This window comes from Apostichopus japonicus, chromosome 19 (genome assembly GCF_037975245.1).
Source record: "Apostichopus japonicus isolate 1M-3 chromosome 19, ASM3797524v1, whole genome shotgun sequence".
In the NCBI taxonomy this organism is placed as follows: Eukaryota; Metazoa; Echinodermata; class Holothuroidea; order Aspidochirotida; family Stichopodidae; genus Apostichopus; species Apostichopus japonicus.
The window spans coordinates 3,387,706-3,860,919 of record NC_092579.1 but is presented as its reverse complement, the minus strand read 5'-3'; the positions used below and the strand labels follow the sequence as shown (position 1 = coordinate 3,860,919).

The window sequence follows — 473,214 nt, the reverse complement described above, 5'->3', positions numbered from 1 at the left end:
AAAATCCCAGCAGGAACCACAATATAGCCAACCTTCTGCTGTGCAGTGTTGTTGAGCAGTATCTTGTGCTGGTTGGTATTCCTGGTGTTTGAATAAGGAAGTGAAGTTTAGTCCTATGTTCTTTTGTACGGTATTGCGAATAGCTTCATTCACCGTGGCTTTATTTTTGGTGTCTATAATTCACCTCCATTCGTATTTGAGGCAGTGTTCAAATATTGTGACACTTTCTAAGTTCTTGGATTAGGATGTTGATTAATAGACTGTCCTGAGAGCGTGAATGATTGAGAAAATTACATGCCTGCCTAGAAAATCTCTGAACATTCATCAAACAGAATGATTGTCATAAGCCGATGTTTATCCACAATGACACGAATACCCATGGCTCAAATATGTTTCTGAGAAGTTTAATTTTCACCAGCTGCCCATGAAATGTAAGGATTTGTACATGACCACATTTCCTGGTTCCTTATTAGCTTTTCCTTACTTCTTATATGTGGTACCGTTTCTTTAAATACTTAACAACCATTCTCATCCTTAGAACATTGATCTTCAACATCTTTTATCTTTTAGCATGTAGACATTGATTATCTCTGTGCTGCCAGTAGAGTCTCTCATCAGTTCAGACTTACAAGGGACAAAGATGGAGACACTGACATGGTTGATGTGAAGTTAAAAGTATTTCAAAATGAAATGAACCAGGCAGCCCTTATCCTCCAATCAAAGGTGAGTAATGTCTGTTGATTATCTTCCAGCTCTCATATGTCTCTTCATTACATAATATTAAGCAGCATCTTATCCCATCTGTTAAGTAACGTCCTGTCTGTTGGAAGGCTTGCAGCTGTTTGCAGGCTGACTAAATAATGTTAGTGCTCTGACTGAATTATAGTTATTTGTTTGCATGTTCTCTCATGGATGCTTTTCTTCGAAAAATGCAGTGTGGAGGATATTTGAATTAAATTTTATCACAGTAGTCTTTTATTTATGTATTCTTATTTTTTCAGTCACTCCAGTGAACACAGGTCAACCTTTCATGGGAAATTTTTGTGGGGTGTCTTAGGTATCAATGAATGAAAACTGCATAAATAATAGTTATGTTGTCATCAGCATTCCTTTTTCTTTTTGGATTCACACATTTATTATGTGTAGTTCCATGTCTGTTACAGCCCTATTTTTCTACATTACATTCCTACTTTAAACCTAATCATTCACAGGGGTGTGATAGATAGCCTGCATAATTGTATGTTAAGTAGTCTAACATTTAAAGTTTTCATTAGTCATATAACTTTTTGTTGAATTCTCTTTTCATTCAGGTGAAAAACATTCTCTTATCTCCAGAAAGCCAGGAAATTCAGCACCCAGGTGAGTTTTTATGTGGAAGTGGAACAAATGGGTGGACTTAGCTAGTTTTAGAAGTCCACCCTGACCTGCATCTAAGTGCAGTTGGAAGAAGAAAAATGAATGCTCATTATCCTAGATATACACTAGGTAAGTGTGTGTTAGTGGAGATGAAAAAATAAGCACACGTACATTGACCCAGGTGGTTGTTTAAGTAGAGGTGAAAAGGTAATTGCATTTGGGTTTAGCAGGAGACACACCAAATGTTTCTGATATCAACTTAGTTTGGGAAACATTTCATCAACATAAACATTTTTGATGGAAAGAAATTTAATCATACTGCTGAACCCAAAACATTTTTAAGTCCTATTTGCATGCTTTCATTTTTAGTTAGTATGCTCACTTCCTACTTGGTAGATCAAAGCAACCTTGAAGTTGAAGCTGTATTTGAGACCATTATTTATGCACAAGACAAGGGATTAAAGTCGAAAAGTTGCATGCTAGTTGTGGACAGTATAAAACCAATATTTTATTGTGTGCATGCACCAGAGGTTGACTTGCATACCAACGTTCTCCATCAGGTTGCATGCTTCTTGTGGGCCTGTTGTGTAATTGTGCATGTTAGCTGTGAACATTGCTCATTGTTCAAACCCGGCACTCATTTAGCATGGTGCTTCAGGTGCTCTTATTTCTATATGTGATATCTAGTCTTTGTTGTATTCTTTCGAATGTTAAGTGGATGTTATGTCCTCACTTTCAGGCTTACACAAATATGAAAAGTTGAGAGGAGACATTGCAAAACTTCTGGATAAACAACATTGTTCAAAGCTAGGCGTGTATTTTGAGCTGAAGCCAGCAGAAAATGAAACAATTCAGGAAGCAGCTGAATCTGGAAAGATGCTGATGAAAATATTGGATGAAAGAGAGCTCATCATGCCAGACAGAATGATTGGAATGTATGAAGGATTGAAAGCTATTCACTTTAATAAGGTGGCAAGACTGGTGCTGGAGTACATTGATACGTCACAGGAGAAGAATGGAAAGGGAAACGAAGAGGAAAAAGATGTTAACAAAATGGTTTGTGCTTAGTAAAACTTGTCAAGACTTTGAAACTTTAAGCTTGAATCCAACAATGGTAACTTTGCATAACATCGGGATCTTAGAATGGTTTAGTCCTGTATTTTCTGATATGAAAAGTAGCCTTTTGCTGTCATGCAAGTCACAAAACAAAAAAATGAATGAATACTCCAATACTAAAAAGTCTTCCTTTTACTCGTAAAAGAAACAGCATTTAACTGAATATTTCTGCTTAAATAAAGTTATGTTTGTGGAGATCAAGTGTACAGCAAGTCTGTGTAGAATATTCACTGAAGCCAAATCAAATGCAGTAAGTAGTTTTATATCATTATGAAAGTATGATCAAAAAGGTAGATTTGATAAACAAATTGTAACATTTCAACATTGTTTCAGGTAAAAATTCCAGAGAAACAGGAAGTAATCTCAAAAAGGGAATCAAAATTGTCAGTAAATTACACAATTTTGATAGAAGAGGGTTACAAGAGACTGGATGTCCAAAGAGCCTTGAAATTGTCTAATGGAAAACTGGACCTGGGAAGACGGATATTGCTACTTGCTAAGGAAGGGCATGGTAAAGTAACCCTATATATTCAGCTACATGGATATTTCTTTGATATTTCTTCCTGATATAATTAATCTCAATCTTATATGATATTCTAGCACCACATTTCAAGCCCTTGCTGTTCAGTGTTTATTTATTTTAGTAGGAAAATTACTCACAAAATAGCTACATAAAAAGGAATATGATCTAGATACCCAAAATAAACCTTATTCTTGTTACTGTCAATGAAATATTCTCTTCCTCATCAATCAGGTCAAACATCTAATGTTCACTGTCGAATATTAAAAAGTTATTGTTGTTCTTAATTATTAAGTAGAAGGTAAACCACTTTTGTGTTAAAGAGACTATTTTCATAATATGTGTTGAAAAATTGTATGCATTAACACATTTTCTATTGAAGTAACAAAATCACTTTACTTTCACTTGAATTATAATACTCTTCCAGAGAGACTTCCTTTGTTCCCAGGATCTAATCTTTATAAAGAGCAGTACTTTGATCAGCATGGAGGAGAGATGTTTATTGCAGGCGTTAATCTTCTTGTACCAGCTGGTGCACTACACAGTGGAAGGATTGTTAGTCTGTGGGTTTCTACTGAACCTGCCATCAACAGGCCTTTCCCAAAGAAGAGTCTAAGTTTGACCCCTTTTGTGAAATTTGGTCCAGAAAGCCTTACCTTACACAAGCCTGTCACCTTGATTATTCCACACTGTGCTTTTACTCCAGCTGACCAGACGGGTCTTGATGTGTACTCTGGTGTATTACAAACAGGTGTGTTTTTGTTTCTTTTGCATTGTGTTTATTAATCCATTGATCATTATATTTAGTTACTTAAATTTGTTGTATCAACAGAGGTATGTATATGAGTTAGTGTGTTTGTATGTCACCCCTGATGTACTGTTTATGCTTGCTTCACTGTAGGGCTGACCACTTTTACAACTGCTTGCATATTGAATAAACTCCTATATTGGAGAATGCAGTACTGTATCTGCACTATTAGATTCTAAACCTGAATAACTGCAAAAGTAAAGCTGGGATGAAAGTCACACTTGATTTGTGAAACCACCTTAGTACAAGAACGCTATATTGGCAAGAAAATCACTAAGCCTTCTGTGTGCCTTGTTCTGTGAAATGTTAACATGATTTTCTCAAGAGAGAGGTATTGTCCCAACAAATCATGTTTGATTCCTTGCTGCAGACAAAAGGAATCTATGCAATGGTGATGGCGTGTCTGTGTGTGACACTTGCTTGTAAACACTGTAACCCACAAATTTCATAGTGGATTAACTTCATACTTGGTATGTGGATCCGTCTCATTGAGAACAAGAACCCTATTCTATTCTGCAAAGGTCAAAGTCTGAAAACTTTGCAAACATGATATCTCAAAAAGTACATTTCTGTTGTATTTCATACGTGGTATATAAATCCAGCTAAGTGAGTACAAGAACCATTTGAAATTGTAAATGTGAAAGGCCATTTGCAGTCAACATAAGTCAAAGTCTGAAAACCTTGTAAACATGATGTCACAAAAAGTACATCTTTCTTGAACTTCATACTTAGTACGTAGATCTAGCTTGGTGAGTGTATGAACCCTATTGAAATTGGTAGAGGTCAAGGCCACATGAGGACAGTCAACAGCTGTCAAAATCTGAAAACCTTGTTAACATGATTACTCTAAAATCAAAGGTACAATTAATATGGGAGTTCTCTGATGCTATGATTTCTTTTCTGGCTTTCACTTAATTCATAGACAAATTTAACTCACTTGCTCTACATTAGTCTGATAGGTATGTGGAATTTTGAGCAAATTGTATGACAAAGAATCACAAAGCCGACAGGTTGTTCCAGGAACACTCCTCTTCTCAGTAGTACATTGACCTGTTGAAATCAATCATTTGTTCCATCTTTAGGTAGAATTAAACAAGATAATTGAAGGGCAAAAGTTCTCCAAGCTATGGGAAGCTGTAGTTAGCAACACAATTTATCTGGCAACCTTGCAATTCTACATTGAGTTAAAAACAAGATATTGTAATGTTTTGATGTTCTTTGTATGCAGTGTTTCATTTTCTGACACATGACTGTCTCTTTAAAATCATCTATGGTATATTTCAGGCTTGGTGTTCTACCTTTCGCTATGTTATAAATACTTAACTAGCAAAAAAGTTTTTTTTTAATCTCCTTTAGATAAAATTATCAAATGGAACCAAGAAAGGAAACACCTCAGCTGCTCTATGAATAGTCAGCACTTTGCAGTTGAAGCTGAGAAACCATGTCTCATTGGTCTTCACGTCCCTTTCATACCCAAGATGTTGAAGCGTGTCTGCGTCTTACCGATTGTAAACAAAGTTTCTGAATTGGGGGATCAATTGACAATTCATCTTTGGTTTCATAATGATGACTCACTGGAACATAAAGTAAGTAGTAGATTTTGTCAGCTCAAGTGGTATTGAAATTTATCTCACAGATTCCAGTTATCTGCCTTAATTGATGTAAGAGTTACAACAACTTAACAATAGGATTCAGCAGTACGATGATTAAGCAACCACAAATTTGGGAGAAATTTTCAAGGGCTTATGGATTACAAGTGACTATGAATGGTCTTTGATAATGCATCATACAGACAATCAATGTATAATATAATAATAATAATAATAACAGCTCCCTGATTTCAGTTTATATTCCCCTCATTACGCGGGGATTTAAGTCACAGGCTTGTTCCCCTCAATTGGTAAGCCTCGTTGCTTCAAATGCCACTGCCTTTAGTCACTCGGCCACAGCACCGGTGGAACAATAAAGTTTAACTTGATGCCCTACAGGCTGAAACCTCACTGAAAGTCAATTTGTAATCATATAGTCAAGCGAGGGGTCATGTGAGATTACAGTAGCTGGTTCAGGCTGTCTGTGGTCATTGATGGTTGAAAATAAACTTTGAAGTGGACAAAACACACTGACCAGATGTCCCACGACAAAAAATGCATGTTCAATATTTTTTGTCTGTGGTCATTGACATCTAACAACAATTGTTGTAAGAGACACATTTGTAAACACATCTTGTCCAATATTAGAGAGTGGAGAGATTATATTTCAGAACATAGGCCACAAGACTATGAATGGTGTTTGATAATGTATCTTGCAGACAATCAATGTATAATACTATAATAATAACAACTCCCTGATTGCAGTTTATATTCCCCTCATTACGTGGGGATTCAAGTCACAGGCTTGTGTTGTATAACAGAGTTCAGTGTTGATAACACATTAGTTGGTCCAGTTAATCAGCCAGACAAGAGATTAGGTAGAAAATCTGTACAGAGAGTTAGAACTCATGCACTCCATGTATCATATAATTATAGTAGCTGCTTGTTCTACCAATTAATGGTCACACCAGTTTTAATGAGAGGGTCATACTAGGGAGCTGTTATTGCTTCCTGATCATACATGAGACAATGCAATGGGTGTATGCCTTGATGGTAATGTTTTTAAAATAAACATTAATTATAATATTGTTTCATTTCTATTTTAATAGAGCCTTATCAATGAAGAAATCTATCAGCAAAAGGGAACCATAATTCATGCTCCTGTGTCTGTTCAACTCCGGTCTATGACTTCAACTTTACATGTTAGCACTAACTCCAGTACATCACAATGTAACCCAAGAAGAGTGGTTAGTAATGTCTGTCAAATGTTCTTATTTATTTTATGTCAACATGTAAAGAAAGCAGGTAATTCTTTGTTCCACAGGTAATTTTCATTTGTTGGAAGAATAGGTTTATGCATCTGTTGAATAGTATGTAATAATGCTAGCATATGTTGTCATATTGATAACTGTTGTTTATATCATACATTGATTAAAAATCAGTGTATCATATGTAATGTTGAAACTGTTTTTTTCTCAATTTGTAAAGAGACTCAATGAGAGTATCATATAGTACAGTGAAAGTTACCTTGCAGGTTTAAATTTATACATCTGGGTGAAGAGGGGCTGTTTAGATCAAGTGCCTTGCCCAAGGTCACAGATTAAAAATCTGTGCAGGACTAGAACCTGTATTGCTTAGCTGTCAGCACATTAACTTTAACCACTTCAATGTCATATTAAATGCTTTCAAGTCTAAAGTTTTATGAAATAATAATTAAAGACCCTCTGATTATTCTTCTCTACAGGATGTTGCCATGGAAACCTTATGGTTAAAGAACAGACACAAGATAGAATTCCATCTTCAGTATAGTGGGATCAAAGATACTGTCAATCTGGAAATAGAAGCAAGATATGGGATGTTACTTAAAAGGAATCTTTTCCAGTTTAGTATTCAGTTGCAGGTAACTCGATTTTGACTTAACAGAAAGAAAGATTTGAATATGAGGAGTTTAACAATTTACTTTGGATTTATCTTAGATACTGCAACTTCTTTTATATTTACCTTGTTTGATGATTATTTACCCTTTTAACATTCTCTTAGAAAGTCATTTCTGGTTATCTTGCCAAAGGCTCAGTAACCTTTGCGATCATGCTGTCGTGCATATAGGTGTGTGTGTGCGTTTGTTTTGCCAGCTGACCGAGGACTTGAACAAAAGAATTCCAGGTCCTTGGTTGTGATTTCTAAAGAATCACCACGTCCTCGGAAGAATTCTATTGTTTGGGGTATTGTTAAGGTAAGGGTACGTGGATTTGAACAATGGAAAATACAATGGGGTCCTCGGTCTGAATGTAATACAATCATGTATGTTCATGTGTGTGTGTGTGTTGATGTGACGGCTAGCTTGTAAACACGATATTTCAACAACCGCAAGATGAGGCAAATGTCATGTGTGGTAGGTAGATGCCCCATGATGTGTAGATGTTTGCTATTATTTGTCGTTCCCATCTCATGAATATTAATGAGTGGGTGGGCCTTAACATAAAATTCTTAATATGGCAATGTCTTCAACCGTATGTTTGATTTAGTTCATACTTGGTATGGTGATTTAACTACATAGTAAGTGCCTGTTTTTTTCTTTGCAAGAACAACTTTAACCTCATTAATATTCATGAGTGGGTGGGGCTTAATGGAAAATCGTGGAAAACAGCTTTTAAACATGATATATCAACAAGCACAATTTGAATCAACGTTGTACTTGGTAGGTAGATGCCCCATGCTGTGTAGATGTGCCTAAGTGCTTGTGGTTCCCATCTCTTCAATATTATTGAAATTGGCAGGGTGTAACAGAGAGATTTCTTAAAATGTCAATATCTCTGCAACCGTTTGTAGAATTTTGTCAGATACATGGTATGGTTATGTAATTACGTAGTCTTTGCAACAACAATTTTACATCAGTGATATTCATGATTGGGTGGAGCTTAATTGAACATTGTCAAAAACAGCTTGTAAACACAATATCTCAACAACCACAAGTTGAATCAATGTTGTACTTGAGAGATAGATCCCCATGATGAGTATTTATGCCACATTGTTCTTGGTTCTCATCTCATGAAAGTTAATGAGTGGACAGGGCTTAAAGTAAACTTTTTTCATACTGGTATGGTGATGTTGGTGCACAAAAAGCACATTTTCATTACATCTCCAACTTCATGTCATTAATATTCATCAAATTGCAAGAAATGGCTGTTAAACACATGACAACAACCAAATGTTTTATGATTTTCATCCTTGACATATTAGGTTTGTCACACTACATTCATACAATCAACTGTGTTGTTTTTTGTGTGCGTATCATGAACTGTAATCTGTGAACATAAAATTCTTAATCTGAAATAGTATGTCTGATTAGCTTCACATGAGTACTTGGATGATATGTTAAGTACAGATACATGCTTATGAGATCATAAAATTTGACCACATTAAAATTCATGCATGTATCTGTTTTATAATATGTCTCAACATGATGACTTATCCCTGGTACCTTCCTTTATATGTTGCAGCATTAGTCAATAGATAATCCTCTGCATTTGGCTGTGCACAAGTTTGTGAATATTAACATGTATGGCTTACCACACTATGTATATGTTAAGGCATCAGAACCACCAAACGTTTTCGTTTCCTGGTTCCGTTTCTATCAAAGTCTCTGCTCTGTCGGTCTTAGTTGATGAACTGACATTTATTATAAAGGTTTGAAATATAATTTTAAAATGTCAGAAGAAATGTTATGACTAGCTACAAATGTATAGAAAATATACTGTATAAACATTAATTCCTAATTAACATATCTTTAAAGTATTAGTTAAACTGCTTCTTAATTGATAGAGGTGAAATATGCACAAAGTAATTTTCTAGGGCAATCATACAGCTTTCCCCTGTTTCCTCTTCACAGATTGAAAAGTTACGACACATTGACCAAATCACATCTCCATTCCAGCTCATTCTACCTGAATGTGAGTAATTAATTACTTTAGCATGTTAATGCAGCTGAAGATGTTTCATTACCATGTTGCACTCACTAACAGATTTCTAAACTAAAACAGTTTCTTCAATATCAAGTTTTGCAAATAGTTGACAACTGCAGTCGGGACTCCTCTTTGCAAAGTACGATCAGGTGTACACATCTCAAATGTAAGGAATTGTCGGCAGTATGTAAAATGCGGATGCATGAATAGCAAGATTACATATACATCTTATATAAAAGGATTGCACCTAAATTATGTTAAGTATTGATGTGTGCTTAGGTTTTAAACATAAGTATTGATACCAAAGCAACACACTTAGACTGAGTATTGATACTGTATTCGAGTCACATTGCAGTGGAAAACAACAATTACTGAAATTCAGCCACCTGCTTTAAATATGCACTCTGGGATTTAAATCAGATTTCCATTTTAGTCTCATTGAAAACTCTGAGCTTTCAGGTTTATTTTGCCCCTGAGTGTAAGAAACACATCTATGTTGTCTCACATTTCTGGATATTATTTGCTTAAAACAGGATCAGTTTAATGCACTTTATGTAGAGCCACAATTTACTTTTCTTTCAACCTTACAGCCATCATGAAATCATTTGATCAGCTAAAGCAAAACATATCAGAACATCTTGATGTAGACCAATCTACCCTGCTGGCAAATATTTTCCAACTTCCTGAAGAAGGAGTTACTGAAATCAAGAAGCACAAAACACCAGGAACTCTTTTGTTAGAGAAGCTGACCAAAAGTTTACTGATATCTCCTACAAATGTCACAACATTGGAAAATGCCTTAACAGAACAAGGAAATGAAGAATGTGGAAAACTTGTCAGAGAATTTAGATGGAAAAATCCTGTAGTTCAAGCAGCATTGTGCCCAGAATAATGACTGAAATCATATTGTGGGTTATTGTAGACAAGTATTGATATGAACATATCACCAATGGTGATGTAACACTAACCAGGAACTTGTTCACTTGAGAGGGGCAGAGGAAGGCAGTAAATCTTTCTGTAATCACTGTTAATTACAGTTCGAGCTGATTAAACAGCATTATATGCTTAATTACACCAGTATGAGTGACTTATATTCTACTCCCCCTCTTACATGGTTATGTATGTAAATACTTTATGTGACTGTATACTCTATTCTTGGCTTTGATAAGCAAACAATTACAAGTAACTTATACATTCATGTCAGCGTGCGTGTGTGTATGCTGTAAGTTTTGGTTTCGATTAGAATCATAATCAATGCAGTCATGATGACTTGTGTGCGTGTGTGTGGATGTGACGGCTCAATTGTAAACATGCTATCTCAACAACCACAAGTTAAGTCATTGTTATGCTGGGTAGGGAGTTGCACCATGATGTGTATATGTGCCCGATTGTTTGTGGTTCCCATCTAATGAATATTTATGAGTGGGCGGGCTTTAATATCAAACTCATAAAATTTCAATATCTCTTCAACCCTATGTCCGATTCAGTTCAATCTTGGTATCATGATGTAACTACACAGATGCCGACCGAAAATTCACTGATTTCTTCACAAACATCACAAAACTAGAAAAAGCCCTGACAGAGAAAGAAAATGAAGGATGTGCAAGACTTGTCAGAGATTTCAGAAGAAACAAAACTGTAGTTCAAGCAACAATGTGTCAGGAATATATTTATGGCTTGTCAAAATTTTGCTGTGGGCACTTAATTAGCACCTTCGTACGCAAACATATTTATTCACAGATTGGAATAGGAAAAGCTATCATTTTCTACGCTTAAGCCGTATCATTATGACAGATATATTGACAATATATTTTTCGTCAGGCCACATGGTGAACAAATCGCTCAAGTGTTTTTTTTTTGGACATGTTAATTCATTTCAGGACAGTATTAAATTTTCTGTAGAAGTCTTACAAAACCAAACATTTTCGTTTCTGATGGTAATCGTAACTTTGTAGTCACTCAGGCGGATGAGTGTGTATATGTGCATGTGACGCCTTGCTTTTAAACATGGTATCTCAATAAGGGGAGCTTGTACCAATCTCATATTTGGTGTGTAGGAATACCACATTGAGTAAAAGAAGTCTATTGGTTTTTAGAGGAGTTCAAAGGTCATTGGGGTCACCAGGGGTCAGATTGTGAAACCTTGTAAACACGATATCTCAAGAAGGGAAGCTTGGACCAATTTCATATTTAGTATGTAGTTGTGGCACGTTGAGTTCAAGATCCCTATGGTTTGGTGAGGTCAAAGGTCATTGGGGGTCACTAGGGGCCAAATTGTGAAAACCTTGAAAACACGATATTACGAAGACACGAGATATGTCATACGTTTTGTGGAGTTGTGACTTTTGTAAATTGTGCTCCATAGGCCCAATGGCCATCAGTATTAGACACCAAATTCAAATAAGAAACGCAGGCCTAGCCTATGGTCCAGCCAAACATCTAGGTGTAAACTATAAAACTAGGGCTGGACCCTAGCGTAGGTCATTTGGGCTCATAGAAATTGAACTAATTAGTGAATATCATTAGGTCTTAAAGTCATAGTTGAGTAAATTTAGATAAATAGCCTATAAAATTACTGTCCAGAATATACCTGGCTATGCTGAGTAGGCTTTGGCCGGGTACCGTTATTTTCCGCGCATGGTACTTCCCGCAGACAAAAAACGGTGCTCTCCGCGGCACACCAAATTTGTCAGCGGAAAACAACGCCTTGTCAGCGGAAAATACCGTTTGTTGGGGGGGGGGGGGAGGAGAAAGCAGAATGGCTTAACGATGTGATAAGGCATATTGAAATAATTTAGGAGGATGGAGAGGCATGGGCTAGGACTAAAATCACAGAAATTGTTCGGTAGGCCTACTGCTATTTAAGCCAAGGGTAGGGCGATTCATTTTTGGTTCCTTGCTTTTTGCAAAGCAAGGAACCTATGCATTCAACTTGGCGAGAGTGTGTTTGTGACGCTTGGTTTGTGTACACGATATCTCAATAAGGATATGATGTATCATTACCAAACTTGGTGTGTGGATAGCCCATAGTGAGAGGAAGATCTCTATCGTTTTTCGTGCCCACAAAGGTCTCCAAAGGTCATTTAGGGTAAAAAATGGAAAATATTAAAAATGCAACAACTCCCATTGACAGGGTCCGAAATGGTTGATATTTTGGGAGTATTTGTGAATGGGGTCAGGGATCGTTTCCAAACATAACGGTCATTCGATCCAAGGACGACAAAGGTCAATAAGTGGTCAAAAACTAGTATTTTTGCAATTACTTGAGAACCAAATGTCCATCAATGTTGGGAGTTACACTACTGTAATCCAAAAGTCGACCTGCATTTGGGCGACGTTTGACCTCAGGTTGACCACCATTGACCTGTATTGATTTCTTTCAAGTTGACTATTTTAATTTCAAAAAATTGTTTACTACTGAGTGAAGCGGTTTGTTTACAAGTGACAAAATAGCAAAAAAATTGCGCGGTCATGGTACAGAAGATTGATGGTGCCTGAAAGGCCAACTTGTCAGTTATCCACAAATGGGTAGCGTTTAGCTAATGAAAACTTCTTTGTAAACACATAGAGACCACATTACCACATAAAGACCAAATACAGACCACATAGAGACCACATAAAGATCATATTTCTTTTGTGATATACTGTGTAAGTCAATGCGGCTTTTAATGGGCGTATGCTACATGTAGCGTTAAGTTTAGTCTGTTAGGTTATGCCTTCATAAGCTTTAGCTGTCTAACGTAAGGTCATGGATTCAAGGATAATTCTGCGGGATACCCTAGGCCAAATGCTAGGAAAAGGATCATGCCTCATTAGAATTAGACAGGGATGTGTCTTATAGTGTGTTGGTTGTATAGTTTGTGTGTACCTCACACAGCAGTTTTACTGAATTGCTTCTGTTGCAATGTGTGGTTGTGGGTTGTGCACACTGTTGCTCGTGTGTGGATATGTAAATGTGGGTAATAAAACTAATTTCTACATTTTCAGAGTAATATTTTCATTTGGCATTTTTGAGGGGAGGAACGAATTCCCTTTCCTGAGAATTTGATGGCCTTTAAAAGCTATTGTTCTCACTCATTGCCCGTTGACCTCACACTTAATACTGCTCTCTGATTAAGACCAGTATATTTGAAGGGATATGGTCGCTGTATTGCTTAGTGATTGGTTGATAGCTGATTGATAAAGCCCAGCTGTTGACGTATGGCAAATACACATGCCACTGGTCCAAGTTATTGGCAGAATGAACCTTCGCTTTTCATATTGTTAATTACATATGCTTTATGGGAACACATTAATGGACCCGACTGGCGTATAAACCCATACAGACACTGCCGTTATAAAGGTTCTGGCTTGTTACAGTATTAGCAGAATAGGAAGGAACATCGTAATCGCATAAAGCTTCCCTAACCAGGCTCTGTCATGATTTATGGTATTCATTTCGTTCATATGTAGCAATATCACTTTGACACACATGGAGACAACTGAAATGTTTTATATTCCTATCATTTACACTATCACCATTATTATTTGTCATAATAAACCGTGATTTAAATGCAGCGACATAATAAACACATAAAGACAAATGAAGAATATCATTTTCTTCTCCGTTTACACTATCACCATACATATAATTACCAATAATCATTAACAAATACAACATATATCAAAATGATGATAAAACATTGAAATGCAACGACAAAATGTACACACAGATACAAATACCAATTACCAATAACTATCCACAAGTACAACATTTGAAATCCATAACATATGCCACACTATTATCCAATGCTAACTCGATGCCAAACTATTATCCAGCTGCATAGTGCAAATTATGACACCCCGGCCGGATGCGAGTGAGACTTGATCCAGTAATACTAGCCAACTCACTTTAAATCTTAAGTTGGATTAGAACTGAGTTGGCCGAACTAAGGCCTGCAAACTAGGCTACAGTTTAAGTTACTAGGCCTAAGTATCCAAGCCCTAACTTATTTCCCCTATTTGCCCTAGCCTATGGTAAGTTAGGCCTAGGCGATCGTTAGCCTAGGCATGTGGTCTAACTTTAACTTAGTTCGAGTAAGTATTAGGGCAATTATGCAGTTACATTGTGATGCTTTGGAAGGAATTTTAAATTTCAAGTGCAAATAGTAGAGACAGTGCAAAGGTTTGTAATAAACTTTCATATTACAGTTCATCTCTTAATATTTTAACGTTCATGCAGAATGAAAAATGTTTAAAAAGTCTTTGAAATGTATGAAATATGTATATTAATAAGAAAAGTTAGAGTAGTGCTGATATTCGACTATTTATTTTGTAGTCGAGTAATCGCACATTCTTCTCGTAGTTACTCGGTTACAGTTATGACGTCATCACCGTCACTTTACATTGCAGAAATACAGTCAAACAAATCCTTTTCTATGGTGGACTGTCTTTATTTTTTCTTTGTTGTCTTAACGTGTGGTGACTAAATCATTGGAAACATCTACCAATCAAAAACTTAACAGCTTTCAAATTTCGAATTCTCACCTCAGGGAGACACACAACCCTATATATTTGAGTCAAAAACAGATTAATCTGACGACGATGACAACCATACAGGACGAAGCAGCAGTCAATGACGTAATGCCAGCCAATCGCTTGGAGAATGTAGACTGGTATGAAACAAACATAGTGTACATGTATATGTGAAAAAAACGTGTTTTCCGACCAAGAGATTTTCATTTGATCGACACGCGACTGCAGTGTTATTTGTTGACTGCTGTGAGTAGAATGCGACAATTCGGACCAGTTACTGCTACTTCCTCCCTGCATATGTGATTGCGCGTTGGCTTTTATTATTTATATGTCCTATGCAGTGTAGAATACTCTCTGAATGATAAAGACTTGGCATTTTGCTTGTCGTGGTCCTTATTCATGTGTAGAACAAACATATTTTTCACCTGGAATGACTCACAATGACTATTCACGGCAATAACGCTAACTCATTCAAAATGCTCAACGAACCCTAGCTTTAGTTTGGGTGTAACCGACCTTACTAGTTAGTTCCTATTTCGTAGACCGTCCTGGTTAATACCGTCAAAAATTAATCTGCATACTTCAACACTTTTCTCTTTCATTTTGACAAGTTTCAAGCTGCATCTTGGTTCCGCTTTGTTCCTCCTACCAACAGGCGTAAGTGCGTTCTCTCCTTTTAGTGGATCCCTACATTTGTCACCAGTCACCAGCCTAGTGCACCATCTATACCAACACATCCAAACGCTATCAGGCACACAAATAAGTCACGCCAGCTAACTGTATTTGTCAGTGAGAAACGCCCAAACCAAATAGTAGCCTGCATAATTTTATATCTTTGGGTTAGTTAACAAATGTTTAAAACTCAGATTACTGGCTAGTCCTATACCAACTGCTCATGTCCTTTTGCCGAATTATAGTGTTGGGAAATATGTTGCAAAATAGAGCCTTTGTATGAATTTCTATATAATTCTAGATAGGGCTATGTTCATAGACTGAAATATTCTAGGCTTGAGTTATTACCTAGGCTAACCTTAGTTAGACCAAAGGAAAGGCAACGTACATAGGCCTGAGTTAGGCTATAAGCCTTTTTTCCTAGTATTGAATTGTTAGTGATGATAAGCCCAGGACATCATAATCGTCAACCCATGTTATTCTGGCATGTGGATATATCGTTAGTAATACAGTTTTAAATAAAACGAGGTGGTGATATTTTTTTTGTCGTTAAAATCAAAACATTAAAACGAGTGTCAGTTCTCCGGGAGTCACATGTATTAAATTACTGCGTTAAAACTTTCACACTGTTTGGTTGTTAATGGTATGCTCTTTCCAGCTTTGTGTTAAACACCACACAATGAACCATATATTTGGTAGTAGTGAAGTAGCTAACCTACGTGTCCCGTAGTATTGTTTTCTAGCAGCTCTACATCTTCTGCACTGTGAGCTATCGCGATCCCAGTCATTGTTTACTCATCTATTAATCAAAGTAAGACATTTCAATGCTGAAATAGAGTTGTACTTTCGATTCCGATAATTTAACTCGCATCTAGAAACGCAACCTCGTAGGTTTCCAAGGAAACCAGAAACAAAATGCAACTGATTTCGAGATACAAAAGACCTGTTAATCAACCAATAAGTTGTTGCTCACAACTGGATGTAATGGCTGACTTCACCGACATGACTAGAGTTCCCTACTGGACCTCCTCCTCGTTTAGTGATTTAATAGTTTGGCGCTCATGTGTTCTGATTAACAGATATGGAGCTACACCGGGTGTTGGACCGACGCGTGTCTTTTAAATTCAAGGGATATAGATCTGTGGAATTGAATAATTTAGTTTTGCACTGGATTAATTCATATAGTATTCTAGCTGTTCTTGATTGTACATTAAACGGCTTGGTGGTGATTGAGGACCCGTGTTTCATTGGAGATTATTTTGAAATATTTCACAGGTGGACAACCGGAAGATAAAATTAACTGAATATGTTACTAGAATACATTTTTTTGTATTTCATTCTCTAATTTAGGTATAATTATATGATATAATCCCTATTCAATGTACAGTGTGTTCGTTGACCTTATACTGACACACACCGCTGATGATAGTCGTGGTATCCTGTTGATACAATCAATGTTGACTCCGCTCTGTCGCGTCTTGCCGAATAGCAGCATGCCTGACTCTACGGTATAGAGATGGCCATGTCCAAAGTTGAACAAACGACATAAAAGGGCCTAGGCTATATGCATGGAAAAACCAACACTGTAAAGACTTGAACTTGGACTTGGATTTAAATATATTATGAAATATTAAGCTATAGTTTTAATTTAAAGGTTGGTGTTATAGTTTAGTGAACTTCCTAGTTAAATAAATAGTTTAAAACAAAGGAATAAATTCTGCAATATGTTCTTATCATATACACATAATATAAACCCGCACAAGGCAGTTCTATACTAGCCCAGGAAATATGCCTCTCTCCCCCCCCCAAAAAAAAAACGAGGGGTGGGGAGTGACAAAAACCGAAGGGAGTGGTATAGAGACTTGCCGTTTCCTTTCATATGCCGTGTAATCTTAGCTCATTCCTAGCCTACCACGGGAGCATTCGCCCTATACATTATGTTTTAGGAATTTACGCTAAGATAACGTAAGTGAACATTTGAAGGTTGTTTCTATGCTGTCATTTTGATGCCTCGTTTGTGTTCGCAACACGGTAACATGTGTTACAGGTGGCACAGTAACTACTGAAAAGCTGTTACACGTTGAACTAAGAGTCCGAAAGGTGAAAATGCGCGGCGGATGGGTGACGAAGACTACTCCCTAATTGTATACTGCATGCGAGATTCAGATGGTAGCCTAAATTTTTTCTAATCGTATTAGTAAATCCATTCGATTGAAACATTCTTCACGGACAGATGATAGTGTCCAAGTCTCAAATAGATACAAAACAGATATACAAAACGGGACCTAAGGCGGAGAGGGGGAACCTAGATTAGCCTTATGAGTAGTTATACGTCTAAATTAGGCCTTAATATAGTATATAGTTTACTACGTCAAATACTCATAGACTCCTTGTCCAGTCGCGCAGTTCTTTGTCTTACATGGGAACGTGTAACAGCTTTGCAGTAATTACTGTGCCACCTGTAACACATGTCACCGAGTTAGGAATACAGCGCAGTAGTAACTGATGACATTGTGGTACATGAACAGTAGTTACTGTACTAGCTATGAGTATCGGGTGCTGCTTTAATATTTGTACACCAATAAATAAACTGTGTCTGAATTTTCTAAAATTCCCTGACCACCATTTACAAGAGATGCGATGAGGTCGAACAGGATGTGTGATTGGTGACAATCTTCAAAAAGGTAATGGATAAAGAAAAAAAAAACTATTGGGAATCAAATCAAACTCATACTCCCGTCCGAATCCCCCAACATCACTCCCCCCCCCCCCCAACTAACCAACATGTCCAGTTTACTCTGATGTGAAATACTTAGTTCATCTCCTTACTTTGTCAGGTTTCTAGTTTGAATAATAACGGTAAATCGTATATAATTTCCCATGGGACCGTTGACCACACAAGTCACAAGTCCGCCGTAACTATATGACAGACGCTATAAAGTTATTTGCTTTTTGCAGACTGATGTTGGACTGGTTAGATAGACCAATATGGTGGCCCACTTACTCAATGGAAGTTAGATTGATGGATAGGGATATCTCAGGATATGTGATTATCTTAATGATGATCTGTAGAATTAACAGGAAGACCACCTGTTTTGATATTAAGCCAGTCCCCCGACCCCTCCCTCCCCGGTCCCGCCCTTCCTCTCCCTCCCTTTTCGAGAATGAATTTCTATGTATTTAGTAAGGTACGACATAACTTTTCGAGTAAGATTCATATATGTTCAATTAAACAAGAAGGACAACATACACGAACTGCTTTTAATTCAATTTTGACTTAAACATCATGCGATATGGTTTATATGTTGGAGGTCAAAGATTAGTTCTATCATTTCATTAATTTGCTAGATACCAGATCAGATCAAGCCTGTTCTCCTCTTTTACCCTATCAGTCAACCCTCCACTACATCTTACGTGCGCCACACTTCAGCTGTTCAGCGTTTTTTATATAAAATTCAGTTTTTTTTTTACAGTTTTTAATAAATTTTTTCATACTCTGATCAAAATCATATCATTTGTCTTTTCAGTTATCTCAAGGGCCATCTGTGTGAAATTTGTGTTATCACTTCACGCTTCGTTGACCTGCAAGAAACTCAGCATACAAAGAAACAACGTATCGAACTATATCAAGAACAAGGTTATATTCAAGACCTATCGAAGAATATTAGCTGTACCTCACCTGAACCTGTCTTACAGAGACGTCTATTAATGTAAGTATAAAGAAAACATTTTTGAATGTTTATTAACAGCACTCCAGTATAGGGAAGTATATAATTGTACAACATGCTTACACGGAACAGTTTGAATAAAAACATAACATAAATTCCTTTAAATATAATTTCCTATTTTCTCACGATTTCGTGGTCTTTTTCGGCAGAGGAAGTCAGTAAGTCTTTCTGTAATCACTGTTAATTACAGTTGGAGCTTATTAAGCAGGATTATATGCTTAATTACACCTGTATGAGTGACTTATAAAACATTATTCTTCTCCCCATTTTACATGGTTATGTATGTAAATTCCTTATGTGACTATATATTCCATTCTTGGCTTTGATAAGCAAACAATTACAACTAACTTATACATTCATGTCAGCGTGTGTGTGTATGCTGTAAGTTTAGGTTTCGATGATAATCATAATCAATGCAGTCATGATATCTTGTGTGTGCATGTGGATGTGACGGCTAGATTTTAAACATGCTATCTCAACAACCACAAGTTAAGTCATTGTCATGCTGGGTAAGGAGTTGCACCATGATGTGTATAGGTGCCCGATTGTCTGTGGTTCCCATCTAATGAATATTTATGAGTGGGCGGGCTTTAATATCAAACTCGTAAAATGTCAAAATCTCTTCAAGCCTATGTCCGATTCAGTTCAATCTTGGTATCATGATGTAACTGCACAGATGCCGACCCAAAATTCATTGATTTCTTCACAAACATCACAAAATTAGAAAAAGACCTGACAAAGAAAGAAAACGAAGAATGTGCAAGACTTTCAGAAGAAACAATACTGTACTTCAAGCAACAATGTGTCAAGAATAGATTTATGATGAGGGAGTTCTGGCTTGTCAACATTTTGCTGTGGGCACTTAACTAGCACCATCGTATGCAAACATATTTATTCACAGATTGAAATAGGAAAGGCTATCATTTTCTACGCTTAAGCCGTAACATTATTACAGATATATTGACAATATATTTTTTCGTCAGGCCACATGGTGAACAAATCGCTCAAGTGTTGTTGTTTTTTTGTACATGTTGATTCATTTCATCACAGTATTAAATTTTCTGTAGAAGTCTTACAAAACCAAAAATTTTCGTTTCTGATGGTAATCTTAACCATTGTAGTCATTCAGGCGGACGAGTGTGAGCGTGTGTATGTGCATGTGACGCCTTGCTTGTAAACATGATATCTCAATAAGGGAAGCTTGTACCAATCTCATATTTGGTGTGTAGGAGTACCACGTTGATTAAAAGAAGTCTATTGGTTTTTAGAGGAGTTCAAAGGTCATTTGGGGTCACCAGGGGTCAGATTGTGACGACCTTGTAAGCACGATATCTCAAGAAGGGAAGCTTGGACCAATTTCATATTTAGTATGTAGTTGTGGCACGTTGAGTTCAAGATCCCTATGGTTTTGGTGAGATCAAAGGTCATTGGGGTCACTAGGGGCCATATTGTGAAAACCTTGAAGACACGATATCACAAAGACATGAGATATGTCATAAGTTTTGTGGAGTTGTGACTTTTGTAAATTGTGCTCCCTATAGGCCCAATAGCCGTCAGTATTAGACACCAAATTTAAATAAGAAACGCAGGCCTAGCCTATGGTCTAGCCGAAAATCTAGGTGTAAACTTTAAAACTAGGGCTAGACCCTAGCGGAGGTCATTTGGGCCCATAGAAATTGCACTATGAAGAATGCTGAAACAGTGTATTACCGTGTGTTTAAGCAGTGAAGCCTTGATAAAAGTGAGGGCGCTTTGCGTTGTACACATACACACACACACACACACACACACATATATATATATATATATATATATATATATATATATATATATATATATATATATATATATATATATATATATATATATACATTGCGCGTTACACTTTCAATTGGACTTTATTTTACACGTTTTTTCGAAAGAGTAGATGTACCTTTCACAACATAAACATGTTATAGCGACCATGGTGGTAAGTTCTATACTCCTGACGTAAGAACCAATTTTGAAAACCTTTTTTATCGCCTCTAATAACTTGAGCAAGTGGATTGTTTTATGTAAGTTCAAATGTCTAAAAAGTGTCATTTCCGGTATCTGAGAAGTACGTGGCAAACATTTTTCTTGCTTGTATTATTTCAGTTCTCCACTCAGTGTGCCATAGTTATCCCGGGAAAATGCCGTGAAAAAGCAACACACAGCAAATTACAGTGTTGGGAATATGTTGCAAACTGACTAGAGGATGTGTTTGAATATTTGTCCAATTCTAGATATGTTAATGGACTGAAATATTATAGGTTGAAATATGACCTAGGCTAACCTAAGTTAGACCAAAGGCAAGGCTACGTTCAGAGGCCTAAGTTGGGCTAAGCCTATTTGCCTTGTATTGAATTGTTAGTGATCATAAGCCCAGGACATCATAATCGTCAACCCAAGTTATTCTGGCATGTGGATCTATCGTCAGATTTTTTAGTAAAATGAGGTGGTGATATTCTTTGTCATTAGGCTTTAGTCATATCACAACAAATAGGACAGCAGTAGCCGGTCTATGCGCCAAGGCTAACTATATCCAGAGTCCAGTTAGTAACAATACAGCAGCTGAGCAGACGACATTAGTAAAGTCATTAGATTCCTATGTAATCGCTTCTACTACCGCTTCCTAAAAATTACCTGTGAAACTGCAGTCCACTGCCAAATTTTGGATGATTTTGGCATCCAAATGCGGCACACGATATATATATATCCATTTCGAGTGATTTATGCCAACTATGTCACCTTAGTTATGTCAAAGATGTGATTGTATTACGCGCCGGTACTTTCTTGCCGTACAAGCAAAGCGCCACCAGTTGGATGAGTGGCTTCCGTTGACGCATGATGTCATTTTCCCTACTTCAATTTCTATGTTTAGGCCTAGTTGAGGCCCAACTTTCATACTATACTCAGTTCTCTAAATAAGCCTTAGAATAGTGTGGTGCCACGGGGCAAGGGAGACGATATCCGTTGCGGCTACACGTTGTAGGTGGTTGTTGACCAAAATGAAAGGCGACTCATCAATTTCTGTTTAGTAGTGTATTCTGCTTTCAGTAGGCTCTCCTACCAGAAAAGCCTGCACCAAATATGCTCTCCTACCAAAAAAGGCTCTATGTAAGAAAAAGAAGAAGAGTACACCTTTGGACTCGGATCAAGAACTAGGAATAAAATACGATAATAATTACCGACTTGAAACTGTAACTCAAACATGACTTCAAACACATAGCATCCCTTTAATGCTAAACCAAAACATATGCCCGAAATGAGAGTTACCCTATTGAAACGATAATTGTAAATGATTTGTCCCCTTTAAGATTGTTTAATCAAATTTAAATATGTAGTAGACAATCCCTTTAACGTGACAAACTATGTACCTTAATTCATTCAGATAAATCGCATCATCACTTTTAAGTTAGTGGCTTACAGTAAATTTATATGGCATCCCAAATATACTGGTATCCTGAACGAAATAGTAACTTTAAGCAATGTATTAATTATTTCTCTTCAAGTAAATCTAGCATTGTGGTAAATATTTATACCTACAATTTACAGTGAGACTACCCCTTTAACGCACATTGGTGTCATATCTCCAATAGAAATGATACCAGTCCTTTGTAACACTCCATATAAGATAGGATTGCTCCTTGTAATGTATCTACCAACTGTAAAACAGGCTGTTCCTTTATTATTAACACACAACAGCAACAAGTTAGTACTGTCCCTTTAACTTGGTTGCTCGAAATCATTACATTACCTAGTGTACATTCAGGGAGACTGTCACTTAAATGTCAATACTTAATATTTAGTACGACCTTCCCTTTAAGATAATTAAAACAGTTTTAATATGCATTTATTGTTGTTAGCGGTAAACAATAGAATAACTATGGAAACCATGCGACCATAATAAAGAAAGTATAATCTCAATTACTGAAATGTTGATGACATTAGTAGTTACCTAAATTATTTCTGGATAATCAACATGTATAATCAACTCTGGAAAACAGATTATTAGTCCCTAACGATGATCCTATAAATTAAGCATAACATCCCCTTTAAACCTGTCCAAAAAAGAACATCATGTCATACTTGATGGCAATGAATGAGCCTGCAAAATTCATGCAACTAAATTAACACTAGAACTGCTCCCTTAATGTTGTAACAACAATATTAACAGCAGTTGGTGAACACAGTAAAACAGTTAACAGAACAGTCCCAAATACAGTTTGAGTAAGAGAGAATTATGTATTCTATCATTTCAGATTTAAAGGGTGTGAAGACTCGCAAAAAGAGAAACGTCTATTGTCGGTAATCTGACCTAGTCATAAATGCATATATTCAGGTAAGTCTCACACCATAGGCTCGGAACAAAGAACTGACCAATAGAATTCCTAACAAAATAACTTCAAAAGCCCGTCCATATAAGAGTATTAAAATTTGACACTTGTCTTCGGCTATCGGTCGATGGCAAGAGACAGAACAAAGGAACAATCACCTCTCAAGGACCAAAACATACCCTCGCACAAATCACTGGTCACAAGTGTGATAATAGGGAGCAACGGTGACGGAGCGTCCATACAGTCAGGGGGAGAATCCCCCCCCCCCTCCCTGACGGACTCAAATGGACTGCTGGCGCCCTTTTCAGCTCTTTACCACTTTTTACTTATTCACGATTCTTGACTTTTTTTATTGCGCTCTCATCAACATATTGACATTTGTCACCTTTTTTTTGGGGTGTAATTTGGCGATGACACCTATTTATTCTTCGTTTACCTGCAAATTAGCCAGGCCCGGAAAGGGTCATTTCCGGCGATCTAGGGAGTATCTTTACTCAAAAAGAATTATGCCGCTGAGCGCCAACCTTTGGTGGCGCTCCGCTTAGATAGTCTCGAAAGCGTCCCTACAGACCATCCTCGCCCCTCCTGACCAATACCCCTAGCTTCGCCACAGGTGAGCAACTAAAAAATTGCCCACTTAAAACATTATTCATTGAAAAGATAGAAAGTATTGCAAAAGGACACTGAATTTTGGAAACAAACCAGAAAATATGCCAAAATCACTGGAAAGATTGAAGCACTACACTAGTTTGTGCCCAAGAACACCTGAGTGAACGACGGACAGGAAAAGTAACTCATACCCCTGGTCTATAAATATCTGCTACAACTACTCAATCTCAATGGACAGATGAATTAACAAAGAGAACACTGTTTGACATATAGGGTTGTTGGCATGGGCTAAGTTAAAGGGGTACTATCAAAATTTCACTTTATCAAATGTCCCCCCCCCCCAATTAATGTCATCGCCTCGAAAGACTTTTAATTAAAGCAACTAACAAGAAATCATCCCCAAAAAACAAGTTTTGCAACAAGTCATCTGGATCTTCTGGACGGTAGAATGTCGGAATTGCTAACCGCAGTGTCAGTTCGATTTGGATTAAATAACCAATATGGTATAGCAAGTACCCCCATCATCAAACTGTTCTTCAGCAGAATCATCACTGTCTGAAATACCTTCAAAGTCTGGTAAATCAGGCAAGTTTGGTAAGTCCGATAAGTCAGTTTCTCTCGTCTCGTTTCCTTTTATGTCAACTTCAGTTTTGTCTTTAGAATCTGTAATGACACCTTTGCGAGGATCTTCGATCCAAAGTTTGCGATTAACTGTCTGAGTAGGTCCTCCTAGAATAGGTTTGATTTGATAAACATCATTTTCATCATTGATGTGTACAACAACAAAAGGTTCTCGGAAATATTTATCCTCTAACTTATGTCTGTCTGTGAAGGCACAGCGCTTGAGAAGTACTCTGCTGCCAATTGCCAAAGGAAGACTCATTGGTAATACGTCATTTCTCTTCTTACTCGCTTGCAAACTCGCCTCCATTTTTTTTTGGAGCAATTTTGTGGGCCTCCTGAAGGGCTGTTGCTTAACTTGCTACAAACTCTTCTTCCCATTCCTGTTTGGTGATCACCAGTGGCGGAGCGTACATACAGTCAGGGGCGGATCCCCCCCCCCCCCCCGACGGACTCAAATGGACTGCTGGCGCCCTTTTCAGCTTTTTACCACTTTTTACTTAATCGCGATTATAGACTTTTTTATTGCGCTCTCATCTAACTATTGACATTTGTCACATTTTGTTGGCGATGATACCTATTTATTCTTCGTTTATCTGCAAATTAGCAAGGCCCGGATGGGTCATTTCCGGCGATCTCGGGAGTTAGTTTAGTAGGAAAAAAGATCAGGAGGGACACTTAAGTCCCCATCAAGGACCCTATAGAGAGAGGGAAAAAAACTGAAGACACAAACACTCAGACCCGATTACAATGCGTAAAGTGTATCTTAACTAAAAAAAATCTTACGCTCCGCGCCAACCTGTACGTGGTGGCATCCCGCTTAGATAAAGTCGAAAGCGCCCTTACAGACAATTCCTCGCCCCCTCTGACCAATACCCCTAGCTCCGCCACTGGTGTTCACCAAAAGTTGATCAATTGTAGTGTATGGCTCACGTCCAAACAAAAGCTTGTATGGGGTCATGCCTGTGCCACAGTGAGGGGTTGAGTTGTATAAGAATGCAAGATGGTTTAACAATTCTGGCCATTTACGACGTTGTCCTGGTTCGATGGATCTGATCATTCCGCAAAGAGTACGGTTAAACCTCTCAGTTTGTCCATTTCCCTGAGTGTGATACGGTGTGGTGTGCGACTTAGCCACATCATATGCTTGCATAGTTCACGGATGAGGAAACTCGAAATTACGACCTTGGTCTGAATGGATTCGTAGAGGTGCACCATATTGAGACAACCAATTATCTCGAAGCTTCTTAGTTACTTCAACCGCCATCTGATTCCTGCAGGGAATTGCCGGAGAAAATTTGGTAAACGCATCTGTCACCACAAGGACATCTTCAAAGCCGCCTTTACCTTTGTCTAGCTTTAGAAAATCGATTGCCACTAACTCCAATGGTCTGAAAGCCAACAAATGTCTTTGGGGAGCTCGAACTTGAGGAGAATGAGTCTAAGTGGTAACACATGTGAAACAATTTTTCACATGAGATTTGACATCATTGTGGAGACCTGGCCAGAAACATAGTGTCTGCAAAATGCCGTTAGTCCTGTTGATACCCTGATTGCCCCACTCATCATGTGCCATTTGAAGAAGCTGTTTTCGAGGTTCATGGGGCACCAATAGATGGGATATCCCAGAATGCTTGTCCATCACCTGACCATACGGAACTCCTTGAAACTCACGGAACTTCGAGTATTCTTTCATACAGCCTTTCACCTCAGATGTACAAGGATCCAAGTTGTAACCTGCCGTCCATCCTGATTGCAAATACCTCCACACAACACCAAGAGCATCATCTTTCTTCTGAATGGTAGCTAGTTGTTCATACGAGTATGAGAGAAATACACATGGGGATAGAGTCGACTCAGTCTGAACTGAAGAAACCGGCTCTCTGACAATATCAACTGGTAGTAGGCTGCAGACATCACCATGCTCATCATTTGCAGGAGAACTATCTTCATTACCAGGGTATCTACTTAATGCATCTGCACATTGGTTTGATTTTCTAGGGCGGTAACGAATGTCCAGATCAAATGCTGCAAGCTGGGCCACCCACCTCTGTTCTGTTGCACCAAGTTTGGCTGTTATAGGGTTGTTGGCATCAACATTTCACTTTATCGCAGTTATTGAATAAATTTAACATGGCGTTCCATACGGACATCGGCCTAAATATAAAACATTTATAATGCGATGACTCGATTTCGTTAGCGATCGTAAGTATCTGGGGAAATGGAAATATTTTCACTCCACGATATTTTTTTATATTGAATTTTTTTCCGTCTCATTTATTCACGATTATTAAACATTTAGGTGATACATCGATTATATTTAGAGTTCTGATAACAACATAGGTATGTCATCTGAATGATACAAAGGAATTATTAACATAATGTGAAAATTGATTCTGAATTTAGTTTTTCTTCTTTTCCACTTATACCGAAATATATGTATACATATCCAGAAAAACATAGATGATAAAGCAGAGGTTAAGTCGAGAGTCGCAAAGTTCATTGATTGAATGAGAAAACAAGTCCTTAATGCCAATATTTTCTACGAGCAGAGCTAGTAGAGTTTCGCTTTGAGGCAATGTACTCCTCGACGATAATAATGAATTTCATTTTATAGAAGCATTGTAGCAGTCAAGCTTAACATTGTTTTGTTTACAATTGAAGATAAAGTATTTGATGTGAAGGATAAAAAAATTCAATCGGTCGTAACTTGTTACCAGTTTACCGAAGAAAAGATCTTTTTTTGAGCAGATAAACTGTCCACCAAAAAAATGTCTGTTCGCAATCATCTAAAAGGAAAATAGACGTCACATAACAGGACCAGAATAAATGTTCAATAGTTTCCTCTTTAATATTGCAAAATGTACAGAGTGGAGAAGCCTCTATTTTCATTAAATTTAAAAGCCGATTGGTTCCTAAGATGCGGTGTACTGAATTGGAAATATTGTATTTTTGCTTCAAAAAGCGTACGGGAAGGCACCTTAAATATCAATAACCAATCGTCTTGTGAGAAGTCAAAGGTAACGCTCCATGTACAGTAGAGCAGGCTTTTGGCGGGAGTGAAATATAGTCTATAAGGCGAGGATAGACTCCTTGTGACAATTTAGAAATGCTAGACATAAGATTGACAAGGTGATCTTGCTGTTCCTCGACACCGTTTTCTAAACTGACAGAATCTTTCCAACTTCTAGGAATTGCAAAAATGATCCTATGAAAACAAGTAAAAGGATACCTTAATATCTTAAATTTGCTTAGAAAAGCATTAAGGACAATGGCTTCCCATCTGGCAAAAATATATCCTTAACAAACAGTAAACCGGCAACGTGAAGTTTTTTGTCATAAACAATGGTATTATCAATTCTAATAAAATGATTATTCCAAAGGATTTGATCACCAAAGTGATCCGAAGGATTCTTAAAGGTAACTTTACTCCAAGCCATGCAAATTTGCTTAATGAAGATTTTTTTGATACAGGAAATATTCTCGACATGAAAATTACATTTGAAAAGCAACTCTTTACCGAACGGCGAAAAAGAGGAATGAAAAAAGAGCTTCCAATATCCAGTGTTGGCATTATTACAATAACGCTTGACCCATGAGGTTTTAAGAGCTTCCACAAAGCTGTGAACATGTATTATTTTTAAACCTCCCTTTTCAATTGGGTTATACATAGTAAGTCTCTTAACTTTGCCAGGATTCCCGTTTCAAATGAAGTCAAAAATATTGCTTTGGATTTTATTAATAAAGTCTCTTGGGGGTCTAGGCAGAACCTGAAAAAGGAAAACGAGTTGGCTAATTGCAAAAGACTTCACTATTGTGTTTCTGCCAATAGGTGTGAGATCACGCCCATTCCAAACTCTAAGCTGGTGTATCAGCCTAGATAGCTCCTGCTCATAGTTTAAGCGAAAGAGATCGTTACAATTGTGAGTGAAGTTGATACCGAGATACCTAATAGGAGAGTTAGTAATCAAAATATTGAATTCACTGACATGAGATGGGTTATTTGAAATCAGAAAGGACCCATCAGGAGAAGAAACTGGGATTTGCTGAGATTAATTTTGAGACCTGATGCTAGTCGAAAATTCTCTAAGGTATTCAGCACCTTAACAGTGCTGTTGCGGGTACCGTCTAAAATAAAGTGGTGCCGTCGGCATACTGCAGTACTTTAATATCCCGCCCAAAAATGTTTATCCCCTTGACCGTGTTGTCACAAATAATTTTTCTAGCTAAAATATCTGCACATAGAATAAAGAGGTACGGGCTAAGGGGACAACCTTGCCTTAATCCTCTCTGAATAGGGAAGAAACCGGTCAAATGACCATTATTTAGAACACAGGAAGAAATACCAGTGTAGAGTGTTTTGATCCAACGACGAAAACTGTTCCCGAATTTGAAATAAATAAGAGTGTGGTCAATAAAATCGCAATCGATACAATCAAAGGCTTTTTCAAAATCAATAAAGAACAAAAGACCCGGAATGTTATTTGTGGTAGTGTGATCGATTAGGTCAAGCACAAAACGAATGTTTTCCCCAATAAACTTATTTTTGATAAAACCAGTCTGGTTATCCCCAACAGTTTTGTCGACGACCCGTTTTAACCGGTTAGCTAATGCTTTTGCTCCTGTCTTGTAGTCAGGAGACTAATAGGGCTATAGTTAGCTTTAACATTATGGTCCTTATCCGGTTTAGGAATTAGAGTAATGACCCCTCTATTTTGCTCACAGGATAATGAATGATGATCAAAACCAAACCAACGCAAGACCGTCGCAAGAACTGGGGTCCGATTCCTCAGAAACTAAATTCACAAACTATTTAGTGTTTTTTTTTTTCACCAGCCTCAACCCAACGAGCTCTCGACCGAACAATAATGCCATAAAGCTTGTCATGATAAAAACCATTTGATTTATTAGGGCATTATCTAAAGTTTGACGAATGGCATCAGGGTGGTTTTCATACAACTCTCTTTCCAGGTTGGAGATACTGCGTAAAATTTCGATTTCGCTTTTACGTGTACTTTTAGCTTTTTGTTTGGCAAAATGAATAGTTTTGGAGCGAATGACATATTTGAGGTTCTCCCACTTTGCGGAAGGGTTTAGAGAACGTGTGTTGCGAGTAACAGTAGCAACTAGATTTTGGATTAGGTCGTCATACGCAGAATCAGCTAAAAGAGAGTTGTTAAACTTCCAATACCCTGGACCTCTATTGTCTTCATGAATTTGAATCGATAAAACCACCATAGAGTGGTCAGATTGAAGAGGAGGCTGAAATTCAATGTTGACGATTTCACCAACAAGACTACGAGATATAAGGACAAAATCTAATCTGCAATGAATATCGGCAATGTTAGAATGCCAGCTGAAATCTTTTAAGAGAGGGTTTGTCTCTCTCCAGATATCTAAAGTTTGTTCTAGGGTCACCACCGAGTTTATCAATGTCAAGATTAACTATAAAGTTGAAATCCTCACCCCAAATGATAGTATTAGTATTGAACGAATTTTAGTTACGAGAAACGTCATTGTAGAAAGCAGGATTATCTTGGTTAGGGCCATAGGTACAGACAATGGTAAAGAGCCGATGATTGTAGTAAAAGTCAACAATAATGAGTCTACTATGCTGGCTAGTATGCATTTTAACAATGTCAACAGAAAGATTGGAGTTAAAAAGAATAGCGACCCCCTTACTTTAAGCAGTACCATGAGAAAAATGGTTTTCCCTCCCCACTCATTAGTCCAGAAGCGCTCCACCTCAGGGGTACTGTGCGTTTCCTGGACAAGAAATATATTTAAAAGATGGCGATGAAAATATGTAAATTGTTGCCTACGTTTTTAACTCTGCCTTAAGCCCCTGACAATACAGAAGCAAATCTTAAGATCAGCTATGGCCATGAAATATCAATATATGAGTCGAAATGTGAAATACATTCTCTGCATGCAGTTGTACTTACGACGAAAAACAGAATTGAGATGGAAATAAAGTCCACAAAAACACAAAGAAAATCCAAAATAACTGTTAAAAAAGAAGCAACGTGTCTGGGATCCACTTGGGTAAACAAAACTCCCGTCGATGGCCAATTGTGGGGATCCATTCCAATGTTGAAAAAAAATGTTGCTGGACAGCAGGAATGGTAAATTAATTGTAGAACAGATTGGAGACATTACATGGTAGATGGTGAAGTATTTCAGGGGCTGCCAGGAGATACATCAATCAAATTTCTACGGTTTTCCATTGCTACCTCTCCAGTGGCCCCCGAGAATCTTAGTCTGACTCAATTGCGATAGAGGTGTTATACTATTGGCCCCCATTTTCTCTTTTCACTTAGGTCAGCTTGGGTGAGGTCGTCTATAATGTAGTGATTTCGATTAGCAAGAGCCTGCTAGGCAGATCTGAGGATTCCTATTTTGTCCTGGTAGAAGGATACTTTAACCAGTAGATGTCTGTCCCTCCCTGGTATGGCTTTACCTTCTCGATGTGCCCGTTCAATTTTGCATGACTTGACTCCTACTTCCTCGAAAACCTTACATGGTAGGCTTGGTAGCTATATCAACGCAGTCTTCTTTAGGTGATGTTTTTATGCCGACGATTCTGATGTTGTTCCTTATAGAGAAACATTCCTGCTTGTTTAACAGGGTGGCATGGATGGTTTGGGTTTCTTCTAGGTGTGTACTTTTGTCAAGCGAGCTACACTGTCTCTTTAAGTTTAGTTTAGTTTAGTAGAAAAAAAGTATCAGGAGGGACACTTAAGTCCCCATCAAGGACCCTATAAAGAGAGGAAAAAAACTGAAGACACAAACACTCAGACCCGATTACAATGCTTAAAGTGCTTGTCCAAAGCATTCTTAAACCCATTGACACTACTTGCAAGTACAACTTTCTCAGGCAAACCATTCCACTCATTCACAACCCTATTAGAAAAAAATTTATGCCGAATATTAATCCTACTATGCGACTTTTGGAGTTTTAGACAATGACCTCTAGAACAACTACTGTTAGCAAACATGAAAAAGTCGGTAAAGGATAAATTGTCGAAACCATACACAATCTTGAAAACCTGAATCAAGTCCCCATGTAACCTCCTAAGCTCCAGTGTGGTGAGATTCAACAGTTGTAACCGCCTATAATAAGGAACCCTCTTTAAGGAACTAATCATCCTAGTAGCCCTCCTCTGGACCTTTTCAAGTACTTCCTTATCCTTAGCAAAATAAGGGTTCCAAGCCTGCACAGCATACTCCAGATGAGGCCTAACCAACTGCTTATAAAGCCTAACTACGATGTCCTCTTTCAGAAAACTGAAGTTCCTCTTGATCATACCTAAAACCCTATTACCTCTTTTAGCAGCTTCAAGACAATGTTTAGAAGTTTGCAGAGATGAGTCAATGTAGATACCCTATAGGTCTCTTTCAACAGAGACCTCCTGTAACTCCACACCATTAAGATTGTATGTAAACCTTTGGTTACTACTACCAATGTGCATTACCTTACATTTATCAATATTAAAAAGCATTTGCCACCCCTGAGACCAGGAAAAAATCTTATCCAAATCCGCTTGAAATTTATCAGAATCGCTTTTGGAAAAGACCTCAGAATACAATTTGGTGTCATCAGCAAACTTCTTAGCTGTACACAAAATATCTCCGTCGATGTCATTTATATAGGCAACAAACAACAATTGGATCTAATACAGACCCTTGTGGAACCCCACTAGTAACGTTCTGCCAAGAAGGAGCACAGCCTTTAATTACCACCCTCTGTTCCCTATTACCAAGCCAATTCCCGATCCAAGACAGTAAATTCCCTATGATACCCATGCTCTTCAGCCTAAGTAAAAGATACTGGTGGGGAACTTTATCAAAGGCCTTCTGGAAATCCAGGAACACAACATCTACAGACCTCTGCCTATTTAGTGAGCTTGTTACATCTTCCATAAACTCAAGGTTATTAGTGAGACAAGACCTTTTTTGACAAAAGCCATGTTGAGACTCTTTGATCAAAGACTGACTGCTGAAGTGACAGACCATAGACTTTTTAACAATAGACTCCATGACCTTACAGACTACACTAGTGAGACTAACGGGCCTATAATTACAGGGCTTAGACTTATCACCCTTCTTGAAAAGTGGGGTAATATTAGCACATCTCCAGTCCCTAGGAACATAACCTTCATCCATAAATTTACTAAAAACCAACGAGAGTGGAACGCAGAAATGGTGTTCAAAAGTCTTCAACAAATACGGATGGATTGCATCTGGTCCAGAAGCTTTAGAAACATTTAGACGATGCAGCTCCTTTAAGACAACCTCATCCGAAAATAAGACCGTATCCAGTTTAGGCCTATCACTGCCCCCCTGAAAATCTGGAATACTACTCGTATCTTCCCTTGTGAAAACCGACACAAAATAGTTGTTCAAAAGATCTGCAAGATCCTGACTATCAGTAACTATATCATCAGACTGTGGTGCCCTAAGAGAAACAATTGCATCTTTAACTTTCTGCTTTGACCTGACATAAGAATAGAAGGCCTTTGGGTTATCCTTAATTTTAAGGGAAATGCTTTTTTTTTCGAAATTCAATTTTGCATCAGAGACTAAGCATTATACCTTCAGCTGATGAATTTTAAACTTGGCCAAAAGAGATTCAGTCCTCCTAAGCATCTTCCACATTCTACGTTTTTGCCTAATTGCACATCTAACTTTCTTATTCATCCAGTGAGGCATACTGCTTTTACGACGGCGATTCTTCCACGGAACATGATTTTCCATAATGACCTTTAATTTATCAGCAAAACAAATCCAAGACTGAGAAGCACTCATATCTCTAAACAAATTAATCCAATCTGTACCCTTTAGTAAAGTTTCAATTGCCTCTGTATCTGATCTCGAAAAATCAGGGACTTTTTCATTGCTAACAGAATTTACGACTTTGCAAACAACATCAAAAGCTAGTATATCATGATCACTAGTTCCTAGTTTTCCTAGACCCGTCAAATCAACAACATTGCTTGGATTATAACTCAAAACAAGATCCAGGATGTTATCCCCCCCCCCCCCAGTAGGGAAAGTAACATTTTGATGTAAAAAGCAATCTTGCACAACATCTAGAAAATTACTACCCTTCTTACTACTAGAACCATCCATCCAATTAATGTCAGGAAAATTAAAGTCGCCCATTATAACAACATCACCTTTAGCAGCCTTTCTAATTGAATCAAACAGCGCGACATCATTATCATCGCTGCTGTTAGGAGAGCGGTAAACAACACCCACAGTGATAACGTCCCTGGACCTCTTGGAGTTGTTTGTGGACAACTCGCACCAGACAGAATTAACAAAAGCCCCTTGCAACTGAGATTTCTCAACACTTACAATGTCATCCCTAACACACAGTAAAACTCCCCCACCAACCCCATTATGAGTATCCCTTCTGTCCTGACGATACACAACATATCCCGGGTGAGAAACCTCAGCACTATCAATGTCCTCCCTTAACCAAGATTCGGTGATACCAAACACATCCGGTTTCAGATCCTTAAGAAGCATAATAAATTCAGCAAAATTTTTACGAATACTTCTAGAATTGGTAAAGACAATCTTCAGCTTATCCCTTAAACTATGTACCTTAGCATGCCTCCTAAAGTTAGAACTATGACTATCACTTTTCTTGCTTTCAAAACGCCTATAATCGCCTCCACTACACTGGCGGATCCAAGGGGGCCAAGGGGGGCCATGCCCCCCCCCAAGGTGAGCCAAAAAGTGTTTCGGAACATCCACCAAATCATATGATTGGAAATTAAAAAAATCGAGAGGAATAGCAGTGGTAGACTAGTCTAAACCTTTTCGTTTTCTGGTTTAAAATTAAATGCAGAGCTCCCAACTGACCCGCAGTTCGTGGGAATTAGACCCGCATTCTAACACCCAAACCCGCTGACCCGCACAAGCGTCCGAAAAAACCGCTTTGTAATTGTCAAGTATACATAAAAAAAAATTGCATCAAATTTTGACTTAGCAACCATCATTTCTTTAGCATTTAGCATAATAGAGTATAAAACCTCCTTTACAGCATCATTTGAACCTCAAATTAGCCTATATTTCTTTTCATTGGGGCGAGCAGCGAACATTTTCATGCCACGGGAAAGAATGAATTATCACCTACTATTCAATTTATTGATGTTACACACAAAAAAATGCATAATTCTCAGAAAATTTTGGGTGACAAAAGCCTTTCTAAGTGCCACCATTTTACATGTAGGCATCACCAGGATTCCCCAAAAATTCAAAAGAGGAGGGGGACACCCCCTCCCCTTATACCCCTCCCCCAGGACTGCGATTCGTGGCATGGACCAGCATTTGCCTTCTCAAGAGTTGGGAGCTATGTAAATGTATGAGCATGAGGATTTACAGTTTAACACCATTTTGAAGTTACAGGCTGGTTGTAAGAAATTTATAACCTATGAGAAATAAAATTTCTTGAGAAAGATGATCCCAACTTTGTTTTATAAATATTTTAGAAAATTACACCTGGGAAACCTTTTTTTTAGAAGTAAATTAACATCACCATTGTACACTTTTGTCGCACCAAATTGCATCTGAGGGCATAGAGCAATAGAAAATTTTCCAAAGGACCCCTCCCCCATATCACTCTAATGCCACTTTGGCCCCTCCCAAACAAAGGCTCTGGATCCGCCAGTGCTCCACTAGGAACATAATCCTTACCCAAAATTATTCCTGACCTCATCGCCCCCCCCCCCCCCCAATTTAGTTTAAACATAGCATTTAATGCGGCATTTTCCTCTCTGAGGTCTAAAATTGCTTTGTTGAAGCCTTCTTGCAATGTTATTTCTTGTAGGAGAGTATTGCGTAGACGATTTTTTTTAATTTTATTGAATTGAATATTGAATTTTTATTGAATTGAAAATATCTGGAATAACAAGCGATATCTTTCATTTAATTCAAGATATCGGAAATTAATGGCAGATATCTCGAATTAAATTAAAGATATCTCTCAAGTTATTGAATAAATTTAACATGGCGTTCCATACGGACATCGGCCTAAATATAAATCATTTATAATACTATGACTCGATTTCGTTAGCGATCGTAAGTATCTGGGGAAATGGAAATATTTTCACTCCACGATATTTTTTGATAAAACATTACCGGTTAGTTTGCCGACCAACTTGTGAAAATATGTTTAAGTCAACCATGGCTTGGAATTTGATCGCTTTAGTTGAATGTCTTCAAATGTTCTTGCATTTAATGTTGAAATTAACGTAAAGTCCTCATAGCCTATGCAATTTACATTATTTACACCATAGAAATTGAACTAGGCCTATGCATATGATTTACACTTACTACAGAGTTTTCTGTGCGAATAGGTGTTTGGGTTCCACGAATAAGTAGTTTGGCGAACTTTCCATTGCTTGATCGCTTGAAGTCCAAGTGAAAAGAGAACGAATGTGTGCAAATGCCATTGAAATGATAAAGATATCGCTCATATAATTTTTTGAAATTTATATCTTAATCTGGCAAGAGAAACTACGAATAGTTAAATATAGTGATGGGACACTGGGTGCCAAAATTACTAGCCTTGGGCTACCCTGTCCGGAAATTGGTAAAAATCACTAACATCGTTCACCATTTTCAGTTAATTTTTTTTGGATACTGAAGATATGACTTGGCTTCTAAAATAGCTTGTTCACATAGGTTACTAAATTATATTATTATGCAGATCACTTCTCGGCCTTTTGGCTAAGATCATGTGTAGTATTTGTTCCCATTTGAGGGGAATGGTGATGCACACCTGACGATGATCTCAATCACAGTCCTGATGCAAGGGAACTGGGGTTAAGAGCGGATCAGTCGTTCGGTAGTTTGGTTTTCGTGCCCAGGTTCTTTCCTGGGCAACTTTTACTTAAAAAATATATTAATATGCAGTTGCCTTCTCTTTTCTTTCCCTTTTTTTTTGCTTCTGACAAGGTTGGTATATTATGGATCATCCATAGGATTTCTCACAAAATAACAAAAAAAATGAAGAAACCCTGGTTTAGTTTGACAGTTGAGGAGGCACAAGTGATATTTTGTGTGGACTAAGTCCGTTATATTCTGTAAACCCATCGTTGAGAACTAACAATTGCAAAATGATGGAAGACAATCAATCAAACAACCAACCAACTGTGAGTGATCGACGACAAAATGCTACAGGAAGTGAAGACCAGGAGTGTAACATTTGGGAAACCCAGACAAAGTGCGGCCTAATTTTGCTTGCAGGCGGTGGCTATTATGGCGTCATAATTTTGGCTATTTATGTATGTCTTCGAAGGGGAGACCTGATTCTATCTTTCGTCGTTTTCCTGTTTTTACTCTTCCCATTGATGCTCAAAGTCAGCTGGGTCAAATTTTCAAAATGGCAGTCCAGGAAAAATGCCCTCCGACAAAATGCGGAACAATTCAATAGATTATCAATGAGAGGTACTGAACAGCAGGCTGCAGGCCAAAGAAATGGCGATCTGGGCAGTAACCAGTTGAGTGCAGCGGACATTAGCCATGTATTTCCTGAAGCAAATTCAGTCCCTCCTAGCAGTGTAAATCATATATTCAGCAGGAATGATAATGAAGTTTTGAGCAGTGCAGAAAACAGGTGAGTGTGCAGATTTATCATGTTATACTATCCATGGACTACAATTGGAACTTCTTGGGTTGCATCAGTTCAGTTCAATTTTGGTTAATCTATCATGTCAGTAATAATGTTATGAAATTCTAGTACTGTATTATGAGCTCAAATTGTCAAAAGAGAACTTTTCGAAAGGACTCCAAAACTTCTCATTGCCAAAATATTGCAGTATTCACAATTTAAGTATATACTTTGGTGATGATGATGACAGTGTAGACAGCCAAAATATAGCAAATTCAAATCCTTGGTTTTGTAATTATTCACCATTTTGTGAGAAGAACTTTCTGACAGGAGTCTGTCCAAAAGTGCCTCTGCTAATGTCCAAGAGTTTTCAAAGCAACTGTGTCTTTTTGTTTGATTTCATACCCGAATCTAAGATATTTGTCAGCTATATATATGTCTTGTGCATATTGCTTCAAAGTAAAAATGGGATGGGGATTTAAGAATTTACTGGGCTTTGGTAAATGGTAACCTTTTTCCTTCTCTTCATGGCTGCTTTCACTGGAGCACCGATCAGTTGCACAACACTATGTAATCCAATGGACTCAAGCTTAGCAACCATGCAAAACAGCATAGCAACCAGGAGACTGACAAAACTGATGATGTCACAAACTAAAATTGGATTGTTTTATTGAAATTTTCTGATTACATTTATTTGTTGAAACAAGCCTGGCTTATGTTCAAATGGATTTTTTTTTTTCTCTCTTTTTTTTCCATGTGTTTTTTTGTCCTGTAGAACACTCTTTCCACCTGGATACACACACGCATGTCCAAGCGATCTACCACCATCTTACGATGAAGTTATAAAGCTGTACGGTCAACCTAAGGATATAGTTTATACAGTCAATGATATGCAGCCACAACAACGACAAGAACAGCAACAGGGAGTGCAACAACAACAACATCACCAAGTGGAACCGCCACAACAGCCACAACAACAAGAACAGGGAGTGCAACAACAACTACCACATCAACAAGGGGAACCGCCACAACAGGAACAACCTCCTGAATAAAGCTAACGTTTCGTTTGTTTATTTGTATATTTTTAAGTTAATTTAGCTGCGCCAGCATTCATCTCCATGCCATCTTCCTGATTGCATAGAGATTGAATGCAAGCAGTTGTTACAGTGGCATCAGCAATGTATTAGCTCACAAGCTTACTGTTTGCAGAAAATAAACCAATAGCAGCTCAGGGTATTAATTACCATAGAAACAAAAACAAGAAAAGTCCTAGGCAGCTGCAGCAATATGTTACATCACAAACTGACACTGAGACATCAGAAAGAGAGTGACTAATTACAAAGTTTGTCTTTAGATACATACATATGTATTCACAGGTGGGAAATTCTGAATAAGGGGAAAAGTTCCTAACCCTGTTCCTTGTCCTTAAATGATTAAACTCAAGTAAACTTCTTATAGAAAATCTTCCTGATACAATCAAAAGGGAAACTTCAACAAACCGGAAACAGTCTACGGCATGTGTTCACAATGATCTCGAGATCGACAGTGGTAACACACGGGTGAACAAAGACAATTGATAGAGTGGTGTATTAGTCATTACCAAGAATTGTATGACTGATGTGGATCCTGGAAGGTTAATTAAGAGGGCTTAAACTGAAAGTGGTTGGCCTATCAGATGCCAATATTACAAAAAATACTGTATATAGGTGTATGAATACAGACTATAGTTATGGGGGAGGGGGGGGGGGACAGCATTAGGAAGAAATTGTAAGCAGCAATAACAATACCATTGAATGGTAGTCAAATGTAGATAGCCTTTAACATCTTTCCAAGGCTAGGTTCACAAAAATAGTGGATAATCCACTTTTATCCCATGGCAAACCAAGATTTTCATTTGTTAAACAGGATTAGTCACAAGAAACCTGGATTACTAATGGATAATCAAGGATTATCTGTGATAATTGAATTTTAACAGTTCTTAATACTTATTTTGCATTTTATAATCCAGGTTTATCAGTGTATGCCTAAATGGGTTTTTTTCTGCTCATTTGGCTTGCCATAGCCATCTCATGAAAACCCCAACCCAATCATGGTACTGTCTCTTCCTTCAGCTTTAGCTCCAGTAAACAAAAATCAATTTGATTCCTCAAATGCCTGGTGATAATGAGAATTAAATTTATAAGGTTGTATTCTCCAAACTGAAGTACTAATTACTAATTAAACCTTCTTTTGTTTGATTATATAATATATGTAACTAAACAAATGAAGGACCTGACCGACTTTGGACTCCTAAAAGGACTTTCCATTTGAGAATCATCTGTTAACATTTTTATTTTGCATGGTTCGCAAAGTTCGATAAATTTTCTGTCTTTTGTTTCACGGCTGATTGTAGGACTTATTTTCATTTAGCACAGGGTAACCATACCTCTCAATTAATCAGGATCTTCCCATTTTACAATCAAAATATATTGTCGCAGTGGTAAACTCAAGGTCTCTGTGACCTTCAAGATTATCAACGTTTTTACAATATGCAAACTAACAAGTGGTTTGTATCACTATACATGACTATGTTAGAATCTTGCGTGATATAATCGTATTCAATACACAGATATGATCGATGGCTGCATATTAGCCCCACAAACTTGTTGGGAAAAGCTACGTAGTACTCTGTAAAATTAAAAATTTATTCAAATGGTGAGGGTAGGAGGGATGCAGTGTCCCTCTTGTTAAACGAATGCAATAATATTAAACCATAAATTAGTATTACTTAGTTCTAATCTCACAGTATTAGAGCTCATTTATCAATGAAGGTGTCAATGATATATATGATTAAATGATTATTATATGATTATATCAATATTCGTATATATTTAAAACAGGGTTTTTCCTCAAATTCTACTTACCAGCAAACTGTATTCAAGATATGCATGTACCATCTATCTATCATTGTTATTGTAAGCCTCATTTCCAAGTCATGTTATAACTAGGTGTACACCAAAATTGCAATTTTCAGTATATAACTAATTTGATAGTGCAAATAATTTTTTTTTTCCTTTCTGAAATTTTTCCCCACCTTATTCCATTGCTTATTATATATATATGCAGATACTAAAAAAAACAGTTCAGTTAATAGGGAATAATTTAATGTTCAAAATTTGTTTGGCAATTATGAGGAACTCTTAATTTTGTCTCATGTAAAATTATATGGTTCACATGTAAAACCAATACTACTATACTACATCTTTGGACTTGTGTAACAATTTGACTATTTGCGATGCGATACTTGATAAAATTATTCACTGGTGGATGGTTTAAGTGATGCCATTCCCCAGAGATTCTGTAGACAGCTAATATTGAATTGCGATGCGATACTGCATAAAATTATTCACTGGTGAATGGCTTAAGTGAAACCATTCCCAAGAGATTCTGTACACACCTTATTGAGTTGCGATGCGATACTGGATAAAATTATTCACTGGTGAATGGTTTTAGTGGTACCATTCCAAATAGATTCTGTGGAAACTGTATTGATTTACTTGGCATTATTAAGCCTCAAGTCAATAAGTCTATTTGAGAGGGCTGCAAAGTATAAAACAAAGGCATTTTTCAACTGAAGTTAAATCTGATGAAATTCATATTACTGTTGCCAGATGCATTCACAAGTTTTTTATCTTTTCAAAACAAAATACTATGAGGATGTGATTTTTGCCTTAGAAGGTTCAGAAACGGTTCTGCATTTTGCTTTGCAATCAACTTTAGCCACTGGAAAATCCTTTCTGTGACTTTGATTGCAGCAAAGATTTTCAGCCCAAGTTGAGAAAATAGTTTGGAATCTGCAGCCATAAATTGGTGGAAACATCTGTCTTGGCCATAAATTGGGATGTGCTTGTCTTCAATTGTTAGCAGAAAATCATGCAATTGAAAGATAAAATTTTGAGTAGTGTGTTTTGGTTTTAGATCTTTTAAACATGTTATCATCGTCAAGGAAGTAATTTCAGCGATAGTTCTTATTTTATTTGCCTAGAAACGTTTCAATTTAGGTTTCTTATTTCTACTCAAGAGTCTTATTTACTACATTTATGTCTTTCAAAGGTTGGAATGGACTGCCTTATTCCTTTTTTCCCCTTCCTATCTCCGAAAGCCAAACATGGTGACTTACAGTAAGGCATGAAATTTAATTTGAATGTGTTAACAAAGTTTATGTTGTCAGTCTAAGTTGTATTTCTACACCTAATTTAATTGTTGACATTTGCCCCTTTAAATATCTGGGACTTACCAAATTAAAATGGCTGCAACACAAATTAAAGTCTACTTGCTCATGTGCAACACAACAGGAAATATATAAGACTTGTATTGCCTTAAATAACATGTATACGATGCATAACAAACTGGTCAAGCAGATATGGTGTTTGAAATGTCACCCAAGGGAGCTCTTTTTGTTCATATGAAGTTTAAAGGACAGTTTTGGTGAAATTCTGTAAACTTATGAATATGCATGACAATATGGATTAATATTTACAATTAGGCTTGCACTGAGGAGTTGGAATCTTCATCAATTTAGCCTTAAAGGAGTATTCCAGAAGCTCTAATAGTTTGAAACAGCAATAGCTGTAGAAACATAAACCAACACTGAAAGTGCTCTTGTTTTCCTTTGAACTTTGACATATCAAGGCTTACACTTCTCGGTAAAGTCACCCTTTAACATATTAAAAGGTGTGAAGACTCGTGCAAATGAAACGTCTAATGCCGGTAATCTGACCTAGTTTCGAATGAGGTGTAACCAAAGTGTTAGACACCACCATCGATCCCAGAAAATACGCACACAGCTTAATTGCTACCTTTGGTAATTAGACACTAGTACAGTCAGTACATGTATACAGCTGCGGTCAATACCCACAGCACGGTGTACAAACGATACAGGGATGGACATCTCAGGTCCAGCTAAAGATAACAAGGTATCACATTTCATTACTGTCTGCATTTTGTAGCGACTAGCAGAAAACTTCATTTGCAAGCAACGGAAAGTTAACTTTTTCAGAGCCCGGCACGCTGTTTGGGGCGAGTCTTCAATGCATTCAAGCTTTCCATAAGTGACTGTGCCACAGTGATTTACATTAACATTTGGTGGAATCTTTTGCAATTTACTCACTTCAAACCATTACGGTTTTATAGTTTCAGCAAAGATGGAAATGATTAGAGTTTTTTTTAATACTTTATATAGAGCTATGTCAGTTGTGAACAACTTTAATAATTTCTTTATCTATTTAAAAATATATTAAGCAGAAGAACTATTTCAATTTTGAGGCTATTGCAATGTTGCAATATATTGTATTTGTTTTGGTATTGTCCTGTTTTAATAATGGAGTGAATATTCTATTCAATTATTTATTGAATAATTTAATTGAGGTCAGAACTGACAAGTTTATAACATGTTTCAATCTCAATAAAAATATATGGATGTAGTTTCATTACATAAACCTTCAGTTCCAAAGTGTGTGAAAAGATTATTTAAAGGTGTTTGGTCATATACTTTTCTTACAAACGATGAAATTTTAAAGTTGCTTTTTATGTCCAATGATAATGCTTTTGAAGAAGTGAGTATATTTCAACCAATAAAAATGAAGTCTGCCATTGTTTTGGGGAATTAACTTAATGGGAAAGGCTGCTTGAAGTCTACAATGGTTCATACTAGAAAACTATAGGGGAATTAACTTAATGGGAAAGGCTGCTTGAAATCTGCATTGGTTCACACTTGGAAACTAGTGGAATTTAACTTTAAGGGAAAATGAGGCAAATGAACAGGTAAACTATGTAATGAAAATTTTCTAACTTGTTAGTTGAAAAAATGAAGTGCAACTTGGAACTAACAACTTTTCTTTTTGGTTGTGGAGAGTTATTCAACGTGGATATGGCAGCAACAAACTTGTGTGTGTGTGTTTGTTTTGTTTTCTGAACAAGGACTTGAACAAAAATATTCCAGGTCCTCGGTTGTGATTTCTAAAGAATCACCACGTCCTCAGAAGAATTCTATTGTATGGGGGGTATTGTTAAGGTTAGGGTACGTGGATTTGAACAATGGAAAATACAATGGTGTCTTCGGTCTGAATGTAATACAAACATGTGTGTGCATGACTGATTGAACGGTGACCCTACTAAATACCAATGGGAACACATGTGGAACACTTATGCTGTTTTACCAAATCGAGACGTTTGGTATACTTTAAGGTTTGAACATTTGTGTCCCACATCATTCTTTTAATTTCATCCCAAAAGTATATTTATAATATCTATAAATTGGACCGTACATAATTGAGAGACAAGCTTGTTTGTTCAATTGAAAGCCGTATACCGGTCTCACATGTCATCATTTGTTATTATAAAGCCTTGGCAGGGGTGCAACCATATATACTTCTGAGGGGCTTTAGCCCCCCCCCCCCCGCCCCTCCAACTCACCATTAACACCAGGGGTTACACTGACAGACAATATTACAGCAACAACAAAAATCCTACAGTAGTGTATAGAACATGCATAACCTGTATGTACAACCTAACATGCATAACATGTATGTACAACCTAAACAGTAAAAAATTCTTGATTGTTCAAACGTAGCAAAATATTGCAATGTTTTGCATCAAAGCACCTTCCATTTCACCAATATTTCTCAAGGGGTAGGGCCACCCCTCCTATTAGACTCCTCTTCCGCACGGCATCACTTCACAGACCCCCACCCCCAGTTAAACAATTTGGGGGCTCTCAGGTTTGGTATTTTAAAACACTATTCTTTTGTGGTCAAGTACTTATAGGTCAAAACTTTTTCATATTTAACACTTTTACACAACTAGCCTAATTGTAGGACATTGCTGTATGATATCTTGGTAAGTATGACCTAACAAATCATACAGTGACAGCAGTGACGTGTATCAACATATCTCCTCTCTCCCATCCTTAAACATCCTTTCTTCATGTTCCTTTCATTTAAATAATGGTTAAAATTCTTTTAGACGTCTCTTAATAACGGATTAATATGTACTTGAACTGAGCATTGCTGTCCACGTATGTATATATGGTGCACAGTTAATTGTTATTTTAAAAAAAACTATTCTCCCAGTGGCGGAGCGAAGGGTATTGGTCAGAGGGGGCGAGAATGGTCTGTATGGGCGCTTTCGACTTTATCTAAGCGGAGCGCCACCACAGGTTGGCGCAGAGCGTACAGATTTTTTTTTGAGTAAAGATACCCCCTATATCGCCGGAAATGACCCTTTCCGGGCCTTGCTCAATTGCAGATAAACGAAGAAAGAATCTGGTCATCGCCAACAAAATGTGACAAATGTCAATAGGTAGATGAGAGCGCAATAAAAAAGTAAATAATCGCGAATAAGTAAAAAGTGGTGAATAGCTGAAAAGGGCGCCAGCAGTCCATTTGAGTCCGTCAGGGGGGGGGGGCATCCGCCCCCCTGACTGTATGGACGCTCCGCCACTGTATTCTCCTGTAACTTCTTATTTATCCTCGTTCAATTACTGTTGTTAGGCAATTTTGCAATGTGATTTCTATGACGATGAGGTGAAATATTTTGTTATACATTATACTCCGGCCAACTCGTTGCCCGGCACACTGTGCCATCCATCTGCCACCCAAACCCCACCCATCCTCTTGAACAACTGGATTTTAACGAGGTAGCCACTTCAATGACAATGATAACGCTGTATAATTAAGTGGCAGCAAGTAGGTGGTAAAGAACAATTTGGTGGGGGAGGGGGAGGACTAGATTACAGTGATTCCTTTGGGAATTTTTCAACAAGTAAAGTGAGTTAGACGCAAAATGGTGCTATCATTTTGATAATATTCCTAAAAGATTGCAATTTTATGGCGAGCAAGAAGTTTTTCAAAGCCTTGCAAAACTGAGCGCCAGCGGCTTCAGTTGAGCCAATTACAACATTAATTTTAGCGGTCGACTTTGGCAGACTTGGGCCATTGGAAGCTGTTTCTAATACAAACGGTACCGTTAGCAGAATATTTACATATAAATCTCCTTACTTGTGGAAATCGCTTCCAGAACATGTCAAAATGTGCAAGACTGAATGGTTTCAAAACGGTTCTCAAGATGTATCTTTTTGCTAAAACGTATATGTGTGTTGTAACACAAGTTGAGCGCCACGAGAATTATTTCATAGTTTGTTTGTCTATATAAAAATTATGTATTATTATTATTATACATTTTGGATAAGATCCAGATTTGGTTTGGGAAGAATTGGGGGATGTGGACCCCCCCCCCCCCCCCGAAGTGCCGCCACCAGCTTTGTGGTATACAAGCATAATGTCATGTTGCCCATAAAATTAAGTTATTTTAGAGGAATCATCGTTCCTGATTGGAAGTTGTTTGCGAATGACTAGTGCACTCCTTCGGGCCTTGAAGTGAGTCACACTTCCTCTGTAATCACACATCTGCTGTTCTGGCAGGAGACCCCAATATAATTATGGTCAGAGAAATATAGTGTGTGTTTTGAAATTGAAAAGAATTACGATTTGTTGTTTTAAAGCCTCAAAAGTAAACAACATAATCTGAGGTACGCTAGCTCAAAACCTACACATCGGTTCTGAGAGCTAGAGATTGTGCCGCTTCACTGCGACTTCTCTTAACTGAACTGATCGAGAGGAATCTCTCCGAGTTTAATGCAATTCGTTTTTGCAAATTTAAACTGCTTGCAATGCAAACACTTTGATAGTGATGCCAAAGAAGAGAGATGTGGACCAGTTGGCTAGGAAACTTTCCTTCGCCGGACTGGAGGAAAATGGAGGACAAGGTCTTAAACATGTCAACAACAGTAACAGTCATAGGACAACTCGTCTGAGGAAATTTGAACATGGTATCAACGACACGGGAATTGATAACGTTAGGACAGAATGGCCAGACTCTGCAGAATCCACTTCGGAAATAGGAGGCGTCTTCCCTAAAGCTGTTTATTTCATTTTAGCAGTGATAGCAACTTCCTTCCTCTTTTCCAGAACAATTCAAAACCTATTTTCTTACTCACTAACCGGTTAGTCTATACCTAGCCTAACTGTTCCCTATATCTGTGTAACTTACCAGTAGTATGTGACCTTAAATTGTAAATCAATTTCCTAGCCAAGGCCGTGTAATACCACTACTAGAATAGCCTAAGCCTAATGTGAAGCCTAACGTGGCCTAATCAAATTTGAAATAATTCATGGCCTTGTTTCAATTTGGGGATATTCCCTTGACAGTACATAAAATCTGGGGATGGTACATGAATCTGGGACATCCGGTCACCTTGTCCTATAATTTATAAATGCTAAGTTTGACCTAGTTATATATGCTTGATATCTACCTAGCCTAGGCCTAAGTCATTTAGCTTGTAACTTAGCTAGGGCTTAAGATATCATTGCGATTTTGCTCAGTGGTGTGACTTTGACCTTCGACTAAGCCTAGATTTATTTCTTGTAAGTAGTGTTTTGATGAAATGGTAATAATTTGACTTGCAAGTACAGTACTGTTTGTCACATTAAGTTACACATCATTGTGACGCTATTTGCATTGTATGAAAGTGCCCCTTTCAGAACTAAACACTCTTGAATTCCCGATATATGGGCCACAGGTCGGGTTTTCAGCAGAAAGTTTTCATTGAAGTTGACACTTTCAGCTGTAGAGCTGGATGCTTATCACCCTTGTGTACACACAAACTGCATGGCCAAGCAAGACTACTGTTTATTACGCTTGAATGACTTCAGAGTTGGCTTCTTTTCAGAGTGATTAAATATTATGTGTACTTTTCCAAAGAAAGATTGTCTTCCTAGACAGATAAGACTCAATAGCCAGAAATCAGTGACACTGGTTTGTTGACTCAAATGATTATATTAGATGCAAGGCTGAACAATTTGTGTAAGGGGAACATCATGTCATAGTGTTCAAAGTTTAGTATGATAATGTACCTATCACAGCTTCTATTTTCTAACTGAACTCTGCAGCATGACCTCTTTTGTGTGGACTCGTCTGTCACACGGTAATACAGTCATCATTCAAAAGCTAGAACTTTTGTGACTTTTTTCATATTTGTGTTTGTAGATGGAGAATCAAAGAGATGAATTTTTTTCCAAAATTTGTCATAGAGACCAAACGGGCTTGTCAGTCATTCCAAGATTCTGGCAAACATTGCATCATGGTATATAAATGTGTGTCTTTTTTTCTCCCCTGTAGATATCTTGTATCCCTTGATTCAGTCGATGTTCCTTGGATTGCTCTGCGTGGTCATTTCGTGGATGGTAACATTCAGTGATTCCTTGGAGCCTGGCTCAAACCCACCATCACCAATATCACCTCAAAAATTTAGGTGAGGTTTAATTTAATATTAATAATATTTATTTTTACGACGCTTAAGCGAGGGCTGATGGATTACAACTTACACGTCGGGTGGCTTCCAATTCTCTTGCTCTTGGATTTAAAACCCACCTTACTATGACCCGGCCAGGTATAAAACTTGGAACCTCCCGATTACTAAGCCCCATTGCTTCAAATGCCACCGCCTTCATCCACTGGGCCATAGCATCGGTGTCACTAGGAAATGTCTCATATATCTATCTTCCTTAAGAAACAAAAATATTCTCAGACCCACCGATAGATGTGACTGACTGATGGGATTTATAGTTTCTTGTATGCCAGACCATCAATAATCATGACGAAACAGAAACATTATTCCTCAGATCTTCAATTTTATTCACTAGGACTTAACCTTGAACAAACAGTAAGCTGTTTAGCTCTTTCATTTCTCCTTTGGATGCCAAGATCTAATATAGAGTCTCGGTAGGCCAAGATTTCCAAGGCCAAAATTCATGACTTACTGTACGCGTAATTGTCTAAATACCAAAAGTAGAAGGTGCAACCTAACAGCTATTTTTCATCTATGGTCATCACTTGAATTTGTAAAACGAGCATTGTATTACTTCCTAAGCAATGGGGAGGGGATGGGGATGTTAACGTTAAGAACGGGACAATCATGTTATTCGTTAAACATATGCTGATACTATTTAATTTAAGATATTGCATCGTGTTTTGGTAAATGAAACTCAGTGACCATGGTCACTATTTACATGCTTTGCACACTTCTCAGGAAACTTGGTGGTTTGTAAATTCCCTTTTCTGGCAGGCAGTTTAAACATTTTTGAGCAAACACTTCATTCCGGTTTTAGAATTGGCCGTTGCAATTTTGTTCAACATACTTACAAGCTCAATGAAATGACCAAAAAGTCTTTTGTAATTTAAATACAAATATTAGAATACTGAAGGAAATGTCCATTTTCTACTCTGCAATTACTAAAGTGGTCCATGCCAGTACTTGTAGTGAGTCTGCAGGGGATAATTTATCTATCATATCATTGTAAGATGCTATGAAAAATGGCTGAATAATTAGTATAAAGATGTGTATTAGTATTGCATACAGGAACCTTAGTAAATTGTATAACAGAGATAAACTCAGAGCTGTCAAAACTACTATTATAAAATGTGTTCACTAAAAGATTCCCTGGTCTCTACTCTTACTAGTACTGTTACGTATACAATTATATTCTGGGATAGTTACCTGTACTGTTACCCTACCCTCATAGATTTGTTCCCTTTGCATTTTTTAAGTTTCTTATAATAATCTAATACTACTGCAACGTTGAGTACTGTACTTGCATTGGGAGCCTTGCACTCTATACTGTATTGTACTCATACAAAGGGCAACTCTGCTTTTACTTGTACTAAAAGTACAAGTCTGGTCTACCCTTTTGTTGAATTTGAAACATTAGCTTCGGTCCAAAAAAAATGAGCTTCAGACTCTCTCTGTATTCTAAACATACTTCTCAGTCCCTTCTGAACGTTGCTTCAGTTCACATCACATAAGTCACATATCCAAACAAGTGATAATTGGAATTGCTTTGAATTGTAAAGATACTCATCAGACCATCTGATAGCTACCTCTCTTCATGTCATTATGTGATGGAACTGACACAGAATCTTGACCTCATGTTGCTGCTCTAAACATTTTTTTTTTTCTTGACCTCCTTTTTTGCAGGAAGCGCTCTGGACATACCTTCCACTCAAGCTATGTAATCTGCATCGCAAATGGAGTTGTTGCCTTTGTAGTAAGCCTCTGGTACCTGAGCAAATGACATCGACGATTGTTGGATGATAAGTGTCAGCCAGATATGTTCCTATCTTCCATAGCTGTTCCATTACAGCATTAATGCCTTTTGTGAAAACACAATGGAACATAAGTTTGTCTATGGCAGCAGTAAATTAAACTTGACACAGTTTTATCATTCTGAAGATTGATTGATTCGTTCGTTCATTCATTCACTATAAAATCGGATTAATTTATCTGATTTAAATAATCAGAAGAGGATGTGGAATTAAAAGGCAAAATATTTTGTCATAATGATTTATCTTCTGATAAGATTCTCTCAATTATTATTATATAATGATCATCTTCATAAAGGATTTAACATTGCATCCAAAATTAAATTTTCGTACTTTACAATTGACTAGAGCAGTAATGCTGTCGAATCTCAATACTTGTACAGTGACATAGATATTCTGGTGCTTTTTTGAAAAAATAAGTTCAAGCAGTACTCTGCCTGCCTCCCCCTCCCCCAGAAAAGTATTGGGCCCCCTAAAACATATGGCTACATCCCTGGACCGTTCAAGGTAATGAATAGCTAATTGTACCTTTGTAGAGAAGATGAAACCCTTTATAGAAAATTGCTAAATACCAAACATTCACTAGATGAAATTGATAGGAATATGATATTTATTTAAATTTTACTGTCAAAATTTAGTCAGCTGCTTTATCATTGTATAATCGATATTTTAAAGATTGTTTGTAAAATAGTATTTTATTATTTGATGTACTTAGTCCTAAACTTATGAAAGGATTTAATTATCAAACAGCTATGACTTCCAAGGAAGCTGCTTTACTATCAAGTTTACCTCAACTTAACGTAAATCGAATATTCCAGTCTCAAAAAGATTTATGTGTCTCGAAAAGATTTATGTGTTTATTCCCTTAGAAACATGCAATATTTTTTATAGAGTTTAGTGTTTTGTTTATATTGTGTTTTAAGCTAGCTTTCCAAAAAAACAGAAATAATCTTCCTGCTTTAAGTTTAAACTTTTTCCTTATTGGTATTAAGTGATGATATTTTTTAAAGGTATGTATGTTTTCCTCAGAACTGATTATACAATAATATCTAAGACATCATAATTGTGTGGAACAGTTAGACGGGACTGTTTCATTAATGGGCAGGGAGGGGAAGGAGAGAGTTAAGAAACCTTAGAAAAAAGTGCCTTGTATACATTTTTGGTTAGAATAGCTTAGTCTGTCGTAAAAGACTGGACAGAAACACAAGTTTGGAAATAGCTTTGGCCTAGAGGTTACTTTATTAATATATATCAAGTGAATGTGACTTCTTGCTTTGGACACTTGTATTTATCATGAATTGATAGTCCAAAAGATAATATGGACACAGGAGGTGGGGGGGGGGGGTTGTGTGAGGATGGAGTGGGAAACAAAATGTATCATCTTTTGATTGTTTGCACCTCCATAATTTTATCATGCATCATTTTTTAGGTAAATGAACTATAATTTTGCCTTTAACACTCCCCCCACCTTTTACCCCTGCTCTGCCTTGTTATCAGGCTATCAGAGTGTATTCTACACTTTGTATGTTTTCTGTGCCTTAACATTTTAACCTATGATTCATTTAAATAAGCCTTGAAAAAGCTCCTAGGGACCATTGCAGTTTTGATGTTCTCATAAACAAGCATCTGTTGGGGAAATCCTGCAATAAATTTATGTTGTTTATACAGTGGGAGGATGGAGCAAATGACTTTTTTTTCTATTGGTGTTAACATTGTAATCTGTAAGTAATGTACTTAAGCTGTTAGGGTAAATCAAGCTAAGGCTCAATCAAGGGGATGGAGGGGTGATCCTCCAGTTGATCTCACTGAAGGGTAATTTCCTTACCTAAAATTCATGCTAACCCTGAAATGAACAGTCCAAGAGTAACACTGTAATAGTAATCTATATTCAGTACAGGTGTTTGTACACTAGTAGTAGTGTTGGGGCTTCCAAATCAGAAATGATATTAACAATTCTTTTCTTTCTAATACCCAGAATTGACAAACTAACCTCTACACAGGTACATCCGTTAATATGTCAAATAGCAATGATTAAGTTAACAAATATCCATATTATTACTTCTATGTTGTAGTTTTCATATCCCCCCACCAATTTTGGAACATACTTGGCATTAAATAACAAGAATCAATACGAGATAAATAACAGTAAATATTAAACCTCCGAAAGCCTTTAATATCCTCTTAAGAATCCTCAGATGTCTCATCTCTATCAACTTCTTCCATTTTTGATCTTCAATTAATTTATCCAGGTTTGCCATATTTCATTATTTGTTTTTGCTATAATGTGTGCTATTTTATGGAAACCTCTTTTCAAAGTTAAAAAATTATTTTAGCGTTTGTGCAATAGATATTTTCCTTTTCTGAAGCCTTTGCTTCGTTAGACAATGCATTGATGATTGTGTCATGTTACTATTAATCGTGTCACAAGTTATGGAAACTCTTAGGAGTGCAACCTGATAGCAACACTAAATACCAAACGTTTTGTGAATACCTGGAAAAGTGGTTTTCTCTTTTACCTGTACTATGACAATGTGTACTGTTAGGCTTTCTGTAATAGTGGTAGAAGCTCTTGAAGAAAAGCATTGAAAATGTTTGAAAAGATGGTACCATCTATCCAGGTTCTTTATGGGTCAGAAAAGAAGTTTAAGTAGCTGAAATAGATAGTAGTATTCTCCTTTAACAATCTAGGTTTGATTCACTTGTTCTATTTCTTTGTAAGAATTATTTGGGATTCAAAATAACTGCAAAGGTTTCCTCAGTTATGTAGTTCTTTTATCCTTTACTTTTCTTTATCACAGCAGGGAGATATTTGCGAAAAATATCGAATGTACAAATTCAGGACCATGTATATTGTGCTAAACCATTTTATAATGAATACCATGTCAGTGTGTCAGTTTTTAAAATCCCTTGCAAAGCTTATCACAAATGTCCATGGTTTGGAATTTATGTGGAACTAAAAGCAATTGTTAAAAAAATTTGTTGAAAAATATCGAATGTTACCACAAATTCGGGACCATGTATATTGTGCTATTAAACCAATTTATAATGAATTTCATGTCAGTGTGCCAGTTTTTAAAATCTGTTCCAAACTTTTTGCATACGTCCATGGCTTGAAGTTTATGTGGAACTTAAAAGCCATTGTTAAAAATTTTGTTGAAAATTATCAAATGTTACCATTAATTCGGGACCATGTATATTGTGCTATTAAACCAATTTATAATGAATACCATTTCAGTGTGTCAATTTCTAAAAGCCGTTGCAAAGCTTCTCACAAACGTCCATGGTTTGGAGTTTATGTGGAACTTATGGCAATTGTATAGCAGGGAATCACAAAGCCAACTGGCTTTCTGGTTTGGTTAAGTTTCTTGCTCAATGTATGCTAATTGTTAAATTACAAAATAAAGAAACAACCTGATAATAGTTTAATAACACTTGTACTTTCTGTTTATTTTTATTCAGTCTCTTGTATACATTTCATTCATCCAGTACCCTGGGTGAAGTTGCTGTCTTCAAGACCTAGGACCACTCTTTGTGTGAAAAGTGGCTCCTGTTTCAAAGCCATTTGGAACCAGGGACCACTTGGGCTTTACCAGTACAGGTTGCACACATCTGATCCAGTCCCTAGCTCCTCTTTTGCCAACCTTATTGAGTACATATTAACAGACCTGATCAAATTTAAAAGAAGAGTTTAGGAAGTTGAACCAATGGCAAATGGTTCCTAGGACTTTACACAAAAGACTCAAACCATAAGCTTAAGCAATAAAAAGTAGCCAGAAAACTGGACATATGGTTATCCTGTGAGGATGAAAACAATCCATCAGTGTTTTCAATCCAATTACAATAAAATTGTCTTGGCCACACATCACTACTGTATAACATAAAATCACCGTCTATCTACACGATATCAAATAGACATGCTACATATTTAACAATTCTGACAGCATATTTTGTCAGCAAAGTACCTAGCATAAATAACCTCTAACAGTGATATAATTGCCATGGCAACAAAAAAGACATGAAGCATGCACTACAGTCATTGGAAGAGAGATTGTAGTGGTATTATTAGAAAATGCATCACTTAAAGGCATTGAAGACTCTCCCCAAACCACGTGCTGCCCTCTGAAAAAGTTAACTTTCAGTTGCTTGCAAGTGAAGTTTTCTTCTTGTCGCTACAAAATGCAGACAGTAATGAAACATGATACCTTGATATATTTTATCTAGACCTGAGATGTTCATCGTTGTTATGTACACTGTGTTGTGGGTATTGACCGCAGCTGTATGTATTAACTGTACATTAGTGTCTAATTACTGACAGTAGCAAGCTGTGTGTGTATTTTCTGGGATACATGGTGGTGTCTAACACTTCTGTTACACCTCATTCGAAACTAGGTCAGATTACCGGCATGAGACGTTTCTTTGTGCACAAGTCTTCACACCCTTTAAGAAATTGATTTTAAGTATTACTATCAATAACCTCAGCACTAGCCATATATGTTGGCGACATAAGGCATGATATTGCCTTGGCAGTACGTTGCATGTGGTATTTAAAGTCTCTCATTCTGAGTATACATGACCATTTGGATATGTCGTACAAAATATCATTCAAAAGGCGACAATGATTGCCTTTGCCTGGATTTATCTTGCCAAGCTTGTCTCACTATCTTATACCTCCATTAATATATCTGAGATGACAAAAGCCTTGCCATTGAAGGAATAGATCCCTGCCTCATCTGGAGCAATTTCTTTGACCTCTGGCTGATCAGCAGGACCCTCAAGACAGACATTCATCTGAAACAGCTGCAACCGATGGTGCAGTCACTCAAGGTATGCACCGACTGAGTGAGGCATATCACCTACCGATGGAAGATGCAGCACCTGATTGGTTCTTCTTCTCATGAAAACTAAATCTGAGAAGGTCTACTTCAATGTCAACCTTTGATATGGAAAGGAAAAAAGGCACATTAAATTACTCTCAGAATGACGTATGGCAAACTAAATTTAAAGAAAATAAATTTTTAATTTAAAGAAGTCAGACACCAACTGCACATATAGCTTGCGATAGAAATAACTTCAAGGACATGAAGAACAAGAATAACATTTCTTCCGCAAGATTTTCCCGTCAATGTACCAAGGTGATTCTCAATTCATATACATTATGGATGACTTCACAGAGTCTTCAGCAAGATCTCAGAGTCGAAGGTTTCTGGAAACTTCTTGACTTTTGAGTTGTTAATATTTGATGTCTTGCATAAATGGAACAAGACAGAAATTACGAGGGAGAGGGGGGGGGGAGAGGGAGAGTAGAGCCCATGGTTATCATCATTACAATGAATGTTGGGTTTATGCCTCATTTAAAAGTTAACTGCTGCTCAACAAATAATTTTTCGACTCCATCAAGCTGTGGTAGTTGAAAATTAACTTTTTTGGGGGGAGGGGAACCCCCAGACCCACCTACACTGGTATAAGATACCACAGGGCCATACCCCTTCCTTTTTCAAACCCTGGCCCTCATCCCCCCCCCCCCCCCAACCTCCATATCCCCTTTTCCTTACTCAATAATTTCATAAAAAGATGCAACTACTACAAATAAATGTGATATTCTTTCAAAGACAACTTGGCTGTAAAATTATTTTTTCACCATTTAATTCATTTTTGACCATGAAATTACTTTTGTACAAGGAAATTATTTCAGATTGTACCAGAATGCAGTAAGGTATCACTGTTGCTTATTCTGAACAAAGCTCTTTGTATATCCTTGCTTAAACACAACACCTCTTAATATTTATTCTTTCCTTCAAAGTTTGCATGATGACTTAACAAAAATAGAATTCAAACTTTTTCTATACATACCGATTTTTGTTTATGAAATTTGTAAGACGCAGGCAAGTTAAATCGTAATTCTGTGGTAAAAGAAAGCAAGATAAATTATCGCCTTATTTAACAATGAACATACACATTTTACATCCAATTCTGGTACAAACGCTCTATCCAGTCTCCTGTATAATTTATAATATACACATATAAAAATCAAACTTTCAATAGTTTAGTATGAGGCTTTCAGTAAACAAATAAAATAATATCCAACAGAACCTAAGAGGGAAGGAGTATCAATTAGTACTAATATTTGTATATTAGTTTTGCACAACTTACAGTTTGTACTACCATATGCTACAGTATTCAATAACACACCCAACCCCTTCAGAACTGTATCCTCACATAATAACCGTTCAGAATAGCTCAAAATCTTGGCAGAATTTATCCACAAATGTAACAATGACACCAATTCTCAACCTCTATTTGGTAACTCGTGTTCTAACATTAATGTTTCATCATGTGGAATTCAGCTGTAAAAATTACTTGTTTTTTAGGGAAAAGCAGCTATTAAAGGAAAGGAGTAACCTGTATAGGGCCTCCTAAAGCTTAAGCAGTAATTTCATTTCACATAAATAGATTTAATATCCTTGTACAGCACAGTAAATTTCAATGTTTGGAATTATATTTAAAAGATAGGAGAACAGAGAGGGAGGTCCAAATGTGGAAGTGAGCATTTTTGATCAATAATATTTATTTTAAGTCTTCTGACAAATATTAATCTCAATTATAAAGTGGTCCTTCAATGTCCTGAGAAACTGTTGTACAAATGTACAAACTGTGGCTGTATAAAATCAAGGACAAAAGGTAACTTGCAAAATTTCCCATCCTGAAAGTATGATTCATCCCAAAGATCTATATGAGTCTAGATTTCAGTGTAAAGACCACTTCTTTTCTCCACAAAGAAAGTCCAAAATTATAGCTCAAATGACTCAGCAATAACCAACTTACCAGCGACAGTCTCCATTTTTATGCCCCATTCTTTTGATTTTCTCTGGATATGCTGATCAAGAGAAATGAAAAGTTTTGGTTTGTGTATAAAGATAAGATACATTAAAGCATGCTATGATATAAAACAAGAAAGTGATCAAAGTAACGTCACAAGCTAGTAAGTTTCAGTAGCAGGGAAGTAAACACTGCTAAGTATGCTTGACTCAGACATTAGTGAAACATAAAATGGTTCAAACAAAGCTATGAATTGACTAAAAAATCCTCATTCTAGCTTATCAGGCCATTAAAACTGGTATCCCAACCTACCTTGATGTTCTCTTACATCAGCAAGCTAAATGTAGACCAATACGTTCATATTATCAATTTTAACTTCAGGTTCCAATGTCACGTACAAGATCTTTCGTTGACCGTAGCTTTCTGAACGCTGCACCATGTTTATGGAACTCCCTCCCGGTTGAAATTAGGTCTTTTGCAGATTCTAAGATTCAATTCAAGCGCTGTCTTAAACTTTTCTTTTCTCTCAACTCTATTGGTTTTTACACATTCAGCAACCGCATTGAACAACCTTTGTTGGAGTCTGCGCTATATACTGTAAGACTACAGTAGTTATTATTATTAGAATACCATACAAATAGATACTATTAACATTATTAATGCTTCTTAAATCCTGCTGTAAAATTTGAAACTGTTGGTGATTCTAGCATTCAACATCTTGTATTTAACTGTGGCATTTATTAATACAGTATAGGCAGCTTGCATGTATAACCATATGTAGTGTACAATTCCAATGCAAGTTCACCTGAATATAAATCACATGCTTGGTTTACTGCCAGATGCGGAACCCCACCAAAGTAATTTAAATTTCTAGCTCCACCTTGGGTGTAGACTTAATTTATAGCAAACTAGGCCTCAAAATGATCCATTTTAAATCTAAAATTTAAATTAGTGTGTGGGGGTGGAGGGGGGGGACTGGAACAACCTCTGGATCATACCCCTCCAACCCCCTGTAATAATTTATCCAAAAAGAACACAATGCTATGCAAAAATGGGCAACTAGCTATATAAGTGCACAGATGGACAGCAGTTTTTATGCACAGTAACAAAGTATATTATTAGAGACAAAGTTCAAAGGCTTCAAATCAGCTATACAAACTTTTAAACGCTAAATTATTCTTTTCTAAAACGGTCAAGTACCTCTTAAACCAATGAGCATCAACAGGTTTAGATAAGCTGAGACTATAGCAAAGGATAGAAAGTAACCCATGCATGGTTGTAATTGTGAAAGAGCTACCTTGCTAACACTTTTTGAGGATGTACTCACGTCTCTGGTCGATGTCTTGTGCAGCGAGTAGACTGAAGTCCTGGCCAGATCGAGAGCAATCCTCAGAAACGTCATATCCATGCCTGTTAATACGTACAAAGACATGTTATTCATGATGCAACTCAGGTTGTACACTGTGGCATTAGCAGAGAAAACAAACTTAATTTTCTCCAACCTGCTGGACACAAGTATAAGATAAAGGACAGAACAATTTCTGAGAGCAAGTAAAAATAAAACATCAGACATCAAGTTTCGCTGGGAGATTAGTAAATAAAAGTCAGGATTGCCTTTAGCAACAGAACACACTCCGGTGAAAAATGGAGAGTTTGGCCGGACTACTGTATCTGCAGCTTATCAGTCTCCTGAAGGATGTACCCCAGTCATTGAGGGCGCAGTGCAAGAATCTTAAACATTTGTGGCCATGATAGACCTGAGTGCATTTGTAAGTGAGGAATGAAGAGAAATAAAGGACAGTTCCCTCGCTTTCTACTCTTCTTCTCTCTTTCCTTCTTAGAGGTCGGTGGGAATATGTTTGTCTCACATTCTTGGTTTATTATTATGATTATTTTACTTTCACTTCATGTTTATATTCTCATTTTAGTTCATACTAAAGGATATTAATATGACAAAACATGATGGCAGTGTTTAAGAAATCAATCAGGTCATAGGAATAGCAAATGATGGTGCTCTCTAGCTTTCTATGGAATGACAGCAACATATTTGCAATTTGATCATCATTATTGAAGTGAGCATCCAGTATGTGGAATGGTCAAATTGCTATGTAATTTTTACAGAGGAACCGTAGTATTTGATATGACAATATGCAATTGAAAAATGTATGGCATTTTGGTTTTACACAAGAACCATATTATTTGATATGAGATCAAATTCACAGCCTTCAAAACTGCTACACAAAACATCAGCACTAAATTAGTCCCTGTATTACCCAAATATATATACTACAAATTTATAAATGGTCACACCTGATGAAAAGTTTTGCACGTGTGAAACTCTCTCTTTTAGCATGAGACGTCAGTTGTTAACATATCGTCCTACAGCATATCAGAGAATGAACAATGTTATCTACAGTAAGTCATCATAAAAAGTAAGAAAGATGATATCAACTTCCAAATTCCTTTTTATTATAATGAAAAAGACATCATCATAGAAAATGGTACTGCCATACAGTAACAACAATATGGATCATTAAGTGTAAGAAATTCTAGTTATGCAAAATGTCCTTAATTTCCTTAATTTACAGTGAGAAAGTCATTCATTCAACAATTGTCAACAATTCCATTGTCAGTATCCGGGAAGTATTTGTGAGGGTACAGACCCAAACAAAAGAACTGTTGGAGCTATTAATAGCAACGTTTTTTTTACAATTCTGGCGTAAGATTTTTAGCTGAGATACTTGTCTCTTTCTGTTTCCCAGGGTATCTCTGTCCCATCATCTTGTCTTGTTTTTTTAGTTTAGTTCACAGTCTGACAGAGCTACCTACTCGTCCCCTGATCCCTGTACCTTTCGGTTCAGTGTACATTACGTTGCTAACAGGTGTGTAAAGTTTTGGTGTATTTTTTTGACTAGGTTATTTGTCATACTATTCTCCTGCATCCTCCTTCAGAATTTCAGTGTTTATTTCTTCATCCTGTTATTTGGAATTAGATATATTTCTACATTAATTACTCTTTTGTGTTGACATTATTTTGCTTTCTTACCCAGCACTACCTATATAGTATGTTATTTAGTTAAATCAAATCTTGTACCACACTAATGACCTACAGGAGCTATGTACACAAGAGACCTATTCCAACATTAAATGAATTTCATGACAAGTAAATTTTTCCATCAGGGACTGAATCTGCTCTCAGACAGCTTCAAAGTTTCAAGACATCATACCTTTATTCTTCTTTGTGCCAAACGGGGGATTCATTATCACGGTGTCAAAGTTGTTTTTCCATTTCGATATGTAATCACCGTCGCCTGACAGATCCACATTCACAAAATCTACATTTTCAATTTCAAATTCGTCCATATTTTCCAAGGCATTTGAGAGAGCATCTTCGTCAATATCGAAACCAACACAGCAGCTGTACGAGCAATGGAAACAGTGATTTTTATTATGAACTAATAAAGAACTCAACCTTCCATTAGAAGATATGATCATTACTTTATAACTCAACAACGAACATAGAACTAATCTTTATGCAACCTAAGAAAAGTTGACATGAAAAAGATATTATGTTAGTTTTCATAATGGACTGAAGAATTAGAACACCATAAATTGGCTCATTTGCAAACATTTTGTATGATTATCATGAACAAACACCAGTTTTTACTAATCCTATTGTTTTGTAAATTGTTCATGGAACTAGAAGCTGTTGTGTTTCTTTTTCTTTGTCATATTTTCTGAGCTGTCACAAAACAACTTTGTCCAATAAATGAGAGATTACACTCTACGATCCTACCATATTTATCAGACACTGAGTGGAAGGGTTTAAGATGGGATGGGGGGGATGGCTTTGGTGATTAAAGGGTGTGAAGACTCACGCCAAAAAAAGGCTAGTGCCGGTAATCTGACCTAGTTTTGAATGAGATGTAACAGAAGTGTTAGACACCACCATCAATCCCAGGAAATACACACACCTTGCGTCCGTCTGTAATTAGACACTAGTGTATAGTGGTACATACAGCTGTGGTCAATACCCACAGCACAGTGTATAAACGATACAGCGATGGACATCTCAGGTCCAGCTAAAGACAACAAGGTATCACGTTTCATTACTGTCTGCATTTTGTAGCGACAAAAGCAAAATGTCACTGGCAAGCAACAGAAAGTTAACTTTTTCAGATGGCCGCACACGGTTTGGGGCGAGTCTTCAATGCCTTTAAACACCAACAACGAAGTGACAGCACAAATTCCCAACCCACAAGCCAGCTACTTACACTGATCAGTAACATTGAACAGGAGGGTTTTAAACTGAGTGTTCTAATTTACATGGAACCTTCTGAAACTGTAAATAAGTGTTAATAGACCTTTCCTGCTGACTCCATTCCAAGTTGACCTATTTAAAGGTTTCCTTTCAATTGAAGACAAACCATTCGTAAAGTTCATCACTGTAAAACATTTTCATAACGATCAAATAGCTTAAAGTAGCTCCTCACCCTGCTCCAAGCATGGCAGCACCAATTGTTAGGATTCCACAGCCACAACCCAGGTCACCAACTAGCTTTCCTTCGATATCTCCATAGCTAGCGTTGATTGTGTGTAACATCCGAGCTGAATGTAAAGAAAGTGCACATACTGTAACATTACTATTAACATGAAACTTGTTATATGTAGAAAAGGAGGAGCAAATGCAAGAAACATCATTGGTATAAGTAAGAGAGGTATAGGTGTTTAATAACAATTTAGAATTAAGTCTTAAAGCTAAGATAAATCTTGTCCCACTTTAATAGGAGATATGACAGTTTTAGTATTCCTGCACATATCAGACTTCTGAAAAGTTGAGCCACTTGTCTAAATGAGACATCATTGACCAGCGTGTATTTTAATTCTTAATAGATTTCTTTATTAATTGTGTTATATCAGTGTGTTATTATAGTGTTATATCCTCAAATAGAGATGAGTGTTGCAAATGCTGAATCTAAAATAGTGATGACCTAATACTAGGAATCATTTTGTGTCAACACAGTTATAGAAAAGAAAAACAGAGTGAAAGTACCGATGTTCTCCTCTGGCTCCTAATGGCACTATTACATTACATGATAACAAAATGGCAGGTCACTGACACATGATTTAAAGCTGATCTTTGAAGGTTATAAAATATCAATGTCCCTGGCTAGGCTCACTTGCTCTCTTTACTTCTAAATCATGCATATAGGGATGTGCAAACTATGCACTCAAAGAATTTATCATTTGACTGTGTAAGTATGAAAGTTAATATTCCTAGCAAAAGGAACATGAATTCCAGCTCAAATGAAACTTAAAAACTTCAGACCACTAAGTATGTTAGAAAATACTAATACACAGCTCTACATTCATCAGATTTAGAAAACTTACTGATGCTTGCCATGTCACTGTCCCATTTAATTTGCATTTCTCATAAGACTAAGACTAGGTCTTTATTAATAGAAATTAAGGTAAGGGTGGCAATCTAATGCACACATTACACCCTGAGTCCTGACAGATCAGAGCATGATATGCAACATCAGGGTAAAGAGAAAAGTGGCCTAACTTAATATAAACCGAATAGCAATACTATTCGTTTACAATGCAAGCCCAACACAAAGCGTTAGTGACTATGTGAATGCAGGGGCCTAACGTTAGACTTGACACTAAACACATAGGACTAACTTAGACCTAACGTTAGGCTATGCAGTGACATGCAAACCTGCGATGTGTGGTGGGGTTGCATATTGTTCTAGGAGTATCTTTGGATTCGTAAAAGTTTCGAGCTGTTGCAAATAGGATTCAAACTCTTTTAACTTCATGTTTCTAGATGTGGGTTGGTGCTGTAGTGCCAACGGCAAACTTCGGAAGAGAATTATGGTTTTGATTTCAGGTCTGTAAGTAGCTTTCTGTAATATGCATTGCAGACGACAAAGTTTGCCATGTGACAAAAAAGTAACTTATATTGAAGCGTTTTAGTTAACTTATTCCTTGTTATTTTGTAACATTTTAACAATTAATAAACATTTATAGCAAATATTTTCCAAAAAGTGTTACTTTATATTTTTAATACAATTATATACCTTCTCATTGTTAACTAATTTCCATTTCGTAACATCAATAAGTAGTTCGATGGCGCTAGCCTTCTTTTAGAACACGCCGGACGCCGTTAGTCTTCCCCTTACATAGACACAATACTAAAATTGTATTAGTGTTCATGTGTCATTCTGGTTGTGTACAATCCACAGCTTGGACGTCTAGGACTACCAAACTACACAGAATACTTTTGGTTTCTGTTCCACTTTTTGGTTTGTATGGTCCTTAATCAGCACGGTCACGTGAGCAATATACATTGTAGGTTATATTGATAAGGTATCATTGGAGTCTTTGAGCAAATTGCGGCGTGCGCATTTGCACAAAGGTTTCTTTGGAAATGAAACCAGTTTGCAGGGAGAGGACAACTTTTGCGTTATTCATTTGGTTAACTTTAGTTTTCCTTATTTGGATACCAGGGCAATATTTATTGCATATTAACATATGGCACGATATATGCACAGAAGAGGAGAGGGCTGAGAGAGGACTCAATTTTCGAAATGAAGAAACCATGGAAAAGATTGGGGGATCTTCTCAACAGTATAAAGTTTCACGATCCGAATTAATACCTTTTGTTTTTGTGAGAAACAGAAATAAATTTGAAGCTTTATTTCGGGATCACGAAAGTTCAAATAAACTTCCCGAAGATTTTTCTTCCAGAGATGAACTGTTTAAAAGTCATGATGCGTGAGTATAATTTTGTTCAGGTAAAAGATTCATCGTTAATAACTTTTGTATATATCATTCGCTATTTGAAAATGATAATATATGAGGATAAGGCCACTCTACCATTAATCTAAGTTATACTGCATAGTGATATAGACCCATATAGCCGACCTGCCTCTCGATGCCATAGGGTCATGATGTGGAACATGTTGGGGTGGGGGGGGGGGGCTCGTCGTAAGTAACCTGAGAACGAGTTAAGGCCACTGAATCCCGGAAGTTGCCCCACGTCCAAACAAATAGAAGGCGAATCACGTACGGTTTTGTGGTATTGCTAAGTGACCTATAGATGATTGGCAACGTATTTTGATTTATCTCAGCCTAATGTTAGATTTCAGCATTATTTGGTCTCCTGTCGATTACCGAAATGTAAAATGGCACATTTGATAGAATCATTAAAAATGTAATAAAGTGTCTGATTGAGCTAAACAATTATGACACGAAAATAAGTACAGAAATGGCCGCAAATTTCCAAAAGGCTTCAATATATATATATTTTTTATGTATGATCTTTGTAACAGTTTTATATTACCGTTTTACATATTATTTCTCATTTTTAAGACAGATAATTTGGTGATGCAAACTAAGCATGGTTATTGTCAAATGAATGTTGTTAACACCATGGGGGTCTTCCTATTTATTCACTGAATAATTAATCAAATATTTTCTATCTTTCCGCTTTCTTTTCTCAGGAATAAAACTTATAAACCGTGGGAAAGATTCCATCGAGATATCAATCGATACCAGCTCTACTCTTATAACAATACAGAGATGATGACGTCATTAATGACGTATCTCAATGAGGCTCCAATCAAAATCTGTCGTAAGCTATATACGTGGCGTATTATTCATTATACAACACCTGATTATGTTCCGGCCATTCATTTGATTGGTCAATTGCTGGTCGATTGCATGCAAAATCCGCTCTATTTCACTCTATGAAATAGAACCATGTGTTATACTTTTTTGATAGCACTTTTTTTCAATGGTAAGACAGCAGAGAAACCTGTCTGTTCTAAACAATCTGTCGCATGAGTGCATTTTACATCCAATTATATCCAAATTTGAAAGTGTTGTATAAAACAAATAACGAATGGTTTCCATTCGTGCAATAGTGCAAATATTTCATTTGTTCCATTCAACGAGGCGCAGCCGAGTCGAATGGAACATTCCATCTTTCAACTCATAAAATATTTGCACTATTGCACTCATTACCATTTATTATTTGTATACTATTCACCGGACAATTTAATTAGTATCGGGAACTACTGGAAGCAAAAATTTGTCATTTCTTGCGATGAACTTACTTGCCCCCCCCCCACTCCCCCACCGTCCCTCCTCCCACTGCCACTTAGATTTTCATTTAATTATATTGTTTAACTGTATTCGGTCTTCTCATGCCGTGTATTCTCGTTGTTAAGCTAATGTTTGATTCGAAAATAAATATCCGTGGCTTTCACAGCTTTAAAATTCCCAGTAGGCATATGACAGTATGAGGCTCACTGAAGTATATGTGTATACTTGTTTCATACAAAGTATATGTCTATATATAAAGTTGTTACGAACTTGTCTAAATCCTATAATTGGTGATGAAATTGGTTTTTGGACACTAACAGAGCCTCCAAATATCTCTTACAATATTCTGATAATCCAACAATATTAACAACATACGATTTTTCACATCTTATTTGCTCTGCTAGAGAGGTAGTCTTATAACAAAACAAAATGATAACCAACTGACTTAAGATGTATTTTGGCATTATTTGCGTTTTCATTTCTTCCTTTTCCTTTTGTTTTCTCTCCGTCCCTTCACTGGGTATCAAGTAACTTTTGTCTGCATATTCTTGCTTTCAGAACAGATGCCAGGAGGTACGCAAATAAAATTGAATATAACATTTCAAGATGGAGGTCAGGCATTGATGAAACCCTGGCGGTGAGTGATATAAATTGCATAATCTTTTAGGGCATTGAATATACGTAAATCACGCCATCTCTTATCACCGACCCAGTAGCAAGAGCACAGGGGCAGCCGTCCCCCCTCCCCCAAATATCTGTCACCCCCCAGAAAAAAAGTTTTTTATTCAAACAATAGGTCATGTTTGCCCTCCTAGAAAGATATTTTCCCCTCCCCCTTTGAAATATAAAATCAGAGTCTAGCTACGCTCCTGCTCCCCTCACCTCCCCTCAATGTATAGAGGTAAAAAGGAATAGAGGTGTGTAGGAGCCTTGGTTCTAATTATTGCATCAAAAAATGTAAATTTATTAGCCGTTTTTACTTCACCAGTTAATTACCAAATTTGGTTATTGTATTCCTTGCAGAGTTCCACGAGAATTTGAGACCCTTCCCAACCATTACTTTTTCGCAGACATAGAAAGGCACACATCGGAAATAGCAGCTTTCCATTTAGACAGGTAACGACTGAATTTCAAATATTAATGAGTCGTTAAATTAAGTTCATTAATTATTTCGTATAATAGACCTCGAGAGTTGCTATCCGGGATATTCAGTATACTTATGATGGAATGATTTTCATTATCAGCCAAAGTGTATTTCAGGAGGTACAAAAAAAGCATTGCTTAATTTAGACCAACACGTCTATATATGAACTGCAGTTATGTGTTCGCCGACAAACATATAACTACAGGTTTGTGACTGAGATGTTTCGAATAAGGACAAGATTTGCCTTCGACCTCTCAGTATATGTATGGGCTTTCATATATATGTGTATAGACATACATATCTATAGCGGAAACCTTATTGCCCTGCGCTGCTAACTGCAATGTACATTAAAGGCATTCAAGGCATCTGATGCATATATGCATCTAATTATTATCAAGAAATTTTTGACACATTTTGCACTACGAGGATTTACTTATCTGCTTCTCAGTGGCGGAGCTAGGGGTATTGGTCGGGGGGGGGGGGGGCGAAAATGGTCTAAAGGGGTGCTTCGACACTATCTAAGCGGAGCACCACCACATGTTGGCGCGGAGCGTACAGAAATTTGTTGAGTAAAGATATTCCCTAGATCGCCGGAAATGACCCGGAACCCTTTCCGGGCCGCTAATTTGCAGATAATGTAACAAATGTCAATAAGTAGATGAGAGCGCAATAAAGAAGTCAATAATCGCGAATAAGTATAAAGTGGTAAAAAGCTGAAAAGGGCGCCAGAAGTCCATTTGAGTCCGTCAGGGGGGGGGGGGTGCATCCGCCCCCTGACTGTATGGACGCTCCGCCACTGCTGCTTCTTGTATGTACCCTATACAACGGTCATGGTTGCTAAAGACGGGGGTAAAAAGAGAACCATGAACACCTTTTGGGTGGTTTCACCGTCTTATTCCGCACTAAGTTTGATATGTTTATTCCAATATTGTTAGACGACGTTATGTCTTTCTTTCTTTTTCCTGTTAAAATTATAATAGAATCTTAGATTTCCGTCGAGTGCCACCAACTTTTGGCCGTATTTTTAACATAACTTCAGAAATTCGTCCTCATGCTAACGGTAAAGCATTCAAGAAATCTTTCTTCAAATCACCCGGTGAGTAAACTGAAAATCTGATAATATTTAAGTTTAACAGAAAGTTACGTAAGCTATTGAAATGTCCACGGTGTGAGGAATGAATTCCTCTCCCCTTCTCCTGTTCCTACTTCAGCTAAACAAATAGGCAGTATATGTGGTGAGGTAAAGATTCAGTGTCAGGAAGATTATATTTTGTAATCTACACTTCCCCTCCCCTGCCCGACCCCTTCATCACTACATAATTCCTGATTACCTGTATTGCGTGTTAATATATATATATATATATATATATATATATATATATATATATATATATATATATATATATATATTGTGCGACTACCACTTTTGTTGATGTTTGCATACTATTTCAAAAAAGTGCGACACGTATAATATATAGGCCTATACTAATATGAGATAACAAACAGGAACAATTCATTACGTATTCTCAAATTCCCGTAACTAAATATCATAACACATAGCACTTACTAATATCAACATTTGCAGCTGTTTATATAATCAAAACTACAAAATCAATAATTGCTTTAAATTTTAATCGATTTAAGAGTGTTGAATGTTGTCCTAGAATAGTAACGTGTCAGTGCTCTCCAGAAAAACAAAGAGGTTTTTGTGGAGCTTGATATCGTTTAATGATTGCCATATGTCGTACAAAGTACTCAGACAATTTCATACATTTATATATATATATATATATATATATATATATATATATATATATATATATATATATATAGAGTAGGTTGGCGTCTATCTTGGCGCAGAGTGCTCTATGTCCATTGGACAGAGCGGAATATATGTTGATACTAGATGAGACTATATATATATATATATATATATATATATATATATATATATATATATATATATACCGGGGCTCGAACCCGGGCCTCCTGCTATATATGCGGACACCCTAACCGCTAGGCTGCTAGGCTAAATATATATATATAACAGCTAGGCTATATATATATATATATATATATATATTTATATATATATTTATATATATAAATATATATATATATATATATAGGCCCGGGTTCGAATCCCGGTGGAGGCTGGAAGTTTTTTCACTGTTTCTTGATTTTCCAACTCGTTACGGTTTTCATTTATATATATTATATAAATATATATATTCCCCTTTTGTTGCACATATATGATTATCCCAGTAAATTGGTTGAATATTATATTCATTAGCATAAACTTTCCCTCTATTCCATTCCATCACATGCGCATGTGTTCTATCGAAACCCTATGTCGAGGCAGATGCGTGCCTCTCACACAAGATACCAATATGGAATCTAAATTTAAACTTTAATAAAATTACACATAACAGTAGTATATGTAAGTTTATTACAACACAATATACTCATAATAACTTCATGTTGATAATATAACGTACATTCGTAGGCATTTTATATTTTACCATATCAGTAATAACGGCTTTACCATGCTTTGAAAGAATTGCTGTTAGCCAGACAAACAAAGGATAGCAATGTTATGCTCCATAACTGAGTGTTTTTTGTCGTTTTCTCACCCTTCTTTTTTCTGTCTCTTAGCTAATAACACATGTTTTATGACTGAATGTAGACAGTATTGTGAACTATCGAAGACACCAGTCTGCGGTAAACCAGATCGTGTGGAGGGAAGCGTTCAGAGTTATCTTCCTTTTGAATTAGAAGTTGGCCACAGGAAAACTTGGATTAATCCCTTTAAGAGGGCTTACCGATTAGCCCGCGGAGGGGCAATGTACGTAAAGTTTGTAGTTTATTATGCCGCAATATAATAAGTTCATATAAGTATAAGAAGAAGAAGAAAAACAAGACTGTATTCAATACGTTAGGCAAGGGTAGACAAACGAGTTTTGATTTGACAGCAGCAAATACAACGTCTATTGTTCAGTGTAATTACTATGGCGACAAGCAAAATTAGTAGGAATACCGATGACGATTAATTCTGCTTATCTTGTATGTTTACAGATGGGAAGATGATCCTTCATATTGCCATACAGTGGTGATGCAGAAACCTCCCTTTAACAGAGGCAGAAGACTACTGGATATTGTCGATCTGGCCATCTTTGATTTCCTTATAGGTAAGTTTAATCTCCAGGTTAAGGTATATGGGACGGAGAGGAAATGGACGACGGTTTGGGAGGTGGGGGGGGGGGGTGGAAGTGAAGCGGTAGGGAACCTATTTCCGAGACAGATTTTCAATTATTAGTTTTTTGTGAGAACAAAAAAATGTTTTCTAGGGAGCAGTTTTGGAGATTGGGGGAGGAGAGGGGAGGGTGTTAAAAACGCCCGATGTGTGAAAGATTGCAAATGGGTAATGGATATTTGTCGGTGGAAGATGTAATATGTAATAGGGTGGTGGAAGATGTAATAAGTTGTTACTACTAATTTGATAATTTCTTTGTACTTATGATAAAAAAAAAATCGATAATGGCTGATATATGGAGCACTTACGAAGTACTAATTGGGGAAGTTACTACTCTTGATGCTGGAATCAGATATGTTGCGGTGGTCGCTAAAGGAAGGGTGGGGTATAATGGGACGACTTTGCTCGTAACCAGAGTTTGAATGTTAGAGAGGGGAAGGGGGGGGGGTGCATAAATGTCGACTGGTGTTCGTAATGACTAGGGGCCTGTCCATTCCCCCAAATGAGAAATATAAGTACCAAGGTTTCGATGCAGAATAATGATATAATTTCCATCATTTTAACCATACACTTGTGTAGTGCAAACTTTATTTTCTACCGTTCGTTGTTTAATGCAAGCTATATCGAAGAAAATGTTGCTGGAGTACCCCCCCCCCCTCTTCCCTGTCCTGAGGACACGGCAACCATTGAATTCTGAAAACCATAATTGTTGTGGAGTGTTAGCTCAGTGGTTAACACCGGTGCCTTTCAATCATAAGGTCCCCGGTTCGAGTCACTCCCAGATTAATGTATGTCGTCCAGTTACAGAGTTGTTGACAATTTACAATTCCTAATCATGGACGTTAAATATGAATGTGAGAGACTGACTTCGGTCAGCTTGCGGCTTTGATAAGCCAATTAGGCTTCTTCGCGAGTTCCTGCTTGCAGGAGGATCTAATATATACATACATAATAGTGTGAATCGTTATTTAAAATACCTAAAAGAAAATATTGACTTGAACTTTAGCATTCTATGTCAAATCCCTGCGGCCTTTCATTTACTTTCGTCGGAATCGATATATTTTTGTTGGTGCCAATAGCCATGTAGCTTTATGGCAATGGGGAGTCTTCCGATCTCCAGGCTGTTCATTGTACGAGGTCCCTTATAAACTTGCGTATAACATAAAATATTATATAAATGCGCATGCGTGATAGATTGACCATACAATGAAACGTAGTGACCACATTTCACGAGAAGAGATAAATTGACGTCATAATCTATATATTATTGTTTTCTTATTCCTCAGATAACTTTGATAGACATAACTATAACACTTTAAGGATTTTTAATAATTTTACGAGCACAATTCATTACGATCACGGAAGAGCGTAAGTATAACTAGTTAATGTTTGCAGTTATAATTTGGTTAGGAAAATCGGATTGCAGTGGCGTAGGAAGGTACTTTTGAGTGGGGGGGGGGGCTGAAGACTGATGGCCGGCCTGGGGGAGGGGTCTAAGGGGAGGGGGTGTCCCCCTCCCCCTTTGGATTTTTTTGGCATTTCCAGGTGGCCTCAGATGCAATTTGGTGCAATATAGCACACTTCAACACCCACTCCATTTTGTAAATAATTTTGCATTTTCACCTGGCCTTAGATGCAATTTGGTGCTCCAAATGAGATTTTTTTCTGATTTGGAAATGAAAAAGGGGTTTTCTGACTTGCTGAGCGGGGGGGCGGAATGATACTTCCGCCCCCCTATTTTTCACTGGGGGGGGGGGCTGGCGCCCCCCAGCCCCCGGTTCCTACGCCCTTGTCGGATTGGTCATCATGGGCTGATATAATAATGTTCATTACTGAACATAATGTTTAATTGATCAGTTTTGAGGGGTTAAGTTGTGAAAGGCGTTTCTCGCCTTGCACATCCCCTCCTCCGTTAAGAAACTGCACATAAGTTCATCAACTTGCCTAGTAGCTTTTATATCATTTTACTGATAGTCAGCTTCTTTAAAGAGGTAATTTAATATGATGTTTTATTGATATCTCACTGAGATAGGCTTTTATAGTGGTAGCCACCCCTCCGCACCCTCCTCATCTCCCCTCAACACAAGATACCCGTCAAACATTACGGGTATTTTCTTCGAGAATGTATTATATGGCTATCAATTCGACGCATTTCACGTTTTTCACACTTCTTTGTATATCTACACAGGTTTGGCCGATATAAGGAAGACGATATACTGGCTTTAGCTGCACTGAAACAGTGTTGTATGTAAGTTTTTGATTTACAAATCTACGCCAGCGCAAAGTTGGGACAATGTTTTCTATACTGTAATTTCATGTCCCGCTTTCAAAAGCACTGGTATTGTCAGTTTGAGCAATAGGAATATCATGTATATATCAGGTTAGGAACTGTTCATACTGTCAGTTAGAATGCTTTGAAGCACGATATGAGAAGACAGTTTAAAGAGGTATTACAGTAGCATTAGAAAACTGTCACAAATGGGTGAAAGAAACGGCATTGTCAACTGCAGCAACATCAATCATTGTCAGGCGGCGGAGGGGGCGGGAACTTGACGTAGCAGGATTAACAAGGAGGGGTTTGAAATGGGGGGGGGGGGGGTTCTGCTTCAAGATTCGTTTTGCTAAAATGTTTAGGTAAAAATACTTGTTAGGCGATACAAACCTATAACTTCCTATATTGGGATCCAAAACGTTGTACATGACTCACTGATGAGTAACTATGTACTATTACGTTCTATGTATTTTTTACCACATTTTATCGATTTTCCACTTTTGGTCGTTAAGTTGATGAAAATTGGAAAGCATTCGCAGGATAGCTTTCCCGAAGTTTGTTTATTTACCTTAATTGTTCAGATGGACTGCTTAAACGATATGCCAATAGTTTAGACATATTTTTTTATATTTATTTTATCTTTATTCAAACAAGATGTTAAAGCAGACACGTGGCTAGGGCACATATCTCACCCACTCACTTGACACTAACGTCTGATTTTTACTGCTCCAACAGATTACGAAATTCTACGTATCAGAGACTGCTGCTCTTGGATAAGGATGAGTATAAATTAGGTGACGTCATGCGTGAGTCATTGTCTTTGGATCCAATAGCACCAGTCCTTTATGAGCCACATTATGACGCGTTGAACAGACGGCTTGGTATTGTTATCAAAGAAGTAAAACGATGCATCGAGCATTCAGAATCTGAAAGTGATGTTCTTAAAGCAGAACCTACTTTGGCAGAGTATCTGAGGAGTATCAAACCACACAACGATTAAATTAACTATCGGAATATACTGTTACTGACAGACGCTGACATTTAAAGACATTGCTGTCTGTTCAAGAGGGCCTGAACAGAGGAAGGGAGGGAACAAGGGAAGAAATGAGGAATGGAGGGAACAGGGGGTGTGTTGGTTCGAGGAGAGGTGGTCAGCAGTGGATCAAGCCCCTCTGTGTAATACAGTAATTGAGATAGTCTGTGGATCAATGTAGAGAACAATGTTGTGTAAGCTTTGTTTTAGTTTTCAACAATGATTATGTGAGGCTTGCTTTCTCTGTTAGAGAGAATTGTCCTAATCATTTTCGTATTTATCCATCCCATTCAGTGATTCGTGGACTGAGATGGCTCGGTGTATTTCCTTTCCTCGAGTACATTAAAACAAAAGATGAAAAACAATATTTTTACTCTAAAGAAAAAAACTGCAAATTTATAGTATTGCAAAAACATACTCTCCAAATATACTACTAAACAAAAGTCAGATACGATGGCATGATACATATATAACAACATGTCTTACTATTTACATTTACAATATACAGTCTCTACACAATGTTTAACATTGTTCATTTGATTTCAACGTTTGGACGTCACTGAACACGATTCTGTTCATTTTACATACTTCCCTGTTGTTTTCATTTCTAGGCAAGCATCAAAGGCTTGTAAAAATCTACTGGTTTTTATTTTATTTTCCCTAATGGGCAACAAGTTAACCATCGATTTACTCAAAATTTGATTAGTTTCAGGGGTTTCATAACAATATCTATTTTCCCTCCCTCCCCACCCTCCCCCCCCCCCACCTCCTCCTTTGTACGTTCCCTCTACAACTAACCTCACAAACAAGTATTCTGTTTTATGACTTTTATCAACATAACTATATCTTTTTTTTTATATAACATGGTAGCAGCTGCTACGTATCAGCCCAAAGGCAATAATATCGTCTAATTAAGGCAACAAATTTCATGATGAGTTAATTAAAGTGGAATGATTTACGCACGTAAAAAGAAATGAAACATCTATCAGGAAAAAAAATAGAATTACTGTAGATTTACTCATTACTAAATTACGCTTCAGGGGTTCCATAACGGCATATATGACCCCACCCCCCCCCAACAACCCCTTCTCTCTTGCACATTCCCTCTACAACCAGCCTCAAAAATAACTTTTCTGTTTTCCTGACTCTTATTAACATACATACATGTAAGTTCTACAGCTGCTAAGCTTCCACCTGAAGGCAATAGGATCGTCTAATTAAAGCAACACAACACAACGATTTAATTAAAGGTGGTATGTTAAACAGACACACACAAAAAGAAACAAACCATCCAGTGAAAAAACAATATATAATTGAAAAAGCCTTGCATGCACTCTTCGAAAATTATTGAAAAGCCTGAAAACAACTTCCCTGATGTTATCCGAAAAATAAGCCATGATGAAAACCCCAGAAGATTGTAAAAGTTGTAAAAGGAAGAAAGAAACAGGTTGCCAAACTTCACTGAAAGACTTAACATGCTCTTAAGTTTGCTGTAGCTGTGAAAGCAGTGGAGGGGGGGGGGGGGGGTATAAAGGGCATTTAAAATAAAAATGTCAAAGACTACATTTCATAAAATGGATTGAAATGTTTGAAAACGGTGCGGCTGATTCAGGGCAATTGCATAGAAAAGTTCATTTACAGGTTCTACTATGTTACATACTAGAGAAATGGATGAATGCAAATCAATTATTTACAACATTTTTCTTTTTCTTTTGATACCAGACACCAGGGTTAGATCCAAACCAGATTTGAGTAAACATTTTACACACAAAAAAAAAGCATGTCCTACAGCCTTTATCAAAATGTTAAACAACAGAAGAGAAGTAGATTTTTTTTTTTTTTTTTTTCAAATTTTCTTGGGCTGAGGTTTATGTAGATGAAATTTGGGCTAATTTTGGCAACAGCAGAAGGGGTGGGAGGGGGAGGGGGGATGGAAGATCTCTCACCAGGAATGAATATTATTTTCCCAATAAGTTGTTAACCTTCTATGGTATTCAGTTCAATTAATAACTTATAAACTCTACACTGCAATTCCTGTCAGACTACTATGTGAAGCTGTGATTACTTACGGAGGAGGATAAAAGCCATTGGGGTAACACAGCACTACCAAACCACCTGCCCCCCCCCCCCACAAACTCTCTTATCAAGATTAAAGCACCTCCACTGACTTCTGTTATGCATAAGGTTCATATTTCTTTTTAAATGCCTAAACTTAACCATCTTTAATCTGCAAATTTCAACTTTATTAGGTACAAATTTTGACAACATTTTCAACCAGGAAGATCATAATAACTCAACAGCCTGCAGAATTGAGTGATATAAAAAAACAACTCAATCCATATAGTATGAGATGCGTGGTTTTTAAATTCCAGTTTTGAAAAATTTAAATTGCCTGTGCATACTCTGAATACACAAAATGACTTTTCCTCTCAAAAAAATGTCAATACCATTCAGTAAGCAATAAAAGAATATAATATTTCACTATGCAGTAAATGGCCACAAAAAAAACAAAAAAAATCAGAAATTATAAGTAATTGCTTTTAAGGAAGAATTAACAATTTCGTGATTCCTGTGATTTGGTTTTGGCTTTCAGGACCTTCGAACGAAGTACATCGATTTTAAAATTTCAGAAAAATGAGAGAAGGCTCAAGTATTTCAGTTTGAAGAAGAAAAAAACAAAATTACTCACAAAATGGTCAAAAAGGCAAAAACCTAGAAACTGTCCCAAACCGTATCAAAACACCTTATGAACATGAATATGAGGCTGGCACCGGCTTGAATCGACATAAAATGCAGAAACTAGGGCATTGGATGACGTCACAGCCTAAGATTATGGTTGAGGACAAATTAACTTCAAGTGATCGTATCTCAAGAAATGCCGCATGTTAGGAATTGGCAAGAAAATTACACCAGGGCGCTTTAGATCATACTCTTCTTAGTTTACTTAATAATCTGGACTAGCCTTCTAAAGATACACTTGTTGTAACTTTGGAGAAGACAAAGGTGGATCAACAACAAACGAAGGTGCATTATGCAATCACGTTAAGGCCACAATGATTAAATTACGATCCACGGATGGTGGGCTTTGTTCTCTTTGTTTGTATAAATCTGTGTCAGATAATGCAGAGGTGACGAGGTCACGTAACCAGAGATCTCCAGTGCTCCATCACCCCCCCCCCACCCCCTAAATCTTCTAGGGTCAGGATCCTCCCTATGAGGGGGATCGTTATTATAGGGTCTGACGCAAGGGTACGTCAGCGTTTAAACTACATTCGGGATTGTCCTTGCGGAGTCAGATCCCCTTTGCATATTCAAATGTGAACAATGCTATAGGGAATGGCACATGAAATGTTTAGATGGATGAATATTATGACTAATTTTACTTTAATTGCTTACATTCTATTATAACTTCAATCAAATACCTCAAACTGCAAAGGATTCTCAATTTTAGCGATTGCAGATAACATGCAGTCATTCCCAAAACCTGTGTACCAAACAACAAATCGTAAATAATTGATTTGATAATTCAAAATACAGAAACAAAGATTAAAAATCAAATTGAAAAAAAAAAAATTCCAATGGTGACATAATGGGGGGAAGGGGGGGGGGGGTTTTGTCATTTTGGGTCTATCAGATAAACCAGAATGCAAACATGCATTGAGGCTTTGATGACATCGTTAGACTAGACTTCTGCTTGTTCACCAGAAGTAGCTCTTACAATGTTAATGTCCTGAACCACTCTTTTGATGGTCAATTACACTTTGCCATGATTAACACCTGTAGGTCAGTCTACTGTACGTGGCAATATACACACCTCCACCAAGAACAACCAAAATATACCACTACTGGACCTCCAAGTGTTACAGTGTTTAAAACTCATAGGACATCCAATGATGTAACACACTCCAATATAAAGGCTTGTGCATAAAGACAAGTGCTTTAAATAAGTATGTGACATAATAAAGAGAAATCACAACCAATTGTACACGTGTACTTTCTGTTCAGAAATCTCCAATCTATTTACAACTCTACAGAGAAACTGAAGTCTCAAGTTCCCAAGCTTGCCATATATTATGCTCAAAATGATCCCCAATGCATTTCGCGGTCAATTCTGTTGTCGATTTCCTTGACATCACTCTGTGAAGTAGTATTCCGACAGAATTTGTCGATATATTTTGAGGGATCACGATTAACCAATCGATCCACCCGAGCAACCCTTCACCATCTGAAAACTTAAATATAGTCAGGCAAAATACTCTTTAGACAGAAGCACTTTCAAAACGATATTTAACTCAGAATAAATTGTTTCACAGATCAAAAAAAAGAAAAAGAAGATGACTTTGTCTACCTCTTACATGTCCAACATTCTATGGACAGAGCTGTCTTTACAGGGACTCCACAGATCATGACTTTGGTTTCAAACAGACAGGGTGCACACTGAGTCTCCCAAGAAAAAAAATATGACCATTGACCTATCCATTGGTTGATGGATATCATCCTCTTCGTAGCTTCAGGGAAATCCTCCTCTGGTCATATAATATAGAGTTCTCAATTATACAGCAATTTCTGGCACTTCCCGGATTCTATTTGCAAGAAGATGTCTTTGTTATTCTGACTTGAGGCCAGAACACACCCATTCATGCCTCAATCTGCTGTATATCACACTGCAGGCCGGACAGTCACGATGACGATCGACCAGTGTTTGCATCACTCTATAAATCTGTCGACAATCTTCCAGAGTTTCTCTCCTTTCTCTTGTTTCTCTCGTTTCGTGTTTAGATAGATCGATGAAAGATTTATACAATCCTTTCGTCAACTCTTTTATCGGTTTGTCCACATGGATTTCTCTTAGAGGTTTAAGGAACTTATCATCTACGTCATGAACGGTCACCCAAAAAACATCAGCCTTTACCTCCTTATGTCCGAGAGCTTGGCAGTATGCCTTGTAAACAGCCTTCTTTATTACAACCTCATTCACCAGTGGTCTTCTGACATCTGGTCTCAGAGCTGTGAGAAAGCTAAAGGTCTTCACACAGTCTCGCTCAAAGCCAAAAGATTCTGCAAGAAAAATGGCAAATGAAGTTATATACTGATCAAGTCCTAGTGACAATAATTGCTTCATGTGATTTGCCTTAACAGTGAATGAACATTGATGTTTTCCTACATTTTTATTCAAAGTGATTTGCACAAAAAGGTTGCAATCATTAGTTTGTGCTATAAGCTATAAGCTATAAGCTAATGCATTGCAATTGTTTCTTTAAATTTTTATAACTGCACAATATTTTTAATCCTGAAGTAAACAAACATCCATTTTACCAAAGTTCTTTCAATTTGACTAACAAATGCAATTCCACGTAAATGTTTCGAAAAAAATGGTTTTATACTATCCTCTCGCCCGGTAGCATGATGCTTGTCTTTGGAATGTACCGTTAAGGCTAACTTGATGATGACTTTATCAGCTTCTCAGTGTAGGCAAACATGCTTTGATGTAACCATTTTTTGGGTAGGGGGGGTGGGGGATAAATTCTTAAACCAACTAAAACATGTTCTTTCAGGTATGTGCAAACAACAGAACACCTTTTAGTGACATTCAACACCATGTGTACAGCTATGTAAACATGTCATCTGAGGCCATAAAAATCTTCAGCGTATCCCTTTTTTTGCCCCACCTGAGAAAGTGACCTAACGGTCTCTGTGTTCAGACCGCGCTGACCTGACGGTCTCTGTGTTCAGACCAAGCTGACCTAACGGTCTCTTTGTTCAGACCAAGCAGTCTCTGCGTTCAGACCGAGCTGACCTAACAGTCTCTGTGTTCAGACCGAGCTGACCTGACGGTCTCTGTGTACCGAGCTGACCGGACGGTCTCTGTGTTCAGACCGAGCTGACCTAACAGTCTCTGTGTTCAGACCAAGCTGACCTGACGTGTCTCTGTGTTCAGACCGAGTAAACCACTTTCGTTGATCAGCCTCAGATGTTTAAAGGCACATTTTTCAAATATCAAAAGTGGTATATAGCAGTCTTAACCTGGAATAATGGCAGTATTTTGTAATGGTCAGCTAAACTGAGTTGCATCTTAAGTCACTCTTAAAGAATAATCTTTCTTTTGATACTAATCATTATGTTTACCTTTGTTCTCTCGAATAGAGATACCCACAAAGCAAACTAACTCTCATTAAAATAAAAAACCGTTCTTGTTCTTCACCAACCTCAGAGATACCAACAGAGCAAACTGACTCTAATTCTGTTATTAAAGTAACTGTTTATCTCCTACCTCTCCTCTTCCCCTGTTGGTTTCTTTCTTTCTTCTCTCCATCCCTTGTCTACTAATCCCCTTACATCTATCTCTTTGTGTTCACCATGCTCATTAACCTCTCTGTCTTCTCTGCGTGTTTTTGTCCCTTCTGTTACTGTTACTTGTCATTTAGCCTTTGTAGAAGATCCTGCTAGGATCGAAACCTCACGCCAACTTACTTTTACACATTCTCTTACACAGGCTCTCTAGTGGATAAGCAGTTTTATTTTATTTTATTTTGATTAAAGTAACTAAACAATGCTTGTTCTTCACCAACCTCTGTTTCTTTGATCACAGACTGTCTTTGCAACTTCATATTCCACGCACGAGTCCCCGTCCTTCATCTTGGCTTTAACTTCAAACTTCATGTTCTCTGTTTCAGGCAGTTTTCCCAGATATAGAGAACCATTGCCTGGACTTCCTGATACCGGATCTAGGCAACATCCACTGAAAATCACCTCACTTATCCTTGTATCTATGTCGTTCTTGTCCCACACCAGGAAACTGCCCCCATGTTCCTCACTCTGGATTGTAAATTTCTCTCCTGTGTAAACAAAATGTTCAATTAAAAATTATAAGATCCAATTTTCTTTTGCTCTGCTGCAAACTGAGATTGAAGCAATCTTCTTGATTTATCGTAAGTACCAGCTTTCAGCCTTTGACCTCTGGTGACATCAAATAAGGCAAATAATAAAGCTTTTTTACTTACTATAGTGGGTCCACATGCAAAGTATGAAGTTTATGCAACTTTTCCTTTTGGGAATTACAGTGTTTACCACATCTTCAGAGTTTGACCTCCCTTAACCTCAAATGACATTTGACCTCCACAGAAAGGACAGGGTTCTTGTACAAAGTGGATCCACATACAAAGTATGCAGTTTACCCAACCTTCATTTTGTAGCTACGGTGTATATAAGGTTTTCAGAGTTTGACCTTTGTTGACCTCAAATGACATTTCACCTTCACAGAAAAGTATACGGTTTTTATACTTGCATGTAAAGCATGTACTTAATCCACACCTAATTTTGGTGTTACAGTCTTTACAAGCCTACACACACACTTACAGTCACCCACATCATCACATAGATACCAAGTTGGCCTTTGGCAAGGAATTAAAGAAAAAAAGAAAAAAACATCCTCATAAACTTACAAAGTAAATATAAACTAGAGCAACCAACGGTTTAAGTTACATGATGCAGTCAGTTTTAGCATGCTAAATGCTTGATGGAAAGTCAAAATCTTTCTTCAATGCTCAATTAAATACAGGCCTGAAATTCTAGACCATCATTTGCAATTGGGTGAATATGTTGGTTACATGGTAGATCTGCAATGGGCCAGGTAATTCAGTTGGAAACTTCACCAGCAAGACATGTATGCACCCCCCTCCTCCCCCCCCAGGAGTAGACAGTTACAATCTGCTTTCAGGTAATATTCAGGTGGCCGAAGTTGATTTCTTAAGAAGAAGATTGCTCAAAAGTCTTTGCATAATAACTCCTCATATCATAATATTGTATGGTGAAAATATGACCTTTTTCTGTTTGTTCAAAATTTGGTGATCTGAGAAGAGCAGATTGATGTCATACATGGCAATTAATCTGAAAGCGTCTTTGTTTTTCTTTATATTTAAATCATTCATCCAAGGCGGAAATTTAGTATTTCAACGAAAAAAGTTGCATTTTGATGAGATTCTAAAACACACTAAAACAAATCAAGCAAACTTTGGACAATGTATCACATTTGTAGGACAAAAAATCAACAAGAACAAATGATAATAGGAATGTAAACTATTGGGAAAAATAACATCTGACATCACAGATCAATTTATAGTAATTAGATCCACTTCCTCCTGGAGTACCGACTGGTGTTAACACTAGCCGACCGAAAAAGATTACATTCAATCAGCAAAGTCCACCAGAGAGTGACAAGCAGATGGACGAGATGAGGTTTTCAACCAACAGGGATGGAATATATTTCTCGTTAATATAACGACACATTTTCTGCGACCAGAATGATCCTCTATAAATTTTGCCAATTATCTCACAAGTTGAAAAAGATGCTCTTTGAAGTTAGCATGGAGGACGATAAGAGCTTGACACTGAGCACAGAAGAGACGAGAATCTTTAACTGTTGGTTAACGAGCTTGCAGTGTTGGTTTTAATGTTTCACAGCCATCACAAAAGCCTGAATTTTTTAAACTTAGTATGACAACATTGCTCACCTTCTGTCCTAACAGACTGAACATCCTTAATGAATGGCTGTCGTTGTCTTTCCTTGTCCATGTTCTTTTCCTCCAGCTTAATTTGCAAATTGTAGTTGACATTTGGAAATAAACTGTCCATCCTGATGACTTCTCCATCGGTAGGGATCGGCTTCATTTGCACATGAGAACTCAGGGCCTCGGGGAGAGGCGTCATTAGGATCTCACCCTCGAAACCTTGATCCATATTACTGACACGTACTTCCACCGATGTCTTGCTTAAAGAATCGGACAAGATTTCTATGGACGGACCTTTGAAAAACAATTGAAATTTGCCTAATGCATTACTGAGAAGAAATGTTATACTTTACCTACACTAGCCACTGCCCTCCTGCCTCTCAACCCAACCCCATCCGCCTCCCTCTGAGATAAATGTAGGCTAGGATAATCTCAGCAGCCTAACCTTGTTGTTAAGCTTACACACAACAACAGTTACTGGTAGCTTTTATACATATGTAAGTTGGCATGACGTTTCGATCCTAGCAGGATCTTCTTCAATCTAAATGACAAGTTTGATAATATAACTTCTTGAAACATCTAAGATAAATTCATCTTTTATACAAAGTAGTACAGTAGCCTAACTATTAAGTTAGGCTATACCTGGCATATTGATTATTCAAATGACATGTGTGTGGCGTAGAATCATTGTCTCTACAGCCATCTCCAATGAGATTTCATGTTTTGTTGATGTTGTCGTTTCTGTCTATTCTGACATGTCATAATGTCATCACTGGAATCTGAAACCTTTTTCTATTATCTGTTTTTTTTGTTTTGTTTATATATTTGTAAGGTAGAGTTATTGGTGTCCACACTTAAACAAATGTCCTCATTAGCTCTCGTTAAGAGCTTCAGTAATTTAGAGTCAGCATTTACAAACCCATCTCCATTGTAGGAAGATAATTCTTGTAATAAATAAATCAAAAGAAAAACAAAATAAGAAATTGAAGAACATGTGGCACAACAATGTCATATTTAGACTTGATCATACATTCAGACTTGTGTGTTAAGGAAAATTGATATCTCACAAAAGGACTGAGATTTTTCTTAGATGTTTCAAGAAGTTATATCATCACATTTCTTTCTTTCACACAGGTCAAACGGTGATCGTTGAGGTACTTTGATTAACAAGGGTGGAGGCATTTCTTGTTATTGTTTATAATACATCAGACATACAGCTGACTCTCTGAATGGAAAGGAATATGTCAGAGGCTACATGAACAAAAGGATGCACAAGTGAAGAATGTAATGTAGCAACGAACTGAAACCAGGCGAACAGGAAGAAACAGCAGAAGAGACGTTTGAAACCACAAAATAAAGGCATCCTTCTTTTGGCATGAAAGCAAGCAAAGAAATCATTAATCAGGAGGATTTACGGCAGTATTACAAAAAGGGAAATAAATTGATACCTTTCGTGCTTATTTTTTCTGTCTGCTCATTATACCTCGTGATAGTGTAAGAGGTCATCGGTGATAAACCTTTAAATTTCAACTTGACAAGCTTTCCCCAGCAGTTTCTGACTTTGTCTGTCTCGGCGTTGACCCCCTGTAACCGCCATCTACTACCGGGGGTTATCTCGATAGAATTCCAGGTGGAGGTAGTTTTGTGGTTTGAGACTGTAGGGAAGAGATAATTATGTATTCTCGTCTCAATAGGTCGAGCAGGATCACCGAAAAGTCTACAACCTGCCTCATTTATAATTAGCATAACCCAGGAAGCCATTGCACAGGCTGATGGTGATTTCTTGGCACAACACTTCCAAAATATGAGAACATTTAATGCAAACTGCACAGACAGTTCTTATATTAGTTAAAAATAATAATAATAATAATGCACACCAACTACAAAGACCTTCCAAGTTTTGCTTCTTGAGTTATTTTGTTCACATAGTTTTCAGACTTTGACCTCTGCTGAACTCAAATGACCTTTATGCTTTGCAGAAAATGACAAGGTTCTTCCATTCAGATGTTGACCTTTGAACATCACAGACATGACTATACAGGGATATTGTACTCAACACATGCACAAACATGCCATCACAATGGCAAGACTCCTTTTGCCATCGGCAAGGAATAAACAATCTTGTAACATTTTCTTGTATAAATAAAACTGGTGACACAGAGTGGGTAATATGGTGGCAAGGTGGTTTTTTTAATTCAAGAATTAATTTAATTTCAAAAATTAATTCAAGTTTTCCCTGAGTTTCCAGGGCCCATATGCAACCCTGGTTTTTTAATTTATTCATCTCACACACACACACACATGCATACACTATGCACCAGTACAGTAGTACAGACTCTGTAGTGGTTTGCCAAGGAATATGCATTATGGAGTATTTGAGTGTTACACTTACCTTGGTGGTGTGGTTTGATCCACTTCTGATAAACAAAAAAACCCACTGTCAAAATTCCTGCTATTATTAACACAACTATTACCCCAATAATTCCCAAAGAGACAACACTTGGATCTGTTGATGAAAAGTTCAAATAAAAGACACAAGTTATGTGAAGTATCGACAGGTGAACATTCACAAGCAGTGCACTGTATATCATTGCCGCGGACGATGTTTGTCGAAGGTCCGTTGAGCCTCATACAAGCCAGAGGGAGACATCGAAAGGTGGTGATGTCATCATATATTGTGATATCACTGGATGACTTTTGGCAATAAGATTAATTTTGATATGTTGAAGACCGATAAAACACACCCTGCTATCAGTCTAGTTTGTATTTCTATAACATTTTTCAGTTTTGAGAAAATGATCCTTTAAACATCTGAGGATCATTACTCAAAGTGGCTGGACTAGATAGTCTAACGCACAGAAAATTACGTCACTTCCTCAGCTAAATGATATTTTACAATGTAGTGCATATTTGTCAAGAACAATTGGAGTGGAATGTCATGTTAAAGGAACATGGTTTGATTGAGTTATTGTGTGCTTTGTTTTTAATATCAAGTTAAAAGAACATGGTTTGGTTGCGTTATTGGGATTTATGAAAACAATGATGGATAAACATTAACATTTAGGCCTGCTCTGAAGAGCAGATGTCATCATCATTTCAGCCTTAAAGAAGCATTCCAATGATTTATCATATTTTAAAATGGGAAAAGTTTACAGAATTGTTAGTAACACTAATTTATTTTATAGCTTTTGGTTGTACTATAACATATCAAGACTAAAAATCTGCCTAAGGTTATCCTTTGATACAACGCTGACGACTAACAGCTTCACTATCCCATTAACTATGAATGTTCTGTGCAACTTTAAAAGCAAGATGTTGTTGGCCCTGCATACACTAGTATTACATGAACTTACATGTTTGCTTTACACTTGTTCATCTTTCTCTTTTGTTCGGCAGAAGTGTGGTTTTGCTATCACATTAAATGTTGATCTAACATAAACAATTCCATTCTCTCCCATTAGCTTCTACTGACAGGATACTCATTGGGTAGTGAGGGTTGACCCTGCTATCTTGCACCTCTTATATACCTCTCCACCCAGAGCTGAACATTCACTGCCTAAGTTCCAATCTAGGAGGACCCTACCTGTATTGGGTGTCTTTGGTTCTTCTGAGTGAGCATGCAGTGATGATACTCTGTCATGAATATGTTTGAAGCTGAAAGCTTACATTAATCCCCTCAACCCCCCCCCCTCCCCCGCACTAATTACAAATCAATGTTAGCACCATCTTACATTATCTCTGTTCTTTGTACACCCCCACTAATTAAAAATCAATGTTAGCACCATCATACATTATATCTGTTCTTTGTACACCCCCCCCCAGTAATTACAAACCAATGTTGGCACCATCTTACATTATCTGTTCTTTGTACACCCCCCACTAATTAAAAATCAATGTTAGCACCATCATACATTATATCTGTTCTTTGTACACCCCCCCCCCCAGTAATTACAAACCAATGTTGGCACCATCTTACATTATCTGTTCTTTGTACACCCCCCACTAATTAAAAATCAATGTTAGCACCATCATACATTATATCTGTTCTTTGTACACCCCCCCCAGTAATTACAAACCAATGTTGGCACCATCTTACATTATCTGTTCTTTGTACACCCCCCACTAATTACAAACCAATGTGAGCACCACCTTTCATTATCTCTGTTCTTTGTACAAGGCCAGTTATATGTTAAATACCATTAGTTAGGACAACATCAAAAATCCCGCCCTTAAATTAGGTCCATACTTTATGACATATATGGAAAGGTAAAATTTGACCATACCTTATAATGCATCCCTGAATCTAGCATCTATCAAAAACACAAGTCAATAAATTGGCCACAATTTAAACACTAATCAAATATGCAGAGATTTAAGGCCTTACATGCTAGAGCCACCTATCAGCCTACTAGTACTGCTGCAAGTGGCTCATTCTAGGTGAATAGTGACACTTTTGCTCTCTCTGAGACCCTTTTCTCCACGTCCCAATAATTTTTTCCCCTCCGGCCTTCAAAAGAAATTTACTCGAGGACCCTTACTTTATATGCTTTAGTAATGCATTCACACTCTTGAAGTATACAGTAAATAGTTACCATGGAAATAAATATTTTTGTTTTGCTTGATAGAGCGGGCACTATTCTCCTTGTTCAATTATATTTTTTAAGAAAAGAACAAACTTGTTTCACCCTGTTTTTTTTTCTTACCTTCTTTCGGATTAGACTTAGACTCTGCTCCCTTTGGGGCGCCCATAATATCCTCCACTGTGGTGGTAGGTTGCAACAAACTGTAAGTTGACATTAGCAAAGGCTCACCAATTTCCTTTCCTGCCATTGAAGGTATCGCAGAAAAAAATTGTTTTTAAACATTTAAAAACAAAAATTAATTTAAAAAAAAATCAACAATTTTTAAATGAATTTTTGTAAAACATTTTTAATATATTTTTATTTTAATAATGTAATTTTTCTAGTCGATATTGGCCATTTTGAATAACCAATGCTATTGGAAACTTGAAGATCTCTTGAATTACTAAAGTAGCGCATCGATAGCTTGGACCAGTGAAGCCTCTCAATTCAAACAATGCAAGATGAAATTTTGTGAATTTTTCCTTTTTTCTAATTTGTTGTTTCTGCAATTGTAAGAAATGCAATTTTCAGATTAATGGTCGGAAGAACAAGGTTTCTACTGCATGCCAATTATTTACCTTGTTTGGCAAGTTGTATTGTTAAATCGTTCTTAAAAGATATTTCATTAAAATATCATGTCAGCAACAAATTCTGTTGATTGCTTTTGCTTATCCATTACCTGATTTTCTGACATGTTGAAAGATGATGGAAAAAGTAGCATATATATAAACTCACGCTAACTTGAAACTAAACATAATCAAGGATGGTGTGAGATGACTTGAGGCATTGCAGGACAAGGGACAGCCACTAAATATTCACACTTTCCGTTATATATTTAATCCTGTTCTACAAGTTTAGAAATGGAGCATTCAAGCCTCTTTAGGGAAATCTGTTTCTTAACTTTGACAATTTTACAAGGAATTTTAATATCAAACTTGGTTCTATGTTTGCTCATGTACATAGGCAAGGGAATTTTGGCTTAATGTTGATACACTTTAAAAAAAAAAATATTATGCAAGGGGTGAACCACCTTAGATACCTTAAGAGTGAAAATATGAATGATATGGTGTAACAAATCAAAGCTGATCATAGGGACGAAATTCAATGACAGTAGTCAATCAATAACAGCTAGGATTGAATTCTTAATACAACTGACACTTTAAAGTGAAGTAAAATATATTACAGTGTCCCACGACATATGAGTGTTGTATTCATGGAAAGCTGTTATTGTTCTTGGTAACGCGCCTTTTCCTGCCATTCACTTCCTCTAAGAGTACAAACCATTATCAGGGAAATGCTGAATGTACATTGCTTATACATCAGTCATCGAGTTGAACTCAATCAAGGAAGTTCAGCAGAGATAAGAAAACATTACAAATTCTATGTCTGTGTCTGGATGTTCCATGTACCCGGTAACTATCTGACAACAGTAGGAACCTGTCTGACATCCTCTGGAAAATATTATGAGACGGGGTTGTTTGGAACATGGGAATAGAGAGACATACCTTAACAGAACCAACATACTTAACTCTTACTTACCACAGCTTGCTGTGTTTGTGCTTATGTATGTGCTTTGTGTATGTGCTTTGTGTATATGTGTGTATGCTGTGGGATGTGTGTATGTGTATATGTATAAATACATGTGTACATATTTGTGGAAAGTGTGTATGTGTATGGTGTGTGCATATGTGAATTGTAAGCGGGATGTGTGTTTGTGCTATGTTTCAATATGTGGGATGTGTGTATGTGTGCATGTGTACATATGTGGTATGTGTGAATGTGTATATGTATATATGCTATGTTTGCTTTCCACCAAATTCACTGGTTTCTACTAAACATAACTTTAAGTTATTTCTTCAAACAATTCTGTTTATGGTTCACTAGTGAAGGGTGGGTATTGGCACAGAAATTTGCTGGCTATCCTGGCACAATTTAGTAGAAAGAATAAAGCAATTTGCTTGTTTTCAGAGAATGTCCCTAATACCCTTGTAAGATATTTTCAACCTCTGATTCCTCAACACTCTTCTCGCATATGCTATCATGAGCTAAAATGAGCTAAAAAATGCGCACAAATAGTGCCAAAGAAAACTTACTTAGGCAAAGGTCCACAGCTTCCACAGACTGGTTAAAGCCTTCCCCACTGCAAGAAATAAATAAATAAATATGACTGATGTGATTTCAAATTTTTTAACTTACTACATGTGCAGGGTAATGGATGATGCTTAGAATCTTCACATTAATAAAGGGTTGAAGAGTTTATCGATGAAATTAAAACAAATTTAGTGCTCTGTGGAAATGTTTAAGTCGAGGCAAGATTTTTTTTTACCTGTTAAGGCCATCATATTCCTGGCATTCACTTTCCTCTACGTTCCAAATACAGAAGGGATCTTGAGGACAAGAGCTGCAAGAATAAAGAAGAGTGTTGTGATTGGAGAAAACAAACACAACAAAAAACAACATGGAATCATCTCTTTCAAAAGTCTAAACTTTCTACAAGTGGTACTAATGTTAGACCTTTATCAATTCTTGGATGGAAGGAAAGTTGGTGAGAAGAGAGATAGATGCGTAGGTTGATAGATCGACTGCTTGATCAATCAATCAACAAATCAATTAATTCTTGGCTGGAAGGAAGTTTGTGGGTGAGAAGATAAAAAGATGTGTAGGTCGATAGATCGACTGCTTGATCAATCAATCAATCAATTCTTGGCTGGAAGGAAAGTTGGTGAGAAGACAGATAGATGCGTAGGTCGATAGATTAACTGCTTGATCAATCAATCAATTGCTGTCTGCAGAGCCTAGAACTGTTTCACCGATTTATTATTTTTTACCTGTTTCTCTCTCTACCCCTCTCAATTCTGCATCTCAGCCAAGAAATTTCTCAAATTGATCCTATGAAAAGACATCAAGTTTTTTGCGTCTTGAAATACATAACACACTCACCACTTTGACATTTGACTGCATCTGTGAAGTGGGAGGAGAAATGGATCGTTTTGGTTAGACGAGATGACCTGCAGGGCTGATCCATTCTTTGTCATCTCCATGGCGACAACCTCTCCCACCTCTGGTATCAATGTTACTTCCTCTAGGATGTTGAGTTGACCCCTCTTTGTTTCGAGGAATTTCAGTATCTTGCCCTCTTCTGCAATGAAGAAAATGAATTGAAAACATGGACACAGAGAGAAAAGACACTGTCTTCTACGATATAAATGGGGAGGGGGGGGGTGGGGTGGTTGGAATTAAATATATTCTCTTTGTATTGTCAGTTGCTGTAAGAGACTGCTTTTAGTATTTCGCTCTTGTCAGGATTTGATGCTCAAAATTTCTGTATGGACACAGTGAAACAATAACATGGAATGGTACAGACCAAACGACAACCCGCAACCAAAACTATGCGACACGGCTTGCCTCCTTTATGTACACCTCTTAAACAATACTCATGAATGGAAAAGAAACTGACAGAACAGTCTGTTTTTAATTTATGTCACCTACGGTATAATACATCTATATATCATGAAGCTGAGGTTCCCTTTAAAACACTTCTCCCATTCTGCGTTCCGGATTGTTACCAATGACACAGGGGTTTCCATCCCTGGTTAACACAGTTTTTGTTTTTCTTTTTACATGCACGGTATTATGCAGCCCAAGCAAAGAAGGAAGTGGTTTACTGCGACTGCCTGCGACTCAGTCCTGCAAATATTTCAGTTGGTTGAGCACAGGATAGACTTGCAATCCTGAGAACATCTCTCCTTAGTCCTGGTTTTAGCCCCAAATTACTTGGCACTTTCAAAATTCTCTGTGTATTTTACTAAAACCATGGACAGTTTGACACCACAGGGAAAGCAATATGACATCTTTAGTATATTAACTGTGGGTTGAAGTGTACTAACCTGTCCCCACAAAGAACACTGTATAAGACAGTCCATCCTTAGATCTCTTTGTGTGGTACGCAGCCTTTGTCAAATGTCTGTCAGCAATGAGCAGAGGTGCGTCATCTGTTACGACCGCAGCCATCAGCGAATGTGTCCTGATGAAAGCTGTTTCCCAATCGGTGAGGTTTTTGCCATTGCACTGTTGAATAATCAACAGAAGTCAAAGATTTGTAACGAAAACAGGCGATGATCTTCAAAAGAACTAATATACTGTCTAAGAACAAACTGTAATCTCATAACATGGAAGGACAGTAACGAAGAGTTTCTATGAGATGAAAATAAATAGGTATGAAAAAAAGGGAAATCCTGTTTAACCTAGCGAAAGGTGTTTTACAAGCAAAAACTTTCTCTATTTAACAATGCCAGGATGTTCATTAACCAACAAGAGATTGAAGAATCATTCCAATTGTTACTTCCAAGACAGAAGACAGAAATATTTAAACAATATCCATTCACAGAAATCAACCACTTTCTGCAATATCTACCTACTCACGGTAAAAGACAGTACTGGCAAAAAATATTCCATAAACCTTATTTTCTTTTAAAAACTGTGTTACACCACTGCCTTTGAACAGTATGAAATTGACCAGCACATAGAAATACTTGTAACAAAACCAACCCCAACACTCCCTCGAAATAAGATAATTGAAAAAATTTCCATTTCGTTTCAATTCCATTATTCGAATATGTTTCACAATTTTTTTCACAGTTTCACAATAAATACTTACTGAGAGTATAGTTTCACAATACATGCTACCCTGAGAGTATAGTTTCACAATACATGCTAACTGAGAGTATAGTTTCACAATACATGCTAACTGAGAGTATAGTTTCACAATACATGCTAACTGAGAGTATAGTTTCACAATACATGCTAACTGAGAGTATTAAACCTAAGTCAACCTTTATCTTTGGTAAACTCCTGTCTTGCAGTTGATGCACACCATCAGCATAGTCAAAGGCTCCAGGATCACAGTAATTCCCATTGGAAAAAGCATTTACAATGCTCCCAGGAGTGAAACTGCAAACAGCGCTGCGTGTACTCCCTTTTCTGAAATTTATGAAAAAACAAGAGACCTGCATTGCTTTGAAAATTCTTGGAGAAAAATACAATCGTCCAAGACCAAAGACATATAGTCCTCAAAAAAACAGACAGAAATTTTGAGAATTTCTACACCTTGTTCAGATGTCAAAACGTTTGTTTTTTCGATGGGTTGTGGGAAATGTACCTGTGCCAGAATGGTTTCCAGCATACGGTTTATATACTTACGACATCTACTAAAGTCCTAAGTCAGGCCTACAGTAGCAAACTCTCTGAGTAAAGGTAGTCAAGTATAGGCCCCAAATTAAAGCGCACTATTATTGCTAGAAATTTTTAAAAAGAACTTTCCTGGAGGTCTTTACTCTCCAAATTGTTCTCAGACAATTTTAAGGAACACACAAGATGACTGAATGTCCCAGTGAGGCAAATTTCCTCAAAAGTTGTAATAGAAAAAGTCTGAGAATTTCGACCAAAGGTGACCTTATTTGAATATCTAGCATATTTGGGGGCCAATACAGCATACCTATTCAGTTTGAGTAATATACTCTGTGGGCTAATGTTAACAACATAATTCTTATCTTATAATAATCTTACAATTAAATAACTAGACCAATCATTCATTTTACTTCAGAGAAAGTAACAGGGTAGATGGGGGGAGGGGAGGAGAGAAGGGGGAGGAGAGCAGATGGGTGGTGGAAGGGGTGATGACAGATGTTGCAAGGGGAGGTGATGGGAAATAGAAGAACGGTGATAAGCCGTGGAAGAGGATGGGAAGAAAAAGAGACAGACTTACCGTCTTTGTGAAAAGATACCATAATATCGTGATATATCCTCATCGATACTTTTGATATCAGCTGTAATCAAGAGAGATATGAAAAAACAAAATGAAGAGGACACATTTTATGCTTTCTTTGATATTTCCTATAATTTCATTTTTTTTTTACTTAAAATCAACAACTGATAAAATATTGAAGCAAACTCATGTGTCTTAGGAATACCATTTAGAATAGTTCATCATCATTTAATGCTTTAGCCACAATTTACTGTCTGATGTAAGATTTGCTTCTTTATGTGTTAACCATTCCCTTTACATATTGTAGACAAAGTTTTTTAATTCACAGATGGAAATTGATTGGCTTCATAAAAAAATCAGCATCTGTCCATGATTTCTCCAACATTGAGCCTCTTTGCTATGAAACTGTCCTACAAGGGCAACTGAGTTAAAATGCATGTCAATTGCGATTTCAGTTTCAAATGTAGTCAGAAAAAGTTGCAGAAGGAAACTTTATTGGGGAAGTATAATTTCAAACAAGTGCAAACATGTTACCCCCAGCTTTCCCCTCTCCCATCTCCACAACACAATATTTTTTAATCCATCTCTATACTTCAGTAAAACTTTGTAAAATATTCTCTTGTGAGTGATGAGAAAAGTCAAATTCAAAAGTATTTAACCCAATACTTACTAAGATAATTGAACTCCTCGTCACCCGATATGCAGAGTAATCTTGCCTTCTGAAAGGTGTTCCATTGGGATTTGTCTCTCTGCCATTCTTGTGAACATACCTTACCCACTCTGGCATAATTCTCCTGTGCAGGTGTGGGGGGGTGTAGGGGAGGGGAAAAATGGAAAAAATAAAATTAATGGGCATTTTGAATGAAGAGCATTGGTAAAAAGGTGTGTGTTTGGAATTTTTAGAGTGTGCATTCAACAGCCCGCAAACACTTAATTTGATCTAAACCTGCTTCAATGTGTTAAACACGCAACAGTTTGGACAAACGGGTGTAAGAATGCAGTGAAGCTGGTCTTTATCAACTAAATGTTGATGACTTTTTGTCACAGCAGATACTAGTCCCTATTGTATAAGCCATTCAGAGTCACTTGAGTGACTCTGAATGGCACGAGCTAGATTGAACCTGGCTTGAAAGTAGTAGCTTTATCCCTCTGTGTCCTGCATATTTGTCTTGTTTGTGTCTTGTTTTGTGTTATGTAATGTTTTGAGCGGTACATGGTATGCATTCATTTCAGAGTTGGAGAATATTCCTCACTTGACTACCAGGGTTTGAAAGGTACAGTTGTACAAGACTGGCTGTGTCCTCTGTGGGTGTGGTGTGTTGGTTATTTTTACTGTTGTGGTAAGACCCTGTGAGGGTACTTCAGGCTTGTTGAGATGCTTGAAGCTTAGTCTGCGAGGCCAACATTTTATAAGCAAAAACCATATATTAATTATTGTCACCACCTGAGTTAATTTGACCAGTAACCGGTTCTGTGTGGAAGTATCGTGGCGCCAGTCTGCACCTGGAGAGCAGGAGCAAGTCAAAGCCCAGTATGAAGTAAGTCACATTATTTATCCTTGTTAAGAACATGTGGGGACTGATGTTTCAAGGTATTAGAATGTATTTATTCTATTCATTGCCTATTGAGGTGTCCCTGTTATTGTGGGGGTGGGGGGGGGGTCGTATCCCAACCTAGGTAACTTTGGCTCTAGCCTTGGGGATATGTCAATAATACTTAATAAAATGTGTTACAAGATAATGCAATCAGGGATCACTTTAGAGAGGAGAAAGGTGTCTTGGGGTATGGCATGATATATTTTGGATACCGAGAGTTAGCTTGTTAAACTAATTATGTTCTAGAATAATCATGGTCATGTGAAGCTGCTCTAGGGGTTGAGATAGTATCTATATAGCAAGTGTTGTATTGGAGCAGTTAGTGGGGGCATTATAATATTGGGGCATTGTAGAATTGGGAGCCTTATGATTATTTAAGACTTGGTGGTGGGTTTGTGATTATTTAGGACTTGGTGGTGGATTTTGTTATTATGTGATATGCACTTCAATATCCCAAAGGAAAATTCACATCTGCAGGAAGATTCACTGTGGTTAGGGTTCGTATTACAAATTCGCTCGGGATAATTTCAAGAGCATTTGTAGACAAAATACTAGATAACGTATTTTGTACCCTGCAGTTCTCGACCATCATCAGCGGAGACTGGGAGACAAAGGGGTGCTAGCATAAAGAGGGCGTGCCCAAAAAGACGGGAGTTGGTGAAACCATCGCGTGACCTAAAGCTCACTGAACAATAAAGTTTGGATACAAAATCATGAGTATACACCAGAGTTAACAGTGTATCAATTCGCGGAGTGAACTATCAATTTTGAATCATCAATATTGAACTATCAATTTTGAATCATCAATATTGGACTATCAATTTGGAACTATCAATATTGAACTATCTTAAACTTTTGGATTGAATTATCATCTGAACTATCAATGAACTTTAAGTATCAGAAGACATGTGAAAAGTCATCAAGGGTCTTACATGTATAATTTCCTAATGTTATAATTCCATCATTCCCTAATTTGTGATTTACATGAAGGGTGTGATTTACGTGAAGGGTGTGATTTACGTGAAGGGTGTGATTTACATGAAGGGGTGTTTCAGTCGGCAATTGTATCAATATATTTCTCTGTTCTATACACCCACATGTCCGAGTTCTGTATGATGTCAAGTACCTAGCTGTTATCCTCGCCTAAATTAACAAAGTTAGCACTATTCCCTTGTTGGTCAGGGGACCAGTGAAACTTTTATTAAAAAGAGAAAAATTAGCTAGTAATGTGACTGCTAAGCATGAAATCTGTTAAAACTGCAAGAATTCAATTATTAGATCATGAGTGACAATCATGCAGGAGGACCAACTAGTGTAATACAATAACATAGATGAGTTACATCAATTACAGACAATTAGTTCATACACAATGACTTTAAAATCACTTTCGATTAATCGTTTCGAACTGTGTGAAGGACTATTTGATATATGAGCCACAAATGCAAGACGTGAACATAATTTGTAAAACAAAGGATACAATAGGAAGTCATTAGAGGACAATGAACGATTGGCATTTCACTTTCTGTCAGTACTAATGAAAATAGTAGTTGACTGGGTTGTGCAATATAACCTTCACTGATGAGGAGAGTTTCCCACCCACATGTTATTTAACAAAATAAAGTGTCAACTTTGTTCTGCTAATGTCACAGCAGATGATTGAAAACTTCAACAGTTACATTAAAAAAAATTAAAAAAAAACATTTGAGATGTGTCTTTGCTTTATAAATGAAGACAATTTTTTGTATATAACCCAGGGACAAAGTTGCCGGTCGTTAGCTTGTACGAGCAATAATACAGACTTGATGCTGAAGAATGTTACCCTATAGTTTACTTGAGTCTATCTGATCGGTATATGGGAATAAAGCATAACAGATGCAACCACTAGTGGGTGGGCTACTGCATTTTAGACGTCCTCCACAATTGTGAGGTAAACACAGTTCCAGGTCTCCATCTTCTAGCTTTTGTTTGTGCCCTTCAAAAACAAATGTAACACCCCTGCCGCAAACTGACACTAGGCTATAAACAAAGGAGCTTTGTTAGGTTAAACTTGATTTTTCAGAAGTGAAAATTCATTTAAATAGTTAGTAAAGTAACAACTTTCTAAAACCGATATAATTTGACACATTCCATTTTCAGAAGTGTAATGTGTCTTGAATGAGCTAACTAGAAATGCCTGTTTATTTTGCAGACAGACAGAAACACATAGCCAGTATTCTAATCCCAAATATAACCCCAATGCTAGGCTGTTTTTTTTCTTTTTCTTTGTAAAACTTCTTTCTTCGAGACCAAGTAGTCAGGCCTATTATATTTCTAGACACCATGATATTAAATCGAACTCACTTTAATACGCTCTTGGTACTACCAGGAATGGCTCTATGATAAATATTTAACAATTCATTTCTGGTGTTCTTTCCAAACATACAAACACACTGTTCTTCTCTTCTGAGATGTTTCGATCTCGGCTTTCGAGCAACCTAAACTACCATTTGTTGTAGGTTCATTGGATGACCTTATTTAATGCCAGATGAACACACTGCAAATCTCTTTACCATCAAACCATCTCAGCAGAAGATTTGCTTTACTAGCATCAGGCAAAGCTAGCAAAGATTGATAGAACGGTACTGCAAACCTACCTGTTTTCCTTCTTCTGCAAGTTCGTTGTAAAAGAACACCTCCCACTTGCCGTTCTTCTGACTGAAATTCCCTAAAAGTGGACTGTCCACTGTGATGAAAAAATTTGAAAACAACTCTTTTGAGGTCTTTCATGCCAGAAGCATCAGTTATCTTATTGTACCCATAAACTGCAAGCAGACTGTTCAATCTGTCCCATCGTGCTAACTATGCCGTGAAAATGTCAAATCACAGATCTTAAGTCTACAGCCCTGCACATTGACTATCTCATAATCGAATGTAGCCAGCCTTTCATTGCTAGCAAGGGCATCTCCAGGTTTTTTTGGGGGGGTTTCCCCCTACAGAGGAAGCTGTCATGCCTATCCTAATGTGCATAACCTGCACTGTTTAAAGATCTCTGAATCAGTGTGACACATTTGCGAGAAAGCGCTCACTGGCATGCTAACACCCAGGATGAACTTGCATAAAGAATTGCTGGGTGATTGGCTAGTTAAATGTTCCCCTTGTGCAGTTTGGGCAAACAATGAAAAGGGGCTTGATAGAACACTAGTAAAGGTGTTTAAAACAATAGCTTTGGACTTGAAACTGCCAAACTATGTTTGAAAAGAACATCTCTTCAATAATCAATATAATTTGTATTTATTGCATAGACTCATGGTGATGACCTCATGGTAATTATGCACGTCTGTCCCAAAAAACTAGTTGCTCTAAAATTAAATCTACTGTACACCGCCCCTTGAAAATACTGAATGTATGCAGTGAAAAGCCATCCGCAAGGCACAACAACCACTACTTAAAGGTCGATATATGCCACTGTAAAGCCATCCCCAAGGCACAACAACCACTACTTGAAGGTCACTGTATGCCACTGTAAAGCCATCCCCAAGGCACAACCACCACCACTGGAAGGTCACCAAGATGATGAAGATGGAAATTGGGGGGGGGGTGGGAGGGGGAGTCACCAAGCCAAAATAGTTGAATATCAGGGCCTTATACTTCCCACTACAAGGATCTGTATTGGGAACAAGGTTAATGGTTTATCTCTGGTTTAACTACTCACATTGTACTTCAACCATCTTTGTTGGTACGTCCTTATCGTTTCTTGCAGGGTATTTACAGAACTGTGGATAACTCATTGCACGACACTCTCTTGGATGGCTTGTCTCCCTCAGATCCTGTTCCGAACAATTCTGACATGGCTTACATATTCCGTTAATACGTTCCAAGTAACATCTGACAGAGGAGAACATAAAGATGACTGAGAGTTAATACCGTGATGTTAATGATGCCGGAATAATTGTCGTCAATGATAGCACACCATGAATCCAGATTGCTCAAGGAATTCATAGACTCGCTAAATGACAACCTTATTAAACAGATGATTTATTTCAACATTATTAAACAGATGATTTATTTCAACATTATTAAACAGATGATTAATTTCAAAGTTCCAAATTGTTGAAACCAATAGAAACAGGAAATACCTGACATGTAAATCCAACATAACATTCATGAAATATAATGAAATTAAAAAATTAATGAAACATAAAAACTAAATGCATAGTCAAAAAGATCTGGAAAAGGAGCTACAAATTAAACTCAACACTAAAAAGAAGTTTCTGGGTCCTTCAATCATCACTCTTGCGTTGCACCCCACCCCCCAACTGGCCTCGACCCCTCCCTCATCCTCTCCTCTCCCTCTATGTATTTGAATATTTGGAATTATGGTCAAACGCATATTTGGAGTTATGCTTAAGTACATTTACTTTACTTTAAGAGGGACCACAACTTCACAAACCTAGATCAGATATGATACAGGTTGCTCCGACAATGCAATGCGTCACTTACGCAGTCTTATTTTGTGTTTCTGTTAATGTTCTGTGTGAAGCTATGCAGATCTGCTTTGCAGTTTACAAAATGTTTCACTAGAGCAATTTTCCTACTTGATGGACACTTTTTTTTTTTTCTTTTTGTGTGGGGGGAGGGGGGGGGGAACAGCTTTTAACCACTATCAAGTTTCCATTTACTTTATATAATGGTACTGATTAGCCAAACATATTATGCCTCTACAATCATTTTGTTACATTATCACATGATCATTATGAAAACTGAAGCAGTCTATGCATTTAGGGCACAGGTGCCTACAAAGAAAACTGAGACATCAGGCATTTCTGTGAACGAAATAACAGCAGACCTATATGGGTGGTTTTTTATCTTAATAGCTTTTTTCCTGAGCTCCAACAAATATGCCAAATCTGATCACTTTGAATAATTACATTTTCTCTTCACATATACACTGTGGTTCGTCCTATCAGTTTCTTCATTGGAAACCCACGAGGCACTATGCTTTTATTAGGGAGTTTCCGTCTATTTGTTTAGTGCGTAACCCTTGTTCATGGAGGGTCTTAACAGGCACAGTTTTAACATAAATTGAGTAAACCAAGAACGGATGTAGTGAGAACAGGACATGTGAGCTCATAACCTGAGGTGTGGGGGTGTGGGGGGTGTGGGGTCTAACAGAAAAGGCGGATTATACAGAGTTTTTCTGACAGTTCTTAAGAGTAATCTACAGGTCCTCTTAACCTTGACATCCTTAAAATTTGCAAGTACTTTGAAGTACTTTAGTGGAGGCTCCATCTTTCCACCTCAAACTACAATATCATTTTGAGACAATGTCCTTCACTTCCCTCCACCACCCCCCCCCCCACCCCATGCTCCACCGTCCCTCTAGTTCAAAAAGCTCTGATAGTAGCAGTCAAAGCAATTTGAAAGCTTGAGTATCTTACACAGACAGATTTCTGTCGCTTGTTAAACATTAACCAGGTGTACGTGACCATTTCAAATTGAAACTGAAACATATTTTAAACATAGGACCCTAGGCATCCAATGAAGTAGCACATATCTGCAGTATATACTAATTGATGAATGACTTTCATTTTCTCTTTGCTTATAGCTGGAACTTGATGGGGATATAAAAATCAAACTTCCAATGTACACATTAGCTTGAAAGTGATAAAACCATTTTCAAATTATGAAGACCAAAAATTACTTCTGCAATAGATTCTGATAGGAAATACCCAAAAGATATTGACATTGCATAACAGACAATTACATTTTCAAACTGTTAAAGGCATTGAAGACTCGCCACAAACCGCGTGCGGCCATTTAAGAAAGGTAACTTTCTGTTGCTTGCAAGTGGCGTTTTGTTCGTGCCACTACAAATGCAGACAGTAATGAAACGTGATACCTTAATTGTTATCTTTAGCTGGACCTGAGATGTCCATCGCTGTATCGTTTGTATACTGTGCTGTGGGTATTGACCGCAGCTGTATGTACTGACTGTACACTAGTGTCTTTTTACCGACGGTAGCAAGCTGTGTGTGTATTTTCTGGGATCGATGGTGGTGTTTAACACTTCTGTTACACCTCATTCGAAGCTAGGTCAAATAACCGGCATTAGATGTTTCTTTTTGCGCGAGTCTTCACACCTTTTAAAGGAGTTACCTACCCTTCTTGATGACATCTAGTTGTCTTCGGTGAATTAGCACATTGTGGAATAACCTTGCGAGAAGAAATAGTCAAAGGGAGAATATTATAACAGCATGAATATAAAAAAGTTGTGACGTAAACCATGTATACTAGAGTAAGGCTCACTAACGGCAAGTGATAATCAGTTCAGTGCAACCAATTATATAAAATTATTCCTCACAACATTTGCAACCAAAAAAAAAAGGGGGGGGTGAATAAAAATAATTGAGAAACAAGTTGAGAATGCTGAAAAGTTGAGTTACTGATTTAAGCAATTGAGATAATTTAACAAAATACATATTTATTTAAGAATAAACACAAACACAACCCGAAAAGTAGAAATTTTGCACTTTTGTTGAAAAAAAAAATGGAAATATGCAGTAATAACCTACCTTTCCTATACAAAGTCCCAAAAGTAGCAACTGTAATACTGATAGGGTGAGGAGGACCTCCATGTTGTAACGGCTCAATGAAAGCTTTGACAATACTGATCACCTGGTCTGCAGCCACCTGTAAAGATGTAATAAGTCAAATTTTGCTTTAAAATTATTGCAATTTGTAAAACAATCTAGCAAAGTGGTGTTTATGAACCGTTTATTACCTAGACGCACTGAAAATATAACTAAACTATTTTTTTTCAATCTATCGTCCAAACTTGGTTGGGCCAAATCTTCAGTAGACATTTGTAGTGCATTTGTAAACAGGCCCTGAATAATCTCAATGTCACCTGTTTGGTCTATCATTCATAGAGTCAACTTGTTCTCAAGATGTGATTGCTCATGTTGACAATTACAAACATTCAACCATTGCTCATTGATTAAGCCAAAATGCAACATGTGACTAGTAGTAATGCTAAGAGCACAACATTCTCTCTTAAAAGCAAAACAGGAATGTTGATCACTCCAAATTTGGTTTACTAAATTTGACCCTTGAACTATGTCATTTGATCATGGATTATCTAGGCAGATCCCGCCCCAATGTAGCAGAAGGTCAGTCATGAGTCAAATTTCCCTAACACCTTGAATTGAAGGTTACTGTACATATTAACTCAGATGATAAATCAGTGAAAAAACTAAAAACAGTCAAATTTATGCTTCCTTTTATCCACTGTAGGGTAGCAATTTTAAACATTTTTGATAGCTGTGTAGGATAAAATTAAACTTAAGTTCTAAGGTTGACACTGTGAAAATCAAATTGATTAATTAACACAATTCAAAAGCACTTTACATGTCTATCTATGCTACTACCTACATGGACAGGACATGAATTTAGCTACTTTCGGCTACTTTTACTTTTCATACATAAAACTACAGTCAAAATGTTCCATGTAAGAACAATTTCCCCTAACTTTGAACATTTTGTATGTGTGTTAAATCTTGTTGTGTAATTCAGGTGAATGTTCGATTGACAATGTTAGCCTTAGAAAAGTTAAACAACTTATAAGAGGTTTTGTATGCCTAGGCTAGGACCTAGACTGGCCTAATTGTGTTTGAAACAGAACTTTGCTAATATAATTTGGCTTGCAAACACATAGGGTTACGATGGATATGTCCTCTTCTTACTGGCTTACGCTGGCATCCAGGCAGATTTATATTGCCCACCGTATCCGGATTTTAAATATCTTAACCTAGTTTGCCAATTGTGACCAAGTTTGCCATAGAAAACTGCTATTTTAGAAAGAAACTTTGGCCAATATATCAATCAATAAGCCTTCAATGATTCTGTTGTTTGTTTGTGTCCGACTCCAATGCCGGATAGGCCTAGCCTAGGAAATAATGAAAGAATTAGGCCTAGCCTACACAGTCCCCAAAATATTCGTTCTTTTTGTACACTAAGAACTTTCTTGTAAGTTGTACTTATTATATTGAAATTAAATCAAACGATTGTATGTTAACTCATATAAGATGATGTAAGTGATTTTCGCTCTTGTAAAGTAGTCTGCGTCTTAATTGGGCATAGGCTGCGCCTAAGTTAGGCCCTAACTTCCTATGTATAAAAATTAACGACACAACGCGACTAACTACTATACTGAATACACTACAGGCCTAGGCTTAATCCTAGTAGTAATGATGGGCAACGTAATGATTAATTGATACATGTTTTTACAGTACTTACAGTTCCACTCCCAGTAATCACGCAGGCATTAATCGGACAACTGTATCATGGTGACTATTCATTGGGGTACCTAACTGGGTGGCTTAATTTAATCTTCTGCCAGTGGCAAGTAGCTTATATCGCAGATACGACCGCTATACCAAAAACGCTAAGTCTGACTTAACGTTAACTCAATGACATTATTACAATATAGATTTACTGAAAGTCACTGCTCGGGATAATTGTAGTATATATACTGTATTAACTATCCATATACCGTCCGGCCGCGTAGCCTAATGGATAAGGCATCCGACTTCGGATCGGAAGATTGGGGGTTCGAGTCCCTTCGCGGTCGTCTTCTTTTAACACTTTATCTATAGTTAAACAAAATTATGTTATACTGTCGGACACAAATATAATATGATTACCATTAACAAGTATACTATTTATTGCAGACGTTTACCAAAAATATAACTCTAATTGTCAATGCCAGCTCATTTTCTACACTTCCATTTGTAATATATGCTAACTTGAAAAAGTAAATAATAGGACGTAGCGAAATCGATAGTTACTATCTTCTAAAGGAAAGAAAGAGTAAACATTTCCAGGTGAAAGGTAACAAGATTTTACAACAAATGATCGAAGTATAAACAACACAACTTGAAAAAAGTTATTTTCAAGAAACTGCTTATGATATTACCTGTTTGAACAAGCGTGCATCGGTTAATTTCATGTAAATGTCTCATAGCGCCACTGGACAACTTTTGTTGATTTTGGCGCTATATAAATATTTCTGACTGATTGATTGAAGCACGAATGCTTTCTGTACTTAGTAATTAAGACAGTTTAAAAAATTGGAAAGGTTAAGTTTCCTAAAACTTACATTATTGGTGGAAACAATTTTACATAGTATTCATCACATGTGAGATATTGTTATGAGGTCTGTGCATTCTTTTCAAGGATTATACATCTGTCGTACGTAGTTTAATTGTGTACCTTAGGAATGTATTAAAACATTTATACAACATACATAGTTAAGTTTATTTCATTGTGTAAACCTTAGGAATGTGTTCATACAATTAAAGTGGTACGTAGTCGCTACGCAGTACTAGCTCCTCTTTGGCAGTACTTTAATTAAATTGGGTTCTATTAACCCCCCCCCCCCCCACCCAACAAGAAGGGTGTCTTCTCTTTACTACACATGTTGCCTATCTTTTCATGATCTGCTTCTCGGCCTTTTGGCTAAGATCATGTGTATAGTATATGTTCCCTTTTGAGGGAAATGGTGATATACACCCGACGATGAGCACAGTCACAGTCTTGATGCAAGGGGACTGGGGTGAGAGCGGATCAGTTGTTCGGTTGTTTGATTTTTCGTGCCCAGGTTCTTTCCTGGGTGCCTTTTCTTAAAAGTGCCTATGCTGATTTATCTCTCTCACTAGTTGAACTTACTTTCCTTCAATCCATTTACCTGGAGGATATTCTCGTTCATTTGGATATTCTTGATTTGGACTATGTTGTGCATAACTTTTACTTGGAACCTTTTCATATGTTCTTACAAGGAAATTTTCTACAAATTATTTATATTGGTCAATTTCAAAACCGAAGACCTGACTAGCCAACTCTACAGAAGATCTTTCGCCGACCTACCAGGAACCACGCCCTGCTCTCAGAGACTTAATTCTATTGCAAGTAATTGAAATTAATTTGAAATGTGTTTAATAATGTAATGTTTGTTTTAATTATAGTTCAACAGAACAAATTCTCCTTTCCCGTCTCTTCTTTCATGTTCGTGACTGTTGGTTAATCTTGAGTGTTTGAATCCTTCTTATAGATAACTAGCAGTCACATATAACAGATATGAAATATAATAGCTATGCTTAAACTTATATAGCTACTTTCTATGTAAAGAAAGAAAAAAAAAACATGTGTTAAAATACAAGAGACGTAACAAAAAGATTTATTCCGTTCAAAACACTGAATATGAAACAGACCACAACTTAAAGAAAGGGTAGTAGGAAAAGTAAACCATGCATAAGAACACAGGCCATAGATCTTGCTTCTTCATGTATGTTACAGATTGGAAGTTTTTACATTAAAAAGTAATGATGAATGCATAAAAATCCCAATAATAAATTTCTACTGATTAAAATTAAGTTATCAAAGCAATGATGACACTAGCATAATTAAAAAAAAAATCAAAACAAAGAGGAAAGCAAATGCCAAATCTTGGGACATGTTTAAAGTTTATACTCTAGCATAAATGTTACGAAAAAGCTATATCATTGAAGCTGCAAACAACAGTCTTAAAAATAATTTGTTTGGTAGCTTTTGCTTGTTGTCATTAAGAGATGGGCCATTGTCCTTTACCTGATCTTTAAACTTTATACTCTAGCATAAACGTTACAAAATAGTTATATCATTAAAGCTTCAAACAACAGTCTTAAAAATAATTTGTTTGGTAGCCTTTGCTTGTTGTCATTACAGATGGGCCATTGTCCTTTACCTAATGTTTAACCTTTATACTCTAGCATAAACGTTACAAAATAGCTATATCATTAAAGCTTCAAACAGCAGTCCTAAAAATAATTTGTTTGGTAGCCTTTGCTTGTTGTCATAAAGGGATGGGCCATTGTCCTTTACCTAATGTTTAACCTTTATACTCTAGCATAAACGTTACGAAATAGCTATATCATTAAAGCTTCAAACAACAGTCTTAAAAATAATTTGTTTGGTAGCCTTTGCTTGTTGTCATTAAGAGATGGCCATTGTCCTTAACCTGATGTTTAAACGTTATGCTCTAGCATAAACGTTACGACATAGCTATATCATTAAAGCTTCAAACAACAGTCTTAAAAATAATTTGTTTGGTAGCCTTTGCTTGTTTTCATTACAGATGGGCCATTGTCCTTTACTTTAAATATCTTACTTCATCTTTGGAAGAGTGTTAGATCATCTCCTTCCTCTGGAAGATGAATAGTCAACCATATGCAAATTCAAATTAGCATGAAATTTAAATACATGGTTCACAGAATTATCGAAACCCAATAAGATACACATTCTTCAAATTCACAAACTTTGTAAAAAATCTTTATAGCCCTGCTTTATAATATCATACTTCACAATGGCAAGGCAAGATATATGTATATTATGAAAAGCAAAGGAAATTCATATTTATTTATTACTGATGACATAAAATTTGTAAAGTTTGATTTCATGTAATAAAAACCTTTTTTTTTTTGCACCCAACTGAAAGCCCCCTCCCATCATTGTATTTGAAATATTGCAAAAATAATTTCACAAACATATCTATGTTTATGCCATACATAAGTGTCTGAAACTTTTACCATGTATACCTCTCCCTTCTATGAATTGCATAGTTATTGCTTAATACTTTATCGAATAGCAAATAATATGGTTTAATATATTTCCTCGTAATAAAGAAAGCACTCTTTATATATGAATACTATCCTTCTGCTTGTATATCTATACAATGTTAACCTTCATCAAAGACACTTTTAAATTGCAAAAGATGGCACAAACTAAATCAAGTGTCAGCTAAACGCTGATGTTTCAGCTAAACGCTGATAATGTTACATCAACCAGCATATTTTAATAACAGACAGGTAGCAATGGGAGATCACATTGATATTGCAGGCCCAAACTTATCTCTATGTCTATGCTTATATATGAGAGCAGAACCAGTTATGACACACGATCCAGTCAAGGACAATGTATAGACTTCATCAAATTCAATTAACTTGTAGCAGGTTTGAAAAATGCTTCTTTTTCATCCCCGTTATAAACCTACTCAAGCTGCTTAAGAGACAGGATGCTCTCAAAATTGAAAGTACATCCCAGAGATACATTTGTTTGCCAAGGATAAAAGATGAACATAATCGAAGCATTCTTATGAAATTATCATTTAATTCCTACATACCACTTTTGAGATATTGATAGTTGCAACTTTTGTACAACAAAGAGTGAGTTTGAGGCAAACATGTAATGGTGCTTAGTCATAGTTGCAAACTGATTTAAAAAAAAAAATTAAAAAGCGGTTCATTTTGCTTTATTTTTACTATATTGTGTTCATGATGGATTTGCGTAGGGCTTCAACATTCACTCAGTCGTGTAATTCACAAAATGTCACTGAATGTCAACATATTGGCATTTTGAAAGGAAAACGAAAGACTATCTTTTTGAAGTGCATCTCGGCAGCATAACTTTAAGTTTGCTTCTCGTAGATGACACATCAACTGTTAAACATTGCAATCTTGACAAAAGCCTGTAGAAATTTAAATAACAAATTTACCATTGTGTTTATGAATGTCTTCATTTTTCGTCATTCAAGAAAATAAAAAAAGATCTCTGGTGATGATATTTCCTCCGTATTTTGTGGCAAATTTTGGGTTAAACAAGAGAAATGTATGTTTAATTAAAACGACTATTATTGCATTACAGTCAGTGTCTGAGTAACTAATAAGGGCTTTCAGAGATATTTCAGGAATAACTACATTCATAACTTTGAACTCCACATCTTCAAATCAAATAAACAGTTCATTTTGGAGCAATTATATCTAACATCAGGGAGGTAAGGGGTCAGTCTCATTTACATATGTGACTTTTCTCATTTACATATGTGACTCTTCTCATTTGCACATGACTCTTCTCATTTGCATATTCGACTGCTTAAAATGTCTAAAATAACATAGTATTCATCCAAGCTGCTACTTGTCACCCAACCAAAGCTTGTACGGGTAAAACACCACGATCGACAGTTAGCAAAATTATGTTAAAGACTTTGAAAGGCCAAAACAAGTGTCATGTTCACCATTCATAATCATGAAACTTTTATTCTGCATGATGGCAAACTTGAAGGGCACAACAGCGATTTTGAAGGGCACAACAGCAACTCTGAAGGGCACAACAGGGATTTTAAAGGGCACAACAGCAATCTGAATTTGTTGCTTTGAAGCACATGCAGGTTCAAGTGCCGCCTAAAGGCCGATTGTGGCCCTCGAGAAAGTTTATTTCAGCCCGTTAGAACAGATGTTAAGAAACATACTGGTGGGCCCGACAGAACTTATTTAGACGACAGTGAGGAAAGATCTGAAATATGTAAAATCTGGAGAGTTTGCAAAGCTCCTGCTCCGATGACACTTTTTGACTTAACAGATGAATAACATGTAAAATATATCATATGTTGCTGCCCATTTAAAGACACACAAAGTGTGTGAAAAGAGTTTGTACATCTTTAGTTGTTGTAGATGTAGATTTGGGGTAATGTTTCCCAGCAGCCCTAGGTCTCAACTTCGTGTCCAAACCCCACTGCACGCCTCTTGCTATAAAGAGTCATTTTTAAGATCAAAATAATTTATCAGGTTATTGCCCAGTATATAACTATAAAACTCTACAGTAGAAAAAAAGAATTTAGTACCTTAATTTTTAATATATCTCTATTATCAATTAACTCCAGCTAACTGAATCTAATATTCATATGATTTCTGAACGATTGGTACATACAATCCATCACTGCATGTATCCATTTAAATGAAAGAGATTGAGGGTAAGGAGTCATTATAGAATGATGAGTGACCGCCAAGATTCCCAGGTCAACAGGGAGGTAGTGACCGCTTCCACAGATCGATGCGTCCAATATGTGTCAAGACAAAATGAAACTGGACAATTGAAGTCACTCGACGGTGAGGGAAAAATGATCCATCATAAGAAGCAATGAACATTGTAAAGCTTAGCAAGGGCGCTATGCAATAGGCGCTTCGTCCTCTTCCCGTTGCATCCGGGCAAAATTAAGAAAGACTTGTTCCAGGCTGGTTTGACTGACAGAGTAATCCTGGATGCCGTACTGATCCTTGGCTCTCTCCAGAGTACCAAAGATGGTGGCCCATGCTATACTGGTGTCTGTTATATGGTAATGGACCATGCCTTGGTGTTCATCCTTCAACTGGCATCCTACAGAAAACCATAATTAAAACAGATACAGACCATGTTTGAAATCAGAAAGGTATGAGAGAAAAGGTCAGATCTTCATATTCCATCATAAAAAATTAAAGAGGGATCTAAATGTTTCTTACAGCTTTCTACTGCATGTAGCTCCATATGCCAGTCACTTACAAATATAAACGACTAAAATAAATAATATATAGAGGATTTTGCAAACAGGAGAGTGAAGGGTTGTTGCGGGTGGTGGGGGGTGATGGGGCCAGGTACTGAAGTAGAGTAGCAGTCTAATTTTAAGCTTCTATTGTCTAATGAAGTTTCATGCATATTCATGATCTGTGAAGTCACTTAAATATTTTTTGTTGAGTCTTTGGCCTATGTTTGATAAAATGTTGTGTTCTTCAGCCAGTTGGGACAATTTCCTAATGCTCATACCACTCTAAACTCTACTCCAATATCATGCTCTCAAAGCACTGGTACTGACAGTACAAACAGGTCCTAACCTTGATCTGATAGAAACATGATATTCATACTGCCTGTACTGACAATAGGAGTGCTCTGAAAGCAGGAAATAACACTTAAGTACAGAAAAAATTGTCCCAACTGGGTGGTTACTTCCTATAAGGCGTCTCGCCTAACACATCTTCGCTGTTTTGGCTTACCTCTAAACTCTCGAGTAATAAAGTCCTTTATATGTTGCATGTCCCGTGGCTGACCGTCTGGGCCGGGTGAGGCCTTAATCAAGAGAGTGAATCCCTCGCCGAACCTGCTCTTGAGATGCTGCGTACTACCGAGGCATTTGACTATCCCGTTCACCATGATGGCCAGTCTGGTACAGAGAGCTTCACATTCCTCCATGCTGGTGGAATCAAGGAAAATGGCAAACTTTAAACCAAAATATAGTCATTATTAAACACAGATGACTTGACAGACAGAACAACAGTCTATTTGGAAAGGATGCTGAGTTCATTAATTTTATCAAACACAAAAAGAAATTGCGAACTTTAAAAATTAACACATATATCATATATGCTGGAAAGTAACGGGTTGATCTATTTTCATATTAAACTACGTACTTAAAATCAGCATTAGTTAAAATTACACGGGTCGGTGATTGACACACTGGTATTCAAAGTGGGGGTCTTGATCCTGCTTAGGAGTGCTAAAAAATTTTGGAAGGTAAAAAAACAATTTTTGGATATTTATGGAAAATGTTGCAAATCTATTATTATAAAACCACAAGTTGCAAATATGTAACACGATTTCGAAACCAAGCACCATTGTTCGCACAACAGTTTGAATGCCATGGCTTTAGACAAATACTAAAATAGAACTAAAAACAGATACTATCTAAAATAGTGTGTAATATCTACTGAATAAAATGATATCAAAAACTAGCAACAACAAAAAAGAAAAAGAATGGTGATATCTATGACTATAAGATGTTTACTGTCATTTATAATAAGACTTTGATAAACATTTATGAATATAATTCCTGTCAACATTACAAACCTTGGGTATTCATTCCAACTATAATCTATCAAATATTTTGTAATCTGGTTGTCATTCAAACAAGCTCTTCTGCTATCAAACGCCACTGGCTTACACAATCCCTCCGGCAATTTATGAATGAAGCAATGATATTTTAACTTTGAATAATTTGATAACCTTATATTCATAAAATTTAAATGCCATATGGGGATCTTCAATGTTTTTTACCGAGGGTGCCATTATGTCAGTCCTACTTTGGTATGATCCATACCGTTGACTTGATCTCGTAGATCTTAATCTACATGCTGGTCGAGAAAATTGTGTTTCAAAAAAGCTTGTTTTTCATTATTTACAAAATGAAATTGTATATACCACCAGTGATCAAGTAGGAATAGCAGGCATAAGTCCAGTATATTCCAGAGACTTTGATAAAATGTTTAACGATGCTCAAAGCTGAAACTTAGATTACCGGACATGATTGAGAGTAGGTCAAAGAAGCTTTCTGACTGGTCGATTATCAGACCTGTGAAAAGTAGCCAGACGATATGTACTTGTTATGAGTGTTAAAAACCATATGTTAGCTTGAGTAATGTCACACTATAGGTCAATTAGGTACTTTGCCCAGAAGTGTCCGTCAGAGGTTCCTCAAAGGCATTCTCAATGATTTCGGAGACTGCAGCTTGTCGAGTTTCGTGGAACTAGATCGGACCGATATGAGAGCGCCGTCTGTTAATTTAAGGCATGCCTGAAGATCCCCACTGGGAAATGATTATAAATGTAAAATTGAAAGTTATATAAGAATTAAGAATGCCAAGGTAATTCACAAACCTATGAGACGTTAGTACTATTGATCGCCCAGCATTCCTTATTTCACAAAGGGCCTTCCATAGTAACCTCCTGGTGACAGGGTCCATCCCGGTAGTGGGCTCGTCCAATAAGACTAGGGGTGGATCACCAATCAAAGCTACAGCTGTACTTAACTTCCTCTTGTTTCCACCACTGAATAAATAAACAAGTTCAATAAACAGTGTAATATAATATTAGAAAGGAGGGCAGATTGCTTCTGAACTACAACCTTCCATACTGGTTCAAACTATCTCAATTTAAAATAGTGCAGATTTTACTTCTATGAATATTCAGTTGCTGTTAATGTTTTATTCATGGTGTAATTTACCTGTATGCCTTAGCCTGTTTATCAGCATGTTCCTCCATGTTAAATACTCTCAGTAAACAGTCCACCTTGAGGGCGATCCTCTTCTCTGGGACGCCTCTTAAACGTGCATACATGAAGAGAGTTTCCCTCCCTGTCAGTTGGTCCACCAAACCATCAAATTGAGGGCAGTATCCTATCCGCTGTTGCACCTGTCAAAACAACCGTTTAAAGTACATTTAATACATCGACCATCCCAATTTTAGGCTCCTCAAATTAATTTTATCTAACAGGACCAGAGAGAAAAATAAAGTGGATGGAAACAAAACTCTAAAACAAACAAAAATCTCACCATACCTAGTATAAGTAATGTACAGGGTAGCCAACAGGATGCCCAAGCCTGAAAAAGCGTATTACGTAATTAATGGCAGCTTACTGTGTACTGTGGTGAGGGCGTAGGAGCCAATTTTCAAAGCGAGTGTATTCAGTCAAACAGGGAGCGGTTCACTTAAAAATGAATATTAGAGAGCTTTGAGGATACTGAATAATACAAGTTATCTTTGATCCCTGCCTTCGTTAACGCCTGCATAACAGACTAGTGCAAGATTCTGGACAATTTGCATTTTAACTTTCTTATGCACCAAAGTTGACCCGCAGACTGCCTGTTGAGAACTTCTGTCGTGGTTACTCAAGAAGTTCCTTTTTCCAATTCTTCTTATTCTACCTATCTTTAACCATATCTATATTCCAATTTAAGTCAGAGAAGGTGAATTCACGTCAGTAGGAACCGAGAATTCAGCGACAACAGGGTAACCATTTCATGAAATTAGAGCAACTTTTGCACTTGGTGTACAATTTTACCAATCTGACATATATTCAGAGTAAGATTGCACAAAAGACACCACTGCTCAACTGAATGTTAACGAGCGAGTGATTTGTACAATTTCATCACATTCTTAACATTTCATCAACCAGACATGTTTCTTATCCATATTGTTTATATGCAAAGAGCATAGTGAACACTTTCCCCAAAAAATGTTAAAATTCACTCAAAATATATTAAATAGAGGATACACAATAAATAGTCAAGATTTCTCACTACACAGCAGTTTAGAATCCAAGCATCCAAATGTTTTTATCAATATTAACACAAAAACCTGCTGTGAATGACTCTTGCAGCATAACTTTACAGAGAGGACAATATACTGACCTACACTGGTCTCATTCGGCCAAGTTAGGAGGGGAGCTTCCATTGCACTTCCATCCACCCTTGTTGATATAAGTACTAAGTACTCTACATGATTTACACACACGAGGTTTAAATAATTCTCTATCATCTTTTCACCCTTGACAGCTCTAACCTCAGTGACCAACATGCGATGCAAACATAGACAGTCATTCAAATATTATGAAGCTACACATATTGAAAAAAAACGTTACCTTCAGCCAAAATTTCTAGGAATAAAAAAAACAAATAGATAAACAATCTGTCCTAACTTTTGCAAAAACACAAACTTCAAGAGAGTGTTTTACCTTCCTTGTATCGCTCTTGACGCTAAACCCTTCTACGTAGGCGTCCCCTTCGCTCAGCGCCTCGTCCCCTGTCAGCATCTTGAAGGTTGTCGTCTTACCCGCACCGTTTACTCCCAGCAGACCGAAGCACTCCTTCGACGGTACGCCGAGTGTGGAGCCTTCAACGGCCACAACAGGAGCTCTCCCTCCTCTACCTGGGTAGACCTTGCGAAGACCTTTAAGGACGAGTACAAACGATCGAGACAACCGCTCCAGGGGAGATCTCTCGATTTGTTCTCTCTCCGTTCGGACATCCTCATCCTCCTGAAAGAGGAAGAGACGGGTAAGAGAAAGCATATCAATATCTTATATGGAACACTGTCAACATCTTGAACGGAATGAATAAAAAGCAAAGGGGGTGGGGGTGGGGAGGGGATGGGGCAGATCTCTGAAATTGTTCTCTCTGTTCAGACATCCTCATCCTCCTAAAAGGGGAAGAGACGGGTAAGAAAAAGCATATCAATATCAAATTGAAACCAAAGGGGGCAGGGGCGGGGGGGAGGGGCACGAGGGGTGTTGAAGAAGAAAGGCAATTATACCTAAATATATCTCAATCGACCATCTTTTAAGGAAAGGGTCATGAAAAACGATACCACAGAATATTAGACATTTTAGCCCCAAATATAAATTATTATCTGGTTTATTATTATATCAATTTCAAATTATGTTATAGTAATGTCTTATTTTTTCTAAATAATTTTCTGTAAGTTATTGCAGTTAGGTACATGAAATTTTTTGGTTTTGTTTTATGTTGCTGTTTCTTTCAATTCTTCCCTTTTACGGTAGTGTTCTACTTTGTTAAGGAGGGAAGGCTTCCCAGAACACTTCCTTTCACAACTATGTTGTACTGATTTACGCTCCAAGTATATGTTTATATATATTATTGCTGTGAAAAACACCATAAAAGGAAATGATGCTCTCTCAGCAAATAGGTAATTTATCTCATATTTAATTGAAAACATGTGCAGGCCTCGAAATTTAGGCTATATACTAGCTGAATGCCATTGGATCTCGTTTACCTGTAACATAAAAACGCAGTTGCATTTTTCTGTCAGCCATTCAGTAAACAATAAGAAGATAAACACGTGACAATTTGGGGCACAATTGTCATGAGTTTTTACTTAGTATAAGTCCCGGATTACTACTTACTATTATCCATAAATGTAATTAATGATCTGCTACCATAAGCCGACAATAATAAGACTGGTGTGTGCTGTAATTCAATGACAATTTCAGTGAGAATTCTAGGCCTGATATGCAAGTGAGTTGGTTAAATTCTGTACTATATGCCGCCTACATGCTTGATTCTTAACAACAAGTGAGATGGTGAAAAAAAGCTGCTGCCGTTGGGGGGGGGGGGTGGGGGGACTAAGTGGAAAGGAGATAGAGAGGTACAAGGTAGAAGAAAGGAGGCAACATAGTAAGAGCAAACTGACTAGACATCCCTACCTCTTCAGCATTGTTAACTGGTTCATACTGTGATGGTTTCTTATTTTTTCTCCCCTTCCATAGATATTTCATCTTTCTGAATACTCCCATCTCTACAAGGAGGACGATACCGAAGTAGATAAATCCTTCGGCGAATAGAAAGACCACTGATCGGCCGATCCCGGGATACTCCCAGGCCAGGTAGTTCTCTTGGAATTTTAAATCTGGAAAACAAAACCAAAACATGGATTCAGCAAATATTGCTTACCGTAGAGATGTTGTCCATAATGACATGGAAGTCTGCAGGATACTATGTGCAATTTACCATATCTCTCACCTCCACCGCATCAACCACCTCCCTCCTAATCTCGCTCCTCCTCACCTCCCTGCCCACTCCCCCCCCCCTCACTATAAAGCACAAGCCAATAAGTTCAGTAATTCCTGTCACATTTCCAGTGAAATACCTAATTGAACACTGCAGACACAAGATCATGTTTTGTTTTAAGTGCTGCTAAATCCACATGATCAGCAAGGTTCTTGTACTCATTCACTGGCTTCTCTCCACCTCAAATGACCATTGAACTTCACAGGACACAATAGGGTTCTTGTACTTACATACACAACATCACCATATACATATACATCTAAATTTATATATTGCCTTTGTAGTTTACCTTTATTTCATTAACAAAGTCTGTTCAAAGTATCTCTTTTGAGATCCGGCTTTAGGAATCAGAAATTATTTCGAGTTGGTTAGCATCATGTTTGATCTCTAGAGTAAGGTAAATATGTCACCAAAGCAGAACTAGTATTGTTCGATACAGGTGACAAACGCCTACAGTGGAATTACGACATTTTCCTTACTGGTTTCGAACCTCTGGACATACAATCAGTGTCCATAGCCTAGTGGTTAGGGTGGCCCGGGTTCGAATCCCAGTGGAGGCTGGAAGATTTTTCACCGTTCTGGATTTTCAACTCACTACGATTTCAATTATATATATGAGTGATGATTATTACCTTCGTTTTCTTCACAGAATTTTTTGGCAAGAGGTGATGAGTCACACACTGAAAGTATCTGAAAGTTGTTGTAGAAATCTGCCATCGCCTTTCCCAACAAATACGACGGCGAGAATACAAACACCCAGTCTAAGATGTGGCCAACGTTCACCAAGTTCAACTCGGGAACAAGTAGGACTTCCACCGCCAGGAAGGTGGTGGACCCAAACACGACATTGAACATTGTCATCGTGACGAACCCGGTCGACGGAACCGTGAAGAGAAAAGACGCCAGGTACATGAGAGGAATGATCGCCCATCCGTGGAGGAACAGCAGCAGGAAGATGTAGAGGAATCTGCCGTCGTCAGAAAACGCTTCCACATTGAAAGCTGCGAACAGGGCGCAGGATAACACGCAGGGTATGGTGTAGTTCAAGAGATCCCAGGTGTAAGCCGACAACCAGAAGTTGGAGGACCTGACGCCACTGATAAACTGAAGGTGCTTCGATTTGGTAGTGTTCTCCTTAATGAGGAAGACGACGAAACTAGCAGCTAAGAAAGACATCCCGAAGAGCATATTGTACGCTATTGCAAATCCCGTTTGCACTCCCTTGTTGACCTGATCGCTCGCCTGTTCCTTGACAGTCCGGGGCAGAGGATGGTTGATTGTGTGCACTGAAAACTTGTCGTTTGAATAATATTTCAGAAAAGCGTTGTCAACGGCACTGAGGGACATGGGGGCTGAATGATACGGCTGGTTGTTGAAGTGGGCGACGCTCATAATTTTGTCCGCTTCGCCCGTCGCGAGATTGAAAGTGGATGCCATTAGGTTATCAAAGTTGAAAGACACTGTGGTATTTTCATTTCTGTCCAGCAAGAAATCGGCCATAGATAAATCTGGGTATGACGTGTTCACAAATTCAGTGCCGGTCCGAGTCCCATTAAACTGTGATGCATAAACTTCTCCCAAACCGATCGCAGTGGACGAATTCGTCACCTGAAAATGGATAACGATCGGGTTGCAAATAACGATGGAATAGAATTAAGTGTGTCACCAATAGATTTCTAGGAAATATCCTCTTTCATGTTTATCTCTCCCAACTTAGCTTACAATTCTCCAGTCAGTCTTCTTTTTCGGCTTTGCTTACAAATCTCAAGAAATCTTTTGAAAAAAAACCAGCTGGTAAAATTACTGCAATATCATAAAACTATCAAACAGTGAAGTGAACCTCCTAATTTCTGATAATAACTTCACAAATTCAAATGCTTGTCGAGTTCAATAAAAGAAGTGAAAGGATTAATATTTTTCTTCATTTCGTTATGAACAATATACAAGAAATTGACCACATTTTGTAGAGAAACCGTGATGAAAAAGTAGGTCCTTTTGTTTTACAATTCTGAAAGCTCCTTAAGATCACCACAGGGCTTGAAAATTTTTTGCCAAAGAACTAAAAAATCGCTATTGGTGTTTCTCAATGATCAGATTGCGTGGACGTATTATAATCTATTGACTTTACCTGGTATGGAATGTAAGTGTCCCCATAGACTGAGATATTCATGCTTAAAGGCGGAGAGTTCGACACGGCCGGAAACATTATAGCGGCTAGAAGGGACACCAGAGTGCACTGTATAGGAATCAACAATTGGAATATCATCAACAACCAATTACGCAAACTGTGGAGGAAGCGCTTGATGAAGAGGGCGCGAAACTGCTGGCAGTACAGCATTAACCCAGTATTCCTGATTGGGTTTTCCTCATAGAGATGATCTGGGAAGGAAAGAAAGGGGGGAAAAAAAGGTTTCATCATCAATGAATCAAATATTGAATGTATGGAACAGTTCCAAAAAAAAAACAATGGTCTTATGAAATGATTATGGTATGATTAATTATGCAGAAAGTTCATATAAATTATAAATTCATAGGGATAAAGAAAAACTAACAACAAAAACAAAAAGGTCCTGCTAGGATCGAAACTTCAGGCCAACTTACTTTTACACAACAAAAGCTTGTTTCGGGGAGGATATAAGTGACCATATTTAACACATCAGTAAATGTTGGAAAGTAAAGGTTTCGACATTTACAAATAAGCAGTTTTTCCTCAGTCTCTGTTATACTCTTATAGAAAGAACTAGTTGTGTGCAGCAACAGGCTGTAATATACTCAGCTGTCTCATGTGTATTCTCTAGCTCTCTCTAACAGTTTTCTTACTCGTTTGTTCTTCTAGGTCTTCCTCCTGATACGACATACTTCCATTGGCTGCAGACTGTCTATTCTCAATCGCCTGATTCTCCGTGGACGAACCATATCCGTCAGGTAACGCTTTGGTGTCACGATTACCGTCACCCACTCTGAAGAGAAAAGTCCAAAGTATACACGGGAGAGTTAAATCACATCAATAAAACAAACTACTGAGGGTTGAGCAAATCGCTTCCCGAATTCATATCAGTTCTGCGGAAGCGGGTACGTCATAGAAAGGCACATCGCTGAGGTTGTGAAATGCAGACTAATGCAAAACAAACATAGAACAATCTTCATAAGCAAGATGATTTGTGACCAGAAATTTGGTATGAACAAACTTTAAAGCTGGAAAGAGTTCAGAGATTGTGCAGTGCAAAGATACGAATGGTTCTCGAGAGTCATCAAAACCATAGCGGGAAACAAAGACAGAGAGAGAGAGAGAAATATCCGAGAGCGAAACAAATCTTGACCACTTGCAAGCGACCTATGATTATCTTTAAACCAATGGTTACTACTGCTGTGTGACCATTTGTCATGTAACCAAGGGTTACTACAATGTGGTTAATACTGCCATATAACCAATGGTCATGTAACCGGTGGTTACAACCACTGTGATGCTTGCGACTAGTTTACTTCGAAGTACGTAAGGCGAACGTTGCTGCTATTCACTGGTTTTTGCTTGATACATAAAGGGAATAAGCAAAATACCTTTGACTGTAACTTTGAAATTGAATAAAAACATGTTCAAAGGTATTGTTCAAAGAAACCTGCAGGCTTATGATGGGGTACAGCACTACCTAACAGGGAAAATATACGGATGTATATACAAATATTAACAACACATTTGTCGACATAAGGGAAAGGATTGGTAAAAAAGGGCGATATATTGATTATTACAAATTAAACCAACAATATCTACTGGGGGGTACAGTCACTGAAAATGTTGAAGATGCACATGAATTATATTTGTAACTTACTTGATAAATACTTCCTCCATGGTGGTCACAGATGCACCGTAACTGTCGATACCCAGCTCAATCTTCTTCTTCTCCATCTCATCAAAGAGAGCCTCAAATTTACCGACCTCCTCTTGAGGCAGGATGAAAGAAAGTTCCGCTCCTACATTATTCTCGAGAACCGAGCTTGGCACGTGTCTCTTCACAAGTGAAGCAACTTCTGCAACGGGGCAGTCGGGCGCTTTGGCTATGCTCATATGATAGCCGACACCTACAAGGAATAAAAAACAAAAGCAACCACATGCTGAGCGGTTAGGGTAGGCTAGGATAAGGGTAGGCTAGGCTAGGTGCTCATATGATAGCTGACACCTACAAGGCAAAAAATAACAAAAGCACAACCACATGCTGAGTGAGACTAGGGTAAAATAGTGCTGGTGTGTTTCATATGCCTAAATAGGAAACCTTGTCCAATTCCCACTCATTTCTTTCCGGTAAATGATCCACTTAATTTTCCACAATTCTACTCATTCCCATCAAGTTTTTCAAGCCCCAACTTCACTTTTGCCAGCAACTAACTAGTTTTATAGCAGTGCTTATTAATAGTCTGTCTCTCTGGCAGAGTTTGCTGTATTTGTTAACGGCTAAATCCAGACTGGAATAGAATTTAGCGATTATATATCTAATATATTTGAGAGGTTTAGTAATATGCTAGCCACTTGCTAAACTTATGAAAATCTAGACCTGTGTGAACTTTGATTTATTCTTGTTTCCTCCTTTTCATTATGGGAGCCTGAAGGCTGCCTAAAAGACTTCCTATCACAACTATGTTATATTACATTTTTTTTCATTAATGAAGTGTATGATTATAAGTTATACTGTTGTGGAAAAACAAATCAATTAATTTTTTTTTTTTTAAATTAAATGAAATTTCAACAACTTTTGGGGGCTTCTGACAAGTAGTCCACATGCTAATTGATATGCTGGGTGAAAGAAGAACAGGCTAAGAATTCAACTAAGTGCAATGCTTGATCATTTTACCATATTTCCTCTTTAAGAAGAGGGAAGAGCCGACACACTGCAGTTGTCCATCTGCCATGATGGCTATCCGGTCTCCAAGGAGATCTGCCTCGTCCATGTAATGCGTCGTGAGGAGGATGGTGCGTCCCTTTCTGTGTTTCTGTAATATATCCCAAGTGAACCTCCTAGCCGAGGGGTCCATACCAGAGGTTGGCTCATCTAACATGATAATCTATTCACAAAAATAAATACATTAATACATAAATAAATAAATAAATACATCAAAAATAAATACATAAATACATCAAAAATAAATACATAAATACATCAATAAAAAGATAAAAAAACACATTCTCCTTCACAGGCTCTCTAGTGGATAAGCAGTAAGCTAACAATTTTATTTTATTTTGAATAAAAAAAAATACATAAATACTTGTATGTTTCTGAGTAATACTTGATACTCAAAAATACTTTTTTGTCTCCACTCAAGTTAGACATATGCTAATGAGGTAAAAGTTTAATTTACAAACAAAAATTTGAAACACTCTCATAACAATTCAACGATTGCTATTTCTTTAATTAATAAGTTTGTACCTATCCATCTATCGATTGATTAGTCTGTGACAAAGAATCAATGTTCATATGAATTAGTCATCTACAAATTTTTCAAAATCCAGTATTCTAGACTAAAATAACTTAAGCAGCATAGGAAAAAAAAAATTAAATTTGATGCTGCTCTTATGACTCTTATGCAACAATCTTCCTCTTTCCATTAAACAGACACGACAAAAACAATTAAAAAAAGATTACAACAGTCCTGTTATTAATAACAAAGAGAAACTAAAAGGTAAAGACTTTTAAATATGAATGTTTTTAATTGGCTGCTCCACTACTGAAACAAACTCTACTATATTCAATTCAGTAAATGGCTTCCAGGGATATAAAATATATTTCAAGGACATCGTTCTAAACCGAAAGGGAAAGTAACTTAACAAATGCCTAGACATGTAACATGAAATCCTGACATAACTTCGGGAAGACTACACAGTTGTAGCAAGGTACATTGTGTCATGTTTGTCAGATCTGATCCACTCTTTACTTCATCAGGATTAAACAAGGAAATAAGGACAGAAATAGCTGACAAATTGTGTCGATAGAGGCGGTGAGGAAAATCACAGGTATTACAGTAGAGGATTGTCTCCCCAATGAAGCAAATTTCTGTGTTTAGTTTTCAAGAGCAAAACAATCAATGATGACTGCATGAGTTGAACCAAGTAGTAGTAGTAGTCAATAATAATACTAAAATATAGTATCAAAAGTATCAATAGTATCAAAGTATTGTATCAATAATATCAAAAAGTAGTAGTAGTAGTCAATAGTACTACTAAAATATAGTATCAAAAGTATCAATAGTATCAAAGTATAGTATCAATAGTATCAAATAGTGGTAGTAGTAGTCAATAGTAATACTAAAATATAGTATCAAAGTATCAATAGTATCAAAGTATAGTATCAATAGTATCAAATAGTGGTAGTAGTAGTCAATAGTAATACTAAAATATAGTATCAATAGTATCAAAGTATAGTATCAATAATATCAAAAAGTAGTAGTAGTCAATAGTAATACTAAAATATAGTATCAAAAGTATCAATATTATCAAAGTATAGTATCAATAGTATCAAAAAGTGGTAGTAGTAGTCAATAGTAATACGAAAATATAGTATCAAAGTATCAATAGTATCAAAGTATAGTATCAATCATATCAAAAAGTAGTAGTAGTCAATAGTAATACTAAAATATAGTATCAAAAGTATCAAAGTATAGTATCAATAGTATCAAAAAGTAGTAGTGGTAGTAGTCAATAGTAATACTAAAATATAGTATCAAAAGTATCAATAGTATCAAAGTATAGTATCAATGGTATCAACAGTATCAAATAGTAGTAGTAGTAGTCAACTGTAATACTAAAATAAACTATCAAAAGTATCAAAAGTAGTATACCAAAACTAGTATAGTAATACTAAAAGCTCCAAGACTTAGCAAGGTTTATTTCAAATTGAACACACTTTTACCTTACACTGCTGATTACACTTGCCACAAGTCAATTCCTAATCAAACGGGGACACAAACCCAAACATCACCTTTAGCTTATAAAACAGGTTTTTTTTGTGAAGAATATCTCGCCCAAACGGCTAACAAAAAAACTTGTTCCGTAGGGAGATTAGTATGAATCACGTCTGTGAGCTGCCATTTTGTAAATCTGTGATGTCATAGTGCCACTATAGGATTGAAAACCTTGTAGTTTCTTTTTTTTTTTCTTTTGAAATTTTTTGATATTTAATACCATCATTAGGTCACTGTAAACAGCTTCAGTGTTTCATATTCAGCATTGGCAAAACCCATCACTATTACAGCAACAACGAAAAAGCTGATTGTAATTAATAAATAAAAAATGAAAACCATCAGACATTGAAGCACATGTGGCTAGATGGTGTCATGTTTTGGACTTGATCAAGTCTTCAGCCCTGTGTGTGAAGTTAAATTAAGTCTGTCATACCTCCCATAAATGAAAATAACATTTTCCTAAAATGTTTGTCCAAGTTGTCCATGGCAGGTATCTCTATCAAAGATATCAATAATGGTGGTTGGGTTTGCGTCTCCTTGAATTTTAGTTAGGTAAAATAAACCAGGCTGATTCTTGAGTTTAAATCAAAGATACATTGTTGTTCTGATGGAGAGCAGAAAGGTCACATCGACACATCAAACATACTTAGTAAGCTAAGCTTCTAGAGTTTGCTTCTTTTGGAGAATGGTTACCTTCGAATCTGCGATGAGGGCGATTCCCACAGACAATTTTCTCTTCATCCCGCCAGACAGGGCCTTGATAGGAACGTGCCGTTTGTCCTCCAGCTGAAGTGATTTGATGTAAAAGTCTATCTCCAGCGCGACTTTATCACTTGGGTAACCTTTAAGCTGAACGTAAAGGAACGTAAAGGATAGGTCAGTATGTTTTATTGAATAATTAATATTACCTCAATAATGACATCAACTTTTAGATTTTAATACTGCAAAGTTTGTGAGTTCTTGTCACTCTAAGCAATGTGATTATTACACATCATTGGATATCAGTCAACCTTACTAAGCAATCTACCTTATGACCAATTGGTTGTTTTAATTAAATAAGACTTATAATTTACTGTTTGATCTGATAGAAAACTCTATGTCCTGCAAACTTAATTTAACCTTTAAAAACATCATTTAAAAAAAAAAAAGGTTCCCGTTATACATTTATTATTATTTTTTCTAGGTACTCAGTAGTTCCTTCAATGGTTGAGTTTGATAAATCTATGTTATGGCCAAAATAAACACAAATTGCAGTTTGAAGTAATCCTTCAAGATGGTAGAAACCAGATGTATGAAATATTCCCATAAACTGAAACAAACAACTCCAGAAAGAGAATGTTGACTTTCTAATGGTACATCTGACAACTTACTTCAATCAGAACGCCAAGTAGCTTAGTGTTCCCTAACCACATTATCTTAGATGAGAAACATTCAACAGTCACACAAGATTTTAATGTGCTGACCATTAACTCACTTCCAGTAATCTGTGAGGTCCTTGAATTAATGTGGATTTTGATATCAACTATCAAACTTCATTCATGCTTTACTCTAGTCGTTTGTGTTTCAAGGTTTTCTGATTTTTGTATTCTTGTTTATATCAAATGAACTCTGACCCTCACAGAACAACAAAGGGATCCTTGTTCTAGTTAATAATTATGAAGTAAATTTAAGTTTTACATTTCCAGTTACTGGGTTAACAAGGTTTCCACAGTTTCAACTCTGTGGACCTCACATGACCTTTAATATACATACCAAGAGTGAAATCAGTTGATCAATGATGCACTTTTGAGTTATCGTGTTTACAAGCCAAGTGTGACATACATCCACACACACACACATAGGTGCGATCACCATCGCATAGACCCTTTTCGTATGCACATTCCCTGCTTAGTAAGGGTCTACTTGTGTGCCAAACCCTACTTCTCTCTCTTATCTTGTACAACTACAAGAATACTATACCTTGGCAAAGAAGTATAAATGTTCTTCCACTGTAAGATTGTCGTAGAGTACATCATGTTGTGGACATAAACCAAGCTGAGTGTGAACGCCATCAATGTCGGTACGAATATCGTGGCCATTCACAATAGCTGTTCCTTTGCTAGGTGGGAAAAGTCCTGTTAACATAGAGAGAGTGGTCGTCTTTCCTGCTCCGTTGTGACCCAGCAAAGCTGTGATCTGCCCCTCATACATGTTCAAACACATGTTGTTAACAGCAACGTTATTTCCTTTGTAAACCTTTTAAATGGGAAAAAAAAGAAAAAGAAAGAATGTTTCTAAAATGTTTCAGTACTACAAATTTATATTCAATGATTTCACTTTACAATAACAGAAAAGATTTATAAAGAAAATGTCCAGACAGAATATAACAAGCTGTTAAAGTTTTGAGTAAAACTTGCCAATTTTGGGAGAAAAATGAAGCCATAAATGCAGGAAAGCTAAGAATTTACATTGTTTCGAAATAAATTCTGTGAGATTTACATCTGTAGAAATGTTTAACACTAGCCTATCACAATATATCAATACAATATATACAGCCTAACCCATTTAAAAAGTCATTCCATTCTTGGCAACAACAACTTATTGCACAAAGTAATGACTGTCCAAAATGAGAATGCATGCATCCATGGCAATGGAATAGCATAATTTAAACCATCTAACACAGACATTATGAAATTGTAAACTGATAATTTTCAAAAACTTTTATTCAGAGTCCTTCTGCTGTGCATTTCAACTCTTTAGATACATTCTCACCTTTCTCAAGTTTTGTATCCTAATCCCAGCATGCATCCCGACAGGCTCATTCTCCATGAAATCAGAGCTGTCGCTGTCACATGGACGTAAGAGCGGAGATGCTTCTGTTTCTTCGTCATTCTCGTCCTCCATGATATGACCACACCAATAGGATTTCTGATGAAGGAAACCATTATGCACGGGAAAAAAAATCATTAAAAATGCTGAAATCTGTTTCTTGAGCTAGTAATAAACTTTAGTCACTTGTCAAAAGTGAAATCATTTCCTCTAATTTCATTAGTACCCCCCCCCCTCGGTAGAGCTAAAGTAATGTTCATCGCATCTCAGCACTTTGCGGAAATACATTTTATTAAGGTTGACGGTCAAATGCCCCATCCCTGTCATAAATCTACCATAAACAAGCCATTAGTCTAAAATTTAAATTGTTCAGGGCCTTTTGACAAATTCAAGTTAAGAGCTCAGAAACATGAAATCTGGCTACACTCATGGAGGTGCCGGTCATTTATAGCATCTACCACGCAAGACTGTCTTGTCCATAAACCTATTGCACAAAGCAGGATTTAACAGCTACAGTGTGTGTTACACCACAAACAGTATCAAATGCTTTTCTCAGTTAAAATCATTTCTCCAATCGGACACACCTCCCCCGCCCCCCCCCCCTTCTAACAATGTCACTGAAATGACCTCACTGGGCAACAAAATGTGATTAACTTACTACAACTCTGATTTTAAGTTCTTCAATCTACTCCTATGTTAATTAAACTTGTCCTTTTCTCCACCGGTTTACCACCCTTCCCTTAATTTCCCAAGTTTGGAAACAAAATGACAGAAAATGGCAAAACGGCCCAAAACAGGGGAACCTTCCCATTATTAGATAAGTAGAATAAACATCCTTGAATCAAAGAAAAACAAGGAAAATTGTTTATATATCTTTTGTTGTGCAGAGAGAGTCAGGTAAACAGACCCCCAAAATAAAACAAGGAACTTACCGAGAGTGGGAAATACCAAGGTCTCGGAATTCCAAACTCCCCTGGAAAGACAGCTTCAATATACCAAGTAAGAGTTAGGTAAAAAATAGTATCAATGAAGAGCATGATGTATATGTCCAACATACTCAAATTATCGTCATCAGACACGGGCTGGTAAAAGTTATCAAAGGTAATGCCAGCAGCTGTTGGGAAAGAAAATGTTCACGCTGTTGCAAAGTTTCAAACAATGAAGCAGGAATTATCCTAGTTTGAATTCCAAATCCTTTGACGGTGAACGATGTGTTACTTTGCTGTGGTTGCCTCCTGGGTAGGAGGATAGATGGGGGTGGGGGAAGGGGTGGGTAGGATAAATGAGAATCAGATGGGACTGTTTCCAAATGAAACAATTTTGGAAAATTTTCAAATGTGTCGCTCTTCATAGTATCTTTATTACCTATGTCATGCCTAAACTTTCAAGGGAGCTTTGTGAATGAACTGTACAAACAATTAAATGGCGCAGTACAAGACCAGTAAAATTATCAGTTTCATTTTAACAGAAAGGGAGTATTGTTATCACAATTTGCAGTTTTTGTTCAAAGTTAGTAATGACCGAATTGCGAAACGTAGAGTAAGTACGGTAATGTAATAGTTTCACTGATATTTGGGCTCATAAATGTGTTTTTTATACCTTCTTTTTCTTCTTCGTTCTAACTTGATACTGACTGTTCTTGTCCATGCCATAATTGTGGAATACATATTGCTGAGTTAAAACTGAAACACCCTCTAACAGGACAAATCATATTTCTAATTAGCCAACGTCTATTTCCTTATGAAATAAATGCATTTATATTTGCCACGCGTTTCATGTATAAGGGCCAGGTTAACCCATCAAGGGACAGACATATTGATAATAGTGATATTCATATTCCAGTAATCACTAATACCGTGCATATTAAATACAAAAACTTCTTTCTGATCGGCTTGATACTATGAACCAAAGACAAAAGAAAAAGCCCCTGGGCTCCCAGATGTGGTATTCTCGTGATGATCAAAAAGATCAACCAAACAACTGGGAGGGGGGAGGGGGGAGGAAGTCTTGTTGCCTTTTCTTTCTTACCGGTTCCTTCGTACATACTGATGAGGTACGACCCAAATGCCATTGCGTCATTCGAGAGCAAACACGTCACCATCTTGACACCCCTCGAGAGACTGGAATATCGAGGGGAGAGGAAGAAGAACGGTGAGTATGTGAGAAACCAAATCACGCCAGAGCCAGCAGTGGATGAATTAGCTGAATTGTAGAGAAAGTGAGAAAGAAGGAAAAAGGTATGAAATAATGACAAAGGAGATTAAACCTGGGAATATATCAAACAGGGAGGGTCATTCTTCATCAAAAATATAACAGAAATCACCATCATTGTCATCACTGACAAAATCATAACACCTTTTAAAATTACATAATATTTGAACAATTGGAAAGGGATTCATATAGAATTTGAAACAATAATGGCCAGTAATCATCTCTAACCCACCAACTCAACCAAATCAAACCCATCCATCCTCCACTGTTCTCCAATATTGATGGCTTACACTGTTTGCTACTGTTTAACTGTTTGCTACTTTTCATACAAGACTAAAAGAAAACTCCGATATTATATAGATTAAGGAGGATTGTAATAGCAGAGAATGATACAACTAGTGAAGTAGTTAAGAGAGTACATAAGCTAGAACATTTTACAACTCATCATGTGACAACATTAATATTTAATTTAGCAAAAAAGTTACAATGTTTCGTGTTCTGAAGGAGTTAAATCTTCTCCCTTTCGCCCTTCATCCCACCCTCCTTGACATGGATACTTTCAAGTTAATCATAATCGCTCATTTATGATGATATCGCTGAAACAAGTACATTGCACTCATGGAAAGTGGAGATAAATTGTGCATAACAATATTCACTTTCATTAAGTCACAAACATACTGTGGTTTGATGCAGTTTATACGACCTTTAAATGTTTTCTGGCATTAGAGCATCGTAATGCATTCAATGAAGAGCTTTTGAAGACAACTTTATCTGTTATGAGGCAAGTCATTGTATACTCAAGAACGTTTACCATACATGAACGAACCTGTCCATCAATTTGAACCCACACATCTTTAAAGGTATTGAACTATATATTATATGAGCCAAGGTTAAAAACAACTAGGACTGATATTAAAACAATCACAGGTAAAACATTTCCATGTTCACGCACTGTGTTATCGGGTGTCAAAAATTTCATGCAAGACTGACTGTTTACCAAAATCATTGCCAAACATGCTGCTTGGCAACAATAATTGTCTTCAGCAGTGATGTATGTGATGACAAGAGGTAAATTTCAATAAATTAATAAGGTAAATGAATCAGATTGAACATATTAAGACACTTACATATTTAAGGATTAAAAGATGTAAAATTACATAAGGATTACTACAACCCTATTGATATCAGAGATTTTAATGATATTTTTTATAGCTTCATCCTTACCCTTTCTCCTAAGACTGGACAATAACTTGTTTAAAGTTGAGTAAAAACTTCAGAAGGATTCATCGACTGTTCTCGGGAACAATGGCATATATTTCAAAACTTACTGGTTTCGATATTTACTAGTGACAAACTTACCTGTCTCCTCACTAGGGCTGTGTCATTCCGGTTAATTCACTAACCGGTTAACCGTTTCTATTAACCGAACGGTTAACGTTTAAACGTAACCCGTGTTGTTGCCTCAAAATAAAAGCCGAAAATCAGAGTTATATAGCTCAGATTATAATTCCGAAAGAGCGCCACCACTTTGATGCGGAAGTACATTCTCAAAACAGCGCTGCAAGTATCGTTTTTTCGTAACGCGTATACATGTCAAGAATTTGGTTGTATTTGCTTAGTTTTGACGATCGTTACATTGAAAAAGACGAATCGCACGTTTTCATGAAGTTTTTAACAGATTTTTTTTTCTCTTTTCAGTTCATCGGTAACTGTTACAGAGATTTTTGAAGCAAATATTTCTTCGTTAATTGCGTAGCCCCTACTGTAATAGTGCAGGCATTGTATGGCAGTTATAAGCCTTATATTACTAGGCCTACTTAATATTGGCATTGTGTATTGAAGTTCGCGATCATATGGAGTGTAAGACTACAAGGTTGTTCACCAGCTAGGCCAAGGTTAGGAAAGTAGGTTGTTAGGAAGCGATTACTACAGAAGTGTACGGTAGTAGGGCTAGGCCTACGCAATTACAAGTACAACAATGGGTCACAAATATATTGAATTCGTGCATTGTGGCAGGGTAGGCAGAGGGTAGGGGGGCAGTGTGGAAAACATTGTTAAATTTCCCGCGACCACCCTGTCGATTTCCCGTCGGAGTTCGCGCAGCGAACACAATTAGCACGCGTAGCATAATGGTGTGGGGTAGTCCCCCGGTGGGGTCATGTGGTGGAACCCTTTGTGGGGGTCCAGGGGTTAACGCCCCGGAAAATTTGGCGTGTCTGACGATAAAATATTCGCAGCTGTGGATGCAAAATACTGACAACTTTTTTAATTTAAATTGTCACGAAACTGATGAAAATTTTGAAATGACAAGTTAGAGTAGCCATATTTTTTTATGAAATGAAAGATCTATCTGTCTTACAATCTTTAAAAAGTTTAACTTAAAATACATGCGATATTATGAAACAAACAACGTTCGGCAAAGCCCCGTTTCTAGACTGCCTAACAATGAATAGCTTGCACTATACTACAACTACGGAAGGCTACATTTTCCAACTACCTTGCCAAACAACTGTGAGCTCATCCCCTTTCTAACACCTGTTGTTAACATTTTTTGGCATGTTGCCAAGGAACGTTTCATGGTCTAGAATTAATAAGGTCAGTCAGTAAAGGTTCGGTAAAGTTATGCGAATTATTATCTTAGACGTTTAAGAAAAGTAGGTAATATATGATCCCTGTAACAGAACAAAACAATATATTCCCCATGATACATATTACATGAAAGTAAGCCTTGTAATCACATGTTTAAGGCCACTTGGCATGATTAACTAAATGCTTAATATTGTTTCCATGTTCTTGTAGAAAACGTTAACTTCGCAATATACAATTAGTTGTGTTTTGTAGTTACGTGAGATCCGTAACCGACGAGGTGGTTAGGCTATTTGCTATACACTTAACTATGGTAGGATATTATTTTCTCCGTAATTTTGGAAATTCTAGAAAATACTTTCTTCGCCGCTGAACACCAGATGTGTTCTTACGTTTTATTCATAATTGGGTGTACTAGAGCATTGTTTACATGACATTAGTTGCATTTAGCACGATATGCCTGTTTCGCGTGAATTTTTCGAAAGTTTTTTGCTTGATTTTTCGTAAAATTTGAAAGGTGTACCAACTTACTTTTCATACACAATTGGTTATTTCTCTACTGATCTTCAGAGTTTATTTAACAGCCAAGTGTATAGGTTGTGCATTTTTAGTATAAACTTATCGCGAATGCAAGAAAACGATGCGGGGATTTCCAGCAGACAAATGTTTTCTTTGTGGGATTACTGAGTCAGTTGAATGGAATCCCGCACCTTAGAGGGAACACTGAACTGAAATTACATCATAATAAAGGAAACGTTTACTGCTTAAATACACTATAAATTTGAAAGGATTAGATGCAGACTCACAACGTTGTCGAACGGGGTAACAATAGGCGCTTCACGGGTCACATACCGCTTGGTAATCCCTTCAATCGTATACACCGCCGATCTTACAAATCTTTTGTATGGATGCGTGATAAAGTTTGCGATTGTTACGTGATTTTGGGCAAGCAAATGTTGCGGTCTATTTCGGGAATAAAGTGATGTGAAGACGCGCGTTGCGACTGCGTAATTGGCATTACAAAAACGGTTAAACTTATACGATGTACGGCGGACGTTTATCCGGCCGTTCGGTCGGTTAACCGGTTAACCGTTTAACCGTTACAGCCCTACTCCTCACAACCTAAGCTCATTCTACCATTAAAAGTGTCGTCGCACGGATTTCTTGTGGAAAAATTCCCTTGGATTTCGTCGTGGTTATACCAAGTAAATACCAACAACGATTCTGAGCTCTTTCCTGTAAACTAATTATTGAAACACTTTTTATAAATTCTCAATATTCACAACAATAGCTAAAACTTGACCGAAATTATAAATACCTTTTTTGAAGAAGGTTGAGAGCAAGAAAGCAAGAGAAATTGAGGCCATGGCATAAAGTTCCAGATAGATGAAGATTAGGACGGGGTCGCTGTTTTTGAGGACCGCTCCTTGGTCACCCAAGGAGATGGAGAAGAGGACAGTCATCACCAAGACGGATAAGGTCAGCTGTAACCAATAACGGAAGAACCATGCCGTCCAATGAAGCCAGTTATGTAGTCCCATCATCTTCATCGATTCCTAAAGACGACAAAAAAATAAATTAAAAAAATAAAACTGTTAGCAAACTGCTTATCCACTAGAGAGCCTGTGTAGGAGAATGTGTACAAGTAAGTTGGCCTGATGTTTCGATCCTAGCAGGATCTTCTTCAAAGGCTAAATGACAAGTAATAGTAACAGAAGGGACAAAAACATGCACAGAACACAGACAGGTTAATGAGCATGGTGAACACAAAGAGATAGATGTAAGGGGATTAGTAGACAAGGGATGGAGAGAAGAATAAAAGAAACCAACAGGGGAAGAGGAGAAAAAAAAACAAGGCAGAGTTCCCAGTGAAGGATCTGACTAGAATGTGAAATTTTCTATGTGAGTCAATAAACAAACTCCAAACCGATTTTATGTGACATGAACTGCGGATACAATGTGATGCTGCCCTATTTTACAACACGAATCGAAGGATTCAGTGACTCGGTTCATGCACTATTTGCTTCACCAAAACATTTGAGAACATCTACATGGCAAAGGACTCCGTACTTTTTATCACCTCAAATTTCAATTTATCTCTCACTATCCAACAGGTGTTTAAGTCACATTTTGATTGGTACTGATTGCAAATGGACTAAACTTACATGTCATGTAAATCTATTTTTTACTAAAAGATCTCATTATATACTTGAAGGCATATCTCTTTACTCTTATAAGCTGGCCATAGCTATTGCATCTCATTGCAAAGGGGTGAAAGCTGAAGGACGGAACCACTTCTATATGGGGTAGGTCACACTTTCAAGGTAAACACAAACTAATGTGAAGAGCCAAATAGCCTTTCTGAAGCCAGGTAGGGCCCTGGGAAAATTACAGGTAGGGCCCTGGGTACCATTATTGCACCTAAGTTTATTATGAAATGAGAACATACAATTCTTTATCGCATATTTTGCCAGGATGGCTAATTGACCCTTGGCATAAGGACTGTGGTCCTCTCTGACCACCACACCCATCTCCCATCAAGCTTAGCTAACAAAGCCTGAAGTTAAAGGAGGAAAGCTTAAATTATGTTTGTCCTATCTCCTATAACCACATCAGGGCAGTTTCTTAAAGTTCTTCATTCTTACCAGCAAATTTTCTAAACTAAATGGCTGCTATCATATGATAGGGAGGTACTGCAGTTTGTATCATACGTTATTACACATCATCTTGTTAATTACTGTACACCAATGGATGGCTATTTTGTCATCAAGATGTGTTTATTTGTTCAGTGAATCAGATAAGTGATAAATATTAATTCTCTAATTGGTATTAGTCTTAGGAAGTGCAAAGGTGATTACTGGCCTTGCTTGCATAATTACAAATATTATTTGTTATGCAATGGTATAATTTTTTTCACTGAAGTATCGAGAAACTTTACACGTAGTTTACAAACACAATTTGAAGTTTTAAAAAAGAAAACAGCAAAAGTCTTAATCAAATGAACCCAAGTGATTTACCTTTTGTACAGAATGGACAATTTTTCATAATTGCCTCTTAATACAGCAGCCCTTGCAATATACATAGGATACTATGACACAAGTATAACAGCTGTAATGAAATGCAGATTAATGCCCGGCCCCTTACAATAGTACAATATTTTTCGGTTCTTTTATCTTGTTTTTCTCATCTTCTTTGCTTTTCTCGATGTCTTTTTTTCCCCTTCTGAATTTAATTTAAGTGTTTCATTGTTTTTATATACACTTGGTCACTAGTTGAGATAACAGCCCTGCTGTTTATCTAGTGTCCTTCATACGTTAACCTTGCTACTGTTATGTTACATTGTATTCATCTTGAACATGAGGAATAAATTTGAAATTGAAAATTGAAATTGAAGTATGGGCTATATGTAGACAAGTCATACCTTAAACTAAAGTGAAACTCTATAAACCCATAAAAGTTAAAAAAAAAAACTTCCAAAGAAGGTTAGGTTTAATTTTAATTTCAATTGATGTCACCCTGTGTATAATCTGCACAATGCTTAAAAGAAAGTCAAAATATAAACTCTTTCGAAAATTACCGCAGATGTCTGCACACAGCTTCCTTGATTACATTTTCACCGCAGGTTGCTGCACAACAAAATCAGGCACATTTTGAGGCAAGTTAACGAGTTGCAAGGCTAACAAGTTAATTGCTAACTTAAATCTTAGATGTTGAGTTGAAGTTAACGAGTTGCAAGGCTACAGAGTTGATTGCTAACTTAAATCTTAGATGTTGAGTTGAAGTTAACGAGTTGCAAGGCCAAAGAGTTAATTGCTAACTTAAATCTTAGATGTTGAGTCGAAGTTAACGAGTTGCAAGGCTACAGAGTTGATTGCTAACTGAAATCTTAGATGTTGAGTTAAAGTTAACGAGTTGCAAGGCTACAGAGTTGATTGCTAACTTAAATCTTAGATGTTGAGTTGAAGTTAACGAGTTGCAAGGCCAAAGAGTTAATTGCTAACTTAAATCTTAGATGATGAGTTGAAGTTATCGAGTTGCAAGGCTACAGAGTTGATTGCTAACTGAAATCCTAGATAATGAGGAAGGAAAGAGTAATGGACTCATGGTACTGTTTGTGTATCTAGTAGAACTTGAAAGGAATTTTGGTTCTTGTTTTTAGATTGCATTTTTATTGAGTTTGAAAGAAATTGAATTTGATTTTTCAGTCCAATCAAGTACTACAAGTTTTGACTTGAATCAATAAACTGTCTCAATGGCCACAAAAAGATATATATCACTTAAATGTGGGAAGCTTAAAATATGCTTAGAAAATGTTAGAAATTATATTACCGGAGATATCTTTCATCACAAAGGACTTTACCTTTAGTCTTTTCTCTTTCTCATAGACCAGACTCCTTGCGATGTTGAGGATTGGATACACCAATGATAGGAGTATTATGAGAGGTAACTGGGTCTGTATGGCTATGAGGAAGAGGTCATCGTTGTACGGGGGGTACGGGTATCTCTGCATCTCCACTTCAAATCCATCGGTAGAGATGTCGTTACACTGCATGATAGCTTTATCTAAGGCATGTTGCAATGGTAAGAAGCCTTCTTCCATGTAATCTACAAGAGCATACAAAGCAAAAAAATCATGATATGATTATCCCCTGGATAAGGGATATATGTCAGAGATCATCTGAATCGATAGTAACCGCTAGTAACCGCTAGATAAATGGTAGACCTTTCACAGTATCCTCTGGATGCTGGGAAAGGGATATATGTCAGAGATCATCTGAATCGATAGTAACCGCTAGATAAATGGTAGACCTTTCACAGTATCCTCTGGATGCTGGGAAAGGGATATATGTCAGAGATCGTCTGAAACGATAGTAACCGCTAGATAAATGGTAAACCTTTCACGGTATCCTCTGGATGCTGGGGAAGGGATATATGTCAGATATCATCTGAAACGATAGTAACTGCTAGATAAATGGTAGACCTTTCACGGTATCCTCTGGATGCTGGAAAAGGGATATATGTCAGAGATCATCTGAAACGATAGTAACCGCTAGATTAATGGTCAACATTTCATGGTAGCCTCTGGATGCTAGGAAAGGGATATATATCAGAGATCACCTGAAATGATAGTTACCGCTAGATAAATGGTCAACCTTTCACGGTATCCTCTGGATGCTGGGAAAGGGATATATCAGAGATCATCTGAAATGATAGTAACCGCTAGATTAATGGTCAACATTTCATGGTATCCTCTGGATGCTGGGAAAGGGATATATCAGAGATCATCTGAAATGATAGTAACCGCTAGATAAATGGTCAACCTTTCACGGTATCCTCAGGATGCTGGGAAAGGGATATAACAGAGATCATCTGAAATGATAGTAACCGCTAGATTAATGGTCAACATTTCATGGTATTCTCTGGATGCTGGGATAGGGATATACAGTATATCAGAGATCACCTGAAATGATAGTTACCGCTAGATAAATGGTCAACCTTTCACGGTATCCTCTGGATGCTGGGAAAGGGATATATCAGAGATCATCTGAAATGATAGTAACCGCTAGATTAATGGTCAACATTTCATGGTATCCTCTGGATGCTGGGAAAGGGATATATATCAGAGATCATCTGAAATGATAGTTACCGCTAGATAAATGGTCAACCTTTCACGGTATCCCCTTGATGCTGTGAAAGGGATGTATCAGAGATCATCTGAAATGACAGTTACTGCTAGATAAATGGTCAACCTTTCATGGTATCCTCTGGATGCTGGGAAAAGGATATATATCAGAGATCACCTGAAATGATAGTTACCGCTAGATAAATGGTCAACCTTTCACGGTATCCTCTGGATGCTGGGAAAGGGATATATCAGAGATCATCTGAAATGATAGTAACCACTAGATTAATGGTCAACATTTCATGGTATCCTCTGGATGCTGGGATAGGGATATATGTCAGAGATCATCTGAAATGATAGTTACCGCTAGATAAATGGTCAACCTTTCACGGTATCCTCTGGGATATATCAGAGATCATCTGAAATGATAGTAACCGCTAGATTAATGGTCAACATTTCATGGTATCCTCTGGATGCTGGGAAAGGGATATATATCAGAGATCATCTGAAATGATAGTAATCGCTAGATATATATGGTCAAACTTAAACAGTATCCCCGGAATGCTGTGAAAGGGATGTATCAGAGATCATCTAAACTGAACGTAACCGCTAGATAAATGGTCAACTTTTAATGTTCAGTATCCCCTGGATGTGTGAAAGGGCACATCATCATATAAGATGATATCTCACCCATGGATAACTTTCATCAAATTTAACAGATCAGTCACTGGATGCTGTGAAGGGTCATATATGACAGTGAGGTAAGAAATACATCCCACACCCAATAGGGTTGTACATTGTACAAACTAACAGGTGAACAGTGTCAAGGTCAACAACTAACAGGCGAACAGTGTCAAGGTAAATGTCAGCTAAACAGTGTCAAGGTGACATGTTGGGTTTGGTGTTGAAAACAGCAGCTACTGCACTGTAAAGCCATCAACCAGTTACAGTGAGGTAATGGTTGAGTCAACAGCACACAATGAAACAGGACTTTCTTTAGAGAAATGTGCATCAGTGTACTGTGCACATTTTTAACTGCCAATTTAAGTAACCATGCAATACTTACTGGCCAACACATCTTCACTAATACTGTTTTACCCAGCACAAGTGTACTGTACATGTAAAGGGCCTGTTAGTTCATTACTGCAGTAAATTTTATGATACATTTTAGAGCATGGATACAGGAGTGAAACCCACTGAATTAGCAGTTTCAATGGGTTCCTCATCTTTATTTGCAGACACAGTAGCTTTGTTCTGTCATCAGCAACGATACAAGAAAAAAGAGCAAAAAATATATATATATTTTTTTGGGTACATTCCTACATAGAAACATTGCTTCACACTTCACGCTAATGAACCAAGAAATAAACTCAGTGTTCCTCCCCAGGGTTGGGTGACGTAGCGGGGAATACTGATTAATAACGGAGAGCATACTAACTTGGTGTTCCTCCCCAGGGTTGAGTGACGCAGCAGGGGAAACAGATTAATAACGGAGAGCATACTAACTTGGTGTTCCTCCCCAGGGTTGAGTGACGTAGCGGGGAATACTGATTAATAATGGAGAATACAGCCGATCTGTGCTCCATTCACTCTGTAGCTGACTGAACTGGCTCTCTGTGTAGAAAGTGTTCCTGGGACTGGAGCTTAATCGAATGCTATAAGTGTAGTTCTTTGGGTTATAATCTGGAGCAGACGTATTCCTATGAAACGCTATCCCTCCCAGGAATGTAGTATTGGACACCAGCTGTTCTCCGAGAAACGATGTCATTTCTTCTTCCGTGTCAAATCCCTGAGCTGTTGTTAAGAAGATAAAATGGAAGAATTACCGGTAGTCGTTTCCAAAAAATTTCTGCACGTCCCTTAACTTGTCAGAGTGGCTGTTCACCTAGGTTATGGAAAATTTTAGTTTGAGACAAAAAAATCCTACAATGATACAGTCAATTATTTACTTGTACAACTTTAGATTTAAGTAACAACATCCAACAACTTGAAAATTTCCATTTCCTCTAAATTAAATGAGAAGAGAAAAACTTAGTCACAACTGAACAGAACCATTAACTATGTAGTTAAATTGACTTTCTTTCCTGAAAATACCTAACAGCTCTGTAACATCTTCGGCATTTCATTCTGAGTTATACTAAGCAGATAAATTGGTAAAATTCTCACAAATCAGTGACCTTAATAATGTAAATAAAGATGCTTGTGGGAGAACGAACATCCACAAAATTAATGTAACAACTCTTCATTATTGATGATTGAAATAACCTTTAACATTACAGCCATAAACAAGCTCTGTGCAATTTGCTTTTCAAACCTTAAAACATCTTAAAAACAAGTTAGTATGAGCGTGCTGAGCTACTGTTTACAACAGTACTGTATATAACCCATACTGCAGTAAAAAGGGTATTCTGGTGACAGACAATGTGAAACTTCTATTGAAGAGAAAATTATTCCACACTGCTAGTTGAAAACCCCATCTCAATATCATGCCCCTTACTTGAGATATATATTTGATTGAATGTGACCATTTTTTGACTGGCTAAACCCTCAACTACTCCTGGAAGTTGGGAGCACAGTAGGGGGTCTGTTATGTCATCTTGGCAAATGCTCTTTGGTAGCTTTACGTAATCTTCTTGTTGATTTATCCTTGCTGATTCCTTTGGAATGATTGCATAGCTGTCAAAGTTCTCTGTACTTCTGTACTTAGAATTTCATCAAAGTGCATCTTTTTGTAGAAATATTCTTTTTGTTTGTCAATAAATGATTGATATCATAAAAAGAAAAACAAAGACATTTCCAGCTGAAGTGCCATGATGTCATCATCCATTCTGCTGTTGCCACACGCTAATATCACTAAAGTTTAAAAAATCATATATATCTGCAATACAAAATGCTGTAACAGTTAGATGCAGAAAATTATCAGCATATTTCTTCAGCAATCATCGTTAGCCACCAGAATCTTTTAAGTACAAAAGCTAAGTACAATATACTGGTGTACCAACAGTTAGGCCTTAATAGACTGCTTTTAGTAGATACCAGTTCTTTACAATACATAGAAGGCTACTGAATGCTTCTAATCTAAGATACTGTTTTCAGTATAATATACTGCACATTATCAAGAGTTAAAGTACAATATACTGCTGTACCAACAGTTAAGTGTACACTATACTGCTTTAAGTATTATATAATTATGTACAACAATTCTTTACAATACTGTAGGCTGAACACAAAATACTGTTTTAAGTATAATATACTGCACAGTATTGATAGTTAAGTACAATATACTGATGTACCAACAGTTAAGTGTACATGTACACTGCTTTAAATATTGTATAAAGTTATTCATTTACAATTTCTTTACGAGACTTGCCACAAATTTTACTGCAATATCAAGAATTAACTATAATATTCTAATTTAAGAACAATAGATTGTAGTACAAATATTAGTTTAACATAGTTTTCTGCTTTAAGTACAACATGCACAGCATCAACAGTTTGATACAATAAACCACTTTGAGAATTTTTCATATACTTACAATTGCCAATAGACACCCATGTAAAGGGAAGAGGTTTTAGATTTTTCTCCATCTTTTGAATGATGTCTGTGACTTCCGAAGTGTTTGGAGAATAAGCCATCTGCCATATAGTCGGGAGTCCCAAATGTAAGTACGTTAAATTATAAGGCAGATGTTTCAAGGAATAGCTCTGGTATGAAGTAACATTTGGGTAGACTGTGAATGTAGCTTTAGCACGAATGATCATCAATAAACAAGCAAACAGGATGGGTAGTCCCAGTTCGAAACACGTCTGCAAAATTTTGCGTTTCTGAAGGACAAAATTTTTCCACATGAGAAGGGAAAACTGTGAAGAAGAACGCCCCATCTTGATTTGAATTTGATGACCTCCAAATTAATAACAAAGTTGCTTCGATTTTCTTTTGGAAGAAAAATCTGCTATGTGTCGAAGTTTTGAAGTAGAAACCTGTTTTCAGTTTTCCTGTTTATTTGCTTGTGATTTGCTGTAAGACATTTCTGTTTATATTTCCATCTTGAATCCTTTCCTACATACAGAGCCTGTTGATAAAGAAAGAAACATTAACATGATTTTCTGGGTAACTTCACCTACAACATGGACATACGCCCTCACACACTTTAAATACTTGTTTTGAATGGCACTTTAATCATAACACAGCCATTTTACTGCACTACACATACATGTACCAAACTCGATATCACTCCTTGTCTGTAGTTACACAAGCACACTGTAGATAGTACTAAGTACTAAAATTACAACAAGAGCTATATATAACATATCTTACAAAACCAACACAATTACTGTAGTACGCTGCATACTATGATGCAATCTTACTCAAACGTTCTGTATATAAATGAATGGCAGCCTTATCAATCAATGAACTTTGAATATAATTAACATATTTACACTGTAACCTGTGTTTTCCTAAGTTGATTTCTAGTGAAGAGTTGCCAAAGACAGATTTGTAAAGCACAACCAGCAGAAGTTACTGCATGAAAAATAGTGAGGTTCTAAACTATTAATTTATGCTAGGCTTCTGCTTTCAGATCTCTTATGTTAGTTCCATAATGAAATTGAGAGTAAAAGCTTCTATGCTCTGCAAAAGAAATTATATAAACAAGAGACTTGCAAGTCAGCTAATTTTAACCTTACAGAGACATCTATACTTTGACTGTCTCAACAATATGCATGGTTTAATAACATTTATGAAAATAAAACAGTATGAATTTGCCAATGAATTTTAATCAAGTAAATATGAATTTGAATCCAACTGTTAGATGGTTCATAACATGGTTTAAATTGCATGCTCAGTCACTCTACTGTATCTTTTCCTGTTCCATGGTTACCCATACAGTTTATATGCATATGAAGAGCTTTGTATTTACGTACACGATGTATATGTCTGCAGTGTAGCTGCCTTGTATAGTATTGTAACCAGTTGTTGTCACAGTTCATGTACAGTACAGTATACTGTACTTACTGTATAACAGTACAACAAGGGGAAATCAAAATTTGTTTCCATAACTATTTTATCATGCTTAGCATCATTTCATTCAAGGGCAATATAATTACATTCGTGCAAGGTTACCATTTAATTACCATTTAGGTGGGATATGACCTAGAAGTTGCAAGGCTGAAGAATGAAGCTATACTTCAAAATATAAAGGTTGATATTACCATCATCATTTCAGTTATTTGCATCCTGAGCATAAAGAACTGTCACCTAATTAGTGTGATTGAAATTAGTTGACTAAAATCTTTGGCATACTCATCAATGGTATTCATGTAAAAAGGAAGCTGTTGCCATGGGGACCAATCATCACAGCCAAAAAAAGGCATTGTGGAATGGGAGTACCTTGAGTCATACAAAAGCCTACCTTGAGTCAATCACAACATTAAAATCTTGACCAACTTTCTATCCCAACAATTTCTTTTCTCTTGCCTCTTTAAAACTTGAACTATATTCTGTGTCAGTTGGCCTATGATGAAGCTTTATACTTAGCAGGCTCCACATTTCTCTTGAAATCAAATCCTTAAATGAACACTGCTCTCTAGGTTGGATCAAGTAATAGTGGAGGGAGATGTCAGTTACATATGGTAGGCAAAGTGCAATAGCTTTGGGCTACCAGTACTCTCTCAAGGCAGTTCAAAAGGAATCACCACAACTAAAATAGCTTCATTTATTTTCTATGGACATGTATAAGAAGTAACCTGGTGCAAATACCACATGCCAGTTTTGAGATCGAAGATACATGTGCTCATTACTCTCATTTGCAGTTTATATATTTTGGTATTAAAAGAGAACATTAAGAAAACAAGAGCGATGTCATAGATGGTATTACCAAAAGTTTGTTTGTTTCAAATTGTGAATTCAATTTTCTACCTTAAACATAAGTGCATTAGAATCAGAATACACTATGACTAAAAATCTTGCACACTTTGCAACCCCTTTATTAACAAATCCAAGGTCAAAGCACTAGATTTCATTTATCTACATAGTAGGATGGTGACTTCGAAGTTCGGCCACTTAAGACTTAAAACACCCCAAAACTAAATCTTCTGGTATAAATCATTTGAAAATATACTTCATATGGTGGGAGAAATTTTGTTATAGTACGATACACGGCCAAACTTTCTTTCCTGCAAACTGTTTTCACGTTGTTTTCCAAGAAGATTCTTCGTGATTGTGGAACTGGTATTTCTTGCTAGAGTATTGCGAAGTTCGGACACGCAACCCACAGTGTGGCGCTGGTGATAAAATTGGTGGCGCAGTTGCTTTTTCAGTAATTATAACAGACTTCATAGATCTTCGTCATTTTATTGACAAATATGTAAGTAATTTCTTGCACACGGGTCATTTTGGAGAGAAAATAACTGTAGCTTCGTACTTTTTGGTGAAATTTGACTCTTCCTGTAGATTTTCATGGTGAAATCGTGTATTTCTTAGGGTGTCCGAACTTTCGCAGTATGCCGAACTTCGCAATACTGACTATATATGAATCAATCAAACAAAGTGTGACAACTTCAACCTGCTATGCCTGGTTAATGGTACATGGAAATTATGTGCAAATGTCACAGAGATCCTTCTTTGCTAGACCAAAATTATAATTAAAAAAATAATTAAGAATTATTCTTGTTCGATTCTATCCTGTAACAGTATTTGTTCATGATATCAATTGACTTTCAATTAAGTTGCCTTACACAGAGGTTAGACAAATGCAGATGTTTACAAGCTCACATTGCATGTTGTCAGCACCCTCCCACAACCCGATTCAAAGATATATTCAAAAATACAACTAGCTAGAAATATTTGGCAAAGTATCCCAAACAAGGATTAACTCAGTGTTGTGTTGTTCTAAAAGCACATGTTCCATGACTGATGTGCAAATTCTATGCCACTTCACCTTACTGTTTGAAATTGTTGCTAAATGGCATCCATTCTTGATGGTAATACTAATAGGGAAGCCTATAGGCTAAGCTTAGTTAGGCACACTGGGATGCAATGCTCCTATGTGCTACTTACAATGCTAGCTATACCCTGGGCCCACTGTAGGTATTTCCACATACTATATATGGCCTAGGCCAGAGCCTAATGACACTATGTTGACAACGATTCCTCAATATTCATGTCCAAAATGACCGTAGTCCTATAACCTACGATATAGAAGCATGCCGCGCAAATTATAAACTGACGTTTGAACAACGGAGCACAAGTCTGGATACGGTATACCACAGCGACGAATAGTATAGTACTATTACTTATTAGTATTTCATATGTAGGCCTAAGTTTATTTCGTGACTACTAATAAAAAGACAGCTTTGTCGTTGGTTTTACGTAAATAAATTTACCAAAATATTTGTGTGATACTGAAATAATGACATATATACCTGTGGATACTTCACTGGATAGAGTAAAAACTTGATACCCTATTACCATAGTATTCATCAGTCGGCAATTGATCTAGTGTTACTTCGCAAATCATGTGCTTTGGTTTATTGATTGTTTGAGCAGGGAGTCAGCTGAGCTGAGCAGGCTCGGGTGCAGACAACTTTACTTTACGTAATATACCGGAAGTGACTGACTGGAGACAAAAATATACATGATTGATTGCGGGTGATATGCCTGTATGGATTACAACACCACGGGGTTCAAGTTAGGGGTTGGGGACAATTGCTACCACTGTGCCTGACATGCATGGATCCCAATAAAAGGAACAAGATGTCGACCGGGCTGTATGTTGGGGTGGGGTAGAATATCTCCTTCCCCTCTCCTTTCAACAAAGATAAAACACTTCCAAGAAGAAAATAAGCCAGAGCATCCTAGAATGTAACTGCTTGAAACCACCACCATCACATGCATCAAGGGCAATGTAACATTTGACTTTGATTTGTGGGAAACTTAAGCAATAAAATCACATGCAAACCCCATCAAAATGGATTCTCTGTGAGTTCTGTAGTAGTATAGTTTTCACCATATTTTATTTCCACGTATTATCATTGGACCTTCATCAATAGATATCGTTAAGATACATATATACATATATACATATATATATACATATATACATAGATACATATATATATATATATATATATATATATATAAATATAATATATACATATACATACAAAGCTCTGCAAAAACCAAACATTGGCTGTTTACTTCCAATCACTTACCTAATTTAATTATTGTATCTCACTCGAGATCCAGCCTTTCTCTAAATGCAGCATAGTCGTTTAACAGTTTTTCCGTTATTCCTATATATTATTCCTATCTATATATATATATATATATATATATATATATATATATATATATATATATATATATATATATATAAATATCACAAATTATTTAGAGTTGGTTAGCATCATGTTTGATTTCTAGAGTAAGGCAAATATGTCACCAAAACAGCACTGGTATTGTTCGACACAGGAGACAACCCTATAACCACTAGGCTATGGATGCTGATTGTATGTCCAGAGGTTCGAAAGCGGTAAGGAAGGACGTAATTCCCCTGTGGGCGTTTGTCACAATTTTCCTCTGAGAGGAAGGTGGCTGAGTGGGAAGTGTGGGGAACAGCAAATCTTTACAGGTTTACAACTTTCAGACCATTTGTTATTGCAATACTGGTCTACAATAACAAGGGATACAATGGTATCCTCTCTGTCAATTTCCAGGTTCTTATTAAAAAGGCTCTGCTAAAATTGTTAATAATGTTTCCTCCTCAACATGAAATGAATGAATCTGAGAAGTTGTAAGGACACCAATGAAACTGACAGTATGTACTTCCATTTTATTATACACTTAACCTCTCAACAATGTACATCTCCTTGTTTGTTACTTTATTTACATTAATCTCTCAGATTAAGAAATGCTACCACTGACCTCTACCACCATACTCTATGGTGGTAGAGGTCAGTGAGTACTACCGAACACAGCTGTCAACACTGCTTTAACCTGTATTCAGGACTCCTGCTATCTACAATACAACTGTGTTTCTCTTCTCACATGGCACGCTTTCATCAAGTGTAACACTTAACCATTTCCGAATGACCACAAAATTCCATGTGGAACCTGCATTCCAAGTCACTCACATGTAAAACTTTTCTACTTTATGAGGAAATGGCAAACAGCTTCAATGACTCCAGGCTGACATACTCTCCTTTATGAACTCTTTGATTCGCCTCTGGGTTCATACCTCTATGTAAATCACTTTGGGGAAAATAAAAACTTGCACCTCTCCCTCCCGCACCTTTGAAATCCTGTGCACACCACTGGTTAATTGTACAATTCATTTCACATGACAGTGCTATACTAACACTGTCATGTCATAGCCTACACCTACTGTGGTTAGTTCTTTTTTTCTTTCCAGCATTTCAAATCTAAGTGTTTGGTAAGTTGTACATTCGTTTCACATGACGGTCTTTATAGAAGTGGAGGTTATAACCTATTGCTTTGTCCCCCCCCCCCCCTCTTTGTCCTTTTGTGATCCTTCATTCATACGTTTGAGTTCTAGGTTAGTTATACAACACCTTTCTCGTGACATAACCTAGGTTATAACCTATTGTGCTATTTTCCATAGTTCCCTTCAAGTGATGACTCATAAGCACACTGTGTATTCATAAAAAAATCTTAATTGGTAAAAAATATATCAAAGAATGGTGAACCTGATATGGTAGAAGTAAACCACACTTACTTGGCAATCTTGACCTCTTTTCTCTCCTCCTATTATATCAACAAGCCCAGTTAAAATCAAGGATGGGTACCTCAGGGGTGTCTTATTTCCACTCGTTTTGATAAACAATCAAATCGAAATATGCCCAAACTCACATTGCCTCCCCATTTCTTGTCTTCACGATTGTTTCAAATTTCATTGAAAAAAACACTTGATTTAATCCGTCCGCACTGTAGACTGCATTTAATGTTGCAAATGTATCACAATAAAAGTAATGGCCACTGGTCTTGTGATCATGATTTTGTGATGTCAACATTTCACAATTTCTTGACACTTTTGACAGTATTTTCATTCACCTGTCTACTAAGATGAAGCAACATTCACTGCATCCGTACTAAAACTTCAAAGTCACAATTCAAAACTTCCTTAATTATCTGTCCCTGATAAGGAAGATAAGGATAAAGGAAGCTGTTACTTTAAACACACAACATTAATTCTAAACTTCCCCAATGAATATCATTTCTGTCCTAGCAACAAAAGAAGGTTATTTTTGTGTAAAACACCTGGTGTTAATCCTTACTTCCCTATCAAAATGTACTCCAAAGGGCTGACTGGAGTCATTCTTTCATAAGCACTATTAAAACCCTCATTACTTTTCAAAATTGAACAATGCTCTCTTGTATGAAATACTTCCAAAGACAGAAAAAACAAACAATCTGTTTAATTCACATGAATGCAATTAACACAAGAGTATTGTTACAAACATACTGGAGTGTCTGCTTGTCTGCTTGAGGAAGAGTGATCCATTCTTGAGGGATGGGGGAGAGGATTAAGGAAGATGGGATTGGAAGAAGGGGAGGTGAAAGGGGTTAGGAGCAGGCAGAGGGTGAGAGCTAAGGGGGGAGTGGAAGAAGGTGACAGATAGGTACTCGATCTCTGCACAAACCATTATAATTGATGCCCTTCTCAAAATAACTACATGTGGTAAGTATACAAAATACTATTGTGCAATAAATACATGAACTAAACTACAGCTTCCATGTTGAGTAGTTGCATTGTCTCAGATATGGCTGGTGTTGTATCACAAGATTCCTCTCCCATAGCAACAAGGATTAAACTGCACTGACAGAGGCAGCTCCCATGTCGAGTAGTTGCATTGTCTCAGATATGTCTGGTGTTGTATCACATGATTCCTCTCCCATAGCAACAAGGATTAAACTGCACTGACAGAGGCAGCTTCCATGTTGAGTAGTTGCATTGTCTCAGATATATCTGGTGTTGTGTCACATGATTCCTCTCCCATAACAACAAGGATTAAACTGCACTGACAGAGGCAGCTTCCATGTTGAGTAGTTGCATTGTCTCAGATATGTCTGGTGTTGTGTCACATGATTCCTCTCCCATAGCAACAAGGATTAAACTGCACTGACTGAGGCAGCTTCCATGTTGAGTAGTTGCATTGTCTCAGATATGTCTGGTGTTGTATCACAAGATTCCTCTCCCATAGCAACAAGGATTAAACTGCACTGACTGAGGCAGCTTCCATGTTGAGTAGTTGCATTGTCTCAGATATGTCTGGTGTTGTATCACATGATTCCTCTCCCATAGCAACAAGGATTAAACTGCACTGACAGAGGCAGCTTCCATGCTGAGTAGTTGGATTGTCTCAGATATGGCTGGTGTTGTGTCACATGATTCCTCTCCCATAGCAACAAGGACTAAACTGCACTGACAGAGGCAGCTTCCATGTCGAGTAGTTGCATTGTCTCAGATATGTATGGTGTTGTATCACAAGATTCCTCTCCCATAGCAACAAGGATTAAACTGCACTGACAGCTTCCATGCTGAGTAGTTGGATTGTCTCAGATATGTCTGGTGTTGTATCACATGATTCCTCTCCCATAGCAACAAGGATTAAACTGCACTGACAGAGGCAGCTTCCATGTTGAGTAGTTGCATTGTCTCAGATATGTCTGGTGTTGTATCACATGATTGCTCTCCCATAGCAACAAGGATTAAACTGCACTGACAGAAGCAGCTTCCATGTTGAGTAGTTGGATTGTCTCAGATATGTCTGGTGTTGTATCACAAGATTCCTCTCCCATAGCAACAAGGATTAAACTGCACTGACAGAGGCAGCTTCCATGTTGAGTAGTTGCATTGTCTCAGATATGTCTGGTGTTGTATCACAAGATTCCTCTCCCATAGCAACAAGGATTAAACTGCACTGACAGAGGCAGCTTCCATGTTGAGTAGTTGCATTGTCTCATATATGTCTGGTGTTGTATCACAAGATTCCTCTCCCATAGCAACAAGGATTAAACTGCACTGACAGAGGCAGCTTCCATGTTGAGTAGTTGCATTGTCTCAGATATGTCTGGTGTTGTATCACATGATTCCTCTCCCATAGCAACAAGGATTAAACTGCACTGACTGAGGCAGCTTCCATGTTGAGTAGTTGCATTGTCTCAGATATGTCTGGTGTTGTATCACAAGATTCCTCTCCCATAGCAACAAGGATTAAACTGCACTGACTGAGGCAGCTTCCATGTTGAGTAGTTGCATTGTCTCAGATATGTCTGGTGTTGTATCACAAGATTCCTCTCCCATAGCAACAAGGATTAAACTGCACTGACTGAGGCAGCTTCCATGTTGAGTAGTTGCATTGTCTCAGATATGTCTGGTGTTGTATCACATGATTCCTCTCCCATAGCAACAAGGATTAAACTGCACTGACAGAGGCAGCTTCCATGTTGAGTAGTTGCATTGTCTCAGATATGTCTGGTGTTGTATCACATGATTCCTCTCCCATAGAAACAAGGATTAAACTGCACTGACAGAGGCAGCTTCCATGTTGAGTAGTTGCATTGTCTCAGATATGGCTGGTGCCGTGTCAAGGTTGCTTACCAATCCTCGACTAAACGCCGTCTTCAATAGAAGAGGTGCATGACCTGTAAGTGAAATCAAGACATTGTCTTTGTATGTTTGTACTACTTTTGTATCATTTCTTTGAAAATAAATTAACTTGGTAAAACATAACACAACATTGTGGTAGATTTGAAAAGAATAAATACGAAACACTACAGATAAACGAGTGTGTGTCCAGTTAATTGATGTCGTAGGATGCACAAAAATAAAGAACAAGAAGAGAAGCGAAATAAACTGCTTCAGAGTAATGAAGCAAAGTGATGAACAGACCTTGTGACAAAAGACAAAAGTCAGGAAGGTGATGGAGGGCGCTCTGTACAATTGTACCGTCATCACTCTGTAGAACCGCCACGAAGGAAGACAAGAAGCTGCTGGAAACACTTTTGAGCGAATGGAAAGAAAATCATGTCAAAGCATAGAAAACTTTAAAAGAAATGATGTAAAACACACAGTGACCATTTCAAGATATTCTGATATTTAATTATTGACTCTTGTCTGTTAAAACCCTGAAGGGCATGTGATGTTTTAAGATAGTAAACAGATTAGCGATGGTTACGATAACGATGGATTTATTCTGTTACTCTTTGTTGTCAACCAATCTATATCTGGTATATGATGCATGACATTTATTTACTTCATATTGCAGAGGGCAGTATTTACTTTTAGATTGATGTATACTAATCAAAACATTACAGGGCATTCATTAAAGCAGAGGATGTCGATATGGAACCGACAGTCCTTTTGTTTTTCCTCCAAGGTGTGGGTAACAAATTTCATGAAAGAAGTAGACCTTTGACTCACTTCCAGAATTTCTTATCAGTAATTATGGACACATCAAACAATTTTCAAATTTCATTATGAGTGAAAGGCTTGCGAGATGCTAGTCACATTCACATAACACAATATCTCCATCTGCTTGATAGGATCAGTTCTAAAAGATTAAATAATGTGGAAAGTATTCCACACTGCTAGTTGAAAGACCCTAACTAGAGCTATGACTGCTTGAATGCAATCTATTTGGACTGGCTACATGCAAGGAAATTGGATCACAGTAGTATGTCTTTGATGTCATATAGGTGAATGCCTGTGTGATGTCATCTGGGCAAATGCCTCTATGATGTCATCTAGGCAAAAACCCTACAAAAGCTGTACTTCGGCTATTTTATTCTTCTTGTTGATTTCTTCTTGAAACCTATCACATTTTAGAATGTTTGCTTAGCTGTCAATGTTCTCAGTACTAGAATTTCATGATTTTCATGTCGTAGAAATATTCTTTTGCAATTTGGACTTAAGATTGACAAATCATACAGAAAAACAACATTTTCAGCTAACTTGATGTGATGACGACATCTATTCTGCTGTGACCAAATGCATTTGCAAAAATAATACCAAAACTGAACAACTTTCATATCTTTAAGATACAAAATGCTATAAGGATGTGGTTTTCACCTGAAGATTCAGAAAATCAAATTGCAGCCACCAGAAAATCCTTTCAAGCGTACATATTTTATAGTCACCTAGCTGTGCTAGACAATTAAGCAAAGCTCACTGTGACGTTGCATTACAGTATAAAGATGAAAGCAAGCAGACTACCTTGGCTGTTGCTTGCAGAGTCTGATGGCCAATGAGAAAGCTCGAACTCTGCACTCTTCGTCCGGTGACATCATCAAATTTGAAATTTCAGTCTAGAGAAAATAAATATAAAATAAATAAAAAAACAAAAAGAAAGGGAATTAAACTTGAAGAGATTGATGACGGTAAAAATGAAGATATTATCGAAGAAATTTTAGAGCAAACATGGTGAGTACACTACCGTGGCTCCCAGTACTGACATTACATGGTACCCGACTCTGAAAATCAAATTTGAAATTTCAGTCTAGAAAAATAATTAAATATATAAAATAAAAAATTAAAAGAAAAGGAATGAAACCTGAAGAGATTGATGACGGTACAAATGAAGATATTCCAGAAGAAATTTTGGGGTGAACATGGTGAGTAAACTACCGTGACTCCCAGTACTGACATACGTGGTACCCGACTCTGGCTTTTAAATATTACGCTCTTATGCTAATAGGACTCTTATCTACATCCCCAACCAGCTATAAATAATGAAAATTTAAAAAACAAGACTCACTATGAAGTCTAGGAGGAACTCCGTCTTGCCGATGCAACGACTGTCTAGTTCATTTAAAGCGTCAGTAATACCTGTAGAAAAGAAATACAACATTAAGAAACAAGAGTAAATACGATAAATCATTTCTACTAGGGGAGACATAATTCACTTAATAGCTGCATCTCCCACCTAGTCAGATTCTAGTGAACACTCTCTTTATCTATTGATTGGGGAGGTTGAGAGTTGGCAAAAAGAAAATGGAGCTGACATCCAAACATCTGTCTTGTTATTTTGCCAAAGAAGGGCTTATTGTAAACTAGTCTGAGTTAGTGTGAGTATGTCCTCTGCTATACATACAGATAGACATACACCCTGTCAGCATTTCTAACCTCTTTAGTATTGATCAACAACATCCTCCATTATACACACAGACAGATGGACAGACATCCTGTTAGCATTTGTAATCTCTTCTAGTACTGAAAGATTACGTCCTCAATTATACACAGAGACTGACAGACAGACAGACATTAATCCTGTCGCCATCCCTAGTTTCGTCTGCTACTGAGTTTAATTGTAAATTAAATCCATACTAGAGCTAATTTCTCTTACTCTCTGGATCGTTGCCTTTGTGCAATCTCTCCTGGAAGGAGGCTATATCTTCTGGTGTCATTGGTTTAACATCGGACTGAAGGATGCCTGGGATGGGAGAGGCAGTATCTTCTCGTCCCCCTACACCCGGAATCTCCTCTCTGAATGGAAGCCCCCCTCCTGGGGGGCCTGCAGTTGGGTCATCTTCTTCCGGTTCCTTTGTCTCCTCGGCTAGACTGAGACTGGCTAAGAGAGACTTGATAGCCGGAAGGTCTGATCGAGACTGAGCAATGAAACTACACCAGAAAATGAAGAAACAATCTTTAAAATAGATCTCCAAATGAACCAACTTCTCCTGAAATTACTCGAGGGAAAAAATGGCAATTAATTAAATTCATGCATCCTCCTAGAGATGTTTTTTTTTCTACAAAAGGAAGGTTAATTTGCAAGTAAATAATGATTTTAGTAAGATTCTAAAAGCTGAGTGTCCAGTACCTTATTGACATTGATACATGCACAAAGTAACATGGATATTTTCCATTTCATTGACATTGTGTATAAATTGCTTTCAAAATAATGCTCTATCATGGAGTTCTTTGTAGTAATAACATTATTTTACTCTACATATACTCTTCCCTCACAGTGCATTTTGTCACTCAGCAGTAGCAAAGATACTTCCATGGAATATTTAAATAATTAACAAGAAATGGAATTTGATAACTTTTTGACTGCTTCAGAACTTATCAATTAAAACTTTTTGGTCATCTCGGGCAATGCACACTTCCAAAGTTGTCCTCCAATTTATGGCCCGAGCAAATTTAGGAATACCACTTTCAGTAGGGGCTCCGTACAGTCTCTTAGTTATACCAAAAGTATGTTTTGCCATATCCTGATTAATTTCCATTTAATCTTTCACTTAATGGAAAAGAGCAAAGAAATTGATGGCTAGAATGGGGATTCGACCAGTGAACAGATGATAGCCTGTTAGAACCAATCCACCTAATTTTGATGTAACTGACTTACTTTAAAGCATTAATGTAGTTGTGTAAGACTGATTTGGCATTGCTGCTGTTTGCCTGGTAGAACTGGCAGAGAATGTCCACAAATTTAGTGACGATGAAATCCAGAATGGACTTGTTTGGGCCGTAACGCTGTCAAGAGAAGGAAAAATGTTACCAAAATAGTACAACGTGTAAAACAATTACTAATACATACCAGCAATGTTTTAGCCATTCACAAAGACTCATTTTCTATGTTCTTGGTGTAGGACTCACTATTCTGTTTACAAAAGTAACTGCAGTAAAAAAATCACTGATAGATATATAATAATTATAAGGTAGGGGAACTCCTATTTCTGATCGAAGTTATGAATTATGCATCATGCCTCAGTGTGCTACACCCAGTTATCCTCAGCTATGCTGCCAAATATCCATAGGAAATGTTCTTGCTTGATATAAGTATAAACATAAATATAAAACACAAACATAAATATAAATATAAATATAAACACAAACACAAACATAAATATAAATATAAATATAAACACAAACATAAACATAAATATAAGCATGAATATAAATATAAACACAAAGGAAATAGATTATTTATGTTTTTTTGTGTGTGCTTCTGTATAAACACTCATGTTTAAATTATTTATTTTATTTTTGTTGCTCATTTTGCTATTTCACAGGGGCTCTACTCACACAAGCTTTACTTTCTTATCTATATATCTTAAATCAGTAATACTTCACATGAAATGATAAGGCACTGATCCAGGGGGCATATACTCCCCCCCCCCCCCATTTCCCACGAAAATTAAAAGTACTTATCCTTACCTTGTATGTAGATCTAATTATTTGAGCTTATTTATAGCCTATATGCCTCAGACTACTCCATTTCAGGTCTAAAATTGTAACTGTTTTTCTTGGCCACCCCAAGTTCCCCCTCCTTTGTAAAATCCTGGCTCTGCCCCTGATGTTACAAGTAAATTTTTAACTGGCAGTCCCACCAATCAATTGATCATGTCATCAATGTTAATCAAAGTTTCAATAAGAAAATATCATTATAAATAAGTGAGCAATGAAAAGTCAGTTTCTTGGTGGTGTTTGAAGCAAAATTTTAGACCAACGTAAGAGAAAAAACAAAAATGTTATCTAACCTGAAGTAGATCAAAGTACGATTTAAAGATGGCTTCTAGATCCGTTGGGTTTGCTTGGTAGAGGTGAGGCTGAAGCAACTGGAGGATAGTCAAGATGTGATTAAAGAAGTTTATGTGACCTTTACCCTTGAAGTCTCGTAAGTTGAGGTGAGTCCGACCTTGAAGAAGGACCGCAAACAGAGGTAACTGCCTGTGAGAAGAGGAGGAAGAAGAAGAAGAAGGAAACAAACAAAGTAACACAATCTGAGAACAATGAGAAAACAACAAACAAACTTAAATGGTCTGACACTTGATTCTAGCAGGATCTTCTTCAATAATAATAATAATTTGGTTTTTTAATTCGTTATTATTATTTTATTTTTTATCTACGACCCTTAAGCGACCACGAATGTGGGAGAAGCTCGCAAGGGTTTATGGGTTACAAAGGCAAACTGAAACAGACTAAAGAGACCATAAAAATACTAGACGGAAGGGTAGAAGACTAAATTTTTACCAAACAGCAATGAAATGATGAAAAGCTGAGTAATAATAGACTGAGCAATTAATGAAGAAGACACAGATCACACTGTGAAAGGGCTAGGGAGATAAAGTGGGCAGAAGGGGTGTAAAAATGTAGGTTAATTAGTAAGGTAGGTGGATCGGGATCATGAAAGGAGGGATCAACCGTAAACTAGGAACACATCAACACTGTTCAAAGCCAGCCTCGATTAGATTTATCTATGAGCTAAGATGAGACAGAGTATATTGCATGCTTAAAACTAACATCTGCAAACCCAGCCGCAGTATATTTCACTATGGCTATGTGAACATACATGTTGACCATAGCTGGTTTATATTAACTTAAAGCTGACTTTCGTGCTTCTTGCCACATCTGCAACTTTTCGCACCACTCATTACAACCTCATCCTCTTAAAGGCAACCTATGCCTTTCTTTAGCTTACCTCATCAGGAGGGAGGGGTGAGAGGTTGCCAGAGTACGAAGAGCTGCGAGGGCATCCAATTTCCTCTGACGACCAGCCACACTGGTGACTTGAGATGCTAGGAGAGTTAGAAGCCTAAAGAGAGGATGAGAAATGGTTGGTGGAAACATAACTTCATACAATACCGATACTGTCAAGCTTTTGTATCTTGTGCAGTGAAATTATTTTTTCTGTTTTTTTCTATTTTTTTCTGTAAATATAAATCCTTTATTGGCTATCATGAAAAAACATTTAATCCCCCCCCCCCACCATTGCATCCTCCCCTTCGACATATGGACGTGTACCAACTCATCGATATGGGTTGTACAACTTATCTTCTTTGTTGGGGTACCAGGTACAGAATTGACCTCACATTAATGTTCCTCTTAACCCCATTCCACCCAGCTGCCCACCCCCCTTCCACTTGAAAATTGTCTGAGAAACTTTCACTAAAATAAGATCATATCCCTTGGCAAACAAACACTTCAAAAACTTCATGCTCCCTTTCACGTTTGAAATGAATTGATCCTCCACTTAATTTACCACTTTCAAATATGTGAAAAAATTGACAACCCTTGTCCTAAATTTTTCCAAACTCAACAGGATAAAATCACTCAACTGGATTTGGTAGTAAAAACGCACAACTCTGCGAGCTGAAACTTAACTGCCTAAGTGTGTCAAATATGCTTACAAATCAATTGTTACACTTTAATGATTCCTCTTAAACACTCATAAGTTAAAATAACACCTCTTTGAGAGCAAAAGCTTTGGATTTATATCAGACTTAACAGCTGCTCAAAATAAACTACAAAGAATACAGTTTTCAGCTCTGACCAAAGCATCATTTTTCCTTTGAGACGGTATGACAGACAGAGAGTATGATCAGATAAAAACTTTAAAAACATACCTATGGGAGAATGAATCTATTCCTGATGGCAGGCTGGAATGTTCTGCTGTCAAGGTCTGTGGTGGGATGTTGGGCACGTAGTGAATCACCTCTGGGATTTGTAGGTACAACTCTGTCAGCAGTATTCGATACCACTTGGACCTAGGGCTGAATGTAGATCATGGAAACAGATTATTAATCAGATCATTCAAATAGTCTCCTCAAATCAGCATTTATCTGACCATCCAAGAGTTCCCTTGGCTGTCATTTAACTTAACTTAGTAATTAATAAATTTTCTGTTATATGTCAGAATTTTATCTGATCATTCCAATATTCTCCTCATGTCAGTATTTATCTGATCATTCAAGAATTCCCCTTACCTGTCAGTATTTATCTGATCATTCAAGAACTCTTCTTACCTGTCAGTATTTATCTGATCATTCAAGAATTCCCCTTACCTGTCAGTATTTATCTGACTATTCAAGAATTCCCCTTACCTGTCAGTATTTATCTGATCATTCAAGAATTCCCCTTACCAGTCAGTATTTATCTGATCATTCAAGAATTCCCCTTACCTGTCAGTTTTTATCTGATCATTCAAGAATTCCCCTTACCTGTCAGTATTTATCTGATCGCTCAAGAATTCCCCTTACCTGTCAGTATTTATCTGATTATTCAAGTATTCCCCTTACCTGTCAGTTTTTATCAGATCATTCAAAAATTCCCCTTACCTGTCATATTTATCAGATTATTCAAGTATTCCCCTTACCTGTCAGTTTTTATCAGATCATTCAAAAATTCCCCTTACCTGTCATATTTATCAGATCATTCAAAAATTCCCCTTACCTGTCATATTTATCAGATCATTCAAGAATTCTCCTTACCTGTCAGTATTTATCTGATCATTCAAGAATTCCCCTTACCCTGTCAGTATTTATCTGATCATTCAAGAATTCCCCTTACCCTGTCAGTATTTATCTGATCATTCAAGAATTCCCCTTACCTGTCAGTATTTATCTGATCATTCAAGAATTCCCCTTACCTGTCAGTATTTATCTGATCATTCAAGAATTCCCCGACTCTAGACAGGGCATCTTTGTTGTCGCTACAGCAGCGGATCAGGAGACCGAGCCTCTGCTGTATCTTGGAGAGCATGGCGCTATCGTCGTCACCGAGTGAGGGCAGGCTTGATGCTTCCATGGCGATGTAAGATGCGATGCAGCAAGACTGGTCCGGAGCCAGAGACAAGATATCCTCCTCTCCGTGCCTCTGCAGGCAAGAGGAAAGTTTGCATGAGACTAAGTAAAATATGTTTATGCATAAATATTACAAAATTCTGTCATAGCCAGTACCAAGTAAATATGTGTTTATTTTTGCGTGGGGAAATACATCTTTTATGCAAAGAATCAATGCTATATCATACTGAAAGCTTTACATATACTCTTTAATTCCACACCACAATGAAACTACCAATATTTCAATTGCATATTATTTTCTGTTGCTTTGTCTGACTGTTAGTGATGAGAAACCTTAAAAATGCCTAAAACACCTCAATTTCACAAAAACAAATGAGCATTTTCACTCTCTTGACAAACAATTTTGAAGTCCAATGTCAAGTTCCCTTAAATATTTCTAATTGCAGGGAAGATAGCCAATATGAAAAATATCAGTTTATGGTCATTTTGCTGAGATATTGAACTTACCTTTGATGCTTTTGTATCACGTCCCTGCCAAAGTTTGGGATTGTGCAAGCAAGCCCAGAGAAAGTCCAAAACTGTGGAAGGGTTGTACCTGCATAGAAATTCAACATACCAAGACTGAATAGTGTAAGGAGCAATGACACAGAGGAGAGTGGAACGTAGTTACTTTAATTTCTATCAGTGACTTCTGAGGATTAAGATTAAATGATGATTTAATGGAGGATGGGAATGTCCTTGAAAATATCTGAAATGTCCTTGATATATATATATATATATTGTGATATGATATATATGTGATATGTCCTTGATATTATCTGAGATGGTTTCATCACCACACCAGCCTGACCAGCATCCGAGGTCATTTCAGAACCACACTGGCTTCTTGCACAGAGAACCAGTAAACTTTTAATATGTTAGAAGTTATGTTAATAGGATCTTAAGAAATGGCCAATAGAATGGAAGTTAAGAAAGGGCCAATAGGATGAAAGTTAAGAAAGGAAGTTAAAGGTATAAACTAGGCTGTATTTTATGTAAATCCTTCATGGAAAGAAACATCAAACCCTTCCAATCAGTAAACACTTTTGTATCAATTGGCTATTTTAGTAGATCAGGCTGAGTTTTAAACATCATTATCTCCCTTAATTTCAAATTTTAATATTTATTGATGTTCTTGCATTTACACCCAAAAAGAGACCATCATCGCTTGATATCCACCAAAAAAAAAAAATGAGGGCATGGAGTGGTAACATTCATGACCGAGGGAGTGGAAAAAACCCTTCTTTGAAATGTAGGCTATTGTACATGGCCTTTAACACATATTCCCCCTGGTTACCTTTCAATGTTTGGTCCGAGCAATTGATGAATACATCTGTGTAGGACCGTCCAGTCTGTCTGATGGGCAAGTAACGTTAGCGGATAGATGCTCTCCTTGACACTCTTAGAGTCCAGACCAGCCGACTTGGTGAAGAGAGACTCTGGATTAGCCAGCAAACGACGATGAACGTCACTCGGGACGGACCTACCAGACAAAGCAAGATAACAGGAACAGACATAAGACAGAATAATGCTTATCATGTTCTTGGGAAAAATTCAATTTTTATGAGACAAAATTACCATCTTGTTTGTAAATGAAAGTTTCAGTTGTTGCTATTTCACCCATTGCCCTCCCCCCCCCCCCACCCATCGCCCGCCACCTCATTAAACTACAGATATGTCTAATGGAATGTCACAACCATACACGTGGTATCATGCATCAAGTGTTTTATATGCTGTTTGTCTTATATGTAGTTATACAATAATAGAAACAGTTTTAAAATTTAGTTAGGTATATACTCAAAGAATATGATGGTTCTAACTGAATGATTAAGTTATGGATATATGTCCAACGTTGTGTCCTAACACTGCTATTGTCAGAAGATACACATCCAGCCAGCATACACACTGTATAGACCGGTAGTCAGCCTTGCTACATATCTTATCAATTGTAACATCTTGTATTCTGTACAAACTCAGTATCTGTTGGAGAATACCTGGTTTTCATTGCATCCACAAATGGGTTACATGTTCCCTAGTTACGCTATTACCTCACAAAAAGTGGAAAGTACTAGCAGACTGACTGACTGACTGATGAACGGAATGATGGGTTTAAATTTTTTTGATATTACACTCATTTTAAGGAATATAGTCGATAGAAATTTGATAAGACAATCCAAAACTCAATGTTTGCACTCACTGTGACTTTTTTTCTTCGTTCAATTTCGTCATCTTGTCACCAGATTGAGAATCGGATCCTGGAAATAAAATATTAACACAGGATATTTTAAAGAAAGCTGTCAACTATCGAAGACTAATGAGAGAGTTTTCCATTTTGTTAAGCTTAGAATGTACTTCTGTACAGAGTGTATATTAAGCTATGCAAGCTTTAACAGAAACTGGTCGAAAAACACAATAAGCTTTATATATAATAATTTACTATGTAAAAAGTTAACAAAATCTTGCGTCTGGAGAACCTTTCATGACATATGAAATGACATATCCAAAGTCCATCAGACCTTAAAACATTATTTACCCGTCATCCCATTTGTAAACAAAATGTACATAGATACAGATGAATAGTATAATCAGTTAGGACAGTCAGAACAAATGAACAGTACCAAGAACATGAACAAGATGAATGGTAACAGATTGTGAGTGGTTTGGACCAGGGGTGCAACCACTGTTTTGTACTGGAAAGGGAGGGGGGTGAGGGGTTCTACTCACCTTTGAGAAATCTTGATAAAATGGAGGGAGTTTAGATGCAAACTGGTGCTATTTTTTGTAACTTTTGAAACAATGTTGAATAATTTCTCAACTGTTTATAACTGATATATATTCATGTACTGTGCACTAGGAACTTTTGTAATATCATATGCCAGTAGAGCAGGGGATGGGGGGCGGGGAGAGAAGCTTTCTCATTGGTTGACGGCAACCAGACATGTGTAAAATAGCCAAACAAAAAAACAAGGTGCAACAGTTTACATTTCGTTGCTAAATTGTGCTATCTATGAATGGTAAAACCAACATGTTACTTCGAATGTGTCACACTATGTGTTTAGGTAATGTGCAGGTAGTTTGCCCAGAAAGTTTCCTCAGGGATTCAAAGGAATTCCCAGTACTTTTCAGAGACTGTAGCTCGTCAAGTTTCACAGAACTAGAAAGGACCGTTATGGCAGCCCCCCTCTGTTGAGTTAGGGTGTGGCTGAAGATTCCCCATTGTCCTAGTTATTACTTTACCTGGCAACACAGCCTTTAGTTTTGCTTTGTAGTGGTTTAACAGTTTGTTGAAGGATGAATCTACGATGCAGTGAGTATCCTGGAGGGCTGTAATAACTTCAAGTAAAGTTCTCTGATGGTTACTCTTAATCTGTTCGATAAATTGTCAACCAAAAGAAAAGAAAATAAAATAACAGAATGAAGAATAGTAACTTTGTTAGTACCAGTGTTCATACAGAACCTTCAATTTTAATGACATTCCATTTGATCAGTAACATTACTGGCAAGAATTACTTCAGTTTTGGAAGTACTAGTAGACAAACAAGCACCATACAGATGCATGCACTGGATTGTGTTACAAGATGGGGGTGGGGGAGGGGGCGGGGGAAAGAGAGAGAATGGCCATCAATGTGGTGTCATTTATAGAATGTTTATTACTGATAACCACTGTTTGGATTATTGCATATAAACAAACTACAAGTTAATCACTCAACAGAGTTTCTTTCAATGTTGGAAGAAGGATGAATGGTGAAGCGTTACCCCAAGTTGAAGAATGACTCTGAAGAGAGCCAGAAGTAAGTTACTGTTAGCGTTGAGAGAGATGATCATGCTAGCCCGACCATCATCATCCTCTGTGAATCCTCTCAGAGCCTCCACTAACCAACTGAAGACTCCATCACCATGGGTACTTGATGACTTGTGCTCCTGCATCAGGACCTGTTTGCGGAGAAGACCAAATATGCCAGGGTTGGAAAAAGTAACCTCTTAATGTTGCTGTACTGTTTGATATGAAACAGAACGGTCAGTTGGTGCAATACCAACAAACGAAGCAAGAGAAACTAACGTAGACAATTCACAAATGTGACGTGATCAACCTTACTCTGTAAAGGAGATTTCCTTCATCCCCACTCCCATTCCCCTCCCTCTACCACCCCCCCCCCCACTACTTGCTGGGAGAAAACTTGGGTACTTCTCAAAGGATTCTGGGATTGACACTTTAAACACTGAAACACCCGATCATGACTCTATCAACTTGAGGAAAACACCAAAATGTTCAATATGAAAATGTTACAAAAATACCTCTAATATACAAAAACTGCTTTTATTAAACAGAGAATACTGCTTCATTTCAAAATCTTACATTAGATTTGATGTCAACCAATGTGAAGGAGCTAAGTGGAACTACTTTTATCCCTGGATGACATTTGGTAGGACTTATTTGAATCATAAGTAGGGTCTATTCTCTGTTTAATGAAGGCGTAAAAACCATTTCCCTGCGTGTTAGTCGTCAATTTTCAAATTCATTTTAAGCATAAGTGTGATGTGATCTAACATAAGTAATGCAAGTTGTCAAACAAGAGAATTTTACCAACCTTCTGTAACTGTCTGCAAATCTTTTGCTTTTCAGCAGGTTTGACCTGAGACTCAATCAGCAACTGAAGACCAAAGAAGATCAAGATTAGAGTAAAACCAGAAGAGGAATAAATTTACATAAATTTAAAGTAGACAAATCAGTTTCATATCTACAAGAGTAGGAGAAATATAAACAAAGTATACATCGGCCCTTCAATAGTTTATGCAAATACGGCGTTGGGATTCGTCGGCTAGATGCTCGTTATGTTAATTAAATGCATCTCTAGTACATTCCACTAATTACCTTTACATATTAGTTCTCCTACATGTCTACATACAATTTCATGGCAAAGTCAGATGCACTGATCCTTCTATTCTTAGATTGCATGGAGAGTACGGCACTTTATTTTCAATGTTTAAACAAAATAGTAAACTTGATAGAACAGTCGTTTTAAATATCACAGTTCAAATGTTGCAGGTGAAAATATTGCGAATTTCATAACCTGCCTAGCATCATTTGAGTTTGAGTCACTCCAAGATTAATGTATGTCGTCCAGTTACAGAGTTGTTGACAAATGACAATTCATAATAATGGACTTTAAAATATGAATCTAAGAGGCTGACTTCGGTCAGCTTGCGGCTTTAATAAGCCAATGATGGCTTCTTCGCGAGTTCCTGCTTTGCAGGAGGATCTAAAATACATACATACATCGCATACTATATCCAACAGCTGTCAAACTCAAACCATTGAAAGTGAAGAGAGGCTAGTATAATACCTTTCTTAGGTGTCCATAGCACACTGCCCTAGTCCATGGCTCTTGTTTCTGTTGTCCAGAGGGCTTGACCTCCTTCATCTCAACATCCCTGTCAGATGGTTTGGAAGTCGATGGTTCTGAACATTAAATAACAAAAAGAATAGAGTACTTTTTGCTGAAACACAGATAAAATTATAGAATATAATTCTGGTAAACTTCCAGATCTCCATTCAATAAATTAATTAATCAAATATGATCTAGGACACCTGACAAAGAGGAAGGAGCAGAATGGATATAAAAATAAATGATGAATCTCAGCTGGACTGCTGGTATTTAGAAAATATGTTCCAAATTTATACCAGGAACAGAGGGACCATTGTGACTTATAAATAACAGCTGATTACTGTTAATCAAATTCTCACTTACTACAATTTAATTTCATATTGCCACGTATCCCAATTAGTTCCTCATTCATTTATGCGTACACACAACAAAGACGAAACCAACAAATAAACCATGGGTGACAAAAACAAAATACAATACCTTTTTCTTTTTTATCCTCTGGTTCTTTCTTTGGCTCTTCTGAGATCAAAAGGCCTTTAAAAGTGCTCCCCCCTGTAGCCCCCCTCATGTGCTGGACCTCTACCAGCCGGGCCATGTATGCCTTAGATGCGACAGCTCGTTCTAAAGCAGATGGCATCTGATCCACAGCAGCATCAAGGTGGACCAGTAACTTACTGTAAAATAACAAAAATATTACCATTTTGAAATGAATGAAATTAAATGGTGGTAATGAACCAGACAGGAGAGGGGTGGGGGGGGGGGAAGTGGGTTACTTATTGCATATTTAGCTTACACACTCTTTGACTCAACAACACAAAAGAACGAGTCAATGAAGAACATATATGTTTAATTTTCAACTTTTGGTGTCTTGTTATGAAGTGTGTTGTTGAAGCTATGAATATAAAGTTAAATCCCAATGAATTTAACATTAACAATGTTCAGATAACAATGTTCAGATAACCTTATCTACATTATATGTAAAGGAGCATTCCAAATATATTACATACTTTCAAGGGTGAATATCTTCAGAAGCAAACAAATCTTTGAAACAAAACTACATTGCCCTCTATGGTTTTCTATTTGTGGACTACTGCATCATAAAACAGGGCCTAGAATTTTCCTATTTAACCACTTGCTTAAAAATGCCAGTGCTTGGAAAAAAAATCTACTGGCTAAAGCCAAATTCTCACAGGCCTTTTTTTCATGAAAATACAACACATATCAGTTACTGTACAGGACTTTGCAAGCAACCCAATGATATTTGCTGATGATAAGCAGTAATACAAGGTGGCTTATGTTAGGTACGGAAACCGTGCTGATTCTTTGAGTGGGGATTGTCTACAACCTTACTATGTGTCTACTGGCAGAAAATTAAAAGTACTCTTTTCTTTCCACTGGCAAATGACAAACTCAACTCGGGCTTAGCCAGTAAATAGCCTGAAGTTTTGGGGCCTTGATAAGTAAAATACACTTTGCTCAAAGTCATTCTATATATCTTGGTATAATTATTATGTCTTTATATTACATGCTCTTGGAAATGAGATGAAATATTCAGTTATAACTTTTTCACATCTATTAACTATTAGTTTTGTTGACTTTCGTTCCCACTATAAAGAGTTATAAAATCATTCTCAGTGCCATGGAACAACAGACATATTGGGTAATATAGTATGCTAAGTACTGATCTAAATCACAAAACCTGGTCAGGTCAAAGGTTATCTCAGTGTCACTGACCTTACACTCTGGACGGGAATTCCAAACGACTGGACAAACAGAACAAGCTGAGCAGGCTCCAATTCAACCAAGGCTAGAAAAGGAAATGAAAAAGACATCAAAATTAACAGAGGAAACAAAACCAGACAGATACCAAGTAAATCAATTTACAGAGGAGAACACAGTAAATTTATTCCACATATTTAAACATAAAATGAAATTTTCAAATCTCATTACATACCTAATGTTTACCCCTATACAAATTAATGTCGGTTGGTATGACCAAAAACCAGCCTAACTGTGGTTATTATTTAGCGGTTTTATCGGTATTGTTAGGTTAGTAACTGTATGATCCAGCATCAGTTGACGTGGTTACTGAGTTGGTATTGGCAAGTGTTCAGGTATACTAGGTAATTTCAATATACTTGTTCTGGGTTGATTTCCAGACCGCCACTATTCATATGAAGTTTATCCCAAATATACTAGGCATATCAGGATAAGGACCAACATTTCAACTAACTATTCAATGCGAAAATTTGAAAATTCAATTCGAAACTTGACAGAAGATTCTAGTTAAAATGATAATGTATCTTCAAGTTGGCACTGAATTTCATGATATTGGAATGATTGTTTAATATCTTCCTCACAGAACCTTCTGCAAGTTAGGGTTTCTGTATGATCAGTTTATCCAACATCTCAGAATAAACCGTTTTAGTCTATTTTCACTTCATCAATCTATAAGAATTGATACAAGTCCTTTTACTCCTGCTTATATACAAGCAAAAGATAAATATACAACAAAATAGAAACAACCAAAATAAAAGAAACAACACAGAACTGATCAAAACCAGAACTCAAACACCTTTGCTGTCAGAAGCTTACAAAGAGTTTATTTATTCACTGATGTGTTGCGCGGACTACACCATCTCGACAAACTTACGAATCTGCATATATCTTCATAATCTGCATAATCTGCATATACAGCTATTTGAAATGTGGTGGAAATCTTATGTCAACTCACCTGCATCTACTAACTTAGGGACAGCAGACCGTATCATCCTGAGTTTAAGCCAATCAGGGAAGAGAAGCGCTTCTTCGGAAGTGTCGACCAGGAATGCAGACGGTGGCTGACTTTTGTCGGGAAACCAAGTATTTAAGAGGATGTTGAAATTAGTCGCATCTAAAGAGGAAACAAGATAAGTGAATGACATAGATTTGTGCGTTTGCAGACATTTACATTTCACGTACATGCAAGGATGAATATTCATATCTTCAATGTTGTCTTCATCAAGCTGAAAGTGACTGATAAATCGTCATTTAAGTATTTGCCTAGATTCCGCTGATTATTTCTGAAGCTTTCCACAGACATATGTCACACATTGGTGTGACAGGTGTGAACCCCTTCACAGACACGGAGAATGTCAATCACTGGCAGGTACAGGTCACACATCACTAGTTAACAGGAACTGGCACAGGCCCTAACACTCAGGAAGCTTGTCACTCACTAATAGATACAGACTGGTCACTCAAATAATAGCTTGTCATTCACAACAGGAATGGGAACAGGTCATTCACTGTTAAATAGGTAAGGACACACATACATCAATCATATCACTCACATCATTCAAGGAGTGTTAGCTCAGTGGTTAAAGCCGATGCCTTTTAATCATAAGGTCCCAAGTTCGAGTCACTCCAAGATTAATGTATATCGTCCAGTGACAGAGTTGTTGACAATTCATAATCATGGACGTCAAATATGAATCTAAGAGACTGACTTCGGTCAGCTTGCAGCTTTGATAAGCCATTGATGGCTTCTTCGCGAGTTCCTGCTTGCAGGAGGATCTAAAATACATACATCATTCACTAACAGGTATGTACACATGTCACCCATTAAATGAAATGGACACAACTTACTCTGCAACAGATATGGACAGTTGCCACTCATATGAAAGTATTAGAAAGCATAATTAGGACTAAATAGCTCAAGAAAAATGATTAATACCACACTCAAAAGTCTATCTACAGGTTACTTGTAGATGGTGATTATTAATACTACACTCAACAGTCTATCTACAGATTACTTGAAGATGGTGAATTAGTAACGCTACACTCAACAGTCTATCTACAGGTTACTTGAAGATGGTGAATTATTAATGCTACACTCAACAGCCTCCCTATCTACAGGTTACTTGTACATGGTGATTATTAATGCTACACCCAACAGTCTATCTACAGGTTACTTGAAGATGGTGATTATTAATGCTACATTCAACAGTCTATCTACAGGTTATTTTCAGATGATGGTGACACTGATATTAGGTACCTTTAGGTGGCCCATAGGTCAGAAGTATAGCCATAGCATGAACCACAAGTATATGCATGGTAGCTGATAGACCACTCTCCCACTGTAGAAACACTTGATCCTGGGTATCAGACTAAAAGAGGAAAAAAGTACAAGGGTAAGAAAAGAAAGGAAACATTAAAGTGACTTTAAACATCATGAATATTCATCACTTCCTCTGCAGATAATTTGACCACAGTTTACAGAAACTGATTCCGAAAGCTTGATGAATTACACCAGTATATACAAGATGTGTGACAAGATAAGAAAGTAATTATCAAACTATATAATTCATCAATATTGAGATTTAAAAATGTGGCAAAATATTCCAATCAATCCTTTCTTGTTTAACTTTGTCGAGTCTCATAAAATGAAAGCTACATCCAGTGTAGAAATACAGAGCCCAAATAATTTGGTTTAGTCTTGGGTAGTACCTGTGACATTACTAGGGATTCATCCACAAGCAATGAAGGTGTGTGTACACGTCATGGCAGTTTCTTGACGAGGAAAATGCGAAAACTTTGTGAAAAACATTATCACCCCACATTCAAGCTGTCAAATTTTCTCACGAAATCTTTCATTCAACAATATCATCTCCAAACAAAGACAAAGGCCTTACAGGACAAACTAAGACCCTCGCAATTTTCCAAAATTGTGAATCTGTTCAAATCGGTCTAAAAAATCAGTATAACATTGACCAACTTGATTTTATCTAGAATCTAGTTACTGATTCATTTACATTTTGCCAAATTGCAATCTATCTCTGCTCTATGATGATGTCTGGTATATTTCTGTTTCTCTTCAGATATAATTGTAATCAATCTGCTACGAAAATCGACTAGGAATGGGCCGGACGTGTCGCTGCTTACCCAGCTGTAGCCTTCGCTCTGAGAGCTGGTAGCCCTCTGGAGGTAGCAGGAGAAAATGTGTAACATGTTGAAGAGGTTACAGTCGGTGAGAGGGCCACTGACTCCATTCTTAGGCAGGAGGAATGTCAACAAAGTCAATCTTTCCACCACGAGCTGAGCAAGGTCCTAAGAAAGAAAACAGAGCATGGGAGAGAAACATGTTTTTTCAAAAGGCTTTTGTTTTCTTTTTAAATATTAATGCTATGTGTTGTGCAATTTAACATTTTTTCTTTTTATATTCATTGCTGGAAATTCAACAAACAAGGATGTGCGTCACGTTTCCCAGATAGGATGCAGGGCGAGGGGGGGGGGGGGTGTTTGTACCCCCTTTTCAACTGGATATAAAATGATTCAAAGTTATCAGTTAAAGGTGATCAGCACAACATTGTGTTGAACAAATTATAGACAATAGATAAATATAGATAGGAAAAGAAATGAACTGACCTGTACAAGATCTGATAATTCTGTGGGACCAAAATGGTAGGCCAAGTAGGCGATGTACGCACTGACGGTAGAAGGGTCTGTCTCAACCAGCATGGCCTGAAAAAATAATGAAATACGATGAAACATGATGAAAGACATTTAAATGGGTGTCTCAACAAGCATGGCCTGAAAAATAATGAAACACAATAGACATTTAAAAGGGGGTTGCCAAGTCTCAATAAGCATGGCCTGAAAATTAATCAATAAACACAGACATTTAAAGGCGGTTGCCAAGTCTAAGTTTGAGAAATTTATCAAATTCCACAGTGACAACAAAAGTTATTAAAATTCATAAGATTAACATTCAAAATAACCTATGTAGCTCATTATGCAGGCCTTACAGTTTGGAGTTATTTCTGTGTGACTAGTGTTCAGCAGGCATTCTATTGGCAGGGTTTATCCAAACGTGAGTGCGGACTGTCAAAACCGATATTTGCAACGTGGGAACCACCCATGTGCAAAACCTCAAAAAGTAGCCTTAATGAAAGTTACAAGCTACTGAACACATTTCTCGGGACAGGATAAATGTAACGTTGCATTGCTGATACATCATTCAGCTGAAAATTGAATCCAAGGCCAACATCCACTTTAAAGAAAGTTGTCCTGTGAGGTACGTTAAATACAATGTAGTCTCGGTTGTTTGATGAAGTCTTTGTAGGAGATGCCTCTAACATCTTCTAGTAAACACATGTAATTGCAAAATATTGCTCTAACCTTTCGAAGGGAATCAACCACAAGTTTCTTGGCCGCATCATAATTAGGTAGAGAAGGCAGATCTCTCAGAAGCCAGGAATGGCTCTCTAGTATATGAGATGGAACATTTGGTTCCTCATCCTTGCCTCTGTTCTCCTCTGAGGGTCTAGAGATGACCATGGCAAGTACCTAGAATTATCAACAAAAAACACTCCTCAGGGGATGATACAATTAAGCTTATAATGGTTTCTGATGTTGAGGTATAATTCCACAAAAATGCTGTTATTTGCCAGCAACTGTTAACTGACAGGAAAAAGCAGAATCTGTATATCTTTGTAAAAAAAAGGAAATAAAAAAAAATAGAAATTTAGAAATTTAGAAATTAAAAAATTAAAAATTAAATTAGAAAAAAGAAATTAAAAATTAAAAATTAAAAATTAAAAATTAAAAAAATTACAATTAAAAAAAGAAATTGAAAAAATATACAGTACTGCTTTTTCCTGTGGCTATAGCAGTTGCTAGCATATAACAACATGTTTTTGTTTACAGTGCTTTGGTATGCATATCTTTAATTATTTCCTGGAGTATTTTTCAAGTATAAACACAAGCAATAACTTTACTGACATTACTCAGTCTGATGACACTGTTGTAATTACAAACTACAATTAAATGGAAGGTTGGTAAAGAATAAAAATGCTTCAATGCTATTTGTAAAAAGAAAAAGGAGAAGAAAACATGATATTAAAGTGAAATCCTTTGTATATATTTGAAGTACAATATCTGCATCAAACATTCTAGTTTTCATAAGCCATCCATTTTTCTTTTCTGTCTCTTTTTGCGCTTTGTGTGTGTCTAAAATTAATTGATTTCCTAAGCCTTTGTCAGCATATAGCTGGGATTGAAACTGTAAGGATCATAACGTCGGGCTATCTTGACTTATTCACTTCTTCAATACACACAAAGGTCTTTGATATAGCAACTTATCAGCATAATCATTGTTGTTGTAGCGCATAGAAGTTAAGCCCTGTGACTTATTTTATATTTTTACTGATACAGGCCTCTGAAACTCTCTTAGTAACTTTCTTACTTTTATTGTGATACCGATCGATTCTATGACCTTTTTCAGAAGATTTAAATGAATAAAAAAATCTACAAATTTCATCATAGTGATACTGGAGAATAGAATTGCCAACCACTGATTACCTCCAAACTTCTTGACCTTTGACCTGCATGTAGCAATACCAACTTCTTTAAGAAGTATGCCAGCACCTCACAAGTCGTCTCTGGTTTACCTTCAGTGTTGTAAAGAATTGCTTGAATTCGACTGCAGAGCTGAGACTGTTTCTCTCTCTTTATGAAAGCAAATGAAAGAAAAACATAAATCAAATATGAAACTAGAAAGATAAATTTGTAAGGATTAAAAGCTTCTCAGAGCAACAAGGTAACAATCACTTCGAACTTCAGCCCCTCATCTTAATATCTGAAATCTGAGAGTGGAATTTTCATGCAAAAGTATCGATAAATTTTATCCCTACATGGGATCTACTGAACAATTACAATTGTAAAATTTGGAAGTTGATTTATCCATTCTGTGGAAATGGTAGCCACTGTTAACTTTGTGTTGGCTTTTGAACGATATGTTGCAAATTTCAGCCAAACTTCCCCCTTCCTAACCAGTTTTGTGTGTTTCTTGCCGATAGAAACCAACCATGTATATATATAGCGCATTACATCTACCAATGATTAACTACTTCCAACAAATCAGGATCACTTTAATCAATTTTGAGAGCCAGACAGATAACATCAAAAATAATTTTGGCTTGTTTGCTTCTTCTTTTTCATTCTTTCTTCTACGTGACAACCGGACTCTCCTGTAGTATTAAATATCATGCATGCAATAACCACACACAATGTAAAGTATGATATTTACCTGTTTTTCTTCACTGTTGGTACTGCTACTAGTGGAAGCATCTTCCATACTCTCAGGATGAGCATTCATTAGGAACTCACAAAGGCATTGTACTGGAAGCATGTCTAGGGATGTATCAGAGGAATTGACAAGCTCAGATAGCCAAGACATGGACTGGGAAGTGCCCTAGAAATTAAAACAAAGAACAGAAAACAGGTAGTAATCAAAGCGAACTGATGAAGATGATAATTTCGTTTGGTTGGTTTCTTGCTGTCACTCTGAACAAGACATGAAATATTCAAATACATGTTTCACACCCATCGATCTAACTATCGGATCGATACATGTGGTTACCAGAGAGATTATAAGGTGACTTTCAAAATACTGAGAAATTGAGATAAATATCTCAAGTTCTTAATGTTTACTTGGCTAGAAATTGTTACATATGAGAGATGATAGCCTCACTGAAATATTTTGAAGGTATACAAATTGAGATAATTGGGAAACAAAGATAATAGTTTTAAACATCTCTAAACTCTAGATACTCAGATAACTGAATATGATGACATGTTCATGTTTGCATTTTCAAATATGTAATAAATATATGATCAAATATGATCTGGTGTCATTGTTATCTGAATATATTTTTATTTTCAGATATTTCAATATTATTTTAATGTGTTGGTTGAAAGTTTACGTCAAAAGCAAACTTGTATTGAGTCTGTACTGGTACTCGTATTCTGTACTCTAACTCCACCTTAGGATCAATACTCAAACTTGGGACATTAAGGAACCTAGTATAGATACACTAGTACAAAATTAAGTACTCATATTCACTCTTGGAGCCTTGTACTCCGACTGGTAATTTGGGCATTTCAGTAGCAGTACAAGAAATAATGCACTTGTAATTAGGTACTCGTTCTTACAGTCCTGTACTCAGACTAATACTCATACTACTTGAGTACTCATACTCACTCTTGGAGCCTTTAACGCAGACTGGTACTCGGGAATTTCAATAGCAGTACAGGAAATAATACCCTTGTAATTAGGTACTCATTCTTACAGTCTTGCACTCATACTGGTACTCATACTACTTCAGTACTCATACTCACTCTTGGAGCCTTGTACTCATACTGGTACTGTGGGCATTTCAATAGCAGTACATGAAATAATACCCTTGTAATTAGGTACTCATTCTCACAGCCTCGTACTCAGACTGGTACTCATTCTACTTGAGTACCCATACTCACTATTGGAGCCTTTTACTCATACTGGTACTGTGGGCATTTCAATAGCAGTACAGGAAATAATTCACTTGTAATTAGGTCCACATTCTTACAGCCTTGTACTCATACTGGTACTCATACTACTTGAGTACTCATACTCACTATTGGAGCCTTTTACTCATACTGGTACTGTGGGCATTTCAATAGCAGTACAGGAAATAATGCCCTTGTAATTAGGTACTCGTTCTTACAGGCTTGTACTCAGACTAATACTCATACTACTTGAGTACTCATACTCACTCTTGGAGCCTTTTACCCAGACTGGTACTCGGGAAATTCAATAGCAGTACAGGAAATAATGTACTTGTAATTAGGTACTCATTCTCACAGCCTTGTACTCAGACTTGTTCTCACACTACTTGAGTACCCATACTCACTATGGGAGCATTGTACTCATAGTGGTTCTCTAGGCATTTCAATAGCAGTACAGGAAATATTTCACTTGTAATTAGGTACTCCTTCTCACAGTCTTGTACTCAAACCAAGGAAACTTCTTCTTTAGTACTCGTACTCATGCTTCTGTACTACTAACACAAGTCTTGACATGAGTGACCAATTATACTATAAACCTCAAATGCCAGATTACCTGCTGATGGATTACGTCTAACAAGAAATCAGGATCCCGACTCTTACAGAACATGTGGCCGAGCTTGATGACTTTATTCAGCTGCTGCAGTTGTTCTATGACTTGTACTGGAGGACGTCTTGCCAAGCCCCTAGAAAAACAAAGCAAAAAAATAGAAAACAAAACCATTTTATATTGTGTTCAGTACATTAATACTCAAAATGGTAGTGACAAATCAAATCAAACAAACAGAATTGTCAACATAAAGCCACTGTCTTTGAAGTCTTTCAAGTGTGGCAAGAAATTGAAAATTATCCTCATGAGTTTGGATTCCCTTTCAGGTCCAACCTCGGCTTCCTTCCTCAGAAATTGTCCTTTTCAAGATCTACTCTGAGATGGTAACTCACAAGTAAAAACCCCCAAAAAATGCACTCTGTGTTTGAAACTACGTCCCATTTTTAAGTTTCAAAGAGTTTTAAAGACAATGTGAAAAAAGGCCCAATTTTTGTTTCTTTCTTTTCAATGAAGAAAATGATTACTATTTAAAAAAGAAATATTTGTATCGGTCACTCCACAACTTTTTGACAACCTTGGTGTCCATTGCATTACATTCTGAATCCATAAGACTTCTCTGCCTAATTATCAATCTCCTTAAAATTCAATATGCGAGAGCGAACTTAAAATCCACCATCCATCATTGAAAAATAGCTAACACTTGTAAAATTTGCTAAAGGTTTCAAATAAACGTTGGAAACAATGGTTGAATAAATCAGTCAAATCTACATTGTTGAGACATCACAAACATCATACACTTAGTTCTTGGGGATGATGGCTATGAAATGTCACTGATGGGCATAGAGTTTACCACGGATAAAAGGGACTTTCTCAGAGCACAGCTTAAAAACTGATAGACCAATCAATCAGAAGAGAGATTTAATAGTTACCTTGGATTTAGGTGAACAAGCTGAGCAAGAAGGAGACTGTTTTTCTCTGTGATGTTAACAGATGCAAGATGGTTCTCAAAGGCTAAGATCTCCTCTTTCTCCAGCTGGCTCATCTAATATCAAATATACAATTAACAGGTAACCAAGGTGATAGACAAAATAATGACAGGGTTTTATAATATGTTAATAAATATCTAAACAAAATCTACCTCACTACTGTACAAATCTTGTACAGTACTATACTAACAAATTCAACAATGCTATAATATGACCTCACGACTTGTACAATGCTATCTTGCTACCATACCTGACTTGAACAATTCTATAATTTGACTTTAATAAATACATCGTAACTGCTTTCACTGACCAGTGCGGTACTTAATCACAACTGGTTTTCTGCTATAAGTGACCGCCAACTAATACACTGCTATAATTAACCAGACTAGTGATATCATTCAACATTAATGGTGAATTGCTATAGTTTACCTTGCTGAAAAAGAAAATGCTATCAATATTAGTACAAAGTTTTTAATTTTCAACAGTGCTGCAATTTACATTGTGACTGGTACAATGCATAACATGTAACCTCACCATTGATGAAGTATTGGTAATCTACTTCTCTACTGACACGGAGCAATAAACCCCCCACCCCCACCCCCATCTCTCTTTCCTGTGACAAGATTCTTTGATCTACTTTCTACTATGTGCAATGCTGATGTTGAAGCCATTACTAGACTTACATTGTCGTATATTATGTTACATCACAAACTTAAACTTAACAAGCTATTCATATGCCTATATGTTAAGGAGTGTTAGCTCAGTGGTTAACGCCGGTGCCTGTCAATCATAAGGTCCCCGGTTCGAGTCACTCCCAGATTAATGTATGTCGTCCAGTTACAGAGGTGTTGACAGTTCATAATCATGGACGTTAAATATGAATGTAAGAGACTGACTTCGGTCGGCTTGCGACTTTGATAAGCAAATGAGGCTTCTTCGCGAGTTCCTGCTTGCAGGAGGATTTAAATAAAAAATACATATGTTTGCGGACTCACCTGTCTCTCACTAGTCCTGAATTCCTCCGTGGCTTCTTCTGTCGATGCAATACTTGCCGGAGGGAACTTGAAGTTGCTGGTGGGGGAAATGAGAATCATAAATGTTATCAACGAACAAGATATGAAAGGTGACAAATCAAGATGAAATATGATCCTGTCAGAATCTAACAAGATGGTACTCTGTATATACTGGAACAGCAAGTAGACACATTGCTGGGACTCTGCCAGACATAGTGGATTTTAGGAAGAGAGAGCGAGGAATTATGAAAAACAAATTAATTTGTATCACTTTCTGGCCCAATGTTTTGTTTGAAACATTATCACTGTATGTATAACTTGTAGTAATTCATCAGTAATAGAAGTCAAGCAATTACTACACAATATGATGCCAATGACGTAAAAAGTAAAACTTGCGATGGCGCTCTCCAGTTTCAAACAAAATCAAAAGCGGGCGGTGTCATATCGGTGAAACTTGACAAGCTGTTGCTATGTGTTTTAGCACTGTCAACATGGAACCATCAGCAATACCACTGTGGTACCATGAGTTGATCATTAGCAGTCCATACAAGTTCATTTTTAAATGATATGTTTTGAAACATTTTAACTGAAACTGGTTTAGCAACTCAATTTGTCTTTCCTACACGTTCCTTTGTTTGGCGAATCTGCACAAAACGAACCTGTCGAGCAAGTCTAGATACAAATTCACCAGGTGTTTGCCCATGCTTGTCAAGACTAAGATACAACAGTGTCCTCTACTGAAACAATAGGGAGCCTAGTTACTTCACCACATTTTACTCACTTTGTCATGACCATCTCCATCATGCAACGAAGGGTTGGATAGTGCTCCCAGCCAGTTTTACCTAGGAAGGCAATAAACCATTACAGAGTAATTAAAACAAAGTAATTAGTATGATTATAGGCTAGGTAACACAGTCCTATATCAAAATAAGGAAACACCTTCATTGCTTTTAAAGGTAACATAGTATATGGATCAAGGTTAGGAAAAACATACACAGCAGGGTCATTAACTATAGAAAGTCAAGACGGTAATGTAAATTTCATTACAGTGAAATAATAATATTCAAAGTACTAGTTTAGTAGCTAGGTTACACTTATAAACCTGTGTTGGATATTTTCCCTTAACTTATATTAGAGTTATACACCAGTGTATTGAATGTGAGTAACAGTGATTAACACAAGCAGTCTATAAAATGGTTCAGAGCTTGCTCTTTTTTTTTTTTAATTAATAGATAATCAGGAAGAAAACACAACAACACTTCACCAAAGTATATTCTCATCAGATGGACAGTTGATTGAGACAGACCCTTCTACCGTAAGACATGAAATAATTATATATTGTAGTAGCAATGTATAAGTGTAACATAGTAAATTACCTAAGGCTATTTGTAGTAGCAATGTATAAGTGTAACAGAGTAAATTAACTATGGCTATTGTAATAACAATGTATAAGTGTAACACAGTAAATTACCTATGGCAATTGTAGTAGCAATGTATAAGTGTAACACAGTAAATTACCTATGGCTATTGTAGTAACAATGTGTAAGTGTAACACAGTAAATTACCTATGGCTATTGTAGTAACAATGTGTAAGTATAACACAGTAAATTACCGATATTATCTGGATTGAAAGCTGCTAAGATGAGAAGAATCACCCAGCTCTTCCAGTAGAGGTTTAGGATGGCCAAGGATGGAGGTTTGTACCTACAAAATAATTGATGAAAAAAAACAGTTGAAAGTACACTTGGATAAGTTGCACATCTTGTCAGCTTCACTCCACTACATATATCTTTACTACACCAGAGATGACAAGAACACAATTACACACAGTGTTCATCTATGTTATGCTGACTTGATATTTAGATCAGACCTGTCCTTAATTGTTGAGAAACTGAAGAGATAGGACTCAGGGTTTTATACCTATGAGATGATGTGCATATCTCGATAATATTACTGAGTTCATCATTCTAGTCTCCTTCAAACTCAATATACAACTTTATTGTAGTACTGCCACATATCAACACAATACTGAGTTCATCGTAAACTCAATAGTAACTAGTACTATCACATATCAACACAATACTGAGTTCATCATTCTAGTCTCATTCAAACTCAATATACAGCTTTATAGTAGTACTAATACCACATATAAACACAATACTGAGTTTATTATTCTAGTCTCATTCAAACTCAATATCCAGCATGAATGATTCTTAAAATGACTGACCCTTCTGGTAAGGAGATATTTTCAGGATGGTGATAGGAACAGGAGTTGAGCAGAGCGTCAATCAACTGCAAACGTTCAATTCTCAGGACAGGAAAACCTCAAGATAAAAAGAAAATTATTTCATCACACAGCTTAATAGACCTTACAGAAAAGTGGTAATATTAGGAAGGTTTGTTTACACATACTTTGTTTTGAAGGGGTAAATCACAACATACAGAGCCGACACAATAAAAATTTATAATTATCGCAAGGTCTGGGTATGCAAATTTGTACTGATAATTTGTTGATACAATGAGGACACAAAACCTTAAAATCTGATAAATAAATGATGATTTTAATCATTTAAAAATATTTACTTTAGTACACTCTAACATAGAGGTCAAATGATTAGGTTATTTAAAGACAGATCAAGTAAACTAGGTGACAATGCAACCAACCAAACCAGGTATTTCCCTTAAAACATGCCTTTACCCCCTCCCCCACCCAAACCTTATCACAAATAGAGCTGGGTGAAAGATGTCTGTCACCTCCTTAAAGTTATACACCTCAGCCTCCTGAGTGTCCCCATATACACAGTGAGTGTTAGTCACATATCTAACAAAGACACAAACCTCCTTCTGCTTTACAATTCAGCCCCAGTCTGAGGAGACCAAACCAGTCTCTTCCCCCCCCCCCTCCTCCCACCCTATCCACTCCCTCTTATCTTCACCTTAACATAGATAACTATCATCAAATAAATTGAAACAAATCATGCAAGACCAAACACACCCTTTGTTTGAGCACTACATTTACAACCGCTCTGGACTGCGTTTATGCCTACCACGTACACTTAGGGCCCGCTACAGATACTCATTTGAACCTAACTCTATCCATATATTTAATTCACAAGTGAGAAGATAAGTTTCTTATTTGTAGGACTTGCTGTATATTTGTTGTATTACTGTATGTGTATCGCAGTCTATTGATACTTATACTATTGCTTTTCTTTTTTCTTTTCTTTTTTCGTTTACGACCTGTGTACGCCAAATTTCCGATTGTGGACAATAAATTCAAATTCAATCTCACAAAATCTTTCCTCCTCCCCTCCCTCCCTCCCACAACATGTGATTTTCTTCCCTCCGTAGAGAAGTCCATCACCACCCCCCTCCCCTCCCTTCCCTCAAGACACAAGAGGACCTCGCTTTAACATCTTCAGCTGCATATAAGCAATCTTTATTGTGAGCTTACTGTCTGTATCATCCGTATGGAGAACGGCTGCTCTCTTGACCATCTTATCCACCAGGTCAATAGCATCTCCCGGATTCAGATGGATTTCTCTGGTCAGTCCCATGATGAGGATGCGGATAAGACTGTCCTCTTCGACTGGGACCTCCGACAAGAGAGACATCAACAAACTGAAAAAGAGTGTCAAACTTGATGATCATTGTAACAGTCACCAGCGAAAAACAGAAAAGACTTATATTTAAATAAATAAGAAGAAAAAAATAAAAATGCCATAGCAAACATCTGACAGGAAAATAATTACAACTATATAAAAGAACTATATATCAAATCAAATCATATCAAAAAATATCAAATAATCATCAAAAAAGCCAATCAAAAATCAAAAAAAGTCAAATCAAAAAATCAAAAAATATCAAATAATCAAATCATCAAATCATCATCAACAAAAAAAAAATCAAATCAAATAGAACTATATATCAAATCAAATATAAAATGTCAAATTTATGAATTTGAAACACATCCATTAGCTCCAAATTAATCCCTATATTACTGCAAAAAGAAACAAAGCAAATAGAGGTGAGAGGGGATTTGTGTTCAAGGTTAGAAGTATCCGAAGAACCCACCTCCTGTCATTCTCTGGAGGCCAGTTGTCTTTACTGCAATAGGCATCCACAGGTTTCATAAAGAGCAGCTTCTGTAACCTATAATGGCCAAAACAAAATGTAATGTGACACTCAGGCTAAAAGCCTGTACAATTACAACATTCCATACATAACAATATTCTGGAACTAAACAAGTCATACTTTGTTACGATTCTAAGAGAAGCTCTAACCCATGCTGTAATGGTCACACTAAAAACTTGTACAATTAAAACCCATCATCAGAGCAGAGATTAATGGGGTACAATATTCTTCAACCAAACAATCATAAAAGTTACTATATACGAGTGGTCTAAAGGCAATAATTCTATTTTCTGACAACACGTGATATAATATAATAATTAAAATGAAGGGGGGGGGGAGGATTCATATTCTGGTGAAAGAAGATAGCAAAGATTCCTCACAAGTCTTGGAAATCTTTCTGAGCAACGGGAAACATCTTGGGTACAATCGTGTGCATCCACCAAACACTGTCTCTCTGAATCAGGGAAGATTGACGCTGGAATTTACGAATCACCGCGATATCTACAGAATTTTGTGGGAATGAATAAATAAAACGATAGTACTACTCTTAAGACAGAAATTAACCAAAAAAAAGGTTACCACATTAAATAGTTAAATACATTATATTTAACATAAATCATTTAAATACAAGAGCATCAATGATGCAGTATCTCAATACTGGAAGTTTTAATTTTGATTCCTAATTTCAAATCTTTGCTCTGTCTCTACAATTATCAATATCAATCATGGTACAACAAATATATAACTTGCATTTTTGCTACTTTGCCACGAATAGTCTCTGCAGGTTACACTTTATCCTGCTAGTCTTGCCTTTAGCGCTCATTGCCTGTTAGTCGAAAGAACGACGTTGCAAGGTTTAGTAATGTCATAGAATATTTAAGAACTTGTTTTTTATGTGGTATCCTTCATCTTAGGTCAGTCTCTGTTGGACTTTTTGGTCATATAGTTTGACGTCAATGACAACAGCCAAATTAGAAGAGGCGAACAACTCGACCATATTCTTGATGCCTGCCTTGAGAGCTAGGCCTATTGACCTACTGTATGTTACTGTAGACTGTAGTGGTGACTACCATCAAAACTGTGTCCACTTCTAGATATCAAAACAACCCACGTTTTTCCATCTCAATTTTTCGGACATGAAGATTTCATGGATTTATGACTTGGAAAAAATAATGTAAAAGAAGATTACAAGTTTTTATATGCAAGTGATGGGTGGCCTCCTCTTCCCCTAATAGCCACCTCAGTTCCTCTCCATTTTGTTATTTTATTTTAATTCTTTGTACATTTGATGTCAAACATTACAGGTTCAAAAGAAAGCTAAACATACTTCTTATAACCTTATATCCTTATAAATAAAACATAACCTTATACAATTTTTATAGTCTTATCAAAGTTGTGATGCTATGGCCGGCTCCTCTTTTATACGTACCCATCAAACAAACTTACCCTGGTCCTTCCTAGGAAAAGCTGTCTGAACACCAGTGTGATGCTAATGTGGCTATCACTGAAAGCCTAATAGGCCTAGGGGCCTAGGCCTATATATATATATATTTTTAAATGCACTAGGCCTACAGTAAGTAGCCTTCAGAAATACAAGAATGTGTATACATAATTATACAAAATACATGAAGGGCAATCAAACAAACTTATCATGGCCCTTGCTCTGAAAAGCTACCTGAACACCAGTACTATCCTTAAATGGATGTTACAAAAACGAAGGCCTAATTTAAATTAAATGCACTAGGCCTACGTAGAATTCAGCAGTACAGAATGTAATTAGCATGCAATACACTAACACCTCGCGTACCTAACTACAGAACAGAAAATTGTTCGCAAGGGTAGCCATTTTCGTATATCTAACATGTAGCTGTTATGAGTCATAGCCAATCTGCTACAAAACAGACTTGGGGGTGGGGCTTAATCATCAAAAACGGACCTTTTTACTAAAAGTAGGGGCGGCAGCTCAGTGTTGTTTTAAGAAAGAAAAATCATTTAAACATCAAATAAAGCAAATAAAAGCCATTAAATGTCATATACATGTAGTAAAATTCTTATTAATACCTACCTGTAAACAACAAATGAAAGTTTAAAATTTTAATAAAATATATAATACATAGGACCCTATCTTAGACGATACCACTGTTGAAAGACAGTTCTATTCTATTCTTTCATAAAACATCAGTTTTGGAGCGTGTGCAAAACAGGTCTGCCAAAGTGTGTTTTCAGTCCAAATTGGCCCGATTTGGACATAAATCGGTGAAAAAGTCACAGAATGAGATACAATTCTGGAATAAAAAATAGTAACTTTTGTTGGTCTATATGATATATTCTTGCTCTGGAAATTCCAGAGAAAAAGAACTTTGTTTGAAGACGCTGAAAAATTTTTAAGAGAAGAGAAAGTCCCACTTACTGTTACAATATCTCTATACATGTAATGTATTGAGATAAAAATAATTTAAAGGTGGTTGAAAATTGAAATTTTTCCCAGTATAGGTAGTCAAGAGATATGTGACTAAAATGAAGCAATTCTCAGAAAGTAATAAGAATAAATCAAATATTGATCTTATATTGGTTCAAACGACAGCTCAAATTTATGTTACAGTGGACAAAACTTGAAACCAGAATTATATGAGTCTTTTTATAGGAGCTAATACAAAGCATTTCTGAAAGAGATATAGATATACCAGACAGAACAAAGGAGTTTAACTAAAACTATGATACAACTCAAATTGATCGTCTTTAACGTTTTTGTTCTAGAGAGTTATTCAACAGATAATTCTTTTCAAACTATCTTACATCAAATCATATCAAGTATTTTTAATTAAAGCTCTAAATATTTTTAATTTGATGCATTCATGTAAAATAAAATGTATAAAGTTTTAATACAATTCTCAACCTTAAATTCTGACATGCAGAGAAGATTCCCATGCAACCAAGGTATTAGGTAACAGGTTATTTTAACCTCTGTCTGTAATAACATGACTATATGTCTCAATTTGTCACGTTATATTTAAATCTGTCAATAAAATCATTAATATCTTCAAGACCTATGATTGGTCGTTCTCCCCATTCACTGTCAGCTTTCGTGTCAAATTGCTTTCGAGATAAAAAACTGATTTATGATATTGAAACATCTGTTAAGTTATAGACAATTCCATGGATCAGAACAGTACAGAAAAATTTTACGACATATAAAGGAAAATTTAAAATTTATGCAAAAAGAGGATCACCCAACAGCACGAAGACAAGTTTTCCCTGAAAAGTGGGAAATGAAGGAGAAAGGTGAAAAATGCTTAACGAATTTGAAATACCTTTTTTGTCTCCCCTTGTGTATGCATTGACTGCCTCTCTGACCTGAGGGGTGACACTGAGGAGTGATGTCAGACACACCACATCGACATTGGCCTTCAGGTAACGATCCTAATTAAAACAATAAGAATAATTAATAAGAAGGATGGAAGGATTTTTGATACACACAAAACAAAGTTGGTGATGCTGTCACATTCTTACACAAGGGTTAACAAGCAAACAGTGAAACGATTCTTAAACACAAATCAATTATATATAAAAGGCCATTTCAACAGATGGAGAAGCAAAAGTTAATGTAGTACGAATGTTCCCTCTCCATCACCCCACCCCCCCAGTCCCATCACCTCCCCCTTCTGATAAATTTCCTGGTTTAAGAAATCGAGCAGGAACTAACTAGGTTTTGTTGACCTCTTCAGAGTTGCTATTATATGTAGAGCTGGAAGTTGTTTAATTTGTAATTTATTCAGCACTTTGGTGTGTCTATTGTTTTCAGTGAGTTTTACTTTATTAAAAAGGTGGCCTTTATATCCCGTATCACGACAGCATGTGGCGCAATGGACACTTTCATTCATCTTCTGAGTACATCCTAGCAGCAGCAGGAACGAGTGTGAATATATCCCAGCTTCATAATTTTCTGAACCCCTTTCCTAAAATCATGAAGGTGGTGTTTGACACTGAACTGATACTGCGCGTTCAACAACCGCTTTGGCATAATCTTCTCAGGTACAAAAATATATAAATAGTTTCCTTAAATAAACAACAAAAACATTTGTTTATCCAATCTTGCCACACTTCCTTGAGGAAATGTTTTGCACAATTTCTGTCTTTTAAAGTTTTCATTGGTTGTTGACTTTCACTTTAGATACCTTTATTGCTGCATCAAGATCGACAAAAGCACTGTCGCTCCTCTCCTGCATAAGGCTCAAACAAAACTTTGAGAAACAAAGTTCATATCGCAGGGTCTTGACAATCTCTCTGAAAAGTGCCCTGACCGCCCGGACGTAATCATCCTTGTGTAACAGCAGAGACTGAAATGACGTGGCTAGGACCTGTAAGAAAAACGGAGACGGAAGAATTAATATGATCGTAAATGAATGATGTGACCGAAAAATGATTTATACGACCGTAAATGATTTATACGACCGTAAATGGTTTATGTAATCGAAAATGATTTATGTAACCGGCAATGATTTATGTGACCGGAAATGATTTATGTGACCGCATAATGATTAAACCTCAAAAGTCTACTAATTTTAACCAAACCTACTCTCCACAATTTATCGATGAATAAGCCCAAATCTAGAATGATTACGCTATTTACATGAACTGTGTAAATACAAAAATGTTGTATACTTAGCTGGAAATATCTTAGAGGAACTAGAAAACCGACACCACAGCCAGAGTGTCTTTTCTTTTAGGATGTTAATTAAACACATCCCACACAGGACTGAACATGGGACTCGTTCCTGTCTCTCAGAGAATAAAACCCATCGTTATAACCGTCACATTCATACCTTTGTACACTAATACCCTTACATCTATCTCTTTGTGTTCACCATGCTCATTAACCTGTCTGTGTTCTGTGCGTGTTTTTGTCCCTTCTGTTACTGTTACTTGTCATTTAGCCTTTGAAGATGATCCTGCTAGGATCGAAACGTCAGGCCAACTTACCTTTACACATTCTCTTACACAGGCTCTCTAGTGGATAAGCAGTTTGCTAACAGCTTTATTTTATTTTGTTTACATTCATACCTTAGCAGCTTTCTCTGGACTATGCTGAAAGATGGCAGAGAGCAATTGCATGTTGTTGGGATTCCTCGATGTAGACAATTCATTGTAGATGGTGTGCTTCAAGAAAGTGGACAGGTTCTCTGGATGTTGAGCCACCAACTCTCTGAGCAAATGGGAATGAGATATCAGGAGAGTAAACATCACTATTAACCATAGCATGTGCTTTGTTGGAAGTTGGGGAGTTTCATGCTTGCGACTTTTCAAAAAAGTTCGCAAAATGTAAATAAAACCACACAATGAAAGACTTTCGCATGAATATGAGGCTTACGTTACTTCTGTGATTTGTACCCAAGAGCTACAAGCGGAGTTATGAAAATCAATATTAACACTAGGAAATGAGCTACGTGTAATTCGCACATATACATATCGACAAAGACAATGATTTATCACTGCTGGTCAGTTACATCCAAAACCAATCTCAACTTATGCCAAGTGTCGAGGAATTAATAGTTCACAAGTACTTGCCTGACAGAGATTATGTAATGGTTAATGATAGGTTTGTTCACGAGTACTTGCCTGACAGAGAGTAAATAATGGTTAATGATAGGTTTGGTCTTCACCCTCATCTTGATCAGCATACCGATAACTTCAACATCCTTGGAGGTGTGAGTACAACAGTTGATGCAGAGAGAGAGAAGAAGCTCTTGTGCTGGTCTGGTCAGCTACAGAGAGATACAAATATTGTTCAAGAAGAGTATCGTAGATGGTTAATATATCAGCATTTTCTCAGTTCAAATCAAACTATTGAATAAGCACACCCTGAAACCTGAATATAAACTGGCACTTCTCGAGAATGTTAAAGTCTTAACTGTGAGGTACAATAAATTGAAGAGAACCTCCAACAAAAAGCTACACATTGTAATCAAAATCAATTCAAATAAATGTACCTCAATTTTTGAAAACTATCATCTCCTATTTTCCAATTGGGGGGGAATTTTTCCAATAATTCGAAGAATAATAATTCCAAGACCTTTTCCCAATAAGAGGGGGAAAAAGCTTTGAAACACTTCCAGACTAAATGCCAGTTTAAAACCGAGCAGCGAATGATAAATCCTGAAAAGCACTGGCCGCTTCGTCAGTGCGTTCTTTTATCTCGCAATGAATTGTGTGCGTGTGTGAGGAAGGTCAATATCTTTCATAACAAATGGCTCAGGAGAGTGCTAGGGATAAGATGGCAAGAACGGGTCAGCACAAAGGAAAAATGGGCCCACTAAGCATTGATATTAAGAAAAGAAGATGGAAATTCATTGGGTATATATTGCGACAAAACCCAAACAATGACAGCAACATCAGCATGACTTGGGCACCAGAGGGCAAGAGAAAGAGAGGGCGACCAAAAACAACATGGCGCAGGACAGTGGACAAAGAGATAGAGTGGACTGGTTGGCGATCCTGGAACGAGGCCAGAAACCCAGCTGCCGACCGAGACGAATGGAGACGCTCTGTGGAGGCCTTATTTGCCTCTAGGCAAGAAGAAGACAGATGAGATGAGGGAGGAAGGTCAATGGATACAAACCAAAGATCAATAAACGGAGAAAGGAGCTTACTAGATCTCAAGACCAACCTTTGGATTCTGAAGCCACAACTCCAGCTTTGGTGCTGCCATCAGTCGAACTTCAATCAAGCCGCAGGCAGTGGCGAGGAGCCGCAATAAAGTACGAGGAATATCCAAACCCTGCCGTCTGGTCAGCTGATCTCGTAGGTTACTGACGATGTACGTCTCCACACGCTCTTTTATCAGAGTAAACCTGAAAGTATTTCAAAATCAATTGTTCGGAAACATTCGGCCGTCATCACTTTAAACGTTTAACATGGGCTCGAATCTGCTTAATTACACTGTTTGACCGTCACATATTTTTTAAATCAAACAATATCGTTATTCCTTCTATAGTCTCTACCTCTGCTAGATCAAGTAACATTTGCGAATGTTCTATTTAATGTGATATTCTTGTGGCAGATGATGTTAAACTAATATTTGAAGACAGAGGCCAAAAGATGCAGCAAACCCAATCATGTGAAAACAACCAACAGTTAGGTAGGTATGGTCAAAATATTGACAAAAACTCTGATGCTTATTGCATACCTGTTCATGACACTGTCGGTCGGTGAGTCTCCTTTGTCTTCAGATCCAAAGCTAGAAATCATGTCCACGTCCATATCTTCAGATCTAAGTGGGCTTCCTATAAGAATGAAACCAAAAAACAAATGGTAAGTAGTTAAAGAACTGTACAGGGGTTCTTTTATTATTAATGATAATAGACCCCTAAAATACAAAACAACACTTCACCAAAGCATATATCTCCAGTTGCATAACCAGCAGGGGGGGGGGGGGTATAGGGATAGGGGAGCCCCCAGTCAAATGTCTTGCCCACCAACTTGCCCCCCTCCAACTGATATTGGCGGGGGAAAAAAATATTGAATGAAAATTACAAAATGCATTTAAAAGGGTTAGCTAATCCGTTATTGACAGGAATTCACAAATTAATTGAAACCAATTGCGTCTCAAGTCATATGGTCAAGGAATGCAAACTACCAACTTTTTAGGCTTGTTGTATACAGTATGGGCAGAATTCAAACAACAACGTCCACAATATCATAAAGCTTCCAGGGGCTTCACCCCTGCACCCCACAAGGGGCCCTATGGCAGGACCCTGGACCCCACGCAGAGAGCACAAGGCATTCTTGTTGACTGGTCAAACACTTGAACCCAAACCCCTAACATGAAATCCTGGATACGCGCTTGACTTTCTCTACAGTTATATTGAGTTCATATTTTTTAGATGGAACTCAGTAACTGCTCAATTTGGATAAAGAAGCATTCATAATGTCAGTATTGTTACCATGGTTTTAAGTGTTTGAGAATAGGGTAAAAGTACCTAAAATGACCGAACTGGTTGCTTGCAAAACTGGCCTCCCCTACTCGAACCCTTTGCCCCCTCCCCATCAGCCCCCCCCCTCCAATTGAAAAGGCCTAGTTAGACCACTGCATATATGATTTATACATTGAGAGAAAATGACATTTGAAACTTACCACAAGCCCCCAGAATTTTTTTAAACAAACCAAACAGAGAGGGGCAGTAAGATTTTATCCTGAAATGAGCACTCACACAAAGAGAAGTTCTAAAGCTATTAAGCAGTCTTCCAAAAAGAAGGAATGGGGAGAGAGATGGGGACATTATGGGTCACTACAGTCCTATGTTAGTTGAGTCACCTTTGTACTACACATACCTCCTCCACCTCCACCTGCTCCTTCTGTTGGTGTACTTGCACCTCTTGATGGGTCCACCATGACTGATAGGTGCTTTGGGATGGGTTTGGTACCAAACGCAGTAATGATGTTGGCCACAAATCCTTGATTCTTCGGGTGGTCGACCCATACCCTCTCAGCAACAGCATCTTCAACATAAACCTGTAAAAAGGGAAAAAAAACAATGGAGCCCATTGAGTACATTACCTACAAAAAAATATCCAATTTTTTTTTTATCCCTCATAATTGCATTGTCTTAAACTTCAATTAATGAGGTACTGGGTATCCTTTAAACATTGATTAAAGCTATTTTACATAAATGCCGAGGAAACAGCATCAATCAATAGGAATCTGTTATACCATTGCATACTAATATCTCTTTCTGTCAACTATTCCATATAAAATAGGTGACACAAACCTAGCTATCACCTTTAGCTTATAGAACAGATATCCTTGTGAAGAACAACACCCCCCCCCCACCCCCTCTCACCAAACAGCTAAGAAATACTTTACTGTGTTTGGTAGATATTCTAGTTTACATTTCTTGTCTGAGAGCTGTCATTTTGTAAATAATAATTATAATCATAAAATAGTACTTAAATAGCGCATTCATCAGCAACGCTGCTCGAAGCGCTTTACAGGAATTGAAACAATATACAGGAAACATTTAAAATACAGGAAACATTTAAAAGCAAAATAAATCTGTGATAACATAGTGCTACTAGGATCTAAAACCTTTCACTTTCTCTTTGTTTTTTCCCCATATTTCCGAGGGTTTAATGTTAACCCTGTTGACACTGAAACCAATGTCATCATTAGGTCATGTTAAGAACTCAAATATTTTAGATTCAACATTTACAAACAACATTTTTCATCACAGAATTCAACTTTTAAGATACATAAAGAAAATCGTCCAAAAAAAAAATATGAAGCACATGTGGCTTGATGATATCATATTTAGACTTGATCAAGTATTTGCCCTTGTGTCTCAAGGAACATTAAAGTGATTCTGTGCATTTTCCAAAAAGGAATTACATAATGTTCATTTAATGTTCACATAATGTTCATTTAAAAAAAAATGCAAATTAGTTTAAGCTGCTTATCTGACAAACCATGAAAAATGAGGTTTCACCAAGCTAACTTTGCCAAAACATTTTTTTCGCCCTTTGCCTTAGTTTTAACAACTACCACTGTCATTTTCCAGTCATTGAAGTGACATATAAAAACCATGAACAACAACGGTGGTACATATCGAACATTTCTCTCGTGCTTTTTCCTTTTTCGATATGCGCGTAATCCCTTTAAATCTGTGATATTTCTCAAATGGAATAAGATTATTGTCAGCTGTTTGAGGAGGGTTGTTCATCTCTTTCATCTCTATCACATAGACCTGGGGTGGGCAACCTATGGCCCACGGGCCGCATGCAGCCCGCCAGTGATTTTTTTTACGGCCCGGTAGATTTCTCAAGGAAAGAAAAAAAAATCAATCTATTTTACATCATCACAAAAAACGAGCTAGCTGCTTAGAATTCATGGGCACTAAAGATTCTTTCAGGTAGGCCTCTTATCCCCATTAATTATCAACTGTACTGTATTGACATTATGTTTTTGCAAATACAGATTAAGTACACACACCTATTGCTTGAAAGTCCTCGGAATCAAAAGTTTGACATAACAGCAGGTTGTTGGTTAGATGCTGCCCCAGTCCATTTTTCACTACTTATATCTGGCCCATTCATTCAAAAAGGTTGCCCAGCCCTTACATAGACCAATCATGATGGAAGGGTTTGTCTCTGCTTTTCACTGTTCCTCTAACTGAACGAGGCATAAGAATAGTTATCTTCTTCAGCAAGGTCTACATCCTACACAAAAGACAGAATAAACTATCAATAGTAGACTCAACCTTACCTTGACAAATATTTCTGGCCAGTTTTCTTCATAGAGAAATGCATGCATGAGGATATTACTTGCTAAGATAGGTACCAGAGGATTTCCTTTACTCTTGAAGCTGACACTGACATCCCTCCTGAGTAAAGTACAAACCGCCTGGTAATAGACAAGAAGTGGAAAGCAATATTAAAGTTACTTAGTAGTTTTTCACATAATGGGTCTATTGACGTAGCAAGCTGTTGGGCTGTCCTCCCCAAAAGTGAGATAATGTGGTCCACAGTTGAGTTCTGATGATCCGATAACATCTGAATTGATATCTATAGAAATTCTTAGATAAAATCCTGATTTAATTAGCCTAGATGGCTATGAAAGAGATCTGTTATTTGCTGAGATACTGGCAAGCACAGCATCATACAGTAGGTAATAGGGATGCACCGGATCCAAATTTTTTGATCCGGCCGGAACCGGATTTTGCCGGATAGTACATGAAATCCGGCCGGATGAAATCCGGCCAGAACCGGATTTTTTCATTACACAAAAGAAAATCAATAAGAAGTAGAAGTATGAAACAAGGAGTATTATTTTGGTTGATCTTTAGAAACAGTGGGTCAGACCATTGAGAAAATAAAATTAAACATGTTAAACCTAAATTTTCCTTACTTTGAATGTTTTTATTAATTTTTGGAAATAGTTTACATTGATTTGACCAACACCTTTTTAAGGAATAATTCAGGCCAGATTTTGAAAAAGATCCGGCCAGATTTTGAAAAAGATCCGGCCGAAGTTTGAAAAAGATCTGGCTGGAACCGGAACCGGATAATTGCTCACTATCCGGCCGGATAGTCCGGCCGGACCGTATATCCGGTGCATCCCTAATAGGTAACATCAATATCATTCCTTGGCTAAGGTGGGTCAATTGAAATCTTTGGACATGTGTAAAGAATTGAAGCAAATTCTTACATATACTGCCAGTGGAATTACTTAACTGTCAGTTTACCAATACCGCTGCCTCCCCCCTCTCTCCCCCCTCCTCTGAGATAAGCAAATTTATTTTAAACCAAACTTTCATTTACAGTACAGACACTCACATCTACTACTGTCTCAGTTTCAAATAACATTGGTTTGGTTTTGGCCAAATACATGAGACCAATGAAGAGAGCTGCATCAGGTTTTGCCCGGCTATTTTTAAGAGAACTGAGAGCACCGCACAGCAGAACATCAATTCTTTTGTCGTCTTCTTTAGCATCGGCATCAAGGACTTTTTCCACCAGATCCCTGGGTGAAACTTCAGAGAGAGGAGAAAGCAAAAACAAACAAACAAACACTTGAAAAAAAATTGTCAAACACAGAATGTTCATAGAAGCAAAGCAATACAATCATCATCAGGGGTGGTCACACAGATATTAAGACAACAATCCGCAAACTGTGGATTCAACTACTGTACTAAACACATAGTTGAGAGCGTGCCACAGTACAAGTTATTTTCCATTTCAAAGATAATCACAAACAAAAATCTGATTGGCCTGCTAAACTGAAGCAAACTTCTCATCACATCTCCTATCAAAATATATTTTTAAAAATATAAAAAGGCCAAATGGCTTTAATAGTGGTTCCATGCCAACATGTTATATATTAGAGAACATTCAACTGCACATAAGATTTTCAGGTGTTGACCACTACTCAATTCAAGTAATCTGTGAGTTACTTGCATAACTGTGGACTTACATATCAACTACCAAATTCATTTAAGCTATTCTTTCAGATGTTTGTGTTTCAAAGGTTTCACACTTTTGATTTGGTTGACCTCAAATGACCTTTACAAAATGACTTTTACAACTGACAAATGACAAATGACTTTTACAAAAAGCAATAGGAATCTTGTACTGACTAAGGTGGATCTAAAAAAGAAGTAACATTTTAATTCAAGCATTACAATTAAAGTTATCTTTGTTTACAATGTTTGGAGAGTTTGAACTCTGTTGACATCAAATGACCTTTGATTTTCACAGAAATGCTTAGAGCTCTGGAACTCACTAAGCTAGATCTACATACCAAGTTTGAAATTCATTTAAGCTTAACTTTCGATGTTTGTGTTCCATGGTTATCAGACTTATACCTCTGTTGACCTCAAATGACCTTTGAACTCCATCAATTAAATAGGGTTCTTGAACTCAATAATTTAAACCAACCTATTATTTCTTTATTTTGTAAGCTTACAAGCCAAGGCATCATACACATGCCACTGGTAGCACAATGATCCTTTTGCATTCAGCATGGTATCAAAAACCAAATATATATACTGTTCATATCTCCATACTGCAACACACCCTTTGTAATATAAAGAATTAAATACCGTCTAAACTCCTTGAAGTGGGTCTGGGCACTGAGCTGGTACTCCCACTGCTCTGGGTTAACTTGCCACTCTTGGGAAATTCTGTAGAAGGTTTGCCGAGAGGTGTTGGACTACTCAACTTAGGTTTCTTTGGAATTGAGATGTTGCTGCTGCTGGACATTCCCACTGGAGCTTCTCTCTTTCTTTCTGCTGATGAAACAGGTGGGGTGGCAGACCTGGAGACCTCTGTGGAAGACTCTGGTCTTCGCTTTGGTCCCAGAGCGATCATTTCTCCAGCCGGCATACCTAGACATACACAAGACAAGGATAAATCGTTTCATTTCATCTATCTTGTAAAGCACCACCTTTTAGTCTCAAGCCATGATATCGATATCTTATATGTTTACTACTGTACAACAAATTGTAAAGAAGTAATCAGTACTAAAAAACAGTGTCACTGAATGTAAAATCTGGAAAAGGTGAATAACAAGGGTCTTCCACTGTCACTGGATTGAAATCTTGCATGACTTTCTCCAAACACACTAAAACAGAAATAGTAACAAAATTAGACCTGGCCAACCTTTCAGTGACAGCCTCTAGGCCAAGCAAAATGATTATTAAAGTATATGCAAAAATATTGTCTATATATATGCACAAGTTGGTTTCATCATAACTCGGGCACCACTATCTTGCAGTAACAAACCACAAAATTACTCACTGCCATTTCAAAATACCCTGTGGTTGGCTGAAAATTAAAGGTTCATATTTTCAAGCCACATTTCTTATTGACCATTAGTAACCCAACTACTTTGACCAACCTCTGTTGGTATAGGTGCCCAATGTTAGGAATTTCATTTAAATTGCAATTTACTTTGCAATGTCTCCTTTTGACATCAATTTGCCAAAGCAGAGGACTTTGCCTTCAATATAAGAGGGGATCAGAAGTATGTTATTTTTTGCTGGAGTGGGATACTGGAAGTCACAGAAGAGAAATTATTATTAGATATATATTACTTCATAAACATTTTTGAGAACAACACATTTCCTAAATTTCGGTAAATGTTGGAGCGGGGAAGTCATTATTGAGGAAGGACCAGTTGGGAAATCGTTATTCATAGATATAGACAACTTCATAAATGCTTTTGAAAAGTAACCACCCATCATCAAGTTTTAGTAACAGGATTTTTTACTGGAGTCGAAGTTGCAGTGGAGAAGTAAAAAAACTGGAATGCAACTCCAGGACTATACCAGAAAAAAATTACCTTCTGATTCTGAAAGACGGGATTAATTATGTAACTGTAATCATTCAACGAATGTGTGTAGTATGAAAACTCGAAAACTGTAACTTATGTGCAACTGTAACTAGTGTAACTTGGTGTCCACTGGATGAGGTTGGCTAGTGCTTAACTGTACTACTAGGCTCTAACAGTAATAGCACCAGCAAGTAGTGGAAGGCAAATAGACCAATCTATGTAGTTCTGTGCATGTTATGTAGCCTAGGCTCAAAACAAGAGTTTACGAGCTCGAAAAATAGTGCAACATGTGGTAATGGTATACCTCTTCGTCTATCCTTTCCTGGTACTTTGTTTCTGTCCATATTTGCTACGGTTGGTCACCCTAGGGTTTGAGAATTTGAGTTCAAGGTCTAACATCCCCACACGCTTAGGCAAAGTCGAGGGACAATTTGATGTAGGCCGACATATACACACAACACAGAAGGTCAAGGAAAACACTAGATCATAAGCAAGTAAGTCGTTCTTTGTCCAAGTGTAGACCATGCATGCAGTCTGACACTTTTTAGTGACGCGTATTGCATGGAACGCCAGAAACATTCCCAGATGTAATCGGTAGTCGCTTGTCTGCCGTATGAAGGACTCACAGGGGTCAAAGCATGAAAAAGGAAAATCGAAATGTTCACGTTCATGGTGGAAGACAGCGACGTAGCCAGGAATTTGAAAGGGCTGGGGGGGGCACAGTTTGCGATTAATATGGGGGAGGGGTCTAAGGGGAGGGGTGGGATATTTTTTAACAATTGAAGGTCCTTAGATGCGATCTGGTGCAGTGTTTTGCCAGTTTCATCATTATCATATGATATCATATTATCAGCAGATTTTGTTTCCTGTTTGAATTCTTTTACATGTTCTTTTACATATTATATCAGATTGATTTGTTCGAATTGAAATCGTAATGAGATGTAAATCCAGAACAGTGAAAACACTTCCAGACTCCTCCGGGATTCGAGCCCGGGCCTCCCGCTTTATATGCGGATACCCTAACCAACTATAGGCTATGGACGCTGATTGTATGTCCAGAGGTTCGAAACCGGTAAGGAAGGTCGTAATTCCACTGTAGGCGTTTGTCACCTGTATCGAACAATACTCTATAGTTCTGTTTTTGGTGACATATTTTGCCTTACTCTAGAGATCAAACATGATGCTAACCAACTCGAAATCATTTGTGATTCCTAAAGCCAGATCTCGAAAGAGATACTTTGAAAATACTTTATGTTAATGAAATGGAGGCAAACGACAAAGATATATATATATATATATATATATATATATATATATATATACACTGGCGGATCCAAGGGGGGGGCCAATGAGGGCCATGCCCCCACCCCCAAAGGTGAGGCAAAAAGTGTTTCCGAACATCCGCTAAATCATATGATTGGAAATAAAAAAAACCGAGAGGAACAGCAGTGGTAGACTAGTCCAGTGGCGGCGGAACCGGGGGGCCTTGAGGGGGGGGGCTCTAGCCCCCAATGCAAAAGTTGAGGGGGCAAATGCATGATAACACCCCCCCCCCCCCCAATATTTACCAAGGCTCCGAAACGTGCATCTGCCCAGTTTTCAATGCATACTTGTTGATCTGTCCGATGCACACGTATACTATATAGGTGTCATAATTTTAGTAAATGCTGGGGGACCCTCGGCCCGTCCCCTGGCTATAGACCACATTTTCACCCCAACCGCATCTTCACGCCCCGTGAAAAGTGAAGGAGTGAGTGTGAGTACCGGTAAGCGCAACACAACTTCCTCTTAGGACAATGACTTGCCTCATTTCAGCCAGTTCTCCAACATCCACTTACTCAGTGGCGGAGCGTCCATACGATCATGGGGCGGATGCAACCCCCCCCCCCCCCTGACGGACTCAAAGGGACTGCTGGCGCCCTTTTCAGCTTCTCACTACTTTTTATTTATTCGCGATTATTGACTATTTTATTGCGCTATCATCTACCTATTGACATTTGTCATATTCTGTTGGTGTAATTTTCCGACAAAATGGCAATGACACCTATTTATTCTCCGTTTATCTGTAAATTAGCAAGGCCCGGAATGGGTCATTTCCTGCAATCTATAGAGTATCTTTACTCAAAAATTTTCTGTACGCTCCGCGCCAACCTGTGGTGGCGCTCCGCTTAGATAGTGTCGAAAGTGCCCCCCCCCCACCAATACCCCTAGCTCCGCCACTGCCCTTACTACACTCAAAAACGTCTTTGCGAGTACACTACGAGTAATAGCTACTCTCTTACAACACCATCGAATATACAAATTACAATGTTTTTACAGACTTTCTCATGCAATCTGAGAAATTGCAGGCTTGAGACCCATATTTTAAGGCTAGGTATTCGCAGCATAAAACACTCAGGAAGTGCCGTTTCCGGCCATCTGGGGGTTTGAAAAAACCTAAAATTTTATTGTACGCTCCGCGCCAACCGATGGTGGCGCTCCGCTTAGATAGTCTACACACATAAGCCCCCCCCCCCCCCCCTCAATAATTTTTCCGTTTCGCCGCGCCTGGACTAGTCTAAACCTTTTCGTTTTCTGGTTTAAAATTAAATGCAGAGCTCCCAACTGACCCGCAATTCGCTGGAATTAGACCCGCATTCTAACACCCAAACCCGCTGACCCGCACAAGCGTCCGAAAAAAAAACGCATTGTAATTGTCAAGTATACATAAAAAAAATGCATCAAATTTTGACTTAGCAACCATCATTTCTTTAGCATTTAGCATAATAGAGTATAAAACCTCCTTTACAGCATCATTTGAACCTCAAATTAGCCTATAGTTCTTTTCATTGGGGCGAGCAGCGAACATTTTCATGCCACGGGAAAGAATGAATTATCACCTACTATTCAATTTATTGATGTTACACACAAAAAAATGCATATTTCTCAGAAAATTTTGGGTGACAAAAGCCTTTCTAAGTGCCACCATTTTACATGTAGGCATCACCAGGATTCCAAAAAAAAATCAAAAGGGGAGGGGGACACCCCCTCCCCTTATACCCATCCCCCAGGACGGCGATTCGTGGCATGGACCAGCATTTGCCTTCTCAAGAGTTGGGAGCTATGTAAATGTATGAGCATGAGGATTTACAGTTTAACACCATTTTGCAGTTACAGGCTGGTTGTATGAAATCTATAACCTATAAGGAATAAAATTTCTTGAGAAAGATGATGCCAACTTTGTTTTATAAATATTTTAGAAAATTACACCTGGGAAACATTTCTTTTAGAAGTAAATTAATATCACCATTGTACACTTTTGTCGCACCAAATTGCATCTGAGGGCATTCAGCAATAGAAAATTTTCCAAAGGGCAGGGGATCACCCCCTCCCCTTAGACCCCTCCCCCATATCACTCTAATGCCACTTTGGCCCCTCCCAAACAAAGGTCCTGGATCCACCAGTGTATATATATATATATATATATATATATATATATATATATATATATATATATATAAATATATATATATATATAAATATATATATATATATATATATATATATATATATATATATATATATATATATATATATATATATATATATATATATATATATATGAACAATTTTATCATTCCACGCAGCGGTAGAAAGCGACCACCGAGGGCACACTCCAATCTCTATTCTTCCTCTAGGCTTGGTCAAGCTTGACGTATTTTTCAACTTATCTTTTAATCGTTAACTCTTTGTTATTGCCATTTTTATTACCTTTGTTTGGGGTTTTGCAACCTAGCAGTGTCTGGTCTGTACTGTGTTGTCTGTGCACGTGCTTTAAAGTTGTAGTGGTTGTCTTATTGTTCATATTGTCTTACCTTTTTATCTGCAAGTTGGATAAAGTAAACTTTACGTACCATAGTCTATGCGGTAAACATACTCCATTATTTTTTAAACGTTGCTGCCCGATCAGCTGATTGTGATATCGAATTCAAACTGCGCTTGCGTGGAAGCTATACCCAAGTATAGGTCACAGATATTAATAATATATTAATTTCTGTAGTGGAAGTAAACAAAAGTGGTAGTACGTATATATTGTGCAATACATAACGGGTTACACGCAATGTAGCGATAATACAATCTTGCTACAGTGAGTTTACGTATTATGTTGAGTCGGCCACTAGCACTGGGCCCGAGATCCTGGTTGATATTGTCGCACTGTTGATATTGTATTACAATTACTACGGAACTGTTTCGCTTTGCCACTGTGTTCTCAATTTCCAAGAAAAGCGTCTAAAATGGTTATGATTCGATCCCCTCCTTCGAGAATGAGCCATGCGGATGGGCGATAACTATAGCTAGCGAAGTTTGGATTTGCAGAACTGTGACCGAAAGTTTCTTTTTCTAGCATCACAATTCACGGTATTATTATTAGTCTAACTGCTACTGATAGGCCAAAGGCCATCAGAGAATACTGAAATTTACAGTTGTAGTACAGCAAAGATTGCCCTGTGTCGCGGTATCCTATCGGTGCATATATATTGGCCACTGCAATAATGACATAGCTTTGCGACAACTGAATCACAGTTTCATGCAATGCCAGTAGCTAACGCAGACTAGCCTAGACCTAAGTTTAGGGAGAAAAGAGTTTTGACATAAGCCTAGCTGTAATAGTACCGGTACATTAGATCTAACGTAAGACTACACACTGTTGTCAACAAGAGACAAATTATGCCAGGGCTTGTTAAACAAATTAGTACTGGCCCTGCCATATTGTAACCTATTGCATATGATAGATTTAAATGAAGAAAAATAGAGATAGTATAGAACATTATTAGGCTAGTAAACATTGACAGCTGAATGTTGTTTCGTAAATCCTACATGTTATTCTTTGTATATTTCACAGAAAAAATTTGACCACCGAGCATAATGTTTGGTATAGTAACTATAGGCTTGGTGGGAGAATTGTTGTGTCCCAGTATCAGAAAGTTCCTCATTTTCCAGGGAAGCTTTGGAGATGAAGGGTCTGTAATGTTGCTATTGTTGCATCCTATATTATGCACCAAGGATCTCATGTGGACTTTAATGTCTGCCTTAATTTCTTTATTTGGTAACAAGAAATAAACACAGATGGAAGGAAATTTAATTGTTACCATTGCCTTTTTATTTATACAATTGGCCTAGCTGTTGACATAATTGTCCCAGGTGCCTTACATGGCTCTCTATGTGTCCGGTCTTGGTCATGTTACATGTAGCAATTATAGTGAACTTGGAGGACACTTAAAACTAAATATCTAGTTAAGCAATATTATGTAGGATAACATTTCCTTTCTCCTTTTGCTTCAACTATCTTTTCATCATGATCATCCACCTTTTAAAGTAATATAGCTTCATAGTTTAGAATACCGTGTCTTGCGAATCTTAAAATGTACAGTGCCATTGATTTGATTTTCTTTCTTTTCTTTTAATAATTATCTACAGAAGACATAGTACTGATTGAGAATCCAAAATGGCAGAAATCAAGAAGAAGCCACCAAGGCCACCTGCACCCAAGATTAAAAAGTCAGGGAAAACTAAGGTACCTTCAAGTTCGTTCACCATGCATTTCAACCCACGACTTGTTGACGATGATGAAGATGATAATGGTAGTGACCCACTGCAAATATCGATAAGCAAGCCGCCGGTGAATTCAAACATTGACTCGAATAAACATCCATCAAGTAATAGCTCAATCACAAGACCCAAATCACTGCCAAGTAAACCAATTAAGAATAGTAACTTTCAAGATCCTGTCACTGCCCAACAAATTACTCCAACCAAAAGCTCTCCTGTCTTGTCATCGCCCCCTCTGTCACCTCCTCAGAGTGCCAACTCTAGGACCTCTATCAGTATGGGCGACGACCCCTTGCACTCCTTTCAGGGGGAACAAGATCCATATGCTGATGCCTTCAAACAGGAAACAACTTCTACTAAAGGGAGAAAGAGCAGAGAAAACTCCATGAGAGTGAAAGAATCAGGCCTGTTGACCGTAGAAAGTGAGATCTTAGCTGGAGATGTAAGCGACCATCACTTCGAAGGGATGTCGAACGACGGGTCTATCGATCCGCTGAACTTTTTGAGCCAGTTAATGGAAAAGGAAGGCTATTCAGAACAGCAGAAACCAGACGAAAAGAGCCGCAAGGGGAGAGACGGCACAGACGGTAAACAAGAAGTAACCAAGGCAAAGAGTAGTAAGGAAGGCTCACTGGATTTGGAGATCGATCCCTATTATTACAACCATCCCACTCCCGATGAGCTGCCAGACGAGCCAGTAGCACCCCAGAGGGAAAAGAATGCCCCCATATCATTCGCAGGACTTTTAGAAAAAGATATCAGCCGTCCTGCGAAGACAGTGTATATTACTGAAGATGAGAACAGTTCATTGTCATCATCGTCAGACAAAGGGGAGATGGTGGAAAAGTCTACCAAAATGAAACCGCCAAAGGAGATGACGACATTTTCCAACGAGAGTAGGAGGATCGAAACTGAGAGTCCATCGCCTAAGGAGACAGATCTCCCCTCTGTTACCCCCTCTAAGACACAGTTGACTCCTCCTCCACCTGTGTTTACTTTGGGGGTCTTAACTATGATCCTTTTCATTTACATGGTTTACCCTCTCCCATCGTACCTGACTGGTCTTATATCCGGTATGGTGATATCGTTTTTCGGTTCACTCGCTGTTATTTGGTTAAACCTTCCAGCTAAATCCAGAAAATTTGATGAAAGTTCTATCGATGATTCAGAACCTCTAGCAGCTCCAGGAGAGAGAATGTCGGCAGAGAAAGTCAAATTAAAAGTGCAAGAGCAAAAAGAGCATTGGGTGAGTACTCAAAATTAGTAAGTCTTACTGTATGTCCAACAAAACAAAAAAATATGAGGAAGCAGTTTTATTCTGAAGTGTGATATCATTCCACAGTTGAGAAACAGTTTCTCTTGAAAGTTTGTTTGTTTGTTGCTCCAAGATTCTTTGCTGTTAAAATACTTTACCTACTGTTAGAAATAACTTGGGTCTGGAAGTGTTACTGAAACCTTTAAACTTCGTTGGCTGGTCTCTAAAAAATGGATACAGCCTATTCCTGTTGCGATGATTCAAATGTATTTATATGTACGATATTTAAGTGAAGACACAGTACAACAGTGCTAGTAAAAACATAACATTAAAAACATCATCAAGTATGGCCCTAAATAGCCTTTTCAAAAGAATTGCCCAACTCCCTGCAACCAGTTTTATTTGTCTGTGTCAAAGTATTCTCTGTAGCTGATTGTGAGGTATGTTAGTCAACAAATTTTACTAGTGAATTTCATGAACACCTGAGGTGCCCGCAAATGACCTTCATAATGCCCAAAAAACTTTGTTCCACAATATGCCTTAAAGTTGTATAATCTATCATTTTTCATGCATAACATCATGGAGATGAATCAGAGAAAGCACTTAAACACTGCTGACCAACATTACAAGCCTCTCGATAACAAAAACTCACTGGCCAAGTGGCCGTCTTGGCCCGATAGTTAATCATTCAAATATTTAAATTTTTGTGCACCTGCAGGCTGCAATTAAATGAAAATTATATATAAAAGTACAGTGCAGTTATATAGTTGAGACTTTGTGGTTACAATTTATCTTTTGATAGCCTAGACTGTTATTTCATATAGGAATTGAACTTGTCCTTGATTGTGTAAAGGGAGTTCCCACCTAAGATTGCAGCTACTTAATTTTTAACCAGTTAGTTTAATATGTAATGTTTATCATACTTCTGTACCGTATACATTTGAAACACCACTGGGTTTGTGCTTCACTGTACTGTAGTCTGTACCTGGGTTAAGTGTGCATTTGGTTAGGTACAGTCTGGCAATAAGTGTGTTCGTAGCCAGTCAAATATTTACAAGGTTTTGATGTTCTTGTTGATATGAAAGTGAAGTGTACGTGTAATCCATCCTGGATACTGTCTGTGACGTACTGTACTTAAACCTTGGATGCATGTTTAAGTACACACGGCTCACAATGAACAACAAAAGTGAAAGCTGTTCAAGATAGTCAGGACTTCACAAATGGCACAAAGCAATTGGCACATAATGGTTCCATATTTGTAGACATACCCCTTGATGACCCAAGTTTCACCTTCATCACTTTGGCAACCGCCCAGTGCGCCCTCTAGAGGGTAGGTGGCTACAGGGAGATGGTAACCCACTACTGCTTCCATTTAACAAACTGTTATATGATAATGGATGCATAGTTGCAAATGGTGTTATGTTCAAAAAATTTCCACTGTTTTTTACACAAATATTGGCTATTTCTATTTGCTTCTGAATGTTTTGGTCACGGTCCAAGTATTTTTTATTCTCCAAATTCTGATTTGAATACCAAAGCTCTATCACATATCCTTAGCCAACTACCGATCCATACCTCAATAATGAACATTATAACAGAGACTATTTAGAGAGATCTGCCCATATCCCCTTACCCTACTTTTAGGTTCACCTTTACAATCTCCTGGCTATAGGAGCACAGACAGAAACTTTTAGGGGAAAAAACAAGCAACAAACAACCTTTCAGCAAGAGGATTTACTTTACTACTGTACACATCCAATACACCATCAAATGTTGCACATTACTAGAGTATTTGTAGGAGAATAGATGCTCCTGAGCCTCTTATACTGGTGGACTTGAACACACTTGGTATTAGTCAGCTTAGTTTGTAGTGGATGTAGATCAAACATAATCTTTTGCAAGGTTCTTTAAGCCAGTTATCAGTGATCATCCATTTATCTGAGAATGTTTCCTATAAAAGGGAAAGTGGTGTTGCTGGAAAGTTGTCAAATATTTTGAAATGATGTAAATAAAGTCAGGAATGGGTCATTGATTCCTAACAGAACTTTGTTAAAATGGGTTGGTGGCAGAATTCATTTGTTACAGTAGTTTAATTTGGTCAGGAATGTGTCTATTGAATGCTTCATAGTGCAACTACTGTACTATACAGTACAGTATGTGACATCACATGTAGATTTGTCATGGTGGATATTGCTTTGGCATGTACATTTTGCAGAAGCTTTAATATCAGCCATTTATTTGGTTGGTGCCGACAAGTGAATTATTGGTGATACCCCCTCCCCCCTCCGGCCCCCCTCCCTTCAGGACTCATGTAACTAACTGTCAGCAGAGCTTAATTTCTCTGTTTTGTTTCTGACTTGTAACTTTGGGTATAGTTGCCAATCAGGTAAATGTGTGTAAAAGTTTAAGGCAAGGAATCGCATATCATGTGTGTGTGTAAGGGTGGCTGTGTGTCTGCATCTCAATACTAAGTACTACCAGTTCTTTTACAAATCTAGCAAATATGGAATGCTGGTCATTTTCCAAGCATTATAATCAAAGTAAATTGCAATATATACAATGCTTGGCAAAGTTGATCAACTTGACTACAAGTGTACATACAATGGGTTGTAAATTTACTGTCTAACTGATGTGGATAAACAATTACTCTTCCTTGAGTACTGACATGTATGTTTGAAGTACTTTAATTTGTTTGGTGCATGGTCATAAATAATTCCATGTCTATCTGTCTGTAGTTCTAGTGTAGAGTGTTTATAGACACATGCATGTACACATTACTCAGTAACATGCATGAACGTACAGAGTAATTTCTGTTACCGTGGTACAGTACAGACAGTGTAAGATCTGTGATATCAACTACTACTGTATACAGGTGATAGACTTGCCAAGTAGACACACGCATGCCAACTGGTTCAAAGTATGCTTCATTGTAAAGCATGACTTAGCAAACAGTTTGTACCATAGAGCGGTAAGCTTGTAGAAAAAATTTAGTTGTCACAACATGACAGAACAACGCACAATGAGATGCTCTGGGTTCAATTATTCTGCACTTATATAATATAATACATTAAATGGTGCAATGAAGCATGAATATTCAGTGTTTTTTTTCCCATTGTAAATTGAGTATAAAAAAAAAACAGACTAGTAAGAGTTGACAAGTTTGTAGTTCGTAAATTATGGGCCTGAAGTTTGTTTACACTGCATGATAGCGCTACAGGTATTAACATGTCTTCTACTTCTATTGTGCTGTACGGTATCCTAGAACAATTTGAATCGTTCATAGAAAACTTCCTGTAAGTGCCATGAATTTGAATGTCAGGTTAAAGGTCATATGAAGTTATCAGTGGTCAAAAGGAAGAATGATTCAAAGCTGCATTTATTGTAGATGCTTGCTCGAGTTCTCCCCAACAATGATCTCACCAACAATGAATTATTCAGTTTGTGCATGGATAGAAGAAGCAGAAGTAGACAAAAAAAGTGTTTTTAGGTCATTTTGAGCTTATTACAGTGAAATATGAAATTGGTTGGAAGGTATGGCTAATTCTCTCAGCTAGTCTCAAAGACCTTACCTATAACTATTGGTTGCTCAGGTCAGAGAGGGTCAAGGGTTATTACCATGTACTGTATGATGGTAGCATTGCCAAGGTTCATATTGTGTACAGGACCTTTGGTTTGGTGCCAATTATTGTAAGTGGAATGTTATCTTTATGTCAAAACATTTCCATAAGAATGGGTCTTGGTAAGATCTTTCCTGCATTAACAAGTTTTAAAGGGATTGTCTGGTGGGTCTGTCTCACTTATAATTGATTCGTAATTTATTGCAAAACATACAACTGTATGCATTCTGCCAGTTACAAAGCTGAAATTTATTTTTTCCTGTGAGAGTATTAAACTGATGCCAACATCATGTCAGAATGGTTAAGCCATAATTTCTTTGAGAAATGTTTCTCAATCACAGCCTTGTAAGCTGCTTTAATTTTCAAGAGGACAGTGTTGTGACAGGCAACAGTACTTATCTTAGAATGGGGTTGTTATAGATCTAACTCTTACACATCCAGACAACATTTGGTTTTTTTCTTCTTGCATTATATGTCAGTACTTAAAGTAGATGATACAAATCTCTTTGCAAAAGTCATTCGAGCCAAAACTACTCTAGACAAACAGTATTGTTGTGGGCCACAACATTACTGATGCCATCAGTAATGTTGTGGGATGCCATCAGTAATGTGGGCCACAAGTCTGATGGTCTACAGTAGAACTTGATGATCATAGGGTACGGTCTCATCAAACCTACTGCACATGATATGTCCAGATGACACAAGTTTAAGTTGAGTCTGTACTGAGATGCAGCACTGTTCTTCCCATAGATAGCAAGCTCATTTCAATTGCTCTTTGAGCAGACTTTACCAGGGATTGTCCAAACCACTTTTATTAAGCGTACATACTAATTCTGAGACAAACTGTAGGAGGAAATACAATAGTTTTGATGGCTCAAAATTGAGCAAATCTCAGCAAGATCAATAAAATCAATCCTTGGCCTTTTGACCTATTTTGTATAGTAATACTGCATGAACAAGGGCATTGTTGTTTCATTGTAGGCCTACAGTAGCTGCTTCACAGTTAATCATTTAATTTCCTGTACTTCATAATACTGTACTTGTGTAGTCCATTTGTGTGCTATTCAGCAGCTTTGACAATTCATAATGAACCGCTGTTTCTGTTAGAACTGTTTATCTGAGAATTTTCTTTTCATTTACTTTCAGTTCTGCATATCAAAAGTAGGTCTGTGTAAATTATATAACTTAAGAATTCTTACTAACTCAATACTCAATAAAGGATGTCATATACAGTACAGGTACTGTAGTTCATTATAAGCTGATTTGGCGTTCGTTTGCAAAATGCAAACGCTGAACTTTGAATATTTTATGTGTACTTGAATATTTCATATAAACTTGAATATTATAACAAAGTATGCCTGTCTTTTGGACAGAAAATATGTTGTTATATCCAGCATCTTGGAACAGGCTCTAAGTATATATATTAGTCATTTGATGTGTGACTGTACATAGTAAGTATTATTACTTAACGGAAGCTGAGGAGTTGAGAAGTGCTTCCAGGTTCATGAACATTATGAGGAAGGCCAATTTCTGGTCAAAGTAGAACACAATAATGCAACTTGGGAACTGTCTTTATAGGTGTGCCTTCCTCTAAGTATCAGAATAGATTGATAGATTTAAATACATCATATTTAAATTATGTTATGTAGCAGGCCATCCAGATCATAGTGAGTGAAATATTCAGACCTAGATTTTCTTTAATAATAATATAATCAAGTTCTCACTTTGTTGGCATTCTCATGAATTACAACACACATCAGTTATTTAATAGTCTTTATGGGAGCAGCTCAAACATATTCGTTGATAGTCTCAAATCAGCGGTAATGAGGACTGAGGAGCCTTATGTTAGGTTCCTGAAATAATGCTAAGTCTAAAGACTGGCGTTGTTAACCAACTTATCGCGGATAATAACTAACTGGAGAAAAATGGAATTTCCTGACTTGCCAACAGTGAAATCCTCTGGCATTTAATCAGTGAAATAGTTCAAATTTGGACCCATTTACAAACAGCTAGAATATCCTCTTCTCTCTTTCCTTTTTTTCCACTTTTTTAAACTCAGTAACTATTTTTAATATCTGCAAATCCAAGGTTATGAGTTACAAAACTTGCAAGCAATGCCATGCATTTTCAGGGTACTCACAATCGTTGAAAATATTTATAACGTTTTGATAAAATTTTACTAAGTACAGTGCCATCTGTCATGCTCACCAAATAACATCATTTAAATAAAAACAATAACTGTTAGCAAACCTGCTTATCCACTAAAGTGCAGGTGTGAGAGAATGTGTGTAAGTAAGTGGGCCTGACATTTCGATCCTAGCAGGATCTTCTTCAGAGGCTGCATGATGAGTAATCCTCTTATATCAATCTCTTTTGTGTTCACCCTGCTCATACAACCTGTCTGTATTCTGTGTTTGTAATTGTCCCTTGTAGTTTCTGTTACTTGTCATTCAGCCTCTGAAGAAGATCCTGCTAGGATCGAAACGTCAGGCCCACCTACTTTTACACAAATGACATCGATACTGTAAGTCAGTTCTAAATCATCAGTATGCTAAGTACTGTATCTGCAGAAAAATCACTAGCTACTTCTCACTTCCCTACCTCTTCACAACAACTGCACTCTCATTTTAGTCTGTCTAGAACCTTCGGTAACATTTTTGCACTATCCTCACTCTCTGCGGCTGGGCCATGTCCAGCTACCACCCTCCTCAGTCTGCCACCCCAGTGTCTTTATTGATAAGGAGCACAGCCTGAATATTACAGTATTATCAGTTCATTTGAAATTTTATTCTCACTTCCCTACTTCCTCACAATAACTGCACTCTCACTGTACCTTGTGTAGAGCACTTGGGTCTGTTCTAGATAGGACTGTCCTCTCCCCCTGACCGGCTGATTCCGGTCTACTGTAGCTACCCCCGCCCACCTCTTTTATCAGTCTCATCACCCAAAGTGTCTCCAAAAGCAGATTCATGAGGTGCTAAAGCGTGAATGTTGCAGTAGTTTCACTAGTATACATGCGTTGTAATTTAAAGTTACTTGTAGGTTGCTATCAAATCATGTATACAGATCATGTATCCAAGATTTGACCTTTGCATATATCACTTACATTTAAACATCCCAGTTAAAGCATTAAAGGAGAGTCCTATGTCTTGCTACACAATATCCATCAGGCCAATTGACAACACGTTACAAGGTCTTGTGTCATAGTCTACACTGACCAGCAACTCTGTGTACACAGTTGGTCAACGTCGTCCAGTACTGTTTGGTCAAATTTAACACAAGTTGCTGTATGTAAACATCTTGTGCCAGCTGGTTTACTTGCTAATTTCCTTTCTGTTGACATTGTCTTTTCCCAATGTTTGTGTTTTGGTCAAACTTTAATTAAATAGGTAATTTGCCATAAGATATTGTACTGTTAGTACAGTACAATTGTGTACAGTGTAGGTAGGCTGTAATGTAAAACCTCAACACAGCTTACAATAGTATGATTGCAATTGCAAGTTACTTTTAAGGACGTAAATACCAAGAGGTTTATATCAGTTAATTACTTTGTCCGAAAACTGATGTTGGTAATGTTTGCTCGCTTGCCATTTGGATTGAGTACGTAGGTTGATGAAAATGTGCCATTCTTTACTGTTTGTGAGATTTCAACACTTGATGTAAAGTACAGTAACATACAGCCTATTAACGGGTGTTTTACATGTGCTTGAGTTTTGGATAATGTATAGATTAATAGGGAACTTTGTAACTGTTTACCTTGCAATTTAAGTTTACTTGGTGACTTTCTCTACATATTAAGTTTACTTGGTGAGCTTTTTACCCGGCTTATCACCCTGCATATTACCCTGCATATTACCCTGCATATTAACTTAGGATAAAAATAGGAGCAAACATAAGTTGTAGCAAAAATTTCTCAAATACTTTTTGGTGTGGTATTAGCTAAATTAGTTGAGCTTTTGTCATGGCAATGTGCCTGTCTGTCTGTCAACATTTGCGGTTTGATCGTTTCTTGTCAAACTTGGTGAGGTAATGACGCATATCAAGAGGTTGATACTCATGCTAGCAAAAAGTAGGTCAAACATCATTTGGGGTCAAAGAGAGGTCAAACAGTGAATTCACGTATTTGCCTCCTCCTCCTTGGGTTAATGTTTGATTTTATCAAACTTGGTCACAGTGTACAGTTAGTGATTGGTCATAAAAGCTGTTCTTAATTTAGATGTCAGAGGTCAGCTGAGATCACATGAGGTCAAAACTTGAATTTACTTGTAATATGGTAAATGGTCATCTCAGGTCATCTGAGTGATATTAACTACTGGCCCAGAAACAGTTACAAAGATGTGGTCAATGTGTGTTTTTGGAGCATCACCAGCTGGGTTTCTTAACTAGGTTGCCTTCTCAACTGGGCCCAATTAGGTTCTCAACTGAGACTCCTCTCAGCTAGTTCCTACTGGGTTCCTGTCATGGTAACTGAACTGAGTTTTTCAACAAGGATTTCTGTCAACACAATGCTTGAGCTGAGTCTGGATGTTAAGTGTAAAGCAGGCTCAAGTGTGCCTCAACAACATGATGCTCAGTTACCACATCTAACAGTAGTTAGCCATCTTGAGATAATGTTTTTATACTGTACTTACACTCCCACACACAACATACAAGTATACCAGCTTCACTACATGAGAAACCAGTAAAAAACAAACAGTTCTTGGAATAAAACATTATTTCTTAATTCTTGGAGTACAACTAACCAGCATGTCACCTACTTACACTCACACTCACAACATACTTGTACATGCCAGCTTCACTACATGAGAAAGCAGTAAAAGATGAGCCCCAAGCCCCAAGTCGATGAAACTGAGCTCCTATAATAAAATCTTTAAATTATAATTATATATAGTAAATCATAGACAATATGGTAAATTCTCTAACTTTGACCAATTGTATTTACACAAAAACTGGCAACCCTGCTGTAGGGCTGTAGTAAACTTCAAACTGGTATCACACTGTGACACCATCGTATTGTTTGCTCTATATTACTGGCTACTGCCACAGTGCCACGGATTTGACTACGCCCCCCCAAGAATTAGCTTCCAGTTTTGAGTTATCACCTACTCAAATCATTTTCTACCCAACGATTCAATATTAGGCTAATCACATGCAGTATTTTGAACATTTTAATACAATTTTAATTGGCTAAAAGCCCGTTCATAAATTTCTTTGCTCTTGTCCATTGTCTAAAATTTCCCAGTCTATTTTCCATTATTCATTTACTTACATATTAAACTATATATGAAAATATATATGAAAAAAGTACATAAAAAAGCCCAATTTTTGTAAGTTTTCCATTTTCACTCACTAAATATAAATATATGTCTCCTCGCTTTCCAGGTATGGATGAATGAATTAGAGAAGGAGTACGATCAGGATACATATCACATATCTCAAACGCAGTCCGTTCTCCTGAGACTGGAGGGCCACATCCTTAGATTATCGACTCCTCGTCGTAACATCCCAAAAAGAACTATGTGGGACGAGGAAATGCCCAAACCTGAATTTGTTTACCAGAGGATATTTGACATGAGAGGTGCTGAAGTCAACCTCAGGCCCGAAGGTCTGGTCCAGAAGAGGTTGTGGAGCAAGAAATATCCAATTTTCATCAACTTGCCCACAAAAGGAAAAAGCCGCACCAAGAGAGACGTGCAGACAGCTTTCAACGACGAAACCTTCACTGACTGCGGCGACTTTGAGGTCATCAAGGACGGTGAGTGCGAAGATCAACAGCTAATTCTCTTTGCCAGGACCGGCCGGGAAAAGGAGGAGTGGTTTTGGAGATTCGAAGTCGCCGTCAAACATGACAAAGTCAGAGGGAGGAAACCGATCCCGACTCTGTATAAGAAGGTCAGTCTGAACAATAACGAATACAGGAACGAGAAGGGAGAACTGCATCACGTGAAGAGTGACACGTACAATCCTCTGGCCAAGAAAGGTATGGTGGATTTCTATAAATTTATCGCCAAAGTACTGCCGCGGAACAAAGATCTGAAGGAAGTCTCGATCGCACCTGTCAATGTGAAAGCCAGTGGCGTGACCTATGCAAGTCCTACCCCGAAGGAGAAGAAGAGTTCTCTGGAAGCCGTCGGTGTGACCCTGGATACCCCCTTAGCGTGGGCCAACGCCCTCATTGGAAGAATCTTTTGGGATTTCTTGAGAGAAGAGTATTGGGCTGGAGTTGTACAGACCAAACTACAGAAGAAACTTGATAAGTTGAGGGTAAGCATCAAATCCCAAAAGAGCCGAGACATAGTTTTTTCATTTCAAACAATGGGAGTTCTGTCATTCTTAAAGAATATTGTAGTAAGTCAGGACTTGATGTACATACACAACTTTTTCAAAACAAAATGACTCACAAAATTTTCATCTCAGAGACCGTTCACAAATATTTTCACATAAAATATAAATTTGATGTAAACAGCTGGGGTTTGGTTGTCGGATGAGAACTTGGTTCCCTGTCTCGGAGGATGGGAAGACCGTTGAAAAGTTGACCCTGCAGTCGTCATAGCGATCGAAGGGTAGTGTGGAAGGCTGTAATATTCTGGGATTCGAGATGTATACTATATTATACTGCATTTATGACTTATAATAGCAAGAAAAGGGAATCTTAATAACTCCTTCTGTAGTCAACAAGTTTCACTATTAAAGATACAATCATACTTTATCAAAGCAAATCTAACAAAATCTATAAAAAAAATAAATAAAAAAATAAATAAATAAAAAAAATAATATAAAAAAATAAAAATAAAATAAAAACTTTATCAAAGCTCTTCTTAGTAGTTAAAATGAATCTGCAGTGTACGTTGCAAGGAACCAGTTTTAGGTCATTTACGCATCAGGTTGTGCTAATTGTGTCTTCTTTTCTGCTTGCCATGCAACCATATAGAAAGTGAAAGAAGCATTTCAGCCTGTTATTTATCAAAATAGACAAAGGAAACAATATGAAATAAACAATCAATTGTTGTAGTCTCTTTCCTACAGTAGGAAACTCAAAAAAGTTTCCAAAATGAGTTCACCTATATTGATTGACTGTATCAGGCGAGATTTTGCTGGAGATGGTGGTTATATCTCTAGGACCTCTGTTAAGGCTAAGAGTGTATTTAAAACACCATGGTCATATCCTTGTTGATCAAAAACCTTCAGTAGTCCAAAGGTCAAGTTTTCTCTTTCGGTTGACGGGAGTCAGCAACAGTATGCATGTCTTATTTTAAAGAAGAAATAACAGAGAAACAAATTTTCATGATAAACTGTAGTTTTGATGATTAAAAAAAAAAAAAAATGATGATAAAAATAGTTTGATGATAAAGAATATTTTTTATGATAAAAAAATAGTTTGATGATAAAAAAATTTCTTGGCAAAATTATCATGATAAAAAATAGTTTTGATGTTAAAAAATAGTTTTGATGATTAATAATAGTTTTGATGATAACAAATAGTTTTGACTAGAATTTGATTGAAACCACACTGTGCCTGATTTTAAGCATAAAGGGAATTTTATTCACAGTATGAGCTGCCCATCCCTTAGTTGTTGGCTATTCCTGGTGTTGGAAGTCAGGTCTCTACAACCAGAAAGGGGAAATGAATCAAATTAGCTTCCCTCCATTTTGTAATTGAACATTATCACTTGACTTAAAATGTGTTTCATTAACTCATTATGCCACCAGATTCCTAAATTTATCGAAGGTTTGAACATCACAGACACAGACCTTGGTGTGAACTCTCCGATTGTCAGGAGGGCCTCACCACCTAGAATAGACCATCGAGGCATCTGGGTGTACTTGGACATTGCCTATGCTGGTTCTTGCTGCATAACGCTCACCACCAAATTCAACCCCTGGAAATTAGGCAAACGTGAGCCAAGTGAAAGAGAAATGGACGAGATAGCACCGGATCCCAAAAATCCACTAAAGAAAAGGTAAGACGATATGACAAACTACTTATTGCCACTAATTAATTAAGCTACTAATTAATGGTTACTCCCTGTTGGCACTAAATGTGAACATTTTGTTCTTGACAAGGGGGGGGGGGTTGGTAAAGTTTTTGTTTATGTTTCTGTATAGTATGACAAGGGTAATATATTTTTGTGTATCGTGAGGTTTTGATGTTCTGTTAATTTATTTGCTGTTACTAATAATTTTTAAATTATTTTGTGGATTGCTGAGACTTGTCAAAGACTTGCCCTTTCGTATTTACTGTTGGTCATAAATTTGAAACTGTGCCGCCAAATTTATTCATCACATTCCAATTCCTTCCTTCTCCTTTTCAAAGTTGTAGCTAATTTATTCCTGGACATAAGGGAGGCAACAGTTTCATCCAATTATCGCAGTTAGACTTCATTGTATTGCATGTTTCCTTTAGAGAGTGCATTTCAATGAAATTAAATGCAATCACTATGCATATCCTTCACAAGGAAGAACATCTCCTAAGGATATTGCCCAGCTCGAGGGTGTTGATAAATGGGTGACAGTTTTTTATGATGTATCAATATTTTACCTACAGCACTGCTAAAGTTACCTTGAACTACAATTGTGCAACTTTTCCAATTATTGAGTCATTGGGCACCGCCAGTACACTTTTTGCATTTCCATTAAGCCACCTGGATTTATAGTCCAACTGTCGCACTGGGAATAGTAGTTCCTCTTTCATTTCGTTTGAAGCGCAAGATACAAAAGTTATCGGTAGTATGGGATGCGTTAGTGTTCAATACTGAGCTGAAAGCAAACAATGGAGAATATTAATCAAAATCAGTTACCGTGACGATACCTTTAGAAACAATACTAGTGATAAATGCATTCTGTAATTGAACTTCTTTAAAATTGATTTTTTTTTTGTTTTTTTTTTGTTGCTTCTACTGTACTGGTGCCACTTACCATCCAACAAGATCTTTAGTTTATAAATTTCAAAAGAACATCAGATGAGGGAAATATGTGAAGGCCTAGTTCCAGTTTCAGGAGTAATTTAATATTCCATGTCTGGTATTTATTTATATATATATTATATATTTATTATTTTTGTATTGTGTGATGGCATGGCCCAACCTAAGTTTATCAGTAAACATTCAATGCCAGTCTTATTAAAAACTATACCTTTAAGCTATAAGCAGGTAGACAGTTGTAGGAGTTTACTATCGATCCTGGTGATTGAACCCTGGATATAAGTTAATAATGTATCATCGCAGAGGCTGAACTGGCCAGTATTTTCAGACAGCTCCAAAGAAACAATTCGTTTGAAGATGATGCAAAACCTACCTGATTGGATGCGTGTCCCAGAGGGGACTATATTGTAAAATAATTAGGTTTTGTTTGCGTCTCCTTTAGTGTATGATTGGAAGATAGATGCCTTCAGCAATCTAGACATGAATATTGTCTTTGGATGGTGTTTATCAAAATGTTTGCAACCATCATGTTGAATTGAAAACAAAGGCGTAGAGAAAATTGTGGCTAGTTGTGTAGCGTTTTAAATAATGGTAGACTGATTTCTCATATTTAAAGTTACTAGAGTTCAACCATAGTCTACTTAAAGGGATGTTCAGGTTGCAAGAATTCATTCCTTAACAAGCTTGTTGGCAACATCCTGCATGTTGTGGTCAAAACCTACATGCTACTGTAGTAGCACTTTGTATTATTATGGAGATAATATTCGTTTTCAAAATTTGGTGAAAGATTATGAATGCATCTGGCAACAGAAGAGCTTAAAGGCATAGAAGACTCGCCGCAAACCGCGTGCCGCGCTCTGAAAAAGTTAACTTTCCGTTGCTTGCAAGTGCAGTTTTCTTCTTGTCGCTACAAAATGCAGACAGTAATGAAACGTGATACCTTGTTATCTTTTATCTAGACCTGAGATGTCCATCACTGCTTTGTACACTGTTTTGTGGGTATTGACCGGAGCTGTATGTATTGACTGTACACTAGAGTGTCTAATTACCGACGGTAGCAAGCTTTGTGTGTATTTTCTGGGATCGATGGTGGTGTCTAACACTTCTGTTACACCTCATGAAACTAGGTCAGATTACCGGCATGAGACATTTCTTTATGAGCGAGTCTTCACACCCTTTCATAACTGTCATCAATGGCAATTGAACTGAAAAAGATATAATTTTGTTGTCTAAATAATAAGGTATGAATAATTTTTCCACTGTTCAAGAGACTTGTTTTACTTTCACAAACAAGAAGTGATTTAACATTTGACAGCTAAGAAAACATATCACATTTCAATTTTGTAAACTCCAAAACGACATTTTGATAGGAAAATGAAAGCTTTTAAAGGTCATCTTCCATGACAACATCACAAAGCACCTACTATGATCCACCATCTAATGTAACAAATTTCTTTTTTTCTGGAAAAAAAATAGTTAACATTCAAACTACTATATCTAGCATTTGATCGAAACAAGATATTAATATTTTTTGACGTCGGTAGACATTTTTTGCCTCCCATATTAGACCGTGGGGCATAAGGCAAAAATCCCTTTAGTTTTTGAGTTCCGTAGTCCACCTCTGGGTAATAATTTCTTAATAAAAGTGATGCTTAGAACACCCTAAAATAAAAATCACTTTGTTCCACCAAAATTTTGCGGACGTTAAGGAGAAAATGGCGGTAAAAGAATACTGGAAATAAAGGGCGCCCTCTATTTTTTCAAACTGGCCTTAACACCTCTACATTTAAATGGAATTGACCTAACTCTTTTAGAAATGTCTAGATCTATTAGAAAGTAACATAATAAATGTCAATAACAGGTTTGGGGTTATAACCACACATATATTCAGTTTGTCCATACACACTCATAGTATAAAAGCAAGCTTACACATAATGTTGATTCGAGGATTGACATAACTTAATGTGTGAACATGAAATGCAATGTTAATGTTACCTTAAATATGCCAGTAGTTATGCCAGTGGTGCACCTTTAATAACTATTCCTTCATTTTCTCACAGCATGTGCTATATGGAGAATGAGATTGAAGATCAACGACACAGACATTGTCAATGTGACAATTGTTAAGCTTAAATGTTCACTCTGAAAAGGGTATTTACAACAAATTTATGTGATGTTATAGTTTAGAAACATTGCAATTGGTACCATGAACATTTTCTGGGGGTACAATTATCCTGAACTCATCCCTTCAAAATTTGTTTGCATAAATAATGATACTACTGAGTTAAACTTTCTGCTACCTTCTTCTGCCTTCTGCTACCTTCATTTCTTGAATTGACTACAACATAAAAGTAATTATAATATGGCATTGCAATATTTTTTAATTGACCAGAGACACAAAATTCTGATGGGGAAGCCCCCTCCCCTCCCCTCCAGTGCCAGTACCCCATGGCTTTGCCAATTCTTGATTCTAACTTCATGCTACAAAATACGAACACATGAGAGCTCTCAAACTTAACATATAAATGGCTAGATTTGCAGAAAGTCTGCCTGGGCACAGCTTACACAGTCAAACATTATCATGGCTGTTCCAAGACTAAAAACTAGTTATTCCATCTGATCATCTTTGTCTGTGTCCAAGTCTTCTTCAATCTCAAGTATCATCTGACTGATGTTTTCACACCCCTTGCATTGGCATAAATCTGTGCATGGAAGGCCGAAGGATACACAGCAACTGTCTCCTGCATTTGGTAGTTGGCACTTGTTTTTCTTACATGAGCAGTTCCCAAGTTCAATTATGCTTTCAGGAGCAGGTGGGAGGCTCATCCAATGAATGGCAAGGTGTCCATCATCAAATATCCATCCATGTTCACTAGGAGATGGTAAATCTTGATTCTTCATTAAGCTTAGTTTACAAATTCTTGCCTGGAAGTTGGCACGAAGGATGTGTTGACGAAGGGCATCATTATTTGGAGGCATTGTACTCTCCATCCTGTTGGCTTTCTTAAACATATCAAACCGCACGTCGTTGACTGAAGTTGCATCCATTTGACCATACAGCTTGTAGACGAATTTTTCAACGGCAAGGAAATTGACTTCATCAACTGTAAAGGAGTCACCCAACATCTTTAGTGACTTTGCAGATTCTGCATCACCTTGTATGTGTCTCAAGGCTTTCACTTTTCCCTTCAAGAAAAAGGCACTTACTGAATCACATCTTGGCTTTCTTAACCATTTAATTCTGGTTGCATTCGTAAATCTCTGATAGCATTTCCTGTGGAACTGGAAGTGCAGGTAGGAAGGCTGACTGTAGATCACAATTTTGAAAATGTAAAAACTTAATGGCAGTTTTTCCATTTTCAGTGTGAGGATGATCCTTCCAGATATCCATGCATTTTAGGAAAGGATCCCAAGTCTTGGTAGTGAACTTCTTGTAAATGTCACTGAATCTACATTGGATGGTGTATGACACATGGTTCTTCACCCCTATCATGATCAGTTGAGGTTGGTTCGGTCATAGTTGAAAGACCTACAAGGGAATGTAGCAATAAGGGAAATAAGCAATAGTTTAATTACTTTGCTGTAGAAAAATGAGTCAACTATTTAAGGTTTGCAAAAATAACAGAGTTTGGTCTACGTAACTCGGTAACTGTCTTGATTTGTCAGCCTTGTCAGGCATAGCAAAATTGATTTGATGTGGTTAGGTAAATTTCCAATATAGGTCCTGGAAATGAAAACACGTTTTACTGAATACAATGGGTTGATTATTGACAAAGCTTCTCGATAGAGGTAGTGTGACTTTGATAGTTTCCAATCCAAACTATGTCTTATATGCGACCAGGTTATTGCATCTCAATTGTCAAACCATAAAAGCTGTCTACTTTTCAATAGTCCTTAAATGTAAAGCAATGTCATACCGCCTTAGACATGTTGTCACAAATCAGTCTATATTTATTCCAACAGTGTACACAATTGGAAAACGAGACTGCTCAAACAGTAGCCCACAGTCATTACTATTACTGAACGATATAGTAAAAACAAGACATCAGTTTTATCCTAGTGCAATTCAGTTTAATACACATGGGACAAGTACTTCTATTCCTTCTTTTGACTACTGGTCAATGCTAGTTGTAGACGGCCTAGGCCTAGCTTAAATTACATGTAGGGGAGGGCCTCGGTGTGATTAGCTTATTAAGCTAACCGAATTTCACCCTCATGCCAAAAGTTAAATAACAAAACAAATAAACAAATTGATGTTATCTAGTTGTAAATATACATATAGTATACACATAGATTACGATACGAAAGCATGTGACTTTACCTACGTACTCTAGCAGCCTCAGCGAATAGTCACCATGTTAATGATTAACGTTAGTCTATCACTCAATTTGTCCTAATGTCATTTTCAATCTTCTTTTAGTTGACGGACTATAATATAGACATAAAAATGTAAATTTACTACCCACAAAGCTCAAGAGTATGAAAAAGTTAGGCAAATACTGAGTAAAAATGTCAGTAAACACGGGCAAATCGTACACTAATGACTCAACATTTAAGATTGAACCGTTTTCGCGAAACTAGCTGTTCCAGTGTCCATCCTATGAATACTTGCCAAACGTGATTCGGCTGTGTAAATACGAATTTCGAATGATGATTTCAACTTTATTTCATATGAAAAGAACCTGAAAAGTACTCACCATTGGGTAAATAGGTATGTTATTTTCAGGTCATATCGGTACATCTATCAAATTTGAAAAACTTGGACGAACGAACTTGTTTTCGTACGCAAAATATGGACGTTTCAACATAACTATGTGATAGCCATGCTGATTTGTGTGTGCTTATTGTCATGTGATTGTCATTTGGCAGTAATGCTGCTTTGCGATTGGTGTATACGGACTTAATCCTACCTTTCAAAGAGAGAGTTTCCAAGTGCTTTCGTGCAAAAAATAGTAACAAGTTTACCGAATAACTAAAAAACGTGCGCAAATTTTTGGTGGAACAAAGCGGATTTACGAATAATATAATTTTTGTGAATTTTTGAGAGTTATTTTGAGTTGCCCCTCCGACTGGACTACGGAACTGCAAGAAAAACGGCTTTGCCCCACGGTCTATATTCACTTTGTCTTCCACCAGGATTTCTCATTAATATAGTTTCGATATGTGTTGCCTCCAGACTGAGCTTGCTATAACTGCTTCGTTTAAAAAAACAATTCCGCAAATAATACTTTGCTTCATTCTCTGCCGAAACACTTAGGAATGGTAGAAAAGACAGATAAATAATCTCATCAACGTCAAATTGCTTTTGAGTATGGCGGTAAAACTGTGTGTTGAAAGTTGCATAAAATAACATATTTGGGACTATAAAGAGATGTTCTTTCATGCTTTTGTCTTTAATTTAGAGGATGTATGAAATAAGTGAAAAGATGCTCGTCAGATTGTTAACTTTGTTTAAAGGCATTGAAGACTCGCCCCAAACCGCGTGCGGCCATCTGAAAAAGTTAACTTTCTGTTGCTTGCAAGTGACGTTTTGTTCGTGTCGCTACAAAATGCAGACAGTAATGTAACGTGATACCTTAATTGTTATCTTTAGAGATGTCCAACGCTGTATCGTTTGTAGATTGTGCTGTGTGTATTGACCGTAGATGTATGTACTGACTGTACACTAGTGTCTAGTTACCGACGGTAGCAAGCTGTGTGTGTATTTTCTGGGATCGATGGTAGTGTTACATACTTCTGTTACACCTCATTCGAAACTAGGTCAAATTACCGGCATTAGACGTTTCTTTTTGCGCGAGTCTTCACACCCTTTAAATGAGAAAAAGGAAACATCATCGAAAGACAAGAATTAGCAAAAATAATTTCCATATTTTGTTGGTCAGATATTTCAAGCTACAGCATACCACACCCTTGGTACTGCTTTAAATTTGCCACCCATCTGTTTGATTTCGTTTAGGTTTCGGTTTAATGTATATATGTAGTGTGTACCCTATAATAGTTCATTGTTATAATGTCTATCATTGTAAGGACTACACTTCTTTAAAGTGTAATGCTAGCTAAAAGCTAGGCTCATCTTCTTTATGCTAACTTTAGATAAGGTCTCAAGGAGACAGTGATTTATTCAATGTCTTAATCAGGAGGTATATTAGGCTTAAAGGGAGTTGACAGGCTTCGACAGTCTGTGATTTGTGTAAGCCCCGATAAAGTATGTCTACCGTAGGTACGTATGTACCAACAGAAATAAAAGCACAGCAGTCAATCCTGCTGTGTTTATCCCACAAATGCGCCTAAAATTATGTAAATTATCCCAAAACTGCAACCAAAGAGTGTCATGTTTCTAATCTCCAACTTGGCAGTTATATACCTTGCCACAGATACTTATCATCCATACAAGAGAAGAAGTGTCCCTGAGTTAATGTGTTTGACCTTTAGATTTCTAGTTAGTGTCACTGTAAGCAACAACATCACATACTGTATATCTTCTGTAATAAGGGCTGTATTCAGAGATGAACTATTTCAAAAGAAAATATATACACAGGTTTCGAACCTCAGGACATTCAATCAGCGTCCATAGCCCAGTGGTTAGGGTGTCAGCGTACAGAGCGGGAGGCCCGGGTTCGAATCCTGGTGGATGCTGGCAGTTTTTTCACTGTTCTTGATTTTCCAACTCATTACGATTTTCAATTATATATAATATACAGTACATACATTTAGATGAAACTTATGTTGTTGGGTAAAGGCTGTATTCAGAGAGGAACTATTTCAAAAGAAAAATAAATTGTCTGGGGCAGTCAGGTTGTGAATTTCTATCAAACCTTCCACTTTCTCTTTAAGACACTAACAGCATAAATCGCTCAATACACTGAGTTATACCATTGATACAATCTCACTTTTCCTTTGGAACTGAACTGGCTTTGAAAATTCTCATGGTATTTAGAATTACTTTTTTATCATCAGACACAAGAACACTAAAAGTAAGGCATCTCATGTGTAATTTATCCCAGTTGTTGTGGTACAATTCAGTATATACATGTCTGGTATGTTATTTATTGCAGATGAATTGTCTGATTTATTATGTGGCTGAATAAGTGGGATGTACTGGCAGTTTACAGAGTATCGATGCAACTTTGAACAGTTTACCTTTAGCCCTGCCATACATTTTACATTGATAGTAGCTGAAAGTTTGGTTTTGTGATTTAAATTAAATTGAAAGTAAAATTACATCATTCAAAGAAAAGAAAGTTTCACAAGTATTTTACTAACAGCTGAGGACAACTGTACAAAGGTCATATGTAATATGATATGTACAGCATATATATATATATATATAGATATATTGTAAAATGTTGACTTCCTGCTCTTTGTAAGTAACGGATGTACTGTATTTGTATTTTGATCTTTGCTTATTGACCTAGTGAGATAGCTCTGTGTATGCGTTTAGCTGTTTGTTCCTGTGTTTGCTCAATCATCTGTGGAGATAATAAAAAAATATGATATGAGATAATAAAAAGTGTGTTTGGTGGTTTGTCCTAAAATTTGTATGATATAGATACATTTAATTATCTGCATTATTACACCAGTACACAAGGGTAGTCGCAGTGTTTGAATGCCGAATTGTAATTGCTTTTCAAATTGTCACTTAACACAGACTTACATGTAACTTCAAAACTAGACATACACATGCAGACTTGGTTAGATCTTGCTACAGTTTTAACGACCGAATGTCGAGGTCGTATTCTGAAGCACTTTGTAGGAATTTTGTCGCCCTATTTATGTACAGCATTATTTAATGTACTGTACAGTATGCAAGAGACTAGACAAATTACATGCTTGCTTCGTGCTGTTTTATTTCTGATCAATACTTTTACAGTTGTGATTCTCATTTCCGTGGATTTTGACCAAAAACGAAATCATTTCCACAGAGCAAAATCAGGCAATTTTTGTCATGATAATCCTTTTCAATTCGCATTTTTCTGCTCATACCACGTACCATGGCAGTTCAAACATTTTCATCAAAAACAGTAAGCAAGTTATCATCACAAAAATTATTTAAATTGAATGCCATGTTTGTGTCCACAGCATGTAGCATTACAATGTTTGGATCAAATTTTTTTAGTCCTTTTTATTTCCTTGACCTTATTATCACCTTTTTTTTCTTTCTTTGTTTTAAGCAACTTTGTGGCATCCCAATATGCCAAGTCTTGAGCAATATTGACACCAAACAGCATTTATGATTAATATCTCTCACAATGCAAAATTTTATATTCTTAACTTGCTTTTCTTTTTTAATAGCCAATATATATTACTACGTCTGTATAATATGAAATTTACTGAATTTCATCATTGCACGATACCTCGTTTGATGTGTGAAGTGTTTATCATTTTTTGTTGAGCTATTATTTTCACCTACATCATTCCTTTTGTTTTTTCCCTCCCCTATTTCTACACCTCCTGCCATATTTATATAAAGGTCGAACCCGTCCGTTAATAACCAAAAACCTCAATTAACCGATCAGGACGATGCGAGTCCTAAAACAAGACCAAGGTATTGTAGTCTCCTCATCCTCTCTTCATTGTCATCGTCCTTCCTCCTCATCACGTCCGTCTGCCTCTCTTATTAATGATCTGTTTCCAATAATTGTAGATAATTAGAGAGCTCTCCTTTTGTTATAACATATAATCATTTTAAATTTAATAAACCTAACTGCACAGATCATGTTCATAGCCACTCCCTGTAATATTAAGCACCTTTCATGTACTGTAGCTACAAACCAAAGCATCGAGGTGCTGTGTTGGTTTTTTCCTTTTCTGTTTTTTCGTCTTTCTTCTTTTGTGTTATTTTTTATTTTCCAGCCCTTTCTTTCCGACTTTGTTTCATTCTGAAGTGAGAGAGAACCTTTTTGCCGGTTATATCCAAATTACGACACAAGATCGCAAACCAGGTTTAAACATGAAGTGGAAAATATCACTTAGTGCCTTTTGGGTATCTTAACAACTTGGTGGTCCTCTTGTGCATGAAACCAAGCTTGGTTTGTCTGGCATATAAACAAATAAAGTCAATTCCGTCCAACGACGGAAAATGAAGGGATGGTAATCTATCGGACAGACCTTTAAAGTCAGCCCTGCGTGGTGATTAATTCAACCAATTTTCGTTGTCTGCCCTGCATAGATTTGATGGTAATGCAGTCTAGTTATAAACCCCCTCATCTCTTCTCCTTCATAATGTACAGTAATAGATCAATCTATGGGTTTTAAGTAACTTTTACACCTGCACACCCGTTTTAGATCTCTGAATAGTCCTAAAATATTCCTCATCTCAATATATATATGTTCCTTTCATGTAGTTCAGAATCAAAGTACAGCTGTATGTAGTAGCATATTAGAGTGTATGCATCGAACTTTTCCATTTTGCTTTGTGGGTTTTCATTCTCTTGTTTACCAATCATTACATTCTAATACATCCTTTTAATTGTTCATTCTGAAATTGTTCATATTTTGTTTTGTATTTGTGTTTTAATAGATAGATTGTAACAATCTAGTAATTAATGTCTCACCTAATTTGCATACATTAATATGTCTCATTGGCCTCTCTTTCTTGTTGTTCTTGTGTCTTCCTTATGACAAAACTATGTTTTCATGATTCTTTTTCAATTTGGGCACTAATTAATTAGCTATAGACCTCATTCATTAACCAGTTCCAAGTTTTTACAATTTTTGTCTACTGATAAGGGAAGGGTACTTTGCTATTAATTTCTTTTAATGATTTTTATCTTTTAGTTTAATATCACAAACAGCTCTCATAACTTTGCCTCACCAGAATACTACCAATTCTTCACAACACTTAATTTTCTTTTTCATCATTACAGATTCCTTTGATTTCATTCTTTCCTAATTATGATTTTACATAATTTTGTCTGTGATTTCAATCCAGTACGACAAGCTGGTATGGCACACTTTGGGGTGGATCAAGTTTTTTTGAGAATATTGTTAAATGATTGAGTTTTCCCTTACTCAAATATACTGCTTTTTTTTCAAATTTGCCCAAGATTTTCTATATTATTTGATAGATTTAATCTGCGTTACACTCAGTACTCTGAACAGACTTTAAAGTAGTTATCAATATTTCTCTTTAAAAGTTTGTTACAAAGTAGGAAACCTGGTTACAGTTCAAAGTTTATGATTCAAAGAACCTATTTACTAGCTGAAATTCTCAAAGTGAATCCGGCCTCTCTGAGACGTGTTATTTTAGAAATTTCAACCTTAAATACCTGATTAAAAAAACAGAGCCTGAGAAAATTTGGTAAAAGCCCAGTACTTTAGATGAACTTGAGCCAGTCTCATAGTACAATCAAATGTGAGAATGAGACTGATGTACTTTCTAGGTTGTACATTTTCTTTGAATGTCATTAATTCCTGTCTGCAGAAAGTGCTCCATTGATGCTACTTTTCCGCATTAATAACAGGCCAATCAGAAAACTGATTTCCACGTTATTAAAGTGCCAATCACATCCAAGTAGGAATTTGTTGGTCAGAGAGACGACTTAATAAGGAATTCATAAACAATTTCAACTTTGAAAACAAAATTTCAGTTTTCATAAACAACTTCAGACTGTGATACACAAGAAACTGATGAACTGAAACTGAGTTTGAAAGAGATTCGATGAAATGAAAGTTTTGGATCAATGTACAGTACTTAATGCACGCAGTAGTAGTGGTAGTAGTAAGATGCGGTGAAAATGAAAAGGTTGGAAGCTGAACAAGAGTTTGTAAATGACATTTTTAGCAAATATCTTCCATAAAAACATGAGGATTTGCTATAAATATAGTGTTAGACTTTGTGAGGAGGTGATGGGCTAGATTTTTGGCAAAAGAAGACTCATTTTAATGGCTGGTATTGTATCAGAATTTAAGGAGATAATAATAATAATAACTAGTCTTATATTGCGCAGACTCCAACAAAAGTTGTTCAATGCGCTTTATGGGTGCTGAATGTGTAAAAAACTAATAGAGTTGAGAGAAAAGAAAAGTTTTAAGACAGCGCTTGAATTGAATAATGGAATCTATAGACCTAATTTCAACCGGGAAGGAGTTCCATTAAAACCTCCGGAAAGAATAGACTGATTTATTCCGTCAACCTTTGGCATGAAAATCCAAAGCAGGGTAATGTTTGAATGAAAAGCTTATAGTGAATTTGAAATGAATTTTTAGGCTGTATGTACAGTATGCATAATAAATGTGTAAGAATAACATTCTTCCTTGACTCCCTTCCTCTTCCCCCCCTCCCCCTCCCCTCCCAGTCAGTCTTCTTTCCCAGCTGTCATTGCAGTGTAGCTTCATTTGATATACCAGTTTGTGATACATATAGCAATTCATATCAAGAATTCACTTATTAAACACTAATAGTTTATATGTTTAATATTCTGACTATATTCCAAGCAACTCTACTGTATTAATTAACATCTACCTTTTTTGAAATATTCCATTGCAAGGTCGTCCAAACAGTCCAAATCATCATCTAAAAAGAGCTTAATAAGTCAATCAAAGGGGAACGGTGATAATAATGCCAAGAAAAGAGAGAGGTACTGTAATTACACGAGATCACGTCCGTCACCTCCCTGTTCACGATCCATACACAAAGAACATGACTTAAAGGAATCACTTCATGACATATCAAATGTTTCACCAACTGGTGAAATTTATCGACAGTAACATGGCTTAGGCAGTGTCTGTCACTTCATCATTAAATACCATAATGGAGATACGGATTTGGAGAGATCATCATGTGATAATCTCAGTTGTCTCATGTTGATTCGATATAATTCATAATGACAGAGACACAAAGAGAGATCATTTTAGTGAGATATCATGAGGTCTTCACTTGGTGAAATTCATTGTAAGAAGCACAATGTAGAGAGGTCATACGGTGAGATAACATGTCTGTCACCACACGGTCTAAATCATTGAAAGAAACACAATTTAGAGAATCATCCAGTGAGATATCACGTCTGTCACCACATGGTGTAATTCAGTGACAGAAACACAATGTAGAGAAATCATCCATTGAGATATCACGTCTGTCAACTCATGGTGTAATTTATAACAGAAACACAATGTAAAGAATCATCCAGTGAGATATCACATCTGTCACTACATGGTGTAATTCATTAACAGAAACAATGTAGAGCGGTCATACGGTGAGATATCACATCTGTCACCACACGGTCTAAATCATTGAAAGAAACACAATTTAGAGAATCATCCAGTGAGATATCACGTCTGTCACCACATGGTGTAATTCAGTGACAGAAACACAATGTAGAGAAATCATCCATTGAGATATCACGTCTGTCAACTCATGGTGTAATTTATAACAGAAACAATGTAAAGAATCATCCAGTGATATATCACATCTGTCACTACATGGTGTAATTCATTGACAGAAACAATGTAGAGCGGTCATACGGTGAGATATCACATCTGTCACCACACGGTCTAAATCATTGAAAGAAACACAATTTAGAGAATCATCCAGTGAGATATCACGTCTGTCACCACATGGTGTAATTCAGTGACAGAAACACAATGTAGAGAAATCATCCATTGAGATATCACGTCTGTCAACTCATGGTGTAATTTATAACAGAAACACAATGTAAAGAATCATCCAGTGAGATATCACATCTGTCACTACATGGTGTAATTCATTAACAGAAACAATGTAGAGCGGTCATACGGTGAGATATCACATCTGTCACCACACGGTCTAAATCATTGAAAGAAACACAATTTAGAGAATCATCCAGTGAGATATCACGTCTGTCACCACATGGTGTAATTCAGTGACAGAAACACAATGTAGAGAAATCATCCATTGAGATATCACGTCTGTCAACTCATGGTGTAATTTATAACAGAAACAATGTAAAGAATCATCCAGTGATATATCACATCTGTCACTACATGGTGTAATTCATTGACAGAAACACAATTTAGAGAATCATCCAGTGATATATCACATCTGTCACCACATGGTGTAATCCATTGACACAAACACAATGTAGAGAGGTCATACGGTGAGATATCACATCTGTCACTACATGGTGTTATTTATTGACAAACACAATGTAGGGAATCGTACAGTGAGATATCATGTCTGTCACCTCTTGGTAAAAATCATTGAAAGAAACACAATGTAAAGAATCATCCAGTGAGATATCACATCTGTCACTACATGGTGTAATTCATTGACAGAAACACAATTTAGAGAATCATCCAGTGATATATCACATCTGTCACCACATGGTGTAATCCATTGGCACAAACACAATGTAGAGAGGTCATACGGTGAGATATCACATCTGTCACTACATGGTGTTATTTATTGACAAACACAATGTAGGGAATCGTACAGTGAGATATCATGTCTGTCACCTCTTGGTAAAAATCATTGAAAGAAACACAATGTAAAGAATCATCCAGTGAGATATCACATCTGTCACTACATGGTGTAATTCATTGACAGAAACACAATTTAGAGAATCATCCAGTGATATATCACATCTGTCACCACATGGTGTAATCCATTGACACAAACACAATGTAGAGAGGTCATACGGTGAGATATCACATCTGTCACTACATGGTGTTATTTATTGACAAACACAATGTAGGGAATCGTACAGTGAGATATCATGCCTGTCACCTCTTGGTAAAAATCATTGAAAGAAACACAATGTAAAGAATCATCCAGTGAGATATCACATCTGTCACTACATGGTGTAATTCATTGACAGAAACAATGTAGAGCGGTCATACGGTGAGATATCACATCTGTCACCACACGGTCTAAATCATTGAAAGAAACACAATTTAGAGAATCATCCAGTGAGATATCACGTCTGTCACCACATGGTGTAATTCAGTGACAGAAACACAATGTAGAGAAATCATCCATTGAGATATCACGTCTGTCAACTCATGGTGTAATTTATAACAGAAACAATGTAAAGAATCATCCAGTGATATATCACATCTGTCACTACATGGTGTAATTCATTGACAGAAACATAATTTAGAGAATCATCCAGTGATATATCACATCTGTCACCACATGGTGTAATCCATTGACACAAACACAATGTAGAGAGGTCATACGGTGAGATATCACATCTGTCACTACATGGTGTTATTTATTGACAAACACAATGTAGGGAATCGTACAGTGAGATATCATGCCTGTCACCTCTTGGTAAAAATCATTGAAAGAAACACAATGTAAAGAATCATCCAGTGAGATATCACATCTGTCACTACATGGTGTAATTCATTGACAGAAACACAATTTAGAGAATCATCCAGTGATATATCACATCTGTCACCACATGGTGTAATTCATTGAAAGAAACACAATTTAGAGAATCATCCAGTGATATATCACGTCTGTCAACTCATGGTGTAATTTATAACAGAAACAATGTAAAGAATCATCCAGTGATATATCACATCTGTCACTACATGGTGTAATTCATTGACAGAAACACAATTTAGAGAATCATCCAGTGATATATCACATCTGTCACCACATGGTGTAATCCATTGGCACAAACACAATGTAGAGAGGTCATACGGTGAGATATCACATCTGTCACTACATGGTGTTATTTATTGACAAACACAATGTAGGGAATCGTACAGTGAGATATCATGTCTGTCACCTCTTGGTAAAAATCATTGAAAGAAACACAATGTAAAGAATCATCCAGTGAGATATCACATCTGTCACTACATGGTGTAATTCATTGACAGAAACACAATTTAGAGAATCATCCAGTGATATATCACATCTGTCACCACATGGTGTAATCCATTGACACAAACACAATGTAGAGAGGTCATACGGTGAGATATCACATCTGTCACTACATGGTGTTATTTATTGACAAACACAATGTAGGGAATCGTACAGTGAGATATCATGCCTGTCACCTCTTGGTAAAAATCATTGAAAGAAACACAATGTAAAGAATCATCCAGTGAGATATCACATCTGTCACTACATGGTGTAATTCATTGACAGAAACAATGTAGAGCGGTCATACGGTGAGATATCACATCTGTCACCACACGGTCTAAATCATTGAAAGAAACACAATTTAGAGAATCATCCAGTGAGATATCACGTCTGTCACCACATGGTGTAATTCAGTGACAGAAACACAATGTAGAGAAATCATCCATTGAGATATCACGTCTGTCAACTCATGGTGTAATTTATAACAGAAACAATGTAAAGAATCATCCAGTGATATATCACATCTGTCACTACATGGTGTAATTCATTGACAGAAACATAATTTAGAGAATCATCCAGTGATATATCACATCTGTCACCACATGGTGTAATCCATTGACACAAACACAATGTAGAGAGGTCATACGGTGAGATATCACATCTGTCACTACATGGTGTTATTTATTGACAAACACAATGTAGGGAATCGTACAGTGAGATATCATGCCTGTCACCTCTTGGTAAAAATCATTGAAAGAAACACAATGTAAAGAATCATCCAGTGAGATATCACATCTGTCACTACATGGTGTAATTCATTGACAGAAACACAATTTAGAGAATCATCCAGTGATATATCACATCTGTCACCACATGGTGTAATTCATTGAAAGAAACACAATTTAGAGAATCATCCAGTGATATATCACGTCTGTCAACTCATGGTGTAATTTATAACAGAAACAATGTAAAGAATCATCCAGTGATATATCACATCTGTCACTACATGGTGTAATTCATTGACAGAAACACAATTTAGAGAATCATCCAGTGATATATCACATCTGTCACCACATGGTGTAATCCATTGACACAAACACAATGTAGAGAGGTCATACGGTGAGATATCACATCTGTCACTACATGGTGTTATTTATTGACAAACACAATGTAGGGAATCGTACAGTGAGATATCATGTCTGTCACCTCTTGGTAAAAATCATTGAAAGAAACACAATTTAGAGAATCATCCAGTGATATTTCACATCTGTCACATCATGGTGTAATTCATTGAAAGAAATGCAACAGAACAATCATCCTGTTTGCCTGTTTGTGGAGAAGGTGATTAAAAAGAACCACATTGTTGAGAAGAAAGATTAAGAAATAAAGCACTTCACGAGATTAGGTATGTTTCTACATCATAACATCAGTAATCAAAACATAGTGTTAAACTGTACTAATAACATCAGACTGTTACTGTTATAAAACATGTGTGTGAAAGCATTGCCCTGATACAAGACCTTTATCTTTCCAGAGGAGTGTCAGAGAGTAATTGATCTGGGCGTAATCAAATATCAAAATGAGATGTAAATAAGTCAAAACAGAATCCATTGAATAAGTTGTGTTACATTTGGCATTGTAATTCTTAGGGTCATTGTATAAAAACATTTTTTTTTTTTTTAGACTCTCTAGGCAAAATTGCTATAATCATATTTGTGTAGCAACACATTAAAATCATTCCCCGAAATCTAATTAGTACTTTCATTTTTCATGAAATTCAAAACTTCCAAATGTCAAATCTGCAATTCGAAATTGAAACATACTGTAGTCCTCTATCCTCAGACTGTCACCAATCAGGTATATCCGTTTGTTATTCAGTGTTTAAGTTTCTCATTCAGTGTTTTTCTTTATTTTTTTTTAGCTATATGCTTTCATATCAATATCCTTTCTGTCATCATGAAAGTGATATTTTTATCTCACTTTTCAATCTCTCTGACATAAGTTCCAGCTCACAGGCTAAATATTTTCCTTGAAAAAAAGCTTATACTTCTGTGCCATCACTGACTTTGACTAATAGCTTCCCAAAGTTCTTGTGCCTATTAACAAAAAAATCTCATTTCTCAGAGTGGAGAAAAAATCAGGAAAGTTGACAATTGGTTAATGAGATTTACAAGATTTATCCTTGAGTAGAAATTGCTCTTTACTTGTTTTATGGCTGTTTGTTTGGCTGTATGGTAGTGGAATTAATGAACCAATCGGTCAAATTAAATGGTTAAAGGAACATTGCATGTTTGAAAAGAGCGAGAGAAAAAGATGCGGTCGGTACCGGTTGCATTTGAAAAAATAACATTTTATCATCAGTATCATTCATGACAGTGTCTCTAAACGATAACAATTTAAAATTAACTAGATGTAAATGAGTTAAAATTAACATATAAAAATGACAGACTAAAGACACATGTGTGTAATCAACAAAAATATATTATAAATCAGAAAATATTGTTCAAACCCTTCTGTCCCCTTTTTAAAATGCCTTTTCAAATTAACCTGCAGAAAAATTCATTGTTATTTGCTTTTATTTTCACACAAACACAATTTCTGTTGACAAACAAAGTTTAGTTTCAAATTGCATAGGAAGTAATTGTGCATGTATTCCATTACTAGTCTTTGGTTTAGCAGAAAAGTAAACAGAACCTTTTTACTTTTTGATATTTTTGTTCAGATGGTACCACGTATGTTGACACATACTGTCACATATAATCATTATCACATACAGTATATTCAATATCACATATTATTACATATACTGTATACCACTTTTGTAACAATTTTTATGTTGTTTTAATTTTCTTAATCTCATAAACGTTTACAGTATATGTCTTAACCTGTATTCTTGATGTTATTTATTGTATTAATTTGTTTGTATTGTATTGTATCTTTAATATAAATTTAGTATAAATTTTTCTGTAAATTTATACTGAGATGAATGAATATCAACACATATCATCATATATTATCACTATCAAACACATCCTATCACAAATAATCACCATCACATATAAACACATACTATTACATATAAACACTACTACTGTACATATATTCAATATCACATATAAACACATACTATCACATATAATCACTATCACATAGCAAGACATAATTTTCATGTATAATCACTATCAAACATTCTATCACATAAACACATAATATCACATGTAAACACATACTATCACTTATAAACACATACCATCACATATCAACACATACTATGATATATATAGCAAACAGCAATAGTTTTGTGACCTCTAGAATATTTCTTTACAAAGTCAAAAATGAAAGTAAAAACGATGTTCCTTTTATACTAAGTTATGTACAATATACTATTGTGACAGGTTAAGTAACATGTTTAGTAACATGGAAGTAGTCCTTGATGAAGAGCATGCACAGACAGTATAAGGTTTAAGAGGGAGTCATTGCTGAGACAAACATTTCAGAAAAAAAAATAAACACTTAGCCCATATATATCTTACAGATAATGCAAATTGCCTCTAGGTAAATTTGATGTTTTCTATTTAAGTGGTAGCTGCATGATATTCAGTGCTGACTTCAGTTAACTATTTCTTTGCCTGGTGCTAATGGATTATGAGGAATGGTGCAATATTAACTTTTAGATCTGTATATATGTCTTTTATGGTTTAGTAATTCATATCGTATATTAATTTTTTTTTGGGGGGGGAGGGGGTACCTCAATAACATTTTTACTGTGTATTAGAAATTTGTCAAGGAGGAATGGTGTTCAATGTCATTTTTTGTTTAAATGCTGTTAAAAGAATAGGTGTCTTTTGAGATATCAGAATTAATAATTTAACCAAACTTGACTATTATATTTGGCGACAAAACTTCTGCCTAAAATCATTACTGGATCATTACTTGCGACTTTGTTTTATCAAATGTTCGTTTTTTCTTCAGTCCAATAAAGCACAATGATAGTAGCTTTCTCTTTATTAAAGTTCAATTCACATTTAAAGGAAAGCCTAAAGCTTTCAAAAGTTCCAATTTGGTTTTCTCTGAGGAATGGATATTGAATTCTGAGGAAGAGTCTGGGCAACAATTTTCAGAATAAGATAAAATCCTGCATTTAACTCACAATTAACGTACCTTTTGCGCCCCCCCAATTTTTTTTTTTTTTTTTAAATGTACAAGGGTTTCTTACGTTGATCCATCGTAATGATATTTTGATAAACACTTTAATATAAGCCTTGTTAAAATATGTGAAGCAACTGAGGGCAAATTGCACTTTAAAAGCAAAAGTATTGCAAAAGAGTAAAAAGGAGGGGGGATGGGGGAACAGTAAAAGACATGTCAGACCCCCTCATTTTAACATGTACTCTGCTGTGGCCTTTGAAAAACTTGATACTTAATTGGCAGCCATTCACTTGGTCTTAGATGGCTGTCATAAATGATTGATAGCAGTGGATAAAAGATCACCAGAAAACAATCTCCTTCGTTGGAAATATTCATCGTGATGACGCAAATGCTCATCTTACGTGAAGCAAAGCTGCTCCATAGTATGCAAAAGATGCTAATGAATTCTTGTTGTGACTATTACGAAAGTTTAAAGCTGCTCACTTAGAGTTTGCAGGTGCACGGACCCAGTTTTTGTGTCCACCAGCTGTGATACTTATAAGGCAAATAATTTGGACCAGGAGATTGTAATTATTTGAACACAGTGTTGCGATCATGTGCATGTGACACATACTGTTATACTTATTAAATAAAGGAACATAAATTAAAATTTTTTTAAAGATACTTCCTTTTGCTGCATAATTTGTTTCGGGAGAAGTACATTTTCCTACCGAGTTAGGTTTTGAGAGGAGGGCAGAAAGAGATGGAAAGAGGAAGGGCTAGCTTAGCTGACAGGTGGTTGTGGCTAATCTGTGTCCTGCTGGGAAGAGGAGATAATGGATGGGAATTTTTTGGTGAAATATGCTGTTTTTAAGTCGTCTATTTGCGGATGACAGCAGTCTGCAAAAATGAGTCAAATTAATGAGCCAATATAATTTGGAACTGAACGTCATGCTCAAGTGAATACAAAATTTGGTATATGTTATAGCAAAAGATTCTATACATAAAAGATTTATACAATAGCTTAGCAAAAATAATCTTAAGGGAAAAGCATAAAAATGTGGAAAGTTTCTATATTTATATTCTGTGCATATCATGAATTAAGTCAAACAATGTGGAAGAGAGAGGATGGAAGACCGAGCTGTATGTTAAAGCCTGCTGAATTTTGAGTTGAAATTGTAGAAAGTTGGGGTTCTATTTTCTTTTCGGGATCTGCGATGCTCTAACGGTTCAGTAACTTCACATCAATTATTAACAGTGCAACATTAACACTCATATCACTTTAAATATCTTGTGTGCAGCTGCATGCAATAACATGTCGTCATGACAATGTGTACATTTTGTTTAAACAAAGATGTTTTCATGAATTCATTATGATTGTCTTTTATCGTTAACGTTATGATAACTGTCAGTAGCTCAAACATGGTGTTGTTTTAAGCTTTGAGGCAGCTGCATGGATTGCATAGAAGATGAGATAAATTGAAAGACTTTTGGAAAGCCGTCCTTCAGCTATGTGGTAATGCACTACAACGGCATGACGTCACTCACAATTTAAAAGTGAACCGTCGTTTGCTGATTTCAAATTTTTCCTCACATTTAACAGTTTTTTAAGGTTTGTTAGAAGCAAGGACAATATGTATTTTCTTAAATGATATCAATAAATATATAGCTCTCATTCGAATGGCAACGTTAACAAAAATCTGTCGAGATATCGGTAAACATTGTGTAGTTAAGAATACACTGGGGTGAACATTTTTCATTTGCATGACATTAAAACAGACAAAGAAACAAACCGATTTTGAAAGCATTGCTTTTATTGCCGAATGATTGCATCCATAATTTTTTTGTCTTTCTAAGGCTTGATTTCAAATTCATTTCTATTCCAATCATATCTTGTTAAACTGAAGTATTCTATAAAGTACTCGTACCGACGAGATAAATGCCTACTATCAGATCTAGTTCTTTAAATAAACTATAAATATGAAATATAAATGAGCTGTAAATATATCAAAGAGTAATGTTGATGTATTTGTGTAGATTCTTATCATTTTATGTTTATCATTGTTATTATTCTTATCATTTTATGTTTATCATTGTTATTATTCTTGTCATCTCTGTGTTTCGCTGATTTTCTTGAAGGTCGATGTCATCGGCCGCTCTGGACAGCGAGGAGGAAGATAGCGCAGAATCATCTGACGAGGAAGGTGCTGACGAAACATCGGAAGCCGGAAGCAAAACCGATGACAGGTGCATAAAAGCCGCTGAATAAAACCTATTTTTAGCACTTAATGCTAACCAAAATTTCAGGGTTTGAATCCAATTTTTTTTTAATGAAATATATATAACATCCAGTTACACCTTTTTGTTCAGAGACCTAGATTCCTATTTGTGATTTAAAGGAATTAACCCAGTTTTGCCATTTTCTTATGTCTGCTGATATACAAAAACTCAATATAATGCACATTGCAATGTCTGGCATGATTTTTTGGCCATTTTAGTAACATTGTAACATTGTGTGGTAGCTAGTACAAGGCAGTAGTTTGTTATTGACACAATGTTGTGCACGTGTATGAAATGGTTTCCATCTTGAGAGCATTCTTGGGTGGCCTAATTTTATCTCTATTTTATTAAATTCATAAAATTGCCTATATGCACGGTGCAGGGCTGGTGAATTAGTGAACTGAGATTTTTACTACACTACAAATTTCTAAATATGATTTCTGAATTTGAAGGAAAGCTCCATGGCAAAATTTTACAAAAGTAGGTGAAAGAAGGATGAATGTTCCTGTAGGAGCATTTGAGGTCTTTCTATTAAATGTGGCATCAGATGAAAATAAACTAAAAGATATCATTTCAATATTGTGTTGCTCCCACAATGCAGTATTAGCATTTATACATGGTTCTGTTTTCACATGACATGCTGTTTTTTAAATTTTATTCAACATCAATGCAAGATGACTTTCCAAGCATGTTTAGAGGTCGTTATTAGCTTTGACATATTGATTTGGCGAACACTAATAACAAACCTTATTTAGATGTACACTTTACCGTTTACTTATAATGTAATAACTTTTACCACAGAATGCTTTCCATATTATTTACGTTTTCAGTTCGGTGAGAGCCTCCGGTAAGTTCATGCGCTTTGTAAATCGTGTGGCCAACTCAAACTACTTCCAAAAGGCGACGCAGAACAAGTATGTGAAGAGGGCATTTGATGAGGTTTCCAACACGCCTGTAGAGTTGACCGTAGAGGTCAAAGAACTAAGAGGAACTTTAGCCATTAATATCCCTCCACCACCAACAGACAGATTATGGTAAGAACAAGTAAATCCTTAAAAGAAATGCATGTGGTACACATCCATGCGAATTGTCCTAATTCTTGCATCGTCAATCAATCATTGCGATACAGAATATTTTTTGCACCATAAATTTATTGTATTTTCTTTCCTTCACAAACTATTCATCATTCTTGTTTTAATTTAAGTGGCATTGCATTACAGCTGATTATATTTTCAGGTATAATTTGAAATCTTTCCATAAGTGGGGCAAAAAACCTTTGAATTAATAACAAAACTTTGTTAAGAACAACACCCTCCCCCTCCCACCCCCCCCCCAAAAAAGGCTGAGATAGAACCTGCTTAAATTAGGAGATATTTTACTTTAAAAGTTGCATCTGGGAATCCATCATTGGATCATGTTAAGAGGTTCAATAGTTTAGAAGTAGCATTTGCAAAACCCTCATCCATTACAAAAAATGTAAACATTGTAATAAATTATACAGGAAGACATAAACAAGTAGAAGCTTGTGGTTGAGGCTCTAATGATATTATATTTAGACTTGATCAAGTCTTATCACCTTGTGTGTGGAGGAACGTTTTAATTTGTGATACCTCCCAAATGAGGTGAGATTTGTTTTATTCCTTTGTTGAAATTTACTTCGCTCCTCCATTACCTGTTTCCTCACAACCTTCGCACTCTTTTTCTACCGTGCCTACCAAGAACAACATTTTAACACTGTGCGAAATTGGTCAGACAGGTATTCCTACCATATAGACCTGGGGTGGGCAACCTATGGCCTGCGGGCCACATGCGGGCCGCCAGTGATTTTTTTGCTGCCTGTGAGATGTCTCAGGAAAAAGAAAAATAATCAATCTATTTTACATCATCACAAAAAACGAGCTAGCTGCTTAGAATTTATCGGCACTAATGATGCTGTCAGGTAGGCCTATTATCCCCATTAATTATCAACTGTACTGTGTTGACATTATGTTTTTGTGAATACAGATTAAGTACACACACCTATTGCTTGAAAGTCCTTGGAATCAAAGGTTTGATATCAACAGCAGGTCGTTGGTTAGGTGCGGCCCAGTCAATTTTTCAATCCTTATATCTGGCCCATGTATTCAAAAAGGTTGCCCACCCCTGATATAGACCAAATGATGATGGCTGGGTTATTGTCTACTTTGAATTGGGGGAAGTGTGGTAGCCCATGGATTCTGATAATTTCAAAACAAAAATGAACATTCAGTAGTACACACGGAATTAAACATAATTAATCATATAAGTCTGATCTGTAAATAAAGGAAGCATCACCTCATAACGTAACTGTAAACACTTCAGCACTCAAAGTGACTTATTCATCGCAAATATCAATTTTTTCTATTTGATTAAAACTGGCCTCTCGGTGAACTTGTAATCTACGTACTTTGATCGGTAAACTCTGTGTCTAGCTTAAAAATAACTCTTCAAGTATTAACTGAGGCAGACCGCTAACTGACTATTACTTAACTAGAGTAAGCTCTCGGAGATGGGTTAGCCCAGTACACAAATAATATTATTAATACCACATAATTACTAGCACGTAATTTGGTAAAAATGAGCCATATATCTGGTTGTGACAACAGCTCAGTCCAACACTGTAGAAAATTCACAAAGAATTAGAGGAAAACATTGTTATTTAAAATACAGGCTCATAACAAATGAAAAACAGTCAAACCAAAGAGATTCCATACTGTACTTCAGTGTAATCAAGGCAAAGCCTACACAGCCGACTAGATGAATGGAATTTATGTCCGCCATTTATCTCCATTTCCTCCTTCTTTCATCGCATTTATTTTATTTTCATTTTTGAAGTGAGAAGAACATTCCTAAAATTCATAGCTCATTTTCCATCCATAGTAACCTTGGGAAAGCCATCCCCAGTGATGCGTCTACTCCCAAGTTTCAGTTTCTCTCTCATAGAAACGTTGAATCAAGTTTACGCTACCTTTACTTTATCCTTGTATTTATGCCAATACACGCATTAAAACAAACTATGTTTGATTATTGGTACTTACACATAGCTCTGGAAGTAAAACTAGAAACCACTGTACTGTGGTTCGCAGCTTGTAGTAAACTTCTATTTGTCGAATGCAATTGAAGACAGAATATTTGTAAGACTGGATAAGCCTACAAATATCTCTATATAAATATGTATATTTGCGATTGTAACACCTTTCATTTACAGTACATATGCAGAAATATTACTATATTATTGATATATATATATAACATTTCAAGAATATTAACAAGAACCAACAACTCATGAGAAATAAAGTCCAGGATACCACTGACAGTCTCACTGTATTATATATGTTCTTCCCTCTGTCAGGTATGGCTTTACCAAGAAGCCTCATCTCTGGTTATCTGCCAAACCAAAGCTGGGAGCCAGACAGGTCACGCTAACACACGTAACAGATTACATAGAGAAGAAACTAGATCTAGAATTTCAGGTGAGATTTTAAGCTTCCATTTTAATACTTCTAACATTATTTGAGTTGATATGATATATTCTTCAGGAGGGCCCTGAAGTGACCAAAAATTGCCAGATATGGTGAAATGAACACATTGCCACTAAAGCTTACCACACACTTATGGCTATTTGGATTACATTTTTGGAATATTTATTTGCATAATTGTGATATTATTAGTCGTTGCGAAATCTTAGTCTTCACAATGTGGCAAAAGTGCTGTATCTTAGCACCGTGGAGCAACAACTTAATCATCACACTGAGGATGTGGCTGGTTACAGCAGAATGTAATCACTCCTCACAGAGGTTGCTATGGTGACAGTTAAGTATCCAAGGCCACCAATAGAGGAGAATGTTTGATCCAGTTATGTCAGGAAGATGAATGAATTTCTCATCTTAGATCTGGAACTAGGGCTGTCAACTTTTATAGGTCTGTGATGCAAGAGAAAAAAAGGAATTCTTTCATGATACCAAAAACTCAGTAAATTTTTTTTGTGAGTTAAAGCCACTGTGAAAGCATTGTGGAGGCACCCTGCCACAGGTTTGAGAACGGGGGAGAGGGGAGGGGGAAGTTGTCATGGGAACAGTGGTGAACTTGCTGCTTGTGGGGCCACCATACCTGTGTGAAAATCAGCAGTTTTTAAAAATTGTTGGTGGAAATGGCCTCCACCTCCGTTGTCAAAAAAAACAAACAGAAAATCCTTTCAAAGTGGATGTAAAATAGAGGACGTTCATTTATTGGAATCCCATGGCCTTATCTAGATTATCTAGCTGATTTAATGTCATTCTGTAGTCCCTATATAGATAAATTCCAGAATATTGTGCATGCAACAAACTGGCCACTTTCCTTGTAGTGTCTCAATCTCTCTATGGCTAGAGAATGTGTTAAGTTCTCATCCATAGCCTAGGTTTATGTTTCTCTTTGTGAGTACTGGAAGGCTGTGAATTCTAGCGTTTGCTTCAAAAAAGAGACTTGAATCCCTTCCACAGACTTGAGTCACTTTGCTTTGGCTCCAGTCCTCGTCTGACCCGGGTCAGGTGATGGTAGAGTCCGGTCAAGTCATTTTCGTTTTGCTGACCTGAGTCGAGTCAAGTCATCGAAACATTTGACTAAAGCAGTGACCGAGTCATTGAGTTGCTTTGTTAATTATTACTTTTTATCATTATTATGCTACTAATATACTAAAAACACCTTGATTAGGCAAATATGCTTACAATGTTGAAGGAAAAGTCTTTAATTCAATATGAGCTGAGGGTTTATAAGCAAGAATTCAAAGTGTATCATAATTTGGTAAAAAAAAATTCAAGATTAATAGGGACATTTATCGTAAAGAGGAGCTTGACCATTGTGTTATCATACAGCATCTGCTTTGCTGCTTGTCCTGGAGTGACAAGGTGTTTCCCTGCCAAGCAAAGACAAGTTACCTTCAGTTGTGGTATTTAGAGTTAGCAACAAGATAATGAGATGTTGTTCTGTGTGGAGATAGTTAAATGTACATCTATACTGTAAGTGTCACATCATATGCATGTCAGAATACTGGAGCTTGAAGGCCACCCTGATGAGAATTAGAAAGACAATTAATTGACCCAAATCTGTCTCTTGTAATGGATAGTTCTATCAATTATGACTCAAGGGATAAATAAAATAGTCAAATGATAAAGGAATCTGTTGTGGCTGCTAGGTAGAAGCTTGCAAGAGGAAGGTGAACTATAGAGCCCATGGAAGTTAAATTTGACCTTTTAAGTTGTCAGTGTATCATTGGTATCATTCCACTAATGACATTACAGAAAAACAAAGTGGGTCCCAACACTGTGAAGAAAACCAAGTTGTAATACATATTGCATTCAGTATGATAAACATTAATGTTGGTCTTCCTGTTTCATCCAAATCTTTCTTAATCGCAAGAAATTTGGGAAAAAGAATATAAACTGCAATTCTTCTTGTTTGGAAGAGCAGTAGAATTACAGTTAATAAAATTACGTTTGAATTAACTCTATAAAAGAAAATAATAGAGATAAAACGTTTTTGACATACCTGCTGTGTATGCCCCTTGCAGTAGATGGCTTCTCAAAGTATAGGCTTAACAACATGGCTTCCCTAATAGCTTATCGTGCAACTAAGGTGCATTTTGTTTTCCATTTTCTTAGCAATGATGTCCCTCTTAATTGGTTTGATGTAGGATTGTGGCTTGTATTGATACCAGTTGCCTCGTCTTTGGTAATACAGACTCTCTTGCAGCATATTGGTGGTCAAAGACTTTTGTGACATCATCAACCTAAAAGAATATTTCATTGTGAGATATTTTCATCATTATGCAGATCTTGCTTATAAGAAAATCCGTCCTAGATACCCCACTTTTTCCGTAAAAATTAATGAGCTATTGGTCGGGTAGGGTATGTCAGCTTTTACGGAAAAAATGGGGTATCTAGGAGGGATTTTCTTAAATAGCAGGCATTAGCTTTTTCCGTGAATTTGCCAAATATCCGTGATTTCTTTTCTACCGCAGGGATAAAAACTATTATCCTAACACACTGTAGCATACAAAACTGGAGCCTATACCACAATTTTTTTTTTTTTTTTTTTTTTTTTTTTTTTTTTTTACCCCAGGCCCATCCCTGATATAGGCAAGATCTGCATAATGTGTTATCGATGCAGGGTGGTATGAAAGGCAAGATATGATAGTAGCAAGTAAAGATTCACAGTCGTCATGCTTCCATTTTTAAGTGACTCATCAACTTTGTTTCTATTTCTCTCTTACAGAAAGTATTTGTCTTGCCAAATATGGATGACGTTGTGATTCCAATTATGCTGTTCGATGTAGATGAGAACAGATTGTGAACCAGGACCAAAAACACAGAGAGAGATATCATTCCAGAAGAGCTTTCTTGAAATATCTAGAGATATATGACAACATTATATTGCACTTGTGTGCTGCCCTTGTAATAATACACTGTGATTTGAAAGACGCAAATCTTATAATTTTTTCTATCTTTCTTTCTTATTTTTTTTGCATTTTTTTTTTTGTGGAAAGATTGTATCTGCATGAAAAAGTTAAGATGGTTATATTTCTATTTTAATTATTTTTTTTTTATAAGAGACCAATCCTGTAATGATAGGTTAGGAAGGGAAGTGTTTCTATGTTGAGACAGTGATAGGGTAGCCAGTTGTACCAGTCATGTTAAAACAGCATGTAAGAAACCATGATATGGCAATTTAGTGTGCCGGAGCTTAAAATATAGAATTGTTCAGTTATTCACACATGTCCAAGTTAAAGGTTTTATGTGTATGGGGAAGGGGAGGGGGTGGGCCTTTTGAGCTCCTGTTTAATGCCATTTATCAGTGGTTCGTAATATATTGGTATATATTTTGCGGACAGCTTGTGCATGTCATTATGGCCAGTGTATTTTTTTGTTGGTGGTAGAAGCAAACCTTACAATCAGTTTTAGCTAAATTGCAACAATGATTAAACAGAGTAGTCATTGACCAACCACAAAGTTACTTCAGCAGGACTGAACCAAGGGGTTAAAGGTCAAATAGTTTACTCTCAATTACCTTTGGGTTCAAAGGATATTTACTATTGGAAGGCATTAGCATGCCACAACTTCTACATTATCATCAGTTTCACTTCTTTGTACCATAAAGTTTGGTCAGTTGCCATGGTTACATTCTTCAATATTGCTTTCAACAACTCAGAATTCTTTTTCCAAAAGGAAAGAAGAAAGAACAAAAAGATACTGTCGATGTTTTATACCATTTTTTTTATTTTTCAAGATTTTGGAAATGTGTGCTTGGCTAATTGAGTTTATTGCTTTATATTGAACCAATGAATGCTTTTAAAACCTGTGGTGTCATGTTCGGTTATATGATGTACTTTGCTCAGTTGGGAACAATTGGCACACATATGGTGGTGGTGTTCTTTATCGATATTTGGGAATGTTTTTATTGAGAAACATACCTCCACAAGTACCTGATTGCATATGCTTGTATGATAGCGACGTGCAAAAATCGAAACCAAAAATTTTTACCTTCTGTACATTTGTTGGAATATTTTAATTCCAAAATTGACGAGGCCTTTGTGAGTCAGCTGCTTTTGCCGTTGCAGTGTTCATTCTGTGTGTAAAATGCCTTATGAAAGTTTGAGTGTGTGGATAAAGTAATCAGAGAGTATTTTAAGAAGTTTATTTGTCTGGAGCCCAATATCGACTCTTTGTTACGATTAACATATTTTAACTGACGAAAAAAGAGGGCCAAGTTGTTACAGTCTGGGAGGAGGATCGGAAGGGTGTAAGTTGAGGAAAACCCTTGCTTCTTTGGTGGTAAAAGATATGATTATGAAGTGTTACATGTATGAAAATGGTACTAGGTTTGGAATTAAATGGCAGGATGTTTTTAAGACTAGAATGGTTGAATGATTAGTTACTATGCTCACTTTTCCCCAAATTGGTCAAATTGGAGTAGGAACATGGACAAACAATTGTCAAAAATGCTTTTCTACTGTATTAATCTTTACTGGGAATTACCTAAAAACTCTGACGTCGATGCAAATCGTAAAAGTTAGAGGGCCTGACATTTTTATTCTAGCAGGATATTCTTCTGAGGATAACTGAAAAGGAAAACAAAACCAAGAACATATTAAGAGACACAGCTGGACAGAGAGACAGATGGACAGACAGTTAAATTGGACTAATTAATGAGCAATGAATAGAACAAAACAAAGAAGAGAGGTAAGATGAAAGGAAAGAGAGATTAGTAAATGGTGGAAACATCAGACCTTCTAACTTTTACATATTTACCTACACAGGCCTTTTGCAATAGATACACAGTTTCTTAACATTTTTCTCATTCATTTAGTAAAATCTTGTTAATCCACCCAGATAATCATTTCAGACAGAAAAGGTGACATATCTGGAGAAATTTGGATGTACTGTAACCCTCACCAGTGTGTAACTGATCATTTTTGAAGGTCTGAATGGGGCTAAGTTGAGGTGGGAGATTTATATATAGGGGGAGGGGTGGTCTTGGCTTGGGGATCAATTGATATTTCTTATGATATAGTAATAACTGTTGCAGTGTTAAAAAGTGCTTTATTTCTCACAATACAGACAATTTTGATTTGTGGATGTTTAAAGTAAAAACAAATTGCGATCTTTGAATCAAATCAGATTGCCTAAACTATTAAGATATAGTTGTATTGTTGGTGGCTTTTTCAGATGTGTATAGATCCAGCATGTGGCAGTCATTTTATTCTGATCTGTTGCTAGGTGATTGAGAAGAATCAGAGAATTCTTCAACTAGAACCACAGAGCTTCTTTTTCTTCTTCTTCTACTGTTTGGGTTCTGTGGGTTTATGTATTCAATTTCTAGGAGTCAAAAGTAGTTGTTTGTTCCACAGAAGAAAGTTACAAAGGTTGTAATGTTCACAATTTAAGTCGATGTCAAAGACAAATTGGTTTTTCATGCTACTGTAGGCCTAATGATGTTAGTTGTAGCTGATCCATGTGGTGCCGAGATTGCCAGGCACTCTGGGTAAAATATACCAGAGCCTAACAGAGTAGGTCATCCATTCAAACTTTTCAAATATAAACATGTTTATGACAGCTTTCATAGTATTAATGATACAGATCTATTGTCTAAGCTCCTTTGTAATGCATACATAATTGGAGTCATTAGCTATAGTTGCTGAGTATTCAGTTTGCTTCAGTCAGTCAATCTAAATGAAATGTTCTTGCCTCACGTTTTTTCTCTCTTAATAACAGATGGGGGGGGGGGGGGGGGAGGGATCGGGAAGGGAGATAACTGGAAATCAAGCCATATTCCCTAGGTTTACACAAATTTAGTACAAGTATTAAACTCTATGAGAGAGGTACTGGAAAAAGCTCTTTACATTTGGTAATAAGCGACTGTCTGTGAATTTTCCTTTAAGGCCAGTATTCAAGATGGCAGTTATATTCCAGTGGGAATACTGTCCAGAGGTAAAGTGTATACTGTGGATAATTGTGAATCAAAAGTAGTTGTTTGTTCCACAGATGTAAATTGAAAACCTTTTTTATGCTTCCTGATGTTAAGTTTTTTTTTCCAACTTTCAGAATCTTCAAAAGCAAACAGTAAATCAAAGTATTCACTTGACTAAAATATGAAATCAATTACAGAAGCTGTAAAAGCCCTTTTTCTTTTATCTTCACAAAAACAAATGTTTATCTTGAACCTGTGTAACAATGTTACTTTACACAGTTGTATTTGTGTAGCAGTGCCAAATATCCAGCTGTGTAACATTACACACTTGTGTTTTCATGTTACCCAAGGCCTGAACAGTTGTAGAGTCATCAGTTGTATCAGAAAACGTAAATAAAATCTGTCATTTCAATTGAGAGGACTATTGTTCTTGAAACAAAGTTCTTTTGTTTTCATGAAATATCCTTTGTTCTCCATCCTCAAAAGCAAATGAAACAAGTAGACACATGAAAAGTGTGTTATTATTGTGTATCTGTGATGGATTTAAACCGAATGTACACCAGAAAATTGTTAATTTAGTCACACAGGGAAAAGATTTCAGTTTGGCATGTAGGACCCTAACGTTATGGATATAAGTTAACAAGTTATCCACCTTTTCCCAAAGTGTGTCACTAATATCTATATTAAAGAGTCACATTGTCTTGTGGTCAAATAAAAAAATCTATTCCTTTTTAAGGTATAGTCTTTAGTAAAGACCATTCAAGAAGGAATGTTTTTATTTACTTTCTTCATTCTTTTTTCTTATCATTGTAGATTAGCCAATGTAACCAAGATTCAAATGCTGAGATTGTTGATTATTTAATTATTTAATTAAACAGATCTATTGGACAAAAGAGACACGAACATTAAGTAGGTTACTTTATTTTCAGCTCGATAAATAATGAGCTGGGTGGTGATTTTCTTCTGATGATGATGATGGTGGTGATCAGTGGCTTGATTTATTCATATTTGCATTTTTTTATGTCGTTTTTTTTGCCAATTATATTTAAAGCATTTTATTTTATACTTTTTTTTCATCAAATTTATAGCAAGACTTAGCTTCTGGATCAACACAAAATAGTTTGAAAAGTGCAATCCTAATATTAAAATAAAGTCTTAAAATGAGAAGGACAAAACAAATGTCTGAGAGCTCTTTTCTTTTTTTTTTCTTTTTTTCTCTTTTGTGCTGGACAAAACTTTTTGGCAAGTACATGGGGAGGAGAGAGAAGCACAACTGGAAGTAAGCAGGTGTTATCATGTCCCTCTTCATGCAAGCTACTCATATTGGACCATATATTGTGTAACTTGGTCCTACAGCAACAGAACTTTCCCTCCCTTAAGACATCATAACCCACCCACCCCCCACACCCCTTCACAAAACCCTGGTCCAACTGTAGATAGTCTTGTGATTCAAGTGTTTCATTTTTTTTTGCTTCAAGTTCCAAAATGTGATACTCATATTAAATAAGAAGTCCTTGAAAAAATTGTATGGCTTAGCAATGTTCAGGATCTGCTCAGTATGAACACACATTGATGGCAAGACACTTAATCACAGATATGGCCAATTAGGCCCTCTCCCCCCCCCCCCCCCCCTCCCTCCTAACAAAAAGAAAATAAGAGAGAGACTGGAATGTTGAAACTGATTGTTGATTGGTTTTGTACTAGTAGGCCTACAACACTCTTCAATCACATGTAGATTTGAATATTTGCTTATCAGGAATTTTGTAAAAAACAAATTCTTTGTGACAACATTGCCAGAGACATTCTCCTTATTAGGCACAGAACTGTAACAATATTGTCATGCCAATGTTAACTTGTCTCTAGAAAGGACACTGGAATTTTGTTTTTCTCACTTTTTATCAAAAAACTAAATGTTTTGTCTGGAAATTTTAAGATAAAATGTTGGAAAGAACGAAAAGGTTTTAATAAAACTTCAAGATAAAAATTACTCAACAATCTCTACTACCAATGTAGTTGTCTCACATGGAGGCCATGTCATCAAAACTGGACATTTCCTTGAAGTAAAAGAGAGATCAAAAGCAATCCTTAGTAAATAAAAGAAAGAATTGGTTTTGATTGCTTCATATTATTTATTTTAAAAGAATGAAGTAAAGAACAATACAAAACAACAAAAAACTCACAATAAATCTAAGATCTCCTAAAACTGTAAAACTGTTCTTACTGATTTCACCTACCTTAACTACATGGCATGATATATACAAATATGAGAGATCCTTGTGTTTGCTCTGGACACCTCACCCCTCCCCTTAATATTGGGACACCTCGCCCCTCCCCTTCATATTGGGACACCTGACCCCTACCCCTTAATATTGGGACACCTCACCCCTACCCCTTAATATTGGAACACCTCACCCCTACCCCTTAATATGGACACACCTGCACTCTTGACACGATAAAAGGATACAGCTGTCACAACGACCCCATAAAACCTATTTCCTTTTTGCCTTCAGGATAAATATCATTACGCAACAAAGGAAAATCGAGTTATGAATTTATATCTGCTATCAGCAATCCATCCTGCTGAAGCTGATGTAGATGAAAGTCTTAACTTTCTCACAAAGATACCTCCATCATTGCCAAGAAAAATCACATGGAGTGTATTTAATGAGGAACTATTTACATTAACAGCTTTTGAAATCAGCACAGATTGCAATCTCTCAGATATCTTGGTTCCCATGGCAACCCGTTTCCAACATGAGGGAAGCATGCTCGGTCAGTAGCTGCTAAAATGGTAATGTTCATTTTTTGTGGTAGTGTCAGAAGAGAGACATTAACGTGATTCTTCAGAGGTGGATCGACTGTATCTACGCCTCCTCGCCGGTGACCGGGATCGTGAGCGTGATCTTCTCTTTGGTGGAGATCTTCTCCTTGGTGGTGACCTATGAGAAGAAAAGGTCAACGGTGGCAGTTGTCAACTTCATTCAAACCTGATTAGCTACTGTATGTACGATAAACTAAACAAATGTACAGGAACTTAAGAAAAATTTTTTATATTTGTTTCATTCAGCAAACTACTAAGCCATCCAAGAGTGGCAGGGAATTGGGTAGAGGAAAGAAATTATCAGAATTCATTATCTAGGACAATGAGGCAATGATATTTTCTCTTTTTCTTGCTGGTAATCTCGAGCAGTTAACACTTCAGATTATCCAGATTACTGAAAAGGCTTCTCCACTGATAGCAGTAATACAGGGAACACCAAACAGTCGTGAGGGTTGTAAAGATGAGTCTCTCTCAAGAACGTCTTTCGACTATGATGGAAACTACCACCTGAGGAAAACCCTGTCTCCTTCCTCTCAATTTGTATTCAATGTTCCAAGCATATACTCAACCAAATTTGAATGTATATATACAAATGACCTTGTTACATCCAATCATGAGCTTACCGTCGTCTGTTGGGACCACCAGGACCGCCCCCAAATCTTGGGGGTGACCTCCTCCAGGGCGGTCTACCACCGCCTCTTCTCATTGGACTTCTCCGAATCCTCTGTCGAGGAGGGAAGACGAAGGCAACTGTGATTTCTTGGCCATCGATTTGACCTGAATGGAAAGAGAACAATTTGATGAGAATAAAAGTTTGCACATTGTCTTTTAGCCAGCACAACGAGTAGCAACTGGGATCCTTCAGGAACATATACCATATTGTAATTTTTAATGCTAGGTTTTCCACCGGGATGAAAATTTTCAAATTTTAAATTATCGTCCTGGAAGGCAATTACTTTATGATGCTAGGCAGCCACACAGTGCATGTGGGGTGAGCTGAATGGCTTGTAACTTACACTGCATGTCGGGTGTCTATCCAAATTACATCTTTAGCACATTCTGGGGGTTTTACAATTTGGAATCTTTATTAACCATTTCAGATGGGAAGATCGTTGATTTCTTCTGGTTTATAAAACCAATCTTGTCCGAAGTTTCCGAACTCACGACCTCCACAGATGCTATGTTTCATACTCACACATACTCAAAAACTGCTCGACCTAAGAGACCTTTATAGTAAAACCAATCTGGATTCACTTTATAAGGGAGTAACAATGCACTTTGTTCAATACAGTAGAATTTTACATACAGAAATGTACCATAATGTTTAAGTGTTCATTTGTAAACTTTTTGACATTTTTGGTGGAATTAAGCAACGGAGCATGTTCAGAACACATGTTATTATTGTTCCTACCACAATTTAGTGTGTTACCACTAAACTCTAATTCATTCAACACATAGTGAAGCTCTAAACTGCGCCTCATCTCACTTTTATTCTCAAAATAATGATAAAGACACTGTACATTTTTAAAGAAAACTCAGCTTTCATAGCGCAATTCTTTCATTGACTTCGTCTTTTCATTTTGATATCGACAAATAGGAATTGTCTCTCTAACCTCCATCCATGTACTTGAGTGCCTTTTCTGCTTCATCCGGCTTCTCATATTCCACATAGGCGAACCCTCTCGGGAGATGTCTGTGGATTGGATCGGTGGGTACCTCGATGGACTTTACAGAGCCGTACGTTGCAAAGATCTCCGAAATGTGACCTTTGTGAATATTCCTCGTCAACCTGCCGACAGTAATTTTAGTCGGTTTAGGTGATGGTGTTCTCTTCCTCTTTGGTGATTTTGACTTTGATTTTGATCGTGATCTGGGTGAGAAATTATAAGAGAATACATACAGAAAACATATATACGCTTAAAATTGGCATTTCCCAGTCATGAAAACATAGAACATGTGCCACATGCTACCAAATCAGTAAACTAGGTCTGACAATGAAACAGGTCGTTTAAAACAAAATTCTTAAAAGATATCTTTATTTATTGATTCTTCACTTTTCCATAATGACAGTGTTACATTGCTTAATGCAGTAGCAGCATTCATTGAACACAATGTGAGATGGATCCTATGGAAGTAAAAGCATCAGATGTCCAACATTGCTTGTAAACAACTTCAAAAAGAAAGCACACTGTATTAAATGTAGTCACAATTGATTGTATCATCTATTTCTCCAGAATAAATCTGGTATTTCAATTTGAATAGTTGATTATATTTCATACCAACAACCTTGAGAAATATATCTCACTAATCATATTTATTATGAATAGTATCGGAAAAGGATTATAGAAAGAGGAAGACAACATCCCAATTTTATTTTTAAATGTTAGTTATATGAGTATGATATTGCGATATTGGTATCGCTCGATATTTGCAATATCAGCGGCATAAAGGTCATATAAAGCATCATTCAATGCTGATATCGACAAAATGATATCAAACATTTTTGTTATTCACAACAAAGCCACTCCTTGTTCAGTTACATGCGATGATTTACTAATCTGTTGTAAAAAAAAATAATTCTTTTAGCCTGTTTCGATTGGGATTAATAGCCAGTGGTCAATATGCCGATCAGCTGGTCAGAGAAACAAGACGCCAAGTTATGAAAAATATTTAGAGATAACGATCGTTAAATAGACCAGTCAGGCCACTTAAATTTACATACATAGCAGTCTATGGCGTCCGTTAAAGTAAATTTCTGGCCTGTATTATACAAGTGGAGATAACATAATTAAAACTGAACACTGACACCTGTTTTGCCCTTGCAAATATTCTTGGCAAGAATCAAAAACACTTTTTGCAGAATCATAGGATGACACAATGTAAGAAGTGACTTATGTGACTTTGAAAACCATTTGATAAAACTATGTATATATAACTACAGTAGTAGCCTATGACACTAACTTGCACAGTGCTTCTGACTCTCCGCAGAGAATACAAGTTATAACAAATGGAAACTCCATACTAAATCCTTCCAAAAATTGCAGGGTAGGGGTAGGATATAATATTTTTAGGGAAACTAAAAAATTGGAAGAAAATGTTTCTGTTTGGTGCTGGTACACCAAGGGGTCTAAAGTCCTTAGCATGGATAAGCTTATATCTTTTATGCATGAAATCAGTTTTATTCATTGAATGATGTCACCTTTTAAAATTTTTGCTAATTAATTCCTGGCTCAATTTGATGATAGTTTGTATCAGACTTGCAGCCCAAGTGTTGAGCATAGTTGGTCAAACAGAGTAACGAATCATAAAACAGAAGTAACAGGAAGGATAGGCTAAGAAAAGAATGCTACCACACAGTTTCATTGCATACTCAACTTAGTGGGTAATATCATCGTTCATTTAAAAAGAAGTGAAAACTAGAATTGTAAAATATGAACTATTTTTTTTTACTAATTTACTAACGGGATTCCCGAAATGAGAGTTATAGCAAGGTTACTGTATGTCAGTTGTGCAAATGATAGTAACTTACGACAGCCCATTATAATTGTGATACTCTGTGTATTAATGCATAACTTAAATTGTCATTTGACCTTCATTCTGGCTGTTTAAAACTATCAGAATCTGTATCGGCCGATATCGGGATTGTTACATCGTATACATTGGCCAAAACCGATATTGACGATATCGGCACAATGCTATATATGAGAAAAATTGTCTGACCAACTACAATGATTACATTGATGGGTGATGTCTGAACTTCATCGACTGTAGTTTAGTTTTCAGTGTTTAAAGGTGTGAAAAATATACCTAATATTGGCAGCTGAAACCACATAGCTTCTTCAAGCATACTCTGACTGACCTGGATTTACTCTTTTTCTTCTCAGTTTTGTCTTTATCTTTTCCCTTATCTCCATCGGTCGTCTTCTTCTGGACCTTGCTCGGACTTTTACTCTTTCCAGATCTGCTCGAGCCGGATCCACTACTGGAGCTGGAGCTACCGCTGCTGGAGCGAGATGACCTGGATCCAGAGCTACGAGAACGGGACCTGGAACTATCTGAGCCCGAGCTGCTCCCGGAGGAACTGCCAGAACTGGACCTACTCCTGGATCTGCTGGAACTAGAGAAAGGTAAAGAAACTACATCTGAGAAAGAAAATAATACTTCAATCGAAAGAACACCACAGCATATTCAGAGTATTAAAGGGGAGCACACCCAGCAATCTTTTCCTTCATAACAAAAACTTAAGTATGCGTGTCTGAGGTGCAAATACAATTTGTTTGGTAGTTATTTAATAGTGATGTTGTACTTTCTAATCCTTACTCCCATTATAACAAGATAACAGATATGAATAAAACTGAGGGGAAAAACTATGATATTTTCTGTTTTGTTTTTCTTAAATTATTACAGGTGCAGGAGACCAAACCATCCTTTTCAAAAAGAGGCAAACAGGTCTACGCAAAAATGCTGAGAATCCTGTAGTCCTTGATAGGTTCCCTTACCCTACCCCCCCCCCCCACTCCCTCATATCTCCAGAACAGGTCTATTTTTTAAAACAACACATGTATGTAATGTGATTTAGATAAGAAAGTTGAACATGAGTCTAGTGCAATAACACATGTTTGTGTTGTAATTTAAATGAGACCTTTGCACATGAAACTAATGCAGTCAATAACAAACGTACAGTATGTGTTAATTTAAATGAACATGAATCAATAACACATACCTTCGACCAGAACTACTCCCTGAGGATGAAGCACTCCTCTTCTTACGGTCCTTCCCTCGTTCTTTCTTCTCTGTTCTTCCTCTGCTCCTGCTTCTGCTTTTGCTTCTGGCAGGCCTGTGGAATGTTGACCAACAACCATTATTTATGTTATATTCTCTAGCTTTTAGGAGTATATTTTTTTTAAAGTCAATACAATAAAATACAAACAACCACATACTTTTTTGAGTCTACTCAATTCCCAAAATAAAAGTGTTTCTTTTTGCATTCACCAATGTACCAAGTTGTAGAAAATACAGACCTGCTTGATATTGTTTAACATACCTAACGAATACATATGCTTTGAAGAGTGCCACATGGCTGCTAACATGAAAAATTTAACCAGGTACATCACATTTAGTGTTAGGAAATCCTGTTTGCCTGTGAACAGTAGTTTTGTGTTCTTAGGTCAAAAAGGACAACTAACTGTACCAATCATCATTTGAAACTTTTCAGAGTACAAATTTTGCCATTTTCAGCATTCCTCTGCTGTCTTTCCTTACGCTATGTGAGTCTAAAATTTACAGCCTTATATTAGAACATTTGGCTAGGCTATGTGTTTGTCAGACCAGTCATCCAAATATTTTTTAATCGAAATTAAAATATAGTTTTTGTTTGGAATATATATATACTTGAAAATATTATTTCTATGACGTTCCATACGCTTTCTTAATAATTGAAGGTAGCTTTTCACAACTGGTTCCTTTAGAGCATATGATATTGATAATACTAGAGCCTCGGGGTATCTATAGTTGATTCTAGCCTAGGCCTAGGCTAATATACAAACTTAAGTTTTAACGTTACAATTAAAAGTTAAATTGTAATTTACAAAATGCCTAACCTAGCACTGAGCAGTGCTAAACCTGTGTCTGAGTTCAGCATTTCCTGGGATGGGAGTGCGAAAAGGTAGCTTAAATTAGGTTTGTATTATTATCCTGTGGAGAGAAGTGTATGTGGGTGTTTTGTGCGTTATTACCTTTTGTAATGCCAAATGCCAATGGTGTTGTAACTTGTATGTGATACACATTGTAGCATTAGCCTACACGGGAATTAAGAATCACTAACAATAACAAAGGCCTAGCATAGTATTGATGCATACCCCCAGATCATTTATGACATGATTGTAAATTGTGAGGGAGTTGAGTTATCGTATGGACTAAATAAACGACACTGGGGCTTCACTTAAACGAACAAAGGAATTATTTGTAACCTGCTTAGCATTGCACTAAGCGTCTTTCTAAATTTTCGTGGAACTGGGGCAAAAGTAGTTGATCGTAATAGCAACGATTGATAAGAAGACCCTAAGACAAAGTACTAAATGCTTCAACCAATTATGCTTTTCAGGCTAAATATGCATTTCAATGTCTAAAAAAGTTTCATTCATTGCGTCATCTTGTAAAATAACTCACATTAATGATCTGATGAAAGAGATATTTGAAACTATGTTTACTTACATCTTTTCGTGTTCCTGGCGTTAAGGTACGCTTATGATGGCGCTATAGCAAAATTCAAAATCCAGAGATGGTCATTCTGAATCTGCAACCGAAATGTTGCTAACGTATATGACAAGCCATGTGGGACAAACACTGCATAATATATCCGCGTACGCGTATTAATTGGAATTTATACGCGTATTAATTGGAATATATACGCGTATATATTATTAGCCAATCATATGGCTTAAATATATCCGCGTATTAATTCGAATATATACACGTATTAATTCGAATATATACACGTATTAATTCGAATATATACACGTATTAATTCGAATATATACACGTATTAAATAAAATACATATGGGGATTAAATCCAATATATGCACGGATTAATTAGAATATACACGAAAAAAACATTTCCGCTCTTGCTGTGTACATATGCCAACGATAAATGTTTTGGCGGCCTCGCGAGATCGCTTCAAAAAGCGAACCTTTACACATGTAGGCTACAACACATATATATTCGAATTAATACGCGTATATATTCGAATTAATACGCGGATATATTATGCAGTGTTTGTCCCACATGGCTTGCCATATTCGTGAGTATTCGAATTAATCCGTGCATGTATTGGATTTAATCCACACATGTATTCGAATTAATGCGCGGATATATTTGATTTAATACGTGTATATATTCGAATTAATACGTGTATATTTTGGAATTGATCCTAATATATATTGAAATTAATACGTATATATATTCGAATTAATGCGCGGATATATTCAAGACTTATGATTGGCTAATAATATATACGCGTATATATCCAAATTAATACGCGTATATATTCGCATTAATACGCGGATATATTATGCGATGTTTGTCCCGCATGGGCATGTGGAACCATACCCGCCCATAACGCCCCCCCCCCCTTCCCTTCCCTTCCCCAAACACAACAAGGAAATTTAAGGTACGATACGGGAACAGCACAATTAAAACAGAAGAGTAAGTAACCTTGGTATATTAATCTAGACAGATTTAATTGCTTTTGCAGCCTATGGACGCAGTGGAGGATACAAGGGAGGGCAGGGTTAGAGCAGTGAGTTGTTCCATACCCTGGTTAGAGCTGTACATCTACGGTTCTGGTTTGGGAACCAGAGGCGCCCTCTGTTGGTCGTCGTCTAAGTATTTTTTTTATACTAGAGAGAATGTGTAAAAATGGCTCGAACGTGTAAAAGTTTATCTTTCCTGGGACCGACCACCAGCATGTGGCGTAACTACACTTCTGTTTATAAGGGCCCCATTCCTTTTCTTAGGCGCAGGCATGTCCTAATTTTTATTTTTGTGGGACTACGCCACTTCCACCAGCTCCCACCGCCCCACCCTCATCCCTACATGCAGTGGCGTCGCCAAGGGGGGGGGGCACGTGTCCCCCCTGGAAAACCCAGTGCCCCCCGAGTGCCCCCCATCTGAGATTTGGGTTGGTAAAAAAATATATATATATTTTGTTACATTCAACTACCATCATCTCAGTTGGTTTTTCATAAGGACAAAGAAGCACAGTAATTCAACAAATGTAGGTTCTATTGATAGGGTTAGGCATAATATCGACAGCATGTGGTCATAGGCATAGGAACCTCATTTGATTTGGGGGGGGGGGGCTGAAACGACTTGCCCGAAAAATATAACCGAAATTTTTGCGCGCTCCGCGCGCGATCAACATCTTATTGTGCATATCATAAAGGCATTCATCGGTTATTACATCACATACAAATAACATACAATCATTTTGCGTCTTATTAGCCTTCCATATTGGTTAAAATTATTGGGGAATTTGTTACAACAAAAATGATCATAACAATATAAGTTTAAACATTGAAAAATACATTGCAAAATATTCTTCTTTCAGTAGGTGTCCGAAAAATTCTCAGCTTATTGCCCGAATTTTCACCAAAAAAAAGTGAAAAACACATTGCAAATTATTCTTCTTTCAGTAGGTGCCCGAAAAATTCTCAGCATATTGCCCGAATTTTCACCAAAAAATGTGAAAAACACACTGCATAGCCTATTATTCTTTCTTTAAGTAGGTGCCCGAAAAATTCTCAGCATATTGCCCGAATTTTAACCAAAATTTTGCAGCCCCCCCCCCCCCCCCGCCTCCTACGCCTATGCATGTGGTTCATATCCTCTGCAAAATTCTGCGCGTTGTTAAAATGATTACCTCAAAAATAGCAATTACTGGAGATATCTTCAGTTCGAAGTTAGCATCAAATGTGGCACCATTTTGCATCTAGCCCATCCTCCGTATGCGAAATTTTTCCAAAGGGGAGGGGGCACCCCCTCACCTTAGACCGCAATCCGTATCCACCTAAGTGCCCCCCCCCCATCAAATGCTGGTGCCCCCCCCCCTGTGCCTCCCAGTCTGAAAAGTCTGGTGACGCCACTGCCTACATGCCAACTGGCTACATCATATTCCACGACCAAGTAGAGGGGTAGGGTCTTCATGGTGTCATGAAAAGTCATATCAATACAAACGTTAATTCTACGTAATTGCCATGAATCTTACAATGAAGACAAGTATTGTTCTCCTTCACACCACAAAGGCTGGTTAAAGTGGCGCCTGCTCGATATAAGTGGACAGGGTTTGAGAGCGGATCACGTATAGTTCGGTGTTCGCGCCCAGGTTCCAACCTGGGTGACTTTTCTTAAAAAGTACCTTCAGTAACGTTTGGGTTATATAGTTTGGCGTGGCCAGCCTCTTCGTATACAAGTACAAATTCTTGCCAGCTCCGGACAACTCTGTTGTCGTAATTCCTTGAATATACTCTAATAATCTTTTTACTGACTAGCGACTACAGATGATGAGTGTTTCTACATCGACAAACGAATGAATTTGAACTCGTTTGCAAGGCGCTCAGTTGATATACAGACGGTCATTGTTTTAAGTTGCAGACCGTTTTGTAGTAATTTGAATATTCAAAACAACTTCTTTTTCTCATAAGGTTACAAACGATTTACTCGGTCGGTATATGTGTTATGCTGTCGAAAACGTTAGTGATATTCTCTTTTGATATTCTCTCTGTTTATCTTTTTGTCCCTCCTGATCATTCAACTAAAACAAACTACAAATATTTCCAAACGTCACTTTTCACCCTCTCTTTGATTTTTACATGAAACCACGTAGATTTTACACGATCCCACGTATGCGGACAGAACGGTTCAGGCGATCATTTTTACCTAGAAGTTATAAAACTTTGAATTGTATGATACATAGATAACTTTTTTAACCTATTTTTGAGATGCTGTAGTCCATTTTATTATATTGTCATTATGATGAATATCAATAAATTTTACTTTACTTTCCGACATTGAATTCGACATTATTTTGAGGTCGAAACAAACACCCTTGAAGTTATTCGAGTCCTGGAGTTCGAATACGAGGTCGTATAGGTCCTATTTACATAATGAAATAATCCTTCTAGAAATAGCCACTATTTTAAAAAGGACAGATAGATTCCATTTGACTAATTGCTACTAATTGCTACTTTGGTCACCCATCTGATGGGCGACCAAATTATCAGAATAATGTAGGCCTAATATCATTAATAAATCTCAAATCAAATTTCATTTGGTATAATTATAAAGTCTCGATGCCGTTTCTTGCAGGAGCGTAACTAGTGTTTTTTTAGGCCCGGTCCAAGAGTAGAAGCCGTAGCTCTAAATATTGTATATATCTAAACTACTCTTCACGCTAAGCTACAAATTAAAAAACACGGAGTTCTGTTTTAACTATGATCTTACTTGACTAGCTGTTATGAACCTCGATCGGGCTCAAAATGTTGGAAACAATCTTTTGGGAATCCTGGACACTGGTGGTGGGGTAGGGGGGCGGGGACTGGAACCGACTGAACCGCCTATCTGTTTATCTGATAATTTGAAACCTTAATTTTCTCGCTGCTGTCACATATACTGGAAAATGGACAACCAAAACCAAAATAAACACTGCTTTAAAAAATATGATGCACATTTCAATTATGATCCCGGAGTTACAAACTCCTTTTCACTAATTTATTGAGTTCAGAGACAGAATTATAAAGGCTATTGCTTCTCCATATATTATATATAATTACTTTAACTTAAAACATTCCAATATTTAAAAATATATAAATATTAAATATACGTTTGTTTACATTGTATATGGTTTCATTGCATGATATATTGATGTGTTATTTTAATACTTCAATAACGCAAAGTGAGATAAGTCATGCAGCACATTCTAAAATGATCTCGCCCTGAAAAACGGTTAATAAGATAAAAACGGCCGAAAGAACAGGGAAGGGTTGCGGATGGAGATGTGCAGCGAATGAGTTTAATAGTTTAGGAGAAGGAAAAAAGGAGTATTGTGGTGTTAGGACTGTTGGGTAGAGTGTCAAATGATCCCTTGGGTCAGAATGTTGTTGTGATGGCCTACGTCCTCTTCTAAATGCGCAATAAATGCCTACAAGCTTTAGCGCCCCCATTTAAACCAGGGGGATAATCCCCCCCCCACCTCTCATCGAACAGATGGAAAGAATATTACAAAAATCCTAGTGTATAGTACATGAATAGTATATAACGCGTACAACCTAAACATTCAAAAATATCTTCAACTTTGTTTCAAAGGTTACAAAATAAAACACTATCTCATCAGCCTCCAGTTTACCAAACTTTTTAAAAGGGGGGAAGAAGCCATTCCTCCGCCCTAGACCCCCCCCCATCCCCCCGGCCCGGACAAAAGAAGTGTAAAAGGCAATGACCACCAAGAATCGCAATTTGTTGGAGGTGCATCGAAAGTTTGGCAAAGAGAATGAGAGCTCCATCTTGCTATTGATTTAAGTCGTTCCATGCACTATGTAACATGCTGTGATGTACTATATCGTACTTTTGACACTTTATAAGGCCCTGGGGTCGGATTTTGGTTCCCTCAGCTGAGCATTAATTTTTCGATTGATTTATGTTTTGCTATACCATGAAATTACATCACTTTACATGATTCGGTATCCAAAACAACCCGCTTTTTTATATTCTTTAAAATTGTCTTAATCATCACTTGTCATCCCTTTTTTACTTCAAAATTTGGCCAGTAGATTGATATTCCTTGGCCCGAGGCTCATATGGTGCAATGATTAATTTGGGTCTCGGGTTGGCTCTTTAGTGTTTGCAATACATTGACATGCTTAAGCCCCTTGCAAGCTCTCATATTTTGTTGAGTAGTTCACCTATTGTATCAAATTTGCCTTTGTTTCTATGCAAATATACTTTTGTCTCCCATAACATTCGAACGATTTCTTCATTATCAGTTAAACAAAGTTCATAATCTTTGGAAAGTGTCGGGCTAAGTCGGAAGAACGCTGCCCCTATTGACTGACACCATGCACGACTTCGATCCACGGGTCGAAATCTAGTATCGGTCAGCTGAAAGATAAAAAAAAGAAAGATCACGTGATTAGTTAAAATGACTAAATATGTCATATTACTAATATTTAACTGAGTTCCTTAAAGTTAGAAGTCAGGGATAAGTATAGGCCGATAGTTAAAGTTGGTGTACAATGGTTTCTTATGGAGTATATGGGGTAAATTATATGAATATAGAAGGGCCCAATTAACATAATTACAATAAGCTTGGGAAACATTTTATGTGTCGTTTCCAAAGCATAGATTCTAAGAAAATTGTGGAGGCTAGTGCTCTAGCTATCGATTCAATTTGAAATTAGAGGGCGCTGTTCACAAACTACATATTAGAGTTTCAAGTGCAACGTTGAAGAAACGTACTTAGGAATACTTTATTAGGAATAGCGAAGGGAGGGGGCCTGGTTGACAACTGATGAGTACCTACCTCCCCTACCCTTACATCCCATCACCCCCGCCCTCTCCCCATCCTCGTTGTTACATTATTATATTGGAGTTTAAATGGCTCATTCTCATAAATATTAATTGATTTTTTTTGTGGAAACTAACCGTTTGAAGAACTATGTCACATAGATTGCTTGCAGTAGTCAACATTTGCAGGGCTCGATAAATATCACTGATGCATCTTGGGAAAACGTCCGATATTTCTTCAATTCCTCTCACCGGTGCACTGCCACTGCCGACCGAGATGACCGCACCCAACGGAGGAGGCTTCTCGCCCTAAATTCAATAAAAAAAAAATCGAGTTTGATGTAAAAGTACAAAGTGGAAACTGACAAGGTTCCTTGAACGCTCTTGCCACCCTCCTACCCCCCCCCCCTTCTCCTCCTGCTCATCTTCAACCTATTACATTATTACGAGCCAGAATTTAATTAATTGCTTTACCGAATTGCTGGGAATGTTGGAATCTGTATAGGTCAAAACAATATCATCATATAGCGTTTTGTATATACGGCAGAAACAGTTTCCTCAAGAAACTTTAAGGATACAATGACTGTGCATATAATATTATATATTATATTTATATTATATATTATATTTTATATATTATTAAAGTATACGGTATCTATCAGGAAATTAAACAGAGACTCTCTTGATTTTCTGAGTTTTCTCACCTTCATTTGTAAGGACATGTTATATTCTATTATTTCTGTTATGGCGTCGTTGGTTGGATTATTACAGAACAGACCTCCGTCTAAATAATGTTGAAATGGTGTGAAGTAGGTTGGAGCCGAACAGGACGCCCGTATGCATCTCCAAGCAAGCTCCTCTAAAACATTAAAAGTAATAATATAAATATAAATTCATTTGAAAGATCTCCTTCTCGCTATAATGCAAATGGTGTACACATGTTCCTTGCCACATATCGAGAATCATCGCAATAGCCTATACTTTTTGGTTTACTTTGTTTTTATCATTAATACAGTTACAACAAAAAATTTCAATACTGCCTTTGTTTTGTCTGTGTACTATGCATGCTTGCAAGGAATGTGTATTTCCAGAGAAATGTGTTAAAAATACACATACCGAGTTTAGTATATAGGTACATGACTGCAATGAGTATTACAAAACAATGATATCTAAAGTTAGAAAATGAAGTTGATTAAAAGTAGTAAAAGGCGTTTAAAAAATAGGATGAACTATGAAACTCACTCTAAAGTGAGAATTTTAACGTATCGAACGAGTAGAAATATTCAAGTCAACAAAATAATATTAAACAAAGAATGCATAGAGTTTAGGGCATGATTACTAATTAACATGAGTAATTTATTTAACTGTGAATGGTAATAGTAATCTAAGCAGTATATGTATATCACAGTGGAAGCAGCTACAAGGTTTGGAAAATGATATGCTTAAAATCCTTCTCTTCTGACTTAAAAATCAAATGGATGCAAGGTATGGAAACTTGCAAGTACCATGGCGGTCACAAAATGCTCTCCATACCCTCAGCAATATATAATATTGGTTTTACATATGCGCCATTTTTAGCGTGAAAGTCAATAGAATAATAAATTGTTGTACATACTGTACGTTACCCAATAAAGCTTGATTACATTCTAATTAGCTTGTCTCATAATTAATCTTCATACTGACCTCTGGAATCTTCCGGTGGAGGATTCTTGAAGTTTCCTGCTTGTGATACGATTCGAGTGGATGACGTCACAGGTGCTTCAAAATTACGGAAGAAGTGAAGTGCAGGTGGACTGCGATTTGCAATAGTTGTAGTTATTAACAACCTATATTATGGAGTAAAATCGTATTGAAGAGAAACAAAGGTTAAGTACATTATGAAACGGCTGCAACTACTTACAATTTCAAAGAATGGTGAGGTGGAGGGGGGGGGGGGGGGCTTGTGGAGAGTGTAAAAGCTCATTTTGAAAATCTTTGTTTTGGAGCGGGGCAGAATACCAGATCTTCAGGAAATTGGTAGACCTACAATAAACGTCCAATGAGTACACTTCGTCGGTCGTGTTTAATGGGTTTTTATAATGCTAATCAAAGTCATCGTTGTTTCCGTTGATTGGTATATTCACAGTCCCATGGTCCATTTCCATCGAGAAACTGATCACGTGATTGTGACTATGATGTGCGCGGGTAACTTATAGTATCAATTCCAAACCAGAATCTGTTGTTACGAAAATCGTAACCCCCCATTCCCCCGACTACACGTTTTTTTTAGCAAGGACTTTGCATCCCCATATATATGTTTAACAACCTGTCATAATGCTCCCACCTGGAACATTGGGTTGAGAATGTTCAATTCGCACACAAAAGAAATGAAGATGAACACCAATAATAGAGTAAAAGCTACATATCTAATTTATTGAAAATCTCTACATAATAATCTGACAAGAGTATAAGAAAATACTGCTTCTCTCCTCCCTAGCTGCAATCCACCCTCTGCCAAAAGTTAATTACACTCTCCCTCTCACCTTCCTTTTTTCCCCCCAATCTCTCCTCCCCAACAGGTCTGGACTTGTTGATTCCAAAAATAAATCAGAGTAAAACAATGGTGTCCTTTGTGACCATGTGACACACCATGGTCTAAACAAGGATGATGTAATAGACCCATGTCAAAGGTCACTAGGTTGTTACTATGTGCAGTTGTTTATCCTCTGCCCACCAAGGAGAAAACTATGGATGCCTTTAGGTGATACATCCTTACACAACCATTGAACTGAATAAAAAACACTAAGAATTCTCTGTGGGATTAAAAAACAAACTGCACGTGACCAGAGTTTCAACGAATACCATTCTTACTTAGAACCGTGATGCCAACAAAACGTCGACCAGAAAGCCCCGGATTTACCAAGGAAACGAAATTTACACAAGTTACAATGTTATAGTAAAACATTTGCATAACTAAGGTAATTCGTTGTATTATTTCCGAGCGTTCTCTTGACTATCAGGGCGTACTATTACGATATATTTGGTTACATAATTAGATTACATAATTTGCGTCCGTATGTATGCAGTATGACAAACAGTGTCGTGCCCGCAGCTCATGTATCGACTGTTTGAATATAGGCAGTCATCGTTTTCAATTTACAAACTTTGTGAGATTTGTAACGTTCTTGACCAGCATTCTGCTGAAAATTTGGCCCATGCCTTTGTTACGTCTCATTTAGATGATTGCAATAGTGTAATGTTTGGTCTCCCAGCCTGTGAAATCAACAAACCCCTAACTCATTCAGACTTAATCGCGTTTAATCACAAAAACCAAAAAAAAAATCATTATTCGATTACTCCAGTATTGAGAGTACTGAGTTGGCTGCTAATTCAACAGCGAACCATTTCAAAATATTATGTCTTTAGGATTCTACAAGTGTACTGTTGCCATGGCGTTGTAAGAGGGTGCATTCTTTGCTCGAAAGCCCCGGACTTTAATATTGAGTTACTCTAAGTTTTTATGTTGATAGCGCGTTTCATATACGTGCACCACGTTTAGACCGAACGCACTATAGTTATAACATATGTATACGATGATCGCAATGGAGAATTATGGAATAAGGAATATGAAGAACAGAAAATGAGGAGCCTGAGATTACTCACTTATTTTTGTTATACTTCAGATCTTTAATCTTGGCCTCGGTTCCTCGAGTCATCCGTTTAACCAGTGGAAGAAACCTCTCTCCGTCATAAGGTTTCGACCCGTGGAATAATTCGTTTTTAAAGTCAAAGTAGATTCTTCTACATTCAAGTAGTGAATATCCTGTAATGAGATTTCAGTTAATTATATCCTTAGTTTGGGGGATGGAGGTGTTGCCGTGGGGGAGGGTAGGGCGGGGGGGGGTAAAGGATAAATAGCCCTAATGTCAATCATGGGGCCGGAGAAATATGGGATGAAATAATCATATATATTTATCTTCGTAGCTAAATATGGGCATACTTTTCAGAAAAGGAAGACTTCTATAAAAGGGATACTGTAACGATATCTCCATGTTCATGTATTGATTTACACGTCTTGAGATATGACCTTGTCCATGTTCCACGGACAACAACGATAGTTTAGATGGATAGGGCTTAAACCACAGTTTACATACGTAGAACTCGGCATGGCAAAACCGACACTAAAGTACTTATAATTATTACTTACCATGGAGAAGGGATGCCGCCAGTACAGCGCCTGCGCTAGTTCCGACGATCCAATCAAAAGAATCAACAATCCTTTTGTCTGACGCTCTCTCTATTGCTTCTAAAATGAGTACTAATACCAATCCGCGTATTCCTCCGCCGTCTAAACATAGCACGGTTTCAGCACGTCTTGCCTCTCCTTTCTTGGGGGGATTCTTCTCAGCTTGCTCTCTGAGAGAACTAATGGTCATCTCCAGGAACGGATCATACACTAACCAAAATAATAACAACAAAAATATAAAGCATATTAAGAATGACATTTCAAGTTAACAATGTCGTTTTAACTGTTTTGAATTCATTAGCATTTAAATTGATATTGGGGGGGGGGGAGGGGGACATCTTGGTCATTTTGCATCCTCTTGCCTTGGTATAACCAACGGTCCTCTCAACACACTCTCAAGTATTTTCAAAAGCAAAAACATAAGCCGAAACATAAAGCTTAGGATTTTGTAGGCTTTATTAAAGAGTATTTTTTTTGTACAATTGCGAACTGTGGGGCACAACGAAGGATCTTGATCGCAAAATTGACACTTTTTCAAAGGAGACTACTTCGTAATATTCTCAACATTAGATGGACCAATAACAATTGGTTATCAAACAATGAGCTCTACAATGAAACCAACCAAACACCTTGGTCATCCATAGTCGCACATAGAAGATTGAGATTTTTCGGTCATGTAGCAAGACTCCAGGAGGACGCTCCAGCAAAGGTTGCTTTGAGAGAAGCATTGGGACATATTGCTAAACCAGTAGGAAGGCCCGTGACTACCTTGCTTGGAAAAATAAAGTCGCAGTTTAAGGACGTAAACATTAACAATTTCGAGGGAGCAATAAACCTTGCGCAAGATCGTGATACGTGGCGGAGGTTAATCACTGAGCATGTCGGATAGACGAGACTCAACTAACTACTACTACTTGCCTTGATATGATTATCAGAGGACGGGTGTCTGGGGTAAAGTGATACTCTTGTTCCAATCTCTTCTCTCCTCTACGCACACACATACGAACATATTAAAAGAAAACCTTGACAAAAGTACGGTATTCTCTATATTTGAAGTTTGTTGAAATAAAAGTTTCATTAATTCTTCCCTTATTAACATGTAAAGATGCACGATTTTCTGGATCGGCCCCTGGAGTTTTTTTTTCGTAAAAAAAAAAAAACACAACTTCTGCTCAAAAGAACCAAAATGTCTTCCAATCCTTTTGTACAGATGATTGAGTTTGTTTGGAAATAAATAAATCATAACAATCAACTGCACAGTACAAAGTTGACAACATTTTCATTACAGAGATTTTCATGCTAAAATAGTCAATAATGCGTTTTAAAATTTCCTGTGATTTGATTGGCTAATAGTCCCTTATCATTGTCTGCAAACATTCTTGCATCTATTGTGCTCAATGAACAAAGTATGTTTTTTAAATGCAACTACTTGTAATATTACTGCCCCAGTGTAGAGATAGCGAAGTGCGCTATTTGCTATCACAATGCTATCACATACTGTAATGGGAAATGGGTCGGAACTGGCTGCGGTGGGGCCGGCTTGCCTATAGTGGTTGGTCAAAAGGATAATCTTGTTCAAGTTTAAATAAAACTTGATGAATAAAATTGTATTGGGTAACTGCTAATGGTGACTTCAACAGGGGCTCATAAGCGGTGTGAGCATATACTTGGCATTTTAGGGTCTTGTTCTTGTGTCGTAGAGATCTATACGTTATATTTCGACGTCATGGGCCTCATTAAATCAGTTAAATGTGTAATAATTTTAATCTCCCCTTTTCTCTCTAGGCACTCGTTTTACCTTATATTGGTTTCCGACATTCACATGCAATCATAGCCCATAACATGTTCATAGACGCTATGTATGGGAGTTGTATACCCGTACAGAACTGTGCACTGCATGATGCCAAGGCCAGCACATATAGTATAACTAGTCTACGGCAAAATTTCCCGCTTCAGAATTTGACAGTAATTTTGTTGTTGTTTACTGCAGTTACAGCTTTCATCATTTTTTTTTCGTGCACATTATAGACCTATCACTACGTTGCGCACAAACCAATGTTTTGTCTGGGGTCATTATAACTAAGTATTGTGCTTTCCTGTAGAGGTAATTTAAAGTTTTAAAGTGTTTTCATGGAGGACTGTATAGGGACGCAAACCATTTTTAAGACTTTACGTCTTAAATTCCTAGTAACAATATATATATATATATATATATATATATATATATATATATATATATATATATATATATATATATATATGTATATATATATATATATATATATATATATATATATATATATATATATATATATATATATATATATATACATATATAGTTGGTTGGTTGGCGTCTATCTTGGCGCAGAGTGCTCTATGTCCAGTGGACAGAGCGGAATATAAACTCTGTTGTCTGACGATCGTTATAACGCGTGAAACTCCGAGTTACAACTACTAGTGTTAAACTAGTATCAACATATATATATATATATATATATATATATATATATATATATATATATATATATATATATATATATATATATATATATATATATATATATATATATAAATATAAATATATATATATATATATATATATATATATATATATATATATATATATATATATATATATATATATATATATATATATATATATATATATATATTAAAATATATTTATATATATTAGAAAATAAATATGGGGTAACCGATCAAGTAAAAAAGGAATTATTCATATGAAAGACCTTACCTTTTTCGAGTTCATCTGAAATGTCAAATTGTGATTCCTGTGGTAGACCATCGTAATATCCTTGGCAACGGCAGCCATCTTTACAATCCGTCATATTGTCGTTACATCTCTCTGCTCCCATACTGTGTAAAGCACGTAAGATATCTGCTCCTTTCTCTGCAAGACCAGATAGGCGAAACAAGTAAACTTGTGTGGCTGAAAGCAGGTGTGTTCCATTCTACTAAAATGTACCCTTTTCTGCATCACGTTGTAGCTCGATACGATCGTTTGGCTGAAGTCGCTCAAATCATATGACTGTAAATGTATCATGTTCACCCAACCTGGTGTACCGGTACTATGTTTGTAATTATCTTATAATCACTTGATGAAAATAATAGTTTTCACCTATAGTCAGTTATATGCAAATTAGTGTAGGTGTAATTCCTGTTTATTGGATAATACGTCACTGACAAGGAAGGTTATTTAGTATATAAAGAGAGCACTACGTTATAGCAATGCGCAATGTAGCGTTTAAAGATTATTACTGCGCATGTACATGTGTTGCCTCCGTGGTCAGGTCAAATAAGTCAAACACAAACACGATTCCCAATTGTATATAACATGCCAAAAAAAAGAGAGATTTTTCATCGGATTTTCATTTACGGGTTGTAAGCTTAATCTACAATCATAATACGATGGAGAAAATGACTTTAGTCAGCCTCATAACACTGAATGTACGGGTGAGATTCGTGTTAAACCATATATATATATTGAGAATGTAAGCAATACCCTTGGTACGAAAATGTAACGACTGGGTGGAAAACAAAATTAAAGCCATAAAGTGCAACCAAGTATGGCATTAAAGGACATCAACGTATCAACTATAAAGTTACTGGTAGGTGGTGCATCCGCACTGTTAGATTAAAGTTAAAGGGATTCGGTGACACCCGTAGATAAGCCGAATCTGAAATAAAATAACTGGTCACCCTTTTGACAAACTGTTTCACAGTTTCAACAGACAACATGCATAGTCTTGTTCATATACCCAATGTACACATTCTATAGTTTGACTCCTCTCAATGATTGGAAATTGGTTTGAGATTTCAACAACTCAGCTTTTAAGTCTCTTGCGGTCTTTTAAAAATTCTACCAAGATAACATTTACGGTAAAATGAGATAGACAAACCATTTGACGGACTGACAGACGAACAGAGGAACTTTAAGTTTGATATTTTTTATACTTACAAATAAGAGGCCTATATTGTAAGAGAAAGTTGTTTTTGTATCAGAAAGACACATGATCTCTGTATACTGACAGCTATATATGCTTTCTCACACGGCTGATTTATAGATGTGAGCTCAAAGGGTATTATTCAGAAGGCCCAGAAATGGGTATCGGGGGGAGGAGGGGGGGGGGGGGGCTAATTCCCACTTTTGTAAGTGAAGAAAAACATATATCGGCATCTTCACGGAGTTGATGAATAGTCATTCACCAGAATCTACTGAATCGGCGACCAGAGTACCAGGTATAATGATATCATCAATTTTTAGTTTCATATATCTCATAATCATTGAAGTATCTTGGAGAATTCACAAAGGCCATTGGCTAATACACAAAAATAACCTTACTAAGAACGTTACCGGTACCAAGGGACTGTTGAAAATGTCTGTTGGGTACTTGAAGGTTTTAAATCCCTTGAACGTTACGCGTGTAATTCTCTATCAAGTTAACATGTGTATGGATGCAAAGAGTATACACTTCCTTATTTCTATGTTTATTACTAATGGGTTTAAGTGTCACATGAATTTCCATAAGACTGTTCTATATACTGATATCATCATGCAGTTGCCAGTGATGTTACTGTTAACTGGTTTTGTTTTTCTACGTGGAACAATTTCGTATAGAGGGCAAGATACTATTATGTGTTGATCAGCAGCATGGGAGCCACTTGAACAATCAGCTCTTACCTTCATGTTGAGCAGCGATGTGTCTTGGTGTTTGGCCCGAATGATTCTTCACATTCACGTAGGCGTTAAAGGCGATGAGTGCGTAAACTAAATGTGGATTATTCAACTGTGGAGAAAGGCAACGTGCATATCATGAATTAATACAATACTCTATACAACAAAGATGGGTTGAGATGGGTCGAGAGTGATCTGTATATCCTAAAGCCGGATCTCGAAAGAGATACTCTGATACATTGAACAGACTTATTTGCCACTTTTGTTCACCATGTAGTTGTCATTCACAGAAATACATGTCACTTGTGGGGCAGCAAAGTGCTAAAAAGGTTGAGATCTCAATCTAGGGCAGAGTATACGGTTGTGGAGTGGCAGGTAAGCAAGGAAGCGACGGATCATTTCCAAGCCAAGCCGATCGCAAAACATATCAGTTTCGTTCCAAGTAAACTGATAAAGTAACTGGGTGTATATATATTTTCATTCAAATTCTTTGCCTATATCTTCAATTGCATACCGGTCATTTGATCTGCCCAATATAGTATATAAGAGAACCAGACTAATTAGCTACGTTTGACTCAGTGGCTCAGATTCCAAATAAAACGAATAAATACGAGGCACTACCTGCAACAGCTCACAAGACAGACAGTATATAGTTACACAAGTTAGTTTTCGACACGTCCTGTGATATAGCCAGTTTGAAACTTGTTCTCATGCATATGCAACGCACAATCAATACAAGTCACCCACTTGCGAGAATTTTGTTTCTCAAATACTCTACTTTCATGTCCCGCTTTTCAAAGCACTCGTATTGACAGTATGAGCAGTATGAATATCATGTTTGTATCAGTAAACATGTGGTACTGTTCATACTATCAATATGAGCGCTTTGAAGCAAGATGTGGAGGACATTACAGAGTGATATTAGCATTAGAAAATTGTCTTTACTGGCTGACACCACTGACCTCTGAGGTCAGTGGCTGACACCAATATGTCAATTCACGAGTCACACTGTCCTTTTCATGGAACGCCTCAAGGACCACAGGTGACGTTTCCGCCAGGAGGTGCTTCTACTCTAAACAGGAGGTACCTTCTACCCTAAGTGACCAGGGCTTAATTTGTAAAGTCGTGTGAGGGGTCTCAAACTAGACTGAAAACATTCAACTCTAGCTTTACTGTACGACACACGGGAAATCAGTTCTACAATAACTGCTAATAGCTAGACTCGCTCGCTAACATATTCCCAACCGAATACAACAATGCATGCAAAATTACACCTAAGCGAACAATTTGTTGCATATTCTGAGTGATGTATTCCAACGGGAATTTTAATGATTCCACCCAGACTGAAATATATGTTATTTCAAAGGATGGTTTGTACTTTGGATATTTGAAAGATTGCAAAATGCAAAATGTTTCGGTGACAACATTTAAACTTTAAGGTCCGCCATTTGAATGAAATATACGATCAGCTACGCTGTAATATTCATCCAGTCTGATCATTTAGATCCTCTTATATAATTTCCGTTAATGTTTATTCATCTTATATGTTAATTTAAAACAATCTTACTGACTACTTATACATATGAAACTAAATTGTTTGATCACATTCTGTTTTCTTTTTGATATTTGATAGATACTTGGACTCCTTTCTTTATAATATTTGCATTTTTCACTAGTTTTAATAAATGGAATGAAAAACGAGTAAGTAGCAAAGTGAGAGTAAAATGGTTTGTTTGGCTTGAAGTTGTATTTGGCACGTTTCCAACTTTAATAACCAATTAACTAGCGTATTTACATGCACGTGATGTGTGTGTTAATGCAACACAATTTTGAGGAGGAACTAGGAGGCAAAAACCAAACCATCATCTTTAGCAACCTTGGTTCAGGCTAGCACCTCCAGTTTAGAGTAGTAGCACCTCCTGTTTAGGGTAGCAACGCCACCTGATATCCTTTTGGCGTTCCATACCTTTGGTTTGCTGGCATGGGCATGGGTGTGGGCGGTTTAGTGTCGGGTAGAGGATGGAAAGGGGAGGAAAGGTGTATAATACGACTAGTTTACAAGCTGATGTAAGGCTTTGCAATGAAAAAGGATTATAAAATAGTTCATAGAATAAAAATATGTGGTTACGAAAATCGCTTGGGTGGTTTTGTTGGCTTCAGAAATGAAAGGGGAAAAAAGGAGACAAAGACTGTTGTTTATGCGAGCTAATTGTATACAGGTATTTCTATCTGTGGAATATAATATCTATATCTGCGTACTATTCTTCGTTGCATTTACCGTCGTATATGTCAATATGAAACACTGCTATATACGCCTTTATTATATCATTCGCATTCGGTAATATACGTCTGTTCTACATGATAATACTGATTGTATCTTGGTAACAGTGCAGAGATCAAATTCATTTCAGAAAATCTCGCAAAACTGCACGATGCTTTGTTCAACAGTTACTGGTTCAATGAATCCATCACTTGAATCAATCAGGACACCTTTAAGGGTCACCATACACCCACCACCCCTCCTCTACCTTTATAAAGGTACTAGTCATTGTACTTATTGATAATCTATATCCGAGTATAGCCATGTCACTCACGGTACTATAGTAATACACGTTGTGACGGAATGTGGGCTACTCAGCAAGTTTCGTTTATTTTAATTGCAATACATATACATACATACACAATTATTATACAAAAAATAGTAATGAAAATTGACGATACATGATAACAGTTGTAACAGTAAGTATGAAAACAAAACAAAAAGTAACCATATATGAAGCTAAGCATTTCTAGTCTGACCATTAAACTTAGATGCATATGGCCTAACAATGAAAGGTCAGACACAATGTGGAGTTATCTAGAACCAGGTGAAAGAGTACGGTGAAAGAAGAGATCTAAACTCGTGATTCGAGTTAGTGTCATTGATTAAGTAAGTGACGACCCCCCCCCCCATACTATCAACATATATATATAAAACCGCATAGTAGGTGGTTGTCATTTACCATGCAGTGATGCAACCATCATCCATGCCGCCAAGGGCGTAGGAACCGGGGGGCTGGGGGTGCCAGCCCCCCCCCAGTGAAAAATATGGACGATACTTCCGCCCCCCCCCCGCTCCGCAAGTCAAAAAACCCCTTTTTCAATTCCAAATGAGAAAAAAAATCTCATTTGAAGCACCAAATTGCATCTAAGGCCAGGTGAAAATGCAAAATTCTTTACAAAATGGAGTGGGTGTTGAAGTGTGCTATATTGCACCAAATTGCATCTGAGGCCACCTGGAAATGCAAAAAAATTCCAAAGGGGAGGGGGAACCCCCTCCCCTTTGACCCCTCCCCCAGGCCGTCCATCAGTCTTCAGCCCCCCCCACTCAAAAGTACCTTCCTACGCCACTGCATGCCGCCGTCAAGTTCACAATTTAACACAATTTTAATTGTGACAAACATAGAGAGAAATCATCAGTATAGTAGGAGGGTGATGTGGGGTGGGGGGGCGGAGAGGGAGAGATAAAAACGAAGGAGTTTAGGAACAAAGTCCCTTCCCAACAAATCGGGCGACCATCTTTCTATCCGAGTCTCGGTCAGGGTCATCGAATGTGATGAGATTTCAGTTGTTGCAGACAACAGCTGTTTTAGATATATTTTAGATAGTATATAGCCCTAGATATTAAATCGATTCAAGCTCACCTGCACTGCCGTATGCAACGGAGCATTTCCTTCATCATCTGATATTTCCAAGTCTGCTCCGGAGAGAAGAAGCTCGATGAGACAATCCAACCTCTCATTCCTCACGGCATCGTGTACTAAAGTTTCACCGTGCCTCCGGCGAGCGTTTAACTCGTATTCATCGTCAAGTACGGCCGATAACTTCGGATCTAGACGGTCCCGTACGCTTCGGCCGCCGGTGTCTTCGTAGAGATTGAAACATCCGTAGAGAAAATTGAAGACGCGACTAATCTTTGCTAAACATTGCAAGAAAAACTGAAGCAAAAGATTTTTCCAAAAGATCACAAAGCGTTGTTCGAGAAGTGCTACTATTTCACCTGTTTTCTGCTGCAAGTTTAACTCCATACTAAGTAGGCTATACGTAGCCTATACTTAATTTACAAGCAAATGATGATCAAATGTCATTAACCGCCTAAACCAGTGTGGAATGCATGACATAATAAGTATTGAAGAGTGCAAATGTAAACAACCACATCTCGTTAATACAACCGGGCTTGATTAAATATAACGGTCGTCTCCCTATAGCTTTCTTTTTTTTTATAACTATCTCTGTTTTTTTTTCATTTCTTTTTCTCACACCCACTGCTGAAGCTATAATTACAAACGGCCAGTATGCCTTTATCCGTGTTGTATTTGACACTGTACAATAGGACCGAAATCTTTTTGAATTGATAATTGTTGACTTCATTGTTATACATACCGTACTCTAGGATATCTCTATGCATGCTATATATTCATGCTGGCAGAAACCACCAAAGCTTTTGCTATGGGGATTATATACAGCTTTGTGTACTTATTTTCAAGGACATAACATCGTGTCAGTATATATATACCGCGCAGGCAAAAGAGGCACACGGCACTGGGAAGTCTTTCCCTTCAATTCATCGTAACGGATCGTCAAGATTTAGGCCTAATATATAGATACAGCTTGACGTAGGCCGGCTATAGGGCTACCAATGTTTTTATGACGCAATCGGTCAAATTAGAGGCCAATTCGTGTGAACAACGCACAATACAACATTTCTGTCATTGTTTGAAAATATATAGTCGAACTGAACAACATGAAATGGTTGAAACTAATGTTCTTTGGTGGAATTGAACAATTTTCACCTACCAACAAAAAAGTAAAAAAGCTGGATGTTTAATTTTCCTCCAATGAAATGTGAAGAATGCCAAACAGGAACCTTCACCCACGTGACAATATGAGCCTATACAATATGAGGGGTGGATCAAGCATTTTAGGAGGACGTGTTGTGGTCCTGGGGTTGTTGAGGTGTACTCCCATTTAGGAGAGGGTCTGTAGATGTCTAGACGTCAAATGGTCCATCTTGATGCATATTTAGACTATATATATATTAGGTAACAAGGTATAAACGACCGTGCTAATAAATTCTTATGATTTTCTGTGTGAGGTCGAAAACAAGGGCTCGTGAACACCCTCAAACCCTGCCCGGATCTGTACCTGAATATTCAGGGAAGGTACATACGTATACGGTTGTCACTTCCCCTCTGTTTATGGATTGGAAAATTTTAACTGTTTTGCAAATATAGTGGACATTTTGAGATAAAATAGCAAGCCGTTTTCAGATAAGACTGTTGGAAATTCGACATAAAATGTCGAAATTTCGACTTATTCCTACTCACTCTAGGCTATTTGTTGACTGTTTATTTCAACAAAGTTCGAGAAAAACCGTGACAAAATAGTGCAGAATTTTGATACGAAAAGGTCGAATTTGACAGAAAGGGTTAACATATTGGATTATAAGGGATTTGCCACGCATGATACTTCTTCACGCGATTGGCACAGGACGGCGGACTCGGACGTATGGAACGCTGTATTTTATTGTGGAAGTTTAGAAATCTCGAATTAATATCAGATAGACCTATTTCAAGTTACCGGTAATTAAAGATATCTTAACTGATAATAACTGATAACTGAAGATATCTTAAAATCAATTTTCAGATATTACAAAGCATCACAGAATGTTAAATTTCTCAAGATCTAATTCAGATATCTCAAAATTAAGTTTAGATATCTCCAAGTAGGCCTATATGAAATTTACTGAATTTAGATATCTGGATATCTGAAATTCCCGGATTGAATTTTAAAACGGCTCTCCATAAGGACGACACGATCATATTGAGCGAACAACCATTAATAAATTAAAAGGTCTTTCACGCATGGATTGAATAAGCGGAACCAAGGGTCATTTTTATTTCAAAAGCGGAAGCTGTACTGAACCACCAGGAAATATCAATTAGTTGACCAATCTGTTGTATAAGTTTCACCTAGTCAGTATAGAGTGGTCACTGAGGCTGACATAAGGTGCAATTACTGTTGTTTATAGTTGTGTTGTTAATCGAGTTCGTCATACTTTACCAGTCGAGGCTGCAATCTTGTAGCAAGACAGTTATGTAAATTCTGAATAGCGATATTAAACGTTGGTCACCCATAAGCCTATTCCGCGATTTAGCAGACGTTTTTGGGAAGATAACCGTACTACATTTATTTTATGTTTTTTTCCACAAAAGTACAAAATTAAAATAAAAAATTAAAAGTACAAAATTAAAATTTATGAATCTTGTGATGACCAGTCTGGATATATAATTATAACTCCCTAATGATTATTTGAAGTTTGAAGAGGGGGAGTGGGGGTGCCCCAACTTTTCAGCAGGGGCGTATCCAGGATTTTCCAATAGGGGGGGCGCCAGGCATGAATGATCGCCGTCCTGGGGAATGGGTCTAAGGGGAGGGGTGTACAATTTTTGCTTTCGAAGAAGGGCTGAAATGCAAAATGGTGTCATATGCATGGGCGGCGATCCGTACTTCCGAGTGGGGGGGGGGGGGGGATATGACCTTGTTGACTGTCTAAGCGTAGCGCCACCATGAGTTGGCGCGAAGCGTACAAGAACATTTTGGGATTTACAAACCCTCTAGATGGCCGGAAACGGCACTTCCCGAGGTTTCCAAGCGGCATATACCCAACTTTAAAATAGGGATGTCATGTCCGAAATATCTCATAATCAGGATCCAAAATACTTTTTTTTTTAATTTCGGGTGTTATTTTGGGAAAATTGCCCCTGTCAATCTTGTTTCAGGCGCAACGTTAGAATGTTCGAGAGCTCTTTTATATTATTCGATGAAGAAAATGGCCTCATGCAGGCTATTATAGGCCTATACACATGCAATACACAATTACACATAGTTACATTCCTAGGTACGGATTGCTAGGGCATCCAGGTGAAACGTGTATTAAGCATTACCCTGGTTACATGAGATTCTCAGCTGTTCGAGGGAACATGTACGTGTGTAGGCCTACTGTAGGGCCTATATGAATACTATGAGGGTGCATATATGTACTATATCAATACCGTGGGCGCAATAATACATTTTGTTGTTATAGGGCCAATGAAGCCTACAGTCAACTATTTTTGCTTTATAAAGACGCTTTATTTGAAAAGATCGCACTGCGTTTATGGTAGGCGAGAAATGAAGCTAAAAAAGAGCCGTACATTAACGAAGATGCATAAATGTAGGCATGAAAATATTCTTATCCCTGGCATTTGGTGGGGGGGGGGGATATGGTGCATTACATCCCATCCACCCCTTTTCATGGGGGGGGGATATATCCTCCCTCCACCCAGGATCGCCGCCCATGGCCATATGTGATCCATTTTTCGACCTTAATAATAAGCAACATTTCCAGTAAATAGGGACACAAAATGCACAATTTAGTATGGCTGGCATGTCACTTATTGTTTATAGTGATAATACAAACACAATTACCATCTATGTTTCTAAAACTATTATACCGCCGAACTTTGCCAGAACCTTTTTTTGGCAAACAAAAAATAAAGCATACGGGAGGGGGGGGGGGGGTTGAGCGATCACCGACATCTCACATAAAGGTCGTCATCAATTTTTTTTTGTTTTTTTGCTTAACTTTTTTTTTTTTTGGTGACGGCCAATAGGGGGGGCGCGCGCCTGTTGCGCCCCCTGGATACGCCCCTGTTTTCAGTGTGTGTGGCGGAGGGGCAGAAGTGTATTTTTGCCCCCCCCCCACCTTATCAGTATATAAAGGAGTGCCAGGCAGTCAAAATGAGCAATGGTTCTTCTTATAAATTTTTGGCACCATCCGTCGAATTTTCGAATTACCGAATTTCGACATGAAGTCGAAACCTTTTACACGAAAAGTCAAACATTTGAAGAAATATCCTAAATTTGTACAGTTTATGAATAAATTTCGTGTTGAAAATTAACAATTTTGCAATTAAAGACGTAATAGAGAAATCGATGTTTCAACTTCATACAAATTCAACATGTCAAAAAAAACCATCCAAATTCCAACAACTTTGACATCTCACGAAAAGATAACATTTTTGTTTCACATAGTCGAACGTTGACAATCATATCTTCAAAAATGTTCAGCTAAACATTGTGAGGAACATTTCGATAACAAATTTCGAGAATGGAAATTATAAGGTAAATAAGTCGAAATTTGTAGATACAACAGTCGATATGGTCGATGAAAATGTGGAAATTTCGAAATTACCGATTCGAAACTTTGAGAAACAGGTTGAAAATATCGATTTAAATGTCAATATTTCGAGAAGACAGTTGAATTTTGTCTTATCTGGGACACCGCAGCTAGTATAATACTAAAATTCTGCTGGGAATGAAGATAATCTAACCTCTTGTTACAGGTGTGATTTGAGATGGTCCCCCGTAAACAATTTTCAATGTGAAACGACATGCTCGTTGGCTGCCCACGGGTATATTAGAGGGCGGGCGTCACAAAATTGTTCAACATCCGTCATAACGCATCACAAAAACATTTGTTTCCCTCTGCCGTCTTCATAATTATTCCATGACACATAACACAATAAGTGCCAATATCTTCTTAGATGTGTTTTCTTTAGTAATATTGTGGAGTTTCCGTCAAGTTTAAAATGTAGAATTGGCTTCGACTGGGAGTGGAAGTTGGGTAGAATGATGAAAACGGTAGCTAAAGACGGTTTCATAATACCAACACCATTTCTCTTGAAAATAAGTTCTTTACCACAAAATTTCGTTTTCCCTCTTTCAATTTAAGTCTTCCGACTTTGTACCCTCTGCTATTAAAATGACAAAACATTTCGTATCAACAATTAAATTAATTTCTCTTTTCAAATTTGTTTATTTACTTCCACAGTAACATTTGAAAATGTTTAACATTTATTTAAGTTGGAAACGTACATGATGGTGATAAAGTCTTGGTTGATATTATCATTTATCAAATAAATTAAGACAAGAAAAATATTTCCATATGACATTTATAAATTTGGAAAATTTCATGTTTTTCCGGTACCCCAAAAAGTTATCTATCCTTTAAATTTAAGTGTCTATTCATATAGTACTATCCATATCTGTCCATCCAATCGAGGACAAAATGAAAGTTTTATAGATTCTACATTAAAAAAAAAAATTCTTAACCATTTCAAGATAATGCACAACCCAATTATCATACCCATCACCCTTGAATTTATAGCTGCAGTATCATACATATATTCCCAGCTGATATGGAAATAATCTTGACATGCGCCCTCTATAGTAGCCTTGCCATTTTGTCAGAGCTCTCTGAATATGAAGGCTGCCCTCACAGAGAAACTGAATTTATGTGTTTTATTAATAGAAATGGGACACAAACCCAACCATTATCTTTAGCTTATATTATATACATCTTTGAACAACTTCCACCCCCACCACTCCCGCCCCCCCCACACAGCTATTTGGGAGATATCCTATCTGTTTAGTCATTTTGTAAATCTGTGATGTCATAGTGCCACTAGGATCTGAAACCCTTCACTTCTTTTACTTTCCATATTTTCAAGTTGGCATTTTACATCAAATTTGACCCTGACCACCAATGCCATCATTATAGGTCAAGTGACCAGCTTCAATTTCTTAGATTCAGCACTTTCAAAAACCCAAAATCTCCATGATAACAAAATTGATATTGTAATAAAATAGAGAAAAACATAAACGAAGCACATGTGGCTCAGTGATATCATATTTTAGACTTGATTAAGTCTTGCATGTTGCATGTCAAGAAATATTAATTCTGTGATATCTCTCGAATGGAATAACATATTTCTTAGCTTTTTGGGTACAGTTTTCCCTGTTATCTCTATACCATAGATCAGTACTGATTACTATAGGTTTTTGTCTTCTTTAATATAATATGAATCATAATAATAACTAAGATTATAAACAATAAATTTGTCAAAAGCGCCGTACATATATAGTTTGAATAGAAAGAAAAGCAAAAACAATCATGCAACAATGAAAAATAATTACAAATCAAATTGAAAAAATGTTTAGCATAGAGGTAGGCTTTTAGTTTAGATTTGAAAAGTGATTTAATAGGTATAGATTTTAAATGGTTTGGAGGGAATTCCACAATTTGGGACCAGAAACTGAAAAGCATGGTTGGCATAGGTAACCTCATTGGTTCTAGGTACTAGGAGGGTAATGAATTTTGACTGACGGGTGGCACACTTGTATTGTTTTACTAATAGAAGTTCGGAAAGGTAATTTGGAGATAACTTGTTATAAATACAATTGTGGATTAAAATAAGGACTTAAAAATGTATACACATTTCAATTGGAAGTCAGTGTAATGCTTTAAGAAGAGGGGTAACATGTGTAAACTTAGTTTGCTTGAAGATAAGTTGGGCAGTTAATATAATGAAATAAAAAGAGTCTGTAACAATCTGTGGCTATAGAGTTGGTTTAGCACATATATGGTAAAACTATGATGTCTTGATATTGAAAAGAAGTATATTACTAGAAAGTTCTTGAAAATATGGTCAAAAGTGCCCACTAGACAATGGAATAGAATGAATTAAAAAAAGAATGCATTTTGTCGAAACTAATTTTGATGAAAATAAAGAAATTAGAAAACAGCTTCTGTAATGATCCATGGCTACAGAGTTGATTGGCACATACGGTAAAACTATGTCTTGATATTAAAAAGAAATATATTACTGGAAAGTTCTTGAAACAATCGTCATAATTGCCCCACTAGACCATGGAATTGGAATTACCAAAAATAAATAAAAAATACAGGATTAGGACAAACATTTTAGTGATGGTAATAAAATCGCACACATCCCACAAATAAATGATTTGATTCATCCAGAAAGCTAGTGCAAAAGTCACCTAGTACTTGGTTCATATGATGTCAGTTATACCATGTGTAACATCTTATAATAAAGACTGATGGACCACTATATTTTTTACAAATAACAAACGACTGTATTTAATTGTAAAGTTAACTCTCACCCTTAGCCTTTATCCCTCATTTGCATATGCGAATGCTAAGACGCTATAGGAATGATGCCCTTTATTTTTGTAACAATAGTTTAATCTTTATATTCACTGTTGCATGTTAGCTGTCGGCGAGCCCTGGCTTGCTTGTGAATAGAGCTACTTTCTTGTTTGCCACGTAGTTATCACCATGTTTGTACAAATATTGTCTTTGGTTGTAAGATCAAGGCTCCTTTAATGATCAAAGACTTATTAATTACAATATTTTGAGCAATTTTTGACACCATTCAATACTCCAAAGTCTCAAACAAAATTCCTTAATTGAACTGTATGCAAGTGTCATTTCAAGTCTCATGAGATGTGTCCATTTTTAATATGCTTTAAACATGAGATTAATACCTTTATGAAAATGTGTAACATTACATATTTCGATGCAGCAATAAAAAAAATTAATATCAGATGCAGCATCTGCTAGTCTGTAACATTACATACAAATATAAAGTATCTGTAACATTTACACAATACTTTCTACACTGTATGAATACGCCATCAATATTGTGAAATATGTTAAGACGTCAAAGCTGCATAGTTAAAAGTTTTGAAATCAAAATCATTGTTAAATAACGTACAGGTATTATGTCTGCCACGAAACACGGAATAATTATCATTTTTCATTATTATTTATTGTTATATACTAACATAGTCTTTTATTTATATTTTAACAGAAACAGTTTTGTCTGCTTTGTTCTGCTCTGATAGCTATGAGATATAAAATATACTTTGCCTTTCTTTTGGAGGGCATTCATAGGAATTTTCTGTTCTTGTTCCCTTTTCATAGTCCGTAAACAACTGAATCACCAAAATAGGAAAATTTGTGCACAAATAACATGATCTTTAGGGCATACAACAGGTAAACGTGACTCCTACCGAACTCAATGCATAGGCATAGGAACTGAGGTGGGAGGGGGTAGGGGACAGAGGTTTGGGGGTTAGGGACGCACCAACCCTAGGCCAAAATCTAGTGGTAGGAGCCCCCCAGGTTTGAGAGGGTTCCTACGCCTGTGAGTTCAGGTTGATTATTTCTCTCGTAATTCAACTCGTCTTATCTTGCCACTCACCGTCTTTGGGAGACTGTCAACAAATTCAATCTGGTAAAGAAAACAAAAAAATTAATCCATTGAGGAAGAGTGCCCTTAAGATGACGTACTTCAACATCACAAACGAGACAAAAAACAATTATGGAACTCCACTCTTCTTGTTTAAAGTAGCTAGGTGTGTTGCATGATGTTCACAACCCCTTGTTTTAAGTGGTTCGCTTCCGTGATTTAGTTGTACTACAGTCAAGTTACTAGTAAATCATTCCAGGGCCAGTGGAATAGGATTGAATCTGGGAGGGGCACAAATGTTGATGGGCAGTTTTATTTCTGAAAAGGGGCACTTTTTTTGATAAAAGTATAGGGGTGGTGAGTGGGAGGTGGAGGAATGCCAATTGTGTTAATATAAATGATCTTTTGTTGAGAAAGATATATTAGTATCATAGAAAGTGTGCTGTTGATCAAAGCTAAAAAAAGGGTACTTAAAAGTGCCTTTGTGTTAGACAAAATCAAATACTGGAATTGGTGGGACAAAAGGCATAGCGGGTCTAGTTTATTGATACTGATACTGAGGTGATTTTAAGGATCGAGTTTCAGTCCTTAAATGATACCCACATGTCCAACTCCCCTTTGCCAGCCTCTACTTAGTGCAAATGCTGAAATTTGGTACAATAACATCTCCTATAATAGCAAAAAGAAATATTGGAGTGAAAAGCCTCTCTATACACATCGTCCTACTTTTCTACTGTCTTACAGTCGCTTGAAAGAGTCACTGCACTAGTTGATTCCTGATAACCCTCACAAGTTAAAATCTTTCTACGAAAGAAATGGTAAAAGACAAACTCTGCACCTGCACGTGTTCTCGTCATGTCTTTTATTGTTACCCAGGAACACAAGCATCACACAGTTATGTTAAAGTAGAGAGAACAACAGGGATGGGCATATGAAGTGTAGCTAAAATAATGTCATATTAAATTATATTTATATGCCACAAATGATCAAACCCATCCAAGAAAAATTGAATTGCTAATTTATCCATAAAAAGAGTTATAAACACGTACCAGCAGTTTGTTCAAATTTTACACATAGACCAGCTTTCTTTGTGGAATAAATGATGAAAATTCATACAGCCTTGTCTAGTAGCTGAGTAGAATGTACTATGCTATATTGCATAATGGTTACGGATACAAAGTTTTGATATGTAACAGACCGATCAAAGCCACTGCTACTGGTCTAGGTTTTTTCTCTTATTTACTACTTTTATGCTGGGACAAATGAACTTTTGTAACATCAGAGGCTCACTAATGGAAGTGGCTGGACTACATACAGTAGTCTAGCACACTGACAACTACTTAAGCTCTTCAGAAGACGATCATTGAATCAATAAATGACATCTTCACAAAGTATTACAAAGTTATCAAGGTAAAATGGTGTAGAATGCCATACACTTGTGCTGTGTTCTTCATATCAAGTTAAAAAACATTTCTTGGTAAGTCACTAGAATTTGTAAAATAAAGGATTAACATAATTAATTAGGTTTGGACTTATAAGCCAAGGTCATCAGTGGCTGTACAACTACACTTGTACTCAAACATTTTCCCTTCTGTTGGCCTCTGACATATCGACAGTAATATGACCGCAATGAAAGCCATGCTTTAGGTAAGGTATGTTGAATTTGAATGGATAAAAACACATATAGTGATGTTCTCAGCGTTGTGTGTTTTAGTATCTATAACACAAGTTGCATATTTGCATCGAATTGTTCATTTGCATGATTCTAATCAAACCACTCCATATTCACACATAATTTGATTACTTCTCAATCTAAGAGTCCTGAGTGGTTGTAACACATCAAATTAAATGTCTCGAATGAAGTAAAATAACAGTATTATCCCATATAGACATTTTCTGTCCCTGCAATTGAAATACACAAACTACTTGAAGTTTACACATAATTCAAATGTTCCTGGTGCTAATTTTTGTACACTGAAGTAAAAATACCATATTATTTCAAGTACCGAGCGGTCTTTTTCTCAAAGATGTATAACGGTAACACAAATTCTTTTTGTAAAATGTATCTTTCAACTATAATATATGCCAAATTTTGTATTTATTTTTGGAGATGATATCTTCAAATGTTCATTTTACATAAAGGTATATGTTTGAATGATCTCTCACCTGTCTGGGATATTTGTAAGGAGCTGTAACATTCTTTACATGGTCTTGTAACTCTTTCTTTAGCTCTTCTGGTTCTCTGTCTTTAAAACCATCTGCTAAGGTTATAAAAGCTTTAACCACCTGCAAAAAAAATCAATTATGTGAAAAACAAACAAAGTAGAACATATGTGAAAGGGTGGTGTAGATGGGTGGAATTGCAAAGGAAATGAATTAGTGATCAATATACAGATAATAAAATGAATTGCTATCGAAAGAAAGGTAATATGTGAGGATAGGGAAAAGGAGAAGGGGGGGGTGGGAGACACAACCCACATTAATCTACTTCTTGCATAAAATGTAAAACAAGAGTAATAAATAAGACCCCTTGGAATAAATAACCATTGGGCACCATTCTTTTCCTTTCATTAAAGATAATAAATCCCCTTCTCCCCCCCCCCCTTTTCTGAACTAACCTCTCCTCTAAGAGAATCCTTTGCAGCAACAGCTGCTGACTCTACCACTGCAGGGTGCTCCTGCAGGGCGCTCTCCACCTCAAATGGACCAATTCGATATCTGTCGGGGTAAAAAACCAATGCAACCTGCTGATATGTTAAATAGTAGTATAACATGATGTTTGCATCGGTGAGTATGCACATGTCCCTTAACTATAGTTTACTGAAATTCAAATCTTTCTCCCCTATGCAATCCCTATATTATCCCAACTTTTCACACCAAATGCATTTATGGATCCCTTTTGTCCACCAAGTCTCCTCCCACCCCTTCCAGCAATAATCCCACAAATAGAACTGAACATGCACAGGAAACATAAGGCTCTTAGAAAGAGGGCAAACTTGACCCACATCTAAGGACTACACTCTTCCCCATTCAATCCAATCGTGATATATTTGGGCATATGCTAGTGTTCTATCTGTGAAAGGTTACAGCTCGGCCTTTGGCGAGTGTTGAAATTCAAGTTGTAAAATTGAAATCATGTTGTGAGGCCTATAAACACTCCTTAGAACACGATTAACAATGTCACTTGTCCTTCTGTACCACCATGGCAGGAAGACCACACACTGCTAATGCAAATGACTGTTTTTACCTATGTGGATAGATAGATTGAAACTGCATGATCAGTTTCATCACCAAGCTCTAATATATTTTCTCTAGTTTATATGTTGTCTTCATCAACCAACCTCTCCCCCATCCCCCCCCCCACTCTCTCTTCTCTGAATGTAGAGAATTTCCTCCTACCCTGCTGATGATATCACATCATCATCTCTACCAACAAAGTAGAAATAACCATCTTCATCCTTGTAGGCTCTGTCTCCTGTCAGGTAATAATCTTTGGAGAAAACATCAACAGTCCTGGCCGGATCATTCTGTAAATGAAATTAATTCATTCGCAATCAAGCCAAAGTATATCAAACAGGTTTACAAACAAATTCAGACAACAAATAAACCTCAATATTGACAAAATTCTAATTTGTTTTATGAAAAGAAAATTATACAAAATGGGCAGACTTTTACCATGGCTACTTGAAATGCCCAGTATATAGCATACTATTGAGCATAGCATCTTTAATGTGTGTATTTTAGTTCAATGCATCGCTACTTGAAGAAAGTCTTGAAATGCCTTGTATATAGCATGCTATTGAGCATAGCATGATTTTAGTTCAATACATCGTTACTTGAAAAAGTCTTGAAATGCCTTGTATATAGCATGCTATTGAGCATAGCATGATTTTAGTTCAATACATCGTTACTTGAAAAAGTCTTGAAATGCCTTGTATATAGCATGCTATTGAGCATATTATGTTTAATGTGTGTATTTTAGTTCAATACATCCCTACTTGAAAAAAGTCTTGAAATGCCTTTTAGATTGCATGCTATTGTGCATAGCATCTTAACTACTGTGTGTAGTTAGTTACAATATTACCTTTATCATCCATCAATACATGGAATGACATCAATTTTGGCACTCACCATGTACCCCTTAAATAGGCCAGCTGTACCCCTGGGCTTCAGAGCAACACCAATATTACCTTCTTCTCCTGGTGGTAACTCTGTGCATCTATCATCACCAACTACTGTTACATTCGCTCCAGGAACAGCCTTACCCATTGACCCAGGTTGGAACTGCAGGCACTTGAACATACCAATTAATAAGGTCTGCGGAGTATCAGAAATGATAAAACTTACTGGTTTATATATTTACAAGTGACCCGCCTACCTGTCTCCCCACAACATTAGCACCTCATTCTACCGTGTCTAGTATGCCCTGGTAATCTTTTAACACTGTGCAACCTCAGTGACCAGTCCTATCTGGTCAATGCCCTTCCTTCTCATTCTAGCATCCAAAGTGTTTACTCATGCGTTTTCATAGTGGATTCAAATCTTTCTAAAACTGCCCGGATTACATTGGATTATTACCTTCTTTACATCCTATTGGATTTCTGAGCGTTTCAACAGCCTATTACAGCCTGATAAGTATCCTTTCTTATAGGGAAGGGAGTTTGGGGGCTGTTTATAGTGTGCAACTCATGCCCATGTGTTCGTTTTTTATTAGCGTAACGTTATTTTCTCAGGTAGTAGTTCCTCGAAACTACTTTGTTCGAACCGCCTATTTCACAGTATCGCGAATAGGCGGTTTCTCATCTTTGTGTACATACCAATTAATAAGGTCTGCGGAGTATCAGAATAGTTAAATGATGTAATCGTGTGAATCATATGGAGGCAAATTGATTAGAATTTTTTTCTGGTTGTCCCACAGGATAAACCGGGTCTGACTTTTTGGTTGTCCGACCAGCAAATTTGGTCGTCCCTAAAAATGCAGCAAAATATCAAAGAATGATCAATATGTACACTGTAAGAGAAATGCGTACATTGGTGAAGAGAATACTGGTTTGGGCCAGAAAAACTCCCCTTTGGGTGGATGGTAGGCCCTACCACCACTGTTGTTTGCCTTTCAGTATCTCCAGAGTAATGGAGGGTGATATTAATTTATCACTTTACCTATTTGGCAGTATGCAGTGACAATACAATCTGAATTTATTGTAAACACCTAGTCTTCTGTGGGTCTACCTCCAAAGCTGATTTTGGTAATCTGAACAGATATTTGGTCGTCCGGGACAACCGACCGACCATTACAAATTTGCCTGGCATGTAATCATATGAAAGTACAATTCTTTGTCATTTAGAATGCAGGTATAACACCTTCAACATAATTGATTAAATCTGTGACATGTCAGCATAATATCATAAACTTCCTTTGTCGATTTCTAATTTAGCAATATTCCAAGTCCACTTTCAAGTTTACCTCAGATGTACATTTTTTCCTCTTCCACAGTGGACGAAGCTTAGTTCACCAGAAACATGTGTTCAATCATAATCCTTTAACAATGTTTTCAGCTCACAAAGGAAGGGGAGAAAATGGGAGGGGAAGGAAAGAAGGGAGGAAGGGAAGGAGAAGGGGATAGAAGGGGGGACAGAAGGAGGGACAGAAAGGAGAGGGAGACAGAAAGTTGGGGGAGTTTGGTGGGTCGGGTTTAATTATGGTACATCAAATGATTTGCAACACATAAATTTACACAAATCATTCCTAAGTATATTTTACAGATGTCATTGATCAAACGAGTGATAACATTTTCAAATCCTTTTTTTTAAACAACTTGCTTTATCTACCTGTCTACATAAAGCCCTTTTATTTCGAGTGTAAACAATGCAGGAAGAAATAAAACTTGTGACAGGGGACAGGGATGTGATGGGCATCCTAGATTATCACACACTTTTTGCAGCTCAAATGCATGGTTTCATTTAAAATGAAAAGATCTTGAAATCATTAAATAATTAGAAATAAATGCAAGTGAATAATGTGTGACTACATACTGTCTCTGATTGGCCGTATCCTTCATTGATGCGTAGCCTCGTCGTCCTCTGCCAAGCCTCAATTACTTCTGGGTTCTGTTAGAGAATATAGTAACAGTTTGGTATGAAAAACACAGAAGAACCACAAAGAAACAAAAGTTCTGGATCATAGTCATATCAAAGAAGTTTACTTCATCATGGAGACTCATCTCAGATTTTGTTTAGTCCTGTAGCGTCATCTCCGATTTTTTGAGTAATGTAGAGTCATCTCAGGTTTTTTGAGTAATGTAGAGTCATCTCAGGTTTTTTGAGTAATGTAGAGTCATCTCAGGTTTTTTGAGTAATGTAGAGTCATCTCAGGTTTTTTGAGACATGTAGAGTCATCTCATATGTTTTTAGTCATGTAGAGTCATCTCAGATTTATTGAGTCAGGTAGCGTCATGTTAGATTTTTTGAGTAATGTAGAGTCATCTCAGAGTTTTTGAATCATGTAGAATCATCTCAGAATTTTTGATTCATGTTTAGTCATCTCAGATTTTTTGAGTCATGTAAAGTCATCTCGGAGGTTTTTGAGCTCTGTAGAGTCATCTCAGATTTTTGTAGTCATGTAGAATCATGTTAGATTTATTGAGTCCTGTAGAGTCATCTTAGATTTTTTGAGTCATGTAGTCATCTCAGATTTTTTGAGTTCTGTAGTTTCATCTCAGATTTTTGTAGTCATGTAGTGTCATGTTAGATTTTTTGAGTCCTGTAGAGTCATCTCAGAGGTCTTTGAGTTATGTAGAGTCATCTTTGTTTTTTTTAGTCATGTAGAATCATGTTAGATTTATTGAGTCCTGTAGAGTCATCTTAGATTTTTTGAGTCATGTAGTCATCTCAGATTTTTTGAGTTCTGTAGTTTCGTCTCAGATTTTTGTAGTCATGTAGTGTCATGTTAGATTTTTTGAGTCCTGTAGAGTCATCTCAGAGGTCTTTGAGTTATGTAGAGTCATCTTTGTTTTTTTTAGTCATGTAGAATCATGTTAGCTTTTTTAAGTCATGAAAATACAATATTCATGTCAGGTTTGCTCTTTACCGAAACACACACATAACCTATAAAATGGAATGCCAAAACTTTCAGGATAAAAAAGAAAAGCTAATATGGTTCTTAGATTTCAAAAATCCTGGAATAGTCTTACCTCATTTTACCAGTTGATGCAAAGTTTGCCTTGGTCTTATAGGATTAAGTTCTAAGCAATGCAAATGTTAGTATATATGACAAAAGAGACATGGTGTTTGGTGCAATGAGGGGTGTTAAGGTACCACCTTCTCCCTTTTTGGTACACCCCAAAAACAAATCTTAGTTTTCTAATAAATGGTGCTTGTTTTGAAGGATATTTTGTTTGTTTGTTTTGTGTCTACCAAACTTTCCTTCACTGTTGAAATTCAGCCTTGGATATAAATTTACTACCAAAATGGTCACACCATGGCTCTTCGTATAACATGTTTTATATGGTACAACAGGTTCAGAAAAATTCACAGCGTCAATTCCATTTTCCATTTAAGTTCTTCTAAAAATATCCTAAGTATTAGTTGCAAAGTTGCTATAACATTCCCAGACCAATTAATTACCCTCTAAATTATTCAGTTAAGGAAAACATTTGCAATTTTAGTTCAAATGCGTGAATGGACAACCAATGAACAAACAGATATGCAGAAACAGAGAGGCACATACCGTTGGTTCTCCAGCCGCCAAACAATGTCGCAGAGAATTCATCTTATACCTTGCTACGTCATGCTGTACTAGCATACGATATCCGGTTGGTGGAGCACAGAATACTGTGATAGGATACCTCTGTAAGGTCTGTAACATCAAATGGTAAGTGCTGGACGGTCACTAAATCTAAACAAACATGAGCTCACATAGTGACACTCTGTTTTGATATTATGTGAAAGGTATAAATTTAAGTACATAGATTCCACATAGCTCTCACCAATACTATCAATGAATAACCTAACTTGTAACCTTAATACAGCCCTTCCCCCTTCCACCTCCCTCTCTTCACCAATGGAATCACATACTGCAAATCCATCGCTCCTCACCAGTGACATCAGACACTACAAACATCCAGATAAATACATCCTTCATCACATTGTTGATTCTTCTATTAACTCTCACTGTTTTATTATGCTTTGGAAAATGTTTCCCTATTCTGATATGGAAGGTTTCTTGTACTTAATCATTACTAATGTATTATAACATACACATTCTTTCTCACCTCCAAAACTTTGATGGGGTCAAACGCTGGTAAATGATGAACAAAGACGCATGCCCCCTGTATCCATGGCCCATAGAGGTTACCGTAGGCAGCCTTGGCCCAGCCAGTGTCAGAGAGACACCAGACGGCATCCGTGGGGACAGCATCCAGCCAGTACCTTCAAGTAAAAATAATAATAATCATAATCAATACTGTGCTCAATGACAAGTTACCTCACAGGTACCCATTTATCCCCTGGGTGGAGGGGGGCAAGTGAGATAAAGCATCTTGCCCAAGGACACAACGTAATGAACTAGGCAGGAATCGAACCAGCAATCCTTGGATCACGAGTTCGACGCCTTAGCCAATTGGCCACCACGTTCTACCGGAGATTTGTAAATAAAAAAAATACCAGAGATTTGTAAAAGATTCACTTAACATATCACATTGTGTACTGGAGGCTAAATATATGACAATTGGTATCCTTATACAACACTCTTGGGGACATCTTTCCTTTTCTGCATCTGGGCCATCCCTCTGGAACTCACTACCTCCTAGCCTTTGGCAGGAAAGCTACCTCACCCACTTCTAGTCTCAACGGAAAACTATCCTTTTTGTCAACGCTTAACTATGTTTGATTAACTCTATATTGCTACTTTTTATTTCATGCCGAATCTGTATTGTATAGTTTAAAATCTTTCTCTTGACCTGAGCCAGGAGTGTCAAGTTGACAGATTTGACACGTTATAAGTGGCCACTTTATTTAGTTATTATTATTATTATATGAAATTTTAAGTTTTGTATATCAATGGGTCTGTTTTTCCATTAACTAATTTGTTTTTAATGAGTACTGAATACTGTGTAAGGGAGAGGGGAGGAGGAAGAGGTGAGATTAAATGAAAGGTTGTAGATGGGTCACATTAGAGGAGAAAACACCTGCTGTTCACCCACTTTAACAAGAGCCCTACAGGCACTATATGGTTCTTTGCTTAGTGGAATATTAAAGTGTTGTATGTCATCACACTATATCATAATATTTATGCCCACATGTACCAGCTATTAACCAACAACTGTATTCCAAGTTTGCATATAATCTGATTTAAGCTTGTAGAGTTATTACAATTTTTTAAATTTTGGTCCCTCCCAAAGAAATTAACAGCTAACACAGAAGACAAAAAATATAAGCCAAGATGCAAAAGGGTAAAATTAAATAGAAATTTTCCAAGGGACTACCATTAAATGCCTGAGCATGTGACCTTGTGTCGCCAAAACTTGCTGGTAATATATTCAGGTGGCCTTCAGATCTTAACTAAAGGCTTTGCAAAAAGAAGTCATGGGATTAGTTTAACTACCAGCTGATCCCACTGTGTTGTCTGAGAAGAAGTACTTGCACTAAAAAACCCATAGTTAGTATACCCACTAGAACAAAGGCATTGTGAGTATATGTAGAGGCTATGCAAACCACATATTGCCACTTGTTAAAATGCAGAAAGACAAGTCAGGAGGAATCTTTAATGTCTCACTTTTAGTGGTAGCATTTAGATGTCTGGTCAGAAGTTAGTATTAGTTGAACATATCCTTCATAATTCATAATGATATCAGCTTATTATTTACCTACCTCCCAGTCACAATGTGCCCCAGGCTGCCACTAGCGTGTGAATGTTCTATCATTTTGGGTTTGCCAGTGGTGCCACTCGTAAAGAAAGCCAGAAATGTGTCATCGCTGAGCGTTTTCACATTCTGAAACCAAAAAAATAAAAATAGGGATAAAGTATAATAAATATGAAGTTAATTATAGAGACAGAAAAATACTTTGGAACTCCCCTTGGAAACTTGTCACATTTATATATCCTAATAAAACTAAAAACTGTTAGCAAACTGCTTATTCACTAAAGAGCCTGTGTAAGAGAATGTGTACAAGTGAGTGGGCCTGACGTTTTTATCCTAGCAAGATCTTCTTCAGAGGCTGAATGACAAGTAACAGAAAATACAAGGGACAAATCAGTTTTAACAAGTCTTATTACAAGTCTGGTCCTCAAATATGAATTCATAGCATTGAGGGTATGAAAACGTGCAATATCAAGCTGCATGCACTGTAAGCATTGCCAACAAAGCATTATTTTAACTGATATCTTACTGACATGAATAAACTGCAGATTTAATAGCAAACAGTAAACAATCTTAAAAAAGGAGATACAAAATAATAAAACTGTTTGACCAAAAACAAACATTGCCATAAAGTTAAGCTTTCTGACCTCAATTTGATAACTTTTTAATGCCTTATAACCATAATTTCTGGCATACTCATATTCATGTTTTTTTTTTTTTAATTCTTTAAAGTTTACTCTTTTTATCAGAGGTTAGAGTTAGCAGTTTAACAATGCTGAACAGTTTATGTAAATGAAACATTCAGTCCAGAATATATATATATTTTATACACAGATTGGTTATTGTTATGTAAGTCTGCTACCAGCAGATGGCAGAAATTGTGTAAAGTTCCAGATTTTAAACATCTGCTGTGACAATAAAGCAGTGTACTAACAAGATTACCTAGCTGGTTCCCCTAGGTCCTCTGAAAAGCCTGGCCCCTAAAAAGTGGTCCCTGCTTCTGGAAACCTTCACTGTTACCCCTGTTTGCAAATGCAAACCACTTACTTCAAAAGTGTAAGTTTAACAGGAGGATAGATAGAGGTAGTTCTGCTATATAAGGCCATATGTATGCCAAGGTTGTTTAGGAAAGTGCTTTTGTTCGTTGGGGTGAAATAACAAACCTTGAACATATGTTGGTACAGTGCTGCAAACAATCAGCTTATGTTCATGTGTCTCTACACGTGGGGAAGTTGTAACAATGTAAATGCAACCAGCTGATTTTAAGGCACAAGCTAGGGCAGATCATGACTGATGTGAGAATCAAGAACCTACAATAGCAGTTACATTACAAAACAGTAATATTACAAAATAGTAACATTACAAACATTTACCATTACAAAACAGTAATATTACAAAACAGTAACATTACAAAACAGTAATATTACAAAACAGTAACATTACAAAACAGTAACATTACAAACAGTTACAATTACAAAACAGTTTACATTACAAAACAGACATTACAAGACAGCTACATTACAAACAGTAACAATAAAAAACACAAACATTACAAAACAGTTAAATTACAAAACAGTAACATTACAAAACAGTTACATTAAAAAACAGTAACATTACAAAACAGTTACATTACAAACAGTAACAATAAAAAACACAAACATTACAAAGCAATTAAATTAAAAAACAGTAACATTACAAAACAGTAACATTACAAAACAGTTATATTAAGAAACAGTAACATTACAAAACAGTTACATTAAGAAACAGTAATATTACAAAACAGTTACATTACAAAACAGTAACATTACAAGACACTTACATTAAAAAACAGTAACATTACAAAACACTTAAATTACAAAACAACTCATAGTAACAGTTTCTTGTTATGAAACAAAAGAAAAGTTTAAATACCTTGTGTAAATGAGAAGCTTTTTCAAAGCTTTCATGGTAATCCATCCAAGACGACCTGCATAAAATTTGGTAAAAATAAAGCAAAACACAAACGTGCAAATCACAAACATCGGACAACTGCAATGTAAAGTGAACAATTGTTTTGCTTTTTTCTCAAATTAAATATTGCTCAACTGACAGATGGAGGAGGGTGAGGGGGATTATTAAATTGGATGAAAGGACAAGAAGACTGAATATAACAGCAACAACAGCAAAACATACAATATTATGAAATTGCAAAACAACTGATACGTCTAACAAACTGGCTTCCTAGCATGTCAAGGAAGTGTGATGAAACATCTTGCATGAAATTTGAAACAACTTTGTACTCAAAATACTAATATACAGCAGAAATAACAATCTGAGAACATGCTTGTAGTTCTACATCAAATAGCTACTGAAACAAACATGCTGTTAGAAATTATGTTTTCTACTTTACTTCCAAATTCAGTCTGACTATAGAGACTGTAATATCACATTCACAATAACAAGCACATCCAAATGAGAATGACATTAAAACAAACAAGTAGTAACGATGCATAATGACATCTGTGAAAGGTGATAGTTAATACAGACCTGCTGTGTCCTTTTGATGATACAAGCATTTTTTTCTTCAAATCTGGACAATCGTTTGCAACCTTGAAAAGGAAGTGAAAGATGCTATGTTAACTGACTGTCGAAGAGTAGTAAGGATGCACTTGCCATCCCAGTTGGGACAATACTTTTATCTACTGTACTTTCATTTCATGCTTCAAAGCACTCGTATTGTCAGTATGAGCAGTATGAATATCATGTTTCTGTCAGGTTAAAGTTGAGAACTGTTCATACTGTCACTATGAGTGCTTTAAAGCATGATATGGGAGGACAGTGTAAAGTGCTATTAGCATTAGAAATCTGTCCCAACAAAACAGTGTTTGCTTCCCATGATGAATATTCATAGTCTCATATACTATCCCAACCAGTTGGGATAATTTCCTAATGCTAATACCTCTCTAAACTGTCCTCCCATATCATTCTTCAAAGCACTCGTATTGACAGTACAAACAGTTCCTTATCCTTGATCTGATAGAAACATGATATTCATACTGCTCATATTGACACTATGAGTGCTCTGAAGCTGGACATGACTTTACAGTGTAGAGAAAATTGTCCCAACTGTGCACCCAGTTGGGACAAGTTTTTCTTTAATACTGTAGTGTCATATTCCGCTTCAGAGCACTTATATTGTCAGTATGAGCAGTACGAATATCATGTTTCTATCAGATCAAGGTTAGGAACTGTTTGTACTGTCAATGGGAGTACTTTGAGAGCATGATATTGGAGTACAGTTTAAAGAGGTTTTAGCATTAATTAGGAAATTGTCCCAACTGGCTGCAACCGGGTGACTATCCAAAGCATGTTGAGCCAATATCAAGTACTAATTTCTAACCAATCATGAAATGGTACTCATACCAAGAATAGACCTACTTGTACTCATGCCATTGTGCTCTTGTACTGCAAGTCTGATATGTAGTACATGTGTTTAACAATACAATTACTGACATTTATATTACAGTTCTGCTCATATATTAGTGGTTTACTGTTACATGGTGTATTAGTTTGATTGATCTGGCTCTTATCTCTGGAACAATTTACCAGATCACATTCGAACATGCTCTAAACTTTCTACATTCAAAAGTCTACTTAAGACCCATCTTTTCACTTGTTCTTTTGTAAATTAATCTGTTTTCTTTGTAAAGTGCCTTGAGCAATGGCTTTTGTCTACTGATTTGGTGCTATATAAGTCTCATTTATTATTATTATCTGTTTATATATGTTTTCTTTCAAATTATGATCGGGGATGGATCTGGGATTTGAGAATGGATGGGGTATGGTCATGGGATCATTGAAGTGTACTACCATGCAGGGGTCTGTGCCATCCTCCCCTTCCCTCCCTGCCACCTCTTCACCCATAAAAATTATTTTTTGAAAATTTCAGTTTGAAATTTTAGTTGTCAAATGGTGCATTTCCAGGTTATATTTAGGCTATTAAACTAGGTCTGAAATTAAGCCTAAACTGCAAGATTGTGCTAATAAGTAATTTTGTGTTATAGTGTGCGGTGTGCACCTCCCACACACATCCCCTCCTCACTGGATCTATGCTTGCTGATACAATAGTCTTGTACATTAGAACATGAGTGATATATAACAGAGCAATATATCATATCTCGTTTACTGTACAGTGATTACTGTACATAGAATATATCAACACCAACTTTTCATATTTTTCAAATTCATTTAAATTCAAACTAATTGCAGCAGAGGTTGGTTTGCATCAAGTAAAGAACTGACCAACATCAATAATTAGTGGAATTGAATTTTCTTTTTTATTACTTTTAGCAGAACCAACATTTGGAGAGTTCATTCCATGGATTTACAAACCTTGTCAACTTCCTCAGCAACTTTATCATCAGCGATGATGCATTTAGATTTACTGGACAAGAGACGGTCCTTGATATCTCCAGATGTCAGAAGAGATGTACCAGGGGTGACAATCAGGCCTAGATATATGAAGAAGATGAGAGAAAAAAAAAAATTGGAAAGCAAAACAAGGTATGACAAGGAATTATTTATCACTCATAATTTTTCCTTAATACCATATATGTTTTTTTTCTTCATTTTTCCATTCCTCATTCCAGCGGTTTAAGATAATGAACGTAATCATCAAGTTTGAAATATCGGTCTTGATGTTTACGACATCATCTAAAGTAGATGAATTTAATATTAATGGTTCTTTATACACAGATTGTTAGCTATCTTTGCATTTCTGTAGCCTTTACATCTGTGTCTTCTTTTCCAAACATAACAGATCATTTTCTTGATCATGAATAGCTCATACGGATTTTTTTTAAATTTTGTCAGTTTCTCATCAGGTACTTTTAATTTGTCAATTTTGTCAGGTACTCATTCACAATATTTGTTAAGGTGTTAATAAATATCTTAACTCCAATGGCAACAGTTAATAAAAGAGTTCTAAAGATGAGAAATATGTGAAGAACAAACTGACAAAATCTTTGAACTGTTCAACTACTTCTCTATTTCTTTATTTTTTTCCCTTCAATTTCTACTTGGTGAACATACCTGCACGATGGCATGCTATATTAATAAACCACCACTCTGGAACTTTAGGAAGGATCACCATCACCATATCTCCAGGTTGAAGCTCACAATCTGTAATTAGCATATTTGCTATTCTGTAAGGAGGTGTAAAATCCATTCAAATGTAAAGAATTAAAAACATGTGTAATAACAGAAAACATCAAAAGATAAGAGTGGACACTATTCCTCTCCTGGACCATACCTGCTTCTACCAAGGATGACTTTATTTCCAACGTCAATGGGAGTTTTCAGACACGCCCAAACTTAACTGAGAGCGCTATCGTATCAGTCCTATCTAGTTCCACAAAATTCAAAAAATTTAACAAAAGTTATTCTCAGAATACTGGTCATAAAGATACCATGAGCTGATCACAAGTGAGTATATATACAATTTCTTTCATAGTTATTGAAGAATCAGATCTTTTGAAATATGTTTTTCAATGTTTCAAGTCAAACTAATTGTAAGCACCTTTTCCAAGCAGCCAAACTGCATAAGTGGAACCATGAACTAATTAAATTAATTGTGAACCAATACAACTGAAAATCAGACAAGAATCTTTTCATACTATATTCATAGTTCATGGGTGTCATTGGAGACAGACACCCTCAATCACCTCACCATGCTCTATATCTTTATAGGGTCAAAGGTCGCTTGATGTCACTCAAACTTCATTACTGGATACAGACATTACTTAATCACCTCACCACACTATAGGGTCAAAGGTCGATAGATGTCCCTCAAACATTTTACCTTGCTGAAATTGCGACCCTCACAAATTTTTACTGATAAATCAGTTTTTTCTTTCAAAAATATATGTAAAGGCAATACTAATGATCTATAAACAATTTAAAAGAGAATGGATGTGCATGAATGGACATTCAGGGTACGATTTCCAATTTCCAAAATGAAAATCATTTTCCTAAATTACCATAAGATATTACATAATAAACAAAATGGTGTGTTTCACTAAACCTCAAAAAAATTGTCCGAAAGAATTATACCCTGTGTCTGTTAGTATTCTTCTCAAAGTTCAATGACATGCTGTCCATTCCTATTCCTAAGCATAAACAACAAAATGCGAAGAAATTAACAGAAATAGCAAATCAAACAAGGTGTTAAGGTTTACCTGTAAAAACTGTGAAAGTGATAGAGGGTAGGGAGTGGGGAGGGGGGTCCTTTAATGTGATCAGTGTGTCTAAATTTATGACCAAACCTGAAAGAATAGATAGACACAGCTCTTTTATAAATAGTAATACTAGTGAGTATGATGTTACGTACATGTCAGGGCTATAATGCATTATCAAACACACAGCTGTCAGCCTTATGGCAAAGCTCCAAGTTAGTTAACACTCCATTTATGAAATATGTCTCAGGCACAGCAGTGAGAGTGCATTATACTGGTACTTTCTTCCTCCAACAGTAGTACAGTATGGCTAATACCCTCAAGTTAGATTTTATTGCGTGACACCAATTATAACTGAACTTGGTTCTCTCGTGCCATATTTCACCAAGATTGCCAACAGGTGACTACACAGGGATCCAGGGACCCAACTAATATATCACAACATATAATTTGTCTTCTGCTGATAAACGTACAATGTTCAGTCGGTCCTGAATAACATCTCTGTCATTCACATATTATGAGTTATGGAAACACAGTAGGGACATAATTAATGTTTGTGCACAAACATTATGTATATGCTGTGTGCAAGACCAGCAACTGGAAAAAAAAAATATGCCCTCACACCAGTGGTGAAATAAAAAACGAAGAATGGGCAACAATAATTGTCCACAACATCTTCAAAGCACCTTGAGAAATGTTTTACTTTTCAAAATAACTTTTAAAGGCTTAGTCTACAACACATCTATAAGAGGAATTACTCGGCTAATAAGCATATATACATGTAAAGGTTTGGCTAATGTTTTAATTTACCATGTGATGATTATACTAAAATACTATAAGTATTACCAGAAGGGTTAGGTGAGATGATACACTTAATAAGTATTTACAGGACACAGTACACTGACTTATACTTGCATGAATAAGAAAAAAAGGGGGAATTAAAAAACCTGGAAAGCACTGGAATTGTAATTTACTGTTTTAACAATGAACCAGTCAACCATTTTTAATAAAATAATTTTTCAAACTGTCAGCACAATTTAAAGGGAACAGAGGGTAAACTCAATTCTTCATGTACCTGACTAGGGATGCATTTATTAAATATCCCATTCCACCAGATGATAGGAATGAAAAAGTATTCGGTTCAATGGTCAGATATTTTACAAATTCTGTGGGGAATGATCTTTTAAAGAGATTTAAGTAACTGCACTCAGGCTGTGCATTTAATGAGCTGATAGGTCTAGTGTTGTAATGGGTTATAGTGACACAACTTTCAAATCTGTAGTTAGAGATGAATCGACTAATTACTCACAAAACTAAACAATCACTAATGAGAATGTTTTGGCTGTTAGACATAGTGTGATCTGTAGTATCTGTACCAGCCATTCTATCTCTCTCTACTATACACCCTGACACTAGAAAACCCTTTCAGCTCCTGGTTCACAATTTTTGCAGATAAGCTACAGCGCACAATGAAGGCAGAAGTAGTATGCCAGCACATTTTACTTGAGAGTTGCAAATTATTTCATGTAAACTGTCACTCCAAAGAAGCGTTGAGATCCTTTACGGGTTTACAGTTAATTCATCTCATATATTGACTTCCATCATAAGTACTATAAAGAGAAGTCTGTCATCTTCTTGGGGTGAAAAATGGAATCTTTGTGGTAATTGTATGCAATTTCTATTTATGTTAATGGCAATGTAACATTAAGTGTGGCAATGTACCATACAGCAATGCAATTCAGTTCCTTCTGTATCTCGAGAATAAATAGTGCAATATATAGTTACTGTATTGTGCATGACAATACTGTTGTGGCAATGAAGGATTATTCAGAGGATGTTTCATTGAGATTGCAAAACTATATGTTTACAAATATACTTAATTTCTCATGTTTATTATGTTCTTACAGGTCTTGAATAAAGCTTATTCTGTATAAAAACAAAACAGGGGATGGTTGCAACTGTGAAACTATTTAGAAAGTTTAGCATCTTTAACCTGAATGGCTTGTTCTACTAACTTTTATTTCACTTCACACTGGTTACATTATTGAAAAAAAAAGTTTTAAAATATGATTTGAACTAGATTTTGTTCCATTTGACAAGGCAGTCCTTGCTCTCAAGCAACTCATGCTAAATAAGCTTTCATAAATATATCACCAGAACCAATAAATATTACAAGTATTATATTATAGTAGGCTTTTGGATGACATGAAAACTCCCATCACAAACAGCCCATTAATACTCTCCTTTCCCCGCAGCCCCAATGGATTCTGGGGCGCCTTTTTGGTGTCTCAAGTTAGAGGAAAACTAGTAAGATATAATTAGATGCATGAAACATTTTGGTCTTCCAAATAACTGTAAATTTGTCAACAGGGGCACAACCACCATGTTTGTTATGGGAGGGTAGATGTTATATTATCATGTTATCCTTGGAGAAGGGCATGAGTCCCCCCCCCCCACCCCATCCCATCCCCTGTGATATACTTTGGTAACAGGGAATGCTAAGATATAAAGTGTTCCTTTAAGTTAACAATGATGAATAATTTTCAACTATTTACAACTTTTCAAACAATGTTGAATAATTTTCAACTGTTTAGGTTTAACTATACATACTGTACATGTTTTTGGTTATGAACTGTAAAGAAAAGGTATAATTTCCTTTTTGGAATATTAGGCTTGCCATACAGGGGGGGGGGGTGCTAAAGCCCTCTGATGAGAAGGGTAAGTGGTTGTGCATGTCCCTGCTTATCACTAAAGATTCAGAGCTGTTACTTACTTTTTGGAATGATATTGTATATCTTGGAAGGTGTACTTTAGTTCCGTACCATCATCGTTTACCCACCACAATGCCGGATGTGGACTGGCTCTTTGACCATTCTTCCAAAAAAAAAGCAAACAGCAGGAGTATCATCATAGTTTATGTTAAGCAGAGCAGAGAGAGATGCATATCATACTTCCTAAACACATAGAAGCCTGCAATGTTTACCGATTAAGTACAGTACATTTGTTGAACATCTCAATTAACAGCACCAATGTCAAATTATACTACCCACACGAAACTTCCCATGGACATGTCAAATTTAGTAACCTCCCTCCAGTTCCTGTCCAAAAATAAAGACATGGTCACACATGAATTACATAAACTATAAGGTTAAATATACTTCCAAAGACGATTACGTTTCAATGTTCAATGTATATGTTTTATATTTACCTTTTAAAAATGAGATAACTAAATTATTTTATCATAGAGATACTGTACCTTTTGGCCTGCAATTGAAACAAAAATACAAAAATCATTGTGACAGTGGAAAACACACCTTTTCCTTTTCAGCCCAATGATCTGTCACATTTGCAAAGTTGTAATATTTTGGTACGTCCCACTTGAAACGTTTCCTCTCTAGCTCATAGTCATTGAATCCCGTAGCGGAAACCGCTGACAGAAAGCCTCGTTTTGTCCTTTGACTGAGATGTTGTTCCTTCCTCTGTAGAAGCAAACAATGTCTTTGGCAAGTTTGAAAACTTTGTAGCTTACGACTGGTGGACTTTTGCATCGGTAGCATAACAGGATCAAACCCAGGTCTTAGTTTAAAAGACCACATTGTTGTTCCTATGGTATAAAAGTAAGAAAGAAGAAAAAACAAAAGAATATAGATTTAGAAATCCATTTGTAACACAATTAACTTATGTTTGACATATCTCAAAACTCTGAACCATACAGTACTTGCAATTTACACATTAATGACTGTTGCGCTCTCAGAGTGTCGAGGCCTAACATTAATTGCCACCCTTTAGTACTTTACAAAATTCCTATCCGTTTTAAAATCAGACTTTCACTCTCCTCCTTTCCATATTTACAGTAGCTCTGATGAATTCTAGGCAGATTTTTCATACCTATTGTTCTTCCGCTGTATATGCCAATTTCTTTCTAAACGATTCTGTCAGTTAAATTTACCTTTACTATGTAAGGTCACTGTTGCAGGAAACATACAAAACTGTTATTAGCACAGACTGCAGAATGAGGTGGTACAGAATACAAACTATATATGTACTAAAATTGGGTTCATAGATCATTCCAGAATCCAGTGTAAACATTATTTGGAATTTCTGCAGAAATGCTTTTCATACCAGATGGATTCTACTTTGAAGGGTAATATAACAGCCCCAAATTACTAGATAACCTGAAAAAGGCTTTGAAGATGCATTAGAATTAAATAAATTAGAAGTAAATTAACACTGGGAACTATAAACACTTGAAAAGAAGCAAAGAAATTGTATAGTAATTAGAATGGGAATCAAACAATTAAACTCAGGATTCAAGCCCTGCATCACTTTACCAACTGAGCTAGCCAACTCATAGTTGGTGGCGATCCCTATAAAGCCATTTCTTTGTTGGAGCTACAGTACCAGTACCCAGGTATACACGGAATCGCATATATATGCAGTACGTAAATTCCATTGCACATAGCTCTGTAAGCATTTGTTGTATTAATGGCATGCAAGGTGTGAAGGGGACACTAGTATCTGGGCTAACATCTTTCTGAGTTGGGATTAGCTTTAGGAGAAATGTTAGCATAAGGTGACCAGACGTCCCCGATTTTCGGGACAGTCCTCGATTACAGTGTGCTGTCCCCGATAAACAAGTGTCCCCGAAAATGTCCCCGATTCGTGAAAATGTTCAGGAATTTCGAAAATATCCCATATTATTAGTAAAATAATTGTAAAACCAAATTTAGTCAAGTGTGCAGTCGCACAACGGAACTAACCAGTATTTCAGGTGGGCCAGCGTAAAGAGGAATATGCTAGATCGATCTAGCCTAGCACTCTTTCGTAAAGTAAGTAAATTTCATCTAAGAAAAAGGTACATTTTTGAAATAAAATTGATTTAAAAAGTGCTTCTAAGTTTCACCATTTTACATCTAAGCACCTTAGGCACTTGAAAATTTTCGGGACACCCCCTCCCCTTAGGCCCCTTCCCCATATCAGTCACGCAATAAATGTCCCTGATTCCAGTCAGGCAAATATGGTCACCTTAGCTTTAGGAGAAATGTTAGCATGAGCTTATGGTTTGTTAACATAGTTTAGCTACTTCTTAGGTGTGGATAGGGGGATGACCTCTACTTTACAGAGTGGTTTGATCCACCTTCAAATCTATAATCCAGGTATTGCAGTATAAAGTCTAAATAATAGATTACACCCAAACAATGAAAAAAAAAATTAAAGCACTGTTACTTTAAAGAAGAAAGCACTGTTACTTTAACACTGTGAGAATACTATGATTCTTGAACTTTGAGATATGGCTAATTTATTGCCAGGTAAATTTGCCAGGTAAGCGCTTCAATGCAACTGCATATGTTGATAGCACTTGACATTCTAACTATATCTGAGGATGCTCCATGTCAATTCACTGTTTTTCCATGGGGATAAAAAAAGAAAAAAAAAAGATTTTGCACTAAATTTGACCTTTGATTCAGTGGGTCTGCAAGAAACAAGGGTTCACCCTGGGTACCTTCCCACCAAGTTTGAAGAAAATCGGCAATCATTTTGGAGAAGATTGGATTGAACTATAATTCAGTCACAAGCACTTCTACCAATGAAGATGAAAAGCTATGAAATCAGAGATTTAGGCAACAATAGAAAGTAGGTAGTGCAATGCAACTTTTCTGAATTTTCCACCGGAGGAGGTGTCTTTTCTCTCTCTTTCTCTCATTCTTGATTAAATTTGCCCATTTTGAGGACTGTCAACTGGGAAGGTTGCTGGTTACAGCAACATTTTAAAACTAGAATCATAATTTTAAGTTCATTTTGATTCAGCCTTGCTGCAGGGGACTTTGCAGCTGCTGCAGCCAGTTTCCTAATGGCACTGTGCCTTTGTGAAAATCTCACGAATAATAAATTGGACCAATGGCGATTGTCGTGGCACAATCACCAATTTTACTCACTGAATGCACTGGCTTCTAAACCTTGGAATTGTCTCTTTTCTCTATATAGTTTAGGAGTGTTAACGTGGTTAACGTCAGTGCCTTCCAATCATGAGGTCCCCAGTTCGAGTCACTCCAAGATTAATGTATGTCGTCCAGTTACAGAGTTGTTGACAATTGACAATTCATAATCATGGACGCTAAATATGAATCTAAGAGACTGACTTCGGTCAGCTTGCGGCTTTGATAAGCCGATGAGGCTCCTTCGCGATATCCTGATCTCAATATATACATAGTTTAAAATTAATGTCTAAATGTCCATATAAGGTAAGTTGAGTTGACAGATACAAAGAGCCACCTAATGAGATGATATAACCTACAAGAATGCAAATGGGAAATATGGCTAATCTTGTCAAGAGAGAACTGAGAAAGGTGGGAGGGGGGTAGGGGAGTGGAGAGGGGGGAGGCTCTCGGAAGGAGGAGTAAAGCAAATCTTTGCTTTTGACATTTGGTCAACAGTCTTACTAAATCAATACTCAAAATAAGATTATAATTAATGAAACTAAAGCCTTCCTCCAATACTATTTCTCCCGCAAGATGATAACTAAACGAGGGAGGGCATTGATTAATTTCTGAATATTCCACACTCACACTATTTTCATTTAATAATATTATTAAATAACATATAACCAGCAAATTGGAAAAACAAATTTGATGAAATTTACATCGTTAATTGAAGAAACAAATTGACTTGTTCAGCTAATGTACCACATTGCAGATTTTTAATATTTAGAATCGAAAAATGCAAGTTTGACTATAAAAATATAAATAAAAAAAAAACCCTGCTTCACAGCAGCAAAAACTTAGGTTTCATGTGATGAATGCATTGTCAACTTATGAGCCAGAGACTGCAGACATTTTTTTGACAAATAGAAAGGTCAACTTTCAGGGACTATAAATTTAAAGATATAGGAACTACAAGATCTTTAAAAGCCATAAATCCATAAAATATTAACATCCACTGTAGAATATATGTGGTAAAGCATCTGTCTTATTATAGCTGCAAGACTGGATTGCCGCTCCCCAGGATAAAAGTTGCAAGGGTGACAGAGCAAGCATCACACCAGCAGTTTTTTTTACTTTTTTTTATGGCTTCTTCTGTTTCTGCTGGTAGCAATAGATAGTGTAAAACATTCCCACAATGCTCTCCAATGGAAGCTAGAATGCCACTTAAATTGCTATGCCTTGCCTTTGAATCTGCTAACATGCATATACTGGGAGCTCTATACCAGCATCATACCCCATCAAGATCAATTTAGTGGCAAACTTGGGCGTCGAATCAGTCGGCTTTGGAACCTGCAAAAATTAACGCTCTTCTTGATGTGGTATACTTACGTTAGTAGACCACAAGGCATTGATGAGTGCTCTTTGGAAATTTCTGTTTGATTGGGATTGTGCAGAATTGTGGGCAACAATGTTTTCCTCCAAAGGTGGAACCCTCCATAGGAGCAGCAGCATGCAGAGAGTAAGGTAGGGTCAAAGGTCAATTTACATTTATAGTTGAGCCATTGACAGAATACATGATGTAAATATAGAGCTACTAGAGGTGAGGGTAGGCATGCACTGATAACTAACGAACATATGTTATAGTAATTTGAAAATTCATGTTACATGAAATAATTCATTATATTCATATTATATACGTATTGTCTATTATCTAACCGTTATTGTCCAAAGGAGACTATCCCATGATGCACTGCATGTATTCCAGTCCGGTCCAGAAGCAATCTAATGATCAGTCTACAACTTTTGATTTTGCGAAAATTTTAATAAACTGATGGTTATCCGTACTGACCTCAAATATGCCATAAAATGGCACCATATGGTCACTCGAGCATTCTAAAATATTCACTCACAAAAAAAAAAACATATTTCCTAGTAGATCAGTTCTCTATTTTGCCACTATTCAATGTCTGCGATTAACTTGGGAGGTGGGTGAAATGTGGTTGGAGTGAGGGGACGAGGGTGTAGTGGGGCAGGTATCAGACATACATGTATACATTTTAGCTATATTTAGCATGATGCAATTTAGTGATATGAACATACCTCCTTTTCATGAACTTCAAAATTTCCTTGAAGGTTGTAATAAAAACAGTTTAAGAATTTTGACCAAAGGTGACCATATTTGAATATCTAGCTATATTTGGGCCCAATACAGCACACCTTTAATTATTCCCTGTTAGGATACATTGCCTATTTGTAGTCTTACACTCCACATTTCAGGCAAATGGTAAGCCCATTTGGGAGCATGAAGGATGAAGCTAAAACAAGAATAGACAACGCCGCTGCAGAACTTAACGCTCTTAGCCATGATCTGTGGTCCCATCCCGAGAACCCTTACAACGAGGTCCACGCCCATGACCTGCTGACAACTTTCCTGGAAAATGATGGATTTGAGGTATACAGAAATAATGCACCTACATACAGTAGACACATGTATTAATAATATACAAATAATGAATGGTTATGAGTGCAATAGTGCAAATATTTCATTCGTTGAAAGATGTAATTTGTTCCATTCAACGAAGCGCATTTGTTTTATACAACACCTTCAAATTTTGTTATAATTGGATGTAAAATGCAGATTGTTTTGAACAGATGGGTTTCTCTGCTCTCTTACCATTGAAAAAAAGTGCTATCAAAAAAGTATAACCCACGGTTCTATTTCCCAGCGTGCAATAAAGCGGATTTTGCATGCAATCGACGAGCAACCAATCAAATGGCCGGAATATAATTAGGTGTTGTTTAATAATTGTTGCTGCATGCAAAGAGAAATCCATTCTTCTGCTTTCTTTCATCAAACAACTATATTTGTGTCCACAAAACTTGTATTTGGCATGCAATACTGGCAACTACTAAGAGATTCCCCATAAAACTTGACATTATTATTTACATTGTTACTTTAATGTGTTTTCTGTTTTATGAATAATCATGAGGTTGTATTTATGTCAGAGGTCACTTGGGAGGAAAAAGATCTGCCATTGTATTGTTTCAAAGTCTTTGTTTTTTACTGCATATTATTATGCAAATGATATATTATATTAGAAAAACAAGTTTCAACCCCCCCCCCAGTAACACTACAGAACAGCTTAGGATAGACATGCATCGTAACATAAACAACACAACAGTTATTATCATTACTGTAAATGAACTTGAAGCCCTTTGATAACAAACAACCAAGTTCCATAAACAGGACTTTCTGGTCTCTGAACTCGAATGCTTATAGGAAATTTACTGAAAATGTTCTTCATAATTCAATCACTTATCCACTGCAAAATAGAATATTTCTTAAAAAAAAGGATGTATTTTGATAAAAAACTACAGAGAACATGGACAATTAAGAAAATATGCCAAGTGAATTAAGTTTCAATGATAAAATCTGCCATGATGATACACTGACCAACTATTGTGATCCTACCTTTATAAAAATTCCTCGCAAGATCTTGTGAGAAGTTTATGAGATCTGGCGAGAAATACACAAGATTTCACGAGAACTTCTGAGATCTCGCGAGATGTTTGTGATAACTTATGAGATCTCACAAGAAGTTTACAAGTTCTCACGAGAAAAGCAGATCTAACGAGAAGTTCATGAAAACATATGAGATCTCGTGAGAAGTTTGCAACTGGTCATGAGATCTTACTTAGACGTTTATGAGATCTCACAAAGAGTTTATGAGAACTAATGAGATCTCACAAAGAGTTTATGAGAACTTATGAGATCTCGCAAAAGATTACTTCCTGGAGTACCTCACCTGGAGTAGTTGAAGGTTTAGGTATATTTGCTCAACCATATCTCAAGTTAGGGACAAGATATTGAGATAGGGTTTTCAACTAGCAGTGCAATGCAGAATATGTTTCTCTTCAGTTTTAAGTTTAACATTGTTTGCCATCTCCTTCAAACATAACAAGCTGATACTACTGTACCTTCTAAGAGATCACTAAAGCATCAACATTTGATACACGATTTCGAACACATTAAAAGCCTAAAAAACCCACAAGCATTGATAGGAAGACCTATTAATATATCTAAATTTAAATAGACGTATTTATATACACTCAACATGGAAGAAGAAGAACACGGATGTAAGCATTTTCAAATGAAAGTTAATAATTTAAGCCATGGAACTCTTAAATTACAATGCTGCTGATTAGTAACTTTCAAGCTTACTTTGTAAATTAAGTGAACTACCAAAAAAAAAATCATAACATTTTTTGATGACCACATGAGATCTTTATGTCGATTAGCTAAACAATTCATCTTCCTTCATCACTACTCTCAACCAGCGGTTAATCATACAGCCTAAAGTTGACCTAAAATAGGCTTAAAATTGGGGATTTTGCTGTTATTAACTTTCAAACTAAATCATGCACGAACAGTTCTGTTCCAGGGTATTCCTTATGGTAACTAGTACCATCATGTCTCATATTTGATTATTATATCCGGGTTTCTCCGAAAAAGAAAGGCACTGCCACTACTTTTTGATAATTTGTATGTTTATTATGTGTGAAGTCGGTCAATAAACATGTATGAGAGTTTATTATTGAACTGTATCAGTCTTTGCCCTGTTCTTGGACTATTACAATTGATATATTTCTTTCACAACATGCTTAATATCAACACAAGTGTCCCCCCCCCCCACTTAATCATAAAAGGCTAAAGTATATGAGTGGCTATAAATGGGTCCTACTGTGCAACCCCTGGGTTTTCCCTCACCCATCCAGCCCCTGGAATGTAAAACAGATGAAGTTAAGATGATTATATATACTAAGCATTACCATGTGACATAAAAATATACATACTGTACCACTTCAGTAGACAGCTCCTTCAAAATTAGTTGCATGTAGGCACGGTTAGAGACTGTGACCTATACCCATATTATTCATCTACAACCTCACAAAACAAATTGACCACAAATATATACACAAGTTCATATATATATATATATATATATATATATATATATACATATATATATATACATATATATATATATATATATATATATATATATATATATATATATACATATATATATATATATATATATATATATATATATATATATATATATATATATATATATATATATAGTAACACTGTGTAAAAAAGGTTGTGAACATGTTATGACACTAAATAATATTGCGTATAGCTATAAATACTTTCATTCGAGTCAATTTGCAGCCAGAGGTAGGGATGGTAGATTTAGGAGCTGCTAATTTAATTGTCGAATAGCAGCTCCCTGTTTACATACAAACACAACCAGTCGCTTTATGTTTCCATGTTAGTTATGCACAGCGTCCCTCCAGAGCCTCTCACGTGATATTCTGCAGTCAATGCCGGGACTATGAAAGCTTTTGTAATGACTGCTACATTATTTATCGTCATTGAAAGTTTATGAACAACACATCGGTTTTGGGAGTAAAAAGATGAACATTTATTTTGAGTTCCCAGCAGTTACAGACTGATTTATTCATACATATGTACAATGTCTTCTACAGGTTGAACGGAACTTCATCCTCCCAACTGCCTTCCGTGCGACCTACGGTTACGACGGAGGGAGGGCAGTGGCCGTCATGGCAGAGTACGACGCCCTGCCAAACATTGGTCATGCGAGTGGACATAATCTGGTAGCAGAGAGTGCAATAGGTGTGGCCTTGGGGGTCAAAGCTGCATTAGAAAGTATGGAACAGAAGGTCCAAAAAGGAAAAGTAAGGAGACAGTCTTTAAGTTAAAGGCATTAAAGACTCGCCCCAAACCGCATGCGGCCATCTGAAAAAGTTTACTTCCTATTGCTTGCAAGTGACGTTTTGTTCGTGTCGCTACAAAATGCAGACAGTAATGAAACGAGATACCTTGTTATCTTTAGCTGGACCTGAGATGTCCATCGCTGTATCGTTTGTACAGTACAATGTGCTGTGGGTATTGACCGCAGCTGTTTGTACTGACTGTACACTAGTGTCTAATTACCAACGGTAGCAAGCTGTGTGTGTATTTTCTAAGATCGATGGTGGTGTCTAACACTTCTGTAATACACCTCATTCGAAACTAGGTCAGATTACGGGCATTAGACGTTTCTTTTTGTGCGAGTCTTCACACCCTTTAAAAAGTATGTTAATTGAGAGTAACCATTACAATTGCTATAGTGTTCCTTAACATTGCAAAAAAAAGATAAAGAAATAAGAGACACAGTTAAAATATTTCTTCCTGCCCCTCCCCCATATTTATTTGAATACATTAACTTGTATATTTGAATATTTTCTACAATACTATCATAAGTTATTCTTAGGTACATAGGTGGGTTGCCAGGTATTTTCATCTGGCATATTAATATCAATTTTTCTATAAAATTAAATTTTCTTTGTATTTACAGATCATAGTTTTTGGATGCCCAAGCAATGCTGGAGCAGGGAAGCAGAAGTTGATCAATGCTGGTGTATTTTTTGGCATTAGTGCATCTTTGATGGTTAGTCCATTCAATAAAAACATCCTTAAACCACGACAAGAGGCCCTGGAAAAGTAAGTCAATAATTTCAAACATTGAGGGCGTTGTGATCAAGTGGTTAAGGCAGTGGACTTGTGATCTTAGGATTACAGGTTCGAGCCCTGGCTGGCCAGATCATTGCGTTGTGTCCTTGGGCCACATCTCTTCACCCAGGTGTATAAATGAGGACTTGCGAGGTGACTTGTAAATATATTTGCGTGAACCGGTTTGTGGCTGCACCCTATGGGAAGTCCCCCAGGGGACACGTGGCTGTGGTGCACTGTTGTGCCCCAGGAGAGACTGTTTGAATTGTGCACACTTTGGTGTGTAGGTGTGACAAGTTACCAATGACCAGGGTTAATTGTAAAGTGCATAGAACTTGTGGATTATGCGCTACATAAATAACGGCGTAATAATGTATACAGTACATCTTTCGATATCTACCTACAATTTATTTTTATTGATACAGGGGTAATTATGAATGATGATACATACTGCAAAATATGAGTTGACAACCTGGTATGGAACCTTCTGTTAGCTTCCACTTTGCCTGCATCTAAGCAAAATGAAGCGTGCAACTGACACTTCGACACAGTAGTTTCATGATCTGGCAATAGTCTGCAATTAACAGCTACTTACTATTGTTAAGAGAGCAAAAACTTAATCCAGAAAGCCAGTTAGCTTTGTGATTTACACAAAACAATTACCATTGAAATGATGGGAAATAGGCAATGAGAGGGCTGCTGGAGATGAATGGGATGCTCTCTGTTTATTCATTTAGGGTACGCTACAAGTTCCATGGCCTGTCAGCCAATGCAAGTTTGGCTCCTTGGGATGGTAGGAATGCTCTAGATGCAGCTGTTCAGTGTTACAGCAGTATTGCCGCTATGAGAAAACATTTGAGACCTAGCATCAAAGTGCACGGTAAGAACAAAACTTAGTCCGTTTTTGCCATGTACGAAAACTTGAAGCTGGACGAATTACAATTGGGAAAATAAGAAGAAAATTGAATGTTTTCATGACAAACATTGTTAGAATTTCCTTCAGACACTGCATGAGTCCTGAAGTGCATTATTCTTAAAAGTAGCCTCTTAAAATTACTTCATGTCAACATTAACTTACTAATGACCAAACATTATTCAACATTCAAGAGACATTGTCGCATGAAAATTGAATGTCTTTTCATATTACAAGACATTATATCATCTCACTAAATCTCTCACCAAAATAAAATGTTTTCCTGTTCACTTTTGTCATAATTTAGGGGTATTTGTAAACGGTGGCAACCACCCCGGTGTAGTTCCGGACCAAACTGAATTGTTGTTCCACATAGAGGCCTCGACAACAGCTGAATTGCAACCAGCGGTCAAGAAATGTGAAGACTGTGCCATAGGGGCTGCAAGTGCCACACAATGTACTGTAAGTACAGAGGAGTACAGTCCAATATAGAATACACCAAAATGGGAAATTCATGTTCAAAGTATACATACAGTAATTAACACTTTGGAGAGAAGCTAATGTTTGACTTTTGACCCAAAATTCAATGACACTTTAATTATTCAGCATCAAATCTTGAATAAAAAATGAAAACTGCACATTTATGAAAGCCGGTCTCCTAATTTGCACAAATATCCAAAAGCTTTCCAGAGTTCAACAAACTCTCTTATAACAGGGCACTTTTTTGAAATTCTACTAATTTGGATATTTATTTTCTAATTTACCAGTATGTCTAACACTATTATCTGTTAATAATATGTTAGACCCCCCAATAAAGAACTATCAGATTTATTACTTTAGCTAAAAACTTTAGGGGCAATAGACAAACTATATGAGACTAGAAAACGGAAGGACTCATTATCAGTGCTAACCAACCAAAAATTCAAAAATGATAATTTTACTAAACCTGATAGCCGATTCCCTTTTCAGGTTGAAATTGAGTATGGATCATACTTTGCCGAGCTCAAAACCAACAGCCACCTATCTCTGCTCTACAAGAAACATTGCAACGAGTTGGGACTGAAGTTTCTGAAGGAGGAACAGAATCTACCAGTGGGGATAGCCACAGACATGGGCAATGTCTCCTTCGTCACTCCATCTATCCATGTTTTATATGACATAAACACTGCTGCACTGAATAATACCAAGGAGTTTGCTCTTGCAGCAGGTAAGCCTAGTGTTATTTTGTATCCATGTCATGTCATGATAGGATACAAGACCGTCCACAATAGTTGACATGGTAATAATTTTGAAGCAGAGATGATCCTTGCATGGAAATGTATCAGACTCGAGTGACATTTACAGTACTAACTTACTACTAGTAACTACATGTCAGAAAGTTTTCTAATTAAGTATGAAACTCTCTTGACTGGGTTCAACTTCTTAAAAGTTGAAGAGACAGCCTAAAGTGGCATATTTTATTCAAGATAATTGATAAAAGTTTGGTTTTTATGTAATGCTAAGAGGCGGATTACATAACTGTTAACATTTCTTATTCTCACTTGATGGTGATGCTGAGTGACATCAAATTGGTGGTCCGTTATGACAGGTCTAAGGTTAAATCAATCACTGATTGGTGGTCCGTTATGACAGGTCTAAGGTTAAATCAATCACTGATTGGTGGTCCGTTATGACAGGTCTAAGGTTAAATCAATCACTGATTGGTGGTCCGTTATGACAGGTCTAAGGTTAAATCAATCACTGATTTACACCACAGTGTTGTGTGAAATGCTTGACTGAAGACTACACTAGTGTCAAATCAAATGCAGTGTTCAATCACATTAATGGACAGTGCAGTTTTGACATGAGGAGAGCTAATGGCATTGCGACCTCATGATGTGTTTATTGATCAAAATATGGGAAACCATAATAATGATACATACTACTTATATATATAGCGCCTCCCAGATTATCTTGAAGCGCTGTACAAGGGTAATGTCAGAACAGCCCCTAGGCTGGACCTGGCATTTGGTAATAGTCATTATATAGCTTTGTAAACTGAAATGTTGTGCCTAACTTATGAGCCATGATTGGTACTTTGACCAATGAACAGTCAATCACAGGTTGACTTTATGAATTATTTAATGATAAAAAACATGGGGTAAGAAGTTTGCAAGATAGGCACATCTAGCTGGTGATATCCTTTTCATACTTTCAGGTGCACCAGAGGCTCAGAAGGCTACTCTACTTCAGGCAAAAGCATTGGCTTTAACAGCTATTGACCTTCTGCAACCTGGAGGGTCAAAACTAATTGATAGTATCAATAAAGAGTTCCAAAAGTTGACCCCACCGTCTGAAGTTGTCGGTCAAATACCAATGAACCAACCAGCTGATACTCCTTACGGGAACAAAGGTACACTACCCCGAGAAGCAGTCAGTGCTAATCTGCAAAACGGACCCCCGGTTGAGACCCCAGAACCAGCCCGAGAAGCAATGCCTGATGATGTTGGCAGCAGTACCGATTGGAACAAGGCTGCAGATTTGGATGACAAAGGTAGCAAAGCTGCAGAAGGAAATGTTACAACTGACAATATCAGCGAGGGCAAACCAGCAGGAGAGGGCTCAAATGACCAAGCAGCAGAACAGAAAGAAGTACCCACAGTGACAGTTAACTAAAAGAAAAGAATATTCGGGAGGAACCAGTGCTTATTGTTAATCTCATTTATCAAGAAGTACTGTAGCAGATCCACAATTTTAAATAGGGGGAGGGATGTTCACAACCCTGTCCCCCACACCTCCCCTATACCTCCCCCACCACCTGGGGCAGTGCCTATCAATGGTTGTACAGTCTACTGCATGATGTCAAGAAACAGACATATACTGTTACTGATGAAAGCTCATAAACTTGGCTGTCCAACGTAGAGAACTTTGATAACAAAGGCCTGCATACTTTTGTGTTTCATAATTTGTAAAAAGTAGCTTTTGACCTTTCTTTATTTATTTATCTGAGGTTTAATGTTATTCTAGATTGAAATCCCATGTCTTGCTACATTTCAAATTAATCAAAGTCCAAAATGTTGACGCTTAAAATGCTACACCTATCTTTAAGAATCCTTTGTAACAATATGCATGCAAAATGGTAACCAGTTCTTAGACCCCTCTTAAAGGGCTCTATGAAAGAAAATATATATATATACAGTATCTCCAAATTTATGATAATAGAAATTTAAATTATAAGTTATCTATAAAACAAAATCTAACATATCTTATTTTGAATTATAAGTTATCTATGTTTCCCATATATTTTTCCTGTTAGTTAATGCTTGCAATGAATAATTAATTTAGTTTTAAATATCATTATTGCTTAAAACTTGCACAAAAAAGCACCTTCATTTTTCTGCAACAACTTAACAGCCAAATACACTGATTTTTATATTCTTACTGTGATAATGTACTAACCATGCATGCAATTCTTCTACCATTATGCAAAATATTGCAATATTTATCTTATAGAACTATTTTAAATTTGTATGAATGAATTCATCACATAACTTCATCTAACTTATTAAAGCATCCAATACTAATAATAATACCAAATCATATATTATCACAAACTTCATATTAAATTTGCATACGGGAATAAAGTATTTTATGATACAGTTTTTGCATGTTTAATAAAGTTTATAATTGTACTTATTGTGTGTCAGTATATCTTTAATCAAAACAGGGTTAATATTTCACTATATGTAGACAATTAATTCTCTCTTCATCAAGGAATTCATTTCTTAGCATGATTGTCGAGCAAAATTATTTTGGATCTGTAAGTTCAATGTTCTTAATATTAATTATTTAAATAAAATAACTGTTAGCAAACTGCTTATCCACTAGAGAGCCTGTGTAGAAAAATGTGTGAAAGTAAGTTGGCCTGACGTTTCGATCCTAGCAGGATCTTCTTCAAAGGCTAAATGACAAGTAACAGTAACAGAAGGGACAAATACACACACAGAATACAGACAGGTTAATGAGCATGGTGAACACAAGGCGATAGATGTAAGGGGATTTTAATACTAATAGTAGACAAGGGATGGAGAGAAGAAAGAAACCAACAGGGGAAGAGGCGAGGTAGGAGATATACAGTGGGAGGGCAAAGAGAGGATTAAGGGAATGAGGTAGGGAATAAACTGGAGAAGGACAAAGACAGAAAGGTGTGGAGAAAAAAGGGTGAAAGAGAGCTATGAGAAGAGGAGTGAGCGGGAGGGGGGGGGGTGAAAGGGGAGACAGAGGGGGAGCAGAAAAAAGTTAGTCATGTCCTTCCTGAATGTTGAGCCCATGAGATTGAATGGTACAAAGGCATTGCATCCACAGACACATACACACATAAATCAAACAAAAACATTATTTTAAAAATAATGGGAACTATCATTTGAGATGATGTTGGTGATTAGATATTGTAAACTTAGGAATTGAGGAGTTTTCAAAAAAATATTGCAACTTTAGAAGACAAATAAATTTTATCGGAATGTATATCAAATTCTTGAGTTTTGTTGTCTTTCCTTGAAAATCGTTGCTTCATCGCTATATGTCAATAAGGTTACGGTCAATTATCGAGTGATGATTTTTTATTGATTTCAATGACAGAGGGCTAACTTCTATCATGGCAATAACAACATTGCTGATATAGTATAGTTCAAACCTAAATAAACACATGGGTAAAGTTCAGTAGAACTTCTGTGATTGTTACTTCAAGCCCTGTTATGCTTGTAACACCTTTAATAATATAAAGTGGAGAAACAAGAAGAAGGCAACCTGAGAAAGAACCCGATCAGAAGAAAAGGTTTTAACTGAAATGATTAACAATGTTGCCGGTTAAAGCTAGTGTACATTCACACAGTACTTGCAAATTTGTTGGCTTATTCTAACGAGGTTTGAAGACAGGATACCAAAGAGCATCAGGTGTGGTAGGAGAACTGTACTGACTGGATAATGACAGAAACAAAAGTAGCACTGGTTGTGTTTTCTCTATAACTGAGACTGGGCCTAACCATTTTGCACCAATCATAACAAGTAAATCCCAGATGTCAACCTGAACACCTGTAGTAATATTCCATGCAGAATAATGAATATATACTCAAGGAACCAAACTCTGCCTACATGGCAAAGCAATCATAGCAATCATTGCAGGATGTTTTAGTAGCTGAAAAGACTTTCAGACAAGATGGCTAAGAGATCAAAACAATTCTTTGAATTTCCCGCGTAGCATTTTGTTAATATTTAAAATACCAATAAAATTTAAAAAAAAAAATTTAAACTCCATCTGTGATACTGGTCAGCCTAGGATGCCTTTTGTAAGAAGTCAGGTCGAAATAAACGTTTTACAAGATAAAAGTTTGAGTTTTCAACATTGTTATAAACACAGGATTCTGGGTCCGAGATGCAATGTTTTAGCCTTTTGTTTTGTTGAGAAACAAACCCGAGTACATAGACTCACAATTAGACCTATGTAAAACATAATATAACACATTACAGAATGAGCATCTTTCTCTTTCTTTTCTTACCCATTGTCTGCAAACACTATTGCATCTGCAGTGCTCAATGTAACATGTACACAAAGTATGTTGTTCAACTGCAACTACTTGTAACAAGACTTCTCCCCTGTGTAGAGATACTGTACATAGTCAGGCACGTATAGCCAGGAATTTGCCAAGGGAGGGGTAAACCTATAGGCAAACTATCAGAGCTGTAGATGCTGCATTGAAAACTATCTAAGCATAGCGCCACCATGAGTTGGATTTTGGCTGAAAAAGCCTCCCAGATTGCTGGAAATGGCACTTTCCAGGCCTTGTAAGTTGCATCTAGGCTTGAAATTACTAGCGATATCATAAAAACATACAAAAAAATATGCTCAAGGGGGGGGTGGTCGCCCCCCTAAGCTACTGTACGCGCCTGACTGTAGTAAAGTTAGTGCTATAGGCTGTGCTATAGTGTCATATGTGTTCACTCAAGTTGATCAGTTGAAAAGTGCAGTATTTTTATGCTGGCATTTTCTCTCACAGGCACTCGTTTTACTTTACTTTGATCTCCAATATTCACAGCTTATGCATAACCTTGAGCATTTTCACAGACCCTATGTAAGGAAGTTGTATACCATACAGTAGTAGGCATTGCGTGATGTCAAGACTCAAGACCTGCATATAGTAACTAATCTATGATAAAATTTCACACTTGGCAATTTGACAGTCAATTCTTAGTTCTTCATTAGTTAAAGGTTTCAACATTTGATTTTTTCTTGCACATCATTGACCTATCACTATAGGCTTCCGTTTTGCCCAAGCCAATGTGTTATCAGGGGTCATTATAACTAAGTATTGTGTGTTCCTGTAGAGGTATGTTAAAGTGAATCGAGGACTGCATGGATGAAAGTTTTTAAGATGTTGCATCCCATGGTCACAACTTTTAAAATCTTATAGATACAGTACAAAACTGGTTGCAAATCAGAAGATCAACTGCATTTCCAGCTAACAATTGAACTTTTTCTGAATGGCTTAACAGTTAGGCCTTGGCCTAAACCATGCATGTTGTGGGAATAGTTAGCGATGTTTACTTTGATTGGTTGTGGCTATTAATAATTATTTAATAAATAAACTTAATAATTTAATAAATATTTATTCACCTGATCACAGTCTTTGAGCTAAGAGACTCATTAAGCCATAGAGGAAAGAATTTGTGTCCATACATCCCATATAAACAGTCAAATCATGCTTAGTGGTGAGAAACATTTTTCAATCTTAGTGAACTGTGTATTTATAAAAGACCAAAGAACAAACCATAAGAAATTTGAATAGATTTTGTCAAAAATATTTGTAAGCACTTTGGAGGAGGTATTGTAAGGTTTTTGAAGCCGACTCCAGTGTAGGGAATCATGGGGTCCTCCCAAAGAAAGAGAGTTCTCTATATCTTTGGGTCCTCCCAAGAAAAAGAATACCAATTTAGTTTTATAATTAGGTCTTCATGCAAGGTTGGGCAACTATTTTTGTTCGTATGTTTGGGGGGGGGGTAGTAAAAAAGGGGAAGGGTGTGTATACATGCCTCACCCCAAGGACTGATACCATGTTTGTTATCTCCCAAAGGTTGTCTGAATTAGCTTCACATCAGGCATATTTTGCCAGAGATATGGTAAATAAGCACCCCTTATTCAACAGATGCTTGATAAAGTAAGCATCCCTTACTTCACTGACGATCAGGTAAATAAAGACCAACATATGTCAAGTATTCAACTTGCAATTTTGGATATATAGGTAAGAGCACCTTTTTCACTGAACCACTAATTGGGTAAATACAATTCAGTGCAATGCTTATAGAACCGACGATCGGTAAATAAGTACCAAGCAAAGTAAATGGTAAATAAGCAATAGCGCCATTCTAAATCTTATTGAACGACCATTGGGTGATAGCTCCAACCATTTTGATTTGCAAAGTTGGTACAACTAATGTAGGTTTATACTGCCTAAGCATATTACATAAACATCTCACAGACAGTCCAAACTATAAAGTTGACATTATGACGAGCGATTGCAGGATTCCCGCAATTTATCTAGAGGGTCTCGCAATAATTCTTGATGGTACTTCCCTCAACTTGCACCATTACAGTAGTTCCAAAACAAGCCAGTTTTGTTGATTTTTGTAAGGAGGAATATTATTGGTCAATTCTTTCCAAACAGAAAACACTGGCTTCCTTAGTTCTTTTTGAACATCCTAGCCTATACCGCTCACATTCACAATGGTCCCATAGTTCGTGATATTAATATTACCAAAATTGGCGACAGTGGTAATTGTATTACCTAGTCTTGGGCCTACTGTGGATAGGCCTAGGCCTAACTGATAGGAATACACTGCCTTTTCTGGCTGAACCCAACCGAACGTCAAAAACCTAGTTAAACCTAAGTTATACTTACACTACAGTCACACTACAGTAGCCTAGGCCTAAGAGTAAGACCTAGGCTAACTTAATTTAGTCTACAAACGTTTCGCGACAAACTCAATTCTGCTTTCATAATAAGTGTTACTTCACTTTTCTTTCTTATTGACCAAATCACCTCGGAATGATGTTAATTTTCGACGATGTAATCAACGAGTGAACGGCAAAGAAGAGAATTTGACGCAGACTTCGTGAGTGGTACCACCAAGTCCCCGCTGTTAATAATGGTAGTCCTGTTAGTGTTACTTGCAATCCTAGCTGGTTTCAGCATACAGTACGTGTGGTTATGTTGCAGACGACGCCAGGTCAATCCGGAAGTTGTCCAAGTTCATAATATACGGAAGCACTTAAACGCCACACCACCACGGATGTGTTGCGTGTCGATCATAACCGTCACTTGGTCTGAAGTTCCTTACACATATATGACCTCATTGAACTGTTTTTATTTTTTATTTCATGGGTTTTTAAATCTAAGAATGGCCAAATTTTGAATACATTTAAGGGAATAAAGTAGACCTTGTCATATAATTTGATAAGTAACGCTTCAAACTCTTCAGAGGTTAGGGTTATTTAGCATTATTTTTACCGTGAACAATTAAAGGAAGTTAAACCCAACCATCATCATTGATCTTTGAGAAGGATTTGTGTTCTCAATCACAGATGACAACATTTGAAGTTGATTCATATTTTGCCAACTTTTTTTATGAACACTGAAATATATATGTCTTTGTTTTAAAAAAAAAATCAATTTTCCAACTTATCAAAAATGGGACGATATAAATACATTCCAGTAGTTGCATGTGATATTATAATTTCATATCCCATACATAACTGTGCAAAAAGAAGAAGAAAATAAAACATGCATTTTTGCTGTCAGTATATGCAACTATGTCTTCACACCTTTATAAAATTATCTGATTTGTCGACCTGCCGTCCGGTAGTTTTACATCCTGATGATCATTATATTTTTCCGTAACTGTTTCCCAGATAACTTGCTCATTTCTGAATCTTGTAGTGAACCAGTGCAAGGCAATTGGGTGTTCTTTGATGTTTTAGAATTACTCAACAAGGTAGATGAAATTTGGTCATTCAGCTATAGTGCAAATATATATATTTTTAAACTGGGACGTACATTGACTAGAGACACGTTTGATTTGGCTCGAGCTTGGTTTGTGACACTATTACTTGTTCTACATTAACACTAACACTAACAATGTCAATACATGTAGTTAGTATTAGTAGTATTATACAACAGTCTGTAGTATAGTAGCCTATATGCTAGACGTACAGTAGGTCTAAGTTAAGCCTTAGGTTAAAAATAACATTGGCTCTGTAATTGTCTTTGTATAACGTCATAACTTACAAACTGAGAGGCAACATTTATTGTTGAAGGCTATAAATTTATATGTTTGACCAGTTTATAGGCCTTCAATCCTAGGACTGAATACGAATGAAAGATTGTGTGACTTAACACCTTGGTACTATACCAGCAGAACTACTACATTACGAATACATTACGTACTAGCTGACTATACATGTAGAGCCAGTTACGTGAATTCGACCTTCAGTCCTACGCTGCAAACTTGCTGTTGCTTTTCATAACCTTCTTTTTTATAACACTGCAAAGAGAATCTAGGCTCAGTGGTAATTATGCACTTTATTTAATACATATTCACCACACACACCCTGTTTGAATGGAAGGCCTGTTTGAGTAGAAAACCTCATGATTAGGCACTTATAAGGATATGGTTGCATACATTTTCCACAGTAGCTTATGTTTTGACAAGTTCAATACAATTTGTTATTCTACCGTAAAGTACTATTTTGGGAGATAGTTTTGTTGAATGAGATATGGTACAATCTATCTTCTATGTATACTCCTATGTGATACAGTTGTTCACAAATTTTCCCACAGTAATACATATCATTTCAGGATGTCCAGTGTTATACCCATTGTTATTGGTCATGGAACATCTCTGAATAAGACCTCTAGACAAGCACTGTGAATCTATGAATATACATCTGTGCATGGATGTGCAATGTTTCCAAAGTCTCTGTGGTGGTAGACAACAGGAGAGTGGGAACAGCCGGTGGGGAGGAATTTACATTTTGCAGAATATTTTAGTATGTTCGGGAAAGGGCTATTACAGCAATGACAGAATTCACCTAGTTAGATTTTGCAGTCTATGGTCTTGCACGATTGTGTTAAAAAAAAGGCTAAAATTATACCAATAAGAATTAAAGTTCAGCTATTGGGAGTTCAAATTCCAGCTGGATCAAATGTGTCATTCCTCTCATAATATATTTTGGTACAGTAGTACCAAACCAATAAATTATTCATTTGGTTTTTCTTTACAGTTGTGAAATAGATCTGAACCATGGAGGCTGTAGCTGTAGACAAAATCGATAGTTCTTCAGAGAGGTTGAATACCTTGAGCCAGGAGCTATGGAATAACCCAGAATTATGTTTTGAAGAGCACCATGCCCATGAAATTCTGACAACATTCTTGGAGAAAGAAGGTTTTCAGGTTGGTTTAATGGATTTAAAGGCATTACGATATATATGTAATGTAGAGAACAGCAGAAGCTAACAAAGCAAAAACACATTTTGACTTTATTTCACACAATCAAAGTCTTTGAGTCAAAGTGTCATGCCTTGCACGTATCAGTTATTTACCTGTATTTACCTGTACCCTCCACTTCTCAGCAGGTGATAGGCGGAGGATGACGGAGCAGGGAGCCATTCAATGGCTCATATGAGCTCCCACATTACTTCTCAGGAACTTGTCGAGTTGGCTCTTGAAAACGTTGACAGTGCTCGCTAATACAGCTCTGGTTGGAAGTTCATTAGAAGTCTATTTATTTTGCAGCTCGTAAGGAACCTTAAATAAAGCAAACAATAATCAGGGTGAATCTTTAAAGGATTTATCCTGGTTGTCCCTCGGAAAACTAAGTCTTCCTTTTTTATCGCCGAAAAATGTAGCAAGACAGCAAAGAATAATCACTATGCACGCTGTAGGAGAGATGTGTAGGTTTTGTGAACGAATGCTAGGCTTTGGGTAGGGTAGATCAGAGCCCTACCACTATTCTGGGTGATATCAATTATCATTTTTGGGGGGTATTTAGTAAGAGTGCAATCCGAATTTGATGTAAACAATGTGTAGGGTAACCTTCATTGCAGTCCAAACAGAAAATTTGTTGCTTCAGGCGACCATTAAAAACTTTGAAATAATTATAACAAATCCAGGAGGGTGAGGGAGGAGGGGAGGAGAAGGATGATTTCCACCAACCCATGGTGCACCAACATTGTTTTGAACTCCTTAACTTCTGTAGACTTCCTCATCTCCTAGTGTAAATCTTACCCGTTTTATGTTGGATGTTGTTTCACCTCTGAATGTACTTTTCTGATAAAGTTTGCTCTTTGTTTTAGTGAACTGTTGTTTCAAATAGATCCATAAAGTTGTGTTGAGTGATGTACGTATGAAATGTTTGACGGTGATTATAAATATTGTTTGTGAGTTGAATAACATTTGATTTAATTCAATCATCCAAACTGGTTCTAAGTTAACCTAATACCTTTATCTTCTCATTTACCAGGTTCAAAAACAATACATCCTCAAGACAGCCTTCAAGGCATCCTTTGGTAACGATGATGGACCTCAAATAGCACTAATGGCTGAGTACGATGCTTTGCCAGACATAGGCCATGCATGTGGACATAATCTCATCGCAGAAGCTGCCATAGGTGCAGCACTTGGTGTTAAAGCTGCCCTTGAACAAATGAAACAACCAAGGGGAAGAGTAAGTAGCCTACATAGGAGTGTTGGCAGGGGGTTAACGATCTCTTTAAGAACGACCCAGATTCACTACTTCCTTAACACTCACTTAACTCCTCTATGGTGTCTTCAAATTGACCCATTTAACTTCCAGTGCCGTACTGGTTTAAGATGAACACCATTGTGTTCTGCTTTCCTCAGAAACATGTCTCAAGGTACTGGTTCCCTTTCTCCTATATTCTGTGAGAGTGCACAGGATATATAAGAGTCAATTGTACCCATTATAACCCATTATTACTTCTCCTTGTAGGTATGTTAGTACTCTCAGTAGTTTGGGAACAAATCAAGTTTTCTTTATGAGTTTGGATACTTGTGAATCTATTTTATATATATAATTGACACAGTCTAATTTGGCCAACGTAGAGTAACTGATTTGCATTTTACAGTATAATTTCTCATATCATCATATACACCAGACTTATTATGATATAAGCCTTCATACCCTTGCAGCAATATAAAGTTATGTACTGTTTGTATGATACTCTCCAATAGCTCTTTCTACTTCACAATTGCTTTAATATATTGTTGTTGTGAAAGTCATGAACCCCTTTCAAATAACACATGGCTTCCCATTACTTCATGCTCGATACAAATATTGCTGTAATAATGCTAAACTCTGCAATTGCAGGGATGACTCTAAATTTCAATTGTGTAGGTTTAGTTGATGTGATGACCTCTGAACAACCAAGTAGTGAATTGCAGCAGAAAGTTGTGGAAGTATTTTGATAGATTGGTTGATGGTGGTTTGATATGTGTGTGATTATGTTGTGTGGATTCCATTACAATAAATAGCTGTTTGTATAACCCTGCAGTGCCATAAGAATGTCTCCAAAAAAAAAGTTAAAATTGGACTAAGATTTTCTTTTGTCATTTCAAAATTTATTAACGCCTGCTTTTCTCGGTCCTTCAAAAAATGTGTATCTTTTCTGAAAAAAAGTAGCCTTTTGAAATACTCTGTGTGATTTACTTCACACTCAAATTGAGAGCTGTATAATTCATGATGCATTTGGGGCTGGAAAAATGTATGAACCTGACAAAAAAATGTGTCAGCAGACTTTATGAAAAATTACTTTTGGAAGTTAACCTATACAATTCATGAACCTGAAAGAGATCAGTGTGATGAAAATTCTTCAAATGCTAATACTTGTTAAATTAGCCCAATTGCTTGAATCATGTTTTATTTTATAGTGTTGAAGAGTGTTGAAGCTTGAAAGTGTTGCAGCTAACTGCCCATTTGTAGATCATTGCTGTTGGTTGGACTAAACTAAACAGATATATGAATCATTTCAGTTTACCTTATGTCTTCTTTAGTAAGTAACCACCATATTGTGGGAAACGTAACGTGCAATGCGCCATTAAAGTCTGCAGTCTGAATGTGTATGTTAATTTAGTGCCTTCACATATAGTCATCCTTGAAACATTGCAGGTAATTGTTCTAGGGACCCCTGCAGAAGAAGGAGGATGTGGCAAAGCATTGCTGATCAAAGGAACAGCTCTAGAGGGTATCGATGTGGCTATGATGGTACATCCTTACAAGGCTTCTATAGCTAAACCTAACAAACTTACATCCATCCAGTAAGTTGATCTGGTTTTGTAGCATTTATACTTTGGGATGTAGAGCAGCTTGGTTCCTATTTATGGTCTTTGACAGAGAGATAGTCCAAAATCCTGGTTGATATCATAGTTTCAGCTTGACTAGTTGGATTACTTCCAATTTGAAGAAAAACAGTTTTGTAATCCAGAGGCTTAGCTAAATCCTCCACAAGTCTGCCTCCTTCTCCTTTTCCATCTGCCTGCATCCACCTCTTTCTTCTGCCCCCTTCTAATCCATCCCATTCTCTGCTGTTCTAACCTGCAGGTTAAAAATAGTCAACAGTCATTTTCCTAAATATAAGCATGCAAACAATTGCTAGAAGTTTTCAATTTAAGTGTTTTTCCTAGAGGCCCTGATACTGCGGGTTAATTTAGAGAGTGAGTGAGAGTGGGTGACCATTAGAGAGTGGAGAGTGGGTGACCATTATTAGAGAGTGGGTGACCATTATCAGACATTCTGGCATATTTACTGTTAGATACTGATGACCTGTTTACCACTTTCTGGTATGTCAGCAGACAAATGTGACAGGACGACTGGGGTTTGCAACAGGTGGCCCTTTGCCCCTATATCAACCCTCCCCCGGTCCTTTTCTCTTGATGTACAGAGCTTGTCTTTACAGATGAATCAAGTTTTGTGATATCATTTGTTATTTCAACCTTTCTCTGTAAAATGTTAAATTTCATTATTGCAAACAATAGTTTTGTTGGATACGCCAGTCTGTAAATAGAAGACATCCAAATTGGTGAAATTTTCTATCTCTGTTACATTGTACATCACAAAATTATTCTTTTGTGTAGCTTCAATTGAGTACCTGTCATTGCAAAGTAGCAACAAAAAAAGGGGAAAAAAGTGCATGCATGAAATTGATAGTTCATTATAGTCTCATTGTTCACCCTTGCAATAAAATGGCTACCTTTACCGAATGTTAAGTCAGATATCTACCAAGTTGGTTTGTATGGGCAAGGCACCATGGCAAAGGGAAAAGTTGCAGCAGCTGCCAAATCCCCAGAAGCAAGGACTGAATCAATATCAAACAATAGACATTATCTCTGCAGATCAGCAGCACTGGTCTGCGAAGCTTAGCAGATTATGTCATATGCAGCCTGTCTGCACGAAAGCTGCAGCCTTCTCAGCCTCAGCAACATAATAACTGTAGAACCCTAATTATGGTATGACCCATATGTGTATAAATAACTGCTATGCATGTATATTCTTGCAGTATGATAATATCAGTCACATTATGCTGCTTTTGGAGTATCAACTGATGTTTTCCTGGTACATTACAAGGCTTTCCTTTCAAATTCAATTTCCTTCCATTTCAGTCATTGTGAAATCATGGTGGTTGTGACAATAGCAGTGGTAATGCATGTATACTCAATTCACTGGTTTCATTGCTTTACGTACATTGGATACTTTGCCTGCTATATAGCATGCTCAAACTAAAACAATTTATCAAAACTCATTCCATGATTGATGAGTATGAGTACTTTAACACCTGGGTATCTTTCATGAGTATGAAGTACTTGTAAAGCAGTATAAACTCAAGTACTTAGTTATATTGAAATGCTTTTCACTATTGCTCTGTAGCTTGCTGGCTCCTGTTTCCTCACATTCAACCGGCCCCGTTTTCATCATCACTCTGCGCAAATAGCAATCCATACAGCCAACATCAAAATTATGACTTCCACAGATTGCTCATAATGAAACATTGTCAGTGAATGTGAAAGGTTCACATTGATTAACTGAAAATTTACTTCGCTCCTCGCTTACCTGTCTCCTCACAACCTTAGCACCTCATTCTACTGTGCCTGTAAAGTCCTAGTAAAATAATAACACTGTGCGCCTTCTATGACCGGACCCCCACCCGGTCACTCTTCCTTTTTCATTCTACCGTTAAAAGTGTCTACACGCAAAATTCTTGTGGAAAGATTTCCCTTGAATTTCGTCTTGGTTTTCTTTAACGATCCTTGGAAGTTTCTTTCTTCGGATTCTTAGGAGTATTGCAGTCCTTTCCAGACCGATAAGTATCCTTTTATTGAAAGGGAGGGTTTTGGGGACTGTTTTTCTTAGTGCGTTTCCGCCTTCGAGTTTTTTTTGCGAACTGCCTAGATGTCCCGCCATTTTCCTTTGACACGCTATAGGCGTATTGTTGTGTATTTTCATGCATTATTTTATGCATTTCATGCATTATTTATACAAAACAAATACAAAGAAAACAAGGCCATCATTGGTGCCATATTATGTCAGTAATTTGGCAAGAGTGTATCCATTATCCTTTTCGGTATAGGTTATCGTATTTGGTACACCAGCTGAGGAAGGGGGTGCAGGCAAGGTCACTATGCTAGAGGGCGGTGCATTTATGGGCCTTGATGTTGCAATGATGGTTCATCCTGCAAATGAAAATGCCAATGTACCAGGATTTTTTGCCCGTAGAAAGTAAGTCACTTTGAGTGTCATTCGGGAAGTAGTTCAGAAATATTTAGTTGTACATTGTACCTACTTAAATACTTGGACATCACCTATCATTTCTTTGCAGGCTTGATTAAGACATTTTCAAAATCATTTTTTTTTCTATCACTTTAGTTTAAATATGAAAATTATTATGAAAGGAAACAATAGTCACATTAGTCAATTAATTATATAATGTAGACTGGTTTAATAAAGGGTTTTGGCACATCATCTTACATGACAGCAAATATGGTAGTAACACCCGAACCTGAAAATAGAAGTGAGTGTGGCTACTTGTGTAAACAGTGTGTCTCATGTACAACAAGAACCATTGAACTAAAGTATTTTATGTAAAAAATTTGTTTCAAAATTTGTTAGCTAATTAACATTCTTGTGTATTCATAATGTAAATGAGACGAAACAAATATAACAAATTTTGTCTAATATTTTGTTCAAAATTCTGGTTGCATGTCACATCTGTGCATGTTTTTCTTTGATTAAATTATTAGCCTTGTCTTTATCTGGTTCAACTCAGTTTCATATTGTAAAGTCACTGATTCTTTTCCTTATGATTATGGCATCCTTTAATAGCTTTAATGGAAAATATTCATGTGGCTATGAAGAAGCCAAACGATTGGTAAATCAAACTCTAGTGAATTGTGTGGTAGTTTTAATTGCCACAGTGCTGTGCTTTGGATATGAAACCCACATATTTGTGTATATATCAGCACACCCCTCCCTCCCCCTCACACCCCTCCCCCTCCCTATCCTTTTGCTGAACTGTGGCTCTTGCTTTTATTGACATTTTGTAACCATTACTATATAGACCGAATCGTTAAATATGTGCTTGTCGCTCATTCTGTGGTTTATCAAAAAAAGTAGAGTTTGCTTCTGTTCTTATGTAACAGTCAGGGGAGCTTTCACTGTCCAATTCTGGTCTGTCATTTCCAGAGGGGGGGGGGCGGGTGTTTGGGATGGGGTTTTGGATTGCAAATGTGCAGATCTAACTTTCCTCTAAAAGTTCTCGTCAAAACTCATTAGCTATCGTTAAGATTAATCATGGATCAATCTAGTATATCTTACTATACAGGACTGACTAATGACGTGCTATGTTGCGGACAAAGTGACATTCACCCAGTGTTCTATTTTCATGTGTGATATCATTCCACTCCTTGTAATCTCATTTAGTCTTGTAATTCCCATGGATGGTGGTTCTCATGAACTAAGGGACCAGCAGGCCAGACACCAAGGCAAATTTTAATCTCCCATTTGCAAATATTCTGGCTGAAACCTTGCTTTCCAAGCTGCTCTATGTCATGTTTTCTTCTAACGTAACAAATCATCTTTACAACATAGACTTAAGTTTTTTACTTCAGATAGTGCTATAATTGGTATAGAATCCAGACTTGTACATTCGTTATTGTTCTCACATTGCATAGCAGGAATATACACTTCAGTCTATTTACATATTAAGTGAATAATGGAATATGTTAATAGCTTTTCCCCCTCTTTCCATTGTCAGCCTGTAACATCCTTGCTTTATATGGTCTCTCTCTCTTAGGGCGAGGTATCATTTTCATGGTAAGGCTGCCCACGCAGCCATGAGCCCATGGATGGGTAGAAACGCCCTGGATGCTGCCGTTCAATGTTACACTGGCATCTCTGCTCAGAGGCAGCAATTCCGCCCGGATGTTAGAGTCCACGGTAAATAAATATGGAAATACTCTTCCCCAAACGTTATGAAAGAACGTTCATTTCATTCAGCATAATTTTTCTGAATTGTTTTAGCTTCTAATTAAACTTATAAACAGCAGTAATCTGGATGGGCTACCAACTATTTGCTGTATAAGTCATTTGCCACATTCCCTTAATATGTATACTTGTACTGTTTTTTTACATTGAAATTTAAAAGTTTCTTCTTTTTGTATACCCAGGTATTTTTACAAAGGGTGGCAGCAGACCCAATATAATTCCTGAAGAAGCAGAACTCTTATACTACATACGAGCATCCAAGACAGTAGAACTGGAATCTGTCGTGAAGAAATGTGAGAATTGTGCTAAAGGAGCAGCAATAGCTGCAGACTGCACAGTAAGTGTTACATAAAGAAAACTTCTTTTGAGTATGTTCATCATCTATGGTAACCATGGTTCCTGATTTGTCAGGAATTTCCCATTTTTGCAATGAAAATATACACTTTCCTATGGGAAAACTTAATTATCCAGATAATGTGAAGGTCTTCTAGTTACTTTCTCAGGGGTTAATCATACAGTGTGTTATTCTGTTGAATCTAATGTCAAGTCTGATTGGGCAAAAGAGTTAAGTTTATGGAAAAGCCTGAAGAGACAACTTTATTTGCAGCTGTTTTTGCTTTTCTTAGTATGGATTATATCCTGGTTAGGCCAGGTTCTTAGTTACATACTGTACATGCTTCATTATGGATCTGTAGTGTGCTGTACCAACTTAATTTTGATTACAGATCTAGTTTATAACACATTTCTAGTCGATTTGAAATAATTATCATGTGACCGGTCATGTGGTATATTCACATTTTTCACTTCAAAAGAGCATTTATCCTTGAATGTAAGTTTCCTCCTATTTCATCACACACACTGAACATTTTCATAGTTTCATATTGTTTCTACAGATGAAAAATTGTGTTAAGTAGCACAATTTTTCATTTGAAAGCTGTGTGCATGTGCTCAAATAAAAGCAGGGAATACCTGTCCCCTCTGTTGTTGGCCTACTCTGTATGCTTCATCATAGATGTGTATTCTACACAACAAAGTGCTGTGCTCTAATGCTTAAGTCTTCTTTCTCAATCTTCCACTCTCACCTGTCTCATCACAGCTAATGCACTTTTTATCAAGCATTTATCATTCTCTGTTTGACAAAGTAATTTCATCACTCACTGTGTTCTACTTATTCCTACTTGATTGGAAATCCAGCTGAGTATTAAACCATATCAACCTCTGTGGTGCCTCTACACCTTCTTCAGTGGTAGAAAAACGAATAAAGTTGATTGATGCTTCCATGATCTAACTGTTTGTTTCCTATCTACAGGTTGATATTAAATATGAAAGTTTTTATGCAGAAGTATTGAGCAATCTTCAGCTGGCAGATCTATTCCAAAAGAATTGTGAGAGCCTTGGAATGGACTTCAGTAAAGATGATAAGATTGTGAAAAGTCTTGGGGGATCCACCGACATGGGAAATGTCTCGTTTGTTGTGCCCAGTATTCACCCAATGTATGCCATCAACACAGACGCTCCCAATCATTCTAGGGAATTCACTACCGCAGCAGGTGGGTTTTTAAAATTTGTAAGAGATTGACCTCGGGTTTTAGACAACTAACATGGGGGCAACTGTAGCATCAAAACAACCATATTCAACATACAACCATACATGACATGTCAACCATATATGACATACAACCTATATATGACATACATCCATATATGACATACAACTGTCTATGAATATCATGAGGGCAACTGTAGCATCGGACAAAGCATATATGACATACAACCATATATAACATGTCAAACATATATGACATAGAACCATACTACCATATATGACAAACAACCATCAATGTCATGTCAACCATATATGACATACAACCGTTTATGACTGACATGAGGGCAACTGTAGCATTGGACAACCCTATATGACATGTCAAACATATATGACATACAACCATACTACCATATATGACAAACAACCATATATGACAAACAACCATATTTGACATTCAACCATAAATGACATACAATCATTATGCTTCAAAGTTATAATTGTGCCAAATATTAAGTTCAAACAGTAGAGTGAAATATATATAAAGCTAAACCTTGCATCAACTAAATCGCATCTCTCACTTCAAGTTCCCATTTGATACAAACTGGGACAACTTCAGCCAATGTTTCGATGATGACATTTGTGTGCAATTTGTATCAAGATACTGCAACTTCCCGTTTACAGGTCAAAATTAAAATTTATACCTGCACTAGTTAAACAACCAATGAAATTGAGTGTGTCTAGTAACAGGATTATTATCAATGAATATATTAATTTAGTAGAGAAATTCAATCATTGAAGTGTAAGTATCGCTGAGCTAGAAAACAAAACACGCAGGATGATCGTTTGTCTACAACATGGTGGGTCTCCTTTTAACCTCTGACCCCCTTGATTCCACAGGTTCTCCAGGTGCCCAGAAATCAACTTTGATACAAGCTAAGGCTATGGCTCTCACAGCACTGCAGTTACTACTACCTGGAGGAGATGCTCTATTGAAGAACATTAAAGCAGAATTTGCAGAAGTTCCCCCAAATCCTTACGTTACCGGACAAAAGTCTTTTGAAAATACGAGTTGACAATATTGTGCAAAAGTCTCTTCATAACGCTGGTTTCTGCGTCATCAAATATATCAGCTATCTTCCGTTAACTGGTGACGGATGAAAGGCGAGAGATTCAATAAAGGAATGACGTTTAAAGAATTATGCAAAATATTCAGAAAAATAATAAACAGCAAAGTAAAGAGATTTCTCATCCTGGTTGATCTAGGTTGCACAAAGTGACAAAATGATAGCTACCTCATCTTCTGCAGCATGTGCAAATTTATGGGTGATATTCTTGCATTTGGAGGGAGTCTTTGTGCTTACCATCTCCAGCATATTAAAGTAAGGGGGATAACGGGTTAACTTATATATCTTTTTATGCTTTAAGGCTATTTAACGGATAATAAGGTTTTCAGGGCCTGAGGTCACCTTTTTGTATAAGTGGCCCCTGGTTCACAGGCTTTTTGGTAAATCCAGGACCCCCTCGAGTGGAACCAGGTGCCCTTTAGTTTATATATAACTTGATACTCTGCAACAAGGTTGCACATTTGATTATTTTGGGTGATAATTTTTGCTCTGGAAAAACTTGCAACCATGCATCATTGGTTGACTGGTTACTGAGTATTAAACAAATGAACCTTACATATTTCTCAATGATCGTAGGGGGCTGTTTGACAGTTAAATGTCATCAGCTGTAATGATGTCATGTTTAATCATTAATGTTTATTTTTAATGATTCTATTTTCTTGTTGATACATTAAGGCCTTGTGATGCAGTGACTTTACCATACTAGGATGATGCAAGTTGTTCAGGGAGGCTTGGAAATCTTTCAATTTATTGTGTGAGTTTTGAACAAATATAGTTGACTGTGGCATAAGTAAAATGATGTAATCTTGTAACTTACAGGTTAAAATTATCTTGAAATAGTCATCTACATTATTAATCTAAAACATTAACTAGTGTTGCACATTAGACATTGTTTAAGAATTTTCTTCCGATGTCAAAAGCAAACAGGAACCTCTGTGATAGTGATTCTGTATTTGTATGTGTGCATGTGAGCCACTTTGCTTTGTAAACACCATTATTCCAAAACGTTAGATTGTTGGAGCACTGATACTTACAAGACCTTGTCATATTTAACTAAATCTGTCGGAATAATCATGTATCACTTAGTTTGAAAATTTATCTTTATTTAAATTCCAACACTTATTTCACCAACTTTCAAAGTAATTTTACATTGTAATAAATTTTGAGGCAATGCAGATTATCATTCTCAATGTTTGTGCAATTCTTTGCAATGTCTGAAATTGGGCCCAGATAGCCCTCCCCCTCTCCTTCCTGACTGAAGCAAAGAGAGTATTTACATGCTACATCAGTAATACAAGCAGAAATGGTTTCATGTGTAGGTAATCCATATAAACTTAAAGGCATTGAAGACTCACCCCAAACCACGCTCTGAAAAAGTTAACTTTCTGTTGCATGTAAGTGTAGTTTTTTCTTGTCGCTACAAAATGCAGACAGTAGTGAAAAGTGATAACTTTTTATCTTTTATCTAGACCTGAGATGTCCATCGCTGCTATGTTTACACTGTGTTGTGGGTATTGACCGTAGCTGTATGTATTGACTGTACACTAGTGTCTAATTACCGACGGTAGCAAGCTGTGTGTGTATTTTCTGGGATCGATGATGGTGTCTAACACTTCTGTTACAACTCATTCGAAAGTAGGTCAGATTACCGGCGTGAGAAGTTTCTCTGTGCAGGAGTCTTCACACCCTTTAAGGAAAAATATTAGAATTTCCATTGGTATGATAGATTACATACCCCACCCTCCTCCCACTTGATGAAGGCTCATGATAACCCTTGTTCTCCTTATAATTATCAGTTACTTTTTTTTTATAGCTAGGACACTTATATCCTCTGTTGAATTCGCTCCCAATCTATTAGACCTCATTAAACCAGAGAAAAGAAAACAAATGGCTGCATTTTCAATTTTCCTTTGAGCATGTATTTGGAACATCGCAATATTACAAAAGACGAGAGACACATAGTGTAAGGGTTATGTACTAAAGAATCGCTCTCGTGAGCAGTGAAATTCTGATCGATGTCTCTCCCAAGAAAATAGTTCCACCCCAACATGTCCGTCCATCATGCTATACGTACACCATGAGTAAATTTACCCTTAATTAGATAGAAACACAAATCAATCGTTCAGCATTTCCAAATTGAATATTTGATTATTTTTTTTTCTTTCTTCATTCACAAACATAGCATTAATATGGTAGAAAAATAAATGATAAAAGGTGTCAAAAAATGGTTGTGGATAATTGTTTGGTTACAGGAGGAAAAAAAATCGGGGCAAAAAGATGGTAAAATGCAGTAAATATTTTTTAGACTAAACAAATTTTTTGCTATAGGTATTTGACTCCCAGAGAACTACACACAGCCAGCAAAAATGCATTGCAAATGTTTACACAGCAATTAATATTATATATATGTATATATACAATGACCGTATGGTAAATATCGTTTATCTACAGAGGTACTGTATAGCAGATCCTCTGCAATTAACCTAGTTATTCACTTAAATCAATTAGAAAGGAAAGAATATGAAGCAATTAAATGCTACCTGATCAGAACGTTAACGCAGGCCGGCTGCACCAGATTGAACCAAATAATTCAGTATAGAGGGGGTCCTATCTATATGTAGCATATAGAGGGACATGTTGTGTATCCTGTTAATGTAAACCTATGACTGTTCCCATAGGTGAACTTATAACACATACACTGGTGACCTTATCAGTGGAATAACTTATCCAATATTATGTATAGCAGTTTTTTGTTTCTTACACACAAACTGTAGCATTAAAGGGACAGTGTGTAGACCCTTCAAAACTGCTGCACAAAATTTCAACACTAAATTATACCCAGCTTATACATTGAAAAATGATGACATCTTAATGCTTTGTAAGGAAACACTGATGTTTCATTTTTTATGTTTCCTTACAAAGCAAACACTGATGCTTCATTTTTTACAGGACACTTGATAATACTTTTTATGGTCTTATTTTGTATTAGGTAACCTCGTTATGAAAGCATTTGCTTACACAGTTTGAAACCAAAACCTTTGATTTTTTTTCCTTCTTCAATGAGTTTACAAACAACTATACCTTCCAGACCAAATTTGACAAATGTTACTTACTGGTACGCCATTTAATCCTAGAGTTGTTTTTATTAAAATGAAAGATTGTTTCTATTGTCATGGATGAATAACCATGAGCCTATTTGTTGGGTATAATCTGGGGATCTTCAGGGGTAGTTTACTGATCCTGCGAGGGATTAAGCCTTCATCCAATGTAACGACAGATCAAAGCAGCCCTTAAACATATTCACGACAGTAATTTACAATAACAGGATCAGATTGAAAGAGACAATGGCAATCACCATCTACTTCATTCTATAGTTGACCTCTATTTTGCATTAATTCAATTTATAGGATAGTCTAGTATGTTCTCATGAAGAGTTAAGAGGCGTGAACACAAAAACAAAAATATTTTTAAATATGTACCGAGCTTGTCTCAGTCATACATAAATACTAACAAAATACTCTAAAATCTTCTACTAAAGAACAAAAACAAACATTTTGAAATGATAGAATGGTGATGAGGAGGACTATATAGTCAAAGGTGAGAGGATGAAGGAAGCTATGGCGAAAGGAAAAAAAAATACACAATTCTATTTTAAATATTACATGAGATTAATATTACAGAGAATCATAAATGCCATCATGCAATATTTTCAATTTAAACACTATTCATTCTTATACTTTTTGTTTCATTGTATTTTAGAGAATGTCGAGAGAGTGTTTAAATCGCAATATTAGCGATGCGATTCAACAGTACCTTCTAAAAGCAATTTGAATTATCGGTGGAGTATTGTTTGTAAATTTCGTAAACACTAATAGTGCTATAGTTAACCTGTAAAATCATCGCAGATGTTTCTTATACACTTCAAACATTTTTAAGTTGCAAACAAAATCATCCTCCCAACTTCCCAATTGACTCCTTGTCTAAAAACTAGGTGAGTTATCCAAACAATAGAGGGTTAAAGAGAGACTCTTACATGCTTAACACTGCTGGTTGTGGTTTTTGGGGGTAAAACAAAGGGTGTTTCAACCACAAATAAAGATGAGCACAAAATAGATTGTTGTTTTGTTTAGTCTCTCAGTATACCACGTTTGATATTACCTGGAAAAGGTAAGATACAAAATAAATATTAATACATGCCCAAGGTCGATAAAATCCTCAACGTTAATGCTCCTGCGCTTAGATCAGATTGCATGCAGGAACGACTTGCAATAATTGTTACTTATCGCTAACTGGTATAAAGGATAGTAACAAGCTTCGACATTTTTTAGACAAAGAGAGACAATTCACAGAGTTTTTTGGGGGATGGTACAGATCAGACTCGCTCGAGAAACTAATTGGAGTGGAAATCCGTGGAGGAGTGGGATGTGATTAATACGCGATTCAGCAATGAAAGGCAGTAAGCTTCTTCAACGGTTCAAACAAAAGTTTCATTAAATTCATTGGCAGGTGGGAAAATAAAACCCTTGACATGCAATCTACTTCTATATCATACAAGCAACCAAAATGTTCCCTTCTTTTTTTGATGCTCAGCTTAAGACTCGGAGGAACATTAAGGAACACAAGACTAAATATGTTACAGTTTAGCCCCACACACAGAGCCGTGCAGTTGCTAAGATACCATTTACACCCATACTTTATATCATCACTCCCCTCTTTATATCATCACTCCCCTCTTTATATCTAATCTTTCCCTCCTCTTCCTATTCTTCGCAATGTACTCCAAGAAAATCAGAAATATTAAAACCATCGCCTTTAAAAGAAGACTTATAAATATTCACAAGCTATTACAATTTTCTTCAATTTTAATTTTTCCTTCAAAGGATTACTTTTAAATTTCCTTGTGAACGCTCTCCAATGCCACATGATTAATTAAGTGTTCCACTTCTTAACACAACATAACTTAAATACAATATGTTACAAAACATATCAACTTCATTTAGATCGTACCTGAATATTCAATAACATAAACTTATAGATATTCAAATTTATACCATCCTCTCGACCTAAACAACATTTTTTCTCCTCAAATACTGTGGAATCATACAACACCAACCCCCTCTTTCTCACCATCCCATGAGACTTGATGTCATAACTAAATTTTTTACAAAATTTGTCGTGAGGGGTTGAGCTTCGTTCAATATGATTATTTTTTTACTGAAATTAACTATAAAAGAGACAACAAAATTTGGGCACAGGAAGAGAAACAAAATGTCAGTAAATTCACGGGCAGGATAGATGGTCGCTGTTAGCTGCAAGGATAATGCTGAACCATCTCCAATCAAGAGGTGTTACACCAAGGTTTATTGTCTAGTATTTATTAACTGAAAATAAAAACAAGATAATGGAAGATTAGTGGACGCCCATCACGTTACAGCAACTTGGTTTTATTGTGAAGAGCCAAAACATGAAACAAAAAAGACAAAATTGCATTGTGTCATTTGAAGATTTTTAACTTTAAAAAATCCTGATATTTTAGGGCATCACAAAGCAATTTACACATCTGGCTTTATTTTCGTTCCAGAAATCAGAAAGGCTGGAAGAGATTGCTGAATATGCAACAATTGCAGGATTATACAGAATTACTGTGGAATAAGTATAATTGTTGCTGTTAATCTCAAACCTAAAGTTAACCACGATCAAAGGAACAGAATATAGATCTATGTAATAACATTCAAATGTCTTTAAATGATGGAATTAAAAAGTTACTCACCTTGTTGCTCACAAGAAAGGGTTGGCCTGGGCACCTTGAGGTTGTGTTGATCCTGCTACAGGGAGAAGAGGTGGGGGCAGAGATGGTTCCCCAGCTGCAGGGAAGCTAGTGTGAAAGGACCCTGTGGGTACAGTTGGCTGCTGGAAAGGTTGCTGTCTCATTTGGTTAATAGTTGGAGCAGGTGCCCTCTGCTGATGGAAGGGATTAGATGCCGGGGGTTGCATGGCACCGCCAGTCACAGCAGTCATTAGGAATGGATTACTGGCGGTCAGGGCCGGTCCATTGCTTTGGGTTGGTCCTACCAGAGAATCCAGATTGACCAGACTGGAATTTGCTCCTAGAAAGTCCTCCGGCTTGGTCTTCATCTGTGGCTGTAGGCCTCCGTTAGTCTGGAGAGGAGGGTAGGAGGGTGGTACAGTATGAGTTGTCATGGCGATGGAAGATGACATGAGCCCTTCGTTACGGAGGAAATCAAACTCGGAGTCTGGATCCTGAGGTGGCTTCATTGGTACCGATGCACTGGGTGCCCAGGGATCATGCACTGGCTGCATGGCCTGTGGAGTACCCCAAGGATCAGGCTTAGGGACTGGCTGTTCAGACGGTAGGGCAGCAGGATCGCTAGACCAAGGATCCTTTGCGGCGAGAGCTTGCTGTGAAACGGATGTCTGAGATGGACCCGACCCCCAGGGGTCATTTACAGAAATTGGAGCACTGACCGTGGCAGCAGGTACACCCCAGGGATCATTACCAGGGACACTCGGCTGAAGATCTGCCCCCCATGGATCTGCCTGAGGGGTTGGCTGTTGCGGTGTCTCGACCAGATTGAGTAAAGTCGATGTGGCTTGTTCGTGTGCCAGCTATAGAAATGACAATGGGTGGGTGGGGCATTAGTTAGAACAGACTTTATCTTTCTTAGATGAGATATTTTAAAAACCACAAAACCAAAGTGTAGGAAATTGTCACAAGAACTAGAACATAATGTTGACAAATTAGGTGGTTTGAGTTCAACAAAACATCTATCAGATGCTCCTTCATTCCCACCCCCCTCCCTCCCTCATCCGCTTCCACTGTCAGCAATTTAACACTTTATTTAGGTCACAAAATTAAACATAACTTATATTGCAGTTTACATAAATCTAGACATGGGACAACTATGCTAAATATTTTTCAACATTCAACAAAAACGCAAGTAATGTTTCTCTTGTCTATGAACACTTCATTTGATGCAAGACTTACCCCATTGTGCTACCAAACAGCTACAAAGAATGTACCGAGTCAAATAACAATCTGGTTTAAATATCATCGGGGAGGGGAGGGAAGGACAGGGGTGGTGAACCCACACCCCTTTCAATCCCACACAAAGAAAAAAGGGTGCCCCCTACAAGGGAATCCCCCCCCTGAGGGCCATATTCCCATCCCTTTTTAAAATCCTGGATTCACCAATGTTAACAAGTTGACTCTTGACTTACTTCGGGGTCGTCTGCACTTTCTGACAGCGCCATCTGAAGTCTCAAATCGTCATGTTTCTGCTCTTTCTCCGACTTTGCTGCTTCTTCCTTGCTCATGGCGATCGCAAGCTGTAACTGGAGCTCCTCTTCTCCTGCTGTCTGTGGCCTGGCCTGCTCCATCTCAGAGGCAGGAGGAGCCCCTTGGGAGGGAGAAACAAATGACGCATCAGAAACTGGAGATTAGAATATGAAATGAGCTTGATGCTAGCTGACATAACCATTGGTTACATCAATAGGGTGCTTATCTTAAAAAGTGCTGTGAATAGGTTATAATTGCGAGGCACTCAATAACTTGGGTCAGACTACTGTGCTCGATATACAAATTTTCAGTTGACATTGATCATTGTGACAACCCTTCAATTCATTATCCTCCTATACAGTGAATGTCTCCTTTGGACAGTACACACACTACCATGTTAGGCTATAGAGGGTGTGAACAACAACTTTTCACATATAGGCATGTATTCTTCCCAGAGTTTTGCAAAATGTATGTTTGAGATAATCATAACTCCTTTTCAACACAGCATCTTGAATTATGCTTTTTCTTACGTATCAAGTGAACTTAAAGTTAAAAATTTGCTGTATGTAGAAATATAACCCATTAATGTAATTAAAATTGACGTATTGTAAACTAGAAATGTAGTCTTCCTAATTACAGGTTTATACATGTTTAACAATCTATCAATCTATCTATCAAGCAATGCTACAGAGTTGTTCCTACCTATCTTTAACAATAGCTTCTACACAAAAATCTCCACAAATATCTCATTGAAATATTTCATTTGTTTAATTTTTTAATCAACATCAACAAAGTCCTTTATCAAACAAATTTTTGATGTCACTGATTGTGTCTGAGTAGGTATTATTTTTCTCAAGCACAAAATTTTGTTTGCATTACGTTTGAAGGGGAGATGAATGTGCTAGTTCTGACAGAGAGGTACTGCCCGGGCCCTTTCCCTACCCCTGTTAGATAGATGACTAGCCCCTGGAAGATAGATGACTTGGTAAACACAATAAGACAAAAGCAGCCCTTACTTTCTGGATTTTGTGTCTCATCAGCAGCAGGTTTCCCTATTTCTACTTCATCGCTGCCTGCACTGCCGACTGCCTGAGAGGCCATCGCAAATCTCTCCTTGGCTTTCAGTGCCCTCTCCCTTTCTGTCTTTAGCCTCTCGTCATCTTTCAGTAATGATACCATGGCCTTGGACTTCTCTCGGACGTTCAACCCTTGGTCTTTACCATCTTTGTCGTAAAACTGAAAATCTTTAAGAGTCTGAATAGCGAAAATGTTCTCCTTGCACTGTTGGGCTACACGCTCTGACCCTGTCTTTATGATGTAATCTAAGAGCACCAGAGCCTTATAGACGTGCCGCCAATTTTTACCGTGGTCGTTAATACGCTTCCAGATCATCGTCATGATCTCCGAAAAGGCGACCACGTTATAGGTTAGATCAGCTACATCTGACATCAAGGAACTTGAAGGCCCCCATGGATCATTGGAAGTGGCCTCTCGGACCTTGACTTCAGCGGGGCTATAGTTATTCACAACATTTTTCATTTTCCTCATGGTGGACATAGTTTGCGTTTATTCCGTTGTCTAGAAAAGATGGGAACAGGTCCCTTACAAGAATGAGCTTGCCAATCACTGCGGAGGTTGCTTGGATCTGCAAAGAAAAATTGATCGCTCTAGTGAAAAGTGGACATTACAGATTTTGCAATATTTTGTGGAGGGTGTCATCTCAGAACTGTGAAAGCAAAATGGGCTGGATGTTTACTTAACCGGTAAATAACACACTTGACTGAATAATAATCGAGTTGAGATAAGATTAATATTGAAAGACGTTATTAATAAATACAATGCAAATCTGCTAAAGTTTAAATTGAAGAAGACTGAAGCTTGGAGTATCTGTCTGAAGGCATAGATTTGCGCATAATCTGGTCATAAATTTGTAACAATCAAGCCCTGTTCATGATTCTTGCTTCTTTCCTTGTGTCAATAACAAAAATCTTGCAATCACATGTTATCTGATCATCTGAATAAATAAAAGCTGAGTATTAATCCTACAAAATCCCTTCAAAGCATTCCATAACTGTAATTATTAAAATTAATAACTCTACATGGAACTGTATGCATTGAATTAATTTCTTAGGTGAGAAAATTTTGGACTCACATCCATGCATTGCACCTCTTATAATTTAACAGTTAGGTAGCTAATATGATTTGTACTTAAGTTTTAAGTTTGACTGTTTCATATTCTCATTTAGAATGCTTAATGGATAATTCCTGTTTTCTATAAACTTACCCTTTTTCTTTTTTCTTAAGGAATAATCTGTCGTCTGGGATGGCTTAGACCTATGTGTAATAAACCATCCAGACCAAACACTGGTAACCAACATTGACAGCTTAGCAGTGATATCATAATCAGTCAAATTGATTTGCATTGGTAATGCCAATGGTAGGACTAACCCAACAACGGATTGAGCAATGAGAAATTGTCAGTTTAAATATATGACATAACAACACATTGCTGTTTCTTGTTGTTGTGATAATTCGTATTGTTAGGAACGCCTATTGCACCTACGCTATAGTGACTAACTTGTTATACATTCCAATATATTGTTCAACATGACTGAGTATGACTAACGGTTAAATGATACTATTGTATTGGTAATAAGAATGAGGCCTCAGTTGGAACTTGGAATATAACATTTAGGCCTTTTTCCCTTCAAATTTCAATGTTCCACATACCAATGAGTGCCTTTCGATACATTGTTTACATGAAAACATGAATACTTGGTACCTGACGTGTGCCGGTACAATAACTTCGTGTACATTCGGCCTACCGTAAGGCCTATCATATCAACGTTAGGCAGGCCTAACCAAGTAGTACTAGTAGTAAGTGTAACACCATAATCTCCTATCATTCATTACCAACCGTGTGTTATAAAGAATTCGAAGAGGGGCCGATACTGTACAGTGTACAACTATTACAGGCCTAAGCACGGACACTCCTCCTAGCGTTCGGATCTCTTAATCTGTGACATGAGAGTTACAAACCTTAAAAGTTGTAAAAACCAACAGACCTTGGTGGATCTAACTGTCCTTTGCAAATTTGTCAAGAAAAATATCAGATCAAGCGATTAATGACAGTTTTCCTGGTTGTGGTAATGGTGACCAGATTTTCTTCTGCGTGAATGGATTCACAAAGTGATGGCGCTATAAATAATTATTTTGAGAAAAGAAATCCAACCGACGGATACGACATTCACCAAAGATCTATAGGCGCCCAGCCTGGTTGAGAAAGCAATCTGTGGTAAATATCTAAGAAAGATGGTGGGCGGTAGCCATCTACTTTTCTAGAGACTTCGATACTAAATATTATTTCTATTTATTACTTATCACAGTAATACGTCCTTCTTTACTCCATTGAAGGAGACAGCTTTCGGGTTTGATCCCGATGTGGAGGTTATACATTGTTTTCACATTATAGTATGAATAAATTATTTTGCCATTTTGGCTAATTCAATTCTGTAATTTAGTCATTTTTTGGCACCAGGAATGAATCATGAGCAACACCGCCAATTCCCCTAATATAATTTGTTGGCGGTCGGACTACCTCTAGTTGGTGTAATATCTTTGTTATTGATGACGCAATTTGGATTATTTTTCTTGATGATGATTCCAAGAAAACGACATCTCCAACATATCTTGTTGAATGTTGATGTACAGAAAATGTTTGTCACTCTTCATTAAAGTAAAGCACAGCAGAAGAAGAAGTACCATCACTTTAAATTGCATCGTGGGTTTAGTCCATATTTATATGTGTTTTAATGTAGAAAGTCTGTAATACTGGGACAAAATGTTTATTTCGTGAATCTAGTATCATTACCATTAATCAGGCATGCTTATCGTAATCGACTCCTGACTTATTTGAGGTTTTCTTGCTACAACAAACTAGATTAGCCACGGAATGTATATTAAGTGGCAAGTAGGCTAGGCCAGCTTGAACTTTGAACTTAAAGCCATCATGCGTAGGAACTAGGCAGATGTCCTACCTCTTCTCAGTCCCCTATCTTAGTTTGGCCCAAATGACTTTTGAGAACCTTTTTACTCTGTGTGTTGTTGGTCCTAAATGGATGCATGTGGAAGCAATCCTACAAGAGCAGGATGACAGTCACATGTGCCAAAAAGGGAAGGGGGGGGGGGATGGTTCCTCACATCTGATCATTATTCAGGTTGAAATAATTCAGGTAGGGGAATTTTGCATTGAGACCGGGAAGAATTGGGCTGGTGTACAATCCCTCCTTCCCCCTGTGTTTTCAACCTCACACAAACCTTGCATTGAGGGATATTCATACTTAGGCATAGACCTAACTAAGTTCTAGTTGAAATATACCTCAGAATGCATCATTTGACCTCTCAATGTTTTGGGAGGGGGGGGGGGGGGTCCCCAGATCCCCATACATGAGAGTTGACCTTAGTAGCACTCCTCCTTTATAAAATACTTCATTTGCAACTGGCCCTCCCATAACAATTCAAGTCACAACCTGAATTTGGGTGTTTCTTACTAGTTATTAGCAGAATCTCGCATGTAGAGCTACTTATATATACCTATTTTATTACATTTGACTTCTAAAATTTTAATTTTTATATTGTACATAAAGTGTTGGCTTTAATGACCCCATGGCAACTGCCCTCTTTTACAAAATCCTTCTATACGCCACGGACCATTCCACAGAAGTTTATCCCCCTACCTTAATCAGACTTCATTCAAGGAAGAGTTGAACAGTTACTTGGTTTATAAGTGGCTTTGAAAATTTCTAAATTGTTTTGGGGGTTTGATAGAAATTTACTTCCTCTCACTTTATTGGAGATAAAGTGTATCTTTTCCAATTGCATTATGGGGGTCATCTTTTCTAGTTTAGTGTTAAAAATATGTAGATTTTTTTTTCCAGATTTACAGAGATGTCGAGTCATCTGGCAGCTTGCGGCAGTATTAGGAGATTAAATATTTGAATTGGTTGCTCTGTGTATGCTAATACTTATGTTGTAAATTGGATCTGGTAAGGAACCATATATACTTTAAATTATAGACGAGCTGTTAATTCATCTTCTATCCTTAATGTCAGAAATTTAAATAACGTTTTAATTTGTTTTTCCATTTTTTGTAACAGTTTGCAAATATAATCAAACCAATGGAAAAGAAAAGTGGTCATGATTTCTGGCAGACGAGTCTTGGCGGAGCGAAATACGTTGTTGCTCCAATGGTTGCCCAGAGCGAGTTACCATGGAGACTCCTGAGTCGTCGTCATGGAGCCCAGTTGTGTTACACTCCCATGTACCATTCTCATCTATTTTGCAGGGATGCAGCTTACAGAAAGGTTGCTATGGAGACAAATGGTGAAGATAAACCTTTGATTTTTCAGGTTTGTAACAAAAATCTTTGTAAAATACGTCAGGGATGCGGTGACCAAGTGTTTCAAACCCTTGAGCAATATTTTAAAATTGATAATATGTGTGGTCATTGCAATGAATGAATGACAATGAATAAAAAAGTCATAATTAGCTTTTCCTTCTTTTGATAATCATTCCTATTTTTGTAGTGCATTACATGCAACTACTTTTAATCGTTCAATTTCTGTTCAAAGTCTGATAAACATGTGAGGCAAATATTATCATGATAAACTAATTCCAGTTCATAAGATTGTTCTGCACAATGACTTTCAAGAACAACTTTTTAAAATATTGAAAAAGGTAAGTGCTTTGCAGCAAAAGGAAACAATTTAAATAACTGTCTGATGGGGCTTTCAATGATCCATGTTGCTATTCTATCTTCTGTTTAAAACTGTCCAAGCAACAGGCTAATCTGCTATTTAATTTTGAAACCATCAGTTCTGTGCTAATGATCCAGATGTATTCTTGGAAGCAGCTCGACATGTGGAACACATTTGTCAGGGTGTGGATCTAAATCTTGGATGTCCTCAGGGTATTGCCCGCAGAGGTGAGCTGCATCACAGATGCTTAAGTTTTACTCATACGATTCATATGATCTCATGTGTTTGATCAAGTTTTCAAGAAAGGTCTTTGCTCATAAAAATAAAGTTACGAAAGACATACAGTAGTGAGCAATTATTCATTTGGTCTTTGACATACTTAAAACAGTTTTGACAAATCTGCAGAGTTTCTCTCAAAGTAAGTGTTTCCGTCACAAGTAATTTGTGACTTATCATTTAGCCTCTGAAGAAGATCCTGCTAGGATCGAAACATCAGGCCAACTTACTTTTACACACAAGTAATTTGTTTCGGATTTCATGTAAAGTTTGCTGAATGTGTTTCTCCTGTTACATTTTTCATTAATGACACAATCATTTATTATTATTCACATGAAAGGTGAAGGAATTATGTGCACATTTGCTTTGCTTTCTCAGGTCACTACGGTGCATTTTTGCAGGACGAATGGGATCTCGTCTTTAAGATAAGTAAGTACACATCCATGCCATCACCTCTTTGATTTACATCTTGATGCTATTTGGAAAGCACAGGAAGGTAATTCCCTGAACACTGAAACTGCGAAGTCTTGATATAAGCCATTGTTCCTCCATGATCATCACTTGGACTGGTTTTCAAAATGAACTCCTGTTGGCTTCCCAACCAACCGTTGGGATTCACTGAACTATTTTTCTTTTCTTTCCCTTTCAGTCAACCATGCTCACAAGAACCTTTCCATTCCAGTGACATGTAAGATCAGGGTCCTTGAAACTTTAGAGAAAACTGTTGAATATGCAAAGATGTTAGAGAGAGCAGGAGCTCAGATAATCACTGTCCATGGCAGAACTAGAGAGATGAAAGGACAATTAACGGGTCTGGCTGACTGGAATCTCATCAAGGCAATAAAGTAAGGAATAGTCCGAGATACTTTTGTTGATTAGATTATATTAGGGAAGCACCGTATATCCGGTCCGGCCGGACTATCCGGCCGGATAGTGAGCAATTATCCGGTTCCGGCCGGATATTTTTCAAAATCCGGCTGGATCTTTTTCAAAATCTGGCCGGATCTTTTTCAAAATCTGGCCTGAATTATTCCTTAAAAAGGTGTTGGTATTAACTTAAATCAATGTAAACTATTTCCAAAAATTAATAAAAACATTCAAAGTAAGGAAAAATTAGGTTTAACATGTTTAATTTAATTTTCTCAATGGTCTGACCCACTGTTTTCTAAAGATTAACCAAAATAATACTCCTTGTTTCATACTTCTACTTTTGAATGATTTTCTTTTGTGTAACGAAAAAATTCGGTTCCGGCCGGATTTCATGTACTATCCGGCAAAATCCGGTTCAGGCCGGATCCAAACATTTGGATCCAGTGCATCCCTAGTTTATATGGTAATTAGCAAATGGCAGTCCTTTAGTAGACACAGGAAGTCATATGCCAGCCACTTGACTCACCCAACATTACAGTTAACCATTCTTTCATAGATGATGGTGTAGAGAAACTTCTGTCGAAACTAAGAAGCTGGTCCTATTTAGGAACATATGATGGTTTTTAACTCGTATCATGGGACCATCTTTTCATCATCTGAAATTTATCCTCCTTGAGGATCTGGGTATCAAGAATGTTTGATTGCCAAGAAGTACTTCACAGTGTTTGTATGGAACAGGTGAATCATTTACTTGATCGTACCGAAGAGTGAATGGTAATTAGTCAAGTGCCCTATGATGTTGTAACTTTAATGATTGAAAAAAGTAACCAGCAAGTTTAAGCCATTTCAAATGATTCCAGTTGCCTGTAGATCTTGTTTCCTCCTTCCATGACCAGGGAAGCTGTGAATGTTCCAGTGTTTGCCAATGGTAACATCCAGTCTTTGGTGGATGTTGAAAGATGCCTGGAGGAAACAGGAGTAGATGGAGTCATGTCTGCAGGTAATACATCCTACATCAGAGCAAAAATTTTATTTTAATATTTATTTTGGATACTATTCAATGTTTACTTCACAAAGCAATGTAGTGCATGACAAGTTAAAGGCATTGAAGACTCGCTCCAAACCGCGTGCCTTCGTCTTTAATAAGTTAACTTTCCGTTGCTTGCAAGTGAAGCTTTTCTCTTGTCGCTACAAAATGCAGACAGTAATGAAACGTGATACCTTGTTATCTGGACCTGAGATGTGTATCGCTGTATCGTTTGTACACTGTGCTGTGGGTATTGACCGCAGCTGTATGTACTGACTGTACACAAGTGTCTAATTACCGACAGTAGCAAGCTGTGTGTGTATTTTCTGGGATCGATGGTGGTGTCTAACACTTCTGTTACACCTCATTCGAAACTAGGTCAGATTACCGGCATTGGACGTTTCTTTTTGCCCGAGTCTTCACACCCTTTCAGTACTACCTGGACTATGTAAAGTTGGCATTGGTTGGGCGATATTTGCTTTTTAATGTCACGATAAATAGTTCAAAAATTATCGCGATATTTCGATAATTTTTTCTTGTTGTTTTTAATGTGTTCGCGAACACACTAAAAACAACTGCCGATTTCCTTCCGGTGTTTTCGCGCAGCAAACACACCGAGCATAATGGCGTGGGGTTCAGGGCCCGCCTTAGAGACCGATGGAGTCAAGAGGTGGAACCCCTTGTGGGGGTCCAGGGGCGAAGGCCCCAGGAAAAGTTAAGTATTTTTGCGTGTCTGGCGATAAAAAAATTCACAATTGAGGATTCAAAATACTGACTAACTTTATGAATTTAAATAGTCACGAAACTGATGAAAGTATTAAAATGACAAGTTAGAGTTGTTATATTATGTGATAAAATGAAAAGAGAATTAATCTGTCTTACAATCTTTATAAAGTTTAACTTACAAAACTGTCGATATTATGAAACAAACTACGTTCGGCAAAGCCCCGTTTCTAGACTGCCTAACAATCAGTTTACAACTGCAGTGTTTAACCGTACTTAAATATCACGGTAGGCTACAATGTGCTTCAAATTTTCTCAGGTACCTTGCAAAACAACCCCCTGTCTAACACCTGTTTGTTAACAGTTTTGGCACTGTTCCAAAAAAACTTTTCATGGAGTAAACTTTTTTGGCTCCACTCTAGAATTAATTAGGTCAGTCAGTAAAGGATCCGTAAAGTTATGCGAAATATTATCTAAGACGTTCAAGGAAAGTAGGTAAATATCCCCGTAACATTAAGGTAAGTAAAACACACCTCAAGCCAACCGACTCCTCCGCATGAACAAAACAATCTATTCCCCATGATACACGAGGCACAGTCTATACCATACAGACATAGCACGATATCAAGGCCCCAATAGCTACAGTATGGCCATCTTTATGAAAGTAAACCTTGTAATTCCATGTTTTAGGCCACCAGGCGTGATTAACTTAATGCTAAATATTGTTTCCATGTCCTTGTAGAAATCGTCAACTTCGCAAAATACAATTAGTTGTGTTTTTGTTGTTACGTGAGATCCGTAACCGACGAAGTGGTTAGGCTATTTACTATACACTTAACTATGGTAGGATATTATTATTATTTTTTTGGTTGGAAATTCTAGAAAATACTTGCTTTCCCCCGCTTTACACCAGATGTGGTCTTCTGGTTTATTCATAAATGGGTGTACTAGAGCCTTGTTTACATGACACTTGTTGCATTTAGCACGATATGCCAGTTTCGCGTGAATTTTTCGAAAGTATTTTGCTCGATCTTTCGTAAAATTAGAAAGGTGTACCAACTTACTTTTCGTACACAATTGGTAGTTTCTCTAGTGATTTTCAGTTGTGTTCTCTATACAGTCACATTGTAAAGAACAGGTTTTTACGAAGTTCAAAAGTCAGTAAATGAAGTTGATAAAATATTTCTTTTCAACTTTCTTAACCATGGAATGATAGAATAACATTTACACATAAAACGGAGAATTTTTTTTCTACATCTATTTCAAATTTCTTTCACAAGAAATTATCGTCATTTGTTCAATCCTCAAAAAATATCGTCTTGAAAAAAAATTATCGCGATAATAATAATTTTCGATATATCGCCCAACCCTAATTAATATTTTCCATCCTAGCAAGATTGGAAGTAGATTAAAATCTTGCCATTTCTTAATGCTCAGTCACTGGTCCGTGCCATGAACTGTCTGCTAAAGTTGTTTTCTCTGTTCTCGCTTCGTGAAATAGATAAACAGTCAATATTGTCTTCTCTTTCTCTTTTTCTATCGTTCACTTCCATCTGAAGTTATGAAGAAATAAAAACTTTGACATTTTGACTTCTTTGACAGAGGGCAACCTTCACAACCCGTACCTCTTTAAAGGGAAATATCCGACCGTCTGGGAAGCGGCCGATGAATACCTGGAGTTGGTGAAGCAGTTTCCATGTTCAATGTCAACGATCCGATCACATCTATTCAGGCTTTGGCATCATACGTAAGTTAAAATCAGAATCTATCTGTCAAAATCAAAGAGTTTCTTAAACCAGATTAGAATAGCAGCTAAATGATTTCTGTTTGGTATAGGCATCATATGCAATGTTGTTACTGTTTACTTGTCAATCTTTCAATGTAGTAAATATCTGTTCAACCAGATGTAGTAGTTTCATATAACAAATTAACTTGTATAGAGAATTGTTGCAATAAGCCATGGCGATTGGCTCAGCAATTAAACGTATCAAATATGAGTAGCAATTTGCTATGGGAATTAACTGAAATAGCAATTTTATTGTAGCAATTAATGGTGGTAATTAGATGCAGCATTCAGATTAAAAGCAAGTTGTTTCTCCCAAATGCACAACCCAAGTACACTAGTGTTGCTGTTACAATTGCAATTAAGACACTGGCTGTGCTAATTTCACAGCCTGCAAGAAATCCAACCATCAATAGGATTCTCTCACAAATACTTCATGTTTTTTTGAAAGTTTGGTTTATTACTCTTGTAAAAGTTGCAGCATTGTTACATCTGCAGATAAGGGAAACCTATTTGTTGAAAGCTGTTTAGATTAGCAATCATCTATTTGTGTTTTACTAATGATTCGTAAGATGTTAAGTGATGTGTGTGGGTTAATAATTATTCTGATGCAAGGTGATATCAAGACGTAAATTTACTTATTGAAGATCAGTATAACGTACCCAGCATATCATTACATAATATGCCAAACTTGCTAATGAATAAAGTTTCTTTGTTTATCACATTTTTTTTGTCTTTATAGGTTAGAAAAACATCAACAACTCCGCATACCTCTGTCCAAAGCAAGGACTCTGGAAGACATGGTCGCTGTCTCTCAAGAGGTGAAGAAATGTTGCATGGAGGATGTTAATGAGGGAGATGAAGAAAAGCACAAAGATGGAAAGGTTCAACCGTATTGGTTATGCCAACCATACTTTAGACCAAGGTTTGTATATCTAAGACCTTTGTGTAACAGGGATGGGGGGGGGGGGAGCTTTACATAATACCTTACACCTTGCTAGGCTAGGCTACATAATGACTTACATATATAAATAACATTAGGCCTAGGCTACTGTAGGTTTAAGATACCTTGTGTGTATTTATTGCTCTTGCTCCCACAGATGAAGCTGTACATAATAATTTACATGTTGCTAGGCTACATAATAGCTTACATATATAAATAACGTTAGGCCTAAGGCTAGGTTTAAGTTACCTTGTGTGTATTTATTGCTCTTGCTCCCACAGATGAAGCTGCACATAATAACTTACATGTTGCTAGGCTAGGCTACATCAGGCGCGTATCCAGGATTTTCAAACCCGGGGGGCGCGAATTACTATCTAAGCGGAGCGCCACCATCGGTTGGCGCGCAGCGTACAAGAAAATTTCTTGTTTTGAAACCCCCCCCCCCCCCAGATCACCGGAAACGGCACTTCTCGGGCTTGAAATGACCAACCAGATGTACACTTTTTGCCTGAGAACCAGGTATTTCCTAATAGTTTTTTTTTCCCCATCCATAACCTTTTTGAAGTTTGTCAACCCGGCACACATCATGTTCGACCTGATGGCATCTCCTGTGGGTCTTTGCTTTTGTAGGTGATTCTACGTCGCGGCCCACAATACCCGTCAGCCCCACTTTTCAAGGTTTTAAGCCCCATATTTGTTCAGAATTTGAAAATTCACATTTCTAGTGAATAAACTCACTTCAAAACATACCCATAATGTTGTACAAAATTTCATCTATGGACAACCAATATAGAAAAACTTCCTTGAACCCCTAACAGAGCGGTCAAAATTGCACGAGTAGAGGAAGGTGTGATGCAGAATGTTGGTCAGAAATTTTCTAAAATTCAGACACAGTTAATTTATTGGTGTACAAACATTAAAACCTGTTATAACGGCTATTATAAAACTTGGTTGAAGGAAATGAAAAAATAGCAGATATTTCCGAAAGCGAACACTACACACATAGGCGTAGGAGGCGCGGCGGCAGTGGCGGAGCTAGGGGTATTGGTCAGGAGTGGCGAGAATGGTCTGTAGGACCGCTTTCGACACTATCTAAGCGGAGCGCCACCACTGGTTGGCGCGTAGCGTACAGAAATTTTTTGAATAAAGATACTCCCTAGATCGCCGGAAATGACCCTTTCCGGGCCTGGCTAATTTGCAGATAAACGAAGAATAAGGTGTCATCGCCAAATTACACCAACAAAATGTGACAAATGTCAATAAGTAGATGATAGCGCAATAAAAAAGTCAATAATCTAGAATAAGTAAAAAGTGGTAAAGAGCTGAAAAAGGCGCCAGCAGTCCATTTGAGTCCGTCAGGGGGGGGGGGGGCATCCGACCCCCGACCGTATGGACGCTCCGCCACTGCGCGGCGGGGGTGCAGCCCCTAATTCGCCATTACTAATGTAAAAGAGAGTTTTGACATAATTGGACCTCCATGCTTTTTATACATCTACATGAGACATGTCGTTGTTCACATTAGCATCCCGCGGTATACTGCGCAATTTGAACGGACCGTACGGTACATGATGGCATGCGATGTAATAACCGATGCTTACTTATATGATATTAACATGAACACGTTGAACGCGCGCGAAGCGCGGAAAAATTTTTGGTTATTTTTTCAGTCAAGTCGGACAGTTTTGAGGCTTTTCATCCTGGAACGCCATTTTCATGCTCACTGATATGATGTGATATCTGCTATTTGCGTTACAAATTTGAACAGGCGCGTAGCGAGGAATTTGCCAAGGGAGGGGCGAAGCCTGTAGGCAAATTATCTAAGCGTAGCGCCACCATAGGTTGGCGCGAAGCGTACAAGAAAATTTTGGCCGAAAATGCCTCCCAGATCGCTGGAAATGGCACTACCCAGGACCATTTGTTAGCGCGAAGCGTACAAGCAAATTTTGGCAGAAAATGTCTCCCAGATCGCTGGAAATGACACTTCCCAGGCCTTGTAAGTTGCCTCTAAGCACTTTCTATTTTGAAATTACTTAGCGATATCGTTTAAAAAAATGCTGAATGGGGGGGGGGGCTGGCGGTCGCCCCCATCCCAAAATGCGTCATGTTCCCCGACGACACGGTCGAGTTCGAGACCAGCCACAGTTGGTTTCATAGCACAATTCTACACACGCGTTATGATAGACCATATATAGTACATATATAGATCATTAGTGAGAGAGGAAAATGGAAACGCCAAAAAATGGAGTTGTCGGTGTAAGGGGTAGGGTGAGTCACACTTTTACGAAATCATTGATCCGTCACTGGCTACCCTTCAGCGCTGTAATGATGTCACTGTTCCTCTTTCTCTCCCCGGTGTCTTCGCGTTTTTCTTTTACTCCCTCCTTTTCTCCTTTTTCTCTCTTTCTTCTTTTTCTTTTCCCTTCCTTCCTCTCCTCCTCCTCTTTTTTCCCCTCTTTTTTCCTTTTTTCTTCTCTTTTTTTTCTCTCCTCTTTTTCTTACCCGGGGGGCGGGCGCCCCCAACGCCCCCCCCTGGATACGCACCTGTACATAATAACTTACATATATAAATAACGTTAGGCCTAGGCTAGGTTGAAGTTACATTGTGTGTATTTATTGCTCTTGCTCCCACAGACTAATGCACGTTGGTTAATTTTATACTAGGATTACTAGGATACTAGTATTTTTGAAAAAGGTTAATAGTAAAGTTGGACCTTTGTCTATCTTAGACCAAGGTTTTTCTTCTGACTGATATTTGCTGACTTGAAATAGCTGCTTGTGTATTTCTGACCCAAGTCAATGCAAATTATGGTATTTGAAGATTTAACTATTTCATGTACAGTATTTCTGTCCTTTGCATTGGTTCAACTTTGAAACCATCCAATCAGTTACACTTATCATCAAACCATGTTATAAAAAAAAACATTGTGTAGTCTCCACAGTCCTCAGTTGCTTAAACTCTTTCGACTGAAATTTCAACAGCCTATAGTTATTCTGCACAAACTGCTGCACATCAGTTTAAAAGATAGGTTTTATTCATATCATAATTCTTCATACTTCGTTTTGAGGTGATTTTATGTCCGCGTTTAGATTCATGGTTTGTATATAAAGATCTATTTCATGTTTTTTAATCAGTCCGGAAGAAACCCTCAAAAAAGTCGAAGCAACAGCTGCAAAGAAGAGAGCCATGGAAGAATTCAGCGAGAAAGGAGAGGACAATACTATCACGGATTCATCCCAACCTCAAAGTAAATCTTCACGAAAGAAAGGTTTGCATCTATGAAGAAATATTTTAGGCAGAACTTAAGGTTTGATATTTTATAGCTCCAGAAATAGAAAAGTTTTAAAGCTTGTAGTATTTCTATAGCTGCTCCGGTTTTCAGCATACTCTCCTTGCAAAATATGCTGTATCTCTGGATTGCTCCTTTAAGACTCTTGAACGGACAAAACCTAAAAGCAGGATATCTCAGAAACAGAAGTGTGTTTGCAAAGTGACATAATTTACATGTTGTTCACCCATGCATTTCAGGTCAACAGAGGTCAAAATGTGAAATGTTGCAAACTTGATTTTTCGAGAAGGGAACTTTTCGAAAATTTCATACTTAGCATGCCTTATTCAGATGAGTGAAAGTTCAAGGTCAAATCTCAGCAGAGGTCAAATTGCAAAACTTTATATGCCAAAGATCTCAAGTATCTCAATTTAGACAATATTTGTGTGACCATGGTGGCTTGCTTTAATGATGTGCAACAAGTCAACAGAAAGTTTGCTAAGAAAGCTAGCTGGTAAACTGCATGTTAAGAAAGATTAATAACCTATTCTGTCGAACAATTGCCAATATCAAATACCTCTGGCTACATTAACAATTCATTCAGCATTACTATCATGGCAAATAAACTTTTGTGTGAGAAGGGAGATTCTTGTACCCTTCTCCCCCCCCCCCACCCCTTTTGACACGTACCGACCTCACTTTACATTAATCATTGTAGAAGTAAGGACTCTAGCTGATGCACTGATCGTAACAACCTCAATAAACAAACATTATGATCTATCTCCTTGTTAAACGCATTTTAATTTTAATAGGTAAAGCCATTTGTAGGCTGTAACAAAATTAGGTGGAATGGACAAATGAATAGGGCTAGAGTGGCATTAAAATTTGGTGGGGGAAGGGGGACAGTGGGTGGGTGGGTGGACCCCTCTTTTCTACTTTGTAGTGTTCCTAGTGAGCTAAACATTCAAGTCTAACTTGTAACAAAATTACCATATTGTGAACTTTAAACTGAGCTACTAGTATATGTTGTGCTTCTAGTAACTACCATTTTTTTTGTTTCTTTTGTTCTTTAAACCCTCTCTCGTTTTTTTTCTTCCAGTGAAATATGACCTTTGTCCTTGTGGTAATCCTTGCAGTCTTCGCTGCTCATTTAAAATTTGTAAGCAGTGCTGCAAGAAAAAGTGTAAGGCGTTACCTGCTGATTGTACAGGTAAGCATCAGTGGCCATATTGGTTTTACTTTGTTCCCATTCTCCATTACTAGCAAGACTGACATCGAGCACAAGTGAATTTTCTAGTTTTTTGCTTTCTCCTTTTATCACAATTCTCATACTACTGTGACTGTCTGTAAGTTTATGTCCTTCACAGATAATGTCTGGTTTTACTTAAATGTATCCATTAACGTTCCGGGAGGATGATCATTTCAAGTTTCTTAAAACAACTTTGACATATCCTAGGAAGCTAGCAAAATAATATTTACATTATAAAATCTGATGGTGGTGTATTTGTTGTCTCAAGGAGATAAGACAATGCCTTTTGTTATAAGATATAAAATACATGTTTCTGCATATTTTTAGAAAACAGTTTTAAACAAAGTGTGATTTATCACTTCATTTTCAAATCTAGGACACAATTTACTGATTAAAACAAGACTGGAGAGGAAACGAAGAGAAGCGGAGGAAAAGGCAAAGATAAAAGTGGATTTAAAGAATCAGATCGTGGTGGAGGATTCTTCCATTCAAGGGAAACAAACAAGTGGAGGAATTAAGAAAGAATCCGAGAGTACTAAAGGAGTAAATCACCCTAAAGTACCTGTAGACACGCTTGAACATGCCAAGGAAATCTCTACGATTAAGGAAGATATATTAAATGGAGAAAGAACTTCATTCGAAGAATCTGAGACATTAAATAGACAGAATGAATCAGATGGAACAAGCTTCACGAAAGATGAAGAAAACACTTGTGACGTTGAGTCAGTGAGATAATGGTAACTTAAAATAGACTGTTTATTGTCTTTTATTGTCTTTATCCAAAAGGAACAATCGTCCAGCAGAGATTTAGGATAGGTAAATGTTAATGGTAATCATGTTTACAATCTCATACACCCTTTTTACTGGCAGACAACCCCCCTCCCTCCCTTCCCCCACCCTTTGTCTGGATACCATCACTTGCTCGATCAAGGGTATTGCAGTAACAATAATAAAACATCCCTTGCTATTTTAGCAGCTTGAATAACAGTGGAGAGTTTTCAGATATGCGTGTTGGTAACATCTAAATCTTCTTTGTGCATCAATTATACTGCCCTCCAAGCTATCCTTCTATACTGCATTCAAGATCAAGTTCTCACCTCCCATTTCCACCCATTTCTGAGTCAGCTCAGAGTAAGCCTGTTATATGTGACAAGATCTTAAGCTTGAAGGATTTTAGCTCAGAGTAAGCCTCTGTGCAAACTTGTGTAACCTTCTATGGATCACTAAAAATTGTAGTACACTCCATTTCCCCCCCCCCTCCCCCACCCGACACCCCATTTTCTGTGTGAAGCATTGCCTTTGTTTAATTTAGTTTCGTTTTTAGAAAGTTTATTTTCATCATGGTCATAACTCTCTCAAACTAGAAATTACTTATGAAAACTTGTCACTTTTCAAATCATTTTAATCCTGAATTGCAAAATAAAACAAATTACCAATCCCCAAGCTGATTCTAAATCTGCAGTCAAGTGATCAATAATATTTCCCTCTCACCGTACCATATCACTGTACCTAACAGCTGTAAGATCTCATTGCTGATTTAAGCTAACCAAGAGGTCCAAGATTATCTGCAAAGGACCATTAAAGGTCGTTTCCTTCTGACCATTAAATACAGGCAGTAAGCTGAATTCAGTTAATCAATTTCACCACTGATCTGATCATCTATAGATGTAATGACAGAAGTAGTCAAAATATTTTCTTTCTGGTAGAAATGGGATGTCCATTCTGATGGCAGACTTAATGTGTTAGCCAATTCTGGCCTAATTTGACAAAACTGCTACAGTATTATCCCTATAAGGGAGTAAACTGGCTCCTTAAGAGCAATTGGGTCACTGATAATGATCTTGTTGACAGTTTTGTGTTTATAATCCTTCACCTAAAGATGATTTAGAAGAATCTTTGAAGAGTTAGTTTGCAAGTAGCAGTTCCCTGATATACCATGCTGCAAGACAAACATATATATAGAGTATACCAGAATAAGTTAACTATTTGAAAGCTTGTTCATCATATACCGTCAAGGCAAGTAACCACTGGGAGGGTCTTCACTCTAGTGCTTTTCAGCAATATCTCTTTGATTACTGTTTTACTTGATGTATTGAGCACAAAATAAATATATGCACAGTATTGTACCTTATCTATCTTTCTGTTGTATTCATATTTTCAGTTTTGCTTTACTTTTTGCAGCCATGGTAACAAAGAAGTATGAAAGATGACTAAATGAGAGTAACTGCCCCTATTGGATGATAACAAATGCCCCCCCCCCCCACCCATCCCTCCCTAATACTGTTTTACATTAAAATGTTGTAACATAGACACTTTTATATTCAGAAATAATTATATGTAGAAGGCAAACTTTCAAAAGTCAGCTTATCCTCCAGTTGGCCTATGTGAGTTGGAACCTAAATAGTCAAGCTGCTGGACTCCCAATATAAAATATCAATGTTGATACAAACAGCACCTGATATTCTTTTTATCATATAGCTTGGGGAAACCAGTGAATCGAACAATCAAGGGATAACCTTTGGTAGAAATGTACTCTTCCACCCCCCTCTCATACACATCTCTGACAAAAAAAATTCCAATACGAGCTCCTGTAACTGTTGTATGCAACATCACTATCCCAGGACCTCAGAATTTGAAGTTTTGACTGGAAATAAAATCAATATTTTATATACAAAAATTATTGAAAAAGTACAGAACTGCTGGTGAAGTTCTAACCCTGTTGACCTATTGGAGACTACGTTTGCTGTGTTTGAAACAAACATTCTCCTTCAAATAAATTGCATGTCCTTTGTACCAGTTTATTTAATACCTTCGCCTATAATAGTGCCCAGTATATATAATACCTTCGCATATACCTCCCCAGTTACCTCTGAGAGATGAATTTCATCAAAAATTAATTAGTCAGTGCCTGTAACTATTCGAGTAACCTAATGACATATATCACGGAAAGAAGTTTAGATACCACTAAATCATTAAAAGGAGGGCTTAAGAGAATTTTAGACACATTTTAGCAATTAGGGTACCTCTGTGTTATATTATGGTATTCTTTCGCCGCTCTTATCTCTGTAAGAGTTTTTCGTTTTAGTAATGCAGCTTGCAGGAACGACTGTAATAAAAAAGAATCAGTTCAGATTTAGTACCTGGATACGTTGTTGTTGTTTTGTATTCGGACTGTGGCTTGGATTAAGCTTCAACATAGTTTGCGTGCCATGGACTGAGCTAGTCATATAGCCGGCGATCCTTGTGCATCCAAGCACCGTCCATTTCAGTACCCAAATTTATCATCTCTGGCGACAAAACATCCTAGCCCTCCTTCCTTGTTGTGCCGCTGCTGACTGGTTCGTCCTTATTGCAACAGTTAAGCATACAAGTTGCGTCACAATGGAGGATGTAGGGTAACTGCATGTAACCCCCACCCCTCCCCAAGAAATGATTGAAAAGAATGGCAAAACAAAGCATAGCAATGGTCGATACGACCTTTATCCGAGTACTTACCGAAAAGATTATAAATTATATTTTACTCGAAATGTCAGCCGCCACTCCCCCCTCCCTTCACCCCTCTAGACATCTCAGATCTAATAAGTGACTCATATCTTGCTGCAGCTGTAGGTCAAGTGAGCAATGCTACCTTTCATTCGACATGAATCAGGTGGCATCAATTTTAACCGTTTCTGTTCTCTTTATAACTTTCATTTTGCAAATGTACGCATGAGAATATACATCCTTCTTGATATCTCGTATCACATGTGCATCGTTCATTGTTTTTTGTCTCCATTTTTACCACTGTGGTTCCAGGATTTGAAAAGGAAAGGTGTTGCCCCGCGTAATTGCTGAAGCCAACTCCCATGTAGGGGGAACGGGAAAATTGACAAATTAAGAGATAACATGGTGTATTCTGAGACTTATTTAGTAATAAATTAGGTCTATAATTATAGGACAATAGGAAGATTGTGCTAATACTTTTAATTCAATGTGTAAGGTTGAAAGGAAATGTCCACCCACCCACAAATCCTGTGCATCCACACCTGTTTAAGTATCCTAAGAACATCTCGCAACTATTCTTCCATTCATTGGAAATCATTCAGATTTCCAAGATGAAGGATTTAACGAATGGTGATTGATCCGTTTTAGGGCATACCCAAATCTAGCGTGGTGATTGGTTAGAAGGTTTGGTTAAAGTCTTCAATCACATCACAAGGGGTCAGGTTCGGGGGGGGGGGGGGGTGGGGCGGGGGTTCACTGATAACTAGGTGACAATGACGCTGGAAATGGAATATCACGTAAGACATGTACGAAAATTTTCGGCATGTTTTCACGGTTTTTGTCAATGTTCTGTTCATTAAGAATTTTATCACTATTCTATGGTGCAACTTAAAATTGTTTGTAATAAATATTCAGTAGTGTTAGCAAAGGGTTGGGATGGGGCTGTCGTGGCCTCAAAATGCACCATTTGAAGTCTTTTATGTTATTTCTTTCTGGGGAGGACCGCCAGACCCCTCGAATTTTAGAACCCCACCACGTACCTCCACCACGTACCCCCCCCCCCCCTCTTCTAATTTTGTAAGACAGTACATATGTTACTGAAAATAGCGTAATTTCCTCATAAGTAAAAATGACTTGTATACATTATAAAACAAAATGATCTCAACATATATTTAAGACCTCAACTACCATTATATGGCATCACTCATAACGTAAGTCTCATAACTTTAAGATAAAAGTTAATATCTCCAGAGGAAATTAGCTTTCACTGCTTGTCTCCTCGTGAAGTATTCATTTCTGTGCTTGCCTCTCACAAAGCTTTGCGAACCACCCTGGAAAAAGTTTAACATGTGACCATGTGGGCTGATCTATTTTAAGACAGGGGAATGAAGTTACGATTCGCCAGATAATCATACGTTCTTCTGCAATTTTCTTTCTACATGTTGGAACGGGATTTGGGTGATAATGAATTTTGGCATTTCATATGTTAAAATACTACAGAACCTTTTATTCAATTTGGTATAGGATCCCACTTGAAGTTGTCTCGTGTGTGATCTTGACCTTGCTAATGTCAATAAAACGTTTGCGCACACACCGTGTGCAAAGATCAAGTGGTTTGACCATGGTCGTGGACGTATCCAACTTGGTAACTATCGGCGACAACGAGAACACAATCTTAATTTGCCATTTCTACTTGCAACGTAAACAGCGACAATTCCTTACAGACTTTAATGCAGAATAGTTGGAAAGAAATTTCCTAGATGAAACATCGGGAAAAAAAAGTATGGATTCCTTTGCAACTGCATGATATATACTACGAAGGTGAAATCTTATTAGGCCTAGGCTAGTAATGGTAATTATTAAGTAACAGTAACACTGACAGTGAGAGTCTAGTTAGGCTACAGACTGCTGATGTTAATTATTTGTGAGGAAAAGTCGAAGTTTGTCAGTACAATCAGCTTAAGTTAAGACTTAAGAACTGTAATATTGGCCTGATTTACTGTAGTATTAAACATAACGTTAGCTTGCAACTTATTGCCCAGGACCTGCCAGAATTTGATTCATAAGTTAGTTCTTGCCAATTAGGCCTAGGCCTAATTGGGATTTATCATTTACATTGATAGTTTTTGATAGCCTAAAGTAATTTTGTCTAAAGTTGGCTAGGCTACCTCAATGTTTTTCTATCTAACATCAAATTTTTGTTGACAAACACATTTGATAATTACAACAATGTATACAGCATGGCTATACTTATAAATTTATCATCATTTCAGATTTTTGCTCAGATTTTTCAGTGGTAAAGATTGAACTGCTGTACAATGAACACAACAGCGAGTAAAGCACAAGAATACCAGTTAGACCTTAGAAGTGTCAACTGCTATTCAAGTGGAAAGTACCAGTTGAAGTTGGAGGTGAAGGCTTCTGACAGCCAGTATGACCTCAGTAAGGTCAAAGTTGAAAGCACATCTGAGTCTGTTGACTTTGAAATAACAGAGCAAACTCTACAGAGCCAAGTACTGCTGAGTGATGGAAAATTGAAGTATTATTTCCCTAAAGGTAAGATTTTTTCTTCAAACTAAAATAAGACCCTACTGACATGAAACCATGGGCATAATATGTTGAACCCAGCACCCTGGGTCCAATTTGTAGCCTAAACGATGGCGACAGACGAGGATCGATGGGAGCATCAGACCCTGTCCTCTGTGTTAAAATATCAACTTGGGCTTGACCTGGAATCAGGAGTGACCTTAAGTTCCATGTTGTCTGTAACGCGTGTAATTTGACACAGTATTAGTACGTATTTATAGCAGCCCTCTACATCATACAGCTTATGTATGAACTTCCTGTTCGGTGATTAGGAGCACAGGGTCTGATACCAAACTTGAATTCGGGAACTAACGTAAACACATGGATGTTCAAAATCACTTTACTTGATATTATTATACCACATATTATACCACGTTCTGATACATAACACTCCCTGATTGCTTGAAGCAGTTAGCAACTAATTATGTCTTGAAAGAATGGTATAAACAAAACCTTGAACATTGTTACATGTGAAAACCTGTCTGACAAGATTTTAACGATAATTTAAATTCAAACAGCTTGTGATGGTTTCAAGGCCATCTGCTTTATGATAACATGATCTAGAAAAATGAAAAGAGGATTGACCAATTTGGCGTAGCATTTTGATTTTTGTATGAGAAAAAGTTAGCTTCTTACAAAACTTCAACTGCAAATATTAGGCCCTTTTCTGTTGAAAATGATTCATAGTTGCTTCATTTTAACAGTAGGCAATAATTAATTGGACTACATATAATATCCTATCAAAGAGGTCTTAGATTTGTTTCCTCCATTTTAGATTGTACAATAAATATTCAAATTGTATGATAGTTGAATGCAACCTTGACTGATACATGTTGTTTGTTGCTACATGCTCTGTTACTTGTCATCAATTATTAATAGTCATCTAATTTCAGGGCGACCAGAGTACTGTATTAATGTAATCATTGACTTAAGATAAGAATGTTCTGCTAAGACCTAACTCATCGTTTACGAGTTGTCATAGTAATGATTCTTTATAGCTTCAATCATTCTCAGGTTGCGCCAAATGCTTCCAATTAGCGTTAATTCATTTCAGCAACGTGTTTGTCAGAATACTTAGCAACGTCGGTTAAACGATAGGAAAACATAATCGCTGGTAACCATAAACAAAAATATGTTGGGGTCCTACTTGTTTGAACTTTGGATTGAAGTTACCTTTCAAAATCAGTAAACATACATTGCAAAAGCAAACCCATTTTATTTATGTATTACATCTTTTCATATCTTTTATCTCAATTACCGTTACTGGAGATAAGCGTAAATGGGGTGTACAATCATATAGTTGGCTAATAAAGCCTGTCTTAATTATTTTCAGAAATTTACTAATGATTAATGGCACTATAATTGCCATAATTAATATCCAATTAATCCATTGAACTGTTTGCTGTTTCATTATGGATATTTCTTTAATTTTGCTGATGTTGATGTTTGCTCATTTTACATCTGTTTTCTCACAATCAACTTGTTGTTTTATCTACTGTGTTTGGATAATTTACACTTAATCTTCATTGTATCCTCCATACATGTCATTTAATATCTGAAATGGGGTTTCCACACTCGTTGTTTTTGCTTTTCTTTTTGACAGAACTTCTGCGAGAAGATGTAGAGGTCTTTATCTCCCTTCAAGTAACAAGGTATTCTCAGGAGCAGCCATCAGATGAAGGAGCGTCACCATCTTTTCTTACTGGCAAACTGGTCATCCACCCACGCCAACAGAACAAGAAACCTGCTTCATTGAATGAAGAACCCACCACATCATCATCATCACCACATAAGCAGCCCACATCGACAAATGAAATTCCCACTTTAGTTAATGAAGAACCAACATCTTCAAGAGATAATCCTATTCCTTCAAAAGATGAGTCCAACCTGAAAGATGGTGTCAGTGGCCAATTGACAAATGAGCCCCGTCATCCAAAAGATGAACCCAGCCCATCGAATATTGAGCCTTCATCTTTGAAAGAAGGAAATGATCAACTGCTCTCAGACGAGGCAAATTCTCCATCTCAAGAGCTAGCTAATTTATCCACTGAGTCCACTCCATCATCAGTTCAAGACCCCGCCATTACTTCAGGCACAATTAATCTCTACGTCAAATTAGAAGATGAAAATATTCAGCAGTTAGGAGGGAAAATCTGGTACGAGGAGAAATTCAAAATAATGGAGGAGGATGAAGGAAAAGAAGATGAGGAAATTGAAACCGAAGCTGCATCTGCTGCTTTTAATGAAGAAGGACAGAAAGATGATGAAGTAAAGGACAGGGACAAAGAGTCCAAGAGTATTTCACAATCTCCTAAACCAACTCCCGTGTTTCCTGATAAGCAGGTAAAGTGTTAAAGCTAAACTTTCATGTTGCAAAGTTACATGGTCCTAGTCAGCATATACCGTATGTCTCTAAACTCACATCTTCGATATTGGAGGTATGGAAGAGAAAACTGCAATATTTCAAGATACGACCAACGAAAATGTACAGTATAGCATTGTAAAGAGTTCCATATATAGGCCTACATATACTAGTCTAGGGTACATATATGGGAATTGTGGTCTCTGGATAAATGCAAAAGCTTCAAAAACAATTCTTGGAATGCTTTATGATTGTGAGCGTGTGCAATTAATGATATATGGTCAAAATCCTTTTCAAGATTAGAAAAAGCTTCATTTGGGTCATAGCTTGGCAAAGCAAGTTACATTATATGAATAGTGAGGCATTAAAGCACATGGGTTCATACCAAGTGATCACCATGACACGTGTCCTTAGAGACAAGGCTGTAGAAATTTGCTCTTCAAACTGTACAAATAAATAGTTTTTAATTTCAAATTCAATTTCAATTACATTGAATGATGGGGCAGTAAGCTTTTATTGATAGTTATAACCAAAGAATGAAGAATAGAAAAAAAAAGAAAAAAAAGGTGTTAATTGTGAAGGCACTTACAGCTTAGTTAATTACATACAGACTTCCCACTGATTGCATCAACTTTTTTTTTTATAAACCCCCCACCCCCCCAAACACACAAACACATAAAGATGTCAGTGTGTTTTGAGGAATGCAAGGACAGAAAAGGATGGAGAAACAAACATGAATTTGTCTTCTTGAAAAGCTGGAAAAAAAGGCCACTTTTTATCAAAGAAAAAGTTGCAAAAGTATAGAGGGACACCATGATAAATATCACTGCCATCAAACAATGCACAGGTCAGAACCCGGTCACAACTTGGTAAATGTCAAAGTGTTAACAGTTGCCCAAGTTTTCCCTTCGTTTTCAACAGCCGCCTACAGAGAAGTCAATGTCAGAATATGTGCCTAGTCCAGAATCTTCTCGCGTGGGTAAACTCATAGCTATAATTCATGCAGCACACTTACTACCTTCACCACAAACTTTACAGTGTAGACCATTTGTTAAAGGGTAGGTCAATAATTCAAAGTTTTTTTTCAGTTGTTTTTCTTCATCATTATTTAAGACTGCCCTAAGTTGTTGTAACAATAGTACTTTGTTAAGCTGAGATTCCAAACCCTCTTATGGGTAAAATCACAAATATTATTCTTGCGACATCCACACTGCTAGGTGCAAACTTATTTACTGTTGTGTAACAGCAGAATTTCATAATTCTAAATTACATGTAGCATTTGCCAACATAGTCTTTAATGTTATGGTAATTTTCGTGGCCAAATTATGGCAACTGGTTCGCTTAAAAGGACTGGGTAGGTCTTCGCTCAGCCTATTCAGTATTACACACACATAAAGTAGTATAGTTGTGACTGGCAGCTAGTCATTGAGAATCCTTGGGATGTTGTAATATACTAAACAGTAACGATGGTCACAATCAAATCTGTAATTAAACAAGCTTACTTAAACAAGCTTACTTACTTACAAGATTCCTAGCTTACTTAAAAGGGAAAGGCTGAAGCCATGAAGGAACATTTATTATTTTTTCTTGTTGATTTGCAGATTTGTACGATGCTTCAATGGAAATGTTCTAACCTCTGAGAGTAAACATGAAGAAACATTGCCTTCCCAGAATGCATCACTAAGTCCCTTGTGGGAACATCAAATGTGTGTATTGATTGATCAAGCTGATGTTTCAAAAGGTATTTATCAAGTACCAAATGTTGCTTTTACATTATGGACAAGTCTTAATAAGTACCTCTGAAATCTACGATTCTTTCATACTAAATTATTTTGCATGAGAGAGAAAGTCATGTTTGTGAAGGAGGAATATGTTCAGAAAATAATTGAAGGAATCTGCAAAAAATCTAAGTGATGATGAAAATGTGACAATGACAAATTTCAGTGGAAAGAAGTGGGAAGGGGAGGGGGAGAGAGGCAGCAGAGATAATTGTAAGTTCCATCTGCAATAAAATCTAACCATTTGGCCTTGATACCAATAGGTTAAAAAACAAGCTGAATATTCATGGTTATCGTTTCTTTGTTAGCATTTGTATTACATAAAGAAAGAAAAAGCAGTGGCGGAACGTCCATACAGTCAGAGGGGGCGGATGCCCCCCCCCCCTGACGGAATCAAATGGACTACTGGCGCCCTTTTCAGCTTTTGACAAGGTTTTACTTATTCACGATTCTTGACTTTTTTTATTGCGCTCTCAAATACCTATTGACATTTGTCACATTTTGTTGGTGTAATTTTCTGACAAAATGGCGATGATACCTATTTATTCTTCGTTTATCTGCAAATTAGCAAGGCCCGGAAAGGGTCATTTCCTGAGATCTCGGGAGTATCTTTACTCAAAAAATTCTGTATGCTCCGCGCCAACCTGTGGTGGCGCTCCACTTAGATAGTGTCGAAAGCGCCCCTACAGACCATTCTCGCCCCCTCTGACCAATACCCCTAGCTCCGCCACTGAGAAAAAGGGACCAGTATTCAAACTGAGAAACCTGATTTAGATTGTACAGTGATATATTTATGTTCGTTTTACCATAGGCCTATATACAGACACACTAAGCACATGCAGTAGATATCCATGGTTGCCAAGTCATGTTTGTTTTTGCTTTTTTTAATGATTTTTTAACCTTTATGCAAGATTTGATTTCTTTGTACAATTTAAACTATAAAAAAAACCTAAAAAATTTCGTATCTTTAAAATTAAAATCTTTTTCATAAAAACATTAACCCAGTAGTACAAAGATGATGTTTGAACAGTTTTGAAATTTAAAACCTGGAAATCAAGCAGGTTAAGCAAAATAGGATTAACATTGAACACGTTTTGCTTTCAATCAATAATTTGCAAAGAGCAGTTGCAGCAAAATATTGATCTTTATTCTCTAGTTCAGTTTGTTTATTAATTTCTTTTCCTTGGGAGTGGAGTGAGGGTAGTGCTGGAAACAATATACTAGATAAATATTATATAGGTAGTCTTCCAACGTTTTAATTTAAGCAAGATATTGCTGGTTAAAAAAAAGAAAAAAAAAGATGTTTAATATTGCTTTTACAGTATATGAGCTAGACAGATATCAAAATAAAAATATCAAAAAAGTACCTGACTTGTGTGTATTTAAAAGCAGTTATGCCTATACCACTATATATCACACAACACTCATCACATGTTTTCAAAGCTATTGTAATAAGCGTTACAAAAATCCTACTCCTCAAGTAGTTCTTTGATATAACCTTTAAGCTCCTAATAGTGACTAAGTGTCCAGAAGTGAAACTCCTGGTCATCTCTGCAGGGTTTACCCTCGTTTTCATAACACCCAGAACGCTGTATTGAAATCCAATATATTGTCACTAAAACAGCAAAAATATTTGTCTGATATTTACATTACTTTCTTAATCTCTTATCCTTTTTAACACTAATGGTTCAGCAACTCTGACACTACAATTAGCTGATTTTGCGACATCGTCTACGTTATCCGAATTCCAAATACCAATCTCATATCTGGAACCGTTTAACCAGTATCACCTGGATTTGATTAGTGTGAGTCACCCATTCATTGATTAACATTTAACATTTACCTTTATTTTGATCTTTGTAAAGTTTTTGTGTTTGATCCATATCTGGTTTGGTTTATTTGATTCATGTAAGGTCCACTGAAATGTTTTCTTGTTAGTTTTCCTTCATTTGATCTATGTAGCCTGTCTTCAATTTGATCCATATTAGTTTTTTTTTATTTGTTACATGTATCAATGAACCGCTCAATCAATATCTTTTTAGTTTGCCTTAATTTACTCTCTAGGTACTGTAGTCTGTCTTCAATTTGATCCATATAAGTTTAGTATAATTTGATTCATGCAAGGTTCTCTTCAATCAACTCCTTTTAAATTTCCTTAATTTGATCTATGTAATCTTCCTACAGTTTGATCCATATAAGTTTTGTTTGGCTTGATGGTCCACCTAAATTGATCCTGGTACCTTTTCCTTAATTTGATCTGTGTAGTCTGCCTTCAATTTGATCCATATAAATTTCCTCTAATTTGATCCATGAATGGGGCTGTACTGGAATTGATTCCTCTTTAGTTTTCTTTATTTGATATTTGCCCTCGTTCTTTGATTTCTTCATAAAAGTTCCCTTTGATTTGATCGATGTTACTGAGGGCCAATCAGTTTTGATCCATGCTAGTGTTCCCTTGAATTTATGAAATTTACTTTTCCTTGATTTGATCGATTAGTTTCTTTTCTTTTTCATTTCATTGTTATGTAAATATGTCAGCATCCTGATTATCTGTCGGTTACCCTTCAAAGGAGTGATGACAATGCTTGTTTTAATTGTTCTAGAGTTTTATACAGCTTTCAAGTACAATGTAAAATTATATTTCCACCATGTTTTTTATGAATTTCAATCTTGTTTTTGTCCTTATTTTCCAGTCCAATGATCACAAAGAAGATATTCATTTATTTGTGTCAGTCCTTTACCAACCATCTGAGCTCCCTGTTCTTGGAGAGCTGGTGTATAAAGCTCTAGAAGTCAATATTCTCTCATTAGACATGCCAGTCGCTAATCCTGTTGGACCGTTGACAGCAACTGCCTGTCTCTGCAGTGATTACCATGCTAATAGGTATAGTGTTAGTGATTAATGGGGAAAGGGGGGGTGTGTGTGTGTAGAGGGGAAGGGGAAAGGAGGAAGGAGGGGGTGTGTAGAGGGGAAGGGGAAAGGAGGGGGGTGGGGTCTGCATATCTGTTGACATTCCGTAATTTATTAACTTTTACATGCCAAGTATTCATAATATAAAGGCCTTAATTAGAGGACTATGTTTAACAGTTGTGTGCAATGTTATGTGTTTTGCTATGAGTAATAATAGCACTATTACTTAGTTACTGTAGTGTCAAATACCAGATGTAAGTTATACCCCTGCTAGAGTCTGTACTGACTTTCAAAGTAATTATCAACACTAAACCTACATGAATTTCCATGCGACAGTTTTCATCAGCAGAAAAAACCCTGCCTGATTTGTTTATAACAAAACTATATATAAATAATACACTTTGTGGGTCATCTTCTGTGGATGAGCGAACATGCAAATCAGTAATTTGTGGAAAAGGTTGATGTAAAGGAGGTTGGGAGGGGGTGAGAAATGTAGGGAAGGCATAGTGGCTCCTTGCTTTGGTTATTCTATGGTCTAAATTTGAGATATATTTTAGCAACAACAAACTAATCCAACAATTCAAAATAATTGTTTTTATAAGAAGGTGCCCCTGTCTGGCACCTATCTGTTCATTTAACTTACTTTAATTTTAACTTATTTTATTATCCACAATTATAGAAATGTTCTGAAGAATCAAGATGTGCGTCCAACACCTGTTCATTTCCCCAGCCCCCATTCTTCATCTTTTCTGGTTCCCACTGATGTGAGGTCAGCATTTGGTCACACTCAGGTGAGAAAAGCCCTACTGTTATTTGATATTTACACTTCATATCTATATGACATATATATTTCATGCTACATTTTTATTGTCTACTCTTAAGTCATACTTATTGAGTTGCATTGGAATTTGCGATTTGTGACTGCCTCCCCTCCCCCCCCCTTTCGTGCGACAGACCAGGGCAGAATTCCCTGAATCTCCACAAAGTAGACGAAAGAAATGGTTCTGTTGCTACCACATCTGTAATATTGGGGGGGGGGGAATGGAAGAAAAGAGGGCAAAATATTTGAATGGAGATGGTGGGTAGGGTAGTGGTTATGCCATTTAAGTATTAAAAAGGACATAATGGTAAGAGCATTTATTTGTGATGGGAATGTTATGGAGGGACATGTCACTATTGATCAATCACCCTCACCACAATAGGATATAGATAATTTTGCTATCTGTAAGTAATAAAAAAGATTATAGGACAACATTTCTTAGTTTGATAAAGTTGAAATCATATTGTGAATTATGACAAAGGTATATTTTTGGGTAAAGTTGTTGCAAGGGTAGCAGCACACCTCAAACTTTTGCTTCTGTTGTCTTCTGCTTAGATTTCAACTCCTGCGATATCCGAGACCCATCCTCAATGGTATCAACAATTCTTATTTGTCAACCATCGAGATCTCTCCTCAATCTTTACTGATACCTCTGCCCTCATCATCTACCTCTCAGCAGCTGCATCAGGTGAGTCCGATGAAGACCTAAAACATCGACACTATAACCAGGAAAAGGGAGTTGTTTACTCCAATCTGTTCAAGGATGTCTGTCTTTAAAGGGCGGCTGAAGTTGATTACTTAACAAGATTCCTGGAAATTGTCTGCATCTTTTAAAGTCAATATCACATCTTCATAGTAGCATTGTATGTATAACAAAATATGAAGTTTTCAAAATTTGGTGATAGGCCTATTTTGTGAATGGATCTACTGGCAGCAGAGTGCATGATATAATGATGGCCATTGAGCTGTAAATATTTTTGTCTTGCTTTATGATATTTAAATCACTTAGGTACATACTATTCCCTCCCCCCTCCCCCCCCCAAAAAAAAAAGAAAGAAAAGGTTGCACTCTGATTTGAACGCTAAGTACAGAGAACAATGACCGGACAGCTAACCATGCATTCCAATTGATCAGTTTTTCTTACAAGGATAAATTAACAGAATTTTAACAAATTAACAAGAAAGTAAAATGTTTGGAGAACACAGGTCTGTCATATGTTGTCATCAGAAACCTTCCACTGTGACCAACTGCCTGGAGAAGGGCAGGGGGGGGGAGGGGGTTGCTTAGTTCAGGTTACACTCAACAGGGATGTGCCCAGGATTTCCTGAGCGCCGGGTAAACTGATCGCCGTCCTGGGGAAGGGGACTAAGGGGGTCCCCCTCCGGGTTAAGAAATTTTTCAATTTTTGAAGGTGCTCGGATGCCAAATGCTAGCACTTGTGTAGCTTTTTAAGCCCATACTAGTTTTGCTAACAATTTACATTTAAAACTTATTTTTTGTAGTGAAATATATAACGTACCTGGTAAAAGTTATTAGTTTGTTTCAAAGAGATTTTACAAGGGACCGATTGAGAGCCGTAAGTTATGTTTCTCCCATGCGTAACTGATGCATTATTAGTCTGTATGATTTTGGCATAGACAAGGCCCAATTTATGTTGAATATATTGTAAGGAATGTCAGGATTTTATATGAAAATAGTGCTGGGCGGGATTCACCATTTTTAAGACAGTGCTGGGCGGTAATTTTAAGTGCTGGGCGGGGCCGCCCAGTGTGGGCACATCCCTGCTTAATCAATCATATATTTGAGTCAGGGACAAGATGCTGAGATGGAGTTTTAACTAACATCAGTGGAATAGTTTTGCCCTTTGAAAATAAGGGTAACTTTGTGTGCTGCCAGAATATCTCTAAACAAGGTTGGTATCATAATACAACTGTTTAAAGTTGGTTGTGAGATAAAAGTCATCAGATTAAATTAATCAAGTGATCGTCAAACATGCAAAGCAGTTTACCATTGAAATTTAATTCCGTATGGATTTGCCATCGATCAAAATTATATCTTTGCTCTGTGCATCCTCTGTGAACGTATTTATTCTCTGATGCATTATGATACGTTTTCTTGAACTACTTGTATGTGGTGGACTTAAGGTGCATCTTGTTGAGGAACTTTTCTATGTGGGAATGAAATTTCTTTTATAAATTGAACAACTTTGATGGTTTTACTTAGAATTGTTAAACATGTCTTTCAGCATTTGATGGTCGATCATGGAAGCTGAGTCACCAGATTGGTGTTGCCTTACAGCCATTAAACAAGACTGTCTTTGAAGCGATGACCGACTCGAGGGGCAAAGCTGGGATCAAAGTTCATGCTTTAAAATTCCAGGTCCGTCTTTGAACAAAGGTCATAAACTTTCATAACAACGTTTCGTAAATGTGAGAGGTGAAGAAACGACTTCTCAGAATGATAAATTAAAAATTAGGTATTTTAATGGGATGTTGAAACATATTGTTTAACGAAATAAAAGCCAAACAAAATTTCAGCTCACTTTCTCCATATCATGTTATGGTTGGTCTTCTCAACTAATTATGAATCTTGTGTATATTGTTTAGCATTTTTCTTCATTTTGATTTGTTTTTTTTTGTTATCTTAAAGCAAAGACCATGCATCTAAGTGATATCAATTAAAAAAAAATTGAGAAAATTGAGATGATATGTCAATGTACATTTTGGTATTTCTTTACAGCATGCATTAATTTGTTGAATCTGATTTGTTTACAGTCTACTAACTTGTATGGTCCAAATTCCAAGCCCTTAGGCATCAACTTGACATTGCGTTTAATACGTGGAAAAGTGAGTTTTCTATATTAATTTCTTTTCTTCAACTGAAAGTCATGTTGGGAATATAGCTGACTCTATGAACATTTTTGTTAAAAAACCTACCATGTTTTTCTTCTAAAGGACCTCTTTAAGTTTGATGAACAATTTTACCAGGACTATATCAAGTATTACTCAAAGTAGGATTGCAATTCATGAAACTAAAGATGCCTTGTGCGAATATTTCCTACCCGATGAAAATTAATGAGTGAGCCATTAATTTAATGAATTAACATGATTCTCAACATTCATATCGTCCAGATATTTGAAGTATCAGTATTCATCACAAAAACTTTAGAAAACTTGATATGTTCCGTCAGCTTCAACTGTATTTGCAACTTGAGTGTTTTTTATTAAACTAAATCTGCTACAATAAAATTCTGCCCAGATTATCTTATATATGCAAATTAGGCATCAGGAAACTTCTGTGATGCTAATGCCACTCTACACTGTCCTCCCATATCATGCTTCAAGGCACCCATACTGACAGTATGAACAGTTTCTAACCTTTATCTGATAGAAAACATGATGTTTGTACTGACTGTACTGTCAGTATGAGTGCTTTGAAGCATAACATGAAGTGCAGTACAAAATATGCCCTAGCTGACGTTTTGTCAGGTCTGTAAAAATATATAAAAAAGTATCATCTGTTGTTATTTGCAAGCAACTTGAAATAAATATATTTTTTCTTGCTCTTGTTTTTTAACGGTGGAAGACAATGTATTATCGATAGAATCACATCTTTTAATTCAAAATAAAGCCATTTGGTTTTGTGGCAAATTTTTAGTGATTGCTGTCTATAGTATGTCTCTCTATGATTCTTCTAGAACATAGAGTCTGCAATATCTAGCTCTTCTCCTGAATTCTTGCCGAGCCTCGAGTCATTCTGCCATCAAGAACCAGCAGCCGAAGAGTACAAGAAACAGATAAACAGAACAGAGGATAGACTGAGGAACAGACTGTCACCAATAATATCAAAAACACCCCTCCCCGTACCCCTGAGACAACCCCAACCATCTCCTGCCTGGAATGGATATAGAAGACTCAGGGTATGTTACTACCATTCTGATGAGTGCAAAGTTACTGTCACCAATAATATCAAAAACACCCCTCCCCGTACCCTTAAGACAGCCCCAAAAATCTCCTGCCTGGAATGGATATAGAAGACTCAGGGTATGTTACAACCATTCGATCAGTGCAAAGTTACTGTCACCATTAATATCAAAAACACCCCTCCCCGTACCCCTGAGACAACCCCAAACATCTCCTGCCTGGAATGGATATAGAAGACTCAGGGCATGTTACAACCATTCTGATGAGTGCAAAGTTACTGTCACCAATAATATCAAAAACACCCCTCCCACGTACCTCTGAGACAACCCCAACCACCTCCTGCTTGGAATGGATATAGAAGACTCAGGGTATGTTACAACCATTCTGATGAGTGCAAAGTTACTGTCACCAATAATATCAAAAACACCCCTCCCACGTACCTCTGAGACAACACCAACCACCTCCTGCTTGGAATGGATATAGAAGACTCAGGGTATGTTACAACCATTCTGATGAGTGCAAAGTTACTGTCACCAATAATATCAAAAACACCCCTCCCCGTACCCCTGAGACAACCCCAACCATCTCCTGCCTGGAATGGATATAGAAGACTCAGGGTATGTTACAACCATTCTGATGAGTGCAAAGTTACTGTCACCAATAATATCAAAAACACCCCTCCCACGTACCTCTGAGACAACCCCAACCACCTCCTGCCTGGAATGGATATGGAAGACTCAGGGTATGTTACAACCATCCTGATCAGTGCAAAATTGTGCATCAGTTTTTTGCTGTGGACCAGATTAAAAGTCTTTCGGGGGCCAGAATCGGGTAAATGAGGGTCCCTGCTTTACAACGATGAATTAATTCAGAAAACTAGTGTTGAAATTTTGAAATGAACTAGAAAAGAAAAAAACAACATGTCAATGTTAGTCATTATAATTTCTACTGGTTTTTCCAGTTCTCAAGATATTTACCTTTAAAACATGCAAAATGTCAGGAATACTCATTTAAAGCCGAGTCAGTGATGATGTCAGATCAATACTAATTGTTAATGTTAATTATCTTTGGTTATTAATTGTAATAAATCTGTCAAAACGTGCAAATTTTCTTTAAATTTTAAACAGTTTTTCCTCGATTTTTTTTGTAATATATTGTAAGAGATCTTATTTACAGTATCTATTAAGTTTTGCATTGCTTCTAAGGATCTGGGATATGGACTAACCACTTTTGTTTGGTTTTGCTGCCTCTACATCTTGTGTCTGTGAGAACAATTTGTGAGGGATAAAAGTGTTATAAAAGTACAAATATAGGATGATGGGAAGTGGTTGAAATGAGTATAACAGTCTGTAAAATACCAATGCTAAAATCCTTAAAATTACATCACCTGAATGGCCCAGGTAGATTTAACAGAAACGGTACTGTTTAGAATGTACACTCATTATAAAATTTTCTGTAACCATGAAGAATTATATAGACTTATGATCAGGCCTGTTGGGGGGGGGGGTGGGTTAAGGGGGGCTACATCCCTGGGGCCTGGGTCAATTTGGGTCCAGGAAAAATGGAGGGAGCCTGAAGCCAAAAATATAGATATATGAACAGCACCATAGGGGGACCTGTGGGTCCTGCTTGTGATGTGAAGTAAATACATAATTGATTGAGGCAATTAGTATTCAAGATGAAAAATGAAATAAAATAAAATATGAAAATGGAGTTCAAAGTAGATTCATAAAATTTTCTTAAGAGACAGATAGCCCTTGGGTTTCGTGCTCCACTTTTTACCTGGTTGACAAGGGTGTCAAGGTCCCTCAGGAAAATTTTTATTCATTGGGCCCCCATTTTGAAGTCTTCATTTTTAGTAGATTATGAAAATAATTAAGAACGCATTATTCATTATCCCATACTTTCCTAGTCCCACTAATTGACCCCGTTCCCAGAGCTATAACCTCTGACTTCTCTGGTCAGGCCTGACTCCAAACTGGCCTCAACTGTTATTTCATGCTTTATATGAATATACACTGAGCTGTTGCATTCTACAAACATTTTTGTTACATGGCTTAAAAGTACCTTTATCCCTCTCACTATAGCAGCTTGGTTCCTTCAGTTACCCCTTTTCCAACTAGTGTTCTGTATATATACTCACAATTTTCGCATGACATATACATACCTATAGATATTGTTACATGGCTTAAATGTACCCTAAATTTGTCCCTCTCTCCAGCAGCTTGGTTCAGTTCCCCTTTCCCAACTAGGGTACCGTAATTACTCAATACTTTCACATGATAAAATATATATACAGGTCTAGAAATTGTTACATTATTTAAATGTACTCAGCAGCTTGTATCCCTTACCCCATTCCCAACAAGTGTCCCATATATACTCAAACATTTTCTCATCAGTATTTTCCATGGCTGTTTAGGCCACCTAAACAAACTCTTCTGATCATCTTTATTAATTATTCTTGGAATCTTGGAATCAGCTGATAATGCATCCTCTCATTATGTTTCTTTTCTTGGCCTTGAGCTATGTTAGATTAATCCTTCTTGTACAAACAGTCTCTATTCAGTAGTAAAAAAACAAACAATGGACTATTTAGAGAGCCATTAAGTTTGCTCCTGCACCCCCTAACACAACAATAGAACAAGCCAAGCGTGTGGTTGTTTACAGTAACCATGACAACCAGTAAATTAGGAGGTTAACTCACTGACCTTCCATGTGAGGAACTTGGTGTGTATTGTCGTCCCTAAAACTAGTGTAAAACTTGCAGGTGGATATTGAGAAGCTGAGCTGTAATCTGTGACCACTAATATTATGTTGTGGACACCCTGACTTGCTAGAAGTGAACAGTATATGTGTTTATGACATGTGTGTTATATTTGTTACTCATTCAGTTTAATGGATTATTCCTGTCGTATTGGAACAAGTTGTTTCACTTGAACTTACTCCTTAGAAGGGTTCAGTTATAAAGTGTTAATGTAAGTGTTGTTGTTGTTGTTGTGCATCAATCCATTGGGTATATAGACACACCTTGACTTTGTGCAGGACTCTTCTGTCAGATAGCTGCTACTGTAGCTACGCTCATAATAGCTGCTGGCTACGCTCATTATTAGACTCCTCTCAACGATAAATTTAACTCTGTTTTCTTGATGGATTTGAAGAGATGGTTTAACACTCTACCAGGTTACAAAATATTTCAGCCATCGAAAACTGAAGTTTGCTCATCTGTCATGTAAATTGGAAGAACATGTAAACTCTCTCATGTCATGATGAGAACATGCAATAAATATGAATTTTCATTTGACACACGGAAGGCAGGTGGCATTACATTTTGTTATATATTAATCAGCTGTGTGCATTGATCAGAGTTTGAGCTCAAATTTGGCACATTGATGCAGGATTTGGAAGGTGGTAAAAACTTCTAAATTGGCTGAAGTCTTGTCATGTAAACAGTTTTACAATGTTGAAAAAGATTAATGATCACTGTACAGTACATCCCAGATGTCTCAGATAAATTACTGGTTTCCTTGCAGTGAAGAGTGAAACTCTTGGAATTAATTGCAGTGATCATCAAGACATTTAACGACTCAACGATACTGATGATCAACATTTGTCAGTAGTGGACTCTATTCCAGTTTACCTGCTGTTTTATAATCACAGTTTTTTTTTTATTCTGGTTACAGTCAATGTCAAAGAAATATTTTACCATTTGGAATGCAAGTCTTCTTGAAAGCTTTATATGAAATTGATAGCGAAGACGCATCAGATTAGTTAAATTATTCACACTTGTAAAGCTGTGGTTCTCTGCCTGGTCTCTCTGTAGAGCCCAAAGCAATACATGAGCAAAGGTCCTACTTGTTTCAGGATGTATGTGTAGCGATATAGAATTTTCTCTTCTTTGGAATACAAAGTTCTGTACAATTGTCAGATTCTAATCTGACTTTATTACTTTTTGAGATGGCTACAGCATATTACAGACCACAGTCAACACAGGTAAAGAGGTATTCTCGTTAAATTTATTGATTTTTGCCTTCTTTTTCTTAATGATCATAGCATATACATTTGCAATTTAAACTCAATTGGAGAACAGCCAATTGAATTTTTAGCAAGATTTTCAAAAGTTACCTGAATTAGTAATACTCAAATAAGAAAAGCAGCTAAATAAGGAAAAGAGAGAGACAACAAAATTCATGTACCCCATCGTCCAAAAAATGAAATGGTTGCAGAAAGGCTAAATGAATTGTACATGTCAGTGTATATCTGACTGCTTGAAATATTGCAACATGTTGTGGCTAACCGTAACCTGTAGACTGGGTGAATGAGAGAACTGAATCGTTTTTGTCTCTTTCCATTTTCGTAAAATGAGAGGGTTTCTTTCAGAGACCTAGAAGTCAAGTGAACTATTCTTTTGTTATAACCTGCAGCCTAAGATTGACAATGCCAGTACGTCCTCTCCGCCTTACAACGCCATGCAGAATCTCTTGGATAGGGTGGTCATAGCCGATCAAAAACATGGGGATGAGCTCATCCCAACAAGATTACCACCAGAATCACTCCAATCTGCAAGGTACTCTTCATGTCTTTATGTCTCTTTGAGTTCATTTTCTGTGTCAATTTTGATAAGTCGAGAAACACTGAACGAAAGAAAATATCACATGATTTTCAGGCAAAGCCCAATACTGTCCATGAATCCCATGGCCAGTAATTAAATGGCATGCTTAACGATCTACCCAGCAATTGATATCAATTAAAATTTTAATGGGAGACATGCTCCTACAGCGGCCACACAGTCAGTACCTTAGTGTACCATGATCAGCTACAGAAGTGAACAAGAATATGTAATGCCAGGCCAGTAAATGCTAGCTGTACTTTTGGCTCAATCTAATTACTAATTAAAACTTTGTTGTCTAATTTATCCAGATGGAGTAAACAGACCGCTACAATTTTGGTAGATGTGTGTCATCATCATAATTGTCTATAATTAGTCCATTAACTCTAGATTAAACATTCATTTTTTTTTTATTAAGGCTCGTTAAGCTGTGGTGCAAACATGTTTTCTGGATTAATGAGTTCCCTGAAAAAGCTATGTATGCCTGAGAGCTATATGGGCAGGATGTAACCATCTCTTTTGTGTGCTATTAAACCACAGTTACTGTGTGCTTCTGGTTTTAGTATGTTCTGAACACCACATCGTAAAACTGTGTATTATGTTCCCCTTTACTTTTGATGGAGACAGGTTGTCTGGTTTGGAAGATGTGAGTTAATCTAGCTCTTTGGCTACGTTCTCAGCAAAAAGAGTCATCATGTGACTACAGGTCTTGTCTAATTAATATCCCGCTTTTAGTATTGACCAATCTAGCGAGTTCATGAATAATTGAGTATGTTTGCTTAGACCAATGAGATAAGTGTATGAAAGTAGGGTGGGATAGACGAGACCCATGTGCTGCAGGTATTGTTTCTAGCATAAGTGTGAGCGCACAGCCCATGCTCTTTCTCCCTCCAGCCCTTACTAATTAGGTCAATATATTCCTCATAACTCCAGTGAACAAGCTAGCACACTTAGCAACTTCTGTGCTACACTGAGAGACCTTGCAAGAATTGTTAATAGTTGAAGTCCAACTTATAGCTTTGAAAGTTACAAGTATTCCAACTTAACAGTTTGAGGTTAAAGTCTGGTTTTACCCAGAGTATCCTGAAGTATGTATTCATTGTATTTGTATCCAAATTAATTGCTTTCACAATTGAGCAAATTTAAAGAACAGACAAGCTTGATTAGTTTCAAAAGAAAGTTTACTCTTTGAAGTTATTTTGAATTTTGAGCAAATTGCATGGTAAGGAATCCACATGAAGCTAACTGGCTTTCTGGGTTCTTCTTATCAGCCATCCTGTGTTTTCTTTTCATGCATCTGATGTTGTCTTGTCTTGTCTTATCTTTTATGGTGTCTTGGATTGCATTGTATATTGTACAGTATATTGTATATTGTCTTGTATTATATTGTATTTTGCTATATTATGTTTTATACAACACCTAATTGTATTCTGGTCAATTGATTGGTCAATTGCTCGTTGATTGCATGCAAAATCTGCTCTATTCCACTCTATGAAATAGAACCATGGGTTATACTTTTTTGGTAGCACTTTTTTCAATGGTAAGAGAGCAGAGAAACCTGTCTGTTCAAAACAGTCTGTTGGATGAGTGCATTTTACCCATCTTAATATAATATGTTGTATAAAACAAATAATGAATGGTTTCCATTCGTGTAATAGTGCAAATATTTCTTTCGTTGAAAGATGTAATTTGTTCCATTCAACTCGGCTGCGCCTCGTTGAATGGAACATTCCATCTTTCAACTCATGAATATTTGCACTATTGCACTCATAACCATGCATTATTTGTATAATATTGTGTTGTCCTTTCTTGTCTCGCAGCTTGTCTGGGCATTTGTCTCGTCCTGTCTTGTATCTTATATATGACTTTGTGTGCATTAGAGTGGAGTGGATTTGACATTTGTTGTTTTGAATAGGAAATGCAAGAATTAACCAACATGAATCTGGTTACATGCTCTTTGTAAAACCAGAACATGTACCTTTCAATTTCATATCTTTTCTATATCATAGTCACTCGCTACATATTCTCACATCAATTGTGCACGAGATTGAACACAAATAGTAAAACCTATTAAAAAGTATGAATTTGGAATTTATGAAAAGTTTCCAATAAATAATTGAATTTCCTTTTCTGTTCTACAGGCGGCCTGAAGAAATCACAGACCGGTTCACTCGTAGTATCATGGAATCCCAGCAGAGAGAGTTGGACAACTACCGACAGGGGCTGCAGAGGATGGCTGAAGAAATGGTGGCGCTTCAGCAAAGTGTCTCCAAACTGGAGGCAGAAAATAGTGTCCTTAGGAGGCAACTAAATATGCACGAGGATGCTGCCAGGGCACTTGTCACCGCTGAAAACGCTGAAGTTCTGACCAAAGCAGAGTTACTTGATAAATTTGGTGAGGGACAGGGTTGTTTACATGAAAGAAATGCTGTACAAGAGCTGTGAAGCAAAACTTAAATAAAATAAAGCAAAATATACAATAAAATATCTGAAAATATTTCTCATTGTTTGAACAGTTTTAAACTAAAGAAATATCAGAATTCCTAAGTCTCATCCCAGTGGGTCAGCTATATTAGAACAGAAGGCATTTGCAGGACAGTGATATTTAATTTTTCAGTCAACAAATGTCAGTTACATACTACAATTAAACCAACAAAATATTTCTGTTACTGTGGCAGTGAACAAATGGAAATAAACTTTGATATTTTTCTTGCAATAATTGTTCCATTCCAGTTACCTTGAAGCAAGCTCTATCCCAACAAGTTGAAGAAAGCACCAACTACAGGGACAAGGTGCTCAGTCTACAGAACCAGCTCATTAAGGTACAGAAAAATGGGCAATGTAGAGATGCTGTCATTATAACACATCATCATATGCAGAATTTGGGGCTTGAAATAGGGTCCCGATTTTTAGTAACAGTCCCCAGATTTCACGTGCCAACCGATGACAGTTGTCCCCAGAAATGTCCCTGGATTGTACTGTCTCTGGAATATCCCTGAAATTTGCAAATATTCCCTGAATCATTTCAATTTTACAAGTTTGTTTATCATTCTTAGACACACTGTGAACCTAGGCTAAGAGATGATTGTTTACAACTTAGGCTACAAACATAAATATCAGTCATGGCTCACAGAAAAAGACAAACCAGATCATTGATTAATTTCATGTAGCCTGTTATTCATGAAAGCATGATCACATTGCACTCAGTGATGAAAGGCAATTCTAGCGACATTCAAGGTTTTTTGCATCAGATTTTTATCTTAGACAAAATACTTGTTTCTGACTGAGGTGGTCTAACCTTGGGCATTTGAAAACGTTAGGAATACCGAAACACTATGAAAATGCCTTCCTTTAGAAGTACAGTGTAGGTACTAACCCTTGATGTCAGCATGACTGGCAGTTGTAGACATTTTATCCCCAGATTTCCTGGAAGAAATGTGGTCACCGTTGCTAAAAACGGTTCATTCTCTTGATTGGCAGGGGTTCCCAAAAGAGGGCCTACGGGCCAGATTTGACTGGCAAAAGTAATTGCCTGCCCTTAGGGCATGTCTGTTCCCTCAAGGAGGACACAACAAAACTTTAAAAAAGAATATATATTTCTTGACCAAGCATTACAGTGCTATTCACTTACCTATCCCCACATCACCATGGCACTACCAATCTGTTTGTATATTGTCACTTCCTGTTTCCTGGATGTTTAACTTCTTTTTAGTTACTGCACTGCATTATTATTCAATTGATTAGGAATTGTAAAAAAGGATTGTTACTACTCCTGGGCTATGAAACGTTTGTAATAAGTTTCAGTTATAATTTCCAAGTAATGGACTATCATTTAGTGTTTTATTTTTGCAAACAATGCTCAGTTTCATTGTAACATTTAGTTTTTTATTTAATTTTTTATTTTGCTGTTGACCTGTTCAGAGACAAACATTCGTATACAGTATTATAATAAGTAGTCTCTTCTTCCCCCTCCCCTCCCCCCCCCAAAAAAAAATCATTTCATTATATCATTGTTCAAAGCTATGACAAAATATGATGGTTTGTTAGTCTTTGTTTCTTCCTCTGTTTTGATATGCTATAATATGGTCTTTACCGCGGCTATACCTTAAAGCTTGTTTTTGAGTTGAAAGTGTTACATTTTATCAATTCTATTCCATCTTGTAAACCTATTACAGCAATGAAGCTCATTAGATTGTAAATTAATTAATAATTCACTCAATTCAATTCATTTAGTGCAAAATATAGAAAGATGTCTTAGTGTGATTAATTGCAGTCATATTTTTAAGAAATATTCATTAGATTTTGAAAATTGATGATCCCTTCCCGCCCCCCCCCACATGCAAATAAAAAAAGGGGGAAACACACTTTAAAATTGTTATTTTTATGTCTCCTGAACAGCTCAATGACAAGGAAAGAACTTACATACAGCAAGAAAAACAGATGGTTGCACAAACAAGCTTGCTCAAAGAAAGAAACGACAAAATCAAGAAGTTAGAAACCACCTGCCGCCAACAGGAGATGGCTCTGGAAAAGATGGAGAAGTTATTAAAGAGGAGATTGAGCAAAGCTTCACTATCTCCATCAGGTAATTGCTCGTCTCTAACGAATTAATCATTAACCGTTACTAATCTGTTTGACGTAGGCTGGAGAACAAACACGAACGGAGGTATAGATCCACGAGTGTTTGTTAATAAGTATTGAGTGCTTTTCTGATTAGGGTTCCAAACAGAAATATTAAATTGTTCTAAAAAACACTGCTGTAAATGAAAAGAAAGAAAGAGCAAAAATATACCTCTCAGGGAAATGCTGATACATCAGTTTACTCCAAGAACTAGTTATGGAGCACACAAATGCAAGTACACTATTTATTTTCTTATTCTGCTTCTAAAGAACTGAAAAAGAGAGGATAAATTTGGGTTAAGCTATCTGATAAATGATTGCGGTAATATGTCTTGAGAGCTTTCTAAATAATTCACCTATAAAGGTGAAATAATGAAAACGTTGTCTTTAGGTCTCAGTATATACCGTAAATAATTTGATTATGTTGTTGAAGGGTGTGTACCAGGGATGGAAGGGAGAGAGGTGATGTAAAAAGTTAAGCTATAACTTCAATCAACAGATGACCCCAAATTGGGCCTGTGGGTACAAAGTACCTTTCGTGTCCTCAGAGCTAGAATGTTTTGCTGAGACCTTCTCTAGTCAATCAGATTTATATATATATTTTCAAGATGAATCACCAGTTTTTTTTCTCGTAACCAGAAAAACCTGTAGCAGACAGTCCGGTGGTGGATGCCTTGAACATGGAAAATTATTCACTAAAGGCGCAATTGGCACAGATGAAAGCAGATTCAAAACCAGAGGTATTATTTTCTATTCAATTTTTCCTTTTCTTATGTTATTCCTTAACCTAAACCATGATATGTTACTATGTAACCGTCTAGGCTTTAAAGTTAACCTGGAGAACAAACTACGTCATCACCTTGACGACTGTGAAGTGAGCTTACAAGTGGAGACAGATCTAAAGTGGTGGTAATTGGTAATGCTATGAAGCAGAGGATTAAGAGTAGCAGGTTTATAGTAGAGTGTTTGATTTAGTCAAAGATTGTCATTATTGTCCCAAATTTATAGTAGTAATTTATAGAACAAGAGTACTCCTGATTAAATTCCAACAAGTGTTTTTACTGCAATTATTATAAGCATTTTCATCACTTTGATTTTTAATTGGAGAATTGTACCCATGTCTAGGAGTAATGTGAAGGGGGTGCATGCTAAATTTTACACAACACGGCCTTTAAATTAGTTGAAATGTATGAATTGCATTTTGGAGACAAAAAAGCAATGAACTTTATGATTAATGCCAAAATTCACTAATTCCAGAGATTATTGACCCTTTCGAAAGATGTTTTCATGTATCTAACGCAACAAGCAATTCTAGTATTCAAGATATTCACCTAAGTCACAAACTGCTAGTTATCTGGAATGCTCAATATAAGTGATGAGTCCTCTATTTAGTCCAGGCCTAAATGTTGAAGTTAATTCAAGAAATTATGACCTCTAAATGCTCAGCTAAACATGTTTGAACTTTGATAGATATAATGAAGCAGCTATGTGGAGACATCTGACACCATATATTCTTCCCTGACAAGTTATTGTAAATGTTATTTTGATATCTCATAGTATGGTTGTCATGGAATTTGCTTCCCAAGAGCTTAGCTATTGTCTGTGAACTAGACTTGGTAGTTCAGTCACTTCTATTATTGAGCCATGTTTAAATGGTCATTTTTTGCACCAAAAAAAAAGGGAAGAGAAAGGTTATAGAGATACAACCTGGACTGTTAGTAGTGGTTTGTAAATATCTACAACAAATCACAATTTATTTTGTGCAAAACGATCATCAATTGGAAACAAAGATCGTTAGCTTGATGTATTTTATCTACTAATCTTTTACAATAACAGCTAACATCTACTGCTGCTGCAGAGAAGCTAATGAAAGAACTTCAGTTAGAGAAAGCAAAGAAGAGAATCTTAAGCTTGGAGAAAGAAGTGAGTTTCCTCTACTAACATGCATGTCATACACTGCTAAAACATCTTGTACTGTTTCTGTGGAACATGGAAAAAACATTGAATTGGATGTTGTTATTCCTTAGGTTGATATGTAACTGAACATTATCAATAATGTAACATCCTTGATAGCCCATTAACAAGCTATGAAGATAAGTGGGTGTTAATTATATATGGCCCACAAATTTAAATTCGTTCTGCTGGTGTGAGGTAATTTGTGTGGGTTTCTAAAGAAAGAGCCATGACATTTATATGATTTTTTTTGTGTAGGGATATAAAAAAGTGCACGTTTTTAAACATTTCGACTCACATTCTGTCAATTTTATTTTCATAGCTGATTCTTTCATATGGGAAGATGAAGGTATTAGAAATCAAAAGAGGTTAGAATGTTAGAAGAGATGAACTGCAGTAAAGGGAATCAGTGATTTAATGTTGAAATTTTGTGTAGCAGTTTGAAGGCTCTGATTTTGGTCTCTTATAATGTATATAATTACTGTGTAAAAAAAGTGCACTACATGTTTGGACATGTTTGTATGTATAGCACTTTGACATGTTTCATAGCATTTTGTGATGTGATACTGTATAAACTATTCCCTGTGGTAGTGACTTAATAGGTTCCCCCAAAATACTGCTAATTTTGTAGGTTTTATACATCATAGATGCGACAATGATAAAGGAAGCCATTTTACTAGGTTTACATGTAGGGAAGTGATTATTTATTTTTTCCTCCAGAAATTCTAACATAAAACATTAAAGCTGGGGGTCATCTATAACTAAGGGGAATGACACATTAACTATACACTATAGTGTGATGTAATGGAGGGGGGGGGAAGGGCAAAATCAAAGTCATAACAATTTTAACATAAATAACATAATTTGCAATACAGTTCACTGGTAAGATTGTTTGTTCCATTTTCTTAACTTTTCTACTGTGATGACACTCGTGCCAAGATATATCGTCGTAATGTAAACTGCTTGTTAGCATTCTTATGTAACTCAGTTTTGATTTCTCACATGTACACAAAAGTTAATACGTGGAACTGATGGTTCATCCTTACAATGAGTAAATCTGTATATGATGGGCACTAGATAAACAAGGTCTTCTTTAAATATATGATTACAGTGGAAATACGACATCACGTAACTTGGACAGATGTTGGTGATGATATGTGAAAATTTAACATATCTTGTTCTTCCAGATTGTAGAAAAGGCAAGAGAATGGGGAAGAGAAAAAACATCCATGCAACTGAACCTGGACAGTGATAGAGATCCAGGCCGATATCGAACACTCCCGCCTCTTGAACAGCAGTATGACTTCTCATATCGAAATGTAAGTTGAGATGAGCAATCAGTATGTAAATAGCGAACGTATGACTTCTCATATCGAAATGTAAGTTGACATGAGCAATCAGTATGTAAGTAGCAACCATATGACTTCTCATATCGAAATGTAAGTTGAGATGAGCAATCAGTATGTAAGTAGCAACCGTATAACTTCTCATATCGGAATGTAAGTTGACATGAGCAATCAGTATGTAAGTAGCAACTGTATGACTTCTCATATCGGAATGTAAGTTGAGATGAGCAATCAGTATGTAAATAGCGAACGTATATGACTTCTCATATCGGAATGTATATGACTTGTGCAATCAGTATGTAAGTTTCAACCGTATGACTTCTCATATATGAAATGTAAGTTGAGATGAGCAATTAGTATGTATGTTTTAACTGTATGACTTCTCATATCTGAATATAAGTTGAGATGAGCAATCAGTACGTTACTAAGTTGCAACCATATGACTTCTCATATCGAAATGTAAGTTGAGATGAGCAATCAGTACGTAAGTAGCAACCGTATGACTTCTCATATCGGAATGTAAGTTGAGATGAGCAATCAGTATGTAAATAGCGAACGTATATGACTTCTCATATTGGAATGTAAGTTGACATGAGCAATCAGTATGTAAGTTTCAACCATATGACTTCTCATATCGAAATGTAAGTTGAGATGAGCAATCAGTATGTAAGTAGCAACCGTATAACTTCTCATATCGGAATGTAAGTTGAGATGAGCAATCAGTATGTAAGTAGCAACTGTATCACTTCTCATATCGGAATGTAAGTTGAGCAATCAGTATGTAAGTTGCAACTGTATGACTACTCATATCGGATTGTTAGTTGGGATGAGCAATCAGTGTGTAAGTACAGTAGCAACCGTATGACTTCTCATATCGGAATTTAAGTTGAGATGAGCAATCAGTATGTAAGTAGCAACCTTATGACTTCTCAAATGGAGATGTAAGTTGAGATGAGCAATCAGTATGTAAGTAGCAACTGTATGACTTCTCATATCGGAATGTAAATTGAGATGAGCAATCAGTACGTAAGTTGCAACCATATGACTTCTCATATCAGAATGTAAGTTGACATGAGCAATCAGTATGTAAATAGCGAACGTATATGACTTCTCATATCGGAATGTATATGACTTGTGCAATCAGTATGTAAGTTTCAACCGTATGACTTCTCATATATGAAATGTAAGTTGAGATGAGCAATCAGTATGTAAGTTTCAACTGTATGACTTCTCATATCTGAATATAAGTTGAGATGAGCAATCAGTACGTTACTAAGTTGCAACCATATGACTTCTCATATCGAAATGTAAGTTGAGATGAGCAATCAGTACGTAAGTAGCAACCGTATGACTTCTCATATCGGAATGTAAGTTGAGATGAGCAATCAGTATGCAAATAGCGAACGTATATGACTTCTCATATTGGAATGTAAGTTGACATGAGCAATCAGTATGTAAGTTTCAACCGTATGACTTCTCATGAAATGTAAGTTGAGATGAGCAATCAGTATGTAAGTTTCAATCGTATGACTTCTCATATATGAAATGTAAGTTGAGATGAGCAATCAGTACGTAAGTTGCAACCGTATGACTTCTCATAACGGAATGTAAGTTGGGATGAGCAATCAGTATGTAAGTTTCAACCGTATGACTTCTCATAAATGAAATGTAAGTTGAGATGAGCAATCAGTACGTAAGTTGCAACCGTATGACTTCTCATATCGGAATGTAAGTTGACATGAGCAATCAGTATGTAAGGTGCAACCATATGACTTCTCATATCGGAATGTAAGTTGACATGAGCAATCAGTATGTAAGGTGCAACCATATGACTTCTCATAACGGAATGTAAGTTGGGATGAGCAATCAGTATGTAAGTTTCAACCGTATGACTTCTCATAAATGAAATGTAAGTTGAGATGAGCAATCAGTACGTAAGTTGCAACCGTATGACTTCTCATATCGGAATGTAAGTTGACATGAGCAATCAGTATGTAAGGTGCAACCATATGACTTCTCATAACGGAATGTAAGTTGGGATGAGCAATCAGTATGTAAGTTTCAACCGTATGACTTCTCATAAATGAAATGTAAGTTGAGATGAGCAATCAGTATGTAAGTTGCAACCGTATGACTTCTCATATCGGAATGTAAGTTGAGATGAGCAATCAGTACGAAAGTTGCAATTGTATGACTTCTCATATCGAAATGTTAGTTGACAAGAGCAATCAGTGTGTATGTTGCAATCGTATGACTTCTTTTACCGAAATGCAACCGTGATTATGGCATTCTCAAACCATTCAAAAACTAGCTCCTGTTTAGTTTATTTTATTTATACATGATGCAGCTATAATTCTCAGCTGTTAGGAAGGCAAGAACCACAACAGCAATTTTAGATTTATGGAGTTTAAGGGATACATATAATTAAAGATTTTTTTTGGGGGGATGGGAGGGGAAGCGGTGTGGTGAGGTTGGAGGTGTGGAACAGAGTGTGCAAAGTGTTTATTTATTCGGTTGATAAACTTCTCTCTCATGTAAGAGTGGTAAACAATATGACAATATCTTGTTTTCATATAGTAGGTTAAGCCTGATTTGAGAGATTATTTATTCATGTTGTGTGTGTTCTGTTGATAGGTTGATAATTATGCTGACAGAAGGTACATGAGCCAGAGGCCACCTCAACGCCAACCATACTCCAGGACAAGTCCATTGTTCTAAACTATGCCCTCATCTCTACACATGCAGTGACGAGGATGTGGAAACCATATATGCGATGCTATATCTCAAAATGGTACACCGTATGGAGTTACAGTCTGCTCCTTTGTTTGGCCAAACTGCAGCAGCTGGGACCCCTGACCATTGTGACCTCACCAACCTCCCCCCCCACCCCCTCTCATCATATGTGGTGGAGCCAAATAGAAGTAAATTACAAAGCAAGTCAAATATGCTGCCATCCATTTGAGCATCCTTTAAATACTGGCTATTACACTACATATGAGGCCTGCCTCGCCAAAGAGGACATTGCTGCACTAGAGAGAAGTATAACTGAGTCATGTGTTTCTGTGGCAAGATGTATTTGATGAATTTATGGATTCAATGCCCTCAGGATGATTAGGGCAAAATTTACCAAGGTGTATCAAGTATCAGTTGTCCAACATTATCTTTATGCAATCGTCTCTGCATAAATACTTCAACAGCCTTCATCAGCCACCCTGGGAAGGCTGGTATTTCAAACTTTTTTGTTTGGTGACCCGAGTTTTCATCTTCATTACCTAGGGGATTGTCCAGTTGTGAATATTGTGGCCTGGAGAAGGGTCTCCCGTGAAGAGATATTCCCGTTGAGAAATTTATATAAGGATGTTTGGTTTTCCGAAATGGTGATATTGGCTATTTATGTTTTTTCAAGCCTATCAATTACTTTCTCTTCTGATTTACTTGGCAACCCTCCAAAACTTTTTGGTGACCCCAACAATGAATACCAGGGCTCAACCACACAGTTTAAATGTAAAGTGGTGCTTCAACATGTTCTGCTTATGTCATAAGGACTGGTTAGTTTAATTTGAATTACATTCCATGACTATGCAAAATATTGCTTGTTCACTCTGACTTTGTAATCAAGTTTGTGTAGGAGATAGGACAGTATCATCTAGTTTGATGACTGCCATGTTTTTTTTGAACAAGCTTTCCAGGTACAGTATTGATCTTAAAATTGGACAGTGTACTGTTAAAGTTATTATTCTTTCAGTAAAATGCTTCAAGCATAGAACCTTCTTGTGCAATAAATACAGACGTTTACAACTTACTTGTTCATCCACATACTTTTTTTTATTATATATTTCTACAAGCTTGAAAGACAAATTCACATGGTAGTGAGTGTATATCATAGTGTCAGTAGAAATTTCATTGAATCCATGGCTGGTTCATAATATGCCTCTCCTAACCAGTAACACACCAAGTATTAATTCTTTGTGCAATAGTCCATCAATTGTATTGATAAATGGATTTTGTGTTGAATAGTTGTTATGAAATTTATGTAACAGAGATCAACTGTGGGGCTCGCTCAGATTTGCCTCACATACATGATCAGGATTTTCCCAAACTGAATATTTTTAATCCAAACAAATACAGTACCATGTATGGTCAAATATGGACCAAATTTAGCATCGTTTCAAAAGGTTTTAAAAACATTCTCAACACAAGGTTCAACTGCCCTCCCATCCCCCCTCCCACCCACCCACCCACCTCCCATTAGGATAACCGGTTTGGGGTGGCAAGAGACATAACTCTTGCCCATTGCAACACAAGGAGCAAACTAAGTGTGAAATGACCAAATTGGGGTAGAGAACCATGGCATCTCTCCAAAAGTTTCAATGTTCAAGACAAAATACAGTAGGTTGCAAGCCTTATCCTCATGAAATATAAGCCTATGTAAAATATACCTATGCTCTGTTCCAACTCTTGCACTCATCAGACCCCCCCCCCCCCCCCCAGAAAAGGCAGTTTGCCACTGCTTCTCTCAAAAAGAAAACATCACTTTGTTACGATCATGTACCAAGAGATGTCTTTGTGAAATTTGAGCTTCTCAAGTACACAGGTTTAAACTAGATGAGAGAAAGATGACACCTATCACACGTCAGCAGTTGAAATAGTATTGTGACTTTTATTACAAGTATATTACATATTATATACACATTAACTATACATTGCATAGTTTTGAAACTGTGGAACATAACATTCCGTAAGGTGTATTTTTGCCAAACAGCAAACTCAGAATTTGGGGATCGCCATACCATCAATGTAACTTTATCGTTACTGATTTCATATGGTTGTATATGAGATGATATGACGAAGGGTGTATTCCCCTATAAGATGCTAGTGTCCATACACTTTGTAGGTCCCTCACCTTAAAAAATGCCAGTTATGCATATAAAACATACACTACATATATCTCAAATGTATAAGGGATTTACAAAGGGACACAAGACATTCTCTTACTACAGTGGTAAAGTTGAGGTTGGTTTAGCAGAAACCAAACAGCTCAATTCCTTGTCCTAATTAAGGTAACCTCACCTAGTTATGAGACTAGGAGAGAACATTTCCCAGAAATGTTGCAACAGGAAGTATTTCTGAACAGGCAGAACCAGGTGGCCAAGCCATTGAGGGACCAGAACTCAGAAACAAAGGGCTCTGATAGGAGAGGGTTACCCAAGGTGCAGGGTATATGTTAGCTGTATATAATTTCCTAATGGTAAATTATGGGGTGATACAATAATTTAGCTCCAGCTTGCTCAATGTTAGATACATGCATGGTTACCACTGTCACCATTTGTCAACATGTATATTGAAATTCTGAATAGCAATAACGGATTGGTTGTTGTTAAACCAGGAAAGAAATTCACTTTTGAGGTTAGCAATAGGTTTAAATGAGGGGCCTTCAATCCATAGCCCAGCAATGCCTGACAAGGTATGCTTAAATACACTGAAAACATTTAGAATGTCACCAGTGTTCTAAGGATTCAAGTCCTGTAGACTGTAATATCAAATAATCTTCAGACACAAGAAAATGTGCCCAACATTCATCATTGATCATCTGACTGCCGCTGTACATGGTTGGCTGAAAATCAGTCTGTTGTAGAGGAGTGGTTGTACTAGTGTCTAATTTACAAATTGTACAACATAATTAAAATACTGTACGGAATGCAAAAATATAACCCAACTCCAAATGAGCATACATGTATTAGGTTGGATGAACACCTTGTACAGCAATAATTCACTAAATGGATACTACATTTAACTGGTAAGGTTGTGAATACCATACATTATATACAACAAGGGAACTCATACCTGAACATGTTCCAATTATTAAATGAGCTTCTTAAACAATGAAAATGCAAACACAAGATCCTTGTGTAAGAAGAAACTGGTGTTCCCAGATCAAAAGATAAAACAGACAGGCTGAGAGTCAACACATCTTCAGGAGATCCATTCACTCTACATAACAGCAATGTAAGAGTTGTCTGTGGTTGGGATTTAGTGTACCCAACAAGTTTCTGCTGACTTTCATTAATTCCAAACAGCTCCTCTACTAACTTGCTATCATATTGTCTTGAGTCTTGGTCCATTGTCGATCTGGTTTGTTAGTTGTGTTTGAAGAATTTCAATCCAAGCCAGTTCAAGAATATGCAAAATGTAGCAACAACAACTGTTGATGGAATGAGTGCTAGATAATAGCCAAGTGTTTCAGGCTCTAGACAACTGATGATATCCATTGGGATTCTTGATCTGTGGGTAACAAAGTCAAAGTTACCAATGAAGGAAAATAGCAAGAGGAGAAGAACATCTCTTTCAAAACATGTTTTCAAGCTGTAGCTTATGTTGTTCTTACTCAGATCTCAGAGTAGCCTACATGTGGTAAATGGAGGTAATTTTAGGCCTTCTCTTTTACTGGTGAGTAAAGTGGCTTTTTCACAAAAGTTCAAAAACATGTGGGCTCTCATTGCTAAATAGTTAGGATATAGAACATGGAATGTGCCATGATCGATTGACCAACCTGTCACCTGCACAGCAAGGGGTAAGGTTTACCTAGTGAAAACCTCTACAGGGTCTTCTTAGAGACAATGGTATATTGACGACTTAAGTTAATGCGTAAGTTAATGAGGCAATTTTGGAGTAGGCCTTTGCTACCAAAACTAATATTTAATGCTTGCAAAAGGTAAAGTGTCATTGAAATTTTATTTCAATGTGTGGAAGTAATGGGCAAAACCTGTTAGACTTTGCTTTTAAAGACTTGGCAAACACAACACCGTGTACGTAGGCTTAAAGCGAATAATTATTATCCACATACCACGTACGGTGCCAGGAACGGCAGGATAGGACCAGCCTACCAAGGCTTGATGACGATAGTAGCCTAGTACTACAACAACAAGTACTTCTACTACTAGTACTAACTTAGAAGTACTGAGTAACGTTGGTCCCAACGGTAATTTGGAGTCCAAATACTTCGTAGTCCGTTGGCATTCAGAGCAGACATTCGCAGTATTGCAAAACCACAATCGCCATTAAGAAATGGGTCAACTCATCAGTATGGGCTAGACATTGAACAAAACACCGGGCACGACCGACTGTAACTCACGGAAAGGCCCGTGGTCAATTTAATTATAACGCTGTGTAATTTCCCGCCTATTTGCGATTGCTATATACGCACGATGCACCGAGCATGCTGTTACAACCGCGAGACGTGCTCGCGACAGTACAGTACCACTGTCTTTGTGATCGCAACTTTACTTCCGTGGGCAGTATCGAATGGCAATATTAACTTGAACGACAGCTACGCGCAACATAAATTGTAAAAACTAGGATAAAAGTTTGCATAATATTTCTTAACGCTAGAAAGTCAATATTATACCGAAAATACTTGACTTTTGGGATTTCTTGGTCTTGTAATTTCTAAGAGAATAGGTACCTGGCCATACACTGATATCACTATCATCAAACATGGCGGACACCGCGGCTGCTCTTCTTGATGAATTGATGGGGAAAAATCGTAATGTTTTACCTAATGAGAAATTTCAAGCAAAAGGCTGGGAAGAGCCGGACGTAAGACATTTTAAAAGAAACTTACACACCCTTGCGTGATATATGTTGAAATAGCCTAGGTCTATCCTTTATGAAAATATCACATGACTAACGTACGGCAGTAACGTAATGCTAGAAAGTAGCCTAAGTAAGGCCTAGGCTAGGCTTAATTCAAAGTTATCCTTCTTGTAAGGCTAGTTTTACCTTCTAGGCTAATATGCAGTTTCACGCAGGATTCGCAAGTTTCAAGGCGGAAAAAGACGGTACTAATTTAGAATCCGTACCATTCCTAACCCTACTTCCTAACCCTACAGTAGGATGGTGACTTCGAAGTTCGCCCACTTAAGACTTAAAACACCCCAAAACTAAATCTTCTGGTATAAATCACCAGAAAATATACTTCATATGGTGGGAGAATTGTGTTTTAGTATGATAAACCGCCAAACTTTCTTTCCTGCAAACTGTTTTCACGTTGTTTTCCAAGAAAATTCTTCGTGATTGTGGAACTGGTATTTCTTGCTAGAGTATTGCGAATTTCGGCCACGCAACCTACAGTGTGGCGCTGGTAAAAATTGGTGGCGCTGTTGCTTTTTCAGTAATTATAACAGACTTCATAGATCTTTCGTCATTTTATTGACAAATATGTAAGTAATTTCTTGCACACGGGTCATTTTGGAGAGAAAATAACTGTAGCTTCGTAATTTTTCGTGAAATTGGCTGTTGCTATAGGTTGTCATGGTGAAATCGTGTGTTTCTTAAGGGTGGCCGATTTTCGCAGTATGGCGAACTTCGCAATACTGACTATACTGATTTCGCTTAACTCCCGTTAAAATTCGTTAAAAGGAAAATAACCGAATTTCCACGTTTTGTCATCGAAATTCCCTGATTTTTATCGAAATTCCCCGAATTTTAACGATTGGTTATTTCAGTCATTTCCTTCGTGGAATTTTCAACGATACGTTGAAATTCTTTTTTAAACGAAATAGAAGGTCAATGTGTGGTTACGCGAAACGTCGGAAAACGAGCAACTTCGTTTATTAGTATTGATTAGACTTTGGAACAGTCGTTTGAAGGCAGGAATTTTCTCAAGAGCATTCCTGTACTTGCATGAGTAGTGACACTCAAAGAAACATGTAGTGAAACTGATGGGGGACGTTTTCTAACTGTGAACCCCAAACACAGTGACATAAGTCTTAACTTCGCCAGGACGTAAGAGAGATTGCAGTCAAAGCTATGTACCACGAGGCACCCTTCCAGATAAATTAGAGTGCTGTTTAACCATTTAAATAACAATGAATGGACATATAAACTTGGTTTACTTGCAGATTACGAAAAATAGTTAATTTTTAGAGATGTAAATTTGTTTTTTTTATTAGAGTTGGAGTATGAAACTTTGTTTCTGAGCGAAAACATGTAACTTGAAGCAAAATAAAGATGCCCCGCCCATTCTGCGAGGACGCTTCCATTTTTCAAAAAGGCGTTTTCTCTTTTTATTTTTTCTATTTTGTTTACTTTTAAACATGAAAATTATTTTAAAATATGTAAAGAACTTAGTAATGTACTGCAAACTATCTATAAAAACAGAAAAACAATGTTTTAGTCATGAATAATGTGTTTAATATAACTAAAGTAGTAGGCCAATAGTCATGATAGTGTCGTCAATTCGTTTTCTCAGTTTATATTTGCGACATATCACCCGTGTACATCGATCAATGGCATGGTGAAATCCTGTGTGAAAATATGTTGACCCCAAAAGACGCAAATGGCCGTTCTAGAAAGTACCGTCATAACATTAACAACACAAGGCCAGTTTGCTCTCTCAGGTCCGCACGTGTACAGCCATTTTTTCACACCTGATATTATGCTGTGCATGCATTGCGGGCGCGATTGCGGCAAACATAAAAGAAAATGAATGAAAATGAAAAACTTACGATATTTTTTCACAAATATTGATGCTTAGATAAGTGCTTCCTCACAATCAACGAGCCGCCCTAAAATTCGCTCCGCTTACGGAAAAACTTCTATATATATAACAAATGGAAAAACTCGAGTTTTTACACACATAATTCCCCACTGACATTGGTCACAGAACATAAGTAGGTCATTGACATTCGAACTTGGCAAGTTGCCCAAGTTCATCGCACCATGGGAACGACACAACACATTGAACATGATGTTATATTCTCCTGCCATCTGGACGCCGAGTGTAATATGCAAATTATGAATGGTACTGCGCAGCGTGGTTAAATCTTAACCTATTGCGACACAAATTTTGGGAAGCTGTTGTTTGAAATAACTTTTGTATCAAATGTAAGGTACTGTATCATGTATGTGACACAAGAGAAAGAAAATGAAATCGGAGGCTGCTCGAACCAGTTTCAGCTTGATTTTTACAACCCATCGCACAACACGTGCGTGCGTAATTTGTTTTCTTAACATAACTTTTAATGAGTAAGTAGGAAAGGTGTTTAAGTTTGCTAATTTATGCGAGTTTTTGTTTAAAATCTTGTGATTGATAGACAAATATATTGTTTTTTTTTTCTTCAAAAGTTACGACGTTGCCGAAGGCCGAGTTATATAAATTCAGTGATCTGAACTTCTGAAGACCACGAATACTGATCATGTGTGTTAGGCAATTATTATTACACGAAAGGTTCGCAATATTATTGGGCCTAATTAATTAAGTAATTAACATACATTGATCGTTGTCTTGCTGCCTGAATTGCTACCTGCTGGAAAAGAAAACCTTAATTATTGTACTCATAACGTCCTATTTTCATTAAAAGTCCAGTAACGGTGCGTCGAAAAAGCCGCGATCGGGAAACGGCGTTTAAACGTTAAACCGACCGGCAGGCGATACGGTGAAACGGTTAGCGAAATATCTGATAGGTCACACCCTTATTTAAACACACACAACAAAACGCCCTTATTCAATGAAAATATACTGAAAACCATATCGCAAAAACACAAAATCGCTTATAACTCGAAAACGGTCGGCTGTATAGGGATTTCCTAAACCGAATTTTGATGCGCTCTATCCACCTGTGTCATTTATGAGCTTTTCTGACGTAAGCTGCAGTACGTAATTTCTCTATACCAGTTCCGCGAAATTTATTAACGCAGTAAACATCGTTCATTATGTTTTCTTTCACAACGAATATTCAAAGTTGTGCTCCACACACTTCACAGATATTGTTTTATGTCGTTCATTTTCAATTCTACTTTAAAATGACATTTTCGAACGATGCATTGCATGCCTTATCAAGCATTCCTGATTAGTAAAACTAAGGAAGGATATTCAAATATATATTATTTTCATTTGACATGATTTTATGAGTTGTTCCACTTGAAAAACGATAAAACCGAAAAACAAAACATTTACTTCTCATGTGACGCATACCGGGAGACTCATAAAAACTCCCCCTACTCATTAAAATAAACTTACACATGCCGTCAGGCCAGTTGAAAGCCGTCAGGCCAGTTGAAAGCCCTCCCCAGTAATGTCTGATCAGCTCTTCCCAATATACAATACTCAAATAAGCAATGAAAATATATTCATTTTCCACAGAAATCTACCCAACGTGGGCCCCAAGTCACTGCTTTATTTTCTTAGTAGTCATGGAAACAATTGTTTGCAACTCTCTTGCTGGCCAGGTGTTTTCAAGTTTTATTAATAGCACGACTTTTGATTGGTTCATTGAAGATAAACTTTCTATCCCTGCTGGATTGTTCTACTTATATATATATGAATGAATATTTGGTTTTCAATTAACTAAGTAACATATAACATCCATTCCATTACGAACAGTAGGCTTTCTATGGCTTTCTATTCAATGCTATTGTAACGATACTTCACTTATCAACCATTCCCTGGCTCAACAAAGACAACTGATCCCCAGAAAAAAAAAAAAAAAAAAAAAAAAAAAAAAACGTTGTCTTTTCTTTGAAAACAATTCTATTATCCCCCGCAGGACCTCTTGCGAGGTCGATCAGGGGTAAAATTTCGTTTACTACTACTAAGTAGGGGTAAAATAATGTTTGCTTCTAGAGGCAGCCAGCCATGAAGGTTCTGCAGTGCTAAACCCCCCACGAAGATAAATACTATGCTAATTAACATAAGTTAGGCGTGAATTTGACAAAGCCAAGTTTATGATTGGACTAAGCCTTTCAAAAAAGTTTGGTGGTGGGGATATCCAGGGTAGGGAATGCACATGTAAGCAGCATACTATAGGTGGCCCAGACCCAGGCTGCGACCTTACCAGGGCAGTCCATCTGCTTTTACGGGCAACTTACAGTAACGGGTTAGGGGGGAAATAACAGTTTTTTTTTTTTTTTTTTTTTTTTTTGCGTGCATTGAAGTCGGGGAGATTTTTTGGACGGAATGCGCTCTCAGAAAAGTTTGAAAGTGAGTGCGGTTCTGTAGTAAACGGTACTGTAGTACGTCAAGTAACACAGGAATTTATTGGAAATAAAGATCTCTTTGATATCCAGCTACGACTGTCTCATTGTTGATATTTTTTTCTTGTTTTTTCTGACCCTGCGTTCCTTGGTGAGTTAACTTAAACTTATCCTAGTTTAATACTAGCCTATAACTTAAGAGTCATAGAATGTGCTTGTTACGATCGACCAAGACTAGTTTTTATTATCCTAGCCAAATCATTTTTCAAACACCTAGTACAGAACTTACTCCGTCTTATATACAATCAAACTTTTGCAACGTTTGTAATATTCCTCGGCAACTTCTGGTAGAGTCTGAAAACGGCTGTAGTTACACTACGGATTCAACGCAAGTCACAACCTTGATATGTCTAGAATTGCCTTTGCGGTTTTTGATCGCGATAACTTTCGTGGAAATTTCGTTGAAACTTCGTTGACAACCGTGCCCGCAGTAGTCTAAATCTTGTCAACGAAGTTAACCGATTTTCAACTTTTTTTATCGATTTTTAACTTTTGTTATCGATCGTTGATTTTTTTTCAACGGGAGTTAAGCGAAATCAGTACTGTAATTCTCATACCACAATTTGTTTTGTCATTCTTTATGTATTTGTCCTTTGGGAGGACTCAAGAGGCTTCACATATTGGTATGGTTGGTCAGAAAATGCCAGATATTAAACCTTCTTCACTTATGATGTTTACCATTTCCAATTTTTACAGGTATGCAAGGACTATCTGTGTGGTTTCTGTCCTAATCAGTTATTTACCAATACACGGTCTGACTTAGGTAAGTACACGATATACAGGCTATAACCTTTAGAGTACATTTATCCATACAATTGTAGTATTAATGAGACGCAGATATTATTCTCACAGAAAGTGCTCACAATTCATTTCTTCAGTTATTGACACATGCAGTGCTGCCTCATAGACAAATGTTTCAGTAAGGCCTACTTGTATACCATAGATGAACAGTACCTGTTACACACATACATGTTTCTACTGTTATGAGGTGTTACCAAGACAATGTTCAAGATTTACTTTTGTTACTAATTTACACAACCATGTGAATCTTTTATTTTATTTTTCAGGTGTCTGTGACAAGCTCCACGATGACCACCTCAGGAAAGAGTAAGGATTTTTATCTTTATTTGTATTATTAATTTATTTTCTTAAATATGTATCTATCTCATTAGTTTATATCCTTCTGCACTATTGATTTCCCTAAATCATTTTATGTTAAGATTTCCTCAACAAACTAATAGAAGACATTTTTTTGCATAATAGCTCCTCTAACTTGTGGACATAACATAAAGCATACTGTTTTCATAACTTTTAATTGTTTTGCCCAAACTTTTAGCACAGTCAAAGGCATATTACTGAAGAAGTCGTTGTATGTCAAGTTAGATGTATCTATAAGTAGGATGTCCCTCGTGAGAGTTAAGCAAAACAAGCAAGAATTATCAAATACGAAAATTCTACTCTGGTGGTGACTTCTGCATATTTAAAGCAGCTGGCTGCATTTCATTACTTTGAATATTAACTCTAGTACTTTAGTAACTCTAGTAATGTGTGTAGCCTTTGAAATGTTAATGTGGAGTAACAGACTTTTGTGAGGTATTGAAAGTCTATTATGACACTGTCGCTCATGCAACAAACTGTCAGTACATTTTGTGTGAAATATGACAGGAAATGTAACAGAGCAAACAGAACCAGCTTCATATTTTGTAGACGGTGCCTCTACATCCTTACATTAGAGTATTGCAGGGAATGAATTTCCTCTTTGTCTTTACAGCTTTGAAGAAAGCTCAACAGCCAAAATTAATCACTACCAAGACATGTTCTTCAACCATTTGCAAAGGATTATGGGAGATGTAGAAAAGAGGATACGAAGAGGTCAGGCCAGACTGGCGATGAGTCAGAAGAAGGATGAGGTAGGTTGGAGGCAAAGCATATTTCATGTAGATGACAGGCTTAGAATTAATAAATAATGAATAACCCCTTTTGTTATAATCTCTAAGATAAAGATTGCAACGATATGATGGTAATGATGACATGAGAATTGAAGTTCCACACAGGTGGAACACGAACGTGAGCAGAAACCTCAGTAGGATTCTATACGCATAAATCGTTGACCTATGGGCAAAAAAACTCTTTAAATTTTGAATGAAAACATTTGTAGCTTCATTTCTACTGATTCCAGTTTTCCAATGCTTGGGACTGCAGAAATAATACCAAATAATACGCAAATGGAAAATTTCTGATTTCAAATTTACTAAAGCTATCGTAACTCATTTTTTCATCATAACCCAGACCATTACAAAGATCAAAACTCAAGGAAGAAAATTGAAGAAAAAATAGCTGTGGAACAAACACTTCTGCTACCTTCACCCCTTACCTGAAGAACAAAAACCATTAGAAAAGTGCCTTAATGATTTAACAATGGGAAAGAAATTTACAATTAGTCACTACCGCCAAGTGGTTTTATGTGGTAACTAGGAACTGCTTAAATGTGGGTAAAGTTTTTTGTGTTGGTAAGTTGTATAATACGGCCGATATAAACCTTCCTTTATTGTCCTATCTTTACGTTTCCGTGTTTTAGGAATGGTAAGTTGTATAACACAGCAGATATAAACCTTCCTAAAGTTTCCTTTCAAGCAGCATTTTACATCCTTTTCTATGGTATTTCTCAACCTCACTGATTCCACGATGCCATAACGACAGACATAACTAGCTTATCTATTCAAATATTACTTCAAATGGTGGCATAAAAGTTGAAAAGTTTACAACTTTCAACTTTGTTTTCTCTCAGATATTTTCCGTTGGGATCCAAATAAACCTCGTCCATAATATGAATATTTAAAAGCTACGAACGTCATTGGCCAATACGTAATACAACACCATGCTTTATTTGTGTCGATTTGTCTATGGCAGTTGTACCAGGGAGCTGTTAGAGTCCAGCTCGCTGGTTGTACCAAGTTACCAACTCGACATTTTGAATCTAGTTTTAGCAACGGCTCATAACTAAACCTGCATCTCTGATTGGTTGAATTCAAACTAGTGGGTTGGGGCACTGTATGCGATTAATATTAAATGTTTCATTTTCGGAGGACACTTTTCTCATTATCTGCATATGTCCTTCATTACTAGCCAATTAACGCTTTTGGCAGGGAAAAAACTTGGCAAATATCTTAGTTTGCTGTTTTGTGATTGATATAAAAAACTTGATGGACTTGTCAAAAAAGTGGAAAACGGCGACAAAACGCAAAATGCTGCTTTAAGTTTTTGTGTTCTAGGAACGGCAAGTTGCATAATACTGCAGAGATGAAGTTCCTTCATAAATCGTCCTTTCTTAAATAAGTTTTTGTGTTCAAGAATTTGTTAATTGTACAATGTGGCAGCCATAAACCTTCATAAACTGTCCTTTCTTTAGCTGAAACTTCCAACACACGCAAAGGAGGAGGAGAGGATCAATATGCTAACCGGCCGTATCAATGAACTCCTGGCTAAGGTGGAGGAGTTGGGTTGCCAAGGAAACGTAGATGAAGCCCAGGGTGTGATGAAACTGTGTGACCAACTGAAGGATGAGAGAGACCAGTTGCAAAATGTAAGTTAACAAAGCAAGCTTTGCTGTGTTTTGTGTTAAGAGTTGTTCTTTTATATCTTACATTCCTGTCTCTCATAGATCTTTCTGTGGTTTAGCATTAATTTTCTTTTGTATATTATTTTCATTTCATTGTATATTTTATGTTTGTTTTGACATGCACTATTTCTAGTTTTATTATCCTCTTGGATATTATAAAGTTAAAATCAAGTAAATCAGTCAGAGTCAAATGCATTTCAGATTACAGATTTATTCTTTTTGTGATTCACAGGCGACAGATCAAGCTATGGAACTGCTCTTTTCTCAAGAGAAACAGATGGAAGTCTGTCAGATTTGTGGAGCATTCCTAATCGTCAACGATTCCCAGTCCAGAGTCGATGATCATTTGATGGGTAAACAGCACATGGGTTACGCCAGAATCAAGGCAACTCTAGAAGAAATGCAGGTATGTTGACCAAAAACATGGTAGCAGAATATAAACAATGTGTTTACTTCAAGTTATATGTGTAGTACATCGAAGTTAGTTTAAACATTTGAATGATGGTCAGAGTTTATTGTAAATGGCACCAGGGGGAGACAGAGAAATCAAGTCTGTCAAATTGGACTTGTAACCTAAAATGAGAGGTCAGCTTAAAAGAGAAGGACAAATCGCAAAACTAGAAATGTTTCGCCTTGTGTAACGCCTTTGAGTGTGCAGTGAGCAAAGTTTACCTTACCATACAGGGAATAACTTCAGTGTTCAAATGTTACATAGCAGTTTTGATGGTTCTGAAGTTTGTCTCTCATAAAGGGGTATGGATCCTGTGTACAAAACTATAATACTTGTTTAGACTTGTGTAGCAATTTGACCAGTTTGGCAATAAATGTCTTTGTCTTATTGATGTCACAACTTGTACTAAGAGGTTACTCTTCAAATACAAACTTCGTTACCGTATCAAACAATGAATTTATGCTTAGTCTACTTTATATACCAATAAGGGTGGACCTTTCATATTCTCTGCTTGTTCTGGTTAATAGTCAAATAAGGGCAACAGAAATTAATGCACAAAAGTTGCATGAACATTGCTGTAATAACTTGGGAGAAACTGGTAGCAATATGAACCTAGTTGAAATTAAGAAAAGCAACCAGTTGGCCAAAGCACTAGTGAGTTAAATACTGAAGCCTGAACCTTAAGAAAGTCACCATAATCCATTATTGTACTATTTAACATGGAGACAGTTGACATGCCTGAAGTATTTGTTAGGATATATATGCCTCGTTGATTCACTAACGTATGACTTTCTCACAATTAAAATAAGAGGGTTTTGCTTTAAGACTATTACTTTAACGTTTCTTTGTCCGCGACAGAATAAGAGAATCAAAGAGCAGGAGGATAGAGAGAGCAGTATCAGGAAGGAGCGAGATGACAGGGAGAAGGCGAGAGAAAAGGAAAGAGACGACCGGCTGAAGAAACGAGCGGAGAGAGAAAAAGAGAAGGAGCGAGAAAGACGGGATCGCAGAGACAGATCCAGGAGGTCAAGGTCACGTTCAAGACGGTCCAGGTCAAAATCCAGGGAACGGAGGAGGTCCAGAAAAAGCAAAAGTCGAGAAAGGTCAGTCGAACAAAATATATATATTTTCTCTTTGGTGATTTGCTTAGCGTAGTAATTTTAAAGTTGATGAATTTTGTCTTATCTTAATAGAAAGTGCTGCAAACTTTCCACAATTACAACACTAGTAGTCAGTTACTGTACATGCTGTTTGAGAGCAGCCACACAGTATTTGCTGATAGTAAGCAGAAGTGTTGGGCTTACTATGTGAGGTACGGAATTTGTGACGATTCTTTGACCGATGGTTGTTAATTTACCTAGATCTGTTTATTTATTTCATTTCTAACGGCAGAACATTGCCATGGTCTTTGTTTTCTCTACATGCAAACAGTGAAATGCTCTGGCAGTGATCTAGTAACTGGTCCTAAATTAGAGGTCTTTGTAGGTGAATTCTGAAAAAGATGATCTACTCTTTAAAAACTACATTCTCATCCTTGGACGGTATTTTTTTTTCCCCAATATGTAGACGTAGAAGTCGCAGCAGGGAGCACGACCGTAGAGACAAGGATCGCAAGAGTAAGAGATCCAGAAGCAGGGAACGGAGAAGGTCCCGATCAAGGGATCGCAGACGATCCAGAAGCAGAGGATCGAGGTCAAGGAGGTCAAGGTCTGGTAGTCATAGAAACAGTCGTCATCAGTCCGAAGAGAGACGAAAAGAGGAAAAGGGGGAGAAGTTAAGAGAGGAGAGTAAAGAAAGGAAAACTACCGAGGATGCCGTTCCAAACGGTATTTTAAAGCAGCATTTTGTGTCCTTTTCTATGATTTTTCTCAACCTCACTGACTCCACTATGCCATATGGACATCCATAACTAGCTTATCTATTTAAATTTTACTTCAAATGGTGGCATAAAAAGTCGAAAAATTTTCAACTGTGTTTAACTCCAAGATATTTTCCATTTGGATCCCAATAAACCTCGCCCATAAAATGAATATTTAAACACTACGAACGTCATTGACCTATACGTAATACAACACCATGCTTGATTTGTGTACAGTCTATATGGCAGTTGTACCAGGGAGTTCCATAACAACTCCTTGGTTGTATCAACGCAAAGTCTTGAATCTATTTTTAGCAACGGCTCATAACTAAACCTGCATATCTGATTGGTTGAATTCAAACTAGTGGGTTTTGGGGAACTGTATGCAATTAATTTTAAATGTGGAATTTGTTGTGGACACTTTTCTCATTATCTGCAAATATCCTTAATTACTCGCCAATTAACGTTGTTGGCGGGGAAAAACTTGGCTAATATCTTAGTTTGCTGTTTTGTGATTGATATATGTAAAAAACTTGATGGACATGTCAAAAAAGTAGAAAACGTCTACCAAATGCAAAATGCTGCTTTAAAGATATCAGATTGCTCGTCGACCATCTAGAATTAGCTTCTCCAACATGATAGGCAGAAATACTCCACTTTTAAAGTTGCATTATGTGTGGAATTTGTTACTATGTTGTAATACTGAAGCAGAGATAAGGGTAACCCCCCCCCCAAAAAAAAAAAAAATTCACACTTTATTGCAATTTTTTAGTAATAAAATATAAATAAATATGATCTGTATACATAAATTCTTCAAATTTTGTCATAAGGTTTAGTCAAGGTTAAGGAATAAAAAAAATAACGTTTATGTGCAAATTAAAATAATAAAAACATGTTATATATGTATTGAGGCACTCAATGTTTAGATTGGAATGAACTTTGAGATAACTTGCTTTGCAGCGACATAGACCACCTCTAGGTGAGTATGTGTAAATATTATATGGTTTGATCAAAGTTACGTCCCAATTTATAATACAGCCTCAGAAGCAGTGTTTATTCCAATATCCTAGGGTGGAAGATCTGTTAAAAAGTTCAGGTACGAAAAAGGGTAGAAAGTAAATATGTGAATATAGAGGACAGCAAACCCAATCATCATCTTTGGCTTATATGATAGATATCTTTGTGAAGAACAACTCCTCTAAACAGCTAAGAAAAATCTTGTCCTTTGAGGGAGAGATCATAGTTTAAGAGCTGTGTCTGGGAGCTGTCAAATTTGTAAATCTGGGATGTCGTAACGCCACTAGGATCTGAACCTTTACTCTTTTTGTTTATCATATTTTAATTGTAGAATATTGACAGCGTTGACACTGAAAACGGTGTCATCATTAAGTCATGTTAAGAGGTTCTATAGTTTAGATTCAACATGTGCAAAACCTATCTCAATAACAGAAATAAACATTTTTGTAGTTAAATAAAGAAAAATATAAAGAATTGAAACATTGAGTGGTTTGATGATGTCATAGTTAAACTTGATCAAGTCTTCAGCATTGGGTGTTCAAATGGAGTAAGATGTTTCTGAGCTGCTTGGAAAGGTTGTCATGACAGTCTTCTCTGTAAATGATGGTAGTAGTTGTGTCTCCTTGAAGGAGGGTGTTTCAAGATGAGAGAGTATTCAGCACAGTGATTAGCAGGGAATCACTTTCCTGGTATCACTTGCTACACAAAGGCAAGGATATGTTGCGGCTGTAAACATAACCTTAATATTTTTAGCGTAAATGGTATGCAAATTTAAAATACAAAGTTATTATTTAGGTGAGCAAATATATGACTGGTGATATGCCTTACAATGGAATTAGCATTTTAGACAAATCAATTTGTGGAATTGCAATGTGACCCTCAACCTGCTCCAGTAGTGAGTTAAATTCACCGATATGCTGCAATCTCTTGATTACACAGGAGAAGAAACGAAGGAAGAGGGTGAGATAGATTCCACTGCCAAGGAAGACAACAGTGACAACGTCACTAACGAGGAAGGGGAGACTAAGGAGGACTCGACCAGAGGGGGAACACCAGAGGGGGAAGAGGGTCGTGAGGAGCATAGTAAAGAAGAAGGTGAAACGGATGAAGACAAAGACTAAAGGTGACCATACAATAGTGAGCCTCCCTGGATGACAAGGTAAGTGGTTTCATCAAACTGTTACTTAATGCTCAGATGATGTTGCAGGAGAAGACTGGAACAAGAGATGCAGTCACCACTGAGGTACCACATACCGTTACTTATTAGCGATAGATTTTGTAAATGAGATAAAACCCTCAAAACCAAAATATTGAAAAAAAAGGTTGTCTTGTCAAAGTGGAAAACAAATTGATGTAGACTTTTTTCTTTCTTTTTTTCATACGCCTCTTTGTTAATCCATTGATCAAAAACAAAATTGCTTGGCAAAATATTTCTGGCAATGAGTAGTAGACACTGATTATAATAGTGAGATAAAAAAGGAAAATACTTCATAGGCTGCGTTAGCAAAGATAAATATTTAAGAGCAGTTGGAGTAACCATGTACCCACTATCCTAATTCTTTAACACTAAAGAGAACAGATAATATACCCATTTCTGAATTTAAACATATTTTTTTCACTTGAAAACACTGCATCATCTGCCAAACTGACCAAAAACTAAAAGGGAAATTACCTCAAAAGCACCTTTTTTCCTCTTGAATATAATAATTACCATCTTATAAAAAGTCACAGTCCCAAGGAAAATCCTTCTGTGAAGTTTGATCCTTCTTCAGTTCACCTTTGACCTCTTGCCTTATTTGTGGTTCTCAAGGTACATTGTCTGATCAGTATAGGATACCCAATTTTGTATATCATACAAAATAATACAAAATCATATATTTTACATATTTTTCAATGACATTTCTTTTGTAAGGTATATATATTTTTTTTCTCGTGTATCCGAGTGTGTCTTTTAATCTGTTACTATTATGAACCATAAACTGATAATGTGACAACCTTCAGTTGCTTCTCGCCAAGCCCTCTCTTTTGGAGAATCAACATATCAACATATCCTTGGCTGATGTTGCGGGAGAATTACTACCAGTGTCTGTCCTTCTGGTGTAGGTTTTGTCTTTGCAGAGGAATGTTTTCTCTATTTCCGAATCACTCTGCAGGTATTTTCAAGAGGTATTTCTAGGAATTGTAACCATTTCTCCGTTAATAATTTTTGCTTTCTGTCCACGCTGTATGATTTTGTCGAGCATGCCCTAATTATGACTGCGATCCCTCTAGTGTGTTAGAATATTCTTCAACCAGAGAGGTTCCTCATCTAACTGGGTTTAAACGTACCGTATCTGGTTGGCTGCATAACTTACTGTAGCCCAGCGTTTCAAAAGTGTTCATCTGTTAAGACCATTCTGCAACAAAGCTCAGCCTCTTTTTCATGTTATGGTCACAAGTAGATAGTGGAAAGGATGTGAAATGTTTCTCGGTTATTTGAAATGTGGGAAAATGCAAGGCATAATTAGTTACTGATTTTCTATTTAATTCTCAAAGCATCCATTAAATAGTTGGCAATCTTTTGTCTTTTGCATTGAAAAGAATTAAACAAGTGCAAATGTTGGAAGAAACCTTTGTTGTAGGTTTGGATCATAGATTGGTTGAATTTTCTCAAAGAAATCTGATTGGCCATGACTGTAGAAAGGGGTTTAAAATATTCAATATTCATGATGCTTCCTGTTGCCTTCTGAATGTAGTGAAATCAAATGCAAATGTTTAAAAGGACCTTCCTTAGCTGTAGTCTGGATCTAACATTGGAGGTATTTTCTCAAATAAATCGGGTTGGCCAGCTGGTTATTTTACCTACTGAATATTCAGTTTGTTCCCATAAGAGGCACCCAACTATCCACATCCCTACTAGGAAATGTGCTTCTTCGTGAAGGATACATGTTGGAAGGACGTGTCCATGGAAATGCACTTTTCATAGGGTATTTCCTTACAATTATGATAACTATGATTACAACTGTGATGATAAGTTTAAGAGGAATGTCCAAACTGATGAAACAAAGAACAGCACCATCTTTATATAGGTTTGAAGTAGACAATAGCATCCAGCCAGACAATGAATGGGAAAGATTTGTGGTAAGGGTGAAGATTTGTGGTAACCCGGTGGTGGGGGGGGGGGATGTAAGAGGGGAATTTAAGCTAGTTTGTAGTAAGGTTAAAGCTTATCATATTTATAACATGTTTTCTTTTCTTCTTTTTACTTGACAATGTGTATTTAATATTCAATTACTAATAAATTTCTGCTGGTCTCTTTGCAGCATTCGAAGCGGCTTGGTTTGGACTCGGTGCTCTGGAAGACTTGGGTAGACAGACAAAGGGATGCATTGTATAGGTTAGATTTCTCTTTTCATTTATATGTGGACCCCTCAAGGCCATACTTGCATGATGTTGAAAATATACAACAACAAAAAATGAGAATAATTTTTGCCTTTCACTGAAGAAGTCGAGCTGCAAGTTCGACGGAACCTCGTTGCCGTGGTGCGCTGCCCCTCCTTACCGAACTGAGTCGCTGTTGGATTAGAGGCAAACTGTCATTGAGGTCGTTGCGTCGTTGTTGGATAAGAGCTAGAGGCGAACTTACCGAGGTGGGTCCATCCCTGTCTACAAATGATTTCAAATGTTCCTGTTTTGATGATGTGGTATTAATTATTTTGCAAAATATCTTTTGTCTGATATCAGAGTGTTAGAATTAACTTTTCTGTAACCTCTAAGACTTTAATAATAATTCTGTTGTTAACTTTGACATATGGTGGTTCATAATTTAATGATACAGTTTGAGGAGAAAGATAGCAGAGACTTATCTTAAATTGTTAGTTCCAACCTGGGTTGGATGTATTCTGTATAAAGCCAAACTTCTATAGAGGGACTGATGAGTCATAGCAACAGGTGTAACAGAAGGCGTGCTAAGAGGTCCTGTTGATTACCTGGGGATAGTGCCCTGCCAAAGACAAGCTCCAGGATGCTTATGATCAATCAGCATGTCCTTCTGTGAAATCATTCATGTGTTGGCATCGTCAAACTCTGCTTCTAAACATTTTGAATGTTCACACGTTTCAAGTTTTTGTCACCATTTGATCTGAACTTTTTGTTAAACTAAAGCAAACAGGAATATATTTAGTATTTGCATGCTGCATAACAATATTGAGGTTACTGATTTACTCATATATTGTTTTTTTTATTATTGTTTTTTTAGAATGTTTTGTATTTGAGTCTGTTACTTTACATTTATGTAGTAATTTCCCCCACTATGCATCTTGCTGCATATGCCATTGTGCACAGCATCAGGCTTCAAATATATATACTACATCAGCTAAATTATACCCCCGGAAGTTGCAACATTCATGTGCATTAAAGATGCTGGCTGTGTTTACGTGTAGATGAGCAGCAGAGAATGTATTACATGTACCAGGTTTGGACTAGACTGATTTATGCTCAATCCATATTGTGGAAGGCTTCAGTGTCATCGAATAAGAACGGTAGCAACTGGTTTGGGCCAGGGTAGATGCTTCGTTGGGGCGGGATGGGAGGGGGGGTAGGGGATGTATGAATAAGTCTGGAGGAAAATGGGTAAAGAGTTGAACGGTTAGAAATGTGTGATTGAAGCAGGCTACTTTGATGTGTTTATGATTGTGTCTAGTAAACCGTTTACTTTCCAAGCTGTGTATATATTTATCGTTTCCTTTTCTTCATACAATGACTTCTGTTTAGTGTAATTTCTCTTGGGCCAGCTAATATATTTACAAATATAAAATGTTAAGTGTGGCACACCAGGCGTTTCTCATCGTACTTGATGAGCTGATTGCACAGAGCCAAATAGAACCCCCCAAACTATCTATATAGACCAGCGGAAACTCTCGGAGGTATGTGGTTTTATGTTTTATCTAGTACAGGCATGGTTAATTAAGTGATTTTAAATTGTTTAAATCAAAAGGAAACAAGTACTCTTTGGAACGAGAGGTTAAGGTACCGAACCGGAAGGTTCACCTGATCTACCTCTTTGACTGAAGTTTGAAGACTGTTCAAGACAAATTCCTGAAAAGTTTGACTATTGAAGACCCTAGAGTACCTTTACATAAGGAGCTACATATAACCATACTGAAAATTAAAAATATATAGTTGGTAGTTGATGTTGTAATTTTACTGGACTGGCATTCCTTTTTGCATGACTTAAACATTAATGACACATTAAAATGTTGCTTTTTGAGGGGTTTTAAGAAAATTCAAGATCAATGATGATTGACCATCAAAAGTGGTTAAGTGTGTTAATTACTGATTAACGGTGAAACATCCTTACCAACTGCTTCTACCTCCATGATAAAAGCCGATTATGATGAAAAATGATGAAAAAATACTTGTTTGTTTTGGGATGTATATCTTGACTTTTCTCATGATGCAAAATACTGATGGTTAAAAGTGCTTCACAAACCAGTGAGCAACTTTTTGTTCCATTTCATGATTCTTCTTGTATTACTGTAAACGTTTTTATTGGCTAATGTTTTTAAATCTAGTTCTAAACAAGATTCTAGCATCTCTTTAATCAAATCATTTACTAATGTAAACAGGGAAACAAGTGACACTAAGATTTCACCATCAGTGAGCAACAAACAGTCAACAGAATGGCAGCCTAAAGAAGTCAAACTTGAATTAAAATGGCAACTTCTTGACTTTTAAGCTTTTGATATCTTGACTAAATCGTTCTTATTGCTCGATTCCTTCATATACTCAAGTCCTTACGCTGTACAGTAAAGAAGATGTGCGCTGGTATGTTTCTCCTTTGATGTGATTTGGTTTTCAAACAAAGAACAAAATGTGTTTTATGCGTTCATTTTTTTTTCATGAAATGTTAAAACCCTTGTTCATTTTTCCTAAGTAGTAATGCTTGAAGCAAGATTGTTTTTTTTTTGGAGACTGGTTTTGTTGTAATTGAAATGGTTGTATCTTAAAATAGTTGGTAGTTCTTTTAGATGGCAGTTTCTTAATATTTTACTGTTTGGTAACATCCTGTGACTTAATCTGTTGGTTCAGGTGTAACTCTTAGGAGTGAAATGCTTACAGTAAAATTTGTCCATCATGTTATCTTGTACTTTTTATTGTCATTCTTTGTAGAAACTTTGGTTTTTACTAAATCAAAAAAAAGAAAAATACCAGGTTGTCGATATGTTGCACATATACATATTAATTTTTGGTGGTGTGGCAGAAGAGGGGGAGGGGGTAGTATTTTAAATCTGACATCTGTTGAGAAAGTTCAAAATGATTTCTCTTTGTCTGAACATTGCAGAAAGGATGGCACATTTTGCAAGAATTACAAGTTTTATGAATAGATTGCACCTGAAGTTAATTTGTATTAATGTTTCATACTTTTGGCAATATAGTATTCTGTATTCTTGAATGGCATCTCATAACAAAGGTCACATGGCATGTGGTTAATGTCAGATCATTCAAATTGGAGAGATATTTCATATGATGTGCTGAAAGGCCTGTTAATTTGACCAATATGACACAAATCAATTTTTCTTGAAGCTTGGAAAATAAACAAGATGTACAAAGCATTATCTTTCTATGTGTTTTGTTTGTGGTTTGAGTAATTTGTTTTAAGAATCATTAAAAAAAACTCTTAATAATATTTGGTGCTCTATAAACAGTTACTATCTACATTAATCAATACATTTCTCTGTAAACAAAGTGGGTTCATTCTAAAGGGTTGCTTCTGTACAAGACCTACCCGTGAGATGAAGTGGTGATTTGAACCTTCAAATGTGGAATTATGTTTTAGATCTGGCAAATAACTCGCAAGGTATAGACTTTATGAATCCATTTTTTATGCCAATTTTTTCCATGAAAATTTGTGAGACAAATAATGAATTAATATGCGAGTGATGCATGTAATGAAGTAGTGCTGAGACCTCAGTAAAATCTGTGGGTGATCCAGATTTTTTGACAAGGTGTTTGTTGTCTGAGCGTCATCGAAACCTGGTACTCTGTTCCCACCCTGAATAAATCTAAGCTTTAAATGGGTATTCTGAGACATCTATTGACAAAATCAGGATTAGGCTACAAGATTGTACTAATAGCTACTCATGTAAAATTTTAAATGTCCTTTTAAGTAGGTCCTAATGCAAGTAGTACAGTAACGGAGGTCATTACGGAATTTTTAGTTAGTACTTGGGATAAATGTTTGATTTTCTCAGATTTTAGAGAATTTAATCCTCACAGTTCCTGAGTCAACTAGATAGCTTCAGAAGTACACAATAATTGAGGCGGGATTGGGGGAAATCCCTCAGAATTTCAGTTTAAAAAAAAAAATAGTCTAACGATTTAGGAAGGCTTTTCATAGGTATTGGTAGGTTCTTTAAAGCCCGATTTTTCCAGCGACACCGTGGAGTAGATTACTGCGTAGAAAAGTGTTTGTGTTGTTAGGGCGGTGGGGGGGGGGGGGGTTAGCAGATTTATTACCTAACCTCGTATTTGGCTGCGGAGAAGGGAGGGGGGGGGTGTAAGTATGATCCCAATCTTTGGTCGATAATATGGAGCTGCGATAAATATTTTCTGTGACGACCACAAGATGACAAGAAAATGTTCTTAATCTTTGCAGATATTTATTCAAAAAAATAATACGAAAGACGTCGTCAATACAAGCTTCAGGAATATTGAAAAGTTACTTCGAATCCGTGAAAGCCACATTTAGGCAATCTCACGTATTGTTAGCTCAGTATTTTCACTTGCTAAAGATCACTCCAAAGTCATGTGCATCTCTTAAGTTTCGGCAATCAAACCACACTTCCCCAAACCCCAATTTGCAAGTTTCCAACGCCAACAGACTTTTCCATCGACGACTCGAGATTTTGCATATCATATCCGACAAACCTCAAGTTGCCTAACTGAGTTGGATCTCCAAGAATGTTGCATATTAGGACTTAGACACTTTCTAGAGATATATACATATATATCATAATTCTTCAATGAACAGTTTATCCCTTGTAATTTGATCAAACATGCTTAAAAACTGTGGAAGCCGTGCATAAATCTTTAAGTTATTTGCAATAGTGAAAATATCACTAGACCCATCTTTAATAATGAGGCGAAGCATGTAGTTAATAAAATACTAACGCTAAACAAACAAATCCCAAGTTTGCTTCACACTAGGTTTCTGGTGGGTAGCCTATATCAGAGGGAAGATAATGGATGACCACATGGTGTAAAGAAACACACCACTATACATCCCCCTCCCCCACACTCATACCCTGCCGGCCTGCCCCTCCAGTATCCCATGAATTCGAATCACTGATGTACTGCGACCTCTTGGAAACTTGTCGCCTCAGTTGACCTTTCTTACAAACTAAACCCAGATGCCTCATATCCATTACTATATTCGATGAGCATTATACGGCATTGCTTTGTAGACCACCGTTTATGTCGCCAGCCGTGGTTAATGAACAGAAGAATACTTTGTGACGTGAAAATTCCCGATTTAAACCGTACTGTTTACTTCATTTCTCATGTAGCCGACACAATTGTCTTAGATATTTGGCGGACCTTTTTCTCTTGGGCACCACAACCCCCTGACTTCATTTTATTATATCCTGGTGGTCCATGTGACTCTTTATCCAGAACAAGGAGCTGCTTCTGCTATAAATGTTACCGTCACTCATTGAACAGTACTTTGAAGGAATACCAAACATCTTGTTTGTTGGTCCTATAAACTGCTTCTCTGAACCACTTGGTCTTCCTCGAACAGTTGGGATCCTGAATTACAGCAGCTTAGGTTGTTATGGCAAGAATATCGTCCTAAAAGCCTTGTTTAGCCAAATCACAACTTCATTTCTTCTTTTTTCCTAAAAGCAAAATGGTACAACAGATATTGATGAACAGCTTTTTAACCTGTAGATTAGGCCTACTTAATGAATATAAGCCGGCATATTGTGAGACTTTAACATTGTCCGACGGACGCGGCGTGTAGAAAAGAGAAAGAAAAGTCATGGACAAACCCAACTCCCTCACCCGACTTTTATATGTGACAGCATACCAGGCGTGGATTCAGGGATCATGGTACACCTCCCCCCCCCCACCGCAGTAGTTGATAGCACAACCCTACACAAGGGCGTAGGAACCGGGGGGCTGGGGGCGCCAGCCCCCCCAGTGAAAAATATGGGGGGCGGAAGAATCGTTCCGCCCCCCCCCCCCCCGCTCCGCAAGTCAGAAAACCCCTTTTTCATTTCCAAATGAAAGAAAAATCTAATTTGAAGCACAAAATTGCATCTAAGTCCATGTGAAAATGCAAAATTCTTTACAAAATGGAGTGGGTGTTGAAGTGTGTTATATTGCACCAAATTGCATCTGAGGCCACCTGGAAATGCAAAAAAAAATCCAAAGGAGAGGTGGACACCCCCTCCCCTTAGACCCCTCCCCCAGGCCGGCCAACAGTCTTCAGCCCCCCCCCCCCACTCAAAAGTACCTTCCTACGCCACTGACCCAACACCAAACTGATTACTTCGCTCCTCTTTTACCTGTTTTGGGGAATTTACTACACGTATAGTAGCCTCACAGTAGGCCCACGCCTTACAGTGCACCGTTTATATTTTGTGTACACCCCACCACCACCGCTGGATCAGCGCTTGGCTTGTAGAAGATTGATAACATGCCTTATTTCGGTACTATCTCTTGCAGAATATTTACGCCGTACCAATGCTGTCATACATTGATAACATTTATCAAGGAATAGTTAGGCTAATGAATTCACCACTGCTAGATAAATGAATTTATTATCATTTTTACCTGACTTTTTCTTTTTTCCTTTCTTCTTTTTTCCACTTTTGGGATTAGAAATCTTCTTTATAGATGCTGGAAATACACAAAAAAAGAAGAAGAAATAATCATAATCAAAGCATCCATCATTCCGATTGGGTATAAATAATTCTCTTTAATCGGAAGGAGCGTTACTCCAAAGAGCAACACCATCAAGCAAGTTACCAGTGAGGGAAGGGTGTTTAATGAGAATAGACTCGGTCGGTAATATGGCTAGCGGAAAATAAATGAAAGAGCGCAAACTAAAGTCTATAAGTTAAATAATCTCTCAGATTACACCCTGCTATAACGTTTAAAAAAAATACGTATGCCAATGATCAATTGAGGGAGGGGTGGGCTTGCTTAGGGAGTTCTATCAAATAAACATGTAGAAGAAATATGAACGGACCTCGAGGGATTGCGTCATTTCATTTCAGGGGAAGAAATACATACCGAGTGCCCACTTCATTTGAAGAGCTTGTAATCCGTCAAGTAGTCTCCTTTCAGTCGCTGCTATACCAGATGAATCTTCCCACAAAATCAAGCTGTAAAGCGCCTGCTCTCTTACTTTATTGTACTTAGTTTCAACTTTCGGAACAAATCCTGCGGTACCTAGTTCAAGTGACAGCCGTTTCCAGTGATGACCGAGCTGTCTCGATGTTGGTTCTATTATGTTGATGAGTTCTGCACAAAATAAGCAACAGAAAGAGTTAAATATTGATGAAATAACGATGAATGACTATTCAAATGAGACATATTATGTCCTTTGTTCCCCATTGTTAAATGTTTGTATATATAATCATAGTATTTACTTTTGTGATATTATAAAATAAACTTCGTAAGATACAAATAGGGAATCATTTGATAATGTCCTTATGCTGTGGCAATATATAAGACATTGCATCATTTGGGGGGGGGGGGGGGGGCACGATATCATTTCAGAAAGAATGTAAGCAACGAGACATAATATAACTTTTTTCGACCCACGCTGAGTCGCTGACCAATATCATAAAGTCCGAAACTATGTCTAAATACAAATCGAATTTTTCAGAAGAGTATCTGGGTAGAATACATCAGGATCATGTGTCAAAATTGCAGTTGGGGAAAGGAGGTTTCGGATCTGAGAGATTGGGGTTGAAGTTGAGGTATATGTACTACTTCAACCATTTCATTACCTTACAGTGCTAAATTCATCTTGGCCTTTGTACTATACTTTGAGCACACCGACACCGCTCGTTTCACTTACTTGATTCATGTTTGCCTTCCAGTAGGTCTGCGAATACATTAACATGTTGTTTCTTTAGTCCGATGACGAAAACGTCGAATTCTCGTCCCCCTCTTGTCAATAACTCGTCAATGATGACCTCCCCAGTCGTTACTTTATTGCCTCTGCCAGCCCTCCTCATCTCCTTGGCTCTCTCGGCGTTCACAACCATGTTTTCTCGTAGATGTTTTATCATTTCAAACGGCCGTAGATTGTTTATTAACGCAACTCGATACATCGAGAGCATTTTACGAGATTCATTCGCGGCTGAAAATAAGAGGGAAAATCAACAAATAATAAATTTGCAATAATAATCACTTGTCGTAAGGAGGGGGAAGGGAGGGGGGGGGGGAGAGACCATCATATATTATAGACTACACCCGAATCCAAAAATGTCATTTTGTGCAGAGCAGTCTATATAGTTAACCACAAACATATACATGCAATAAAGAAGATAATATTTAATCAGTGACTCTTATCAGAGGCTCTATGGAGTAACACTCTGCTCTTATCGTGTGAACCAAAGTAGAAAACAAAGATCGACAGGCAAGACGGAGAAAAGACAAGAGTTTGTTTATCAGGTCACCATGGCAAACAAAAGCGGCGCGCATTTAAATACAACGTGCTTAGAGATAACCTGGAAACCCCGGAGTGTAAAGTTAGTTATTACTATTGTCTGCATAATGTCGGCGGATCTCAACAGACTTACTTATTGAAGCATGTTTTATGCATTTCGTCAATACTAGTATTACTCAAAATGGAAATTACAATTGACCAAATATTAAATTCCTCTCTCATCTTTCTAATCAGGTGGGCAATATTATTATAATATAAAGTCTTCATTTCTCATCGGTAAGGAAGTTTCACCTTTAGTATTTAGGCCTAATAACATCTGCAACAAGCAAATTGAAAAATTCTGATTAATATTAGAATTCACTAACCAAGCTATAGGAAGCTATACATTATTACAGGATGTTGTAACATCGAGTAGCATCGAAATGTTTCTTTATAGAGGTAAATGTTATTTAATTTGTTTTATCACACAAATGGACAAATGAGTAGGCCTACTGCTATTATCTTAAAACAACTTTTCGTATGACTTGGCTATTCGGAAATCAGAAATATCAGTACTTGCCAAAGAATTTAATTCCTTTTTGAAAATCATCATTTAAATCATCTCAAAGAGCCCTAGCCCTATAGAATATTTTGGTTACCATGAAATGGTCAAACCGAGCCTGGCAAACTTGTTAGTCGTAGACAATAGGGACTCGCAATATAGTCTTAGATACAATGAATCGTAGCTTCATAATTTTGATGACGGTTAAGTTAAACACCCCCCCCCTCTCATCCCCAACGCTTTCTATTCCCCTCGTCTAATGCTCTTTTCGCTCCTTCCCTATGCTCCTCTCCTAATCAGTTTCGGGTTCAAACAAACTTACCAGCTTTCAGCCCACAATGGCAGTTTTTCAAGCTGTAATATCACTACATGCATTCGGGGTGTTTCATATTTCATTCACATCGTGTAATTAACTTGCCCTGTTATATATTTGTATTGTCACCATTCGCTTTGTAGTTTTCATTTTTGATATTAATAGCTACATTACAACCGTCGATTATCGTTCGTTTAGTTTTCATTTTCTAATAACAAACAGAACCTATCGATTTTTATGCCTGTCCAACTTCAGGATGTTTACTTTTGTCAGTATCCATTCACGGAACGATTTAATTGATGGCTTTTCATCTACTGTAGCCGTGTAACGTCACCATGTGAATTTTATTGATGTTTTCTATAGATCTATGATATTTTCATATTACTTGGCTATGACCGTTATGGTTTTGTATTAGGTGCATGCACCCAGAAACGTCAACTCGTCTTGAAATTCTATGGCTTTCTATAATATGTAAGCCATATATTGGTCAGGGCATTATAGTTTGCTATTAGTTAATAAAACAGTATGGAGAGTTTTACGGGGAATCGGGGATTAATTCTAGTACATCATTTTATGAACTGCTTAAAGTAAAATATATCTGGATATCTCTGTTATAGCCCTCACCCCTCCCCCCCCCCCCCCACTTTGAACTCCACGCGACAGTATAGCTAAAATGAATTGTAGGCCTACTGATAACACAGGGGATTGGCACAGGGCACATTGGGGATTATGTAAGTGGCAGATATAGTTAATGACTGAGTATCCTAACAGGGAGCTGCTACTAGCAGCTCCCTGATCCTAAGTCAAATGGTGCGATTACCACTTTTCGTCAAAAGCAAAACTAGTTTTTATTTACAATTTGCAATTCATTTCTCTATTTATCTTTCCCCTATTGTTATTATTATGACTGAAGTGCAGTTCGGTACTGTACATATGCAACCATCACAAATCGAAATGGGTGTATTCACAATATCGATCGACTATAGTTAACAATGGCTTACACCAGCAGCGATATAATGACTGATGAGCCACACATTGATATCCTCTTCTTTTCTGGTGATTATTTGAATATGGTGTCTGATAGGTCCAAAGAGGTAGGGGGTCAGGTGGGCTATAGCCCGGGTCAATACTGGAATAAAGAATAAATTATTCTCAAAAAAATCTCATGAATCTTTCATGAATTTATAAAGACTTCAACAGAGGGGGGCGGGGGCGGGGGGGGGTGCTAGAGTGCAGACTGATGTAAACAATACTAAGCATTATCTATTAATAATAGCATGAAAGAGAAATCCAATGTATCCTACTTCTGTAAATTAAAGGTCATGATATGAGAAATAAGTTAGTATTTGTGACAAACATGCGCCAAACAGCAAAACGAATGTCTTTTCTACGGTCTGGTGGTCAAACGTTTACACCTCATTGTCTCGATTATCTATAATGAATTAATCAATTGATTATAAAATAAATTAATCAATAAAGTAATTTGGTTAATTGAACAATTTGGACCATCAATACATCCCATTCAGTATAGTGTGAATCACACTAATTAAAGATGATTGTTTTTTGTGTGTGAAATGTATTCTACTCGACACAGAATCGCTTCATTAGATTCAATATAGACACCACGGTGCAAGAATATGCAACGATAGAATGATCCGACTACATATTAGTCAGGTGCATAAAGAGTTGACGTAAAACACAAAAGTTTCCCATATTTTCTAAACATTGTATAGCTCCTTTGGGTAAATTCGCATGAGGTAGCTGAAATTGAGGTTATAATCGGGGTTAATTTAAAATAACTATTCTACTTTGTCCATGAAAATAAGATCAAATTGCAGTTTACCTCGATTGTATTTAAGCCGGTTAATGACCCTGAACTTCTTTCATACTCTGAATTACTACACCAAAACGATCAAGGTTAAATAGAAACAAAGGCTGCCTGTTTTTTTTTAGGTCGATCACCTGTGGTTATTTTTTTGTTATTACATGTGGTATTTATTTTGTAATAAAGACCAACATTTGAAAACGTTTACCGACTAATTCGTGGTTGCATTCTTGAAAATGAATGAGAAACTAAGGCCTACATAAGAACATACCTACAAGCCAATGTTATATATACGTGCGTCTGAGAGCGTTTGGAAATTGATCTTGCCGAATGAAGTCAAGGGAAACTGGAGGTTAATGGGTGAATGAACATCTGATCAAAGTCGGAATAACTTGTACGATCATCACGAGGTACGACGTCACGGCGGGTGGGGGTGGGGACGGGGGTACACTTCCCAATGATCTATTTTATCTCTCACGCTCTTGTGCTTAGCACAATGATATGTGGTATGTGGAAACTAGGAAGGGATGATATTAATTGTCAATACGCAGAACAGTTTCAAATTAATTGTCGGTCATAAAGTTTACTGAATGCTAATTCGTATAGAGCTGCAGATGCTTTTCCATTAGGGCCGACTGGATGAAGGTCTCTTCGTCATTGTTTGGCAACCTCTACCCATTTTCATCTACGCACTCCATTTTTACCAGTTTCTCAAAGGGGGAGGGGGACTCCTCCCCTGACAAAATATCAGTTCCTCCCCCATTCAAATATGGAGGTTGCTCCCCTGCCTGCCAAAGTTATATGGTTATATTAATACTAGTTGAATTTACATGCAAATTCAACATAACGTTTTCAAGCAAATTGGTAGTTGAAATTGTCAACGTTTGTGCTGTAAGTAAACTTGAAGCAAACAGGTGCGATGCTTGGATTGGATTATCTTCAAATCTTGCTTCAAGTTCACTTTGGTACAAACGTTGACAATTTCAAGTTATCACTATCCTGAAAACGCAATGCAGGCATTGAGACTACAAACTTTGTTGAAAACGATACGTATAAAGGAAATTTCACCAGGATGCTAGAATGTGTTCTTGTTTCATAAGTAAAATATAAGGTTTCCTCCGAACTACTCCTTTAATTTAATATGTTACCAAAGCAACAATACATATTTACTCACCTTCATCATTTGGTGTTAAAGGTTTCGGTGGTTCCGCAGGATTAGGAGCAGCAGGGGTGCTAGGTGCCGGGGTAGACCGGCTTGATTTTTGTACCATTGCACTTGACCGGTTATGATAATTGCTTGTTATACCATACAACTCGAGGTATTTGATATGTCCGTTGTGTATTAGTTCCGGTGGATGGTAGGTGCCCCTATACTGTTCCTTCGGATATGATGAGGTAACTAAAATGCTGAGTCGCTACGGACCAAATTTACATATGTAGCCCAGACAACGAAACCTCCAGTCGTGCGGTCGGGTATGGAATAAAATGTTCACAGTCCATGAAGATCGTTGGAAAACGAATGATAACATATGTAACTGTTTATATATTAGCCTGCATGCCCCTATCGTAAATTCCAATGGTAAGTTCAACTCCACGGTATGTTTTAAGGCAGAGCAATATGACCCTACATATTCGAATAAACAATTGCAGGGATAGTCCTATGATGCCCTCTACAAGACGTCAATCCGAACAATTTATTATCGGTTTATATTAAAAAATATTCCGGTGTTATTAAATAAAGCTCTGCGTAGGCCTAACTTCCATTGCCCTTAGCACCTCTGTGAATTAGCTAACCACCGGCCATGCATCAACAGCAATCGCTGTACATAACCCCCTCCGAGTTACCTCTGTGCAAAGGTAGCTATCTCCCTCTCTGAATACGCTTCACCATTAGCAACAGCTCATCTTTCTCGCATAGAACAAATACATCTGTGATGCAAAGCACAGAGACACCTGCCGTTGCTGGAGGTTGCTACGGCAACCTCACGCTTAAGTCGTGTCTGAGGAACTTCCGTCAATAGAGCAACTCACAATTCGATTGTTGCCTATCAATCTATTCTATTAAGTCCTGTGTTGGGGATAAGCAAAGAAACATTCTCCAAGCATTGTTGCAGATCGAGTTCGGTAATTGTGATGTGTTTGTTTGCAAAAGGCAACTTATCTTAGTCACTACACAGTGAGATTAGGCCGGGACCACGTATCGGAAAATAAAAGCTAAGCACACATCAGGGATTATAACTTGTACAGTATCCACTTGCAACATAATAGCAAACAGTTAATGCATTCGGTCGTTTGATCATGAAATGTTCTTCTAGGCCTACCAGTAAACGATGAAACTTGTTTTACAAATTAATATATGCCAAATGTTCGCAAGAGGAAAAATGATATAATTGATGAGGTTCTAAGCTTCCATATTTCCCCATGCATTTTAAAGGTTGAACAGACGGCCCAAACAGGATTACGCTAACAATGTCAAAAGGCGGGATTATATGGCCGGGGTATAGCGCAAATGATGGCCAGTCTGAAGAGGCAGATGAGAGTATTAATCAGCCAATCTCGACAAAAACAGCAGTAAAATCGTAAACGAACTATAATACAAACGGGACAAACTTAAGCCAGTCAGTGATAACAGTGCATACACCACAGTTCCAGAGGTATATGAAGAGTGAAAAATGGGGGGGGGGGGGGACAGGTGATATAATTGTACCTAGGGCCTGACATGGCTCTCCATGCTCCTAGGTGATAAATTCACCACCACTGAATATTAGTCATACTCCTGTCCTCCAACCCCCGTACCCACCCCACCCCCCCAAACCCCCAAAGGTCCCTGAAATGCCTGAGGAAAAATCTTCTGAGTACTGCAACCAAAGAAGTATATAACTTTGGCAGTGGGTTGACCATATTTGGTCTTCCTAGCATATATGCTTTAAAAAGGATGTTTAAATAATATCAAGGCTCGCTTCCTGTATCATCAGTGGATATAACAGTAAATTCTTCTTTGGATGTAGAGCATACAACAACATGAATTATAAGGACTATGTTCATCACTGTTTTCCAAAATCATTTATTTCCACCTCTCTCGAATCAAATGATGAAACGACAAATAATAACAGCTTCTGAGAAAATTACTCCACACAGAGGAGGTAAAGGTAGATTGAAACTTGAGGACGGAGAGGGGGGTGGGGGCACACATTTACAGGGGAAATATGGAGGAGGAACCACAAAACAGAAAACACCTAAAGCTTACTGACAAATAAATGCTGTGCACTTTTTATGACATGTTACAGTAAATGAATGTCTCAACAAAAGGATACTATGTGCAATAATTTATTTTTGACCAAAAAAACATACAATGGAAAAATAAATACATTTCTTGATGGTACAGTCTTCAGATTATCTCACTTATGATTGTCACAAGATTATAAATTCCAAAAAGGTCAAACCATGCTTAAAACTGTGCTGTACGTTTTTGAAACTGTGTGACCATTTTATCACATCTAGCAATGTTTGTAGCCACTATATACCCTTATTAATTAACATGAGCATTGAAACAGCCAGGGCTAGGGGGTATTGTGCATCTCTGCTCCTCCAAAACTTGTGCCCCATGTTGCGACTCCATACATATCTCTTTCACAATGGGTACATATGTAAAGTTTGCATCTCTGCCCAATTCCTTTATATATATATAGAGGTGAAAGATATATTTTTGAATAAATATGAACATTCCTTCTAGTGACAAAACAACAAGTCTTACACATTATGACTGCAGGTTGTGACATCACATTCCAATATGTTATCCTCAACTGCATACAATTCCTCTGTGTGGAGATAAATCACAGAGACAGTTGATACCTTAGTGCACACCACCATCTTTTAGTGACATTACAATGGTTGATATCATATTTATCGTCACGCATATAATGTTAACATGCATACTATATTTATGACTATATGTCTGACACGTCTGGTGATATCATCACAAAACATGCTACACAATACTACATTTGTGACATCACAGTCTAACACATAATGATGGACTGCATGTACTTCTCTACAAAGACGTCACAGTGAATGCTTGATACACTGCCTTCGTGTAATCACTAATGCTTTTGATTGACATTACTATGAATGCTAGCTTTTAATATCAAATTTCTAGCTTTCAAGTGACACCATATCTTCATTATCTTTCCAGTGAGTGTTTTCTACCTTTCACAGTCAATTCTAACATTTTCTGTGACACCACTAGGAAGCCATTCTTCTAAGGACTGCATCCTTGTAACATCACAGTTTCCAAATGAAAAGGCTGCGAGAGCACAATTCTTTTGTGTGAGTTGTGAACACATGAAATTGAAGAACACTGTTTGTAGTGACATCGAGGAAATCGCCTGCATTTTATCCTGCGTCTCTTCCTGCATGGTTCACATGGTTTCACATCACTAAATCTGGAAAGCTCATCTCACTTCAGGATATGTGTTTTGTTCATATTGTTAATTTTGCTTTCTTTCTTTCTAAATATCTCTGTTTCGCATCTGATATAGAGGCATCGTTATTCCTCTTCTGTGATTTGGGTTCTTTTGATGAATCTGGTGGTGGAAAAATAATGGATTAATGTTCTGATCTTATGAATACCCATTGGTTCCTTATGAATACCCATTGCTACGTCATGAGTACCCATTGTATCTTATGAATACCCATTGCTACCTTATGAATACCCATTGTATCTTATGAATACCCATTACTACCTTATGAATACTCATTGCATCTTACGAATACCCATTGGTACCTTATGAAAACCCATTGGTACCTTATGAATACCCATTGCTACCTTATGAATACCCATTGGTACGTTATGATTACCCAAAGTCTTCTTGCCAGCAAAAAAACAACTTGTTTAAGTTTCTTCAGTAAGACTTTTACAAAGCTTAATCACTGGGTTCAAGTGAAAAGATATGGATTCCTTCATTAATATGTCATAATATGTAATTTAGTCATGGACTCCAGTCACTGTATTATCTCTACTGTGGAGAAACTGACAAACTTGTGTGAGTCACTACACTTTAAAACTTAGTGACTTGGGTCAACATTCATTACAACACTGCATTTTAAGGGTAACATGACGTGATAGAAAGATTCAAGACCTTGTTTTAGCTGAAGACGATTTGCAGAGGTCTCAGTATCTTTACTATCCTCCATGGCAGCCGCTTCCTTGCTCTGGTCGTCTGGTTTGAGGCAGCCGCTCAGTCCGTATGCATCCAGTTCATGCAACCGTGGCAACAGATCTTTCACCCAATCATAATCAATCTGCAGGAGAAATGAGCAGAGAGAAATCATTTTCAAGCTGTGAAGACATAGTGAATTAGCAACAAACATGTTGGTATTTAAGAACCCTTTCTTATAGACGAGCACAAAACACAGTCATTGTTTTGACTGCAATTACAACAATAATGTTATTTTATTTTGAGTTTTGCTGTGTTTGTTAAAATACATTCAGTAAAAAAAAAAGATGTTAGACTATTTACAACTCTATTTCACAAATATTTTGTGCTTTTCAACTCAGCTACTAGCATTGTTCAAAGGAGATTGACACCGCGCTATGATAAATAATACTCACAGAACAAGCTGTTCTCATGAAGACTTTGGAGGTCCAGATTACCTCATGGTAGATGACCCAGTCCAGATTATCTGCTTGACCAAACAACTGTGGAAGTAGGACATAATCAGGATCATAAAAACATAATCTGGGATCATCCTTTACAGAGCTGGGAAATATCACCTTCATAACAGAGTATTGGTGTATAATGGTACAAGGGCTGAAAAAGGAAATGTTGCCAGAAATACCCCTCAAATATGCTAAAAAGTTAAAACTGGTCACATGTCTCAACCATAGAAAGCATTTTATTACCACCCTCACTTTATGTAAATTACCATTCTGAGATATCTCAATGTTCTGATTTAAACCTTTATGTCTGCAAAAAATTCAGAGTGTCAGAAAACTTTTTGGAAACTTAAAAGCAACTTTCGCCTTGAAATGTTTAGCAGATTATTCTGCTGGTATCATACCAAATATGGTCTGTCAGTATTAAATATATAAAATATTTAAAGATACTATACAATCAATACTAATGATGGAATTAGTTTTCAGACATGTAAGGTTCAATTTCAAGTGGTAGATATATACAAGTCCACCTAAAAATTATCCACAATTTGCCATGAAATATCCATAGGAAATGTTCTTGTTTGTGAAGGATCTATGCCTAGGAAGTGTGTTCTTTTGTCCCTGGAAGTGCACTTTCTATAGGATTTATCCTTACAGTTAAACCTTACTGTGATGTAAAGTGCTGAGTCTTTGCATAGTGTCTTTTACACACAATTACCTACACAGATTCTTAAACAAACATACATACATAGGTACATACAAACATACATTTACATATACAGTAGGTATGGTAATTTAGGCCTCTTTACAATTCCATAAAGTTGTACAGATGACAGTTGTGTGCAAAACCATTAAGAGGTATGAGGTCAAAAACTGCCATTGCCCAAATAAAAAAATAAATGAATGTATGAATGATCAAACTGATGATAAACTAGAGTATATTTCACACGTATGACCAACAAGTAGCTTTTTACCACCACACGATGTAATCTCACCACAGATGAAGGGTGCATGAATACATGAGTGCCATGGCCCTCCATGGTTCTGAATCCTCGACCAGATGGAGCCTTCCTAGCAACGTTACTAAACAGTCCAGAGCAGAGAGCTCTACCCATCAGTTCTCCAGGCTTGAGATCACTATCAATGTCTTCCTTTGGGAAATCAGATCTCTGGCCAATAAAAAAGAAGGAAAAGACAAAAGTTACGTAAATGATGGTGTATTTGGTCGATGTATTTGCTAATATATAACTGCACCATCGATGATTAACGGATAGTGGAATACTGATCAATAAAATATTTATTATGGATAGAACAATCACTGCAGTATACTGTGTGGCAGTCCTTAAAGAACATAGAAACACCCAATCTGCATGAACATGACAGTAGACCTAACCAGCAAGCTAATAGGCTCCAATAGTGATTCCTATTCCACATTATACAATTCATAAGAAATTTCAAATATAACTGCTGTTTACTCAAAGTGATTCCCTAACTTATATAATATGGGGCTCATCCAAGGTCTACTTTTGCATAATCATGTTAAGCAAGGTTTATGAACATTTAAATCCTTGGATCTCAATAACAAAAACCCCCAAAACAAGAAAACCCAAAAAGTAATGGTAGGCTTCTGAGCCTGTTGTATGAGATAGTTACCTCAGTACGAGGTTCATCCAAGATGTACATTTTATGTAAATCATGTTTACAACCTTAGGCATCATATACACACTTGCACACACGGAATTACACAATCCCACACACACGCAGACAAACCCACACCGACACATGCCATCACTAGTCACATTGGTTATTTCTGCCTCCAGCAAGGAATCAGAAATCTTTGGGAGAAATCAGCGAATAACATCAATGAGACTCAAAGGTGGTCTCTTTACAAAATGATGCTAGGAAGTAGGTCCAGAGGGATACAATACAACAATTTTAGCAATATTTTTGTTGCAGTTTAAGTAGATAAGAAAGTTCACATACACCTTGAGTAGAGATCTGTAAGTGAGGAGCATCATTAAATGCTACCAAAGATAAAACAGTGAACTGGTAGAAAACTTTAAACTAATACTTGATACTAGCAGATTCTATCCATACTAACTGGCCATACTAACAGATTTAGTCCACACTAACTGACCATACTAGCAGGTTCTATCCATACTAACTGACCATACTAGCAGATTCTACCCATACTAACTGACCATACTAGCAGATTCTATCCATACTAACTGACCATACTAGCAGATTCTATCCATACTAACTGAACAAACTAGCAGATTCTATCCATACTAACTGACCATACTAGCAAATTCTATCCATACTAACTGAACATACTAGCAGATTATATCCATACAAACTGACCATACTAGCAGATTCTATCCATACTAACTGAACATACTAGCAGATTATATCCATACTAACTGACCATATTAGAAGATTTAGTGCACACTAACTGACCATACTAGCAGATTCTATCCATACTAACTGACCATACAAGCAGATTTATTCACCCAAACTGACCATACTAGCAGATTCTATCCATACTAACTGATCTTCTGTCTACACTCTGACAACTTTGGATAGGGGTGAATTTACTGTGTAAGTCAATGGAGAAGTTAATTGTGGTACAACACCTCTATCAAGAAGCATAGTAAGTACATACTGTGACTTGTAGAAGGAAGTACCGATTGTTACCTGCATTTGTTTAGTAAGGATAGATTTCAGCTGATCGTGAATGTTTCTGGCCATTGTGACAGCTCTCCAGTGGATGTAGTTATCCCGACACCAAGACGACGGTGAGTCACTAACGAGATACAAAAGTAACATGTATAAGTGACGAGTGGATATGCTGCTTAAGAAATATAACATAACACCAAATCTTAAGTATAGAGCAGCAATGCTGCAGAAGCTGAAGGCTCTTGTCATTTCCACCATCAGCAAACACTGACAACAAATCAGTTATATAATTGATACAAGAATTAATCATTACTGAATATATGAAACTGATATGGACATAAATGACATAAATGGCATGTGCATTTCCTTCCGGGGTAACACAGCTATCAATCCCTAGGGCTTTCAAGTTCCAACCATGTCCGATGTTAACAGAGGGTGCTGTTCCACAAAACTTGACAAGCTGCAGTCTCTGACAGCAGATCATAACATTGGAGTGAGTTGGTCACTAGTGGTGTACACAATTTCGCACATAATTATTGAAGAAGAGATGTTTTGACTTAAAGTTTCAAGTCAGGTATTTGTTTTAAGCACCTAAAGTTGTGTTTTCTAAAGTACTAGGCTCAGCCAAACTGAACAAGTAGAATGTTGAACAAGTGGAACGTTAAACAATTCTAACAGCCAGTACATCTGTATGCAAGTTCACCAGGTGTGTTAGCATAGTAGAAGGTGCTTTTAGGTGATCACGTTACTTTCAATTCAGAGATCTGTAAACAGTACAGATCAGGCACATTGGACCCAATATGACATCGCACTTTGTTAAAAGGACCCCATTTGCTGAAATGGGTTGTAACAAAGGACAGATGTATCAGTCTTTATTAACCATACTTTTATATACATAATATCATAGTATGATGCTACAAAGATAACAACAATAATAATGTTGCTACTTAGAATACAAATTATTGTTGGTAAAGTCCACTTTTGCCTGGACTGTTATTATTGTTTTCTTTTATGTACTTACTTTGTTTATCTGTTTAACTCGTATATATATGTATAAGTGTACAGTAAGCAAGTCCTCTAACCTATAAGGAGATAGTTTGTTTACGTGCTACTGTACGATTGCGAAATATCATATTGATATTTCGTCATGTTTGTTTTCCATCTACATGTTCCAATGCTGAAAACCTTCCAATAAGAAGCAGTGATTAAATAAACACTTTTATTGTTTTTGAAGCAAACTACAGTTACGTGTTTGACTATTTAATCTCTTCTGGAATCGTTTTATACTTCTTTTAATGCGACAAAGTTTCAGTCAACTAGTCGTTTTTGTTGTCTCTGCGTTCATCTCTGCCAATAGGTTATGGGCCCAGACTGCGTGTTAACGTGAGTACGTAGCGTATCAAACTAGTGTGACGGTTAACCATTGCTGTGTGCTATTTAAGTGGTTTCGCTGAACTGCTGTACTCCCTTTGTGAGTGAAGATGTCGTCAGACGTGAAATCTTCGATTGTAGTTGCGTTGAATGGGTCGAATTATGCGACTTGGAAGGTGCAGTGTAGAATGACCTTAATGAAGGATGGACTTTGGAATATTGTTAATGGTGATGAAAAAGCTCCCCCTGCGAGTGATGCTGTTAAACTTGCTAGCTTTACAGCTAGGGTGGATCGAGCATTGGCAATTATAGTTCTGTCCATCGAGCCATCATTGTTGTATTTGATTGGGGACCCAGTGGATCCAATTGCTGTCTGGGGGAAACTGGCGGAACAGTTCCAAAAAAAGTCATGGGCCAACAAATTGGAACTCCGACGAAAGCTCTATTCTCTGCGACTGAAGTCTGGTGGTTCAGTTAATGAACATATCAAGGCGATGACTGATATTTTTGAGTCACTCTCGATAATTGGTGACCCAATGTCTGAAGAGGACAGAGTTGTCCATATCCTTGCTAGTTTACCAGAATCATTTAACATGTTGGTGACCGCTTTCGAGGCCAATCCTGAAGTCCCCAAGATGGAAACTGTAACAGAGAGATTACTTCACGAGGAGCGTAAGATGCAAAATCGTGACCTGTCAAGCCCAAAGGCCGAGATGGAAGCAATGTTCGCTAACCAGCAATCAAGGCTGAACTATAAAGGTCCGAAGTGCTATAACTGCGGCAAATATGGGCACATTCAGCGTTACTGTAATAGTAATGATAAGGGTAAAACTCAAACGAGTAAAAAGAGTGGTAAATCCAGACCTAGAGGTGCTAAACATAAGGTTAATAATGTTAAGTCTAAGAAAAGAGAGAGTAGTAGCTCCGATAGTGAGAGTAGTAGCTCCAATAATGAGAGTGTGGGTCTTGTAGCCCGCCATGCACTCTCAGCTAGTGTCATGGGTTCACATGATAGCTGGATTGTGGACTCCGGAGCAACTTGTCACATGTGTAATGATGAGAAACTGTTCACTGCACTTAGTGGTTTAGAGCAGCTAGTGACAGTTTCATTGGGTGACAATCACTCTCTTAAAGCCCTTGGTCATGGAACAGTTATGCTTAAGATGAACCTGTCAAATGGCAAGACACAGATATGCAAATTGCATAATGTTTTGTATGTTCCTAAACTGTCATACAACTTGCTAAGCGTAGCTAAGGTATCAAAAGCTGGCAAAATGACCAGATTTAGTGAGGCAGGTTGTGAAATTCTTGATGAGGACCTGAAACTAATTGCTGAGGCACATAAGGTAGGGAACCTATACTATCTGAGTTGTCAAACTGCTCATGCAAAAGTTAATGCTGCTAAAGGTGTCAGTCGAGAATTTCAGGACATATGCCCAGACAATCATGCAAAGGTTAATGCTGCTGAAGGTGTCAATCAAGGGTCAACAGAAAATCTTTGGCATAGGCGCTTTGGTCATCTTGGTGTACAAAATCTAAAAAGGCTGGCCAAAGAAAGTATGGTTGATGGTTTTAACTATGGAGTGTCTAAGGGGGTTGATTTCTGTGAACCCTGTGTTCAAGGTAAACATCATCGTAGTCAGTTTCCAACCAGTAGCAACAGAAAGTCTAAGCAACCTCTTGAGTTAGTCCATAGTGATGTGTGTGGAAAAATGAATGCGCAATCACTTAGTGGGGCTGAATATCTGTTAACATTCATTGATGATTTTACACATTATGTTTGGGTGTGTGTCCTCAAATACAAGAGTGAAGTGTTCAGTAAGTTTCTTGAGTGGAAAGCCCTTGTTGAAAAATCCTCAGGGTACACCTTGAAAACCTTACGCACTGATAATGGTGGTGAATTTGTATCAACTGAGTTCGAAGATTATCTAAAGAAAGAAGGAGTTAAGCATCACCTAACTGTGGCAAAAACTCCAGAACAAAATGGGGTAGCAGAGAGAATGAATCGCACTCTTGTTGAAACTGTGCGATCAATGTTGTGTGATGCAAAACTTCCACAGCGCTATTGGGCGGAAGCTGTATCTACAGCAGTGTACCTACGTAATAGAAGTCCAACAAAGGTTGTCAAGGGAATGACACCCTTTGAGGCTTGGACTGGGGAGAAGCCAAATGTTTCCCATTTCCGATCATTTGGGTGTGTTGCATATGCTCATGTCCCAAAGGATGAACGCCAAAAACTTGACTCCAAAGCAAGAAAATGCATCTTCTTGGGATATGGTACTGAAACAAAGGGGTATCGACTTTACGATCAGAAACGTTCCAAAGTGTTCTTTAGTCGAGATGTTCAGTTTAATGAGCAGATGCATGGAGTTGAGAAGGAGTCCACTGACTCGCATGAGGATCGTCACATACTGATTGATAGTATGAGTAATGACAAGTTAGTTGCCGATGATGGAGCTCCAGAGGCACAACTTAGGCGATCAGAAAGAGATCGGAGACCTCCTGATCATTTTGGTGAATGGGTAAACTTTGTTGGAAGTAATCCAAAAGAGCCATTTACTGTAAGTGAAGCTCTAGGTAGATCTGATAAATCAAAATGGGTGGATGCCATGGAGAAAGAAGTTCAGTCTCTCCATGATAATAATGTTTGGGTCTTAACTGAGCTGCCAGAAGGTAGAAAAGCAGTTGGCAGCAAATGGGTGTTTAAGGTTAAGTCCTGTGCTGATGGGTCAGTCGAACGGTATAAAGCTCGACTGGTAGCCCAAGGTTTTTCTCAGAAGTTTGGTGTTGATTATGATGAGACGTTTTGTCCAGTCATACGTTTTGAGTCTGTACGAAATGTTTTGGCACTAAGTGTTCAAAATAACTTGAAAGTTCATCAGATGGATGTAGCAACGGCATTTCTTAATGGTAACCTCAACGAGGAAGTCTATATGAAACAACCAGAAGGTTTCGTTGTCGAAGGCAAAGAGCACCTTGTATGCAAACTCAAAAGAAGCATTTATGGACTAAAACAATCACCAAGATGCTGGAACGAAACTTTGCATAACCACCTAATTGAAATGGGGTTTGTGCAAACACCAAGTGATCCTTGCTTGTACATGTCTACAGAAGGAGAGGTGTTCATCATTGCCGTTTATGTTGATGACATTCTTCTAGCTGGCAAGAGTAATGAACATGTTACACAAGTCAAAGTGGCTCTTGCTGAAAAGTTTGCGGTCAAAGACATGGGAGAACTCAGTTATTTCCTCGGGGTGAATATTAAGCAGAACCACACCAACGGAGAAATCTGGATCGGACAACCAGTGTATACTGAGAAAGTCCTGCAGAAGTATGGAATGGAAAATTCCAAACCAGTTTCAACACCAGTTGAAGTCAGTTTGAAGCTAGTTAAAGCAACGGAGGAATCTGACCTTGTGGACCAAGGACTATATCAGTCTATTGTTGGTAGCTTGCTCTATCTCTCAACGATGACAAGACCTGATATAACTTTTGCTGTGTGCAATGTGGCAAAGTTCACATCTGAACCCACCAAACAGCACTTGACAGCTGTGAAACGTATTCTACGTTACCTCAGAGGTACAATCAACTACGGTTTGCTGTATACCAAAGATGGATCAAATGAATGTATTGGCTATTCAGATGCTGATTGGGCAGGTGATGTTAATGACAGGAAGTCAACCTCAGGTTACTTGTTTCAAGTAAGTGGAGCTGCTGTGAGCTGGAAGAGCAAGAAGCAAACATGTGTAGCCCTCTCGACTGCAGAAGCAGAGTATATTGCATTGGCCAGCGCAGCCCAGGAAGCAGTGTGGTTGCAACGACTTAACACCGACTTGCAAAATAAGCCAAACAAACCACTGAGGATCCTCGAAGATAACCAGTCTGCAATCTGCATGGCCAAGAACCCACAGTTTCATGGAAGGACAAAACACATCGAGATAAAGTACCACTTTATCAGAGAGACCGTCGAGCGTGGTACTATTGAACTCATGTATTGTCCAACCGAGGACATGGTGGCTGACTTGCTAACGAAAGGACTGAGTAAACAACGGTTTGAAAAACTAAGACAAATGTCTGGGTTAAAAGAAATGTTTTAAGTCCAACTGCAAGTGAGAAGGAGTGTTGGTAAAGTCCACTTTTGCCTGGACTGTTATTATTGTTTTCTTTTATGTACTTACTTTGTTTATCTGTTTAACTCGTATATATATGTATAAGTGTACAGTAAGCAAGTCCTCTAACCTATAAGGAGATAGTTTGTTTACGTGCTACTGTACGATTGCGAAATATCATATTGATATTTCGTCATGTTTGTTTTCCATCTACATGTTCCAATGCTGAAAACCTTCCAATAAGAAGCAGTGATTAAATAAACACTTTTATTGTTTTTGAAGCAAACTACAGTTACGTGTTTGACTATTTAATCTCTTCTGGAATCGTTTTATACTTCTTTTAATGCGACAAAGTTTCAGTCAACTAGTCGTTTTTGTTGTCTCTGCGTTCATCTCTGCCAATAATTATTGGATGTAGTTATTAATTATTGATGCACAGGTTTGATATAAATGTTTATAACAAATCTAAGTTCTCCCATTGGCCAATGGCTTACAGGACTAGAAGTTTCAAATATCCCTATGTAAACCTTACCTTTTGGAGCAAGACTCAAACACTGCCAGGAGAGTTCCAAAATCATTATTACCTCCTCCCATACTGGAGAGTTTCTTATGAGCTTTGTTTGCCTCTGTTTGTTTCTTCTCCTCTCCTTGAAAGAGGAAAATGAAAACTTTCTTCAAATTATTTATCATGATTGTGTTGTCCAATAAATGTCAAAGACAGGTGGCTGTGTTTTGGCATCCAATTTTCCAATAAATGTCACAACAGAATCTGTTGCTTTACCAAATTTGGTTATTCCTTCTTCTCTATCTTTATTTCTTGTAGAAAAGAAAACAGTAACTTTTAACCTAGCCTGGCAACACTTTTGTACTAGACACTACCTTACTTTAGTTCTATACAACTACATCCATTGTTTTATTAACAGAGACAAGGCTTTAGATGTTTAGTACTGCAAGAAAATTTCCCAGGTCGAAGTCAGAAGATGCACTCCTTAACTTTTCTTAAAATGGACACTAGAAGGTCTTCATGACTAGTATATAGGGAAGGTAGGGGGGAGGGGGTAGGACTGGGGAAATGGGGGAGGATGGGTGTTGCTGTTATTTTGGATGATACAAGAAGAGGAGATAGAGAAGGAGGGAGGGAGTGTCACCTGGATGGAGCAGTTAAATGAGGTGGCTCTCTTGCCACTTGCAAGGACCTTAAGATTATACCATAAAATGATCGTATTTTAAGTAAGAGATTAAACAGTTTCATTTTTGAATCAAGAGGAGGCATCGTGTAACCATAGAAGAATATAAATGACTAGAGACCCTCGCTGACCTGGTCTGATGAAGACGTTCTCCGAGGAAAGCATGGCTGCCACCGGCAAGAGTAGATGGTGACATCCCAGCGCACCGGAGTAGATGACGGCCCTGGATAGACCAGGTGGAAGAGGGTATTCCACCATTAGGTGACCGAGGGGTTGAATGTAACCTTTCCTGAAAGACCATACAATAAACAACTCTTTCTGAGGGACTATTGAACAGTTAGAGGAGGGTGTGTGTGTGAGTGGGAGGGGTTGGGAGGGGGAGGGCAGCAGGGGAATGTGAGAGGAATGGAATGCTTAAGGATTTATCTGGAGCAGAGGTAAGGCCAAAGCCCTCGTTGGAGAAATCAACGTACACACCTGACAGTTTCACCAGATCCATATAGCAGATTGTGACCAGAAAATGTAAGTCAAGTCTATTTGGTTTTCCATATTAGACAATGATATGCCAACAGTTCATCTCAGCTCTGCTAATGGTACAGGTTACATATTACATGTGTAGCTATTGTAGATCCCTTCAAATCACTGCAGATTGACATATGAGTAATGTATCAGATAGCAGATCATTCCGTTCCTTCATGTTTTCCCACTGCCTCCGAATACTGAAGTAGACATCATTTGCAAATTTTGAAGGAATCTTAAATCGATGCTATTTTAAAGAATTCTTAAACCAGTCCCATGGTCAAGTGGAAAAGATGGTGGCATTAGAAGCAATGAAATCTAGCATCTGAGAGTTGGTGGGGTCTATCATTGGCCAGCCAAAGTATGTATGTATGTATTTTAGATCCTCCTGCAAGCAGGAACTCGCGAAGAAGCCATCATTGGCTTATCAAAGCCGCAAGCTGACCAAAGTCAGTCTCTTAGATTCATATTTAACATCCATGATTATGAATTGTCAATTGTCAACAACTCTGTAACTGGACGACATACATTAATCTTGGAGTGACTCAAACTCGGGACCTTATGATTGGAAGGCAACGGCTTTAATCACTAAGCTGAGGTGGATTTCTTCATCCAGGAGAAACCCACAGTTTGACTATCTGATACGGTCATCAAAATTGTTAAATATCCAAAATGAGCTGAAACTATAAACCATACAGCGAGCCACCCAACGTGAATTGTAAGTAATAAGCCATTTTGGGTTCTCCCGGATACACATATGGCTGCTTCTAGGCCCGAAAAATGACTGCCTCAATTTGCAAATGCCATCACACCGGATTTTTGCTTCAAGTTCATTTTTGTTACACAAAATGTGACAATTTAAGCTATCCACACCTAACAATAAACTGTTATGAACTGAATTCCAACATCACTGTGATGTTTTAGATTATATTCTTGTCGTCACAGCTCAGAGGCGAAATTAACTTCATATGTATTCCTTTGACTTTTTAGCAGTAAAGTGGATTGGGGAGCGGGTAAGTTCTCTTACCGATCAATAGCACCAAAGTAGTAAAGTTGACGTAAGGCTTCCAGGAGCATTCTCTCCTCTGGTGGATCCACGTAGGGAAATCTGATGAAGATAAAAATCATAAAATGGTCAGATAAATCAACAGCATAATTTCAATTTGGTTTAAACTTAAACAGTTTTTGCAATTTTTTTGCCTTTTGCAAAAAGAATGGGACATTAAGCTATGAAAGAAAAGGGAGCCAAAAAAATGAGCACAAGAATATAATTTCTATAACATCTGCTACAATCTGAAAGTGGATTGCAAGATAAAAATCAACCTAGGCACTTTTAAAACAAAATCAAAGAAAACCTTCCATTTGTAATAAATATTATTAACCAATGCACTGTAGAAATATCCAAGTCTAATTTCTAATTAGAAACATATAACTTGAATTGACTTCCACTGAACTGAACTGGAATTGATTACATTACATAACATACATTACATATCTTAACATTACATTATAAATTACAATGATCACATTAAAGGCAAGGTTCACACTGTCCAAACAAGTTTACTTTTTTAAGAAAAGTTATCTAAGGTAGAGTCTGGGCACAAAAGCCACACAACTTCATCCACTCTCATCCCCCGTCCCCTTACATCTAGACTGTAACTGAATGTCTAGAAAGATGACATGTCAAGTGAATATCATGGGCCCTTGGGAAAGGGAATAGATACTGTACATTATTAGGTTAACTGAGAGTTAACTTCAAAGAAATAAGTTAACCTCCAAAGAGAGCGAATTTGTGAAAATGCTTTGTACCAAAAATTGGACTTAAACGAGTTACTTACTCCAATATGTTGTGAATGCCCATACATTTAAGGTTCAGTACAACACTAGACAGGCTAGTCCTCTGTATCTCGGGAATCATATCTTCGGTCATACATTCTTCAAAGAAATCTCTGAAAGGGTCAAAGGTCAATTAAAGAAAGATATATTCAGTTCTTTGGCGTTAGTTTAGCAGATGTTGAGAAAAAATTCTATATGTTCACTGTTCCTGTTGAAATGAGTATTGATTTAATGCTGTTCAAAAAGGACTAAGTGTTAGCTGTTTGAATAGCTTCATGTCTGTTTGTCTGTGAAGTTGTCTTAACAGACCTACAGTTACATCACGCTATCTATGTTCAGGCAATAAAAATAAATATGGATACAGGAAGAGTGAAAGGGAAGGGGGGGGGGGGGAGTAATAACAGAATAACTTCAAACTGAGTGCTGTCTAATAATGTTTTGCCTTTTATGGAAAACTAATATCATTGAGATTTATGTTTTAAGCAACTTCATTAAAGCAGAGTAACTTTCCAACAACCATTACAATCTGGTTGACACTGCTTGTCATCAAGTCTGTTACAGGACTACCTTCAAACTAGAGTGACATGATGTCAAAAGTTCTTACTTTTGTTTTCTGGGCAAGAGTTCATGCAGAATGCAATGCAGTGCGCTTGAATCACCTGACTCTCCTGCTTAATGCCAGACATCTGGCCACCCTACTCTACAAACTAATGATTGGCGAGAATACATTGAATCTGCTCATACAGCAAGTAATGTACACATTAGAAGGAAAACTGCCTTAACAGTTTATGGTCAAAACATTCCAGTTAGAGTAAAAAATAAGCTCTGTTAAGCAAGTGTTATAACTGACAATGCAGAGTGCATGGGTGACAGAATGTTTCCATGGTGACTGACCTGCTGTATATTCTGTAGGATTTCCCTGGTGAAGTCCTTCCAGCTCGACCTGACCTTTGAACTGCTTCTGACCTGTATTTAAAGAAACATTGATTGCCGGTTAACATGGTTTCGTCTCATGTTAATTCAATTCAATTCAACTTTGTTTCAACTATTGCAACATACATATATAACAGTATACAAGAGTATATGACTATGTACCGTAGATATGATGCAAGGAATGACAAAACTATATATATAGATATATACAATATATATAGATATATACAATATATATTGATATATGCAATATATATGTTTCTATGTCAAAGATGAACATATATAAATATTGTTCACCTTTAGACACATTAACAGGAAAACAACACTTTATTTTAATGAGCAATTTCTGATAAAAACAAAAGTAAGAAACAACCAACAAGAAGACGATTAGATAAATTTCATAAATTTAAACAATTCTGAGAATTACGAGCTCCAGAACAAGAAAGTGAAAAGTAAAATAATGAAAAGAGAAACAAAACCCACATCACTAACTCATAAATCAGGATTAATCTTTTGCACTAGACAGTAGGATACTGCACTTTTGCACTTTGCTGCACTCTGCATACTGCACTCTGCACTTTTGCACTTTTGCAGTAGACAGTAGGACACATCGATTCAGTAGGATTAATTTCAATCCATTTGATACTCACTCATCAACAAGTAGTATGACCTTTTTAAATCTCCAATCCCTTTCTTACCTTGAAATTGGCACAACCTGTAATGAGTCTAGCCCAGTTCTTGGATTGTACGACATCTGTTTCACAAATCCACTGTCAACAACATACCTGAAAGAGAAATACATTTAAACAAACAAAAACTACAAATGAATGATAATAATAATATATCATCATAATGAGAATAATGATTGGCCTGGAAGGCAGTTATTTAACGTTGTGGAGCAGCCACATATGCATTGAGGAGAAGCCGAATGGCTCATTACTTACACTTCAGGTGGTTTATCCAAGTTACCCAGTGTAGCTCATGTTGGATTTTTTTATATATTGCAAAAATCCAAATACTTTCCTGTTTGGTTAAATGATAGTGGAGAATAAGTGAAAGTGGTTTTGGGAGGTGGGGGGGGGGGGTTAGGGGAGTTCTACCTTGCCTGATTGAAAAATTGTTCTGTTTTATCCTGTAGTTTAGCTATATCCTTTAGCAACGTTAGTCTTAAAGCAACCTTTGGTTATGTCTCAGGTTTGGAAACTATTTTAATATTAAATTAGGCTTAAAAATGCAAATAGTGCAAAAAAAACTTTTTCAATAATTATATCTTATTGTTTTTGTAACTATGCCATTGACAGAAATGTGGATGGTATTAAAATGAATAAAATATATAAAATGAGGAAATGATTACTTGATGCCATCAATTGTAAGTGATGTTCCTGCTATGTTTGTAGCCACGACACACTTCCGAACCCCTCGTTCAGTAGGATCAAAGATTCTTCTTTGCAATTCTGTAATCAAAACAGCAAAAACAACATTTGAGATTCTTTGTATCCTGTGAAACTGTTGACTTGTCATAACCTCTTCTCTTATGAAAGAATGTTTGATTTTTGTTTTAAATAAAATGGTTATATTCTTTTTTAAAAAAGTCCTATGTTTGACAGAAAATGTTGTAATGGTTGACATAATGTTTCACTGTCAAAGAGAGTCAGTACTTATTAAGAAATAGTGATAGATAATATATTTGCCACAATTGTGTTGCTTGTTTGCTAAAACAAACAAAGCTCAAATCGTAGGATCTTTGTACAAAATGCTACACAACTTGTGATTGTATAGCAAGGTGGTCAATTTGCATTTCATTTATAAATTTAAAACCTAAGTTAAAAAAAATTGATTCACTTTATCCAGTAAGAGTAGATATCACGGAAACAGATATTGACTAAACAGGTATAATTATGAATTTGAGGAATGAAATGTCAAGGCATCTAAAGACTATTCCTCTGCCTGATGAAAACACATTGTGGAACTGTGCTCTCTTTTAGTGGCGGCACTGGATTTAGGACCAGTCAGAAGCAGAATTGGCGGAATATGAAAGTACACATTTCCAAGAGAAAATTAAATGATGAAAAGAATATTGTTGCCACTGGAAACTGTATTTGTTGTAATATATGCATCCCAAGTTTCATTTTGATAGAATGATAAAATATTTAGCAAAATGTTTTTTTTTAAAGCTATACTGGGCAATGGCAATTTAGTCACCAAATCAATTTAATATACTTCTTCCAATGGATTCAAGATGGTATAGGCAAATTACATTCTTCCACACTTTCTCAAACTATACCTGATGGCATAGATCCATAAACAGGTAAAATCATCAAGGCTTCCACTGCCCTGTCTGTGACATCATGGCGATAGTCCAGCTGTTCTGATTTCTTGTAGAGCATATCACAGCACTGTTCTATTTCTGCTTGACCAGTCAAGAACACCAATATGTCGCCTTGCACTTGCTCCAAATGTATCTCCATGACAACATCTACAACCTAAAAAAACACACGGTAAATTATGAGGACTTAATCAATAAATAATTAAATTTAGGCCATTTTGTCTAAAAAACGTTTCCATTTATTTCTACTGTACTATACTATACTGTTCATGTTTTAACTTTTAACTTTTTTTTAAAGTTTTTTTACTGTTATGTTTTATATGTTTATATTTTGTTTAAGGATAACATTCATTTGGAAACCAATCAAAGAAGTGAACATAAACATAACACATTACTGGTTCACTGACCTTTGACACATAGTTAATGGTAGAGTTTCGACTCATATCTTTTACAAGCACCATGTCACAAAAGATGTCTTTGACAGGATGAAGCCGGCCTGGGATCTCAAACACTGGACAATCTCCGAGAAATGCAGAGAATTTTCCGGCATCTAGTGTTGCAGACATGACAATTACTTTTAGAGGTTCTTTCCGTTTGGTTTTATGGCCACTGAGAAAAAGTTGCTTCACTAATCCAAACAATATGTCCTGAGGATACAGAATGAGGAAGAACATACATGCACAGATATTAGAAAGCAGATAAAATATGTCTGGGTTATGTTTCTTAAAGTTTGTCAGTACTTTCACTAATAAATTTGGTTTTATGGCCACTGAGAAAAAGTTGCTTCACTAATCCAAACAATATGTCCTGAGGATACAGAATGAGGAAGAACATACATGCACAGATATTAGAAAGCAGATAAAATATGTCTGGGTTATGTTTCTTAAAGTTTGTCAGTACTTTCACTAATAAATTTGGTTTTATGGCCACTGAGAAAAAGTTGCTTCACTAATCCAAACAATATGTCCTGAGGATACAGAATGAGGAAGAACATACATGCACAGATATTAGAAAGCAGATAAAATGTGTCTGGGTTATGTTTCTTAAAGTTTGTCAGTACTTTCACTAATAAATTGGAAAACATGTAGCTTGAATACAACTTGAACAATGGACACAGAAAACTATGAGCACAAAGATCAACCAATGTTACATGCTATTAACATTTATGTCAATGTCTTGTTAAAGGGAAATATAGAAACCTACTTACCGATACTCACAACTTCAACTGGTACATCAAAGTTTACAATTAGAATGGGCTAAGAAGTTAATTAACCTCATTAACACAATTAGACACCAGTCTGGGTCTCTGTAACTAATAAACTTTTATTAAAATTCTAATAAATAGAATCGAACAGAACAGGACAGAACAGAACAGGACAGAACAGGATAGAATAGAACAGGATAGAATAGAACAGCATAGATTAGGATAGAATAGAACAGAATAGAATAAAATAGAACAGAATAGAACAGAATGTAACAGAATAGAACAGAATATATCAGAATAAAACAGAATAGAATAGAACAGAATAGAATAGAACAGAACAGAATGTAACAGAATAGAACAGAATATATCAGAATAAAACAGAATAGAATAGAACAGAATATAACAGAATAGGATAGAACAGAATAGAGAAGACTGGGATAGAATAGAATAGAACAGCAAAGAATTGAAGAGAATGCTTACTGTATCCAAGCTTCTCTCATGTGCCTCATCTAAGATAATGATACTGTACTGACTGAGTTCCCTGTCGTCTAAAAATTCCCTGAGGAGACAGCCATCTGTCATGTACTTGATTCTTGTTTCTTTTCCAGAGAAAGAAAAGGAATTGTAAAATGAGATCAAGCATAATATGTAAGAGTAACCTTAGAAGTTATCTCAGCACCAGATTATACTATGCTCTATTCTTGAGTGAATCTGTAATGCATTCTACCTCACAGTTTCTAATATCGCTTGTCAGGGGGTTCCATGATAAATAGTATTGCCACAGAAAATAATGCCATTAGTAGGTTGTTTTAACAATTTTAATATTTTGGAAAAGTCGTTTGCAAAAACTTATTTTTCAAATGTAACAAGTAATTATATTATCAAAACAACAATAAAAATCAAACTTCAAGTGAATTCATGATGTTATATTGAGACTTTTTTCAATCTTCAGTCCAGTCCTTCATCCTAGTCATACAGTCCAGCCCTACATCCCATCGCTATAGTCAAGCCCTACATGCTAGTCATACAGTCCAGCCATACATCCTAGTCCTACAGTCCAGCCATACAGTCCAGCCCTACATCCTAGTCCTACAGTCAAGCCATACATCCTAGCCCTACATCCAAGTCCTACAGTCCAGCCATACATCCTAGCCCTACATCCAAGTCCTACAGTCCAGCCCTACATCCAAGTCCTACAGTCCAGCCCTACATAGTCCTACAGTCCAGCCATACATCCTAGTCCTACAGTCTAGCTGTAGTCCAGCCCTACATCCTAGTCCTACAGTCCAGCCATACAGTCCAGCCATACATCCTAGTCCTATAGTCCAGCTGTACAGTCCAGCCCTACATCCAAGTCCTACAGTCCAGCCATACAGTCCAGCCCTACATCCTAGTCCTACAGTCCAGCCATACATCCTAGCCCTACAGTCCAGCCGTACAGTCCAGCGATACATCCTAGTCCTACAGTCCAGCTGTACAGTCCAGCCCTACATCCTAGTCCTACAGTCCAGCCATACATCCTAGTCCTACAGTCCAGCCATACATCCTAGTCCTACAGTCCAGCCGTAGTCCAGCCCTACACCCTAGTCTTACAGTCCAGCCGTACAGTCCAGCCTTACATCCTAGTCCCACAGTCCAGCCATACAGTCCAGCCCTACATCCTAATCCTACCGTCCAGCCATACAGTCCAGCCATACATCCTAGTCCTACAGTCCAGCCGTAGTCCAGCCCTACATCCTAGTCTTACAGTCCAGCCGTACAGTCCAGTCCTACATCCTAGTCCTACAGTCCAGCCGTAGTCCAGCCCTACATCCTAGTCCTACAGTCCAGCTGTACAGTCCAGCCCTACATCCTAGTCCTACAGTCCAGCCATACATCCTAGTCCTACAGTCCAGCCATACATCCTAGTCCTACAGTCCAGCCGTAGTCCAGCCCTACATCCTAGTCTTACAGTCCAGCCGTACAGTCCAGCCTTACATCCTAGTCCCACAGTCCAGCCATACAGTCCAGCCCTACATCCTAATCCTACCGTCCAGCCATACAGTCCAGCCATACATCCTAGTCCTACAGTCCAGCCGTAGTCCAGCCCTACATCCTAGTCTTACAGTCCAGCCGTACAGTCCAGCCCTACATCCTAGTCCTACAGTCCAGCCGTAGTCCAGCCCTACATCCTAGTCCTACAGTCCAGCCGTACAGTCCAGCCCTACATCCTAGTCCTACAGTCCAGCTGCACGATGAAACTATGACATATACATACACACAACAAATGTACTGAATATGGCGCAAATTGGTCTTAAGTACTTTAAAAGCAATGTAGCAATTTCTTTTTTACTGAACAGCTACTGTATTTATTGAGCTAGCTGGTGTTTATCACAAGCAACACTATTAAATACTAGGGCAATGATGATGGTAGTTTTTCGTTTGCTTCTCATTCAAGAACAACAAGATACTAGTAAAGAAACTCTTCAAATTTGTGTTCTGCAGGTAAACTTGAAAAAAGGGAAAGGTTAAATGAGCAGTAATATCAATTATTGGTTTCCTATTGAGCTATAAATTTACCTTTTGATGTGCAGTCATCAAATCGCACCTGATATCCAACTTTACGACCCAAATCACATTCCATCTCTTCTGCCACTCTTCTTGCCACAGACATAGCTGCAACTCTACGAGGTTGAGTAACACCAATAAGCCCATTCTTGCTGTACCCTAATGAAACAAAAAGGAAGACAATTTTAAAATGGAGAGTGTATGCAATAACTGTTGCATCAAATGTCCTATTTGGAAACCTTAGACTGGGAAATTCAATATGTCATGTCAATGTGCAAAATGTTTTCACTAATGAATACTGCAGTGACCGTTAGTTCCAACCACATTTAAACAGCAGTTTTCACCATCAGGGCAAGCACCTCTTTCCTATGGTACAAACTACCATTTACACTGGGTCATGATTATATCGTAGGCCTATGTCTGAAGTAATAACCATACAAACTGGAAAGGAACATTAAGAATTAGAAAGGAATGATCACATTGTTTTGCTCGTTATCGTTATTATAGTAGCTGTCACTTCCAATTAAAGCCTATGGACATTTGTGGTTGTGGTGTATATTATGCAATTAAGAATGTCTGTTCTTCAACTAGTTGTTTTAGTTTGATTTAATGTAGATTAGAGAAAAGATTTAAACTGAAATGAATTACTGAGTGTGTCAGTTATTGATTATTAGGCTATTTATGTTTTTATAATATAGAAGTTTATTGAAAAAAAGTTGGTTAGTGTATAGCAATCCAGACTGATTCATTGAGGACAACACAAATCATTAAAGGGTGTGAAGACTTGAGCAAAAAGAAACGTCCAATGCCGGTACTTTGACCTAGCTTCAAATGAGGTGTAACAGAAGTTTTAAACACCACCATCGATCCCAGAAAATACACACACAGATTGCTACCGTTGGTAATTACACACTAGTGTACAGCGAGTACATATATACAGCTGCGGTCAATACCCACAGCACAGTATACAAACGATACAGCGATGGACATCTCAGGTCCAGCTAAAGATAACAAGGTATCACGTTTCGTTACTGTCACTGTCTGCATTTTGTAGCGACACGAACAAAACGCCACTTGCAAGCAACAGAAAGTTAACTTATTCAGATGGCCGCACGCAGTTTGGGGCGAGTCTTCAATGACTTTAAGTAATGTAATAATCTTGAAAGACTAGTATACCATGTTTATGGACAAAAAGAGGATTTTGTTTTGATAAACCCTTTTTGATGATAACTATCATAAAGTGACATGGAGGCTGCAGCAAAGATTAACTGACTGACAAAAATGCAGCCAACTCTAGTGGACAAGTTGATTGACACTGGATGCCAAAATATGTAAAGGTATTTTAGTAAAATTCCATGCATAACAGAAATGCATAATGGGACCATAGCCATAGGTGATGCTAAGTTATACTGATGTTGTAACCTAGGCCTACAGAAATACCTAAGATATAGTAGTTTAGGGATGTATAGACCAGCAGGGCCTATGGCACATCCTTTGACGAATAGGTTAACATCAACAATTTGATCTAATTTATAACTTTGGCCTGGAAGGCAGTCATTAGCCCCTGGGTTTAAGGGAACTACATAAGGCTTACATTCGTTTGTTGGTATATATCGCAAAACTAGGTCTAGCCAGTAGTACCGATCGTATTATGCAGGTACAAATGTAGAAAATAAAAAATAAAGGCTATGTCGAAGCTGATTTAGCGCCTGTTATTCTTTATTTACCCGATCGATGGAGATATTTTGGTAACTGAGTTGTTTTCCCACTTCCAGTCTGGCCAACAATGACCAGTGACTGGGTTTTCTCTACAACTCGCAGAATCTCTTTCTTAAATTTCCTGATCGGAAGTTCAGAGCTGCCTGTGTGCGCAGCCATCTTGTTTACTATGAAGTATGCACGAAGCTATTATATCTTGCAACATGGATGACTGCTTAGGCCTAGTTGCACTTTGTTTGTGCAAGACTGCCAAAATTATTATAATTGAAGGTTTCAGCCCTAAATATCGTCTTAAAAGAAGAAAAAGAACATATCATGGGCATTTCGATTTTAGCTTCCATTCTTAAAGTCTTTAATTACAATTATTCTACCACTGCAAGGATGTCGCTACACAAACTTCAAATAACTTTACTGTTGTCTCCATAGCAACTCAGCGTTTATATGCGGAAGAGCTTAGTTGTCAATGTGAGTGTAAGCAAGCGTCTGAGTAGTTAATGAATGTGTCTGATATTGATAACAAGGTGTAATTAACAACCATATTTGATTCCAAGAAGGTGAAACGACCATGTCTTCTCAAGATGTTATAAAGAGCACCGCAAGGAAACTGTATGTATATCACGCTTTTCGCTTATTTATGACAATATCGAAGTAAAGATGAAGTTAACTGGGTCTGACTCTCAGTCTGAGTCACATGATATAGGCTAATATACTTTGTTTTGCTTAGTATGCTATACATAGAGTACGCTTGTAAGTGCAAAGGCTGAGCGTCATGAACAGTATTATATTTAGAGACAAAGTAACAGGTACAAAACAACAGACCTATGAAGTAAATATGGGAACAGCCGTGGAACGTGTGCTTAGATGTGGTCTAGTACTAGGTTTCCATTTTCTTACTGCATGTACGTTGGCCTAACTAGCCTATGTCTATATTATGTCAGACAGTTCTTATAGGCCAAGGCTATACTTTCTTATCTAGGCCTAGCGTAGTATGTGGCCATGTATTTACAATTGTTATAGCTGCACTAAAGATATTTCATGTTAGTATAGATGTCATCTATTATTGATTGTACTACATACTATAACATTGATATGTGATAATACACATCAAATGATCAAGTTGAACTCAATTTTAATTAAACTTTAGTTGCAGTTTGATAAACAAAATCTGCAGAATCATCTTTTGCATCTTTTTGATATATAAGTACATTACAACTGTGCATGCTTCATTCTTTTCATGCAGTAAATATTACATGGAAGTGAAAAGACTTGAAGATGCTTTTGATTTGTCTGGACCTGACAAACCACAAAGGCATTATCCAGCATTGAAACCGGTGAGAACAAAAAGCCTTTTCAGATAGTACATTTGTAAAGTGTACATTTGATTGATTTTCATATAATCTTTCTCATGTTGTTATTGTCAGAATTGTTTTGTTTTTTCAAAATTATTGCAAAAATTATTTAAATAGCATTTATTTACTTTCAAACTTTTAATTTATGTAATTGCAATTCTCTCTAAAGGTCAAAAGAAACTTGTCATTGCTAGCAAATTTAAATGTGAAGTTTTGTGTCTTTCCAAAATTGTTATTCAGTGAATTGCTCATATTAATAATCAAGGGCAAAAAGAAATTAAATTTGTCTTACTCAGATCAAAATGTTAACGTAAATGTTTGAATATATTTAACCAGTTATAACATACATTTAAAAGAACAAGTGCTTATGTGGATGATGTACAATTTTGAAGATTGTATTGTTTGTACCTAAGTGAACTTGAAGTAAACAGGTGTGATATCAAAGATGCACATTTAATTAGCAAAATTTTGTTATTCTCTTTATTTTTCACTTTATTATTTTGACATTGATTTTGATATAATTTCAACATTTGCAACAGGGGGTGTAAAACACATGAAATCCCAATCACTTTGAGTATATTTTTCATCTCTGATGTAAAAGAATTTTTTTATTGTACTTTGTAACATCTGACACACCGCATTTGTTTGCTTCAAGTTTACTTTTGTTACAAATCATATTTATACATAACTAATGAGAATATCTCAAAAAAGAAGTTCAGAAGGAATAAAATGTAGAAACTGAATTAAATTTAAGTTCAAGTGTATATGAACTGTTCTTTTACATTATTACTTTCAGCGACCAACATTACTCTATGATGGGCTTCATGACAGAGCTTTAAAGCATTACTTTCGAAGTCCAGAAGTCAAGAAGCATTTAGCTCAGATGAATCCAAAGACAAGTTATATTGAAAGGGAAGATAAAGTCAGGTTAGATTCGATGAAACCGCTTCACGTTCAAAAAAATTACTCCCCCTCGCCGCCCCCCCAAGAAAAAAAAATAAAGAACATAAATTTGGACACTATTTAAGAAATTTGCAGTTTCAATGATGTGAAATTAGGTTCTGATATGAGTGGAGGTGAAAATAATTTGAAAGCATATTTATTAGATTGCAGGTTTAAACTAGATAGAGTTATTTGCATATATACACTTGGGCATAAAGATCAATTAAGAAATGCTTCTGTCATTGAAATCCATGGGTTTTTACCGAGCCTGTCTTCCTAACTAACAATTGACTAAATTGCTAAATTCATGACCGTTGAGATGTCTCTTGGGATGTGCCAATAATATCAATGGTTGAATTGAAGGGAGGGGGGGGGGGGGGGAGGAGAGGAGAGGGGCTCAGATATTGAAGAAAAAATGTTAATTATAAAGAGAGACTCAGTCATATGTGGTTCCATTCTCACAATGCCATAATGTAATTGAAGGCGTAAACCTCCGCACCTTTGGTGCTCTTACTTTTTCTTCTTCTCAATCTTTTTCCCTGATGAGTCAGTTCAATAAGTTAAAGTGCTTTTCTTGTAATTTCTCCCTTCACAGACGTGATGTTGATAAGTACATGTCCAAATCCCAATTTACAGTGAGTATATGAGCTTTTCTTATTATTCTGTTCAGAGAGAAATGACAAATATAATGACATTTTCAAATTTGGTTTTCTGTCATATTACTATAAAATTTGTTTCTACTAGATGGGATATGATAATCTCATATTTCAATTAGTTTCAGCAGAAAAAGCTCAGCTGCAAACTTTCATAATTTTGTAGAGATTTTTTTTTATTCAACTGAGGTAGGTAAAATAAAAATGCAACTGAAATTAACACTTTTAACCATGGCCTTGAAACTCAGGTTATATACTGGTTTAATGCCAATGGATTTTGCCAGTAGAAAAGAAATTCACTGGCAATTTCCTGCTAGTAGACATTAAGAAGTTAACCACATAGTTAGTTCAAAACAAAAAACATCAGTCATAGAATTAGCATGAAATTTGTAACAGTTCTGTATTACTGCATATTATCAGCAAATATTGTTTAGCTCAAAGGCCTGAACAGTAAGTGTGTGTTGTCATTCAGGGAACTTCAAATGAGAAATTGAAAAATGGAACTACCATCATATATACAAATTTTGATCCCATTCAATTTAATTTTACCTCTGTAAAGAAGACACAATCGGTAAATGTTATAAAACTGCTTTAACTTTTCGCTTCTTTTTATCTATTCTTTCAGGGCCAATCGTCACATCTTGTAAGACCAAGGGCTAGTTCACCCAAGAAGAGGTACGACTTTGCTTTTATCGAATTGGATATATTAGGTTATAAATAATACATTTCTTCACACTGTTAGCAAATTTTTATTTGCTTTTTCAATATGATCATCTTTATATAAGTACTGTAAACACACACACACAAATATATGTTTAGTTAATTGATCAAGAAAATCTGTAAATTCTGATAACAAATATCACAACCTGTAGCATAGGTCTAAAACACTTTCACATCTGGTTTGCCTGGCCATGGATTCTTTTGTATAGATAAAAGATGAGCTGCCAACAAGTCATTTAACTGGCTCTTCATCAACTGGTTGCACCATTTTGGTTGCACGAAGAAATAATCAGAAAAAAAATAGAAAAGTGAAACATTTTGAATGCAATTAGCACTTGCATTATTTTGAATGCAAGTAACACTTGCATGGACATTACATCCAGTACCTAAGTGAAAAAAAAACTACTACAACAACAACAGAGGGATTGTGCAGATTTAAAGTTAAAAGAGTTACATTTAATGGTTACAGTCTTGTACTGTACCAAGGCCTCCTCACACAAGTTGACAACACTTTGCTAATAATATTCAACCAGCTGTTATAATATTATTTCTTTTCATGTAATTCTTTTCCCCATTTCCTCTGTAGGAGATCTAACTTTAAAGGAGGTCCATTCTTGCTGAGATCTAAACATGGTCCATACTTGACTAAGGGAGAAGCTCAAAGGCTGATAAATACTGCCACTAAAATGCTAGTTGCTAGTGTAAGTTCCTTTTTATTTGTGCAAAAGTTTATTTCAAAACATATTTTGTTATCCTTAAATTTCATACACAAAGATATGCATTATAAGTTAATACTTTATTCTATTTATCACTCAGAGCTGCATGGTAACCAAGCAATTCTCTAAAGCTAACAATGTATGGTCACAGCCCTTTCTCCTAAATATTGAAGTATGCTTAAAAGAATTACAAAATATAACCAAAAAAAAATGGACAGAAGAAAGCAGCCTAATTCAGCCATTAATATATGGATCTTGCTCTAGCTGTGGTGATTTCAGCAAACTAGAAGGCGAGCTCGTCAACTTGAGATTACATATGCCAGAATATTTAAAATAAACAGACCTTTTTTCCCCTTTTCTTATTTTTGCTTTTGATAGGGGTAATTGATGAATGTGTTCCAATTATATATCTTACAATGTACAAAGATACATGAATTCAAGTAATTTACTGACTGAAGTTTCTTTTTCTCTTTCAGGAGACAATACCTCTTGAAAACCAAGTTGTCGAATCCAAGAAATCTTCCAATGTAAGTTTTTATTGTCATAAAGATAAATTGTACATTGTAATACAAAAATATTTTTTTGGCATCATAAATATGTTCATTATGTGTATTTTGAACCTTAAAAAAAATTGACTTTGTTACATTTGCTTGTTTTTTATTCTCCAGGTGTATAGAGTTCGACAAAATGGAGACAGAGAGATGCTTCCATTTATTGGCGGTGCTGCTAATTCCTCAATGAAACACCGTCCAGAGAGACCTAAGTCTACGTATGGCATTCGTCCAACCAGACCAAAGAGTGGACGTCCCAAGTCTGCCATGACCGGACCGAAGGCAACCGAAGCCCATCCCAGTACCAAGCGATACGGATATGATTCTTTGGGGAGAAGAGTTCGTCTTCATAAACAGGTTATCATCATATTATCTTGAATCATGTTTCCAATTTAAAGTATGACGATGATTTTCCGAGTTTAAGTTTAAAACATAACTCATAAACATAATTGCTTGGTGTTTCTATTTGCACATAGATCTATGTACTCTTACTTGTAGCACTTCCTGTTTTCGTGCCAAAGTTGCTGCATTCCAAATGCATTGATAACAGAGATATAATAAGTCTATAATAATAATAACAATAATTAGTCTGATATAGCGCAGAATCCAACAAAAGTTGCTCAATGCGCTTTACAGATGATGACAAAAGAAAACATCAGTCGCTCAATCCCAAAGAATAGATACAAAATAATGTGAATGAAAGGGTGGCAGGTTGAATGGGTGAGTCATTCTATAAAAGATTGAATCACAACTTGCATTTTGTCTGTTTTTTCTAGGCTAAACCAAATTAAACTAAAGTAACAAATGGCATGTAACTCTTTGTAAATGGATAGTGTGCATGCAGTGTGGAATGGGAGGGGAGAGAAGAAGGTGGCTATTTTCCAGACCACCCAAAACGTCAGCCTGATAATCCTGCTCACTCTGTTAAAATTAGAAGGATACCGTGAATATTAAGCTTCTATCAGCCGCTGCTGTGTAATTATAACTTATGTTATCGTTAACGTGATGTTGTATCGTTATTTACTATTACGTACAGCCACAGAGACATTACGAGGCCTCCGAGTCAGAAGTTGAGCCAGACGATGTATCGGAGGTGTCGGACAGAAGTATGAACATGCTGGTTCCTGTGGCCACTTCAACCCAAAACCCAGAGTGGTTGAAGTAAGTACAACACATCATGTGTGTAACGTAACTAAAGAAATTTATGTCGTGGAATGTTATGGGATCAAAGCATTAATTCCAGGTAGTGTCGTAGTCACCAACGAGGAATCCAAACATTGAGCTCAGTAGACCAAAGTGTGGAGCTACATAAGCTCATTTTGCACAGAACATAGCCTATATATTTCTTGTAGTCACAGTGCACTAATACAGTGGAAAATAGTTCCTGTTGAGTTAATTGACCCGCACATTATATGTGAATGCACTTATCACATTTCACATGTTACATGTAAACTAATTCACATTATAAACTTGCATAGTTATTTCTGTTTCAGAGTTTTAGGTGTCTATTCAGTTTTTCTCCTCTTTGTTTCTTTTGTTTTGAGGGGGGGTTGAGATAGCGGGAACTGGAAGGGGAAAAGGTGTGGCTCTAGTTAGTTGGTTCTGCAAGGTTTTTATGCTGACAGTACTGTTTGTTCTGTTTTTGTATTGTTGGTGGATCTGAGTAGAGTCTATTTATATCTGTCATTTTGCAGCATCAAGATGTCTAGGGTCAGTCTTAACGACGATGGGCCAGCAGAGGAAGAAGTTTATGACGAGGAGGAAGAAGAAGAAGAAGAATCGGTCAAAGCAGCAGACGAAGAAGATCCTGACCTCTACTCCATCGATAACACCACTCAGACTGTCAAAGAGGCAGAGATGCAGACAGTCGAGAACATTAACTCCAAAGACACCCAGACCAGACGGGCTAACACCGTCGAGTGTCTGACAGATCCTTATCAAGCGGATATGTCCATGCAGACCGACCCCCCGCCGATATCCATGTCGACCCAGACGATACCCCCGCCACCTAGCGTCGAGACACAGACCCACTCCCCTCCCCCTAGTGTGGAGGTGCAGACCATGGAGATGAATCCAAGTGTGGAGGTACAGACTTTACCTCCGCCCCCGGCAGTGAGTACTCAGACCTCCACGGAGCACCCTGCTATGAGTACCCAGACCATGCCAGAATCGGGTACTCAGACAGTGAACGTCATGAGTACCCAGACGGAGCCCAAAGCTCCCGAGATGGGTACTCAGATGACGCCCAGTGCCTCAGAGGAAGAACCGGAAGACGACACCTTTGAGCACCTCCAGCACGGACCGAAGATCAAATCTGGCCGAAGAACCGTGTACGAGATGGCCATCCACACTGGGAGCAGACTCGGAGCGAGCACCACGGCCGACATCTTCGTCATCCTCTTCGGTGAGAAGGGGAACACCGGCAAGATTAAACTGAAACAGTCGAAAGAGGGAGACAGAATGAAATTCCAGAAAGGACAGGTTTGTACTTTTGTACATTTTGCGAAGGATGATAGCGGTTTCTTTGTGATTATGAGAAAACTACTTGGGTATGGATAGCTAAATTCATATTATGATATCTTTAGTGTACATTCCAACAGATGGTGGATGGTCCTTGCCTTGAAACCAAGCCCACAATCATTCCATCCATCCACCAGGTTAAAAATCATTGTCGAAGAGCTACAATTACATACTTAAGAGACAGTTTTGTCCCTTCCACTTCCCTCCCCATCAACTAGTACTAAATCTGGACAGGAACCTTCTCTTGGTAGCAATGTATTCTTTTCTTTTTTCGTGAATGTATCATTGACAAGTGTATCGTGAAATGCAATAGAGACGTGATAGTTTAGATAAAACACTTGCAATTATTTCCGAATATCTTTTCGTATTATGAACTTGTCATTGAATTTGTTGTTGTTGCTGTTTTAAGTTTTCCATTTGCTTTTTAAGCTATTTTTTTTTACATTTTGATTTACAGATTGATGTTTTCAGAGTGGAATCTTTCTTTGTTGGAAGATTGGAATGTGTCTGTATCGGTCATGAAAGAAAGGAGCTTGGTAAGCAGTTCTTAATTAAGAATCCTTTAAAACAATGGTTTACTTCCTTCTTCACTCCCCACCAACCAATATGCTAGAAAGTTAATTAATGGTCGTCAAAGTTCAAACTTCAGCTGTGATATTTAACTGTAATGTATTAAAGTTTGGGAATAATTCAGAGTATGATGGAATCTGCCAAATATGATTAAAACCTATGGTCTTAAAGAAAATTGCAATGGTTAACTTACTATTGCTTTGTTAAGTTCTTTTTTATAAATTTTTCACTATAAACTTGAAACAGCAAACATGCATTTCTGAATACACACAAAAGAGAAGATTTCTAGGAGGAAATCTAAACCGTCACTTCAGTTTTGGTCTCTCTTGGGTGTTGGGAAAGGAGGAGGGAATGCCCAGCATCAGATCACAACCAAAAGATTGTTATACCCTGAAGCATTTATTGGTATCTATATCAGTTGTCTTTGGATTAACTTTGTAAAATAATGCCTTCTATAACTTTGTAAAGATGCTCATTCTTGTTTCTCCCTACTCTCAGGTTGCGGATGGTTCTGTGACAAGGTGCTGATCCGTGAATTTGACAACAATGTGACCTACGAGTTTGTATGCTCTCGTTGGTTCTCGGCGCAGGATGACGATGGAAGAACGGAAAGAACTCTGCCAGTCACAAATGTCATCATGGGTGAGAAGGACACCTCTTATCAGTTTTGAATGATTCTCTAACATATATAACTTTATGATTGGTTTAAATTTCCCAGAGAGCAACTGTTCATGTGTGTGCAAACACAAGATACCGACAACACAAATAATCGAGCGCAAACTGTGTTAATTGGAAAGTTTGTTGTATTAGTATCACTCAAAGATTTTTTAATGCCAAAACAACAAAGTCAACTAAAACGGAAATATTCAATTCTTAGTCTGTACCGTTGAAACTTAAACAGAAGGTTTTACAAGTCCTAACCTTAAGGACAAGTTAAAACTTACACAATTAAACCTATATCTGGGGATTCTTTTCATCTCTCTTCTATATCTTAACTATTTCCCCTGAATTTGCTGGAAGTTAAGAAAAATAGTGATTTGAATTTTTCAAAAGGTTTGTTTGTACATGTGACAATGTGATGACTTCACTGGACTGCATTACCATTCACTTCATGAGACATAAATAATGAATACTTTACTCTTATTTAAGATTGCATTGCTTAATACTTCCTTGATATTGATGCTCTTTTTCAGAGGTCTCATCCAGCTCTGAGAGTGAGGATGATGATAAACGGTATACGAGTACTAGTGCCGTCTCTGACACCGATAGACACCTCAGTGAAGCCACAGGCATCGATAACGGCCAGAGCAGTGACTACCTGTCAGCCAGGAGTGATGGGGGTAGTAGTAGTAGGTGAGTCATGTAACTGTCTGTTTATCTCTTCAGTATGAAATATTCAGTCTCCAAGATGTATGCAAGTAACTTGCCATAGTAGGTGCAACCAATGGCAGACAAGCGGGGCATCGGGGGGGGGCTACAGCCCCCCTGCTCATTGACAATAAGGTGACCCAGGAAAATGTGGGGCCTAATATGGTATTGTCTCCAGTTAACCGTGATGTCTTTCCCTAAGACAAAGAGAATGGTCCTTTGAACTTGCATGAATTAGTCATAACAAATTTTAACTCAAAATATAAAATTTGCTTTAATGTCTCTTTTATAAAAAAAATTTATGATGTTTTTAAAAAAAATTTCCATGTAAAAGATTCTTGTGCTGTAACTGACCATTTTGAGAAGGGTACATATAATTTATCCTCTATCCTTTTCAAATTTCTGCTCTATCTTGTTTAAAATTCTAGAGCTAGCAAAAGGCGATCAAAGAAGAGCAGGAAAGGGCATACCACGACAGGATCGGATTCAGAGAGCGGTGAATCGGACAGGAGAGGCAGAAGCCGCAAGAAGAGGGGGGATGATTCCAGCAGCAGCAGTAGTGGAACCAGTGACAGCGAGAGTGACAGTTCAAGCGATGATGAACCAGCGAGAAGGGGCAAGGGAAGACGATCTCACTCTGTGAATAATAACAACAACATCAGAGAACTTTCTGATGATGGTATCGCTGAAAGAGAAAATTACATGATTGGATTCAAGGTGAGGCGAAATATGACTGCTGTTTCTCCTTGTATGGAAATCTAATTTGCATATTTGCATTTGTAATGAATACAAACTTAGTCCTGGCGCTATATCTGTACTGCACGACATTTTTAGCAGTGTTTATTCTCACTGAAGAATTGAGCTCATTTGTTTGTATAAATTTTTTGGCCCTACCATCATTTTTTTTAAGAAGTCATTGATCTTGGCTACTTGATGGGGTGCATGAAAGAGCATTAAATTGAGAAAACATGAAGTGGACCCTCTGTCCTTATATACCGAACCACAATTTATCAGTGTGCAAAATGTTCTTCAATGAAAGGACACTTTTAAATTACAAAAATTGAAAATGTTCTACCAAAATGGCAATATAAATTTATTAAAAGGGTAAACTTTGCACCCCGCCCTCCCTCCCCTCCTGGTTGTGGCGCAGCCATTGTTTTCTTTTAACCTTTCAGTACAATTAATTATTAATTTTTTATTTCTATGGCCGACAGGCCGGACTTAAGGCAAGAGAAGATGAGATAAGGAGACAGGAGGATGAGAGGAGGGAGGAGGAGGAATACATGAAGGAGGAAGAGGAGAGATTGATGCTACAAGGACCATCCATCCACGAATGCTGTCAAACTGGAGACTTAACCAGGGTTAAGAAGCTCATTAACTATTCTCATGATGTCATAGGGTAAGCATGTACAAATCACATGTTGGTAGATAAATTAACAATTTAGATGGATTTGAAAGAATTATTGGTGGCAGGGAGATTGGGAGGAGGGCTGGAAAAAGGCCTTATGTGTTCACTGATAATCACCAAAGTTTCCTTCTTTCAATCACATCACAGAGTCTTGGAGGGTGCACCAATTACCTTAAATTTGACTCCATTCACGCGATAGCTCTCAGAGTGAAATTATACCTAAAAACAGAAAGTGTGTTTATTATTTTTTCCTGTTACACAATACACCAAGATTATTCCTAAGAAAAGTTTTTTCCCATTTATGTTAACTCTGGTTTTAACTATATTTAAGGGTTAGAAATTTAACAATGATTTCGTAGGAGGTTTGTGGCATTTGTGCAGGCTTTTGTGGGAAACGATCACAGCTCTCATCTTTCTGGGCGTCTTTATGAAATATGGAGAAATTTTTCATATGTCACTATGGGGATTTTTTGTGCTAACCATAAATGTAATTTTGATTTTTAATTACAGAACAACTGATGAACGAGGGCGGACTCCACTGCACGTGGCTTCTTCCCATGGTAGACTAGATCTGGTGAAGTGGCTCGTTATGAACGATGCCTCTGTTAACGAATTGACCCAGACGGGATACTCTTGCATGCATCTCTCATCGATGAACGGACACGTTCAAGTGATGAAGATTCTGGTTGCACTGGGGGTGGACGTAGATTGCCTCACAGTGGATGAACAAACACCACTTCATCTGGCAGCCATGAAGTAAGTAAAAATAGATTTCAGAATTGACAGAGAAAGGTTGATTATAAGGTATTTAATGTAATGTCATTTTGTTTTCTTAAATTTAAAACTCACTTTTTTCTTTTTTTTTAGGAATTTCACTGTAAACCTATAATATTTTTTAAATTATTCCTTCGTAAATATATATATATATATTTTTTTATTAAAATTTAAGCTGCGCTAATTTTATTCTTCATATTCATATTTTAAGGGTTTTGTCATTTTGTTGTCATGGTAAAGCGCTCTTGAACATGTTTAAGCATGAAAAAAGCGCTATATAAATTTGGTAAATAATAATAATAATAATAATGATATATACACTCAACACTATATGGTGACTTAAAATATTGATTTGCAACCAGATACAATTTAAAAATCAACTTTATTTAGATAATCTGATTTCTTTATTAGTGAATATGTTCCAATGCATATACCTTTCCCAATTCGATACCTTTCCAAAGTCCATATGCAACAAAAGTCTTAATTAATTTTCACCATATTTTGTGGCAATATCTTGACTTCTATTCAATCATTAACCATATGGGGTCTTGTGTCGTCTGCTTAATAGAAAATTTAGAGTCATTAAAATTCAGGTGTTGTGCCTGTGCCAGGCTCATGCCTAGAACTTTGTCCTATCAAGGAGTGTTTTACTATTTGATGACACCCTTCCTTTGAAACATATTAATATTTGTTAATATAATTAACACAATTCTCAACCAGAAAGATAAAATAATACTTCTCATCTACTACAAGCAGCATGTGAAGGTAATTTTGCGGAAGTTAGAGCGTCTGACATTTTGATCCTAGTGGGATCTTCTTGGCAGAACCGGGAACGCAAGTTAAATAGACAGGATGGCACATCCACGTTCAATCAAAACATTCAACAGAGATACAAAATACTGGTAGTGTTGTATCATAACTTAAACACAAATTACTGATTTTGATGTTTTTAGTAACATTGGTGTTGTTACTCTGTATTTTTCTTTCAAGTGGACATATTGATTGTTGCAAGTGGCTGGTCGCAAATAACGCCACCCTTGATGCCAAGGATGTGATGGGGCGCCCTCCTTTAGAGCTCGCAGATGAATACCAACATCAAGATTGTGCAGAATTTTTAAGATCGTGCCAGAGTGAATTAAATCGATCGGAGAGCTCGCTGAGCCAAATCAGATCCAGGTAAAGAGTGATGCTTTAATTATCTAGTTTCCTCTTTTCTTGGTGTAAGCTGAAACAATTTCCCAAAGTTCAAACAGCAACGAACAACATTTTTTTTAGTGTGTGAAAAGGGTTACGAGATGTGATATAGGCTTACATATTTAATGTGAAGAAAGGAAAACAACTTGTTGCAACCTGGAAGCGGGCTTAGTTGAGAAGTCGGTCCACCTGCTCTTCGTGGGAAAACATTGATTTGAAGAGTACCTACATGGAAATTGTAGATTTGAGATGTGAAGTTAAAAAAGCTTAGTCTACAATCTGACAATTTGCCTTCTGGTGCTCAAATACGGAGTAACATTATGGACAAATCTCCTCCGGCAACATTTTTCCACTGCCTCTTATTTCCACTTTTGTCAGAACTACCCAAAAATTGGGAATTTTTGTTTTTAAAATTATTGTTAACCCACCAGATGCTCGTGTAAGATCAGTTCATTCATGCAATGAAGTTTGGTTAGATGTACCTTCCAGGATAAAATTTAATGAAACTAAATTAAGCATTAATCTTGATAACATTGTTCATAACAATGTTCTTTCTTTGTTTGACAGGTCACCTAGTAGGGAGAGAGAGGTGAGAGCAGGTACTGCATCAGGTAGAGAAGAGGAAGAAATAAAAACCAAACAGGACTCTAAGGAGCGAGATAAAAGTAGTCCTTCAGATACAACTATAGATAAAAAGGAAAAACAAGCTGTGTTGGTAAGTGTTCTTCTCACCAAACACGATGATGAAATCAGCTGATAAGAAGTAGCCGCCAGAGGTTTTAGTTATGCTAGGCCTAGGAACGACGACTGTGAAAGTGTTGTTGTCTGTAGCAAAGATCTACTTGATTGTTGTCACAAATAGCAATCAGACGCTCTTAAATTCATAAACATTTGCTGGTCAATAAGCCAATGAAGCATTCTGTGCTCCTGGGGGCTTCAGTTCTCTTCTTTAAGTTACTTGTTTTTGGAGCAACTTTGTTTAATATGGTTTGCAATTCACTGATGATGAGTTCAATGCCTTCAATTTCCCAAGTATTAAAGAAAGTAATAAGATACTGTACCAATGATGAGTCCAGTGATGAGTTACAATTGAACTGTTAGACTGGTTAGGTGTAACAAGCAAGATTCATATCATTACATCGTTATTATAATGACTTATATGATGTTTAGTACTATCAACATTATAATTTATTCAGCCAACTTAAATTCGGCCAACTCCTTTAATGTTCTGTTCCTTTCCTTGACACTGTATGTAAACCTTTGACCTCAACAGAAAAGACAGCAGTCCTTCCATCAACAACAGAAAATCATGAATGAAACAGGAATGAGCTTCTTGGACAGTATTCGAAACAGCTTTGAGAATGAAGAGAGTAACGATGAACAGCTTCAGGCCTAATTAACGATGAACAGCTTCAGGCCTAATTAATCATTGGCGCTCCATCTCAGGCATTTGATCTCCCATGAGCAGGTGGCCTTCCATGCATGGTTTTAATTTTCTATCCAAAGTTTCAGCAGTGAGAATTTTAAGAGTTTTTACAGTTTTTTTATATTCGATCTTGTTTGATACAGTTTAAGGACACTTAAATTGGTGGTACTGTGTGAACGAACTTTATTATTATTATGTACCTAAATAGTGAAATCCTTGCAGAGAATATTTTGAGGTAAATTTTAATATTTTTCTGAATGATAATAGCCAGTGATTTTTATTCTTTCTCTCTGAATCCCTTTTTTTATCAGTAATATCTTTCATACAGGGTCAATCTATGTGCTATTTCAAAGAAACCAAGGAAACCTTGCCAAGTATTGCAGTGCGGTATTGCAGTGCAAACTGTTAATGTGTTTTGGAAATAATCATTCGAGGCTGTGTGGTACATCCTGTAATATTATGTAGTGGGGGTGGTTGTGAGGTGTAGGAGTTTTTTTTTTCTTGGGGGGGGGGGATTCTGGTTGTGAAGTGTAGGGGTTATTTGGGAGGGGGGATTCTGGCACTAATTGCTTGTGCATGTTTGCAAAATAAACAGATGCAAATTATATGATATATAACAGAATTATGAACATTTTGGTAAAAATGAAGATTGTGTATATTTCCTGATAACTTCTTATAAAATATTTTCACAGTTATACTCTTCACATACTTTGAATACCCACTATAAAATGTTTATATCTATTTTTTTTTCAACTGAAATGTCTACCATTGTTCAGGTACCTCAAAATTGTTGGCTCAGAGAATTTTAATATTCTAAATTAAAAATCATAAACTTGTACATAAACAGTCTTTCACAAATCATCAGGCATTAAGAAATAAAACTATTTTTGTCAGATATCAATATAATCATTGTTGTTAGATGGAATTTTTAGCCCAGATAAACTTCATTTCTTGAAGAAATAAAACACACTGCTTCTTCCATGATGTTTTCATGGCAAATATCTATAAAAATCGTTAATTATGTACTGTTATAATCTTTGTTTAAGTCTTCTTCTTGAAAAGTGATACATTTGGAATGTTATCTTCTCTTCGGTGATGATAGGAGGAAGGTTGCGTACCGATTTCAGCAGTGTGTGGTATTAAAAGGTGCATTTAGTTCCGTGCTATATTAGTAGCACATGATTAATTAATATTATTCATATAATCTAATTAATAATTAACATTAATAGGTGTGGGTGCTTATGTTAATACTATGATGAAAGGCATTTTGCAGTCTTCCTTTGAAGAAGTAATTTTTTTAATTTTTCTAAATAATCAGCGCTTCTAGCATTGATAGGTAGACTTTGGGAGTTCTTTCAAATTCTTTTCGTTTTAAAATCATGTAAAATAATTTTTTTAAATTTGTCATCTCTGTTCTATTTGCCATATTATAAAGTTGATTTTTGTTGTTGAAATGAATGACTTTCTTCAAAAAGTACTTTACTAAACTATATTATCTTTCAGTATTATATCCAGACATCAGGAGGGTAAACTAAGACCTTCCACCATCTTAATGAGGAAATACTTTATCTAAGGTTGATCAGTATATGAATTGTTAACATTTGACACTGGGTAACCATGTTTTGATATTCCCAGGATATTGGGGGCTATACTGACACAGATGCATAGGATGGTATTTCTGACATGACTATGGAAGAGTAGGGGGGGTGGGGTGCATTGCTTTTGGTTGCAAGAGAAAACACCCCCCCCCCTTATCACTACATCCCTGTGATGTATAGAAATGTGAAGTACTTGATTTCTAACTTCCAATGCCATGGAATTTGTTTCTGTGTTGTTTGTGTAACATGTTATATAACACACAACATTGGTATCATCAGTGCTCTTCTCAAGTGAGACAATTTGGAAACAAACCAATCTTTTATACTTCGTAAACAAATATGAACAGTGTACTGTAAATGCCTTGAAAAAAATGCTCTTTAACTTTTCATGTACTTTACAAAATGTCTGTCATAGTGTCAAAGAGGATACATTTCTGCTTGACGTTTTTATTGTATATATTTTCAATGTTTGATCCTTAAAGCTGAGGAGATCCCTGATGCCTACTTTGGAACACTTCCTTTCCTTTTTAAAGTATCATTTTGGGGAGGACATTGGGGGGGGGGGGAAGAGTATGCTCCTTGACGTCTTTCTAATTCGAAAGCATTCTTACAGATTTATTTTCCTGAGAAATGTGGATAATTAAGGAACAAATTGATCATTTAAATTCTCTTGTGTTCAACTTCAAACAATAACAAATAATTACTACAATTACTAAGTGGTATGAGTAATTTTGTAATGAAAATTTTAAGCTTTGTTCAAATTTTTGTAGCTATTACTTTCTGTTCCTAAATTTTTTTTACCTTTGCTATGTCTTAATGTCAACTGTTGTAATTTTAATTCTTCCAGCTGCCATGACTTTATCCATCATTCTGTTTCCTTTGGTACTATTTGCTGTGATACCTAGCACTGTTCATAAATGAATGTTAAAATTAACCAAGCTGTTCTAATATTTAATCAACTCTTTTTTATTTTCCCTCGAGAAATAACAACTATTTTGCAGTGATTATGTAACACCTTGAATTCACTGTTTGTGTGATCATTTTTTACTTATTATATTGATGTGACATGTAAACTAATTGTAAAATCATAATCAGGTTAGAAATAAATTATATTTGAAATTTTTTATTCAATGTCAGTTTCTGATTTTCTTTGTTTAGATGATGACTTTAGCCACAAAGACCGTCCTATAATATTAAAGTGTGACTGTCCCATAATATTAAAGTGACTGCACAACTTACTCTATTTTACAGACCGGTCAGATGAGTCAGTTCCTTAGATGTAACACAAACTATTCCCGAGGGTTTGGGGGGGGGGGTACAAGACATTTTTATGGCCTCAAGTAACATGGTTACAATTCATTGTAAGTTTGTCAGTCACAAATAATATTTAATGTCACATCGGATGAAACTTAACATTAAGTCTTGCACTGAAGAGCCTGCGTCATCACTACTTTAGCTCCGAGAGTTAGAACATTTGTACAAAAAAAAAAAATGATTATCTTAGATATCTTAAAATATTAGATAAAATATAATATCACAAAAGCCAGATTATCAATAGAAACATAACTCTCGATTTGTTTTTGTTTCTTTGTTGTTGAATTTTTGACATATCCAGACTAAAATTCTGTCGGGTTCTGTCATCCTTTAATTCTTATGAGGAGGACATCTTCCTTGTTTGTCAAGTAGTTGCTGGTTATAAACAGGCCGAATTTTTATTAATTTTGTAACCTTTTCCTTTCTCAGTGAAGATCTTATCGCTCGCTCTCCTGCTGATTATGTCCATTTTCAGAAAAACAAAATTTCTTGAATGTGGAAAACAGATCGGTGTTTGTTACTGCCACCATTTTCGTTAGCGTTATTCACGTAACTTAAGTGGTGGGGAGGGGGGGGGGGGGTAAGAAGGTGCTTATGTGATGAGGGTCTTAACGGTGAGTGAGGAAGGGGGGGGGGGGCGTATGGCTAGGATTTATCAAGCAGCCACTGTTTATCGCAATAATTTTATATATGAACGATCCTGTGGGATATACAACAGCGCTCCATGTAAGTGTCGTACGGCGCCAGTAATTACTCCATGGACTTACACACTAAAGTCGCCACTTTTATCTGCCGTTATTGGATAGATAGGAGTTTTCTACTGACATGGCCTACCCATCACACGAATAATAATTTCATCGGCCGTATTTCGGAGGGAAAAACATCTTTTTGACCTTAATAATGAATCAAGAAACTTTCAATCATTTTGTTTTGGCGTTGGATTCCGTTGAGCCCAAAAAAAAAAAAAAAACGGACTATTTCTCAACGATTGTATCACTTTTTCAGTTGCGGATGTATAATAGTGCTATTATTTTGATATGGTACCTGCCACTTGCTGTTATAACTAAAAGACCTGCTTGCATGAGAATAATAACAATACCTCGCTTCTAACCTTTCAACAATAAAAAATAAGTTTATTTCTGATACCGCTTTGATTATTCAAAGATTTTTCGCTGAATTTTAATGCAGAACGACTGCTGTGGAATCGATTTCGTGAATATCTCATTACCATTAGCAAAACTGGGAGGTAGCAGTGACCAGCAAGACAAAAATTATCGATATTCTATCACTGAAATGCTACATTTTCGGGTTTCACTGGTATTTATGTAACCACGTAATATCCAGGCGCGTAGCCAAGGGGAGGGGGGGGGGGCGACCGCCCCTCCTTGAGCATATTTTTTTTGTATGTGTTTATGATATCGCTAGTAATTTCAAGCTTAGATCTGTTTTACCTCCATGCTTAGATGCAACTTACAAAGCCTGGGAAGTGCCATTTCCAGTGATCTGGGAGGCATTTTCAGCCAAAATTTTCTTGTACGCGTAGCGCCAAGATATGGTGGCTCTACGCTTAGATAGTTTCAATGCAGAATCTATACAGCTCTGATAATTTGCCTACAGGTTCCGACCGGCCCCTCCCTTGGAAAATTCCTGGCTACGCGCCTAGTAATATCTCCAGGATCTTTGGACCTCTTTTCCTTAAACCATGTTAATTTTTGTCATCACATGTTTATCCACAAACAACGGATTAATCCAGCCCCAAAAACCCCCCAAAATTGTGAAAAGCTCGTTCAAAAGTCATAAGTATTGCCCGAACCCACATACTGCTAGAATGCTAAAACAAAAATTGCTAAAACTTTGTAATATGCTTTCCCGGCAGTTTCGGCAGTTCTCCAAATTATTCCAAGATATTGGGGGATGTTAAATAACATAACAGATTGTCCCGATGAGTTGGGGAAGTGATTTAAGGGGGGAGGGGGAAATGTTTCAACATGAGTGGCCAATTTGTTGCCATCACGAGTAGCATTGTTTTCGGGATATATATTTGACCTCAGTTAAAGAAAGGCTGCAGTTCATTTCCTACTCAATAAACACATGAAGTGACATTACACATTTTTTGTTTTTTTTTTCCACAGAATATTATCTGCAAGGGTATAAAATAACTACCAGATGGCCTTAATTCTCTCATATTTAACCCGGCATTAAATACAAAGTCAGTACCCTAATACTGAAGGTATATATACACGAGATTATTTGCTACGAGTTTACTTTTGAGTTAGCGAATAACCATCAACCGACCTTATTGTTTGACAAGGGTATCCGCGGGTCACACTTGATTGAGATTGCGTCAGAAACAATCTACGTAGTAACAATGATTTCTTCCGCTATCTAAGCAGGCCGCTGTGACCTTTATACCTTTTTTTATACCTTTATATTTCGAAATGATTCCGCTTTGTGATCAAAACTAATAAGTAACCGACAAACAAATAGAGATAGATCAACAGAATGGAACCACATTTAATATAATATTTCATAAAAACACGATAGAACGTGCGGAGTTTATTTCATTGCAGCAGACGTGACAAGCACAATCATTTGGTGATTTTTTCCCCAAAATATAATCTCAAGGGGCAAAGTCGTTGTTTACTTCTTTTTTTCAAACTGACGTGATAAACCAATTCCCAAAGGTCATCAACATCGGCCTGTTAAAAGTTGCTAGCATTTTGCAAAAAGGAATTTCCTGAAATTTCTGGTTCTCAAACATTTTTCCTACCCATTGAGGATTGTTAAGAAAGACGAACAAATGTCTCAGTGAGGAGAACTATCGTAGAACGGCAATGAAATATTTGTCGAAATTCGAGCATGTGTAACCATTATCCGAATTTCTAGCATATTTGGAGGCACTTTGTATTGGCGACATATAAAATGCTGTGTAAATATCATACTATTTAGCTTGTTGAAAAAGAGAATCAAAATCTCAAATCAATTTGACAAGGCACATAGCGAGAAATTTTCCAAGGGAGGGGCGAAGCTTGTAGGCAAAGTATCTAAGCGTAGCGCCACCATGTATTGGCGCGAAGCGTACAAGAAAATTGGCCGAAAATGCCTCCCAGATCGCTAGAAATTGTACTTCCCAGGCCTTGTAAGTTGCATCTAAGCATTTTCTATTTTGAAATTACTAGCGACATCATAAAAAATACAAAAAATATGCTCGGGGGGGGGGGGGGAGTAGTGCGGTTGCCCCTTCGCCCCCTTTGCTGCGCGCCTGAAATTGACATAATTAATGTATGTATGCATGTATTTTAGATCCTCCTCCAGGAACTCGCGATGGAATGTATGGAAAACATCATCACAGGAAAGAGACCAATTCCTTGTTATAGGCCTATACGAGATGATGTGCATATACACTGTAAATTTTCTTCCTATTCTGTTTAGAAAGGTTATGTCGAATTTAAAATTTCAAAGGACTACTTCGCTGAAGATGTATGGTTTATTCAGATAATGTTTAAAGGGGGCATGCTACAAACATAGTGTGATAGAGCAACATAAAGGAATTACACTGAACAGTTTATTTGAGTTTTTGCGGGGTGGGATAGAGGGTGGGTGTGGACGTGGGGAGGTTTATTAAATCCCCATAACAGTATAACTCAATAGCTTGACTAATAAAGGGTCATTTCACATCATGAAGCAAAATCCGACAATTTTCCAAAAAAATCAAAAGTTGCATTTGACATTAAAATATACAATTTATTGAAGACTATCTTGACAAAGAAATCTTAGGAAACGGCAGAAACAAAAGCTAATAATTACTTGCTCATTATGACCATTGTTTGGTGAATTCAAATTTCTCTGGAGGTGGAAGTTCTTAGTTAGATCAAATTTAATTTTAAATTGAGTATATTTACGATAGATTTGGTTACAATGGCCAACCATAAACTACAAATGTCTACTCTCAAAGTCAGAGTTATTGGCCTGATAGTTTAAAATGGTTATTGACCAAAGCATTAAAAGTACTTAAATCAAGGTTTTGTCCACTGAAGAATGTTGTATCTTCTTCTCAAACAGCTGACGCAATCGAACCATCAAAGCAAATTTGTCTGCAACTACAGCAGTATGTGACCTTATCGAAGACGTATTAAACTAGAAGGTTGCTCCATGGGTGACCGTTTTAGATTCATCTAGCATATTTCAGGTTGTATTGCTTCATTTTAAAGCATTTTCGTTGATTACATGAGCCCACTTTTCTGCACTTACACCGTAATAGTAATTGTTCTTAGTTGCTATATAGCACTCCAGATACGTCCATTGGTGTATCCTATTATGTCATACTATAGACGTATACATGTTATATATAGGCCTAGCCTATTTTCAGATTTGTTTTGATCTGTATCACATATTGACTTTAACCTGAACAAAAAAAAAAAAATTGTAGTTTTTCAAACCACAGAATGGTTCCCGTATCAACTGAATCTATATATCTATATTTGCACACGCCATGAAAAATGTTAAATTTTAAATAATTGAATGATACATTTTCTGAACATCGCTTTTTATACATTAGCATTATATTTACACCATTATCATACCATAAAATTCTACTGTTGATTTTTATCAAATAGTTTTTATTCATGCTGTTTTATTCAAACAGAAGCTTCGGGAGCATTGGAAGGTGAAGGAATAACAATGCAAAGAGAACTGTATGGAAAGAAACGCAATACCCTTTTAACTGATAAAGATTTGAGGTCTCCCATTCGAAATACAAAATTTAGTCAGGAAGGATCTAAATTTCCTTCTTACCACTCCTATAGCCATTCTGTGCAACGGCTCCATTTTTCACTACGCCATTTGTATGGGGCTTACCAGGCCCCAGTTTCGATTTGACTAAGTAGGTTTGATAGAAAAAGTTGGCGAAGAGCAGAACATAACTGGCATACATTGCAAAGGAGGCATAAAGACTAGGCCAGGTGTTGTCACATTGCCGTCCATTGGAGATTTCAATGTAGGCGTACACGTTGACGTAAATACCAAAGAACATCTGTATCAGCTGTAGTGATGTAATCGTGATGTTAACTTGACGGGGCAGGCGGATAAGACCGGAAGCACGGATAGCGAAATACGAATACATCAACGAATGGACTGCAAAGTTTACGGAGGAGAAGTATCTGCCGGCTGCTACAAGGTTTCCAGTCGCGTACCAAGTATACACTAACGTAGCAACGTGATGAAACCAGTGAAGAAAGATCAATTTCTGTTTACGAGCGACGATGAAAAACGTGTCTCCCAGCTCGACAATCTTGCTAAGACTAAACACGTAGAGCCAGAATCCTTGTCCCGTGTGCAGGAAGGTATTATCACAGACCGTGTACTTGAATCCATGCTCTTGTAGATCATTGTATGTTCTCTCAAATGTAAACCATGTACCGATGATGCTAAATATCGCCAGGGATGCAGACCAGAGGGTGAGCAACCATTTTAAGTTGTATTTCTCTCTCTTTTCCATCCACCGTTTTCCAGCGAACACAAGCACGATATAGATGGCGCTAATCAAGACGGTCTTCGGCCAGTGCCTTAGCAACCAGTCCATGAGCGCTGGCTCATCGTAGGTCGAAGCGAACCTTTCTATAGCTGATAGTAGCATTTTGAAAGTATGAGTTATATCGTCTGCGTATACAAGAAGAGAAAAAAAGAAACATAGACAACATTAGTTATAATATGTGACGCGTGCCATATGCATATGTAGCATGGAGGTCGATTTTTCCATACAAACGATATGCAATAAATTCCCCCTCATAAATCAATTTTCCATGGATAAACGAAGATGAATATCAGTGTTAAGTCTATACGGTCTGTTTAAACATTAAATTGAAATGTACAGCACCCAAGGTCGTTATACTTTGAGCTCGGTATGTGTAAATGTGTTCCCGGAGGTCGAAGGTTCAAAGAAGAAATCCAAGTAGTAGGCTACGTATATGAAGAACGCAAAAGTAAAGTGAATTTGAAAGGCAATTTGTAGCCGAGCGGTGGGATTGGTTGCATCACCCAATCATTCGATAATTCATAGAGAAAATCCTTGTAGTGTATAAGTTTAATCAATTACGATCAAATTAAAGATTAGGAACACCTCCAAATGCAAGGAAGGAAAAACAGCCGCATTGGGAAAATTCGAAGTTTTTAGACCGAGAAACATATACTTTTAGTTCGGTTACCATATATATTCAATGGTATGCATGCATCTAGTGTGTACATATACCACCATCAACATTTACACCTATGCTTAAATAAACCAAGAGATGGAGTTCAGCGAATCTGCTTATGTTTGCCACATTAATCTATTTGTTTTTATCTCAAGCAAACTTCTATACAGCAGGCAATACTATATATGTTGTGACGTTGTATACTGACGTCATGGTATGTATTTTAGATCCTCCTTGCAAGCAGGAACTCGCGAAGAAGCCTCATTGGCTTATCAAAGCCGCAAGCTGACCGAAGTCAGTCTCTTAGATTCACATTTAACGTCCGTGATTATTAATTGTCAATTGTCAACAACTCTGTAACTGGACGACATACATTAATCTTGGAGTGACTCGAACCGGGGACCTTATGATTGGAAGGCACCGGCCTTCAATAGTGCGATTCAATAGCGCGAAAATTCAATAGCGCGATATCAGTATGCTATATTTCAAAACAGCGTTAACATTTGACTGTATAGGCCTCATGTACACTACTCTCATCACATATATGGGTGTTTTTAAACAAAAACATTTTATACCTAAGTCATTAATCCGCCGAGTTATTACAAACGGTACTATCAAATAACTTGGTTATTAACGACAGGTTATTACTGATAGTACTTTCAAATTATTGGGTTTTCAATCCAGCTTTGGTGATTACAGACCGTACTGTGAGATAACTTTGTTATTTAGCACTAGTTTATTACGGATGGTACTAAATGATGCGATTGGTATATACCAGGTGATAACGATAGAGTTATTTTAACAAGGTGGTTATATACGTGACACGGAATACACGGAACAATAAGCAAGTTACGTTTGAGTAAAGAACATGAGCATATAGTTGTAAAATTCACCAGAGTTGGTGTGGTTTTATCAGTGCTGGTTTTTATGTATACGTATAAGTGATAAAACGACATGAATTACTTTTGTGATGACAAAGTTGTTAAAAGTTCTTACCGTCATAAAAGAACAATAATCAAAACAAAACTTGACTTTCTTGTTAAACGGGTTGTTCTTGTAATAAGTAGCCAGCAGGAGTGTATCACTGTTAAATTCAACTGTTGTTTCTTTGCTGTTTAGTAATCCTATTAAGATTTGTGCGATTATTGTACAACCGTTGACCACATTCCCCAAAACTTTAAATATATCTTTTCTAAATGATAAAAATCAGAAGACTGGACCAAACAACAAATCGCAAAGTCTAATACGTTCGTCAAATAGTCAGATAGTTACTACCAAGAACGGTTAACTTTTAAGACATAATTAGAATAAGTTACTACAAATAGATTAGAGATCGTGTGGTCAATCCAACGTCCAGTAAAACAAATAATATATTGTAATTAAAACCGAACGCTTGAAGTGGCCTGGCCGAACGGACGCAACTATACTTAAAATCAATCAGATAGTATATTGCGTGAGCACACAATGTTGCCACTTAAAACCAATCGCTTTAATTAAAGGGATATTCGGAACAAGACATAATGAGGTGGGCTATTCAACTAAAAGAGAAGAATATGAGTGTCTTATTGTCTGCTCCCGGAAGATCCCTTTAATTAGGATCTTCTTTAATTCTAAATCACATAACAATGGAATTCATAAGCTTGCCCAGTCAGTGGCCAAGTTTAAAAAGTTTCAGATTTCGGCTTTATTATAATGTGCTTGATCAATAATATTCTATTGCATAGACGCAATACGTGTCGGTGATGAAATATTGCCGAGCGAATCAAACTCACTAATTATTCATTCATTTGCAATTCCATAATGTTTTGTAAAAAATAGAGAATTTAAGAGAAGTGGCATAATTTAGCAATCTTATTTTGTGTGTTACCGTATTAGGAAGATTTGGTGGAATCGCAAAATAACGAAACACAAAAGTCATACATTTTAAATCAATTAGCCAAGATGAAAGTAAAAACAAAAACACAAAGCAAAAACAAAACAAAAACAAAGGCTGATAAAGGAACAAAGAAAATATCGTTTCTATTTATAGATATAGAGAGAGAGCACGTCTTAGTTTGAAGGCATATCATATATTATTGTGTTCGTAAATTCTGAGTTTTATTTTGTAATTTCTGTAAGCTATTGATTACCGTCCTTAGCTGTTATCATCTACAATTTTGTCATTATTTATTTTGGTTATTTATAGTGTACTGTGGTAGATAATTTATAACCCAGGAGATAAATCTACCGAGATAAAAATAGTAAGATAAAAAGGATATGTATATACACACTGTAGGAGGTCAGCTAAGCGGAGCAAGGTCAAGATAGGAGTTCTACAAATTACCAGTGTACTAATTACATAAACAAACGCTGCATCGTTCCTGACTAATCAGATTAAAATCTTGAAATATTCTTCCCGTTGCGTAATGGAATCGTCCAAGACAGACTTGACCGTTTTGTACATTAATGTGAAGTTTTAAGCGGAAGAAAAAAAGAAGCATAATTATGGTAAAATACCGAAATTCTAACATGCGCATCAGAATCTGAAACGCTCCTATATCTAATAAGTGACGGAGGCTTAATGCTAAAATCATAATGCAACGAGTCGTATTGCATATTGAAAATCAACTGTTAGCAGCAAAATGATGAATCGAAAACTTGCGAGAACATACGATAAATACATAAATAAATTAATGATAATGATAATGATAATGCTAATGATAATGATAATGATAATGATAATGCTAATGCTAATGATAATGATAATGATAATGATAATGATAATGATAATGATAATGATAATGCTAATGCTAATGCTAATGATAATGATAATGATAATGATAATGATAATGATAATGATAATGATAATAATAATAATAATAATAATAATAATAATAAAAAAAATAATAATAATAGTAATAATAACGATGATGATGATGATGATGATGATGATGATGATGATGATGATGATGATGATGATGATGATGATGATGATGATGATGATGATGATGATGATGATGATGATGATGATGATGATGATGATGATGATGATGATGATGATGATGATGATGATGATGATGATGATGATGATGATGATGATGATGATGATGATGATGAGAAGTGAACCGTTTTCTGGTTCGATTTCGGTATTTTGGCATTGGTAGTGATAATATGATATTCACTGATCAGCACAGTTGATGAGTTTCGCACCTGCAGGGTCCATGTCGGCAAACATTCAAAGTAACAGTCTGTTGTCAACGTAGCGAAAGTGGGTGGTACAGATGAACCTTTAGTAATACGAACGAATTGTCTTAACAGAGACATATGTCAGCATAGGAATACAAGAAATGATAATAAAAAAACGAAATAAAGATCGTATCCAATCGAAATAAATTTACCTCTGCCTGAACTCCGTTTGCTCTTAAGGGGTGATTACCATTTTAATTCAAGATTACAATCTCATGCCCCCTTTTTCCACTAATGGGATTTTAGTTCATATAAACTGTACGTCCTGTAATCTCCTAGCAGCCTGCTTGACAGATAGTTTGACTCATTTTTCTTTCCTCTTCTCATCACAGGTATAAGCTAATTTACATAAATGTAATAACTGCAAAAGCAGTGGATTGTTCTAGCGCCGAGAGCGAATGTTTCACGACCTGATATGCTCGAGCCTACACCGTAGGCCTATAGTATAGGCCTATAGCTTATTCGTACTTTTTGGGTAAATATTAATGCCTCGCAACTTCTTCTATAAGCAAAATCCAGAAGTACACATTGCTAGCGCATACCTTAATGGCATACAGATAGCAAAACTAATCCGCACTCATGGGAAAATGTTCGGTCCCTGTAAATTATTTTGGTATATTGGGTATATTGTACGTCATAAGGTAACCTTTCATGTAAACCTAACTTATACCTAATTTCTAGCCTATAAGTGTGCCCCATAATGAACCATTTGACACCCCCTCCCCATATACCCCTCCCCCAGGACGGCGAATCGTGGCATGGACCAGCATTTGCCTTCTCAAGAGTTGGGAACTATGTAAATGTATGAGCATGAGGATTTACAGTTTAACACCATTTTGCAGTTACAGGCTGGTTGTAAGAAATTTATAACCTATGAGAAATAAAATTTCTTGCTAAAGATGATGCCAACTTTGTTTTATAAATATTTTAGAAAATTACACCTGGGAAACATTTTTTTTAGAAGTAAATTAACATCACCATTGTACACTTTTGTCGCACCAAATTGCATCTGAGGGCATTCAGTAATAGAAAATTTTCCAAAGGGGACGGGGGCACCCCCTCCCCTTAGACCCCTCCCCCATATCACTCTAATGCCACTTTGGCCCCTCCCAAACAAAGGCCCGGGATCCGCCAATGCCTGAAGCTATACATATCCGCCGTAGCAAAATATTGTTTTAGAGCTATATATTTAGCCAAATACGGTAGGCGAGAATACATACGAAAGAGGTCTCGAATAGACATAAAAAACATTGATATACAACCAAACTTTAACACAGGCTTCTATTGAAAATTTGCATAATAGGCTCATTTTTTAACTATAGGTCTACTGTGGTTGTTGGCCTACCTATACCGTCGTGCGTAGATCAAAATTGAATCTTTGTATGATGGTATACGGTCAACTCGCGGTAGCAAGGGCTTCAGTGTTTGTTCTTCTAAATGACGGTCTTGCTGATGTTGCTCAGTGGTTTGATTCTTTCATTCAGCTATGTTTTGTCATTTATATGTTTGACCAGTCGCCGCCAGAAATAGAACGAATAATGCTTGTAAAGGTCGGGAGTCAAAATGGACATTTTCCATAACTGCTATCAGCGCAGCTACATAGTACACAGAGCGCGAATTTAGGGAACACGCGAAGTTGCTGTATTGTGCCACCACATTGAAGTTCGACCATTGCAAAACATGTTGTAGTGTATACAAGAGTGAAAAATTCGAACTAGTAACTAGAAACAGAGATCCTGCGGTTTTCTACGCATGACAGATTATAAGGTACATACAACTGTTAATAAACATGGGATTTTTTTTTGTATGACTGCCTATTCCATCTATCCTCCATCGCTACATCATGTAAGAAACGCTGTATATTTGCATCGCCTTAATGATGAAGCCAACTGGGCGCGTATATCTACTTACCGTTTCGTGCAACTGCTATTTTGTAGTTCAGATACGGTGAAAGCAGGGTTAAGCGAGAGATCAGGCACAAGTCTTTTATATATTTATTCCGAGTTCATTCATACTTGTTAATAATTCTCGAATCTGATTAGTCCGTTGTCGTCAGCTGACCGTGCATTAACCTAATCTACGGCTTCGTGCATTATCCTGCGATAAACGCACGGTATAGACAGTTGATTAACTCAACTGTATGCGAACGCACTGCAAGAAATCTTAGTCACAAACATGCGTGGCAATCGTGCGCGTGCAATGACTTCACCTTTCAGTGAGCGTTCGCCATAGAAATTGAATGGCGTTAGCCTAATGTAAGAGTTAACGCATCTATTGCTTTTCGCCATCTACTGTAATATTGAACTATAATTAACTAATCTATGATATTTGACTACAACGGGCTCTGAGTCGATATGCGTCACCATAAGCTTCTTTGGAACTGCAGAGAAGGCTTAGGCCTACATTCATTCCCGTATTACATATCGGTATAGGGAGACACATAGCACTATAACATGCCTGCGACAATCTGCCTGAAAATGTCCTGTAACGACTTCCATCAATGGTACACCATGTCAGCTCCCTGATGGATATCCCGAGTTAATAATTATGAAGGGACAACTGCTGTCACGTGATATCAATATCTACGAGTTAATGATTAAATTGGTATTAAATAATAGCACAAAACAAATAACGCTATGTTTAATTGTGTTATCATATTAGCATCCAGTCACCGAACAGTATGCATGCGCAGATCATTCTGCTAGGCGTAATTAGCAAGGATAACCCAAGGTCACGTAATCGATTAGACAAACTGAACTGTCATAAATTGTTTGTGAATGTGATTGTTTTCAACGCTGCGCAAGCGACGAGCTCTTAGTTTATGAAATTGGCGTTGACCTTATTGTTTGTGTAACAAATCGAAAAAATGATTCGTGGTTTTTTTTCTAAACCTTAAATTACCACTATAGAAATTTACTGACAATGTAGTATAATAGATTTTCAAGATGGTATAGCTATGCTGGGTGGGGGGGGGGGTGATGGGGGCATGGGGTGACAACCCGTCCCCCGCAAAAAAAAAACAGACTTCCAGATGGCTTAGGTTTGCTACACACGCAAAGTCATATATTCGCAACACGACACAAATGTAGTTGAAATTATGGAATAGTCAATATCATTCTCGTATCTACACCCCATTTACGCGGACAAATTACTCAAAGCGGAGGGAACATATCTCCCCTTAGACGGCCCATCCGCTTAATCCCTCACTAGGAATGACTTCAGCCAATCCTTATATGTGCCAGCCTCGTATACACATGTTTGCGGTAGGGGAAGGGGTTTGGCGGGAGATTCAGACCAATTATCAGTGGTATTAGGAGTCTTGTAAGATCATCAGCTTGCAAAGACCTCTTTATGCTGCGGAATTTGCATTTAAGTTCTTTTTACCCTGCATGATGGTTACTTTTGTCTTTCTTTCGACAAATATGAGGATTGCTGGGCGAGGGTGTTTGCCATTGCGCGGGAGACGATAATAGATAATCAAATCGTCTGTTACGATGTCTACTCCAATGTATTTCGATAAATTAAATAACTTTAATTTCCAGGTCTTCATCTGGATTTTTACTTTAAGCCAAAAATATCTTAAACATACTCTTTTCTGGAATATTATTCCAGTTTATTCATTCAGAGATTTGTTATTAAAAACTTCATTCTTCGACCTGGCTAGCTCCATGTCCAAGGAATCAGCTGTCTGCAGATTATGCTTAATACCGGCGTAGAGTATAGTTTCAGTTGTAGGAGCAATAAATAGATGCCACATCTTCCATGATCATCGGCTGAATAGCAACGATAACTTACTACCAGCAATACTATAATCATTATCTATATGCTTCTTTGACAATAGCTTTAACTACTTTTACTTGGAAGGTTCTGAGATCTTAGGCCGACGAGGTTATTGTTGGTCAAATGCCTTACGTACCGCTTTTACAATCGACTCGTAAAGGTTACTTGCTCTCTCACAAATATCTCCTCCATCCTCATCAACACCTCCAAGAATTCCGAATTTAGGTAACTTTTAAAACCTTGATAGTTACTCTGCTTCTGCTTCATCTCGATGAGTTTGACTGGTGTCGATGACATTTCCCTTCTATTTAAGTTATTAACATTATCACGTTGTTTGACTGCCTGACGCCATTTTGAATTTACGGCGACGCCAAGCACAGGTGTGAACACATTTGCTCTGAAAATTACTTGGGAGGGGGGGGGGGGGGATCGTAGGCCTTGCCTTCTCAGTGACGGAGTTGCAAGCTGTTAGTGACTTACCGAAATCTATAGAAGTCAGCAATGTTACCCAAGAATATCATATACTTATTCTCTTCCTGTATACCAAATATAAGACGAATCAAATACTCCAAGGCTACAAATATATATCAAGATAAAGACGGGGGGGGGGGGGGGGGGGGAAATATGAGTGAAAAATTTCTCACCAGTGGGTTACGAAGTCACGCAGGGCTTTCTTGGTGGATGCTCTCGCTGCAATTGCCGTTCTCGTTGTAACGAGGAATGTTAAACATATAGCATCAGAATTCGATCTCCCGGTTGACGTTGATGTTAAGAGTAACCATTGTGTACTCGATGAGGCGATTCTATTGTGTAATAGACAGAGAGATAATATCTACTGATAAATAACGCAAGACAAAGGTGACACATTAATTGAACTGGTTGCTCTGTTTGATGTATAGCTTTATCGGTAACCGCTAGGAACAAAAGTCATAGTGGTTAGCATGATCGAGAACATGGGCACCACTTGCTTCTTGTTTATCCAGAGATTCAAATACCCGCCCTCTCCCACCCCCTCCCGGGCCCCATGATTTGGTGATTTCATCATTCTCGTCAGCAAATTTCTGATCGGTGACAACAGATTTTGAGTAAAAATACCGAAGTATTGTTAGTCTCATGTGCGGAGTAATATCCATGCATCGAATATCGGGAATTAAATACTTGTAGTGTGAGTACAACAGCATGTGTACAAGTAGAACCCCCCCCCCCCCAATGAATGAGCACCAGATTACGAGTACATGGATCTTATAGCACGAGTATAGTACGTGTTATACTACTATAGTTAATCTTCAACTATGGTACACGGTGTGGAAAAACAAATAGTCGATTATACGGACTTACTACAAGTCTAGACGTGGATCAAGGAAGTACGGTGTGCCACCCACCCACCCCACCCCACCCAACACGCCCCCTCCTTTTTAACCTAATACCAAAACTCAAAGATGTAGTTGTATATCAGCACAATCGTATATTTAGACCTGATTAAAGACATTTTTTATAGTCTAAATATGCCTCAGAATGCACAATTTGGCGTCTAAAATTCGAACTACATTTTTTGGAGAGGGGAGGAGGAGGGGGATGACCCCTCCCCCATATGGTGTTCGACTTCACCGATCCCAAGGCCACACCCCTTATTTCTAAAATCATGGTGCAATACATCTGAAATTGACGGAGGGGGTCGTCTACTGAACATGTGGTATCTCCTAACTATACGATCACTCTTAGTTGTTTGAGGAAGTTGTTCACCAGAGCATGTTTGGGGAAATTGTTGATCAGAGCTATCTCTATGTTATAAAGGCCAATGATATCTGTGTTTGGCTTTGTCCCGGTGTGTCCATAACCCTAAGTAATGGTAGCACAAATATATAGCGCTAGGCCCGGACTCGAAGTCATTTGGGAGCAAGTTGTCACTGTATATGATTTCATAGAATTAATAACAGCCTATAATAAACCAAACTTGCTTAAAGTATTAAAATTCGGTTTGTATGCCGCGTCATCCTTATAGTTTTTATGCTTACATATACCAACATATTTAAATACATGTATGCGGTGTATTGGGCGGTGGGGGGGGGGGGGGTGAACCATGTACGATCACATTTTGAACGTACTGATAGATGTGAATTTTATATATTTAGTGGCTTGAGGTATTGATGCATGGCTGGTGGTAGAAGGGTTGACAGGGGTGGGGTGGGGTGTAGGGTAGGTGACGGTCTTCCACTTAACAGAAAACTGAATTGTATAATCATGAAGCAAACAAAACATAACTGATGATTGTATTGCTCCTTATCTATGCTGTTTCTATACCTGATTATTTGTCTGTACTATCTACAATTATAAGCGGAAGGTCGCTTCTAAATATAAAGATACTTTCATTCTGTTCTGTTGGAGAGGCCGGCAGAAGAGAGTGATGGGAACAGCTAGATAGGGGGTGGGTAGGAAAGGGAGGGGTACGCGACCTTCATTGCTCTAGAAAAAAAGCGTAACCCTAAAGCACTGATCTTTGGATTATATGTATTTATAATAGGCTGCTACTGTTCCTATCTGATTGCGTTATCTGCCAATAACAATATACAAGGTCGTTTCCAAATGTCAAAGTTAACTTTAGTTATATTATGATGCAGAGAAGGCAGAATAGAGTCAAGGGGAAGGGAGAGGGGAAGGAAGGGTACTGGATCTCCTCTGCACCTAACACACATGATTGTGTTATAGTCCGAGAAGCAATTGATCATGATCGTGATAGCTGTTCGTTTATTCGTATGCTACCTCAATCCTTGGACAAGAGATTTGTTTACATTTAACTTTTAAGTTATTCTATACTATCTGATTACACTATATCTACAAATACATTTGGAAGGTCGTTACTAAATATAAAGATACTTGAATTTATGTTCTGAGAGCTGAAGGAAAGAGAGAGAGACAGGGGGGTGGGTGGAGGAAGAGGTGGAGAGAAAAAGAGGAGGGGGAGGGGGAGAAGGGAGGGTGGGGGAAGAAAGAGAACTGGTCTTCCAGGTGTTCTGCATTAAAAAACTAATATTACAGCAATACATTACTAAATATATAGACCGTTAGATACTGCTATATGTGCTAACTTATATAGTCCTTGTATGAGAGGTATTAATACATAACTTATACTGATACTATATCTGGTTGCGATCTACCAATACAAACGGAAGGTCGTTACCAAATATAAAGTTAATTGCTATTTTCTGTTCTATTTTTAGTCTATGTCCACTACTTTAACCATTGCTATATCACCTATACTAACATATGTGTATCTGAGGTTAGTACAATGTTTAATGTTTACTATTGTTTACTAGTTTTGAATGAAAATAACCACACACTTATAAAGCCCAATATATATTAATATACCAGAGAACGAACCGGCATGGTACTTCATTTCGTTTCGCAAGTTTAAATTGTGATGGAGATAAGATTACGAAGAAAACTGACCAAATTAGATCGACGTTGAAAACTTGGCTTGGAAATCCGCCAAAATAGTTTGTTGGGCAATTAAGCATTGAAGTCAGAGGCGAGCGCGAAGGAGTGGAGAGGGCCAATGCCCATGTTCTACCGTCGGTTGGGGGGGGGGGGAGGGAGATGTTTCAGTCGGGGATTTGTTAACATTCAACTGTTGAAGAATTAGACCACTTCTAGGGGTGTACCCTTTTCTATCACACATACGCACACAATCTAGAGCATTTGTTATCTGCATTATCCTTGGGTTTAGAGCTTATTATAGAACTAATTTACGGTCTGAATCCACCTCAGAATGCACCATATGACGTCTTATTTTTGTTCATTCTGAAGGGACGGACGGGAGGGGGGGGGAGGACCCCCATACCCCCGATATTGGAGCCGGTTTCAACTACCCCAGGGTCATACTCCCTTTTTAACATCCTTCATTTCCCCTTCCCTTTCTATAGCAAACCAATCTACGTAAATCAGTCCGGGTGATTATTAGAAGTGTCCCTCCACCCCTCCCCGCCAAACACATTTAAAATCCTGTGATGGGAATGAAATAAGACCTGTTACAATCACTAGGAAGGAGAGGGGGAGGGCGGCACACGAGAGGGATAACATAAATTGGAATCACAAAGAGGATTATTTTAACCTTTCCCGGTAGGGAGCCTTGACTTGCTGCAACCACTTTAGGCTCACAAATTGGGTTATCCTATCTCCTCTTGATAGGAATAACATAAGGGTTTTCTATAACCACTGGAGGGGAGTCATACTAAGGGTTTACTAAATTCCCAGATGATAACCAAACAGAGGGGAGTGCAGAGGGACCTCTCACAGCCGAGTGAGTTTTTAGTTCAGCCACTTTCATAGAGACGCCTTAATTAGATGTGTACAGGATCAATTGTAGCAAATGTGGCCTGGCAGTAAAATCGTCCATGGATTAACAGTTTAGTGTTTGAATTGTCTGTAAGTATTAAAATTAAGTTTTTATTGCACTTCATCTTCAAAGTTTTTATGTTTATATATTCCAACATATATAAATCCTTTTTTTTTTGGGGGGGGGGCGTGTACGATCACATTTTGAGCGTTCTGATGGACGTGAATTTTAAATATATGTTGGCTTGAGGTAATGATGCATTGATGGTGGTAGAAGGGGTGGTAAGGGGGGGGGGTGTTGGGGCAGGGTAAAAAAACGGTTTTCCACTTAACATGAAAACTGAATTGCTTAATCCTGAAGCAAACAAAACATAACTGATGATTATATTCATTCTTTTCTATGCTGTTTCCATATCTGAATACATGTCTGCACTATCTACATTATATAAACGGAAGGTCGCTACTAAAATATAAACATACTTGCATTTTGTTCTGATGGAGAGGCCGGCAGAAGAGACCGATGGGGCGGGTGGGAAAAGGGGAGGGAAGGGGAAGGAAGGTCACTGGATCTCCTCTGCACCAAACACACATGATTGTGTTTTAATTCGAAAATCAATTGATCATGATCGCGACAGCTGTTCGTTCATAAATATGCTACCTCAATCCTTGAACTAGAGATTTGTTTACTTTTAACTTTTATGTTATGCTACTATCTGATTACACTATATCTGCAAATATAAACGGAAGGTCGTTACGAAATATAAAGATACTTGCATTTGAGTGGTATCAGATAGATTCGAATCACATAGTGGTTTTATTTTAATATCTCCCAGCAGGGGACC

At 37.0% G+C, this 473,214-nt stretch overlaps 20 protein-coding genes, 1 non-coding gene and 2 pseudogenes across 38 annotated transcripts; 12 read left to right on the top strand and 11 right to left on the bottom strand.

Moving 5' to 3' along the window:
* Positions 1-1,316: 1,316 nt before the first annotated feature.
* Positions 1,317-43,824, top strand: LOC139960273 (uncharacterized). The gene is made up of 13 exons (XM_071958525.1): positions 1,317-1,485; positions 2,096-2,412; positions 2,806-2,983; positions 3,420-3,743; positions 5,157-5,386; positions 6,499-6,636; positions 7,134-7,289; positions 9,279-9,339; positions 9,942-15,522; positions 19,065-19,247; positions 23,549-23,628; positions 36,824-37,484; positions 38,254-43,824. Exons 1-9 carry the CDS (start codon positions 1,455-1,457, stop codon positions 10,241-10,243), a joined length of 1,737 nt encoding a protein of 578 aa, XP_071814626.1. The 5' UTR covers positions 1,317-1,454; the 3' UTR covers positions 10,244-15,522; positions 19,065-19,247; positions 23,549-23,628; positions 36,824-37,484; positions 38,254-43,824.
* On the top strand, positions 36,576-36,756 carry LOC139960721 (U2 spliceosomal RNA; annotated as a pseudogene).
* Positions 43,825-45,998: 2,174 nt separating the features above from the next.
* On the top strand, positions 45,999-53,102 carry LOC139959893 (uncharacterized). Its single transcript, XM_071957807.1, has 3 exons — positions 45,999-46,518; positions 47,694-47,826; positions 49,549-53,102. Exons 1-3 carry the CDS (start codon positions 46,206-46,208, stop codon positions 49,643-49,645), a joined length of 543 nt encoding a protein of 180 aa, XP_071813908.1. The 5' UTR covers positions 45,999-46,205; the 3' UTR covers positions 49,646-53,102.
* A 30-nt stretch (positions 53,103-53,132) lies between these two features.
* Positions 53,133-62,424, bottom strand: LOC139959892 (rRNA N(6)-adenosine-methyltransferase METTL5-like). The gene is made up of 7 exons (XM_071957806.1): positions 62,212-62,424; positions 60,983-61,097; positions 59,717-59,907; positions 57,817-57,899; positions 56,496-56,547; positions 55,524-55,573; positions 53,133-54,606 (listed from the first exon to the last, which is right to left on the bottom strand). The coding sequence occupies exons 1-7, from the start codon at positions 62,309-62,311 to the stop codon at positions 54,523-54,525; spliced, it is 675 nt and encodes a 224-aa protein (XP_071813907.1). The 5' UTR covers positions 62,312-62,424; the 3' UTR covers positions 53,133-54,522.
* Positions 62,425-62,709: 285 nt separating this feature from the next.
* Positions 62,710-74,616, top strand: LOC139959631 (extracellular serine/threonine protein kinase FAM20C-like). Its single transcript, XM_071957410.1, has 10 exons — positions 62,710-63,269; positions 63,998-64,128; positions 65,160-65,238; positions 65,625-65,717; positions 66,726-66,841; positions 68,401-68,590; positions 68,821-68,933; positions 70,285-70,366; positions 71,187-71,246; positions 72,006-74,616. The coding sequence occupies exons 1-10, from the start codon at positions 62,923-62,925 to the stop codon at positions 72,268-72,270; spliced, it is 1,476 nt and encodes a 491-aa protein (XP_071813511.1). The 5' UTR covers positions 62,710-62,922; the 3' UTR covers positions 72,271-74,616.
* A 1,298-nt stretch (positions 74,617-75,914) lies between these two features.
* On the bottom strand, positions 75,915-101,218 carry LOC139959630 (uncharacterized). The gene is made up of 18 exons (XM_071957409.1): positions 101,066-101,218; positions 99,343-99,460; positions 98,931-98,983; positions 96,483-96,655; positions 95,425-95,513; positions 91,867-91,990; positions 91,197-91,257; positions 90,265-90,412; positions 89,320-89,500; positions 88,373-88,571; positions 87,759-87,833; positions 87,526-87,572; positions 85,514-85,633; positions 83,203-83,316; positions 82,259-82,465; positions 80,814-81,104; positions 78,873-79,139; positions 75,915-77,361 (listed from the first exon to the last, which is right to left on the bottom strand). Exons 2-18 carry the CDS (start codon positions 99,403-99,405, stop codon positions 76,910-76,912), a joined length of 2,664 nt encoding a protein of 887 aa, XP_071813510.1. The 5' UTR covers positions 99,406-99,460; positions 101,066-101,218; the 3' UTR covers positions 75,915-76,909.
* A 108-nt stretch (positions 101,219-101,326) lies between these two features.
* Positions 101,327-101,399, top strand: Trnar-ucg (transfer RNA arginine (anticodon UCG)). The gene has a single exon. It is a non-coding gene; the product is annotated as a tRNA-Arg (tRNA).
* Positions 101,400-102,975: 1,576 nt separating this feature from the next.
* LOC139959679 (phospholipid-transporting ATPase ABCA3-like) lies at positions 102,976-140,780 on the bottom strand. Of its 2 annotated transcripts, XM_071957473.1 has the most exons (21): positions 140,627-140,780; positions 136,741-137,277; positions 134,711-134,998; positions 131,942-132,186; positions 128,900-129,137; positions 124,813-124,986; positions 123,717-123,898; positions 122,728-122,883; positions 121,936-122,211; positions 120,670-120,825; positions 117,873-118,083; positions 116,856-117,105; positions 115,849-115,988; positions 115,157-115,407; positions 113,661-114,636; positions 112,665-112,867; positions 111,177-111,479; positions 109,668-109,855; positions 109,322-109,492; positions 107,665-107,861; positions 102,976-107,014 (listed from the first exon to the last, which is right to left on the bottom strand). In XM_071957473.1, exons 2-21 carry the CDS (start codon positions 137,084-137,086, stop codon positions 106,806-106,808), a joined length of 5,160 nt encoding a protein of 1,719 aa, XP_071813574.1. In that variant the 5' UTR covers positions 137,087-137,277; positions 140,627-140,780; the 3' UTR covers positions 102,976-106,805. The 2 variants fall into 2 exon arrangements, with proteins under 2 accessions (XP_071813574.1, XP_071813575.1); XM_071957474.1 differs by lacking the exons at positions 136,741-137,277; positions 140,627-140,780 and having other exon boundaries at positions 134,643-134,932.
* Positions 140,781-142,020: 1,240 nt separating this feature from the next.
* Positions 142,021-189,550, bottom strand: LOC139959582 (integrator complex subunit 1-like). Its single transcript, XM_071957300.1, has 46 exons — positions 189,345-189,550; positions 187,809-188,093; positions 186,544-186,740; positions 185,474-185,611; positions 183,547-183,727; positions 182,402-182,498; positions 181,883-182,066; positions 180,831-180,980; positions 180,280-180,417; positions 179,394-179,576; positions 178,530-178,638; positions 175,599-175,719; positions 175,159-175,236; positions 174,539-174,705; positions 173,312-173,408; positions 172,697-172,788; positions 171,866-171,926; positions 171,067-171,142; positions 170,015-170,127; positions 169,092-169,221; positions 167,241-167,405; positions 166,514-166,660; positions 165,332-165,499; positions 164,579-164,674; positions 164,096-164,260; positions 163,209-163,320; positions 161,907-162,065; positions 160,907-160,979; positions 159,653-159,846; positions 159,131-159,246; positions 158,375-158,437; positions 157,542-157,718; positions 157,023-157,152; positions 155,983-156,040; positions 155,083-155,268; positions 154,254-154,341; positions 153,593-153,819; positions 152,571-152,717; positions 151,646-151,759; positions 150,705-150,894; positions 149,570-149,697; positions 148,568-148,842; positions 147,980-148,050; positions 147,439-147,530; positions 146,116-146,225; positions 142,021-145,868 (listed from the first exon to the last, which is right to left on the bottom strand). The coding sequence occupies exons 1-46, from the start codon at positions 189,382-189,384 to the stop codon at positions 145,741-145,743; spliced, it is 6,216 nt and encodes a 2,071-aa protein (XP_071813401.1). The 5' UTR covers positions 189,385-189,550; the 3' UTR covers positions 142,021-145,740.
* A 3,591-nt stretch (positions 189,551-193,141) lies between these two features.
* LOC139959419 (testis-expressed protein 2-like) lies at positions 193,142-241,714 on the top strand. 4 transcript variants are annotated; one of them, XM_071957011.1, is made up of 10 exons: positions 193,142-193,166; positions 194,498-195,875; positions 204,884-205,765; positions 207,212-207,462; positions 216,893-216,967; positions 219,912-220,001; positions 229,481-229,588; positions 230,452-230,655; positions 232,992-233,112; positions 235,892-241,714. In XM_071957011.1, exons 2-10 carry the CDS (start codon positions 194,526-194,528, stop codon positions 235,967-235,969), a joined length of 3,159 nt encoding a protein of 1,052 aa, XP_071813112.1. In that variant the 5' UTR covers positions 193,142-193,166; positions 194,498-194,525; the 3' UTR covers positions 235,970-241,714. The 4 variants fall into 4 exon arrangements, with proteins under 4 accessions (XP_071813112.1, XP_071813111.1, XP_071813113.1 ...); XM_071957010.1 differs by lacking the exon at positions 193,142-193,166 and adding an exon at positions 193,173-193,438; XM_071957012.1 differs by lacking the exons at positions 193,142-193,166; positions 219,912-220,001 and adding an exon at positions 193,173-193,438.
* LOC139959420 (uncharacterized) lies at positions 240,110-248,262 on the bottom strand. 3 transcript variants are annotated; one of them, XR_011790105.1, is made up of 7 exons: positions 247,505-247,560; positions 246,628-246,741; positions 245,764-246,021; positions 243,518-243,774; positions 242,528-242,681; positions 241,491-242,022; positions 240,110-241,376 (listed from the first exon to the last, which is right to left on the bottom strand). XR_011790105.1 is itself a non-coding variant. In XM_071957016.1 (6 exons), coding segments are annotated over exons 1-6 (894 nt in total). In that variant the 5' UTR covers positions 248,120-248,262; the 3' UTR covers positions 240,110-241,913. The 3 variants fall into 3 exon arrangements, 2 of the variants coding, with proteins under 2 accessions (XP_071813117.1, XP_071813115.1); XM_071957016.1 differs by lacking the exon at positions 247,505-247,560 and adding an exon at positions 248,118-248,262 and having other exon boundaries at positions 240,110-242,022; XM_071957014.1 differs by having other exon boundaries at positions 240,110-242,022.
* Positions 248,263-252,134: 3,872 nt separating this feature from the next.
* On the bottom strand, positions 252,135-267,397 carry LOC139959418 (85/88 kDa calcium-independent phospholipase A2-like). The gene is made up of 9 exons (XM_071957009.1): positions 266,568-267,397; positions 262,891-262,996; positions 260,944-261,099; positions 258,150-258,398; positions 257,606-257,765; positions 255,647-255,789; positions 254,668-254,822; positions 254,102-254,272; positions 252,135-253,558 (listed from the first exon to the last, which is right to left on the bottom strand). The coding sequence occupies exons 1-9, from the start codon at positions 266,949-266,951 to the stop codon at positions 253,340-253,342; spliced, it is 1,743 nt and encodes a 580-aa protein (XP_071813110.1). The 5' UTR covers positions 266,952-267,397; the 3' UTR covers positions 252,135-253,339.
* A 4,362-nt stretch (positions 267,398-271,759) lies between these two features.
* On the bottom strand, positions 271,760-312,735 carry LOC139960574 (acyl-coenzyme A synthetase ACSM3, mitochondrial-like). Of its 2 annotated transcripts, none has more exons than XM_071959026.1 (16): positions 312,577-312,735; positions 294,405-294,694; positions 293,864-293,964; positions 289,949-290,061; positions 289,250-289,368; positions 287,405-287,466; positions 286,790-286,844; positions 284,889-285,010; positions 283,292-283,448; positions 282,748-282,876; positions 281,055-281,129; positions 279,153-279,338; positions 278,421-278,548; positions 277,640-277,739; positions 277,188-277,307; positions 271,760-275,063 (listed from the first exon to the last, which is right to left on the bottom strand). In XM_071959026.1, the coding sequence occupies exons 2-16, from the start codon at positions 294,684-294,686 to the stop codon at positions 274,992-274,994; spliced, it is 1,821 nt and encodes a 606-aa protein (XP_071815127.1). In that variant the 5' UTR covers positions 294,687-294,694; positions 312,577-312,735; the 3' UTR covers positions 271,760-274,991. The 2 variants fall into 2 exon arrangements, with proteins under 2 accessions (XP_071815127.1, XP_071815128.1); XM_071959027.1 differs by lacking the exon at positions 312,577-312,735 and adding an exon at positions 294,979-295,060.
* On the top strand, positions 292,574-309,014 carry LOC139960575 (xaa-Arg dipeptidase-like). 2 transcript variants are annotated; one of them, XM_071959029.1, is made up of 8 exons: positions 292,574-292,751; positions 299,289-299,463; positions 302,565-302,774; positions 303,437-303,582; positions 304,329-304,471; positions 304,812-304,966; positions 305,474-305,711; positions 306,702-309,014. In XM_071959029.1, exons 1-8 carry the CDS (start codon positions 292,738-292,740, stop codon positions 307,157-307,159), a joined length of 1,539 nt encoding a protein of 512 aa, XP_071815130.1. In that variant the 5' UTR covers positions 292,574-292,737; the 3' UTR covers positions 307,160-309,014. The 2 variants fall into 2 exon arrangements, with proteins under 2 accessions (XP_071815130.1, XP_071815129.1); XM_071959028.1 differs by lacking the exon at positions 292,574-292,751 and adding an exon at positions 298,262-298,535.
* A 639-nt stretch (positions 312,736-313,374) lies between the features above and the next one.
* Positions 313,375-325,941, top strand: LOC139960573 (xaa-Arg dipeptidase-like). 4 transcript variants are annotated; one of them, XM_071959024.1, is made up of 8 exons: positions 313,375-313,528; positions 314,817-314,986; positions 316,056-316,259; positions 317,721-317,869; positions 321,898-322,040; positions 322,271-322,425; positions 323,398-323,638; positions 324,532-325,941. In XM_071959024.1, the coding sequence occupies exons 2-8, from the start codon at positions 314,837-314,839 to the stop codon at positions 324,705-324,707; spliced, it is 1,218 nt and encodes a 405-aa protein (XP_071815125.1). In that variant the 5' UTR covers positions 313,375-313,528; positions 314,817-314,836; the 3' UTR covers positions 324,708-325,941. The 4 variants fall into 4 exon arrangements, with proteins under 4 accessions (XP_071815125.1, XP_071815124.1, XP_071815123.1 ...); XM_071959023.1 differs by lacking the exon at positions 317,721-317,869 and adding an exon at positions 320,176-320,324 and having other exon boundaries at positions 313,456-313,626; XM_071959022.1 differs by having other exon boundaries at positions 313,456-313,626.
* A 713-nt stretch (positions 325,942-326,654) lies between these two features.
* Positions 326,655-335,258, bottom strand: LOC139960572 (epsin-2-like). Of its 4 annotated transcripts, none has more exons than XM_071959018.1 (5): positions 335,121-335,258; positions 333,072-333,700; positions 331,998-332,209; positions 330,529-331,385; positions 326,655-330,139 (listed from the first exon to the last, which is right to left on the bottom strand). In XM_071959018.1, the coding sequence occupies exons 2-4, from the start codon at positions 333,610-333,612 to the stop codon at positions 330,537-330,539; spliced, it is 1,602 nt and encodes a 533-aa protein (XP_071815119.1). In that variant the 5' UTR covers positions 333,613-333,700; positions 335,121-335,258; the 3' UTR covers positions 326,655-330,139; positions 330,529-330,536. The 4 variants fall into 4 exon arrangements, with proteins under 4 accessions (XP_071815119.1, XP_071815118.1, XP_071815121.1 ...); XM_071959017.1 differs by having other exon boundaries at positions 335,095-335,237; XM_071959020.1 differs by having other exon boundaries at positions 331,998-332,176; positions 335,095-335,237.
* Positions 335,215-350,079, top strand: LOC139960570 (tRNA-dihydrouridine(16/17) synthase [NAD(P)(+)]-like). Of its 3 annotated transcripts, none has more exons than XM_071959016.1 (11): positions 335,215-335,350; positions 337,212-337,463; positions 337,930-338,038; positions 338,466-338,516; positions 338,737-338,932; positions 339,854-339,957; positions 342,310-342,454; positions 343,233-343,415; positions 346,566-346,699; positions 347,799-347,909; positions 348,325-350,079. In XM_071959016.1, the coding sequence occupies exons 2-11, from the start codon at positions 337,233-337,235 to the stop codon at positions 348,681-348,683; spliced, it is 1,623 nt and encodes a 540-aa protein (XP_071815117.1). In that variant the 5' UTR covers positions 335,215-335,350; positions 337,212-337,232; the 3' UTR covers positions 348,684-350,079. The 3 variants fall into 3 exon arrangements, with proteins under 3 accessions (XP_071815117.1, XP_071815116.1, XP_071815115.1); XM_071959015.1 differs by lacking the exon at positions 335,215-335,350 and adding an exon at positions 335,675-335,836 and having other exon boundaries at positions 346,566-346,678; XM_071959014.1 differs by lacking the exon at positions 335,215-335,350 and adding an exon at positions 335,676-335,836.
* A 2,880-nt stretch (positions 350,080-352,959) lies between these two features.
* LOC139960234 (coiled-coil domain-containing protein 33-like) lies at positions 352,960-382,138 on the top strand. Of its 2 annotated transcripts, none has more exons than XM_071958426.1 (19): positions 352,960-353,212; positions 353,705-353,987; positions 355,621-356,360; positions 357,301-357,437; positions 357,981-358,120; positions 359,850-359,962; positions 360,851-361,041; positions 361,748-361,859; positions 362,444-362,576; positions 364,134-364,267; positions 364,663-364,734; positions 370,233-370,375; positions 372,559-372,812; positions 373,151-373,239; positions 374,816-375,002; positions 375,677-375,777; positions 376,874-376,960; positions 378,178-378,309; positions 380,971-382,138. In XM_071958426.1, the coding sequence occupies exons 2-19, from the start codon at positions 353,750-353,752 to the stop codon at positions 381,052-381,054; spliced, it is 3,087 nt and encodes a 1,028-aa protein (XP_071814527.1). In that variant the 5' UTR covers positions 352,960-353,212; positions 353,705-353,749; the 3' UTR covers positions 381,055-382,138. The 2 variants fall into 2 exon arrangements, with proteins under 2 accessions (XP_071814527.1, XP_071814528.1); XM_071958427.1 differs by having other exon boundaries at positions 352,960-353,252.
* A 3,554-nt stretch (positions 382,139-385,692) lies between these two features.
* LOC139959565 (luc7-like protein 3) lies at positions 385,693-403,907 on the top strand. Its single transcript, XM_071957284.1, has 10 exons — positions 385,693-385,932; positions 391,066-391,132; positions 391,437-391,476; positions 392,141-392,279; positions 393,779-393,952; positions 394,221-394,394; positions 395,298-395,542; positions 396,006-396,265; positions 398,254-398,473; positions 400,617-403,907. The coding sequence occupies exons 1-9, from the start codon at positions 385,831-385,833 to the stop codon at positions 398,433-398,435; spliced, it is 1,383 nt and encodes a 460-aa protein (XP_071813385.1). The 5' UTR covers positions 385,693-385,830; the 3' UTR covers positions 398,436-398,473; positions 400,617-403,907.
* A 1,084-nt stretch (positions 403,908-404,991) lies between these two features.
* LOC139960483 (uncharacterized) lies at positions 404,992-413,550 on the bottom strand. Its single transcript, XM_071958867.1, has 5 exons — positions 412,833-413,550; positions 408,386-408,670; positions 407,593-407,823; positions 407,131-407,196; positions 404,992-406,190 (listed from the first exon to the last, which is right to left on the bottom strand). The coding sequence occupies exons 1-5, from the start codon at positions 412,927-412,929 to the stop codon at positions 406,174-406,176; spliced, it is 696 nt and encodes a 231-aa protein (XP_071814968.1). The 5' UTR covers positions 412,930-413,550; the 3' UTR covers positions 404,992-406,173.
* Positions 413,551-414,725: 1,175 nt separating this feature from the next.
* On the bottom strand, positions 414,726-438,037 carry LOC139959923 (probable ATP-dependent RNA helicase DHX40). Its single transcript, XM_071957858.1, has 17 exons — positions 437,750-438,037; positions 436,035-436,181; positions 433,956-434,074; positions 432,679-432,918; positions 432,230-432,428; positions 431,300-431,399; positions 430,644-430,730; positions 429,907-429,978; positions 429,015-429,125; positions 428,204-428,284; positions 426,789-426,946; positions 426,003-426,117; positions 420,009-420,117; positions 418,310-418,483; positions 417,270-417,356; positions 416,797-416,959; positions 414,726-416,241 (listed from the first exon to the last, which is right to left on the bottom strand). Exons 1-17 carry the CDS (start codon positions 437,898-437,900, stop codon positions 416,138-416,140), a joined length of 2,217 nt encoding a protein of 738 aa, XP_071813959.1. The 5' UTR covers positions 437,901-438,037; the 3' UTR covers positions 414,726-416,137.
* A 150-nt stretch (positions 438,038-438,187) lies between these two features.
* On the top strand, positions 438,188-454,654 carry LOC139959922 (uncharacterized). The gene is made up of 19 exons (XM_071957857.1): positions 438,188-438,347; positions 438,982-439,072; positions 439,887-440,017; positions 440,628-440,667; positions 441,311-441,360; positions 441,992-442,106; positions 442,598-442,648; positions 442,790-443,029; positions 443,709-443,833; positions 444,367-445,153; positions 445,650-445,728; positions 446,261-446,404; positions 446,956-447,115; positions 447,559-447,847; positions 448,345-448,529; positions 449,049-449,294; positions 450,303-450,488; positions 451,074-451,221; positions 451,780-454,654. The coding sequence occupies exons 1-19, from the start codon at positions 438,307-438,309 to the stop codon at positions 451,900-451,902; spliced, it is 3,231 nt and encodes a 1,076-aa protein (XP_071813958.1). The 5' UTR covers positions 438,188-438,306; the 3' UTR covers positions 451,903-454,654.
* A 4,967-nt stretch (positions 454,655-459,621) lies between these two features.
* LOC139959736 (very long chain fatty acid elongase 6 pseudogene) lies at positions 459,622-460,479 on the bottom strand (annotated as a pseudogene).
* Between the last annotated feature and the right edge of the window lie 12,735 nt (positions 460,480-473,214).

Bases quoted from the DNA above. Each gene is read 5' to 3' on its own strand.
- LOC139960273 (XM_071958525.1), top strand. From the start codon at position 1,455: ATGAATGCTCATTATCCTAGATATACACTAG. The intron at 3,744-5,156 runs GTGTGTTTTTGT...AATCTCCTTTAG, and splicing joins CTCTGGTGTATTACAAACAG to ATAAAATTATCAAATGGAAC. The intron at 6,637-7,133 runs GTTAGTAATGTC...TCTTCTCTACAG, and splicing joins AATGTAACCCAAGAAGAGTG to GATGTTGCCATGGAAACCTT.
- LOC139959893 (XM_071957807.1), top strand. From the start codon at position 46,206: ATGCCAAAGAAGAGAGATGTGGACCAGTTGGCTAGGAAACTTTCCTTC. The intron at 46,519-47,693 runs GTTAGTCTATAC...TCTCCCCTGTAG, and splicing joins ATTTTCTTACTCACTAACCG to ATATCTTGTATCCCTTGATT. The intron at 47,827-49,548 runs GTGAGGTTTAAT...CCTTTTTTGCAG, and splicing joins ATATCACCTCAAAAATTTAG to GAAGCGCTCTGGACATACCT.
- LOC139959892 (XM_071957806.1), bottom strand. From the start codon at position 62,311: ATGAAGTTAAAAGAGTTTGAATCCTATTTGCAACAGCTCGAAACTTTT. The intron at 61,098-62,211 runs GTTTGCATGTCA...CTTTACATTCAG, and splicing joins AACCCCACCACACATCGCAG to CTCGGATGTTACACACAATC. The intron at 54,607-55,523 runs GTATGTATAGAA...TCCATATCAAAG, and splicing joins AATTTCATAAACAAAAATCG to GTTGACATTGAAGTAGACCT.
- LOC139959631 (XM_071957410.1), top strand. From the start codon at position 62,923: ATGAAACCAGTTTGCAGGGAGAGGACAACTTTTGCGTTATTCATTTGG. The intron at 65,718-66,725 runs GTAACGACTGAA...AAATTATAATAG, and splicing joins GCAGCTTTCCATTTAGACAG to AATCTTAGATTTCCGTCGAG. The intron at 70,367-71,186 runs GTAAGTATAACT...ATATCTACACAG, and splicing joins CATTACGATCACGGAAGAGC to GTTTGGCCGATATAAGGAAG.
- LOC139959630 (XM_071957409.1), bottom strand. From the start codon at position 99,405: ATGGAGGTCCTCCTCACCCTATCAGTATTACAGTTGCTACTTTTGGGA. The intron at 98,984-99,342 runs GTAGGTTATTAC...TCTTCTCGCAAG, and splicing joins TGGGACTTTGTATAGGAAAG to GTTATTCCACAATGTGCTAA. The intron at 77,362-78,872 runs GTTGGTGAAGAA...TTTTTCTTGCAG, and splicing joins CTGTGATCAAAGAAACAGAG to AATCTTTTGGCTTTGAGCGA.
- LOC139959679 (XM_071957473.1), bottom strand. From the start codon at position 137,086: ATGGGGCGTTCTTCTTCACAGTTTTCCCTTCTCATGTGGAAAAATTTT. The intron at 114,637-115,156 runs GTAAAGTCAATA...ATCCATTTTCAG, and splicing joins ACACTTACATTCCATACCAG to GTGACGAATTCGTCCACTGC. The intron at 109,493-109,667 runs GTAAATTACACC...TTATTTATTCAG, and splicing joins AAACAGGCTAAGGCATACAG to TGGTGGAAACAAGAGGAAGT.
- LOC139959582 (XM_071957300.1), bottom strand. From the start codon at position 189,384: ATGGACAGAAACAAAGTACCAGGAAAGGATAGACGAAGAG. The intron at 174,706-175,158 runs GTGGGTTCTTCG...ACTCTTTTTCAG, and splicing joins CCTCCAGAGAATGACAGGAG to TTTGTTGATGTCTCTCTTGT. The intron at 154,342-155,082 runs GTAACCAGGGGG...ATTTCTATGCAG, and splicing joins CTCGGACCAAACATTGAAAG to GTACAACCCTTCCACAGTTT.
- LOC139959419 (XM_071957011.1), top strand. From the start codon at position 194,526: ATGGCAGAAATCAAGAAGAAGCCACCAAGGCCACCTGCACCCAAGATT. The intron at 205,766-207,211 runs GTAAGCATCAAA...TTATGCCACCAG, and splicing joins AGAAACTTGATAAGTTGAGG to ATTCCTAAATTTATCGAAGG. The intron at 207,463-216,892 runs GTAAGACGATAT...ATTTATATAAAG, and splicing joins AAAAATCCACTAAAGAAAAG to GTCGAACCCGTCCGTTAATA.
- LOC139959420 (XM_071957014.1), bottom strand. From the start codon at position 247,545: ATGCTGAACTCAGACACAGGTTTAGCACTGCTCAGTGCTAG. The intron at 246,742-247,504 runs GTTAGGCATTTT...AACATTCCACAG, and splicing joins TTAGCACTGCTCAGTGCTAG to GCCTGCCAGAAGCAAAAGCA. The intron at 243,775-245,763 runs GTCAGTCAGAGT...TTTCTCACCCAG, and splicing joins AAGAAAAAGAGTAAATCCAG to ATCACGATCAAAATCAAAGT.
- LOC139959418 (XM_071957009.1), bottom strand. From the start codon at position 266,951: ATGGAGTTAAACTTGCAGCAGAAAACAGGTGAAATAGTAGCACTTCTC. The intron at 257,766-258,149 runs GTAAGTAATAAT...ATCTCATTACAG, and splicing joins GGCGGCATCCCTTCTCCATG to GATATTCACTACTTGAATGT. The intron at 254,273-254,667 runs GTGAGAAAACTC...TATTGAATTTAG, and splicing joins ACATGTCCTTACAAATGAAG to GGCGAGAAGCCTCCTCCGTT.
- LOC139960574 (XM_071959026.1), bottom strand. From the start codon at position 294,686: ATGTGGTCTTTTAAACTAAGACCTGGGTTTGATCCTGTTATGCTACCG. The intron at 281,130-282,747 runs GTATGTGCCTCT...ATTCTCTAACAG, and splicing joins TGGCGGCTGGAGAACCAACG to AACCCAGAAGTAATTGAGGC. The intron at 279,339-281,054 runs GTATGTAGTCAC...GATACTCCGCAG, and splicing joins GATACGGCCAATCAGAGACA to ACCTTATTAATTGGTATGTT.
- LOC139960575 (XM_071959028.1), top strand. From the start codon at position 298,423: ATGAGTGCTCTTTGGAAATTTCTGTTTGATTGGGATTGTGCAGAATTG. The intron at 298,536-299,288 runs GTAGGGTCAAAG...TCCACATTTCAG, and splicing joins AGCAGCATGCAGAGAGTAAG to GCAAATGGTAAGCCCATTTG. The intron at 299,464-302,564 runs GTATACAGAAAT...TGTCTTCTACAG, and splicing joins TGGAAAATGATGGATTTGAG to GTTGAACGGAACTTCATCCT.
- LOC139960573 (XM_071959024.1), top strand. From the start codon at position 314,837: ATGGAGGCTGTAGCTGTAGACAAAATCGATAGTTCTTCAGAGAGGTTG. The intron at 314,987-316,055 runs GTTGGTTTAATG...CTCATTTACCAG, and splicing joins TGGAGAAAGAAGGTTTTCAG to GTTCAAAAACAATACATCCT. The intron at 323,639-324,531 runs GTGGGTTTTTAA...TTGATTCCACAG, and splicing joins GGAATTCACTACCGCAGCAG to GTTCTCCAGGTGCCCAGAAA.
- LOC139960572 (XM_071959018.1), bottom strand. From the start codon at position 333,612: ATGTCCACCATGAGGAAAATGAAAAATGTTGTGAATAACTATAGCCCC. The intron at 332,210-333,071 runs GTAAGGGCTGCT...TCTAATCTCCAG, and splicing joins TGAGACACAAAATCCAGAAA to TTTCTGATGCGTCATTTGTT. The intron at 331,386-331,997 runs GTAAGTCAAGAG...TCATTTCTATAG, and splicing joins AAAGTGCAGACGACCCCGAA to CTGGCACACGAACAAGCCAC.
- LOC139960570 (XM_071959014.1), top strand. From the start codon at position 335,753: ATGTTGATGTACAGAAAATGTTTGTCACTCTTCATTAAAGTAAAGCAC. The intron at 335,837-337,211 runs GTGGGTTTAGTC...TTTTTGTAACAG, and splicing joins CCATCACTTTAAATTGCATC to TTTGCAAATATAATCAAACC. The intron at 342,455-343,232 runs GTAAGTTAAAAT...TTGTCTTTATAG, and splicing joins TTCAGGCTTTGGCATCATAC to GTTAGAAAAACATCAACAAC.
- LOC139960234 (XM_071958426.1), top strand. From the start codon at position 353,750: ATGAACACAACAGCGAGTAAAGCACAAGAATACCAGTTAGACCTTAGA. The intron at 370,376-372,558 runs GTACTCTTCATG...TCTGTTCTACAG, and splicing joins GAATCACTCCAATCTGCAAG to GCGGCCTGAAGAAATCACAG. The intron at 378,310-380,970 runs GTAAGTTGAGAT...TTCTGTTGATAG, and splicing joins ATGACTTCTCATATCGAAAT to GTTGATAATTATGCTGACAG.
- LOC139959565 (XM_071957284.1), top strand. From the start codon at position 385,831: ATGGCGGACACCGCGGCTGCTCTTCTTGATGAATTGATGGGGAAAAAT. The intron at 385,933-391,065 runs GTAAGACATTTT...CAATTTTTACAG, and splicing joins AAGGCTGGGAAGAGCCGGAC to GTATGCAAGGACTATCTGTG. The intron at 393,953-394,220 runs GTAAGTTAACAA...TGTGATTCACAG, and splicing joins AGAGAGACCAGTTGCAAAAT to GCGACAGATCAAGCTATGGA.
- LOC139960483 (XM_071958867.1), bottom strand. From the start codon at position 412,929: ATGGTACAAAAATCAAGCCGGTCTACCCCGGCACCTAGCACCCCTGCT. The intron at 408,671-412,832 runs GTGAGTAAATAT...TCTTATTTTCAG, and splicing joins TTTAACACCAAATGATGAAG to CCGCGAATGAATCTCGTAAA. The intron at 407,824-408,385 runs GTAAGTGAAACG...TATTTTGTGCAG, and splicing joins GGAAGGCAAACATGAATCAA to AACTCATCAACATAATAGAA.
- LOC139959923 (XM_071957858.1), bottom strand. From the start codon at position 437,900: ATGGCTGCGCACACAGGCAGCTCTGAACTTCCGATCAGGAAATTTAAG. The intron at 426,118-426,788 runs GTCAGCGAGGGT...TCCTCTTTCAAG, and splicing joins GAACGTCTTCATCAGACCAG to GAGAGGAGAAGAAACAAACA. The intron at 420,118-426,002 runs GTAAGGTTTACA...GTATCTCGTTAG, and splicing joins TTTGAGTCTTGCTCCAAAAG to TGACTCACCGTCGTCTTGGT.
- LOC139959922 (XM_071957857.1), top strand. From the start codon at position 438,307: ATGTCTTCTCAAGATGTTATAAAGAGCACCGCAAGGAAACT. The intron at 447,848-448,344 runs GTGAGGCGAAAT...TATGGCCGACAG, and splicing joins ATTACATGATTGGATTCAAG to GCCGGACTTAAGGCAAGAGA. The intron at 450,489-451,073 runs GTAAAGAGTGAT...TTTGTTTGACAG, and splicing joins CTGAGCCAAATCAGATCCAG to GTCACCTAGTAGGGAGAGAG.